The sequence below is a fragment of the Schistocerca gregaria genome, chromosome 2 (assembly GCF_023897955.1).
Source record: "Schistocerca gregaria isolate iqSchGreg1 chromosome 2, iqSchGreg1.2, whole genome shotgun sequence".
NCBI lineage: Eukaryota > Metazoa > Arthropoda > Insecta > Orthoptera > Acrididae > Schistocerca > Schistocerca gregaria.
In genome coordinates this window covers 930,083,917-930,571,503 of record NC_064921.1, presented here as the reverse complement: position 1 = coordinate 930,571,503, position 487,587 = coordinate 930,083,917, and the positions used below count along the sequence as shown (strand labels likewise).

The following is a 487,587-nucleotide window of genomic DNA, read 5'->3' as shown; positions in this document are numbered from 1 at the left end:
CCACCCCAGGACCAGATCTTCTGAACTGTGTGGATGGGAGTTGTCACTGGAACATAACGTTCACTCCCGTAATACTCCTGGACTCTTATCTCCTCTAACCCACTGCACCTGCAACCTCTACCCAACAGACTACCTTTCCTGTGTCCTACGTCCCCTCCTCCTGATCATCGTGAATGTAAGCTGTACAAATTCATCGGCTCAAGTGACTATGTGTCACATCCCACCCTGTACACATGCTACCTCTCCTCCTGCACTGCTGTCTCACACGTCTGCTGCCTCCCTCCAAGCAGTCAGCCACCCCTGCCAACCTTTTCTCCTCCCTCTACTAACCATCTGACACAAACCCTCACCCCAATCTACCTGCCAAACTGCAGTCGCTGCGTGTTTAGCTGGCATAAAGTAGCGGGCTGTATGTGTGATTTTCATTCTTATTCTTATTTGTGCGTTTTGGGTGGTGTCTCAAACTACTATCTGGTCAGTTGTCTCATTTACTCCTAAATTATTTTCATTCCCTCTTCCCACAAGAACAAATGGGCAGAATTGGACAATGGCTCAGAAGAATCTTGTTGAGGTGCAGAGATGTGTGCCTTGCTCTCTGTGACAGGCTGTACAAGTTTACCAGCTTGCCAGCAGTTCACAGGCAGTGGTGGAGCATATGGAGTATACGAAAATGAAGTGTTATATCATTTCAATTTATTTTCTAGGACTTGCCAGTCCTTAATCATTGCCTCAAATCTCCATCAAAGCTGCACAACTTTTGTAAATAAACCACAAACCATGTGCCTGGAGGTAATTGTCCAACAGTGAATGACATCTGAAAGAAGTTAAATTTTCTGTACCAACCATCCTATTAAATATATACAATTTGTTTGTGAATATGTTAATTTTATTACAGATGTTAGTAATCAGTAAATCCACACACTGAAGAATCATATGCATATTATTTAAAGTGGCTCATGTCAGTGAGAGAGGCTGAGTTAGTGCAACAGAACAAGACACAAACATGATGCAATAAAGCCACCTGGAGGATATCCTAACACCTGCGACTGCTTGGTGGGCACTTGTGCCCCATGGGTTACAGTTGGAACAAACTGATCTATAACTTCACTCTGGGGGTAAGTGTTGACAAAATCCCTCAAATATTGTAGTGCACTGGGGAAAAAAAAGAAAAGAAAAAATCTAGGAGGAATAGATGGGGGAGTGCCTAAGAATGTCTCTGGGAGCCTGTGTGTATGTAGGGTCATATACTGGCACAATAAAAAACATGCCATTAGCATTAGTGACACACACATTCCGACAGTTAATGCATATAACTTGGTGGAAACTGGTGAGGAGTGAAATATGTCATTAGTAAACACAGCCATTCACCCTATTACCACCTATGGACATACACAATATGGGCATTGGTATCTCAGTGGATGTCAGAAATAATTAATGAATCCTTTCAGTACTCTGTGCCCAATTGATCCCAGGGTATTTTCAGACATTTAAAGTGACTTCAATCTCTGATAATATAGGGCTACTACAAATCATTCATTATTTTCATAGGTCTATATTTTCCAAAGTACTACCTGTGTAAATATGACCGATGCATGAATAGAACTGTACACTCACTGAGTTTGCTTTGTGCCCACCAGTTCAAGTTCCAAGTGCAGTGCCTTGACAAATGGCGACAAAGCAAGAGCATGAATATTTCACCTTGAAGCTGATATCAAGCAACAAAGCGACCTTTCATAAATGGAAGGGCTAATTGCCACAATCCTCATCAATTTGTGGCACAAGAACTACATTTGTCAAAGATTAATGTTTTCTGTGCAGTGTCACAGACAAGGCTGTATGTACCATTTTTTTTTTTTTTTTTTTCTGTGAAAAGACTGTGATGGGTACCTCTTATCTTGATATGCTCCAGTTGTGGTTGTTACCACAACCAACTGCTGACTCTGAGAATTTAATCTTCCAACAAGACAGGGACAAGCCCTCATTGGAGCATCAAAGTTCATAGCTAACTAAATGACCAACTTCTCCATCAGTGAATTAGGCGTAGCAGTTAAGATGATGTGACTTTGTTCCCTTGACTCCCTACATTGCCAGACCTAATGCCTTGTGATTTTTTCCTTTTGGGGTGCATTAAGGACCGTGTTTACATATCCCCACACCGAGAACACTGGAACAGCTCACAGAACATGTCATTGCTACTGTGGTGACCACTGACAGGATGTTGCCACACAAGGATGGAACAAATTTTACCATCACTTGGACATTTCACCATAGGGACATTCAACTCACTCATACATTTGAAGAGTAATGACTGTAAATAGCGTAATAATTCGGGTCAGACTTGTATATTTCTGGCTTTCTGCCTGCCTGTGCGTGTGTGTCTAATGGGTTGTATGAACTGTGAGCTGAGGACAGTGATAACATTCATTAATTGAATACAAGCTGATGGCAAGTGTTTAATTTTGAACCTAAAGAAAATAAAGAACTCATTGCTGAATTTGGTCATTTTTGTGAAGAGATGAAGCAAATGCCCTCCACCCGAAATTTGTTATAAGATATTACAGGATAGTTTGCTACCAGAGTTTATTCAGACTTTGCAAACGTAAGTACTGATGGTGTTTTTCTTCAACACTGCTTTTAACATTGTCTGGACAGTATCTACGTATGCAGAGAAACGGGCTCGTGATCAGACTCCGTACTGAGGTAGGTGGAACTTTTGTAGTGCACAGTACAACGAAAGATAAGTGATCAAACATTTACGCAACACGATTTCTTACCTGCCATGCCGAACTCTGTTAATCCTATTTGGCAAGGGTCCCACACACTGGAGCAATATTCTAGAACCAGTCACATGAGTGATTTGTAACCACTCTCCTTTGTTGACTGACTGCGCTTCTCTAGCATTCTGTCGATAAACTGAAGTCTACCACCTCTTTATCCACGACTGAGCCTATATGATTCTTCCACTTCATATCCCTACAAAGTGATAGGCCAATGTATTTGTATGAGATGCCAATTTCAACGTGACACATTGCTATTATAGTCATAGAATACTGTTTTTTTCATTTTGTGAAGTGCACAAGTCCACATTACATACGGAGGGGGGGAAATGATATTTCATATGAATTGCTACACACCTCAGACTTCCTTATCCTATTCTGATGATCCCTAAATGCTATATATGATGGAGACAGAACTTTAGCAGAAACTACTTTGAATGCTACATTAAACTTACCCCACAGTACGTATTGCTGGATTTTAATAGTGATGGCGAATAACAGACTTCAGTTTATTGGGAAAATTTTAGTAAAGTGTGGTCCATCTGTAAAGGATACTGTGTATGGTACACTAGTGTGAACCAATCTTGAATAGTGCTAGAGTGTTTGGGATCCCCACCAGGTTGGATTACAGAAAGATAATGAAGTGATTCAGAGGCGGGCCACTAGATTTGTTACTGGGAGGTTCAGTCAACATGTAAGTGCTACGGAGATGATTCAAGAACCCCAATGGGAAACCCTGGAGGGAAGGTGACATTCTTTTTGAGGAACATTACTGAGAAAATTTAGAGAACCGGAATTTTAAGCTGACTGCAGAATGATTCTATTGCTGCCACTTTTCATATATGGAAAACAAAGGTAAGAGAAATTAGGGCTTGAATGGAGGTATGTAGACAGTCATTTTTCCTACACACTATTTGTGAGTGGAACAGGAAAGGAAATGACTAGTAATGATACAAGATACACGTCCTCTCTCAGTTCATTCGGTCTCTGCCATCATGCTTACTTCAGGGCTATAAATGCTGTAGTAGTACTATAGAGCTGGTCAGGCTAGCCTCTAATATGTTGTTTCTTTGACAAATGCACTACACATGTCAAACAAATTTCATTATTCCTTTAACCTTCCCTAGCTTTTGGATCAGTAATTATATGAAATACTGAAAATCACATTTTTGTAGCCCCTGGAAGCTGTTACTTAGGCAATCTGCAACTGAGACAGGGCACCATGAACCACGACTTAGATTACCCATTAAGTGATAAAGATAGGGGATACAGGATCTACATTGTACTCCACAAGCCACCGAATGGTGTGTGATGGAAGACACTTCTGATATCACCTTCTGAACCCTCCCTTCCCTGTTCCACTCGCAAATGGTGCATAAGAAAAATGACCATCGGTAAGCCTCTGTATTAGCGCTAATTTCTCATTGTGGTCATTTTGAGAGATGTATATGTGAGGAAGTAGTAAACCCCCCCATGATGCACACCACCTCAATTACAGCTTTTGTTACTAAGTTTGTTGCGCATTTGTGCGACGCTCTCATACAAACCAACTGTACAAAGCTCCATAGAAGCTACACCCAACATTCAGCTTTCTGACCCTCCTGCTCTTATTGTTATTCTGGTTCCTTGCTGCCTAAAGCATAAGACACCTTTTGGTTTTTGTGACACAGAATCCTTAGTGGTCATGTGGTAATCATTACAAATAAATAATACTGTTTGATCTTTTGGTTATTAGAGACTGAAAAACAGTGTTGCTTAACAATCACAATCTAAGCCTTTTTATGACAGCTGCTGCTTCTTTTGATGATACAGCAGCTAGAAGAAAAAAAAAAAAACTTACATTGCACACATTCATTGGTTTCATTTCTTCAGGACATCAAAGGCAAATTTTTACTGTCACTGTGCAATGTTTCATCCCAGTTTACTTAAATGGGTACATAACTCACTGACAAATTCTTTTGCTATTTCGCCCCTGGTCAACTTAGAATCTGCCTGTACCATGTTTTTAACAGTCAGCTGACAGCAGACCATGCTTTACAAGTGTGTGACATTCTTGGTTCACTTTAAGAAACAGATTGGCTCCAGAAATACACTCATTATTTTTTTATCATTTTGATGAAATATTCGGCATGAATCTCACTTAAGGTACAACATCGAGTTAGTAAATTCAGTTTTCGAGCCCAGGAAATTCATTCCACCTAGAAGCTGGACCTAAACTTATTTTTCAGTTTCCAAATTATCTACCTTAGCCATAATATTATGGCAATGATAGAATGGCCAACACAGTAGCAGGTGATAAGTTCAGCAAAATGTGGTCACTTTTCGAACAGAAGGATGACTTCGCTGTAAGTTCAGATCTCACTGAAGAATATGTATGCTTCATCAGCCATTTTACTGTAATTCTTCAGGCTTTCCTGCCAATCTGTTGACATCTTGGGGTGTCAGGTATTCTGCTGGATATCAGCATTGACCATGCACAACATTTCAATAATATGGCTCGCCTTCATGGACGACACTGATATCCAACAGAAAACACAACAGCTCAAGATGTCATCTTTATATACAATCAGTCATTAGTTTTAAAAAAATTCATACTTTTAGTAAGCATGCTAATCCCCTTCATCAGCTGCAAGATAGTCCACGACCACAAAAATCATTCAACCAAATGAGGACTATTTATACAAAATTAGGAATTTTCCATTACTAATTCCTCTCATCTTATCTTTATAAGTGTTCTTCCCTGCCACTTTTATTTTTGGCAGTGGCCTAGTTGAACTTAACACCTCAGCCTTAATATAGAAAATTTAAGTGATGATAGTTGAACGCATATTTGAAACCCTCTCCTCCTACTGAATATAAGTTCTGTCTCACTGCAGCATCACCTCAATAAATCTCTTAATGTTCTGGATGGCAATCAAATTATCTCCATACAAAGTCAATGGAATATTTTAATTTTTTTAATACCATCATATCATCTACATTTCACATAATTCATGTTTCAAACCAAAACAATTTTCACCAAAATTTAAGCTTTATTTTCTTCCAGTACAGTGTTGCAATACTTAAACATACAGTGCCCATGTACAATATGACCATGATAAAACTAGAAAATTTTGAAAAGGTTAGTGTGTAGAAGCATAAATTTACTACACCAGTAAGAATATTTGCGAACAGGAAACATGCCAGGCCATTAAAATTCACAGCATCATACAGCATTGGTACATAATTAATTTCAAACTGTCTCGTCATTTTAGTTGTATACATTTTTATAGAATGAACTGCAAGAGAGCAAAACAAAAACATTTCGAAGAATATGAGTGATACACACAGAACCCAAATGACATAGCCAGTATTCGCAAGTCTGCGTGATACCCCAAAATAGTACTCTGCTAAAATTGTACTTTCCCACATAATCACAATTCCAAGTCCAAGTTTTAATGTTAAGTGCACATAGTCACAGAAAAGACTCCCTGTATCTCTGATAATTCTACCAATATACATTCCGGCAAAATAAATAGCTAGGTAACCTGCTAGTGAAGCAAGTCCTTCACAGTTGGCTGTCAAAAAACTGGATCGTGTGTTGTTGTGAGAGAGTACCAAATCTTGAATGCCAGCATTCAGAAAACACTGATGAAAAAATGACACTAATAGTGACAATAATCCCACATATTCAAAGCCGATTAAATATAGTATCACAGATGAAAAAATCTTCACAAAAGCAAGGGTTAGAAAAAAATTCCAGTGAACACCATATTCTGTAACATGTACCTGATATTCAATGGTTGTCAACGTGAAAAACCTTGCTACTCCAAGGACAAATAGTGGTAGACAGCTAATTACACTCTTTAAAATATATTTTGCGGAATTATATGCCAGATTATTTGCATGTCTAACTTCAGGAGAAACAATTGCATTTGAAATGCAGAACAAACCTACACCTACATCCATTACCGAATAGCCAAAATATTCTGTTTTTGCAAACTTTCGTGGAAAAATTGTGAAATCCACGGCTAATATACACAGCACAGTTACCAAGTTCGTTATTGCTCTGAACATGGTTACAAAGGGTAAATTCTTAGAAGAAATTTTTGATACCCAAAGTTCTTGTAAATAGTTAAGATAATCTGTGCGATGACAGTTTCTTGTGTGTGTATATGTTGCTAATGACACCAGCAACATTAAGAAAATAATAACCAAATGTAACGCATCATTAAAGACTGTCAGTGTTAAAGTAATAGGCAAAACTAATACACAAAATTCGGCAGAAAACTTAACAAAGTATGCTGTGCGGCTTCCGCATCTCACGGACACCAATAGCGGTACCGCTAACAACGAAAGTAATGTTGAGAATGGGATAGGTGCCACTTGTAATATGGTTTCAAAACGAGTTGTTCCATTAAGATTTGATACATGGTCATTCTGAAGCTTTTTGTATTGTACGCTGTCCATCATTACAGTGTCCTAATAGCTCACAAATTCTGTAAAATACGGTGAAAAACACGCACTGATGATCTGATACGTAAAGTGTACATTGTTACGCCGAAGGTGTTTCGAAATGTTGTGGGCTAATGGGATAAAGTATTCCAATACACGTTTATCTTCTCATTAATGATATTAAACTCATTAATAGAATTCACAACAATGCTGAATGCGGGCTCCAGATCAATCCGAGATAGTTGTGTTACTTCCAAATCGAGTATTTCTTCTTCGCTACTCAAAAACTCCACCGCATACTTCCACACAACATTCCGTGTTACTATATATATAACACCGCCCAGCATGAAGCTCCTGACTCAAAATATCGATGGTCAACAAATTGGCAAGTACATCGATAATACGCACCAAACGATTAATCGAACACGCAGGTGGCGTTTGTTGCAAACAGTAACCATGGTAACAAGTTTTGAAGTCGACGTACGTAATGTGTAATGTGCTACTGTTCGTCAGTAGATTAAGTTTTCATCGTAACTGACAAAAATACTTAGCGTATACTAACTGAATCGCCTTTATGTGAAAAAGAAGATGATGTCCAGCAACCGGGCACAGAATATGGCTTGGTAAGAACTAAAATTTTGCTAGGATTTTAACGCACGTTTCGCACATATTCTGTATTGCGGGGTTTATTTCCTAACCTAAGCACCTCACAGTAAAACCAATGGAATCATCGTTTGTAACCACAATGCACGTGAATAAAGAGCAAGATACAATGCATGTGAATAAAGAGCAAGATATAAAACAGAGTCGATTTAAAATTAAACCCACAAATGAGAATGATGACCTGCATCAGGTTTACAATTTCTTAGTTGTATCTTGGGGAACAGTAATAACCAAAAATAGTTGGTTGTTGTTGTTCTTTATTTGTACTCTACAAATGGCTGAAAAATTGTTGAATTCTAGAGGTAAAAAAATTGCCAGGTGCTTATGCATCTCTATCTAGGATTTAGAAGTCATATGGGAGCCCACAGTCATGATGATCCATTGCTGACATCTGCACTGTCCTCTGTACAATCACATCATACGGGCACGCCCTTGCCAAACCTTACCCAGATGTTCCTTATTAGCCAGGATATTTGAATTTGGAGATGTAAATTCTACTAAACGATAGCACTTATGTTCGTATTAAATAAGTTATGACTTTGACATTATGACCTAGGTAGGCTGTAGATAATGTGATGTACAAAGTTAAATACACTCTTTGAAGTATTACATAGAAACAGCAACAATTCAGCGTTAAGAGGAGGAGCAGGAACAGTCACCTTTTTTCAAAATACGTGATTTTCTCCTAACATGCATTTCTTTACATAAAGTACCTTATCAGAAATTGCGATTTGTGATGGAGGCTTTTAATTTTTTTTTACTTTGTAACTGTGGTATTATGTTCAAAGAAGATTATTAGCCATAATTTATTATTAGTGTACTTCACCAAAGTGAATGTATCGCAGTACGTTGAAATATTGACATAGTTACTATGAAGTGATACACTATCGACGTCACGAAACAGGATGGAACGGAAGGTCAAGACACCCCACAGTGTATTTCAAATGGAAGGGGGCGGAACGAGACGCCAGTGTTTCTCAGGAAGAAAGTTTTGGCGCTGATGGTAGGGAGACTGTTTTGTCCCCTGCTACATAACATCATAAGTCAACCGATTGGAATTGTTAGTCTTTGTTTTGTAATTCATGCATTTGTGATTATTAATCTTTGTTTTGTTGTCTGCTTTGCTTTTGTGACATACTGAAATGTTGCAAAATCTCTCTGACATTTTTTTCCATGAGTGTTCTTCGACAAAAGAGATCTGATATTTGAAATCGGAAAATGACTCAGATTTTAAAATACTTGGACAAAGAAAAAGCTTAAATTGAGAATAAATACGAATATGGATTTATGAAACCATTTTCATTAAATATCTTTCTATATATCTTAATAGAAGGCAGTTCTGTTGTTGGAGAAATAAGGCTTTTCTGGCGTTGTGGGTACTTAGAAAGAAAATTATAACAATGGAGGAAATCAAAAGCAGCAAGTATTGCTTTGTAAACATAATCGATGTGTTAATATGGCTGGCCATTGTGGCCAAGTGGTTGTAGGTGCTACGGTCTGGAACTGCGCGAGCACTACGGTCGCAGGTTCGAATCCTGCCTCGAGTATGGATGTGTGTGATGTCCTTAGGGTAGTTAGGTTTAAGTTCTAGGGGACTGATGACCTTAGAAGTTAAGTCCCATAGTGCTCAGAGCCATTTTTTGTTAGTATGTATGTATTTTCTCAACCAAATAAATGTCAATGTTTTGAAATTTTTTGAAAACTTTCCCTTTTGTTTCACTTCTCAGCAGTTTAAAATACCAAATTTTTCAAGAATATGAATTATGAAGTTTCATTGGGCCTTCATAAACTTTATCATTGCTAGTTCCTTAATTCTGATACTGTATTCTGACATTTTGTAGCCTACAATGGATGGTGTCCCATTATCTGATTTCAACCATATGACATGTTGACTTTCCATCTAGTGTGAACACACGAATTTGATGGTGACATCGTCTTTTGTTCTGTTGATGTCCAGTTTGAATCAGTCTTGACATTTCAGTTCTTTCTGTCACATCACAGACTGAATTTTCATCTTGAGTATAATGTATTTTCAGAGAAGAGTTCTTTGGACTCTGAAGTTGGAATCAGAAATGATGCCGATCGAGTTTAGGCTCGTTGCACACCTACATCATGCGTTTTATGACAGCCAGTGAGCGTTAAATAGTGTTCTGAGAACTCTGCTGGAAATGCCGTACCCACTTCGAGCATTAAACGTGATTATAGTGATTTAGTTAGTGAATTATGGTTCCATTAGTTTAGAGTTCCCATGGCTGTTGCTGGTGGTAAGCAAAAAATTCTACATAGCTGAGTGCGAGACATAATTTGCAGGATAGATGCTTACAAAAAAAGGCAAAACGTCTTTATTTGGGTACCACAACTTTCACATGAAACCGGCAACAATGCATTCCACACCTGTTTCTCGACCTGCGCGAACCGCCATCGTTCCTGGATTTGGAAATAAGGAAGAAGCGGTCTGAATACTACATGTAGATTATGATATCCTTTGATATAGAAAACTCTTTACTCAGACATCATTACTGGTCTACCAGTGAAAAAGGTTTCTGGTCTAAAACAAATTCTGGGTTCTATCCAAAGATTATTAATTTTCAGTTCCCAATTGCTTTACCATTTTATGCTGCAACAACATTAGGGTGGATACCTCCAGAGTGATAATTCCCTACATAGACTTTATTATGCCATTCTCAATCACTAACACAAGAAAGGAAATAAAACAGTAGTGCTGATCTACTGCTTTATGTAATTGGTGGGCTTTTCAGGAAGCTGTGGGAAGGTAATATACAAGATAATTTAAAAACAATCTCAGTGACACGGATTTCAAATTTCCAAGAGAACTGCCAGTATAAGAAGCTACATTGAACCTCAGAGGTGATACATCACAATTAGTGAATGTGACAATAGAAAATGTTTTCTCAGTTATAATAACTACAGTACGATCAAATTACCATGAAATAGTTGACACTGCAGATAGATAGCCATCAGATTACCTAATCCACATCCTACAAAGAAAAGTGTATCAAATTTGCATCCATTACAAAGCAAAAGCATTCTAGAATTAGATTATTCCACAGGGTTCTATCTTAGGACTTCTGTAATGTGCAGTGTATGTCAATTAACTTTCATAAGCAGACACAAAAAATAAAATTTTGTTCCCTTAGCACATAATAAAATTTCTGTCATCTGCTAGTAGGACAATTATCCATACATATTATATAAAGAGATGTGTGTGTTTGTGTTTATGTGTGTGTGTGTGTGTGTGTGTGTGTGTGTGTGTGTGTGTGTTCCATGTCTCCTCCTAAATCAGTGGATCAGTTTCAACCAAACGTGATACATATAAATCTTATAAATCTTACTATCAGGCAACAATCACTGCAGGGGTAAGAACCACATAGCTGTGAAAGGCGTGCTAATGAAGAACGAGTATAGACCATGACTCGTTAATTCCTAGACTTTATCCATGCAGTATTTGTAAATGAGTGCTCTTAGCGACTTGCAAACTAAATTTCAAACTTTTACAAAATTTGTTCTCGCTGACTACCCCTACAAAATGATGATTGGAGGAATGTTTATCACTTATTACTCTCCTGCTGTTCATGTAGTAAAAGTACTGGTTGAGGCATGACTATAATTTGTTACTTCTATCCTACTAGTTGTATTTGCGACACATCTAACAGACAGTATGCACAATACCACTGAATGTAAGTGCAAAATTATATTACTGGCCATTAAAATTGCTACACCACGAAGATGACGTGCTAGAGGCGCGAAATTTAACCAACAGGAAGAAGATGCTGTGATATGCAAATGATTAGCTTTTCAGAGCGTTCACACAAGGTTGGCGCCGGTGGCGACACCTACAATGAGCTGACATGAGGAAAGATTCCAACCGATTTCTCATAAACAAACAGCAGGTGACCGGCGTTGCCTGGTGAAACCTTGTTGTGATACCTCGTGTAACGAGGAGAAATGCGTACCATCAAGTTTCAGATTTTGATAAAGGTCGAATTGTAGCCTATCGCGATTTCGGTCTATCCTATCGCTAGCAGTCGAGATGACAGGCATCTTATCTGCATGGCTGTAACGGATCGTGCTGCCACGTCTCGATCCCTGAGTCAACAGATGGGGACGTTTGCAAGACAATAACCATCTGCACAAACAGTTAGACGACGTTTGCTGCAGCATGGACTATCAGCTCGGAAACCATGGCTGCTGTTACCCTTGACGCTGCATCACAGGCAGGAGCGGCTGCGATGGTGTACTCAATGACGAACCTGGGTGTACGAATGGCAAAACGTCATTTTTTCGTATGGATCCAGGTTCTCTTTACAGCATTATGATGGTCGCATCCATGTTTCGCGACATCGCGGTGAACGCACATTGGAAGCGTCCATTCGTCATTGCCATACTGGCATAGCACCCGGCGTGATGGTATGGGTCGCCATTGGTTACATGTCTCGGTCACCTCTTGTTCGCATTGATGGCACTTTGAACAGTGGACGTTACATTTTATATGTGTTACGACCCGTGGCTGTACCTTTCATTCGATACCTGCAAAACCCTAAATTTCAGCAGGATAATGCACGACCGCATGTTGTAGGTACTGTACAGGCCTTCTTGGATAGATAAAATGTTCGACTGCTGCCCTGGCCAGCACATTCTCCAGATCTCTCACCAATTGAAAACGCCTGGTCAATGGTGGCCGAGCAACTGGCTCGTCACAATACGCCAGTTACTTTTCTTGATGAACTGTGGTATCGTGTTGAAGCTGCATTGCCAGCTGTACCTGTACACGCCATCCAAGCTCTGTTTGACTGAATGTCCAGGCGTATCAAGGCCGTTATTACAGCCAGAGGTGGTTGTTCTGGGTACTGATTTCTCAGGATCTATGCACCCAAATTGTGTGAAAATGTAATCACATGTTAGTTCTAGTATTATATGTTTGTCCAATGAATACCAGTTTATCATCTGCATTTCTTCTTCGTGTAGCAATTTTGATGGCCAGTAGTGCATATTGTACAACACATAGTTCTGGAGGTGTGATACCATAAAGCATGAGATGTGTGAAACACTGCTGCATCATGCATGGCATTTAAATTTATCACTTCTTTGCTACTAATTCTGTACAGAATAAATCACAATAGATCTTCATTATTCTTCTATTGTTTTCTCAGACAATATCCACATAGGAAACTGAATGTAATTCCTTATCTATATGATTGTCGGTCATGTAGTACATTAGATATCACATCATAAACAGTGAGATGCATGAAGAACTGTTGTATTATACATGACGTGTAAATGTATTACTTCATTGCTACAGATTCCATCAACACAATTATAGCATAGCAGTATGACACATAGTTCGGGAGATATGATATAATAAACGTTAAGCACAAGGCCAGGTGCTATGTGGTATTGGTGTGGACATGGCTATAACTAAATACCTCAGCAAAGCTGCATTTCTTGACTATACTATATACAGAGTGATAATAATTAAACTTTCAAACTACTGTATAACTAACACCACTAATCAGAATGATGTCAAATTGCAACAGAATATTACTGGAGAAGGGAGAAAACGTATAGCAGAAGAAAAGTAATATATACAGGGTGATAATAATTAAACTTTCAAACTACTGTATAACTAACACCACTAATCAGAATGATGTCAAATTGCAACAGGATATTACTGGAGAAGGAAGGAAACGTATAGCAGAAGAAAAATAAATACTTATAAAATTTAACAATAGATGGCGCTGTAACCACCATAATTTGATAGTGATCGACTGCAAATGACAAAAGAATCTAGCAACTATGCCTAAGGTGTACCTTTGATGTTAAACAAACTATACTACTCAGTGTCCATGGGTGTATGGAGTGATACTGTTAGTTGCGTAAGCCCATTCACCATGGCAAGGTCATATCAGATCGGATGGGAAAAATCGGTTTTTAGTTGTCTTGAGGCCAAAAACCCCTTAAAGAGCATCAATCACATCTGTTTTTAATTGACCTGAGGCCAAAAAACATATAAAAAGCATCAATCACAATCAAATCACTCTATTAATTTCCGTGTGACTGGCGCAAAACATGTTCAATATGCTGTCCATCGTTTTCTGCAACAAGTTGAAATCGAGAAACAGCATTTTCCACAACTGATCAAACTGTTTCCAGGTCACATTCAGAATGTGTTGCACAGTGCATGCCTTCAATGCAGGTAAGCTTCCAATCGGAACACTGAACACAACATCTTTCAGTTAGCCCCACAGCCAAAAGTCACACGGATTAAGATCAGGTGATTGGGACATCTGGGCTGTATGGAAATGTTTGCTGAAAATTTTAATATTTCTGAAATTGCGCTTCAGAAACTGCTTAACTGGATTTGCAATGTGTGGAGGTGCGCCACCTTGCATAAAAATGATTCCATCCACACATCCACGATGTTGGAAAGTGGGAATGACGAGGTTGTGCAAAAGACACTCATAGTGCTTACCAGTGACGGTACAGGTAACAGGACCAGAAGCACCTGTCTCTTCAAAAAAATATGGCCCTATGAGAAATGATTCTGTAAACCTGCACCATACAGTGATGTTTCCAGGATGGAGTGGTACTGGTTGATTTGCATGTGGGTTTTCTGTTGCCCATATTCTTCAATTAGTGTATTGACATATCCTGTCACATGGAAGTAGGCTTTGTCTATCTATATCCCATCTTGTCACACACTACTTGCATAGCACCCTCTGTCCACCTTACTCATTGCTCACTGCATCATGCTAGATTCCTGCAAGGGCCCAGGAGAGACAGTGCATCTGCACTGAAATGATCTTAATGGCTATCAAGTCGTATATATTTATACGTGTATGGCGTCTGCAATTTTGGGTATGGCAAGAATCCATTATCAAGTATCCTACAAGAAAATAAAGTCCAAGGTTACTGATTTTAATGTGGAAATTCTACAAGAAGTCTACGTAAATAATCTGACTGATAGAACGCTCGCAATTACTGATGAACCAACCACATCATCACAGAAGTTTTACATCTGAACAGAGTTTACATCGGCTAAACTAAGATTTTATAGATATTGTATGAAGAATTTAAAAATTATGGGCGCCTTAATGAAGAATTGTAATAGTCCATTGCTCTTGGTGCTTGAAGTACCATTGTTATTACATGATAGTTTTGTGAGGTAGAATATAATGTAATATTGTTAAGAGCAAAATATACATGTCAAATACGTTTGTGGGATCAGAGAGATCCATAGCACAAAATAGAGAACAAAAGTTGTTAGCACTCAAAGTCCAACAGGGGAGGTGAGAAAGAAGATAAAGTTATTAAATGCCTTCTGCAAGGGAGGACAGAGGGAAGAGAGCACCAGCTCGAAAAGAGATGAAATGTGAAACAAACACCAAAGACCAACATAATAGTCTCCAGCTAAGAACTAAGTAGTATGTGATAATCTTTCTTCTGTTGATGTTAGTTGTGGGTGTTAGTGTCTTGCTTTGTAGTTTTTCCTTAATTGTAGTAAGCAGATACCTAAAATGGTTTACTGATGTACATCTAATGTTTTGTTACATGGCTACGAAAGGATGGAGCTTCAATGCAATCATGATTGCACGAACTCCAGCACATTTCATGCTAGAGTAAAAATACAGTCACCCTCCTTTTTTCTTTTCCTGGCAACTTTGTTTGCTTTATCACCAATGAAGTGCTCACAAAACAATTCAAGCAATGTACCAAACAAAACACATGTAAACAATCATTCAAACACAGAAATAATTATAAGAATAAGCTTTGATGCTCATTCTGTCATATTCTCTTCCATTCCATCACATCTAAACATTTCTTTACAGGACGAAGTGAATGATAATGAACAGTTGGAATTGTTGTGTCATTATTCATTCACTATTGTTCACAACTTACTCTTTGATGATAATGATGCTCAATAATAGGCACACCATGTTGCACTTGAACTCCTAGGAACTATTAGAAAAGATGATCATTGTCTATCTGCTCATAAACCTTGAAATTCTATGAAGGATGAAGCATTCTATAGAAAATAAATAAGGGCGCTAAACAATTACTTGAGAAGCTTTGAGAGGAAGTAGGTCTGAATGAGACGGTATTTATCTTTAGTGTGACAATGCTTGACAAAGTGAATTCAAACATTATTTATTTATTTTTGCATGGTCTTCCATGGTGCTGCACCATGCAGCTACCATGTTACATGATAAAAACTCAGATTCCAAAATATATAGACAGATTGTCTGAACATGTACAGTTGACTTTCACAATTAATTTATATGGATGTTTTTTTATTCAGTCAGTAAAAAGTTATTATAGTTTGAAACTAGAAATTTGTGGTTAATTTCCACACAGCACAAACGTAATATTACCTGTTGCACAATGTAAAATAAAACCACACAGAACAATAATGCAAAGGGTTCATAGCAACAGCTTCAAATTTCCAACACAAATAATTTAATAAATATAACGTTAATTGTACAAGACATCGATAAAAAATTGATCAAAATACTAATGAAGAAGTTTTGTTTCATACATACATAAAGTAAAGTGTTTTCAGTACTCAATACTATAAATTCTGAATTTAGATTTTTAAATCATTTTCTGAAATAAACGTTTTGAATGTTTGATGATAGAAGACACTGGATTTTAATAATAAAGGATATCTTCAGTTTTTTGAGTCCTTGTATACATCTCCCATGGCTCTCGTGTACTTCCTTCACTTAAAAAAAAAAAAGATTAAATTTCTCACATTTCCTGATCATTGTTGTCACAAGTATCAGTATCAGTTAATTTCAAATCATGGAGATGTTATGAGGAAACGTCATGGTTACATCTTGTAAGTATAATGTGGCTTGTTGATGTTTTCCTGAGTGTTAATAGGATGATAAAAGTGGAATGTTCAGTGCTTTATCTGAAAACGACCTTGAGCAGTTAAACAGAGAACTGACTCATGGCAATAACATTTAGACCTTCTGGTCACAAACAGACCCGAACTATTTGAAACAGTTACGCAGAACTGGGAATCAGCGATCATAAAGCGGTTACTGCATCGATGATTTCAACTGTAAATAGAAATATTATAAAAGGTAGGAAGATTTTTTTTGTCTAGCAAAAGTGACAAAAAGCCGATTTCAGAGTACCTGATGGCTGAACACAAAAGTTTTGTCTCAAGTACAGATAGTGTTGAGGATCAGTGGACAAAGTTCAAAACCATCGTACAATATGTGTTAGATGAGTATGTGCCAAACAAGATCGTAAGAGATGGAAAAGAGCCACCGTGGTACAACAACCAAGTTAGAAAACTGCTGCGGAAGCAAAGGGAACTTCACAGCAAAAACATAAACATAGCCAAAGCCTTGCAGAAGAACAAAAATTACGTGAAGCGAAATGTAGTGTGACAAGGGCTATGCGAGAGGCGTTCAACGAATTCGAAAGTAAAGTTCTATGTACTGACTTGGCATAAAATCCTAAGAAATTTTGGTCTGATGTCAAAGCGATAGGTGGATCAAAACAAAATTTCCAGATACTCTGTGACCAAAATGGTACTGAAACAGAGGATGACAGACTGAAGGCCGAAATACTAAATGCTTTTTCCAAAGCTGTTTCACAGAGGAAGACTCCACTGTAGTTCCTTCTCTAGATTGTCACACAGATGACAAAATGGTAGATATCGAAATAGACGACAGGAGGATAGAGAAACAATTAAAATCGCTCAAAAGATGAAAGGCCGCTGGACCTGATGGGATACCAGTTCGATTTTACACAGAGTACGCGAAGGAACTTGCCCCCCTTCTTGCAGCGGTGTACCGTAGGTCTCCAGAAGAGCATAGCATTCCAAAGGATTGGAAAAGGGCACAGGTCATCCCCGTTTTCAAGAAGGGACGTCGAACAGATGTGCAGAACTATAGACCTATATCTCTAACGTCTATCAGTTGCAGAATTTTGGAACACGTATTATGCTCGAGTATAATGACTTTTCTAAAGACTATAAATCTACTCTGTAGGAATCAGCATGGGTTTCGAAAAAGACGATCGTGTGAAACCCAGTTCGCGCTATTCGTCCACGAGACTCAGAGGGCCATAGACACGGGTTCCCAGGTAGATGCCGTGTTTCTTGGCTTCCACAAGGCGTTTGATACAGTTCCCAACAGTCGTTTAATGAACAAAGTAAGAGCATATGGACTATCAGACCAATTGCGTGATTGAACTGAAGAGTTCCTAGATAACATAACGCAGCATGTCATTCTCAATGGAGAAGAGAAGTCGAAGTAAGAGTGATTTCAGGTGTGCCGCAGTGGAGTGTCGTAGGACTGTTGCTGTTCACATTATACATAAATGACCTTGTGGATGACACCGGAAGTTCACTGAGGCTTTTTGCGGATGACGCTGTGGTATATCGAGAGGTTGTAACAATGGAAAATTGTACTGAAATGCAGGAGGATCTGCAGCAAATTGACGCATGGTGCAGGGAATGGCAATTGAATCTCAATGTAGACAAGTGTAATGTGCTGCGAATACATAGAAAGAAAGATCGCTTATCATTTAGCTACAATATAGCAGGTCAGCAACTGGAAACAGTTAATTCCATAAATTATCTGGGAGTACGCATTAGGAGTGACTTAAAATGGAATGATCACATAACGTTGATCGTCGGTAAAGCAGATGCCAGACTGAGATTCATTGGAAGAATCTTAAGGAAATACAATCCGAAACCAAAGGAAGTAGGTTACAGTACGCTTGTTCGCCCACTGCTTGAATACTGCTCAGCAGTGTGGGATCCGTACCAGATAGGGTTGATAGAAGAGAGAGAGAAGATCCAATGGAGAGCAGCGCGCTTCGTTTCAGGATCATTTAGTAATCGCGAGAGCGTTACGGAGATGACAGATAAACTCCAGTGGAAGACTCTGCAGGAGAGACGCTCAACAGCTCGGTACTGGCTTTTGTTGAAGTTTCGAAAACATACCTCACCAAGGAGTCAAGCAGTATATTGCTCTCTCCTACATATATCTCGTGAACAGACCATGAGGATAAAATCAGGGAGATTAGAGCCCACACAGAGGCATACAGACAATCCTTCTTTCCACGAACAATACGAGATTGGAATAGAAGGGAGAACCGATAGAGGTACTCAAGGTACCCTCCGCCACACACCGTCAGGTGGCTTGCAGAGTATGGATGTAGATGTAGACTGTGGCATGACATTGCCCTATGTTCAGTCTGTTTGTAATATACTGATAAAAAAACATAATTAACGTTTTTTATATTTCGTTTTTGTTGTTGATTTTGTAAACTTTCCTAAAAGTGATGTATTTTGTTTTTGGGCCAGCTGGTCGATTCGTATAATATCGAAATTTGTGGTGCATTCAATTGGGGCTGTGGTCTGATGTTAGAGTGCATGGGAAACTGTGTACAGGCACATCCATTGTCAAGGTTCTGGTCGACCATATCTGACCACTACAAGACAGGATTGCTATATTGTGCACCAAGCACAGTGTAACCTCTTTACACGTGCACCTGCCATCTGACAACAAGTAATGTACTCCCTGCAACATTCTATGTCATTCCACATCATTGGTCGGAGACTAGCACTAGCCAGACCAATCTTGTGCATAGGTTACTATTAACACCGCCATATGAACGACTGTTTTGTAGAGGTTTTGAGACTAGGAAATATCTACAGATGATGAAGGGGGTCATCTTGTGTTCAGCAGTGTATCATCATTCTGCACCGCCATATACGTCCATCATTGCTGCTGATGTTACTCCTGGCATCATGATGTGGGGAGCCATCAGGTATAATTTTAGGTCACAGCTGGTAGTGACTGAGAGAATTATGTGGCACAATAGTATCTCACTGACATCCTGCATCCTTATGTACTACCTCTAGTGTAAGAGGATGGTGGTGCCTCTTTCAAACAGAATAGTGCTTGTCCACACACATGTGAATCTATTATCTGTCTGCGTGATGTTGAGGTAGTCCCACAGCCACAAGATCCCCAGAGTTATCCTCGATAGAACATGTGTGGGACCACCTCGACCTCAACTCTGTCCCAGTGTATAACTCATTAAGCACATTTGCTCAGGGGTAAAGTAAAAAAAAAATGCTGGTATCGTGAGTTAAAATGCTTAATCGCCCAATAAAGCACTGTGAGGCAAATGCTGGGAAGCGACAAGTACCATGCAGTCAACATCCTTGAAGCAGAAAGATCGAATTGTTCGAAACATATCATACGGTGGAAGTAGAAGGATTCGGAATAGTGAGTACCCACATGTCCTGGAGAATGATTATAAAAATCGCTTGGTATTCATAGAAGACAAAACTTACCTATTGTATTTTATATGTCTACATAAAAGCTATTTGCTGTTATTCTGGACGTTGATGGACTCATCTCCAGCCAGGGATGGCTCGCTAACTTCAAAAAGAGCCATAACATAGTTTTGTCAAATTTGTGGTGAAAGTGCAGCATTGATAACCTAGCTCGTTCAGTATGGAAAAGTGAACTAGGAAGCTAGTTGTCAAATTGCGATTCAAGTGTCCAATATTGACAAAATGAAACTTCATTTCTCAAGCACCTTTCTAACAAAACATTGACTTTTGAAGATGAAAAATTACATGAGCTGTGGGAGGGGGGGAGAGGGGGGTGGTGTAGCAAAGAATAAACAACACAATTTCTTGCACGACACATGTATGGATCTCAGAAACTAAAGCCTGTTCTGATAGCAAAACCAAATGTCGCTAGATGGTTCAAGGTAGGGTTGCCATATCTATCTGGGACCATTAGATATTGACTCTAATTAGTCCTCTGTGACATTATAAAGTTGACCTTTCAATCAAATACGAAATACACCCTATCGCCAGGAACACACATTTTTAGAGACCATTTATTCAACGATGCACATAACAAAGATCAAGGAGAAGACATAAACTATCATATATATAACACATCAGAGAGTAAAATATGAATGTTCCCAGCACCTCCACAAGTTCTTGAGATGTCAATTCGTGAACTCTGAAAGTCCCACAGCTTGACAGCACCACTGATGTTTATCTTTAGTCAGTGCCTTTGTCAAAAAATCAGCTTGCTGTTTATTGGTACTTACAGGTTTCACTATGAATTTTACTGTTTCAAATAAATCACGAATATAGTGGTGCCTCGCGTCAATGTGTTTTGTTTCACCGTGATGCACACCATTGTGACTTAGTGCAATGGCACCTCTATTATCACAGTTTCATTTAAAGTACTCACTGCATTCACAGAATTTGAAAATTTATTTGCTTTCTTCTTTGTTCTACACTCCTTCGCCTTGTGACCAGCTTTCTGACATTTATAACACTTAAACGGCTTGATATTTCGCACATCACGTTGGATATTCGTCTTTTTGTATTTACTGTCCTGCTTACTAGCTGCCAGCTCCGAATCTGTAGTCTCAGTGTGGATGCAAACTGACGTTTTGTCGATTCTTGAATTAATCGCTGACTTACTAAATTACTAGTAATCTTGACACCCGAATTCTCAATTGCCATAATCAAGGGTTGGAAATCTGCCGGGAGACCATTTAGCATAATTGCAGCTACGAAATCATCGTCCATTTTCTTACCAATGCTTTGAATTTGCTGAGCAAGTGATATGATTTTCGACGAATACGCCTACATATTTTTCTCAGAAGTCAATCGTACGTTCATTAGCATTGTAACAGCCCAATATAACTAGATAAACTCTTATCTTCAAATGCAGATTTTAAATTTTGCCATGCTTCTTTAGCGTCGTTGCTCCACGAAGTTTTGGATACACAGATGAATAAACAGATAAACATAATTTTGATTTTTTCTGTGCATTCTTATCATCTTCGTGAGTGCCAGCAATTTTGTCCCATAGTCCCTCATGTTTCAGGTACATTTCCATCGTGAATTTCCAGTCATTGTAGTTTGTCATACCGGTCAACTTTTCAAAACTAAACAGTAATTGTCCATCCAAAGCCATCTGAATACGTTGAGATAATTAAACTAATAAATCTTGAAAGTTTCTCAGCAAAAAAAAATAAAAAATGAAAAAATACGATAGCAACACGTTGAACACACCCGAAAATTATGTAACCTATCAGTTTAATTCTTTGGTATGGAAAGTTCACTAATCTCTCCTGGGCCCATAACCTTTTAGATATTGACTCTAATTAGTCCTCTGTGAGATTATAAAGTTGACCTTTTAATCAAATACGCAATACACCATATTGCCAGGAACACATATTTTTAGAGACCATTTATTCAACGATATACATAACAAAGATCAAGTAGAAAACATAAACTACCATACATATAACACATCAAAGAGTAAAATATGAATGTTCCCAACAGGGACCTCTTTGAGACACTCTGAGATGAGGGTGTAGAAATGAAGTGAACAATTTATTTAATACTTTACTGGCACTGTAAATTTTAATACTTTTTACTTAGTACACAATAACATGGAACTTTTTGCGGCAGAATTAGTTGGTACACCATATTGTTCGGCAGATTTCACCTTCATCAATAAATCTTTTTTCCCTTTTGCATGTTTATAAAACCCCATGGAAGTCAGTGTCTAGTTGAACTGGCACTGTAAGTTTGGCACCACAGTCCCTGGCAGCAGTCGATTTCTTTCGTAAGTCCACTGGTCCGACATCGGCGAAAATACTCTTTCTACAGTGGCGTTGTTTTCAGAAAGAGAAAACAAATATTCATATAATTTTAACTGCTGGCTTTTGGGTCCAGGATTATCGGTTTCCTTAAGAAAGTAAATCCACCTTTCCTCCACAGAGTGTTCTTCCAAGTCATGTTTAGTTTCTAAAAAGCTCTTCATATACATACATTCCTGGACACAATTGTCACCTGAAATCTTAACACCATTTTAGTCTTATAAGTAATAGCGTTTTCAATCATCACAAAATCTGATGTTTCAAATTGCAACATGCACTCAAATATTTGATATATATTAAAAGAAATAGACCATTTCTCAAGTTTTATGGTACAGAAAGTAATTGTCTGTTCCTCAGGTTTCGAAAACAAGTTAATTATTTCTTGTTTAGGGTTCTTAATCTTTTATTTGTTGAAATTCATCTTGGTTTGTATGCCAATAAAACTGGCAGTCTTACTTTCAGTCAGACATCTTGTAGTGTCAATTAGTATATTTATTATTTCAAGTAATGAGACTTTATTCTTCTTCACACTTTTTGTATTTTTTCAGAGCCAAGTTTGACTGCAGAAACATGAAGTAAATTTCACTGATCAGACTATTGAAAAAATCTGAATTTTTTTTTGTCATCTGTCTTCAGCGTCAAATAATTGTTTTAATGGAATCCAAAGCTTAAGAAATCAACTGTGGACATTAATGACAGCCATTATGTTTTTGAGTGAGACAGAAGAATCTGATGATTGACATGCCCATGTACATAGAAAAGTAATTAAATATTTTCGTGATAATTGTTTCTTTAGTGTCGATAGTTAAAACTCCAGCAGCTGTTGATATGTTGTTGTGGAGAATATGGGGAGGACATCCGATACCATCGACATTTTTTCCTAATTCTTCTTTAATTAGATGAAACACAATCCGTTGACACATCGATGAAACCCTCCAAAGTTGGTATTGGTACATTCTCCACAAAAAGCGATTGATTTATCTAATGGAATTTGCAGTTGTCTTAAAGTGTTTAGACACAACTTTCCATTTTTCTCCGATGTTTCGTTATTCAGCGTATTTAACTTCAACAGCTTCTGTTGGATTCCATCGCTTTCAGTAAAGTACTGAACACCTAAAGGAAACATCATCTCAGCCTTGTTGTTCGATGCATAGTTGCTTGTGGCGTAAAATGAAACTTCTTCCAATTGTTTTATGCATTCAGACATGGAGTGTGGTGCGAGAATACTTTTAACATTCGCTGTAGCGTTAGTCGGGCTGTAGACTGTTCTGCGGCGACTTTAGAGTCAGGATACACTGTAGCATTCAGTTTTACGGTACAGTCAAGAGAAAGGATGCTTGACAACCTTATAAGTTGTTATCGGTTCCGCAGCGCCAACTAGCAATTCTTCCTGGGAATCTTCTTTAATCATGAATGTAGAAATAGGCTTTGGCGGACCATGCTACCACGAATGTATTTGTCTGATTCTTTGTAGACATGTGCTGTCTCACATCTGTCTTACCTCCATAAGTTACTGAGACGAAACAGCTACATACCCCATACTTTGCTTCTGATTTGTATGTCCTTTCTCGATCAGTAATCATTCTTTTATGTAATAATCTGAAAAGTGACACGTTTTCCATCCGTTGGCATTTTCATAAAGTATGATAAGTTTATTAGACAGCAAACAATAGACAATAACACTTTTGTCATCGAAGCACATCTTGCACTCATTGTTCATATTACATTTAGAAAGACTCGTCTTATCAGATCGCTATTTAAATGGGAACTGCCCAGTTTTTTTTGCATGGCGTTGCTTAAATAATTCCAGCCCTACACTACTGGTGAATTTGTCACTTTCTCGAATGATGCCGCTAGATCTAGAAGGTGCTCGCATCGTCGATACCGAGTTCACAACATACAATGACATCTGTTAGACGACATTGTCAACATAAATTTGTTGACTTAAAAAAAAACTGAGGCTGAATTTTCATATTTCGCTAACAGATGGCGTTACTTCAGTACTTGAGCCAAGCTAGTGACGGTATTTTCATAATCGAGACAAAATTGTTTTTTCTTGGGACAAGAAGGTCCAGAACTGTGATGGTGCGATGTATCGAAACGAATGGCAAGCCTAGTTCAAGGATGTCTTACCGCTCCAACAAAAAGTTATTGATGACAAGAGATTTATTATACTGACAAGAGATTTATTATACTGACAGTTAAATCGGAGAAATGAAAAAGTAGCTGCACATTTCTGGACAGTGCGAAAAATAATTTTTGTCCCACAAAACACATCTTCGAATTAAAAACTCTTGACAATGGAATAATTCAGATTTTTAAAACTGAATACCCTTAGAATTTGTGATGTTTCTTTTGGATAACATTGAAGATGATCAGAGGCCCAGCGTAATAGTATTAGCAGCAATGTCCGTTGCTGATAAAGCATGGAACAGTGTTTCCCCGACGACGACTTTGAGCTATTCAAGAAGTAACGATTCATCAAGGAACAACAGAATGAACGACAAGTATAAGACAATAGAGAAACTGACTCAGGTTTCCTCAATACTTGAGACCTTCTTCCTGATTTATGAGATAATGTGACATTAGATGATTTTGTACATTTTGACGATTATGTAGAAAGTCTAAAGTGACCTGACTGACACTGAAATTTTGGGTAACAGGAACGAAGACGACGAAGAAAGAAGAAAAAGATAAAGCAACACCGATTCCATACCGACTTAAAAAGAGGCAATGCCACCATTGGAACTGTTTCTGTCACATTCAGAACTACTCAAATGAACTGAATTAAGTACTACCTGATATGCATGCACCCCATGTAATGTAACTTTATGCATGTCGCCTAATCACTTTTCAGTATTGTGTTTTGACCATACAGAGTGATTACCATAGGCGACCTCTCGAGAGCATCAGTCCAGATGTAAATTTATACCATGATACTTCAAATATCAGAAAACACATTATCAGAGATGAGACAGTCCTCAATTTATTACAATAAGTGACAATTGCAAAAAATTCGCTATGCTCACCAGTAACCAGTGCAACTAATACCTGAATCACATAAATCAGACAGTAGTGCTTGGCCAAAACCAATTTTTCTGTTAATAAGAAATTTTGTTACAATGTACAGACTGCGAAATTCCTATGATAATTCGAAGTACTATTGCCCTTGCTTTGCAAATAGTCTTACACAAATAGTCTATTGAACTAATCAGTTAGACAAAAACTGTGATTACCATCAACAATGTATTACTATTAATTCCACTTTAAAGATAGAATGTAGATCAATTTGCTGTTCTAAAGTCACCTATCGTCCTTGTTAACTATGAGAAAGTGAGATTAAATATTTAAGCTATTCACAAGCAACTAATTGTGCACATGTTTGACTCTAAATGAGATAATGGACTGTTTTCTTCTGGATTGAAACCCAGCACCTAAAGCCACTGTTAAATAAGTAAGGATTTTGTGTCTAACTGAGACTCAAGCATACTACCGATCGTCATTGCTGACTAACAATAAACAAGACATGAAATATCAAAGTATTCACCAGGATCAATTAACAAATCTGAACTTTAAATTTCTTAATACAAATTTTTGTACTGGATTGGGAATCCTATTCGGCATGTATGTCCAGTTAGCTAATCATTAAAGACGTTAAATATGATTTCATAAGTTGTTGTTGTTGTGGTCTTCAGTCCTGAGACTGGTTTGATGCAGCTCTCCATGCTACTGTATCCTGTGCAAGCTTCTTCATCTCCCAGTACCTACTGCAACCTACATCCTTCTGAATCTGCTCAGTGTATTCATCTCTTGGTCTCCCTCTACGATTTTTACCCTCCACACTACCCTCCAGTACTAAATCGGTGATCCCTTGATGCCTCAGAACATGTCCTACCAACCGATCCCTTCTTCTGGTCAAGTTGTGCCACAAACTTCTCTTTTCCCCAATCCTATTCAGTACTTCTTCCTTAGTTATGTGGTCTACCCATCTAATCTTCAGCATTCTTCTGCAGCACCACATTTCGAAAGCTTCTATTCTCTTCTTGACCAAACCATTTATCGTCCATGTTTCACTTTCATACCTGGCTACATTCCATAGAAATACTTTTAGAAATGACTTCCTGACACTTAAATCTATACTCGATGTTAACAAATTTCTCTTCTTCAGAAATGCTTTCCTTGCCATTGCCAGTCTACATTTTATATCCTCTCTACTTCGACCATAATCAGTTATTAATTCGACTACATTCCATTATCCTCGCTTTGCTTTTGTTGGTGTTCGTCTTATATCCTCCTTTCAAGACACTATCTCTTCCAAGTCCTTTGCTGTCTCTGTCAGAATTACATTGTCATCGGCGAGCCTCAAAATTTTTATTTCTTCTCCATGGATTTTAATACCTACTCCAAATTTTCCCTTTGTTTCCTTCACTGCTTGCTCAATATACATATTGAATAACATTGGGGAGAGACTACAACCCTGTCTCACTCCCTTCCCAACCACTGCTCCCCTTTCATGTCCCTCGACTCTTATAACTGCCATCTGGTTTCTGTACAAATTGTAAATAGCCTTTCGCTCCTTGCATTTTACCCCAGTCACCTTCAGAATTTGAAAGAGGGTATTCCAATCAAAATTGTCAAAAGCTTTCTCTAAGTCTACGAATGCTAGAAATGTAGGTTTGCCCTTCCTTAATCTAGCTTCTAAGATAAGTCGTAGGGTCAGTATTGCCTCACGTGTTCCAACATTTCTACGGAATCCAAACTGATCTTCCCCGAGGTCAGCTTCTATTAGTTTTTCCATTCGTCTGCAAAGAATTCGCGTTAGTAATTAGCAGCTGTGACTTATTAAACTGATAGTACGGTAATTATCACAGCTGTCAACACCTGCTTTCTTTGGGATGGGAATTATTATATTCTTCTTGAAGTCTGAGGGTATTTCGACTGTCTCATACATCTTGCTCACCAGATGGTAGAGTTTTGTCAGGACTGGCTCTCCCAAGGCCGTCAGTAATTCCAATGGAATGTTGTCTACTCCGGGGGCCTTGTTTCAACTCAGGTCTTTCAATGCTCTGTCAAACTCTTCACGCAGTATCGTATCTCCCATTTCATCTTCATCTACATCCTCTTCCATTTCCATAATATTGTCCTCAAGTACATCGCCCTTGTATAGACCCTCTATATACTCCTTCCACCCTTCTGCTTTCCCTTCTTTGCTTAGAACTGGGTTTCCATCTGAGCTTGATATTCATACAAGTGGTTCTCTTTTCTCTAAAGGTCTCTTTAATTTTCCTGTAGGCAGTATCTATCCTACCCCTAGTGAGATAAGCCTCTACATCCTTACATTTGTCCTCTAGCCATGCCTGCTTAGCCATTTTGCACTTCCTGTCAATCTCATTTTTGAGATGTTTGTATTCCTTTTTGCCTGCTTCATTTACTGCATTTTTATATTTTCTCCTTTCATCAATTAAATTCAATATTTGTTCTGTTACCCAAGGATTTCTACTAGCCCTCGTCTTTATACCTACTTGATCCTCTGCTGGCTTCACTACTTCATCCCTCAAAGCTACCCATTCTTCTTCTACTGTATTTATTTCCCCCATTCTTGTCAATTGTTACTTTATGCTCTTCCTGAAACTCTCTACAACCTCTGGTTGAGACGTTTGTATTCCTTTTTGCCTGCTTCATTTACTGCATTTTTATATTTTCTCCTTTCATTAATTAAATTCAATATTTGTTCTGTTACCCATAAGTAATGAAGTTTTAAAAATAAAATAAAGCATTCATATGTCAGAACTTGAAATGAAGTGGCATAAAGTTTTGTGATGATGGTAATTCTAACCGAACACCTGTTCCCATTCTTCTTCTACTGTATTTCTTTCCACCATTCTTGTCAATTGTTACTTTATGCTCTTCCTGAAACTCTCTACAACCTCTGGTTGAGACGTTTGTATTCCTTTTTGCCTGCTTCATTTACTGCATTTTTATATTTTCTCCTTTCATCAATTAAATTCAATATTTGTTCTGTTACCCATAAGTAATGAAGTTTTAAAAATAAAATAAAGCATTCATATGTCAGAACTTGAAATGAAGTGGCATAAAGTTTTGTGATGGATGGTAATTCTAACCGAACACCTGTGGCAACACTCTGACATTCTTTGACAAGTGAGTTATCACGATCGTAGCGCTGACGTATTAGAGCATAATCTTTGCCGCTGTTGGCATAGTGACTTAGAGTTGTTTATGTTTATCGTTGTTCTTTCGAGTGTTAAAGTAATAAAAGTTATTCTGAACAACTGCGTATTATTCTGTGGTTCGGACATACTAGAAAGACCCCACAGTGGTGACCCGCGAAGAAAACGCAACAGCACACACACCAAGTCGGAATAATAACCACACCGACAATAGTAGCGGAAAACAGTTTCGAGGATGAACAAAGTACGTCACCTGCCGCAAGCTCTTCCACAGGAGAACAAAAAAGTACGCCTATAGGCCAAGGAAATGTCAAACTCCCTGCTATCTGGACAAAGAGGCCACAGTTGTGTTTCACACAGGCAGAATGTATATTTCAACAGCGCAAGGTAGCATGTGATACTGATAAGTTCAACATTCTGGTTTCATGTTTAGACTTGGAAGAGATAGAAAAAGGCCCGCATCTCGTGGTCGTGCGGTAGCGTTCTCGCTTCCCACGCCCGGGTTCCCGGGTTCGATTCCCAACGGGGTCAGGGATTTTCTCTGCCTCGTGATGGCTTGGTGTTGTGTGATGTCCTTAGGTTAGTTAGGTTCAAGTAGTTCTAAGTTCTAGGCGACTGATGACCATCGATGTAAAGTCCCATAGTGCTCAGAGCCTTTTGAACCATTTGATAGAAGAAGTGGAAGGTACCTTGTCACAACGCAATTACGCAGCGTTAAAAGAGGCTGTAATACTATGCTACACTTTACCGACAGAACTACGTTTTCAAAAATTCTTCACTGAACAATATGTGGAACACAAGCTACCGTCGCAAGTCCTCAGGTCATTTAGCACATTGGCGGGCACAGATTTGCTGCCAGAACAATCTTTACTGGTACTGTGTCAACATAAAGTGCTAACCAAAATCCGCGCCATCACCACCGCACAAACAGATGTAGCGTTATCAAAGAAGGCAGACACCATAGCAAATAATTTAAGAGAATCTTCTGCTTGTGCAACGGTCAATACAAATCACAATAGAAGCACAGGAGTATTCAGCAATGTAGAGTCAGGCACCATGGATTCCCGTTCAGGCATTACTTCCTCTCATCACCAGCACACATCGCAAGAAGCCGCCATGGAACAGTTGGTAGCACAAGTGGCAAAACTTAACGTCCAAGTCGCCAAGCACCAACAACATTTACCAAGCAGATGCTGGAAAAGACGCAGAAATAACATTCCTCATAGCCAGTCAGAACATTGGTGCTTGTATCACAAACGCTTCCGCGATTCTGCTCGTCAATGTACCCAACCCTGCAGCTTCCCAAACTTCGGAGACGGACATGAAGGGGTGCGAATGTTCGTCACCAATCTTTTAGGCGCCCGGAGATAGGAGGAAAACGAAACGGTGCTAAGAAAACCATATCTATGGTTAGCAAATCGGACAGACTATTCATCCAGTGCCTCACATCGGGAGAGAAGTTTCTGATTGATACAGGTTCAGAGGTTAGTGTGTATCCTAGAATAAATAGTGGCATCCAAAGAACTAAGTCAAATCATGTGCTCACTGTGCCTACAACTCTGCAATCCCCACTTACGGTGAGAAACGATTGGCGTTACATCTCGAATCTGATTACAAACTTGTATGGACTTTCATAATAGCAGATGTACTGGACCTTATTATTGGTGCAGATTTCTCGTGCAAATACCACCTTATGTCAGACCTTGTCAATCGACGATTGATTCCGATACGCTAGGAAAAGACATTGTCTCCCCTCACTTCCGCATGGGACAAATGCAGTGCGAAGTACCCGGTCATTCTAACACTTCCTCGTACCAGAAAGCGTCCCTACTAATTCGTGCTTACAACAATGCTGGACGCACATGTGTGAGCCATGCAAGAAGAAGTTTCTCAAATGCAAGAATTCGTTTGTTGTAGGTAATATGACAACATCACAGGAGGACGCATCTTTTCGCAGCATACTTCAACGGTTTTCAGCAGTCACTCGCCCGGCGAACGCCACCAGGAAGTGCTTTCACAAGACACAGCATCACATCCGCTCGAAGCCCGGAAAACCAGTTGCATTCCGTCCAAGACGTCTGTCTCCAGAGAAACTACTTGCGGCGCAAGCGGAGTTTGATCGACTTTTGGCGATAGGTCAGACAGTGCGTGGGCTTCCATCCATCCACATGGTTCGCAAAAAAGACAATTCTTGAAGGATGTGTGGTGATTACAGGACACTCAATTCTCAAACAATTCCGGATTCGTATCATGTTCCCAATGTGATGGATTTCAATTATAATATCGGCAATGCTACCATCTTCAGTGTGATAAACTGTGCGAAAGCGCACTTACAAATTCCAATGGCATCAGCAGATGTTCAAAACACTGCAGTAAACACACCGTTTGGCCTGTTTGAATACAACTTAATGCCGTTTGGTCTTAGAAACGCGGTCCAAACTTGGCAGCGGTTTATACACCAAGTACTACGAGAGCTGCCATTCGTTTTTTGCTACATGGACGATGTTTTAGTTTTCTCCTCATCGACAGAAGAACACAAAAAAACACCTACAGCTGCTTTTACAGCGTTTTGAACGCTATGGCACCTTTGTTAATGTGGGAAAGTGTGCATTGGAGAAGCAGGCAGTCAAATTTCTCGAATATGTGGTCTCGGCAGCAAGTCTGTCACCGCAGCCCGAATGTATGGAGGCAGTTCAACAGATGCCCCTCCCAATAACATACAAAGGATTTCGCCGATTCACGGCGTGCTCAACTACTACCGCTGCCATTTACCCCACTCGGCGACAACCCAAAAACCACTCACGGCTCTACTCATAGGAAAAAATACTACAGGAAACCGTGTAATCAAGCCAGACAGCAGTAGCAGCGGTACTGCAACAGGAACTTAGTGGTGAACGGCAGCCACTCGCCTTTTTTTGCAGAAACCTTGGACCAAAGGCAGCAACAGTGGAGCGCTATCGACCGCGAACTGTTAGCCATGTACCTTGCAGTCAAGCACTTCCGTTCATCGATAGAGGGTCAAAATTTCACAATTTTCGCAGACCAACAACTGCTAGTGGCCATCTTCGAGCGTGACACAGACCCCACTTCACCACGGCAATCTAGACAGACAGAATACATCACGCAGTTCACATCGGATATACGTCACATAGCGGGGAAGAACAACTTATCACGCTACTGTGCCAGTTTGAACGCCGTGCAATGGTCAGATATAGCAGCAGCACAACAACATGATCTTTTCCTGTGCCGTCTCCTACAGGACCAGTCAACGGCATTACGCATTTCGATTCCGAATGCGCCAGAAGGAATTTGGCGTGATGTGAAGAAAGGAAGACAAAGACCTTTCATACCGGAAGAATACCGCCAAGAGATCTTCAAGGCCTTACACGATCTTTCTCACCCTGGAATCCGACAGAAAAACTGCCGCGACTGGGCACGCGCATGGTTAACGTGCCAGCGCAATAAAATCGGCAGGCATGTTTTTGCACCAGTAGCTCAATTTCCAATACCGTCAGCAAGGTTTATGCACATTCATGTCGACGTTGTTGGACCAGTTCCACATGCTGGAGTCCACCAGTATTTACTTACGGTCATTGTCCGTTTCACTAGATGGCCGCCGGCCGTTGTGGACGAGCGGTTCTAGGCGCTTCAGTCTGGAACAGCGCGACCGCTACGGTCGCAGGTTCGAATCCTGCCTCTGGCATGGATGTGTGTGATGTCCTTAGGTTAGTTAGGTTTAAGTAGTTCTAAGTTCTAGGGGACTGATGACCTCAGATGTAAGTCCCATAGTGCTCAGAGCCATTTTTTTGAACTAGATGGCCAGAGGCATACATCATAAGAGACATCTCAGCCGAGTCAGTAGCAAAAGCACTGATACGCTCCTGGTTCTCTCGGTTCGGTGTACCACACGACATTACCACGGATCGGGACAGACAGTTCGAGAGCCAGCTTTTTTCAGGAAATTTTGCCGTTATGCGGCTGCAACCATTTTCGTACAACTATTTATCATCCAGCTAGCAACGGGATGGTGGAGCGGTTTCACCGCACTCTCAAAACTGCTTCAAGGTGTAGTACGTCTGAATGGCCCGAAGCACTGCCTCTGGTCCTCCTCGGATTACGATCAATCGTGAAATAAGATTTACAGGGCTCGCCCGCGCAGTTAGAGTATGGCTAAGAGTTGAGAGTCCCAGGGGAATTAATTCGGCCACAATCCTCTCGGTTGGTCACTTCAGAGATTTACACGCAGTTTGCACAACAACTTAGCAGCCAACCAACCCTGTCAGGCATGGGGAACGAAAGGTGTTTGTGCATAAAGACTTGACGCAAACGTCTCATGTGTGGCTTAGAGACGATGCAGTACGTCCACCACTCGTTTCTCCATACTGTGGCCGGCCGCGGTGGCCGAGGGGTTCTAGCCGCTTCAGTCTGGAACCGCGCGACTGCTACGGTCGCAGGTTCGAATCCTGCTTCGGGCATGGATGTGTATGATGTCCTTAGGTTAGTTAGGTTTAAGTAGTTATAAGTTCTAGGGGACTGATGACCTCAGATGTTAAGTCCCATAGTTCTCAGAGCCATTTGAACCATTTTTCTCCATACTGTGGTCACTACCGAGTGATACAGAGAGGAGAACACTGGTTCAGAATCGAGAAGACCGGCAATCAAGAAACAGTGTCCATTGATCGCCTCAAACCCGCGTACATCGACGCGGACACTCCCAGCACTCAACCCATGGTGTAAAGTTCACCCAACGAGGAATCCATCATGGTGATGCCAGAAAACATGGACGAAAACCCAGAAACACACACAGAGGAACTGGATGAACAGGATCGAGTTCCAACAGTGGTTACAAGAGTAGGTAGACAAGTGCAGTGTAAATTCCCTGACATACCGGGAGCACCGGTTAAAAAAGAAAAAAAAAAAAATTGAAAGAAAGTTGTGGCTGATGTGGCACCACTTTGACATTTTTTGCCAAGTGAGTTTAGCGCGATCGTATCGCTGACGTATTAGAGCAAACACCCCACACACCTAATCGGTTAACTGAGCACAGTCAAATGCTTTTTTTTTTTTTTTTTACCAGTAGCGAGATATTTCAATCTGAACTAACGATACGAATCTTTTTCCTTACCGGGACTCGAAGCTGGTACCTAAAGCCGTTATTTTCTAGCCACGAAAATGTTAAATATCGAACTTTTTTCCACCTGTAGCTTTTCGTGTGTGGTTTGAATTAGAAATGATGAGATGAAAAGTTCTTTGCTGATGTGGAATCTAATCTGGCACATTTCAACTTTAAATAACGTGATGAAAAGATCTATCTAACTGTTATTTTGGAATTAGCACGTAACGTTATTGTTGACAGCACACGAATGATGTTAAAAATCAAAATCGTGTCTAACCAGTAATTAGGTGCGCAAATGTTACAGCTTGAAATAACACGATGAAATTTTTTTCTGCCGGATCAAGATTCGAACCTAAATACGCATATTTTGCTGAAACTTCAAAGAGTTAGGACTCTTGGGAAAAAAACACAAAACGATGTAATTGTATCGTCTCGAGCAAGTCACATTCCATGAAACAAGAGAACGGAGCTCGAATCCTACTCCAGCACCAAAATTTTCATCGTACCAAATTCAAACAAAATAAGAGACAATGATGATAAAAAATCAAAATCATTTCTAACCAGTAGTTAGGTGCGCAAATGTTACAGCTTGAAATATCACAATTTAAACTTTTCTGACGGATCAAGATTCGAACCTAAATACGCATATTTTGTTGAAACTTCAAAGAGTTAGGACTCTTGAGATAAAAAACACGAAACGATGTAATTGTATCGTCTCGAGCAGGTCAAATTCCATGAAACAAGAGAACGAGCTCGAACCGTACTCCAGCATCAAAATTTTTATCATACCTAATTCAAACAAAATAAGAGATAAATTACCTTTGTCCAACCCATGATGATTGATTCATTAAACAAATTAACATTTCTAGTGTAAGAAAGCTTACTGGTGTTGGAATTTGCTGAGAATGCTGCCTCTGTCGTGACCTAGCCGAGACCTTCTGTCCTTCAGCCAGTAGTGATGGATTGTCGGTTTTAGTGTGGAGTTCGAATCACGTTGCAATCTTCCTTCCTTCGTATTGCATTACTATAGGTAAAAGGGATCTGTTTGTCCGTGTGACACAGAGTGGGACTCAAACCCAGATCTTGGCCATAACAAGTTAGCATTAACTCACCAGACCATTGAGGCCCAAATTTGGCTGGGTCATGATGTTCATGTAACAAAAATTGCACCACGCCGGATGAGAATTGAGGCCATCTGGAGGCTAATTCCCACCTGTTCAGTAGATTCATTTTCTGGCTCGATTGTAATCTTGTTTAACAGACACCATCACTATTTATCAACTGCTTCAGCTACTCTATGCATACTTCCAGTTTGATTTTGATATCACTGAAATAAAATCACATAATGGTCATCTTTATGAACTAGAAAAACTGTAAAATATGGAAGTTACTACAAGATGTGTTGCCATTCAGTCAAGATGTCCTAATACTGTAACTGCACATTTCGTAGTGGTAAGCTTTGCATAGCATAAATGCAAAGCCAAGAGTTCGATCCCACTCTTTCGTTTATATTTTTAACTGCACTTGATCTGCTAAAAGTATAAATCTTACTGGAGCTCAACTCCTTATCCTTCCACATGCGATTATGACGCCTTCACTCCCTTGAAAAAGGTCTTGAAGACTCAACGATTCCTTGTGGACGAGGACGTACAGCAGGCAGTTACACACACTGACACATTTGGAAAGCGATTGTTAAAAGCACTTGCAACTTGTGAATTTTCAGTCACAATATTGTAATCTGTTTAATTTTTATGACTGGCTGTCCTATATATAAAAATAAAGGCGAGTATATTGCCAGGTCGACTTCGCACAGTATCATTTGATCGCTAACGTTGGAATCGGAAGGAATCAATATATCAGCAGCTCGAATTCGATCGACCTCTTTCGAGTCTGTAATAGTTTACTGCTTTCAAAAAATAAGCAAAGAGACTCACCAAATGTTGCAAGAGGCTTTCCAGGAGGTTGCTATGAGCTACACACATGTTTCTGACTGGTTTGGGCGCCTTCAACATGGTGAGATGAGTGTTGAATACAAGCCTCGTTCAAGACGCCTTGCAACATCGGGAAACGAGGAAAAAATTTAGTATCTTCCAAAATTTCAATAGAGATGCATGAATGTGTGCCAGGACTTGAAAACAAAATCTGAAAATGACTCAAACTTTTTGAACAAAGTTATTACAGGTGATGAGAACAGGTCTTACAGGTATGACCCAGAACCCAAGCAAGCTTCAAGCCAGTAGAGGACTCCCAACTATCCCTGACCAAAAAAAAAAGCAAGTAACGATGAATGAGAAGACAATGATCATTTTCTTCTTTGATGTTCGAGGACTTGTATATTGGGAATTTGTACCCATGGCCAGACTGTTAACCAGCAGTTCTATTTGGAAGTTTCAAGACGTCTGCCAGAGGATGTGCAGAGCGAACGTCTGGAAATTTGGCAGTCACGTAACTGCTTCATTCATCGCGATAACGTCACCCCACACACAGTCTTAGAAGTGACCCACTATTTAGCATCTTAGGGATGCTCTGTCGTTCCCGACCCTCTGTAATCCCCAGACCTAGCCACATGCAACTTTTTCCTATTCCCGCGAATGAAAAACACGCTAAAAGGGAAACTTCGCAAAAAGTACTGGACGATATCAAAGTTGAAGAGTTCCAGAGATGCTTCAGAGAATAGGGAAACAAATTTGACAAGTGCATCGCATCCAATGGAGTAGTTTGATGTTGACTGAAGGAATTTCGTAAAAAATTTCTGAATAAATTTTTGTAACAAAAATCGGTTCTTGCTTGGGTCGCTCTAACTATCTCGCTGTGTTGAAATTATCAATATACATTATACATACATTGCTGTCAGAATTCAAATTGGATGTCTACAGTAGAGTTGACATCTATATTTCTGGAGCCACAGATTGGAAAATCTGAAATAGTTGTTGATAGCATTCCTTCTCACTGCTCTCACTGCTCCATTCTTTTGTTGGATAACATGGTTTCCTCAAGATTTTGCTGGCAGAATACAGACAAATTCATGTTACTCGCCAATCATCTCGTTTCAAATTGGTTCTAAGTAACGATATTTTTAACTACGTCACGTTCCGATTTGATTACTCTTAGAAGACTCACGGAAAATAATCAACACATAATTAAGGTAACTGTCCAGAGATAATAGCAGGGTGTAACTAGGCTGGAGCATCCAGGCTAATGTTCTGGGACCCCTGAGAATAGGCAGAGCGAAGAAAAGAGAGCCAAAATTAAAATGTAAAGGAAAATTTGTAAACTAGATCAGTTTATCGAATTATTTCGTTGCATTCAAAAAATGAAAGATAGTTCTGGAAATCTTTCATTTATTTCCTTCACACAGGTCAGCATTAGAACTCAAACATCGGTTAACTGAATATGTAGGTGAGTCCATAGAATGGCATTCCATAGATGAGGGAAGTGCATATATTGGCGTTGCAATAAAAAATCAAGACATAATCCGAAAATCGTTCTTAAAGACAATGTAGAGGCTAATCAAGATATATTTCTGTATAACAAAACAGTTGACATCTACAAATGTTTTGGGCTCACAATGCTACGATGGTAAGACTGACAAACTTGTTTCATGAGTTATTTCAAAGGAACGGTAAAGACTCTGAACTCAACGCATTTGGCTGACAGATACGACGTCATCTATGCACTTACACAGATATTTATTGACATAATACTTATGAGTAAGAAACGAAATGTAACAATAAGTCTTAAAAACAAAACTGAATCCTACAACTTTGTTATTTAATGCAAAGCACTAGAGAGAAACAATGCAATACATAAGACCTTGAAATCTGAGAGTATGGAAATTGCAGCTGTATAAAAACTCTAAGAAACGTTGCTAGCAGAAAGGATCAATCGATTATCTGCTAGATGAAACTTTCAATACCTGCAACAGATGAAGCATTATGAATACATTCTGTAGCAGACAAATAAAACCAGTAAAGAAGACTACATAACTCTTTACAAAACTTAGAGCGGCATCTGCTCCTAACAGTTCACTGATTTCCCAGCACAGCTGATGTTGATGATACTTCATTGCGACTTTCCATTGTTCATTGTTTAGCAGAACTACTACTGAGTTTCTCTGGGGTATGCACATCTGTGCTGAGGTGTCTAATAGAATTTGTGCCTTTTGCAAAAGCTGAGCCTTATTTTTCCAAGCTAAGAAGATTTTAAAAAAATATTTATACAATAAATAAGAACGATTATCTGGTCTGGCAATACTACCAGTAGAAAAAAGAAGGAGCATATGGTCCCAGGTTGTCCAAGTAACAAGTGAGCATTAACAGAAATTGTTTTAAATATTAATGAAGAGAACATGAAACAGGACGCTTCACTCTTGCAAGAATGTACCCAGAAAATTTGAAGGGCCAGCTATCACTGCAGAAAATATTCTTCACCCTCTTGTGTCAGTATCCCACAGAGACCACACAGATAAAATTAGGAATAAAAACAGGTTACACAATGCTGTATAAGGAGTCACTCTCGCCATGTGCCTTCTGTGTATGGAAAAGAACAGACTATAATGTGTGGTTCCGTAAAAAGTATTCTTTGCCACGCACTGTACAGTGATTTACAGAGAATTAGATGAGTATGTAAATATATATGTCAAAATGAAAGGGCACTAAATATTCATTTTTCTAAAATAACAAGACTTTTGCACATACAAGAATTAGGAAAAACTCATTTAAGTAAGACAATAATTTAAGTCACTAAGCACATACATTTCATTAGCAGTTTACATTTTTACATGGGTGTTCATATTCACACTGATGAGTCCAAACATCATGACTGCTTTATTTTATCCAGTTTTGTTGGAGAACGTCACAGCTGTGTTAATCAAGATCACTGCCCACCGCGAGACTGTATGAAACCTGGTAGTTTTGCAGGCATATGGCATGGTAAGGGAACTATGCAAGTGGAGAAGAGACGAAAGGGATCTCACTCTAGCAGCGGTAAGGGGAACAAATGGGCAAAACCACTTACATAAAAGACTTGACATATGCCAGATGTTAAGATTCCGTTCTTGGTAATAAGCATCCGGAAAAAAGTGAAGCTAGTCGACTGTTCGCATGGTAATGTCATAAGCTTCTATAGAAACTGGTAAGGAATGGTGAAATCACAAGTAGGTGACAAGGGTTGGACGTCCATGTCTCATCACAGAACGTGGATGTCGGTAGCTTCCAAGTCTGTAAGGCACGATAGGTGGCAATCTGTGGCAGTTCTGATGACAGAGTAAACTGCTGGTGTAGGCACTATTGTTTTGCAGCGTACCGTTCAGCACACTCTGCTGAACATGGTGCTCCACAGCAGACTTCTCCTATGTGCTCCTAAGTTGAACCAACGACATCGCCAATTACAACTGCAATGGATATGATATTACCGAAATTGGACTGTGGTCTAGTAGATAAGTGTTACCAGGTCGAATGAAGCATGTTTCTTGTTGCACGAAGCCAATGACTGTGTGCAGATATCCTGTCATCCAAGTAAACAGCTGCTCGAGACATGCACCACACCACGGATACAGGCCAGTGGGTGCAGTATTATGCCATGGGGAACATTCACCTTGGCTTCCATAGCAAGTAAAGACTGTGTGAACATTATTGTGTACTGCCTACATTCCTTTATGCTTGATGTCTTCTCTGATGATGATGGTGGTATCTTCCAGTAGAGTATCTGTCCTTGTCAGCAAGCTAGAGATGTGCTACAGTGGTTTAACCAGCATGATTGTGAATTCACATTGATCTCTCGACCATTAAATTCATCTGATCTGAAACTGATGGAGCACATATGGGACATTATCGGACACCATCTCTGTGCCTACAAACTACCTAGTTTACAATAATTACATGACCGGCATAGGGGATCTCATGTCAAATGCCTCTAGAAACCTACCAAGGACTTTTCGAGTCCATGCCACGCAGAATCGCTGCTGTATTAAATTCTAAATGTGGACCACACGATTTCAAGTACCTGCTAATAATGTTTTGACACATCACTGTTTGTATTTCTTTGGAATTACACTTTAGTACCTGTTTTGTGTTACAATGCTGTAGTAGATATTATTTCACTTTTATGAGACACTTATGTGTTGTAATTAATTTATTTGTAATGTTTTTATTCTGAATATAAGAAGATCATCCGACTAGATAAAAATAAATTCTCGTAAGAAACAGTTTAGTTTTACAGCGCGCAGTATTTGTTATGTACCATTGTGCAGTGACAAATTGTATTGTATTAATAAATTAGGAAAGAACTGTTAAGATTGTATTTTTTTCTATGAAGATCTTTTTTGAAATCTTCAGTCGTCTGAAAGGTAAAATATGTCTTTTGAGTCATTCATACACACTTTTTATCTAGCTCATAAGCCATATATGTGCGGGCAACTCACGGTTTTGTCGTTGGCTTTTTGGTGTTTCACTTCAGAAAATTGAAATTTTATTATAGTTCATTAAAGCACTACACAACCACGACCGACTAATTTTACTCAATTAGTTATACTCAGTGTTCACTTTCCTCTATCTAAAATGTTTATTTGCCTAATTTATTTACCATCGTCGCAACAAGGGTTTGCAGATCACTGGAATAAGTAATCTGATGGCAGTCTCAAAGAATTACCTGTAATCTTTAGTCCACTTGTTGAATCTCAGCTCCATCTACTGAGACACAATGTATGGAGTATGGCCATTGGTAATAAGCTATGCTTTTCGAGAAGTAAGGTCAATTTGAAAAAAGTGACATTTTGTTATACTCTGCAACCCACCATTCTGGACTAAAGGGTTCCAGTTAATCCAGGCCAGTTACTGTGAGACTTTCACGAAATCCACAGAAATCGAGGGTTTTCAAGTGTTTTGTTTCGCTTTGAAAGGGGTATCCCATTTAAAGACTAACTGACACCTGAAGGACACCAGCTTGAGACACTTGAGGTAGAGGACACTCCTGTTAACGAACAAATCAATCTGTTGTTGACCTGCTGCCTTTTTTACGGCTCAGGAATATTTGAGAATCGCCTGGGAGCATTTTTAGCGGATATGTAAGCCACTAGGGAATGAGCTACGAACAGAATGGGAGATGGCATGAGACATACCAGTTATTGAGTTAGTTAGTCTCATGTTTTTACACTGCTCTTCCTACATTTATCTACAGTCATCTGACGTTTCAACTTTCCTGTAAATAACGGTACTGTTTGCAAACAACCTCAAGGAAATTCCTACGTTACCTTTTAAATATGTGTTTGATCGCGTTTCTTCAACTCGTTCAGGCCTCCTCTTTTTGTTATTTTCAAGTGCGATGGTTATATTCCTAGAACTACTAACAAAGCATCATCCATGCTCGTCTAGTGGCTAGCGTTACTGCCTCTAGATCGCAGGGCTCCATGTTCGATCCCTGGCCTGCTTGGCAATTTTCTCTGCCCAGATATTGGGTGTTTGTGTTGTCTTCATCATTTCATCGTCATCATCGTTCATGACAGTGGCTAGACTGGATTGAGTAAAAATTGGGACTTTGTACAGGCGCTGATGACCGTGCAGATGAGCGCCCCACAAACCAAACATCATCATCATCATCATCATCCATACTCGAACAATAGGCGACTGTTAAGCACCATTAGAGGTCATACAGCAGGCGTCTCTTAATATCTCACCCATACAACTCTTTTGAGTCCTACAGTTGGCTTCACATGCTGTAATTTTTGTGCCCACATTCTCATGCTATATCCTGTAACTTATGCAAATGTAGGTGGGTGACCTGCACTAACTGTTTTCAAGGGAGGGCCAAGTTGCGTATTTGTGATTTTCATAATTTTGTACAACATGTTTATACCTCTCCTGCCTGACTTTCTGGTTTTATTGCTGTGAAATTACGACATTCATCTAGGAATACCCTAAGATGTCTCGTTACTACTCTTCTTGGGTTTCATGGTAGATTCACTTTCAGCTGGATTAATGTAGTTTTTTGAGGTACCAATGACAATTTAACATTTCGACACTATCCTTCTAAGTTCATGTAATGCAGCATTACACTAATTTTTCTGTACTTTTTCTATCCCATTTTCCTGATTTCCAAGATGGCCACTGAGTAAGACACCTAGGTTCCTCCACAAAAAGTAATTATTTAAGCATTAATAGTATTAAATTTAAATTAGTTTTAACAGGAGTGGACATGGTGTCACATAAGAGACATGCATCCAGTTTTACATAATTTGCAGGTTGAATCAAGTTTTGGGTAAGGTGCAATTGTTTGTTCATTATATATCATTACCATTGTATGTTGTAACTCTATCCATTTTAATGTTATTATTTTATACTAATGAGCAATATTGACTATGGAGCCTATGTGGTACTATTTATGTGCAATTATTTAATCCAATGGTCGTTATACCACGAGATCACTTTCTGCACATGAAATTATGGTCACATTTCTGGACTTTTCTCTACATTTGTTATTTTTAGTTTCGTTTTATTTATGTCATTTGTCAATTTCCTTCGATGTTTGTAAGTTTGGATTACTTAGCTGACGGTGTATAAAAATTAAAAAAAAAAAGATTTTTTGTGCCTGACGTGATATACTTGCACTAGTGTCTGTTCTTAAAAACAATTCATGGTATTTAAAATCGCAACAGTTACGATGTAGGCCGATTTGTAAGTAACATGAACATTGAAAATTCTATTTAAGTTTCCTTATTAGTATAAATTTCGTTAAGACAAGGCAACTACTAGCTTCAGTAGTGTGTACTCTCACCATAAATGTGTAATTACCAGGTCTTCATCATTCAGCAGCCATGGCTGGACATACTGCGTCAAAACTACAATCAAGTGATTTACAATATAATGAATTACAAAATAACATCTCAACTTTATAAAGGTAATGTATATAGATTATGTCGTGTTCACTGTGTCCATTCGCTTTCTTCACAGTCAAAGAATTCTTGGACCGAGTATAGTGGATGTTGTTTTAGGCCTTCAGCAATTTGTTTCTTGAAGTTGTCCAGTGGCAGGGTCTACAATTCAACAGGTAGTTTGTTGAATATCCCCACAGCGATCAATGGAAAACTGTCTCTTGTTTTGGACAGTCGACATGTTGGTAGATTTATGCCTTCTTTGCTGCGGGTATTATGTTTGTGGATGTTATGCCTCTTGCTGTAGGTGTCTAGGTTTTCCCTTATGAGGATGAGGCATAATAATACATAGTGGCTATAAACAGTAATTATTCCCAATGTTCTTAACAATGGTCTGCAGTGTTACTGGCTGCTGCTTGACGTAATAATTCTTATCGTCTTCTTTTGCAGTAGCAGCACATCCTTGCAGCCTGCCGAATAACCTCATAGCTGTAATCCATACAGAATGTGGCTATGGAACAAAGCAGTTATCAGAAACTGGTCTGTAATCACGTTTTTTAATCTTTGTAGGAGGTATATTCCATGAGAGAGTTTCTTGCATACATGCACAGTGTGTCCATTTCATGACAGTTTGTGGTTGATGGTGAAGCCTAACAGTTTCACAGTTTCTATATGTCAGAGTATGTGTTTTTCCAAGGCTACATCCCAACACTGGGTTTGTTCTTCGTTTACTTTGATCTTGTTGCCGATGAATCATTTTTTAGCGTTTTCGAACTGTACATAAGAATTAATGACTGCTTGAGCAGAATTTTCCCCTTTGGCAATAAGAGTGGTGTCGTGCGCAAATTTTAGTGTCTCACCAACTTCACATTTACAAAAATGACAAAAAAGGAGTGTGGCTATGACCGAGCCTTGTGGTACGCCGTGTTCTATCTTCTGTTCCTGGGATAAACGCTTAACTAAACAATCTTGGGAAATCGAATCCTCTAAAAGCAAAGATAGTTCTATCATTATACACGGAGGGGCAAATAATAGTGGCCCAGAGGAGCGGATACGATTGGAAGTAAATGTATGCATGTAATCACAGCCTCGCCAAATGTATACCCACCATATGATCCACACTGTTTCAAGATTTTTAGGTTTTCTTTATGTCTTGTATTTGGCTTTTAATAGTTCAAGTGCCTTACTTGTACTGGGGCTAGCTGGTAATAACTGCATAAATAGTCATCAATGAGACCTGCAAAACTATTTCACACACCTTCCAGAGAGCTACATAACAATAAATAAGCCTGCCACAGACACATATTTAAACAAACAACTTGCAGCGACTGGAGGTTTCAGGACTCCTCTTGACAAAACTTTACAAACGCTCGACAATATACAAGTAAATTCATCCTACTAACCAATGTGATTCTATCCTCAGTACTTTTCTCATTTTAATTTGCAGCCATATTGCATGCATTTCATTGTAAAATATTAAATACCATACCAGTATGTACAGAAATCCACTTCATAAATCTGGTAAAGGTCAAGTAATTTAGTATGCTCATGTTCTACAATTCAGACTGCTGCCTCACTGCTTCAATTAATCTTTCGTCATGGATTTTAATTTTCAACAAAACAAATAACAAAGCGAAACAGTTTTATAATAAATAAGCAACTTAAAACTAATATTAACCACTAAAACCACAACTAAACGATATGTGAATATCTGTGCATGGATGTACATCGGGAGCTTAGGTGTCCCGTGATCAACAATGGACGAATGACGTCAGCCGTCAAAACCCTGTTTGCTGAGAAAGCTTGACAGTGCAGTGACGTGACGTTATGGGACGGGATGCCCAGTGCTCATGCCGCCAGTTGAAACACACTGCAGAATGTTTTGATGGGACGGGACTTTATGTGACACGATGGTGAGTGTGAATGTCTTCAGTGTGCATGGAACAGTGAAAAGCGGATGACAGTACTCACAGTGGACGAGCAGGTATTCATTATAAAAAGTTACTGAGACCAACAACAAGGTTTGGGGTTAATTTAGTGAAGACACGTGAAAGGGTTGCCAAAATGGATGTCATTTGTCATTCCCAAACAAATATTTTTATTTAATAACAATGTAATCACGAGACACCTGACAGTCACCAAGATTCTTACGAAATACATAGAAAGTGTGAAGATTTTTAAATGAAATTAACAATGTCTAAGGACAATTGCATCATACATAAAATTAGAAATAGTGCTCAAAAATGTAAACTGTGTAACACAGTGAAGGCCTGACTACAAACAAAACTTGCGGTGGCACCGTGATCCCGTAACTGGATCACAACTGTGGGCTAACCCACAACCGACTTGAATATAAGGTCAACAAGTATTAAATTAAAAAAAAATTACAAAGCATACATCTCCATTGGTTATTCTGCTCCGATACAGACAAGCTGCCCAAAGGCTACTCACAACTAAAATAAAAGCAACAGTAGTACTTCTCTGATTGACCCCAAGCACATTCCACATAAACCACATTAAGTACTTAAATTAACTGCCAGGCACCTAAAACACAATTAAAATAATAATGACAATTAAACCCTTAATTTTTTAAAGAAATCAAGAAACTCGTTGTTCAGTTTGCCCAGAGACTTTCATTACACACCTACAAGGGCCTTACAATTAGCAGAGTTACTGAGTCAATTACTTCCTAATCCAATGGCAGCACCACTGTGGCATGGTACCAAAAGAATAACAACAAACTACTCAACCTGAGGCTGGGGCAGGAGATTTGCAGAATTGCGTGTGACCTGGCAACACTGAGGCCTTGTGGAATGATGGGAAAGCTGGGAAAGCAGAAGGAAAACGTGTCCCGGATCAGCAGATGGCAACGTATCAACTGTTAGATTAGATTAATACTTGTTCCATAAATCATGAATATGACACTTCGTAATGAACGTGTCAGGTTAATGAAAGATGTCTGTACACAATATTACATAACACAAAATATTGCATGACACTAATGTTTAAGTTAGTTTTTTTCCCTCCCTTAATTTATATCTAAAAATTCAGTCAATGAGTAGAAGGAGTTGTCATCTAGAAATTCTTTTAATTTATTTTTAAATGTTGGTTGGCTATCTGTCAGGCTTTTGATGCTGTTTGGTAGGTGACCAAAGACTTTTCTCCTGGTGTTATAGCTATGCACACTGCTATTACTTTTGAACTGGGTTGGATTATTAACAACAAATTTCATAAGTGAATATATATACTGTGAGGTTACTGTGAGGATCCCTAGATCCTTAAATAGATGTCTGCAGGATGACCGTGGGTGGGCTCCAGCAATTATTCTGATTGCACGTTTTTGAGCAATGAATACTTTTCTACTCAATGATGAATTACCCCAGAATATGATGCCATACGAAAGCAGTGAATGAAAGTAGGCATAGTAAGCTAATTTACTGAGATTCTTATCACCAAAATTTGCAATAACCCTAATAGCATACGTAGCTGAACTCAGACGTTTCAGCAGACCATCAATGTGTTGCTTCCAGTTTAACCTCTCATCAATGGACACACCTAAAAATTTTGAAAATTCTACCTTTGCTACAGACTTCTGTTCAAAGTCTATATTTATTACTGGAATTGTGCCATTTACTGTATGGAACTGTATATACTGTGTTTTATCAAAATTTAAAGAGAGTCTGTTTGCTGAGAACCACTTAATAATTTTGTGAAAAACATCATTTACAATTACATCACTTAGTTCTTGGTTTTTGGATGTCATTACTATACTTGTATCATCAGCAAAAAGAACTAACTTTGCATCTTCATCAATATGGAATGGTAAGTCATTAATGTATATCAAGAACAGTAAAGGACCTAAGACTGAACCCTGTGGGACCCCGTACTTGATAGGCCCCCAGTTTGAGGAATCAGCTGTTGTTTTAACATTACATGAACCACTTATTTTAACTTTCTGCATTCTTCCAGTTAAGTATGAATTAAACCATTTGTGCACTGCCTCCCTCAAACCATAATGATTCAGCTTATCTAAAAGAATTCCATGATTTACACAATCAAAGGCCTTTGAGAGATCACAAAAAATACCAATGGGTGATGTCCGGTTATTCAGAGCATTTAATAGTTGATCAGTGAAAGCATATACAGCTTTTCTGTTGAAAAGCCTTTCTGAAAACCAAACTGACATTTTGTTAGTACTTTATTTTTACAAATATGGGAGGCTACTCTTGAATATATTACTTTCTCAAACATTTTTGATAGGGCTGTCAGAAGAGAGATTGGGTGATAGTTGTTAACATCCAACGTATCCCCCTTTTTATGCAATGGTTTTACAATGGCATATTTCAGTCTATTGGGGAAACCACCCTGCTCCAAAGAGGTATTACATACGTGGCTGAGAATCCTACTTATCTGTGAGGAACAAGCTTTAAGTATCTTGCTGGAAATGCCATCAATTCCATAAGAAGTTTTACTTTTCAGTGAGTTTATCATTTTACTGATTGCAGAGGGAGAGGTTCGTGGAAATACAGTTGTTTCGAACTGGACAGGTATGGCCTCTTCTATTAGAAGCCTTGCCTCTTCTAGTGAAGCTCTAGATCCTACTTTCTCCACAACATTTAAAAAATGATTATTGAAAATATTTCCAATTTGTTGCCGATACAAGGCTGTCAACATACCAACAACAAACAGCAAAACAAGTTTGATAAAAATTAACATACACAGTAATACATAAACAGGCTATTGAAACAAAAGTTCAGCCCACTCATGACCACTGCATGTAAATCTTCCCAGCAATAACAAGATGCAATGTACAAAGTCATTTAAAAGAATAATTACATAATAATTTAAATAAGATTTTTAAAAAAATCGAGGTGTACCTTTACTAGGGTCTCTTAGGGGCTAATAGACTCTGTAATTAGGATATGCATCAAATTGCAGATGGCTGGTTATACTGTACACCAATAACGTGATGGGCTGCTCAACACAGAGTAAGAGAGTGCACAAATACAAGTATGCACACACACGTGACCCACACATGCATACCTTTAGGCTGCACACACACAATTTCAGTTACAGGCCAAATCCAATTTGCCCCAGGAAGGATCATGAGGTCCATAACAAATACAAATTACAATCTGTAGTTTCAAATAGTCAATATAAACATTGCAAAATACTAGCTTGGCGTAGACAGAAACCTCCAGATTGAGACACAGCATCAAATAGGTCACCAATAGGCATAAAGGAACTGGATTTCTGGCTAGCTCGCATTGGGCAGAATTAACAGTCTTTAAATGCAGTACTTACTAAATAGTCTTCATAGATAATTTCTAACAAATGCCAAGGATACCAATAGCTTCAGGACTCCAGGTAGGCACTGGATAATACTGCAATGCAGCTCATGGTTGACAAGTTGTTCAATACATCTTGCAATATTCAGCACACCACAATTGACTGACGCATATCGTAACCAGGTTACATGCGACAAGAATTGCCCCTTACCCACTAAACTCACCGATAGCAAGGGTAAACACTGCAGGAAAACTCGAGCCCCCATAGCCTGACGGTCAAGTGTTAACTCGCTGAAATCGCTAGGATGCTGACTACTCAGGCACACCCGTCCAGCTCCATGTCAGACACACCACTCGCCACCATACAGTCTCAGAGGGAACACATTACCCATCAAAGATGATACTTTGAGGGTCAGAGTTGATGGAATACATGCACAAGTGGCGCTGGTAGGACCAAGCGTGTACCCTCACAGAAGCTGCCATAAGTCAGTTATGTGCCAACAAAGTCATGGAAACTGTTTGGTCAGTTGTTTGCTAAGAAGTTTAATGGTGTCAAAGTGCCAGCAAAGTGTGTCATGCAACACTTAGTCCAAAAATGGTGTCAGACAGGATCTGTCAAAAAACATTCCGAAACCACCTCACACTTCATAAAACAGAATTGCAGTTCACCTGAAAATGATTCAGAGTCCTACAAAATCAACCCAACGACTATCATAAGAGACCAGCATATAACATCGATCATGCAGATGAATGCTGCACCTGGACGTGTCAAGCATCCCTACTGAATGTCTGTTGTTCACATATTAAAACCAGCAGATGCTCCTCAGCGCCTCTGCTTTTATGAGTGGCTGCTCACTGAGATAACAATGAATGGCTTTGCCATGGTTCTGGTCTTTATGTCTGATGACATATGTCTGATGAAGCCTGGTTTCACCTAAGTGGTTATGCCAATTCATAGAATCATAGGTTCTGGGCAGCAAAGAATCTGCATAACTTTCATGAAACATCATTAATAATTTATTACTATATCTTCATCGTTTACCAGCCATAGCTGGACAGACTGCGTCACAAATACAATGTTTATCAACTAACATTTATACAACACCATATACGAAATTTATATTATAAATAAAAGAAAATAGTTATGCAGTGCACAAGACACATAGAACATAGAGCAAATGAAATATAATTAAACAGGAAAGTAAAACTTCATAGCAGCAAATGAAAATACCATAAAGAAAATGTTTACAAGACCATGTAGATCAAACATAAAGTTTCATTTTGGCAAAATATGTACCTTAAGTAAAACACAAAATTAAATGTGCAGTTAACTGAGAACATAAAAAGAAGATTAAATTTAGGCAAAATTATATATAAAACATAACAATATTTGCATGATCAGAAGCTTGGGGTTTGGTGTGCAGTGTCTACATGCCACATTATTGGTCCCATCTTCTTTCATCAGATGCTGACTCTGGTACGTTAGGTTGCCAACATTTTGAAACCATTTGTGGCAGCATTAACACAAAAGGAAAAGTTACTTCAAACAGGATGGAGCAACTGCCCATACAGCCAGCCAAACCTTGGAGCATGAACTTATTTTCTGGGACAGTGCGCCTAAAATAAATAATCTATATATTTAGCAGAAGTGAGCTGTAAGAGTATTGTGGAAAATAGGTTACAGAGCACTATTCTCAAATTGAAGACAAATAAAAATAAAGGTGTTTGTGACTGCAGTTATTTTGCATTTCATAACACATGTAAACTTCATATATTTCTATTGTCTGAAGTATTAATCTTCTTCTTATTAATTTCATTGCTACTGTTAATTCCTAGTGGAAACAGAATTCTCTGGTACATATCCTTCAACTGCCATAACCTTTCGTGGGTGTCATTCACATGTCAACAAAAAAAGGTCGCAATTTGTGATGATTTGCTCTCCATCGAGTCAAGTAATACTGAATTTATAAATGGGTGATATTAAAAGATGAGAAGGAAGTGAGGCGACAGGGATGAAACACGATTATGAGCTTATTCCCTACGTAATTTGAACATTTTCCCCATTTATAGTTTATTGTTTACATGTGTTTCTTTTGTTACATACTACCTCAAAATTCATCAACCATTTAATTTATTATAAATATGTGAATGATGGTTCTTAAATTTTCTATTCGCAGTGAGCAGCAAGCAAAATTTATTCAAGAAAGAATATCGACAGTTGAAAAACACTTTGCAGATCTTTGTGCAGTGTTTGCAGAATACACCAGAAAAAATGCTAGGTATATTTATTTACAATCCTATTTTGTAGTATGTTCCATAACTATAATATAAGATTTAGAAAGTTCAAATCATGTAACATACATAAAACAATTGTTCCTTTCCTGTAAGCTGTTTGGATGTGGTGTTTCTAATGTCTTTGCTTGCATTATGCTGTGAGACAATATATGTGCTAACGATTTTCTTAAGTCTGGCAGCTGTGTGCCCATTTTCTGTTTGCAGCATGAGTTTATTAATGAACAGATTGTCACAGTTTATGTTTCTGTTGGTTTTTCTTTATGAATTCCAAGTTACACAGTACTAACAATGATGGAATTGTTGGTGTTTTTAGGTTTTGCAGATGTGAGCTACAAGGCTCATTTGGTTCTATAGAATGCACATGTTTGTCTTTTTGTCAAATAAAACTTCTTTACCAGCAGAGGAATAGTGCCATAACATAGTGACTGCTAAAAGACACAGTGTGCAGTGAGCAGTAGCATTTCACTAACACAGCTGTAAAATTTAGTTGACAGACGTGTAACTCATGCTAACTTCATGAAAATGTGTTTTTGATGCCAGTACACATTTCAAATCCAGGCAATTCAAGAAGTTAATAATAATAAAAATAATAATAATAACAATAATAGCTTTATTCAACATCGAATGGTACACTGCACATGTACAAAGAAACAGTAATGATTAAAGTTATTTGTACAATACACAAGACAAATTCTTCTGAATGCGTCATTAATTTACAACAAAATTATAATAAGATGTTTACTGATTTCTATTCACATAATTTCACAAAGCATTTGTTGTTCTTCATATAAGTATGGTACTCTTCTAATGAGTAGAAAGGGTGTTTTACTAAATATTTCTTAAGTTGATGTTTCAGTTTAATTGTAGGAAGAGCCATGACTGCACAAGGCAGTGCATTAGCTAATCTTATACCTGCATACTGAGGCCCCCTTTCGTAAAGTGCTGTTCTGTGGCTGCCAGTGTAAACTCTTTCTTTATTTCTAGTATTGTACTGGTGGAAATCTGAATAAGTGTTTGGGTGCAGTCTTTTCACAAGCAATATGGCTTTTAGAATGTATGTGTTTATAACAGTTAACACCTCTGTTTTTGGAAACAAGTTGCGACAAGATTCCCTATATTTTGCTCCACAGATTATTCTCACACCCTTTTTTGAAGAATGAGTAGCTTATCTAGATTAGCTTTGGTTGTTGCCCCCCAAATTTCAATAACGTAGTTCAAGTGAGAGGAGAAAAGAGAATGGTATGCAGTCTTTCGGACTAGGTGTCTGTACAGAACTTGCTAATAGTACTGATTGCAAATATATTTTTTGACAACTTAGTGGCTAGGGAGTCAATATGACTGTCCCATTTCAGGTTGCTTTGGATTGTTATGCCAAGGAATTTTACACTAGACTCTTTCTTTACCAATTAGTTGCCCATGTATAATTTAATTTCAGTATTCAAACTACTTTTGTTAAACTCCATCAAACATGTTTTACTGGTGCTTACATTTAAATGGCTTTCATAAAAAAACTGAACAATTTCTTTTGTCACATTATTGCAGTCAGCCTCTAGTTCATTACGTGATTCCTTTTTACATACAATGGATGTGTCATCGGCATACAGAACAATTTTGGAATTTATAGTACAGTATTTAATATCATTTACATAGATCAAGAACAGAAGGGGGCCCAACACCAAGCCCTGGGGCACACCACATTTTATGCATGTGATCTCTGATTTGTAGACACCACTTTCCGTTTTAAGTAGAACAAATTGTTTTCTATTGCTCATATAACACTTTACTAGGTCATAAGCAGCGCCTCTAATGTCCATTTTCCATAGCTTGTCTAATAGGATGTCAACGTTCACACAGTCAAAGGCTTTTCCAGGTCTAGGTATACACCTGCCACATGTTCCTTGCTTTCGATACCTCCTATCACCTCTTCAATTAGTTGAGCAGCTGCAGTGCTAGTTGATTTACCTTTTAGGAATCCATTTTGATTTTTGAACATCAGGTTGTGTTTATTAAGAAAATTTATAATCCTGATGTATATAACTTTCTCAACTATTTTGGAAAAGACAGGAAGGATTGAGACTGGTCTGTAGTTTTCTATTTTGTTGTTGTCGCCTTTCTTAAAAATGGGTGTTACCTGTGATAGTTTGAGTCTGTCTGGAAAGGTGCCTGATTCTATTATGCAAGGCAGCCTGGCAAATAATAAAACAAGAGAATACACCAAAACGCACAGAAACAGCTCTGCTACATCCTGAAGAATTAAATGAGTACGTTTTAAACTCAGTTAAAGAAATAAGTAACAGTATCAAAGCAACAAATTCATCCACAATGAACCTTGTTGGAACACCACTGCCTGTTAACCTGGCATTTCAATGGAGGGCTGTCACACCTGCTGATGTTATAAAAGCTGTATCCAAATTTTCAGGTTCTAAAAGTATGGACTGTTATTGGTTGTCAAATAACATAATTAAAAAGACAATACACTCAATCGCCAAACCATTAGCTTATATTTTTAATAAATGTGTAGAATTTGGAGTTTTTCCGGATGCACTCAAGGTACCAAAAGTTGTCCCAGTTTTTAAAAAAGGAGACAAACATCTCCCCCAAAGCTACAGACCAGTCTCCATTGTTCCAATATTCTCAAAGGTATTTGAGGCGCTGATACACACACAAATAAGCAACTTCTTTGAAAAACATAATATCCTATGTAACAATCAGTTTGGCTTTCGAAAGGGAAAGAACACAACAGGGGCCATCTTGGAAATCATTGACCAAACCTTAACAGCTTTTGAAAATAATAACATGGTATCACTGGTATTATGTGACCTAAGCAAAGCTTTCGATTGCATTCCTGTTGATATACTACTGGCGACTAGAGTTTTATGGGGTGAGAGGGAGCACTTTATCTGTGATAAATTCTTATTTAAGTAACCGAAAACAATTTGTTTCAGTCAGAAATTTAAATTCTTCCGTCATGGAAATCAGCACAGGTGTACCACAAGGATCTATCCTTGGACCCATCTTCTTCATTGTCGCTATTAATGATTTACCTAAAAATATAGCTCACCCTGTTGTGTAACTTCCTGGCAGATTAAAACTGTGTGCCCAACCGAGACTCGAACTCGGGACCTTTGCCTTTCACGAGCACTTGTCTGCGAAAGGCAAAGGTCCGGAGTTCGAGTCTCGGTCGGGCACACAGTTTTAATCTGCCAGGAAGTTTCATATCAGCGCATACTCCGCTGCAGAGTGAAAAATCTCATTCTGGAAATACCCTGTTGTGTGTTATGCTGACGATGCAACACTACTTACCACACATCAGAACATTTCAGATCTGAATAACCTAACAAAAGAAACACTAGATAAGGCCCTGGACTGGTTTGCAGCCAATAAGCTCCTATGCAACCCTGACAAAACATGACAGCTTTTAATGGGAACATCAAATGAAGTAGGCAATAAGTCGGTAAAACTCTTAGGTATTCACATTGACACAAAACAATATTGGGAGGAACATGTCAATCATGTATGTGAAAAAAATTCTCAGGTGGCATACCTTCTCTTGAAACTAAGGGAGGTAGTGAGCTTGGAGTACCTCAGAGTGACATACTTTGGGCTATTCCAGTCACATATTTCATATGGTCTGATTATACGGGGGCACTCCCTTCACATCAAAAACATATTGAAATTACAAAAAAAAGTCATACGTATAACATGTAAAAGAGGTCATAGGGAGCACTGTCATCCTCTTTTTTCCAGACTCAGAATACTTACAATTATAAATTTATACATCTATGTGTCTGTACTCTATATTAAATATAATATTTAAGAATTTATTGCCAGAAGGAAAATACACGAACACAACACCAGGGCTAATGGTAATTTAGACATACCGTGCCACAGATTAGCCAGAACAGGAAATTCCCACAAAGTTAACCCACTCAAAATGTTCAATAAACTGAGAGTTAATGTTCAGTCTATGGATACAAATTCTTTTAAAATTAAGTGGTACAGCTGGCTGTCAGATCATCCATTCTGTGACATTAAAGAATTCTTTGAGATGCCTGAGGAGAATATAAGCATTTAAAAGTTGTCTGTAGTTAAATATATTATTTTGTGCTGTGGTTAATCATGTGTAATTACAAAGTTTATACTATAAACAATAAAATACCATATTATATTAGATTATAAGATAGCTTGTTGCGTTAACTTTTAAAAGCTATCCTTTGTAATTTGGTGCACTGTCATGCTTCAAATGTATTCTATAATGTATTGACCGAAGTTTATTTTATTGTTCTGTATGTACTAGAACATCTTGTATGACGAAGCCAATATCATTGTAAAATGATCTACGGTGAATAAAATTCTTGATATTCTTGATTCTTGATTGTTGACTGTTGCAGACAGAGGTACAGAGACATTTTGGCTACAGGCTTTTAAAACATTAGTATTTAGGCCATCATGCCCAGCTGAATTAGAGGGTTTTAGAGAGCTAATGATGCCCATTATTTCTGCACAGTTTGTGGGAGCTAGATACATACTATGGTCACATGTATTGCCTTTAAAACGGTAGTGCATGTTTTTATGTTTGTCACTTATGGCTTCCCCTACGGAAGAAAAATATTCATTAAAAATATTTGCAATTTCCAGTTGGTCTTTTATGAGCATACCATTGTGATTAATAGTAAAGTCCATACAGGATTTGTCATTGCAGGTTCTAAAACTGTTTATGACTGCCCAGATGCCAGCAGTTACGTTGTGTGAGTTTTGAAGCTTATTTGCAACATAGTTGCTCCTAGTCTGTGAGAGTAAGTCCTTATAGCGTGCTTGATATATTTTGAAGGCTTCCTTTACCTCAGGAATCTCTCTATTATTCAGCATTGCACTGTGCAGTAGTTTTAATTTTTCCCTTGCTTCAGTGACATTACTATTTACCCAAATATTTTTGTTTATATTTTTTGTTTGTTTCATTTTTGTGATTACAACTGGGCATGTGGTATCAAGGCAGTAATAGAAGTCAGCAGCAAAGGTATCATATGAAAAGCTATTATTTTCAAACCATTTTATTTGTGCTAGAATGCAGTTTAGTCTATTTATGTTGTCATTATACATTATTCTTTTAGTTACAAACTGTTGCTTTGTAGTGACAGTGGGGGCCTCATGGAGCTCCAATTTAAGCTGTACAGCATGGTGATCTGAGATGGCTAGTTTTAAAACCGATGCACTGTGGGATAGGTGGGTCATGTTTGTTATTATGTTGTCAAGACATGTTTTACTATTGCCAATTTCTCTAGTGGGTTCCCGAATGAGTGGGGTCAGGTTCAATTCATCAAACAGACGATGTAACTTTTTGGTGCTGGCATCATAATCATAGCTAACACTTGGTTTAAGAACCATGAAAGAAGGCTGTATACATGGAAGAACCCTGGAGATACTAAAAGGTATCAGATAGATTATATAATGGTAAGACAGAGATTTAGGAACCAGATTTTAAATTGTAAGACATTTCCAGGGACAGATGTGGACTCTGACCACAATCTATTGGTTATGACCTGTAGATTAAAACTGAAGAAACTGCAAAAAGGTGGGAATTTAAGGAGATGGGACCTGGATAAACTGAAAGAACCAGTGGTTGTACAGAGTTTCAGGGAGAGCATAAGGGAACAATTGACAGGAATGGGGGAAAGAAATACAGTAGAAGAAGAATGGGTAGCTTTGAGGGATGAAGTAGTGAAGGCAGCAGAGGATCAAGTAGGTATAAAGACGAGGGCTAGTAGAAATCCTTGGGTAACAGAAGAAATATTGAATTTAATTCACGAAAGGAGAAAATATAAAAATGCAGTGAATGAAGCAGGCAAAAAGGAATACAAACGTCTCAAAAATGAGATCGACAGGAAGTGCTAAATGGCTAAGCAGGGATGGCTAGAGGGCAAATGTAAGGATGTAGAGGCTTATCTCACTAGGGGTAGGATAGATACTGCCTACAGGAAAATTATAGAGACCTTTGGAGAAAAGAGAACCGCTTGTATGAATATCAAGAGCTCAGATGGAAACCCAGTTCTAACCAAAGAAGGGAAAGCAGAAAGGTGGAAGGGTATATAGAGGGTCTATACAAGGGCGATGAACTTGAGGACAATATTATGGAAATGGAAGAGGATGTAGATGAAGACGAAATGGGAGATACGATACTGCATGAAGAGTTTGACACAGCACTGAAAGACCTGAGTCGAAATAAGGCCCCGGGAGTAGACAACATTCCATTAGAGCTACTGACGGCCTTGGGAGAGCCAGTCCTGACAAAACTCTACCATCGGGTGGGCAAGATGTATGAGACAGGCGAAATACCCTCAGACTTCAAGAAGAATATAATAATTCCAATCCCAAAGAAAGCAGGTGTTGACAGATGTGAAAATTACCGAACTATCAGTTTAATAAGTCACAGCTGCAAAATACTAACACGAATTCTTTACAGACGAATGGAAAAACTAGTAGAAGCCGACCTCGGGGAAGATCAGTTTGGATTCCGTAGAAATACTGGAACACGTGAGGCAATACTGACCTTACGACTTATCTTAGAAGAAAGATTAAGGAAAGGCAAACCTACGTTTCCAGCATTTGTAGACTTAGAGAAAGTTTTTGACAATGTTGACTGGAATACTCTCTTTCAAATTCTAAAGGTGGCTGGCGTAAAATACAGGGAGCGAAAGGCTATTTACAATTTGTACAGAAACCAGATGGCAGTTATAAGAGCCGAGGGACATGAAAGAGAAGCAGTGGTTGGGAAGGGAGTAAGACAGGGTTGTAGAATCTCCCCGAAGTTATTTAATCTGTATATTGAGCAAGCAGTAAAGGAAACGAAAGAAAAATTCGGAGTAGATATTAAAATCCATGGAGAAGAAATAAAAACTTTGAGGTTCGCCGATGACATCGTAATTCTGTCAGAGACAGCAAAGGACTTGGAAGAGCAGTTGAATGGAATGGACAGTTTCTTGAAAGGAGGATATAAGATGAACATCAACAAAAGCAAAACGAGGATAATGGAATGCAGTCAAATTAAATCAGGTGATGCTGAGGGAATTAGATTAGGAAATGAGACACTTAAAGTAGTAAATGAGTTTTGCTATTTGTGGAGCAAAATAACTAATGATGGTCGAAGCAGAGAGGATATAAAATGTAGACTGGCAATGGCAAGGAAAGCGTTTCTGAAGAAGAGAAATTTGTTAACATTGAGTATAGATTTAAGTGTCAGGAAGTCATTTCTGAAAGTATTTGTATGGAGTGTAGCCATGTATGGAAGTGAAACATGGACGATAAATAGTTTGGACAAGAAGAGAATAGAAGCTTTTGAAATGTGGTGCTACAGAAGAATGTTGAAGATTGGGTGGATAGATCACGTAACTAATGAGGAGGTATTGAATAGGATTGGGGAGAAGAGAAGTTTGTGGCACAACTTGACCAGAAGAAGGGATCGGTTGGTAGGACATGTTCTGAGGCATCAAGGCCAATTTAGTATTGGAGGGCAGTGTGGAGGGTAAAAATTATAGAGGGAGACCAAGAGATGAATACACTAAGCAGATTCAGAAGGATGTAGGTTGCAGTAGGTACTGGGAGATGAAGAAGCTTGCACAGGATAGAGTAGCATGGAGAGCTGCATCAAACCAGTCTCAGGACTGAAGACCACAACAACAACATCATTTGTTAATAAATCTATATTTATATCCCCTGTAACTATAATATTTACTTGACCATTTGGCCCAGAAAATGTTGTGTCTATATATACAAGCAAGTAAGAAAGATTTACAAAAAAGGTATCTGTATTTGCTGCAGGTGGCCTGTAAACACTGATAATTGTTATGTTATCTCTACCCCATTTTAGGTTTATTGCAGCAAATTTGAGACTCCTTCCAAGCAGAAGGCACTCACATCAATAACATTAAAATTACTTTCATTTACAGTGAAAATTGCTACACCTCCCCCAGTCTTGTCTTTTCTACTGAAGGCTGTGCACAATTTCATACAAAATGGTTGACTAATGCTAATCAGAGCTTCATTGTACCAATGTTCAGTTACAAGTAATATATCGGGTTTATCAATCCATGAAATTACATCTAGATCATTATGCTTATTTCTAAGACTACCAAGATTCTGGTGTATGATTTTAAGGCTGAGTTTTACCTGCTGGACCTTAGACGATAATTTTGGACGAGCAATGAGGCCAGCAGGCTTTACAAGTTTCTCTCGCTTGCCAGTGGTGGCTGGTGTTGTGGCAGATTTTGTTGAGGTGGGTTGTACCACCCCATGGCAATGGACTTCTTTTCATCACTTTGTGAACAATGTCACCTGACTTCCTCAATAATTTTGCTACTAACGATCTTTTTGCCTCTTTTGTTCATGTGCAGACCATGAGATGTGTGCAGCTCCCTTTCTAGATAGCTGACATCTACTAGAGACACATTCTGAAATTTACTACATAGAGCTTTAATCCTGTCATTTGTTTTATGAACTTCCCGGTTCACAATAGACTTTCGTAAGATCATGCCTCTGTGGAATGTTGACAACAATTGTTTTAGTGTCATTTAACTTACCCAGTACCATTTTCATATGTCTAATTGCATCATTTGCTTGATTTCTTGCTACATCATATGAACCTCCCATAATAATAACACAGTCATTGGATGAGAAGGAGTCACAATCCTGCATGCACGGCTTCACTACAGCAGAAAGAGGGGCTCCAGGCTGGATGTGGCCTACCACTGCAAAGTTGCCTTGCATATTTGCGATGTTTTGCGCTATTTCACGTCCATGGCTGTCTCCATATAATAGAATCCGGCCCTGCTTGTGTTTCTGATTGTAGTTGTTTTTTCTGTTTTTCTCTAGGGACTATTTCTTGCGTGTAATTTCACAGATTCCATTTCCTTGGACGGTTTGTTGAAGTTCAGTTTCACATTTTGCACATGAGTTTGGGACTTTGTGTTTTCTGAACTTATCACTGACAGTTTTTTTGCTGCTTGAAGGATTACTTCTAGTTTGCACAGACTGAACTTGTTCTTGTTCCACTATTTTGTCGAGAATTTGAAACCTGTTTTGAGTAATGACGGCAGGAAAGCTTTCCTTGGTTTTTAGTTTAGGCCTACATTCATTCATCAGGCGCTGTTGTTCAAATTCACACAACTTCTTATTTAAGAGAGTAACTTTAGCATTTAGGCTCTGGATTTCACTTACCATATCGCCGACTAGTACAGATAATTCACACCTACACTCACAAATTTTTGCTTTATGATAGTTATCTGAATTCTGAACGTAGCACTGACTACAGTTCCAGCATGTTATAAATTCATTATTTTCTTTCACAGATGAGTCCACTTTTGCACATCGAAAATGATACGAGTTATTACATTCCTTGCATGTGATTCCGGTTAAACAGTGTAGTCACTTGAGACATAGCAAGGTGGAATACTTCCATTTATTGCAGGTCTACTCCTTAAATAACTTTTTTTGTTTTCTATTATACATGTGATTCATATAGTATACATCCTTGAAATCTTCAGATTCTTACATAACCTAAGCTATATTTCAATAAACTTTAGTAAGGCAATTTCTGGCAGGATATATATACTTTTGGAGTAAAGGAGACAAATAACCTATAGCAGAAACACTGAGTTGTAAACAGGCACACAAAAAGGAACGCAACCTTTGACAGGTTTTGGAAGATGTCATATGATTTCCAGTCAGTCAGTGGTTAGCATTCAAGTAGCACAATTACTATGTAGGCTGTTAAATAGTCATTAATGAATCCACATCTTATTTTCAGTATTTGGTTTTCATTATGTAATTTTCAGTCAGTCAGTAGTTAGCATTCAGTGAGAATGGCGACTATGTATATTGTTAGTCGGTCTTCAACATGTAGGATTCAATAGTCAGCCTGCTCATAAATTTGTTAGTCAAGATGTTTTGTTATTATGTCACATGTGAGTTCATGCAACCACTTATAGTCCATTTAGTTTACCAATCTATGTTAAGAAATTGATGTTTTAACTGGGTTTAATATTAATTAATAGGAAGAAAATGACAATGTAAATTTTAGTGTTGTGTCTCTGTGTATCCAGTAACTGTTCACCACTTTGAATAACCACATGAGGACAATTAAAGAGGAAATTATATGAGATTTATGGTATATCAGACAGGTTTGTAAAGTTTCACACTCTCATTAACTTCAGTAATTTAAATTAAAATGATATTTACAGTGTTTTTTGAAATATTAAGCACATAATTGATTGATTCCAAACTCTTGTTAGGTATTCTGAAATGTTCCCTACTTTGCAACATAAATACTTTTAATTCTTCCCAACTGTAACAGAATAGTGTCACCTATGTACAATATGACATTACACAAAACAATACTAATTAAGGGCAACTCATGTGACATTGTGAACATCTTATATAATATTGCTGGAAAGTACTAATTATTTTTCATCACTCATGTAGTATCCATTCAGAGAGAGTTATGTCTTTTTTTAATTTAGAAAAAAAAATCTTTTAGCACTGAGATTCACAAGCATATTATGAACAGGTAATCTGAATTCAAGTAAGAATTCTGTGACTGAAACAATATTTTCAAATGAACAAGTGAAGAGATATAAAAGAGAAGATTTTGACATCAAAACAGAAAGGATAAATTGCACTGTTCGACATGGGTTCTATTTCTGATGTTAAAGTATGTGCTTGTAGACCATTTTACCGTGGAAAATTCAAATATGTAAACAAAATATCATTGTCAGGGATACTTTTTATTTAATATGTATATATATGTATATTCGCAATTCATGGCAAACACAGAGACGTTATAGAGAAATACGGGTATCTTGCCACATCCACTAGTAATAGAACGTGATAATTTCTTGTGCAACAGCAGGTGGGAAGAATCAGACATCATTACGTTATCCCCCGCCACACCTATGTCATTAAGACCACCTGAAACATCTCATTAACTCGAACGAGGACAGCCGGTCGCTGCCTCGGCAGTAAAGCTTCACGCCTCCTAGGGGCAGGTGCATCGAGTTTACAACAGTGGTGTTAGCCGCAATTTGTGTCAGTCTTAACGAGTGGGTGTTTTGGCTGAAAAGTAACTGACTGTCATTTTTCCGTGCACAGTTGAATTTTTTAGTTCCTGTGTGTAAACTGATTGAGCCTAGTGCTGAAGGTAAAACTACTGCTTGTTTTTACGCATCAGCGTTCCTATAGTTCCCCACTATTAATTTTATACAGGTGTATTACCAAAGTGGTATTTTTAAATTTGCAGAAATGCCACGTCGTCGTGGATGTCGATATAAGCCGGACAACTTCTGCTACATCTGTGGGAAGTTCACTTTTGCCAGAAATAGGAAGAAAATTTCCTCAGTCATAGAGAAAGCATACAAACATTACTTGGGAGTAGAGGTAGGAGACCAAGATAAAGAATGGGCACCACATTTCTGCTGTGCTACATGTTACTGCAAAGTAATTCAGTGGTGGAAAGGTAAAGAGAATGTGGCGTTGTTTGCTGTTCCCATGGTGTGGAGGTAGCCTAAGGACCATGTTACTGATTGTTATTTCTGTCTAACAAAAATTCAGAGTTTTACAAACAAAAAGTCGATGAGGCACATTGTTTACCCAGATCTGCCTTCAGCGAGAATGCCAGTGCAGCATTCCGACAACCTTCCAGTACCTTCAAGAGCTCAAGGTCAAATTCTGAGTGACAGTGAAATAAGTAGAACTGAAGAAATCACAGATGATGATTCTTTATATCACTGCACAAGTGTGTCATCGCCACATTTGTTAACACAGGCAGACTGAAATGATTTTGTACATGATCTAGGACTAAGTAAACAAAAGGCGCAGATGCTTGGTTCAAGATTACAAGGGTATAATCTACTGCACCAAAGTACTAAAATCAGTGTGTTCAGGCACAGAGATTCTTATTTTTCAACTGACAAAGCACTGACATTTTGCAATGACGTTGCTGGCCTGATGAAAGTGCTGAACTTCACTTATATTTCACAGGAGTGGAGACTTTTCATAGATGCATCGAAAACAAGTCTGAAGGGTGTTTTGCTCCATAACGGAAATAAAATACCCTCTGTTCCAGTAGCTTACGCTGGTTTGACAAAAGAGAATTACGAATTTGTACAAAGGATGCTAAATTCATTAAAATACGATGAACACAAATGGAAAATATGTGCAGATTTCAAGGTAATTGCTATGGTACAGGGAATGCAACAAGGCTACACAAAGTATGCCTGTTTTCTTTGCAAGTGGGATGGTCGAGACCAAAATTCTCACTACGTGAAAAAGAAATGGCCTAGGCGAAGATGGAAAGTTGGAGAAAAGAATATACAACATGAAAGTATGGTAGCTCCTGAATACATACTACTTCCATCACTTCACATCAAACTTGGCCTGGTGAAACAATTTGTGAAGGCCATGGATCCAACAGGCTGTGGGTTTGCATATCTAGCTACCAAATTCCCCCGTCTTTCATCTGCAAAAATAAAGGAAAGTGTATTTGTGGGCCCACAAATCAGGGAGCTGCAGAAAGATGCAAATTTTGAAGCATGTTTAACTTATAAATAAAAAACCGCATGGGACTGTTTCAAGATGGTGTCGGAAAACTTCCTCGGAAGAAGAAGAGCTACTAACTACAAAGCAATGGTGAAGGATATGATCAAAGCATATCAGGATTTGGGGTGCAATATGTCTTTGGAGGTACATATGATGGACTCTCATCTGGACTACTTCACAGAGAGTTGTAGTGACGTATCGGATGAACATGGGGAAAGATTCCATAAAGACATTTCTCCATAGAAAGGCGCTATGAAGGGAAGTGTGTATCTTCTATGTTAGCAGATTATTGCTGGAATATCATTCGAGAGAAGAAAGATTCACAATACAAGAGAAAAAAGTGATGTGCATTACAAGGCAGTGGCTCATTGTTCGTCAATTTTCTGTAATTTCTCATGTCAAATAAATGCTTTGAAGTGTATACACAAAGGTTACTATGTTATATGTTAGATCCCACTCTCCATTAATGTGATGAACTTATAACATCATAAAGATGTACATTTGTTTGTCGAATTTCACCTCACGTTTGCTGCACTGTATCAGGAACTGAAAAGAGAAATAAAATTGCAATTACTCATAAACTATCCCTGACAGAAAAAAACCGAAAACAGTTTTCAATTCAGCACTCAAAATACAACTAGGATCACAATATTTTTATCAGAAATAGAAAAAAAGTTTTTTTTGTAGAACAGTGTTATCTGTAACTTGGTTTTAGTATTGAAGGATTCTTTACAGAGAAAATAAACTAATCAGTAATCAGAAACAAACAAAACTTTAAATTATGGGTAGTTACTGCAGGGTGATTCAAAAAGAATACAACTTTAGGAATTTAAAACTCTGCAACGACAAAAGGCAGAGCTATGCACTATCTGTCGGCGAATTAAGGGAGCTATAAAGTTTCATTTAGTTGTACATTTGTTCGCTTGACGTGCTGTTGACTAGGCGTCAGCATCAGTTGATGCTAAGATGGCGACCGCTCAACAGAAAGCTTTTTGTGTTATTGAGTATGGCAGAAGTGAATCGACGACAGTTGTTCAGTGTGCATTTCGAATGAAGAATGGTGTTAAACCTCCTGATAGGTGGTATATTAAACGTTGGTATAAACAGTTTACAGAGAATGGGTGTTTGTGCAAAGGGAAAAGTTTTGGACGGCTGAGAACGAGTGATGAAAATGTATCACGCATCCAGCAAGCATTTATTCGCAGCCCAGGAAAATCGACTCGCAGAGCTAGCAGAGAGCTGCAAATTCCACAACCAACTGTATGGAGAGTCCTACGAAAAAGGTTAGTTATGAAACCTTATCGTCTGAAATTGGTTCAAGCACTGTCTGCAGCTGATAAGATTAAAAGAATTGATTTCTGTGATTTTATCCTTGCTCAAATGGAAACAGATGAATCTTTCGTTTCAAAGATTGTGTTTAGTGATGAAGCAACTTTCCACACTAACGGGAAAGTCAACCGTCACAATGTCTGTATATGGGGCACTGAGAATCCGCGGGAAACAACTCAGTATGAACGTGACTCGCCTAAAGTGAACGTTTTCTGTGCCATTTCAGCCAATAAAGTTTTTGGTCCCTTTTTCTTCGAAGGTGCTACTGTAACTGGACTACAGTATCTGGAGATGTTAGAGAATTGGCTGTTCCCTCAGCTCGAACAAGAAGCACAACAATTCATATTTCAGCAGGATGGAGTGCCACCACATTGGCACTTATCTGTCCGTAACTACCTGAACGTCAACTACCCGAGGCGATGGATCGGCCGCCAGGCAGCCTGTGACAGAGCACTTCATCACTGGCCTCCAAGAAGCCCTGATCTTACCCCCTGTGATTGTTTCTTATGGGGGTATGTTAAGGATATGGTGTTTCGGCCACCTCTCCCAGCCACCATTGATGATTTGAAACGAGAAATAACAGCAGCTATCCAAACTGTTACGTCTGATATGCTACAGAGAGTGTGGAACGAGTTGGAGTATCGGGTTGATATTGCTCGAGTGTCTGGAGGGGGCCATATTGAACATCTCTGAACTTGTTTTTGAGCGAAAAAAAACCTTTTTAAATACTCTTTGTAATGATGTATAACAGAAGGTTATATTATGTTTCTTTCATTAAATACACATTTTTAAAGTTGTGGTATTCTTTTTGAATCACCCTGTATAATACCTCTGAGAGGAAAACACTGTACAAATGGCATGAAAAGTGCACTGCTACTATATGACATAGCTATGGAAGCTGAGTAGCTGATGCAGCATTTCTGTCAACTCCTGTGGTGCCACTACCCAGATGGTGTTTGTGATCAGGAGCACTCTGTGATGAGGTAATGCCAGACTTGCATATAAATCGGTCCATAGTCAGTCTGAATCAGTTGTAATGCAATCAGTGAAGTACACTGATTAGCATATTGATTTCGTTTATGGTCCTTCTTTGGGGACTATGTCCACCCCGGCATGCAGATTGTTTTTTCTTGGCTCGACGACATCTACCAGTACGCCAATACAACGTATCACATGGCTCACAGTTTATGTTCATGGTTTGAAGAGCACTAGAATGAGTTTACCATACTCTCCTGGCCACCAAACACCCTGGGTTTAAACCCAATTGAGAATCTGTGGAACCACCTCGATCAGGCCATTTGTACCATGGATCCTCAACTGAGAAACTTAGCACAGCTGGTCACAGCTCTGAAGCCAGCATGGCTCCACATTACTTTTGGCACCTTCCAGAACCTCACTGACTCTCATCCTGCATGTCTTGCAGCAGTCTGTACTGCAAAAGATGGTTGTTTGGGCTTTAATGTGACTGGACAACTTGTAATCACTCTAAGAAAAGAACATGAACACTTATTATGCCACATGAGAGGAGCCAATTAGGTATCTACTTATATTTATATGACGTAAAATGTTCTGGTCAATGTAAAGGGTACGAAAAATTTGCTTATTAGAAACTCTGCCAATAGGGCAAACAACTGCCATTTTGTATGCTTTGGCACAATGCTGGAAGTTGTTCCATTCTCTAGCTGTTGTTAATATTGTTAATGAGCAGGGAAGCTAGAAAACATGGAAACAGAAATGCAAAGGTTCAATCTAGATGTAGTGAGGATCTGTCAAGTGAAATGGAAAGAAGATAAGGATTTCTCATCAGACGAATCTGGGGTAAAACTGAAACCCGCAGAAAGTAGTATATTGGGAGTAGGCTTCATTACAAATAAGAAGGTAGGTCAGGGAGCATGTTGCTTTAAGGAATTCAGTGATCAGATTATTCTCATCAGAATCATCATCCAACCAAAGGCAACAACAATAATTCACCTACACATACTGATGCCAGAATCATAAGATGAAGAGCTAGGAAGAGCATAAGAGAATATGACAGGTAACACAGTATGTAAAGGGAGGTGATAATCTAATAATGACAGAGAATTGGAACACTGCAGTAGGAGGAAAGAATTGAAAACAGTGTTATGGGAGGATATGGACTTCATAGCAGGAATGAGAGAGGAGAAAGACTAGTATAATTCTACAGTAAACTTCAGTTGGCTATAGTGAATACACTGTTCAGAAAACACTAGAGGAAGAGGTATAACTGGAAAACGGCCTGGAAACACACAAACATGTGAGCTTCTTTAAATCATGCTGAGAGAGAGGTTCTGAAATAAGATACTGAATTATATGGTATATGCTACCCATAATCATATATACACTCAGACCACAATGTAGTAATGATGATGAGCATGCTGAAATATAAGAAAATCATCAGGAAGATTTGATGTGGAATGAAATGGGATACTGAGATACTGAGGAATGATGATGTTTGTTTGATGGTCACTGAATGACGAATACTACAGTAAGCAGCACTGTTGAAAAGGAATGGGCAGTCTCTAAAAAGGGTAATTACCGAAGCTAGGCAGAAAAAAATGGAATGATCATATAAAGTTGATCGTCGGTAAAGCAGATGCCAGACTGAGATTCATTGGAAGAATCCTAAGGAAATGCAATCCGACAACAAAGGAAGTAGGTTACAGTACGCTTGTTCGCCCAATGCTTGAATACTGCTCAGCAGTGTGGGATCCGCACCAGGTAGGGTTGATAGAGGAGATGGAGAAGATCCAACGGAGAGTGGCGCGCTTCGTTACAGGATCATTTAGTAATTGCGAAAGCGTTACGGAGTTGATAGATAAACTCCAGTGGAAGACTCTGCAGGAGAGACGCTCAGTAGCTCGGTACGGGCTTTTGTTAAAGTTTCGAGAACATACCTTCACCGAAGAGTCAAGCAGTATATTGCTCCCTCCTACGTATATCTCGCGAAGAGACCATGAGGATAAAATCAGAGAGATTAGAGCCCACACAGAAGCATACCGACAATCCTTCTTTCCACGTACAATACGAGACTGGAATAGAAGGGAGAACCGATAGAGGTACTCAGGGTACCCTCCGCCACACACCGTCAGGTGGCTTGCGGAGTGTGGATGTAGATGTAGATGTAAAAATGTAGGCATAAGGGAGGTAACTGTGAAGAAGCCTTAGGTAACAAAGAAATACTGATCAATGACAGAAGAAAGTACAAAAATGGTCAGGAAAAGGCAGAAATACAGAAATAGAAGTCTTTTAGGAATGAAACAGGAAGAAAGTGCAAGGAAACAAAGGCAAAATGGCCACAGGACACACGTGAAGAAATTGAAAAAGGATTGCTTGTTGGAAGAACAGATTCAGCATACAGAAAAGTTTGGAACAAAATAATTGAAAATAAGTCACTTTTTGAATACTGAAAGAACAATAATAATATCTGAAGGCCTGAAATTGTCTCAGTAAATTGAAAGTTCCAAAATCCAATGTCAATACACTAAACATGCCATAATCAAAGTTCAGAAGAGATGTGCAAAAGTATAAGTCCAGTGTACTGCTGGTGAAAAACACAGACAAATATTACGAAGTCCAATTGCTGATCACGGCGTCAGAGGCCATGTCTCTTCAGCGTAGAGGCCACAAATGATGTAGGTCCATAGCTGGCAGCTCCTGGAGGTAATGTTGATGTGGATGGTGTTGTTGTAGCTGCAGCTCCAGAGTAAGATCCTAATTGTAGGATGGTTTCACAGTTGGCACCTGGTCCATGAAACTTACTTAGAGTGAACTATTTGAGTGTAGTTCAGGCGCTGGTCTAAATACTGACCCAGCACCAAGACAGTACATATACTGCTTTTGGTCATGTGGTCCACAGAGGAGAAAGGGTCCGCAGAGCCAGTGACCTCTGGTTGCGCTTGGGTTGCCACATGGTGGCTGGGCGGAGTGTGGCCATACCTTATCTGTCGTCTGGAGAGCTGTCCTGTGCAAGGTCCATGCCCACCTAACCCATCTACATCTACATCTACATGGTTGCTCTGCAATTCACACTCAAGTGCCTGGCAGAGGGTTCATCGAACCATTTTCATACTACTTCTCTACCATTAAAATCTCGAATGGCGTTTGGGAAAAATGAACACCTAAATCTTTCCATTCGAGCTCTGATTTATCTTATTTTATATGATGATCATTTCTCCCTATGTAGGTGTGTCTCAACAAAATATTTTCGCATTCAGAAGAGAAAGTTGGTGATTGAAATTTTGTAAATAGATCTCATCGCAGAGAAAACTGCCTTTGTTTCAGTGACTGCCACCCCAACTCACGTATCATATCAGTGACACTCTCACCCCTATCGCATAATAACACAAAACGAGCTGCCCTTCTTTGCACTTTTTCGATGTCCTCTGTCAATACTACCTGCAAAGGATCCCATACCGCACAGCAGTATTCCAGCAGAGAATGGACAAGTGTAATCTAGGCTGACTCATTAGTGGGTTTGTCACATCTTCTAAGTGCTCTGCCAACAAAGGGCAGTCTTTGTTTTGCCTTCCCTGCAATATTATCTATATGGTCTTTCCAATTTAAGTTGCTCGTAATTGTAATACCTAGGTATTTAGTTGAATTGACAGCCCTTAGATTTGTATGATTTATCATATACCAAAGATTGATCAGATTTCTTTTAGTACCCATGTTGATGACCTCGCACTTTTCTGTGTTTAGTGCCAATTGCCACTTTTTGCACCATACAGAAATTCTCTCTAGATCATTTTGGAATTGGAATGTACAATCTGATGATTTTACTAGACAGTAAATTACAGCATCATCTGCAAACAATCTAAGGGGGCTGCTCAGATTATCACCTAGATCATTTACGTAAATCAAGAACAGCAGAGGGCCTATGATACTATCTTGCAGAATGCCAGATATCACTTCTGTTCTGCCCGATGATTTACTGTCTATCACTATGAACTGTGACCTCTCTGAGAGGAAATCACAAATCCAGTCACACAACTGAGACGATACTTCATATGCACACAATTTGATAATGGTTGCTTGTGAGGAATGATATCAAAAGCCTTCTGGAAATCTAGGAATATGGAATCGATCTGAGATCCCTTGTCGACAGCACTCATGACTTCACGGGAATAAAGAACAATATTTTCAGAATCTGTGTTGGTTATGTATCAATAAGTCATGTTTTTCAAGGTGATTCATAATGTTCGAGTACAGTACATGCTCCAAAATCCTACTGCAAATTGAGGTCAGTGATAGGGGTCTGTAATTCAATGGGTTACTCCTATTTCCTTTCTTGAATATTGGTATGACCTGTGCTACTTTCCAGTCTTTAGGAACAGACCTTTCATCAAGTGAGTGGTTGTATATGATTGCTAAGAAAGGCGCTATTTTGTCTGCATAGTTTGAAAGGAACCTGATTGGTACAGCATCTGGACCAGAAGACATGCCTTTCTTAAATGATTTGAGTTGTTTTGCAACACCTAAGATATCTACTTTTATGTCACTCATGCTAACAGCTGTTCTGGTTTTGAATTATGGAATATTTACTTTGTCTTTTTTCACGAAGGAATTACGAAAAACTGTATTTAGTACCTCCGCCTTAGTGGCACCATTATCAGTAACATTTCCATTGCTATTGCGTAGTGATGGTATTGACTGTTTCTTGCCACTGGTGTACTTCACATATGACCAGAATCTCTTTGGGTTTTTTACCATATTTCAAGACAGTGTTTCATTGTGGAAACTATTAAAAGTATTTCGCATTGACGTCCACACTAAATTTCGAGCTTCCGTGAAACTTAGCCAGTCTTGGGGATTTTGCGTTCTTCTGAATTTGGTATGCTTTTTTCGTTGCTTCTGCAACAGTGTTCTGACGTGTTTTGTGTACCATGTTGGATCAATCCTGTCTCTTATTGACTTATGCTGTATGAATCTATCTATTGCTGTTGATGCTGTATCTTTGAATTTGAGCCATATCTGGTGTACACTTACATTATTAGCTTGGAAGGAATGGAGACTCTCCCTTAGGAAGGCATCAAGTGAATTTGTATCTGCTTGTTTTAATATATATATATTTTCGTTTATTTTTAGTAGTTTTGGTTGATATGGTTTTGAGCCTCGCTACAATGACCTTTTCTCCACCAATCCCTGTATCCGTCATGATGCTCTCTATAAGATTAGGATTATTTGTGGCAAAGAGGTCAAGTGTGTTGTCGCAACCATTTACAATTTGTGTGGGCTCATGAACTAATTGTTCAGTGACTCTGAACATGTGTTTTTGCCAACAAATTGAGGGTAGATTGAAGTCTCCACCAGTTATAACGGTATGAGTGTGGTACATATTTGTAATGAGATTCAAGTTTTCTTTGAACCGTTCAGCTATTATATCATCTGAGTTGGGGAGTCAGTAGGAGCCAATTATTATTTTGGTATGGCTGTTGAGTATAACCTATACCCATAGTAATTTGCAGGAGCTATCTATTTCAACTTCAGTACAAGTTAAACTACTACCAGCAGACACAAATACACCACCACCTACTTCATTTATTCTACCATTTTTGAACACGGTTTGCGCCTCTGTAAACATTTTGGCAGAATTTATCTCTGGGTTTAGCCAGCTTTCTGTACCTATAACGATTTCAGCTTCAGTGCTTTCTATCAGCACTTGATGCTGTGGTACTTTTCCAACACAGCTACGACAGTTTACAACTACAGTACCGACAGTTGCTTGGTCGATTCTCATCAGTTCTTTGCCCTGCACCCTTTGAGACTAGAGCCCTTTCCGATCTCTCCCGAGACTGTCTAACCTAAAAAACTGCCCAGTTCAAGCCACACAGCTGCTGCTACCTGTGTAGCCACCTCCTGTGTATAGTGAACACCTGACCCGTTTAGTGGAACCCTAAACCCCACCACCCAATGGCGCAGGTCGAGGCATCTGCAGCCCACACTGTCGCAGAACTGTCTGAACCTCTGATTCAGACCCTCCACTCGGCTCTGTACCAAAGGTCCATATTGGTCTTGTCGACAATGCTGCAGATGGTTGGCTCTGTTTTCGTCTTGCTAGCATGACTGGCAGTCTTCACCAACTCAAATAGCTGCCGGAAACCAGAGAGAATTTCTCCCTATCCATAGCGGCACACGTCATTAGTGCCGACATGAGCCACCATCTTTGGCTTTCTTCCCGTCCTTAGCTACCATATCCCTAAGGGGCTCCATCACCTGCCTAACATTGGAGCTCCCAGTGACAAGCAATCCCACCCTCTACACTGTCCGGACCTCTCAGGAAGACCAGCCACTGCCGCAAAAGGCGAGGCCGCCCTTGCTAGCTCAGAAGTATTTTCAGCAGTGGGCAGTACCCCAAACCTGTTACGGAGGTGTAAGGTTACAGCCTTCCAGCCAGCACCAATTTTTGCCTTCTGCCCAGGGATTCGCAAACCTGCGACAGTTCGCCAGTCACCATCAGGCAAGTATCGACTGGCAGGGACGTCTGAATCTGAGGGCACAGTGTCATCAGAAATCCTAGGCGATGCTACAAGTTCCAGAGGCACCAAAGTGCTCGCCTTGGGTGTCCCAATGTCACCGCGGCCCAGGACAACAGCCTGGAGCCTGTCGACCATGGCCAGCACAGCTCCCAGCTGTTTACGGATGGTGACCAATTCCCCCTGAATCTGTACACAACAGACGCAGTCTCTATCCATCCCTAACAATTTTTGATCCTATCTTTTTTCTCACAAGGTGGTTAAAACAAACAGATGACTGACAACTATGGGAATTTACACTATACTGGTACTAAAATGCGATGCTACAACTCTCAAATACTGTAATAAGCCCGAAATTTGTGAATTAAACTATGAAAGTACCCAAAACTTGCAAAGAAATTAAGAATTAAACTATGAAACAAATAAGTGAGCTAAGAGTATGACTTGCTGCTGCCTGCTGCTCATCCAACGGCGGCAGGGAGCTCACTGTGTTGCTACAACTCTCAAATACTGTAATAAGCCCGAAATTTGTGAATTAAACTATGAAAGTACCCAAAACTTGCAAAGAAATTAAGAATTAAACTATGAAACAAATAAGTGAGCTAAGAGTATGACTTGCTGCTGCCTGCTGCTCATCCAACGGCGGCAGGGAGCTCACTGTGTTGTTGGTGCTGGCTGTGCAGGTGCAAAGCCTTTACACAGCATTCCCCGCCATGAAGGGGAGGAGAGCTGTTAGCATATCTGGTTGGGTCCTTACTGGTGGCTGGGAAGCTGAGGTCCACCTCCATTGGAGCTGGCACTGGTGTGGCATGTGGAGCAGCTGAGGGCCACTCCAGCAGGGAGCCAATTGCAGGCTGGAGCTGAGGCAAGGCAGTTGTCTCCAGGGTGGGTGTTCTGGATGACTCTGCGTCTGGAACGAAAGATGATGGTAGACTATAGGATCCAGGGAGAGGACGATGGTGAGGACACAGTTGTTTAAAGTGCTTATGGAGTACTGTGCTATCTGGAAGTGTTACCTTACAAGGTTCCTCACGCGAACATGCAGAGGGAATTGGTGGTGACTGGACTGCTGAGGGGAGGGGCGAGTGCTGGTGGGATGGATGATAGACAGTTGTGACTGATATGGTCAGCCATGAAGTTTTTAAGAGTCTCGTCCAAAGGGGGATAGCAGTGAAACTTGGATGGCTAGAATTTAAAAGTGTTTGGCTAGACCAATAGATGCAAGATGAGGCACAGTGTGTATCAGTGCTACACAATTTGCTTTGCAGAAAGTGGAGAATCCCATGGAAGTAAATTGAGGGTGGTTATCTGTGACACTTGTTTTTGGGAGCTTTGAATAGCCTGCCCTGTGAACATGCTAGACATTTGTGAGACATGGGGGGAGGGGGGGGGGGGCACTATCATCATATTTGTCGATTAACCCAGAGTATCCCAGGAAGGGCTCTTGAGAAATCCAGGTGTGCCCAAGACCAGAGGGCAGAAGTGTTTTCCAAGGCAGAGGAATGATGTGGAGGAATGCCCTGCTATAACAGCTGGGGCGTGAGGTACCCATATAGGTGACTGCAGTGCCCTTGCTTTGCCAATAGACAAGTTGGCCGGCCAGGCGCTTGGTAGGCACATTCCTGGCCAAAAGAAGTCTACTAGGGTCAAACATTGATTGTAATTTGAGAAAGACATTCCTATTTATGTACATTTGGAGCACAGCATTGAATGGAAGTGATTTGTGGACTGTAGGGAAACAGGGAAAGAAGAGAATCTTAAGTGTTAGAGATGTATTGCTGTAGAAGGATGATGAAATTATTTGAATTGATAATATAAGAAACCAGGAGGTTCTCTGCAGAATCAGGACAAGAGGAACATATGGAAGAAAATGACAAAAAGAAGGGACCATATGATATGACATTCGGGAATAACTTCTGTGGTACTTGAGGTAACAGAGAGAGTAAGATGTGAAGGGAAAGCTGGATACTGAAATATATCCAATAACTAGTTGTTACTCTGAAATGAAGAGGCTGACACAGTAGAGAGCTGCTAACAGGCCTTGTGAAATCAGCTAGAGGACTACCTCAACCTCCGCTAATTTCAAGTTGCCGCCTCTCATACCTCACCTGTCATTCAACAACATCTTTGCCTCTGTACTTCCGCCTCGACTGACATCTCTGCCCAAACTCTTTGCCTTTACATATGTCTGCTTGTGTCTGTATATGTGCGGATGGATATATGTGTGTGCGCGTGAGTGTATACCTGTCCTTTTCTCCCCCTAAGGTAAGTCTTTCCGCTCCCAGGATAGGGATGACACCTTACCCTCTCCCTTAAAACCCACATCCTTTCGTCTTTCCCTCTCCTTCCCTCTTTCCTGACGAAGCAACCTTAGGTTGTGTAAGCTCGAATTTTGTGTGTATTTATATATACTTTAATGAATCTTGATGTTTCTCATTAGATAAAATCCTGTAATTACTTTAAGAAATAATATACTCTGTTAAATAAACCACCTGTGGAAGTCAATCTAAGTATGTATTACTATAATGACAATACTATGAGAAGGATAGGTGCTACTCACCATGTAATGGAGATGCTGAGTTGCAGATAGGCACAACAAAAAGGCTGTCGAACAAAGCTTTTGGCCAAACAGGTTTTTATCACCAGGAATAGACAAAACACACACACACACACACACACACACACACACACACACACACACACACATACACACACACACTCACTCACTCACTCACTCACTGTTGTGGACACATGACTATAGTCTCTGGCAGACTGGCCTTGCCAGCCAGAGCCTGTAATCATGTGTGTGTGAGTTGTGTTTGTGTGAGTGCGTGTGTATGTCATCTAATACTGAGACCTGTTTGGTCGAAAGCTTTGTTTGACTGTCTTTTTGTTTTGCCTACTTTGACTCAGTATCTCCACTATGTATTGTGTAGCAACTATCCTTTTCATAATATTGTCATTATTCCATCCTGGATTTTCTAATGTATTAGTATAGTTATTCACATGTTCATAAGTAATCATAGACCCAATGAAGGCACAGCATATAATTGCAAAAGCAGTTGTATTTTTTAAAGTAAGGTAGACTAATAATAATGATAATAATAATAATAATAAACTGCTCAAAAAGAATTTTGCACCACCTGCATATTGTTAATGTGTGTGGGCATATATTTGAGGGAGTAATGAATTAAAGTGTAATAAAAATAAAACGAGTTTGTTCGAGATGCACATTATTACAAAGTTGTAAAATCAAAATCAGCTGTGGGTAGCATTCAGTACCATATTATTCCCTGTATATTGCAACATGCTTGGATCGTCCTTGACTTACTGCCCAAAAGGCAGTCAAGATAATGTTGCTGAAGCCTGTCCCACTGCTCTCATATGACTACTAGAGTGTGAGTGGGGTTTCTGCAATGATTCATCTCAAGCATGGTCAGTCGGGCCCATATCAGTAAATACTGCAGGCTATTCCAAGCATTCGAGTCCTACCTCCCAGAGGAAAGTGTTCACAAGGAGAGTGTGGCGTGCTTGTGCATTATCTTCTTGAAAGACAAAGCTTTCACTAAAATGTTTACTGTTGGGCTGCCTTGATACTGTACAGCCTAATTAATGTAGATAACGATGGGAGGTGTCCAATATCTATACACAATATCAGTCCTAAACATGAATGACCCATCTCCCTGAAGAATCTATGGGATTGTGTGCTGAAGAAGTGTGTTGGTACCTACTGACTTCACAGTCTTGTACAACAATCAACAAGTGTAAGACTGATCTGGCACTCATCATTAAAGAGAATTGGATGTCGCTGAGTAATTCCAGGTGTTCCCATGCATATCTTCTTCAGACATCCCAACCATAGGGGTTTGTACTGTTCTTTGTAGTGGAAGCCTAGAGGAGATGGAGATGGTTGCATACTGTCTGTATCATCACAATGCTCCCAGTTGCTGTCAAAAAGGTAATGTGCAGTTCTGTTGCATTCTCTCACGGCATATACAGACAATAATTTGTAGCTACCATTTGTCAGCTGATTTTGAATGCAGACTACCACCACAAGACAGATCTTCAACTTTTAGTGTCTCATAATAGTGACTGAATATTCAAATGATGTCATTTTAGTGCACACCATTTTGGATGGTGATGTCCAAAATTGTCAACCATTCCTGCTGCGAAGTGACTATGTGCAGTTGGTCTAAGTTTGAAATGACACTTTGAAGCATGCTGACAAACTGAGCACTGCACTTAAGCTGCACCATCCTGTCCATGGTTGTAGGCATGATTGCAGCATGTGACTGTACTGGACTGAGAAGACAGATTTACTTTTACTTCCATTACACAGGTGTTTGTATATAGCAATTTCCTGTGGTCAAAATAGTGTTGAGAAGCAGGTTTATGATTAAAAAACTCATACTATGCAACTTGTAGCAGTAATACAAAACTTGAACAGTTTCATTAGCTGTTTGTTTAGTGTTTACTTCTATTTTTGTAACAAATGACAGAGTCACACAGTCAGAATGTAGAAGGATCTACAAATAATTGGAGGAAAGTTATATTTGTTACTTATTTGGGACTTAAAATTGTGTATTATTGTTCCAGTGTGCGGAATAAAAATGATGATCTAGCGCAGTCATTACAGAATTATGCACAGTCTGAAAATGTCAACAAATCCCTGAAAAATGGTCTACTGGAGTTTTCACAGACGTTATCATTTGTAAGTGATTACAGGTATGTTATACATATTTACCCAATTACCTGCAGAGAAATTACATTTCAGCCTAAGACCTCAGAACATATGGATTCAGTGATGCTTTTGAGGAATAAGATATCTTACAGTTCAGAGATATCTCTCTTTTGTTAGTGGAAATCGACTGAAGTTGTGGATACAACAACCTGCAGCAGTTAATTTAACAACTGAAATTGAGACCACGGAATGTGATGTGTCTTGACATCCTTGTCTTTGAGCTCTTTGAACAGCCTGTTCATGGTACCTGTCTTAAGTGTATTTGTATTGCAGTGTCGTGTATTTGTGTAAATAAAATGGATCAATTCTGTTAAAACAGCATGTAAATGTTATTGTGCCCTGCAGTCAGGTGACTAGCGTGAGTTTTGGTGTTCTCGTGAAGATAAGTCATTTTAGATTAGAAAACATATAGTTTACTCCTGATTACATGGTGAATAGGTGTATTAGTGTGCCTTTTAAGTGTACCATTAAAGGTTTCATTTTTCTTTATGTAATATAGCAGAAAACGCAAAAAGATCATACAGTCGTATTTTCTGTTTACGTTTTGCTGCATCAAATCTATAGAATTTCGTTTAGTTATTCTTTGCTCTCTCCAGCAATTTAACTTAGTGTAACTCTTCATAATTTAACTAGCATTTCCGGAAAGTAGCGTAAAGTTAAAGTTGTTGTTTCAGAAACTTTGTGCTGTTGTTTTGTTTACACACAGTTGCGTATAGGCCAAATTTGTGGAACCATATTTTCGTGTTTATCTGTAATTTAACTGACTTATTCTTAATACACTATTATGTTTATCATGAGTGAAATGTGCTTGACTTGCCATAGAATTGTTAGGATGGGGCTTTGGTGTGATGGGTGCTGTAGTTTTTTCCATGTGGGTGACTGTAGTGGCCTGGGAATAGGGGAAGTAAATGAGACTCATCAGTGGTTTTGTAGGATTTGTAGTAGAGAGAGGAAGATACTAGAACAGGAGGGGAAAATTGCGACCCTTCAGGCTGAGTTAGACAAGGCCAGGGGTGATCCTGACAGGTTAAGGAGGGAAAAGGGTAAAGAGAGGTGGGAAGTGGCAACAGGCAACAGGAGGAAGAGGCCTAGAACTTTGTCTGACAGCTTCATGGTGAATGTAGAAAATGGATTTGACCTGTTGCTTTAGTTAGAAGCTGGTGAGCCTCAAGCAGTTGCAGGTGTAGACAGGGCACAACAAACTTTAAGCAGCAAATTGAAAAGTGAGAATGTAGGGAAATCAGTAAAGAGAAAGAAAGTGTTGTTGTTTGGTAGTTCCCATGGAAGAAGCCTTGGCTGACTTTTGCAGGATGAACTAGTATCAGAATACCAGGTCACCAATTTTTTTAAACCTAGTGCTGGTCTGAAGCAGATGACAGAGGATTTAGGATCACTTTGCAAATATTTCACTAAGGAAGACACCATGGTTATAGTGGGTGGGGCAGGTAATAGTATTGACAGAGATCCTGGGTACAGTATAGAGTGTGACCTGGCAAAGATTTCATCAGCATCAAAACATACTAGTGTTGAGTTTGTATCTGTTCCTGGGTGCCATGACTGACCTCATTTGAACTCTTCTGTCAAGAGAGTTAATTTGGAGTTGGAACAGCTGCTTATGTCAGGCGCAGGGTCACACATTGGTGTGGTTCCTGTTGATTCTCTCAATAGGTGGGATTATACTAGGCATGGCCTTCACCTCAACATGAAGGGGAAGGGTAAACTGGCTGGGAAAATACCAGGAAAGTTAAAGGGAGGAGGCGCTATCATGAGTGATAAAATACCAGTGGTTATAGGGTTCAGAAAAGACCCTTTTAGGGTAGCGAGGACAGAAAGAAACAAAATTTTAAGAGAGGTTAGGGCTGAAACAAACCTTCAGTTTGAGAAAGAAACCAAAAAACTTAATTCTAGCTTATTACATCAGCATAAACAGCTATTGGTTAAGAATTTTCAACAGTCAGCAGATATTTTAACTCTACCCAGTTTTAACTTAGTTAATGTGAAATATCAGCTATCTTTATTGCATCAAAATATTCAAGGACTGAGAAATAAAATTAATGAATTAAATATCTGCATAGATGAATTAGAGTCTTCAAAGCCAGCTGACATAATCTGCCTCTCTGAACATCATGTGACCGCTGGTATAGATCAGAAATGGAGAAAGGAGGAGTTGCCCCATTCATCAGGAACCGTCATAAATTTAAGAACATAGACATTCATAAATTTTGCATAGAACAGCATATGGAAGCATGTGCAACAGAAGTAGAGTTTCACAAAAAATCCTTCATAATATGAAGTGTATATCGAGCACCTGCAGGTAACTTTAATCTGTTTGTAAACCACCTTGAAGCTGTACTGGCCCATTTAACAACCAAAAACAAAGAAATAGTGTTTGCTGGTGATTTGAATATAGATTTCTTTAAAGACTCTCCCAATAAGAACTTATTTGAGTTAGTAACAATATCATTCAACTTAATCCCCACTGTAAAGTTCCCCACTAGGGAAGTCAATTGCTTACAAACAGCCATTGATAATATCTTTATAGAAAAGTCCAATGAACAAAATTATATTACAAAACCAATAGCCAATGGCCTCTCAGCCCATGACATGCAGTTCCTTCTGTTAAATGTTAAAACTGAACAGGATATAAAATCTGTTAAATCTGACCTCAAGAGGGTAATCAATAAGCCAAAAATTGATTATTTTAGGACACTCCTCAGAGACATTCACTGGACTGATGTTTACAGTGCTTATAGCATGAATGAAAAATATAACACTTTTGCTAATAAAGTGCTTACCGTATTTGAACACTGTTTTCCCCCAAAACTTACCAAGGTTAGAGCAAAGTCTACAAAGAAGCCATGGTTTACTCAAGAAATAGGGGTTTCTTGTAAAACAAAAAGAAAGCTGTATCTGTCAATCCGAAAACAGTTCCGATGTTGATGCTGTAGCACATTACAAGAAATACTGCAAAATATTAAAGCCTGTAATATGGCCATCAAAGCAATTATATTACAAGCAAAAGATAGTCATATCAGATAACAAAATAAAGACAATATGGGATATAGTGAAGGCGCCATCCAACTGGGAACTAATTACATGTGGGGACCCAAAAGGTTCCATTCTAGGGCCTTACCTTTTCTTGTATATATCAAAGACCTTTCATCAGTAACATTACCAGAAGCCAAGTTCGTTTTGTTTGCCGCTGATACAAACATTGCAATTAATAGCAAATCAAGTGCAGTCTTAGAAAGGTCAGCTAATAAAATATTTGTGAACATTAATCACTGGTTCCTAGCCAATTCTTTGTCACTAAACTTTAAAAAAAAAATACACTACATGTAGTTCAGAACTTGTAAGGGGAGTCCCATGAATATATGCCTAACATACGATGACAAGCAGATAGAAGACGTGGACAGTGCTAAATTCTTGGGATTCCAGCTTGGTAATAAATTCAACTGGGAGGAGCACACCACAGAACTGCTGAAGCGTCTTAACAAATCTCTATTAGCAATGCGAATTGTGTCAGAAAATGAAAAAGTTGGCATACTATGCTTACTTTCATTCCATTATACCATATGGAATTATTTTTTTGGGTAATTCATCAAGCTGAGCTAAAGTTTTCTGGGCACAAAAACGTGCAGTAAGATGGTGGTGGTGGTTAGTGTTTAACGTCCTGTCGACAACGAGGTCATTAGAGACGGAGCACAAGCTCGGTGTAGGGAAGGATTGGGAAGGAAATCAGCCGTGCCCTTTCAAAGGAACCATCCCGGCATTTGCCTGAAACAATTTAGGGAAATCACGGAAAACCTAAATCAGGATGGCTGGAGACGGGATTGAACCGTCGTCTTCCCGAATGCGAGTCCAGTGTGCTAACCACTGTGCCACCTCGCTTGGTCGTGCTTTAAGATTTGTATGTGGTGTGAACTCAAGAACATCCTGCAGAAGCCTGTTTAGAGAACTAGGGATACTAACTACTGCTTACCAATATATTTATTCCTTAATGAAATTTGTCATTAAAAATATATCACTTTTTCAAACCAACAGCTCAATTCATGGAACGAATACTAGAAATAAGAATAATCTTCACAAGGCTTTAAAGTCACCTAATCTTATACAAAAAGGTGTGCATTATTCAGGAACAAACATTTTCAATAACTCGCCAGCAGCCGTAGGAAGCTTAACAACCAATGGAATTCAGTTTAAGAGAATCCAAAAGGATTTATTGTTGGCCAACTCCTTCTACTCCATTGATGAATTTCTCAGTAGAACCAACTGAAAGAAACTTCCACATGGGAAAAATATATTAAAAACAAAGATTCCAAGATTTACCAAGCGGGAAAGCGCCGGTAGGTAGGCACAATAAATAAAACACACAAACACACACACACAGAATTTCGAGCTTTCGCAACCGGCGGCTGCTTCGTCAGGAAAGAGGGAAGGAAAAGGAAAGATGAAAGGATGTGGGTTTTAAGGGAGAGGGTAAGGAGTCATTCCAATACCGGGAGTGGAAAGACTTCCCTTAATAATAGAGGGAAACATTCCACATTGAAAAAATAAATCTAAAAACAAAGATGATGTGACTTACCAAACAAAAGTGCTGGCAGGTCGATAGACACACAAACAAACACGAACATACACACAAATTCTAGCTTTCGCAACCAACGATTGCTTCTTCAGAAAAGAGCGAAGGAGAGGGAAAGACGAAAGGATGTGGGTTTTAAGGGAGAGGGTAAGGATTCATTCCAATACCGGGGGCGGAAAGACTTACCTTAGGGGGAAAAAAGGACAGCTGTACATTCGCACACACACATATATCCATCCGCACATATACAGACACAAGCAGACATTTGTAAAGGCAAAGAGTTCGAGCAGAGATGTCAGTCGAGACGGAAGTACAGAGGCAAAGAAGTTGTTGAAAGACAGGTGAGGTACGAGGGGCGGCAACTTGAAATTAGCGGAGGTTGAGGCCTGGCGGATATCGAGAAGAGAGGATATACTGAAGGTCAAGTTCCCATCTCCGGGGTTCTGACAGGTTGGTGTTAGTGGCAAGTATCCAGATAACTCGGACGGTGTAACACTGTGCCAAGCAGACATATTTAAAGGCAAAGAGTGTCTGCTTGTGTCTGTATATGTACGGATGGATATGTGTGTGTGTGTGTGTGTGTGTGTGTGTGTGCGAGTATATACCTATCCTTTTTTCCCACTAAGGTAAGTCTTTCCGCTCCCGGGATTGGAATGACTCCTTACCATCTCCCTTAAAACCCACATCCTTTCATCTTTCCTTCTCCTTCCCTCTTCCCTGACGAAGCAACCGCCGGTTGCGAAAGCTTGAAATTTTGTGTGTGTGTTTGTATGTTGTTTTATTGTGCCTGTCTACCTGCGCTTTCCCGCTTGGTAAGTCTTGGAATCTTTGTTTTTAATGTATTTTTCCCATGTGGAATGAATAAAATAGAATAAAATAGAATTAAATAAAATAGAATAAAATAGAAAGAAACATTCCACATGGGAAAAATATATTAAAAACAAAGATTCCATGACTTACCAAGCGGGAAAGCACTGGTAGATAGGCACAATAAAAAAACACACAAAATTTCAAGCTTTCGCAACCCACGGTTGCTTCCTCAGGAAAGAGGGAAGGAGAGGGAAAGATGAAAGGATGTGGGTTTTAAGGGAGGGGGTAAGGAGTCATTCCAATCCCGGGAGCGGAAAGACTTACCTTAGGGGGAAAAAAGGATAGGTATACACTCGCACACACACACATATCCATCCACGTATATACAGACACAAGCTTTCCCTCTCCTTCCCTCTTTCCTGATGAAGCAGCCGTGGGTTGCGAAAGCTCAAAATTTTGTGTGTGTGTTTGTGTGTGTTTTTATTGTGCCTATCTATCAGCGCTTTCCCGCTTGGTAAGTCATGGAATCTTTGTTTTTAAAGTACAATATAACTTCTCCACAATTTCAGTGCAGTGACGTGTTCATTGTAAATAAGTGTGTGTGTGTGTGTGTGTGTGTGTGTGTGTGTGTGTGTGTGTGTAAGTACAATCTAACTTCCGCGCCAGTTCAGTAATGTGTTCATTTTAAATAGGTATTATAGTAGTTGTATTACACGTTAATTACCTCATAAATAAATAAAAAACCTTTTTTAATTTTAAATTCAGTGCATTAGTATTTGTAGAATGATTCTTTCATATAGCGTTCATTAAAAAAATGACAACCATGCCACTTGGGACCTGTGGAATGGTACCTTAGCTTATTTGTTTGAGTTGTAAATATTTGTCATGCATTGTTGTTTTTTTGACATGTGCTACATCCTGGAGGACCTCCTCACTACGGATCAATTGGAATGAAAGTAAATCTAATCTACTCACCTGCCTGAGAAATTTCCCACACTGGTGATCAACAACTGCTGTATGTAAGAGCACAAGAACAAGTGAACACCTTAGCTTTTGACACCTTGCAGATTTATTACTTATTGTTCTTTGAATTCTGTTAAACATAACATAGATGCTGCAATCTGAAACATTTGGCACTTAAATATATGCTACTCTATCCTGTGCAAGCCTCTTCATATCCAAGTAACTACTGGAACCTGTATACTTCTAAATCTGCTTACTATATTCATCTCTTGGTCTCCCTCTATGATTTTTACCCTCCATGCTTTGACCAAGTACTAAATTGGTGATCTCTTGTGGTCTCAGAATGTGTCCTACCAACTGATCCCTTCTTCTACTCAAGTTGTGCCACAAACTCCTCTTCTCCCCAGTTCTACTCAGTACCTTTTCATTAGTTATGTGATCTACCCATTTAATCTTCAGCATTCTTGTGTAGCACCACATTTCAAAAGCTTCTATTCTCTTTTTGTCTAAACTGTTTATTGTCCATGTTTCATTTCCTACACTCCATACTAATACTTTCAAGAAAGACTTCCTGATACTTAAATCTATACTCAATGTTAATGAAAGTTCTCTTCTCCAGAAACACTTTTCTAACCATCGCGAGTCTACATTTTATATCCTCTCTACTTCGACCATCATCACTTATTTTGCTGCCCAAATAGCAAAACTCACATAATCCTTTAAGTGCCCCATTTCCTAATCTAATTCCCTCAGCCTCATCTGATGTAATTCGAGTACATTCCATTATCCTCAATTTACTTTTGCCAATGTTCATCCTATATTCTCCTTTGAAGACTCCGCCCATTCTGTTCAACTGTTATTCCAAGTCCTTTGCTGTCTCTGGCAAAGTTGCAATGTCATTGGCAAACCTCAAAGCTTTTATTTCTTCTCCCTGGACATTAGATTGTAATCCAAATTTTTCATTCGTTTCCTTGACTGCTCGCTCAGTATACAGATTGAATAACATCTGGGATAGGCTACTATCATGTCTCACTCCCTTCTAGACCGCTGCTTCCCTTTCCAGCTCCTCGTCTATTATAACTGCCATCTGTTTTCTGTACAGCATTGTCAAAGGCTTTTTGCAAGTCTACAAATGCTAAAAACATAGATTTGTATTTCCTTAACCTATCTTCTAAGGTAAGTCATAGGGTCAGTATTGTGTCACGTGTTCGAACATTTCTATGGAATCCAAACTCATCTTCCCCGAGATCGGACTGGAATTATTATATTCTTCTTGAGGTCTTAGGGTATTTCACCTGTCTCATACATCTTGCCTACCACATGGAAGTGTTTTGTCATGGCTGGCTCTCCCGAGGCTAACAGTAATTCTAACACAATGCTGTCTATTCCTGGGGCCTTGTTTCGACTTAGGTTTTCAGTGCCCTGCCAGATTCCTCATGCAGTATAATATCTCCCATCTCATCTTCATGTATGTCCTCTTCCATTTTCTTAATATCACCCTCAAATACATTTCCCATGTATAGACTCTCTATATACTACTTCAACTTTCCTGCTTTCCCTTCTTTGCCTAGGACTGGTTTTCCGTCTGAGTTCTTGATATTCATACAGGTGGTTCTCTTTTCTCCAAAGGTCTCTCTAATTTTCCTGTAGGCACAGCATCTATCTTACCCTTATTGATATGTACTTCTAAATCCTTGTATTTGTCATCTAGCCATTACTGCCTAGCCATTTTTCACTTCTTGTCGATCTCATTTTTGAGAAGTTTGTATTCCTTTTCACCTGCTTCATTGACTGCATTTTTATATTTTCTCCTTTCATCAGTTGAATTCAATATCTTTGCTATTACCCAAGGATTTCTACTAGCCATAGTATTTTTACCTACTTGCTCCTCTGTGCCTTCACTATTTCATCTCTCAAAGCTGCCCATTCTTGTTCAGTTGTTCTTTCCCCTGTTCTTCTCAATCATTCCCAAATGCCCCCTTCCCCCTCCCCCAACCATCTATAACCCCTGGTTCTTTCAGTTTATCCAGGTCCCATCTTCTTAAATTCCTGTCTTTTTGCAGTTTCTTCAATTTTAATCTACAGTTCATAACCAATAAATTGTGGTCAGAGTCCACATCTGCCCCTGGAAATGTTTTATAACTTAAAACCTGGTTACAAACCTCTGTTTAACCTGTATATAAGCAATCTCGAACCTTCTAGTGTCTCCAGATCTCTTGTGTGTATACAGATTTCTTTCAAGATAACCATCTTTCAAGACTCTTACACCAAGTGTTAGCTATAATTAAATTATAATCTGTGCAAAATTCTACCAAGCAGCTTCCTCCTTCATGCCTTTCCCCAGTCTATATTCACATATGAATTTTGCTTCTTTTTCCTACTAGTGAATTTCAGTCCCCAATGACTATTAAATTTTTGTCTTCCTTAACTATTGAATAATTTCTGTTATTTCATCATACATTTCTTCATTCAGCTGCAGAGCTAGTTGGAATGTAAACTTGTTCTACTGTGATGGGTGTCGGCTTTGTGTCTATCTTGGCTACAATAATGTGTTCACTATGCTGTTTGTAGTACCTTCTACGCATTTCTATTTTTTAGTCATTATTAAACCTACTCCTCCATTACCCCTATTTGATTTTGTATTTGCCGGCCACTGTGGCCGAGCGGTTCTAGGCACCTCAGTCTGGAAACGCGTGACTGCTACGGTCGCAGGGTTGAATCTTGCCTCGGGCATGGATGCATGTGCTGTCATTAGGTTGATTATTTGTAACCCTGTATTCACCTGACCCGATGTCCTAGTCCTCCTGCCATCAAACTTCACTAATTCACACTATATTTAACTTTAACCTATCCATTTCCCTTTTTAAATTTTCTAACCTACCTACCCAATTAAGGGATCTGACATTTCATGCTCAGGTCCATAGAACACCAGTTTTGTTACTCCTGATAGTGACAGCCTCCTGAGTAGACCCCGCCTGGGGATTGGTTTGGGGGACTATTTTACCTCCGAAATATTTTACCTAAGAAGATGCCATCATCATTTAACCATACAGTAGAGCTGAATGCCCTCAAGAAAAATTATGGTTATAGTTTCTCCTAGAACCCTTTCACAGTACCAGCACAGCAAAGCCATTTCGGTTGATGTTACAAGGCCGTCAGTCAATTCTTCCAGACTGTTGCCCCTGCGATTACCGAAAAGGCTTCTGCCCCTCTTCAGGGACCACACATTTGTCTGTCTTCTCAACAGATACCCGTCCGTTGTGGTTGCATCTGCTGTAGGGCTATCTGTATCGCTGAGGCCCACAAGCCTCCCCACCAATGGCAAGGCCCATGGTTGATGGTGGGTAGAGCCGTCCAGTATTAATAGCAGAAACAGTTGGGGCGTTATTACTAAACACACACTAAAATCTCAACCCTCCCTCCATGAACCGTGGACCTTGCCGTTGGTGAGGAGGCTTGTGTGCCTTTAGCAATACAGATTGCCGTACTGTAGGTGCAACCACAATGGAGGGGAATCTGTTGAGAGGCCAGAAAAATGTGTGGTTCTTGAAGAGGGGCAACAGTCTGAATGATTGACTGATCTGGCCTTGTAACAATAACCAAAACAGCCTTGCTGTGCTACTACTGCGAATGGCTGAAAGCAAGGGGAAACTATGGCTGTAATTTTTCCCGAGGGCATGCAGCTTTACTGTATGATTAAATGATGATGGTGTCCTCTTGGGTAAAATATTCCGGAGGTAAAATAATTCCCCATTCGGATCTCTGGGCAGGGACTACTCAAGAGGATGTCGTTATCAGGTGAAAGAAAACTGGCGTTCTATGGATCGGAGCGTGGAATGTCATATCCCTTAATTGGGCAGGTAGGTAAGAAAATTTAAAAAAGGGAAATGGATAGGTTAAAGTTAGATATAGTGGGAATTACTGAAGTTTGGTGGCAGGAGGAACAAGACTTCTGGTCAGGTGACTACAGGGTTATAAACACAAAATTAAATAGGGGTAATGCAAGAGTAGGTTTAATAATGAATAAGAAAATAGGAATGCAGGTAAGCTACTATAAACAGCATAGTGAACGCATTATTGTGGCCAAGATAGATACGAAGCCCACACATACTACAGTAGTACAAGTTTATATGCCAACTAGCTCTGCAGATGACGAAGAAATTGAAGAAATGTATGATCAAATAAAAGAAATTATTCAGATAGTGAAGGGTGACGAAAATTTAATAGTCATGGGTGACTGGAATTCGGTAGTAAGAAAAGGGAGAGAAGGAAATGTAGTAGGTGAATATGGACTGGGGCAAAGAAATGAAAGAGGAAGCCGCCTGGTAGAATTTTGCACACAGCACAACTTAATCATAGCTAACCCTTGGTTCAAGAATCAGAAAAGAAGGCAGTATACATGGAAGAAGCCTGGATATACTGACAGTTTTCAGATAGATTATATAAGGGTAAGACATAGATTTAGGAACCAGGTTTTAAATTGTAAGACATTTCCAGGGACAGATGTGGACTCTGACCACAATCTATTGGTTATGACCTGTAGATTAAAAATGAAGTAGGACTAGTAGAAAGCCTTGGGTGACAGAAGAAATATTGAATTTAATTGATGAAAGGAGAAAATATAAAAATGCTGTAAATGAAGCAGCCAAAAAGGAATACAGACGTCTCAAAAATGAGATCAACAGGAAGTGCAGAATGGCTAAGCAGGGATGGCTAGAGGACAAATGTAAGGATGTAGAAGCTTACCTCACTAGGGGTAAGATAGATACTGCCTACAGAAAAATTAAAGAGACCTTTTTAGATAAGAGAACCACTTGTATGAACATCAAGAGCTCAGATGGAAACCCAGTTCTAACCAAAGAAGGGAAAGCAGAAAGGTGGAAGGAGTATATAGTGGGTCTATACAAGGGCGATGTAGTTGAGGACAATATTATGGAAATGGAAGAGGATGTAGTTTAAGATGAAATGGGAGATAGGATACTGCGTGAAGAGTTTGACAGAGCATTGAAAGACCTGAGTCGAAACAAGGCCCCAGGAGTAGACAACATTCCATTGGAACTACTGACGGCCTTGGGAGAGCCAGTCCTGACAAAACTCTACCATCTGATGAGCAAGATGTATGAGACAGGCGAAATACCCTCAGACTTCAAGAAGAATATATTAATTCCAATCCCAAAGAAAGCAGGTGTTGACAGATGTGAAAATTACCAAACTATCAGTTTAATAAGTCACAGCTGCAAAATACTAACTCAAATTCTTTAGAGACGAATGGAAAAACTATTAGAAGCCGACCTCGGGGAATATCAGTTTGGATTCCGTTGAAATGTTGGAACACGTGGGGCAATACTGACCTTATGGCTTATTTTAGAAGCTAGATTAAGGAAGGGCAAACCTACGTTTCTAGCATTTGTAGACTTAGAGAAAGCTTTTGACAATGTTGACTGGAATACTCTCTTTCAAATTCTGTAGGTGGCAGGGGTAAAATACAGGGAGCAAAAGGCTATTTACCATTTGTACAGAAACCAGATGGCAGTTATGAGAGTCGAGGGACATGAAAGGGAAGCAGTGGTTGGGAAGTGAGTGAGACAGGGTTATAGTCTCTCCCCGATGTTATTCAATCTGTATATTGAGCAAGCAGTGAAGGAAACAAAGGAAAAATTTGGAGTAGGTATTAAAATCCATGGAGAAGAAATAAAAACTTTGAGGCTCGCCGATGACATCGTAATTCTGTCAGAGACAGTAAAGGACTTGGAAGAGCAGTTGAATGGAATGGATAGTGTCTTGAAAGGAGGATATAAGATGAACATCAACAAAAGCAAAACGAGGATAATGGAATGTAGTCGAATTAAGTCGGATGATGCTGAGGGAATTAGATTAGGAAATGAGACACTTAAAGTACTAAAGGAGTTTTGCTATTTGGGGAGCAAAATAACTGATGATGGTCGAAGTAGAGCGGATATAAAATGTAGACTGGCAATGGCAAGGAAAGTGTTTCTGAAGAAGAGAAATTTGTTAACATTGAGTGTAGATTTAAGTGTCAGGAAGTCATTTCTGAAAGTATTTGTATGGAGTGTAGCTATGTATGGAAGTGAAACATGGACGATAAATAGTTTGGACAAGAAGAGAATAGAAGGTTTTGAAATGTGGTGCTACAGAAGAATGCTGAAGATTAGATGGGTAGATCACATAACTAATGAGGAAGTATTGTATAGGATTGGGGAGAAGAGAAGTTTGTGGCACAACTTGACCAGAAGAAGGGATCGGTTGTTAGGACATATTCTGAGGCATCAAGGGATCACCAATTTAGCATTGGAGGGCAGCGTGGAGGGTAAAAACCGTAGAGGGAGACCAAGAGATGACTACACTAAGCAGATTCAGAAGGGTGTAGGTTGCAGTAAGTACTGGGAGATGAAGAAGCTTGCACAGGATAGAGTAGCATGGAGAGCTGCATCAAACCAGTCTCGGGACTGAAGACCACAATAACAACAAAATCCCAACAGGGAGATAAGAAGATTCACACACCAATGGCAATTCAGTATCAAAACAATGCCTGATGGCATAATGGTAGCCAAGGAGCACCACATGGAATGAAGAATCACCAGGATTTCAATGTTCACATACGGCTGGCAAAGAAACTTCGATTACCTAGCAAAGAAACTTCGATTACATTAGAAGACAGTATCTTAAATATAAAAAAATTGCACAAATCCTTTTCTCCCAGAATTAACAAGTTAACTAACAAGCATCAAAGCCAATCATAGCAATAAATGAGGTAACTTAAACCAAAATCCATAAAGCTTAACCAAGGCACTGCAACCATGGACTCCTGTAATAGGAACAGCTTTGGTCCCCTTGTGTCCTCTGGGGCTGCCAGGATGAAAACCTATTTTTGGACACGTGGCCCAACCAGAATACCAAAGCACATTTGTCAGACAGAGGAATCACATGGCTCAAATGAAAACATACTATTCCTAAAGAGTCCTTCCACTTTGTGCCACTGACTGACTCACTCCTCGCACTGGCACTTACTTTTGCTAGGACGGCTAGGATGTGTGCATGCTGTGTGCAGTTGCAGGAGGAGTGGGTCACAGTTTGTGAACAGCTGAAAGAGCTTTTGGCTATGGTCAATCACCTTCAGGCTACTGCCTCAGGGTGCAGCCGTGGCGGAGAATCTGGCGCATCACATGGGACACCTCAAGGGTTGCTTGTTTTTCCCATGGGTTCTGCTTCTGAGGCACCTCCTAGTCATCCGATGCTGTGGATTTGCCCCCACAGCTGGGTGAGTGGCAGGTGGTAAACTGTTTGTGCCACTTGAGGCAGTGGGCCAATGTGGAGTCTTGCCTCCTCTAGAGGCAAAGATGGCATGCGAAAGATGTACCATGACATATTGACATGGTACAGCTCAGTCTCCCCACCCACAAAACTGAAACCGTGCATGAGGGTTTACAAACCTTCAACTATTTATGACCTCATATGACTTGACTCAGATGGACCCTGAGTTCATCTCCATTGTCTTCCTTTTTGCCCCTAGCATGACTGGAGTGGGAACTTCCAACACTCTATAGAGTCCCAGAAAATGAGGAGACAACTTACTAGGAACTTTACCGTCTCTACCCCCAAAATTTTTGACAAAAACTATATCTCCGACTTGAATGCATCCCAAACGTCCCTTGTTGCACCACACTGCTTCGCTGCTATGGACTCTTTGCCATGCATACTTGATTGAGTTAATGGCAGGGTTGTCAGGCAACAGATCCTGTATGCACCACAGTTTGGCCAAGGAAGAATTAAGGTGATAAGATAACACAAGCAAAGTTGGAAAGTTTCAAAGTTGGAATAGTCTGATGGGTTTAATGTCTAGTGATATTAAAAGCGAAACCTAATCAGGCCAAAGTATGGTCCCAACTAGTTTCAGCTTCAGAGTGGAAGGCATTAAGAGAGTATTTCAAGTTCCAGCTCTCGACTGATATGCAAGTACAACTAAAGTGTGGCAAGTTAAATGTTTACCTTTTTCTGTGTTTTCCTCATAGTATAATAGTTAAATATTGTGCATGTTTTTCTGTTTAAGAGGTTTAATCTCATGTTTCTGTAAGTGTAAAATCATTCAGTTTGAGTTCAATAATAGCTCACTGAACATCAAGCTACATAGACCATTAACACATCAGCATCCATTGGTGACACATCAAGAGAGTAGCAAGTTGCATATCTAGAATTCTGTCTGCTTTTATAGTTTGCTTCTTCATATTACCTTGCTACAGTGGCTAGGATGTGTGCATGCTGTGTGCAGTTGCAGGAGGAGTGGGTCACAGTTTGTGAGCAGCTGAAAGAGCTTTTGGCTATGGCCAGTCACTTTCAGGCTACTGCCTCAGGGTGCAGCCGTGGCGGAGAATCTGGCGCATCACATGAGACTCCTCAAGGGTTGCTTGTTTTTCACATGGGCTCTGCTTCTGAGGCACCTCCTAGTCAACCGATGCTGTGGATCTCCCCCACAGCTGGGTGAGTGGCAGGTGGTAAACCGTTTGTGTCACTTGAGGCAGTGAGCCAATGTAGAGTCTTGTCACCTGGCTCTCCCATTCGCCCTGTTAGTGGACAGGTGGCTACTCCTTCAGCACATTCGACCAGGCACAGGGGGGGACTGGTTTACTAGTTACTCGAAGCTCCAATGTTTGCCACGTTTTGGAGCCCATTAGCCACATAGCATTCAGGGCTGGAAAGAAAGCCAATGTGCACTCGGTATGTCTGTTGGGGAGCCTCATCCGAGATGTGGAGGTGGCCTTGCCTGTGGCTATTGAGTGTGCAGGGCACAATAATTTGCAAGTTGTGGGTCACTTGTGCACCAAGACTGGTGGCCTCATGTGCAGGAAGCAAGCAGAAGTTGCAATTTGCAGCATCATTCCGATAGTCATTCGGGGTCCTTTGGTTTGTAGCCGAATGGAGGGTCTCAACCAAAGACTTTGTCATCTCTGTGAGGGTCTTGGCTGCAGATTTGTAGATGTGCATTATTATGGGGATTTGTAGGACTCCCCCTGATAGGTCAGGGTTGCACTACACAAAGGAAGCAGCTACTCAGGTTGCAGAGTACTTGTGCAGTGCCCATGAGGGTTTTTTAGGCTAGGTAGTAGTTTGAGGAGCTCTGATGAACACTTGCCAAGGAGATATGGAGCAAGGGAAGGCAAACTGCATTCAGAATTAAGGCACTGTGACTTTCGCAATTTTATCAGTAAACTGTTGAAATATTCATAATAAGGTTCCCGAATTTACTGACCTCCAGGAAATTCTTGGGACCAAGAGCTGGCTGAAACCCAAAGTGGAAAGTTCTGAGATATTTAGCGAGTCATTATATCGGAAAGAAAGTTTAGAAGCCGTAGCAGGAGGAGTGTCATTGCAGTTCACAAAAACATTTTCGTTTTTGATGTCGAAGTTGAGTGTGACAGTGAAGTCATCTGGTCATGTATAAATGTGCAGGTGAAACCAGGTTAATTATTGGATGTTTTTACCAGCCACCCAGTTGTGCTGTGACAGTTCTAGAGTCATTCAAAGAAAGTTGATGAACAATATAATGACATCATGATCACTAATCCCTGTCTGTATACTAATATTGTCAATAAGGTCCAGCTTATTTGTAACGACAAGGTCTAAGATGTTTGCATTGTGTGTGGGATGTTTGCATTGTGCGTGGGCTACCGAATTAGCTGCTCAAGACAGTTTTCAGAAAACATGTTCAAAAGTATTTCACATGAATGCCAGTCTGTACCCCCTGCAATGAATCCATAGACATCCCATTCTATACTCGGTAGGTTAAAGTAATCTTCAACTAGTATTGCATGATCTGCATATTTAGCAATTGTGATTACAAAACTTGGGAACCATGGACCTTGCCATTGGTGGGGAGGCTTGCGTGCCTCAGCGATACAGATGGCTGTACTGTAGGTGCAACCACAACGGAGGGGTATCTGTTGAGAGGCCAGACAAACGTGTGGTTCCTGAAGAGGGGCAGCAGCCTTTTCAGTAGTTGCAGGGGCTACAGTCTGGATGATTGACTGATCTGGCCTTGCAACATTAACCAAAACGGCGTTGCTGTGCTGGTACTGCGAACGGCTGAAAGCAAGGGGAAACTACAGCCGTAATTTTTCCCGAGGACATGCAGCTTTACTGTATGATTAAATGATGATGGCATCCTCTTGGGTAAAATATTCCGGAGGTAAAATAGTTCCCCATTCGGATCTCCGGGCGGGGACTACTCAGGAGGATGTCGTTATCAGGAGAAAGAAAACTGGCGTTCTACGGATCGGAGCGTGGAATGTCAGATCCCTTAATCGGGCAGGTAGGTTAGAAAATTTAAAAAGGGAAATGGATAGGTTAAAGTTAGATATAGTGGGAATTAGTGAAGTTCGGTGGCAGGAGGAACAAGACTTCTGGTCAGGTGATTACAGGGTTATAAACACAAAATAAAATAGGCGTAATGCAGGAGTAGGTTTAATAATGAATAGGAAAATAGGAATGCGGGTAAGCTACTACAAACAGCATACTGAACGCATTATTGTGGCCAAGATAGATACGAAGCCCACACCTACTACAGTAGTACAAGTTTATATGCCAACTAGCTCTGCAGATGATGAAGAAATTGAAGAAATGTACGATGAAATAAAAGAAATTATTCAGATAGTGAAGGGAGACGAAAATTTAATAGTAATGGGTGACTGGAATTCGAGTGTAGGAAAAGGGAGAGAAGGAAACATAGTAGGTGAATATGGATTGGGGCTAAGAAATGAAAGAGGAAGCCGCCTAGTAGAATTTTGTACAGAGCACAACTTAGTCATAGGTAACACTTGGTTTAAGAATCATGAAAGAAGGTTGTATACGTGGAAGAACCCTGGAGATACTAAAAGGTATCAGATAGATTATATAATGGTAAGACAGAGATTTAGGAACCAGGTTTTAAGTTGTAAGACATTTCCAGGGGCAGATGTGGACTCTGACCACAATCTATTGGTTATGACCTGTAGATTAAAACTGAAGAAACTGCAAAAATGTGGGAAATTAAGGAGATGGGACCTGGATAAACTGAAAGAACCAGAGGTTGTACAGAGTTTCAGGGAGAGCATAAGGGAACAATTGACAGGAATAGGGGAAAGAAATACAGTAGAAGAAGAATGGGTAGCTCTGAGGGATGAAGTAGTGAAGGCAGCAGAGGATAAAGTAGGTAAAAAGACGAGGGCTGCTAGAAATCCTTGGGTAACAGAAGAAATATTGAATTTAATTGATGAAAGGAGAAAATATAAAAATGCAGTAAATGAAGCAGGCAAAAAGGAATACAAAAGTCTCAAAAATGAGATCGACAGGAAGTGCAAAATGGCTAAACAGGGATGGCTAGAGGACAAATGTAAGGATGTAGAGGCTTATCTCACTAGGGGTGAGATAGATACTGCCTACAGGGAAATTAAAGAGACCTTTGGAGAGAAGAGAACCACGTGTATGAATATCAAGAGCTCAGATGGAAACCCAGTTCTAAGCAAAGAAGGGAAGGCAGAAAGGTGGAAGGAGTATATAGAAGGTTTATACAAGGGTGATGTACTTGAGGACAATATTATGGAAATGGAAGAGGATGTAGATGAAGACGAAATGGGTGATACGATACTGCGTGAAGAGTTTGACAGAGCACTGAAAGAGCTGAGTCGAAACAAGGCCCCCGGAGTAGACAACATTCCATTAGAACTACTGACGGCCTTGGGAGAGCCAGTCATGACAAAACTCTACGAGCTGGTGAGAAAGATGTATGAGACAGGCGAAATACCCTCAGACTTCAAGAAGAATGTAATAATTCCAATCCCAAAGAAAGCAGGTGCTGACAGATGTGAAAATTACCGAACTATCAGTTTAATAAGTCACAGCTGCAAAATACTAACGCGAATTCTTTACAGACGAATGGAAAAACTGGTAGATGCGGACCTCGGGGAGGATCAGTTTGGATTCCGTCGAAATGTTGGAACACGTGAGGCAATACTGACCTTACGACTTATCTTAGAAGAAAGATTAAGAAAAGGGAAACCTACGTTTCTAGCATTTGTAGACTTAGAGAAAGCTTTTGACAATGTTGACTGGAATACTCTTTTTCAAATTCTAAAGGTGGCAGGGGTAAAATACAGGGAGCGAAAGGCTATTTACAATTTGTACAGAAACCAGATGGCAGTCATAAGAGTCGAGGGGCATGAAAGGGAAGCAGTGGTTGGGAAAGGAGTGAGACAGAGTTGTAGCCTCTCCCCGATGTTATTCAATCTGTATATTGAGCAAGCAGTAAAGGAAACAAAACAAAAATTTGGAGTAGGTATTAAAATTCATGGAGACGAAGTAAAAACTTTGAGGTTCGCCGATGACATTGTAATTCTGTCAGAGACGGCAAAGGACTTGGAAGAGCAGTTGAACGGAATGGACAGTGTATTGAAAGGAGGATATAAGATGAACATCAACAAAAGCAAAACGAGGATAATGGAATGTAGTCCAATTAAATCGGGTGATGCTGAGGGAATTAGATTAGAAAATGAGACACTTAAAGTAGTAAAGGAGTTTTGCTATTTGGGGAGCAAAATAACTGATGATGGTCAAAGTAGAGAGGATGTAAAATGTAGACTGGTAATGGCAAGGAAAGTATTTCTGAAGAAGAGAAATTTGTTAACATCGAGTATAGATTTAAGTGTCAGGAAGTCGTTTCTGAATGTATTTGTATGGAGTGTACTCATGTATGGAAGTGAAACATGGACAATAAATAGTTTGGACAAGAAGAGAATAGAAGCTTTCGAAATGTGGTGCTACAGAAGAATACTGAAGATAAGGTGGATAGATCACGTAACTAATGAGGAGGTATTGAATAGGATTGGGGAGAAGAGAAGTTTGTGGCACTACTTGACTAGAAGAAGGGATCGGTTGGTAGGTCATGTTTTGAGGCATCAAGGGATCACAAATTTAGCATTGGAGGGCAGTGTGGAGGGTAAAAATCGTAGAGGGAGACCGAGAGATGAGTACACTAAGCAGATTCAGAAGGATGTAGATTGCAGTAGGTACTGGGAGATGAAGAAGCTTGCACAGGATAGAGTAGCATGGAGAGCTGCATCAAACCAGTCTCAGGACTGAAGACCACAACAACAACAACAACAACATTACAAAACTTAATAAATCATTCAAGAAAGCTAGGAGAGGTTTTCTGCTATATAGAGCAAATAAGCAGTTGTTGCAATTGCACTTAGATTGTGAATTGGCATCACTTAGTTCCAATAAGATGGATGTAGAGGAATTAAGGGCAAAGCTTAAGCAGATTGTGGCTAGTAAATGGATAAAAGATAATGGAGACCCATCATGGTTAATAACAAAATTTGGAGGTTACTGAAGAAGCAAAGGATGTTGCACTCTCGCTTCAAAATTGAATGCACAAATGACAAGTGGAGGTTAGTAGAGCAAAATGAAAGCCGAAGTTTTAAATTTCGTGTTCAAGAAATCAGGAGAATTGTATAAACATATGTCATTTGACCATTGGATGACATAGTAATAAGTATACCTGGCATGAGAAACAACTGAAATATTTGAAAGCAAATAGATCACAAGGTCCAGATTGAATGCCAGTTCGATTTTACAAAGAGTATTCTACGACATTAGTCTCTTACCTAGCTTGTACCTAGCACAAAGTACTGAGTGGAGGTGACTCCAGTATATATGAAGGATAAAGGAATGGACTCTCAAAATTACAGACCCATATTCCTAACTTCTGTTTGGTGCAGAATCCTTGAACATATTCTCAGTTCAAATATAATAAACTTTCTTGAGACTGAGAAGCTTATGTCAATGAATCTGCATGGTTTTAGAAAGCTTTGGTCATGCGAAATTCAGTTTGCCCTTTTCTCATGCTATATACTCAGAATTATCAATGAAGGACAATAGACAGATTCCATATTTCTGAATTTCCAGAAAGCATTTGACATGGTGCCCCATTGCAGGCTATTAATAAAGGTATGAGCATATGGAGTAAGTTCACAGATATGTGAGTGACTTGAAGACTTCTTAAATAATAGAAACCATTATGTCTTCCTCAATTGCAAGTGTTCATCAGAGACAAGGGTATAATCAGGGGTGCCACAGGGAAGTATGATAGAATCACTGTTGTTCTCTATATACATAATTGATTTGGTGAACATGGTAGGCAGAATCTGCAGTTGTTCGCTGATGATGCTATGGTGTACAGTAAAGTGTTGAAGTTGAGTGACTGTAGGAAGATACAGGATGACTTAGACAAAAATTTCAGTTGGCGTGATGAATGGCAGCTAGCCCTAAAAGTGGAAAATGTAAGTTAATGCAGATGAGTAGGAAGATTAAACCTATAATGTTTAGATACAGTATTACTAGTGTCATGGTTGATACAGACAAGTCATTTAAATAGCTGGAAGTAATGTTAAAAAATGATACGTGATGGGAGGAACATGTGAGAACTGTGGTAGGGAAGATGAATCGCCAATTTTGGTTTATTTGAAGAATTTTAGGAAAGAGTGGTTCATGTGTAAAGGAGACCATATATAGGATGCTGGTGTGACCTGTTTTTGAGTACTGTTCGAATGTTTGGGATCCGCACCAGGTTGGATTGAATGAAGGTGTGAAAGCAATTCAGAGGCAGGCTGCTAGATAGATTCTTCAGGAACTCTAATGTGAATCCCCAGGGGGAAGGCGATGTTCTTTTTGAGAAACACTGTTTTTGTTATGATCTTCAGTCCAGAGACTGGTTTGTTGCAGCTCTCCATGCTAATCTATCCTGTGCAAGCTTCTTCATCTCCCAGTACCTACTGCAACCAACATCCTTATGAATATGTTTTGTCTATTCATCTCTTGCTCTCCCTCTACGATTTTTACCCTCCACGCTGCCCTCTAATACTAAATTGGTGATCCCTTGATGCCTCAGAATATGTCCTACCAACCGATCCCTTCTTCTAGTCAAGCTGTGCCACAAATTTCTCTTCTCCCCAATTCTATTCAATACCTCCTCATTAGTTATGTGATCTACCCATCTAATCTTCAGCATTCTTCTGTAGCACCACATTTCAAAAGCTTTTATTCTCTTCTTGTCCAAACTATTTATCATCCATGTTTCACTTCCATACATGGCTACACTCCATACAAATACTTTCAGATACAACTTCTTGACACTTAAATCTATACTCAGTGGTAACAAATTTCTCTTCTTCAGAAATACTTTCCTTGCCATTGCCAGTCTACATTTTATATCCTCTCTACTTTGATCATCATCAGTTATTTTGCTCCTCAAATAGCAAAATGTATTTAATACCTTAAGCGTCTCTTTTTCTAATCTAATTCCCTGAGCAGCACCCGATTTAATTCGACTACATTCCATTGTCTTGCTTTTGTTGATGTTCATCTTATATCCTCCTTTCAAGACATTGTCCATTCCATTCAGCTGCTCTTCCAGGTCCTTTGCTGTCTCTAACAGAATTACATTGTCATTGGTGAACCTCAAAGTTTTTATTTCTTTTCCATGAGAAACACTATTGAGAAAATTTAGTGGACTGGCATTTGAAGCTGATTGCTGAGTGATTCTACTGCCGCTAATATACATTACACATGAGAACCACTAAGAGAAGATTTGAGATATTAGGGCTCATACTGAGGTGTATAGACAGTTGTTCTTCGCTCTCTTTATTTGCAAGTGGAACAGAAAAGGAAATGACTAGTTGTGGTACAGGGTACCCTCCACCGTGCACTGTGTGGTGGTATGCATAGTATCTATGCAGGTGCAGATGTAGATGTAGATCTGTTCTGCAAATTATGGGTGGAGATAGTAGGGTGTAGTTGTGACATGTTTAACCCCGGAACGGAAATAAAAATTAGCACACTCCCTAGAAGTAAAAACAGGAGCGTTATTCCTAACTACAACCCTGGAGTGACCAAACCAAGCAAAAATTGTACTCAAATTGCTAATACTTTGTCCAGCTGTAACACCCCTGCTATGCATCAACCAGCTAAACCTGGTAAACCCAGCAATGATGACAAAAATATGTCAATACATGCCCTGGGTATGAAGCAGAGGACTGACTTAATCGATAAAAGGTGTTGCATGGGCATCTCAGATTGAGTATATTGAAGTAGCCCCCTTTGCCCATCAGCATTAGGTTTGGCCATCTGGTAGTCCTGATAGTGAGCAACGATCCTAATATCTCAATACAATGTAGGCTAGGTAAGGGATTCCTGGATTTTATGGATTCTTTAATGAAGACCCAGGTGGCCTCTTGATGTTGAACAATGACAGTATTTAAAAACCACTGGAATCAACATGGCCAGAAGGCAAATCGTTGCCTCCTGCCCCTGACCAGCCCTACAACACAAGATGTTTCTCCTCAGCTCGTACACGGGGACCAACTGGCAAGACGCTAACTTACTCCTGAAAGGCCCCAGCTCAGGGTCCTCTTCTTAATGCCCAACCAAATCACCAAATAATGCAGGAATGTCAGTAAGAACAAAATTAACCTGCTGTTCCACCAGGTTAGCAGTACCTGGAGAACACTCTTGCTCCTCAAACAAGTGACTCAGGGCATCAGCTACAGTGTTATCACACCCTTTTACATGGCGCATAGATTAGATTAGATTAGATTAGATTAATACTTGTTCCATAGATCATGAATACGACACCTCGTAATGATGTGGAACGTGTCAGATTAATGAAAGATGTCTGTACAAGATATTACATTACACAAAATATTGCATGACGCTAATGCTTAAGTTAGTTTTTTTCCCTCCCTTAATTTATATCTAAAAATTCAGCCAATGAGTAGAAGGAGTTGTCATCTAGAAATTCTTTTAATTTATTTTTAAATGTTGGTTGACTATCTGTCAGGCTTTTGATGCTGTTTGGTAGGTGACCAAAGACTTTTGTGGCAGCATAATTTACCCCCTTCTGTGCCAAAGTCAGATTTAAACCTGCATAGTGAAGATCATCCTTTCTCCTGGTGTTATAGCTATGCACACTGCTATTACTTTTGAACTGGGCTGGATTACTAACAACAAATTTCATAAGTGAATATATATACTGTGAGGTTACTGTGAGGATCCCTAGATCCTTAAAGAGATGTCTGCAAGATGACCGTGGGTGGGCTCCAGCAATTATTCTGATTACACGTTTTTGAGCAATGAATACTTTTCTACTCAATGATGAATTACCCCAGAATATGATGCCATACGAAAGCAGTGAATGAAAGTAGGCATAGTAAGCTAATTTACTGAGATTCTTATCACCAAAATTTGCAATAACCCTAATAGCATACGTAGCCGAACTCAGACGTTTCAGTAGACCATCAATGTGTTGCTTCCAGTTTAACCTCTCATCAATGGACACACCTAAAAATTTTGAAAATTCTACCTTAGCTACAGACTTCTGTTCAAAGTCTATATTTATTACTGGAGTTGTGACATTTACTGTACGGAACTGTATATACTGTGTTTTATCACAATTTAAAGAGAGTCTGTTTGCTGAGAACCACTTAATAATTTTGTGAAAAACATCATTTACAATTACATCACTTAGTTCTTGGTTTTTGGATGTTATTACTATACTTGTATCATCAGCAAAAAGAACTAACTTTGCATCTTCATCAATATGGAATGGTAAGTCATTAATGTATATCTAGAACAGTAAAGGACCTAAGACCGAACCCTGTGGGACCCCATTCTTGATAGCTCCCCAGTTTGAGGAATCAGCTGTTGTATTAACATTACATGAACCACTTATTTCAACTTTCTGCATTCTTCCAGTTAAGTATGAATTAAACCATTTGTGCACTGCCCCCCTCAAACCATAATGATTTAGCTTATCTAAAATAATTCCATGATTTACACAGTCAAAGGCCTTTGAGAGATCACAAAAAATACCAATGGGTGATGTCCGGTTATTCAGAGCATTTAATATTTGATCAGTGAAAGTGTATATAGCATTTTCTGTTGAAAAGCCTTTCTGAAAATCAAACTGACATTTTGTTAGTACTTTATTTTTACGTATATGGGAGGCTACTCTTGAATACATTACTTTCTCAAAAATTTTTGATAGAGCTGTCAGAAGAGAGATTGGGTGATAGTTGTTGACATCCGACGTATCCCCCTTTTTATGCAATGGTTTTACAATGGCATATTTCAGCCTATCGGGGAAACCACCCTGCTCCAAAGAGGTATTACATACGTGGCTGAGAATCCTACTTATCTGTGGGGAACAAGCTTTATGTATCTTGCTGGAAATGCCATCAATTCCGTAAGAGCTTTTACTTTTCAATGAGTTTATTATTTTACTGATTTCAGAGGGAGAGGTTCGTGGAAATACAGTTGTTTCAAACTGCACAGGTATGGCCTCTTCTATTAGAAGCCTTGCCTCTTCTAGTGAAGATCTAGATCCTACTTTCTCCAGAACATTTAAAAAATGATTATTGAAAATATTTCCATTTTCAGATTGTTTGTTAGTACACTTGTCATTCAGTTTTATGGCACTAAAGTCTTCCTGTGCTCTTGGTTGCCCTGTTTCCTTTTCAATAATATTCCAAATTGCTTTAATTTTATTATCAGAGTTACTGATCTCAGACATGACACACATGCTTCTGGACTTTTTAATAGCTTTTCTTAGTACTGCACAATAGTTTTTATAATATTGAACAATTTCGGAGTCAGTACTCCCTCTTGCTGTTAGATACAGTTCTCTTTTACGGTTGCAAGATATTCTTATTCCTTTAGTTAGCCGAGGTTTTTTATATGTTTTCTTGGAATTATGATTCACTGTTTTCTTGGGAAAACAATTTTCAAATACCCTTAAAAATGTATCGTGAAATAAGTTATATTTCATGTTTGCATCGGGTTCCATATACACTTCATCCCAGTCTAGCTCCTTTAGTCTTTCCCTAAAGTTTGCAGTATTTATATTGTTAATTGAACGCACTGCTTTGAAATTCTGATTTGATATACTGCATGGAGCTATGCCATGTACTGTAACTAGCTGTGCACCATGATCTGAAAGACCATTCTCAACAGGATAAGCATTTATGTCCTTAAACTTATCTTGGTCTATAAAAAAAGTTATCTATCAATGTCCTGCTGTTCTTTGTTATCCGAGTAGGAAAATCAATGACGGAGCTCAAATTGAAAGAACTGAGTAATACTACAAGGTCATTCTTCCTATCACACTCTTTCAGGGAATCAACATTGAAATAACCACAAATGATAATTTGCTTCCCCCTGTCTGACAGATAGCACAACAAAGCATCCAAGTTTTCTAGAAATAGCTGGAAATTCCCTGAGGGGGACCTATACACTGTTACAATTACGAAAGTGCCATCATTTAGTTTTAGTTCAGTGGCACATGCTTCCATATGTTGCTCTACACAAATTTTTTTAGTTTCTAAATGTTTTGCGCTGTGGAAGCTTTTGACATACATGTCAACTCCTCCTCTCATCATATTATCTCTACTTACATGTGCAGCTAATTTGTACCCATTGATGCTAACCTTTTGCATATCAGTGACAATGTGATGCTCTGACAGGCATAGTACATCTATTACATTCTCAGTTTCTATATCTTCTAAACAAAGCAGAAGCTCATCAATTTTATTCTTCAATCCCCTAATATTTTGATGAAATATACTAACATTTTTCATTTTACTTTTGTGCGGATCTTGAACTTTTTTAACATCTTTAGTACTTGCCTGGCTGAGTTTCCCACTGGACACTGATCTTACACTAAAAAAAGAGTTACCACCATGAGATGTAGTTCCTCCCCCCTTTAAATTTCCTGCTATCAGCCCAGCCAGTTTACCCTTCCCCTTCTTGTTGAGGTGTAGGCCATGTCTAGTATAATCCCACCTACAGAGTGAATCAACAGGAACCACACCAATGTGTGACCCCGCATCAGATCCAAGTAGCCGTTCCAACTCCAAATTAACTCTCCTGACAGAAGAGCTCAAATGAGGACGGTCGTGGCGCTCCAGAACCGACACAAACCCAACACTGGTATGACTCGATGCCGATGCAATATTTGTTAGGTCACAATCTATGCTGTACCCCGGATCTCTGTCAATACTGTTGCCCGGCCCACCCACAATAACCACGGTATCTTCCTTAGTAAAGCCTCTACATAGTGAACCTAAATCCTCTGTAACCTGCCCCAGTCCAGCACTAGGTTTGAAAAAACTTGTGACCTGGTGTTCTGACCCTAATTCATCCTGCAAAAGTTGGCCCACACCCCTAGCATGCGAACTACCTACCAACAAGACTTTCTTTCTCTTTGCACACTTCCCTACCTTCTTATTCAATTTGCTGCTGAATGCTTGTTGAGCCCTGTCTACATCTACTTCTGTGAGAGGCTCATCAGTTTCCGACTGAGGCAACAGGTCAAACCTATTTTGTACATTAATAACAAAGCTGTCAGAAGAATTTCTTGGCCTGTTCCTTATGCCTGTTGCCACTTCCCACCCCTGTTAACCCTTCTCCCCCCTTAACCTGCACAGTTCTCGTCTAGCCTCATCTAACTAAGCCTGAAGGGCAGCAATTTTCCCCTCCTGTTCCACAATCTTTCTATCTCTACTGCATAGCCTATAGAACCACTGATGAGTCTCACTCATTTTCCCAATTCCCACGCCACTACAATCTCCCCAATGAAAAAAGTTACTACATCCATCACATCAGACCCCGGAGCTAACGATTCTATGGCACGTCAGGCATTTTACACTCATGGTACAAATCGATTTTAGTGACAGAAAGACAATTAAGTTACCGGAAAACAATGAAAATACGTGTACAAAAAATTAGGCCTACTCGTGACAATGTAAACAATGGTTCAGTAGTTTCTTACTGGAAATTACTTAAGAGATGACGATACTCTACAGATATAAAGGGGCAGCAAACGTATTTGGCACACTAAACTATCAGTAAAGGCACTTAAAATTGCGGTATGAAATTTAATCTGAAAGCTCAAAAGTTCGGCCTGGCCGCGATATGTAAACAAAACGAACTTTGCTTGATTACTGTGAAAATACGCGAGTAAGACAAAAGCTTTTAATGGTACGCTTGAAGAGCACTATAATTAACGTAATAAATTAGTTTAAAGTGTTAGAAACAGTTTATTACTACTAAAATTACTTATCTTGTACGGGAGCTGTGACTCAAACGACCGTATAGCAGGCGCAGGGCTACCAACCTTTCTGAACATTGAACTGAAAGGCACAAATCCTGACTGCCCCTCACTCAATGCGTCCAGTTTTATGAGGACAGGCCAGAACCCAGCTGACAGCCTGATTATCTGTCTCTAGAATAAACTTTCAATGTTCCAAGTAGTATTTAAAACCCTTGAGGGCAAAAAGAGCAACAAGCGCCTCCAATTCATAAGCAGAATATTTTCTCTCTGACACTGGTAAACGTTGGGAATTGTAGACAAATGGCCTTGGCTCACCTCGCTCCTGAAGAGCTGCCACCCCAGTGTTGTAGGCATCTGTCTGAATGGCAAAGGGCTAGTTGAAAACAGGTACTGCCAAACGGGACCATTATTTAAGGAAATCTTAAGAGAGTCAAAGGCAGCTTGCTGACTGTCTGTCCACATAAAGGATTTTTCTTTCTTGCACAAAATATTTAGAGGAGGTGCTAATGTGGCAAACCTGCTTATGAATTTCTGGAAAAATGTGGTCATCCCAATGAACAGTGCCACCCCTTTCTTAGTTTTTGGAGGACGAAAGCTATAAATGGACCAGTTTCTTGGCTGATCTATTCTTACACTGCCTGCGGAAACCAAATGTCCAAGAAAGGAAATCTTCCTTTGAGCTAGAGTGACATTAGTCAGCTTCACAGTGTTCCAAAACCAAATGCAAGTGCTGAATGTTATCATTAGAATTGGGACTATAAATAACAAGATTGTCTAAATACTTGTAGAAACATTTGAACTTAAGATCGCCTAGCACCGAATCAAGTAACCTTGATAGGACCACTGCTCCAGTGGACAACCTGAATGGAAACCTATTAAATTCAAAGAGGTTCCAATTGGTGCAAAAGGTGGTATCTGGCTTGGATTCATCAGCTGAGGGAGTTTCATAATAATTCTGGATAAGATCAATGACCAAAAAATAATGGGCCTTCAAAAACCACAAGAAACACCCATGCGAATTAGGAAGGGGTATAGATTCCAGGATCACCTTGTGGTTAAGAATTTGATAATCAACAACTGCTCCATTAGTCTTCAGAACTAGGAATATTGGTGAGGCATACAGTAAGGTGGACAGCTGTATAACGTCTTCTGTGAGCATCTTATTCATCAACTCCCACAATATTTTCATTCTAGGAGGTGACAACAGATAAGGCGACTGTGTAATTGGAACCTGATCAGCCAACAAAATCTTATACTCTATACAACTGGTAACACTCAGTTTGTTGCTTGGAACCTCAGGGAAATCATGCACAATCTTAAGAAGAAGCCAAACATGCTCATGTTCCAAACACCCCACATAAAAATACCTTCCTTGTTCACACTTCTGTGGTTGCTATAGGAAACTTCACCTCCAGGTGGAAACCAAAGTAGAACCTTTTAGATGCATGATTCAACACAAGCCCCCCCATCTTGTTGACAAAATTACAACCTAATGGAAGATCAGTATGCAGACCCTTCATGACCAAAGTCTTTACAGAACTGAAAAGACCACGAACACAACAGAAAAACCATACACATCCCAATACAGGAACGGCCCCACCATTAACAGCTCTGCAGGAAAAATCCACTGAATGCAAATCCAGAAACTCATAAATGTGGCAATACGTAACATACCACTGTTAGCTCATCGAGGAAACGCTGCTACCCGAATCAACCATTGTTAACATAAGTACACAAGAAGGAAAGAAGATTAGTAGTTACAGCTTTCAATGTCTTACAGTGAACAGACACGACAGAGGAAATTCCCCCATTGTCTGCTCCTCTAGCATCAGCTGTTCTGAGCACATTTGACATCAGCCCAGCACTGGCAGGCAAGATGGCCAGGCTGGCAGCTGCAACACTGCAACAGTTGCAATTTCCTCTAATATTGTGTTTTTTACTAAAAGAGGCAACCTCTGGATTAGAGTCCATGTGTGTTAAAAGTACTGCCCTGGCTTCTCCACTTCTCTGATCCGCTTGCTTAAGTATTTCCACAAGCATGACAAAATAATTCAAATCACAGTAAGTCCTTGGTCGCTTCACAAACAAAACTAACTTAATGCCTTGCAGGGTAATGGCAACAATTTCCTGCTCAGGGAGTTGCAAATCAGAGGCTACAGCAGCAGCACACACCTCTCTTACATACTTAGCCAAACTCTGTTTAGTATCCTGAACGTGACATAAATGTTCATTAACAATGTTACTTTTGACTCTGGTTGAGAGACACTCTCTGAGTACACATGCACAACTTCTTTATGGATGCCCTGTTGACAAGGACCTCCCCAGTTACCTCCGACAAGGATCCTTGACATGACAGGTATAGGAACCAAAAAAAGTTGTCCATAATAGCTGGAAAACATTAACTTGCACCTGTAACTTCACGATAAACCACAAAAACTCAACTAGTTCCTTCTGGGCCATGAGACTGAGCTCACCTGCAAAAAAGGATTAGTTAACTTGGGGAAGGGCACTTGTGCATCCTCCACCTCCTGACTTCAGGCTCCCGGAAGAACTACATTCCTTTCAACAACCTCAGAATCTATCTCCCCACCAATGTGGCTGCTGCCTCACTCTAAGTTACTCAAACCAATTTTTAAGCTAATTATTTTGCTACACAGGTGTTTGATAACAGATTGAAATTTGGGATCAGTAGCAACTGGGACAAGGTTGAGTATCCTCCACAGCCAGTGCAAAATATGAGCCTGCATATGATAAATCTGATAATATGAAGGAACACTATCTTTTGAAAGGTTCAAGTTTTCCTTGAGTTCAGATAGGGCAGCAGCACTGTACTGCGTGGCAACGCTTACCTGCTAAATCATCTCCACTGTTACCTTAACGAAACACCTGCCGTCGCCCACAGTCATGCTGATAACTCAAAAACGTCCCCATCATCTAAAAGGTGTTGGATCTTACATTTATACTGAGGCTGCTCCTTTCTCAAACAACCCCCCTCCAATCACAACTTGGGGTTCCAATCGGAAAGCAATGGACCTGCAGCACCAGAACCCAAAAAAAATCAACAATTAATTATGCAAAAAAATTGTACAAATCATGTCCAATGCTGTAGAAATCTTCTCCACCCAAAGACAGCCACGCTCTGCCACCAAAATGATACATAGCTATTGTGTGATGTTGTTTAGGATGGGGAGGACTAAACCCAAGCAAGGGCTGAGCATCATTCATGACCAGAATATTTATTGAACAATGTATGCTTAAAGATCAATGAAACCAATTAAGAAAAATTTACATGTAAGTTTTCAACAAATAATTAAAAGCACATTAAGAACAACAACAAGAAGTCAGAAAGTAATTGCATTTCAAAAATGTGCACATCCCCGAACATGTGCTGCAGTGTTTAGTTTGCATTCAAGTCAGACTGTAATACTCTGTCACACTGATGCACATTGCACTGTTAAAGACATAGGTAACCCAAAATGTTGTATATGGTTATGAAAATGTGTAGTTCTAAGACAACAAATGAGCTTTGTGTGTAACTATCACAGCTATGGAAGCAAATACTTTCAACACCTTACATCACAGAGGCAAAGAAATGTGTTGCAGTTCCTTGAGAATCAACCCCTTATCACTAGGTTTCAGTTCTTATAATGAGATACCATGTAATTATTAGGCCACAAATTATTATTATTATTTTGGTAGGAGCTTATGCAAAAATTAAATACAGCATCTACGCTTCAAAATGGCAACTACAAGAAGGATTTGTGTCCCAAACTATTTAGCAATTCACTTTATCATATTTTCTGACAGTCTATTTAATGATTTACAATTGCTTGGCATCATAGGATGTTCCACAACACTACTGACCAAACTAATGAAAACTTATTAAGATGATGGCCTTAAAATTCACATTCGATTCCCAAAAAAGGAGACACATGCATTCCAAAAAATAAATAATTAAAAAAATGAGAGAGGTGCAATGTTGTGTCAAGTTTTTTTTTATTATTATTATTTTATTTTCACCATGTGAGTATTGTTGATCAAGAGGCAGCGCAACCCGTGACCTCAGAATCCAAGTAGCTGCACCCAGGAGAGTTACTCAGCGTAAATCAGGTATGGACATCTCGCAGATAATTGGGACAATTCTGTGCATGACACTAGTAACTGCTAGTATTACCTGGCAAGGGAAAGAATCTTTAAGTTCAGCAAATAATCAAATCATAAATGATGGTTAACCTCTCAATCATGGAACTGAACACCATATGGCTATGAGCATGATTACACACCCATGTACCAATAAAGGGGCAGAAACCAAATCCTACAGAATTAAGAGAAAAGACAGTTGGGGCCTTATTAATAAACACATACCAAAATCTGAACAAGGAGATAAGAAGATTTTCCAGGCAATCGCTGTTCAGTTTAAAAACAATGGTGATGGCGTAATGGTAGCAAAGGGCAGCCACACAGGATGGAAAATCAACAAGATTTGAATTTATGTCTTAAATACCACAAAATTTACTTGAATCCTTTTCTCCCAGAATTAACAAGTTAACTAACAAGCATCAAAGCCATACACAGCAACAAATGAGGTAACTTAAACCAGACTCCACCAAGCTTTCATATATAAGAATGTATAAACACAGCATGTCTTAGGAATAGATTTGGTCCCCCTTGTGTCCTCTGGAGCTGCCAGGATGAATACTTATTCTTGCACATGCAGCTCCAAGTGGAATACTGAAGCTCAGTTTTCTGACAGAGAAACAGCATGGCTCAAATGACAAAATGACAACAAGGCATGCAGGAAAAGCCCTTCCTGTTCTGCCGCATGCTGCTGGCTGAGTCACTTCTTACACTGGTATTTACTTACATCAAAATGGCACACCCTTCTCTACAGGCAAAAATGGTATCCAGAAGATGTACCATGACGTATTAACACAGTAAGGCTCATTATGTATCAGTCAAGATCATGCGATGAAAAAGGTGTTGCGACATTAGATGATATTTCAGGATCTCAAAGTTCCCTACATTTAGAATTTATAAACATCTAATGCACTAAATGGGACATTATTTTTTGCTTTTTTCAGCCATTTGATGTATTACAGTTGATACATGTTGTATCGTTGCATATAGTCATGGACATTTTGATTGTAAAATGACATCTGCATAGTGTTCCCTACAATTTAATGTATATGTAGAACAGATTATGGCATAATACCTAGATGCCATTGTACATTGTATACGTGTTCTTTTACAGTTTATGATTAACTACCTTATGTGTAATTTTACTTTCAAATATTTTGTTTATCAAAGTTTAATGACAGTTACTTCTATTTTATTATTTTGGATGCATCTTGATTTACATTCCAATAATCAGAAAATTGACATTTTGATGAGGCAATACTGACCCTATGACTTATCTTAGAAAATAGATTAAGGAAAGGCAAACTTACATTTCTAGCATTTGTAGACTTAGAGAAAGATTTGACAATATTGACTGGAACACTGTCTTTCAAATTCTAAATGTGGCAGGGATAAAATACGGAGAGTGAAAGGCTATTTACAATTTGTACAGAAACCAGATGGCAGTTATAAAGAGTCGAGGGGCATGAAAGGGAAGCAGCGGTTGGGAAGGGAGTGAGATAGGGTTGTAGCGTAGCCTCAATGTTATTCAATCTGTATATTGAGCAAGCACTAAAGGAAACAAAACAAAAAAATTCGGAGTAGGTATAAAAGTCCATGGAGAAGAAATAAAAACGTTGAGGTTCGCCAATGACTTTGTAATTCTGTCAGGGACAGCAAAGGACTTGGAAGAGCAGTTGTACGGAATGGACAGTGTCTTGAAAGGAGGATATAAGATGAACATCAACAAAAGCAAAACGAGGATAATGGAATATAATCGAATTAAGTCGAGTGATGCTGAGGGAATTAGATTAGGAAATGAGACACTTAAAGTAGTAAAGGAGTTTTGCTATTTGGGGAGCAAAATAACTGATGATGGTGGAAGTAGAGAGGATGTAAAATGTAGACTGGCAATGGCAAGGAAAGCATTTCTGAAGAAGAGAAATTTGTTAACATCAAGTATAGATTTAAGTGTCAGGAAGTCGTTTCTGAAGGTATTTGTATGGAGTGTAGCCATGTATGGAAGTGAAACATGGACGATAAATAGTTTGGACAAGAAGAGAATAGAAGCTTTCAAAATGTGGTGCTACAGAAGAATGCTGAAGATTAGATGGGTAGATCACATAACTAATGAGGAGGTACTGAATAAAATTGGGGAGAAGAGAAGTTTGTGGCACAACTTGAGCAGAAGAAGGGATCGGTTGGTAGGACATGTTCTGAGGCACCAAGGCCAATTTAGTATTGGAGGGCAGTGTGGAGGGTAAAAATCGTAGAGGGAGACCAAGAGATGAATACACTAAGCAGATTCAGAAGGATGTAGGTTGCAGTAAGTACTGGGAGGCGAAGAAGCTTGCACAGGATAGAGTAGGGTGGAGAACTGCATCAAACCAGTCTCAGGACTGAAGACAACAACAACAATCAGAAAATTAGCAGAATGAGATTTTCACTCTGCAGCAGTGTGTGCGCTGTTATGAAACTTCCTGGCACATTAAAGCTGTGTGCCGGACTGAGACTCGAACTCGGGATCTTTGCCTTTCGTGGGCAAGTGCTCTACCATCTGAGCTACCAGAGCATGACTCACGCCCCATCCTCACACCTATACTGCTGCCAGTACCTCATCTCCTACCTTCCAAACTTTACAGAAGCTTTCCACTCTTGCAGGAGACTCTGTTGATTTTGTCAGTGATGGAGTGGAACAATCTCCGTGCATACTTCATTATTTCCAAGAATATTTCCGCCATTTGTCAAAAATGTTGTTCATGGGAAGGCATGAAAGTTTCTAGACTGGATCAGCCTTATGTGGCCTCTTAGGTTACCTATATAAATAAATGCTCATAGCTTTACAACATACAGGATAAAGTTTTTATTCTTCACTTACGCAGAAATTGAAAATGAACATCTATGTTGCACAATTTCATCAATATGTTGCACAAGTTCATGTCATATCTGCTGTCATCATGCACATTTGTGTCACCAGCCATGAATTTTCTTCACCATTTCCTTACAACAGCATCACCCATCCCCATACATGTGACCCAGTAGATGAAGAATTTTGATGGCACCGACTCCTTCTGCTTACAGGAAGCAAATTATAGAACATATCTCACAAATTATGGGACACAGCAATACAGTCCATTTCAGTAGCTTGCTACTTACACACTGACCAACAAAACAGAGAGCTGACTGGTGCTACATGACCAACGAAGTCTCTTTTTCCAACCACATAAGTGTCACAAAGCTACAAGTGTTTCTTTATTTATAATAAGAAGTTGGATTTTAATTTATGAATAGCCCTCGTACTTAATACCCACAAATTTTAGTTTGTTGTAAGTGTTTCTGAGGTCCAGAAAATCACAGAATGTATATTGCTTGAAGTTTTTATCTTTATGAGTAATTTGTTACTATTTATCCACAGAGATGCCAAGGTCAAACGCCTGGAAAAGAAAGTCGTTGAAGAACTGTCAGCATATGATGGAATATGCAAACATGCAAAAGAAACTGTGAAGAATTCACTTTCTGTCAGAGATCGAGAACTAGCAAGAAGAAAACAATTAGATCGTGTAAGGGAGAGAAATCCACACAATAGACAACAGATTGTATCCTTTTAAGCAAAATACTTCAAGACAAGACACACTAGAAATAAGTATTGTCATTATGTATGTGATAACAATGAAAACTCAAGGAATTTGACAGTTAATTACGATCAGAAGCTATTCTGCTGCACATTCACTCCAGAGTCTTTAGATTCTGACATTTTAAAGAAGGAGGAAGATAGGAAAAGAAAGCTATAGCCCAGAATACATACACATAGGAAAGTATTGTTACAAATTTTGAGAATCCTTTTACTCTGATTCCAGGATGGAAATGTCATTAAGGGAACTTTGGTTTGGGAGTTTTTTTGCTGTAACTACAGGATAGAAAAGTAATTATTGGAGCTTCAGTTCTTGGAGTCCTTGCCTTCTTTAGTGCTAAATCTAAAGTATGTGAAAGAAAAAAGTGGGAAAATAAAATACTGGCTAGTTGCAAACTTTAAATGAAAGTGTCTCCTCACAATGTGAAGACACTGAGGAGTAGCTGGGTGTATAAGTAAGAACTGGACCATGAAGGCAGTTTTCTCTCTCTCTCTCTCTCTCTCTCTCTCTCTCTCTCTCTCTCTCTCTCTCTCTCCTCCAACCCCCCACCCTCACCCCCTACCCCACCCCTCTCTCTCTCTCTCTCTCTCTCTCTCTCTCTCTCTCTCTCTCTCTCTCTCTCTCTCCTCCAACCCCCCACCCTCACCCCCTACCCCACCTCCCCACCCACATAACGCACAAAATGTCCCCATCATCTGAAAAGTTTTATTTATTATTTATTTACTTATTTATTTATTCATTCATAAACAAATTTCTTTGTATGGGTGACTTCATTGTACATATAAATTCATAATATAGTACACACACAATTTTAATCATTGAATTACATAATGCAGAAGAACCTGCTTCAATCAAAAGAAATAGATCACAAGACTCCTCTAATACTTGTATGGGTAAAATACAGTCTAGAATGTCCACTTTATAATAGATTAACCTGATTATTTATTTATGCCAATTTTATCCTGCATGAATTCTCTAATCAAGTAAAAACTATTTTTTAATAAATATTCTTTAAGGAATGCTTTAAATTTACAGAGTTGCTTTATGTTTTTGATTTCTTTTGGCACTTTATTGTATATCTTGACACCTTGGTAAAACATAGCAGCTGTTGCTAAATATTGCTCAATATTTTTGTGAATAAAAACTGTAGTTTGCAAGATATATTCACTTGGGTTTGTCAGAATACCCCATTTTTTAAATAGTTCACTGCAGTGTGCTTTTTTGTGACTCTTGCTCATTATTCTGATAGCTCGTTTTTGCAATCTGTACACATATTTCACATTTTGGGCATTTGTACCCCAGAATGTTATGCCGTAACTTATTATAGAATGTATGTGTGCGAAGTATGTCATTATCTGGCATGAACTATTGCACACAGTGACTAATATTCATAAGGCATAGCATGCTGTGCTAATTTTTTTCCCAAGCATCCTAATATGTTCATCCCAATTTTAATTGTTGATCAACATACAAACCCAAAAATTTTGTTCTGGCTACACACTCTATGGTTTCATTTTGAACTTTAAGTTTGGTCATATTCGGTTTTTTCCATATATAGAAGTTTGTGTTATTGGTCTTTTTCACATTAAGGGTTACTTTGTTGTTATTTGACCAGTTGTGAACTGCCGTAAGTGCCTTTTCAGCTTTTACATTTAACATTTATGGTGTCCTGTCTGTAATTATTATATTGCTGTCATCAGCAAATAACACTGTTTCACCTTGCGTTACCCACTGTGGGAAGTCATTAATATAAATAAGAAGTAGTACTGGGCCCAACATATTCCCTTGAGGTACTCCAATGCTCAAATATTCTTCATCTGAAAGATGTTTCACTAAATAATTTGAGCTACAAAAAATCTGAGATATCTCCACACTCTGCTCTCTGTTCGCAAGGTAAGATCTAAACCATTTATTTACAACCCCCCTGATTCCTAGCGCTTCAAGTTTACGTAGTAGTATTTCATGGTCAATTGTATCAAATGCTATACTGAGATCTAGGAAAATGCCTGTTACTTGTTCTCCTTTTTCAAGGCCCTTACAACCACTCTTGTAAATTTTTCTATAGCTGCTTCTGTTCCCTTTCCAGTCCTGAAACCAAACTGCTCTTTGCATAGGAGTTGGTATTTATTTATGTTGTCCATAAGTCTGTTTTTCATAATAGTTTCCATTATATTTGAAAAAGAAGACAGCAATGAAACTGGTCTGTAATTCTCTATATTTTCTGTATCACCTTTGTGGTCTATGGGAAGAATTTTTGCCTGCTTTAGATAATTACGGAAGCAACCTGACGAGAATGACTCATTTATAATGTCGGCTAAGGGTTCTTTTATGCTGCTAATGCAGTCTTTTAGTATATACATTGGAACTTCATCTAAACCTGTAGATGATTTACTCTTGAATTTATGTACAATACTACTGATTTATTGTGTGAGATATATAGTTCTTTGCCATTGTGTGTTGTGTTTCAGGAAGCTTTTCTTGCAGTTTTGTTGCTATATTACTAAAGTAGTTGTTTATAAAGTTTGCCAGGCGCTTAGGATTATCTATTAAGCTACCTTTATTTCTAATTTTTATGTTCATCTGCTTTGATTTTGAGTCACCAGTTTCTTGTTTTACTATATTCCAAATGGCCCTGCTGTTATTGTTTGAGTTCTATATGGTCTTTTCATTTAGGATTCTCTTTGCTTCCTGCAACAGTTTTCTGTATATCTTCTTGTAGCTGAGAAAAACTATAAGAAGGCTCAGTCACTCTTATCATTTTTGACAGATCTCAAATATTTGAGTGTTTCAGAGGATTTTCTGATATCTTTTGTTACTCAAGTCTTCCTACTAGATCCCCCAATGGAATGTACTACTTTAGGAAATGTTTTCTCAAATTTTAACCTGGCTATATTCATGAATTTGTTGAATTTTTCATTTACATGTGTTTCTGAATATACTTCTGATGATGTCTGGCCAGTCATCTGTGTTGCAAATTCACACCTTTTTGATTTAGAAACAGCGCTTTTGTAGCTAAGCAGTTTTGCTTGTAACTTTGTAGATATTTTAAGTTTTGCCCTTTGACCTAAGTGATCTGATATCTCAAGGTTTTTAACAGTTACTTCAGAGCATTTATGGTTAATATCTGTTGGAATATGGTCAATTATTAAAGATGAGTGTTTGGTTACTCTTGTGGCATTTGTTACCCATTGTAAGATACCATAACTGTACAAGATATTCAATAACCTGGTGCTGACTTCACCCATTTTCAGCATATTGATATTTAAATCTCCACAAATAATAATATCTACTTTAGTATTACATATTTTGTCCAACACTCGTATTAATTTAGTGAAAAAGGTTTCGACATCACCATTAGGAGACCTATATAAACACAGTATATACCATTTTTAAGGGTATTTTGTTCTTTTAACTCTACTACTGAAAGTTCAAAATGTTTTTCTTCACTCAAAGAAATCATATCACCCCTACTATGAACTGTAGTCCTTTTTTCATATAAATACATGAGCCCCCACCCCTATTTAAGGTTCTGCTATAATAATATGCTAATTCATAAGAAGGTAAAACTATGTATTCAATTTCAAATCTTTTGCACCAGTGTTTAGTAACGCAGACTATCAAGCTATCTATGGCTTCTAGTTCAATTTCTAACTGTTGCACATTCTGGTAACATATTGTTAAATAATATAGTTACTTATCTTGGGTGCTTCTTCTTCCTTCCTTCTATTAAAAAATCCTTTAGATGGGAAGGAGACACAGATCCTCTTTTGTTCACACTGCTACACGATAGACCTTCTACTGTTGCTGCTGCTGCTGTAGCTGTTGCTTCCTTCCCTGTTTGTGGTAATGACACTGCTTCCATCACCACTGTTTTCGTATGTTCACTTCACTGCATCCTGGATCTTCTGTTACTACTGGTTTTGCATTCCTTGTTGTTACTGCTGTTGTAGTAGCTGTTGATGCTGACATTGATTCCTCTTCTGCCATTGTTATCAAAGCTGCTCCATTTGCAACTGTTTCTTCTGTGGCATCTAAATCCTCAATATCTTCAATGGCCAGTTGCTGTTTGAATGTTTGCGTGGAATTGGATGTTCTGTTGCCTCCAGTGGAATTGGGTCATGTATCTCACTGTTTATGGAAATAGTTTTCATTAACTCCCCAAGCTTTTCACATAAATAGGACTTGTCTTTCTTGTTTAAGTGCATTCCATGTTTTGTGAAGCACATTCTTTCCAAATCAGCTGTAAGAAGAAAGAAAACATTGTCCATGGATCTGCAGATTTTTTGGTAGATCCTGGTGGCTTTCTGGATTTCTTTATTCACACAGGACCATTCTGGTAGATCATGCCTATGAATTAACCCTATAAGAATAACAATTTGAGTTTTTATTCTGTTTAGGACTGTCTCTAGTGTTCGAGTAGCTTCTCTTAGCTTGTTTTTATAGATATCATTTGCACCACCAAATATTACTCTGCACTGATTTTGCCATGTGTGATTACTATTAGATTAGATTAGATTAGATTAATACTAGTTCCATGGATCATGAATACGATATTTCGTAATAATGTGGAACGAGTCAAATTTTCAAATACATGACATAATTAAGTTAATTTAACAACATAATTAAATTAATATAACAACATTTTTTTGTTTTTTTTATAATTTTTTGTTTGGTTTTTTCTTTATTTTCTTAATTTATATCTAAAAATTCCTCTGTGGAGTAGAAGGAATTGTCATTGAGAAATTCTTTTAATTTTTTTCTTAAATACTTGTTGGTTATCTGTCAGACTTCTGACACTATTTGGTAACTTTTGTGGCATTATAATTCACCCCTTTCTGTGCCAAAGTCAGATTTAATCTTGAATAGTAAAGATCATCATTTCTCCTAGTATTGTAGTTATGCACACTGTTATTACTTTTGAATTGGGTTTGGTTGTTATTAACAAATTTCATAAGAGAGTATATATACTGAGAAGCTACTGTGAATATCCCTAGATCCTTAAATAAATGTCTGCAGGGTGATCTTGGGTGGACTCCAGCTATTATTCTGATTACACGCTTTTGTGCAATAAATACTTTATTCCTCAGTGATGAATTGCCCCAAAATATGATGCCATATGCAAGCAATGAGTGAAAATAGGCATAGTAAGCTAATTTACTAAGATGTTTATCGCCAAAATTTGCAATGACTCTTATTGCATAAGTAGATGAACTCAAACGTTTCAGCAGATCATCAATGTGTTTCTTCCAATTTGTTCTCTCATCAATGGACACCCCCCATGAACCATGGACCTTGCCGTTGGTGGGGAGGCTTGCGTGCCTCAGCGATACAGATGGCCGTACCGTAGGTGCAACCACAATGGAGGGGTATCTGTTGAGAGGCCAGACAAACATGTGGTTCCTGAAGAGGGGCAGCAGCCTTTTCAGTAGTTGCAGGGGCAACAGTCTGGATGATTGACTGATCTGGCCTTGCAACATTAACCGAAACGGCCTTGCTGTGCTGGTACTGCGAATGGCTGAAAGCAAGGGGAAACTACAGCCGTAATTTTGCCCGAGGACATGCAGTTTTACTGTATGATTAGCATGGAGAGCTGCATCAAACCAGTCTCAGGACTGAAGACAACAACAACAACATCAATGGACACACCTAAAAATTTTGAATATTCTACCTCAGCTATATGCTTCTGATTAAGGTCTATATTTATTAATGGTGTCATACCATTTACTGTACAGAACTGTATGTACTGTGTCTTATCAAAATTCAGTGAGAGTCCATTTACAAGGAACCACTTAGTAATTTTCTGAAAGACATTGTTGACAATGTCATTAGTTAACTCTTGTTTGTCATGTGTGACTACTATACTTGTATCATCAGCAAAGAGAACTAACTTTGCCTCTTCATGAATATAGAATGGCAAGTCATTAATATATATTAAGAGCAACAAAAGGACCCAAAACTGACCTTTGTGGAACCCCATTCTTGATAGTTCCCCAGTTTGAGGAGTGTGCTGATCTTAGCATATTATGAGAACTGTAATTACAGTCTTTTAAAATTTCTTTTATACAGGCACCTTGTTTGATGAAACCTGTAGATCTGAGTCAATTCTGATATCGTATTTTTTCTGCTAACCCTCTTCAATTACTATCTGAATATAAGACAACATCTCTTGTTTTATTCCCTACAATGTTTTGTGTTAATTGATTTCTATTACCATGCGTTTCACATCCAAATGGTCGTTTGTGAATACACTTCTCATATCGTTTCACCTACGCAAAGTTTTTGTTTCCATCACATCTAGATAGACTTAATTGTCCTTTTGCATAATATTGACAGGGAAAATTGGGTATTCCATCATTCACTATATCACTATTTTCCACCTCGAGAATTTCATTGTCTTTGTTTAAGCAATTTACTTTGAGCTTTTCTGGTTTAAATAGTTTGTGTTACCTGAACCGCAGTAGATATATACTTTCGTGTCAGTTTCTTCACAAGTTTTTGATAAAAGTTGTACCATGTGATTCAACATTTCAGCATATGCTGTAATTGCTGCAAGGTCCTGTTGCAGCACATCTATCACATTGACTTCCAAACTGTTAGCACATTTTTGCACTGCTGTCTCGCGACCGGCGCAGTATTTTTCACAATCACAAGATATGTTTTCTAGTTCCAGTCGAATGAAACATGATGCATGATACCATCTGTGTGTTGCTGAACATAGCCTAATGCCTTTTGATACAAAATCACCACACATACAACATTCAGCTGACACTAAATAGTCACAATTTATAGTAAGATGTGCTGTAATATTATTTCTGGTCGCCATGTTATGTTCACTTTCTTATTTATTCTATCAATTGATGTACCATAGTTATGGATTTTGTATCAGTGACTTCTTCTATAATGATTTATAATTTCACACACAAACACCTTTGGCAGCTTGTTTCCGACAGTAACACTTGGGAGATCTTTCGATTCCTCAGTAACTGATCAGAGATGTAGATACAACACACATTGTCTCTTTTGCATTATTTATCTTGCTTATGTAGATTTCTTCCTGTGGTTCTTTATAACAGTAAAAGAAAGCACTTCCTGACACACTCATTATTAAATTGGATCTTACATTCATACTGGGCTGTTTTCTTTTCTCAAACACTTCCCTCCAATCACAGCTCAAGGCTCCATTTGGAAGGCAATGGATTTGTAACAACAAAACCCCCAAAAAAGTAACAACCTCACCTAGTTACAACTATCAGCCATGCAAAAAAAAAAAAAAAAAAAAAAAAAAAAAAAAAAAAAAAAAAAAAAACTTGTATGAATGATGTCCAATAATGTGCAAATCCTATCCACCCAAAGACAGCCACACTCTGCTACCAAAATGGTCCACAGCTGCTATGTGAGGTTGTCTGGGAGGGGGAGGACTAGGCCCAAGTAAAGGTCGAACATCATCCGTGACCAAAATATTTATTGAACACTGTGCTTGAAGATCCAATGAAACCAATGTAGTAGCTAGCTAAGTAGGAGCTAGGCACGTAAGAGTAAGAAGTGGACCATGAACTCAGCTTGTTCTTGCTGTTTCTATCTATCTCTGTTTCTGCCCCCCCCCCCCCCCCTTCCCCCCATGGTCTTACTGCCATTGAACATAACCTTTCACAATGTCCTTCAGACTCCAAATCCACTACCTCATTCCTCATATGCCTAACTAACTTTATCATAACTCACAACTACTTCTCCTTTGAAGGGAAGGTATACAAACAAATCCATGGTGCAGACATGGGCACCTGCATGGTGCCTTCCTATGCCAACCTGTTTATGGGCCATATAGAGTAAATATTCCTAGCCTCCCAAAGCACCAAATCCCTAGTCAGGTTCAGATTAATCGATCATACATTAATGATCTGGACTCCAGTCCAAGACCTTCTTCATTCCTTCACAACCTCAACATCTCTCCCAATCCTTTTCACCTGGTCCTCCTCAACCCAGTGTGCCACCTTCGTAGACTTTGACCACCTTCTCTCTGATGGTTCCATCCACACCTGTGTTTACATTAAATCCATCAATCACCAATAGAACCTGCCTTTCGACACTGTCATTTGTTTCGACACAAAAAATTCCTCCCATACAGCCTGGCCACCCAGAGATTGTCTGTCTACGGTGACAAGAACAACCCTTGACCAGTATGCTGAAGGCTTCAGCAAGGCCTACACAGATAGGCACTATCTCACAGACCTAGTCCACATAATTAATGGAAAATCTCATACAAAGATGTGAAACAAATACTAACAAAGAGATAGAGGGGCTGGCCAGTACTCACCTCAGCTCAGTGCAGCCGATAGATACACAAAAAACAACCGAAAATTTACATTCCTAGCTTTCGGAATAAATGTTCCTTCATCAGGGAGGAGAGAGGGGAAAGAAAGGGAAGAAGGGAAAGTGGATTTAGTTACTCACAACCCAGGTTATGAAGCAATAGGGAAAGGAAAGCTGGGAGGGTAGCAAGGATGGAGGCATGGTTGTCAGAAGGAAGGAATGGTTGTCAGAGGGAAGCCAAAGATATTCTACTGTAAGTACTGTTCCAGCTTCAAACCAAAGAGGATGCATACAGAAGTAAAGAGGTATATAGTATAAAGATGTAGGATGAAAAGATGCATGAATGGCTAAAGAGGAAAGGGAAAGAGGAGAAGACTGAAGAGTGAAAATGGGAATGAGGTTGTTTAACGTAGGTTCAGTCCAGGGGGATGGCGGGATGAAAGGATGTGTTGGAGTGCAAGTTCCCATCTCCGCAGTTCAGAGGGACTGGTGTTGGGTGGGAGAAGACAAATGGCACATACGGTGTAGCAGGTTCCTAGGTCCCTAGAATTATGCTGGAGGGCATGCTCCGCTACTGGGTATTTGACGTCTCCTAGGCGGACAGTTTGTCTGTGTCCGTTCATGCGCTCAGTCAGTTTAGCTGTTGTCATACCAATGTAACAGGCTGTTCATTGCAAGCATGTCAGCTGATAAATGACATGTGTAGTTTCACACGTGGCCCTGCCTTGAATTGTGTATGTTTTACCAGTAGCGGGGCTGGAGTAGGTGGTTGTGGGGGGATGCATGGGGCAGGTTTTGCAGCGGGGTCGGTTACAGGGGTAGGAACTGCTGGGTAGAGAAGGTAGTCTGAGAATATTGTAGGGTTTAACAAGGATGTTATGGAGGTTAGGAGGTTAGAGGGGCGACGAAAGGCAACTCTGGGTGGTGTGGGGAGGATTTTGCCAAGGGATGATCTCATTTCAGGGGTTAACTTGAGAAAGTCATATCCCTGGCGGAGTAATTTATTGATGTATTCGAGGCCAGGATAATATTGGGTGACAACGGGGATGCTTCTGTGTGGTCTGAGGGTAGGAACATTGTTGTTGGACGGGGAGGAATGTATTGCTCGGGAGATCTGTTTGTGGACAAGGTCTGCAGGATAGTTGCGGGAGAGGAAAGCACTGGTCAGGTTATTGGTGTAATTGTTGAGGGATTCGTCACTGGAGCAGATACGTTTGCCACGAATACCTAGGCTGTAGGGAAGGGAGCATTTGATGTTGAATGGGTGGCAGTTATCAAAGTGAAGGTACTGTTGTTTGTTTGTGGGTTTGATATGGACAGAGGTGTGGATGTGAGCTTCAAAAAGATGAAGGTCAACATCCAGGAAGGTAGCTTGGGTTTTGGAGAAGGACCAGGTGAAATTCAGATTCGAAAAGGAGTTGAGGTTATGGAGAAAATTAAGGAGTGTTTCTTCACCATGAGGCCAGACCACAAAGACGTCATCTATAATCTTATACCAGGCCAGGGGAAGCAGCTGTTGGGTCTTCAGGAAAGCCTCCTCCATGCGGCCCATGAAGAGGTTGGCATAGGACGGAGTCATCCTGGTTCCCATGGGCGTTCCCCTGATTTGTTTGTAAGTCTGGCCTTCAAAGGTGAAGTAATTATGGGTGAGGATGAAGTTGGTAAGTGTGATAAGGAACGAGGTTTTTGGAAGATCTTCGGGTGGGCGTTGGGAGAGGTAGTGCTCAAGGGCAGAGAGACCATGGGTGTGTGGGATGTTTGTATAAAGCGATGTAGCATCTATGGTGACAAGAAAGGTTTCAGGTGGGAGAGGGGTGGGAATGGATTTGAGGCGTTCTAGGAAGTTCTTTTTTGTCCTTGATGTAGGATGGGAGTCTGCGGGTGATAGGTTGGAGGTGTTGGTCTGCCAGAGCTGAGATACGTTCTGTTGGGGCTTTGAAGCCTGCTACAATGGGACGGCCAGGATGGTTCTCTTTGTGGAATATGGGTAATAGGTAGAAGGTAGGGGTACGTGGCTCAGGTGGAGTTAGTAAGTCTATGGAAGCCGTTGTGATGCCTTGTGAGGGACCTTGGATTTTTACGATTTTCTGCAGCTCATCTGGATGGAGGGAATGGGATCCTGGGTAACAGCTTTGTAGGTTGAGGTGTTGGAGAGTTTACGTAGTCCTTCTGCCACATACCCCACATGGTCAGGTACCACAGTTGTGGAGCCTTTATCCGCCAGGAGGATGACAATAGAGCGGTCTTTTTTCAGCTCCCTAATGGCACAGGATTCAGCTGGGGTGATGTTGGGGGTTGTTGGAATGTTCTTCAAGAAGGACTGGGAGGCAACACTGGATGTGAGGAATTCCTGAAATGTCTGCAATGGATGGTTTTGGGGGAGGGGAGGAGGATCCCTTTGAGAAGGTGGTCAGAACTGTTCTAGACAAGGTTCAACACTGGGTTTAGTATTTGGGGCTGTGTTTGGGTAGTGAAGTGATATTTCAAGTTGAGGTTCCGGGTGAATGATAGGAGAAACTGCAAAAAGGTGGGAATTTAAGGAGATGGGACCTGGATAAACTGACTAAACTAGATGTTGTACAGAGTTTCAGGAAGAACATAAAGCAACAATTGACAGGAATGGGGGAAAGAAGTACAGTAGAAGAAGAATGGGTAGCTCTCAAGGATGAAATAGTGAAGGCAGCAGAGGATCAAGTAGGTAAAAAGATGAGGACTAGTAGAAAGCCTTGGGTGACAGAAGAAATATTGAATTTAATTTATGAAAAGAGAAAATATAAAAATGCAGTAGATGTAGTGGGCAAAAAGGAATACAAACGTCTCAAAAATGAGATCGACAGGAAGTGCAATATGGCTAAGCAGGGATGGCTAGAGGACAAATGTAAGGATGTAGAGGCTTATCTCACTAGGGGTAAGATAGATACTGCCTGCAGGAAAATTAAAGAGACCTTAGGAGAAAAGAGAGCCACTCGTATGAATATCAAGAGCTCAGATGGAAACCCAGTTCTAAGCAAAGAAGGGAAAGCAGAAAGGTGGAAGGAGTATATAGAGGGACTATACAAGGGTGATTTACTTGAGGACAGTAATATGGAAATGGAAGAGGATGTAGATGAAGATGAAATGGGAGATACGATACTGCGTGAAGAGTTTGACAGAGCACTGAAAGACCTGAGACAAAACAAGGCCCCAGGAATAGACAACATTCCATTAGAAGTACTGACGGCCTTGGGAGAGCCAGTACTGACAAAACTCTACCATCTGGTGAGCAAGATGTATGAGACAGGCAAATACCCTCAGACTTCAAGAAGAATGTAATAATTCCAATCCCAAAGAAAGCAGGTGTTGACAGATGTGAACATTACCGAACTATCAGTTTAATAAGTCACAGCTTCAAAATACTAACCGAATTCTTTACAGATAAATGGAAAAACTCATAGTAGCCGACCTCGGGGAAGATCAGTTTGGATTCCGTAGAAATGTTGGAACACATGAGGCAATACTGACCTTATGACTTATCTTAGAAGAAAGATTAAGGAAAGGCAAACCTATGTTTCTAGCATTTGTAGACTTAGAGAAAGCTTTTGACAATGTTGACTGGAATACTCTCTTTCAAATACAGAAGGTAGCAGGAGTAAAATACAGGGAGCGAAAGGCTATTTACAATTTGTACAGAAATCAGATGGCAGTTATAACAGTCGAGGGGCATGAAAGGGAAGCAGCGGTTGGGAAGAGAGTGAGACAGGGTTGTAGACTCTCCCTGATGTTATTCAATCTGTATATTGAGCAAGCAGCAAAGGAAAGAAAAGAAAAATTCGGAGTAGATATTAAAATCCATGGAGAAGAAATAAAAACTTTGAGGTTCGCTGATGACATTGTAATTCCGTCAGAGACAGCAAAGGACTTGGAAGAGCAGCTGAATGGAATGGACAGAGTCTTGAAAGGAGGATATAAGATGAACATCAACAATGCAAAATGAGGATAATGGAATGTATTCGAATTAAGTTGAGTGATGCTGAGGGAATTAGATTAGAAAATGAGACACTTAAAGTAGTAAAGGAGTTTTGCTATTTGGGGAGCAAAATAACTGATGATGGTCAAAGTAGAGAGGATGTAAAATGTAGACTGGTAATGGCAAGGAAAGTATTTCTGAAGAAGAGAAATTTGTTAACATCGAGTATAGATTTAAGTGTCAGGAAGTCGTTTCTGAATGTATTTGTATGGAGTGTACTCATGTATGGAATTGAAACATGGACAATAAATAGTTTGGACAAGAAGAGAATAGAAGTTTTCGAAATGTGGTCCTAAGGAAGAATGCTGAAGATTAGATGGGTAGATCACATAACTAATGAGGAGGTACTGAATAGAACTGGGGAGAAGAAGAGCTTGTGGCACAACTTGACAAGAAGAAGGGACCAGTTGGCAGGACATGTTCTGAGGCATCAAGGGATCGCAAATTTAGCATTGGAGGGCAGCATGGAGGGTAAAAATCGTAGAGGGAGACCAAGAAATGGATACACTAAGCAGATTCAGAAGTATGTAGGCTGCAGTAGGTACTGGGAGATGAAGAAGCTTGCACAGGATAGACTAGCGTGGAGAGCTGCATCAAACCAGTCTCAGGACTGAAGACCACAACAACAACAACTGTTTAACAAAAAAATATAATTTATTACAAATTTGTTCTAAGGCTATTTAATATTAAATTAGATTTGTACAATTTTTCTTTTGATAAAATAATGGCATTTCAGTTGTTTTGAGCTGTAGTGCACATAAATTCATTAACACTGTAATAACAGTTTTCAAATAGAAAATTTTTGAGACTTTTATGAAAATATTTTATTGTTTATTTCTCTCAAGAATGAAGGTAGTGTTTCAAGGTCTTTTGGTCCAGCATATGATGGCTTTTTTGTATTTTGTTGTCTTGTGTGTAGGCTCATGGAAGAGGATCCATTTTCTTGTGTCATGGTTGTGTTGTGTGTTCTTATCTCTAGTATTTGCAGAATATTTGAATTTTGTCCAACAGAGGAGTTTGTATAGGTATATACTGGGTAATGTTAGTATTTTGAGAGCTTTAAATGCTAGTTTACATGAATCTTTCCATTTAAGGTTGGCTATCATTCGTGTGGCTCTTTTCTGTTAATTAAGTACTTTATTCATGTTTATTTTTGTGGTACCTCCCCACAAAATTATGTCATAACTTAATGTTGTATGAATTAATGCATAATGCCTGTATCTTTTAGGTAGCTGAGTTTGTGCAGCACATATAGGTTTGCATTGAGTTACCCCCTTATACATTCTACATTGTTATCCCAGTTTACGTTTTGATCGATAATTATCCCAAGGAATTTTGTATATTTGGTGGTATCTGCTATGCACTCATCTATGCATATATTGATATCTTCACTGTGAAAGTTTCGTAGTATGAAGTTTACACAAAGTGTGTTAGTAACATTGTTGTGCAGGTTTAATTCAGTAAATCTTTGGATGGCATTTTTACTTCTATATTGGCTTTTATTTCTAACTTTTCTGTGTCTTCTTCCTTGAACAGAAGAGTTGTGTCGTCTGCATAGGTAACTATACTACCATACGTAATCATATTTGGGATGTGATATGTATATGGAATGATGAGTACTGGGCCAAGAATGGAGCTTTGTGACACAGAGAAGTGTAAAATTCTTGTTTTAGCTCTTATTTTTTCAGCAGTAGTTTTTGTAATTTCAGTATGTTGGCTCCTGTTAGTCAGGTATGAGAGAATCTAGTCTCCTGCATTTCCTCTTATACTATATACTCCTAATATTTCTACTAAAGTTTTGTGGTCTACACAGTCAAATGCCATTGTTAGAGCTGTAAATACTTCTACACATTTATTTTTGGAGTCAAAGTTTGTTATGACATTTTCGATGAGATCTGTTATTGCAGCTATGGCGCATTTATCTTTCTGGAAGCCAAACTGATTCTTGTTGATTATTTCATATTTCATCAGAAAAGCAATGAGTCTCTGTGCATAACCTCATTCAAATATTTATATATGACTGGCAAAGAGCTATAGGCCTATAATTTTCTGGACTGTATTCAGTCCCCTTTTTTTTGTATTGGTTTTATCAGTTCTGTTTTTAAGCACTTTGGAAAAGTTCCTTCTAAGAATGATGAATTGATTAGTTGTGTAAGAGGTTTCTTGAGTTCTTACATTCAGTGTTTAATTTCTATACTTGATATGCAGTCAATTCCACATGACTTTGTTTGTTTTAGGTTTTTTATTATCTTTAATATTTCTTCTTCTGTCACTGGGAAAAGTACCATTGATTTTTCCTTGGGGATTAATAAATGTTTTTCATGTGTTTTTTTTATTTGTTTTTTCTTTTAGATTTTGGCCTACTGTGGCAAAATAGTCATTGAAGAGATTTATGATTTTATTTTGTTCAGTTATAATTGTTTTGCTGATCATGAACTGTATTTTGCTGTGTTCCTGTGAGTTGGAGGGTTTGCGAAGTTTATTTCTAATAGACCAACAAGCCTTGCTTTTATTATCAGCACTATTTGTGTAGTTTTTCGCTTCTAGTCGTTAGGCTGCTTGCAGTACTTTAGCGTACTCTTTAAAGTTTTCATCAATGCTTTTTTTAAATATATATATTCTGTGCGTCATTTTTATCTTGTGCCTAGAGACCAAAATGCCTTTTGTTATCCATTTTTTGCTTTTATTTTTGGTTTTGGCTTTAGTTTTTACTACTGGGCATGTAATATTGAGATGGTAGGAAAGTGTGTCAATAAAATAAGCCGCTTTATGATCCACTGATGGAGAGTCTTTTTTCAGTATGTCCCATCCTTCTTTTTCAAGTTTTATCCTAAGGGCTGTTAAGTTTTGTTCATTTATGCTTTTTGCCATATTTTTTGTCTTTTCATTTGTGGTGATATGATTTAGACGTATTTTTATTGCATCATGGTCTGAAAGGGTGATTTCTATAACTTCAGTTTTATACTGAAAGTCCCTTAAATTTGTGAATATGTGATCTATTTGAGTACAGGAGTTTTCAGTTATCCATGTTGGAGTAGCTATTGCATCGTATAAGCCATATGTTTTCATTGTGCTTAGAAGCTCCCTACTGTCATTGGTGTCTTGAAATGTGTTTATGTTTAGGTCACGTATTAGTACAAGTGCACAGTTCTTGCTTAGGAGGATATGTAAGAGCTCTCCTATGTTTTCAATGAACATTTCTCTGCACCCATTTGGCAGTCTTTTTGATGTTTAAGATGTACAGTGAGGAACTACTGAAAACTATTTTTTGGGCTGTTACTGCGACTACATTTTCAATGTTGTATTTTTTACATAAGTCAAGGCTGTTTATTGGCTTCTGTTTATCTTGTTATGGGTTAGAATAGCAGCTCCACCACTCTTACTATTCCTCTTGCATGAACTAGCTGTTACATTGTAATTTGCAACAGTAAGATTTAGCATTTCATGCTCATTTGGACCATATTCTGTCAGAGCTAGCGTGTCAGGAGTTTCTTCATTTAGGATTATTTCTAATTGGGTTACCTTATTTTTTAAGTATTCTTTATTCTGTTGCATTATTTTCGTAATTGAATATCCTGATTCTATGTTTGTTGTTGTCCTATATTTTTTTTGTTATCACTGTTTTTTGTGGATATCAGATTTCCTAATTTTCACCCCCACTATACAATGTTAATTTCCCTTGTTTCTAGTGATTTTACAAACATCTGCATACATTCTGGTGAGGGTTACTGAACCTAATCTATTTAAATGTGTGCCATCCTTTCCCAGTCAATTTTCACACAGGAATTTGTTTGGTTCTATGAAGATAGCACTGAGACAATCACACTCTTGTTTGATGGCACTGTTTATTTTGGATGTGTATTTGTCACTAACTGACCTCCCTTTTACGATTCCACTAAGTATGAGCCTGGATCCTTCATAAAGACTCCTTGCTATATGAATCATGTTTCTTGTTTCATTCACTAATTCATATTTGCTGCTGTTATTAAGCAAGTTTGTTCCAACATGTATAAAAACACCTTTGTAATTTCGTTTATGTTGAATGTCCTGCTCTGTAGCTGCTTTTTTTTTTCAATATTTTTGAAATGTTTTCCGAGTTGTTGCTCTCTAATTCCAGGTCGCACGTCTATTTTGCAGGTGGGGAGAGTGATATTTTTCAATAGCGGATCTCCTATTACTAGAAACCCGCTATCTTGTACAGCTGTGGGCTTGTTTCTTCTTTTGGTGTATGTCACTGGCTTCCACTTATATTTATCTGCTGATGTTAGACCTGCTGACTTTTTCGTGTCTTCATTGGTAGCTCTGGTATTTTTTTGTTTTTGAAGCTCGAGTCTGCATATGGAGCACAGGATATGTTATTGTTTTCGAGTTCATATATTCACACGTAATTTCGTGGTCTTCTGTTTGTTTTTGTGGTTTTCACTTTCTTGTATTAGCGTGTCATTTTTTTTCCTTGCCTCAAATAGTTCAGTTCTTTCAGTGTCAGTGTCGTTTTGTAGCCTCTTTATAGTTTCATTTTCTGAGGTTTGTGATTCTATTTGATGGATTTCACTCACGCAGAGCTGCTTTTCATGTATTAATCTATTATTTTCTTTCTGTATGTTTATATTTTCTGTTTTTAATGCCTCAATATCCTCTTGTAGCTATTTTATAACTTTGTTTTTTGAGTCTACTGTATTTAAAAGTTTGGCCATTTCAACACGTAAACAAACTTGACATGTCCATGAAATATTGTCACTGATGTTCTTCAGGTTTACCTTTGCGCACTTTTTGCGTAGCCAGTAGTTGCACTTTATACACAATACACCTTTCATCACTTGTGTTTTGCATTCTGTTACTTTATTCAGAGAACATTGACACTTAGTTATATAACTGGCAGTGAAAGGGGCAGAAATAACAAATCACCATATAGTAGTGTCATGGGGCAATTAATAGGCACATGAATAGATTGAAAAATATAGCTAGCCTTTCAAAGACATCCTTCTTCAGAGCATCTAGTACAGAATAGGCACAGAAACATAGGTGCTCATCTGCATTGTTCTGGATGACTACACTGTAGTCACAACTCGACTGCATTGCTAGTACAATATGATTGTACTGAATCAAAATTAAATGTTGCAGCCTGTTGATAAAGTGGAGAGTATATGAGGGGTAGCTACAATGTCATTGATAAAGAGGATATTGGCTGCAACATTTTGTTTGGTTCCCTTGGTGGTGTAGCTCAGTAGTATGGAATAAATGTTTCACTTTGTAAAACTTTTTGACTACCCCCTTACACTGGCCCAGCACCTAGCATAATGGTAAGGTTTGCTTTGAAAGTTCCTGGCAGGTTAAAATTGTGTGCTGGGCTGGGACATGAACCTGAACCTGAGACCTAAGCCTGTCAAAAGTAAGTTCTCTACCAACTGAGCTACCTGAACATGACCCACAACTTGTCCTCATGGCTTTACTTCCAGTTCTCCTGCAAAATTTGCAGGACTAGTACTCTTGGAAGAAAGCACTGGTCCAGCATACAGTTTTAATCTTCCACAAAGTTTCATATTAGCACACACTCCACTGCAGAGTGGAAATTTATTCTGGAAACCTCTGGTATGCATAGTCAGTAATTTGAACAGTAGCCATTACATATTTGATGTGTTAAGTTGACTAGAAGAAGGGATCGGTTGGTAGGACATGTTTTGAGGCATCAAGGGATCACAAATTTAGCATTGGAGGGCAGCGTGGAGGGTAAAAATCGTAGAGGGAGACCAAGAGATGAATACACTAAGCAGACTCAGAAGTATGTAGGTTGCAGTAGGTACTGGGAGATGAAGAAGCTTGCACAGGATAGAGTAGCATGGAAAGCTGCATCAAACCAGTCTCAGGACTGAAGACAACAACAACAACAACAACAAAGTGGTGGGTTGTTACATTGTCTTTCAACAAGATGATGCAACAGTGAATATTGCCATTGATTTCCTGACCTACTTTTATACAGAGAAGTTTGTTGCCCTGGCCAGCATGTTCTTCAGATCTTGCACACATTGAAATCATATAGTCATGGGTTACCGAGAAACTAAGATGTCAAGACCTGCTGCCCACTACGATTTGTTACAGAGTTGAAGCGGTTTGGAATGTCACTTCTGTCTGTCTTCCAAGGTCAGTTTGGCCCAGCACTCAGCCAGATTAGAGCCATTGTTACTGCCAGAGATGGCACCTTTGCATATTAAATTCCCCCCCCCCCCCCCTGTATATCCCCAAATCATGTACAAATTTAATTATGTATTCTTCTCACTATACTATAAATGCACTGCAAGTAAAATATTATTTGTTCTCAGTTTGAAAGGCCAGTGTACGTGAATACATGATATCCTTCCTTGTTTGCACTCTTTGTCTTGAAAATGTACACGGTGCGTACCTGTTGGAATAGACTGAGAAGTTGGTAACACTGTTCCAAAAGAGAACATAAAATATTTCTTTAAAAAAATAATGGTTTATTACTGGACATATTACAATACTGTGTGTCCAAGTTGTCTACCCATGTGTCAGCTGGTCTGGACAAGGCCAGGATGTGATGGTGCTGAAGACTGACTTTGAAAGTATGGATTTAGGTCATGTAGAAGTGACAAAAGGAGTACATCCTAACTGGTTGGGTCCAGGCCCCAGAAAGAACAAATGGTAGGAGCTGATGGACCTCAGTGGCTCCCAGTAACAGAAATGTAATGCCTCCCCAAAGTTACATTTTGGCTATGCGGCTATGCATGTCTGGTGTTCAGGGGACACATTCTTGTAAAGCTTAGATGGCAGTACAAAAAATATTGAAACTACATTTACCAGTTGTAGAAGTATGAAACTAGAATTTGGTGCAATAGTTACACATCTATTGTTCGAAACTGATAAACAATATTTTAATCAAAATAATCTCCATTGCTGTTTATACATTTCTCCCACCTCTCTGGCAGGCTATAAATGCCATGCAAAAAAAACCAACCATTTTTGTACATTTTCATATGAATTGAAGTATTGTTCAGCGAGAGAGTGTCCAATGATGGAAGGAGATTATAATCAGATGGGACCAAGTCTGGAGAATAAGCCGCATGCCCAAATATTTCCCAACTGAATTCATCAATCTCTTTCCTGATCTGTTTTGCTGCATGCAATGGTGTGTTACCACGTGTTGCCTTTTTCCATATTCTGGCCATTTATCATGTAATGCTCAATTGAAATCAATCATTTGCTGTTGGTAGCGATCAGTGTTAATGGTTTCACCAGGTTTTGGCAGCTCATAATAAATGACACCCTTCTGACCCAACCAAACACAGAGCATTGTCTTCTTTACAAAGTGATTTGATCTTGTACTGGATGTCGATGATTTGCCTAAATTCATGCATGATTTACGATGCTTAGGTTTCTCAGAATATATCCATTTTTCATCACCTTTTACTATTTGACAGAGAAATGACTTTCGTTTGAATATGGTGAGCAGCATTTCGAAAGTGGTCTTTTGATTTGCTTGCTGTCATTCATTCAGTTGGTGCAGATCCCATTTTCCCACTTTCTGCACCTTTCCCACAGCTGTCAACCAAATTTCCGAGAACTCCTGTTGAATTTGAGTATCATCTTCATTGAATAAGGCCTGCAATTCATTGCCTTCAAACGTTTTCAGTGGTTTTCTGTGCTCGTCATTTCTCAAGTTAAAATCACCACTTTTGAATTTTTTGTACCACTCAAAACACTGTGTTTTCCCAATAGCATGTTCACTGAGAGCTTTGACAAGCACTTGATGTGATTCTGCAGCAGTTTTCTTCAAATGACAACAGAAAACCAATGCTTCCACAAATCATAGTTCGTAGGCACAAAACTTAACATGTTCATGGGTTTGAAACTGATACCAATGTAAGGAACTTGGGTTACTGTTTGTTGACATTCATCATCAGCTGTTACAGGAAGCAGATGGCACTACACGGTCTCATGGGCCCTACAATGATGGATAGCACCATCTACAGCGAAATTCCTGTTTCAAACTTCTACGCCAGGTATACTGGCTAAGATATCCCTCCTTCCATAAAGCTGGTATATGGTAAGTGGAGGCTGAAGTGAGATGTGGAAGGGACTTAAAGAAAGGCGTTACATAATAGAGGTATTTATCATGACTGTAAAAGTGGTTGTTTTACAAAATTCCCCTTTCACTGCCTGTCACATTAACCAAGTAGCATGGCATTGAAGTTTGAGGTGACAGACTTAGGCACTTGTCCTCATGTCCCTCAACAAGTGAGTACCATGAGGAGTATAAAACAGCATAACCTTGGCTCGCAAGTAATAAGCAGTCTGGATTGCTGTTTTGAGTCAGAGGGCAGGTGTAATGCAGATTCAGTAGTCTGACCTGTGCAAGCCTCTTCATCTCTTTGTAGCTGCTGCAGCCTACATCCATTTGAATTTGCTTACAGTACAGTCAACTGGGGTAACTTTGTACCACTTTTTACTATTTTCTTGAAAATACTTTACACAATAAATTACACATGACAATGGACACTGTAACATTTTACATCTGTAATTATTGAGTGCTTGGAAAAGTGAAAATTTATACTGACTATGCCCTAGCAGAGTAAAATTTCAATTTTAATACTAAATGTGCCCCGTCGGAGTAAAATGTCAATTTTAAGTCTGATACAAAGTTGCACTGTCCTTGAGGACAACATTAAGCTCTCTTCACTGCCAACACAGTTAAAGGCCAATCACAAGCCTGGGAGCTCCTAGGAAGTTGGAAAGACATTTGAAATATTAACTAGAAATCTCAGAGGTAATAAAAGAGTTACTTTTAGTAAAAAATAATGCAAGTAGGTGGACCAACGGCCTTTGTAACAAAAGTGGTAACTGGTACAAAGGTACCTACCCTGTCTGGTAAAAAGTTATCCTGATTGACAGTATTTAATCCTTGGTCTTCGTCTACAGTTGTTGCCACCTCACTTCGTTCATTACCAAAATGTTCATTCCTTGATGCTTGAGGATTTTGTGGTGAAGCTGGCTGGGATAATTTTAATTCCCCTCTTGTTTTGTCAACTGTCTCTTTAAGATTCATTTTTTTCATTTTGACTTAATTAACATTTACATATGTGAGTATAATTTGTGTTTTCATAAAAGAGAAAGATTGGCCCTTAGTTTTTAAAGAATATAACACCAGTGTGCTTAGTTTTATGCATGTAATTGATTTTCTAATTTATTTTGATTATTACTAGTTAGAATCTTTCATTATAGGGTGAAATCAGTAATTGTTTTGTAACTCAAATTATACTGTTGACATATAAACAAATATAAATCTACTAATTATAAACATTTGGAAGACAAAATACTAGAACCTTAAAGTATATATTTGGCTCTATTCGAAAACATGTTAACAAAACCAGTCCTGAATTAATTCCAAAGTAATTAACAGTTTTGTCAAAAGTATTGTTTGCATAACTATATTTGTTAATTTCATGATTTAAACAAATAATTTGGCTAAACCCTAGCAGTAGAAGGAATTGTTAAAAAGAACCAATTTTTCAATGTAGTCAGTTAATTTAATGAGTTAAGTTTTAATTGTAATTTCTGTAAATTAAACTTAAAACAGTGTGTAGTTTCAGCACCTGTTATTGTGATGATATATAAGGGCGTATTTTTGGTCACAAGTCAGTCAGCCCATGGCTGAGTTTCAGATGAGGAACATGTGTTGGTTAGAACAATAACAATGCTTCAAATTAACTGTGGAATAACTGTTAAACGATTAAGCCATGTGTAAAAGCAATGACAGTGTCTGCTCCATACGTATCTGTTTATTCTTCAAGAACTGTGAATTATGTGGTCATGTTTTTACTGCTCATAGATATTCAACAGTAAACTATTGTAGCAATATGTGGAGGTTTGCCTGCAAACTATTAGTGAGGCTTATGGAAAGTTTAAACAATAGTGCACTGGCCATCCATATATAACTGTGTATTATTGGGAGATTGTGCAATGTGAAAGTAAAAGTCAGTGAAACGTAACTGTGCATCTGTGGGCTACCTTGTTTACCATAGTCAGTGTCCAAATTACAAACTCCATTTTTCAGCCAGTGTAGCAACGCAGTATGTTGACACCGAGAGCAACAAATGAAGAAATAAAAGCAGGTGGAACTGCTACAATGTGTCCTGTCAACTATTCCTTTCTTTTAGTCAGGCTGTGCCCTAAATATATATATTATTTTTATTTCAATTAAGAACCTCCTCATTAGTTGTTTAATGTACCCATTTAATGTTTGTCATTCTTCTACAGCACCATATATCAGAATTTTCTCTTCATGTCTAAATTGTTTACCATCCCCGTTTTACTTCCATACAAGGCTGCATCTCAGACAAATACCTTCAAAAATGAGTTCCTAACAATTAAATTTATATTAGGTATTAACAAATTTCTCTTTCACAGAAATGCTTTTCTTGTTACTGGCGCTCTGAATTTTGTATCCTCTCTATTTTCTCCATCCTTGGTTATTTTGCTGCTCAGATAGCAAACCTTATCTACTAATTTTAATGTCTCATTTCCTAATTTAATTTCCTCAGCATCACTGATGTGGTTACCTTACCCTTGTTTTACTTTTGTTTCTGTTCATCTTATAAACTCTTTCAAACTGTAATCCATTCCATTAAAGTGCTCTTCCAATTCTCTTGCCAACTCTGACAGAATTACAATACCACTGGCAAACCTTAAAATTTTTATGTCTTCTCTCTGAATTTCTGTCTCCTTTCCTAATTTCTCCTTGGTTACCTTTAGTGCTTGCTCAATATACAGATTAAATAGCATCAGGAAGAGTCAACAGCACTGTCTTACTTTTATAATTGCAGTTAAGATTCCATACAGGTAACAAATACCCTTTCACTCCCTGTGTTTTATTCTTGTTACCTTCGTAATTTCAAACAGTGTATTCCGGTCAACATTGTTAAAGGCTTGCTGTAAGACTGGAAATGGTGTAGATGTAGGTTTATAGCATTTAGAGCTCAGAATAATGCTGCATATTGTTCTATACCCAACATGTTCTTTAGACTGTGCATGTACCAAGCACTGTCAGTGAAGTGAAACATTGTGTTTATTGTGTTCTAACATGTATCTTTCAGTGATTTATGGTCAAGTAAGCTCCTTAAATCATAGGCTATTCACATCAGATCTAATTGTTTCAAACAGTTGAATAATGTGATATTCACTTGACGAATTGTAAAAAAGCATATTTATGAGTCCCTCAGGTTTAGATGCGGAGCTGCATATAGGCACAACAAAAGACTCACAAATTAACTTTCGGCCAGTATGGCCTTTGTCAAAAATAGATCTCACACACACACACACATGCAGACTCTGGCAACTGAAGCCACACTTCAGTTGCCAGAGACTGCAGTCTTGTGTGTGTGTGTGTGTGTGTGTGTGTGTGTGTGTGTGTGTGTGTGTGTGTGTGTGTCATCTATTTTTGATGAAGGCCATAATGACCGAAAGCTAATTTGTGACAGTCTTTTTTGTTGCACATTTTATCGACTCAGCATCTCTGCTATATGGTGACAAGCAACTTTCCATTTCATAATATTGTTACATTCCATCCTGGATTTTTCATTGTTTGACATTGATCTCTCAAGTTTACATTATATATGTTCAATATGCCCTCCACTAGTGATATGAACAATATGACGTAAATACTTGAATTCTTCACATTCTTGGGTAAAAATGTCCATTGCACTGATTTTGTGGCAGTACAGATCCTGTTCTTCAACTCTTCTAGGTTCTGTGGTAGTGTTGGTGCATAAATGTTACCCTTAATGAAACCTCAAAGGAAGAGGTCACAGGGTATGAAATCTGATGACTGTGGATCCCAGGTAAGAAATGCTGAGTTGCTGGCTGTTTGATTATCAGTCTAATGACTTGATAGAGTTTCATTCAGATATTCACGCCATTGGCAACTTCAGTGAGGGGGTGCTCTATCTTATTGAATAATGAAGTTGTCCTCATTCAGCCTCAGAAACAACCAGTTCTGTATCATAGCAAGATACTGCTGACTTAACCTTGTTTCCATCAATGAAGAATGGGCTGTAAACAGATGCATGGGATATCGCGCAAAACACATTCGTTTTAGGTGAACCTTGTACATGTTCATTGCGTGCATGTGGGTTCTGTAGGCCCCAGATGCGACCACTGTGTTTTTACTTTCCATCAAAGAAGAATGGACCATAAACAGATGAGTGGGATATCACACAGAACACATTCAATTTGGGTGAATATCGTACAAGTCTAGTGTGTGCATGTAGGTTCTGTAGGCCCCAAATTTGACCGTTGTGTTAGTTTACTTTCCCACTAAGGGGAAAGTCACTTCATCACAGAAAGTGTTATCATTGTCAACAGCATTCTGAATCGTTTTGAAAAATGCCATATGTCTGCATTTGTCATCATGACAGAGCCTGCAACAGCTGTAACTTCTACAGCATCATAACCAACTGATGTCTCAAAACAGACCAAGTTGTTATTATAGGCAGTTGTATTTCCTGACTGGTATGACAAGTTGATTTTGTAGGATTGTGTTGGAAAGCTGTTTGGATTCATGCAGTATTTTCATTGGAAATACAAGGGCAGCAAGGACTCTTTACTTACATAAACATCTTGTGACTACCAACTGTCAATACCATCTGTGAATGTTCCATCCAGTCAGAGGATCAGTTTGGTACCTCAACCTGGAACATTTTTGCTCTGTAATTGCAGAATTATGCTTCATTAACTTGAGAACACAAAATTATTTTTGCTGTGAAGTAGCCATTTTTGCAAAATGTGACGGTAACCAAGTGAACAGAAGACAACCAACATCTACCAGCAGTGAGGATAAACTGAATAATGTATTTATTCCTCCAATAACCAAGCTATGGCACAGCATTCGATAGTTTTAAAAACATAATACTTTGTAATATGTGTATTCTTTTTGAAAAAGCTTGCTTACACAAGCTAGACGTATGTTGTTTCAAATGCTTTTTATAAATAAATAAGATGATTTCATGAAATTACAATTTATAGTATGTGGTAAACTAATGATCCTTACAATACTAATGTGTGTAAATATTGTACTGAACTTCAGTAAGTATTATTGAGTGTTGATTTCTCTGTTAAACTCTAGATGCATTGTTATATTTCCAACAAAATTATCCATATGCTACCTGTTCCCCTGTATAACATACTCATAGAGTTCATTTCCGATGTCTAGCCCTTCTATATATTTCTTCCAGCTTTCAACTTCCCTTCTTTGCTTAGTACTAGCCCTCTATCTGAGCTCTTGATGTTCATACAGCTGCATCTCTTTTCTCCAAATATCTTTTTTCATTTGCCTGTAGATGGCATTTATCTTTGCCCTTCTCACACATTCTTCTGCAGCCTTGCATCTAGCCAGTCGTGCTTTATAGTTTGACACCTTTTGTCACTTTTGCTTTTTAGATGCCTACATTCCCTTATGCCTGCTTTATTTGCTACAGTTTCATATTACCTCTTTTCATCAGTTAAATTCAATATCTTGTGTGCTATCCAAGGATTTCTACCGGACCTGCCCTCTCCCCCTTTCCTCTGCTGCATTCACTATTTCATCCTACTCTCTGACACATAGAATGCTGGTTTTCTTTTTCCATTCTCAAGAGTAGTCTGCGGCCAGAGATTGGAATGGGGGAGAATTTTATCGCTGCAGTATTTTACTCTGTTGAATGTCATCATTATTAAGCCATGTAGTAGAGCTGCATACCCAGTACTAACATAGCAAGACCATCTTGGCTAAGGTTACAATGAATTATCAATCTATCAACTAGACTATTATCCCTGCAACTACTGAGAAGGCTGCTGCATGTCTTCAAGAACCACACATTTGTCTCACCTATACACAGGCAGCCTTTGTTGTAATTGCACTTACAGTTGGAGATCTATTGGGGTAGAACTGACCCTCCTCTGCTAACATAAGTCATGGTAGTTAAGTAGTGAGTACCTGACAGTTGATTGTATGGAAGACCATTGCTTTCAGTGGCACATAAAGCTGCATGTATTCAAGGGCCAAACAACACAGAAGCTGGAGAGCAACAGAATGGAGGTGTGTAATGTCTGACAATGCACAACTTTTCCTCTTTCCAAATGATGCAGTATGTCAAGTGCACCGACAGCCCAATGAGGTATTTAACCTGCAGTTTGTGGAGGGTATAGTCCAGGCCAGAGTTGGTTCTGTTATGTTTTGGAGTTGTTTTTCATACAGTGATTTTGGCCCAGTCATTCACTTTACCTTGAACATGAACCAGGATTTTTACTTCAACATTTTTCATTAAATAAGTGCTCTCCTTTCTTCTACTTTGTGATGATGATTATATTGTTCACATTCCTATCTCTCAGAATGACAACAGTCATGTTCATAAGGCTGCACTCATATGTTCCCGGTATTACAAACATTCAGGCTCCCTATTATGCCTTAACAGGCTTTGTAAATCACCTTATATTAAACCCGTAGAAAGGGTCTGGCAGTATTTGCAACAGTGGGTGAAACAGGAATCAGCATTTACACAGTTTGGTAGCTCTGTAAGACCTAATATTCAATGAACAGCTTCGTCTGCATATGGAATACTTGATGAAACTAGTGGACATTCTTCCTCACCAAATTTTGGCTGTTATCAGGAGTTATGGTGATTGTGTGCAGTATTAGCATGATGTCTTTTGTCTGTGAAAGTATGACCATGGATAACAGGCTTCACTACAGTTCAGTTGAACTGCATGAACATTTCTCACTCACTACCTGAATTGAGTATTGTTTTAAGTGGAGACACTAAAGTAAAGTTGTTACATAGGAAGGTAACATGCTTTCATTGATATACCATTTTAATGGGTTCCACTACTTCAGTGCACAGCACTGAATAGCAAAGTAGTGTTTCTGTTCAGGATACATGATGAGTGTAGTAACAGGGTTCACGTTTTACGTCGCACTTCAGAGTAGACCGGGAACGGTCTCATAGGCATGCCTAATGTGAACTGATTGGGCACGGCCCGTGCTGCCTGAGTTTTTGTTGTTGTTTCACTGGCAGAGGTCACGGCCGAATTCTCACGTGCCCTCTGGTGGACGGGACTCTATTTGTGGCAACTTCCATCCATGCCGATGTGCGCCTCCCACGATCTTTCTGGTGGCTACTGCACTCCTCCTCCTTTGGGGGGTGAAGCCACTGTGATCCACTGCGTCAGAAGGTGGAGCGTCTTGCAGGAATGATGACCTCCACGTCCATCGGAAGGCTGGAGTCGAGGGGATCTGCCAACCCTCGAGCCAGAACCTTCGAATACGGCTGGAAGTGACCCACACGAAGATGCCCCCGACTTCCCACTACCGGAACCCGGGACAGAACGGCAAACAGGCCGTCGAACTCTGGATCCTGGTCCACCCCGTGAGGGGCAAGACCCGGTGGCGGGGACGATGGGGAAGGGACGGCCACAGGTGAACCAGCCTGCTGAAAATCTGGGCCTGTGACGGGGACCAGCTCTCGCTGGGGCATCACTAATGATGGCGATGACAGTGCTGGAGCTACTGGAAGCTGACAAGGCTGAAAGCCATCGCAGTGCGGCCGAATCACAGGAGGGAGGGGTGGTAGCGTCCCCTGAGAAACCAACACAGGTGTCGGCAATGGGGAAGCCGGTGCTCGAGGGGTGGGAGGGTGGGTGCCCAAACGTGGATGTAGCTGATTTTGGTGACGACTTACCTCCCGGTCCCCTGTCTGCAAGGTATAGAGCTGGCGGCCATGTTGGCACAGGACCACCGCCGGTTTCCAACATGCATTGCGACCCAACCCACATGCCCAGACCGACATACCCGGTGGAAAGCCGGGCACTCCATTTTGCGAAGACTGGCGAGGACCGGGCCGAAGGATGTGCAGCAGAGTCCGAGGTTGGCGCCCGCGAAGGAGCTCTGTGGGGCTGCGTTCTCCCATAGGTGTGGTCTGGTATGCCGTCAGGAGAAACGTCAATGCCTCCTCCGCAGGAAATTCGTGCACATACTTTTTCATCTGTGTCTTAAATGTGCGCACCATGTGCTCGGCTTCCCCATTCGATTGTGGATGAAAGGGGGGAGAGCAAATGTGCCGAATACTGAAGCACCTACAAAAATCCTGGAAGGTCTGCGACATAAACTGAGATCCATTGTCTGAGTTCAGGATGACTGGCAGACCTTCCACAGAAAAGATTTTTGCTAGTGCCTGGATTACCACCTCTGAAGTGGTTGAGGAGCAGCGAACCACATATGGAAATCGGGAATAAGCGTCAAAGACAATGAGCCAAAAGCCATTGAGAAATGGGCCCGCAAAATCGATGTGAACATGTTCCCATGCCTGGGTTGCAGGTGGCCATGAAGAGAGCGCTGACCTGGTAGATGCCTGTTGGCTCGCACACTGGGAACTGGCGGCCACCAAGTGCTCAATTTCCCTGTCAATACCGGGCCAGTACACATGTCTGCGAGCCAAGGTTTTAGTACGGGAAACACCCCAATAGCCCTCATGTAATAACGTGAGGACTTCCCTTCGCAAACTTGCAGGAACAACCACGTGAGGAGCTGTATCATCGGTAGCCAGAAGTAGAACTCCTTCCAAGATGGAGAGGCGGTCTCGTAGAACAAAATAATTACGAAGAGGGTCCGAGGCCCGGCCTGGAGGTCGGGATGACCACCCCTGCTGAATGAGGTGAACTACTTGCCGGAGAACCGGGTCAGCTGCCGTTGCCCTGTCGACTCTAGAACTAGTGATTGGGAAGCCATCAACTGCTTGGCAGGATGCCACATCCAAATGAAAACACATAATCTCCTCTCGATCGAACTTAGGATCCGGGCCCACCAGAAGACGGGAAAGAGCGTTTCCGTTGGCATGCTGTCTGGTAGGGTGAAAATGAATGTCATAATGGTACTTAGAGAGAAACAGGGCCCAGCGCTGCAGTCTGTGGGCCACCCTATTCGGAATCTGAGAGGCGGGGCCAAATAACGATATTAACAGCTTATGGTCAATGATTAACTGAAACTTCGTGCCATACAAGAAAGGGTGAAACTTGGTAACAGCATAGACAATGGCCAAAGCCTCTTTTTCCACCTGGGAGTAATGGGCCTGTGCGGGACTAAGAGTTTTAGACGCAAATGCCAGTGGCTACTCGGAACCATCTGCATTGTGATGGGCCAGGACCGCCCCCACCCCATACTGCGAAGCATCTGTAGCCAGGACCAACGGCTTATGGGGGTCAAAAGTAGCTAAACACGAAGCTGACGTGAGGAGGCCTTTCAACCAGGTGAACACTCGCTCGCATGCAGGCGACCAATCAAAAGGAACACCCGTGCGCAGAAGGCAGTACAGGGGGCGGGCGATGGTGGAAGCCCTGGGAATGAACTGGTGGTAATAGGCAATTTTGCCTAAAAAAGCTTGTAACTCCTTCAGCGAAATGGGCCGTGGAAGGTCGACGATACCTTGGACCAAACTTCCTAGTGGCTGGACACCGTGTCGAGAGATTGTGTAGCCCATATACTCAATGGACGGTTGGAAGAAGTTTGACTTACGCAGGTTGCAATGCAAGCCCATGGACCTGAATTTGAGAAAGAGGGTGCGAAGGTTGTGCGAGTGTTCCTTCGTGCTGCGGCCCGTGACAATTATGTCATCCAGGTAATTAATACAATGAGGGATTGTCGACGTGATGTGCTCAAGATAACGCTGGAATATTGCCGGGGCACTGGATATTCTGAAGGCCAACCGCTTCCCCCCATGAACCACGGACCTTGGCGTTGGTGGGGAGGCTTGCGTGTCTCAGCGATACAGATAGCCGTATCGTAGGTACAACCACAACAGAGGGGTATCTGTTAAGAGGCCAGACAAAAGTGTGGTTCCTGAAGAGGGGCAGCAGCCTTTTTAGTAGTTCCAAGGGCAACAGTCTGGATGATTGACTGATCTGGCCTTGTAACAATAACCAAAACGGCCTTGCTGTGCTGGTACTGCGAACGGCTGAAAGCAAGGGGAAACTACGGCCGTAATTTTTCCCGAGCGCATGCAGCTTTACTATATGATTAAATGATGATGGCATCCTCTTGGGTAAAATATTCCAGAGGTAAAATAGTCCCCCATTCGGATCTCCGGGCGGGGACTACTCAAGAGGATTCCGTTATCAGGAGAAAGAAAACTGGCATTCTACGGATCAGAGTGTGGAATGCCAGATCCCTTAATTGGGCAGGTAGGTTAGAAAATTTAAAAAGGGAAATGGATAGGTTAAAGTTAGATATAGTGGGAATTAGTGAAGTTCGGTGGCAGGGGGAACAAGACACCTGGTCAGGTGACTACAGGGTTATAAACACAAAATCAAATAGGGGTAATTCAGGAGTAGGTTTAATAATGAATAGGAAAATAGGAATGCGGGTAAGCTACTACAAACAGCATAGTGAACGCATTATTGTAGCCAAGATAGATACGAAGCCCACACATACTACAGTAGTACAAGTTTATATGCCAACTAGCTCTGCAGATGACAAAGAAATTGAAGAAATGTATGATGAAATAAAAGAAATTATTCAGATAGTGAATGGAGATGAAAATTTAATAGTAATGGGTGACTGGAATTCGAGTGTAGGAAAAGGGAGAGAAGGAAACATAGTAGGTGAATATGGATTGGGGCTAAGAAATGAAAGAGGAAGCTGCCTGGTAGAATTTTGCACAGAGCACAACTTAATCATAGCTAACACTTGGTTTAAGAATCGTGGAAGAAGATAGTATACATGGAAGAAACCTGGAGATACTAAAAGGTATCAGATAGATTATATAATGGTAAGACAGAGATTTAGGAACCAGGTTTTTAATTGTAAGACATTTCCAGGGGCAGATGTGGACTCTGACCACAATCTATTGATATGAACTGTAGATTAAAACTGAAGAAACTGCAAAAAGGTGGGAATTTGGGGAGATGGGACCTGGATAAACTGAAAGAACCAGAGGTTGTACAGAGTTTCAGGGAGAGCATAAGGGAACAATTGACAGGAATGGGGGAAAGAAATACAGTAGAAGACGAATGGGTAGCTTTGAGGGATGAAGTAGTGAAGGCAGCAGAGGATCAAGTAGGTATAAAGACGAGGGCTAGTAGAAATCCTTGGGTAACAGAAGAAATATTGAATTTAATTGATGAAAGGAGAAAATATAAAAATGCAGTAAAGGAAGCAGGCAAAAAGGAATACAAACGTCTCAAAAATGAGATCGACAGGAAGTGCAAAATGGCTAAGCAGGGATGGCTAGAGGACAAATGTAAGGATGTAGAGGCTTATCTCACTAGGGTTAAGATAGATAATGCCTACAGGAAAATTAAAGAGACATTTGGAGAAAAGAGAACCACTTGCATGAATATGGATGTAGATGTAGATGTAGATGTAGAATATCAAGAGCTCAGATGGAAACCCAGTTCTAAGCAAAGAAGGGAAAGCAGAAAGGTGGAAGGAGTATATAGAGGGTCTATACAAGGGTGATGTACTTGAGGACAATATTATGGAAATGGAAGAGGATGTAGATAAAGATGAAATGGGAAATACGATACTGCGTGAAGAGTTCGACAGAGCACTGAAAGACCTGAGTCGAAACAAGGCCCCCAGAGTAGACAACATTCCATTGGAACTACTGACGGCCTTGGGAGAGCCAGTCCTGACAAAACTCTACCATCTGATGAGCAAGATGTATGAAACAGGCAAAATACCCCCAGACTTCAAGAAGAATATAATAATTCCAATCCCAAAGAAAGCAGGAGTTGACAGATGTGAAAATTACCGAACAATCAGTTTAATAAGCCACAGCTGCAAAATACTAACTCGAATACTTTACAGGCGAATGGAAAAACTAGTAGAGGTCGACCTCGGGGAAGATCAGTTTGGATTCTGGAAATACTGAAACACGTGAGGCAATACTGACCTTACGACTTATCTTAAAAGAAAGATTAAGGAAAAGCAAACCTACGTCTCTAGCATTTGTAGACTTAGAGAAAGCTTTTGACAATGTTCACTGGAATACTCTCTTTCAAATACAGAAGGTAGCAGGAGTAAAATACAGGGAGTGAAAGGCTATTTACAATTTGTACAGAAACCAGATGGCAGTTATAAGAGTCGAGGGGCATGAAAGGGAAGCTGTGACTGAAAAGGGAGTGAGACAGGGTTGTAGACTATCCTCGATGTTATTCAATCTGTATATTGAGCAAGCAGTGAAGGAAACAAAGGAAAAATTTGGAGTAGGTATTAAAATCCATGGAGAAGAAATAAAAACTTTGAGGTTCGCCGATGACATTGTAATTCTGTCAGAGACAGCAAAGTACTTGGAAGAGCAGTTGAATGGAATGTCTTGAAAGGAGGATATAAGATGAACATCAACAAAAGCAAAACGAGGATAATGGAATGTAGTCGAATTAAGTCTGGTGATGCTGAGGGAATTAGATTAGGAAATAAGACACTTAAAGTAGTAAAGGAGTTTTGCTATTTGGGGAGCAAAATAACTGATGATGGTCGAAGTAGAGAGGATATAAAATGCAGACTGGCAATGGGAAGGAAAGCGTTTCTGAAGAAGAGAAATTTGTTAACATCAAGTATAGATTTAAGTGTCAGGAAGTCATTTCTGAATGTATTTTGTATGGATTGTAGCCATGTATGGAAGTGAAACATGGACGATAAATAGTTTGGACAAGAAGAGAATAGAAGGTTTCGAAATGTGGTGCTACAGAAGAATGCTGAAGATTAGATGGGTAGATCACATAACTAATGAGGAAGTATTGAATAGGATTGGGGAGGAGAGAAGTTTGTGGCACTTGACTAGAAGAAGTGATCGGTTGGTAGGACATGTTCTGAGGCATCAAGGGAACACCAATTTAGTATTGGAGGGTAGTGTGGAGGGTAAAAATCGTAGAGGGAGACCAAGAGATGAATACACTAAGCAGATTCAGAAGGATGTTGGTTGCAGTAGGTACTGGGAGATGAAGAAGCTTGCACAGGATAGAGTAGCATGGAGAGCTGCATCAAACCAGTCTCAGGACTGAAGACCACAACAACAACAACAACCTCTGGTATTGGTAAAGACCAAACGGGGTGTTGACAACTACCAGCCGTTTGGAGTCCTCATCAAGAGGTATCTGATGATAAGCCTCCGAAAGATCGATTTTCGAAAAATATTGGCCTCTCGTTACGGCGGAGAACAGTTCATCAGCCTGAGGCAAAGGATAGGTGTCCACCACCAATTGGGAATTAATGGTGGCCTTGAAATCGCCACAAAGACGTAATTTTCCCGAGGGTTTCCTGACAATAACGAGGGGCGAAGCCTACTCACTAGAAGAAATGGGAAGAACGACCCCCAGGGCTGTCAGCCGGTCTAGCTCTTCCTTTACCTGAGGGCGGAGAGCCAAGTGGATCCGCCTCACGCATAGAAAACACGGGCGAGCTGACGCCTTCAACGTTAAGTGAGCTTGAAAGGTTGAAACACGCCCCAGGCCCTCCTCAAAGATATCCGAAAAGTCAGAGATCAAAAATTCTAATGATTGATAGGGAACGTCTTCGGAGACCAACTGTATGGTGTCAGTGATAGAAAACACAAAAGCTTGAAAGGCATCCAAGCCAAAAAGCTTAGCGGCGCTCGCATCACTGACAACAATAAAAGTAATAGGCCAAGTGACTGATTTGTAAGTCACGTCGGTAGTGAATTGACCCAGTAAGGGAATTAACTGTTTACCATAACCGCGGAGACGCTGGTAAACCGGCGCCAATGGGGGCGACCCAAGGTCGGAGTAAGTTTGTGCATTCAACAAAGAAACTACCGCGCTCATATCAACTTGCAGTTGTAATCGGCGTGATCGAACCGATACCTCAATAAAGAGTTTGTGGGCCGATGCGTTGAGAGCCTGGCGTGATGAAACGTCCTGAATGTCAACGTCCATGTCCTCTGTAACTGCTTCCTTCTATTCTTTCAAGGCTGAGGGGCAAACTTTATCAATGTGTCCTTTTTTATTACATTTGCGACAAACGGCCCAACGCCGGGGACACTCCAACCAATCGTGATGTATACAGCATGACGCACAGGATGGTAACAGGGACCGGCGTCCGGAACTCTGTTTACCCGCCGTGTGGGAGCGGCCGTAACGGCCGGATTGTACTGCTCTCACGTCGTCCACCCCAGACGCAGTGGACGCGGCCGCGCCGCCCTGAACCACCACGATGTCGCACCACGCATCCAACTGTTGACTGGTGGCGTGAGAGACTTCATACGATTGAGCAATGGACAGGACTTCATCGAGGGAGGGGTCTTCTAACTGCAGGGCCCATTGCTGGACCTCTCTATCAGGGGTCGAACGCACAATGACGTCGCGCACCATAAAGTGGGCATACGACTCTCGCAACTGCTCCGTGACAAAATGACACTTGCGACTAAGACTGTGCAAGGTAGCGGCCCATGCCCGGTAAGATTGATGGGGCTGATTCTTGCATTGATAGAACTCCACCCTATCCGCCACAACATGTGTGCGGAGGCGACAATATGAAGACAATAATGAACACAATGCGTCAAAAGACAAGGACGAGGGTTCCTGCAATGTCGCTAGCTGCTGCAAAACGTGATACAGCGAGGGAGATATCCAAGACAAGAAAAGAGCACAACATACCTCCGCATCGGCAACATGAAACGCCTGGAAATGCTGCCGAAGGCGATGTCCATACACATTACAATCCTCCACCGTCTCGTCATACGGGAGAAAGGGAGGAGGGAACGGTGCTGGAGCAGACGGCTTGGAGAGCAACGCCAGAAGCACTTGTTTCATGGTTGCCATGAGCTCCGTCTGCTGCTCAACCAAAACCCGCAATAAATCCTCCATGCCGCGGATAAGCTGCGAAACCAGAACGACGCAACACGCGAAAGAACGACCCTACTCGTCGCCAATTGTGTAGTAACAGGGTTCACGTTTCACGTCGCACTTCAGAGTAGACTGGGAACTGTCTCATAGGCATGCCCGATGTGAACTGACTGGGCACGGCCCATGCTGCCTGAGATGTTGTTGTTCCGCTGGCAGAGGTCGGGGCCGAATTCTCGCGTGCCCTCTGGTGGACGGGACTCTATTTGCGGCAACTACCGTCCGTGACGCGCCGTGCCGATGTGCACCTCCCATGATCTTTCTGGCTGCTACTGCAATGAGTGTACAGCCATCATCATGCTACCACTGTATCGAGACACTGTTCACTTGTATCAAGGTATAACCTGTCAACCACTTCCAAAATTACACACATTTCATAACATTAACATGTTACTGTAGTTCTAAAGCGTTTTTGTAAGGAGTTTGTTTAATTCTGTCATGTCACATCTGTTAGGCAGGGCAAAAATGGAAAATGCCGCAAATTATTCAGGTATGAGCTGTTGCTATTGTGAACAAAACTATATACAGTGATGTTGTGTCTATAGATGGTTGTAGCCCCCATTCTAGAACTCATAATTAATCTAAATTACTTTTTTGTCAGACTAGAATGTACAAAATTGCTGTCTAGTGACAAATTTATTAGAAGCAAACTGTTATAAGTAAGACTTTCAAACATGGCAGACCTCAAGTGTTGACAACAGGGGCGGGGAAAGGGATTGTGATATAAATATTTCATGAATACAGTCATATCTGGTAACATGGGAAAAAGTTGAATGTTTGAGACACTTACACATACCATGGAGGTAAATTATGATTTCCTTAACATTCATTTTACAGAGCATAGCCGAGTCAGAGTTGCTAAAAGCAACAGCTGACCTTTCTCGCACAGTCAGATCTCTTGAAGAACAGACTGACATGTTTGAGAAGAAAAAGCTACACGATATTAAGTCCATCATTTTAAATTACACTATAATTGAACTAAGCTTTCATGCAAAAGCTGTAGAATTATTTACAAAAGCATATCAACAGGTTTCTGAAGTGGATGAGGAGGAAGACATGGAGGTAAGCACAGTTTTATCCATTTACATTATCATCAATAGAAATGTGGTTGGTATGCAGTTATTCCGCTATATGATTCACTGATGATTACAAGGGATTTCAGATTAATTGATATTTGCTTACATTATAATGTGTACCTTCTTCTAGACTAGAGTTTCTTCATCTTTTGCAAAATTTGCTACAAAAATGACCATTAATTCCAATAGTATTTGTTTGCAACAAAAAGTGATTTCAAAACTAACACAAACGTTCTTGGAGCAAGATTTCAGATTTTCCCAGTGTAGATAGATTTCAAATATTTCGTAGGTATTTAGCCAAAGTGGTGTCATCCAGAATGCACAATATTTTACAAACCAACTTCTTGACACCTTCAGGCATTCCTGATTGACTGACTGACTGACATCTGAAATGACTATCAGTCATCAGGAATGCCTGAAGGTGTCAAGAAGTTGGTTTGTGAAAATATCACACCTTCTGCATGACACCAACCAGCTGAATACCTCAGAAGTATTAAAAATTCTTGAAGTAACTTAAATTTAAAATAACATAATCAAAATCTTATTCTGGAGGGTATGCTTAATATTAGGCTTTATAGATGAATGTTCATTTCTCATAACAGATTCAGAATCAAGTCTCTTGCAGCATTTATTTTTTTGTTGACACACAAATTAAGAACCATGTTTTGCACGTTCATATAGTTGCAAATGGTAAATGACTAACATGGCATTTTGTAACAACCAAGGATAGTAATCTTTTACACTACACCAGAATTATGATAACAGCATTAATTTCAATTTTTCTTTCAAGGATGAATGAGATATCAGTTAAATAATATATATTTCTGTTGTTGAAATGATTGAAGGTTAAGCCATCATATTGCATTAGTTGTTACTTAAAATGTGTAGTGCACTTAAAATGTGTAGTGTATGCCATGAATGTAAATATATGATGCAGGACATAAAAGCAAACATACAAGTACTAAATGTATACAGAGCAGTACTGGAGAGAAGTTTATTCTTTAAAGTGTTTAAATGAGCTGTCTTGAGGTCAGATGGTAGTTTGTTATAAAATATTGTTCCTACTGTACGTTGACTACAGTCTGCAGCCTTTGTTTTTTACTTCAGATTCTGTGAAAGTTTTCCCTTCCCAGTATATTGTACCTATGTGGATTACTGTTTGTTGCATTATATTCTGGATTTTGTTTCACAAACATTATTGTCTGTAGAATGTATATAGAGTAAATGATTAGTATTTTATATTTTCTGGAGATTTCTCTATAAGTCTCTCTCCTTTTTACCTTAACTACCACTCTTACTGCCTTTTTTTGTGGTCTGCAGAGCCTGTCAGTAAAGACAGCTTGTGTCCCACCCCTTATCTCAGTACCATACTGAAGATGTTGGTGTATCACTCCAAAGTATATTTGTCTCTAGATGTTATAGTCCAGGAAGGCTGAGACCATTTCAGTAGATATACATTTGTATTGATTTTCTTACAGATATGGTCTATATGTTCTTTCCATAAGAGGTGTTCATCAACAATTATATCAAAAATTTGTGTTTGTTTGTCTAGCTGAGGCTCAGTGGAGGTGTAAATTGAATATTATTTATGTTCTGCTTATAGGTAAGCATAAATTGCATTGTCACTGTCTTCTCTTTATTTACAGGTAGCTTATTTGAAGTAAGATAATTTTATTATAATATTATTTATATATATGTTATAAAATATTTTATATTTTATTATTATATTATAACACAAAATTATAATGATTTCACTAATGTTTGTAGTAGTTTGCATATCATGGCCCCAGCTGACAAAAGATATGTCATCAGCATAGTTTATAACCATGCAGTTTTGGGTTCAGTTAAATCATTAACATACACAAGAAATGGAAAAAGCCCCAGTACACTTTCTTAGGGTACACCACAATGAAGTATCTTGTGGGCCCAATTTGATTGTTACCAATTTCCTTTACTTATAAGTTCATTTGACACATTGTTTCCTATCTTTCAAATAGGAGGTACGTAATTGTAAGGCCACCCCTCTCATCCTGCATGCTTATAATTTATGCAGTGGAATTGTATGGTTCACAGTATCATAAGCTTTACTCGTATCCTGTTACCTTGTCTCCTTCCTCTAGTTTGTTTAATGTTTCATGTATAAAAATTGCTGTTGCTGCTAAAGTAGATCTCCTTTTCTAAAGCCATGTTGCAGATTTTGGAATAGATTATGTTTGACGAAATGTGCCTCAAACTGTTTTAATATTAATTTCTCTAGTAACTTTCCAAGCTCTGAAGTTAATGATGTAAGCCTATCTTTTTCATGTCAGTTTTTATTCCCTTTTTATACACAGTAGGATTTCAGAGATTTTCAAAAGATCAGGGAATTCTACATGGCAGAGGGTGATATTTGTTAGATGTGTCAGAGGGTTCATAACTCTCCTCTGCATTCCTTTAGCAGCTTAGGTAAAATCTCATCCCAGACACAAGATATTTTAGCTTTAAATTTTTAAATGACTGCTAGGAGGTCCCTCTGAGTAATGCCGTGGATGAATAAAAGATTGGCTGTTATTTGTAACATTTAAATTGTGTACCCAGTACCCAGTGACATGCTTCACTTGTGCCAATTGTACTAAACATCTGTTTGAATTTCCCACACACTTCTTTTTGGGTTCTTTGTTATACATTCATTTTCTTTTGACATTATGCTGGTGTGTTCAAGAGATTACTGTCTCCCACATTCTTTATACATTATTTTCCAGTCAGTTTTACTAAAACAAGTTAAGTTGCTTATTTGATAGGCATATTTATGAGCTTTAAGATTAGTCAAGGAAGCTCTGTAATGTTTCTGATCAGTTTGTACTTTCTTAAATAGTATTGCAATTTAACAATATTATGAAAAGGAAAGTTGCCACTCACCATATAGTAGAGATCCTGAGTCCCAGATAGGAACAACAAAAAGACTGTTACACATAAAGCTTTTGGCCAGTAAGGCCTTCGTCAAAAATAGATGACACACGCACGCGCGTGCACACACACACACACACACACACACACACACACACACACACACGCATATACGCAAATGCAACTCGCACAAACGACTGCAGTCTCAGAGTGTCAGGCAACTGAAACCACACTGTGAGCAGTAGCATCAGTGCATGATGGGAGTGGCGACTGGGTAGCCTTCCTAACTCAGTTCACTCCTCCATCCAACCATGGTCTATTCCCACTACCTCCAAATCAGCCCATGTTAACTTTCCAGAATTTCTTAACATCAAACTTTCCCTCACCATCATTTCCCAAATCCCTCAGCATGCAAACTAACCTTACATCCACAGAAAGAACTGCAGTCCACCTTCTAAAAACTGATCCCAATCTTATAATACTACCTGCAGACAAAGGCTTTGCCGCAGTTGTTTTGAACTGTCAGGACCTGGCAGAAGAAATCTGACAGCTGTCAGATACTTTCACCTACAAACCTCGCCACCGTGGTCCCATTCCAGAAATCCAGCAGGATCTCCAGTCACTCCTCAAATCCTTAGGCCCATCCCAGAACCTCTCCCCAGTGTCCATCTCTCTACTCACCCTATCACTCCCTGCACTCCTACCTTCTACATGCTTCCTTAAGTCCATAAATAACCACCCAGGATGCCTCATTGTGACCGGTTACTGTCTGCTTTCATAGACCAACACCTTCAACCTATTACCCAGAACCTACCCTCCTGCATAAAAGATACCAACCATTTCCTTCATTGACTCTCCACAGATCCTGTCCCTTTACCATATAGTGCACTGTTCATCACTATTGATGCCACCTCCCTTTACACTAACATTTCTAATGCCCTCAGCCTTACCACTACTGAACAATACCTTTCTCAATGCCTGATGGATTCCAGACCAACTATCTCCTTTCTAGTTGCCATGACCAACTATATCCTCACGCACAATTACTTCTCCTTTGAAGGCATTACTTCCAAACAAATCCAGGATACGGCTATAGCCATCCTCATGGCACCATCCTATGCCAACCTATTCATGGGCCATGTAGAGGAATCCTTCCTAAACACCCAGAGTCTTAAACCCTTCACCTGGTTCACATTCATCGATGGCATCCTTGTGATCTGGATCGAGGGTGAGGACACCCTACCTACATTCCTCCAGAACCTCAACTGCTTCTCCCCATTTACTTCACCTGGTCCTACTCAACCCAATAAGCCTCCTTCCTAGATGACCTCCATCTCAAAGATGACTACATCAATGCTTCCCGTCCATATCAAACTGACTAACCACCAGCAGTACCTCCACTTCAACAGCTGCCACACATTCCATACCAAGAAGTCCCTTCCACACAGCCCAGCCAGCCATGGTCATTGCATCTGCAGTGACGAGCGGTCCCTCTCAAAATATACCAATGGCCTCACTGAAGTCTTCACAGATCGTAATTATCGTCCCAACCTTGTACAAAAACAAATCTTCCATGCCTTATCTATCCAGTCTCCTACCACCTCCCAAAGTCCCACTGTCCAGCTACAGACCAGCATTCCCCTCGCAACTCAGTACCACCCAGGAATGGAGCAATGAATTACATTCCCTGCCAGGGTTTTGACTACCTCCCATTGTCCTCTGAAATGAGAAATGTCTTGCCCACTATCCTTCCTACCCCACCCACTGTGGTATTCCACCATCCACCAAACCTACACAATATCCTCATCCGTCCTTACACAACCCCTGTTCCCAACCCCTTACCTCATAGTTTATACCCCTGTAATATATCTAGATGCAAGACCTGTAGCATACATCGTCCAACCACTACCTAATCCAGTCCAGTCACAAACATCACCTATCCCATCAAAGGCAGGGCTACCTGTGAATCTAGTCACGTGATCTACAAGCTAAGCTGCAACCACTGTGCATCATTCTATGTGGGCATGACAAGCAACAAGCTGTCTGTCTGCATGAATGGCCACCTACAAACTGTGGCCAAGAAACAAGTGGACCACATGCCAAACATGACATCCTTCATTTCAATAACTACTTCAAAGCCTGTGCCATATGCATCCATCCCACCAACACTGGCTTTTCTGAACTGCACAGGTGGGAACTATCACTGTAATACATCCTACATTCCTGTAATCCTCCTGGACTCAACTTTCATTAGTCACTGTCTTCACCCATTCCAGCTCTACACAGCTGTCATTCTATCATCATACCCATTGTTTTTACTTTTTACTTCTCTCCTTTTCCACTACGCCCCCACCCCCCTCCCCACCTCTCCCATGCCCTCTATCTGACCTGCAGCAGTTCAATGTGCTCCACCCCCCCCCATATTATCCCTCCCCTCCCTGCCCCAGCCTCCTCCTACCCCCACCCAGTCGCCACTCCCATCATGGACTACTGCTGCTGCTTGCAGTGTGGTTTCGATTGTCCGAGACTGCAGTCATGTGTGTGAGTTGTGTTTATGTAAGAGTGTGTGTGTGTGTGTGTGTGTGTGTGTGTGTGTGTGTGTGTGTGTGTGTCATCTGTTTCTGATGAATGCCTTACGGGCCGAAAGCTTTATGTGTGACAGTCTTTTTGTTGTGCCTATCTGTGACTCAGCATCTCCACTATATAGTGAGTGGCAACTTTCCTTTTCATAATATTCTTACATTACTTCCTGGATTTTCCGTTGTGTGAGTGTCGTAATATAGTATTTTGAATGAGTATGTAACAGTGTTTCATTTTCTCTCTCAGTTCAATGCTTTCAGAAGGGAAATTCTCATCTTTGTGAGTACTAGCTTTGTTTACTTGTTTCACCAAAGGACATGTTTCATTTAAAGTTTTATTGAATAGTTAACAGAAATTGTCCCATTTATTGTTCACATTTGTTGCATTGTAAACTGGTTCCCACTTTTCATTGTCTAATTCATATATTATTAACAGGCTGTTAATTAATATAAAGCAATCAAAATGTGAAAAAGAGTAATCGAACTTAGAAATAAATCCAGAAGTGGTAATAACTCATTAAAGATATAAGTCACAAATACAGAAAAGCAGAAATTGATAAAGAAAGGAACAGTAAGGAATTTAAAATAAAAATCAATTGAAAAACAAGAAGAAAAGGAATGTAATTGGGACATTGTAGAGGAAGTTTAGCAAAATTGGCACAGGAAATGTGGAATAGTAGTCTTTTGTAGGGCAAAAAAATACTATATTCTTTAATCTTCAGTATGACCAAGTCCTGACAGCAGGAGAGAAAGATGACTCCAGTTATATGTTCAGGGAAGTGTGCAAACGATACTCAAAATGTGCCCTAACAATAAACACAAAAAAGATGGAGTATATGGTAGTGGGGGACGATGACCGAAAATATTTGGACATGAGGTTCAGCAAATTAAAATCTGTACATTTAAATACATGGGCATCACTTTTACAACAAGTAAAAGAAGCACACAGGTAGCAGAAGTTTTATTCAGCCATAGAGCATTTTTACAATGATATTGGACATGTGTTGGTATTACAACTTAACACTAGAGTGCACATGCGGGCTACATGTGTAGCCCAGTGAGTAAAACAGTCATTTATTTTCAACAATTGGTGCATTACAGTGCCACCATTTTATGTATTCCTCGGGTAAGAATTTCAGTTCTTGCTAGTAGTGTCCCGACACCCATGGTGCAAGGATGTGTAAATAAAGTGTCGTTGAAATCTGTGGGCTACATCTGTAGGCCATGTGACTGTTCGTGGAAGTTAAATCTCTGATTGCACAAGCTGTGAAACTGAGGTAAATATGATACAGTTGCTGTAATAAATACTACAAAAGCAGTGCACATTTTATAGTATTCTCATTTGTAGGCATTTTTGCAGTTAGTTATTTCTTGTTCTGTATATTGTATTTTTAGATGCTGGATGATATAAACAAGATGGATTAAAAAAAAAAATCAGAGACGATGATAATGATGAAGATGGTGATGTTTTGAGTGAAAGTGAGGAGGAAGAAGGGTTTGTGGAACAAAATGTTCCACCTGTGTCTCCTCACAAGACTAATAAGGAACAGGAAGGCGAGAAATACAATGCTGATGAAGATGCCTGTGTCAGCTTTAGCTACCTTTCAGTCTGATAATGGCACAAAATGGAGCAAGTTTCCACTACTCACTTCCAGAACCAGATCTCTCAACATTTTGGCTCATCCACCAGGCCCAATAGGTTTGGTCAAAGATGCTAAAACAGCTCTTTTATCATTTCTGCTATATTGTAATGGTGATGTTTTGAACATTCTTGTTGATTTGTCAAACATTTACATTGACGCCATAAAAAGCAAATGTCAGAGTCAGAGATGCATATCATACTGACTTGATAGTAATCAAGGCACTTACAGACATTTTATTAGTAATTGGAACTTACCATAAAGGGCAAATAACTCTAAAGGATTTTTGGAACAATACGAAAAGTTATGGAATTGGACTAGTATCTACAGCTATGTCAGAGAGTAGATTGCAATTCCTACTGCGAGATCTTTGCTTTGAGGGTGTAAGAGACCGGTGAGGTCATCAAGCAGATGACCAATTGGCTTCCATACAAGAAATTACTAACAATGCTTCAGAACTGTAAGAAATATTACACTTCAAGTGAAAATCTTATGATTGCTGAGCAGTTAGCCACTTTCAAGGGACGCTGTGGTTCTATGATGTACATGCCAAACAAACCAGAAGAGATTATTATCATTATGATTGTGGTTGTCAAGTTTCCATATTTGTATAATTTTGGGATTTACATAGACAAGCAACCATAGGGACCATTTAGAGAGTCAAATAAAGTGCCTGATATCATCACTCAAATTCTGAGTTCATTATATGGCCAGGGATGCAATATCACTAAGGACAATTGGTTTGCTAGTGTTTCTACATGCAAAGAACATTGCTCCACAAGATTACAGACATAGGAACACTAAGAAAGAATAAACCATAGATAACTGAATTGTTCAAAACAATATACAACCAAAAAATAAGCAAATCAATTTTTGGGTTTTGACCTTAAGGCAAGGGCCCTTGTACATATCTCTCAGTCTGTTTTCCTGGGATTCCTATAGGCCGTGGTCCCTCTGATTCCCATTTCAACCTTGAATTTAATGTACATGTGGTCCAATGAGGATGGCTCTAATGCCACATGTGATTGTTTGACATAGCTGTCCATCATCATGGAACCAAAGGTTATGTCAATTACTTCATCCCTTCTGATATTCCTGAATATAGGTTCATTGCCCCTATTCAGGACCTCCAAGTTGTTCGACAGGAGAAATTCAAGAAGGTACTCACCTCTATTGTTGGTGTCCTTGCTGCCCCACACTAGGTTGTGGGCATTGGCACAACATCCAACCAACAGTTGGTTGTCTTGCCGATGGCAAGCTTCTGTCAGTCTCCTCACCTCCAAAGGAGGAGGAGGAGGACTGTTTTCATAAGGAAGGTAGGCTGAGGTCAAAACAATGTCCCTTGTGATACCTTCCTCACGTTGCTGCATCCTGATGGTCACTAGGTCCCTGGAGCAGAAATCCATTATTGGCATGAAAGCAATTCCATTTCTTCCCTGGATGAATGTTCTGGAGTTTCTTAGATTTCTAGCATAAAGCACCTTACTTCCAGTGCCACAAAGGCCCGATAAGCCCCCTTTATATAGGTAGGGTTCTTGTGTCAGAGCTTCGTCCACTTCCTGTCTCCACAGGCAGCGCTCAGGGCAGCAGTGGCCCCATTACTGTGCTGCATACAAATCTGCAGCACCTCCAGTCTCCGTCTTGCTGCCATCACTGCCTTTGAGGTCTTTGATTACCCTGATGGTGACCTGCGAGAACCCTAAAAACAATTTGAGGCCTTGCTCTCGCATCGCCTTCAGGGCCTTCTCTCTGACCTCCATCACCAGGGTTCGTCCTTCCAGTACAAACTTATAGTTGATTACTCCCCAGTCCTCTGTCAAGACTTTCGGGTTCTGGACCCCTATTTTCTCAAGACATCCTTAAGGATCTTTGGTACCCATATTGATACCTTCATGGTCTTAACAAGCTCTGCTACTGTCTTGATCAGCAGTTTTGCATCTTCCCATGGGGATTGTCCTTAAGCCATTCCACCATGTGCACCCCTCACAGACAATAAAGTAGGCACCATGCTCTAGGTAGACCCTCCTGAAGCTGGGTCCTGGACCAGCGTCCCCTCCCAATCTTTCCAAATAGGGCCATCTGTACGAGTTCCTCCTGCTGCGAGATGATGGCTACCAGTGGATAGCCTTCCTGAATAACTGCCACCTTAAAAAGAAAGACTGCAGTGCTATAGGTCGGTTTCCCTATTTCTTGCCTCTGCGTTTTCTGGGCTCACTTATCCAGGAAGGAAGGAGTATTAAATTCCTCCCTTATCCTCTTGCTACCTGTCTTAGACATAGTGGGTGTCTGTGTATCCCCTTCAACCTAAGACAGTTTTTTCTGAGGGGTCTTGGGCTCGACCCCTTTTAATTCCCTCCACTTGTGTTTGGGAAGCCATTCTTTTCCTTCTTTTTGTCTCTGTTCCCTGAGTAGTTTCCTCCTCTGGTCCCCAGACAAGGCTTTACTCTTGATCTGGTCCAACTTCTGGCTCAGGTCTAGACCCTGATTCAGTTGTGGGAGTGCATTCCATCAGTCCTCTTACCCCAATGTTTGGGTGTCTGAGGTCTTAGTTTGCCCCTTAGTTTGTTTTAATTTAGTTTCTTTTTTCGTGTCCCACGAGATTTGGGGATCTACACTCGCCACACCACGAAAACCCTGCGTGGTGTATTCTTACTCAGGGCGGTCGCCCAGTATCCCTGAGGTTCCATTTGCGACACATCTTCCCATGTGCCTCGCACCCCTCGGCATGGTCACATCACACCTTAGATTGGGAAGCGAATTGGGTAAGGATTAGGAGTGGATAAGGAAGACAGGACGTTGTGGGACACTCTTAGTCTGATCCATCAGCTAGGTACTTTCTGGCAGTAGGTCCTCTACCTTCGGCATAGCCCTCAGCTTCTCGCAGATACACAAGCGTCTGCACCTGCACGGACAGTGCTTTGTCAAGGTGGTGTGCCCTGGAGAGGTGATAGTCAGTTACGTACCAAAGTGAAAGTAGTTTTGTTGTTATCTACACTGCACAATGATGACAAGTGCCTGATATTGTCCGTAAAATTCTGAATCCATTATGGGGCTGGGGATTCAATATCGCCATGGACAATTGCTTTGCTAGTGTTCCTACATGCAAAGAACTTTGACCCACAAGATTATGGCCATTGGAACACTAAGAAAGAATAAACTGGAGATCCCTGAATTGTTCAAAACAATACACAACCGAGAAATAAACAATCTATTTTTGGATTTTGACCTGATTGCACACTAGTCAGTTATGTGCCAAAGCAAATTAAAGTAGTTCTTCTGTTATGTACACTTTACAGTGATGACAAAATTGATGCTGCTAGTGGTGATGTTAGAAAACCGGAAATCATCACATTTTATAACCAAACAAAGTGTAGCATCAATGTTTTTGATAAAATGTGTACACAATACAGCATTACTCAAAACAGTCGCGAGTGGCCTCTCACACTGTATTACAGTTTTGTCAATATGGTGAGGGTAAATGTTCTTGTGATATGTGAGAAGAACAACTTTGAAACAAAAGTCGTCTACTGTCATTACCTACATAATGTTGGATCTGCACTAGCAAGACTTTATATTGAACATCTATTATTGCAACAAAACATACCCAGAGAGCTATCAGACTGAAAGGCATACTACTTCGTGGACTTCCAGAACAACCCACGCACCCTGTTATACTTACTCAGGGAGGAACTGGCTGCTGTTCGTTTTGTAGCAGGTTCATGATCGCAGCATGCGTAAACAATGCAGCAGGCGCACGAGACACATTTGTAGCGATAATCAGGCTGTCTTTTGCCATCAATGTATGCCATCTGAATGAAGATGATTGTGAAAAATGGTTTATTGGTTCCATTAGATGACCAGAAATCAAGAAACTGATAAGTATTATTTTTGAAATTAAAATTATGTGAACATCATCAAAACTGGTGCTTGAACATTGAGTTTTTGAAGGGTTTTTTATTTCTTTGTTTATGATGGATAAAAGGTTAAATTTCATTAATTTTATGTATAAGGGTGGTAAAGATAAAGATGTATGGTATTTGTACAAAATGTTTTCTTTAAATTATGTCATAATTTGTAAATAACAAAATTTCTTGTTGGGCCACACTTGTAGCCCGTCTGTATGCTCAATGAGTGTTATGGGCATGTGCACTTTAGTGTTAAGAACAGGAAAAATACATAATTCATTTACACAGACATTCCTGTCAACAATGACAGGACTCTTGGCCTGGGCCTTGTAGTAGGAACCATCCCAGCATTTGCCTGAAGTAATTCATGGGAACGATGGAAAAACCTAAGTTGGGATGGCTAGGTGAAGATTGGAGCCTCCATCCTCCCAAATATAAGGACAGTTTGTCTAAAACAACAAAATACAATAGTTGCAACGTTACCACACAGATATGATCTAATGTATCACTCGTGTGTCAACAAAGAAATATGAAAAACTAATTTCAAAATAAAACAAATGTGTTCTTTGTTTGGAAAATGTAGTGTCCTTGATATAGGCAAATCGGACAGATGTGAGCAAACAAAACATAGAATGCATATAAATTACGAAGGAAAAAACTTTGTCTGTAAAATGATAAATGAAATAATTGCAAACAGGGAGAGAGCAAACAGCAAAATTCCATGTACCGTTATGGGACCAGTCTCAGCAGCAGGAGAAGCAGCATTGTCAAAAGCAGCAGAATTGTCAGTGGCAGGACCAACAGCTGAAACATCAACACATACAGCAGGAACTGTTACCTGTCCTACACGCAACAGAAAGCAAATGCAACGTTTTTTATGTTCAGCCACTCATCCCCTTAACAAGACAAGAAGTTCACCACATGTCATTTGAAGGAGCAGCCAACATTGGAAAAACCATCAAAGGATCATATACTGAGGAAGAGGAAAGCAGCAGTTCCATCCCATCTCAATGGTTTTTTTGCTGAAGGGCTACAGCAAAACCACAGTAAGATAAGTACAAGTGTAATGTTCTTAAATATTAAAGTGCAGTCTCTTAAGAACAAACTTAATGAACTTCATTATTAAAACAGAACCTAACTGTGATGATAAAGTATACCAGACACCATTTCCACCTGATATTCTAAATGCACATTTTGTCAGTCCACAATCAGATAGCAGCATAATCTAGAATATGAGTAAGGCAGAGGAACTGCTGCCAGAAATGAACAGTAAGCAGACAGACAGCTTTCACTGGACTTGTGTAACTGAGAAGATGGTCTATGAATCAATAGCTAAGCTCAGTAATTCTACATCAGAGGATTACTATGGTCTCTCAAATTATGTTATTAAATATATTAGGAAACAAAATATGAATGCCACTGACTAAAATAATCAACAAAATTTTGAATAAAGGTAATTATCCAGAATGTTGAAAAATATCTGTAGTTAAACCAGTACATAAGAAAGGAGGTATATCATCACCAGATAACTATCGACCAATACCACTTATACCCATAATATCAAAAATAATAGAATACTGCATGTATAAACAGATGGGTCAATATTTTGCTCATAACGATATCCTCACCTCCTCGCAGTATCGTTTCATATCTAGCCTTTCTACAGTCAAAGCAGTTGAGAGTATGGTAGCAAAAATATACAATTGTTCTGAAAACTAAAGATACTATCTGTGCAACACTGTTAGGCCTCAGGAAAGCTTTTGATATGGTTTCCCACAATATTCTGATAAAAAAACTCTACCACTACAGAGTGAGAGAGAAAGCACAATGCCTTATGCAGTCAAACTTGGACAATAGAAAACAGTTAAGGTAAATAATCAAATGTCAGAATTCTCCCAGTTGTAAAGGGTGTACCTCAAGCATCTGTTCTTGGACCTTTCCCTTTCATTATTTATACAAATGATTTACCTGCAGTTGTATCATGTGATGCAGTGCTATATGCTGATGACACAGCACTCATCACATGTGATAGCAATCTTGAAAATGTGCAACACAGCATGGCAGTGGCAATGGGGAGTTGCGTTACTTGGTTTGGGGCAAGTGTACTGCAGAAGAATTATAGTAAAACTGAAGCTATTGTATTCATTCTGAATCCTCCCAGTCATGATAACAAAACAATAAAATTATTAGGATTTTATATAGATAAAAAGCTCAGCTGGGATACCCACACAGGGAAGATATGTGGCAAATTGGCACATGCCATATATCTGCTTACAAGCTGAGGAGCAGTGTCTGTAAAGAACTTCTGTTGTGTGCATATTTTGCATCCTTCTATTCGCACAAGGGGGAATTGTGTAGGCTCAAAAATTTGTGTTTAAATGGCAAAAAAAAAAAGAGCCATAGGGTGCAGAGTAGAACTTAGCCTAAATGAATCATGTCGATATTATTTTAAGAAACTAAATATAATGACAGTGCCTGGCCTGTATATTTACAACTGCCTTGTCTTCGTTAAATTGAATCTGAGTAAATTTGACTTAAGGAGAACAGTTCATGACCATAACATAAGAAATGGACATACAATTAATATGCCATATGGTAGGCTTGCAAAGACACATAACAGCTACAAATAACTTGGTCCTACTTCAAAAAATTACCTAAAAATGCCTACACAGTGCCACTAAATAAATTTAAAACTAGTGTTTGGAGGTGGATCAAAAGTAAAGTAATTTACTCTGCTCAAGAGTTCCTTGAGTATGTGACAAATGACCCACTTTCCTTATGAGAATGACCTTTAAATTGAGTGCATACCATACATATGCCACACTGTGCAACTATATTATTACTGTTTCTTATACTTATTGTTAATTATCTGTTTAATTATTTATTTGTCATTCACTGAACTATGTAGTTCATTTATGTTGTAGTTGATCTATTAGGAAACTTCTTGTTGCTATTGAAATTTGTACAAATATGTATTGCATCCATCCTGGATTATTGTATTGTAGTTAATAACATTTGTAACGATGAAGTTTATATTATTATTATGTAAACACTGACGACACCAATTGCATGTAAATATGCTCAATGGTGGAATAAAACATTTGTATTTGTATTTGTATTTGTAAAACAGTGCTATCTCATTACTTTTACAACAAAGTTTAGAATAATATCAAAGGTTAGTGCTACACTGTTCATTCATTTCTCACTCTTAGTCAGTGCACACACTACTCACATGATATACCAATTGTTCATACCTTAACACTACACACTCTCTCATCTGATGTCAGGGCCATTGTCTCAGTGTCTGTTTCCATTTTGGGTACTGCAACTTCCCATTTGCTAACCTGAAAACAGGGTCAGCATGTCTCTGTAGTAAGTGAGATGTTGGGCTCAGAAAGGAAATAAGGTGCATAGCTTTGGGAGTAAGTTTTTCCAGAAAAGACAAAAGAAAGAAAAAACATACTGTAAAAGTGATATGTGAAGTGATACATGTTTTATTGTTGTTATTATTATTTGTGTGTGTGACATTTTCTTTAAATCAGTACCCTGTGTTGTCTGAGTTGATTAATCTTTCAGTGTTCAGTATGTATTGCTTTTTTAAACTGCCTTTTTTCTACATGAGACTGTTTTAGTAATCTCTTTGAATCTCCTTGGCCAAATTGGTTGTTCAGTTTTATGCCTTGGTAGAAAATGCTATTTTGAGTTTTATGATTATTCTTTCTTGGTAAATGTAAGTTCAGTTTAACTTTTGTTCCATGGTCATAAACATGTTATCTTTGATGTGACAGAAGAGCAGCAGCAGCAAAAATTCTTCTAGGGAATAGAAAGAGTTGTCAAGGAGAGTTTGTTTTAAAAATTTACTTTGCTGTCTATCAGACATTTTATATCACTGGGTAAGTGATCAGAATTAATTATTGCATTATGCGCTCCTTCTGTGCTAAAGGCAAACTTAATGTTGAATAATGAATGCTATTTTTCCTTCAGGTATTGTAATTATGTTTAACATTACCTTTTTAACTGCAGTGTACTAATTACAACAAACTTCATGAGTGAGGAAATATACTGTAAAGCAGTAGTCAGAATGCCCTATTTCATAAACAGATGTCTACAAGATGAATGTGGGTGAGCAACACATGTTATTCTTACAGCATGAAGACATCCTATTTAAAGATGAGTCATCCCAGAACATTGTTGTATGACATTATTGAATGAAAATATGCAAAATATCCCAATTTACTGATTTGTCTCTTCCCAAGATTTGCAATGATTCAAAGAGCAAATGTGGTGCCTTTTTCAGTTTAAATTCCTCATCAATAAAGACACATAAGAATTTTGAAGTTTCCACCCTATTTATTATTCCTCACTTGTCATTCGTGTAGTACCTCCAGATGTGCAGAACTGAATATGTTGTGTCTTTTTAAAACTGAGGGCGAACATTTGCAGAAAATCAATCAATGATGCTTTCAAGAACTTAGTTTACCATTTCTTCTGTTTCTGTACGTATGCTTCAATTGATTACAATGCCATAGTCATCTGCAAAAATAACTAATTCTGCTTGTTATATACTATACAGAAGAACATTTCCACGTACAAGGTACAATAGCTTTTATAGATTCATAGACATGTACCTCTTCTTTTAAATGTTTAATATGTATCAAATGACTTGTCCTATATCATCATGTGCATTTCTGTACAATGTATGATTCAGAGGATCAAAATAAACAAATAAATAAATAGTGGATCTAAGGTTGAGCCTTGGAGAACCTCATATATGATTTCTCTGGTCAGAATTACTTGCCCAGAATATATTGATTGAATTACTAAGTACAACTTCCTACATTCTTTTAGTTAGGCATGCCATTGTCCATTGGTTGGCTACACCATCAATCCCATAAAACTTAAATTTATCTAGGAGAATTCCCTGGTCCACACCATCAAATGACATAGATAGACTACAGAAAATACTAACCAGCACTATTTTATTATTTAATATTTGTAAAATTTGGAGAGTGAATGTGTAAATGGCATGGTGGACATATAAATGGCATTCTCAGTGGAGCAACTCCTCTGAAACCCAAATTGTGATTTGTTGAGGATATTGTTGTTGCTAAGGTTTAATAATGAGTAAAAAAATAAGAACATGGATAAGCTACTACAGACAGCATAGTGAACACATTATTGTAGCCAAGATAGACATGAATTTATATGCCAACTAGCTCTGCAGATGATGAAGAGATTGAAGAAATGTATAATGCGATAAAAGAACTTAACAATATTATAAGAAGGAAAGTTGCAACTCACCATATAGCAGAGATGATGAGTCACAGATAGGCACAACAAAAAGATTTTCACACTTATGAGCTGCTTGATATCTTCCTGGTGCAGGCGATCGGGTGATGTTGCTTGAGAGGTGGCGTAGAGAGGTGAGGCAGGAGGCAGTCCAGCAGGTGGGTGGTGATGGAGGGCCGGCCAAAGCCATCACTGCCCCTGCCATCTAAGAGAACCTCTGTCATGGGCAAAAGCCCAGACCGCCACCGTGACTGCGACCGGCATGACTCTGCATCAAGCTGTGACAAACACAGTGTGGTAAATGAGGATGGAGGTGACGTGCAGAGCACACCAGAGAGAGAGTGCGCAGTCATGTGGACCTCAACAGCCTGGTCACTAGCACCTGCAGGGGCGGCCACAGCTGCAGTTGGACACCAGCAGCACAAAAGTGTGGAAATCTTTTTGTTGTACCTATCTAAGACTCAGCATCTCTGCTATATGGTGAGTAGCAACTTTCCTTCTCATAATGCTGTTACATTCCATCCTGGATTTTCCATTGTTTGATAAAAGAAATTATTCAGATAGTTAAGGGAGATGATAATTTAGTAGTCATGGGGTCTGGAATTTGGTAGAAGGAAATGGAAGAGAAGGAAAAGGAGTGGGTGAATATGGACTGGGGGTAAGGAATGAAAGAGGAAGCCATTTGGTAGAATTTTTCACAGAGCATACCAGTAACCTAATCATTGCTAACGCTTGGTATGTATGAAGAATGTATACGTGGAAGAGGCCTGGACATGCTGGAAGGTTTCAGATGGATTAAACACAATTTATTGATTATGAACTGTAGACTAAAACTGAAGAAACAGCAAAAAGTTAAGAATTTATGGAGATGGGACCTGGATAAATTGAAAGAACCAGAGGCTTCACAGAGAGCATTAGGGAATGTTTAACAAGAACAGGGAAAAGAAATACATTATAAGAAGAATGGGTAGCTTTGAGAGATGACATTGTGAAAGCAGCAGAGGATCAAGTAGGTAAAAAGATGAGGGCTATTAGAAATCAATGGATGACAGAAGAGATGTTAAATGTAATTCATGAAAGGCGAAAATATAAAAATGCATTAAATGAAGCAGGTAAGAAAAATGTCTAAGAAGGGATGGCTAGAGGACAAATGTAAGGATGTAGAAGCATGTATCATGAGGGGAAAGATAGATACTGCCTACAGGACAATTAAAGAGACCTTTGGAGAAACGAGACACACCTGTATGAATATAAAGAGCTCAGATGGAAAACCAGTCCTAAGCAAAGAACGGAAAGAAGAAAGGTGGAAGGAGTATACAGAGGTTGGAAATGGAAGAGGACATAATTTAAGATGAAATGGGAGATATGATACTGCATGAAGAATTTGACAGAGCACTGAAAAACATAAGTCGAAACAAGGGCCCAGGAGTAGACAACATCCCATTAGAACTACTGATAGCCTTGGGAGAGCCAGCTGTGACAAAACTCTTCCATCTAGTGAGCAAGATGTATGAGAGAGGCGAAATAAACTCAGACTTCAAGAAGAATATTATCCAATTCCAAATAAAGCAGGTGCTGACAAGTGTGAAAATTACTAAACTACCAGTTTCATAAGTCACAGATGCAAAATACTAACATGAATTCTTTACTGATGAATGGAAAAACTGGTAGAAGCCGACATTGGGGAAGATCAGTTTGGATTCCATAGAAATGTTGGAACATGTGAGGAAATACTGACCCTAAGACTTACCTTAGAAGATAGGTTAAGGAAATGCAAATCTATGTTTCTAGCATTTGTAGACTTAGAGAAAACTTTTGACAATGTTGACTGAAATACTCTCTTCCAAATTCTGAAGGTGGCTGGGGTAAAATACAGGAAAGGCTATTACGATTTGTACAGAAGCCAGATGACTTTTATAAGAGTTGAGGTGCACAAAAGGGAAGCAGTGGTAGAGAAGGGAGTGACAAAGAGTTATAGCCTATCCCTGAAGTTATTCAATCTGTATATTGAGCAAGCAGTAAATAAAACAAAAGAAAAATTTTGAGTAGGAATTAAAATCCATGAAGAAGAAATAAAAGCTTTGAAGTTTGCAGATGGCATTGTAATTCTGTCAGAAACAGCAAAGGACCTGGAAGAGCTGCTGAACGGAATGGACTGTGTCTTGAAAGGTGGATATAAGATGAACATCAACAAAAGCAAAATGAGGATAATGGAATGCAGTTGAATTAAATCAGGTGATGTTGAGGGAATTAGATTAGGAAATGAGACACTTAAAGTGGTAAATGAGATTTTCTATTTGAGAAGCAAAATAATTGATGATGGTTGAAGTAGGGAGGATATAAAATATAGACTGGCAATGGGAAGGAAAGTGTGAAAGTATTTATATGTAGTATAGCCTTACATGGAAGTGAAATGTGGATGATAATTAGTTTAGACGGGAGAGAATAAAAGCTTTTGAAATGTGGTGCTACAGAAGAATGCTAAAAATTAGATGGGTAGATCATGCAACTAATGAGGAGGTACTGAAAAAAATTGAGGAGAAGAGGAATTTGTGGGACAACTTGACTAGAAGAAGGAATCAGTTGGTAGGACATGCTCTGAAGCATCAAGGGATTACCAGTTTAGTATTGTAGGGCAGTGTGGAGGGTAAAAAGTGTAGAGGCAAACCAAGTGAAGAATACATTAAGCAGGATATAGGTTGCAGTAGTTATTCAGAGATGAAGAGGCTTGGACAGGATAGAGTAGCATGGAGAGCTGCATCAAACCTGTCTCTGGACTGAAGACCACAACAACAACAGCAAGGTGCAATACTATTCTGGAATACATCACCTCAAACATTTTGGAAAAACATGTCAACAGTGAAACATGTCAGTAGTTATTGACATCTCTCCTATCATGTTTCTTAAATATGGGTTTGACAAATGGCAGATTTAAGCTGGTCTGAAAAGGTGCCTTGAGTTAGTGATGCATTACATATTTCAGGTTATACACGGCTTGCCATTTGGAGAAAAATTCTGTAGTATTCTATTGCAAACACTATCAAAAGCAGATGAGTTTTATTTTTGAGTGAATGTATAATTCTCTTAATTTCAGAAGTGGTTTTTGGTGATACATTCATATGTTTGAATTGTATGAGAGTTATTTCTTTGGCATTCTGCTATGATTTTTATCTTGAAATGTTTGGCTCTGTACTTTCTGGTGCATTAAAAAATTATTTTTAAACATATTTGCCACCTGTGACATCTTTTATAGCCCTTCCATTTAGTTTAACACAGATGTTATCTTGTTCTCTGGCAGATTATCCTTTCTCTTCATTCACTACATTCCATATAGCTTTAAGTCTGTTGTCGAAATTACTAATTTATGACTCTATGTACATGTTCCTTGATTTTTTAATAACCTTTCTTAATAACATTGAGTAGTTTTTGTAGTGTGCTGCTATTGCAGGATTCTGTAATCTTGTAAGGGAAAGGATCTGATACCCATGCCAGTTCCTGGATACAACACGTAAGGAATTAGTAGCACTCCACTTAGAGATGGCTTTTTTGCTTTCAACTGTCTCTTGGGAGTAGACTGATGCTGTTTCTTGGGCTCATGGGGGCTGATCTCAATGCAGTGCTACTGCCACACAAGTCACAAGAAGAGTAACAATGATGAACCGTAATTTATATTTATTAAATACAAAGATTCCAAGACTTACCAAGTGGGAAAGCACCGGTAGACAGGCACAATAAAAAAACACAAACTCACACACAAAATTTCGAGGTTTTGCAACCGGTGGTTGCTTCGTCAGGAAAGAGGGAAGGAGAAGGAAAGATGAAAGGATGAGGGTTTTAAGGGAGAGGGTAAGGAGTCATTCCAATCCCGGGAGCGGAAAGACTTACCTCAGGGGGGAAAAAGGATAGGTATATACTCGCGCGCGCACACACACACACACACACACACACCACACACACACACACACACACACACACACACACACACACACACACACACACATACATATACAGACACAAGCAGACATATTTAAAGGCCTTTATATAAAAACAAAGATGATGTGAATTACCAAACAAAAGCGCTGGCAGGTCGATAGACACACAAACATACACACAAAATTCGAGCTTTCGCAACCAGCGGTTGCTTCGTCAGGAGAGAGGGAAGAAGAGGGAAAGATGAAAGGATGTGGGTTTTAAGGGAGAGGGTAAGGAGTCATTCCAATCCCGGGAGCAGAAAGACTTACCTTAGGGGGTACAAAGGATAGGTATACACTCGCACACACTCACATATCCATCCGCACATACACAGACACAAGCAGACATTTGTAAAGGCAAAGAGTTTGGGCAGAGATGTCAGTCGAGGCAGAAGTACAGAGGCAAAGAAGTTGTTGAAAGACAGGTGAGGTACGAGTGGCGGCAACTTGAAATTAGCGGAGGTTGAGGCCTGGCGGATATCGAGAAGAGAGGATATACTGAAGGGCAAGTTCCCATCTCTGGAGTTCTGACAGGTTGGTGTTAGTGGGAAGTATCCAGATAACTCGGATGATGTAACACTGTGCCAAGATGTGCTGGCCGTGCAACAAGGCATGTTTAGCCACAGGGTGATCCGCATTACCAACAAATAATGTCTGCCTGTGTCCATTCATGCGAATGGGCAGTTTTTTGCTGGTCATTCCCACACAGAAAGCTTCACAGTGTAGGCAGGTCAGTTGGTAAATCACGTGGGTGCTTTCACACGTGGCTCTGCCTTTGGTCGTGTACACCTTCCGGGTTACAAGACTGGAGTAGGTGGTGGTGGGAGGGTGCATGGGGCAGGTTTTACACCGGGGGCGGTTACAAGGGTAGGAGCCAGAGGGTTGGGAAGGTGGTTTGGGAATTTCATAGGGATGAACTAAGAGGTTACGAAGGTTAGGTGGACGGCGGAAAGACACTCTTGGTGGAGTGGGGAGGATTTCATGAAGGGTGGATCTCATTTCAGAGCAGGATTTGAGGAAGTTGTATCCCTGCTGGAGAGCCACATTCAGAGTCTGATCCAGTCCCGGGAAGTATCCTGTCACAAGTGGGGCACTTTTGTGGTTCTTCTGTGGGAGGTTCTGGGTTTGAGGGAATGAGGAAGTGGCTCTGGTTATTTGCTTCTGTACCAAGTTGGGAGGGTAGTTGCGGGATGTGAAAGCTGTTTTCAGGTTGTTGGTTTAATGGTTCAAAGATTCCGGACTGGAGTAGATCCGTTTGCCACGAAGACCTAGGCTGTAGGGAAGGGACCGTTTGATGTGGATTGGGTGGCAGCTGTCATAATGGAGATACTGTTGCTTGTTGGAGGGTTTGATGTGGACGGACGTGTGAAGCTGGCCATTGGACAGATGAAGGTCGACGTCAAGTAAAGTGGCATGGGTTTTGGAGTAGGACCAGGTGAATCTGAGGAGTTGAGGTTGGAGAGGAAATTCTGGAGTTCTTCTTCACTGTGACTCCAGATCATGAAGATGTCAACAATAAATCTGTACCAAAATTTGGGTTGGCAGGCCTGGGTAACCAAGAAGGCTTCCTCTAAGCGACCCATGAATAGGTTGGCGCACGAGGGGGCCATCCTGGTACCCATGGCTGTTCCCTTTAATTGTTGGTATGTCTGGCCTTCAAAAGTGAAGAAGTTGTGGGTCAGGATGAAGCTGGCTAAGGTAATGAGGAAAGAGGTTTTAGGTAGGGTGGCAGGTGATCGGCGTGAAAGGAAGTGTTCCGTCGCAGTGAGGCCCTGGACGTGCAGGATATTTGTGTATAAGGAAGTGGCATCAATGGTAACAAGGATGGTTTCCGGGGGTAACAGATTCGGTAAGGATTCCAGGCGTTCGAGGAAGTGGTTGGTGTCTTTGATGAAGGATGGGAGACTGCATGTAATGGATTGAAGGTGTTGATTCTTTCCTAACGAAGCAACTGCCGGTTGCATAAGCTTGAATTTTGTGTGTATGTTTGTGTTTGTTTGTGTGTCTATCGACCTGCCAGCGCTTCTGTTTGGTAAGTCACATCATCTTTGTTTTTAGATACATTTTTCCTACATGGAATGTTTCCCTCTCTCTCTCTCTCTCTCTCTCTCTCTCTCTCTCTTATATATAGAAACTTCCACATGGGAAAAATATATTAAAAACAAAGATTCCAAGACTTACCAAGCGGGAAAGCGCCAGTAGACAGGCACAATAAAATAACACACAAACACACACACAAAATTTCTACCTTTCACAACCAACGGTTGCTTCTTCAGGAAAGAGGGAAGGAGAGGGAAAGACGAAAGGATGTGGGTTTTAAGGGAGAGGGTAAGGAGTCATTCCAATCCCGGGAGCGGAAAGACTTACCTTAGGGGGAAAAAAGGATAGGTACATACTCGCGCGCACACACACACACACACACACACACACACACACACACACACACACACACACACACATATATCCATCCATACATATACAGAAATATGTCTGCTTGTGTCTGTATATATATGGATGGATATGTGTGTGTGTGTGTGTGTGTGTGTGTGTGTGTGTGTGTGTGTGTGTGTGCGCGCACATGCGCGCGCGTATATACCTATCCTTTTTTCCCCCTAAGGTAAGTCTTTCCGCTCCTGGGATTGGAATGACTCCTTACGCTCTCCCTTAAAACCCACATGCTTTCGTCTTTCCCTCTCCTTCCCTCTTTCCTCAAGAAGCAATCGTTGGTTGCGAAAACTAGAAATTTTGTGTGTGTGTTTGTGTGTTATTTTATTGTGCCTGTCTACTGGCGCTTTACCACTTGGTAAGTCTTGGAATCTCTAGTTTTTAATATATTTTTCCCATGTGGAAGTTTCTTATACCTGTTGCAAATTTCATCAGTGCTACAGAACAAGTAATTTCCACCCTCCCTAGTGACAATGCTGAAGAGGTACACCAAAAAACATGCCGCGCCCTCCATAGAGCTGTCCCACTGAGGATGAACATCATGAAAGCAGAAAGAGTTGCCATTTTAGGACTACGGCACAATCTGAGACAGTCCTTCTATATGTGGACAAAAGAAACGCCACAGTTCTAGTACCACTGCTGAGTACAATCACAAAATGTATGATATACTCAAGGATCCAGCATATAGAAAATTGTAGGAAGATCTGACCAACAGATTGAAGACGAAGACTATTGATCTTCTGCACCAGTTGCCACCAAATTAAATCATTGAGAAGCTTTGAGCATGAGTTGCTGCACCACCAAGGTTCTGTGGCTTACCTAAGGTTGACAAACAGGATATTCCTCTATGTACTGTCATAAGCAACATGGGTACACCAATATGCCAGCTGGCCAAACATCTAATGGCAGTATAAAGCCCCTAAATTGGCAAATGTCAGCATCACATCAGGAACTCCATACATTTCATTCAACAGGTGCAAGAACTATGCCTCTGTGGCCATGACCTTAGCTCTTATGTGGTATCCATATTCACAAGAGTGCCACTTGCTGATTCCCTCAAGTTTATCAAGGGGAGATTCAACCTGACAATGACTAATGTCTTCGAATTGGTCCTCATATCAACATTGTTTCTTTTCAGTGGTGACTATTTTGAACAAACAGATGGTGTTGCAATGGGGTCCCCTCTGTCACCAGTTGTGGCAAATTTGCTCATGGAGAACTTTGAGGAGAAAGTCCTGGAAATGGCTGCACTGAAGCCTACATGCTTTTTCAGATATGCTGATGATATGTTTGTGGTGTGGCCACATGAGACTGAAAGACTTCAAGAGTTCCTCCAACATTTGTCTTCATCATGGAGGTGGAAGAGAATGACAAATTCCCTTTTTGTATGTCCTAGTCAAGTGCAGAATGAACCACATTCTAGGACACAATGTATACAGGAAAGTCACCAACACAGATTTGAATCTCTACAGTTCCAGCTGCCATCATCCTTCACACTGTGAAGATGTGCTATGTACACTGGTACACAGCGCAGTGTTGGAAGAACAAAGCGTGTCATGGGAGCTTAACCATCCTAAGCACATTTTCAAGAACAGATATGGTGAGAGAGAAATCTGAAGTGCTTTCAGGCAGAAAGTACAAGCCGAGCAGACAGAAAATGACGAGGAGGAAAAGACAAATGCTTACCAGCCATAAACCAGAAAAGTTTCGAACAAAATCACCAGAATGCTGGTGCGATGTCACATTAATTGCATTTTTCATCCACCTGCAATAATGCATGCCCTATCAGATACATTGAAAGATGAGCTGGAACTCCATAAACCAGGTATTTACTGTGTTCCATGTAAATGCTATAATGCTTATCTTGGGGAGGCTACATGGAAAATTGAAGAAAGACGCAAGGAACACAGAAGACATACCAAACTTAAGCAACTAACAAAATCTGTGGTTGCAGTACACTGTATGGCTAGATGGGACTTCATGAAAAAATGGAAGTGTTAAGACAGACCTCGTCATTTTTGGACTGCGTTCTGAAGCAGGCTATTGAAATATGAGTGGCTGACAGGCTGATTAACAGACACACTGTGTTTACTTGCAGCAAAGCTTGGGACCCAGCACTCAGCCAACTAAAATCATAGTATCAGGTGAGAGTGACTTCTGCACCCAACGCAGGCCACGGGAGTACTAAGGGACCAGAGTTTGTTCTCAGCTTCCAGCAGAGCATGGTCCCTTCCCGCCTCACCATAGAACCTGTCATGGCTTGTGGCCAGCAATGGAGGAAGGGGTGGAGGCTGAAGAGTATAAGGGAGGCAGGACATAGCAAAGGTGCTCATTCTACAGGTATCAGATGAAGATGATGAGAAGGTATGCTGTCAACATATCGTGTTACATAAACGACTGTACTTGGCTGGGCACCTGACAACAGTACAAATACTGGAGGATTTCTATTGGTTCTTACTAAAAGATAAAGTTCCCTTTTCCTTCCACAAGATATTCTAATGCCTCTACTTTTTCTTGGTTTTTTACATGGCTGTTTAGTCTCTTTTCTGATTAGCATTTTTTAATAATGAATTTCATCACAGATCATCACATTTGAGCTATTCTTAAAAATAAACAAAGGGAACTCCAGCCTGGAATGTCAACAATATTAGGAAAAGGATAGATTGCTACTCAGCATAAAGATGACTCGAGTTGCAGACAGGCACAATGAAATGACTGTTACATGTTTAGCTTTCAGCCAAAGCCTACTTCAGAAATGAAAAAAACACACACACATTCATACAAGCTATAGTTGAGTCAGTGTAAGTTGATCCTCTTGACAGTTGTAGTGGGCTGGCCATGGCAGCTTCATGGGCCTACCTTAGCCAGTAATGTAATGCAATTTTGTTAACGTGTCTACAGCAGTCCTTCAATATTGTCACAGCTCAATAGGCAGTTACTGGTTTTGCCTGTAGCTGTTAGTACCTTGCAGTTGAAAGCTGGCAACAGTGCTGCGAGCTGTTTGTGATCTTCTTATGCTGTGTCAACTGTAGCACACCTCATGCAAACATGACCACCATCTCTGGCAGCATTACCATAGGTTTAGATCGTGATAGCTTTGAAGTGGGTATGTGTTGTAAGGGTAATTCCCATCTGTGCAGTTCAGAAAAGCTGGTGGTGGAAGGGAGGATCCAGGTGGCTCAGGTTGTGAGGCGGCCACTGAAATCAAATGTGTCATGTTCAACTGTATGTTGTGCCACAGGTTGGTCTACCAAGCCCTTGGCCACAGTTTGGCGGTGGCCATTTATCCTGGTGGAAATCTGGTTGATAGTCACACAAATATAAAAAGCTGTGCAATGATTGAAGCAGAGCTGGTATATGATATGGCTGGTTTCACAGGTGGAGTGGCCTCTGATGGGATAGGATAAGTATGTGACAGGACTGGAATATGAAGTGTTGGGTGGATGGATTCGGCAGGTCTTGCACCTGGGCCTTCCCCAGGAATATGACCTCTGTGACAAGGGGTGGGATTGAGAGTGACATAGGGGTGGACTAGGAAAATCTGACAAAACCTGTTGTTCAGTTGTTCCAGTCTGGGGTGGTATTGGGTGTTGATGGGAGGTACTCCTTTGTTTGCTAGTTATTGTGAGTGGTGGAAGGATGGGGTTGTGTGGAGAAATGGCATAGGAGATCTATTTGCAGGAGCCTGTCTTAAAGACCTTGAGGAGACCTTCAGCATACTGGAAAAGGGAGGTTTTGTCACTGCAGATAAGTTGTCCCTGGGTAGCCAGGTGTATGAGAGGAATTTTTTGATCTTTATAGGATGGCAGCTCTGAGATGCAGATACTGTTTGTGGTTGATGGCTTTAATGTGGACAGAGGTGAAACTGGAGCCAGCAGAGAGCAGGAATTAAGCTTTCAGGAAAGTGGTACACAGGTTTCAGGAGGACAGGTAAAACAGAAGGGAGAGAAGTGTTGAGATTGTGAAGAAATGAGGGTAGGATAACCTAGGTGGAATCCAGATCATGATGATATCATCAGTGAAAGTGTACCAGACCAGGGTTTTTGGGAGGCTAGGAAAGTTTCCCCTAGATGGTCTGTAAACATGTTGGCACAAAAGGGTACCATGCAGAAGCTGCAGATTTGTTTGTATACCTTCCCTTCGAAGGGGAATTAGTTGTGTGGTAGAATAAAGTTAGTAAGGTGTATGAGGAATGATGCAGTGGATTTGCAGTCTGAAGGACATTGGGAAGTTAGTGTTCAGCAGCTGCAAGAGCAAGGGCATAGGGGGTGTTGGTGTGTCGGGAAGGGAACCATGTCCTTCATCAGGCCTTTGGTTACCTGTCATCATGCCCTAAAATGAAGGAAATGCTATCCAAGATGCTTCCCACTCCTAAAGTGGTTTTCTGTCACCCACCCAACATCCACAACACCCTAGTCCATCACTATGCCACTCCCAATTCCAACCTCACTGACAGAATTTCTCTTTTCATGGATGAACACCTTTAACGTATTGCTCTGTATGAAAGGCACCAACCACTTCCTCCATCAATGATCCACAGTTCCTTTTCCTGTACCACACGGAGCCCTGCCCTTGCTCTTCTCTGTTGATGCCACCTCCCTCTACAGTAATATCCCGAATTCCCATGGCCTCGCCACTATTGTGCGCCATGCTTCCCAATGCCTGACTGACTCCAAATTACATGCTCCGTCCTGGTCATCATGATCAAGTATCCTCACCCATGAGTATCCTCACCCAAGTATTCTCACCCACAGTTATTTCTCCTTTGAAGGAATCACCTCCAAACAGTGGGCACCCACATGGCACCATTCTATACCAAATTATTCATGGGCAATCTGGAGGACTCCTTCCAAACCACCCAGAATCCCAAACTCTTCACCTGTTTCAGATTCATTGATTACATCTTCGTGATCTGAACTGGGGGTGAGTACACCCTATCCACATTCCTGCTGAAGCTCAACACCTTCTCCCTCATTCACTTCTTCTGGTCTTCCTCAACCCAAAAAGCCACCTTCCTCAATGTTAACCTCCACCAAATCAGTTTGTTGTTGTTGTTGTTGTTGTTGTTGTTGTTGTTGTCTTCAGTCCTGAGACTGGTTTGATGCAGCTCTCCATGCTACTCTATCCTGTGCAAGCTTCTTCATCTCCCAGTACCTACTGCAACCTACATCCTTTTGAATCTGCTTAGTGTATTCATCTCTTGGTCTCCTTCTACGATTTTTACCCTCCACGCTGCCCTCTAATGCTAAATTTGTGATCCCTTGATGCCTTAAAACATGTCCTACCAACCGATCCCTTCTTCTAGTCAAGTTGTGCCACAAACTTCTCTTCTCCCCAATCCTATTTAATACCTCCCCATTAGTTACGTGATCTATCCACCTTATCTTCAGCATTCTTCTGTAGCATCACATTTCGAAAGCTTCTATTCTCTTCTTGTCCAAACTTGTTATCGTCCATGTTTCACTTCCATACATGGCTACACTCCAAACAAATACTTTCAGAAACGACTTCCTGATACATAAATCTATATTCGATGTTAACAACTTTCTCTTCTTCAGAAAGGCTTTCCTTCCCATTGCCAGTCTACATTTTATATCCTCACTACTTCGACCATCATCAGTTATTTTGCTCCCCAAATAGCAACTCTTCTTTACTACTTCAAGTGTCTCATTTCCTAATCTAATTCCCTCAGAATCACCAGACTTAATTCGACTACATTCCATTATCCTCGTTTTGCTTTTGTTGATGTTCATCTTATATCCTCCTTTCAAGACACTTTCCATTCCGTTCAACTGCTCTTCCAAGTACTTTGCCGTCTCTGACAGAATTACAATGTCATCGGCGAACCTCAAAGTTTTTACTTCTTCTCCATGAATTTTAATACCTACTCCAAATTTTTCTTTTGTTTCCTTTACTGCTTGCTCAATATACAGATTGAATAACATCGGGGAGAGGCTACAACCCTGTCTCACTCCTTTCCCAACCACTGCTTCCCTTTCATGCCCCTCGACTCTTATGACTGCCATCTGGTTTCTGTACAAATTGTAAATAGCCTTTCGCTCCCTGTATTTTACCCCTGCCACCTTTAGAATTTGAAAGAGAGTATTTCAGTCAACATTGTCAAAAGCTTTCTCTAAGTCTACAAATGCTAGAAACGTAGGTTTGCCTTTTCTTAATCTTTCCTCTAAGATAAGACGTAAGGTCAGTATCGCCTCACGTGTTCCAACATTTCTACGGAATCCAAACTGATCCTCCCCGAGGTCCGCATCTACCAGATTTTCCATTCGTCTGTAAAGAATTCGCGTTAGTATTTTGCAGCTGTGACTTATTAAACTGATAGTTCGTTAATTTACACATCTGTCAACACCTGCTTTCTTTGGGATTGGAATTATTATATTCTTCTTGAAGTCTGAGGGTATTTCGCCTGTCTCACACATCTTGCTCACCAGCTGGTAGAGTTTTGTCATGACTGGCTGTCCCAAGGCCGTCAGTAGTTCTAATGGAATGTTGTCTACTCCGGGGGCCTTGTTTCGACTCAGGTCTTTCAGTGCACTGTCAAACTCTTCACGCAGTATCTTATCTCCCATTTCGTCTTCATCTACATCCTCTTCCATTTCCATAATATTGTCCTCTAAGTACATCGCCCTTGTATAAACCTTCTATATACTCTTTCCACCTTTCTGCCTTCCCTTCTTTGCTTAGAACTGGGTTGCCATCTGAGCTCTTGATATTCATACACGTGGTTCTCTTCTCTCCAAAGGTCTCTTTAATTTTCCTGTATTCAGTATCTATCTTACCCCTAGTGAGATAAGCTTCTACATCCTTACATTTGTCCTCTAGCCATCCCTGCTTAGCCATTTTGCACTTCCTGTTGATCTCATTTTTGAGACGTTTGTATTGCGTTTTGCCTGCTTCATTTACTGCATTTTTATATATTCTCCTATCATCAATTAAATTCAATATTTCTTCTGTTACCCAAGGATTTCTCGCAGCCCTCGTCTTTGAACCTACTTTATCCTCTGCTGCCTTCACGACTTCATCCCTCAGAGCTACCCATTCTTCTTCTACTGTGTTTCTTTCCCCCATTCCTGTCAATTGTTCCCTTATGTTCTCCTTGAAACTCTGTACAACCTCTGGTTCTTTCAGCTTATCCAGATCCCATGTCCTTAAATTCCCACCTTTTTGCGGTTTCTTCAGTTTTAACCTACAGGTCCCCATTAGTTATGTGATCTATCCACCTTATCTTCAGCATTCTTCTGTAGCACCACATTTCGAAAGCTTCTATTCTCTTCTTGTCCACACTATTTATTGTCCATGTTTCACTTCCATACATGGCTACACTCCATACAAATACTTTCAGAAATTTCTGTTCTTCAGAAACGCTTTCCTTGCCATTGCCAGTCTACATTTGATATCCTCTCTACTTCACCATCATCAGTTATTTTGCTCCCCAAATAGCAACTCTTCTTTACTACTTCAAGTGTCTCATTTCCTAATCTAATTCCCTCAGAATCACCAGACTTAATTCGACTACATTCCATTATCCTCGTTCTGCTTTTGTTGATGTTCATCTTATATCCTCCTTTCAAGATACTGTCCATCCCTTTCAACTGCTCTTCCAAGTCCTTTGCTGTCTCTGACAGAATTACAATGTCATAGGCGAACCTCAAAGTTTTTATTTCTTCTCCATGGATTTTAATACCTACTCCAAATTTTTCTTTTGTTTCCTTTACTGCTTGCTCAATATACAGATTGAATAACATCGGGGACAGGCTACAACCCTGTCTCACTCCCTTCCCAACCACTGCTTCCCTTTCATGTCCCTCGACTCTTATAATTGCCATCTGGTTTCTGTGCAAATTGAAAATAGCCTTTCGCTCCCTGTATTTTACCCCTGCTATCTTTAGAATTTGAAAGACAGTATTCCAGTCAACATTGTCAAATCTTTCTCTAAATCTACAAATGCTAGAAATGTAGGTTTGCCTTTTCTTAATCTATTTTCTAAGATAAGTCGTAGGGTCAGTATTGCCTCACGTGTTCCAACATTTCTTCGGAATCCAAACTGATCTTCACCGAGATCGGCTTCTACTAGTTTTTCCATTTGTCTGTAAAGAATTCGCGTTAGTATTTTGCAGCTTGACTTATTAAACTGATAGTTCAGTAATTTACACATCTGTCAACACCTGCTTTCTTTGGGATTGGAATTATTATATTCTTCTTGAAGTCTGAGGGTATTTCGTCCTGCCTCATACATCTTGCTCACCATATGTTAGAGTTTTGTCATGACTGGCTCTCCCAAGGCCGTCAGTAGTTCCAATGGAATGTTGTCTACTCCTGGGGCCTTGTTTCGACTCAGGTCTTTCAGTGCACTGTCAAACTCTTCACACAGTATTGTATCTCCCATTTCATCTTCATCTACATCCTCTTCCATTTCCATAATATTGTCCTCAAGTACACCGCCCTTGTATAGACCCTCTATATGCTCTTTCCACCTTTCAGCTTTCCCCTCTTTCTTAAAACTGGGTTTCCATCTGAGTTCTTGATATTCATACAAGTGGCTCTCTTTTCTCCAAAGGTCACTTTAATTTTCCTGTAGGCATTATCTATCTTACCCCTAGTGAGATAAGCCTCTACATCCTTACATTTGTCCTCTAGCCATCCCTGCTTAGCCATTTTGCACTTCCTGTCAATCTCATTTTTGAGACATTTGTATTCCTTTTTGCCTGCTTCATTTATTGCATTTTTATATTTTCTCCTTTCATCAAGTAAATTCAATATATCTTCTGTTACCCAAGGTATTCTACAACCCCCGTCTTTTTAACTACTTGATCCTCTGCTGCCTTCACTACTTCATCCCTCAGAGCTACCCATTCGTCTTCTACTGTATTTCTTTCCCCCATTCCTGTCAATTATTCCCTAATGCTCTCCCTGAAACTCTGTACAACCTCTGGTTCTTTCAGTTTATCCAGGTCCCATCTCCTTAAATATCCACATTTTTGCAGTTTCTTCAGTTTTAATCTATAGTTCATGACCAATAGAGTGTGGTCAGAATCCACTTCTGCCCCTGGAAATGTCCTACAATTTAAAACCTGATTCCTAAATCTCTGCCTTACCATTATATAATCTATTTGATACCTTTTAGTATCTCCAGGATTCTTCCATATATACAACCTTCTTTTATGTTTCTTGAACCAAGTGTTAGCTATGATTAATTTATGCTCTGTGCTAAATTCTACCAGGCAGCTTCCTCTTTCATTTCTTAGCCCCAATCCATAATCACCTACTATGTTTCCTTCTCTCCCTTTTCATACTGACGAATTCCAGTCACCCATGACTAATAATTTTCGTCTCCCTTCACTATCTGAATAATTTCTTTTATCTCATCATACATTTCATCAATTTCTTCATCATCTGCAGAGCTAGTTGGCATATAAACTTGTACTACTGCAGTAGGCGTGGGCTTTGTGTCTATCTTGGCCACAATAATGCGTTCACTATGCTGTTGGTAGTAGCTTACCCGCACTCCTATTTTATTATTTATTACTAAACCTACTCCTGCATTACCCCTATTTCATTTTGTATTTATAACCCTGTATTCACCTGACCAGAAGTCTTGTTCCTCCTGCCACCGAACTTCACTAATTCCCACTATATCTAACTTTAACCTATCCATTTCCCTTTTTAAATTTTCTATCCTACCTGCCCGATTAAGGGATCTGACATTCCATGCTCCGATCCGTAGAACACCAGTTTTCTTTCTCCTGATAACGACGTCCTCCTGAGTAGTCCCCGCCCGGAGATCCGAATGGGGGACTATTTTACCTCCGGAATATTTTACCCAAGAGGACGCCATCATCATTTAATCATACAGTAAAGCTGCATGACCTCGGGAAAAATTACGGCTGTAGTTTCTCCTTGCTTTCAGCCCTTCACAGTACCAGCACAGCAAGGCCGTTTTGGTTAATGTTGCAAGGCCAGATCAGTCAATCATCCAGACTGTTGCCCCTGCAACTACTGAAAAGGCTGCTGCCCTTCTTCAGGAACCACATGTTTGTCTGGCCTCTCAACAGATACCCCTCCGTTGTGGTTTCCCCCTACGGTACGGCCATCTGTATCGTTGAGGCACGCAAGCCTCCCCACCAACGGCAAGGTCCATGGTTCATGGGGGGGCACCAAATCAGTACCTCTGTGAATATCAAACCTGCCAACCACCAGCAAGACCTTCACTTTAACAGCTGTCACCCTTTCAATACCAAGAAGTCTTTTCCATACACCTCAGCCACCCGAGGTCATCACATCTGCTGTGACAAGCAGGCACTCTCCAAATAATCCAAGGATATGACTGAGACCTTCACAGAACAAAAATTACCCTCCCAGCCCTGTACAGAAATAGTCCTCCTGCACCTTGCCTCTCATCGTCTACCACCTTCAACATAAAGGAGCGCTCTCCATGTGGTTCAGTACCACTCAGGACTGGAGCAACTAAATCCTATTCTCTGAAGAATGTATTATGCACTATTCTTCTCACACCTCCCACAGTGGTGTTCCGCCATCCAGCAAACCTATGCAGTATCCTTATCCATCCCTGCCCAATCCCTGTTTCCAACCCGTTGTCTCGTGGCTCATATCCCTACAATATACCTATATGCAAGACCTGTCCCACACATCCTTCTGCCACTATCTACTCCATTCTGGCTGTCTCCTATCACATCAAGGGCAGGGCATCCCATGAAACAGTCATGTGATCAACTAACTAAGTTGCAATACTGTGCTGTTTTCTATGTTGGCATTATGACCAACAAGCTGTCTGTCATGAGTGGCCACTTGGTGTCTCCTCTATATGGTGTGTTTCAATCGTTCTTTTCTGTATAGAATATATGTAAATTGAAGGGGAAGGGGGGGGGGGCAGAAAGGAATGGAAAGGGAAGGGATTACTGGTGTCATCCGCATCAGGACATTACTTGAAATCAATGGCAATGAGTAAAAATGTGTACTGGACTGGGATTCAAACCCAGGATATCCTGCTTACTAGGCAGGTGCGTTAACCACTGCAACATCCAGGATAGAGGGTAATTGTGACTGCACAGACTACCATGATGCGTCACATGGCTGACCCATATTCCCACCGAGCACCACCTATCCACAGTTGCTGTCCATTTCCTCCATGCTCACAAGAATCTCAGACATTATTTTCCAAAATTTTTGAGAATGTTATGTATTCTAGAATAGTATCTCACCTTATAAACACCAATATCCTCAACAAATCACAGTTTTGGTTTCAGAAGGGTTGCTCTTTATGTTTAAGAAGGGCTGCTCTACTGTGAATGCCATTTACATGTTCACTCACCAGATTTTACAAGCATTAAGTAATAATACAGCCCTGGTTGGTATTTTCTGTGACATTTCTAAGCCATTTGACTGTGTCAATCAAAGTACTCTCCTAGGTAAATTGAAGTTTTATGGGGTTTATGGTATAGCCAACCAATGGACGATGACGTACCTAACCGAAAGAATGTAGAAAGTTATACTTAGTCATTCAACCAATACAGTCCAGGCATGTAATTCTGATTGGAGAAAAATCATCTATGGAGCTCACCAAGACTCAATCTTAGCTCCACCATTGTTCCTCATATGTGGAAACGATCTTCCATCTAGTACGCAACAAGCAGAATTAGTTATTTTTGCAGGTGTCACTAATATTGTAATCAACTGAAGCACACATACAGAAACAGAAGAAATGGTAAACATAGTTGTTAAAAGTATCATTGACTGGTTTTCTGCAAATGTTCACCCTCAATTTTAAAAGGACACAACATATTCAGTTATGCACATCTTGGGGTACTACAGCAATGATAAGTGTAACACATGCTGAGGAAATAATAAATGGTGTGGAAACTTCAAAATTCTTAGGTGTCCATGTTGATGAGAATTAAATTGGTAAAAGCACATTCTGGAACTACTAAAACAACTTAGTTCAGCCACATATGCACTTTAAACCATCGCAAATCTTGGAGAGAGACAATCAGTAAGTTGATATATTTTGCATATTTTCATTCAGTAATGTCATATGGAATAATATTTTGGGGTAACTCATCTTTAAGAAAGAAAGACTTCATTGCACAAAACCATGCTGTAAGGGTAGTATGGAATTACTCCTTCACTGTGTATTTACTCTGTCATGAAGTTTGTTGTAATTTATAGACTGTGGTTCAAAAGGAAATGGTGTACATAATTACTATACCAGGAGGAGAAAATTACATTCATTATTTCACATTAATGTTGTGTTTAGCACAAAAAGGAGTTCACAGTGCTGCAACAAAAAAATCTTGATCACTTTCCCAGTTATATAAAATGTCTGACTGACAACAAAGTAAAATTTTAAAACAAACTGAGAAAGTCTGTCCTTGGCAACTCCTATTCCCTAGAAGAATTTCTGTTGCTGTGATGCGTAAAAGTTGGTGGGTAGGATGGCTTTTTTCCAAAAAGATATGCTGATGTGGGATAGTAAATCCAACATCAGCATATCTTTTTGGAAAAAAAGAACCATCTTAGAAATGTTCAGAATGTACACATATGCACAAATTAATTTTTGAAGTGGATGTAAAATGACTCATTCCACTTCATTATGATCTATGATGGAAAATGATCTATGGAGCATGTAAACAACTAACTAACTATCCATACAAGTTATTTAATCCAAGTTTTGTATGAAATGATTGATTCAAGTGGTGACTCATCGATACTGTCATCATAGTATACTACATTTTTCCCTTTTGTGAAATTCACAATATTACATTTATGGATATTTAAAGCAAGGTGCCAACCTTTGCATTTGAAATTTTATTAAGATCTGACTGGATAATTTGTGTTTTTCAAATCATGTATGACTGCATCTTCTGTAAAAGGCCTTTGGTTACTGTTAATATTACTTGTCAAGTCATTAATATACAGTATGTACAGAAAGAGTCCTAACACACGTCCGTGGGGCACACCTAAAGTTACTTCTACACCTACTAACAACTCTAAATCTTAAATCCACAAACTCTCTCTCCATACTTTTGTTAAACAGCACTGATTTGTTACCTGACTGGTTTGATCAATGCGTTTCAAGGTATTGTGTGGGAAAAGCACAAGTTCAGTTTTTCATTACCAGTGTTATAGGAATTCGTTCTGGATGGCATGGTGCACTTCTATTACCCACTTTGTAAACAGGTGTGGAGTTTGCCTTCTTCCCTCTGCTGGGCACACTTTACTGTTAGAGATATCTAAAGTACTTTATTGTTTGGAGATGGGCTGACACAGTCACAGGTTCTGTATGGAATTTTACAGGAGTTCCATTGGGCTCTGGAACTCTGTTCCGTTTTAGCAGTTTTATCTCTTCTTAAAGCTACTGCTGTTAATAACTCATATTTTCAGAGACGTAATATTAAACAGTCTTAGTATTCTTGAATTTTCCTTTGTAAAGGAATATTTGGGAACAGAGTTCAGCATTTGTGCTTCTGTTATGCTGCTCCCAGTTTCACTTGGTTTCTGTGTCACCGGTGCCAGTGCCCAAACATTTACTTTGCTGCCACTGTCAGTCTTAACATATGACCATATATTCTTCATGTTCCATGAGGTGTGTTTTGATAATATGCTGTTATAGTAGTCACCGAGGACTGCATCTATTGCCTTTTTGACTAACAAATGTCTCTGTATATAGCCTTAATTTTGTTCTACTGGTACTGTGCAGTAGTTGCTGTTTTAGAAGATAATTTACAGAGGCTGCATGCCATGGAGATCTTTCCCATCATCAACTCATCTGCTCTACTAGTTAAATATGATATCCAGTGCTTGATCAAATGTTTTTCTGAATGTGAGGCACAGTTCCTTTTTAAGCTTCAAACCAGAACTAAATGTTTCAAGTTTCTCTTTGACAATTGATGCTACTGCCACTATCTCGTTTACTGGATGAGTAAATTTTTCTTTGTGTTGCAGTTGACCTTTTTACTCTTTTAATCATTCTTTCTATCATTCTCTCATAGTTGCTGATACCAGTTTCAATGTGACCATCCTCAGTGAGGTCAGGTTTATTTGTTGCTATTAAATCCAATACATTTCTGTCATGAGTAGGTTTCCAAACTATCTTTTATAATTAGTTTTCAAGAAAATTTTTAGTATTGTATTGGTGGATGTCTTTTCTAGCCTTCCTTTTACAAAAATTTAGTTGTCCAAACCTTGCCCAATGATGACAGTATGACTAGGGAACACAGACATCAGCGAGCTTAGGTTCTCTTTTAAGTTACATCTAGAGGTGAGTCTGGTAGTTAATACAAGCACCCAGTTGTAAGTTTTTGCAATCCCTTAGTACTAAGTCTTGTCCAAATGATCTCACATTCAGATGCTTCAATTTCTGTCTTGGTGGATTTGAGTTTCTTATCTACTGCGATTAAAATACCACCTCCATTGCCCACCAGCTTCTCCTTTTTAAATACACCTACACTTACCCCAAAAATCTTACTTTTGTACTTAGTACTAAATGAGCTCCTTGGCCCTTTAAGACTGCTTCAAACTCAGTACTTTATTGTAAATGTTCCAGAAATTTATGTTTTATTTTAATCTTTTCATTTGTGGAATTCATTTCTTTTGGACTCACTTAGGAATCTCCTAGAGCTGTCATTATCTGGAATTGATGGAAAGTCATCTAATCTAAAAAAAAAAAGTGTCCTTGTGTGCACACCACCTTCGAAAATGTTATTCTGAAAACATAGTTGGTGCATTAAGTAAAAGTTCTGGGAGAACGCAAATAATTTGGAGAGCAGAATTATTAACATTAAGATAGTCTTACTCACATATGAACAGAAAATGATACAATTTGAGCAAATACAAGCAGTGTGTTCCAATTCCATAGTAAGATTGTCCTTAATATGACTGTTATATACTGAAGCACCAAAGAAACTGGTATAGGCATGCGTATTCAAATACAGATATATGTAAACAGGCAGAATATGGTGCTGCAGTCAGCAACACCTATATAAGACAACAAGTGTCTGTCACAGTTGTTAGATTGGTTGCTACTGCTACAATGGCAGGTTATCAAGATTTAAGTGAGTTTGAATGTGGTATTATAGTCAGCGCACTAGCAATGAGACAGCATCTCTGAGGTGATGATGAAGTGGGGATTTTCTCGTATGACCATTTCACGAGTGTACTGTGAATATTAGGAATCCAGTAAAACACCAAATCTCTGACATTGCTGTGGCTGGAAAAAACTCCTGCAGGAACAGGACCAATGACAACTGAAGAGAATCGTTCATCGTGACAGAAGTGCAACCCTTCCGCAAATTGCCACAGATTTCAATGTTGGGCCATCACAAGTGTCAGCATGAAAACCATTCAACCAAACATCATTGATATAGGCTTTCAGAGAAGAAGGTCCACTCGTGTCCCCTTGATGAGTGCACATTACAAAGCTTTACACCTCACCTGGGCCCATCAACATCAAAATTGGACTGTTGATGACTGGAAACATGTTACCTGATCAGACAAGTCTTATTTCAAATTTTATTGAGCAGATGGTCATGTACCGGTATGGAGACAACTTCATGAATCCGTGGACCCTGCATCTCAGCAGGGGACACACATCCAGAAGTGTTACAGAGTGGCTCCAGGAACGCTCTTCTCTGCTGGCCACCAAACTCTCCAGACATGAACATAATTGAGCATATTTGTGATGCCTTGCACTGTGCTGTTCAGAAGAGACCTCCATCCCCTCATACTCTGATGGATTTATGGATAGCCCTGTAGGATTGATGGTGTCAGTTCCCTCCAGCACTACTTCAGTCATTAGTCGAGTCAATGCCACATTATGTTGCGGCACTTCTGCATGCCTGTGGGGTTCTTGCACAATATTAGGCAGATGTATCAGTTTCTTTGGCTCTTCAGTGTAAATTATTACTGTACGTGTCTCTAGTCTTCTTTGCTAGTGGTGCTTTGTCACTATTGCAGTTTTTCTGTCAGTGTTATTATTGACTGTATTATTTTAGATTATATCTTCTGTATCTAATGATTATTTGAAATTAAAAGAAATTGTTAATTTTTCAGAACTTTCAGCAGTTAAGAGGAAACTTTGATGGGGTAAACATTGTTATTTTCTGCATGTTGCATACAACAACTTCACTTACACATCCTGAATGTGGACTACAATATTTTGTCATTGCATGATATGGCTTCCTTATTTTGTCTGCACATCAGTTTGCTATTGCAACAACTATTCATCACAGATAGAAATAAAAAATAAAAGCCAGCTACTTTAATTTAAATTTTAATATCAGCTAGCAGCTGAATCAGTAAGTGTTAATAATTCTAGACTCGTTATGATGCTGCAAGAAAGAATTATGGAGAGGAAATTAAAGTACTGTGTGAAGAAATAAAATAATAAACTACCGTGAGCTACAATGCATATACGAATCATGAATTTTGCAAAGAAAAATGTGAAAGAAAGGGAAAAACTTTGGAATCAGGTGTATAATCAAGTGCGAAAATGGAGGCTTCATATACAAATTTTTAAAAATTGTTATGCAATTGTTTGTTTAGTTGCAATTTTCCATACCATAATGCTTGTCATGAAAACAATGTATGGAAGATAATAAAAATGAAAAAAAAAAACATTTTAATCTTAGCACATTCACATTTTGAGAATTAGAAGTAAATGGCATGATAATGTAAGGTAATACTAATGGTATCTCAACTTGGTGTCTCAGTGGGTAACTGCCAGATTACAAATCTAAAAGTCTGAGGGTTTGATCCTTTTGTCAGTTCTAAGCTTTTATCCGTCACTTATCACTTCTTTCACTTCTTGCAGTGTTTGTTATCGTGAAAAAATGTCAATTTGAACTCGCAAGACTTCCTATGTCATTGACTAAAACTGTTTCTTGATTTTTTAACCAATTTTGGTTTTCTGTTTTGAACAAAGTTAACTACCTTTGCAACTGAACTGAAAAAATGTAAAAATAACATATTTATCTTTTGGTGTCCACAATGATGATGTTCCACAAATATATTTTCCGTAAATCACTTTCTCATAATCATTGTCCTGCCATGCAGTCACATTCTTGGCTAATAATGCTGGTTTTGACAGCCACAATCTTTCATGATTTTTAACATTTTCCTTCCAAATTTATGTTTTTACAATGCAAATCTGAAACTTGGAAAGAATTAATATGACAGTCCTGATGTTTTTAGTGTCTCCCCGCTCTGCCAGCAAATTTAAACATGCCAATCTCCTAGGAGCCCACTTAACTTAAAATCTACAGCTCAAGTTGTGTGACTCAACATGACAAAATATAAATAACTTCTCTTCTAAACAGTGCCTGCAATTCAGTATGCAATATCAGGACATTTGTTCAGTATACTAATAACAGATAACATAGTCAACACACCATAGTTAAACTTTCACGTTTATGAAAAGGTTAGACTGTTACTCATCACAAAGATGACATGTTCAAATGTGGAAAATTCAGGATGGAATGTAACAATATAAGAGAAGGAAAGTTGCTACTCACCATATAGCGGAGATGCTGAGCCACAATAGGCACAATAACAAGATTCACACGATCTAGCCTTTGGACATTAAGGCCTTTGTCAGCAGTACACACACACACACACACACACACACACACACACACACACTTTCACACAAGCGCAATTTGCACAGATATGTGCAGTCTCAGAGAGCTGAAACTACACTGCGAGTGGCAGCACCAGTGCATGATGGGAGTGGTGACTGGGTGGGGGTAAGGAGGAGGCTGGGTAAGGAGGAGGCTGGGGCGGGGAGGGATAGTATGGTGGGAGTGGTGGACAGTGAAGTGTTGCAGTTTAGATGGAGGATAGGAGAGAAGGTGCAGAGGGGGTAAGTAGCGGAAAGGAGAGAAATAACAATAAAAATAAAATGCCACCTCCCTGTACAGTAACATTCCTAATGCCCATGGGCTTACTGGTATCGAACACAACTTTTCCAGATGCCCTATGGATTCCATAGCAACAACCTCCTTCCTAGTCCATGACCAACTATATCCTCACCCACAATTACTTCACCTTTGAAGGCATTACCTACAGACAAATCCACGGTACGGCTATGGGCACCTGCATGGCACCATCCTATGCTAACCTATTCATGGGCCATCTAGAGGAATCCTTCCTAAAAACCCAGAATCCTAAACCCCTCACCTGGTTCAGATTCATTGATGACATCTTTGCTATCTGGATTGAAGGTGAGAACACGTTATTCACGTTCCTCCAGAACCTCAACAACTTCTCTCCCATTTGCTTCACCTGGTCCTACTCAACCCAACAAGCCACCTTCCTAGATGTTGACCTCTACCTCAGAAATGGCTACATCAGTACCACCATCCATATCAAACCTACTAACCACCAGCAATGCCTCCACTTCAACAGCTGCCATCCGTTTCATACCAAGAAGTCCCTTACGTACAGCCTAGCCACCCATGGTCGTCGCATCTGCAGTGATGAGCAGTCCCTCTCTAAATATACTCAGGGTCTCACTGAAGCCTTCACTGACCATAATTATCCTCCCATCCTTGTACAAAAACAAATCTCCCGTGCCTTATCTTTCCAGTCTCCCACCACCTCCCAAAGTCCCACAGTCCGGCCACAGAGGAGCATTCCCCTCGTGACTCAATACCATCCGGGACTGGAGCATGTGAATTACATTCTCCACCAGGGTTTCGATTACCTCTCAACGTGCCTTGAAATGAGAAATTTCCTACCCACTATCCTTCCCACCCCTCCTACCATGGTATTCCACCATCCACCGAACCTACACAATATACTCGTCCATCCTTACACAACCCCTGCTCACAATTCCTTACCTCATGGCTCATACCCCTGTAATAGACCTAGATGCAAGACCTGTCCCGTACATCCTCCTACCACCACCTACTCCAGTCCAGTCACTAACATTACCTATCACATCAAAGGCAGAGCTACCTGTGAAACCAGTGATGTGATCTAGAAGCTAAGCTGTAACCACTGTGCTACATTGTATGTCTGTCCACATGAACGGCCACCAACAAACTGCGGCCAAACAACAAGTGGACCACCCTGTAGCTGAACACGCTGCCAAACATGATACCCCTCATCTCAATGACTGCTTCACAACCTGTGCCATACGGATCCTTCCCACCAACACCAGCTTTTCTGAATTTCGCAGGTGGGAACTTTCCCTGCAATACATCCTACATCCCTGTAACCCTCCTGGCCTCAACTTTCATTAGTTACTGTCCTGACCCATCCAGCCCCCTCCCTGTTCCCATTCCAGCACTACACAGCCATCATTTCACCACCACACCCAGGCTTTTAATTTCTTTTATTTTTATTTTTATTTCTCTCCTTTCCACTACTTACCCCCTCCCCTCTCTGCACCTTCACACCCTCCGTCTAAACTGCAACACTTCACTGTCCGCCACTCCCACCATACTATCCCTCCCCCTTCCCGCCCCAGCCTCCTCCTTTACCCCCACCCAGTCGCCACTCCCATCATGCACTGGTGCTCCTGCTCGCAGTGTACTTTCAGCTCTCTGAGGCTGCAGGTATGTGTGCAAGTTGCGCTTGCATGAGTGTGTGTATGTGTGTCTACTTCTGACAAAGGCCGTAATGGCCGAAAGCTATATTGTGTGAATGTGTTTATTGTGCCTATCGCGGCTCAGCATCTCCGCTATATGGCGAGATGACATGTTCAATTGCAGACAGGCACAATGAAAAGACTGTTATACACTGAACGTTCAGCCAAAGCCTTCTTCAGACAAGAATGGGAAACACACACACATTCACACAAGCAGACACACCTCACAAATGTGCGACCATTATTTCTGGCCACTCTGGCCAGACAGAAACTGCTTTAAATGAAAGCTACAATCTGGAGTGAGGCAAGGAGTATGGTGGAAAGCACGGCTTGGGTTGTGGAAGTGCCTGGCAGTGTGTGTGCAGGGACTAGAAGATGCCAGGACAAGGTTACCACGCAAAGTGTCAAAAGGCTGTGGAGGAGGTGGGGCGGCCAAGGGGGGTGGGAAGGGTGGCGGAACAGGAGAGGAGCAGAGAGGGGAAACAACTGGTGGGTGCATTATTAGGGAGTGGCGTTCAGTGAGAATGAGGGGACATTTATTGGGACTAAGTGATAGTAGGACAGAGAAGGTGGAAACTGTAGGGTGGAGGGTGCACAGACTGTGGTTTGTAGTAGGCTGAGGATGGGATAATTTTGAGAGCAGAAATGTGTTGTAAGGATAACTCCCATCTGTGCACTTCAGAAAAGCTAGTGGTGGAGAGGAGGAGCCAGATAGCCCAGGGTGTAAAGCACCCATGGAAAACTAACAAGTTATGTTCAGCTGCGTATTGTGCCACAGGGCGATCCACTGTGATCTTGGCCATAGTTTCACAGTGGCAGTTCGTTGTGATGGAGAGCTGGTCAGTAATCATGCCAATATAAAAACGTTGTGCAATCAATGCAGCAGAGCTGGTATATGATGTGGCTGCATTCACAGGCAGCCTGGTCTCTGATGGGGTAGAACAAGCCTGTCACAGGACCAGAACAGGAAGAGCTGGGTGGATGGATTGGGCAGGTCTTGCACCTAGGTCTTCCACAGGGATATTATCCCAATAACAAGAGATTGGCACTGGGAGTGACTTAGGGAAATGGTGGCTGGGTTGGCATCAGGACATCACTGTAGGAGGGGTGGGAAGGGTCTTGGGTAGGATGTCCCTCATTTCAGAGCATGATGATAGACAATTGAAGCCTGATGAAAGATGTGGTTCCATTGTTCCAGTCAGAGGTGGTATTGGGTGCCTAAGAGGGCAATGCTTTTTAGTTGGTTCTTGGGGTGGTTGGAGGATTGCGATGGTTATGTTAGAATGTGCCGTGGGAAATCTGTTTGCAGACTAGGATTGGGGGCAGTGCCTGTCGATAAAAGTCTTTGTGAGACCTTCAGTATACTGGCCAAGGGAGCTTTTGTACCTGCAGATATGCTGTCCCCAGGATTTGTTGGTAATGAAGGGATGGCAGTTGTCCAAATGCAGGTACTGCAGGTATTTTGTAGGTTTAGTGTGGACAGAGCTGTGGATGGAGCTATCAGAGAGAAGGATATGAACATCCAGTAAGGTGCCACATTGAGTTGAGGAGGGTTAGCTGAAGCATGTGGGAGTGAAGGTGCTGAGGTTGTGAAGCAATGATGACAGGATGTCTTGGCCCTGGGTCTAGGTCCAGGAGCTATCATCAGTGAACTTGCACCAGACCAGGGGTTTGGGAAGATAGTATGGTTTCTCCAGGTGGCACATAAACAGGTTGGTATAGGAGGGCACCATGTGGGTGTGCATGGCTGTATCAAAGATTTGTTAGGATACCTTTCCTTCGAAGGAGAAGTAGTTATGTAATAGGACATAGTCAGTAAGGTATACCAGGCAAAAGGTAGTGGGTTGAAGTCTGAAGCACATCGGAAGAGGTAGTGTTCAATAATGGCAAGACCGTGGGCATGAGGACTGGTGTATAGTGAAGTGGTGCCAACAATGGCGAGTAGGGATCCAGGTGGTAAAGGAGTATTGGACTTGACAGAAGAGTACTTTCTTCCTCTTGATTCCAGCAATGGAGACACCTTTACCACCTTCCAACCAAAGCCAACGTAATCTTAACATTGAACCCTGCTTCTCTTAATTCATATCACCATTCAACTGTGACTCCCCTCCCCACCTAACTAGCCCATGGTCTCTTTGATAAATTACTTACTTCCAGCCTGGCCCCACCATCCTTTCCCAAATCCCTTCTTAACATCACAAACCTTTCAGGTACTCAAACTACCTGCATACAAATGTTCCAGCACTGTTGTTATGAATCACAATGACTGCCTTGTGGAAGACATCTACCAGTTGTCTAATTCCTGCATATATAAACTCTGCCAGAGTGATCCCATCCCAGATGTCCAACATGACCTCAAACCACAGCTTAAAGCCTTAGGCCTTTCCCAGAATCTATCCCCTGAATCCATTTCCATCCTCACCCCAGTGACAACCAGCACACCTATGTACGTGCTCTTTGAAATGCAAAAACTCAACAGTCCTTAACATCACACTGTAACTGGTTATTGTGCCCTCACTGAAAGAATTTTGGCCCTCATTGACCAACACCTCCAACCCATTGCCAAAAATCTTAGCATCCTACGTCAAAGATACCAACTATCCTTCACGGACTCTCCACTGTTCCCACCCCTTTACCTCATAGATCCCTACTTGTCACTGTTGACGCCATTTCTCCATACACCAACACCCCTCATTCCCATGACATTGGTACATTCCCACTCTCCAAATGTCCTTCAGATATCAAACCCACTACCTCACACACCTTACTAGCTTTATCATAACACACAACTATACCTTCTCTTAAGGGAAGGTATATAACCTTCCTAGCTTCCCAAAAGCTCAAGCCCCTGGTGTGGTTCAGGTTCACTGATGGTATCTTCATGATCTGCACTCAAGGCCAAGACACCCTATCCTCACTCCTTCACAACCTCGATACCTTCTCTCCCATCCACTTGAACTGGTTCTCCCCTATGCATGTGCCATTTTCCTGGGCATTGGCCTCCTTTTCTCTGATAGTTCCATCCACATTTCTGTCCACATTAAATCAACCAACTACCTACAGTACCTGCATTTGGACAACTGCAATCCCTTCCATACCAAAAAGTCTCTCCCATACAGCCTGGACACTTGGAGACAGCTTATTTGCAGTGACAAGAACTCCCATGCCCAGTATGCTGACGGTCTCACATAGGTCTTCATAGACAGACAATGTCCCCCAGACCTAGTCCACAAACGGATTTCCCATGCCATATGCCCATAGCACATCCTATCATATACTAGTTCTGCTGCAATCATTCCAAAACTTTTTGTATTGGTATGGCTATTAACCAGCTGTCCGTTAGCATGAATGGTCACTGCTGAACTGTGGCCAAGAGCAAAGTTGACCACCCTGTAGCACAACATACAGCTGAACATAACATGCTTCATTTCAATGAATGCTTCACAACCTGGGCCATCTTAATCATCTCCTCCACTACCTGCTTTTCTGAACTGCACAGATGGGATTTATCCTTACAACATATTTTCTGCTCCTGAAATGAACCTAGCCTCAACCCACAACAACCTACTGGTCCCACACCCTCCACCAAACAGTTTCCATCCACTCAGTCCCACCGCCTCCTCTCAGTTCCCATTCCCTTGCCCTTACTGTGCACTGCTCTCTGCCAGTGCACCCACCAGTTGTTTCCCCTCTATGCTCCTCTCTTTGGACATGGTCTGCACATTGTGTGACCCAGTCATCATTATCTAGCTCATCTAAAGTAGCTACACGCAGCCCTTTGATCACCTTCACTTCAGTGGCACCAAAATTAAGCTAACATCTGTCTCCTGTACATGTACAATGCTTCTCCAAACAAAACAATATGTTGCATCCAACATATCATTTTCTTCTAGTGGCTGCACTGCATACAACATGTCGACAGGCAGCTCCTGCTCCATACTCATCCAAAGCATCTTACCACGCACTATAACAAGCAAATTAAGCCACAGTGTTTTTGTCCAAAGTTTAACCAATTTACCTTTTAAGATACACAAACACTGCAACAGTTATTCACTGGCGACAGCTTGCCCTCTAAGTTTCTCCATGTGTCACTGAAGGTCAATTTTGGCATGCCGTTTGAGAAGAAAGTCTAACGCCAGGATTGTGCAGTAACCTTCACTCACATGAGGCACTACTACATGTTGCTGATATTTCTCATCCCCAACCTGAAAAGTTAATACCACTGAATCTAGTGATTTTACATCATTCCTCCCTGTGAGATCCTCTGACACAGCCATCTCTGTGTCCAACAGAAATTTATGTTTCGAGCTCCTCACAATTCATACTGCACCACATTCAATCTCTGCATACATATCTGTAGCATCAAAACTTAACGTCCATTCCTTTTACAACCCTGTTGTCAGTGTCCTGCCACACCACTCTTTTCACACTGAAGCTGACGACTTTGTCTCTGGCCATGCCTTATGTCAGTGGAAATCTTGTGCATCATTCCCCTCTGTCACTATATCAATCTCCTTCAACTCCATAGCCATACTGATGGAGGCGCACAGGTCTTTTGTGATACCTGTCTGAATTGTCATATAATTTCAGGTGGAAGGCCCCTCAGGATGGTATCTAGTGCCCTGTGCTCAGCTTTTTGGAGTATAATCTTGTTTTCCTCATTGATTTCCCTCAGCTTGTAAATCTGTACATTAATTTTCTGTATTCTGTCAGCAAAAGTTTCCTCTGTCTCATTGTGTTTCTTCACATTTCCACTTAATTGCTTGTGGCAAAACGTTGCACTTTTGTTTTTTTATGGTGTTGCTGGAGGCCCTGCTTCAACTCCTCAAACATCTGTTCATTTTTTAAACCCTCCAAACATCTGACAATTTTTTTTTTACTTTTCCTGTCAACCTCAACGTTTCCATTTGCAGTAGGTGAGTATCCATCTAATCCCAATTTCTGCTGCTGCTTCCAGGTCATCCAAGAAAGACATTACAGCCTCAGTTGTCTTGCCATGGAAGGGAGTAATCAAAGTAATGATAGCTGAACCTATTAGAGGGCTCGCTGACTGGACAACATCTCCTTTCCCTTCACAGCTGCCAGTTGTCTGTGCCTCTCTGCATTATCCATCGGCAGCTGCGCAATCTGATTACCTAGTAACTGACTTGCCCCCTACACAGAAACACCCTGCATCCCGGACCCTGCCACTGTGGAGCATTTACCCTCAAAACTTGATCAAGTCTACAAAACAATAGCACTGCAAAATGATAGTTTACACATTAATAACCATAACATACTAAACACACCTGGTGTCAAACCATAGCTACTTTGACTCAGTGCATTGCCTACCAGTTGGCCATAATGGCAGCATGTAAAACACAGACTCAGGTAATGGTGCACAGTGATAGTAGATTGCCCTTTGAGCACCTTGTTGGTTACAAATAGTGTTACTTGGCATTGCTGTGAAATAGTGATAAATTAGTTGATTATAGCAGCTTCACAAATGCCATCTTTAAATTCCAATGACAGACCTGTCTTGAACTCACCTCCCATGCACACTAAAACAGGAGAAACAAATCAGTCCATTCTCTCACCACATGATTTGTTGACACTGTGCTGTGAATGTGACGTGATGCTGCTTGTGGTTGCACATGTTGGTGGTGGTCAACTATTCCAACTCTTCTGATGCCAGTTGTAGTGACCCAGCCTCTATGGTGGCCAGATTGAGTGGCAGCAGTGGGCCATTGTCAGGATGCTGGCTGTCACTAAGATATGAATACAGTATAAATAGTCAAAACTTTTATTCATATTCATGCTGCAACACTCATAATACTGCTTCGCAGTGACCACACCCTCCTTTGATGCACGGTGAGGACAGCATATGTAGAACCACTGAGGCCTGCGCCCATCCAGAGGCCAGCTGTGACATGAGTGACTAGAATAATGCTTATGTGCAGAGTCTGTGCAGCAACAAGTGCACTGGCTATGCATAGTGCAACTGCTTGCGGCAAGGTGTGCCAGCAGTGCAGAGGTACATGTAATTCTTGCAGGGAAATCAGCCCTCGGAAGTGGAACTCTCCTTTGCAAGCGAAGGCACAAAGTTCCAGGATGCCCACACCAATGTAGAAGGGCAAGTAGGTGCAGTACATTGATCTTGAACAGCTGCCCACCAGGCCAGGACGTGGCTTGCCAGTGGGAAGGCATGTAGACTCAGAGCCTGCAGTCAGACCCAGTGGTGGTAGAAGCCCAAAGGGGTGGTGGCTGTTTACAGAACCATATTGCCCTGTCACCTGGTGCAGCCCTCTCCTTGAGGTTGATGCTGCCAGCTAGAAATGATGGGTATTTTTGCTGGTAGCCATAGGTCACAGCTTGTAGGTTTGGGGCAGTGCCAGTTGCTACAACTGACATCCCTGATATTTGTTACTGATGTACCACTTCTAACCACATATGATTCTGTTCAAAAAATTCCAGAACATTCGTAATTTTGTGTCAATGGTGTGTTGGAGCGAAATGTGGTTGGCATCCCTGCACATGACTGTGTTTAATGTATAACTGCCAGAAGTTTCATTGTTGTATGTCTGTTAGTAATTGTCCAGTGCTGCATTAAGAAGAACGGTGTGTTGCACAGTTTTCAAATTTAGAGATGACAGATTTAGAGGAGGAATGAAACTGTGCAAGCCAATCGAAGACTGACTGTCCAAGAGGTTGCAGAAGACTGTAACATTTCAGTTGGATCATTTCATGAAATCCTGGCACAGCATCTTGCCTTCAAGTTCATCCCATGGCTCATGTGTGAAGACCAGAAATGGATCGCGCAGATGAGAATGAGCTGTTGCTTAGAAAATCATAACTGGTGGTGATATGTGGATCTACAGTTATGATGTTGGGACTAAGATTCAGACTTTACAATGGGTTGGGAAAGGTTCTCCAAAAACCTCATCAGGTCAGGTCAAATGTCAAAGCCATGCTGATAGTTTTTTTTTTACTTTGAAGGATTAGTTCGTCATGAATTCATGCCACAGGGACAAACTGTTAATCAATGGTACTATCGAGATGTGTTGAGATGCATTTGAGAAAATGTGAGAAGGAAATGGCATGAAATGTGGCGAGACAATTCATGGCTCTTGCATCATGATAATGCACCCACACATTGATCCCTGTTGGTGCATGACTATTGCACAAAAAATGAAATCACTGTGCTGCCTCATCCTCTGCACTCTCCAGACCTGCCCCTGTGGAATATTTTTTTATTTTAAAAGTTGAAAACCCCATTGAAAGGACAAAGATTTGCAATGACTGATGAGATAAAAGAAAATTCACAGAAATTGCTTCACAAGATCCAGCAAGAGCCAATGGAAATGGTGCTGGGAGCAGTGTATCAATTGTGGAGAAGAGTATCTCGAAGGAGACCATGCACGATAAGCAATAGGTAAGCGTACAAAAATTTTGTGGACAAAGTTCCAGAATTTTTGAACAGATCTCACACATGGTATAAAAAGTCCATTGCTTGAAGGTGTAGAAACCAGTCCGCTGCTCCAACAATGCCCCTGTCCTTTTGCTGTGTCATCGTTATTGCAATGCTTGGCTCATAACGTACAGAAGGGTGGTTACTGCAGCTACCATTATGGTGTTTTGGTTCTCGCCAGTTTCCATGGCTTCTCATCACTGTTGTTATTTTCATAATAGTTCCCAAAAATTAGTGGCTGCTTACAATGCTAAAGTTCTTCAGACTTTGGACTTGGAATGGTGTTGCTCAGTGCGAGGGTAACATGAAGATAAGCACATAATTGATGGACGCGGTTGTCAAGATTTTTTTCCATCTGTGTCTTACATTTGTTTACTAAATCTTCTACCATGCCATTAGATGCAGACATGACAATGGTGTGTAACATAAGTAATTCCATAGCAGGTGCAAATCACAGGAAACTTACAGAAGTAAACTCTGGACAATGATCTGCGACACAATTTCATGGAGTGTATGTAACAGAAAAAATATTTGAAAGGCCCTTAGTGGTATTTTCTGTCATGGTCTGTTGAATTTTTATTATATATTGAAATGAGAATATGTGTCTATCAAAATCAATTTCATTACCTTGAGGAAAAGGCCCACAACATCCGCATGCATCTGATCTCATGGCTAGGTAGTTGTAGGCCATATTTTATAGATTAGGGGCAGTGTTTGTTGCTGCAACTGACATTTCTGAATCACTCTTGCAGTAATCTCATCTACATCTTCACATGGACAATACACATACAGTCAGGCAAGATTCTTCATTCCAGAAATGAGTCCGTGATAACTGATGTACGAGTTGGCTAATCTTCTTCAGGAGTGGATCGTAATGTGTGGCTACTGTTACATCTGTGGAAGTGATTGTAAACTCTTCCACCAATTACTCTAATTGTGGATCAGTCTGGAAACAAACAGTCTCTTGCTTATCAAATTCCTCATCCAGACCATTGGGAATCTTAACAGTGAGTCAGCATTCATGTGCTGAGCTGACGTACAGTAATGTATAGAATAGTGCTAAATGTAATTTGTTGCCATACAGGAACATTGGGAACTTCTAGGCATGAAATATAAGTGCCAGTGCCTCCTTCTCATGTTTGTCAATACGTTCTTTGTATTGTGATAAACATCTTAGAGATGAATATGGTAGGTTGTACTGAACCATCCAAGTACTTGTGTGATAGAACAGCCATGTTGGTGTCTCTGTGGCTAACATAAATCGTAAATGAGGCTGATACAAGGCTAGACTTGGAGCAGTTTGGAGGCACTGCTTCAGCTTCAGAAAAGCTTGGTGACAATCTATGGACCATTGGAAAGGGATCTCTTTTCTCTGCATCTGTTTCAGTGGATGCACTATCACCACAATTTGAGGATAAATCTACATCTACACCTATACTCTGGAAATCACTGTGAGATGCATGGCACAGGGTATGTCCCATTGTACCAATTATTAGGGTTTCTTCCTGTTCCATTCACATATGGAGCATGGGAAGAATGATTGTTTGAATGCCTCTGTGCATGCAGTAATTTATCTAATCTTGTTATCACAATCCCCATGTGAGTGATACATAGGGGTATTAGTATATTCCTAAAGTCACCATTTAAAGCCGGTTCTTGAAACTTTGATAATTGACTTTCTCTGGATAGTTTACATCTGTCTTCAAGAGGCTTCCAGTTCAGTTCCTTCAGTATCTCTGTGACTCTCTCCCACAGATTAAACAGACCTGTCACCAGTCATACTGCCCTATCTAGTACAGGCCCCACACCTTTAAGCAGTATTCTAGAATGGGTCACACAAGTGATTTGTAAACAATCTCGTTTGTAGACTGATTGCAATTCCCAGTGGTCTACCAATAAACTGAAGTCTACCATCTGCTTTACCCATGATTGAGCCTATGTGATCATTCCATGTTATATCCCTACAGAGTGTTACACCCAGGTAATTGTATGAGTTGGCCGATTCCAAAAGTGACTCATTGATGTTATAGTCATAGGATACTACGTTTTTTGGTTTTGTGAAGCACACAATTTTACATTTCTGAACATTTACAGCATGTTGCCAGTCTTTGCACCACTTTTAAATTTTACCAAGAACTGACTGAATATCTATGCAGCTTCTTTCAAATAGCACTTTGTTACAGATAGTTGCATCATCTGCAAAAATCCTTATTTTACTATTAATATTGTCTGCAAGATCATTAATATAAAAAATGAACAGCAAGGATCCCAAAATGCTACCCTGGGGTACACTTGAAGCTGCTTCTACATCTGATGATGAATCACCATCCAAGGTAACATGCTGTGTGCTCCCTACCAAAACGTCATCAATCTAGTCACAAAGTTCACTTGATATCCCACATTATGACAATAAGCATAGATGTGGTACTGAGTCAAATGTTTTTTTGGAAATCAAGAAATACTGCATCTACCAGATTGCCTAGATCCAAAGGTTTTAGTATGTTATATGAGAAAAGTACAAGTTGTGTTTCACGTGATTGATGTTTATAGAACCGATGCTGGTTGGCATTGAAGAGGTCATTCTGTTCATGATACCTCATTATGTTTGAGATCAGAATATGTTGTAAGATTCTACATCAAGCTGATGTCGAGGATATTGGACGGTAGTCTGTGGCTCACTTCTACAACCCTTCTTGTAGATTGGTGTGATGTGCACTTTTTTCTAAGAATTGGACGTGGATTTTTGTTCAAGGGATCTAAGATGGATTATAGTTAGAAGAGGGGCTAACTCAACCACAATTTCAGTATAGAATCTGACAGGTATTTCATCAAGCCCTGGAGCTTTGTTCAACTTTAATGATTTCACTGTTTTTCCACACCACCGACACTAACACCTATTTCATTCACCTTTTCAGTGGTACGAGGATTACATTGGGACAGTTCTCCTGGGTTTTCCTTTGTAAAGGAACATTTGAAAATGGAGTTAAGCATTTCAGCTTTTGCTTTGTCACCATCAATTTCAGTTCCAATCCCTAATTTTGATGGCTCTGACAGTCTTTACATACAACCAGAATTTCTTTAGGTTCTGTGAAAGATCATGTGACAATATTCTGTTATGGCAGTCATTGAAGGCCTTATGCATTCTCTCTTGACAGTGAAACATGTTTCATTCAGCATCTCTCTATCTTTAGCCCAACACCTTGTTTTACACCTGTTATGCAGTAATCTCTGTTTCTTTATAGTGGCTGTATACCATGGAGATTCCCTCCATTATCGACTGTTGTACTGGGTACATGTCTGTTCAGTGCATGATCAACTATTGTTTTAAACTTGAGCCATAGTTCCTCTACATGCTCCTGCCCTGTCTTGAAATCTTCAACTTCCTTATTGAGATATGACATTACTGTTTTTTATCTAATTCACTGAACATATTTGATTTTCTGTTTGCTATAGTTGTCCTTTGTACTTTGGCAATCATTGTTCCCACAACTCTGTCATGGCCACTTATATCAGTTTTGATGTGGACACCCTCAAAGAGGGTCTGTTTGTTGCCATTAGATCCAATATGTTTCTGCCATGAGTGGGGCTCTGAACTATCTGTTCTAGATAGTCATCAATCTAGTCACAAAGTTCACTGGATATCCCACATTATGACAATGAGCATAGATGTGGTATTGAGTCAAATGTTTTTTTGGAAATCAAGACATACTGCATCTACCAGATGCCTAGATCCAAAGGCCTTATGCATTCCAAATTAATAATATAAGTGTAGACCAGATGTGGCTTGAATTCAAAGAAATAGTATCAGCAGAAATTGAGAGGTTTATACCAAATAAACTAACAAACGACAGAATTGATCCTCGTTGGTACAGAAAATGGGTTAGAACATTGTTGCAGAAACAATGAAATAAACATACCAAATTTAACAAGATGCGAAATCCCCAAGATTGGCGATCCTTTACAGAAGCTCGAAACTTAGTGCGGATTTCCATGCGAGACGCCTATAACAGTGTCCACAATGAAACTTTGTCTTGAAACCTGGCGGAAAATCAAAAGAGATTGTGGTCATATGTTAAGTATGTTAGTGGCAAGAAACAATCAATGCCTTCTCTGCACGATAACAATGGAGATACTATCGAAGACAGTGCTGCCAAAGCAGATTTACTAAACACAGCCTTCCAAAATGCCTTCACAAAAGAAGGCGAAGTAAATATTCCTGAATTTCAATCGAGAACAGCTACGAACATGAGTAACGTAGAAGTAAATATCCTCGGAGTAGTGAAGCAACTCAAATCACTTAATAAAAGCAAGTCTTCTGATCCAGACTGTATACCAATTAGATTCCTTTCAGAGTATGCTGATGCATTAGCTCCATACTTAACAATCATATACAACCGTTCGCTCGACGAAAGATCCGCACCAAAGGACTGGAAAGTTGCACAGGTCACACCAATATTCAAGAAGGGTAGTAGGAGTAATCCACTAAATTACAGGCCCATATCATTAACATTGTGCAGCAGGATTTTAGAAGATATATTGTGTTCAAACATTGTGAATTACCTTGAAGGAAACGGTTTATTGACACACAGTCAACATGGGTTTAGAAAATATCATTCCTGTAAAACACAAGCAGCTCTTTATTCACATGAAGTGCTGAGTGCTATTGACAAGGGATTTAAAATTGATTTCATATTCCTGGATTTCTGGAAGGCTTCTGACACTGTACCACACAAGCGGCTCGTAGTAAAATTGCATGCTTATGGAATAACGTCTGTTATGTGACTAGATTTGCGATTTCCTGTCAGAGAGGTCACAGTTCATAGTAACTGATGTAAAGTCATCAAGTAAAACAGAAGTAATTTCTGGCATTTCCCAAGGTAGTGTTATAGACCCTTTGCTGTTCCTTATCTGAGCAGCCGTCTTCGATTGTTTGCAGATGACGCTGTCATTTATCGACTAATAAAGTCATCAGAAGATCAAAACAAACTGAAAAATGATTTAAAAGACATATTGGAATGGTGCAAAAAGTGGAAGTTGACCCTAAATAACAAAAAGTGTGAGGTCATCCACATGAGTGCTAAAAGGAACTCGTTAAACTTCGGTTACACGATAAATCAGTCTAATCCAAAAGCTGTAAATTCAACTAAATACCTAGGTATTACAATTACAAACAACTTAAATTGGAAAGAATACATAGAAAATGTTGTGGGGAAGGCTAAGCAAAGGCTGCGTTTTATTAGTAGAACACTTAAAAATGTAACACACCTACTAAGGAGACTGCCTACACTACGCTCGTCCGTCCTCTTTTAGATTACTGCTGCACGGTGTGGGATCCTTACCAGGTAGGACTGACAGAGTACATCGAAAAAGTTAATCAGAGTTCGTACGGAAAGATATAGGTGTTCATTCTTTCCGCACGCTATGCGAGATTGGAATAATAGAGAATTGTTAAGGTGGTTTGATGAACCCTCTGCCAGGCACTTAAATATGATTTGCAGAGTATCCATGTAGATGTAGGTAGTTTTCAGAGAGTGCACTTAGTAATGTTTCACAGGATGTCTTATCATGCCCACCACTAAAAAAACTATGACTTTCCCATTTACTTGTTGGATGATTTAAGTCTCCACCAGTGGTTACAGTATGACTGGGGAACTTATGTACAAGTGAACCGAGGTTTTCTCTAAAGGTTACAATTACATCAGGAGACGAGTCTGGTGGGTGATAGAAGGGTTCAGTTATCATTTTGTGCTCTCCTCTTATACTGAGTCTTGCCCAAACACATGCAGCTGCAATTTCTATCTCAGTGGATTTGAGTTTCTTGTCTATAGTGACAAATACACCACCTCCATTTCCTATTTTCCTATGCTTTTGATATACATTTACATTTTCCCCAAAAAACTCACTGCTATGAACTTCTGGTTGCAACAAACTTCCTGTACCTAGTATTATGTGAGCTTTACTGTTTTTCATAAGCACTTCAAATTCTGGCAGTTTGTTGTGAACGCTTCAGCAGTCATGTCTTTCAGTCTTGCACTGATAATTCTGGGTTTCCTACAGCTATCATTATGTGGATTGGATGGAGTGTCACCTAATATATAAAAAAACCTTGTGTGTACCCCACACACAATCAGCTACCTGGGTAGCAGCCTCAGATGTGCAGTGACACATGACCCAGTTCTCAACCCTATGGTGCAAGTCGAGGAAGTCACAGCCTAGCTTGTCACTACAAATAGTTCTGGGGACAGTGCTGCAAATTGTGAGCTTCATTAAAACTCTATGTGGAAGACTGGTCTTCTCAACCTTCTCTTTCAGTCACTGGAGTTATCCAAGTATGACCTCGGAGCCCAGACAACAGGTGCCTTTTGTTCCAATGTGTGCCACAAGCTGAAGTTGGTTGCACCCTGTTCCCTCAATGGCTACTGGTATAGCCTCTTCAACATGTTGAATGAAGCCCCCAGGCAAACCAGGCAAACACAATGAATGCACCTGGTGCACTTTCCAATCCCTTGCTGCCATTTGCCTAAGATGTACCATCATTTGTCATATGCTTGAACTGCTGATGATTAATAGACCATGACCCTTTTTTGTTTGCCTTCTCTTGCCACCAGACAAAACAGATTTCCCCAAAGTAAGTGAAGTGAGATCCAACTGGCTTAGTTTCAGTTTCAGTGACAGAGAGTGCCTCAAGCTTGTTGGTTATGGGGCTTGGTACAACACCTTGAGTCCTTCCTGTTCCCTGTCCACCTGTACAGGATGCCTAGATCTGCCATTGACACACCACTTGCAGTCAAGTAGGCAAGTAATGACAGATTCTCTGTTTTTGCAGAGGTCAAATGATCCACAGAAGAGGGTAGTACTTGAGGTTCCTCTGATATCGGTATCTCAGGTACACAACTCACAAGCTCTACCAAAACACCAATTCACAGCAGCTGCCAATCGTTTGACAGTAGTTGGGCTGATTTCCAGCTGCTTACAAACTTCAACCAGTTCATCCCGGGTTCAAGAACAGCATTCACAGTGGGGTTGTATTTTGGCTGGTGCAGTGTATTTATTGTAAGGCCATGAAAAATTACCTTTAAATTAATCCTGCTGATTATCTTTTAATCTTTTGAGCTAAAAAGTAGCTAATTCCCTGTAAGTACTGAAACAAATACTCAAAATGAGATTTCTATTAAAACAACACAGAAATCTGTGGTAAAAATAACTAGTTTTCTAAAACATTTTGAGGTTAATTATGCAAACTCGAATAAAGAGTTATTTACTATAAATGCAGATAATATATGGGCCTACTCCTATTTAAGAGAAAACTATCTGTAATCACACTTAATACACAACTTTAATCATAGAAGCCTTCATATCCTTGATATTCTTTGGTACTGAAATATAGGAAATAGGCCATGTTCTCTGACATCTTTTTAAGATCTTCCCAGTTAAAGATACATCTATTTGATTAGCAGAAAGCTGAAAGAAGGAGCATTTCTCAAGTTACATTTGTGCATTGTAGCTCCAAACAACCTTCACAACCACTGTTGTGACTCTGTTTCATCAACAACACAGTATTTATTGAATATCACTTAAATGCTATTAAAGCACAGAACCTCCCCAGGGGACACCACCTTAATGCAGCACTGTCCTTGTGGGTGAGGAGGTTTGTGTGCTCTGGATCCGAAGGGCTATGCCGGCAGTAGCTTAGCTACCAGAAGGGTCACCCAAACCGGACAGGCCAAAGGGGAGGAGCCAGACAAAGTGTGTCCCACAACAGCCTATCACTGCCCATTTCCTATCCCAAACCTGTCCTCACCACGTCCTTTTCCTGCCATTTCCTGTTATATGTATAAGACCTCAACGTCTGAAACAGAGGAGAAAGAGTCTTTCGGAACAGTGAAGCTGGCGGAAGAGGCACCTTTTCTCTTTGGGTACAAAAAGAGTACAAGTAGTGACTGTACCCCAGAGGGGCAGCTACAGACAGCGTCTGACTCATAGTGAGCGGCTGATTTTAGGCTGGGCATCCTACTGCCTATGTGGAAAATAACAGAAAACTATCACATTACATTCCCAAGCAGTACATGGTATGTCTCTCCATGTGAAAGATTCCGGAGTTAAAACTTCCCCTCTCTCAGATCTCTCGGTGGGTAACTCATTGAGAGTAGACATATTTGAAAGGAAGAGAGGGACAGTGAAGGAAAGAAAGATAATGATTGGAACATGGAATGTGAGAACACTGCTGCAAACATGAAAGCTAGAGATTGCAAAACAGGAGATGAAAAGAAACATATTAGATGCCCTCAGTTTGTGTGAAATGAGATAGGAGAGAATGGGGAGATAGAAAGTGGAGATTATAAGCTCTTTTACTCAAGGGAAATCAAGAGTTGTGAAAACGAAGTAGGGATATTGATAGGGCAAACGCTGAAAAATAAGGTAATGAAGGTACATTATATTGATGGAAGACTGATGATGATACGACTGAAGGATAGTTCAAAAGATTTGATATTAATACAGTTATATATGCCAACCAGCCAGCATAGAGACAAGGAAGTGGAAGAATATTATAATAAAATACAAGAACTCATCGAGAAAGAAAATAGAAATGCGTGCTTTATCATCATGGGGAACTGGAATGCAGTGGTGGGTGAAGAAAGATATGAAGATACAGAAAGAAAATTTGGGTTAGGAATAAGAAATGTGAGAGGTGAATGACTAATTAGTTTCTGTAAAGAAAATTCATTAGCAGTGGATAACACATTATTTGAACACAACAAAAGGAGATGTGACACATGGATATCAAATTTGAATAGGGAAAGATATCAGTTAGACTACATTCTGATCCAAAAAGGTTTAGGAACTGTTTGAAGCATGCCAAAGCTTTTCCTGGAGTGGATATAAATTCAGACCACAACCTATTAGTGGGAGAAATACAAGTGAAGTTGCAAAAGTATGGAGAGGTAAAGCAAAAGAAGGACTAAACATAGGAAGACTCAAAGAGTTAGGAAAGCCATCAGATTTGGAAAACAGATTTATGGAAAAATGGGAATGAGGTAGTGTTGATGAATGTGTTAATGACAAATGGATAAAAATGAGGGAAGGACTCATGGACTGTACCAAAGAAGTAATAGGAATTAGAGAATTTCAAAGTACAAGGAAAGAATGGATAACAGAAAACATGCTGAAAAAAATGGAAGAGCAGAGAAAGTGAAAAAAGTAGAAACTGAAGAACGCAGAAAGAGGTACAGGAAACTGAATAATGAATTAAGAAGAGAAACTGAAGAAGCAAGGGAAAATGGATGAAACAGAAATGAGACGAAATGGAGAAAGAGGGAAAGTATGAAATGATGTATAGACTGGCTAGTGAGATAGTTTTTGAATGTAAAAGAAAGAGGAATAACATGGAAATAGAAAGATCAGATGGTACTCTAGCAGAAGAACCATAGGAGGTTTTGAGCAGATGGCAAGAATATACTGAATGTCTGTATAAGGGGGATGAAATACAAAGCGAAGTTAAGGTTGAAGAGGAGCAATATGTGCCGGAAGATGGAAAGGGGTTCACCATCTTGGAAGCAGAAGTAGAAAAGGCACTGAAGGAGATGAAGAATAGGAAGACATGTGGAATTGATGATTTGCCAGCAGAAATATAGAAGAGTCTGGGAAACAAGGCAAGAAAAGAAATAGTCTACCTCTTTAATGAGATATATGACAAAGGGGGATTGGCCTGAGGACTTCCTTGCAACAGTAATGATACCAGCAGAGAAAAAGAGAAACACTAAAAAATGTGAAGAGCATAGGACCATCAGTCTAATTTCTCATGCAGCTAAAGTCTTCTACCTACATCTACATCCATACTCCGCAAGCCACCTGACGGTGTGTAGCGGAGGGTACCCTGAGTACCTCTATGGGTTCTCCCTTCTATTCCAGTCTCGTATTGTACGTGGAAAGAAGGATTGTCGGTATGCTTCTGTGTGGGCTCTAATCTCTCTGATTTTATCCTCATGGTCTCTTCGCGAGATATACGTAGGGGGATTCTTCGGTGAAGGTATGTTCTCAAAACTTAAACAAAAGCCCGTACCGAGCTACTGAGCATCTCTCCTGCAGAGTCTTCCACTGGAGTTTATCTATCATCTCCGTAACGCTTTCGCAATTACTAAATGATCCTGTAACGAAGCGCGCTGCTCTCCGTTGAATCTTCTCTATCTCTTCTATCAACCCTACCTGGTGCGGATCCCACACTGCTGAGCAGTATTCAAGCATTGGGCGAACAAGCGTACTGTAACCTACTTCCTTTGTTGTCGGATTGCATTTCCTGAGGATTCTTCCAATGAATCTCAGTCTGGCATCTGCTTTACCGACGATCAACTTTATATGATCATTCCATTTTAAATCACTCCTAATGCATACTCCCAGATAATTTATGGAATTAACTGCTTCCAGTTGCTGACCTGCTATTTTATAGCTAAATGATAAGGGACCTATCTTTCTATGTATTCGCATCACATTACACTTGTCTACGTTGAGATTCAATTGCCATTCCGTGCACCATTGCTGAGAGTAATGGATAGAAGGTATATGGCAAGCTGGATAGAGGAATTGCAGAGGAGCAGTTTGTATTTAGAAGAAGAAAGGGAACAAGAGATGCTATTGGTCTATTAAGAACTGTAGGGGAAAGATAGATGGAAAAAGGTAGAGAAATCTTTACTGTTTTTATAGATTTAGAAAAGGCTTTTGACAGCATTCAGTGGAACAAGCTGATAGATATTTTGAAGAGGAAAGGAGTGGATTGGAAATAGAGATGACGGATGCAGAATCTATATTTACACGAGAAAGTAAGGATAAGGACTGGAAATGAAATGTCAGAAGGAAGCAGCATTGGAAGAGGTGTTAGAGAAGGTTGCTGTCTTTCCTCACTGTTGTTTAACGCATACCTTGAAGAGATTATTGCGAATGGCTTAGATGGGAAAAGAGAAATATGTATTTCTGGAAAGAGAATAGAATATATAAGATTTGCTAATGACATGGTATTAGTGGCAGAAAGTGAGCGGATAGTGAATAACATACTGAAAGAGCTGAATGATGCTTGTGTGGAATATAGGATCAAATAAACACAGCAAAACCAAAGAGTATGGTCATCACTATAAGACACAGACTGTCCAATATTAAAATAGGACTATCTACAATTAGCCAAGTAAGTGCATTTAAATATCTTTGAAGCACAATAACTGAAGACTTGAGATGTCACCAGGAGGTGAAAACTCGAATTTCTATAGCGAAGGAGGCATTCAACAGAAAGAGGAGACTCTTATGTGGCAAATTAGATAAAGGTCTAAGGAAAAGGCTTGGCAAATGTTTTGTCTGGAATGTGGCACTATATGGGGCAGAAACATGGAAGCTGCGATGAGAGGATGAAAAAAGGCTAGACGCATTTGAGATGTGGATGTGGAGGAGAATGGAGAGAATATTCTGGATGGAAAGAGTTAGTAATGAAAGAGCATTGGAAAGTGTTGGTGAGAGAAGATGTTTGCTGAAGGTTGTAAGAGAGAGGAAAAAGAACTGGTTTTGACATTCATTGAGAAGGGAGTGCTTGCTAGCAGATGCCTTGGAAGGATGGGTTTGTGGGAGTAGACTGAGAAGAAGGAGATACAAGATGATAGATGACTTAAAGAGAAGAGGAAATTATGCAGACCTGAAGAGAATGGCAGAAGACCATACAGCCTGGAGGGCTACTATGTGAAAACCTGCCTTTTGGCAGAACACTGATGATTATGATGATGAAAGCACAGAAAATAATGGATCCTGACTGTCTTTGAACCCAACAGAAACAAATACTTCTAGAAGTGGATACCTTTTGACAATTAAAGTGCACTGAATATTAACTGAGTAACTAAAATGTTAGTTTTGGGGAACACTGTAACTTTGCCAGACTGGGGAGCACTCTAGAGACCACTCTCTTGGTCCACATTCATGCTGTTGGTGCACTCACACTAGCTACAAAATGCAGTTGAACAGAGAATGTACCACATTAGGATAATAGACACGTCTGTTGCACAAGCCCAACATTGATGGCTGGGAATAACAGAGTCCATATCAGTGTCCCAAAAATAGCTAATATTACTAGGTCATAATAAATAGTTCCATTTCAGGGCACTTAGTACACATTAGCAAGCTGAGATAAGTGAGGCTGAGACTGATGGGTTACTTGCCGAAGTATCAAGAGTCCAACCGTTGCAAAAATTTATAAGTCTAACAAGGATAGAAAACTTTAAGTCTGATGCTATCTTGTCAGACAGTAGAACAGTGTTATAAATTATACCATGTCCCAGTGGGCACATCACAAAACTGTGAGAGTCCTAAGGTTGTGGAGGCAGTGTACTGCCCAAGGCAGTCTTTGGTGCGGCATAGGGGAAGATCTTTCAGTTGGTGGCTGCAATGAAGCTGCTGTGCAGAGCTCATGTGCTGGCCAAATGGCCACCTCACTGAAGGATACTTGCAGGCCTCTTTTCAGCATGTGACATGGCCAACGCATGAAGAGGTGCAGATTGTCAACGACCTGTGTCATCACAGTGTTCACTGCCTGACGTCCTGGCCGGAGCAGTGTTGATGCCAGCTGCTGGCCTGGCCCCTGAGTTCTGGGGTTGCAAAGTCCTGCAACATCGAACTGTACGAGCTGAGCTTAGCTTGCCGCAACCCAAACAATGTATATGTTGCACATGGTGTCATTGGCACCTGCTGTCTAGGGTGCCATGGCAGAGACGGTCCTTGGCAGTCCTTAAACCTGTCACTGTTGTTTACCTGTACGACTTGGTGCTACCAGATGAATCACTCTGCACCACATGTAGTGACCTCACCAGGCATATCTGTCATTATATGGATTAATATGTTGGTATGTCTGACACAATTGTATGATAACTCAGATCTATATTTATTACCACGCACTGCACGGCATTGCTTATGAGTTTGCTTTCAGTTTGTTGGTTCCAAGCTTTAATTCATAATATTTGATTATTTCTATTTTGAATTTTATCATTACATTGCACACATCAATAAAAGTATTGCTTCACCTCGGTTCTGAGAGTTCCGGAACCTGTACAGAAAATTGGAATAAACAACATATCCTCCCTTTTTATTGCTCGTGTAAACCACACATTGCATGTTGTACTACCATACAGCAAGACCTTCAGAGGTGGTGGTCCAGATTGCTGTACACACCAGTATGTCTTAATACCCAGTAGCACGTGCTCTTGCATTGATGTATGCCTGTATTTGTTGTGGTATATTATCCACAACTTCATCAAGGCACTGTTGGTCCAGATTGTCCCACACTTCAGCATCGATTTGGCGTAGATCCCTCAGAGTGTTTGGTGGGTCACGTCATCCGTAAACACCCCTTTACAATCTATCCCAGGTATGTTCGATAGGGTTCACGCTCCAGAACATGCTGGCCACTCTAGTCGAGTGATGCCATGATCCTGAAGGAAGTCACTCAAAAGATGTGCTTGATGGGGGTGCGAATTTTTGCCCATGAATATAAATGCCTCGCCACTATGCTGTTAGTATGGTTGCACTATCAGTCGGAGGATGGCATTCACGTATCGTGCAGCCATTACGGCACATTCCATGACCATCAATGGGGTATGTCAGCCCCACATAATGCCACTCCAAAACAACAGGGAACCTCCACCTTCCTGCATTTGCTGGACAGTGTGTCTAAGGCATCCAGCCTGACCGCGTTGCTTCCAAATATGCCTCTGACAAGTGTCTGGTTGAAGGCATGTGCGACACTCATCAGTGAAGAGAACATGATGCCAATCCTGAGCGATCTATTTGGCATGTTGTTTGGCCCATCTGTACTGTGCTGCATGGTGTCATGGCTGCAAAGATGGACCTCTCCATGGATGTTAGGAATGAAGTTGCAAATCATGCAGCCTATTGCACACAATTTGAGTCATAACACGACGTCCTGTGGCTGCACGAAAACCATTGTTCAACATGGTGGCATTGCTGTCAGGGATCTCCCGAGCCCTAATCCGCTTGCAGTGGTAATCCACTGTATCTCCTCCATGTCCAAACAACATTGCTTTGGTTCATTTCAAGAGGCCTGGACACTTCCCTTGTTGAGAGGCCTTCTGACACAAAGTAACAATGTGGGTGTGTTTGTCCAGGCATGGTTGAACTACAGACAACATGAGCTGTGTACCTCCTTCCTGGTGGAATGACTGGAACTGATAGGCTGACGGACCCCCTCTGTCTAATAGGCGCTGCTCATGCATGGTTGTTTACATCTTTGGGCAGGTTTAGTGACATCTCTGAACAGTAAAAGAGACTGTGTCTGTGATGCCATATCCAAAGTCAACGTCTGTCTTCAGGAGTTCTGGGAAATGGGGTGATGCAAAACTTTTTTTAAAATGTTTTTATGTTTATAACCTCTGGTGCTTCTGTCATCAGTCTGCTTTTAAAGTAACTAATTTATAAAAAATCTTATTATTATATATGCTTACAAGTATGACAGTATTATGGAAAGGATAGTTGCTACTTACTGTAGAGTGGAGATCCTGATAAGCAGAAAAAGACTGTCAGCAAGAAAGCTTTCAGCCAAAAAGGTCTTCATAAGAATTAGACCAAAAAAAAATTGACATGTTCCACATCCACGGGGATCTCCTCAGTACGGATCTATGGAACGAAAAAATAATCTAATCTAAATAATCTAAATGCATATGCAACTCACACACACATGAACACAGTCTCTCGCTACCGAGGCCAAATACATATTTTCTCATGCATGTATGCATGTATGTATTTGGTTTAGAAGAAAATTACTGTCTAAGGAAATTGTAAAACTACTTTTCCTTTTGTCATTGACACTGTAGAGTCTTGCACCATGGAAAGCAAGAGAGAGGACGTTATGGCCAGTATCCTCTTCTGCAACATAACTCCACACATGTATTAACAGGGTTCTTTATTTACCAGAAGACAAAGCTATTTATCTTCAAGCTAGTCCATGTGTTGTGTGTACAATCTCTTCTGTGATAGTCCACGTTAGCCTCACTGCTGGTGAAGTACAAGTTCCACTATAAACACCATATTCTCATAGCCGGTAATGTAAACTGACAGACGCCAACTAGAATACTGACTGAGCTAGAAATGCAACTGACTCTGATCTGCAACTGAGCTGACTGCCTGTGACTGACTCTGTGGGTCTGCAACTGACTGGGCCCTCTGGTCAACGGCGGCAATAGCAGTGCATTGCCTTCAAATCTGTCTTTGACCTATCTCCATGAAAAGAACAAGATTGTGTGGTGCAAAGTGATACTTGTGAACCATTGGTGGTGGTGGATGCTGCAGTGAGTATTGTAAGTGTAGCAGTGTTCAATGGCGGCGGCCATGCAGAAGTTCCTTTGGTGATGGTCCATCTCATGTGTGAGAATGGTAGGGAGCAAGAAAGAGTTGCAATGCCTGTTCTCATATGTGGAGGGTGCGAAGCTTGGCCATTTCTTGCTTGAAAGAGCCTACAAAGCTTTCTGCTTCTCTGTTGGACTAGGGGTGAAACGGACACCAGTTAGATGATGAATTTTGTTCATAAAACTGTTCAAAATCGCGTGAAGTGAACTGTGGTCCATTGTCCAACACAAGTACTTCTGGCAAACCTTCTACGCAAAATATGGAGGACAACACATTAATGGTGCTATGTGATGTGGTAGAGTTCATAGGCACCACAAATGGAAACTTGTTAAAAGAGTCTACCACTATGGGCCAACGAGAGTACCAAAATGGTCCTGTAAAGTTTATGTGCACTCTTTGCCATGGCAATTGAGTCTTAGACCAACCTGAGAATGTCTGTGGTGGAATGGATTGGTTTTCCTTTCATGCGCAACTCTGTGACATCATCTGTTCAGTATGGGCTTCCATGCCCTGCCAAGTATGGTGCTGGCACGCCAACTGTTTAGTACAAGTAATTCCCCAACGTCTTTGATGGAGCAATCGCAATACATCCTTTTAAAACACATTGGGAATAAGCACACGCAATTGTCCATTGTCATTTTGAACTAGAATTACACCTTGTTGAATGTAAGGTTATGCCAATGAGCAAAGTATCAGCACAAAACTGAGTTCTGGATACTGTTCAATGAATAATGCTAAGACATTCAAATGTAGTGCAACAAAATCTTGAGATCTGGGTCTGCTTCGATGGCCTGTGCTATTTTTCTGTAGTGCAAGGGAAAACATTCCAGCAATACGTCAATCATGTGCACCAATTCTGTGTGAAAGCACAGTGCCAATTCGATAGGAAGAAGCATCGACTTGCAAAACTACTGGCTTGGCAGGGTCAAAATGCACTAAACATCTGTCACTAAGAAAAGCTTTTTTGAGTTTCTTAAATGCGTCTTGACAATCTTTACTCCAGACAAAACATACATTTTGGGATGCAAGCAATGCAGTGGAGCCACAATCTGAGTGGCATTCGGTATGAGCCTAGTACTGACTGCAGTTCAGAAGCATTTTGAGGAACAGGCAGGTCATGGATTTCAATCAAATAGGATTGGAGGAGATGCACACCCTGAATGTTTATCACATGAACTAAGTACTGTAGTTCAGATTGAAAAAGGTCACATTTTTGAGGTAACACTTGAGTCCCACTTTTGACAACTCTCAATAAAAGAGTACACAAATTGGCAATGTGTTTCTCTGGCGTACAGTTTGAAATGACAATATTGTCAAGGTAGTTTGAACAAAATGGCACTTTTGCAGTCAGCTGTTCCAAGTAATGTTGAAAAATGGTGGGTGCAGAAGCACTGCCAAAGGGCAAACCCAAATATTTGAACAGTCCTAAGTGTGTATTTACATTAAACACTTTCTGTGATTCTTTATCCAATGGAATTTGCAAGTAGGCATCACACAAACCTATCTTAGAAAAGTAATGTCCTCCACCAAACTTGTCCATGAGTTCCTCAGGGTGAGTTAACAGATAAGTGTCAACTTTTGACTGCAGACTTGAAGTCAACACAAATGCAAATGATACCACAAGGCTTAGACAACAAAATGAGAGGACTTGCCCATTCATTATCTTGAATGGGAGCAATTACACCATTATCTTGCAATTCTTTCAATTCACTGGTTACTTTGTCTCTTAAAGCAATTGGAACAGGGCAGGTCTGGAAAAAAGTAGGTGGCACATTGTCTTTCAGTGTAATATGCACTACAAAGTTATTTGGTTTTCCCATTCCTTTTAAAAATAGTTCAGGAAATTCTTCAAGCAAGCTAGCAACACTGTATTTCATGCAAATGTAGAGATTGACAGTACATTCTCGTGGATGTTAATGGCAAACAGATCAAAGGCATCTAAACCAAAAACATTCTCAATGTCTCTGGATTTCAACACAGTAAAGTTCAGCGTCCTAGGTTTTATTTTTTTTTTTTTTTTTTGGCATTTTTGTGCTGTTACTATCAAACTGCTTGAACATGGCCTCGTTTTCCACACATGTAACAGGTTGTGTTACATAATGAGCAGTCCTGTCTTCTATGCTTAGGAAAACATAGACTTCACAAAATTCACAGGCTTCTTTACATGTCTACATAGCTGTTGTTGTTGTGGCTGCTTGGGGTGGTCATGAGCAAGGGGCAACTCAACCTTACAAATTGGGGCCTGGTCAAACTTAACAGCCACTATGGCACCCAAATCATGTTGCTCTAAGATTTGCAACACTTGAGAAAGTGATGGATCAGAGTACTGTATGATCTGTTCCCATATTATGCTATCAGGGGCACTGAATGTTATTGCATCCCTAATCATTAAACCACTGTAAAAGTTGGTCAACTACACTTAAATTTACACTTCCTAGTCATGCCCATGAACTCTGTATACCACTGACAGTACATCTGTTCCAGCTTTTGCTGCAAGCAAAAGAACTGAAACCCGACTGCTGCAACATGGACTTGCTAGTCATAATATTGAGTTAATGTAGCGTTTTCTTGGTCATATCTGTGTTTGTCAGGAGATGCGGTTAGAAATAGTTTTTGTGTCAACCTGAACACTGGGGACCCTGCAATAACCGAAAGATAGAATTGTAGCTTTACAGTACCTTGAACACGATGGACTTGATAATGTGGTCAGAACTGTGTCATTAAATTGCCAGAACATTGGTATGTTGGTCAGTGGCACTTGTTGGGCTGGTCAGTCGGTTGGTTGTTGTTGTGTGGCTGATGCAGCTTGTGCAGCCAGAAGTTGTTGTACTGTCATCAGTAAGGCAGCAATTTTTTTGTTCTGAAACTGAAATTCTTGTTTTACATACATCACATTGGCCATCTGCAGCTAAGGTGCATGAACAGGGGGTGGTGGGGGCAGGGTAGCCATGGTTTACACAATTACGTTATAGCAAAGAAACAAGCAAAGCCTCGGAAAAGAGAAATGTGATTAGTTCTGTGGCTCCCCTCCTAGGGTATTTGCAAGAGCACAACAAGAAATTATCAAAATGAGAAGCCCTGCAAGCTAAAACACAAGACAGGCTAGCAAAGTCTTCTTCTGCACTGAATTATTCTCGTTGCTACTTTCGTGTCGTCATTCTGCAACACAACTTCACACATGTATTAACAGGGTTACTTATTTACCAGAAGAGAAAGCTACTTATCTTTAACCTAGTCGATGTGTTGTGGTAAAGGCTCTTCCATATTAGTCCACGTTAGCCTCACTGCTGGTGAAGCACAAGTCCCACTATAAACATTACACTCTTGTAGCCGGGAATGTAAACTGACAGACGCCAACTAGAATAGTGACTGAGCTAGAGCTGCCACTGACCCTGACCTGCAACTGAGCTGACTGTCTGTGACTGACTCTGTGGTTCTGCAACTGACTGGGCCCTCTGGTCCACAGCAGCGATCTAAATATTGGCAGTTGAGAGGGAGTTGGCAGCACATTGCTTCCAAGTCTGCCTTTGATCTCACTCCTGGTAGACACCCTTGCTGCAGTACCGATTATTGATCTTTTTGCAACCTCTTTGCTGACCAGTGTGATGGTGACAGCTTATTCCAGCACACTTCTAAAATGGAAACACTGAAAGATAAGAAGGTTAGAGTTTAATGCCTCATCAATCAACAGGACATTAGAGATGGAGAACAAGTTCATTTGAAGCCTGTAGAAGGAAATCAACCATGTGGTGTTCATGTAACCATCCGGTGTTCAAGTAACCATCATGGCATGCATCTTAAGTTATAAAGAAACTATACAGAACATAACTGTGGCTACCAGATAGGAATACGAATCCCAGTGCAATCTGAATATGATCTCAGTGTATTAACTACAGCGCCAAATTAGTAACAATGAGAAATATGAGCTATATGGTAGAGGACTCAGTGAAAACCCTAGTAAAAATTTCACTTGGTTTCTGCAGACTCGAATTAGTTGGAAATTTGTTTACCAATTTTATAAAGCAGTCCCGGTAAAATTAGTCATACAGTCACCATACTACATGCCATAGTATACAGATTTAATAAGTGATAACATTTTATATATTAACTAAATTCTCCATTGGTTCTTGGTAGGATATGGAAATAACAACAACAAAATGGAACTTTACTGAAAAAAGGTTTCTGAGTAAATAAGAAATAGTTGCAGGACATCAGAAAAGTACTTTGTTTTTCATTGTTGTATAAATGTTTTTGTAAGTAGGAATATATCCAAGTCTTTGTTAAAATAACTAGAGTTGAATGCAGTTATAGGGAAAAAAGGGCACATGCTTGTGTGCTCATTAGCATTTGCTTGTATGTGCACTTACACAAGAAAAAAAGAGTGAAAGTTCTAGGAATTTTCTGATCTGCTAGATGTCACAGAGCAGTCACTGTGGATGAGTGATTGCTTTCCCTCATTGTTGCTTCCATCCTGCAATTTCAATTATTGTAACAATTGTAGACTGCATATTCAATGTGAAATGACATTTGAATCGTTAGCCTAAATATAATTATTGGTGCAGTCTTTCAGGGATCCAAACAATAAACATAATATTACACTTTTCCTAATGAATGCTTCTTCAGTACTATGAGATTTGTTTTACATTTAATTTTTGTGATCATTTTTATTTTATTTTTAGAAAGAAGTATTGAACTTGAAATATATGTAGTAAAAATTTCATCTTCTCTGAATGAGCCCCTTAGTAAGGGTACATAGCTATTGAGTGTTATTTCTATTATGCTAAGGAGCAAATTTTCAACTGTCAAGCTGTGTGTTACATATGTTGAAACTAGGAAATGAAATTACCCATGTTACAATTCAGGCATAAGAGTCGCAGATTTTGACAATTGCCTTTTAGAGCATAGCTTGTGATTGCATTTTTGTTGGCAGTGTAGACTCTGCTGTGACCATTTATATCTTTGAATGGTTAATAGTTGTCACAGCAACTTAAAGTTGGCATTTGGTATAGCTTAAAGGTCATGAAAATGATATGTGAATTAATTTAAGACAAGGTTTGAATCAGAGATCATCACACAAATATAAACTTAGTGAGAGAAATATTAACCATGGATCTTGCCATTGGTGGGGAGGCTTGCGTGCCTCAGCGATACAGATAGCCGTACCGTAGGCGCAACCACAACGGAGGGGTATCTGTTGAGAGGCCAGACAAACGTGTGGTTCCTGAAGAGGGGCAGCAGCCTTTTCAATAGTTGCAGGGGCAACAGTCTGGATGATTGACTAATCTGGCCTTGTAACAATAACCAAAACGGCCTTGCTGTGCTGGTACTGTGAACGGCTGAAAGCAAGGGGAAACTACAGCCGTAATTTTTCCCGAGGGCATGCAGCTTTACTGTATGATTAAATGATGATGGCATCCTCTTGAGTAAAATACTCCGGAGGTAACCATTCGGATCTCCGGGCGGGGACTACTCAAGAGGATTCCGTTATCAGGAGAAAGAAAACTGGCGTTCTACGGATCAGAGCGTGGAATGTCAGATCACTTAATCGGGCAGGTAGGTTGGAAAATTTAAAAAGCGAAATGGATAGGTTGAAGTTAGATATAGTGTGAATTAGTGAAGTTCGGTGGCAGGAGGAACAAGACTTATGGTCAGGTGAATACAGGGTTATAAACACAAAATCAAATAGGGGTAATGCAGGAGTAGGTTTAATAATGAATAGGAAAATAGGAATACAGGTAAGCTACTGCAAACAGCATAGTGAACGCATTATTGTGGCCAAGATAGATACGAAGCCCACACCTAATACAGTAGTACAAGTTTATATGCCAATTAGCTCTGCAGATGACGAAGAAATTGAAGAAATGTATGATCAAATAAAAGAAATTATTCAAATAGTGAAGGGTGACGAAAATTTAATAGTCATGGGTGACTGGAATTCGGTAGTAGGAAAAAGGAGAGAAGGAAACATAGTAGGTGAATATGGACTGGGGCAAAGAAATGAAAGAGGTAGCCGCCTGGTAGAATTTTGCACCAAGCACAACTTAATCATAGCTAACACTTGGTTCAAGAATCATAAAAGAAGGCTGTATACATGGAAGCAGCCTGAAGATACTGACAGGTTTCAGATAGATTATATAATGGTAAGACAGAGATTTAGGAACTAGGTTTTAAATTGTAAGACATTTCCAGGGGCAGATGTGGACTCTGACCACAATCTATTGATATGAACTGTAGATTAAAACTGAAGAAACTGCAAAAAGGTGGGAATTTGGGGAGATGGGACCTGGATAAACTGAAAGAACCAGAGGTTGTACAGAGTTTCAGGGAGAGCATGAGGGAGCAATTGACAGAAATGGGGGAAAGAAATACGATGGAAGAAGAATGGGTAGCTCTGAGGGATGAAGTAGTGAAGGCAGCAGAGGATCAAGTAGGTAAAAAGACGAGGGCTAGTAGAAATCTTTGGGTAACAGATGAAATACTGAATTTAATTGATGAAAGGAGAAAATATAAAAATGCAGTAAATGAAGCAGGCAAAAAGGAATACAGACGTCTCAAATATGAGATTGACAGGAAGTGCAAAATGGCTAAGCAGGGATGGCTAGAGGACAAATGTAAGGATGTAGAGGCTTATCTCACTAGGGGTAAGATAGATACTGCCTACAGGAAAATTAAAGAGACCTTTGGAGATAAAAGAACCACTTGTATGAATATCAAGAGCTCAGATGGAAACCCAGTTCTAACCAAAGAAGGGAAAGCAGAAAGGTGGAAGGAGTATATAGAGAGTCTATACAAGGGCGATGTACTTGAGGATAATATTATGGAAATGGAAGAGGATGTAGATGAAGATGAAATGGGAGATACAATACTGCGTGAAGAGTTTGACAGAGCACTGAAAGACCTGAGTCGAAACAAGGCCCCCAGAGTAGACAACATTACATTGGAACTACTAACGGCCTTGGGAGAGCCAGTCATGACTAAACTCTACCATCTGGTGAGCAAGATGTATGAGACAGGCGAAATACCCTCAGACTTCAAGAAGAATATAATAATTCCAATCCCAAAGAAAGCAGGTGTTGACAGATGTGAAAATTACCGAACTATCAGTTTAATAAGTCACTGCTGCAAAATACTAACGCAAATTCTTTACAGACGAATGGAAAAACTTATAGAAGCCGACCTCAGGGAAGATCAGTTTGGATTCCGTAGAAATGTTGGAACACGTGAGGCAGTACTGTCCCTATGGCTTACCTTAGAAGCTAGATTAATGAAGGGCAAACCTACGTTTCTAGCATTTGTAGACTTAGAGAAAGCTTTTGACAATGCTGATTGGAATACTCTCTTTCAAATTCTGAAGGTAGCAGGGGTAAAATACAGGGAGCGAAAGGCTATTTAAAATGTGGACAGAAAACAGATGGCAGTTATAAGAGTCGAGGCATATGAAAGGGAAGCAGTGGTTGGGAAGGGAGTAAGACAGGGTTATAGCCTCTCACCGATGTTATTCAATCTGTATATTGAGCAAGCAGTAAAGGAAACAAAAGAAAAATTTGGAGTAGGTATTAAAATCCATGGAGAAGAAATAAAAATGTTGAGGTTCGCCTATGACATCGTAATTCTGTCAGAGACAGCAAAGGACTTGGAAGAGCAGTTGAACGGAATGGATAGTGTCTTGAAAGGAGGATATAAGATGAACATCAACAAAAGCAAAACAAGGATAATGGAATGTAGTCGAGTGAAGTCGGTTGATGCTGAGGGAATTAGATTAGGAAATGAGACACTTAAAGTAGTAAAGGAGTTTTGCTATTTGGGGAGCAAAATAACTGATGATGGTCAAAGTAGAGAGGATATAAAATGTAGACTGGCAATGGCAAGGAAAGCGTTTCTGAAGAAGAGAAATTTGTTAACATCGAGTATAGATTTAAGTGTCAGGAAGTCATTTCTGAAAGTATTTGTATGGAGTGTAGCCATGTATGGAAGTGAAACATGGACGATAAATAGTTTGGACAAGAAGAGAATAGAAGCTTTCGAAATGTGTTGCTACAGAAGAAAGCTGAAGATTAGATGGGTAGATCACATAACTAATGAGGAAGTATTGAATAGTATTGGGGAGAAGAGAAGTTTGTGGCACGACTTGACCAGAAGAAGGGATCGGTTGGTAGGACATGTTCTGAGGCATCAAGGTATCACAAATTTAGCATTGGAGGGCAGCGTGGAGGGTAAAAATCGTAGAGGGAGACCAAGAGATGACTACACTAAGCAGATTCAGAAGGATGTAGGTTGCAGTAGGTACTGGCAGATGAAGAAGCTTGCACAAAATAGAGTAGCATGGAGAGCTGCATCAAACCAGTCTCAGGACTGAAGACCACAACAACAACAACGAGATAAATATGGGTTGAGATGGAGAAAAATAATCAGCTGTTAGATTTGAGGAATGCATTTTAGGTTCTGCGATCCTCATTTCAAAACACGACTTCTGCCCACTTTAGTGTTGATGAAAATGCATTTTTGGCCACCACAGTATTGTGTTAAATAAATAATTTGCACTCTATCCTGCTCAGTCACTAGAAGGTAAATAAGTAAATGCAAGTATTTATTAATAAAAGGTATTATATTTTGAATAGTAGTAAAAATAACGGTCACACTGTAAAAAACTGATATCATTATATACAGTATGGTTAACTGCAAAAAATAAAAAGCAAATATTGCCTTGTCAGATTAATTTAATTTTTTTAACCTTCTTTATTTTAGAAAAGATTTTCCAAAACAATATTATCAGTTAGAATACAAAAATTGCTTACTTTTTGGCTGTATGTGTCTTTAAGACAAACATAAATACCACTGGAAGTGCAAACTCCTGACAAAGCCGTAGGTTTCGTTAAATACAATCCAGTCCTTTGAATGTCTGATATTGTGCTTTGGTAATGGTCATAGCAAATACTGCTTTTATTGGACACTGCTTCTCATCATTTGTGCACAGTACACAATTATCGCTCAAAGAAATTAAACAACTGGTACCACATTTGTGTGTAATAGTAACATAAGATCGTCATAGATCCCACTGTCTAAACCCCTTACATCAACAGGTGCGGCCAAAATTGCGTGATACACTAGTTTGCGTATCTAATCTAGACAACTGCAACAGCTGACATTCATGATAGTTAAACAGACTGTCAATAGGTGACACCTTCTACATTGTTTTTATCAACATGTTTTCAAAGTAAAGTTTTTAATGAGAGCAGCAACTTTAAACTATTTGCATGCTTTTGTCATTAATGGTGAACAAAGTCTTGAAAATGATGTCTCAGTCACTAATTTAAAAACAAACCTGTTTAGAAATAATATATATTACTGATAATGTATCATACAGAGCAGTTTAGCAGTTTGCCATTGTTGTGTCTTCTTTGAGGTGTTTGTTGGTGTAAAAATCAATTTTGTTAAATAACCTATATATTGGCTCACTCTGTGTTATTATATGGTACGTCATGCAAACTATTTTTGGAACAGGTAACTACTGAACTGCAGTTCCAATGTTCAAGATGGAGTGGTGGATAAGCATGTATATAATCCAGTATATTTTATAAGCATTGAACATTTCATCTCTATACTTTAGTCACTGAAGCACCGTATATGAGTAACTACTTATTTTAGAATAAGAGTATTTTTGTTTGTTACACTTCTGCACACTTGTAAATGAAACTGTCTACAGAAAATTATTAATTTGCATTGTGTTGCTGTCAAAATGTTTGTATGTAATTATGTTCTAAGGTAACAGTTTTGTCTCTCATGCTTTCAGGACTTTCGCAATGCACTTCAGATTCCTGATTCAGTAGCACGACTGGAAACAGTGAAAAGAATGTCCTTTAAAAATTCTTCATTTTCTTTGTCAAATCTGTTTGCTACACCTCATTCAACACATGGAGGACTTCAGTCAGGTGGATCATCTGCAAGGGAATCTTCTGTAAGTTTATTATTCATTTATTTACAGGGTTGGCAAAATAAAACTGACCCAGAAAATATTTACTAAAAGATTACATAGTACTGACTTCTGTTAATGAAACTCATACAAGTTGCTGGAAATCGCCATCATTGATGTCGATGTAGTGCTGTGCTTGATTTTATCAAACTGTGGGATACATGTAGTAGCTTTGCCTATGGGTAGAAGCAGCAGCACTTTGAACGTTCTACTGTAACTCCTCCATTGTATGAGGATTATTTGAGTACACTTAACCATTCAGTTTGCCCCACAGGTAAAAATCAAAGGGAGAGAGATCAAGCAATCAAGGAGACCAGAAGATCACACTGTCTCTGCTGATTGTCCTCTCCTGACCAAACACCTCATGCTGTCATGACAAGGTCATCAAGACAGTGTGTGCACTTGCTCCATCTTGTTGAAAATATCCATACAGTTGTTCTTCTGTGAGTTGGTTCACTTATGGATTAAACAGTTCGTGCACATACCAGTTAGCATTCACAGTTTTTGGGCCAGTTTTATGTTGTCCATCCTGTATATCGTTTCTCAGAACAAAGAATTGACAACTTTTCATCAGCCCAATCTGAATATTACTTTTTAGGTATAACACTGATCCTGAGAACTCATAGGAGAGTGCATGTAGAATTTGAAATGCATTGAAAAGTTGACCCAATTTTATCCATATCTTACAATTAATATCTTTCACCAAAAGTATATTGATTGATAGATTGATTGATTTTTATTGTTGTAGAGACCTCAGAGATCATCTGAGGCATTATAAAAGTCAATATTACACAGTATAAATGTTACACAAATAATTACAAAAACAAGAAAAATATTACACAATATAAATATTACACAAATAATTATGGTACCTTCACACAAATACAAAACAGAGAAACTTCCGGTGCAAATTGATATTGCATAGTAAATGTATCCAGTTACACACTTGCTCATATATAGAAGCATATAAAAACTGATCACAAAGTGTAGTCATACCATATTCTTTGCCTCCCTTAAAAATTCATCTGTTTCATAAATGCTGAAAAAAAAAGAGATCCCTGATATTTTGGGGTACGGCATTAAAAAATTTTATGGACTTGTATAAGAAGCACTTTTGTGTTTTTTTATAGTTACATCGGAAAGAAACTAGGTTCTGCTTGTTTCTTGTGTTATAATTATGTCACATGTCATACTGTTAATAACTCGGATAGTTTTCCTTAATATGCATTACACACTGTAGTACAAATATTGATGGCAGGGTCATAATCTGTAATTTTTTAAAGCTTGGCCTACTGTGAGCTCTGGGTGCCAAGCTACATATCAGCCTTATTGCCTTCTTTTGTAGTTTGAAGACATTAGCTGCCTTGCTTTGATGTCCCCACAGTATTGGGGAGGGATTGGGAGCAGGGGTTGTGTAGGAATGCATGAGGGTGACAGAATACTACTGTGGGAGGGGTGGGAAAGATAGTGGGTAGGTCATTCTTCACTACAGGGTATCTCAAGAGATGTCGAAACCCTGACAGAGAATGTGATTCAGTTGCTCCAGTTCTGGGTGCTATTGAAGGGGAATGCTCCTCTGTGGCTGGATGGTGGGATTTTGGGAAGTGGGGGGAGGGGGTGACTGGAGAGATAAGGCATCGGAGATCTGTTCCTATACAAGTTTGGGAGGGTAATTATGGTCTGTGAAGGCCTCAGTGAGACCCTTGCTAAATTTTGAGAGGACTGTTCATCACTAGATTTGCAATGGCCATGAGTGTCTAGGCTGCATGGAATGGACTGCTTGGTATGGAATTGACACAGCTGTTGAAGTTAATTAATTGCTGGAGGTTGGTAGGTTTGATATGGATGCAGGTACTGATGTAGCCATCTTTGAGGTGGAGATCAACATCGAGGAGTGTGGCTTGTTGGGTTGAGGAGAACCAGGTGAAGCAAATGGAGGAGAAGGTGTTGGGGTTCTGGAGGAATGTGGATAGAGTGGTCTCACCCAAGATCCAGATCGTGGGTATGTCATCACTGATTCTAAACAAGGCGAGGAGTTTGGGATTCAGGGTGATTAGAAAGGATTCCTCCAGATTGCCTATGAGTAGCTTACCGGTACACACTGCCATACCCTGGATTTAGTTACAGGTGATGCCTTGAAAAGAGAAGTAATTGTTAGTGAGGATATAGTTGTTCTTAGTGACCAGGAAGAAGGTAGTAAGTTTGGAATCTGTCGGGGGCTGGGAAAGGTAGCGTTCAATAGTTGCAAAGCCATGGGCATTAGAGATGTTATTGTAAAGGGAGGTGGCATCAGTAGTGTCGAGCAGGGCACCATGTGGTAAAAGAACAAGAATTGTGGAGAGTCAGTGGAGGAAATGGTTGGTACCTTTTATATATGAGAGTATGTTCTCCATCTAACCTCCTGATTGCACCTAGCTGCCCTACACTCTTAACACTTCATCCCTGTGTAAGTGTGTGTGTGTGTGTGTGTGTGTGTGTGTGTGTGTGTGTTTTTGTTGTGCCTATTTGCGACTCAAGATCTCTGCTATATGGTGTGCAGAAATCTATCTGCTTCATGATATTGTCAATATGATTCAAAATATCAACAGAAATATGTTTAGGTAGTAGGTGAAAGTTTCTCTCTTAACACACTTCTTGACCAGATGATATAATGACTGACATGTGTTGTCCACAACATCTAATTAATATATGCATGAAAAGTGCAAATATGTTTAATGTAGGTGAATTTATACCGTAAACACATCAATCAAAGTGTTCTGTAATTTACCAAGTAATTTTCGTATCCAGTTATAGTCTTCATTGTGTCACATTTTATCACCTGGCAGATATCAGAGACTATATTCAAAGACGTTCTAAATTTTCTGATATTTACTAAATTAGTAAACAAATACTTTCAACAGTGGGAGTAGCAACAACACTTAACTGTTTGTTAATACACATGCTGTGGCCACTGTATTATGAAATAATCCAAATATTGCCGTGGAGTTCATTCAGTGGCAGAATAAGCACTGACCTCTCCATATGTTCTAACATACTAACAATAATTAGTCTTGCACCCTGTACCAAATTTATTTCATTTTTGTCATATGCGGCCTTTTCCTAGACCTAGCACTCAGTTTGGATGAAAAATGATCATCATTATTTATTTAGAATGTATTGGAAACAAATATTATAGGAATTTTAAAAAATAAAATAAAAATATGAGATCAGTTTTAACTGGAGAGAAGTGTCAAATTGAGTTTATTTTACATAAAACTTTAAATGGTATTTCAGCTGCTCAACAAGTTTCAGGACTCATTCCACTTTGACTTAGTGATATTTGACTGTTTGCATAACATCACAATAAGCTACCCACTGCTGTTTTGCTATTTTTGCTCTTTCTATGAGTAAAGTCCTTGAAGTATTTTGTATTGAAGCAGATTATGTGGTAGGATGCAAAACCTTTCTCCATAACTTATTATTATTCTTCTTCTTCCCTGTAGCAGGTGATGAAATGTTATATGGGAAACTATGCCCAAGACTGTGGGTTAAAACCCAAAACCACGTGATGCCAAGATAGTGAATACTGGTTATGACATCCTGCATTATGTGAAATTTTCACTGTTATTAAAATACATTGCCTGAATCATCAATTCCTAAATAACTTTTTTATTGTTTGTAGGGAAGTTTGAAGGAACTGTCTCAAGTAGAAGATTTTGCAACTGGTGATTCATCATCAGTAGCATCGGAAGAATATGAGAAATATTCAAGAAATAGGTCTAAGTAATCTGTTATATTTCTTGAAAAATAAATACATTGAATTTCTCACTGAGTACAATTATTTGATTTCTTTACACTGACAGAGTGACACCTCCCTATAATGCTGTAGAGAAGTTACTGAGTATATCTCCATCTGTATGTTGTTTCTTTCTTGATCTAACAGAGTGCCTAATTCTATTTTTTAGATCACAATGCAACAGTTGCCATAGGAATGCTCTGCAGTATTTTCCCATGCTGGCCTCCACATTGGTAAGAAGCTTCTGTGCTAGTGCATTCCATTCCTAAACCAGCACAGATGACAACTGCTGGATGGTTGTTGTGGATGCGGACATGCTGCAATAATATCTCCCCAGTGCATCTTACACATGCGATATAGGATTTAAGTCGAGAACATACCATCATATTGTGAGAGGTGGAAACACATAATACACCCAGGAACTTTGTCAGACATGATCATTTTGGTGGTCCTGGTGTTATGTTATTGTGACATTCTACTCTTTCCTCATACACAACTTTTCAGGGTTGCATTCAGCCGTAATTCCATTTGTATGGATGACATTGAGCAACCACATTGAACAGCACAGGTGGAAGAGCTCTTGGAACAAGAGGATATTTGGCAAATGAACTGGTCTGTCTGTTACCCCAACTTAAATCTCACTGAGCATGTGTTGATGCATTGGGACAGGTATTGCAGCAGGTCAACATGCACCAATAGTGCAACAGTTCTCAACCACGCTGGTGGATGAATGAAATGCTGTACTACAAGAACTGCTTATCGCCCTTGTGTCCAGTACAGAAAAATGTTGTAGAGTAACCATTGTCATCCAGCTGATCACACATCCTAATAAGAACCACATCTCATCTCACCTTTTGTAACATCCAGGAGATGACCATAAATGGCAGTGACATCAGTGTAATTATTGTCAGTGAATAAAAGTGTGATATCTGTTGGTCACATTGCATATCTTTTCAGTTACCTTCTGTACCAGAGTGTAGCACTTCTTTCTAAGTATGGTCCAAGTTTCATCAAGCTGCATTACTTGACAATGACACATCATGCAATAGTATCACAAGGAATTAAAAATATAACAAACTCCGTAGATATAACCAACAAAACAACTTTCTTCACAGGTGTTGCAGATAACATGATAAAATAAGCACATGTTGTAAGTCAATGTACATTAGCACTGTCACACAAGATGATGTAGCAAAGCAATAAAAGGATTAAAAAATTCCAACTCTGTAGGAATTGATAGAGTCCCTGCAACAATCTTAAAGAAGAGTGTTCTAAACATAGTGGAAATACTTCTACATATAGGTGCCTGTTGACTTCAAGCATACACTTTCCTTAATGCACTGAAAGCAACTAAAGTAATTCCAATTTATAAAGAGTAAGGGAGAAATAATGAAATCACCATTTCCTCTTGCATCTAAAAATATTAGAAAAAATTGTGTATGACATACTTGTGGACTTTGTAAACAAAAACAAAATTCTGTTTAATGAACAATTTGGATTCAGAAATAAGAGGTCAATGATAATTGCAGTTTATGAGAGTGTCAATTGCATACTAAGCCTATAGGAGAGTATTTATTGGCCAGTGAAAGGCATTTAACATGGTTAAATGCAAGATACTGCTGTCAGAATTTGAAAAGTATGGTATTTGAGGTCGGTCCAATGTTAACCTTAAAGTTATTTCTGAACACTTGTCAGAGTGTAATCTAATTAAATATGGTTCCTTTTGCACATTAACAATCGAAGCTTAAATGGAGATTGATGGTGTGTACAAAAATAAGGTAAGCAGTTACAAAGCAACAAAAGGCCATTTTTGTATGTGAAAGTACCTTATATGTAATAACCTGAATCTTCATAAATTCTTTGAATCCAGGTTCATATGTCAGCTGGTGCAGGAGATTCTTTTTCACTGATAATAGAGCTAAGTTTGTAAACCATTCTTGAGTTTGTGAACTATGTACATAGTTGTTTATTGTTTAGGATCGAAAAGCTTCTCTCAACTGAGCCACTGGTTGCAGAAATAGTCAAAATAAGCCCACAGTGCTACACAATTCTTCAGTACACTGTTTGGAGTTCATGTGACTTAATAAATCTCAACAACTACCAGCAATTTTATTGTGCGTTTCTCCTGAAATATGCATAACCACTAGCTCTGATCTTAAAAAGGAAAAATAAAAAGAAGGTCCATTGCAGTCTTTTAGTAATTGTAATGCAAATTCTAGGAAACATTATTTATATTGAGAAAAATGTACATTTGTAAGTTCTAAACATAACAGAAAGTGCAAATTAGTGAACCTGTCTTGTAACTGTCTCATCAGTGTGTCCAAAGTTCATTGCAGATTATTCTGAAATTTGTTTCCAAATTGACTCCAGCATCATACCTAGGATGTTCAGTTAGTGGTTCATCCCTATGTTGGCCATGAATAACTCTTTTTCCATATTTTTTCAAATCTGTCATGTCTGGTTTACAACATTTCTTTGAATTCATTAATTTAAGTTTCAAAGTAGCCAAAAAGAAAAAGAAAAACTCTCCAGGACCAGATGGGATCCCTACTGAAGCAAATGTGACGTATAAGGTACTTGTTTGTGTGAAATGTATGAGTCTCTCTTACAAGGAAGGGTCTCTGTACCATAGTAGAATGCTGATGATGTGATTATTAGTAATAGGTAAGACTAGGATCCGATGACATCTAAATCCTTCAGACCAATTTGCCTTCTGAATGTTTCCACTAAGGTATTTGAAAAACTATTTGGTGAAAATTTACAAGATCATGAAATGCTACATGGGATAAGTCCCTGCCAGTGCAGGTTTAGAAGAGGCAACTCAACAGGATTTGCAGTTATAATGTAATCTTGCAAGCAACAGACACCTATTCTAAGAATGCTCTACCAATGATGACAGATGTTACTGACACTTTCGATAACCTATGGTGGCTGTCTTTCTTTGCTTGCCTTAGGGAGGAGTACCCAAAAGTGCTGCACAACTGCCAAGAGAACATCACTGCAGGAGACATGTATCTTTAATATGTCAAGGAAAGGAAATGACAAAGACCACTGTCCACAGGGATGAGTGTGTTGTTCAGTTTCGGGATGTAGAATTAGAGTCCATGCTACAGAAGTTACATTACAGATATAATGTAAATTGACTGGTAGCATTTGCATATGATGTGTTGTTTGTTGTAAGTGGTGACTCAAGTAGAAGTATAGAAGACAAATGTAATGCAGCAATCGATGAACTTGAAGTATGGTGTCTGATTGTCACTAGCAGGTACCTCACAATGCAACATACCTACTGCTGAAAGGGAATCCAGCAAGTAATTCTAAAATAAAATTAAACAATGTGTTGTTTCAAAGTAGTGAATGAACATGATATCTAGAAGTATTCCTGGATGAACGTTATAATAGGATATGTGACGATTTTGTGGAAATTTTCTTAAGTGATTAATTACATCACCTTATGCTCCTAACATGCTTTTTTCCCTCTTGCATTTTGGTATTCTTTTATAAAAATGGAAATGAAATCTAAATAATTTGAAAGCACACTAAAATGTTCCATTTGAGTTATGTGACACCTATGATGTCACTGGCTAGCTTGCTGCTCCTGTTGTCATAATGCTAATTCACAGTGATGTCATGTTTTGTAATTTATGTTTTGGAAACTGGGTTACAAACAATTTGTATTACCATACTGTACAGATACATTTATAAAAACTCAAGAAAAGTTGTTTTTGAGTGTTCCAGACAAAGAGAAGATGCATAAAATGTGGTTGCACTGTACCGGAAAATCACATCGACACACAATTTTAGTAACTTAGTTAAAAATTTGTTGCACTGTGAAATTATCATTAACTTACTTCCAAGATATGCTCTCCCACTGTTACAATGAAGGACAGCATAATTTAATGAAATTAAACTTCTAGTGAAAATTGTCATTTTACCCACCTACACCTCAGTTATTTGGTAGCTCAGTTGTTGATAGACCGTCAAATTTTATAAGATTGTTCTGTAGACCGCTAGTCTGAATCTAAGCTGAAGGATCCTTTTAAATCATTTTTAAAACAACTCGACAGTCATCTGGCATGAAAAAACAAATCACAACTACAAAATTTCACCACATCAGTCAGAAACAGAACATTATTGTGTTTCACTCGCTGTTCACATGCACTTACATTTGCAATCACTGTTCACACACATCACGTTCAAAAAGATATTTTCTACTCAACATGACCACACAATTTTTACTTTATTAGAAACAATGTTTTTATCTTTGTACTGTCCAGCTAAGATCCTTATTGTTTAAACTTTTGCTGTTTCATCATCTTACATACAGATGAAGGTAAGTCTGCTTCAGACGCTAACATGAGTTTACACTCACAAACAGTACACCCCTTATGTTTGTGTCACCTGCATGTTGTACAAGCTTTATGTCTCTCCATATAACCTCATTGTCCTGCACATTGTTGTACTGTGGGCGTATCGTGATATCGTCACTGCTAGCAATGCTTTCCAAAAAAGTGATTTGTTTCTTCGTGAGTAAATACATTTATCCTCTGTTGTCCATTTCTCAGGCTGAGACTGATGTGAATCAATATATAATAAGTTCCACAATCAAAACAGCTGCTACAATTCCTTCTTGCTAATTCTATTTTTGTATTTTGTGTAAAACTTTTAAAAAAACATATGACCTCATACTTTGCAGTCAGTTGTGCTATCCACTGCATCACTTGTTCCATGCTAAACAAACTATCACTGCTAAATGTCATCTAAAGAGCAAATTACCACCAAGTTTTACCATAAATAATTTTATTATGCTTTGGATCATAGCTCATGACTGACAGTCGACAATCTATTTGTAATATACAGACCCATTTGCAAAAGTTCTACAATTCCTTACTTTTGAGCGAGTTTAATGATGTTGCAGGAAATAGGGAAAATAATGTCTGTTGTTGCACATACTGCCACTCTGAATGGGTCGAGCATAAGCGCATCAACTTTTGCAAGGCTGCCGCCATTGGTGTTCTCAAAATTACTTTCTGTTGTTGCTTAAAAGTTGTAATTGCATTTTCAATTGCTAAAGAGCTAAACTTTTTGCAGAAAAAGTACATAAAATCTTCGTAACTTCATCTAACACTCCTATAACAAGCTTCATCTTACTCCTGGTCTGTGGTGTCACCAGAGTGTCAGCCAATAACAGAGCATTTTCAATCATGTGACCAAATCTTAATATTTAATGATTTTTAAGCTTTGATTACATAAAAATTACAGATATTTTGTGAGACTTTTCGAAAATGCTATTTAAATGTTATAAATCAGAATAACAACAGTCTGAACCATATTTTTAACATAAGGAGATAGCTGATAGTGCACATCATGTATAGGAGACTGGTAGAAAAGGTACAAATGAGATCAACCAAACTGTAATCATCACCAGTAGTCAATTTAGACTCTCTTGGGAATAAATAAATAAATAAATAAATAAATAATCAGAATGTATCGCCAATATCTATTAGGAGCAGTCATAGTATGTGATGAAACTGTTTGGATTCAGAGATTGCAGCTCGTGAAACCAGCTTTGTTAGTCAAAAAAGAGTTCAATGAGGAGTGCTACTAAGATTAAAACAAGAGGGGAAATAAAAATATCCCAGTTTGCTTTGTCACAGAGCCTCCATTGGTGTCAAACTCCCTTCCTCCAGAAGAGCATGAAGTGGTCATGAATAGCCAGTAAGCAGTGAAACATGGCTCATGGATAAAATGCCTGGACTAAAAGCAAAAGGTTATTCAATTATCTGATCTTAAACTGAGTACTATCATGACTATGAATGGTGCAATGACAGGCACAACTCAATGCATTAAGGCTGTCATTCAATGTAGCAGAATACAAGACAGATTAACAACTTAGTCTCACTAAATGAGCCCATTCAGGCCTTAGTTTTTGACAAAATCCAGGTCAACAGTCTTCATGATTGTGCACTCTACTACTTTTAATTGGAGAGCTGACACATGATTGGAGCAATTGCTTATCGACCAGGACAGCTTGGATTCAAATGCCTGCACTTATGTTTTTTTCAAGTGTTTTTTATGATGGTAAATAAAAGTATTAAAAACTAAAGATTAATTTTACTTTGGGCAATAATTAATAATTATATAGGGAAGAATAATACAATACGTGGCTATACACAATCATATCTTTTTGTGTTATCTTTCAGACTATATTATCATTAACTAATTACTATAGATGCATTTTCATAAATGTTGCGTGTATCGATCTTGACGCAACCCCTCTGCCATGAGAAGAGAATGATCTCTGGGCTGTGCAGAGGGAGAGTAGTGTGATCTCAGTCTTACTTCAAGGCAGTTTGCATATATTGATATTGGTTAATAAAGCTTCGAAGATATATCTGTCACATTTGTTATTTATGATAGTCATAAATATCATCCTGTACTATGATCTACACACATTGGTGACATCACCTCAGTCGTGAAATGTACAGTTTTTGGAGTTGTTGCCATTTTTCACCATGACAATGTGTCTGCCACACAACACCCTGACCAGCACACAATTTCTAGACTGCAGTGACGAAAGTACTACAGTGCACAATGTGAACCTCAATGTACAAAAAAAAAAATGTTGAAAACTGAGTGTGCTAACGTTTCAAGACTCATCCCTACTGACATCATCAAACCTCAGTACATCAACTCTCAATCCATTCTCACACCCTGAGTACAGCTCCACTATTAATATTGTCAAGGGTGTACTATGATTCCAGAGTGGTTGTAGGAACATTTTCACATCATTTGTACTTTCTGCGTTGTGTATGCAATATGAACATTTGCATACTGCCCTGCAACAACCATTCATGTGGCACAAACAATTGCTAGCCATGTTGCCTCACACTATGGACATGCTTTTAGATTTGGAGGGGATAGTGCCTTCGTAGGCAATGTTTTCATTCAAAACCTAGTGCAACATACGTATGACACAAATTGCATGCCTCCTGCATATTCCTTGTAATGAAATACAAACACCCAGTCATTTACTGTTTCACCACAACCAACAGGGCTTCATGCACAATCAGTAGCTACCTTGCCTGCTCAAGAGACAATGCTTGAAATTCGGCCTTTGCTTCATGTCCAAAGCTTATTACTCACCTCAAATTGTCACCTTTTGATGTTGCCAACCCCTCCTTGTGGTTCGTGATGACTGACAATATTTTTAAGGCAACAGGACTCGTCGATGACAGTGCTAGATACGTCAGCTTACTCTACCATCTAGAAGGTGAAGTAGAAGTCATCAGTGATGTCATACTGTTACCATCTCAAACAAAGAAGTATGATGCAGTGAAGTTCAGACTCCAGCAATGCCTCTCGTGTACCCCTGAACATATATGTGGTATCTCTGATGTGAAGTGACAGTTCTTTGACAATGCTCTTTGGTTTTGTCTTCTTGTCTTTAAGTTCCAGCACTATGCTTGACAGCCATCTTTCTGTGTTCACTGTATTAAGTGGCGAAATAAATGTCGTCTTGATCCTAAAAATATGCTGACACAATTAAACTGGAGTGCACTTGTAAGAGTTACACTCTATGTGTTGCATTTCATACTATTATTCCCTCCTCCACTTGTCTAGCACTTCACATTTCAAATTTTGGGAGTCTCCCTGTTGTCACCTCATTGCAGAGTACTTTGTGTTCAGGCACTATGTGGCAACAGTTAAGTGGGACACATGAGAAACAACATGAGCATGCAAATGTTTAAAAGCTGTACTGCATAGTATCTGCATAATGGCTCAAATTTTCTCATAATATTGATTGAAATGGTTGATATCTGGCTTATGTGCTTTTTTTTCCCCTCCTCATGAAAATATGAGATCGAGTTGATGAAGTTTTCTTGTTAGGACACATCATTGCTCACAAAGTTATTAAGCCCACACAGAAATTGCTGAAGCCATCATCGCAATTCCTCACCACAAAAATTTAAAGGAGCTACAGTCCTTCTTGGGAAAAATAATGTATTACAGAAAATTTATCCTGGGTGTGGTGTTGATTGCACACCTGCTCAACAACCTGTGGAAGAAGGGAATATCCCTTGTATGGTCACAGGCATGTGAACAGGCATTCAAGCCATCGAAGCAGCATGTCTCACCACATCTTTTCCCAGGCAGACATTGAGTGGTGGCAGAGGATGCATCTGAACAGGACATGGGTAGTACAATCACAGACAGGCCTGAACATCTGATCACATTTGCATCGAAGACGCTCAGTGACCTGCAGATGAAGAGTCATAAATTGAAAGATGCCCTCATGATCATCTTTTTCTGAATAAATTCCATATATTCCTGTTTGTTGTTGTTGTCTTCAGTCCTGAGACTGGTTTGATGCAGTTCTCCATGCTACTCTATCTTGTGCAAGCTTCTTCATCTCCCAGTACTTACTGCAACCTACATCCTTCTGAATCTGCTTAATGTATTCATCTCTTGGTCTCCCTCTACGATTTTTACCCTCCACGCATCCGTGCAGTGCTAAATTTGTGATCCCTTGATGCCTCAGAACATGTTCTACCAACCGGTCCATTCTTCTTGTCAAGTTGTGCCACAAACTCCTCTTCTCCCCAATTCTATTCAATACCTCCTCATTAGTTATGTGATCTACCCATATAATATTCAGCATTCTTCTGTAGCACCACATTTCGAAAGCTTCTATTCTCTTCTTGTCCAAACTATTTATTGTCCATGTTTCACTTCCATACATGGCTACACTCCATACAAATACTTTCAGAAATTTCTGTTCTCTGTTTTCCTTGCCATTGCCAGTCTACATTTGATATCCTCTCTACTTCACCATCATCAGTTATTTTGCTCCCCAAATAGCAACTCTTCTTTACTACTTCAAGTGTCTCATTTCCTAATCTAATTCCCTCAGAATCACCAGACTTAATTCGACTACATTCCATTATCCTCGTTTTGCTTTTGTTGATGTTCATCTTATATCCTCCTTTCAAGATACTGTCCATCCCTTTCAACTGCTCTTCCAAGTCCTTTGCTGTCTGTGACAGAATTACAATGTCATAGGTGAACCTCAACGTTTTTATTTCTTCTCCATGGATTTTAATACCTACTCCAAATTTTTCTTTTGTTTCCTTTACTGCTTGCTCAATATACAGATTGAATAACATCGGGGACAGGCTACAACCCTGTCTCACTCCCTTCCCAACCACTGCTTCCCTTTCATGGCCCTCGACTCTTATAATTGCCATCTGGTTTCTGTACAAATTGAAAATAGCCTTTCGCTCCCTGTATTTTACCCCTGCTATCTTTAGAATTTGAATGACAGTATTCCAGTCATCATTGTCAAAAGCTTTCTCTAAATCTACAAATGCTAGAAATGTAGGTTTGCCTTTTCTTAATCTATTTTCTAAGATAAGTCGTAGGGTCAGTATCGCCTCACATGTTCCAACATTTCTTCGGAATCCAAACTGATCTTCACCGAGATCGGCTTCTACTAGTTTTTCCATTTGTCTGTAAAGAATTCGCATTAGTATTTTGCAGCTGTGACTTATTAAACTGATAGTTCGTTAATTTACACATCTGTCAACACCTGCTTTCTTTGGGATTGGAATTATTATATTCTTCTTGAAGTCTGAGGGTATTTCGTCCTGCCTCATACATCTTGCTCACCAGATGGTAGAGTTTTGTCATGACTGGCTCTCCCAAGGCCGTCAGTAGTTCCAATGGAATGTTGTCTACTCCTGGGGCCTTGTTTCGACTCAGGTCTTTCAGTGCACTGTCAAACTCTTCACGCAGTATCGTATCTCCCATTTCATCTTCATCTACATCCTCTTCCATTTCCATAATATTGTCCTCAAGTACTCCGCCCTTGTATAGACCCTCTATATGCTCCTTCCACCTTTCAGCTTTCCCCTCTTTCTTAAAACTGGGTTTCCATCTGAGCTCTTGATATTCATACAAGTGGCTCTCTTTTCTCCAAAGGTCACTTTAATTTTCCTGTAGGCATTATCTATCTTACCCCTAGTGAGATAAGCCTCTACATCCTTACATTTGTCCTCTAGCCATCCCTGCTTAGCCATTTTGCACTTCCTGTCAATCTCATTTTTGAGACATTTGTATTCCTTTTTGCCTGCTTCATTTATTGCATTTTTATATTTTCTCCTTTCATCAAGTAAATTCAATATATCTTCTGTTACCCAAGGTATTCTACAAGCCCTCGTCTTTTTACCTACTTGATCCTCTGCTGCCTTCACTACTTCATCCCTCAGAGCCACCCATTCGTCTTCTACTGTATTTCTTTCCCCCATTCCTGTCAATTATTCCCTTATGCTCTCCCTGAAACTCTGTACAACCTCTGGTTCTTTCAGTTTATCCAGGTCCCATCTCCTTAAATATCCACATTTTTGCAGTTTCTTCAGTTTTAATCTATAATTCATAACCAATAGATTGTGGTCAGAGTCCACATCTGCCCCTGGAAATGTCTTACAATTTAAAACCTAGTTCCTAAATCTCTGTCTTACCATTATATAATCTATCTGAAACCTGGTAGTATCTCCAGGATTCTTCCATGTATACAACCTTCTTTTATGATTCTTGAACCAAGTGTTAGCTATGATTAATAAGAATAAATAATATAATAATAATAATAATATTTATTCAACATCGAATAATCAAATACAATCCCTAGAAATAATACAGTTTCAGGACATCATATAGATTATTCTTCTGAATACGTCAGTTTATAAATTTAAAAACTAATGGTTTGTTTGTATTAATAAATTTTACATTTGATGCATTTTACATTTGGTAGTATACAATCACAATATTACAAATATTGTTGTTATCAACATCGTATTAGTTGTAAGTTACTTTAAACTATGAGCTTGACATACTTATGAAGCACTTTTCATATAGATATAGTACTCGTCTAAGGAATAAAAAGGGGTTTTCAATTATAATTTTTTTTAGCTGATCTTTTAATTTGTTACTAGGAAGGGTTGTGAAACTTTTTGGTAGGGCATTAGCTAGCTTCAGCCCAGCATAAAGTGCATTTTTTTCATATAAAGCTGTTCTGTGGCTATTTACATGGTATCTGAACTTTTGCCTTGTATCGTACTGGTGCAGGTCACAGTTGAAATTTGGATTTATTGTTTTAACGAGCAATATAACTTTCAATATGTATAAACCTATAATGGTAAGCACTCCTAATTTTGGGAACAGATTTCGACATGATTCTCTGGGTTTGGCACCACAAATAATTCTGATAACTTTTTTCTGTAGTATTAATAATGTGCTTAGGTTGGCTTGAGTTGTTGCACCCCATATTTCTACAGCATAGTTTAAATTTGATGAGAATAGTGCATGATAAGCAGTTTTTACTACACCTATATCCTTACAATATTTTCTCATCATATTTATAGCAAATACATTCTTCGACAGCTTACAGGCTAAGGAATCGATATGCATGTCCCATTTGAGGCTGTCCTGGATTGTAATTCCCAAGAACTTTGTCCATTTTTCTTTTTTCACAATGTCATTTCCTATGGATAATTTCATACCAAATTCTATTTGTTTCCTTGTGTTAAATTCCATCATTGCAGTCTTTGAAGCACTTACATTTAGATGGCTTTCATTAAAATACTTCGCTATTTCATTAGTTACACTGTTGCACAGCACCTCCAGACTGTCATAGTCTTCGTGTCTATACACAATTGGTGTATCATCTGCATACAATATTTTTTTACAGTTAGGGGAACAATACTGTATGTCATTAACATAAATTAAGAAAAGAAGGGGTCCCAAGACAGAACCTTGAGGTACTCCATATTTGATATCAGTAATTTTAGATGTGAAAGACCCACTTTTTGTTTTAAGCAAGACAAATTGTTTTCTATTGCACATATAGGATTTTATTAGATCATAGCCAGTTCCTCTAATACCCAGGTTACATAGCTTGTCAAGTAATATGGTGATGTTGACACAATCAAAAGCTTTTTCTAGATCAAGGAACACTCCAGTTACATACTCCTTATTCTCTATGGCAGTTATTATTTTGTCTATTAATTGTGCTGCGGCTACTGAAGTTGACTTGTTTTTCATAAAGCCATTCTGATTTTCAAATATTAAATTGTGTTGACTCAGGAATGTCATTAATCTAGTATAAATAACTTTCTCAACTACCTTAGAAAATGCAGGTAGGATTGAGATGGGACGGTAGTTCTCAATTTTTGATTTATCACCTTTCTTGTAAATCGGGGTTACTTGTGCTATCTTTAGACTATCTGGGAAACAACCTGATGCAATTACATCATTTACTGCTGTGGCCATGGCATCAGATATGTTGTCTATGCATCTTTTCAGTGTACTGATAGACAATCCATCATAGCCTGCTGATTTTGTATTTTTTAATGACCTTACTATGGTTTGGATTTCCTTGCTATTGGTTGGGGCCAAGTATATGCTTTGTTTGATTGGAATGCCCTTATATCTATACTGAAGATTCTTAAAATGGTCATTGACAGATTTTCCAACAGAAGAAAAGTACTCATTAAAAACATTTGCAATCTGACATTGAAGTTTCATGATATGCCCTTTATGGTTTATAGTAAAATCACTAGTAGATCTGTCCTTACAATCCCTAAAGCTATTTATTACTTTCCAAACAGCTAGTCCAGTGTTAGTAGAGTTCCTTAACATTGTGGCTACATATTTACTTTTAGTTTCTAGCAGCAGATCTTTATAATAATCATGATAGTTCTTAAATTCTACCTTTAGTCTATTATTATTGTTATTATTTACCATTACATATTGGAAAAGTCTAAGTTTCTCTCTTGCTGTTTTTACTTCATGATTTATCCAGTTATTTTTTTTGTCTCTTTTTGCAGTCATTTACTGTAAAGGTCATTTCTGGGCATGAAATACTGAAGCAATAATAAAAATCAGATGCAAATTCACTGAAAGTAATGCTGTTTTTTTCACCCCATTGTAAGCTTTTCAGCAAACTGTTAAGATCTTTAACATTGTCATCATTGGTGATTCTTTTTATTACATATTGTTTCTCTTTTCTATTAACATGAGGATTTTCAGCTTCTATCAATACCTGTATTGCGTGGTGGTCAGAAATGGCAAGCTTCAGAACTGATGAACTGCATGTAAAGTGGGACATGTTAGTTATAATGTTGTCAATGCATGATTTGATACTATTGACCTCTCTAGTGGGCTCATTTATCAGAAATGTTAAGTTAAACTGTGCTAGTATTAGCATTAGTTTTTTAGAGATAGAGTCATTGGACAACAGGTCAATGTTTATATCTCCAGTTAGTATTATGTTAACCCAGCCATTTTTACTGCAGTGTTTACAGTCAATGTCAACAAGCAGGTCGTTAAGAACATCAAGGAAAATATCTAGGCTACCAGATGGAGGTCTATATAGGCCTATAATAATTAAGTTCTCTTTCCCCCACTTATAATTAATTGCTGCTAGTTCTATTATTCCCTCAATGCTGAAAGCACTTACATCTATTACACTATAATTACTACTGCTGGTAGCAAAGATAGCTACCCCACCACCACGTTTCTCTTTTCTACTGAAGGCAGAGCAAAAGATCATGGAGAGTGGCTTACATACACTGATTAGCTCATCTGTGTACCAGTGTCCACTTATAACTAAAACATCTGGGTTATCAATTGCTGCAATGGTATCCAACTCATTGTGCTTATTGCTAAGACTTTGAAAGTTCTGCTGAATTAATTTGAATGTGAGTTTGGATTGTTGAACACTTGATGGGGGTGTCACCCTACCAGGCTGATTGTTTTTAAGACTACAAGGGTTCCGCTGTATGATATTAGGGCTGAGTTTCTCCTGCTGGATCATACAGGGAGATTTAGAGCTAGCAGGCTGTCCAGCAGGGCTTACAAGTTTCCCTGGCTTGTCAGCAGTAGCTGTTTGTGTGGTAGGTCCTGTTTGGGTGGGTTGTGCCATTCCATAGCAATGCACTTATTTACACTGCTTTGTGTATTGTTTCGTCTGATTTCATTAATAATTAATTTACTCACAAACTTTTTACCTCTCTTATTCATGTGCATACCATGAGTTGTGTGCAGGTTTCTTTCTAGTTTACTGATGTTTACCAAAGACACATTGCGAAATTTATTACATATTGTATTAAGCCTAACATTTGTCTTTTGCACTTCCAAGTTCACAATAGATTGGTCCATTAGATCATGTCTATGTGGAACGTTAACAACAATTACTTTCGTGTCAGTCAACTTACCGAGTGTTATTTTCATGTGCCTGATAGCGTCATTTGCTTGGTTTTTAGCCACATCATTTGTACCACCGATGATAACGACATAATCATTTGCTGAGAAAGATTCACTATCTTGCACACACGGCTTCACCACAGCAGAAAGAGGTGCACCAGGTTGAATGTGAGCCACAGTTGTAAAATCGTCTTGGATATTCACGATGTTTTGAGCTATTTCGCGACCATGACTGTCCCCATATATAAGAATTCGGCCCTTCTTGTACTTCTGGTTCTTCTCGCTTCTACTGCCGTTTTGGAATAGTTTCTTGCATACATTTTCATGGATTACACTGTCATTTCTTTCACGGACTTCACTGTCGTTACATTGAACTATTTGTTTATGTTCACTCACTAGGTTAGCATTAATACATGAGTTTGGGACTTGGCGTTTTTTGAAATTATCACTGGCAATTTTTTTACAGTTTGAACGGTTGTTTTTAGTTTGCACGGATTTTAATGCTGCAACTTCCGCCATCGGTATTTCGTCAAGAATCTGATACCTGTTTTGAGTTACAATAGTCGGAAAGCATTCCTTTGTTTTTGATTTAGGCCTACTACCGTTCAACAGGCACTGCCGATCAATTTCGTTCACCTTTTTATTTAGTGATGTAACCTCAGCTTTTAAACACTGAATTTCACGTATTAAATCTTCAACAAATGCTGAGAATTCGCACTTACAGTCACAACTTTTTGCATTTGTAATTTTACCTGAGTTTTTAAGGCAGCACTGAATGCAGTTCCAGCTTGTCGTAAATTCGTTGTTTTCTTTCACTGATGAGTCAATTTTAGCACATCGAAAATGAAACGAATTGTTGCATTCCCTGCATGTGATTCCAGTTTTCAACATTTTTGCGCACTTTCTACACTTTTTATCGTCTAAAGAAGTGTTTTTACACGAGCTAAAAACCGTTTCACTACTACTTGCCGCCATCTTGCATAATTAGCAAAATTCTACCAGACGGCTTCCTCTTTCATTTCTCTCCCCCAATCCATATTCACCCACTATGTTTCCTTCTCTCCCTTTTCCTACTCTCGAATTCCAGGCACCTATGACTATTAAAGTTTCGTCTCCCTTCACTACCTGAATAATTTCTTTTATCTCATCATACATTTCATCAATTTCATCATCATCTGCAGAGCTAGTTGGCATATAAACTTGTACTAGTGTAGTAGGCATGGGCTTTGTGTCTATCTTGTCCACGATAATGCGTTCACTATGCTGTTGGTAGTAGTTTACCCGCATTCCTATTTTTTATTCATTATTAAACCTACTCCTGCATTACCCCTATTTGATTTTGTATTTATAACCCTGTACTCACCTTACCAAAAAGCTTGCTCCTCCTGCCACCAAACTTCACTAATTCCCACTACATCTAACTTTAACCTATCCATTTTCCCTTTTTAAATTTTCTAACCTACCTGCCCGATTAAGGGATCTGACATTCCACGTTTCGATCCATAGAACGCCAGTTTTCTTTCTCCTAATAACGACGTCCTCTTGAGTAGTCCATGCTGGAAGACCCGAATGGGGGACTATTTTACTTCCGGAATATTTTACCCAAGAGGACGCCATCATCATTTAACCATACAGTAAAGCTGCATGCCCTCTGGAAAAATTACGGCTGTAGTTTCCCCTTGCTTTCAGCTGTTCGCAGTACCACCACAGCAAGGCTGTTTTGGTTAGTGTTACAAGGCCAGATCAGTCAATCATCCAGACTGTTGCCCCTGCAACTACTGAAAAGGCTGCTGCCCCTTGTCAGGAACCACACGTTTGTCTGGCCTCTCAACAGATACCCCTCCATTATGGTTGCACCTACAGTACAGCCATCTGTATCGCTGAGGCACGCAGGCCTCCCCACCAATGGCCAGGTCCATGGAATAAATTTTCACCTCATTACAGATCACAAGTTGTTGATCTCCCTCTTTGGTCCTGCAGCAAAGCTACCGAAGAGGCCTGCCCTCCAACTCCAGCATTGAGCACTCTTTCTCTGCAGGTACAATTATGAAATACCATTCAACATGCCAGTGTGGACATCCTGACTTATTTCCCAATGACCCCTGACCCAGAATTTGATGAAGATGAGATCTTGTGCTTCCAGTTGGACAAACAGGCTCAACAGGCAGTGGATGCTTTTCTCATCACAGGGGCTCATGTGGGTTTGGCCATGGCCAAGGACTCCATCTTATAGGCGGTATAGTGACACGTACAACATGGCTGGCTGGATCGCATTCCCATTTGGGGCTCCAACCCATTGCAGCATTACTTCCACCTTCATCACTGATTAATACTGCTGGATGGAGTTATTCTGCTAACCAAGAAACAGTGGTCTCCCTGGATAGGCCCACTGGAACCTCTGTGCCCATCAATCTTACAGCTGTTGTACCAAGGATGCTGGAGCATCTTGCAAACTAAACTGCTAGCTCAGTGCCATGTGTACTGGCTGGACATAGATTGAAAGGTCAGTCACCTTGTCCACAAGAACAAGGGGCTTCCCACTAAACATTCTCACCCTGTCCAATGCCCTCATGCTCAGTGTGTGGGTTCATGTCAACTTCGTGGGTCTACCTGGATACTACCTGGTTGACTGTCCTCAGCCGGGACTCCAACTTTCCATACATGGTCAACTGTTGGTCCATGCGTGCAGGGGCTACAGTCACAGCACTCAGCAGAATTTTTGGTACTGAAAGTCTTCCTCTCGTGCCGGAGTTGGACAGTGAACACAATTTCACTCCCAGATTTTCATCTAGTTCTGACACATTCTGCATTCAACACCTGCCTTTCTCTGCCTTCCCAACGCCAATCAAATGGCAAGGCCAAAAGACTTGTGCAGCTTCTAAAACACAGGTGAAGAAATAATGTCCGACGCTCCTACAGATGAAGAAATAATGGCTGACAGATGAGTTGCCAACATTTTTTCTAAGTCCGTACAGATTGATGCTGATAGGGAGGAAGAATATGGTGTAACTTTTCCATGGCTGTTAGCTCCACAACCTCCTCCATTTCTTGTTGCTAATGCCTTGGGGCTGTCCACAGTGGATCTCCACACAGCTACCTTTGTGTGGGCATGAGTCTTTGGATGCCAAGAGAAGTGGCTTCTGGCAGTCATCAGCAGCCATTCGGTGGCAGTGGGGACACTGTGTGTTCATTTCAGCCACAGGGGGCCAGACGATGATATGCCATCAAAATCAGCTCACCTGTATTGAGGGATACATTCGCTGCTGGCTGCAGGCCCTTCAATGGGTACACATCACAGTGACGCCACCCTTTGTTTCTCTTCCACCTGACCCTTAGATATCTTCCCTTCTGCTTTTGAGCTGTTGCTGCCCTCTAGTTCTCAGCCATGTTTACCAATGCCACCCACTGCCTCATCTCCCTCTTTTCATGTCTGCACTGACTGGGAGCTGGGAAAACCAGAGGGGGCGTCCATGCTTCTGAAGAAATTGGCCTGGTTCAGAGCACTGCCTATGCACCCGGCTAGGTAGGGCTCAACTTACGAGACAAAGTTAGCCACTTCCACATGGAAGAAGGAATGTGGTAATTCAATTGGCTAGCAACTATACATCAGGCACCAGCCAATGTCTCTCACATCACGCAACTGGCACATATAATGCCACAGTCACTCTGCATCTACTATTGTGAAACATGGCTGCCAGGGGGAGAAACTGTGGCTGAGCAACTGTTCATGATGATGGCTACGCAGGCATCTCTCAGTACCACCTGCGACACACCATCTATGTATGCAATCATTGCATGTTGACTGCCCTCAGTCTGCTCTCACTCAGCGTGATATTTACTACTCTAACTAGAACTGTACTGTACCTGTCTTGTCACATGCCTAGGCCATACTCTGTATCTGTTGTGAAGTATTGTCCTTCAGGAACATTAAATATACTCATTCTGGATGTACCTTCTCATGCTTTTTCTTTCTTTATGGTGATTGTTACAACATATATGTCTGAGATACAAGGTGAAAGTGATACAATGCAATTTATATAATTATAAAATATTGAATTTTTGAATTTAATAAATAGAAAAACATTAAAAATTAGAAAATTGTCTGAAATTGTATAGATCAATAAGAGAAATTGAAAATAATAAAGGAAACTAGAACTTATATGGAATTTTAAGATTTCTAAGTGCTCACACTGTAATTCCACCAAATTAACTTTAAGTCCAAATTAAACCTTTTGTGAGAGGATAGGGTAGCCAGAGTCCGTTATGCTACTTATAGGAGGTCAATGATTTTTCAGATTATTTCTTGTAACCACAGAAGGTAAGCACAGTCTGTTCTGATTATTTGAGTTCATACTCAAAAGCAGGCACTTGTAAATACTGTTATGCTACTTATAGGAGGTCAATGCTTTTTAAGATTATTTCTTGTAACCACAGAAGGTAAGCACAGTCTGTTCTGATTATTTGAGTTCATACTCAAAAGCAGGCACTTGTAAAATCTTGCTACTATAACTATAGAATTGCAGCAGAGTCAATTTTCAACCCACACAAACTGTAAATCCAGATTAACAGAATCAAGAGGTTGCCATAAATGTTTGTTGCATTTAAGCAGTACCATATCCATGTAGAAAGTATGTTACTGTCATCCCAATGTATTTTTCATTAATTTTCTAACATTTAGTCAAATGTCATTGCCAGAAGCAAAAACAATAAATAATACGTAAGATGATTGTTACCAAAAGCAACATTACCGTATTGTTTATTTATGTATAAACAAATGCAGAGAGAGGTAGCAGCTCGAGTTATGACTCACAGCTGAAGATTTTTTAATTTTAAAAACATTTCATAGTACATAGGTCATGTAAATAAGTCTACACTGGAATCATTCACCTATGTGAGGGTGTATTTGATAATACTGTACGGGTAGCTATCTTCTTGATGGAATTAGGGAACATTTAATGGTAATTTTGAGCTGTAAAATTTTTATCTTTCCCAGCTCAGACATTGCATATGTTTGTGGAACTGATCCCATCCAGAAATGGTATATGTTGCAGGCCAAATGCAGTTCTTGAATTGGAAACTGATGACAAGGTACGGTTTCCAAGTCTTACCTGCAGCAGGCTATCAACAGAAAATGTGAGAAGAATGTCTCATGTGTCTCCAGAGACTGCAGACAGAGTATGGATTCTGAACCTGTCTCTTTCTGCCTTCAGCCTCCAAATGACAACATGCAATCTTCCTTTCTTCCTGTAACTTTGCTCCATTTAGCTCCTCCAAGCAGCTGATGATGTATTCACATTCCCTATGTGCACCTCTTGTATGCTGTACACAAAATATAGAAAACTGTATACCTATCTAAGTTTCCTGTTTTAATTTCAAATAACTCCCCTTGGATGCCCACTCCATAGTGCTTCCCTTGGTCCTTATACAATACATATCCAAATTTCAATGCCCCAGTGCCTAAGACTCTGTAGCCTGTCAAACATTTTGTGGTGCATGGTGAGCAAATTACGAGCTGTGGTCTATCCTGAGAAACATTCCACAACAGTGTTGTATAACTGGTGGGCAGAGTGCAGTGTTCCATCTGCAGGTTTGAAGCAATATTGTGAAGAACATCCATGATCATGAAGTCTTTCGCTTGCCCAGCTGCCATGAGTTCATAATTGCACTGCAGGGAGACCATACAGATTCAGGACAGATAATCAGTAACAATGTTATCTGCACCATGAATGTGATGCAAACCAGTACTATACTGCATGATGAAATATAAGAGTCTACACAGCTGAGGCCTGGCATTGTGAGAGGGATTTGTAATGGCATCAACCAGTGGCTTGTGGTTAGTGTATGTAGTCACCTAATGAGATATAGTGGGCATAGTCTTAGAGAATAGTCCTTGAACACAAGCCCCAGTAGTGTGGTGCATTAGTGCAGTGTGCACTACGGTGGGCAAAAGTTTATGGTGGTGAAGGAAGTCCATGCTGATAATAGGCTCATGCACACCCAAGACATAAAATCTTGAGGTACATTGTAAATCTGGTGTAAGCTAAATGGTGGTGCCATGGATGAAGATTTTCAAGTCATCTGCCAAGTGTAGACTAATAATTGGCAACAGCTCAAAAGCAGGTTTGCTGTCATAGTGCAGGGAACAACCAGAGCTCCTATCAACAAGGAAGAATTGGTTTGCAGTTAGGTCTTGAATGATGAGGCATCTGTCCACTGGCACTGTATCAGTGATGTAAGCTCATGCAATAAGTGAAGGTGTTGTTGTGAGTCGGTTGAAGTGCCTATTTCAGCTCACTGACGGTGTTTGAGAACTCATATGTATTCAGAAATTTTTGAGCTGACTGCCTGTAGGTAGTATGAAACGAGCAGAATAACAGTCATGAAGAGGCTGCATCACCAGGTGTTTTCTCTTCCCATAGTGGGGGTGGGACACACTTGCTGCCGTGTGGTGGTGCCAGAAGATGAGGTGAGCCATCATGTTCAGGTTGCATCAAGTTGGCTGAGCTGGCAGTGGTTGACATTGAAGAAAATAATGCCCTTGTGCTGCCTGCGGTGTCATTATTCTAGTTGTTTATGAATCAATGATGATGGAGAACATACAGTTGGCTAGTATGAGTCATTTGCAGAGAGGTTCAGATTCATGTGTAATCATTGCTAGTTGTAGTTCCATCAGTAGTTTAGGCATCCATAGTGTCCATAGCACGATGTCTGACGTGAGGGTACAGTCAATAGTTGCATGGAGATGTCACCAGAGATGTCATGGAGTGTTGACATGCAGCTTTTGATCACATGTAGCCTCCTGTACTTGTTGCTCTGAGGTACATGAGAGGCACTGCTGGAGTCTGAATTCACTGCATCATACTCATTTGTTTGAGATGGTAACAGTATGCCATCACTGATGACTTCTGCTTCATCTGCTTGTTGGTAGAGTAAACATTGTCTCTTGCAGCTGGCAAGGTAGCTACTGATTGTGCATGAAGCCCTGTTGGTTGTGGTGAAACAGTAAATGACTGCGTGTTTGCATTTCGTTGCAAGGAAGATGCAGGAGGCATGCAATTTGTGTCATATGTATGTTGCACTAGGTTTTGAATGGAAACATTGCCCACAAAGGCACTATCCCCTCCAAATCTAAAAGCAGGTCCATAGTGTGAGTCAACATAGTTGGCAATTGTTTGTGCCACATGAATGGTTGTTGCAGGACAGTATGTTCATATTGCATACGAAATGCGGAAAGTACAAATAATGTGAAAATAATCCTACAACCACTCTGGGATCATAGTACACCCTTAACAATATTAAAAGTGGGGCTGCACTCAGGGTGTGAGAATGGATTCCTCAGTTGTAGGCAACATTGACGTGCTGAGGTTCGATGATGTCGGTAGGGGTGAGTCTTCAAACGTCAGCACACTCAGTTTTCAATATTTTTTGTGCACACTGAGGTTCACATTGTGCACTGTAGTACTTTCGTCACTGCAGTCCAGAAATGGTGTGCTGGTGTTGTGTGGCAGACACATAGTCACGGTGAAAAACGGCAATAACTCCTAAAACTGTGCATTTCACAACTAAGGTGGGGTCACCAATGTGTGTAGATCATAGTACAGGATGGTATTTATGACTACCCTACATAACAAATGTTGTTGTTGTGGTCTTCAGTCCTGAGACTGGTTCGATGCAGCTCTCCATGCTAATCTATCCTGTGCAATCTCCTTCATCTCCCAGTACCTACTGCAACCCACATCCTTCTGAATCTACTTAGTGTATTCATCTCTTGGTCTCCCTCTACGTATTTACCCTCCACGCTGCCCAACAATGCTAAATTTGTGATCCCTTGATGCCTCACGACAAGTCCTACCAAACGATCCCTTCTTCTAGTCAAGTTGTGCCACAAACTTCTCTTCCCCCAATCCCATTCAATACCTCCTCATTAGTTACGTGATCTACCCACCTAATCTTCAATATCTTCTGTAACACCAAATTTCAAAAGCTTCTATTCTCTTCTTATCCAAACTATTTATTGTCCACGTTTCACTTCCATACATGGCTACACTCCATACAAATACTTTCGGAAACGACTTCCTGACACTGAAATCTATACTCGATGTTAACAAATTTCTCTTCTTCAGAAACGCTTTCCTTGCAATTGCCAGTCTACATTTGATATCCTCTCTACTTCACCATCATCAGTTATTTTGCTCCCCAAATAGCAACTCTTCTTTACTACTTCAAGTGTCTCATTTCCTAATCTAATTCCCTCAGAATCACCAGACTTAATTCGACTACATTCCATTATCCTCGTTTTGCTTTTGTTGATGTTCATCTTATATCCTCCTTTCAAGATACTGTCCATCCCTTTCAACTGCTCTTCCAAGTCCTTTGCTGTCTGTGACAGAATTACAATGTCATAGGTGAACCTCAACGTTTTTATTTCTTCTCCATGGATTTTAATACCTACTCCAAATTTTTCTTTTGTTTCCTTTACTGCTTGCTCAATATACAGATTGAATAACATCGGGGACAGGCTACAACCCTGTCTCACTCCCTTCCCAACCACTGCTTCCCTTTCATGGCCCTCGACTCTTATAATTGCCATCTGGTTTCTGTACAAATTGAAAATAGCCTTTCGCTCCCTGTATTTTACCCCTGCTACCTTTAGAATTTGAAAGAGATTATTCCAGACAACATTGTCAAAAGCTTTCTCTAAGTCTACAAATGCTAGTAATGTAGGTTTGCCTTTCCTTAATCTTTCTTCTAAGGTAAGTCGTAAGGTCAGTATTGCCTCACATGTTCCAACATTTCTTCGGAATCCAAACTGATCTTCACCGAGATCGGCTTCTACTAGTTTTTCCATTTGTCTGTAAAGAATTCGCGTTAGTATTTTGCAGCTGTGACTTATTAAACTGATGGTTCGGTAATTTTCACATCTGTCAACACCTGCTTTCTTTGGGATTCGAATTATTATATTCTTCTTGAATTCTGAGGGTATTTCGCCCTGCCTCATACATCTTGCTCACCAGATGGTAGAGTTTTGTCATGACTGGCTCTCCCAAGTCCGTCAGTAGTTCTAATGGAATGTTGTCTACTTCCGGGGCCTTGTTTCAACTCAGGTCTTTCAATGCACTGTCAAACTCTTCACGCAGTATCGTATCTCCCATTTCATCTTCATCTACATCCTCTTCCATTTCCATAATATTGTCCTCAAGTACTCCGCCCTTGTATAGACCCTCTATATGCTCCTTCCACCTTTCAGCTTTCCCCTCTTTCTTAAACCTGGGTTTCCATCTGAGCTCTTGATATTCATACAAGTGGCTCTCTTTTCTCCAAAGGTCACTTTAATTTTCCTGTAGGCATTATCTATCTTACCCCTAGTGAGATAAGCCTCTACATCCTTACATTTGTCCTCTAGCCATCCCTGCTTAGCCATTTTGCACTTCCTGTCAATCTCATTTTTGAGACATTTGTATTCCTTTTTGCCTGCTTCATTTATTGCATTTTTATATTTTCTCCTTTCATCAAGTAAATTCAATATATCTTCTGTTACCCAAGGTATTCTACAAGCCCTCGTCTTTTTACCTACTCGATCCTCTGCTGCCTTCACTACTTCATCCCTCAGAGCTACCCATTCGTCTTCTACTGTATTTCTTTCCCCCATTCCTGTCAATTATTCCCTTATGCTCTCCCTGAAACTCTGTACAACCTCTGGTTCTTTCAGTTTATCCAGGTCCCATCTCCTTAAATATCCACATTTTTGCAGTTTCTTCAGTTTTAATCTATAATTCATAACCAATAGATTGTGGTCAGAGTCCACATCTGCCCCTGGAAATGTCTTACAATTTAAACCCTGGTTCCTAAATCTCTGTCTTACCATTATATAATCTATCTGAAACCTGCTAGTGTCTCCAGGATTCTTCCATGTATACAACCTTCTTGTATGATTCTTGAACCAAGCGTTAGCTATGATTAAGTTATGCTCTGTGCAGAATTCTAACATACGGCTTCCTCTTTCATTTCTTAGCCCCAATCCATACTCACCTACTATGTTTCCTTCTCTCCCTTTTCCTATTTTCGAATTCCAGTCACCCATGACTATTAAATTTTCATCTCCCTTCACTACCTGAATAATTTCTTTTATCTCATCATACATTTCTTTTATTTCTTTGTCATCTGCAGAGCTAGTTGGCATATAAACTTGTACTACTGTACTAGGCATGCGCTTTGTGTCTGTCTTGGCCACAATAATACGTTCACTATGCTGTTTGTAGTAGCTTATCCGCACTCCTATTTTTTTATTCATTATTAAACCTACTCCTACATTACCCATATTTGATTTTGTATTTATAACCTTGTATTCACCTGACCAGAAATCTTGTTCCTCCTGCCACCGAACTTCACTAATTCCTACAATATCTAACTTTAACCTATCCATTTCCCTTTTTAAATTTTCTAACCTACCTGCCTCATTAAGGGATCTGACATTCCACGCTCCGATCCGTAGAATGCCAGTTTTCTTTCTCCTCATAATGACATCCTCTTGAGTAGTCACTGCTTGGAGATCTGAATGGGGGACTATTTTACCTCTGGAATATTTTACCCAAGAGGACGCCATCATCATTTAACCATACAGTAAAGCTGCATGCCCTCAGAAAAAATTACGGCTGTAGTTTCCCTTTGATTTCCGGCTTTCGCAGTACCACAACAGCAAGGCCGTTTTGGTTACTGTTACAAGGCCAGATCAGTCAATCATCCAGACTGTTGCCCCTGAAAAGGCTGCCGCCCCTCTTCAGGAACCACGCGTTTGTCTGGCCTCTCAACAGATACCCTTCCATTGTGCTTGCACCTATCTGTATCGTTGAGGCATGCAAGCCTCCCCACCAACGGCAAGGTCCATGGTTCATGGGGGGAGGAAATAACAAATATGACAGATATATCTACAAAGCTTTATTAACCAATATCACAAACTGACTCGAACTAAGACTGAGATCACACTACTCTCCCTCTGCACAGCCCAGAGATCATTCTCTTCTCATGGCAGAGGGACTCTGGGGACTGCATCAAGATCAATACACCCACACATTAATGAAAATGCATCTATAAGTAATTAATTAATGATAATGTATTGTCTGAAAGATAATACAAAAAGATGTGATTATATATAGCCAATTACTGTATTATTCTTCCCTACATAATTATTAGTTATTGCACAAAGTAAAGTTAATACCCTCATAAAAAACACATGAAAAAAACGTAAGTGCACACATTTGAATCCAAGTTGTCGTGGTTGATAAGCAATTGCTCCAATCATCTGTCAGCTCTCCAATTAAAAGTTGTAGAGTGCATAATCATGATGACTGTTGGCCTGGATTTTGTCAAAAACTAAGGCCTGAATGGGCACATTTAGTGAGACTAAGTTGCTTATCTGTCTTGCAGAAATACAGTACATGAAGGTGAACATCATTCTGGAGTAATTTGTCATGTTAAACGTTATCCCCACATGCTGTGGCAGTATTCTGCTACACTGAGTGACAGCCTTAATGTATTGAGTTGTGCCTGTCATTGCACCATTCATAGTCAATGACAGTACTCATTTCAAGGTCAGATACTTGAAAAACCTTGCTTTTAGTCCAGCCATTTTATCCATGAGCCATGTTTCACTGCCCACTGGCTATTCATAATCACTTCATGCTCTTTTGGAGGAAGGGTGTTTGACAGCAATGGAGGCTGTGTGACAAAGCAAACTGGGATATTTTTATTTCCCCTCTTGTTTTGCCATCTGCCTCCTTAAATTAATGTTTTTTTGCCAGTTTTAACTGATTACTGTTAACATACATGAGCATAATTTGCATTTTCATAAAAGAGAAAAAAAATTGGCCCTCAGTCTTAAAGAATATAACACCAGATCTAATTTTGTGCTTAGTTTTATGTATGTAATTGATTTTCTAATTTATTTTCACTATTCCTAGTTAATACTTTCATTGTAGGGCAAAATCAGTAATTTTTTCATAACTTAAATTCTATTGTTGACTTGTAAACAAATATAAATTTTGTACTAATTATGAACATTTGGAGGAACAACTAATAGTATTCTTAAAGTATTTATTTGGCTCTATTCGAAAACATGTTAGCAAAGTAATTAACAGTTTTGTAAAAAATTATTGTTTGTGTAATGATATTTGTTAATATCCTGATTTAAACAAATAATTTGACCTAACTCTTGTAGTAGAAGAAACTGTTAAAAAGATCCAATTTTTGATGTATTCTGTTAGTTTAATGAGTTAGTTTTAATTTCCATAAATTTAACTTTAAACAATGTTTAGTTTTGGCACCTATTATTGTGAGGATATATAAGGCAGTCAACGGTCGAGTTTCAGACGAGAAAGCCATGTTGGTTATAACAACAACGCATCAACTTAACTGTGAAATAATTGCTACATTATTAGGCCATGTCTTAAAACAATGACATTGTCTGCTCCTTATGTACTTTTCTATTCTTTAAGAACGGTGAAACTTTGTGGTTAGGTTTTTACGGCTCATAGATGATCAATAGTAAACTGTAGTAGCAGTATGTGGAAGTTTGCCTGCTCATGGAAAGTTAAAACAATAGTGCACTGGCAATATATAACTGTGTACTATTGGAGGAGGCTGTGAACAGCGAAAGTAAACTACTGTAAAATGCAACTGTGCATCTGTTGGCTACATTATTTAAAGTAGTCAGTGTCATACTTCCATACTCCATTTTTCAGCCAGTATCACAACGCAGTACATTGACACTAAGGACAACAAATGAATAAATAAAGAAGGCAAACCGTCACATTTGGTGCCTCGACATGAGGAATATTGTATGTAGCCACAATAAACAAGGACTCGCGAACTTTGAACAGTGAAATCAACAGCCAATCAGTGCATGGGTTTCATGACCACAGTATAACAGCAAACAATTATCAAGGTGGTTCTATGGAAGCAGCCACAGAGTACAGGAGCAGCCAGTCACCATACAGGTGGAAACAGCTGACCACTGAGAGAATTACAACTTGCTGCAGCCTTACAGACGATGGACCAAAATGACAACCACAGCAGCAGCAGCAGCAGCAGAAGAAGAAGAGTGAATGAGAATAAGGTAATTTCATAGCAAAATTGTTCTTATTTTAAGTGATACATAATGAGTGGGCTTAACAAACAAGACAGTGTGACTGAGAACAAAGCTGTAGAAGTAATTGTTAAACGAATAGAAAGACCAAAGTGAGACTGGTTCTGTAGATGATAGTGATTATAAATCAAACATGAATGTAACATTGATGAAAATCCTATTGTGGAAAATGATAAAAGCGTCATATACATTGTGTGGTGATGAGAGCAAAATGGACGAAAACAGTACTGAAGTGGGTGATATCGTTAAGGTAGAGGAGGAGGAACCTAGTAGCATAAGTCAGCAAGAGTAAAACTTTATGGCAGATGTAAATTTGGAAGTGATGTTAAGGCAAATTATGAGTGGTTTGAGTTGCTTGAGTGGTACGTGTACGAAAGAAGGCATTAGTAGGGTGGAAAGTAGTATGGATTGGATTTGGATTGGATTCTTTTGGGGGAAGAGACCAAACAGCAAGGTCATCGGTCCTATAGGATTAGTTAAGGACAGGGAAGGAAGTCGGCTGTGCCCTTTCAAAGGAACCATCCTGGCATTTGCCTGGAGCAATTTATGGAAATCACGGAAAACTTAAATCAGGATGGCCGGACGCGGGATTGAACCGTCGTCCTCCTGAATGTGAGTCCAGTGTGCTAACCACTGCGCCACCTCGCTCTGTGAAAGTAGTATGAAAGAAGACATTAGTAGGGTGGAAAATAGTATGAAAGAAGACATTAATAGGGTGGAAAAGAAAACTGATAGCATTAGAACGACATGGTTAGCTTAAGGGATGAATTGAAGAAAGAAATTAGAAAGTGAGATTCAGGAAGTCAGATCTAATCTTTCAGAATTCATAACAAGGTTGAGGTGGTAGCTACAGATTGTGATGAAAAGATTAAAAAAAGTAGTACATAACACTAATGAGAAATTAACATCAATGAGTATTAAAAGTGTAGAAGAGAGAAAGAAAATTTCTGATGACTATAGCAGGAGGGTAGAGGCTTCTGAAAAACAGTGTAAAGATGAAATCAAGGCAGCCAGAAAATTTTGTGCTGAAAACAGCGTTAAACTCAAGAACCAGTTTGATCAGATTGAAAATTATTTAGGAATGGAGGTAGAAACCAAGTGTGCAGTAGCGGTAGAGAAAAAACTGCAAAAAGTAAATAAAAATGTAGATTCAAAATTTGCTGAAATGGAGAAAAAGATGGAAGAGGTAAAAAAATCTAAAGCACAGAGTATGTAGTGTCTCAAACAGTCCTTCATTTGTTAGTTGTAAGAAATTTAATAATTTTGAACCATATGGGGAAGTGCATCCGCTGGATTTCATTAGATAATTTAGTGATTTGCCTAAAACATCGAATGACAAAGAGAAAATGTCATTTGCGAGAGGTTTTTTGAAAGGGAAGGCTTATGAATGGGCAGCTCAGGTAGCTGATAGTTGTAGTTTGTGGCAAAGCTTTAAGAAATCAATTTTAGATAAATATCAGTCCAAAGAGGAGCAGCGGAGAATTTTGAGTGAATTTTGGGGAGGAGAAAGATTTGACTCTAGGAAGGGGACTGTGAAACATTTCTATCAGCTCTGGATAAACAAACTAAAATATTTTGACAAAGACCTAGGTACCTACTAATTATGGGTTTAGAAACTAAGTTGCCTCAGGAAGTTAGAGAATTGCTTGTACCTGCCCCAAGGGTAATATTAGTGATTTCTTGAATTATGTTGATAAAGTGGAGAGGGTGAAGCCCTCAGTGGAAGATTGTAGGAGAAATTTTGATGAGAATAATCAATCCGGGAGAGAATTTCAGGTAAATAGGATGAACAGGACTAATTATAGTAGAAATTCAAGGAATGGTCGGGTGGAGGATAGCTGAAATTGGCACAGAAACGGTAGGAGAAATTAAAGTAATAGAAATGGAGGAGATGATTTTAATTCTGGATCAAACCATTTAAACTGGATAATGCTCCGGTTTTAGCTCACACAAGAGCACTAGTATATAAATGTGCTGTAATAACAGGTAATGGTAATGTAAATGATAGTAGTAAGACGAGTGTAATTTCTAATTCTAGTGAGAAGTTGAAGGATGGTGTAGGTAGCAATGTTTATCCCATAAAGAGAGAGGAGAAACTTGCTACAATGTGCATTGAACCAGAAATAAGACCTACAAGCAAGCAGGGGGTCCAGCATTCTGTGGTGGATTCATTATGTGGCGATAATGCTTACCCCCACTGCCTGTCTCATTTTTCATGTTTCTTGAGGCACTCAAACTCATCTCCTATTGTATAAAGTCAATCAGAATTATTCTATCTTCCACTTCCATGTGATTAGGATGTGTGTAGTATAGGATGTGTGTAGGATACTTTAGTATAGGGATATGTCCGAAAAATACTCAGTTCTCTGAGACTGCAGACATCTGTGCAAGTTGCGTTTGTGTGAGTGTGTGTGTGCATGTGTGTATTTGTGTCAACTGCTGACAAAGTGCTTTATGGCTGAAAGCTACAATTGTGTGAGTGTTTTTGTTGTGCCTATCGCGACTCAGCATCTCCGCTATATGGTGAGCAGCAACTTTCCTTCTCTGGTATTGTTACATACCACCCTGGATTTTCCATTGTTTGATATGTTCGAAAAAGTTTCTCCAGTATTGTATGCATATATTATGTTGTGTTAGTTATAAGTAATGGAATAATATGAGGATGGAAGAAAGTAAATTGTTACCATGATTAAAGAATTTATGTCAAACAAAGGGGTAAGGTAAACTGAAAATGAAAGGTGTCAGCATGTGTGGAAGATAGTTAACATCTGAGGAAGTCAGCTCATTGGTGCAGCAGCAGAGGCAATATACCTAAAAATCTTCTTGAACACTAGATCTTAATATTAACTGTGGTATAGTAGAAGTGTTTGTGTTTGGTACAATCAATATATGTCAGATAACTGTCTATCAGTGTCATGGTACAGCGTTTTCTAACATTAAGGAATTGCAACTTTAGACATAGTTGCCTGGAGTAATGTGTGTGGAAAGAGTATGCAAGATTTGTACGTATATCAACCTTTGGGCTAAAATATTAAGCAATTTGATGAAATACTGTGAAATAATAGTTTTTCTAAGTGATAATTTTGTCTCATTGATAAATAGAGTTAAGTTTGCCTTAGCATAAGGATCTGTTACTGTGGAGTGTTTTTCAGTAGAATCAACTTTGCATCAGATAAGCAGAGCAGGTGTTTATTTATTAGTTAATGAAGTAATAATGACTAATATTAGGGTCTTAATGGTTAGGGAGCCTGTCTCTGCAGTAGGGATATTGTTTGAGAATGCACTCCACTAGTTAACAGGGTAAGGAATGCAAGGCAGACATGCTTGAGTAATGAAAATGATAACTGTAAACAAACAAATGTGGTGTAACTGTCTTGGTGATCTATTTTTGAACTAGGCAACATTGGGTACTATGTATATTGTGCAATTCATGACACTGCAGATGGGAATAAGAGCTTAACAGAAAGAGTAATGACTTGTAAGTCATATAATACAATATCACTGGATCAATGCATTATCTGAAAGCTTCTATTTGTGTTCTGAGGAATTATGAGCTTAAAGTGGTAATGCTGGAACAATGAAAATTAATTTTTCTGGTTAACTGATAACTGTGGTGCTTGACTGATGTGAATATTCTGACAGGTCAACTATTTGGTAACATTTTGTGATTTTGCGAGATATTTTGAATTTTATCATTATATTACACACATCAAAAAAAGTATTGCATCATCTCAGTTCTGAGAGTTCTGTAACCTCTACAGAAAACTGGCAGAAGATCAACATAAACATCACTTCCGCCCTTTGTATTGCTTATGAAAAACACACACTGCATGCTGTACCACCACACAGCGAGACCTTCAGAGGTGGTGGTCCAGATTGATGTACACACCAGTAGCTCTAATATCCAGTAGCATGTCCTCTTGCAATAATGCACATCTGTATTCGTCATGGCATATTATCCAAAAGTTTATCAAGGCACTGTTCGTCCAGATTGTCCCACTCCTCGATGGCAATTTAGTGTAGATCCCTCAGAGTGGTTGGTGGGTCACGTCATCCATAGACAGCCCTTTTCAGTCTATCTCAGGTATGTTTGATAAGTTTCATATCTGGAGAACATGCTGGCCACTCTAGTCGAATGATGTCATTATCCTGAAGGAAGTCATTCACAAGATGTGATTGATGGGGGCGCTAATTGTTGTCCACAAAAATGAATGTCTTGCCAGTATGCTACCGATATGGTTGCACTATTGGTTGGAGGATGGTATTCACATATTGTACAGCCGTTATAGTGCCTTCCATGGCCATCAGCGGCACATGTTGGCCCCACATAATGCCACCCCAAAACAGCAGGGAACCTCCACTTCGCTGCACTCTTACGGAAGTGTGTCTAAGGCATTCAGCCTGACCGGGTTGCCTCCAAACATGTCTTAGATGATTGTCTAGTTGAAGGCTATGCAACACTCATCAGAGAAGAGAACATGATGGCAATCCTGAACGGTTCATTTGGCATGTTGTTGGGCTCATCTGTACTGCGCCGCATTGTGTTGTGGTTGCAAAGATGGACCTCACCATGGACGTTGGGAGTGAAGTTGTGCATCATGCAGACTATTGTGCACAGTTTGAGTCATAACACAGTGTCCTGTGGCTGCACAAAAAGCATTATTCAACATGGTGGCATAGCTGTCAGGATTCCTCCAAGCCATAATCTGTTGGCAGTGGTCATCTACTGCAGTAGTAGCCCATGGGCAGCCTGAGTGAGGCATGTCAATGACAGTTCCTGTCTCTCTGTGTCTCCTCCATGTGTGAACAACATGAATTTGGTTCACTCCGAGATGCCTGGACACTTCTCTTGTTGAGAGCCCTTCCTGGCACAAAGTAACAATGCAGACATGATCGAACTGCGGTACTGACTGTCTAGGCATGGTTGAACTACAGACAACACGAGCTGTGTACCTCCTTCCTGGTAGAATTACCGGAACTGATCAGCTGTCAGACCTCCTGCTAGGTGCTGCTCATGCATGGTTGTTTACATCTTTGGGAGGTTTGCAAAAACAGACATAATGTCTGCAGGGCTACCGCAATCACTTTTTTATGCAGTGTTACTTATAATTCGTCTTGACTGCAAAATATTTGTTCACATGACCGGTTTCGGTTCCTCTAGTAACATCTTCAATTTCGGTTACAGGAGTAACCCGTCCACACTCAGCAACCTTCACATGCTGTGTCACATTAATTTACAACTATCAGAAAAGCCTCTGATTTTCAGGTCATATTTATTGCAGGGGAGGACATATACTTTGTAGTCTTACTCACTGGTCTCAGGGATCTCACACAAGGTACCATATATGTTCAGAAGTGTGGAAGAGGTGAAATGCCAGATGTCTTCTATTCAGTCACCTCAACATTTGCAGAGGGTCACCTCATCACTTTCAGTCATGCCTTCAGTGGCTGTGATTCTATCCCATTCTTCTTTGGTCTGGGGAAACTGAAATTGCTTCAAATCTGCAGCAACATGTAGATCTTAAAGAGACAGGTGTAGTTTTCTCTAATCCAGCTGTGACACCTGCTATAGCACAATAGCTGAAGCTGGGGAGAAAATTATCATTGAGCTCTATGGTGGGGAAAGGTCCAGTCAAACACTCAATGACCTGTGCTATCAGCTCATCACAAGAGCTGCAGCCAAGACCAGCTTCAACTTGGCCAGACTTCCTCCCATGCAAGATGCTACAAAGCTATATTCATTTTGCATGTAGCAGTAGCTGGGTTGAAAAAAGAATCTGCTGAAATGTGTTTGGGTTGCTACAGTCCAAGGCCTTGCCCAAGATGTCATTGAAGGAAGTAGCGCTGCTAAATACAATTTCCTGCAGTTGCAAGAATGGTTGTAGAAACGCTTGCAGCTGCAGGAAATTGGGTTTGAGGTGTTTAATTATCTGCAGAACCTGCAATTCTGTGATAACCTCCCTGAAACTGCAGTAGATGTTGCTTTCAACACCCATATTTGGACAAGCTTGATGATGACAATGGGATGGATAAGCTGCTCAAACAAGTCAAACAATATCAGGTTACTTACACTCATATTGTTGTTTAAATTTACTGTTATTACTTTTAATTAATACTTATCAACATGTGTATTGCATATGTATTAAGACTTTTTTATTTTGGGATAAACAACAAATAAATATTTACATTCCATTTCAGGACATCCAGAGACAGATTTGCTTGGCTCTAGTCCTTTGAAGAGGGGAAAACAGCTTGAATTCACGTCTTGTGTATACTACCATTCACTTCGCGTACACTTTTTGTGTACATCTCATGTAAATGTTCGTTAAATAAAATTTTATATACAGTTTAGAACAGGCCTCAAATACTAAAACTAACAGCCTGCTATGTAGAGATCTTAACATAAGCACAGCAAAAATGAATAATGCTTTTCTGAGCACTTTATGTAATTTTGGAATGGCATCACTAGTCAGCAGTGCAACAAAGAAAACAACGCACTCAGCCTTCATTATTGATCATATAGCCACTGATATTGTCACAGAAAACTGTGACTTAGAACTCAAAAATCTGGAACTTTCAGATCATCTTTGTCAAATTGCACAAATAAATGTTCCTATGGAGAAAGCAACCAAGCTTCATGCATGCAAAAGAATCTACTCAAAATCAGCCATGCAAAATTTTACTGTACAGTTAAGTCACTAAACCTGGGACAATGTATATGCATAAACAGATGCCAACAAAATGTTCTGTCATTTCATGTCATTGTTTAAGCTCAAATCTGAAGAATCGTTTCCCAAAGTCCTACTTCCTGTTGGAGCTCATAGCAAAATGAAATGGATTACCAGTGGGATTGCAAAATCTGCCCAAACCTTCAGACAGCTCAGCTCTATAAAGAATACATGCAGTGACCCTGGTTTTGTAAGCTATTACAAAAATTACAAAAACATTTACAGAAAGGTACTTCAGGCAGCTAAAAGTCAGCTAACAACAAACTGATAAAAAAATGCAGATAACAAAAGTAAAGCTGCTCGGTCTTTAGTTAAGCATGAGACCGGAAATAAAAAAACACACACACAGTCAATCATTAAAATCAAGAAATCAGGCAATACAATCAGTTATCAAAAAGAGCTGGCTAACTTCATAAACTTATCCTTCACCAGTATTGCAAAAGACCTACAGAACAAATTTCCAAAAAGATCTGATATTCCAGTGAAAAATTACATAAAAATTTCAATGGTTCTGCTCTCCACTACTGAGAGAGAAGTAAGCAGTACCATAAAACAAATCCTCAACAGGGGTAGACAAAGTCCCAGTTTGTGTGTTAAAAGAGTGCATAGGCAGCATTAAAGCCCCTTTAACTTACATCATTAACCAGTCTTTTATGACTGGCTGCTTGCCAGACTACCTGAAACTAACTAAAATCATACCTCTTCACAAAAAAGGCAATGTTGAAAACATGGAAAATTACAGACCAAGTGCTTTACTTCCAGTATTTTCCAAAATAGTGGAGACTTTAATGAAAAATAGACTTATGAGCTACTTAAATAAATATCATCTTCTCTGCAAGGAGCAACATTGCTCCAGACTGGGCAGAAACACTGAAACATCACTCAGTTTACAAAAATTGTTCTTGAATCACTAGACAAGGACAGTTATATAACTGGAATTTTTTTTTAGATATATCGAAGGCCTTCAATACTGTTAACCATGACATTCTTCTACACAAGTTCGAGTCTTTGGGAATCAAGGGAGTGGTATATAAATGGTTCCAATCGTACCTAAATAACAGAGTGCAGGGAGTAGAAATTTCACATAACACATCCAAATATGTGGTAAATCAATTACCTGACCAACGGTATGTTAATATAGAAGTCCCACGAGGAAGTGTCCTGGGCCCAATATTGTCCTTAATTTATATTAATGATTTCTCACTATCTGTGGAGCATGGAGGAAAAGTACTTTTTGCTGATGACATTAATATACTGATTTCTAGCAAGACACCTGATCTGCTATTGGTAAAAGCCAATGAAGCACTAGCAGATGTTTACAGATGGTCTACAGAGAACAGAGCAACTCTCAATATTAAGAAAACAAGCAGCATGTAGTTTAGAATAAACAAGAAGTACATGTCCATAAATTAAAAACTACGCAACACTTCAATAACAGATGTAACTAACACTAAATTCCTAGGACTGTACATCGACAGCCCGCTAAAATCGAATGAACATGTCCTGATTAACTCAAAGAGGGTCTCCACAGAATGCTATGTGGTTATAGTGCTTGCATCAGTATGCAGTGACATCCGTGTAAGGTGAGCTTACTTTGGTTATGTGCATGCCATCCTTATAACCTAAAATTTTCAACGCTTTCAACATAACCGCTGCTATAAAATCCATTGTTCCAAGTTTACAAACATTTCGTGTAAACTCGTGAATACTATTTCACAGCTTCAGTTCCTTTCACCCATTACACAACCATCTCAGTTTTTTCCAACAACTTTCGTTTTATTTCCATTCCCGTTTTTTCCCACATAACCGATCATTTTTTAGCAGCTTCCCACAGGTTTACACGTTATTATTTCTTCATCAAACAATTGTTAGCCTCATTCTCATAACCTGCCAGTACATAACCAGTCCTTTGAATACATTTACACACATATTCTTTGAGATTTTATTCGAAAATTTTTTTCGAATTTTATTTTTTCGAAACTTTTTTTGAAAAAAAATTTTTTCGAAATTTTCTTGAATTTCCCCACCCTTTAACGTGATCTGGAGACAACATAACTACCCAACCTTTGCACCCATTGTTGTTCACCAACCTAAGTTCAGCACATGATCAACATAGCTCATCTCAAACCAACACTTTTTCGACTTTTTTCACACCTTTATCTCTCCCTATATAAATCTCTATTTACTTTCACTTTAACCTCATATTACCCTTTCCACCTACTAATACCATGTCAACCCCACAACATCCCTACAACGACCCCATTAAATTTTATTTACATTCCCTCCGCAAACATGCCTTCACCCTAGCCAGATTACGCTCCCATATTTTATTTACTCAGGCTTGTCTGACATTTGGCATTACTCCCAAAGGCTTCACACTTAAAGTTCCCATCTCTGGCTGCAATCCTTCTTTCCATCAGTCCTTATACCAGTTCCAAACAGCACAATCCATAGCCCTCACCAGCCTAATCCTTCACCTATACATCGACTCGCCCAATGAACACACCCGTCAACTCCTATCCCAAATCAAAGTCCTCAATCTTTCCTCTCCCACATCCACACCGGCTGTACATAGCATCCTCCTACAGGCCAACCGCAAATTAGAACAACATGCCACCCTCCACCTCAAAAAACTATCCAATCTCCTGGTTTCCCACCTCCGGAAAGGCAACTCACTCACCCTCCACAACCTTTCCAACAAACCTCAACCTCCTCTCATTGCACACAGACCCAGTCTCTCCCATCTACTCAATCTCCCACTTCCAGCTCCACTCCCCCCAACACCTCAAATTTCTAGTCAACACAATCTGGAACCACAACACCCCAATTCAGTAGTTAACCTTTCCTCCAAACCCCTCTCCCAATCCGAAACCTCTGTCCTATCCAAAGGCCTCACCTTCAGCCCCACTCCCAGGTTCAACCAAACTGCCCTTGTCAAAGATTTACTGTCCTACACTCGTAGTCTCTGCTGGAAATATCACTTTGCCACGAAGAAAAACAATCCTGATCCCACTCCTAATGATCCAACTCCCCAAGACACTATCCAAATTGAACCCTGCCTGCAACAGTTCCGTCCTCCATCACAGCGGGACCCACCTCCTCTTCCTCAAAATCACCCTCTCCAAACCTTCCAGCAATTTCTCACTTCCAGCCTTGCCTCTCAATCTTTCTTGAAAAACCTTAATCCTACTCCCAACATCACCACAGCCGAAGCCCAGGCTATCCGTGATCTGAAAGCTGACCGATCCATCATCATTCTTCCGGCTGACAAGGGTTCCACGACCGTGGTACTTGATCATCGGGACTATGTGGCTGAGGGACTGCGTCAGCTTTCAGACAACTCTACATACAAAGTTTGCCAAGGTAATCCCGTTCCTGATGTCCAGGCGGAGCTTCAAGGAATCCTCAGAACCTTAGGCCCCCTACAAAACCTTTCACCTGACTCCATCAAACTCCTCACCCCACCGACACCTCGCACTCCTACCTTCTATCTACTTCCTAAAATTCACAAACCCAAACATCCTGGCCGCCCCATTGTAGCTGGTTACCAAGCCCCCACAGAACATATCTCTGCCTACGTAGATCAACACCTTCAACCCATTACATGCAGTCTCCCATCCTTCATCAAAGACACCAACCACTTTCTCGAATGCCTGGAATCCGTTACCCAGTCTGTTACCCCCGGAAACCATCCTTGTAACTATTGATGCCACTTCCCTATACACGAATATCCCGCACGTCCAGGGCCTCGCTGCAATGGAGCACTTCCTTTCACGCCGATCACCTGCCACCGTACCTAAAACCTCTTTCCTCGTCACCTTAGCCAGCTTCATCCTGACCCACAACTTCTTCACTTTTGAAGGCCAGACATAAAAACAATTAAAGGGAACAGCCATGGGTACCAGGATGGCCCCCTCGTATGCCAACCTATTTATGGGTCGCTTAGAGGAAGCCTTCTTGGTTACCCAAGCCTGCCAACCCAAAGTTTGGTACAGATTTATTGATGACATCTTCATGATCTGGACTCACAGTGAAGAACAACTCCAGAATTTCCTCTCCAACCTCAACTCCTTTGGTTCCATCAGATTCACCTGGTCCTACTCCAAATCCCATGCCACTTTCCTAGACGTTGACCTCCATCTGTCCAATGGCCAGCTGCACACATCCGTCCACATCAAACCCACCAACAAGCAACAGTACCTCCATTATGACAGCTGCCACCCATTCCATATCAAACGGTCCCTTCCTTACAGCCTAAGCCTTCGTGGCAAAGGAATCTGCTCCAGTCCTGAATCCCTCGACCATTACACCAACAACCTGTAAACAGCTTTCGCATCCCGCAACTACCCTCCCAACCTGGTACAGATAACCAGAGCCACTTCCTCATCCCCTCAAACCCAGAACCTCTCACAGAAGAACCCCAAAAGTGCCCCACTTGTGACAGAATACTTCCCGGGACTGGATCAGACCTTGAATGTGGCTCTCCAGCAGGGATACAACTTCCTAAAATCCTGCCCCGAAATGAGATCCATCCTTCATGAAATCCTCCCCACTCCACCAAGAGTGTCTTTCCGCCGTCCACCTAACCTTCGTAACCTCTTGGTTCATCCCTATGAAATCCCCAAACCACCTTCCCTACCCTCTGGTAGGTGAAGGTGTACACGATCCAAGGGAGAGCCACGTGTGAAAGCACCCACGTGATTTACCAACTGACCTGCCTGCACTGTGACGCTTTCTATGTGGGAATGACCAGCAACAAACTGCCCATTCGCATGAATGGACACAGGCAGACAGTATTTGTTGGTAATGAGGATCACCCTGTGGCTAAACATGCCTTGGTGCATGGCCAGCACATTTTGGCACAGTGTTACACCGTCCGAGTTATCTGGTACTTCCCACCAACACCAACCTATCCGAACTCCGGAGATGGGTACTCGCCCTTCAGTATATCCTCTCTTCTCGATTTCCGCCAGGCCTCAACCTCCGCTAATTTCAAGTTGCCGCCGCTCATACCTCACCTGTCTTTCAACAACTTCTTTGCCTCTGCACTTCTGCCTCGACTGACATCTCTGCCCTTATTCTTTGCCTTTAAATATGTCTGCTTGTGTCTGTGTTTGTGCGGATGGATATGTGTGTGTGTGTGTGTGTGTGTGTGTGTGTGTGTGTGTGTGTGTGTGTGTGTGTGTGTACACCTGTCCTTTTTTTCCCTAAGGGAAGTCTTTCCGCTCCCGGGATTGGAATGACTCCTTACCCTCTCCCTTAAAACCCACATCCTTTCGTCTTTCCCTCTCCTTCCTGAAGAAGCAACCATCGGTTGCGAAAGCTAGTAACTCTGTGTGTGTGTTTGTGTGTTTTGTTCATGTGCCTGTCTGCCGGCACTTTCCCGCTTGGTAAGTCTTGGAATCTTTGTTTTTAATATATTTTTCCCATGTGGAAGCTTCTTTCTATATATATATATATATATATATATATATATATATATATATATATATATATATACACACAAAAGTCTGTGTATGTGCGGATGGATATGTGTGTGTGTGTGTGCGAGTGTGCACCTGTCCTTTTTTCCCCCTAAGGTAAGTCTTTCCGCTCCCGGGATTGGAATGACTACTTACCCTCTCCCTTAAAACCCACATCCTTTCATCTTTCGTTTTCCTTCCCTCTTTCCTGATGAAGCAACCATCGGTTGCAAAAGCTAGAAATTCTGTGTGTGTGTTTGTGTGTTTTATTTATAGTGCCTATCTACCGGCGCTTTCCCACTTGGTAAGTCTTGGAATCTATATATATTTCCCACTTGGTAAGTCTTATATATATTCCAAGACTTACCAAGCGGGTAAGCGCCGGTAGACAGGCACAAATACAATCAGTCAGTGTGCTCAGATGGAAACCCAGTTTTAAGAAAGAGGGGAAAGCTGAAAGGTGGAAGGAGCATATAGAGGGTCTATACAAGGGCGATGTACTTGAGGACAATATTATGGAAATGGAAGAGGATGTAGATGAAGATGAAATGGGAGATACGACACTGCATGAAGAGTTTGACAGAGCACTGAAAGACCCGAGTTGAAACAAGGCCCCAGGAGTAGACAAGATTCCATTAGAACTACTGACAGCCTTGGGAGAGCCAGTCATGACAAAACTCTACCATCTGGGGAGCAAGATGTATGAGACATGTGAAATACCCTCAGACTTCAAGAAGAATATAATAATTCAAATCCCAAAGAAAGCAAGTGTTGACAGATGTGAAAATTACCGAACTATCAGTTTAATAAGTCACAGCTGCAAAATACTAACGCGAATTCTTTAGAGACGAATTGAGAAACTGGTAGAAGCGGACCTCGGGGAAGATCAGTTTGGATTCCGTAGAAATATTGGAACACGTGAGGCAATACTAACCTTACGACTTATCTTAGAAGAAAGTTTAAGAAAAGTCAAACCTACATTTCTAGCATTTGTAGACTTAGAGAAAGCTTTTGAAAATGTTAACTAGAATACTCTCTTTCGAATTCTAAAGGTGGCAGGGGTAAAATACAGGGAGCGAAAGGCTATTTACAATTTGTACAGAAACCAGATGGCAGTCATAAGAGTCGAGGGGCATGAAAGGGAAGCAGTGGTTGGGAAAGGAGTGAGACAGGGTTGTAGCCTCTCCCCGATGTTATTCAATCTGTATATTGAGCAAGCAGTAAAGGAAACAAAAGAAAAATTCGGAGTATGTATTAAAATTCATGGAGAAGAAATAAAAACTTTGAGGTTCACCGATGACATTGTAATTCTGTCAATGACAGCAAAGGATTTGGAAGAGCAGTTGAATGGAATTGACAGTGTCTTGTAAGGAGGATATGAGATGAACATCAATAAAAGCAAAACAAAGATAATGGAATGTAGTCTAATTAAATCAGGTGATGCTGAGGGAATTAGATTAGGAAATGAGACACTTAAAGTAATAAAGGAGTTTTGCTATTTATGGGGTAAAATAACTGATGATGGTTGAAGTAGAGAGGATATAAAATGCAGACTGGCAATGGCAAGGAAAACGTTTCTGAAGAAGAGAAATTTGTTAAGATCGAGTATTGATTTAAGTGTCAGGAAGTCGTTTCTGAAAGTATTTGTATGGAGCGCAGCCATGTATGGAAGTGAAACAAGGACGATAAATAGTTTGGACAAGAAGAGAATAGAAGCTTTTGAAATGTGGTGCTACAGAAGAATGCTGAAGATTAGATGGGTAGATCACATAACTAATGAGGAGGTATTGAATAGAATTGGGGAGAAGAGGAGTTTGTGGCACAACTTGACAAAAAGAAGGGACCGGTTGGTAGGACATGTTTTGAGGCATCAAGGGATCACAAATTTAGCATTGGAGGGCAGCGTGAAGGGTAAATACCGTAGAGGGAGACCAAGAGATGAATACACTAAGCAGATTCAGAAGGATCTAGGTTGCAGTAAGTACTGGGAGATGAAGGAGCTTGCATAGGATGGACTAGCATAGAGAGCTGCATCAAACCAGTCTCAGGACTGAAGACCACAACAACAACAACAACAACAACAATGTATATAGACTCTACCCAAACTCTTTGCCTTGTGTCTGTTATGTGCGGATGTATATATGTGTGTGTGTGTGTGTGTGTGTGTGTGTGTGTGTGTGTGTGTGTGTAAACCTGTACCTTTTTACCCCCAAGGTAAGTCTTTCTGCTCCCAGGATTGGAATGATTCTTTACCCTCTCCCTTAAAACTCACATCCTTTCATCTTTCACTCTCCTTCACTCTTTCCTGACGAAGCAACCATGGGTTACAAAAGCTTGAAATTTGTATGTATGTTTGTGTTTGTTATTGTTTCTATCAACGTACCAACGCTTTCGTTTGGTTATTTACGGAATCTTTATGTGTTGCTAGTTCCATATCAACATACCTGGTATACTTATTTAAATAATATAAATTATCTTTATTCATTTATGTAATATGTATGCAGGGCTTTGTATTTATGTATGTTAGTTCTACATCAAAATACCTATGCTTATTAAACAATGTAAAATGGCACTTGTTAAGAAAATATTTAGACTTAATATCATAATTTGTACATTCGCTGATGACATTCATACAATGTATATTGTCTAAGGATGGATGGACAAATAATAAATAAACTTTTTTCAGTTTCAATTACCTTATTGTGAACCGTGCCACCCCACCAAACACTCCTTCAAAAAATTAAATTGAATAAATGTTTACTTCACTGAATCATTTCAAACATATTATTGAAGAGACAAGGACAATTGTCTATGATGAAGTATTAAAAAGCCTATAATTTCATGTTCAGAAAATTGACCAAATTTTGGAAACCTTTATCTCAGAAACTATTAGTTCTCCTGAGCCCATTTTGGTTTCAAATTGTAGCAAGATTGTCTTTGCCAAAAATGTGCGCCTCTGCGGTCAAAAAAAGAAACAAAACAAAAAAGTTAAAAATTTTTGTTGTTTTTGCGATATTCAAGAGTGATTTTTTTTTGGGGGGGGGGGGGGGAGGGGGCTGCTGTGATAGAAAGCTTGGATTTTGCATCTCAGTCACAGCCCATACATAAACAAAATGAAACCTATTGCCAGCATTTAATGCAACTTATGATGTACTAGATTACTGATTATCTCATGAGCAGTGCTGTATAGTTTGCAATGCGATTGGCTCCAAATTTCAGCCACCATCATGTTTTGTGCTGTCCTATGTATACACATAATTTGGCTGATAGAACCCCCCGCCCAACAATTGTGACCACTGTTTCAGAATAAAAAATATTCACTGGAAATAGTACATCATAAGTATCAAGCACAGTGAGTCTCACACTGGATCAAGAAACCATGGATCACTGGGGTGTTCTCAGTATGCAGCCATGTAAAAGCAATTCCATTTCATCATCATGTTTGGAGGGAGGTAATCATAGTTATTTTGTGACATTCATAGATTACATCTTATTGTCTCTCACATGAAGTTATATGTTTTCCCTTACCATATTACTCTTTGATTCAACCACACACGCACAGATGATGATAACATTATTCAGTACACTTAGCCTACTTCATAACTGTTTGAGGACGTGCTGATAAACAGATAAAATTCATATGTGTGATTTGCAGGCTTTCTTGGTGTGAGTCAGCTATGAGATCTCCATGGGTTATCAGCCAAGTGGCATCATGTTCTAGTCACAATGTTTCAATGGATTGCAAAATTTTGCCTGAAGATGATGGATACGCAATCCATTGAAATGTTGCGACTAGAAGATGACACCACTCTGCTGATAACCGATGAAGATTTCATAGTAGATAAAATTCATACATATCTCCATAAAAATCTTAAAAATTCTATCTATCTAAAAACAAAGATGATGTGACTTACCAAACAGAAGTGCTGGCAGGTCGATAGACACACAAACAAACACAAACATACACACAAAATTCAAGCTTTCGCAACCAAAGGTTGCTTCTTCAGGAAAGAGGGAAAGACGAAAGGACATGGGTTTTAAGGGAGAGGGTAAGGAGTCATTCCAATCCTGGGAGCCGAAAGACTTATCTTAAGGGAAAAAAAGGACAGGTATACACTCGCGCGCGCACGCACACACACACACACACACACACACACACACACACACACACACACACACACACACACACACACACACATATATCCATCCGCACATACACAGACACAAGCAGACATTTGTAAAGGCATAGAGTTTGGGCAGAGATGTTAGTCGAGGCGGAGGTACAGAGGCAAAGATGTTGTTGAAAGACAGTTGAGGTATGAGCGTGAAATTAGCAGAGGTTGAGGCCTGGCGGATATCAAGAAGAGAGGATATATTGAAGGGCAAGTTCCCATCTCTGGAGTTCTGACAGGATGATGTTAGTGGGAAGTATCCAGATAACCCGGACGGTGTAACACTGTGCCAAGATGTGCTGGCCGTGCACCAAGGTATATTTAGCCACAGGGTGATCCTCACTACCAACAAACACTGTCTGCCTGTGTCCATTCATGCGAATGGACAGTTTGTTGCTTGTCATTCCCACATAGAAAGCTTCACAGTGTAGGCAGGTCAGTTGGTAAATCACGTGGGTGCTTTCACAACAAAGATGTTGTCCACATATCTCCAGAAACATTTAGGTTTCAATACCGCTGACTGAAGTGCTTTTTTCTCAAAGTATTCCATAAAAAGATTACCTTCTGTGGGAGACAAAGGCCTACCTATTGCATCTCCATCAGTGTGCCCAAAATATTGTTCATTAAATATAAAGTAAGTCTAGGTAAGGCACATGTTTGAGTAGACGTAAGCTGTCTTCCTCCAACTTAGCTACTGTAAGTTAAAATGAATCCACCAGACGTACTCGTGTGAACAAAGAAGAGATTACATCAAAACTAACTTATATGTCAGTTGGTTTGAGATGCAACGTCTTCAGTTGCTGTTGCCTGCAACATCTTACATTGGTAAGGTGATGGATTTACTCAGTGTATTAGCATCTCCAGAAGGATACAACTGATGCAGTAAAACGGAAGGCAGCTGCCCTCCTGAAATCCAGCCGGTTTCCTGAACATCTTAAAAATAGCACAAGAGTACAAGACCAGTTCCACCACAACTTCATGGACTGCCTAAGACCCATAAGGAAAGGGTTCTGGTTCACGCCATTGTGAGCAATATAGGAACCCCAATATATTACCTAGCAAAACATCTGGCTTTGCTTCTGAGCCCTTTGGTAAGAAAATGTGAACATCATATTCAAAACTCAGAAGATTTTATACAGCAACTGAAGACTTTGTGTCTCGAACCAGCTGATGTATTAGTGAGTTTTGACGTGGTCTCTTTATTCACATGAGTGCCTCTGGTGGATTCGTTATGACTTATAGCAGCTAAGTTTAATGAAGACAGCTTTTATCTATTCAAACACATGCTTACCCTGTCTTACTTTTTACTTGATGAACAACATTTTGAGCAAAATGATGGAGTTGCTGTGGGTAGCACTTCACCTCTCATAGTACCTAACCTTTTTATGGAAGACTTTATGGGAAAGCACTTCAGTCAGTGGTGCTGAAACCTAAATGTTTCTGAAGATACGTGGATGACACCTTTGTAATATGGCCACATGGTGCAACAACACTTCATGCATATGTGGATCACTAACTCTCTCCATCTGAGCATTTACTTCACCATGGAAGTGGACAAAAATGAAGATCTCCTGTTCTCAGATGTCTTGGCCCACAGAAAAGAAAATGGTCCCTTGGGAAACAGTGAGTTTCATAAACCAACTAACACTTATCTGTATCTACAAGCTATGAGCTTCCATCACCCACCTCAACACAGTGGTGTATTATGAACTCTCATTCATAGGATTAGAGTTATCTCAGTTGCAGCAAGATTATCAGCAGAGCTTACCATCTTTGCTTTGCATTTGTACAAAATGGTACTCTGTTAAAGAGTTTTGTAATGCATTTAACCTGCACACACTAAACCTCAAGAACAGCCAGACGAAACAGAACTCCAGAAGGTTGGTTTTTCTACCTTATGTTGGTCGTATATCCTATAAGGTCAGCAGGTTGTTCCAGAAATATCAAATAATGTGTGTCTTCCACCCTCCAGCACAAGTGCAAACTATGCTGGATTCTTTTATGCACACCCTAGGTTTAAGAAGACTAGGTATGTATAAAATCCTGTGCTGGTGTGGCTAAACATCTCACACTGTTAATGATACATGTGCTAAACATAGATTGAGTCAACTGGAAAACTCTGTTGTTTGTGAACATCATTAAATAAGCAGTCAAAATATGTATAAGTCATGGCCTGATTAATAGAGATAGAAGACATGGGATTTCAACTCAGCAAGGCATGGGAAACAGCAATGGTGGTACGAAGGCATCACCGGCCATAGATGAATGAATCTGAATCAACACAGCTGGGGAATCAGATTCCGCACATTTAAACTGGATGCCAACACTTTGGTCATGCACATGCCGGCCCACAATATGCACCTGCACTTTTCCTGCACTGGGCATGTGAAGATTATGCCCCATATTTCTAGGAGGGGGCACTGGAAATTGCCGTACTATACGATTCGTGTACAATGACATTACAGCCTCACCCCTTGGTGTCTGCACTTTTCTAGTGAGCCAGCATATACAGGGTGTCCCAGCTATCTTGTCCACCCAAAATATTTCTGGAACAATAACAGCTATTGGAAAACGACTTTCACTGGTATCAATGTAGGGCTGGGGCCCATGAATGTACATATTTGGAAACATTCTAAAACGAAAGCATATGTGCTTTTTAACACAAACTTATGTTTTTTTTTTTTAAATGGACCTCCTATATTTTTTTTCTTCAGCAATCCATAGCATGTCAAAGCACATACACAACAGCGTTGATTGCATAGCAATATTCCCATTACATCTCGAGATATTGAGACGCGAAGTTGACGCTTGAAACACCCGACATGCGCTGCTAGCGCACGTCCTGAGGCTCAGGCGTGAACCCCATGCTGCCTGTAATCGCGATGTGATTGACATGTGTAATCACACCTCCATACTTATCAAGAGGTCCGAAATGAATAATATGGTCTGCTGCCATCAACTCTCATAAGCACATAATGGTTTCCCTCTTGCACGTTTTACGTATCTACATACACAATATGAACCACTACTGGTTGGTGTACACCCATCAGGTTGTCTTATTTATCCTGCACACCCAAAATTAGGTTTATCTAATGCGTTATATGACCTATTGTGCCTGTCTCACAGGGCCTGGTTCTATCTAGTCAACTGTCCAACGTAGTTCCCACTACTGCCACAGTTACCACTTAGCCTTGTTTATGATTTGCGACCCATGCAAACTCCTGTACTCCACCACCCTCCGAGCATCCCATTTGTTGTTGCTTTGGCGTGCAGTACACCGCTTGCCAGTGTAGTTGTGCATCAGAGTAATCTAGTGACGGCACAGAGGTAGTACACATTGTGAATAAACGTTGTGTTGTGGAAATTATACTGTACATATAATGTACACACATGAAGATATGGTAGAAATGCTGCTGATCTATGGACAATGTACGTTGACGGGAAATACGTTATGAGATTGCTTGTTTGTTGATAGTACTGTAAGCGAAAATTATGATTATTAATTTAATATGTCTGTTTTCTACCCTACTCTCCATACCTGTACTGTACCCTGTTGTAGGTGGACGAAATGCTATTCAGGCAGAACGACTGTACAGAAGACGATTCCCTGACAAGCCATTGCCTTCGCGCCGCATGTTTGGTCGTCTCACATCTCGTCTATGTGAAACGGGAAGCTTAAATCCAAGACCTCGACATCATCCTAGAACACGCACAGATGAACATGTTGATGTTGCTGTGCTCGCTACCATAGCTGTGAATCCTCAAATCAGCACACGTCAAATTGAACGTGAAGTTGGTGTGTCGAAATCAAGTGCACAGCATATTCTTAAAGTCATAAATTTCATCCTTACCAGGTTCATTTACACTAGGATCTTCATGGAAATGACTTCCACAATAGGGTAACATTTTGTCGGTGAGCTCAGCAAAAACTTCTGACTAATCCAAATTTTTTTGCAGATGTTCTCTTTACCGGCAAGGCATCATTCTCCAACAAAGGAATTGTCAATATGAGGAATATACATTATTGGTCTGCGGACAATCCAAAATGGCTCCGTCATGTAGAGCATCAACACCTGTGGAAAGTTAATGTTTGGTGTGGGATTATTGGAGATACCATTATCGGACCTTTCTTTATAAATGTCATCCAAAATGGCAACTCCAGATTTATACGACACAATCTTCCTGTTCTCTTGGACACCGTACCTCCGAACCGGAGAATGGTCATGTGGTATCAGCATGACAGACGCCTTGCACATAACGCCTTACAAGCACGATGACTTCTGAATCGTAAGTTCCCTGGTAGGTGGGCCCAGTTAGGTGGCCTGCCCGATCTCCGGACCTTACACCACTGGATTATTTTCTTTGGGGAGCAGTGAAGGATGCTGTTTACCAACATGAACCAACAACACCAGAGGACATGAAGCAACGCATTATTGATGCTTGTACAGCCATCAAAGAGGAAACAGTAGCACGAAGCAGGGCATCCTTCACCCGCAGAGTGACCCTATGTATGCAAGCCAATGGGCATCACTTTAAGCATGAGATGTGAACGCTATGTTTAGTACGTAGTGCTGGTATCACAGTGGAAGTTTCTACAATGGCCATTTTACCCACTGATGTTAAGAAACATTTGTTTGCAACAATTTGTCATTTAAAGCATTAGATAAACATAACATTGATAATTATGTGATAATAAAACTAATTGGTTAAACATGTTTACATTCATCTTCTATGAACTTCCCAAATCAAAACCTTTTTACCTAAACAATGGTAAAACTTTTAGTCCACTTGCTCGTTTCACTAAAACCATTAACATGAATTTTACTATTACAAGTGAATGATTAACTGTCACTTGCACTAGATCTACAGTAAAGTAAAGTTTTAACATTGAACGGCATTGCCTTTTTCGTAACGGATTAGCGATAAGCAAAGTTAACTTTGTGACTAACACTGCGGTACACAGGTATGTTACAGAACCGCATCACCCCTAGCCTATGGGATAAATACCTGCTGGAATGTACGATGTTAATGCAGGATGGCAGCAGACCATATTATTCGTTTCGGACCTCTTGATAAGTATGGAAGTGTGATTACGCATGTCAATCACATCGTGATTACGGGCAGCATGGGATTCACGCCTGAGCCTCAGGACGTGCGCTAGCAGCACATGTCGGGTGTTTCAAGCATCAACTTCGCGTCTCAATATCTCGAGATGTAATGGGAATATTGAGATGCAATCAACACTATTGTGTATATGCTTTGTCATGCTATGGATTGCTGAACAAAAAATTTAGGAGGTCCATTTAAAAAAACATAAGTTTGTGTTAAAAAACACATATGCTTTCGTTTTAGAATGTTTCCAAATATGTACATTCATGGGCCCCAGCCCTACATTGATACCGGTGAAAGTCGTTTTGCAATAGCTGTTATTGTTCCAGAGATATATTTGGTGGACAAGATAGCTAGGACACCCTATATATTAGATATCCACTGCAGAAACACTTCAGTAAGCACATGAAAATGATGAGAGTCTGTCTCATTGACATTTGTGCACCTTTAATATCTTTATCTGACACAATGCCCCTGAAGCAAGTAAGCATTTATTACGCCAGGAAAGTCTCAAACAGCACATTGGTGTGATGTAGCTTCGTCAATATTTTTTATTAATAGGGGCTGAAAGTAGATTCCCAAACTGCAAAAGGTTTTCACAGCTGGAAGCAGTCAGCAGGAAGTGACACCTCTATTTGTTGACAAAGTGATGAGTCCTTTGTAGCTAAACCTCACAAAAATAGGTCTGCCATTTTGTCACAACTTTCACAAAAGAACTATACAGGTGGTGAAGAGCTGTTAATGGTTTCCATCATACAATTGCAAGAAAGAGTTTTTCCATCAGTTGGGGTCATTTTTTGTCCAGCATAAGGTAATGGCTGACACTACCCACAAAGTTGCCTTTAGAAGTGCAGAATTCGTAACTTTGCAGATGAACTGTAGGAATCTTGTACTTACAAGTGCTGCAAGGAGTTCAAAATGTGCTAGTGTTATCTTTTCAATCAAATATAGTATTTCCTTACTGTACCCCAAAAGAATGACGGGAGTTTCATTATTTCATGACCATAGGTAAATAGGAGTCACACTGCTATCTGGAAACAGAGGAAAAGATGTGCAAAGAAAAAATGTAAGAATCCAAATCAATTGCACTTAACCATCATGGAGTGCGTATTTCATACGGAAGTTCAATATCCCAACACCAGAAGTACCACTGTTTGGCAATGTCTGGAAGTAATTTCTCATGAAAAATGGCACCTCTGATCCATGTGCCCTGCAATAACAGTTTTCCATGAATAGTAACTTGTGAGTACAGATTATATAATCTGGAAGTAATTTGCAACTGGCAAATACTTATTAGTTGAATTAAAGTAGCTTTTACTATGTTTGCAGTTGGAGTTCTGATAGTATCACACCTATTTTTAAATAATTCCAAGGATGTGTGTGTTCCATGGGAAAGATGAATCTTGAGGACTGTTTTGCTGGTGCAGTGAAGAAGAGTTCAAGACCCATAAGAGCTACTTCAATAATTTCATAATGTCAGTTAGTTAAGTGTGCACTTTGTGTTCACTGGAAGTGATAAAATCTCCACAAACATGTTATTGATGAGAGGATTGGCCACTAAGTAGTCATCTGAGTGTTTTGGAGCCAGTTCTTATGGTGCTGCTGACAGAAGTCATAATGGACATCATGTGAAATATGTCACCACTTCACCAGTTGTGTGATACTTGCTGTTGTTCGTCATACAGTACACTGGACCAGAAGAATATTGCGAGGTCTCCATCACCATGGTGTGTGAAAAGCATAGAAATTCTTGACAGGTGTCTCCTTTGACCATATACTCATGTTTCAGGATTAAATTCAGTCATCAATTGACAATTATTTTTATTTTGATTTACTAGTTTCAATAGATTAATCTGTCATCTTCAGATGCCTACAAAATTTGGGATGTAATAGGTTGTTCAAAATAATTAGAGGAACACCTGTATCAACATCAGGTATGTTACATGAATTTTGATACAGGTGTTACCTGTGGTCTTACTGCATGGGTTGAGACCTTTGCTTTCAATGTAGGCACGTAGTTATCAGGTAGTGATAAATGCTCATGGAAGGCATACATGTTATTGAAGCTCTCAAAGCCAAATGAAAAGCCCCCAGGATGATGGGATGAATGATTGTTGGCACTTTGTTTTCAACAGCTGTCAGACATTTCAATTCTTTTTATGTAAATGTTTGAGGATGTTTTGTGGGGTACTTAATTTTTGAAAGAGGAAGGTGTGATGAAAAATTACAGTGATATGTGGCTGGTTGAGAGTTGATCATAGTCCAGAGACCAGTCCAGATCATAGTCCAGTGGCCAAGGAGTTCGGCACTTGCATTTATTCTTTGTATTTACTGGTTGTCAAGGCTCTGATGATGTTTTCCAAGAAAAAATAAATGTACAGTTTTTGTTCGACATGAACTAGTTTCCTATCATTTTTGTAGTGATCAGTGGTGGAGGATTTTTCTCTTCTGTGGCCTCATCTCCAAGGAAGGCTGCACCCTTTAGTTTTCCAGGTTGCGTCAGCTAGGTGATTGGCTGGAGCTTCTAAACAGCGATGGAGACCTTGATCGGTGTGTTGAGGAGCGTCTTCTCCAGCAGCTAGCTTGCGGCGATGGTGACCTACGTCGTTCTGCACCCTTCTCGTCTTGTTCATCTTCGTAGTCCCGGAGTTGGCATCGGATAAGATCGGTCTGCTGTCTTCTGGTAAGGCCGCCGCCTTCCGCGACAATAGCGCACCACATGTCCCGGTTGTCCGCAGAGGAAACATACTGGTTGGTTATACTGGGTCCTCCAGACGTCAGTCTTCCTTGGTCCCCAGAAAGGTTTCTCATGTGGCAGTGAAGGAACGTAGCTTCGCCCGGGTCTTGACTTTTTCACCGTTTTAAAGGAAAATAAAGGATGAGAGATTGTGTTCAATGTCTGTTCCACTTCCTCCCTTATGACCTCTTGAAGCGTCTCAGTTTTTTTGCTTGCCGTGCAATCCAAGTGCCTTCTGAATTTCCTCTCTCACCATCTGATGTAGAAAACTTGTGAAATCAGTTCCTTTCTCCATCACAGGAAAAGAAAACCACAGAGAGAAGCAAGAAACAGGCACAAGGGGTAAAAATAAGAGAGCAGATGACCGTGGCTGCCTGACCACAAGAATAAAAAGGAAAAGCCAGCCACTCTGCCACACACTGAAACATCCACTCTAAAAGCATTAGAGTGCAGAACACAAAGGGACAAAGGACATGCGCTAAATCTTATGTAGAATGATAAAAGCCACCATAGCGTATAAAACGTAAAACTAAATTGGCCGATGAGGCATTGCTAGCTAAAGCTAATGGCAACGAGTCCAGTAACTGAAGAGTCTGTCACAGGATAGCCACAGAAGGACAGCTCACCAACATATGGGCCACTGTCAGCCGGGTGCTGCACCGACATTGAGGTGGGTCTTCACAGCACAGGAGGTAGCCATGTGTCACTCAAGTGTGGCCAATGTAGAGCCAGCAGAGAACCACAGAGTCCCTGTGAGAGGCCTGCATGGAGGATTGCCACACATTCATAGTCTCCTTAATGGCCCGCAGTTTGTTACGCGTGCTGAGGTTATTCCATTTTGTCTCTAAAAGCTGCAACCTTTGTGGCGTAGTACTGAATGCAGGTAAGTTGGAGAGAAGCCGATCTTCATAAGCAGTTTCCGCGTAGCCTGTTTGGCCCGCCTGTCAGAAAGTTAGTTGCCTGGGATTCCGACGTGACCTGGGGTCGAGACAAACATCACTGAACGACTGGACTGTTCCAGGGCATAGATGGACTGCTGGATGGTCGCTACCAAAGCACTGGTCGATAGCTTGTAGGCTGCTCAAGGAGTCAGTACACAGAAGAAACGACTCCAGGGCATGAACGGATGTGCTCAAGAGCATGAGATATAGCCACCAGCTCAACCGTGAAAACACTGGAGCCATCAGGTAAGGAATTCTGTTCTATATATCTTCCATGGACATACACGAAGCTGAAGTGAGCATCAGCCATCAAGCCGTCAGTATAAACCACTTCGTGGCCTCGGTACACGTCAATCGAGAGGAAGTGGCAGCAGAGAGCTGAAGGGTTAACTGAGCCCTTAGGGCCATGTGAAAGATCCAGGCAACACTGGTCACCAGACTCATCCTAAAAGCTCCTGTTGCTACATGAATGCCACAGTGGTTCACTGGGTCGAGTAAACGCAAGGCTGAGGGTGCCACCAAACCATAAACCGGACTCCCATAGTCAAGGCGGCACCAACTTGTACATGGAAAGTACGAAGCAATATGAAATTCTGGATAAAAGTTGGGAGCGGGCCTCAGAGACCCCACTCATATAATGTATAATGTGGCAAGAATATACATATACATACACTTTTTGTAAATCAAAAAAGACAGCAACCAGGTGTTGGAGTCAGGAAAAGGCTATTCAGATGGCAGACTCGAGAGACACAAGATTATCAGTGGTAGAGCGACCCTGGCAGAAGCTGACCTGACATGGAGCCAGTAGGCCACGTGATTCCCAGACCCAATCCAACTGCTGACACACCGTACGTTTCAGCAGCTTACAAAGAACATTAGTGAGGCTGATGGGCCGATAGCTATCCACATCAAGCAGGTTTTTACTGGGGTTGAGTACCAGAATAATAGTGCTCTCCCGTCATTGTGATGGAAAGCTGCCATCGCACTAGATCTGGTTAAAGATGATGAGGAGATGTCACCTGTAGTCAGATGAGAGATGTTTAATCATCTGACTGTGGATCCGACCTGGCCCAGGACCTGTGTTGGGGCAATGTGCAAGGGCACTGAGGAGCTGACACTCTGTAAATGGGGCGTTATAGGATTCACTGTGGCATGTAGCAAACAAGAGGACTGTCATTTACAGCCGCTGTTTGAGAGTGCGAAAGGCTGGTGGGTAATTCTCTGATGCACGGGCTCAAGCATAATGCTGAGCAAAGTGCTCGGCAATTGAGTTTGTGTCACCATTTATGTTAACACCAGGAACACCTGTTGGGGTCTGGTACCCGAAAGCACATTTCATCTTTGCCCAGAATTGGGAAGGTGATGTACAGCACCCAATGGTCGAGACGTCTCTCACAACACTCCTGCTTCCATCATTTGATAAGTAGAGCACAGGGCCATTTAAAGGCTATGAGGTGTTCCAGGGAAGGGTGCCGCTTATGACGCTGCAGAGCTCAATGACACTCTTTAATTGCTTCAGAGACTTCCAGTGACCACCACAGGACTGGCTTTCACCGGGGGCCCCCTAAAGAGCGAGGGATCGTGTTTTCTGCCACAGAAATGATTGTTGTAGTCACTTGCTCGACCATCACATCGATGTTACTGTGTGGGGGAGATTCAGAGGTAACAGCAGAAGTTAAAGTTTCCCAGTGCGCCTTTGTTTAAAGCCCATCTGGGCAGGCATCTGTGGGCCTGATACTGGGGCAGTGACAGGAAGATGGGGAAGCGGTCACTACCACACAAGTCATCATGTGCTCTCCAGTGGATAGATGGAAGAAGTCCTGGACTGCAAATTGATAAATCAATGGCCGAGTAGCTACCATGAGCCACACTGAAATGTGTAGTGGCCCCAGTATTTCGGAGGCAGAGGTCGAACTGAGACAGTAAAGTTTTGTCATCTCTGCTCCAGCCAGTAAGCGTGGTGCCACCCCACAAGGGGTTACGCTCTTAAAATCTCCCAAAAGTAGGAAAGGTTGAGGGAGTTGATCAATGAGTGCAGTTATTACATTCAGGGACACTGCACCATCTGAGGGAAGATATACCTTGCAGACAGTTATTTCCTGCATTGTCCTTATTCTGACACCCACAGCTTTAAGAGCAGTTTTAAGGGGCACAGTTTTACTACAGACTGAGTTTAGGACATAAACGCAAACTGTACTTGACACGCGATTAATCTCGCTATGGTTCCTGTAGTATCCCTTATAGCCGTGGAGGGCAGGGGTCCGCATTGCTGGGAACCAGGTTTCCTGGAGGGCAGTGCAGAAAGCAGATGTAAAGCTTAACAGTTGCCATAGCTCAGCTAGGTGGTAGAAAAAAATCGCTGCAACTCCACTGGAGGATGACGTTATCGTGAGACTGGGAAGGCATGGAACATTCAATGCGGCAGTTTTCACCTCAGTGTCATCTGCTGCTACTCAACTTTTTGCCTGAGCAGTCTATATTCATTGTGTCCTCAGCAGACGCCAGAATCTCCACCTCATCTGCAGTCACAAAGCTTGTAGGTAGCAGTGGTGTGGGTGCCACCACAATTCCCTTGGTATTGGGGATCTTCTTTTTGGATTTCTCTCACTGCTCCTTGGGTTTCCCTGGCTGGGAGGACCTCACTGGTTCAGTCTCTGGGACTTGCAGAAACCTGGGAAAGAAGTGACCCACTCCCAGCGAGAGGAGCTTAAGAAGACTTACACTTCTCTAGTTCAGAAGTGGGGACTGATATCCCTGTATCCCTGATGGTTTGGGGGGGGGGGGGGGGGGTTGCTCCTGAAGTAGGTGGTGTGTGTGAGAGAGAGAGAGAGAGAGAGAGAGAGAGAGAGAGAGAGAGAGAGAGAGTGTCCCAGTATTAAATGACACACTGTATAATTTCTCATTTCCACACCCTTGTTGCACTCCTCTGTTGATCTTTATTGGTCCTGTTTCCTTTTCCAAGAAATTGTTGATGAAAATAATGTGTAATGGCTTGAATAGCAACTTAAATTATTTTGCAAAGACATTCTAAATTAATAGGTACCAGTCATACAGATACAAGTTAGAGATCAGCTTCTCAATCCTTCCAAATATATTTAACGGGTGTTTGCTTGACAAAGGAGGAATTTTGTATAGTTGCCTCCAAACACAAGTTTTAAGAACTATTGATTTGGTCTCACCACACATTTTGTTATGAAACTAATTTGTAACTGAATATAAATACTGCACAATAGTTGATAAGCTTCAAAATACAGAAAATTATAATGTCACAAGATGGTTATCAAATGACAGCCCAGTGAATGAAATGACCATATGGCATTATTGGCTGTGATACCTTATGTGGTATTGTTCAGCCACCTGGTGCAAGTCATTTTATTTGACGGTACTTGCACTCCAATGACAATGAAATGGATAACAGGACACAGTCCCACCTTTGATCTAGAGACAGTGATTATACCAGGAAATCGAATGGCATCTTTCAAATTGTTACAGAGAGTTGACAGTCTCCTGACCAAACATGCTGAGCTACCATAGCAGCTTCATAGGTACAAGTCATATAGATAGACACCAGGCCATGAGATGCAGACACACAACACAGTGAGAAGATGGGCAAACAGCTGGTCACTCAGTTTTGAATATTAAAAAAAATGTAAGGAAAAGATAGATTGGTACTTACTGTAATTATGACAAGTTGCATGCAGGCACAATTAAAAGACACTTACCTTAGCTTTTGGCCATCGCCTTCAAGAGAGAAAGAAAGAGAAACACACAGATACTCAGTCACATAAGAAAGCACACCTCACTCACACATGGCCACCATCTCCAGCATGCTCATGCCAGAATGCAACTGTCACATGGAATGGAAGCAGCAATCACTCAATTTGGTGTACATCTATACTCAAAAAGATTTACTACACAGTTTGGAAATATTTTAGAGTAAATGTAGGAGAAAGAGAAAATCAAATTTCATAGTCAGAAATATGAAGTAGCACTGTGTTAAAATACTCAAGTCTTTAACATTCTAAAAGACTGCAACTTTTGTATCAGACTTAAACCCTGATCTCAGCTTCCATGGACAACAGTCTGTGAACTAAGCCATCCTATCTTGCAAAGACCTGTCTCAAAGCCTCAGTTTGTTAGTACACTTCTTATTACCCAAATGCCACATACAGTGATACGCATATAACACTGGACTTCCAGACTTTTGAGTATGGATAACTGCAGTGAAGTAACCACTATTTATGGTTGGTTTCTTCCTGGACATTGCTCTTAAACTGCATAGTGCACCTAGGTTCAGATCTTAAACCTGACATTCCACATTTGTAAATCTCTTTAGCAAATATCCAGATAGTTCCTTCTACAATTATTTTATGCCTCCCCTCTTTCCCTCCCCTGGATGATGATGCCAACAACAAAACAATAATAATAATAAAATAATAATAATAATAATAATAATAATAATAATAATAATAATAATAATAATAATAATAATAATACAGAAACAGTACCTACTCCTGTAATGGCCGAATCTTTGAGAACGTTTTAAGTTCTTTAAAACAATGTTATCTTGTGCAAAGGGCAATAAAAATACCTTCACAAAAATATTTTAAATGTGTTATCAAATTATGAAAAAGATTTTCTTTACAAAATGACAGCAGGTAACCACACATATGAAAAATATGGCTAGACTGTGAAGTTTTGAAATCAATAGTTCTATCACTCACTGAAAAGAAGGAACCACAGGTGTAAACTGAACTCTTCATGGATTGAATAGGAAACTTCTTCATCACCCAGTATCATGAGAGACATAGCAAAACCAGTCATGAAGAGAATTGACATTTAAGTAACCCTATCATCACATGAAACTGGAAACCTGAGAATTTAGCACACACACAATGGTACCTTGAAGTTTGAGATATGAAAATGCCAGACTGGAATTAATAGTGTTGAAAGAACAAATTTAATCACAACACAAACATTAACAGAGGTAGTGAAGAAGAAGCCAACATCAGAAGTAGGAAATTATAAGAAATGAAAAAGAAAATAAGTGAGGTACAGAAATAAGGACATGAACAAATAAGAAGAGTAGCTAAAGCAACCTCAACGTGGTATTTTGAAAAGCAGTGCAAGTAGTAAAAATGTGGGACAGCAAGGAGAGGAAGTAGATAATGGGAGAAACTAGTACTGATTTGAATGTAGCGGAAATGAAGCACATTATGTAAACCACACTGTAAAGTGAATAAATTAAAATCACTCACAATGTGAAACAATCAATAGGTTTGGGGCTATTGTCTAAAGACTACTCTACTGCAGCATATTGTGTGATATTGGCACATAAAGCCTTACTGGTTTTGTGTGACAAAGAAAATTATTCAGGACAGTTATAAAATACTGCCTTGGTTGTTACACATATTATGAATGCAACAAAGAGCTTTTGTGGGAGGGATTTTTTTTATGAACAATGCTGAAAAAAAAAATAAGAAATCCAACATTTCACAAAAAATCTGAGTGCAACACTGCAGGCAAGGGCAATAAATATGCAACAAAAATTAGATTATCTTTGTTATTGTTCATATGAGTCAATGGTTTTCAGACGGCCTCAGACATGACAGGAAAACTACTTGTGAATGAAGTTGCTGGGATTATTGGTATGAAGCAGTAGGACAGCAGGCTGCATGGAATCACCATCCAATGAAACACACTTTGTTGGTACTGATGAGAAAAGGTTCCAAAGAAAACATATCACATACACAGTGAGTATCAGTGTTGAGGGAAGTGGCAAGGTATTGGGATCAAAGGACGGCACACACAGATCATGGAAAATTGATGATGTCCATCATGCAAAAAAAATATTTTGGGTAATACTTTGAAAATAAAAAAAAAAACAAAGTTAACTGCAACTCATATTACATGGAGTTTTCATAGCCTAAATTATTGTGACTATTGTGTTTTTACATACAAGTCTTTGTTATGTAAACAAAGAGTCTCCTTTTAAAACTTTTATTAGATCTAACTGACAAAAAGGGTGTATTAAAGCACTATAAGTTAAGGAAGTGAAGGGGAAAATGTAATGAACATTTGATAAAACATTACAAAAGTTCATGATTATTTCATTATAAATATTATATACAAAGTTACACTCATCACCATTAATGAAGAATTGCCTCTTGTGTATGAAGGCTCATGACTGGATGAGTGTGTCTTGAAAATACTTATATCATGAACAATTACAGATCCTGATCACACAAAGGACATAAAAAATTGATTAAATTTTGAATCATATTGCTGATTAACAAAAATTATAAGAAAATCTTTCTGACAACATTACACTACGTAATAATCTGAAACTAAACACACTCCAATACACTTGGGATTCCAAAATGGATATGCAATAACTTGTTATCTTTTCAAGTTCAGGCCTATACAAGATCAAAAGTAACACCACACTGTTTCATTTACTTTCCAGTCATGAAGTCACTTCCACCGTTACTCATGCCTTAATTGTGCAATGATAAATAGAAAATAACTCTTAACAACTACACAACACTTTATCAGAACTATCTAATGCTTGTGGTGCAACATGACTCTTCAAGTTAAAGATGTATCTCCAGTCTGCAACTTTAATCTTCATACAGTTATTTGAAATGCAAACAGTTTCCTTTTTATTTTTCAGGCCCTTCCACACCAGCTTGTGTCATTAGTTCTGTTATATTTTTCTCCAAGTCATCAATGCGATTACCCATTTCATCTAGTATCTTCTGTTAAGGAAAAATGCATAACATTTTGAACAAGCACAATGAACTTGTTATTCTAATTTCTTATTGTTAACATATAAATATTATACAATAACACATGGTTGTACAGAAGATATATTTATTAACTCAGGGCCCTGTTTTCCTTTCCCTGTTGCTTCATAACCTGGGTTGTGAGTAACTAAATCCACTTTCCCTTCTTCCCTTTCTTTCCCCTCTCTCCTCCCTGATGAAGGAACATTTATTCCGAAAGCTAGGAACTTAAATTTCCGGTTGTTTTTTTGTGTTTCTATCGGCTGTACTGAGCTGAGGTAAGTACTGGCCAGCCCCTCTATCTCTTTGGTGAAATCATCTCGTTTCTTCAAAATTTTCCCATAAATTCATTCCACCCATGCCTCCTATCTAACAAGTTGTCTTCTCCTGATATTCTGCGGCACTTTCCTGATGCCTTTAGACAAATCTATGTTATTGTCATTGAACATCCCACAGCTCAAATGTGAAAAGATCCTTCACGTATAACCTCACTGCAGAAATGGCCAATCCATGTGAAGCAATAAACCGTTCCTAGTCATAGTTTTACTGCAACCTTCATATGCAGGAAGACTGGACTATTCCTCAAGAGTTGTTTGATGCAAACTTTTGCTTGTGACTAAACTAATTCCCCTTGTTTATGCTGAACAAGATTTACAGAATGCAAGCCTGGCAGTTGTTAATGAGGGATATGTTTTACTGACAACCAAAACTTTACATCAGGTAACTCTGAGCTTCTGTTTTATTTGTTTTCAAAACTGAATCAGTTATGTTCAAATTTTTTCCTTTTTTTCAGACATGAAAAATATTTCCTCGAAATCAGGTCAAACCCTCCCATGCTCCAACCTAGATTTCTACTGACTTGGTTCTATGAACATTAAATTGCTTCTACATAATACTGTGCTAACATATTATTTGTCAACATTGTAAGACCTAAATCAGGCAAACAATATAAACCGTATTGGAAAGATGCATCAAACATCAACACGTAACTGTCTTTCAAAAACCAACAATTGCACAGTTGCTGAATGCTGTATTGTTCAGTTATCAAAGAACATGTGGAAATGTAACAGGCACATAAACTAATTAATCATCGGTACTGTCATTCTTCTTAATTTGTTTCTCAGGAAGACTTTGGACTGTAACTCAGAACACTGAAAACATGCCATCTACTATTTTAACACACAATCAATTTGGACTCTCTAACACACTTAATTGTCTTAAGAATACAGGGTACTTTTCCAGCTCAATATTATGTAACAATCAACACCTATTTCTTTCAGGCACTGTTTACAATGTACATGTTTTACAGGTTTTTTTTGTTGATATCAGATAATGCAGCACACATTCTAAACAAATTAGAAGTATTTTGAATATTTTTGAATCTGCTTAGGGTTATTAAAAAATTAAAAAGAAAATTATGCAATTTTTTTCCAAAATGCTTTCTCAAATTGAGGTACCATTTAATCCAATGTTATACATTTGAAGGAGACCAAATTTTTACCAGATAGGCATGACATGATGGCTGATGTACTAGACCTATTTAATTTCACCTATTATGTATATTACAAAGATAAAAAATATCACATCTTCCACTTCAATTTTTATATTTCTTTCCTATTAAAATGTTATTTTTTCTATAATTTAGTTGATTCTGCAATAAACCTTAGGTCTACTACATAAGTATGGACTACTGCAAGTTACGAAAAAAATAGAGCAATGCTTTATAAACTATAGGAAATATTTGTAACCTCTGAAAAATACAACTTGCAGGAAATTGCGAATGAAGATGAGTCCAATTAAACTGTGCCTCAGAATGTTCCTAAAGCATAGTCTTCATCCTGCAGCATTTCTTCATCTTCAAGCTTCCTCTTAGCACTCCTTTTAGCACTTCTTGCTTCTTTGGTAACTTGAAGAGTGAATCTTTCAGCTTCATGCACCCATTATCTGTCACGTGCAAGCAATTGATCTTCCATATTAGAGCCACATTTTATGCCTAAATTTCTCAGGACTTCCAAAATTCCTATCACTCCATCATTAAAATATATTACTGCATCTAGTACACCAACTTTTAATGCATTTAGTCCTAAAAAACATTCTTGGGTAATCTTTCCCATATGCAATGGTTGAAACTTTCATTTGCATTCTGATCACCCCCATTAAGACATTTACTAAGCAAAACAGGGTATTCAGGTCTCTAAAAATTGGTTTTATATAATTAATAACAAGCTCAGGGGGAAAACACTTATGATGGTATATTTGCCCACTTTCATTTGCTTTTTGGTAACCACACAAAGAATCTGCTCCTTTAGGGCAAAGTCCATGAACAGGGTGGTCATCTGTCAACTTATGACAATAGGTGGCCCATACAGCTTTTCTCATTGCTGTAACATTATTTAGAGATGCAGTTCATCTAATGATCAGTCCATAATAACTCAGAAGGAGGTCTATTTCAGTTTCTGTCAATCTGCCTCAGCCAGACAAATTTTCCATCAGATAACAACTTTCCTTTCATTTCTCTTCATAGCTTGCTCAATCTAGCACCCAACCTCTTTTGCATATGTCCACAACACACCAGTTTTGTTACCAAAGTATCTCCATAAACATTGACCTCATTAATTTTATTGAAAGCTTTAGAGTCCCCATTGCCTAGGTACTTCGTATATCTAACGTTATAAACGGGCACCGACCTCTGAAATGTTATTAGAGCTCCATCACACTCCATACCTCCGCTGTAACCACCAAAATTCTTAGAATGCTGATGTTCAATATGTCCTTCAGTGTTGCATGGCAGGTGTGCCATACTTAGATAAGCACTCAACACCAACACCTTGTCCAGTCTCAGGGAAGTAACACTTACAACACCATTCAAGGAACAATGCCCATGATGTTGCCATGTCCCATCAAGTGCAACAGCAATGTCCCTATTTCCACTAATACCATTTAGTTTCTTCTACTGCATGTTTCACAGATGCTTTACACACAACTGTCAAAGCACGTAACAGTATTTTTATGTGCTTGCTGAACCTACTGGGAGGAGAAGGAAGGTCCATCAAACCACAAAACGTTTGAGCAGCCTTTTTCCTTTTACTGCACGCACTGCATACACGAACTTCAAATTCACATCATATTAATTATGCACAATGTTTGAAGTCTTTTTCTAGGCAGATTTATTTCAGGATCTATACAGAACAACTAATTTTGACACTAAACCCTTTCTGCTACTTTATTGTTCAGTTATGTTCAGATAGCCTACACCATTACATTGTTTACATTTTGCCACTTCCTTTATCAAAGAAGATAAGATGCCCACATCAACAACAACAAATCCACTACAAACAGTGTCATTGTTAACACAAAAATTTATCACCAGGAGGTGTGCTGTGTGGGAGTTTCTTCCCTGAAGAACACTCAACAGTGTGGCTTGCTTTGTTTGTGAACTGGTTACCATGGAATTTCCTTTTATTGAATTTCTTGATGTGTGGCATAGTTCATATTTATTGCACACTAAAGGATATGTACTTCCACAAATACATGTAGCACTTGGGCAACAAACATTCAGTAACATGTGAACAAACTGCTTCAGCGAAACAAAAGTAAATATTAGCAAAGGTAATCATTTACAGACCCTAGAAACCTTCACTGTTACCAACATATACAATGTATCATACATATCTTTGCTAGAAACAGAAAGTTCACAATTCTTTTCAAAATAATACTGGTTTCTATAAAAGAAATAAAGGGGGTGTGGTGGCATACATGAGCGTAACTGTAAATATTTTTGTCGGAATTTTTATAAATTATAATCTACTTATTTTTTATGTTAAGTTACTATTATGTTTAAAAAATTGCAATATATTGATTGATATTGGTGGATATGACGAACAATATCAAAGAGACTTATTACAAGCAGAAGTTTGGGTGTCGAGTGGAATATCTTTGAAGCTAGAGTCATTCTTTGTCACTCGTAGAGTCGGCTGTGGTCGGTTGAGACGCAGTCGTGGAACAAAGTTGTACTTCCCTGTGAAATAAATCTAAAGTGAATGATGAACTTATGAGTTTTTCGTATTACTTTTTATATCAAGTAGCAGCAAGCAAGCACATCCAGAAAGAAAAATGGTATTAGAAACACCCAAATTGAGACAGACACGGTGAACAGCGGAACTTCTGCATCCAACAAACGGCACTATTGGAATCATACTCATATTAGGCAACTGAAGCCACCTGTAGGAATTTAACTATTTTATATATATATATATATATATATATATATATATATATATATATATATATATATATATATATATATATATATATATATATTTGCCTTTAAATATGTCTGCTTGTGTCTGTGTATGTGCGGATGGATATGTGTGTGTGTGTGTGTGTGTGTGTGTGTGCGCGCGAGTGTACACCTGTCCTTTTTTTCCCCTAAGGGAAGTCTTTCCGCTCCCGGGATTGGAATGACTCCTTACCCTCTCCCTTAAAACCCACATCCTTTCATTTTTCCCTCTCCTTCCCTCTTTCCTGACGAAGCAACTGCCAGTTGCGAAAGCTCGTAATTCTGTGTGTGTGTTTGTGTGTTTTGTTCATGTGCCTGTCTGCCGGCGCTTTCCCGCTTGGTAAGTCTTGGAATCTTTGTTTTTAATATATTTTTCCCATGTGGAAGTTTCTTTCTGTTTTATATTCCAAGACTTACCAAGCGGGAAAGCGCCGGCAGACAGGTACATGAACAAAACACACAAACACACACACAGAATTACGAGCTTTCGCAACTAGCAGTTGCTTCGTCAGGAAGGAAGGAAGGAGAGGGAAAAATGAAAGGATGTGGGTTTTAAGGGAGAGGGTAAGGAGTCATTCCAATCCCGGGAGCGGAAAGACTTCCCTCAGGGGAAAAAAAGGACAGGTGTACACTCGCACACACACACACACACACACACACACACACACACATCCATGTGGAAGTTTCTTTCTGTTATATATATATATATATATATACACACACAAAAGTGACTACCTTATTTGAACTATGCCAGGTTTTACTACAAAATAACAATAGTGGAACGACAGTTTCAAAAGACTGTAGAATTTAATTAAGTCATAAGAAATTCGATTTTTCCACGATTTGTAAGTACCCTGTATCCTTAAGGCGCAACATTCTTCATAATAAAATGGTGCATTAAAACATTTGATTATTCACGTCTATTAATATTTAATATGTTTAATGAATGCGCTTTCTCTGATGGAGTAAAATGACAGTCATCTAGAAAAGTCAGAGTGATTGCAAATGGTGGCTGAATGTTTCACAGCAAAAATATTGGGATGAATAAATGAACTACTAAAAGCTAACCAAAATATCCACGGGTGTACTGACGGTCTATAGTGTCCAACGGGCACAATATTTCGGCGATCAAACATGTCGCCATCATCAGGTGAACTGATGGACTGAGCTGCTGTGAACGTGCCGGCACGGAGATCCGTACACTATGGCTCCTCAGAGGGAACTGGGTTCAGTCGCGGCGGCGGCCGATTTAAATACCCTCCACCCGCGGGACGCTCCCTCCGCCATCCGCGCCCCGGTCGCGCAGTGGAACAGATTGCTACGGCGTCTGAGATGACAACGGTGTGATGGCTCTGTCTGCCATGGTCGTCACAACTATAGGTTTGCTTGATTTACTCTTGATTAACCTAATAGCTGGTTCCCAAGCCTTGCTAAGATTATAGCCACAGTCACGGTTTATGAGGTCTTCATTGGTGCGAATTTCGATGGCCTCTCTAACAACGCTGTCCCAGTATCTCGACATCTGTACCAGAATCCTCGTGCGGTCATACTCCATAGCGTGATTTTCCGACAAACAATGTTCAGCGACCGCCGACTTGCTCGGATACATCAGTCGAGTGTGCCTCTGGTGTTCACGGCATCGATCCTCGACGGTACGCAATATACGACTTGCCACATTGACACGGAATCTGGTACACGCCGGCCTTCCTCAAACCGAGGTCATCTTTGGCACTCCCCACCAGTGCACGAGTTTTATTCGGAGGACAAAACAGTTCCGAACGGTGTTTCTTCAGAATGCGGGCGATTTTCCCCAAGAGTGCGCCTGTGTATGGAATAAATGCAGTGCCTACCTCCTCCCTTGTGATTTCATCCATCTCAGCAGGTTGTGCTGCAGTGGTTGGGCGGAGAGCACGTTGAATCTGCCACTCTGAGTACCCATTTTTTCGAAATACAGTTCTCAGATGTTCCAGTTCCTGAGGTAGACACTCTGCGTCAGAGATAGTGTGCGCCCTATGTACTAGAGTTTTAAATACCCCATTCCTCTGTGAAGGGTGGCGGAGCTGTCTGCATGCAAATACAGATCAGTGTGCGTTGTCTTCCGATACACCCCATGACCTAGGGTGCCGTCAGCCCTTCTCTTGACCAAGACGTCAAGGAAAGGTAATTTACCCTCCATTTCAGTCTCCATAGTGAATTTGATGTTGGGGTGTATGGAGTTTAGATGTGTAAGAAAGTCAAGGAGTTTATCCATACCATGTGGCCAGATGACGAACGTGTCGTCCACGTAATGGAAAAAGCAAGTAGGTTTCCATTCGGATGACGATAGGGCTTCCTCCTCGAAGTTCTCCGTGTACAAATTTGCTACCCCCAGTGAGAGTGGGCTACCCATGGCGACTCCCTCCATTTGTTCGTAGTATTCTCCATTAAAAAGAAAATGCGTGGAAGTCAAGACATGCCTAAAAAGTTCAGTGGTATTCTCGTCAAACTTCTGACTAATCAATTCTAGCGACTCTCGCAGGGGTACCCTCATAAACAAGGAAACGATGTCAAAACTCACCATGATATCCGACTCATCCAACCTGAAGCTATCAGGGCTTTTAACAAAATCCACGGAATTACGGATGTAAAGCTGTGTGCCCACCTTCATAGCTGAGTGGTCACAGCATGACTGGTTGCCATGCAGAGAACCCAGGTTCAATTTCTGGTAAAGACAGAAATTTTCCTTTGGTGGGAAGACGAGTCCACTCAGCTTCATAATGCTGAGGGGCTACTTGACTGAGAAGTAGTGGCGCAAAGGTCTGCAAAGCACAACGGCAAGAAGAGCTGTGTGCTGACCCTGTGCACCTCTATACTACATCCAAATGACACCCTTCTCTGAGATTGATAGTTTGTCAACCAAACCAGTAATAATCAAGATAACAATAACCAAGCAATAATAGAACGAGTAGGATAATTATGCTTGCAAAGTCATTCAAGATGGAGCACAAAGTTCTGCCTGGACGAAGATGATTCAGGAAATTTCCTGTGGTCTTCCTATTGTCACCATTATAAAATTTGCCTCAAATGATTTATGGAAATAATGAGAAACATAAACCAGGGAGTCAAGACAGAATCATCCCCTTCCCCTTTTATCTGAATGCGGGTCTTGTGTCTCAACATACTGAATGACTCCTTGAAAGATATTTTAAAAATTAGAAACTTAAATTTTTTTTTTACATGCAATTTCTATAACCAAAAAGGACCTATAAAGGTGTTATTAAAGGATATTTCTTGTTATGATCTGATCTGACATTGCCTGAAACTTGTCCTGCATTCCTTGAAGTAAGGTCTGCACCTGTAAGAAAAAAAAGATTAAAATGTAGTTTACTTTCATCAATCTGATAAATGTAGCAAATTTTCTTAATTCATTGTTGATGTTATTGCTACATATGGCACAGAGATATGAGAGGTGAACAGAGAGAGAGCGAGAGAGAGAGAGAGAGCTAACATTGAGGAAGGTATCTAAGGGATAATGATCACCAGTCGCCACCAGGAAAGAAATTGGCTGAAAATGGGAAGGGAGAAGTGGCAGCAGCTGTAAACAACACAAATTCCAAGGCGTATTACAGGACAATCAATTTACTTAAATGATCTTGTGGATAATGTAAAAACTCCATTATACTATTTGCAGGTCATGATTTTTTTTTTTATGGAGAAACAATACAGACAGAAAAATTGTAGTGGAATTCCAGAGGACTGCAGAGGATAATCACTTGTTGCAGACGTGAATATGTGGATCCTGGGATTTAAAGCGATGCAACCAAACTGGTTGTAGGAAAGGCACATACCACACAGATTTATTGGAAGAATCTTAAAGATGTGTAATTCATTTATGCAGAGCGATGTTGGTGATTTTAGTGAACTCAGCAGTATTATTAAAATGCCCATTGCTGTGTTAAGTAAAATAAAAAAAGAAATTGTCTTCACAAGGAATCTCCTGTGACAAGACCCAATCAACACACAAAATGTTCTGAGAGCATCGGACAGTGTTAATGTTTAGAAGAAAAATGAAAACTCTCTCTGTGTGCTGAACCTGAAGATAAAGTTCACCCTTCCAGTTAGCAACAGCACAAACATTACCTGTTCTAAACTGTCAGATACTGAGATTGCTTCATAGTCTTTTCAATGATGAGAGATTTAAACTGATGAAAGACTGGTGTAATGAAACATGATCAACTGGAATATGATTCTACAAGAAAGCAAACTAACAGAACACCGTAAACTTGGGAGTGGTGAGTAAAAACATCATCTTAATACGCCTCCATAAAACACCAACTCCACTATTAAAATAGTTAAATTTATAACAAACATGGCCATAATTCCCACATGCCCTGACAACCAACTGAGGTTCTTCTTACCTTTGTCCTGAATATTTCAGAAGGTGTCTTGGATGTTCTTAACCACTGGAGTGCATACATTTCCAATAATAACTAGAGGGTACACAAATCCAGAGGAGATGAGAAATTTCCTGTTAGGGTAAGTTCTAATCCCCTCAAAAAACCTTTGGAAAGTGTACAGTTCCATGCTATATATGTTAGAGATAAGAAACTTCAAGATCTTATGTTGAAGGCTGCCACTGAGGTCAAAAGTATCTGTCGACTATATCCTATTCATATATAGTACAGAAAAAAATGAGATGTGTAAACACTAGAGGCATGCATAGAGCTCGTCATGCGGACATGTTCATATAGCTGCCACCATGTTAGAAATACTGTCAGTACGAGTAGATGCCTGCCACAGAATGCATTCACAGTTGTGTCGCTGCCCACTTGCTCATGGTAAACTGTCAGCGAAAAAGCTGTTTAGCCAGAAAAGGACTACTGTGGCGAGTCTTGATAAGTCTAATTTTATGGGCTAATATGACAGAGACAGTAATAGCAGATTGGTGCAGAGTATGCGTTATTGTAACTTGTATTTGGGAATAGCGTGGTGAAAATTACTTGCTCACTGATGGCATACTTCTGCTATTCATTGACCCAATTCAAAAAATAGCTCTGAGCACTATGGGACTTAATATCTGAGGTCATCAGTCCCCTAGAACTCAGAACTACTTAAACCTAACTAAACTAAGGACATCAAACACAGCCATGCCCGAGGCAGGATACGAACCTGCGATACTAGCGGTCACATGATTCCAGACTGAAGCGCCTAGAACCGCACGGCCAAACCAGCCGGCATTGACCCAATTCCAACACTGCCTAATATCTAGCACATGGTGCCCTTAGTTGAGTATTACCAATTAGAAAAAATTTTTAAAGTCACAGTTAAAAATGTCACAAGAGACGCATTGTTTACTGTTTTTGTTATTTCTAAAATTAGATTGGACAATGTAATTAGCCGTACATGTTAGTGGTTACAGTTAAGACAAGACTTCAGAGCCCATCTCACCATTACAAGACCTCACCTTGTTGGGAGTTAGTATAGTAAAGGATTTTTCTGTATTTGGGGTTAAATAAATTATCCCCTATGGACCTTGTACAAGACACTAAAACCCCACATTTCATATTTTTCTGTTACTCTACATTATTTGTGTAAATAAGCTATTTGTCAATATTACGTCAATGTTAGGTCTGTATGTCACTGATCAATGAATTGAAGTACGACTCTGCTTATAACATGTTTGTTAGAATCAAGGCACTCAGATCTGGATCAAGGCATCCAGATTCAAGTCAAGGCCAAACGAATGCTCTGTAAAAGTGCAGGAACTGGGACCCATCAGCTCCCAAACATTAATTTATTTTGGTGAGGCCTTTCAGAATATTTAGAACTTCTGGTAACCGACTTGGTACTGCCTGAGATGTGGCACAGAGTTCAGATGACCATATGAACTATTAAAGGATATGCAAATAGTTTATCCTTGAAAACACCTTCCATTTAATAGAAGAATTTCTTTTACTTAAATGTGTGAAATGTTGTGGATATGAAATACTAACTCATTTGTACCTTTTTTTTTTACCACTTTTAGATGAATAGCATATAGTAGGCATATTTACAAAGTAATTTGTAACATGAATATAAAACAATTCAGTCCACATCATTCCCACTTGTCACCCAAATGATCTGTTGTACAAGAAACCAACCAAACTCTCTTGATGAAACTTCTCAACTTGTTTTTCCATTGTTCCAAACGCTTACTCAACTGCAATAAATGTACTGTCAAGAGAATTCATCAACAAATAAGTGTGATGTACATTCCTGGGCTATACAATTCTCCAGAAGTAGGAGATTTGGTCGCACATCTCTAATTCTATAAAGAAAAAATGTTCACATAGGCATCCTCTTTTTTGCTAATATATGACAATATCCTACCTTTAAATGCTACTGTATGCTTTCTCAATATCTAAGAAGAATCCCGAGCATTTGTGGACCAAGGCTCCCCGTACCTACATCTTCAATAGGTGAGATCACCCAGGACCGCATTAACTGCAAATACCATGGTTACCACAAAGTCCCAAGTGACTGGAAAAAAAAAATGCTGGTGACTACTATATGAACAGAGTGTAAAAGAACAGACACACAAAAAGAGAGTCCAACATCTGTAAGTCAGTTTGTTGCAGAATTTTTTAGCGTATTCCAAGTGTGAAAATAATAAATTCCTAGATACACAAAAGCTTCTGACCACAAATTAGCATGGATTTAGAAAGAATAATTCATATGAAACAGCCTGCCCTTTTCTTACACAATATCATGCAATCGTGGATGAAGGCCAAAGGCAGATTCTATATTCTTGGATTTCTGGAAAATGTTTGACACAGTGGTCCAGTGCAGGCTGCCGACAAAGGTCCAGCTATATGGGACAGATTCTCAAATATGCGAATGGCTCAAACACTTTTTTTTTTTTTAGTAATACACCAAGTACATTGTCTTGCACAGCAAGTGCTCACAAAAATGTATCATCTGAGAACACCACAGTTATTGAGTGACTGTAGGAGGATAGAGAATGATTTGGATGGAATTTCTATTTGTTGGAAAAGAAGAAAAATGTCAGTTAGTATAGATAAGTATGAAAAACAATCCTCTAATGTGTGAATACAGTATATTTTGAGTGCTGCTTGACATAATTCACATTGATCAACTACCTAGACGTAATTTTGTAAAGTGTCACAAATTTGAACAAGCATATAAGGTCAGCAGTGGGAAGTGGTCGATTTTTAGGAACACAGCTCATCTTTAAACGAGACTATATTTAGAACACCAGCGCGAGCAGTTCTCGAGTACTGCTTAAGTGTTCGAGATCCGCACCAAGTCAGATTAGAGGAGACATCAAAGCAACTCTTAAGGCATGCTATTAAATTTGTTACTGGTAGGTTCAAACAATATGAGAATAATTAGGGAATGCTACATGAACACAAATGGTGATCCCTGAAGGAGAGGGGGAGGGAACAAATGTTTTGCAAAACACTGTTGAGTAAATTTAGAGAACAAGCATTTGCAGCTGACTGCATAACGATTCTACAGCCACCATCATATGTTTCACCCAAGAACTGCAAAGATGAGATTAAGTGAAATTAGGGCTTGTCTGAAAACATATATACAGTAATTTTTCCTCCCTCCATTTATGAGTAAAACAAGAAAGGGAATTACTATTGCTGTAATAAGATACCCTCTAACACACAGTGTATGCTGGCTTGCAAAACATGTATGTAGAGATAGATGTAGATGTAGGTGTATCAACTAAACCCAATTGGGAGAAGCTACATCGCCTTCTGGGCTTCAAATCCCAAACAAGATATCAGTTAATTACCTCAAGCATACAAGATATTAAGGCAATTCGACAATAGCTGCTGAATAGTGAACCTGAATGAGGTTTTCGTGAGGGGCAAGTGAATACAGCACACTTATACATCAAATATGATGAGTTACAGCTGTACCTTAGGGCAACGATTTAGGATTGATGGGTGAGGACTGTTAAGAATCATTGATAATCACAACCCCACCTCTTCCATGGTTTCAGCAATGAATCTTTTAATCCCTTAACAGTGGGACTCGGGGATAACTTCTCTTTAAGAATCTAGTAACCAGTTGATATCACTTGAGAACAGATGCAACCTGTCAGAGACTTCTCTTTCTCATTCTCCTCTTTTCTTTACATTTACTTTAAGAGAAGTGAGAGAGTAATAAGATTAATGGATGATTTTGTTACTAATGTTCCATGACCCTACCCCCTACATCATATATATATATATATATATGGAGATCCCTGACCATATAGATTTTGCTCTACTTCCTTAATTCTGGTTTATCTCTTGTTGCAAAGTTCCCCTTCTGTGCTGAGGGATAGAACTGTAACTGATTAGGCATTACATACGTTCAGTGACAGATTTCTTCAGTTCCCAAGTGGATTTATAATTGACCATGGATTCATTTACAATGTTACCCATGCAAGTGTTGGTGCCAGCTTTAGATGTTGCTGTTTGTGTTTCCTCAGGTACTAAAGCTAGTTGGCCGCATTACTTTAAAGATCTGCACATGGGTAGTAGATTTTTGCAAACAATAAAATTAGAAATCAAAGTGGCTCTAGAGTAGGAAATAAACAGTTTCTCTTGCCCAATTTGTAACAGCCTTTGTAAAGAAGTGGTCAACTGAACCTGCCAATATCAGATGTCAGCTTCATCTCTTAATGATAAGGTAACAACATACACAGGCAGATAGAGCAAAACAATTACAATATTTCTGTTTAAATTAGTTTTTGGGATGTAGACTGTGGTGAAAGATCTGTGATTTAACGTGGAGCCTATGTTAATTTGGAAGCTGGTAATTTGGTTATAAGTTAGCAAGGCCAAAGAATGTGATACGAAATCTTAGATGTGGTGACATACCGATCTGTAGTGTAGCCTGACATCCACATCTAGTTAAAAAGTGGCAGTTTGGTTGTGAATTGGTGAAGCAGGACTGAATACTTCACTAAATCCAACAATTACCTCATCATGCAATCTTACTTGTCGGGAGAGTTATGTCTGTATATGTGATAATAAGTATTAAGTTCTGTAAATACACATTACATTATGTATCAATCTATAAACACAAATATAATGACTGGCCCTATGTATCAAAATTTGTATCTAAACATGACAATTGCTGAACACATCATCTGACAAGAAGAAGCAAGAAAACTAAATAAATAAATATGAATTTTATGTTGTGGTCAAGATTATAGTTTCACATTTCATTAACATTTAGCTTATTGGACTGACAAATAACATTACAAACAGTTCAGTTATTAACAAATGAGAAGTACCCACAAGGATTTATTTGAGCTGCTTATATATATATTAGTCTTTGAAAGCGAACACAGGAGCTGGGCATGACAAAATTAATAAAAACCTGTGGAGCCTCTCCATCCTTCATATGAGGTGCAATGATATCACCAAGTTTGAGTATTAAAATACAAGATTTAATACATATATTCAGTCACATGATGTGTCATTTAGTCAAACAGTTACTATACACAGAAGAGATGAATTGCATTCATGTAAAACACAAGAAAAAGGCATAGTATTAAAATTACTTCAAGCAATGGGTATGGTCATTTTATATACTATCAACACGAAAACGGGGGCTGGGCTGAATCAGTTTGACTTGCTACTTGTATTCACTGGCAACACGCACAGAAACTAAATTAACAGTGTGAGGCACTTCCAACAAACATGTTCCGAAGATACATTAGACTGATTATCTCCAAAAATCCATGTTTTTCCGTGGTTTACTTACATATTGTGTTAATTCCTGCATATTTTTTGGATCGCTATTGTTACTCATTGAATAATTCTGTTGCTCTTCCTCCGTTTTGATTTCTTGCTTTATATTCGACATAATTTCACGCAGATGTTCTGTACAGCCACACGAAAACCGCACCTGTCAACCAACAACACAAACTAAATACTCTGATTCGGACCGCTACAATCGACCTGTGCTATCCCGTAACAGGCACCGAACGAAAATATCTCTTAACAGTCGTTTAACATGCAATTCTGGATCCTGTGATTCATCACAGATAAGTGGTTCGAAAGTGATATTAGCTTTTTCATACTGACAGAAACAAATTGTCTCAAGAGATATTTTATTCTTTTAATACATTGAGTAGGGGAAACATTGACATGTGGTTCTGAAAGTGAAACAACCGTTAACATTAGTTAGTCTCTTGTTTCATGAATCATTTGCTCTATAAATTGAAATGATACGGAAAAAAACCAATTTACATTGTAATAACAAATTAATTTGTGAAAATGGTTACACGTGGCCCATTTTTTAAAAATATACTTAAGTGTGTTAGTAATTGCTAACCACCACTTTTTACACTTAGAAATTCTTCTATCGAATAGAAAGACTTCTCAAGGAGAGATTTTTTAAGTTTTTTATAAAATTTTACTTCGCCATCTGTCAGACATTTTATATCGCTGAACAAGTCATCAAAAATTACGTTTCCAGCATGATGCGCCCATTCTTGTGCTAAAGACAACCTCAAAGTGAGTAATAAATGTCCATTTTCTTTATTAATTGTAATTATGTACATCGTTGTTCCTTTTGAACTGCAGTGGATTCGTGAGGGAATAAATATACTGTGAAGTAGTGCTCGAAATACTTTACTCATTAAACAGATGTTTACAAGGTGACTCAGAGAGCACCAAGATTATTCTTACAGCACAAAATGAGTTGTCCCCGAACATTATTCCACATGACATTACCGAATGAAAACATATGATTATGCCAACTTACTGATTTGTCTCTTCCCCAAAATTACTATTGGCACAGAGTACATAAATCTAATTGTTTTGTATGAAGCTATTCCAGGTATTCGTTTACACTATAATAGCATTTGGTCATTAAAAATTTAAATATGCTTCTTTAAACGAAGACAATTTTTCATTTCTTTTTCTTTATGGGTAGTTTGTTACACAATCTACCTCCTTGTATGTTTGTTTGTTTCTGCGCCAAAGCCTTGTTAACTCTTTTAATATGAATGTCATTGCACTTTCTTGTGTTGTAAGTATGGAGATCCGACTTGGATTGGATATTGTCAATATTTCTTTTTACATTAATTACGCATTTTTGTATATAGAGGCTCAGTAGGGGTAGAATATTTAGCTGTTGAAATAATTGCTTTGAAGGAGTTAGCTTTGAACTGTTGGTAATTATTCTAACAGCTCGTTTTTGTAGAGTGAAGATGGTTTTGAGATTTGTCTTACTATGACCCCAGAAGGTGAGTCCATAGGTAATAGCAGAATGTATATAAGCAAAGTAGAATGTATATAAGCAAAGTAAACAGTTCTGCTAAATTCCCTACTACATACAAAGCTATTAACATGTAATGCAAAGCAAGCAGAGCTGAACTTATGAAAGAGATACAGGATGTGAGATTTCCAGTCTAAATTTTCGTCTATATGTACACATAAGAATTTTGTGGTGACATCTCTCACAATTTCTTTATTTTGTATTCTGAGATCCAGATCAGAGTGTGACTCCGTTTTCCTGTAATAGATATAATTGGTTTTAGAGATATTTATGGTTAATTTGTTCATTTCAAACCAGTTTTTCAAATATTCTATAACTCTGGTTGCAGATGTTGGCAATACCCGGTTTGTGTCATTTACTTCAATGTTTGTGTCCGCAAACAGAGTTATGTGAGTACCATTTATTGTAATCTTGATATCATTTATCTAAAGAAGAAATAGGAGAGGTCCTAGAACACTTTCCTGTGGTACCCCAACTGGCACAGTCTGAATATCCGATCTGTAAACAATACTTTGGTTTTTACTGTTTGTTGTTGCAATTTCTACTACCTGTTTCCTATTATGAAGATATGACTGAAACCACTTTTTTGCCACTCCTCGTATACCGACATATTCTAATTTGTCCAGCAGGATATCATGTTGGACAGCATTGAATGCCTTTGATAAGTCCAAGTTTATTCCTATTGTACTGTTGTTCCTATCTAGCCTCATTAAAATATTTTCAGTGAACTAGGTGATGGCTGACTCTCTACTCATTCCTTTGCAAAAGCCGTGTTGGTTTACAGACAATAGATTGAATTTCTCGAGGTAATTTGTAATTCTGTTTTTCATGACTGTCTCTATTACTTTCGAAAATAGTGATAATAAATCTATAGGTCTATAGTCTCTCACTTCATGTATATTTCTCTTTTTATACAACGGTTTTATTTTTGCAATTTTTAATCGTTGTGGAAAGACTCCTTCTGACAATGATATGTATATGATGTGTGAGAGTGGCTCTAATATGACACTACCACATCTCGTTGTGACTGAACAAGGTACCTCGTCAATCCCTGAGGACATTGTAATCTTCATTGTTTTTATTATTCGATTAACTTCCAATCTGTTCATGGGAGGTAGCAAAATTGAATTAACACGTTGTTCTCCTGGGATTGATGTTCTACTATTCCTAGAACAATTTTTACTCAGATCGATTGGACTATTAATGAAGCAGTCATTAACATAATTTGCTAAAGTAACATTTCTGACTAGTGCACCTTGATCATCTTTTAAAACAAAGTCACCTAGATTTCTAACATTTTTCTTGGGTCTATTTTTTTTACTACTTTCTATATAGCTTTCGATTTGTTTGGTGACCCAGTAATTACACTGTCATTGTGCATTGTCTTGGCTTTTTTGATCACCTTCCTGTAAATTTTCTTATATGTCTTAACAAAATCTGTGAAGTGTTTATCTCTGTTGTCTTTTTTGAGTTGACTGATATGTTTTAGTGTTTGAATAGATTATCTAATAGCAGGTGTTATCCACTGGCTTGTGTTCTTAGGCATGACTTTGATCTTTGTGAGCTTTTTTGGAAAACCCATCTCAAATAGGGGCATGAATGTACTAGAAAAAGTATTGAAAGATTCCTTGGTTGTTGTTTGTGCCACACCCATGCACCAAGTCCAAGCTGCAGGCACAGGTGACAGTAATTAAATACACATGGTTATGCACAACACATTTATTCACAGTGATACACATACACCGAAAAGTTATAATAATTACACTGAAAATGTTCACATGGTCGATCGTGTGACCATGGTGAATGGCTCGACCACTGATGGTGCACACTCTTCATTGATCAGGCACACAATACAGACTCATTGGCATGGTAGACGAAGGACGTGTGTCCAGCGAAGGATGCGAATTTTCTCTTGTCTCGCGGGTGCCATTTAATTTGCGAGTGCAAGAAATGTAGCGAACGATTGATGGCTGCCCAATTTGTGTATGCGACAGTGGGGAGTATGCATTGTGCTCGATGCACGTGGGTCGTGGATGGCAAGATCGCAGAAAATGCAGCCGTCCATGGAGTAACAGCAGCTAACTTCGCACTGGTGTCTCTCTTTGTGTCCTGTGCTCCAATCGGCGCCGCATCATTGCCGTGCTTTGGCCTGATGGTACTTTAGTGTGGTTGTGCATGTGGACGAATGTCGGCTCATTGACTGTGTCATCTATAAATGCTGTGCTGCTGTCTGAGGCTGCCACACAGATACAACCCTTTGGGGAGCAGAGCTCAGTAGGTGTGAGGCGAAAATGTTCTGTCTATGGACAGCATATGTTTGGGTTTGGGGCGCTTGTGATGACGTCATTGTGAGTTCGGTAGCGGCAGTGCATGACGTCAGCACGAGCTCTAAGGCGACAGTGTGTGACGTCATGAGCAGATGGTGGGGCATGCAGGAGTATGTTTCTGTGCAACCAGCTAGAACAGCAATGCCCAGTAGTGCTGTGCGGTAACTGCCTGTAGCAATGAGTTCAAATAGTTCAAATGGCTCTGAGCACTATGGCACTTAACATCTGAGGTCATCAGTCCCTTACAACTTAGAACTACTTAAACCTAACTAACCTAAGGACATCATACGCATCCATGCCCGAGGCAGGATTCTAACCTGGTACCGTAGCGGTCATGCGGTTCCAGACTGAAGCGCCTAGAACCGTTCGGCCATTCCGGCCAGCAGCAATGAGTGACCTCAGATCTAGTGTGCAGATGTTGGATCAGAAAACACCGATGCACATACAAACTCTGGTTAATTGCAATGAAGGATAAGAAAAGTAGTGTTGGTGAAGATGCACTGTTCGAAACACAAACATTGAATTCAGACGCAAATAATGGAGATCTCCTTCAAAATGGGAAAAAAATGAACAAAACTTTCAAAGAGATGACTGTTCATAAAACGAAGTTTTTTGTTTCACAAACCCAGCGCAGAAGCACAGTGCAGCACTCGATCTGGTGCAATTACTTGCGGCAGCAGAGACTACAGAGAGTTTAACACGTGCAAATGTGATGTCATTGAGGCCTGAACATCGCCTCTGGAGCTGCGGCAGACATACCTGGCGGCGCAGGAGGTGGTGTCCAGAGCTCAACAGAGACACGACGCAGAAACCAGCTTGGGAGTCAATCCAGCCCCAACGCCCAAAGTGGATGGTGTTCAGGGACATGATGGTGATTCCAGTAGCTGCGACAGGCAAACAGCTGGTGAAATGGTGTTTTCGGTCTGGCACTCGACTGGAGATTTGTTGTTAGCTGTTGAGGCAGCCCACCAGAGACAGGGTCTCAATGCCAGACAGTTGGTTGTGTGCGTGGGGGCTGCTGTTTTCGACATGATGTCCTTATGACGCAGCACAGGCATTTGAAGAAAAAACAGTGGCCAATGTGCATGACATAATCCGTGATGGGGACAGCTGTTGCGTCTGTGTGAGGCATGGTCCAGGCGGCTGTCTAGATGGAATGAGGGTAGGCTGGAGCGCACATGGCTGCTTGGTGGCAGCTGGTGGAGCACTTGATTCACTGGCAACTGCTGAGGCGAGCTCTGCCTGGATCATTGCATGCAGAGCATCATCCGCTACCAAGTCCTCTGCTGGGTCAAAGAAGTGGACGTCGAGCGATTCTGTCATGACGTACTGGTTTAACCCTGTTGATGGAGACTTTATCCAGCCTGCCATTATTGTCGATCTCCAGAGTCTTATGACTGTGGGTTATCATGCAGTGTGGTCCCAATTATGACGGCGAAAATGGTGGCTGTACTCTGTGTGTATGAAGGCTTTGCCGCACTTGCTCAGTGGGTGCGGTTGGATGCCTTCCATGTGACTGAATTGGCTTTCTGCCAATGGAGGGGCTGAGGCATCGTGTGAGATGCTGTTCTCTTCCTTCAGTGTCATTTGCAGCCGAGGAGTAAGGAGCAGTAGTGCTTCCACACAGATGGTATCATGACATATCAGAGACACGTTCAGCATCTGATGAAGCTGCTCGACCTGTTACTATATTTGTTTATGGTTCATTTACATTTTTATAATTTTTTTGATTTTATATTTTAGCATATTGGTACTATATTTATTGTCTATGTAAAGTAAAGTGTACTATAATATAGATTGAAGTTCTTTGCATTGTATGTGAGTAATGTATGTAAAATACCATGTAAATTGTTTATTACGTTAAATAATTTTCTGATGGCCTTTCGTCTTTAAAAATATTTGTGTGTATAAATTGTTCATGTTGATGTAAATTTTACAATATAAGAAATAGTCATGATTAGCAACAATATAAGAAAAAGTGTTATGTAAAAGACAGTGTGCTTTTGTTTAAAACGAAAGAGACTTTGGGGAGTGGAAAAGGTAGCAAGGGCGAACTGGCACACTACCGAGAACAATTGCAGAAAGTAAGTCACACAGTCTGTAGGCAGTAGTGATTGAGGCAATGTCTTTGTGGAGTAGGAGAAGCTGTGTCTGCAAACTCGCACTAAATGCCTTGGATGGAGACTGCAAACGGATTACAACATAGCTGCGAGTTGTTGGGCTACTGAATGTAGAATTGAACGACGCCAAGAAGAGAAATTGATCACATACAGCAAGAGATTTGCAGGCCGTAATATGGGTTATGTAGCCGCCACAATCGTTCACCACACTCAAGCCTACAGCCACCAGATAAGACTTTTTATAGTAAATTTATATTTGTACAGTGTGAACCATTAATTTAAAGTATGTTTCAATAATCATTCTTGAACTTTAAAGAATGTGGTTCACCCTGTTATTTCACCGTAATCATACACATATATAGAGTTCCTTCCTGGTGTTTGATGAATCTGAGTATCCTATTTTAGTTCAAAGAATAATAGCTTTTGAAAGTAAATTCCAGTAAGAAAGAGGTTTTCTCGAAATGAAATGTTCGATATGAAAAGTGTGTGCTTTAGTATCTAAGTATTTTAGTACTTAAGTTGTTTATTATAGAAAATTCTTTTCTATAGCGCCCCCACACCTCCTGGCCATATTTTTTTAGCTTTCTTGAAGTTATCTACTGGGCTTTTTCTCTTTTAAAAACGTAATGTATGAGGACGTAGTAGTCTTAAAGAAAGTCCAGTGTCTGCACCAACACTGTTTACATGGTGTAATATATTTGAAGAACTAAATTAAAGAGTAGACAAGAGCTCATACTTCTGCTTTTCCAATACTTCACTGTTTCATTGCCTGGATAGGCTGGCAACCTTTAGTACATGTTTTGAAACACTAAATGAACTTGGAACTGAGTTATCCTAGCTTCAATATAATATTATTCATACTGCATTTCTATTTAACTGCTGGGTAAAATCTTAGGAAAAGAGTTGAATAGTCTGATTTACTTATCCATTAGACACAACGTAGGGACAAATCCTGTAAAAAGGGTAACTGTATAAGATTAGCTTTCCTTTTAACAGAAATGTCCTCACATAGCTTACTTTATTTGGAAACTAAACTAAATTTTAGGAAGAGGGTTACACATGGCTTTTCCCATAACCGGAGTATTTGTTTTATTGGGGTACAGTATACGTGACAACATAGAGACAGGTTTTACTGTTATTTAGGTAAAAGCATACTAAATGACAATGCCAATGGCCTTGCCACAGTGGTAACGCTGGTTCCTCTCAGATCCCTGAAGTTAAGTACTGTCGGCTTGGGCTAGCACTTGGATGGGTGACCATCCAGTCTGCCCAGTGCTGTTGGCAAGCAGGGTGCACTCAGCCCTTGTAAGGCAAACTGAGGAGCTACTTGACTGAGAAGTAGTAGCTCCAGTCTCGTAAACTGACATATGGCCAGGAGAGCAGTGTGCTGACTACATGCCCCTCGATATCTGCGTCCAGTGATGCCTGTGAGTTGAGGATGATATGGCGCCCGGTCGGTTCCGTTGGGTCTTCATAGCCTGTTCAGACTGAGTTTAGTTTAGTTTTATACTAAATTACAATAGTGGTAGTAGGATTACAGACCATGCCTTTAGACGCTGTGTGGTTGCTTGTTGTGTGCTGTAGCCATGGGCCATACAGTCAGGTGAAGTGTTTGAACAGCACACAGTCGAAGTGTCAACCCCAATCCGTAGTTATGTAACTGGAGCAGCCGAAGTATGGCACACAGATGTCAACAAATGCAGTAACGACCACCTTAGTGGGGATGTCCACGATGCACGTTGCCTCTGATCAGTTTATTAAGCAGTCCACCACTGGTAAGGAGGTAGCGTTTTTCTGGGGATGGATGAAGCAGGCTTACGTCATCAATGTGGACATGTGTGAAGTGGCATGTCGCATTGGGGAAGGCGCTGATGGGTGACTTTGGCGCACTAGCATGCTGTGGAGGCGTTTACCCACTGGTGACAGTCCTTCCAGAGTCTGGGCCAGACAAAACGGGTTGCCAAAAGTGATACCGTGGTGTTTGCACCATGATGTGATTTCCTGTGAACAGAGTCGAAAGTTCTGTGCTGGAATTTTTTTTGGGAGAAACAGGTGATGCATGCCTGTTGTAACGCCACAACAAATCTTCTGGGAGGAGCAAGGGACAGGCATCAGTTCTAAATGCAGGCCACTGCAGGTATCATGTCAGAAGCAGTCCAGTTCTTCATCGCCCTCTCTTGGGACGTTTTTGAAGTTCACTGGACAATCGTGGGGCAAGCAGTCGGCGAAGACATTGTCCATCATGGAAATGTGTCGAATGTCCATTATGAATTATGACACATACTCCAATTGCTGTAGTTGTCACTGTGTACTGTAGGTGTTGTTGGCCTGGAAAGTGTGTGTTATAGGTTTATGGTCGGTGAAGATAATGAAGGGATGGGCTTCTACCAATGAAAGGAAGTGTTTCACCACCTGGTACACAGTGTGCAGGTCACAGATGTACACACTGCAAGAGTACTGCACTGTCGACAATTTCCGTGAAAAGAAGCCAAGTGGCTGCGCCAAGTAGCTGTGTTGATAGCGGTCTGAATGCTGTACACAATGACGGCTAACTCTGCATTGTGTACTGGATGAGCAAGAAGCGCCACTTCGGTGTGGCGTGCAGTAAATAAAACTTTGCTCCATTTTGTGAGTCCAGGTAATGGGAGCCCTTTGTTTCACCATGGTGCTACGGTGAGTTGCAGCCATGGGTTCGAGCACTGCAGCAGCGTTTGCAGATGGCGCCGGTAGAAGCTGATCACCCAGAGATAACAAGGAGGCCTTTGTGAGTGGGTGTGACAGGTTCAGGATCGACTGCACTTTGTCTGGCAGAGGTGTGGATCTGGCAGGGGTGATTAGGTGACCGAAAAACTCAATCTCACTGACCCAAAATAAACATTTCAATGGACTGATCAGTATCCCAGTAAATGGTTGTCATGTGGCTGTAGTTGAGTTCGGGCATCATTTAGAATGGAAAGACGTTGTCCGGGTGCATGAAGCAGCTTGGTAAACCTCGGAAGATACGTTGCCAAGTCTGGCCAGTACTCCTAAGGCTGAACATCCTGAAAATAGTCTTGAAGAGCCTGAAGATAGTGGTAATCATGGGTTTCTCTATGTGCTCAGGTCCTTTGGGGATCTGCCTGTATACCGGAATGCAGTCGCTTTTACTAAACACGGTCGCACCTGCCAAAGCATAGCTCACGTTCAACAGATGTAGCACCAGATATCTGTCTCGTACTGTCCTTGAATTTAGAATGCGGTAGTCGCCACATGGGCGCCATGTATTGTCCTTTCTGGGCACCAAATATAAAACAGATGACACCGACACCTTGTCACAACACTGCCTCAAACTTGGCCTTTGCAACTGTGATACTACGGGTGCGAGATTAAGTGGGCGGGCAAGAGATGAAGGGGGGGTCTGGGGTGGTGATGATATGGTGGAGGGTTGAATGCTTGACGACCTGCAGCGCCACAGACAGTCGAGTTAGCTTCAGAAATTTGTTTAGAACGTCTGTGAACGGTCTGGGGCATGCCACAGGTTTAATAGTGAAGAAGGTAGCGTGCTATCGTTGTCCCACTATCTTCAGACTCTTCGTAGTGTCGATCAACTGTGGGTTTGCAAAATACACAAGCAACTGGTAGTATCCACGGAAATTTGTACCCTGGATTGGCGCGCTGACATTGGCCACACTAATGTTTGGCACAGTCCAAAATCCACATTTTGATGATGAGTACCATATGTTTTTATGGTGGAATTGTTTGCTGTGGTGAGGCACATTATTTTGGTCTTCCTGCGAGCTTTTAACAAGGTTCTAGGCCAAATCTATAAATCCGACCCAGTGTCTACCAGGTACCTCACGCTCCCACCCCGTTCTGCCACAAACACATGATTCGATATAGCACTGCAGTTGGGAGTGTCTAGGTCCAGACACAGCTGGCGTTTGAGTGCTAGCAAGGGATACAGCACTTGATTGCTTCACTGCAGAAATGTGTGTGGTACTAGCAGGTGCCGTTTGGGGTTCGATATGCCATTAATGGGGTACTGCCAGAGGAGCTGTTCCTGCGGTGCTGGCCATGCAAAACATGCTGCTCATAGCCTGGCCTGCTGCTGCTGCTGTGATACATACTGCCCTCTCTCCATGAGCCCGTCAACCAGTTTACCTGTGTGCTGAGCACTAACACCTGGGTGCCATTGTACTATTGGTCTATGTTCTCTTGCAAAGGGACACACCAAAAGTACCGAGACACACGTAAAGAAAACACACACAAAAAGAATAAAAGAGAAAAACAGGAAACTTAGAACAGAAAAAAATACAACCAAGAAATTAAAAGAAAAATTACAAACTAACAACATCATAGTCACAACAGCTGATAAAGGAAACAGTACAGTACTGATCAATAAAGAACAATATAAAGAAAAAACTAAAGATTTCATCTCCTCTAACAGTATCACAAAACTGAAATCTGACCCAACAGCATACTTCTTGACATACATAAAAAACAACCTAAAAGACACCAACACATACTCACAGATAAACAAAAACTACACATCACACAGAAGAACCCAAAAGCACCGACACTCAGAAGCCAACCCAAGGTACAGAAACCTCACATTCCAATGAGACCTGTTAATAGTTTCATGAACGCACTACCATACCATGTGCCAGACACATGAAGAAAATCATAATGCAACATTATGAAATGAAAAACCACAGAACACTGAAAAACACAAAGGAACTCAAAACACAATAAAACACATACACATCCCACAAACATTATCACTCATCTCTCTCGACATAGAGAACATGTACATGCCAATACCCACTGCAGACACAATAAAACTAATTGAAGAAAACTTACTGCTTACTGATATACAACAAACAACATTCAGACAATGTTAATGAAATAACTAAAACCCTCAAAGCAATCACATTGCAAAATTACTTCTAATTTGAAAAGGAATTTTACTTACAAGACGACGGGCTTCCAATAGGATCCCCAATTTCAGCAACACGGGCAAACGTATTCATCAAACACACAGAAAACACAACCTTTGATACAGTCATCATGAAGAAAGGATACAAAATTGTTCACTGGTACAGATATGTGGATGACATAATCTGTATGGTAGATGAACCAACAGAGGAAATTGGTAAAGTGCATACAGATATAAACAACATACATAAAAATATTGAATTCATCATGGAAAATGAAACACAAAAGAAAATACATTTCTTGGATATAACAATAAAGAGAGACAACAATAAACACTCATTTGACATCTTCAGAAAGCCAACAACCACAGACATAATTATACATGCTTCACCCAATAACCTGAAAAACAAAAATTAGCAGCCCTATGATATGTTACACAGACTAAATAACATCCCATTCAGCAAAGAAAACTATGAAAAAGAGTTATAAACAATACAACTCATACAAACTTCCTTTCAGAGTAAAACTGTGTGCTGGACCAAGACACGAACTGGGGACAATTGCCTTTCATGGGCAAGTGCTCCACCATCTGAGCCAGCCATTCACGACTCACGCCCCATCCTCACTACTTTACTTCTGCCAGTACCTCGTCTCCTACCTTCTAAACTTCAAAGAAGCTCCTGCGAACCTTGCAGAACTAGCACTCCTGGAAGAAGTGATATTCCAGAGACATGGCTTAGCCACAGCCTGGAGCTATTCATTCTGAATAAAACTCATAGCCACAAACAATGGTTACAACACCCATACAGCACAAAAACTCATCCAAAAAATTAAAACACAACTAAAGAAAAATGAAAACGAGCAAAGCACACAAAACACAAAAGAACTCTATGGACACTACAACACACATGGAAACACAAAACAGTAACTCCTGACACGAATAACAGAAAAAAATGGTACACACGTACATACAAACACAAAGCAACACAGAAGATAGCAAACATACTAATGAATCAGGGTTTACCAATAGCTTACAGAACAAGAAACACACTTCAATCATATTTACCAACAACAGATAAACCAGATAAATACCAAGGAGCAGGTATATACCAGCTAGATTGCCAAGAACATAAATCAGTATACCGGGGGAAGACAAGCAGGAACCTCAAAACTAGGTACAAAAACATGTAATACGTTGGACATACGAAAATAGCCATTATATCTTCGGCAAACACCTGATAAAACATGGACATGAACCACCTAACATGAAACGTGGCATGATAGTTATCAGAGCGAATAATCACAAGAAAAAGCTTCTGGCATTGCAAGAAAACTTTCACACACAAAGAGCCATTGCAATGGAAAAGAAGGTACTCAGCGACCAAATACATATAAGTAATACACATATTAAAATGAAACACCATATCAAGAATGAATTACACACACACACACACACACACACACACACACACACACACACAACAAACAAAAGGCGACAGACAAACACACAACAACAGTTGGCAACACTACACAGCGAAAGCATATGTACACTCCTGGAAATGGAAAAAAGAATACATTGACACCGGTGTGTCAGACCCACCATACTTGCTCCGGACACTGCGAGAGGGCTGTACAAGCAATGATCACACGCACGGCACAGCGGACACACCAGGAACCGCGGTGTTGGCCGTCGAATGGCGCTAGCTGCGCAGCATTTGTGCACCGCCGCCGTCAGTGTCAGCCAGTTTGCCGTGGCATACGGAGCTCCATCGCAGTCTTTAACAATGGTAGCATGCCGCGACAGCGTGGACGTGAACCGTATGTGCAGTTGACGGACTTTGAGCGAGGGCGTATAGTGGGCATGCGGGAGGCCGGGTGGACGTACCGCCGAATTGCTCAACACGTGGGGCGTGAGGTCTCCACAGTACATCGATGTTGTCGCCAGTGGTCGGCGGAAGGTGCACGTGCCCGTCGACCTGGGACCGGACCGCAGCGACGCACGGATGCACGCCACGACCGTAGGATCCTACGCAGTGCCGTAGAGGACCGCACCGCCACTTCCCAGCAAATTAGGGACACTGTTGCTCCTGGGGTATCGGCGAGGACCATTCGCAACCGTCTCCATGAAGCTGGGCTACGGTCCCGCACACGGTTAGGCCGTCTTCCGCTCACGCCCCAACATCGTACAGCCCGCCTCCAGTGGTGTCGCGACAGGCGTGAATGGAGGGACGAATGGAGACGTGTCATCTTCAGCGATGAGAGTCGCTTCTGCCTTGGTGCCAATGATGGTCGTATGCGTGTTTGGCGCCTTGCAGGTGAGCGCCACAATCAGGACTGCATGCGACCGAGGCACACAGGGCCAACACCCGGTGTCATGGTGTGGGGAGCGATCTCCTACACTGGCCATACACCTCTGGTGATCGTCGAGGGGACATTGAATAGTGCACGGTACATCCAAACCGTCATCGAACCCATCGTTCTACCATTCCTAGACCGGCAAGGGAACTTGCTGTTCCAACAGGCCAATGCACGTCCGCATGTATCCCGTGCCACCCAACGTGCTCTAGAAGGTGTATGTCAACTACCCTGGCCAGCAAGATCTCCGGATCTGTCCCCCATTGAGCATGTTTGGGATTGGATGAAGCATCGTCTCACGCGGTCTGCACGTCCAGCACGAACGCTGGTCCAACTGAGGCGCCAGGTGGAAATGGCATGGCAAGCCGTTTCACAGGACTACATCCAGCATCTCTACGATCGTCTCCATGGGAGAATAGCAGCCTGCATTGCTGCGAAAGGTGGATATACACTGTACTAGTGCCGACATTGTGCATGCTCTGTTGCCTGTGTCTATGTGCCTGTGGTTCTGTCAGTGTGATCATGTGATGTATCTGACCCCAGGAATGTGTCAATAAAGTTTCCCCTTCCTGGGACAATGAATTCACGGTGTTCTTATTTCAATTTCCAGAAGAGTATGTTGATCACAAACTGGAAAGTGAAAGCGATATTTGCGATGTGGCCAATTTTGGTGAAAGAACGCCTGAAATCGACCAGCTGGGCCATGAAAACTAAAGAATACATCTCCAGGACCACACGCACGAGTTAACAGCGCTGGAAATCGTAAGTAACACCAAACCATAACTCCACATGACGAAAATTGTACTACAAAAGTTGATTCTAACCTAAAAAACGAAAGCAAAACATGACTAAATGTTACATAGCAGCACATTGTATCTAGCACATAATACGTTTATAGGCCCTCTGGCGTGAAGCACCAGATTTTCTTTGACTTTACTTTTGGTTCACTTTGTCTGTGTCTCGCTGTACGCCGTATTCGACAGCTTCTCTTGTATTCGCTTTGCTAAGTGTTGCAATAAAATGTTCACCCGACTGCAAACGTGTGTTATTATGGTTCTACGCCACGTAATATCCACAATGGTGACCCTGACATCATCGTGGTGTGTTCGGGAATAATTTTGTGCTTTTTTTTCATTTTTAACAAATTTCTTGTGCAGGTCCACATTGTCCTAGGCACAATGGATCCACCAGTGTCGTTTTTGCCAGTGACTCACACCCTGTTACCTGTGCTTGCGTTTTTACTAGCGTTCCCAATGTTCATTTGGTTAAAAATGAACAATTACCTGGCCCCAACCATGCTGGCAGCCACTTAACCATTACTGGCCCAACATGGCCACTGTCAAATGCTACTACATAGCAAAGCCTGTTGCACAACCAGTGCATGCCGCTTCGTGACATTGTGAATGATATCCATGTGAAGGATGTTGTGTTTCACACCTCAGCTAAAGAGTCGCTTTCGAGTTGGTTTTATGTATTGAGAACTGTAATTCGAATGTTAATGTACACAACACAGGGTTGCACATCCTTATAAGCCTCATGTCAGTGCCAACCCCCCACCCCCCCACCCCACGCCGCCTCGGCAACACCTGCCACCTCAACCGCGCCAGTTTCTGTTGTCACACCAAGCTCGCCTTCTGCACGCTCTCGTAAGGAATCGGCAGTTTCATCCGCCCCAGGTCAGTGGTCCCTTGGCTGCATCACGACCACCTTTTGCCTGCTGTTGCAACAGTACTGGTCATCACGCCCGTGTTGCCCCGCAATTGGGACACATTGTACCGTCGGTTGCACCTGCTCACTCCACAGCATGTGCTGCCTGTGACCGCCCTCCCACACAAACCTCTAGTGATGCATCGTCCACCGCTACTGCACTCCCAGCGTCGGGGGGCTTCCTGCACCGCTAACACAGATCTTTGCCTCCATGTACTGCATAAACATGTGTTACCTGGCAGATTTCCCAAGCTGCCTGCATTCCAAAAGGACAACCCCAAGACTTGGTTCACATTGGCGCATCATCTACTGGATATCCACAGGATTTTGGATGACGGCATGTTTCATCTGCCTAGTGAGCTACCTCCATGCTCATCCAGACGTCATCAGTGATCTGCTCCTCTCACCACCTGCCTCGCCCAAGTATTTAATGGCAAAAACATTACTCACTGAACGCCTTTCTCGCTCTCCAGCAGTGCCTGTCCACCACATCATCCATGATGAGCATCTTGATGACCGCACACCTTCGCAGCTTTGGCGGTGCCTTCATGCATTAATTGATGACGAACCTCTACCAGACACTGTGCTGTGGACCTTGTGGATGGTCAAGCTTCTGTCGGACCTACAACTTTACCTACTATCTCTTGTAGCACACCCTCTCGATGTCCATCTGCACATGACCGATCTGGGCTAAGGAATCATTTGAGACCGACACCATCTGTCATGGATGACATCGCCTTCACCTTCAGTTGGCATGCCTGCACCTTTGGTTCTGCACTCTGCCAGTCGGGGTCAGCGCATGTACCTCATCAGCTCAGCGGCCCACCAGGAGCTGCCTCATGGCAGCCTACAGGAGGTACTGCCTGCGACCTCCCACCAGCATCCGACTTCACCTGAGCAGCAGCCCGAGCAGTCTCAGGCAACGAAATTATCAGATACGTCCTCACCCACCCCACACCACCTCGCCTCCAAGCTTACATGCTATGCTGGTACCATGTAACATACGGGGACGCCACTCACAACTGTAACGTACCCTGTGTGTACCCAAATGATTCCAGTGGGTGCGTTTAGGCACCACATCCCACCATGATAGTTGAAGGTGCCTACCTTCCAATGCCACACCGCTTGCCCCAGCAACACGACGCCTCTACATCGAGGACCTGTCATTGGGCATTCGCTTTCTCGTCGACACCGGCACCGATGTCAGTGCTATCCTGGCCAAACTAGTGGACAGCACACTTTCTCCTGCTAACTTCGATTTGATAGCCACAAATCACTCTTCTATCGCGGTCCTTGGCTCCATCAAGATGTCGCTTCTTCTATCACTGGTCGCGACCTTCCCTTCGACCTTCCACGTCACTGCCTCCATCATTCCACCCATGTCACTCCGGCCTGGCATGGACGCATATGTTCTCACTTCGTGGGATCCCTCACATCGCATGGCTGCTGTGCCACGCCCTCAGTCATTGTCCGCCGCCGACGCACTGTCCAGGCCATCCTAGCCCAGCCAGGTCATTGAACTGCAGTCAATTGTGACCCCCTCCCACCCCCTCCCACCTGCCTGCCTCCTTTCACGGGTTTTGACACACAGCAATGGCACTCATCACAGAATCCCCACCACGGATGGCCCACCCGTACGTCATAAAGCTTGATGTCGTAATGCTTCCAAATTGCTATGAGTGAAAGAAGTTGTTCAGGATTTATTGGCTTGGGGCATACTCTGACCATCGGACAGCAACTTGTCTTCACTTATCCATCTTGTGCCTAAGAAGGACAGCTCACTACTCGTGCGTGGAGACTACAAGTCCCTTTATGCTAGGGAAATAATCGATAACTATCCCATCCCTCATATCCATGATTTCACTCAGTTATTGCATGGCTCGAAGCTCTTCTCTGTCTTAGACTGTTTGAAGGCGTACCAACAAATTACCATGCACCCACCTGATATTCCGAAGACAGCCATCATTACACCCATTGGTCTATCTGAATACTGTTACATGCTTTACGGGTTGAAAAACGCTGCCCAGATGGGTCAATGCTTCATTGATTCAATTTTACTACCTCTGCCTTTCACTTTTGCCTATTTTGATGACATACTTACCTTTTCCCCCGTCTGCCAAGGAACAAAAATTTCATCTTGATGCAGTTCATACAGCTCTCGCAGCCAATTGCATGATTATCAATGACAATGCTCAGCATCAGTTACATTCCTTGGTTATATGGTCTCTGCTGACGGCCTCCATCCAATTGATTATAGTGTTGAAACCATTCTCGCACTGCCTATTCCTGAGGATTATGCGTAACTCCAGTGCTTTCTGGGTATGGTAAACTTTTATCAACTCCATATCCTCTGGGCTGCCTCTGTCCAGTCGCCCCTTACCGATGCCTTCGCCAGTAAAAATACCATAGGGAAGAAAATGTTGGACTGGACTCAGCCCATGCTCGATGCTTTTGACAATTTGAAATCGGCCATCGTGAAAGCAGTCACTCTCGCTCACCCGAACACTTAGGCCTGTATTTCTATCACTACCGGTGCCAGTGAGTTAGCTGTCGCTGTTGTCTTGCAACAGCAGCCACTCCATTTCTTTTCGAAAAAACTAACAAAGAATAAGTGTAAATGGTCAGCCTTCATTCGCGAGCTTCTCGCGGCTTATGAGGCAGTCAAACACTTCAGGAGTGATGTGGAGCGGCGTCCTTTCACTATGCACTCAGACCATAAACCCCTTATTAACGCAATACGCAGCCCTGCGTAGGATCTACCACTGTGCCGCTTCCAACACATGGACGTCATTTGCCAACATTCTTCGGACGCTTGTTACATCCACAGTGCGGAAAATGTTGTAGCCGACTATCTGTCTTGTATCTCGGTGATCTCCACACCTTTGAACTTAGATGAACTGGCGCGACTTCAGACTGGGGACACAGACATCAAGCAACTGGTTTTGGAGGACGAGTCTTTGCTCACCATCAGACTTCTTACCTTGCATGGGTCGTCGACCCTGTCCTCTGTGACGTGTCTACTGTCTCCCCCTGCCCCTTGGTGCTGTCCGTCCTTCGGCGCGGGATCCTCGACACTTTACACAACCCGCCCCACCCTGGGATGTGGGCAACGACAAGACTATTGACTGAAAGTTTCGTGTGGCCAGTCATGCTTCATGATTGCCGCTCCTGGGCATGCCCCTGTGTTCCTTGTCAATGTAGTAAAGTGGGCAGACATGCACAGCCTCCTTTAGGACAGTTCGACATCCTCAAGGGATGCCTGCAGCACATGCACATTGATGTGGTTGGTCCTTGTCCCCATTCTGAGGGATACAAATACATTTTGTCTATGATCGACTGCTAACCCGTTGAGTTGAAACTGTTCTTCTGTTTGACATTACTGCAGAGACTATAGTTAGCGCTTTCTTATCTGTGTGGGTGGCTAGATTTGGCTGCCCCCTTTCACTTACTATGGACCAGGGACACCAATTCGAGTCCTTGCTTTTCGCTCAACTGTGTGAGCTGTGCGGGGTAGCGAAACAGACAGCCTATCATCCACAGGCAATGGCTTGGTTGAGCGATGGCACAGCACTCTTAAAGCTTCACTCATGTTCCATGGTAGGCTTTGGTCTGAGGTTCTTCCTTGCGTCTTACTCGGCACTCTCTCTGCACACAAGGAAGATCTGACTGCTTCGCTGGTGGACGTTTTATATGGAGAACCTCTCGTCCTGCCAGCAGAATTCGGCCCTCGTAAAATGAGTGTGTGTGCACGTCGCTCACCTATACCCACCCCCACCTTTTGCTCATTCCACGACGCCAGTGTTTGTATACAAAGACCTGGCATTGAGCGAATTCGTCATGCTTTTAGACGACTCTGTACCTGGTCCGCACCACATGTTACTTTGCAGAGTTAATACCTTCATGATACTACTCAATGGACGACCGGCTACAGTTTCAGTGCACCAATTAAAATCTGTGTGGTCCATCTCCGAGCCACACTCTGCCACACACTGCCTGCGCAGCTATCCGACACGGCTTCTGAGGTGCCCATTTCACGTGCCAACCACCACCTCCATCCGCGGCGCTGGCATGAGGATTTTGTGTTGATGTGAGCTAGCTTCGTCCCTATGCCCCACACTGCCGAAGGGGGAGGGGGGGCTCTCTGGCACCTCTGGCGTGAAGCTCCATGTCTTTGAACCGATGTTCTTTGACTTTACTTTTAGTTCACTTGTCTATGTCTTGCTGCGCGCCATGTTCGACAGCTTCTCTTGTATTTTCTTTGGTCAGTGTTAAAATAAATGTTCATTCAAAAGCAAAAATGTGTTATTACTGTTCTAGGCCAGATAATATCCACACGTTTATTGTATTTGTAAAAAGAAACATGTATTACAGACCACTGAAAATGCTTCCCAAATAAAAGAAGCGAAATGCATAGGGCAATAAACGAACTGCCTTCAATTACTTGCATAGACGGAACATACCTCCACGAATTTAAAACAACTAAGGAAAGACGGAAAACAGAAAAAATGACGAAAAAGAATAAGTGTTTGAGGTCCAAATATTGTCCATGCGAGGCTTTGGGTGAGCACAGAAACGTTCGAAAGTGAGTCCCCTGGCGATTCCTCGTCACTCAGCCGTTGGAGTCCGTCACCACATGTTTTTCCTACAACCGATCACGTCAGGGTCGCCAATGAAGCGTGAAATGTGTGTTTCTTTGACGCTGTCAAACCTGTCGTAATGTGGGCTGGTTTGCTGCCATACCAATGCACTAAGTCCAAGCTGCAGGCAAGTGTGGCGTTAATTATATACACATGGTTATGCATGACACATTTATTGACAGCAATATATATACGCCGAAAACTTATAATAATTACACGGGAAATGTCTGCATGAGTGATTGGGTGACGTCAATGAACAGCTGGACCACTGATCCCAGAGGGTATGCGCTCCTCAGTGATCGAGCGTGCAGTACAGACACGTTTCTGTGGTAGCCTATGGATGTGTGTCCACCTGAGCATGCGAATGTTCTCTCGTCTCACGAAAGCTGTTTAATTTGCAAGAGTAATAAACTTAGCAAACGATTGAGAGCTGTCTAATTTGTGTATGCAACAGTGGAGAGTTAGTGTTGTGCTCGACCTTTGTGGACGCATCACACAATACATCGTAGCTTCGTTCATTGAGTTAACCTATCAAGGAGCTACCACTTACTAAACACAGAAGGCATGGATAGAAAAAGAATAAATGGTAGGGAAAGAGGATGTAGAGAGATGAGAAGGAAAAGAAAGAGAAGGCATCAAGAGTTTATTCCTTTCGTTCCGCCATCCAGCATGTCACACAATGTCCTATCGATTTCTTCAACACAAGTGCTAATTGTGTAATTACGATTGTGTATGCACTTGGGGCCTAAAGTCGCCTAGTACCAATAATAAACAACGGACATCACCAGGACCGTCAGAATCCAATGGTTCGTCGCTTTTCTTATAAGGCCTAAACGCTAATTTCGAATCTGTGCCTGGTCTTGCAATAAAAGCAAACTCCCATCAAGGTAAAAATATTTAGTGCGCCAACGATTTCGGAAACCTTCCAGACGCGGTATACAGCACAGGGCGTTAAAAAGCCCTTAAGGCGGTCACGTCTGTGGAGTAAGGAGAAGGAACCTACTTTCGTCATTGGGCGGAAAAATGATACTTAGAGGAAAGATGAAAGAAAAAAGAGTTGATCGTGACACGAAAACGAAACAGAAATAAATGCCATGAATGGTTGGGAGACTCTGTGGTTGCCAAACACATTGTGCAAGCTACACATTCCTGGAGATTAACTGGAAGCTCTCAAAAAAAAAATCTTAAAAACTTCTCATCACAACAACTGGGCATGGCATACGTCGACGAGAAAGAGTTTAAAACAAGGATAAGAAATTTATGGCAGTACACATATTCAACGGTATTTTTAAACTAACATCCACCTAACATTTACTGATCTCTAAGTTCTTCTCTCGATAAATGACGGCAAGGCATCAGCGCATATCAACAGTCACACTACAGAAGAGACGGTGGCAGCGGCAGTGCGACGGCTGAGAGTCGTACACACGTGGTATCGACGTAGTAGCGGCATGGGCGGTGGTGTGGCTGGCTGTATGGCGCTGAAAGTAAGCGCCCCAGGCGTTGGTGCTTGGATCCAAACGCAGATGGCAGCGCGGAGCTGACCGGCGGCGAACGTGGGGACTTACGTCTAGGCGACGCCGAGGAATTGGCTTTGCTGATTGGCCACGTCGTGCCATACGTCGTCTCCCACACCAGCCAATCCAGATCGTTGCTACTTTCTGAAACGCGCTGTTCTTTAAACGATGACAATGATGTCTGACGATACGTTGTGTGGCTAACTCGTTATAGTACTTCTCTGTTGTGTGTTCTAGGCCTATGTCTATAATGGCAGATTCCAACACGTATTTTGTGTGCGATAAAGCATTTCAGCCTCGAAAAGCTTTATACACGCACATCAGGAAAATGCATGATGTAGAGCCAAATACAGAAGGAAAGATTAAGTGCCCACAAGTCGACTGCAGCCATTCCTTCAATACATTGGGTAATTTGAGAGCACATGTGGAGTAAAAGCACATGGTTCAAACTGCGGATATAAAGATTGTATTCCAGTCAATAGACGGTAAGAAACACCGCATAACAATTCGTTTTTACTATTCAATATTAGGAATGTTTCTGGTAAAACTATAGAATTTCGTTCCTGGTGCATTCAGCAATCTGGTGCAATGTTGTACTGCAAAATTTCTTTCAGTTCACATGAAAGGATTATTTGTATTAACGGCCTAGTCTTAGAAGACATTAAAGTCACAATCATTGTAAGCCACAATGGGTAATATATAAACTTTATTTTTACTGTCCATAAATTGTGTATAAACTGTTTTTTTTTTTTTTCGTATCGCTCAAGGCATGGAACCCAGATTGGACTCCATGTGTAACAGATTTCTCTTAGCAAAAGGAACAATGTAGACATACTGGGAGATAGTGAGAAAATTCTGAAAGTGTGGGAAGAAATTGTTGTCACTTGTTAACTCTCGCTCCAAGAAAGAAGGTCAACACTGTGCCAGCAATGAGAAGGTGCCAGTTTAAGGAACATCTAAGAAACAGAACTTCAGTCAAAAAAAGTGCCTTTGGTAAATCAACTCTGGCCGAAAAGTAAAATGTTGCAAGTGCTTTGGTGCAACCTGACAGTGAAGTGTTGAGTGTACATGTCAATAGAGCTCATTACACTTCTTGTCACTAGACTTGGCCACTGTTTCTATGCTTCGATACAGTGTATCGATACGTGGAACTACTTCAGTGTTTCGGAACGGCTGTGGTTCACTGTTTCGAAACAGTGGGGTTTCATTCCGCCCCTGTCTAGGATAACCGGCCCAGGTTCGATCCCGAGCCAGGCACAGAAACTGTATCGTTGTTTCAAAATAAGTCTGTTTCAGACCACCTGTGCTTCGAACGGACTAATTGTATCGAAACAGTGATGTTTCATTCCGCTCTGTGTCGGACGAGATTCGGGCTCGGTACAGGTACTGAAACACAACATACCACTTCGTGAAACATTTTCAAGAGTGTCGAAATCTTTTTGACAAGCAATAGCATGAAATTTAAGATATCCGAAAATAAAGTTTCGTTTCTATCTGACTGTCTTATTCCGAAATGGCATAACATCTCCTCTAGAAACACTAACCAAACCATAAAATAACGCATACTATTCACATTCAAAATAAAAAATATGTGAAAATCATTCAGTTAAATTACACTTTTTTATAACATACGTTTTTCTGGTCATGTACAGTAATCATATTAAGAAACGCAAGTAAGCCTACAACATTTTGAGTAAAAAAAGGAGTAGAGTGACAGTTATTAGACATACACATAAATTTGATGTAGGTATAGTTGCAAGCAATCTGTTTGACATATCACTGATGGTATGATGGTGAACGGGAAGGGCTGGGAAGCATGGTGAATTTATAGTAACGGTTCAAAACACCTTGGAAGACAAAAATTTTTTCTGTTATATTTTCTTATTTATTCGAATTATTTGGCATTATTTGTGAGTCTATAGTCACTGTGCCTATTATCCACAATGATTCCCTCTGTGTGCATGGAAATTAGCAAGCTGGGTATATTACCCATACTAACGGAATGTGGGAATCCCAGTAGCACATCCGTTGTTTCTGCAGTTTGCTCCCACCTCCAGTTCCGTTCGTGGTGGTCCTTCTGTCTTCAGCTATGGCTGTCCTCAGCCAATTGCAAAGTATGAAAGTCACACGACACGAAAGCAGTGCATTTGCTTCAGGAAATACGAAACTGCCAAGACCCCTAAGTGATAGTTTCATACTTTTTGCGATATGATTAGCGCTCTCGCACCTCATTTATGTTTATATAGACGTACTTATACAGTAGACATTCAAGATGATAAAATATGTAGGTTTATTAGATTGCAAAACATAAACAGTTTCACTGTTTTCAAACAGCGTATCGAAACATTACATTGTACTGTTTCATTTGTTTCGAAACAGTTACGTGTTTCAGTTTGCCCATCTCTACTTGTCACCAGGCGGCACTGCTACACATGTTCTGTCTCCCTGATGACGTCATGAGCCTCAAGCAATCAGCAGACCCAATTCCTTGGCGTCACCTAGAGGCAAGTAACGTGGGGTGGCAGACGGGCGGCGGCAGATGGGCGGCGGCAACGGCATGAAAGTCATACTGACCGTGAACAGTGCGCTCAGCGAGCCACGGTACCAAGCTAGGACGCATCCCGCGTTTTCCTTTCCCGCCTCGGTGCCTGGTTCAAAGGCAGCTGGAGGCGACCGAGAAGATGGGCCGACTGCGACCGTCAAATGGGGCCGCAGTGCAAGCCGTGCACAGGTATGCTGTGGAGCGCACCTCAGTGGACTCAGCGGGCACTTGTAGGAGAGGCGCTGCGAGAGGCAGGAAGTAGACTTCGCCCCGAGCGGTGGTTATGTGCGGACGCAGCATCTGGCGCGACATCGCAGCCCGCGCGCTACAGTACGCAGGCTCGGCTTGTAGCGGAATAATAGCAGCGAACATCGACCGACCACACAACGTCAAACATGAACCAAAAGTAAAAGGCCACCCTATGGACCAAACAGTGGGAACGAATCGCGATTCTGACACCAATGTTAATGTATATGATTCTACTCCTGACACCAATGTTAATGTATACAATCCCACTTCTGTTCACCAACGTTAATGTTTACGGGCAGGGAAGGGGGAGAAGATTGTTTCATATGCCTCGTTACGACAGTGTGCAACAGGTCGAACGTTCAGGATTTGAGAGTGGGCATCCGGGGTTGCCGTTAAATGACAAAACAGGAAATTAGGTACAATAAAGATGATACACTTCAGTGTACAGTGTACAAGGGGAGCGCCTAGGGTCAAAAGTTACCAGGTTTAGGCCAGTCTAGGAGGTCGAACAATAAATTGAAATGAGCAACGGAAGGGGAAGTGGTGCATGTTAACTTACTTTGGTGGCCGGTCGTGAAAAGCAGAGCCAGAGGCTCTGCTTTCCGAAAAGACGTCTGTTCTGCACAAGGTGTCGATTACAAGAGAGAGAGGTAACTGTGTTCAGCACCGCAGAACACTCCAGTGTCCATACATGTGAACTGTATCCCACGCACGGTATTGGCTAAAACCAATGGCATGAATTCGCTAGCAGTTTCAGCAGAGGTCTCAGGGCGTGTTTTGTCAGCAGCTTTAACTGGACAGAACTGCCTCAGTTTTGAAAGACATGCAACTTGTGTAACAGAGCATAAGTTACTCAGGGAGAAAACTTGTAAAGATTTCACTGGACCTTTGAAATACATTTTTTAAACCAATCGGCTAAAATATTCCCTGAGTGGCTGCCATCACATAGAATTGTATGTACTGTGTTTCCTAACATTTAGTGAGAGTCCATTTACAGAGAACACTTAATAATTTTCCGAAAGACTTTATTTACAATTTCCACAGCTCATTATTGTTTGTTGGGTGTGATTATTATACTTGCATAATCAGCAAAAAGAACTAGCTTTGCATCTTCATTAATATAGAGTGACAATTCATTAATGTATATTAAAAACAATAAGGGACCCAAGACTGAACCCTATGGTGCACCATTCTTGACACGTTCCCAGTTTGAGGACTCTACTGATTTTTGCAGACTATCTGTACTCTTAATTTCAACCTTCAACGTTCTTCTAGTTAAATGTGAATTAAACTATTTGTGCACTGTCCCACTCATATCACAGCACGTAAGGCTATCTAGAACAATTTCATGATTCATGCTGTCCAAAGCCTTTGAGAGATCACAAAATATCTCAATGGGTGATGTTTGGTTATTCAGAGAATTTAATGTGTGGTCAGTGAAAGCATATATAGCACTCTTTGTTGAAAAGCCTTTCTGAAAACCAACTTGACATTTTGTTAATACTTCATTTTTACAAATATGTGACACTATACTTGAATACATTACTTTTTCAAGAATTTTGGATAAAGCTGTCGGAAGTGAGATTGGATGGTAGTTGTTTGCATCAGACCTATCCCCTTTTATATGCAATGGTGTATTTCAGGGTACCTGGAAAAATGCTCTGTTTCAGTGAGCTTCTATGTATGTGGCTTAGAATCCCTCTCACCTGTTGGGAACAAGCTTTTAGCGCTCTGTTGGAAACGCCATCAATTTCATGCTAGCATTTACTTTTGAGTGGATTTATTATTTTCGTAATTTCAGTAGGAGAGGTGTGTTGAATTTCATATTTATCAAATTGCAAATGTATTGTCTCTTCCATTAATGCCTTACGTTTTCTCATGAAGAGCTGCATCCTATTTTTCTTTAACACTTAAAAATGATTATTAAAAATGTTTTCTACTTCTGAATTTTTGATATCAAACTTTTCATTGTGTTTCAAAAAAATAGTCTTCCTGCTCTCAGTTGCCCTGTTTACCTTTTAACGATATTCGAAATGGTTTTAATTTTATTATCAGAGGTGTTGCTCTCAGACATAATGCACATCGTTATGGACTTTTTAATAATTTCTGTTAACACAGTGCCCACAGATTTTACAATATTTCACTGTTTCTGAATTATTACCCCTTCTAGCTATAAGATACATTTCCCTTTTCTGTTTACAAGATATTTTTATCCCTTTAGAAAGCTATTATATTTCAGTTTTTCATTTGGGAAACTATTTCAAATTTTTCACAAAGGTATCATGAAATGGGACAAATTTTAAATCAGCATCAGGTTTCCTGTACACCTCATCCCAATCTAACTGTTGGTAAATCGTTAATTGAATACACTATTTTGGAGGACTGTTTTGCATTAGTGTATGGAGTTAAGTCATATACTGTAACTAGCTATGCATCATGATCAGACAAACCATACTTAACAGGAAAAGTTTTTATTTGATTAAATATATCTTGGTCTATAAAAACATTATCTATCCTGTACCACCCAAGTACGAAAATAAATAACTGATATCAAATTGAAAAAAAGTAATAATTCACTATCAACCTTGTTATTGGACTCTTTCAGAAAATGTACACTGAAATTACCACAAACAATAATTTCCATCCCTCTGTCTGACAGATAGCACAACAAAGAATCCAAAAGAGATGAAAATTTCCCAGTGGAGACCTATAAACAGCTACAATTATAAAAGTACCATTATTTAGTTTAACGATCACATACACTTTCATATCTGGCAACGCCTCCTCTCTCCTTAGTGTCACTACTTACATGTGCTGAAAGCTTATATCCACCTACATTCACCTTTTCCTTATCTGTGACTGACTATATGATGTTCAGACAGGCATAGTACATCTATTCCTTCCTTAGTTTCTAAATCTCCTAAACAAACAATAATATAATCAACTTTGTTTTTTAATAGCCTGATATTCTGATACAATATACTAACATTATTTTTCACTATGCATTTATGAGAATCTTGAGACATACTAATATTATTTTTCACTGTGCACTTGAAAGAATCTTATGATATTTTAACATCTCTAGTACCTGCCTGTCTGAGCTTCTCATTAAGTTTAATTTCATTCAATGTTTAATCACTGGACACTGATCTTAGCCTACAAAGGAGATACTCTCACGAGTTTCAGTGTCATACCTTAAAAAATTTGCTATTACCCCAGCCAAATTACCCTTCCCTTTTGTATTGAGATGCAGGCCGTGTCTTGTTAATTCCTACCTACCAATAGTATTAACAGGAACCAAACCTATGTCTAACAAAGTAGCCACCCAAAGCAGCTAACCTAGCTCCATATTGGCCCTCCTGACAGAGCGGTTCAGTTGGGACTGAACATACCACACACACAGCACATCGTAATCATTAACTTTTCCAGTAAGGAAGATAATGTTTTACAACTGTTAACACCTCTTCAAATAAACCAACAGAAGTTATATGCACAGGTAGCACAGAAAAAACAGTATCATTAGCGAATCATCTCCTCTTTCATCTTCTTCAGCATTACTGAAAATACCTTCTGACGCAATGATGTATAACTTTTAACGTTCTTCAAATATATTTCCATAAGCTCAGCAGTTATGATACCTCAACTGTCCTTTGTATTCAAACATTCTCAGCCTACACGTAAGGAATATTATTATACATATAACTGCATAGTACATGGAAGAAATCAGCAATATGGAAAATTTCACTACAGTGATTCCTAATTAGTTACCAACTGCTTAACTAACATGGTACATCATCTTGCAACTTTGCATCAAATAGAGCATTATTCTTCATGTGATAAACAAATTGGAAAAAAAACAAGAATTTATATGTCTGTGACAAACATCATGATCTCAAGTTCAAGGATACTAACTATAATGACATAATCTATTTTTTGTGTGGTTTATGTAAGACAGGCAAAGAATCTGGTATTTAAAGTTGAAAACATAAATCTGGTACTTAAAGTTGAAAACAGAAAGCCATACGAGTTAATGATTAATTACCTGAAATAAAACACTTCCATACACACAAGTAATTGATGTATTAACTTTCCGCTCAACACTTTTAGTAATGCACACACTAACTGAGGTGGACATACTGCTAATTTTGACGTTTCTGCTCCTGTTGATGATGCCAGATGAGCGGTGCAGCTGGCAGCTGTTTCATAACAGCTGGTGGCATGCTGTAGAAATGAAGGTCAGTGTCCTCTGGTGGCTTGATCAAGATGTAAACAGAGTAACTGTGCAGCCCTTTTACATAACATCGACTCTGTGAAGGCAGCAGGAGGTGAGGAGTACCAGTGTGAGTGCTTGCCTGGACGGAACCTGCTCAGTCCTATCTTCAGGCCTGTCTACGAAGGGAGATGAGGTGGTAACGATGGATGACTGCATCACCAGAACCCCCACTCTGCGTCGTAGGGCATCCGGCGAACACGGAAACAATATTGTGTCTCAGTGTCGGCACACTCAACAAGAAATCATAGCAAGTGTAGCGGTAACACTCCTACGTTTTTTTAAGTGTTGCAATAGAGAAAAGAGAAAGTAAGAATATTCACTCTTTACTATCACAAAAGTCTGCATGGCTGCTAGCCAAACACACATGAATATTTTAAAACAAACAATATGTAATTACTAAACAAATCACTGTTCATAAATATTTGACATTCGGTTATTTTTAAGTGTTACAGAGGCTTCTTGCAACCATACAACATGCACAAATGCATCATGCCGACCTCTTCTATTTTCTTTTCTTCTACTGTGAAATATTTACGTACTTGTAAGAGACCAACTGTGAATATGTCATTTCAGCTCTGCTTATTCTGCTTTGTATCGGTTCATGATTTCCTTTCCCACTCCACTTATTCCTCATTCCCATGAGTCGATGAACTGTAATCTTCTTGTGTCTCTTCATGGTGGTAACCTTGCATTCTTTTGTTTCCTTTTCATGCAGTTTTTCTTGACTCCCGTTGCTTCTCCTCTGTTACGATTTGTGTAGATCTTTATCGCACCTGCTCTACAGTTCCCATTGTTGCACAAGTTACATGATCACAAACTTCGCATGTTAGCCATTGCATTGCACTGGGTACAATGTTATTTTCCTTATACTGCACCTCAAAATACTGGTTCCTTGCTATTACCTCTTCCAAAAACTTCATCAAATCTCTGATAGTATGGATGGTTGCAAATAAAATTTAAGCTCTCGGCTATCGTGCTTCTAGACCAGTATTTACCGAAGAACAAACATCTAAACTTCTGTGTATAACAAACTTTCTTTTTCTTGCTTCCCAATCAATATAGCTTCACAGGAGAACTTCTGTAAGGTTTGGAAGGTAGGAGACGAATTACCGGCAGAAGTAAAGCTATGAGGACGGAGCTTCAGTCGTGCTTGGGTAGCTCAGTTGGTAGAGCACTTGCCCACGAAAGGCAAAGGTTCAGAGTTCGAGTCTCGATTCGGCACACAGTTTTAATTTGCCAGGAAGCTTCAATATAGCTTCAGTTTTCTTCTCACAATCCAATGAACATGTACATTTTTCTTCGAAATCTTGTTTTTGTTTTGTGGCAGCCTGCTCCAGTTCCTCTATGACAATTATCTTCATAGCTTCTACTTGAATATTCCTTTTCAAAACACGTTCTTCGTCCACTAACAATATAACTGAAACTGAACCGAGAACATTGGCATCTAATTGAGTACTATCGCTGTCCGTGCATGTGCTAGTCTTTTCGTCATCGAGATTAGTTTGCATTCAACTTGACATGTTATGTTCAGGGCTAGGTATTTCAACTAACAAGTTGGTGTCTAAAGTTACTTCTAATTGTGACTCTATTGGTAGTTGTGACACCTTTCAACATTATGTAAGAATAGGTGTATTTCGCATTCCTTCACGTACATCTGTGCGTTTCTCTTCTTGTCTCTCTTCAAACATCTTCACCATTACCTCATGAGCCTCCTTAAATGCAGATTTTATTTCTTTCTTTTATTCTTTTGCCATTTATATTTGACTATCTTCTAATTTCTCTCTGTTTTCTCTCAGCTTTTTTTCTTGGCTTTCCCTTATTGTGTTTAGTAGTGCAGTAGTACCCCAATGACTGATATTTGCGAGTGAATGGTCTTTGGTTTTACTGTTAAGTAAGGTCCACTCTAGTTCTTCCTATTTTGTATCAGTAGCATTGGTTTTACTTGCACTTAATTCGGCCGTTAATTCCGTATCTATAGATTATCTCTAGTCACTTCCTCCATCTCAGAATGTTTGAATCCTGCACTACTGCCTTCTCCCTTTTTATCGAACTGATTTCCCTCGATACTATTGTCTGGTATTTACTCCATTTTTGAATTTTTTCCACCTGAATGTCAAATGTTCAAAACACGAGCCTAGCTAACTTCCTCGATGCAAAATTTGTCACACTCCAAAAAATCCAAAAGTTTCGCCTAGAGCAGCAATTTCTAGCTGTGAGCAGTTGGCATTGTTTCAACAGTTTATTACAGCAGCTGTTGATTGCTGCGTCATGGTGTGATCCTGCAAACTGCGCCGCTTCCTTGTGTCATCGAGATGGTCGTCTCTAACCATTGCAAAGCAAGGTGATATAGAATTACTCTTCTTATCTTGAACTAATGCAATCCAGAAACCCGTAAATCTCTGTTTCACACACGTTGGTGATGACGCGCTCTTGTTGCAATCTCAGCACATAGGCTCGCATCTCTAATGTCCACAGTTACTTCTCATTACTGCGTTTCGAATCACTATTCTTCATCGAAGAGCAGTCGTCCTTCCACGTGTCACCAAGTGTAAAACTACGGTCATGTCTTTTCTGTTTATTTTAGATTAATTTTTGCAGGTATCAGACTAACAAATCCGAGTATGGCAGCTTTATATAGAGAACACGCTTCATTATGAAATAAACATGTTCGTGTGCATAACACAAATACAGGTTTCTTATCCCTTTCACGTAATAAAGTTATTCAGTTGAAAAATGGAAAATGTCGCTTTGAAATAATAACAGTATAAGTCAAATTACTTGTCTTATTGTCCGTTTAACATGTACCACACTTCCCCAACTATGCGGAAACTGATGCAGTCTCATGTTAATAGTTATGCTTGTTTCATTTTCACACTTACGCAACTATTGTTACTTTGCGTTTCCATATTAACTAACAGGTAATGACTGACTACAAAAGGCTTTTCATTTGCATTCTGCTATCGATATGTTCCTTCAAGACAATTAGTGGTTGACATTGTAATATTAGTATCTGTTTCGATAACTTAAATAAACTTACATTCGATAATCTAACCATGCAGGCTCATAAAAGCCACACAATTTATGTAAAAATTTCTTAGATCGTCGCTGAGCAGCGACCACCTGATATTTCAAAGAATATCATACGCGCCACGACGCAGACTACGAATTGTTCACAAATTGTATCGATAGAGATATTTTGTGTTTCTTATTTTTCGACAGCTGAAGAATTTTAATCCTCTTCTGTTACCACAGTCGCGATATTTTTTAAAGACGGCGGACGCGTATATGACGTGGTCCTCAATCACTAATTTGTTGTTATAAAATATTACTATTGTTCAGTGCTGTGTAAGAATTTATGTGTGCATCTAAGATGAAATATCGAATATGTTAAAGGAATATATTTAAAGAAACAGCCAGCAAGATAGAAAATTGAAATTGTACGGAGCCTATTGTTAGCAATACTGACTACGGTAATTAAATTGGTTTTGTGCTCTCAAATGCTGCAGTGCCTGCTTATTACTTAAAGTATTTCCATGATATCCATCTCCTAGTAATGGCAACAGAAATAACAGTGTTTTATAGTTTTCATACAGCTACCAGGGACCGACTGCATGTCAGCAAACATCGTAGTTAAGGCAGAAGGAGCATTGCCATTTACCTTGTTTCTGATTTAAATCCAATTTCTTTTAATGTGTGGTGTAGTATAGCAAAGAAACTTTCCAGCTCTGTCTGGTCCCTTAGGTTTCTCTGTTCGTAGTTGCTATGTATCATATCCGTTCGCGATCGAACATGATCACGACACATATAAATTAAGTGACAATGCTGTTCTTAATCTTGAGAACGCTACGCCTTCAGCAAACGATTTCAGGTGACATATAAGCTATCGCATACAGTACTTAAGTTTTTCAAAAGTCTTTGCTCTTCCCGCCAAGAAGTGGTGCAAAACTCAACAGATTTCTGAATCATCACAAGAGAATAATAATTGAATCAAAATATAAATATTTTTTTTAAAACACCACAACATACACTACACTGTTTCAACCATAAATCTCTCAGTTACCCCTGTGTGCCTTTCTATGAAATAATGTAATTACATAAACACTTTTCTTCTACAATGCGACACAGCACTTTCAACTCTTAGTTATCTTTCTACCAAATTCTTCATACTATTTATCCGCGAAGCAGCACACGACCACTACGTGCAGAAGACCAACAGCTCTCTCCTTAACACACCAAGACCGTGCTGCGTGACCACTAGCGCTGGGACATTGTTGTCATTATACAGCAAGACAATGCTCCTCCAGAGAAAAGGCGCATATGGCTTCCGAATTTCCAGAAGCCAGCGATAATTAACAAGTACAATATTGATACGTGACAACATAAAAAAGCAGTAGTCCTTACGTCGTTCAAATGTGTAGACTCTTCTGAAAGAGCATTTTGTATCATGTCTATATTGTTCATTGTTATCCAGTAAATTGAATCTGAGTTAATCTTATTGATGACCTACTATCCATTTCACAATGATTGTCCCCTGGAGTTGAGCTCGTAGTCTGGTTACACTACATGACAGATATCGCTGTGTTGTACCTTGCTGGAATCGTAAAGTGTTTACTTTTTTTTGGTGTCCGAATATTACATTTTAGATGAAAAGGGGGCGACATACACGATAATGTTTAAGAGAAAGCATACTTTTTAGAGCATCTTTTGGCGAGTGTCTACTTTGAGGAGAGATATGAAACAGACCACAATTAGCAGAAAAATTTCCTTTGCACTGTTTAAAGATACAACCCTTCTCCAGTTATAGGCGTATTTCCGTTGGTTTCTGGTTATTCATTTTGTCGTAATAATGGTGGATGTAGATTGCTGCAGTTCGCCTAATGCTGGTACATGTGAACAAGACGAAAGGTGTTGTTGTCTTTCAAAATTATTGTTTTTAAACGCATATGACTACAAAGCGCTAATAGCACATACGTAATTTATTTGCTTTTGCGTCCGTATGCCCCGCTGCAGCACGCTTGCTTACTTTTTGGCTGAAGAAGAACGGGGAGTGAGTAGTTTTGTATCACAGCCAATAAAGAAAACATATGAATGTCTCGGTGAACCCATTTTTTTGAGAATGCAAAGAAACTTTATGTCCCTTACCACTAAAAAAAAAAAGCACCAGCAGGAGACAAGTTTGCGTTGGACAAGTTTATACAGGGAGTCCACTTCAGTGTGGAAAAGCATTTACGACGTTTACATGCGACACATTTTCCGAAAGACGGAAACCGAATTTCGGAAATCGTTTTTCGCTGTTGTGTTTACATGTTAAGGTCTGAAGCGTTAAATATGGCTTCTGGAGAACAGCTAATCCATTCAGTCAACACAATAGGTATTTCTCTTCACTTAAAATTGCACGTACGCAGCTTCATGCTCATTCTAATAATTCTGCTTCTCCTTCACTGCAACATTAAGTCCATATTAACGGAATATTCTAAAAACAAGCTCGCTTAGTGGCCGAGCGGTTCTAGGCGCCACAGTCTGGAACCGCGCGACCGGTTCGGTCGCAGGTTCGACTCCTGCCTTGGGCATGGATGTGTGTGATGTCCTCAGGTTAGTTATGTTTAAATAGTTCTAAGTTCTATGGGACTGATGATGACCTGAGCAGTTAAGTCCCAGAGTGCTCAGAGTCATCTGTACGAAATCCGGTTTTAGGGAGCCCCATGTAAACGGGGGTGTTTTATTTATTGAGAGCTGCTCGTATATTGAATGTTCACTTGGAATTTCTCGTTATGCTGCTGCCTACTTGCAACAACTGTACGTAGCAATGCTGTATTGGAATGCTATAGTGCGAAGTTGCCGTTCTGCGCTGCTGAATATGCGCGTATCATGCAGTGCAAAGGCATCGCGTTGGTATGACAACTACGCACCGCCACAGCGTCGCATACGTTGCAGCTACTAACGCAATTGTTTTGCAAACTTTTAACTGACAAACACAGTCCTATTCATGGGTAATGACATGCGACACAATCAGCACACGTTGAAGCTTCGCACCCATGCTTTCTCAGCCGCCATAGCTACAATTGTAAGCTCAACCTCAGCGCCTACCGTTTGACATTAAAGCGATGGAACGGCTGATCAGAATATAACGAAAATACTACTGCGAATAGAAAAAGGTTGTATCTCTAAATTGTGCACATTTTTCTCCCACTAATGGTCTGGTTTCTATCATTCCTCAAAGTTGACAATGGCCAAAAAATGCTCAAAAAACGCGCTTTCTCTTAAATATTACACAGTAAAGGTTCCCCTTTTCAGTTAAAATGTAATATTCATGTCGGCCGGAGTGGCCGAGTGGTTCTAGGTGCTACAGTCTGGAACCGCGCGGCCGCTACGGTCGCAGGTTCGAATCCTGCCTCGGGCATGGATGGGTGTGATGTCCTTAGGTTAGTTAGGTTTAAGTAGTACTAAGTGCTAAGGGGCTGATTTTTATAATATTCAGAAACTAAATGAAAGTAGGCATTTCCACAATTCCGGCAAGGTACAATACATCGATATTCATCATGCGATGTAACCAGAATAAAATCTCAAAGGCAGGGGTCAATCGCGCCGGGTTCCGGCGGAGGTTCGAGTCCTCCCTCGTGCAAGGGTGTGTGTGTTTGTCCTTAGGATAATTTAGGTTAAGTAGTGCGTAAGCTTAGGGACTGAAGACCTTAGCAGTTAAGTCCCATAAGATTTCACACACATTTGAACATTTTGAACAGGGGTCAATCATTATGAAATGGATATTTATCCAAATTGTTTTCAAAGCCCTTCACAGTGGACATCGATACTAAATAAAGTGAACAAAAAAGTCCCTCGTGTTTCGAACGTGAAATGGAATTATAAATCAATAACTATGCAAGTTGCGTATTAAAATAGTCACTTTTAGTATGGCTCGAGCAAACTGAGCTTACACCTTGACAAACTACTGCAGTTACTCAAACAAGAGGACTCTATCCGAAATTAGAGCACCCAGCATTTCGATTTTGGTTGCCTGAATTCAGTTTCATTATTCTACACGTTGACATATTGTACAGTACAAAAACGAGCAATTGGTCCACTGACTGAATAACAACATTTCAGATGAGCCATAGAGGTAGAACATTTCAAAAGATCCATGGAGGATACCTGAGGTAGCATCATTCACTCAGTTCCCACATGCAGAGCTGCTATATCCTGCAAAGAAACAGACATAAGGAAACGAAATTCCATCAACTATTGCTGCAAAAGAAGTGTATTATACAGTTATCGCTTAGGTCGTCGAAATCTTTGACTTCAAAAAACATCTCGTCGCTACAACTTTGTGCAAAATAGTTTGTTTCATATACAAACCAATTTTCGCAGAGCTATTGAAACATATTCCTTACCTAAATGCAATAAGCCGAGAAAGGAGCTTCGGATACTATACACGAGGAATGAGTGCAGAACTGTCACTGGTACTGTTCCACTTCTACGGTTCCTGCTCGAAAATAATTTTAGGCAGAATTATCGTTTTCTACGGTGAGAGAATAAAAAGTTTTCTGCAAAGTCAAGAGCGGCTAATAGTACTAGCAGAGCGTTCTAGGGAGAAAGACTTCTTATTAAGCATCGTAGACTTCAATGAACACATCATCGGCAGATTCTCTGCCGGTTAAGTAGAGCCGAATGAATTTCTCATGCAAACGTTCATCAAAAGGTAGGCCTATGTGTATTCCCCTACAGAAATAATTTTGCTATTAATTTTTGTGTTAGTTATTTGGAACTTTGTCATACACCTCCCATTACACACTCTAGAGAAAATTCCAAGGACGGCGACTGTTAGTGCCAAAGACACAATAATGATGCGTTCGTAGAACTGACACGCTGTGCTCTCACTCGAGTACTATTCCGCTCCCTACAGTGTAAACGCTTGTTCGTAAGATAAGGGACTGTTAGTGAACGCTGAGGAATTGCCTATGAATGATAGTTGGTTTACGTTCGCTTCCATTCGCTTTGAGGCATTTTACGATACATGATGCGCAGTTCGTGGGACGCATTTTCTGTCGCAATGCGTGTGACGATTGCAGCTGGCGCACGTAGATACAAGTTATTTTTAGGAGCGACCAAAGGCGACTAGCGTCCATGATATGCAGACTGTGGTAGCGGATGCATATGCTTTACTGTTACTGAACACTTTTTGCCATAGTAGTTAACCACTGAAAACGAACGGTTAAGTGGATATACCAACAAACAAGCAATGAAGACATTAAGATGCAATCGAAATGTACAACAAGACTTAAGATTCTTTAAATATTGTCGAGTCAGTGCTTTCATACGAAAGCAAGAAATACCAAGAGTTTTTCAAGCTACATAAATTCCTTAAGTATTCAGCTTCTGACGAAAAAATAGCTTAATACTGATGTAAATAAAGTGAAAACGTTTCATGGGATAAACTATGATGTTACACAATATACTTTTGTATTCATACAAAAAATACAGCAATAACATCTCAGTTTTCAAGCTACGTGATATGTTTTCGTGAGCCTTGCGTTACAGTGAATGGTGGCTGCTGGGTAATATGGTGAAATATTTGTTGTAGCGCTTGCCGCTAATGATGATATTCTCTTCCCAGGATGCTTTTCGTGTTAGAGCTATTTAAAAGGGCCAGAAAGATCAAGTGAAAGCTAACTAACAAATCACTTCTTCTATTTTTTGTACATTTCCTTTACAACTTGTCTTCAAAAGTGTCAGTCGCCGAATTCAGTTTTTATCTGTGTTCATGTTCCTTAAATGCGCACAATTATTTTGAAACTAAATAAGGAAGAGCCGTATTTAAAGCCTTTGCGAAACGGATTACATCGAAAATATTCAAAAATAAATAAATCCTTTCTATTTTATTCTGAAATCCCCCATCTCTGATATTTTCAAATGTTACACGCCGGTCTTTGACCAAGCCCATCAACGATTACTGCATGGCAGAAACATCGCATCGTTGATATCATGCCGAAGAAACCGTGATATCTTTGGTTATTACAAGAAACCAAACACCGTCTGGATCAGTTTTTTGTTACCCATACCGATTTCAATCTGCGCTGCAAATCATCTTTGTGTCTGGCATAGCTGACAAACTGCGCTTTGCGGCGCGAGATCCGAAAATGATACGCAGCTAAGGATGGTAGTTATGACTGAAATAATCGGTTTGCAGTTACACCAGTCCCTTTCGTCTCCAGTTTATCCTGACTGTTAAAACAGCTCAAAATAACAGGTTTCTGAAATAACTGATTTTCAGTTTTTTTTATTGCTTCCAGTAACGAAAGTAAACTGAGAACACTGACTCAAAAGTACTAATGTAGGCGAAGGAGTGGGGGATTACAATCGATTTGGGGTTGTGGCTGCAACACAAATCTGCACCACTGTCTCCAACAGAGATTTCAAAGATCAAGGAGACGGGCTTGATAACAGTGACGGTGAAATGCTGCAAGTTGATGACTTTCATTTTTGGATGGTAGCAATTTTTCATCCTGAAGCAACCACAAAATTAAGGTTTCAGTTATTATCCTACATTTATAACATATCAGTAAAATTGCAGGTACACCATTCAATGTTATCTTCTTTTCTAAGGAATATTTTGTGTGTGTTCTTCTTATATGATGTCATCAGCTTGTTGAGCCTCCTCCCATTTTCAATCTTTTAAAGCAAATGGACCAATATATTTCATTGTTACCGCACTTTGTAAAATATTTCCACAAACGAGGGACGATAATATTCTGTACTATTACTGATGCTCGAAGACGATAGTGAGAAACTACCGTATAGACTATGAGGGCAAGTCTTGCACACTGCACGTACCGTCTAACAGGCCACGCCGCACGGCAATAGGTACAAATGGTTCAAATGGCTCTGAGCACTATGGGACTTAACTTCTGAGGTCATCAGTCCCCTAGAACTTAGAACTACTTAAACCGAACTAACCTAAGGATATCACAAACATCCATGCCCGAGGCAGGATTCGAACCTGCGACCGTAGCGGTCGCGCGGTTCCAGACTGTAGCGCCGGCGGCAATATGTACACCTTTTTCTCTGCAATGCTGTACTGATTCTTGTGTCATTTGTTTGTTGCTAGTTTCTAACTCTAGGCAGTGTTATTAAAACACGGCCGGTCGCTTTTCCCAGTTTTTATAATAACCTAATATTTCAAAGCAATATATGCAATTGCTGTTGTATCGCGCGTGATGTGTGCCCGTCTCCAAACATAGCTTCGTCAAATATAACGCGCCATATACCAGAGGCGCTCTGTTTCACATGCATGTTTGTTGTTTGGATTTTACTTCAGTTGGGCACCATTCAGTTATTGCTGCATAATAATAATATCTTTGCTCCCTAAATATCCGCTTCTTTTAGTGTAGTTCGGTTTTTCCTGTTCCTTATAGGTTACTATTAAACTATGTCTTTATCTGTTTACTACATACAAGTTCTATTATCTTCTTATAGGTTTTAATTTTTGGTTCAAGTAGCAAGAACTTGACCGACATTGGTTGCGGGATTTTATTTTTGATAACAAATGCTAAAAACTTGTTCCTCGCCTCACGATATTTTCTTCATTGATATCATAAGGTTCGTGTCTCCCTGTATAGTATCGTCACAATCACAGGCTGGTGTTTGGTTTATATGCAGTCGGTATAAATGTTCTGGACATGTCCAGTGATTAAGCCTTGCTCTGCTTAATGTGGCTGTTGCTTTTCGGGGCCCACAAATGTATTCGAACCAAGGTCTTTTCGGAATTCATGGTAGTATTTCCTCATAGCCACCTCCTTTGTATTGTGAGCTGTGCGACCATTTTTTTCCTGCCAGAATTGGAATGCCTCTTCCGAATACGGAAGCTACATGTCTAGTGTCGACCCGTTGCTCGTCGCCTGTTTTGCCAACTGATCTGCTTTTTCATTGCCTGAAATACCACAATGGTCTGTCACACGCTTAGAAAGGCAATTTGTTTCTGCCTTCTGAGACATTCATAATACCAATAACGAACTTGGAGTAGCTGCTCATTGGTAGGTTTTGAGATTTTTGTATTTGATATTGCTTGAAGTACACTTTTTGAGTCTGATAATATTACGTAGGATGTGTATTTCTCATTCGTACACTACTGTATAGCCTTTAACAGTGCGACTGTTTCGGGCAGATAGATAGAAGTAGTTGCTGGTAACTTGTATTTTTGGGCCACCAGGAGTTGTGGACTAAATACAGCACATCCTGTGTTGCCTCTCCTCACGTCTTTCATTCATCGGTGTATATGCAGATTACCGATTGTCTTGTTTCCTCCACTTGTTTTTGCAGTGCTGTAATTGTCTCCTAGAAGTCAGACTTTCCCTCTATCGTTTGGAACGAGATGCGATCCCTGATTATGAAATAGTCATGTTGGTAAATAGGCCCTCGCGTACTTGTTGCAACATCTTTGCATTCATCTGCCAAATCATTACACGCCAGAATGAAATCAAAAGGCTTTCTGTCCCAATTTGCTGGAGAAGGACGGTAAAGGGGTAAAATCTGATGAATTGTGTGCTGTGAGCATGATAATTTCTCTACTATGTATCGTTCCATGAGCATCTTCCTCCTGATATGGAGGGGAAGCTCTTGCGCTTCCACCAGGCGTGTGTTGGTGTCGCTTTCATTACTGCTAAGTAGGAGCGTTACAGCGGTACTGCAATCTGTCCAGTTTCTCTCACATTTTACGTGTCATGTATTTGTAGTACATACATCCATAATCCAATCTGGATCTAATGAGGGAGGGATACAGGAGCAGCAACACTGAAGGATGCGCTCCCCACCATGCTATAGGAAGTGATCGAGTAGTATTAAGCATTTGCTCACTAGTTTCGATGAAGCACTTAAAATGTGGCGTCCAAGTAAAGTTACTGTCCGGTGTCGTTCCTAAGAACCGAATAAATTTTTTAACTTGTATTACTTTCTCGTCTACGCATATTAAACAATTTCTTTGTATGTAACCATTCCTGGTAAATATGACTACCGATTTCCGAGGTGTCGTCATCAGGCCATCCATAAAGCCACCGACTCAGGTTCTTTATCGATGTCGTAAGATTGTTCATCGCCTCCTGTATTGCTGCATGGGAAGTAAATACACGTATGCCATCTACAAACTGTATAATTCTAACTCGTTGAGTTATTGCCCTTTCGATATCATAGTTGTATATTGCATATAGTAGCATGTGATCATGTTATGTGATCGTGTTATAATCATCAATGTAAGACATTATGTACTCCCTGCCTTATCAGCGACACCCCCATGCTGTGTGGAGGACATTGAAGTCCCCACATTTTGGGAAGGGTACTGGCATATGTTGCAACATTGTGTGCGTGTGTTGTTCGAAATTCTTGCATGCTGGGGGATGATATACAGATGCAACTGGGAATCGGCATTTGTTAGTAGTTACTTCTACTGCTATTTAAAGTCAAGGCTAGGTAGTGGCATGGTAATTGGTTTATAGTTGAGTTTTATGCTAATCAATATGGCTACTCCAACTTTTCCATCCTCTCGATCCGATATTATTACTTAACATCCTTGACATTTATTATAACGTTTGGTTTAATCCGGTTTTCACTTATAACAGCGATAGAAGAATCATTAGTATAAAGTTCATGTATGAATGACTGACTATTAACGTATAAGAATCTGGCATTCCACTAGAGAACTTTAGTATCCGTTATTCTGTTTATATGAGTAGAGTGTAACCTTTTTCTGTACTGATCCATATTTATTTATTAATACTATTGATTATTTATTAATACTATTGAAGCAACAATATTGTATATAATAGCTTGATCCAAAATATCTTGGTTTAATGAGGTAAACTATGTTATTACATTTATTATTCCAGCCACAAGCTGCTCGATTATCGCCGTGTTCTTATCCTCCACTCCTGATATAATTGCCTGTTGTGGTTCAGGAAGATGTGGTCATGGTGCATATGGATTCTCTTTAACAGTTTAACATGAGATACTGGTAATTTTATATTTGCAAATTGTGATGAACAGTTGTGATTCCGTGCTGAACACTATTTACGGGGGGGGGGGGGGGGGGGAGGGGAGGAGGGGGAAGTACCCTGCCACAGTAGCATAAAGTCTTTGGTTTATAAATTCTTCAGTTTCCTTAAAAGATACATTGTATGTAGCTGATGTTTTCTTAATCTCTTGTTATTTGAAATATACTGGGCAAGACTTATTTCTTGATGTGTGATTCACTTTACAGTGGACACAGCATATTAGTTCACTGTTCACTGAGCTGTCTCAAGGTTCCCTCCACTTTGATTGCAGTGAGTCTGTGACTGACACGATTACTAAGATGGCCATACCAAAGGCATTTAAAACACTGCATTACTATGGGTGCGTAGGGTCTAATATTACACTTCATGCCGTATATCGCCACATATTCTGGTAGGAGGTGCGATGCGAATGTGGCCACACGCGTTTGTCGGGGTATGTAGTTCGCTGTTTCGAAATTACTTATTCTCTTAATCATTATGCGTACATGGATGACTGTGATTGTAGACTGAATAGCGTCTTTTGACTCTAACTCTGTTAATTCGGAATTTACATTTCTAATAATTTCTTGCCGATGTGTTCTGTGGTTTGGTATGTATACCACCATCTGTTTTAGATGTAGTGGGCTGCTCTCCATAAACTTGTCTGGCAGCCTCTCTTGTTCATAAATCAGTCTGAATTATGTTTTTCCAAAAACCTTAAGATTTGTGATTTTCTGCTTGTGTTCAGTAGCTAATGTAAATAGTATCTTCCCCAAGGGCCATGGTGCGATGTTTACTTACATCACCATTGAATCTATCAACGAATGCATAAAATGGACCCATTGCGTGACATTTGTTGATCATATATTAGTTGTACATTTGTTTGAGAAAGATTTTCCCTTGGTTTATTGCTCTTTTCTTCCACAAGTTGTGTGCCAAGTGAGTTGCAGTGCTGTGTCGTCCTCAGAGTCCCCCTGTGGGGAAGGTAACTTGATCCTTCGTTTAAACTAAAGTTATCAGACGTACCTGTGTTGAGCGCTGTGGGAATCTTTACCTCCTTTGTTATTTGTTGCTGGTGTTGTTGAATGTTGACTGCTCGTCTCTTGTGTTATAATTCTTCCTTCCGCTACAATGTGCGTTTTGCTGCAGAATTCGTTGTTTGCTCAATGTGCATATTCATTTTCTGGAGAGCTTCTACTCCCTGCAATTATCAATTTTTTTAGTTACGGTAATGGCCTATATATTTAACACACTCGACATGTATGTGTCCTACCGATTTTTTCCTGCCCTTTTCTCATAAAAAGGGATATTAACTATTCTTACCTACTTGTGTTTTCGTTTTGTTACTCTTTGATTATGCTTTTTATTTTTGGTATCGTCAATGCATGTAGTTAGTGGATGTTCTTTTCACAACAATGCTCACAAATGTGACGTCATTTTGACGTCACGGGCAAATATCGACGACTCCATGATCAGCTACCGACTTTGTGACAAGGAAAAATATGAATATTACTGCTTCTCTATTCACTCGCAGCAATTTAAGCTGTCCTTTTAGGCTCCTGCCCAACCACATACTCGGAAGTCTCTACATATTCGGAAATAAGGACACAAATAAACTAAAGGGCCAAAGAAACTGGTACACATTCCTAACATCGTGTAGCGACCTCACGAGCACGCAGAAGTGCGGCAGCGCGACGTGGCATGGTCTCGAGTAATGTCTCAAATAGTGCTGTAGGGAATTGACACAATGAATCCTGCAGGGCTGTCCATAAATCCGTAAGAGTACGAAGAGTGGAGATCTCTGAACAGCAAGTTGCAAGGCATCTCAGATACGCTCAATAATGGGGAGTTTGGTGGCCAGTGAAAGTGTTTAAACTCAGAAGTATGTTCCTAGAGGCACTCTGTAGCAACTCTGGACGTGTGGGCTGTCGCATTGTCCTACTGGAATTATCCAAGTCCATCGCAATGCTCAATGGATATGAATGGATGCAGGTGATCGGACAGGGTGCTTACGTACGTGTACACCAGTCAGAGTCGTATATAGACGTATCAGGGATCCCATATCACTTCAACTGCACACGCCCACACCATTACAGAGCCTCCACCAGCTTGAACTGGCCCCTGCTGACACGCAGGGTCCATGGATTCTAGAGGTTGTCTCCATACCTGTACACGTCCTACCGCTCGATACGATTTGAAACGAGACTCGTTTGACCAGGCAACATGTTCCCAGTCATCAACAGTCCATTGTCAATGTTGATGGGCCCAGGCGTCCCGTATGGCTTTGTGCATTCTTTCATCAAGGGTACACGAGTGGCGTCCGGCACCGAAAGCCCATATCAATGAATGGTTCGCACACTGAAACTTGTTGATGGCCGAGCAATGAAATCTGCAGCGATTTGTGGAAGGCTTGCAATTCTGTCACGCTGAACGATTCTCTTCAGTCATCATTGGTCCCATTCTCACAGGATCTTTCTCAGGCGCGTTGATAATGGAGATCCGATGTTTACCAGATTCCTAATATTCACTGTACACTTGTGAAATTGTCGCAAGGGGAAAATACCCACCTCAACGCTACTTCGGAGATTGTGTATTGTGTGTATTAAACCGGTTCCTAGAAACGATGGAGAGGCATCGCTCCGCCATAGCCCTCAGTGATTCACAACCCCATTACAGGCCACAGCAGTCCACCCACTCCACCCGCCGCCCCACACCGAGCCCAGAATTATTGTGTATTTCCGCCCCCAGTGGACCCTCCCTTTCCCCCTCCCCTCTCTGGGAACGTCTCATACTAGTGTAACCCCAAATGTTTGCATGGTAGAGTAATTATGGTGTATACATACGTGGAGACAGTATTTGTGTGGCAATCGCCGACATAGTATAAGTGAGGTGGAATAAGGGGAACCAGCTCGTATTCGCCGAGGCAGATGGAAAACCACCTTAAAAACCATCCTCAGGCTGGCCAGAACACCGGATCTCTACACTAAGCCGCCAGGCAGATTCGTGCTGGGGCCGGCATGCCTTCCAGCTCGGGAAGCAGTGCGTTACACTGCACAGCTAACTGGCCTCTGTCCCGTCGCTCATGCGTCGACTATAATATCATGTTATCATGTTCACACTCACTTAAGTCTTGATAATCTGCCATTGAAGCAGCAGTAACCGATCAAACAGCTGCACCATTTTTTTCTCCTTTATTGTAATTTCTATTACCCATCAGGGGCAGGCCGGCAGCAGCATAAGCGCCGCTCTTCAGCCAAGAGACATAAATAGGCAGGGAGAAGAAAACATGGCGGAATACAGAAACAAAAAAAGGCAGAACAGAAGAAAAATTTGAAAGAAAAATCTAAAGAGGTATGTTACACAAAAAACACACAGATTAAAAGGCACCGGGCAAGGTACGGCTGGAGCATAAAGTCGTAGAATGCTGAAAAGAGCCACGGCGTAGCATGGAACAATCATGGATGATGAACAGGTCATGCACACAATTAAGACCACATCACTAGAAACTGTATAATGGCACCAAAATACAGCACTAATGCAGCACACTGATAACGAATAAAAACCTGGGATGATCTGCCAGATGGGGGGGGGGGGGGAGGGGGGTGAGGGAATGACAAGGAAAAAGGGAAAAGGAGGTTAGGAGGAGGGGTGAGAAAGGGGGATGAGGCAGGGGCGCGCTGAAGCAGGGCTGGGTTGGAAGGTATGGGAGAGGTAAACAGCCAAGGAGAGGGTGCTGGAACTCAGGGAGGGAAGGAGAAAAATCAGCTCTGGGAGAAGGAGAGGAGAGGAAAAAGGGGGCGGGGTGGGGGGGGGACAAGGCCAGGTTACAGTTGGTAGGGAAGGTACATGTCAAGGTGAAGTTCAACATCTGGTAGGGGGAGGTGCTGGAAATTGCCCTGATGAAGGAGATGGAGGGTGTGGAGGTGGAGAGAAGGAGGGATACAGCGATAGAGGCGCGGCAATGGGCAGGGGGTGGAGAGGAAGGAGGAAACCAGGGGGTAGGGGGGCTCAAGCCGGTGGCCAGTGTGGAGGATGGGGAGATGTTGGATGAAAAGGAGAAGGTGGTGGAAGGGGATGAGATCATACGGGAGTCTTGTAGGGGAAGGAAGGCGGCTATGGAAGGTAAGGCAGGGTGCATGGCGTTTGAGGATTTGGAGGGCCTTGTAAAAGGGGGGGGGGGTGAGATCCAGGTAACGCTGGCATAACAGAGGATAGGACAGATGAGGGATTTGTAGGTGTGGAGGATGGTGGAAGGGTGCAATCCCCATGTCCGGTCAGACAGGAGTTTCAGGAGGCAGAGGTGGGAATGGGCTTTTTGCTGGATGGTCAGGAGGTGATTGGTCCAGGTGAGATGACGGTCGAGGCTGAGGCAAAGGTATCTCAGGGTGGTGGTGAGCTGGATGGGATGACCATAAATGGTGAGGTAGAAATCGTGGAGACGGGAGCAGCGGGTGGTATGGCCTATGATGATTACCTGGGTTTTAGAGGGGTTGAGACGAAAAAACAACTGCACCAGACACTTGTTGCACTACGCAGGGCGGTCCATTGATCGTGACCGGACCAAATATCTCACGAAATAAGCGTCAAACGAAAAAACTACAAAGAAAGAAACTTGTCTATCTTGATAGGGGAAACCAGATGTCGCTATGGTTGGCCCGCTAGATGGTGCTGCCATAGGTCAAACGGATATCAACTGCGTTTTTTAAAAATAGGAACCGCCATTTTTATTACATATTCGTGTAGTACGTAAAGAAATAGGAATGTTTTAGTTGGACCACTTTTTTCGCTTTGTGATAGATGGCGCTGTAATAGTCACAAACATATGGCTTACAATTTTAGACGAACCGTTGGTAACAGGTAGGTTTCTTAAATAAAAATACAGAAAGTAGGTACGTTTGAACATTTTATTTCGGTTGTTCCAATGTGATAAATGTACCTTTGTGAACTTATCCTTTCTGAGAACGCATGCTGTTACAGCTTGATTACCTGTATATACCACATTAATGCAATAAATGCTCAAAATGATGTCCGTCAACCTCAATGCATTTGGCAATACGTGTAACGACATTCCTCTCAACAGCAAGTAGTTCATCTTCTGTAATGTTCGCACATGCATTGAGAATGCGCTGACGCATGTTGTCAGGTGTTGTCGATGGATCACGGTAGAAAGTATCCTTCAACTTTCCCCACAGAAAGAAATCCGGGGACGTCAGACCAGTTATGAAGTATGCTATTCAATATCGTTTCAACCGCACGCGAGCTAGGCACTGGACATCCATCATGTTGCAAGTACATCACCATTCTGTCATTCAGTGAAACATGTTGTAGTAACATCGGAAGAACATTACGCAGGAAATCAGCATACATTTCACCATTTAGATTGTCATCGATGAAATGGAGGCCAATTATCATTCCTCCCATAATGCCACACCATACATTACCCCGCCAAGGTCGCTGATGTTCCACTTGCCGCAGCCATCGTGGATTTTCCGTTGCCCAATAGTGCATATTATGCCGGTTTACGTTACCGCTGTTGGTGAATAACGCTTCTTCGCTAAATAGAACGTGGGCAAATAATCTGTCATCGTCCCGTAATTTCTATTGTGCCCAGTGGCAGAACTATAAATGACATTCAAAGTCGTTGCCATGCAATTCCTGGTGCATAGAAATATGGTACGGGTGCAATCGATGTTGATGTAGCATTCTCAACGCCAACGTTTTTGAGATTCCCGATTCTCGCGCACTTTGTCTGTTACTGATGTGCGGATAAGTCGCGATAGCAGCTAAAACACATACTTGGGCATCATCATTTGTCGCAGGTCGGGGTTGACGTTTCACATGTGGCTGAACACTTCCTATTTCCTTAAATACCGTAACCATCCGACTAACGGTCCGGACACTTGGATGATGTCCAGGATACTGAGCAGCATACATAGTACACACCCGTTGGGCATTTTTATCACAATAGCCATACACCAACACGATATAGACCTTTTCCACAATTGGTAAACGGTCCATTTTAACACAGGTAATGTATCACGAAGCAAATACCGTCCGCACTGGCGGAATATTACGTGGTACCACGTACTTATACGTTTGTGACCATTACAGCGCCATCAATCACAAAGCGAAAAAAGTGGTCCAACTAAAACATTCGTATTTCTTCACGTACTACACGAATATGTAATAAAAAATGGGGGTTCCTATTTTTAAAAAACGCAGTTGATATCCGTTTGACCTGTGGCAGAGCCATCTAGCGAGCCAACCATACCGCCATCTGGTTTCCCCCTTCAAGCTAGACGAGTTTCGTTCTTTGTAGTTTTTTTCGTTTTTTTCGTTTGTTTCATGAGATATTTGGCCCAGTCACTATCAATGGACCATCCTGTATATATAACGTAAATATATATATATATATATATATATATATATATATATATATATATATATATATATATATATCATCAACGTCGTCCACCCAGGAGTCAGACGGCTCACCGGTCTGGTTCAGTGGAAATCTACCTGCCCACAGGTAGTGTCAGAGTTAGACACAGAAAGGTAGGCAACTGCATGAGGCGCAGGTGGGGGAAGATCGGTGTCCATAAGTGGATGCTGACTGGAGATGGAACAGGGAGAAATGTAACATCGTAAGGGGCTAGTGTGTCAGAGGACAGCCCATCATCAGTAGAAAAGTTGTCATCATGTGCAAACGTTCGATGCGGGCAGTCATCAAAAGGTGTATAGCATTGTCGCCTCTATTTTGTCAGTGACCATTTCTTCCTATCATGTCAGTCAATGTAAAATGGCAGATGGCTGTCGTCGAAATGCGGCCAGATGGCAGAAAAGTGGTCAGTACAACTCCATGATGAGGAACAATGGGGCTAGTGTAGGAGAGACAGGCAAAATGTCCATCACATCATCAAAAGGACAGCAGTGCCGACTGAATCAGAGTGGGTGACGCGCACAGCCATGCTGGGAACTCATAAGATAAAGGTAACACAGTGGGTGCAACAGGGAGTGACGTCTCCAATCGGCATCTGAAGCAATCTACGTAGGAGACATTCAGAATGAACATAGCAGTAAAGGAATAAAGTAGAAGCAAGTCCAGAATGCATTGTTGCCAAGTTTATTCAAGATGCTGGCTCTCCTTGGGGGTCTGCCCACCTCATCTCCTTGGGGTGCAGATGCAGCAACATCATATGATGTCACCCCCTCCCCACACCCCCACTTCCACTCCCCTCCCCCATTTGTGAATTCGCTCGAAAAAACGCAGATTGTGTTGAGCTACTAGAGAGGCAGGATGCTCCCGCTGGCCTGATGCAGGCTGACCTTCTCCGCCCCCATCACGCAGATGCACTTTACTCCAGCCCAGCCTTTCCCGCTGGGTTAAAGAAAAGCGCCAACAGCAACAGTCTTTATTTATTGATTTCTTTTTTTATCTTGGTGGGAAATGTGTTCTTGGCGGTGTTACCCTGCTACTGCATTGTCCTACAGCTGCTTCCACTTGCCCTCGAACATTCTGCCATCACCTGCCCCCACTTTTTCCCATCGCCCATGTTATGTGTTCGTGTAAATATTGAAGACCGAATGCTCTAGTTCACAATACCGCCACAGAGGTTGCTTGAAACTATTCCCACTTCCCGCCGCTCCCCCACCCCCTTTTTTCCGATAGCATGTGCGAATGCTCGCCTTCGTCGACATTACCACTCGAAACTGGCGAGACATAGAAAAACAGTCACCTCTCGTGAAAAAAAAAGTTCTGCACCGTGTAGAAATTACATATTGTAACACTATAACCGAGACAAACCTATAAACTGGCCTAGATATCTACAACTTTGTAGAAATTACAGAGTGCTTCAAATGAGAACCGCACTGGAGATTAAAACCGGAGTACACATACAAAATCTCATATTGTTCACCACTCCTTAGCTGTCGTGTCATAAAGAAAAAACAGCTTTTGTGTAACGCTTTTCTAAAAACAGGTGTTCTTACACTGCTAAAAACGACTGCATATCGCTAAATTCTGATATAAACACTTTGTCTGTAAATTACAGTTGTACACACATCAGAAAGAAAAGTTTGGTAATAAAGTTAACAGATACATAGAAACTTTGTAAATTACTAGATGCTACCGCAGCAGAGGTTAAAAATTCTGCTGATAATGCGATACACACAACTGCCCATAAACGTGATCACATATTTCAAGAAAATAACGCCCAGAGTCCCGTCTGCTGGCTGCCTGGTGTATGGCACATGGATATAATAACACTCATAGTCCTGTCAGCTGGCTGCCAGTGGTAAAGCGTGTCAACACACGCAGCCAGCTCCAGTGTCTGATAGAAACTACCAACTGCAGTGATGTCTGAACTAATGCTCCTACAGTCTAGGGCGCCTGTGGGCTATTAGCCATGTCTGCAGACCATTACACTACGCAGCCGCCATCGACACCACCGCTGCTCCTGCTGCTCCCATCCCGCTATGGCGTCCATGGGCGATGCTAACTCCTCTGGTCGACAGAACACCTCCACAAGCAACTGGATCTGCGGTAGATGCACCATCTAGCAGAGCTGCATGACCCCGGCTGCTCTCACTGGCCTGATGCAGGCTGACCTGCTCTGCCCCCATCACGCAGATGTACTTTGCCCCAGCCCAGCCTTTCGGGCTGGGTTAAAGAAAATCGCCAATAGCAACAAACCACTAGTCATAGTGTTTTAATGGTTAACAGCATCTCCCCCTCCCATCATAACAGTGTCAGCATCAGGTCAGTAACATCACATCAGAGCTAAACTACGTGATGATTAAGGTTGCTTTTAATGAGATAGTGTCGTTCTCCAGGATTGAGAACCTCACAAGGTGGTACAAAGACCCAGTAGGGTTTCTGAAAGCGAGCCTACCCCTGCTGGAAAGAGAGATCACTCACCACCTGTGGTACCCTCCATTAACATTACAGCACTAACATTCCCATGATTGAGTCAAAGGAGAATAATGATTTGTATCAGAAGGCGGTTGACTGTCATACCTGTGGGCAGCCATCCTCATAAGGATCATTGTCGTGAAACTGGCCATAGCACATCCAACCTGATGTATCATTTACCATAAAACATACCTGTCTTTTTCTACTATCTAAGTGGTATGATGCTCACTTTATCATTGAGCATTTGGCTAATTTCGGTATGAAGGATGGTCAGGTGAGTGTCCTGCCTGAGAATGTCTAGAAGTATATCTCATTCGCCAAACGAATGATGCCAACAATTATGCTCCACTTCTTGGACTCGCAATGCTTTATGCAAGCACCACTCCAGAAGCTTGTCGAAACACTGCCTCAGGAAGATGTGCAACTCACCTGAGGTGCATATCACGAAGACACAAAGTTTCAGCTTGTGACAGGGATATATTCTTGTGTATATGGGGAAATTCAATGAAACCAGGCTACCAGACATAACTACATTCTCCAGTAACCTTATATATGATGCCATATCGGATACAGAGTAAGAGCATGCATTGAATGTTTAGCAGGAATTTAACATCCCAAATTTTGGTGAGAATGGAATAGTTTATAAAAACACAGATGTGTGTTTCCTAGCAGATGTTTTCAAGAAATTCCAGAGTGTATGCATGACCTCATATTCTCTGGACCCTGCCTTCTATTACACAGCACCAGGGTTGTCTTGGGACACCAGACTCAAGAAAAACGAAAGTGAGCACCGAGCTTTTCACTCATGCTGATGTGCTTCTTTTCTTTGAGCGAGGAATCCATGAGGGATAATGTATTCCACACCACTAGATCACTGTCTTGAAATACCTATTGTAAAACTCTCCACCATGATCAGTTTGAAAATTGTCTGGACATTGATTCTTCCCTGCCTGCAACAAACGTTTAGACACCTCGAGGGCATTTCTCTCCATTCTTGTTTTAACAGGTAATGCCGAGGCGAATTTAGAGAATGTATCAATAACCATTAAATAGATTTGAATCCATTATTCACATGTGAGTGTTCCCTCATATCTACAAGAACAGCATGCCAACTTTTAATCATAACATACCTACGAGGATATGTTTTACATACTAGTTTGTGCAGTTCTCGAACTACTGTCTCCATTCTTATACGATTATACTTCTCACTTTAAGCTTGGAAATTATTGAAAAACCTTGTTCAAATGAGTAGTATTACCACCAGCAGCTGATGCCATGAGCTGTTGAGGTCGAACTCTTAGCTCATTAGGATATTGTAGTGTATATACTGCAGGGGTAAATTGCTGGCTGTTCTATTCTCAATATCAATACCACCACCAGTGCTACGTCAAGCATCTACACTACTGGTCATTAAACTTTCTACACCAAGAAGAAATGCAGATGATAAACAGGTATTGATTGGACAAATATATTATACTAGAACTGGCATGTGATTACATTTTCACGCAATTTGGGTGCATAGATCCTGAGAAATCAGTACCCAGAACAACCACTTCTGGCTGTAATAACGGCCTTGATACGCCTGGGCATTGAGTCAAACAGAGCTTGGATGGCGTGTACAGGTACAGCTGCACATGCAGCTTCAACACGATACCACAGTTCATCAAGAGTAGTGACTGGCGTATAGTGACGAGCAAGTTGCTCGGCCACCATTGACCAGGCGTTTTCAATTGGTGAGAGATCTGGAGAATATATTGACCAGGGCAGCAGTCGAACATTTTCTGTATCCAGAAAGGCCCGTAATGGAACTGCAACATGCAGTCGTGCATTAGCCTGCTGAAATGTAGGGTTTTTGCACGGATCAAATGAAGGGTAGAGCTACAGGTCGTAACACATCTGAAATGTAAAGTCCACTGTTCAACGTGCCGCCAATGAGAACAAGAGGTGACCGAGACTAATGGCACCACATACCATCACACTAGGTGATACGCCAGTATGGCGATGACGAATACACGCTTCCAATGTGCGTTCACTGCAATGTTGATTGGAAACTTTCCTCACGTCAGAATGTTGTAGGTGTCGCCACCGGCGCCAACCTTGTGTGAATGCTCTGAAAAGCTAATCATTTGCATATCACAGCATCTTCTTCCTGTCGGTTAAATTTCGCGTCTGTAGCACGTCGTCTTCGTGGTGTAGCAATTTTAATGGCCAGCAGTGTAAATAGGTCTTATAATGGTTTTGTATTCTGCACTACGCCACGTCCCTGCTTTCCTATATACACTGGACATTTACAGTATTTCACTATACATATCCAGATCTTTGGGAGAACTTACAAATTTTGCAGGATTTAAGAAAATGAGGTCCATTAAAGCACCTCTACTTTGAAATATCCTATGCCCTATCTTTACTATATTTTTCTTTTAAACTTATAGACTGTATGACTAACACATATGGGTTTTCAACACTGACACTTAATATTTTGTCTGTACTATTATCGCTGTGGCACTTAATGGAACCAGCAACTTCATCGTCCTTGTGTAATTTCGCTGAGAGTTTATCAAAAGATTTAGTAACTGGTTTAAATATTTCAACATCTGTCCAAATGTCCTAGCCTTAACAGCTGTAACTTCTCTTCACAAGCTGCGCCTTATATACATTTCTCCCAGTTCTACCAGTCTTTACAATTAAGTCATGTAATTTCTTTTCAGTTCCATCAGCCTTTACAGTTACGTCATTTACGTTCTTTTCAACTGGAGTAACCCTGGCATCTAAATCGTTGATCACTCTCAGGGGGGTCCTTAACTTTACATTCAAGAGGCTGAAATTCTTCATCTATGTATAGACGAATTCTGTGTCTGTGTATACCCATTCTCTTGAGTGGAGTGCGTGATATACATATGATCTTTTCCATGGTGTGATGCATACTGACGTAACCACCTCTTTGATAGCTAAATATATAGAAACTCCTGGAAGTTGCGCCCACACCATCATTGAGTTTCCTTGTTTTATCAATATAAAGAAATCCGTACTTTACGTGATTTCAGCAATCTCCACATATCTCTACAAATTCATTGAATGACATACCCATTCCTACATATGCTTGGTAAATGTACTTCAGATTCAAAATGTTCTGTTTATAGGCTATAATGAGGTTTGTAATATCACTCACTGTTTTGTGATTCTAGAACATATCTGAGTCAAATAAAATACGGCAACACATATGATGATCAAAACAGAAACATCATAGAATATGATCCTGGGTTTCCAGAGCAACATCATCAAATCTGAACACTATGTTTGGCTTTGCTTTTTCTGGTGAAGGGATTTCACTGCTTTTACTTGAAACCTTGTAGTTTTTTTTGCAGTAACTGCTACTTGGGCTGAAACACTGTTTTTGAAAATACATGTACAAGCTCAAATCAGACACCATTCGGGGGTGTTAGGAGTGAGTTAAGAACATTTGTTTTGCACAACTGGACGGACCTACAATTACCGCTCACATACTGTATTATCTGGGAGGACTATCCCATTATTCTTCTTTTGATCTTCTTCCACACTATCCTTGTGTCAAGCATGTTTCATCCATCCTGCCATGATAACAACATGTATTGGTGTACAGTGGGCTTTAATAGAAAATATATGTCATCAACTAAGTTTACACACACACACACACAAATATATATATATATATATATATATATATATATATATATATATATATATATATATATATATATATATATAGGGTGATTCAAAAAGAATACCACAACTTTAAAAATGTGTATTTAATGAAAGAAACATAATATAACCTTCTGTTATACTTCATTACAAAGAGTATTTAAACAGGTTTTTTTCACTCAAAAACAAGCTCAGAGATGTTCAATATGGCCCCCTCCAGACACTCGAGGAATATCAACCCGATACTCCAACTCGTTCCACACTCTCTGTAGCATATCAGGCGTAACAGTTTGGATAGCTGCTGTTATTTCTCGTTTCAAATCATCAATGGTGGCTGGGAGAGGTGGCCGAAAGACCATATCCTTAATATACCCCCATAAGAAACAATCACAGGGGGTAAGATCAGGGCTTCTTGGAGGCCAGTGATGAAGTGCTCTGTCACGGGCTGCCTGGCGGCCGATCCATCGCCTCGGGTAGTTGACGTTCAGGTAGTTACGGACAGATAAGTGCCAATGTGGTGGCGCTCCATCCTGCTGAAATATGAATTGTTGTGCTTCTTGTTCGAGCTGAGGGAACAGCCAATTCTCTAACATCTCCAGATACTGTAGTCCAGTTACAGTAGCACCTTCGAAGAAAAAGGGACCAAAAACTTTATTGGCTGAAATGGCACAGAAAACGTTCACCTTAAGCGAGTCACGTTCATACTGAGTTGTTTCCCGCGGATTCTCAGTGCCCCATATACAGACATTGTGACGGTTGACTTTCCCGTTAGTGTGGAAAGTTGTTTCATCACTAAACACAATCTTTGAAACGAAAGATTCATTTGTTTCCATTTGAGCAAGGATAAAATCACAGAAATCGATTCTTTTAATCTTATCAGCTGCAGACAGTGCTTGAACCAATTTCAGACGATAAGGTTTCATAACTAACCTTTTTCGTAGGACTCTCCATACAGTTGATTGTGGAATTTGCAGCTCTCTGCTAGCTCTGCGAGTGGATTTTCCTGGGCTGCGAACAAATGCTTGCTGGATGCGTGCTACATTTTCATCTCTCGTTCTCGGCCGTCCAGAACTTTTCCCTTTGCACAAACACCCATTCTCTGTAAACTGTTTATACCAACGTTTAATACACCACCTATCAGGAGGTTTAACACCATACTTCGTTCGAAATGCACACTGAACAACTGTCGTCGATTCACTTCTGCCGTACTCAATAACACAAAAAGCTTTCTGTTGAGCGGGCGCCATCTTAGCATCAACTGACGCTGACGCCTAGTCAACAGCACCTCAAGCGAACAAATGTACAACTGAATGAAACTTTATAGCTCCCTTAATTCGCCGACAGATAGTGCTTAGCTCTGCCTTTTGTCGTTGCAGAGTTTTAAATTCCTAAAGTTGTGGTATTCTTTTTGAATCACCATATATATATGGAAAGCTTCATCAATCATTCAGTTTAAAAATTACTGAAGACCTTGACTGAAGTGATGACGTTCTTTTATGTTATAGATAGTGTCAGGCCAGCACAGGAAACGCCTGGGGAACAATGGGATAGATAGTACTTGGTGGTCATTTGTCGATTGATATAGGGTCCTGTATGCTGTGGCTGCCCACTTCATATGTCACAGCGCCTACTGCATCGACATTCCACTTCACACCCAACCAACACAGGATGACTGCATCACCAGGAAAACCTACGTCTTCTGTGTTGTCAAAGCAAATATTTACTGGTGGCCACAAAACAATACAACACCAGGTCTCCACCAACGGCCGCCAGGGACCGCTACCTGTTCGCGGAACCTGCAGAACAGTTTCACCAGAGCTTGGAGCTAGCCCATGAACTACTTTGATACGCCAGGCACATGATCGCAAATAGTTCTGGCAGATACATCCGCCAAACGGGCTTTATAGGTCGGTGCATTGCCGGCAAAGGGCAGTTCGACTCACCACTTGGAAGCATACAGAGCTGCCACCCCAGCAGCCACGGTCAGACGCCTCTTTTAAATGGCCGATCTCTTGCAGATGGACTTGGTATAGTTGACAAACATCTTGAAATTGTAGAATTGTGATCTCTCCCTGTGAAGAGATGGGTTTTTTCTATTATTATTTGTTATTTGATATCTGTGACGATCCGCAGTTGGGATCGAGTCTGTTGCTCTTTTGGAGATTGTATTATTGTTTCGTATTGGTGAGTCTAAAAAGTTGTTTTCAGACTTTTGTGTTCCACATTCCTATTCTGCTAGCGCAGATACTTCACTGCATTACACAGTTCATCCCATTCAAACTCTGTAAATTGCACTTTAAAACTTCTCAGAGCATTTTAGATCTCTAACACAACACGCCAGTCATGTCCACTGATGCTTCTATACCAATATTTAAATGCTTTGAAACGCTAGCTGTTAAATTACAAGATGGAGTGAAAAGCACTAGGCCACTGGGAGGAATCGGCAGCTTCTCATCCACATCAGCAGCACTCTTTCCTTGCAGTAACACTGGAATGTTCTGGGGTGGTGCATATGTTGGATACCAGTTATGACCTACACTGTGTGGTGTAGGCCCCCCAGCACAATTCTTCCCACAGTTGAGGACTGGCTGAGTGTCCTCATAATACAAATCAGTGAGTGGGATGGATAATAGCCCCTTGTTGCCTGCTACAACATGCTGGTCGGGTGCTGCTGCCAGTTCGGACAGGCCAGGGGTCGCTGCAGGTCCCAACGAGCCTCTGGTGGCTACTCATGGCCTGGATACCCCAGTGGTCGCTGAACAAAGAAGAGGAAACAATTAGCATCCACAGACAAAGACGTGGAGTTGAACAAAGACATGGAACTGAACCACATGTACTTACTTTTACACTTCTTCAACAAAACACAGGTGGATGATGGTCTTGGTTGCTGTTGGCGCTTCATGTTTCTTCCACTGACTGACTATGGCTGAGACCATATGTGCCTTACTTCTCTGACATCGTGATCATGTGATTAGATTTAGTATTCCTGCATTCCTATTGGCCCCCACCAATTTTCGGGTGGGGGATGGGGAATGTCATGTTCCTTTTGGTTCCCACCATTTTTCGCTCATGATGACACATTTTTGAGCATCCTCTGGTGGCGGAATTGTCAACTAGGCCACTCAGTCTAGGGCTGCTGAAGAGGCTGGGTCGCTCGAGAACCATCTGGCTGCAATGGGATCCGTTATTAGTTCAGCATATTACTACTATCGGTGTGCTGCCCATTACAAAAATGTAACACATAGAAATAATAACTTACCTACTAGATTGGCAGCAATCACCATTTCAAAGGAGGAGGTCGGCAGTTCAGGTACCAGCAACCTTCTGTATCAATTGCAAAATGCAGCTTCACCCCATCCCACTGTATCGCGATTATCTCGCTCCTACATTATCTCATCTTCCCAACCATCAAGAACAACGCTGTTGATGCAGTCCTCGACTGTATTTTACGTATAATATGGTTATTAAATCCTCTCTGACACACACAGTATTTCTGTGCCAACAGTTCAACATAGACGAGCTTTTTGCAGCAACTCACAAGTGGGTGAGGGGAGGCAGTTGTAGGACAAACCACATATAAATAAATAAAGGCATTGTCTTAATCGCCCCTGTCCAGCAGCTCAGCATAGACAGAGTCTTTCTTCTGCTGGTTCACCAGTGGTGGAGGGAAGGGGAAGTGGGTGAAAGGAGTGGGGAAGTGGGGGAGGGAAAGGGAAGTGGGGGAGGGAGCAGGAATGGAGGTTGTGACCTGATGTGTCATTGTCACATCTACACCCCACGAAGAAGTGATGGAGAACCTCCAGGGAGAGCCGCTATCTTGAATAAATTTAGAAACAATGCAGACTGGGCTGACTTCAGCTTTATTCAACTACTCGTGATCTTCATGACACAACCTAAACAAGTGCTCAGCTGGCCATCATACATGACGACTGGTAGTAACCAAGTAGGGAAGCATGTGTTTCCTCAGTTCAGTTTTTAACTGCCTTAATTGACACCATTGAGGACATGGTAGGTTTAGAACATCTTCCATATTTCAGGAACATGACTGTCGACTTTGCCATAAGGTTTAAAGTCCGCCACCACAACGTCCGACGGCACTTCAATGGGGAGTTCGAAAACCCTCAATAGTTGGAGCCCAAACCTGCGTGATCAATCACGACAGTCGCTATATGGTCGTCAGAGTATCAGAACTTGAGATTATCATGACACCACACAACCCCGGCCCACAGCTCGTCATTCGCGAGATTTATATACACAGTAGTACTGAGGATCGAAAAATGAATTCCGAAAACATCTTCGGCTGGAGACGCATTTCGTCCCACATAAACCGTTCTACTTCCCTCGCCTTTGGCCGTTAATGGCCGAAAGTAAAATCTAATTTAATCGTGGCTTGGTGGTAGGAAAACGCTATGATGGTCGATGAAGTCGGACTCTAAGACAAGAGGCTATACGGAAGTAAACATACGCGCACTGGCTCCCAAGCAGTAAACAGGCGAGACACAAACAAGGCGTGCTTGCTGCACTACTGCCGAAGGCAGACTTCCGAACTTCACGTAAGTTCTCCTGCGAAGGTGGGAGATGATGTAGTGGCGGAAGTAAAACTGTGAAGGTGTGCTTTGGTATCTCAGTCAGTAGAGCCCTATTTTTCAGCCGTTCTGCAAATCCCCCATCGTTCACTGCTAGTAGCCAATAAGAATCATTCTCTTTCCAAGCGGGTAGTCGTGCGTTACAAATTGGACTGCAAGAATCTACTCCCACATGCTGCGCTGTTGCCGTGTTTTGCGACAATGCAGTTTCATTCACAGAATGACCGAATTATTCACTCAGATGTGATGTTACTTTCTTGTAGCAGTACAGATGTGAATGTGTATCTGTGAACATTTTAGTGCGATTTTCAGATGAAAATGTAGTGTGAAGGCAATAAATGTGAAGTTCTTCACAAGTAACTTTAATTAAATTGCGTGCCTATGTAGTATCATTTGTATGGTGAGAAAGGTGGGAATTGACTCTAAATAATGAAAAATCTGAATACATCCACTTGAACACTAAAAGGAATCCGCCAAATTCGGTTTACAGGCTGTAAATTCGACTAAATACTTAGTGACGACAGACTGTGATTTATTGGTAGAACACTTAGAAAATGCAACAGGTCCAGTAAAGAGACTACTTTCAGTACGGTTTTCCTCCCTCTTCTGGAGTACTGCTGTCAGGTGTATGATCCAGATAGAATTGATCGAAACAGTTCAAAGAAGGGAAGCTCGTTTTGTATTTTCGCGAAATAGGGGAGGGGCTGCCACGGACATGATACGATAATTGGGGTGGCAGTCATCAAAACAAAGACTTTTTCGTTGTGGCAAGATTTTCTCATGAAATTTCAGTCGTCAACTTTCTCCTGAGAATGTGAAAATACTTTGTTGGCACCCACTTACATTATGAGGAATGTTCATCATAATAAAATAAGAGAAATTACAGCTCGTAAAGAATGATAAAAGTGTTTGTTTCCTGCGCGCTGTTCCAGAGGGGTACGGCAGAGAAATAGCTTGAAGGTGGTTCTACGAACGCTCTGCCAGGCACTTAATTTTGAATTGCAGAGTAAACATTTAGATGTAAATGCTTCACAAGCAGTCGAGGAGAGTTATGTCCCGCATTTATAACTTCTTCAAATGTGAACCTGAAAGCGATGCTCCTATTTTTGACACTTCAGACTCAAGAACGAATTGCAGAAGCACGTATCGGCAAGAGAACTGTTCAGAGAACTGAAAAACAAAAGACTCGGAGCTGTATTAACCTCAGGAAAATTTGTTTTCGTGTCCCCTGAAAACTATCGAAATCGCAAGAAACCTGTAACACAAATATACGGTTTTGACAACTATGTTTCAAAGTGCTCCACGTTTGAAATGTATAGAAGAAGTGAATAAACAACATCACAAAAACGTTTTACAGTTATGCCTGAGCAAATTGACTTCAAAGGTAGCGCTTCGTCAATGTAAAGAATTTTAAAATACATTAGTTTTAAACATGTTAAGAGGAGAGTTTTTAACATAGACATAGTTTTTGACATAGAAGCAGCATGAAGCATGTATGTTATAAAGATGCATTATACAAGAGCAGGAGGTAGTTCTACAGTGTATTACATTGATGAAACATGGGTGAGTCGGAATCATTCCATGAATACCTGCTGGAAGATGAGTGATAGTACTGTCAGTTTTAAAGTTTCCTTAGGAAAAGGTTCTCGGATACTTATTGTGATGTGGTTCCTGAGAGCAAACTTGTATATAGGCGTAAGAGAAACAGTAGCGACTACCATTCGGACATGAACGCTGTCACTTTCAAGAATTGATTCACTGAACAATTCTTGCCATACGTAGCTTCAAAGTCGGTCATTGTAATTACCGTGTCAGTTATCATTAAGCTGTTACAGAGGAATGACCAAGTACGAGCACCAGGAAAGGGGATATTGTACTCTGGCTAAAAAATATAAATATTCCGGAGAATATAAGCCAGTTGAACTCCTGCAGTTGGCTAATTTATAAAACTCACGTGACAGAATGTACATCTTTGACACACAGTTTTCCTTTTACCCACATATAACTGTCAGTATAATCCGATAGAATTAATTTGCGCACAGGTAACAAGCAATGTGGGGAAAAAATAAAACATTCAAGATAACAGACACTGAAAGGCTTGTGCATGAAGCAATAGACAGCATTCCCCTTCAGCGTAGGCACACTGTGTACGTCGCGCCGAAAAGTTTCAAAAATAAGACTTTCACAGGGAGGTGAAGATGGATAAAATCCTTGAACATTATCATCCCAAATTTACAATGAGATGGTTCGGTCATAGACTCAAATGTTGTTGTTGTTGTTGTGGTCTTCAGTACTCAGACTGGTTTGATGAGCTCTCCATGCTACTCTATCCTGTGCAAGCGTCTTCATCTCCCAGTACCTACTGAAACCTACATCCTTTTGAATCTGCTTAGTGTATTCATCTCTTGGTCTTCCTCCACGATTTTTACCCTCCACACTGCCCTCCAATGCTAAATTGGTGATCCCTTGATGCCTCAGAACATGTCCTACCAACCGATCCCTTCTTCTGGTCAAGTTGTGCCACAAGCTCCTCTTCTCCCCAATCCTATTCAATTCCTCCTCATTAGTTATGTGATCTACCCATCTAATCTTCAGCATTCTTCTGTAGCATCACATTTCGAAAGCTTCTATTCTCTTCTTGTCCAAACTAGTAATCGTCCATGTTTCACTTCCATACATGGCTACACTCCATACAAATACTTTCAGAAATGTCTTCCTGACACTTAAATCTATACTCGATGTTAACAAATTTCTCTTCTTCAGAAACGCTTTCCTTGCCATTGCCAGTCTACATTTTATATCCTCTCTACTTCGACCATCATCAGTTATTTTGCTCCCCAAATAACAAAACTCCTTTACTGCTTTAAGTATCTCAGTTCATAATCTAATTCCCTCAGCATCACCCGACTTAATTCGACTACATTCCATTATCCTCGTTTTGCTTTTGTTGATGTTCATCTTATATCCTCCTTTCAAGACACTATCCATTCCGTTCAACTGCTCTTCCAAGTCCTTTGCTGTCTCTGACAGAATTAAAATGTCATCGGCGAACCTCAAAGTTTTTATTTCTTCTCCATTGATTTTAATACCTACTCCGAATTTTTCTTTTGTTTCCTTTACTGCTTGCTCAATATACAGATTGAATAACATCGGGGACAGGCTACAACCCTTTCTAACTCCCTTACCAACCGCTGCTTCCCTTTCGTGCCCACTCTTATAACTGCCATCTGGTTTCCGTACAAATTGTAAATAGCCTTCCGCTCCCTGTATTTTACCCCTGCCACCTTTAGAATTTGAAAGAGAGTATTCCAGTCAACATTGTCAAAAGCTTTCTCTAAGTCCACAAATGCTACAAATGTAGGTTTCCCTTTCCTTAGTCTTTCTTCTAAGATAAGTTGTAAGGTCAGTATTGCCTCACGTGTTCCAATATTTCTACGGAATCCAAACTGAGCTTCCCCGAGGTCGGCTTCTACTAGTTTGCCATTCGTCTCTAAAGAATTCGTGTTAGTATTTTGCAGCTGTGGCTTATTAAACTGATTGTTCGGTAATTTTCACATCTGTCAACACCTGCTTTCTTTGGGATTGGAATTATTAGATTCTTCTTGAAGTCTGAGGGTATTTCACCTGTTTCATACATCTTGCTCACCAGATGGTAGAGTTTTGTCAGGACTGGCTCTCCCAAGGCCGTCAGTAGTTCCAATGGAATGATGTCTACTCCCGGGGCCTTGTTTCGACTCAGGTCTTTCAGTGCTCTGTCAAATTCTTCCCGCAATATCATATCTCCCATTTCATCTTCATCTACATCCTCTTCCATTTCCATAATATTGTCCTCAAGTACATCGCCCTTGTATAGACACTCTATATACTCCTTCCACCTTTCTGCTTTTCCTTCTTTGCTTAGAACTGGGTTTCCATCTGAGCTCTTGACGTTCATACAAGTGGTTCTCTTGTCTCCAAAGATCTCTTTAATTTTCCTGTAGGCAGTATCTATCTTACCCCTAGTGAGATAAGCCTCTATATCCTTACATTTGTCCTCTAGCCATCCCTGTTTAGCCATTTTGCACTTCCTGTCGATCTCATTTTTGATTCGTTGGTATTCCTTTTTGCCTGCTTCATTTACTGCATCTTTATATTTTCTCCTTTCATCAATTAAATTCAATATTTCTTCTGTTACCCAAGGATTTCTAGGAACCTTCGTCTTTTTACCTACTTGATCCTCTGCTGCCTTCACTACTTCATCCCTCAAAGCTACCCATTCTTCTTCTACTGTATTTCTTTCCCCCATTCCTGTCAATTGTTCCCTTATGCTCTCCCTGAAACTCTGTACAACCTCTGGTTCTTTTAGTTTATCCAGGTCCCATCTCCTTAAATTCCCATCTTTTTGCAGTTTCTTCAGTTTTAATCTACAGGTCATAACCAATAGATTGTGGTCAGAGTCCACATCTGCCCCTGGAAATGTCTTACAATTTAAAACCTGGTTCCTAAATCTCTGCTTACCATTATATAATCTATCTGAAAACTGTCAGTATATCCAGGCTTCTTCCATGTATACCGCCTTCTTTTCTGATTCTTGAACCAAGGGTTAGCTATGATTAAGTTGTGCTGTGTGCAAAATTCTACCAGGCGGCTTCCTCTTTCATTTTTTTTGCCCCAGTCCATATTCACCTACTACATTTCCTTCTCTCCCTTTTCTTACTACCGAATTCCAGTCACCCATGACTATTAAATTTTCGTCACCCTTCACTATCTGAATAATTTCTTTTATTTGATCATACATTTCTTCAATTTCTTCGTCATCTGCAGAGCTAGTTGGCATATAAACTTGTACTACTGTAGTATGTGTGGGCTTCGTATCTATCTTGGCCACAATAATGCGTGCACTATGCTGTTTGTAGTAGCTTACCCGCATTCCTATTTTCCTATTCATTATTAAACCTACTCCTGCATTACCCCTATTTGATTTTGTATTTATAACCCTGTAGTCACCTGACCAGAAGTCTTGTTCCTCCTGCCACCGAACTTCAGTAATTCCCACTATATCTAACTTTAACCTATCCATTTCCCTTTTTAAATTTTCTAATCTACCTGCCCAATTAAGGGATCTGACATTCCACGCTCCGATCCGTAGAACGCCAGTTTTCTTTCTCCTGATGACGACATCCTCTTGAGTAGTCCCCACCCAGAGATACGAATGGGGTACTATTTTACCTCCGGAATATTTTACCCAAGAGGACTCCATCATCATTTAATCATACAGTAAAGCTGCATGCCCTCGGGAAAAATTACGGCCGTAGTTTCCCCTTGCTTTCAGCCGTTCGCAGTACCAGCACAGCAAGGCCGTTTTGGTTATTGCTACAAGGCCAGATCAGTCAATCATCCAGACTGTTGCCCTTGCAACTACTGAAAAGGCTGCTGGCCCTCTTCAGGAACCACACGTTTGTCTGGGCTCTCAACAGATACCCCTCTGTTGTGCTTGAACCTACGGTACGGCTATCTGTATCGCTGAGGCACGCAAGCCTCCCCGCCAACGGCAAGGTCCATGGTTCATGGGGGGGGGGGGGGGGGGGGGGAGAGACTCAGATAGCAGATGGTATTACAATGTAGACTTTGAAACAAAGTAAAATAATGATCTTTCTTAGTTTTAAAGACTCGTGGTTTAAAAATGTTTTTGTCAACATATGAACTGCATGCACTGTACATGAGAACTTCATAGCTTTTATTGATTAGCACTATGTAGCCTTTGAATTATTCAGACTATAACGTTCAACACATTGCCCAAGGAGAAGTTAAGCTTTTTCCAGCCTGTTGTATAACTTGCGAGAATGCGGCTGGATAAATTGGTAATAAACTCCAGTATTTCGACACGTAAACCCCTATTACTTTCATGGCACGAATTGGACAATGCCTTAAAATGAAAAGAAGAGTTACCTGTCGAGATATCGGTGGTTTTCGACGTTAACGGTCAGTATTCCGTCGAGTTAGTCACAGAAGATGGTTAATTGTTAGCTTGTTCAGTGGATTGTAAATACGTCCTCCCATTGTAATGTCGAACGAGTTATTTTAAACTCATAATGCCTGTTGACATCGAAAAATATCATAACATACTGGCATTTTTTACAGTGATTTACTTGGAACAGCAGTAAAACACACCTGCATACGCGCATTACATACATTTAAAAAATTATATGTCAAACAAATATTATGATTTCGGTTTGAGTTTGCGCTGATCTTGTCGTTAGACAATCGTCGTTTTGAGAAAAATTGTTCTTGACATCTTCACAAAGCTGTAGCAGCTGTTCTCGCCTCCCAACTTCATGCAGACAATTGCTTTGTAGCAGTGGTCACAACCTCAAGACTCACAAGTAATATTTATCTCATGTAGACGAATGATCGAAATCTGTTTAAAAATGTATCTTTCCCTCATAGATTTGATCGTGTAATACGATGCACCTACGACAATTGAACATGATTGTTGTCCGCTGCAACACAATTCGGCAACACGGACTTCGTTTGCACTCTGTCGCCAGGCATGAAATACGTGCGTTCAGATGCGACGGGTATGGCGGATCGCTGTCCGGCGGAGCTCGCTCCGTCGGCGGACCTATCCGGCCCCCCACCTACAACGACTACGCACACGCCAACGGACACGATTGGGTCTACTAAAAGGACTAAGACAGCCGCAGCGGGAGATGTTATTGCGTTGCCGATGACCATCTGCACCTCCACCATCACCACCATAACCATCACAGTCATCTGCCCCTCCCCTGCCACTCCCGGTCGCAGTTTCATTGATGCAGCCATCAATGAAGCTGCACCTAGGGCCAGGAATAGGGAAATTTGCGCATCAGGGCCCCCTTCACGTGGGACAAGCCCGCGTGCGCTCCAGATCCCGCTCCCCCCCTCCACCCCTCCCCCCCAACAGACCGCCACTAGACATGCCGGACATACAGGACGCTGTATGCGTCCCACAATCGCTTCCGGCACCTGAAGAAGACCTCGCGTCGTCGCTGATGTCCGACGCAGACACACAGGAGGGGCTACAAGAGCAACTGATTGCCCTCCGTGACGCCGCAGAGGAGGGGGCCCAGCAGGTCGACAGTGTTCGGCTTCAGGCCCTCCTCTATCCCAACATGACTGTTGCGGCCGACGACAGCGATGACGGGAGCGTGATGGAGTTTGATGACGACCATCGGCGCCCGGCCGCTGAGCGTCGGAAGCGGCAGTTAGCCTCGTCCTCCGACCCGACTCTGAGGCCACTCAGCCTGCCGAACGCGAGCAGTCCAAAAAGAAAAAGGCCATTGTGAACGCGGAAGGCTTCCAGGTGCCGCGTAAACCGGCACCCCGCCGCCAATTGGCCGCGACTGTGACGGACGTACCCGTCCACAACTCATTCGCAGTCATTGATGGTGCCGCAGGCACCCCACAACCAAACCCCCCTCCCTCATCACCATCCTCCACCCCCTTCCCTCCCCCCCACCCATCAACATAACATTCTCCAGCCACATCAAAGAACTCGAAGACATTCTTGTTACCAACACTGATTTCCCCTTCAGATTGAAATCGTCAGGCAACAATAGTTTCAAACTATATGTCCAGTCACCCACCGACCTAGCTAAGACCCTCATCATCCTTAAAAAGTTCAATATAGAATACTTCCCCCCCCCCCCCCGCCCATCAGGTCCCGTGGCGTCCGGGTGGTCGTCAGGGGGCTTCCTATGCAATACTCTGATGATGACCTGAGGACGGCCCTAGCATTGCTGAACATCACCCCCACCGTCATATCCAGAAGTATTTCTCCCCGAACCCGTCGCCCAACACCACTTTTCTTCGTCTCCGCCCCTGACACGCCGGAGAACCGACACCTCCCAACCCTCACACTCTTGAATCACGTTAGCGTGACCAAGGAGAAACCACGCTTCAGGAGGATGACCCTGGTATGCTATTGCTGCCAGGGACTGGCGCACTTCGCAGGTGACTGCACCCGTGAGGTGCGTTGCGTGTAGTGTGCCGGTGGTCATGCCTCCTCGGAGATGCCCCCCACCTGTGCCCGTTGTGGCGGAAATCACATGGGCAGCTACATGGGCTGCCGAAAAATCAAGTTGTTTAGGGCAAGTTAGAACCGATATGCAAGGCCATTGGCAGCGACCCGTGGGGGCGCCAGTTACCCTGGTGCCCTGGTGGGATTGGCGCCGCGGGCTTACCCCCAACATGCATCTCGCTTCCATCCCGTCCTTCTGGGCTCCTACCCACCCCCCTCCTCTCTATCCCCATCCCACCCCCCCCCCAACAGCCTTCCCTTACCTCCCCACCCAGCAGGCGTCAAGCTTCCCCCTTCCCACAGTGGGTGTCATGCTCTGCTGTTCCTTCCCCATTCCACCAGCAGGCGTTAAGCACTGCTGCCCCCTTCCCCACGCCAGTACAATCTCAGCAGCACCCTCTCCCCACCCCATCCTCTGTTTCCACCCACCTCAGCGACCTCATCACCAATGTTGTCGAGGCACTGACCTTGGCAATCTCCATCACATTCAACTCCCTCCTCCAGTCCATCCCACACCAACTTGCCACTGCCCTCTCCCAATCCATATCCCCCATCACCACCACCACTCCCATTCCAACCACTCATAGCTGTTAGACATCATGGACTGACAACCATGATCTGGAACGCCAGTGGTCTCCCCAAACAACAGGGCGAGTTCCGACAGTTCCTCCTTGATGAGGGGGTTGATATTTGCCTTGTTGCTGAGATGCACCTCAAACCTGGTGTTTTTGTCCGTGTAGCGAACTACTCCTGCTACAGGACAGACAGGCCCACTGCCTATGGTGGCACGGTTGTGTATGTGCGTAACTCCCTCCGCCACCACCCCATTCCCCTCCCCCAACTTAACACCGTGGAAGCCACTGGCGTTGTTGTCCACACGGTGAGGGGTCCCATCACGTTCGTGGCTCTTTATAGACCACCTCGAGGCCTTCTTGAAACACCAGATTATGAGGCATTGCTGTCGATCGACAACGACATCTTTGTTGGCGGTGACTTCAATGCCAAACATGCTGCCTGGAACAGTAGACTAACAAACGCATCTGGTCGTCGACTTCTCTGGGTCGCTGAGCGGCATCATGCCCACACCATCAGCCTGCATGACCCCACCATATACCCCACTTGAGGACGTCCCCCAGATGTCTTAGACATTGCCGTGGTGAAAGGTCTACCCCATCCCATCACTGCAGCCACCCGCATTGCTCTAGCCTCTGACCACCATCGGTTATCTGTTCCATTGATCTCATTGGAACCACGACTGCGCTGAGTGAAGGCCTGAATTCACTGGCAGTCCTACCAGCGATGGGTCAAAGCAGCCATACCCACAATCCCTGCTGCCGATCAAACTGACGCAGATAGCACGCTCATACACCTCACCACCACAGCCCTAGATGCTGCAGCAGCAGCGACCCATCACTGTCCACACTGGCCCCCAGACCATCTGCGTCCACTCGCCCCCCCCCCCCCCATTCTTGCTCTCATCACAGACAAAAACCGGACCATCCGAGAATGGCAGCTCACTTGGAATCCGGCAACCAAGCACCTCATCAATAGATTACAGCGCCAAATCAAGGCTGCAGTGCAAGACCACCGCAATCAGGCATGGGAGAACAAAATCTCTGCCATTGACCTAAGTGACCTGTCTGCTTGGCGCCTCACAAAAAGCCTTCTGAGACGAGAGCAACGGGTTCCCCCCTCCAGGTCGGCAATGATTTTGTGTCCGAACCAGACACCAAGGCTAATGCCTTGGCTGATGTCTTCACGCACAACTTCACCCCGGTCAGTGACCCCGTTGACTCTGACCACATCCGCCTGGTAACGGCACACCTCTCACAACTCCTTGCCGTTCAGGACCCTGAGGATGAAATCACCCCCATCAATGAAGAGGAGGTTGAACTGCAATTGCGGTACCTCAGATCCAAGAAAGCTGGTGGCCCCGATAAGCTGACGAATGCCCTTCTCAAGCTGCTACCCCCAGCTACTATTCCCATCCTGACGGCCACCTCACAACAACATCCTCACAACCAGGCAATATCCCACTGCCTGGAAACATGCTGAAGTGGTCGCCATCCCCAAGGCAGGGAAGGATCTTCGTTCCCCTGCCAGCTACTGCCCCATCAGCCTCTTACCCACCATCTCCAAGGTGTTTGAGAGGCTGCAACTTAAACGACTGCTCATCCTCATTGCTCGAGAACGAGTCCTCCCTAATGAGCGGTTTGGCTGCAGGCAGGGACACGCAACCACTCACCAACTCCTGCGCCTTGTAGAAGAGGCACTGGACGCCATATAACGTAGGGAGTACTTCGGGGCCATAGTCCTCGACGTGTCCAGAGCATTTGACTCGGTCTGGCACAAAGGACTGGTCTACATATTATTTTCCCTCGGCTTTCCAGTGTCCCATGTACAGCTAATAGCCACATACCTGGAAGGTCGCACCTTCCACATTAGGATCCCCGACGGGAAATCTACACGACGACACATTAGGGCAGGAGTACCACAAGGCAGCCTACTTGGACCGCTACTCTACTGCCTCTTCGCGGCCAATCTGCCTCCTGCGCTGAGGGTACATTTAGCTCTCTACGCAGATACGCAGATGATACTGCACTCTTCTCTCGTTCTCGGAGTGCAGCAGGTCTACAACAGCGGCTTCAGGGGGCTACGGATTCCCTAACCAATTGGGCTAGGACCTGGCGTCTGGCATTTAATCCCTCCAAAACCCAAGGCCTTATCATCTGCCGACGCCATATTCCCATTCGGCTCCCTCAGGTGACGGTCCTTGGTACCCCAGTCCCCTGGACTCGTACTGCGAAGTACTTGGGTGTTACCCTGGACCAATGCCTCACCTGGCGCCCCCACATCAATGACATGCGTCGTAAGGCAATGGGGCGGCTATGCCTGCTCTACCCTCTCATCAATCCAACCTCTTCACTCCCCACACACCTTGCTGTTCGATTGTACACCTCCCTTGTTCGTCCCATCCTTGAATACGCAGTGGTGGTGTGGGGCAATGCTGCCCCCACCCACCTCCGCTGACTCCAAACTGTTCAGAATTGGGCTCTCCGGCGTGCCCTCCACCTCCATTTCGACTTCCCAAACCAAGAGCTTCACAACCTGGCCGAGGTGCCGCTCCTTCGTACCTGCATCCTCTCGGCAGCTAATTCCTTTTTCCAATAAACCTGTCACTCTCCTAATCCCTTAATCCTTTCCCTGGGTTCCCGTGTCCACCGTCTAGCCACCACTCGATGGCCTGACCTTCTATTCCGTCCCCCATGACTTCACATCTACAAGCCACCTCATCTCATCTCATGTCAATTACTCTCCCTCACACCATCGATCATCCCCCAACATGTTATGTCAATCACCCCCCCCCCCAAGTACGCCACCCCTCCTTCCACCCACACTGTCCCCAATGTTGGCCTAATCACGACAGGCCCTTCCTCTTTCCACTTCTTCATCTGTCACCCTCTGACTTCTTTCTCTTCCCCCCTCCCCCCCACCCAACTCACCACTTCAAGATTGTCTGCCACCACCAACAAGACGCCGCTATGTAGGAAAAGAGACCAGGATAATGGCCTTTCGCTTTCACTAACTCTCACTATTCCTCCTCCTCTCCTTTATCCTGTAATTTAATCGTAATCCCCAGCTAGTCAACTGGACCGTTCGTTTTCCCATTTCTTCCGCTATCGCTCTGACTATTCTTTCAACCTTAAAAAAAAAAAATAATAATGATAACCAGCACAAAAGCCAAGAAACGACCACAACCACCATGGTACCAACATCCTCAACACACCATATGAGAAGGCGAAGCGCCCTAGTTGCGTTAGAACTTCGTCCCCAGCAGAGGGTTCAGCCCTCAGTCACGTGCGTCTGCGCCTGCATGAACGAAACTCATCCCCTCCACGCCTCCCTATCGCTCCGCCTCTATGAGCGGAAACACCGGCCTACGTGCAGTCAGCTATAGAAGTTTACACTCAGTGCCACCAGGTGGTAGCACACTGCAGCAGTTCGCTCGCCATAAATCCTATTAGACCATAACACCCATATCTCAGATATGCTAATTCACTCACTGTATCCTGTAGTAAAATTAGATAGGACGTCAGTATTTTTTTAAAGCTGTACAGGCAGTTTCTGAATGAGTTATAGCGTATTAAGTTATGAATTTTATCATACAGTAATCCTTTTGAGATGCAGAGAATCATAAGGGCCTATTGCACATCGCCATTGATTGTGAGACTACAGCATTTATTCCTGCTTCTGAAATCTGTAGATGTTGAGTCAGGTTTATCTGTACTGTGCCTCACGTTGTATATATGAAAATTCACAAAACAACTGTATCACTAGTTTCTCTGATATTCACTTAATATGGGATCAACGGCAGTGTGCTGTAGGCCCTTATGGATCTCAGCGCCTTATTTGTATTCTAGTCAAGTGACCATGTTGGTAGACATTACTAAATTTTCACAAACAGCGCTTTATTTATGGAGTTGGTTGGTTATTGTGTGAGAATCGGCTATCGTGTTCAATATAAACGTGAACTATATTCAATCTATTTTAAATACTAACAGAAAAGTAATGCTGTGAGTCATGAGTGGGTAGCGAAGTCGGTAGAGCACTTGCCCGCGAAAGGCAAAGGTCCCGAGTTCGACTCTCGGTTTGGCACACAGTTTTAATTTTGCCAGGAAGTTTCATATCAGCATCCACTCTGCTGCAGAGTGAAAATCTCGTTCTGGGAAAAGGAAATTACCAGGAAACGTTAGCCGCAAAAGAACTAGGTCCTCAGAGAACAGATCCTTTCACAGGGAGAGTGACGAAATCAACATTTAAGAAGGAAGTGTACAGTTAGCACAAGTTGTGGTGCTGGTGCAGCATAAGAATGTCCAGCTATGACTCATAGATATTATTGTTATAGGATACTACTTTTTTTCCGTTTGTGAAGTGCACAGTTTTACGTTTTGAACATTTAAAGCAAACTGCCAATCTTTGCACCACATTGGAAGCTTATCAAGATCTGACTGAATATTTATGCAGCTTTTTTCAGACAGTACTTCATCATAGATAACTGCAACATCTGCAATCATCTAAAGTTACTACTAATATTGTCTGGAATGCCATTGATTTATTACATAACAGCAAGGGCCCCAACATATTTCCCTGGGGCACACCTGAAGTTACTTCTACATCTGATGATGACTCTCTATCCAAAATAACATGCTGTGTCCTTCCTATGAAAAAGTCCTCGATCCAGTCATAAATTTCACTTGGTACCTCATATGATCGTACTTTTGACAATAAGCATAGTAGGTGTGGTACTGAGTCAAATGTGCCTTTTTCCATGAACTAGGCACATTTTTTGTTCGAGGGATCTACGATACATCATAGTTAGAAGAGGGGCTACCTCAGCTGCAGATTCAATATCGAATCTGATATGATTCGATCTGGCCCTGGAGCTTTGTTCACTTTTAACGATTTCAGCCGTTTCTCAACTCCGCTGACACTAATACTTATTCCGTTCACCTTTTTGGTGGTAAGGAGATTAAATCTGAGAAGTTCACCTGGATTTTCCTTTGTAAAGGAAAATTTGAAAACGGAGTTAGGCATTTCAGCATTCATCTTGCTACTCTCAATTTCAGTTCCTGTCTCGTTCGCTAGGAATTGGACATTAGATTTGGTGCCACGAATGACCAGAATTCCTTCGGGTTTTGTGAAATATTTGACGATATTCTGCTACAGTAGTCACTGAAGGCATTGCAATGTACCAGGGAGACGTGTGCTCTAATAAAAACCTGTTGAGCCTATGAAACTTCAGTAATAGAAACCAACGCTACTTTTCCACTGAAGGAGCAAGTAAAAACCTAAATTTAACAGATGGCTCACCTATTAAGGAGAGCAGTTACTCATCGTTGCATTTACATCCTCATGTGCATGGTATAGTTTTACTAAATGGTAAATTAATCTCAGTCAGTGAATTATGAAAAAACGCATTAACACATCATCAATACGATATTATTCCAAGTACAGATTGAATTGGTCACATGTCTGACAGTGCATGGAAAGCAGCTTTCAGGCAATGACGTATATACGAATCCAAAAAAACATTATGTAGTGCTCAAAAGACAACTGTCAACTGGTATTTCAGAAGCAATGAAATATATATTTTAGACCTAACGTCAAAACAGACTTCCAAAATGCCACATTCTGCACCCATACTTGGGCGACACTTTGCCTCCTTAGAAACGACCTAATCGTCGTCCACAGGCGAAAGACCCCATAAACATCCCTGCATGCTCTCAGCTTCATGAGTCACGTGACCACTGCCCTAGTCAAAACTTCATCTGCGGCCAGCCACATTTGGCCGCAAACGGTCGTTTATTTTTACATTTGGTATTCATTAAAATTATTAGTAACAGAATTTGTAAGTAGGCTGTTTAGGTTTTCTTATTGGTAACGCCACGTAGCGCTCTGTATGAAAATCGCTGGCTGTGCTGTGTTCAGTCTGTGGCTGGTTTGCATTGTTGTCTGCCATTGTAGTGTTGGGCAGCGGCAGCTGGATGTGAACAGCGCGTAGCGTTGCGCAGTTGGAGGTGAGCCGCCAACAGTGGTGGACGTGCGGCGAAAGATGATGGAGTTTTGAAATTTGTAAGAATTGATGTCATGAACTGATATATATATTATGAGTATTAAGGTAAATACATTGTTTGTTCTCTATTAAAATATTTCATTTGCCTAGTGTGCCTATCAGTAGTTAGTGACTTCCGTAGTTTGAATTTTTTATTTAGCTGGCAGTAGTGGCACTCGCTGTATTGCAGTAGTTCCAGTAACGAAGATTTTTGGTGAGGTAAGTGATTTGTGAAAGGTATAGGTTAATGTTAGTCAGGGTCATTCTTTTGTAGGGATTATTGAAAGTCAGACTGCGTTGCCCTAAAAATATTGTGCGTCAGTTTAAGCACAGTCATGTATAATTTTTCTAAGGGGACGTTTCAAATTTAAAATATTCCTTCATTCATAATTATTGTAAAGTTCACTTTTTAGTTTTAGATCGTTAAATCGTTTTGACACTGCATTATTCAAATGTTATTTTTATTTTTAATACAAATTTCTAATTCCTCATTCAAAATGCAGTCAAATCTTGTATGGATTAAAGCAGAACTATTTCATTATAGATGACATGTCTTGGCACTTTCTTTTTCCTAAATCATTTTTCTCTCTCGTTGGAAAATTCTTGGCTAAATTTCCATCAATACATACGTTCCAGCATATGGTGCCACAGATGTTATACGTATCATCATGTGACATTGCCCCCTGTTATCTTACAAGACTCCCGCTTTATGAAGACATTGTCTCAGTAATGGCTGCATGAAGCAGCACCAAGACTTCCACGTCCATACTGCTGAAAACGTGAATAGGGGTGCATGTGTTGAACAATTCAGCACTGAAAGAAGAGATATATAAGCAAAGCAATTGCATGTCACAACTTAAGTGATGTTTACATTCTAAAAATGGCTCTGAGCACTATGGGACTTAACTGCCGAGGTCATCAGTCCCCTAGAACTTAGAACTACTAAAACGTAACTAACCTAAAGACATCACACACATCCATGCCGGAGACAGGATTCGAACTTGCAACCATAGCGGTCGCGCAGTTTCAGACTGTAGCGCCTAGAACCGATTGGCCACCTCGGCCGGCCCACATTCTGAAAATGTCTATAAATTTCAATAATAATTAGTCTCTCTGTGCATTAATGGAATCCACCTAAACAGAATTGCCTGTCTTCAGTTCTCAATGTCATTACACATCACTTCACTGGCTATGCCCTCAGTGCAATCTTCCAATTGCTTCCACAACATGGACCTTCTCCATGAGTCCCAGTTCCATCTGCGCATCAGCAAGATCATCCCTTTTGCATTAAACAGCTGCCAGAGCACTGTACTCCTCGTCAGCCAAGCCATGCCCTGACAAATGCCAGACAAATCATCCAAAACAACAGTTACTTGTAATTGTGATGCCATGACTTACCAGTGATCAGGCTACTGAAATCCTTCCTGCATCAGCTCACAAGTGAAACATCTTAAGGACAGTTGTGCAAAATTTATTCTTGTACTTATATATACATATATCCAAAGGTATTACAGCTAAAATAGTAAAAACTTGAGACTATTATGTACAACATTATGCTTAATACACTCCTGGAAATTGAAATAAGAACACAGTGAATTCATTGTCCCAGGAAGGGGATACTTTATTGACACATTCCTGGGGTCAGATACATCACATGATCACACTGACAGAACCAAAGGCACATAGACACAGGCAACAGAGCATGCACAATGTCAGCACTAGTACAGTGTATATCCACCTTTCGCAGCAATGCAGGCTGCTATTCTCCCATGGAGACGATCGTAGAGATGCTGGATGTAGTCCTGTGGAACGGCTTGCCATGCCATTTCCACCTGGCGCCTCAGTTGGACCAACGTTCGTGCTGGACGTGCAGACCGCGTGAGACGACACTTCATACAGTCCCAAACATGCTCAATGGGGGACAGATCCGGAGATCTTGCTGGCCAGGGTAGTTGACTTACACCTTCTAGAGCACGTTGGGTGGCACGGGATACATGCGGACGTGCATTGTCCTGTTGGAACATCAAGTTCCCTTGCCGGTCTAGGAATGGTAGAACGATGGGTTCGATGACGGTTTGGATGTACCATGCACTATTCAGTGTCCCCTCGACGATCACCAGAGGTGTACGGCCAGTGTAGGAGATCGCTCCCCACACCATGATGCCGGGTGTTGGCCCTGTGTGCCTCGGTCGTATGCAGTCCTGATTGTGGCGCTCACCTGCACGGCGCCAAACACGCATACGACCATCATTGGCACCAAGGCAGAAGCGACTCTCATCGCTGAAGACGACACGTCTCTATTCGTCCCTCCATTCACGCCTGTCGCGACACCACTGGAGGCGGGCTGCACGATGTTGGGGCGTGAGCGGAAGACGGCCTAACGGTGTGCGGGACCGTAGCCCAGCTTCATGGAGACGGTTGCGAATGGTCATCGCCGATACCCCAGGAGCAACAGTGTCCCTAATTTGCTGGGAAGTGGCGGTGCGGTCCCCTACGGCACTGCGTAGGATCCTACGGTCTTGGCGTGCATCCGTGCGTCGCTGCAGTCCGGTCCCAGGTCGACGGGCACGTGCACCTTCCGCCGACCACTGGCGACAACATCGATATACTGTGGAGACCTCACGCCCCACGTGTTGAGCAATTCGGCGGTACGTCCACCCGGCCTCCCGCATGCCCACTATACGCCCTCGCTCAAAGTCCGTCAACTGCACATACGGTTCACGTCCACGCTGTCGCGGCATGCTACCAGTGTTAAAGACTGCGATGGAGCTCCGTATGCCACGGCAAACTGGCTGACACTGACGGCGGCGGTGCACAAATGCTGCGCAGCTAGCGCCATTCGACGGCCAACACCGCGGTTCCTGGTGTGTCCGCTGTGCCGTGCGTGTGATCATTGCTTGTACAGCCCTCTCGCAGTGTCCGGAGCAAGTATAGTGGGTCTGACACATCGGTGTCAATGTGTTCTTTTTTCCATTTCCAGGAGTGTATTTTGTGCAATTTTTGTTTGAAAGTTCATATCGTCATACATTTTATAACTATTTGAATTTTTAATTACGATTGTTTCTGTAATGTACCTTTTTGTGTAAATTAATCAAGCAATAAAACTGGAATTTCACATTTTACATCTGCATAAGAGGCCAATAAAACGTGAGGAACAGATTTTTGTTTGAGTTCATAGGTGCTTTGAAATTAGTTTTTCAGTTTTGTCTCACACAGTCCTGCTCTATTTTTCTAAACTTTTAAAAGATAACTTTTCTCTGAGAAAAGTTAATATTAAAGTGCAGCATAGGATTATTCAGTAAGTAATTCTCAAGAGCTATGTTAAATTTCAGGATGTTAGCTTTCATATCCTGAGAAAAGGTACATTATAGCTCAAAAAAGTCAGTTTATGGCTATTTACATTTAAAGTTTTTATTTCAATTTTTGACAATATTACTTTATCTCTTGTAAATAATGCTGTCCCTGTCCATAATCTTTATTCTCCTTCTCAACTTCCTGAAGTAATCTCTTCCCATGCCTTTTTGCCTAGCCAACTTTTGCATATTTTCTTCTACTCCCTGAGCTTTGTCCAGCCACACTTCATCGATACTTCTGAGTCTGTTCAGAGTGAATGCACCTGGATGGAAACCTAGTCTCTGCAGGCCGTTAATACCACCTACATTTCCACTATTTAACACTAGACAGGCATTATATACACCTATCTTCTCAGCAATCGAGGACACAAATTCTGTTTTCGGACAACGCATCCATATAAGATGCTTGTAGCTCTCATTTGTATTCTGTGTTCTCCTATGTACACATTTTTTTCAACAGTTCAGATGAGCTAAGTACCTGAAAGATGGTTTTAAAAATCTAAAACAGGAAGTGGCAAACCTTGATTGTGGGTGTATGGCTTTCCACTGGCTTCTGCCTGAGGATACTTGCACCTCGATATGTCACAAAGAGAATATTAAGGATAATCTTCTGTGGAAAGTTTGTGATAGAATATTGCCTACTCACGAAATTCGACACCTCACATTTTTGAATGTGCGTCCACTGTTACGGCCCATTTCCAGCAAAACAGGTTGATATATGCAAAAGTGTACGACGAACAGTGACGACGGCCGGAAGACTTAGGCCTGGGCGTAGCTTGGACGCGTGCTCGCGGGCCAGAAGACAGTGCAGAGAAGACCGGCCGACGGCCCCTGCGTGTGTAGCACAGCAAGCGAGAACAGCGACACCGGCTGGCGCCGGTATGGTCAGTGGCGTATCACTGCAGCTGCCACGTGCACTGGCGGCTGCACGAACATGGCAGCTCTGCGGAACTCACGTGGACCAGTGACGTCCCCAATTCGTGAAACAGACTGAGGCACAAAATGTGGCTGCTCGAACTGGGCATACACTGCGGAGAGTTTTATGTCGCAGCCTACCGTTATATCAGTGTTCACATATGCACAATTATTGCACTGCCGACTTTTACAGCAATGCACTCCATAACTCTTAGCTCCACACTGACTGTTCACAGGCCTATACATTCCCTGGGACACTCAGTCCCGAAATACTTATTGAGTGGAAAGGAAACAGTTCAATACAAGACGAGCCTACCCAATTGCGACGAACAACGGAAGTTGCGTGCACTAATAAACACCTGTTGGCCCCATAAAACTCCAGTAACAGAAATCAATGTTACTTTTCCAGCGAAGGGACAAGTGAAAAGATAAAAATTAACAGATGGCTCGGCTACTGAAGGGAGCAATTGCCACTGTTGCATTTACCTCCTCATACGCATTGTATAGTTTTATCAAATGGTAAATTAATCTAACTCAGTGAATTATGAAAAAAGACGTTAACACTTCGTCAGTACGATACTATTCCAAGTACAAATTGAATTGCTCATGTATCTGGAAGTGCATGGGAAGCAGTTGGCACGCAATTATTTATATGCGAATCTAGAAAAGATGTTACACTATATATTTCAGTCGTGACGTCAAAGCAGACTTTTTAAAATGTCATACTCAGCTCACATGCCCGAGCGGCACTTAACCGCCTAAACAACCTTACCCGATCGGCATTTACCGGCAAAAAAAAAAAAAAAAAAAAAACAGAAAACATCCCTGCATGCTCTCAGAAACGTGAGTTACGTGACCACTACCCTTGTCAAAACTCCATCTGTGGCCAACCACATTTCGTTGCAAACGGACATTTATACTTAACATTTAAACCATATTCATTAAAATTATTTATCTCAAAATTTAAACAATGGGAAATCCAGGACGGAATGTAACAATATTATGAAAAGGGTAGTTGCTACTCCCCATGTAGCGGAGATGCTGAGTTCAGATAGGCACAACAAAAAGACTGTCACAAAATAAGCTTTCAGCCAACAAGGCCTTTGTCAAAAATGACACACACAGACACACACACACACACACACACACACACACACACACACAGTCACTCACTCACAGAAACGCAACTCACACACACATGACTGCAGCCTCAGGCAGCTGAAGCCAGACTGCGAGCAGCAGCGGCAGTGCATGATGGGAGATGCAACTGCTAATTAAGATGTTTTTAACGTTGTATGTAGTCGTTCTGATGGAGGTCAGAGTATCACTTCCTTTCCCGGTGCTGATGATCTGCCATCAAGTGCATTAACGATACTCCGAACTTCCTATGCTCGTAGGAGATCTCGTTCTGGGCGAACTTGAGTTTGATCATCATGAACCAGAGTTCCGGTTTTTCCAGTATGAACCGGGGTGTCTGTATTTTCATCTGTTGTTCGTTTTCATCGTGCTGTTAGTGTCTACTAATTGATGTGTGCTTGTCGTTGGAGACGTTTTCGTCTCTAATACCAACTGAAGTTATTCGAACGGCTCTGTGTCTGCCAAGGAGACTTACTAACCACATCTCCTGGATTTTCCGTAAAGCCTCTGGACTCGATAATATCCGTCCGCACACTGTCGTTCTACCATTAGAACCTGTGTCTACTGAATACAAAGGAGCCTCTCTATACAAACACTCCATCGAACAACTAATTTTATTGGTCGCAACCACAGGAGACGGCGGTAAATACACAGCTTGTTCGATCGTTCCCAGCTTGGAATTCAAAATTCACATGCACGTACTAACTACGGGTAACGCTCGTTTCACAACAATTCCCGCATTCACGAAGTAACTACGGGTAACGCTTGTTTTACAGTCCCCGCAAACGTGACGTCATTTTGACGTTACACACAATATCGACGACCACACGGTTGGCTGTCGACTTTCGTTAGCATTCGATGCGGACCTCTCACAAGAATTCATGCAAGCGTACCGGACATTTCCAAAAGCACGTCATTCTTGGAATGATTTATTACGATTATTAAACAATTGAAAATCCAGGATGGAATGTAACAATACGAGAGAAGGAAATTTGCTACTCACCGTATAGCGAAAATGCTGAGTCGCGATAGGCACAATAAAAACATTAACATAATCATAGCTTTCGGCCATTAAGGCCTTTGTCAGCAGTAGACACACACACACACACACACACACACAAGCAAGCGCAACTTGCACACACGTCTGCAGTCTCAGAGAGCTGAAACTAAGTGCACGACATGCAACAAACTGCAGTACCACTGTATACGGTCCTGCTTAGGAGAAATGAAATCTACACCAACAAATGCATTCCTGGTGGAAATGCAAGAGATTTCCATCCTTATAAGGAGGAAGATTCTCATGGTACGATACATAGTAGAGAAATTATGCTCACATCATTCAGTTCATCAGATTTTACTACTCTGCCCTCATTCTACAGGAAATTCGAGCAGAAAGCCTTTTGATTTCATTCCGGCATATAATGATATGGCAGATGAATGCAAAGATATTGCAACAAGTACACGATGGCCTATTTACCAACATGACTCTTTCATAATCAGGGATCGCATCGCATTCCAAACTATAGAGGGAAAGTCTGACTTCTTGGCGACAATTAAAGCACTGCAAAAACAAATGGAGGAAACAAGACAATCGGTAATCTACGTATACACTGATGGATGAAAGACGTGAGGAGAGGCAACAGGATGTGCTATATTTAGTCCACAACTGCTGATGGCCCAAAAATACAAGTTACCAGCAACTACTTCAACCTATCTGCCTGAAACAGTCGCAGTGTTAGAGGCTATACAGTAGTGTACGAATGAGAAACACACATCCTACGAATATTATCAGACTCGAAAAGTGTACTTCAAGCAATATCAAATATAAAAATCTCAAAAACTACCAATGAGTAGCTACTCCAAGTTCGTTATTGGTATTATGAATGTCTCAGAAGACAGAAGGTGTGTGAAAGCCCATTGTGGTATTCCAGGCAATGAAAGCAGATCAGTTGGCAAAGCTGGCTACGAGTAACGGGACAACACTAGACCTAAAACTTCCGTATACGGAATATGCACAACTTATTCGGAAGGGGGTATTCCAATTCTGGCAGGAAGAATGGGCGCAGAGGTCATGATACAAAGGAGGCGACTATGCGGAAATACAACCACGAATTCTGGAACGACCTCGGTTTGAGTAAACTTGTAGACCCCGACAACCGATATCTGCATCAAGTAGAATAAGGTTTAATGATGGGACATTTCCAGAGCCTATAAACCAACTACCAGGCTGTGATTGTGACGGAACTACACAGGGAGACACGAACCAGATTATTTCAAAGGTCAAAATATAGTGAGGCGAGGAACAATGTCAGTCAAGTCATTGCTACCTTAACCCAAAATAAACACCAATAATAAAATAATCGCGTTGACATGTAATGGACAGATAAAGACATAGTTTAATACACTACTGGCCATTAAAATTGCTACACCAAGAAGAAATGCTGATGATAAACGGGTATTCATTGGACAAATATATTATACTAGAACTGACATGTGATTACATTTTCACGCAATTTGAGTGCATAGATCCTGAGAAATCATTACCCAGAACAACCACCTCTGGCCGTAATAACGGCCTTGATACGCCTGGGCATTGAGTCAAACAGAGTTTGGATGGCATGTAGATACAGCTCCCCATGCAGCTTCAACACGATACCACAGTTCATCAAGAGTGGTGACTGGCGTATTGTGACGAGCCAGTTGCTCTGCCACCATTCACCAGACATTTTCAGTTGGTGAGACATCTGGAGAAAGAGCTGGCCAGCGCAGCAGTCGAACATTTTCTGTATCCAGAAAGGCCCGTACAGGACCTGCAAGATGTGATCGTGCGTTATCCTGCTGAAATGTAGGGTTTCGCAGGGATCGAGTGAAGGGTGAGCCACGGGTCGTAACACATCTGAAATGTAACGTCCACTGCTCAAAGTGCCGTCAATGCGAACAAGAGGTGACCGAGACATGTAACCAATGGCACCTCATACCATCACGCCGGGTGAAGCGCCAGTATGGCGATGACGAATACACGCTACCACTGTGCTTTCACCGCGATGTCGCCAAACACGGATGCGACCATCATGATGTTGTAAACAGAACCTGGATTCATCCAAAAAAATGACGTTTTGCCATCCGTGCACCCAGGTTCGTCGTTCAGTACACCATCGCAGGAGCTCCTGTCTGCGATGCAGTGTCAAGGGTTACCGCAGCCATGGTCTCCGAGCTGATAGTCCATGCTGCTGTAAACGTCGTCGAACTGTTCGTGCAGATGGTTGTTGTTTTGCAAACGTCCCCATCTGTTGACTCAGGGATCGAGACGTGGCTGCACGATCCGTTACAGCCATGCAGATAAGATGCCTGTCATCTCGATTGCTAGTGATACGAGCCGTTGGGATCCAGCACGACGTTCCGTATTAACTTCCTGAAACCGCCGATTCCATTTTCTGCTAACAGTCGTTGGATCTCGACCAACGGGAGCAGCAATGTCGGGATACGATAAACCGCAATCGCGATAGGAAACAATCCGACCTTTATCAAAATTGGAAACATGATGGTACGCATTTCCTCCTTACACGGGGCATCACAACAACGTTTCACCAGGCAACGCCGGTCAACTGCGTTTGCTTATGAGAAATCGGTTGGAAAGTTTCCCCATGTCAGCACGTTGTAGGTGTCGCCACCGGCTCCAGCCTTGTGTGAATGCTCTGAAAAGCTAATCATTTACTTATCACAGAGTCTTTTACCTGTCGGTTAAATTTCGTGTCTGCAGCACGTCATCTTCATGATGCAGCAATTTTAATGGCCAGTAGTGTAGTAAACTATGAGGGATAGGAAAAACCAAGCTACACTAAAAGAAGCAGATATTTAACGAACAAAGATATTATTATTACGCAGCAATGACTGAATGGTGTCCAACCCAAGTCAAAAAATCAAACAATAAACAAACATGAACTTAAAACACATCGCCTCTGGTGTCTGGCGGGTAATGTTTGTCGGCGCGGTGTTAGAGGCAGTCACGAAGTACGCGTGGTACAACACTTCGTAACTGCGCGATCTCGCCACATCAGCTCTCAGGATGGAAGCGGAGGGTTATTCCATATAGCGAGCTGGAAAGTGGACGCGGCTACCGCATCTTGAGGTGCGTGTTGGTAGGTCCGCTTAGTGATGGGAACAACCGAATGAAAACAATCAACTCATTCGGTCGTTGGAAAACAGTCGACTCATTCGGTTGGGGTTTTACGTAGCTGTTGAATTATTCATTCATTCTTTTGAATGAAACCGGTCTGTGGGAGCATCCGAATGAAAACAGTCGAGTCAGTCGGTTCGATTATTATTCATCTATTTTTTTCCAGTGAAAGCAGTATGTGTGAGCGACCGAATGGAAACATTCGAGACAATTGTAGCTTTACATACTGACTGAGTTACTCACTCTCTCTTTTCAAGTGACTGGTCAGTAGTTTCGCGTTGCTGTCAGGGTTCCTCGGAGCCATAATCCATAGGTAGCGGACATCCACTGCAGTAGTAGCCATTGGGCGACCTGAGCGAGGCATGTCATCGACAGTTCCTGTCTCTCTGTATCTCCTCCATGACCAATCAACATCGCTTTGGTTCACTCCGAGACGCTTGGACGCTTCTCTTGTTGAGAACCCTTCCTGGCACAAAGTAACAATGCGGACGCTATCGACCGTCTAGGCATGGTTGAACTACAGACAACACGAGCCATGTACCTCGTTCCTGGTGGAATGACTGGAACTGATCGGCTGTCGAACCCCTCCGTCTAATAGGCGCTGCTCATGCTTGGTTGTTTACATCTTTGGCCAGGTTTAGTGACATCTCTTGAACAGTCAAAGGGACTGTGTCTATGATACAATATCCACAGTCAACGTCTATCTTCAGGAGTTCTGGGAACTGGGGTGAAGCAAAACTTTTTTTGATGTGATTAGTTGAATGGGAGAAATCATATGACTGAGCAAGAAGTGATTCTCAAGTTAAATTCACTGCGATATACAATAACTGCACGGATGATTCATATTATGAAACTATATTAAGCAAAGAAATTCAGAGTAAATTAACAAATGCTGATAAATATTTTTCATGAAAAAATACTTGCCAGAAGTGGCAGTATATGCTTAAAATGCAAAAAAAGGTCACCATTCAAAAACAATGTCTTGTATGATGTTTATGTACACATCACCTCAGCATTTACTGAAAAGTACTATCGATGTTGGGTGCTAACTAGTGGGAAGAGAGAGATAGAGCTTCAACAAATTTGCATTAAAAATAATTATTTAAGTTAAAAACATTTCAATATAACACATTTTTAAAATGGGCTAAGGTGCTTCCTAATGCCATACAGATAACCCTGAAAATTGGTGCTTGTGAATTTTTAATATCTATAACAATATTTGTAAAATTTAAACAAAAAACGTGGGATACTTGCAATGGGTAATTGATGCACGAATAGTTCACCTAACTCGCGAACAGTTTTATTGTACTTAAATTGATATGAAATGTTCTGAGATTTTGCTCAACGACAGTTACTCTCTACGCTCCTTACTATCATCTATTTGATGAATTTACACCAGAGACATATGTAAATTTCAGATTTATTTCAGTTCTCTTCAACTGAGTCAATCAGTATAGTGTGTCCTCCTGCAGTATATCTTGCGTTTCGCTAATGTAAAAATCAGAGAGAATCGAGCTCACTCGGAAGCTTAGCACCAATCGTCCTTAACTGTGAAACATTCGCGACTAGAACAGTAAAACAGGAAAACAGCAGTGGTACACCAAGTTCTCTCCGCCACACACCAGAAAAGAAAGCGAATTAGTGTAGTTTTGTTATCCAGTTAGATTTTCGGGAAGTTAGTTTACAATCAGTTGCAAAATTTGTACCAAACAGATGCAGAGGGAGACCGAAAAAAGCAAAGTACCCTCCTTTACACACCAGACTCGAAAGCGAGTTAATATGGCAGTGTCATCCAGTTCTGAGCTATGTTGTAAGTTTCAAGTCTCTAGATTCTCAGAAAGTTAGATTAAAATCAACTGTAAAAATTTGTACAAACAAACAGACAAGGAACGGAGGTAATAAAAATGTACAAATGGTTCAAATGGCTCTGAACACTATGGGGCTTAATATCTGAGGCCATCAGTCCCCTAGAACTTATAACTGCTTAAACCTAACTAACCTAAGGACATCACACACACCCATGCCCGAGGCAGGATTTGAACCTGCCTCCGTAGGGGTCGCGCGGTTCCAGACTGAAGCACATAGAAGCGCTCGGTCACTGCGGCCGGCAATAAAAACGTTTTAAAATGTGATATAATGTAGTGTGTGCAGCCCTAGGTATTAAACTTTTAAAATCAACCGAAAATTGATATCTAGTGCACCAAGTACGAAACTTCATATTTAAGTAAGCAAATACATTTCGAAAATACTTTGTTTTCAGAAATATACATTTTATTCACAGCCCCTTGAAATAAGATACTTTATTTATCTGAAAAAAGTTGTAAATTTTAGTCATGATTCATGTATAACCGAAAAGGCTGAAAAAATATATACAGAGACTTGTGTCAGTCGTATTTGAGTGAAACCACTCAAAGCTGGTCTGTCACTGAGCACGTTCATATAACGGCCGCAATCGACGGAGACTTGTTTCAGTCGGCTTTCTCGGATTGAGTGAAGCCAATTGACCCGGTGATTTAGTGAAAACATTCATATAGCTGACCCGGTCCCAAAGACTAGTTTCATTCGGTTGTTTAATTCAACTGAAAAAAATCTATTGAACGAAAAATCAATCGACTGACCAATCGATAGGCGAAGGTGGTAGGTGTACTGTGTCTGTGAGGCTATTGTAGAAATTCTGGTTGATCATCCATTGGTTGTGACAGAGCTGGAATTTCGATACGTTAGAGATCCAACGCCAATATTCTTGCTGGTAAAAGTCCTTGTAGTTCTCGATCAAAGTGTTGAACGGCGGCGAGTTTGGCGTATCCGATTGTGCTTGTAATGGTTCCGACCCGTGACAAACAATCGGCCCCCTCATTGTCGTTGCCGGACGCCCGTGCTGAATTGTGAGATGAACATCAGCTGATTGTATTGTCTAGGTGAACAGTTCGTATTGTTCTGGTGAAAGCGTAAGTCAGCGGTTTGTGATCGGTGTAGATAATAAAGTCTCTAGCTTCTAGGTGAGGCCTGAAGTATTTGACGGACTCATGTTGTTGTTGTTGTTGTGGCCTTCAGTCCTGAGACTGGTTTGATGCCGCTCTCCATGCTACTCTATCCTGTGCAAGCCTCTTCATCTCCCAGTACCCACTGCAATCTACATCCTTCTGAATCTGCGTAGTGTAGTCATCTCTTGGTCTCCCTCTACGATTTTTACCCTCCACGCAGCCCTCCAATACTAAATTGGTGATCCCTTGATGCCTCAGAACATGTCCTACCAACCGATCCCATCTTCTGGTCAAGTTGTGCCACAAACGTCTCTTCTCCCCTATCCTATTCAATACTTCCTCATTAGTTATGTGATCTAGCCATCTAATCTTCAGCATTCTTCTGTAGCACCACATTTCGAAAGCTTCTATTCTCTTCCTGTCCAAACTATTTATCGCCCATGTTTCACTTCCATATATGGCTACACTCCATACGAATACTTTTAGAAATGACTTCCTGACACTTAAATCTATACCTGATGTTAACAAATTTCTCTTCTTCAGAAACGCTTTCCTTGCCATTGCCAGTCTACATATTATATCCTCTCTACTTCGACCATCATCAGTTATTTTGCTCCCCAAATAGCAAAACTCCTTTACTACTTGAAGTGTCTCATTTCCTAATCTAATTCCCTCAGCATCACCCGACTTAACTCGACTACATTCCATTGTCCTTGTTTTGCTTTTGTGGATGTTCATCTTATATCCTCCTTTCAAGACACTATCCATTCTGTTCAACTGCTCTTCCAAGTCCTTTGCTGTCTCTGAGAGAATTACGATGTCATCGGCGAACCTCAAAGTTTTTATTTCTTCTCCGTGGATTTTAATACCTACTCCGAATTTTTTTTTTTTTTTTTTTTTTTTTTTTTTTTTTTTTTTTTTTTTTGTTTCCTTCACTGCTTGCTCAATATACAGATTGAATAACATCGGAGATAGACTACAACCCTGTCTCAGTCCCTTCCCAACCACTGCTTCCTTTTCATGTCCCTCGACTCTTATAACTGCCATCTGGTTTCTGTACAAATTGTAAACAGCCTTACGCTCCCTGTATTTTACCCCTGCCACCTTCAGAATTTGAAAGAGAGTATTCCAATCAACATTGCCAAAAGCTTTCATTAAGTCTACAAATGCTAGAAACGTAGGTTTGCCCTTCCTTAATCTAGCTTCTAAGATAAGTCGTAGGGTCAGTATTGCCTCACGTGTTCCAACATTTCTACGGAATCCAAACTGATCTTCCCCGAGGTCGGATTCTACCAGTTTTTCCATTCGTCTGTAAAGAATTCGCCTTAGTATTTTGCAGCTGTGACTTATTAAACTGACAGTTTGGTAATTTTCACATCTGTCAACACCTGCTTTCTTTGGTATTGGAATTATTAGATTCTTCTTGAAGTCTGAGGGTATTTCGCCTGTCTCATACATCTTGCTCACTAGATGGTAGAGTTTTGTCGCGACTGGCTCTCCCGAGGCCGTCAATAGCTCCAATGGAATGTTGTCTACTCCGGGGGCCTTGTTTCGACTCAGGTCTTTCAGTGCTCTGTCAAACTCTTCCCGCAGTATCATATCTCCCATTTCATCTTCATCTACATCCTCTTCCATTTCCATAATATTGTCCTCAAGTACATCGCCCTTGTATAGACCCTCTATATACTCCTTCCACCTTTCTGCTTTCCCTTCTTTGCTTAGAACTGGGTTTCCATCTGAGCTCTTGATGTTCATACAAGTGGTTCTCTTATCTCCAAAGGTCTCTTTAATGTTCTTTTGGGCAGTATCTATCTTACCGCTAGTGAGATAAGCCTCTAAATCCTTACATTTGTCCTCTAGCCATCCCTGCTTAGCCATTTTGCAAGTCCTGTCGATCTCATTTTTGAGACGTCTGTGTTCCTTGTTGCCTGCTTCATTTACTGCATTTTTATATTTTCTCCTTTCATCAATTAAATTCAATATTTCTTCTGTTACCCAAGGATTTCTAGCAACCCTCGTCTTTTTACCTACTTGATCCTCTGCTGCCTTCACTACTTCATCCCTCAAAGCTACCCATTCTTCTTCTACTGTATTTCTTTCCCCCATTCCTGTCAATTGTTCCCTTATGCTCTCCCTGAAACTCTGTACAACCTCTGGTTCTTTTAGTTTATCCAGGTCCCATCTCCTTAAATTCCCACCTTTTTGCAGTTTCTTCAGTTTTAATCTACAGGTCATAACCAATAGATTGTGGTCAGAGTCCACATCTGCCCCTGGAAATGTCTTACAATTTAAAACCTGGTTCCTAAATCTCTGCCTTACCATTATATAATCTATCTGAAAACTGTCAGTATATCCAGGCTTCTTCCATGTATACCGCCTTCTTTTCTGATTCTTGAACCAAGGGTTAGCTATGATTAAGTTGTGCTGTGTGCAAAATTCTACCAGGCGGCTTCCTCTTTCATTTCTTTGCCCCAGTCCATATTCACCTACTACATTTCCTTCTCTCCCTTTTCTTACTACCGAATTCCAGTCACCCATGACTATTAAATTTTCGTCACCCTTCACTATCTGAATAATTTCTTTTATTTGATCATACATTTCTTCAATTTCTTCGTCATCTGCAGAGCTAGTTGGCATATAAACTTGTACTACTGTAGTATGTGTGGGCTTCGTATCTATCTTGGCCACAATAATGCGTGCACTATGCTGTTTGTAGTAGCTTACCCGCATTCCTATTTTCCTATTCATTATTAAACCTACTCCTGCATTACCCCCAATTTGATTTTGTATTTATAACCCTGTAGTCACCTGACCAGAAGTCTTGTTCCTCCTACCACCGAACTTCACTAATTCCCACTATATCTATCTTTAACCTATCCATTTCCTTTTTTAAATTTTCTAACCTAGCTGCCCGATTAAGGGATCTGACATTCCACGCTCCGATCCGTAGAACGCCAGTTTTGTTTCTGCTGATAACGACATCCTCTTGAGTAGTCCCCGCCCGGAGATCCGAATGGGGGACTATTTTACCTCCGGAATATTTTACCCAAGAGGACGCCATCATCATTTAATCATACAGTAAAGCTGCATGCCCTCGGGAAAAATTACGGCCGTGGTTTTACTGAAAAGGCTGCTGCCCCTCTTCAGGAACCACACCTTTGTCTGGCCTCTCAACAAATACCCCTTCGGTGTGGTTGAACCTACGGTACGGCTATCTGTAACGCTGAGGCACGCAAGCCTCCACACCAACGGTAAGGTCCATGGTTCATGGGGGGAGGGACAGACTCATAAACGGCCAAAGTTCTCTGTCGTAGGCGAATGCCGGACATTTGCCACGCCGGACATTTGCCGCTCTTGCCCCTTCGTCAGGTGGCTTGAGTAGCGATCCCTCACGTAACGGACGCCCTTCCTCGTACTTCATGTGTCCGCTTGCAAACCGCCGTCACCACATCTTACTCGATACAACCAGTGCATAAGGGACATTTTTCTTCGACATCTTGGCGAAATACAGAGCTTCTTTTCCGAAATCGAAATATTTATAACTTTTGGGAAACGAAAGCAATATCGACGATTATGTCAGTATGTAATTAGTTCTGCCAAGTATAAATATAGATCCCTCTGTATGTACGGTAGCTTCCTTTGACGCTTACTGATTGCGATAGAAACAGTCCATCGCCATGGGAGCAACAAGAAAGGAACGATGTAAAGAGAATGCAAATGTACGCTAATCATTTCTTTCTCATCACTGCATTTGTGCCTACTTTAATTACTACAACTGCATGTTTGAAAAGAAGAACGACATACTCCATATTAATTTACTCCCTGGAATCCGATATCCCTTGCGGCGAAACATTAATTAATAAAGTGTAGCGGGACAATGTTCAAATCATGACTGAAAATATGTTCACTAAATAGAGATAAAAACATCTATGAGTGACATGTAATCTAAGGTTGACATACAATTTTAAAATGTTAGAAATAAAGAAATGAAGTAATACAGAATGCTATGCTTGTAACGTACGTTGTTGTTCTACATTGTTTAGCTCTGGTATTTACAGTGTCACAGAGAAAGCGTCCTAGGTTTTGAAGGGAAAAGCCGTAATTATGATGATCTACACTACAAGAGAAACAAGAAGCATAACTTAAGGAAAAATAATGTAATGTGTGTTCCAGCTTACAAGCGACATTGAAGCAGATAGTTCCTGTGACTTAGTAAGAGAACAGGTTATATTCGACAACCGGAATAAATTAATAACTGGCTCCATTTACCGATCCCCGGTCTCAGATGAAACATTTGCTGAACAGTTCAAAGAAAACTTGAGTCTCATCACAAATAGGTACCCTACTCATACAGTTACAGTTGGCTGTGACTTCAATCTACATTCCGTATGTTGACGAAAATACTTTTCAGTCTCTATTGTAGATGGAAAACAACTTCCGTAATTGTCCTAAATGCGTTTTTTAAAATTATTTTGAACAAGGCCATTTAAATTGTAAATGGTTACGAAAACACACTTGACCTCTTAGTCACAAATAATCCTGAGCATCACGACGGATACAGGGATTAGTGAACACACAGTCGAGCGAGGCTCAATTCCGTAACAAAGAAATTCACCAAAACTAAACGCGAATTATATCTATTTATAAAAGCATCTAAAAATTCGGTTGACTTCTTTCTAAGAGACAGTCTCCAATCCTTCGAAACTATGTAAGTGAAGACCATATGTGGCTTAAGTTCAAAGAAATACAGTAGTATCAACAGCACTCGAGAGATTCATACTAAATAAATTAATAAGATACGGAACTGATCCCCCATGATACACAAAACACGACAGAAAGCTGCTGCAGGAGCACCGAAAAAGGCACGTATAATTTAGACGAACGTAAAATCTCCAAGATTGGCGAAGTTTTACTGAGGATCGAAATTTGGTGTGGATTTCAATGCGAGATTCATTTAATAGTTTCCACAACGAAACTGTCTATAGAAATGTGGCGCAAAATCCAAAGAGACTCTGGACCTATGTTAAGTAAACCGGCGGAAAGGCTCAGAAAGTACGTGCCTTTGCTGCGTGACAGCGACGGCATGTTACTGATGACAGTGCGACTATAGTGGAGTTACTAAATGCAGTTCCAAGGGGTCGGGCGGCGGGTGAGAAGGAGGAGGGGGAGACAAGGGACGCAACCCACGACCATAAATATAACAGACTGGCCCTGACGTCATTTTAGTGGCTCCAACATATCTGGGCTAAAGTCACGTGAATGTTGGCAAAACATGGTTGTTTCGTGTTGCGCTTATGGCTGTACTCAGCGTTTTGTCGGGGGAAATGGCATTACATTTCACGTGCAAGTGTTTCTATGATAGTGCAGATGCGTTTATTGAAATCTGCTGACGTGACTTTTATATGTTTTTTACACTTGAAATAGAGTATCACGTAAATTAAAGTGTTGAAAGTGATGCCTGTAAAGTCAGACTCATATTACATTTTGGAATGTATCTGTGACAATTCGGCTACAGAAGTAAGTATAACTGTTTCTCGTTCCTACTCATAGGTTCCCTAAGGATGAAAACCGAAGGCAGCTTTGGACGCAGGCCCTGAAACGGAAAATCTTTAAGCCATCTGCACACACATGCGCACCTTTTTGTATATACAAGTGAAATTATAATAAGGTAAGAGCACCTATAGTCGACACATGAAGAGAATTTTTTTCTACCTACTAATACTATTAAATAGATGTAGGTTCCAAAATTATTTCCTGAAACTTCAAAGTCTCACCTTTCATCTAAAATATCATTTTTTAAACATAGGTTAAAGTTCTGTAAAAATAGTAGGAACTGAACCTTTGAAGTGCACCTAAAATTGATTAAAATGGACCTGCTCCCAAAGTAGACAATTTTGGCACCTATAGTTGACCTAATTCCCATATCCCATTTTCTTTTATAAGTGACTAGAGCTCAAAAGGCGGCAAATCCAGTGTTTAAAGTTTTGACACGACCACACTCTTACTGTCAAAAGAATTTTAACAACATTTTACTTTAATTGATAGTTTATAGTAATTTCGTCCCGCTGCCCACCAGAGGGGCGTTCGATTTATTTGTTAGATTTTATAAATGGTACTGTGAACAAATGTAGTTCTGACACAATTTTTCGCAAATAAAAAAGTAATTTTTGTTGGGAGCGTTTGGCAGTCAACTGAGAAATGTAGGTAAAATACGATGCAAACATAGGATGGCAGACCGCTGATTTGAAATCCCGCCACGTTTTGCCAACAGACACGTGATTTATGTTGGAATCACACTAGTCCTATAGCTTCTGCGCAGCAAGGCCAGTCTACTAGTATCTATGGTCGAAGGACGCAACCCTTCGGAGCAGGTAAAATCGTGGCAGATGTCCGGGTGGCAAATGTCCCCACACCGTCGTAGGCGCTCCACAACTTCTGAGAGGGCGACAGTTTTGCCCGAGAAAAACGTGAGTGGTTTCCACGTGTCACCACGTCTTTGTTGCAACGTTGTTTCGATCGTCATCTGGTTAGGGTGAACCATTAGTGCCAGAGGTGCAGTAGACTCAACGATACACCAGTAGTGCGGCGTTTGCAACGTCCTTATCGGCCGCTACACTCATGCTCTCAGTCCATGTTATAGGCTAGTTACCCTTGTTCTTTGGGCCGGTGTGCACTGTAATCAACGGCTCCTGTAACTCGGCAGACTGTGGCAAGTGACAGCGATAAAAATTTAACATACCAAGGAATCGACGCAATTCCTTGGCCGTATTCGAGCGTGAAATCTCTGGCAGTGGTAGCGATCTTGCTGCTGTTATCCTATGCCCAAGGAAATACACTTCAGACTGGCCAAAGACACATTCAGCGGTGTTTAAGACGATGCCGTGCTATTCCAACCGCATGAACACTTCCGTTAAATACCGCCGTTGACGAAAAAACTAAAATATCGTCAGGTAAGGGAAAGAAAAGTAAGGCACTCACTGAGTCAATAAAGCGTTGCCATGTTTGAGCAGCATTCCCGAGTCCAAAAGTCATAAATTTGCCCTCAAATAGGCCAAATGGAATGAAGATCACTGTGTTGGGACTGTCTCGTTCTGCTACAGGGATCTGTGTGTACGCTTTTGCAGAGTCGAGGAAGCTAATAATAACTGTATCACTCAATGCATAATCACAGTGACTTAACGAGGGCACTGGATATCTAACCGGTATTGTTCTGGCATTCAGGGATCAGTAACCACCACAAGATAGCCATGTACCACCTTTTTTGGGACAAAATGCAGTGATGAGGACCAGGGGCTGTTGGAAGGTCGCATTACACCTTCACGAATCATACTGTCGAACTCTGCTTTCCCTACTTAAGACGATCCAGACCCAAACGTCGTCTACAAGAAGTGGCGGGACCGTCGGTTGCCTCTATGTATGGGACATGTCGTGCCTTACCTCCTTAGGCGCTCCAGAGGGTCGTGTCACAGCCAAAAGTTCATGAGCAGCTTCGCGTACTCGCCGTCTGCCACCTGTATCACTTTGGCAGTATGAACGGTTGCATCCCGCCGATATCCGGACACTGTTAAGTCTGTGGTGTCGTCAACAAAGCGTGAGTATTTCATGTCCGGCAGTAGATTGTAATGGCCGAGGAAATCCACAACGGTTATGGGTGGTTCGGCGACGCCTGAAATGGTAAAATACCACGCGAAAGCTCGTCGTAAACCCAAATATAGTTCCAAACTCAGAGTACCGTACGTTGTTATGGACGAGTTGTTTGCCGCGGTCAGACAGACAAATGTGGGTGGTCGCTTCCTGTACAACGTAATCCGTGGGTAAATGGACAAATTGGATCTAGCGTCTATTAGATATTTCCAGCGGGACCGCCGATCACTAACAGACAGGAGCAGAGACTGAATGAAATTTTCACTCTACAGTGAAGTGTGCGCTGATATGAAACTTCCTGGCAGATTAAAACTGTGTGCCGGGCCGAGACTCGAACTCGGGACCTTTGCCTTTCGCGGGCAAGTGCTCTACCAACTGAGCTACCCAAGCACGTCTCACGCATCGTCCTCACAGCTTTACTTCTGCCAGTACATCGTCTCCTACCTTCCAAACTTTACAGAAGCTCTCCTGCGAACCTTGCAGAACTAGCACTCCTGAAAGAAAGGATATTGCGGAGACATGGCTTAGCCACACTCTGGGGGATGTTTCTAGAATGAAATTTTCACTCTACAGCGGAGTGTGCGCTGATATGAAACTTCCTGGCAGATTAAAACTGTGTGCCGGACCGAGGCTCGAACTCGGAACCTCTGCCTTTAGCAGGAGAGCTTCTGTAAAGTTTGGAAGATAGGAGACGAGGTACTGGCAGAAGTAAAGCTGTGAGGACGGGGCGTGAGTCGTGCTTGGGTGGCTCAGTTGGTAGAGCACTTGCCCGCGAAAGGCAAAGGTCCCGAGTTCGAGTATCGGTCCGGCACACAGTTTTAATCTGCCAGGAAGTTTCAGGAGCAGACACTGATCGGCAATCGGAGGAGGCGCCAACTTCCAACCACCATTGTCATTTGGGTAAGTGTAGAGGCTGTGCATCTGCGCGCTTGCTCCCCGAATTTCCGTTGGTACCAGCAGTTACCTTGCTGCTCAGACTTGGTTGCGGAAGGGGTCGTCGATGACTGCTGCGCGAGCGTCGGCGGTTTCACTTCCGGCTTCTGTCGCTCGTGTCGCGTCGAGGTAACAGATGGCCGAACTGCTGCGTCAGTAGGTCTGCCTTGGCCACTAGGGCGTCGTAATCTGAGCCTAACTGTCGTCGCGCTAACGCAGTGATTGCGATGCCAGGAGCCGGCGTCACCGCGTCCTGCATTTTATCGGCTAATTCCGCTACGTCGTTCAAGGGCGTATCAGACTGTGACGCTATCTATAGCTGCTGTGACGGCGGTGGCAAACGACTGCTATACATGGTGTTACAAAAAGGTACGGCCAAACTTTCAGGAAACATTCCTCACACACAAATAAAGAAAATATGTTATGTGGACATGTGTCCGGAAACGCTTACTTTCCATGTTGGAGCTCATTTTCTTACTTCTCTTCAAATTACATTAATCATGGAATGGAAACACACAGCAACAGAACGTGCCAGCATGACTTCAAACACTTTGTTACAGGAAATGTTCAAAATGTCCTCCGTTAGCGAGGATACATGCATCCACCCTCCGCCGCATGGAATCCCTGATGCGCTGATGCAGCCCTGGAGAATGGTGTATTGTATCACAGGCGTCCACAATACGACCACGATGAGTCTCTACATTTGGTACCGGGGTTGCGTAGACAAGAGCTTTCAAATGCCCCCATAAATGAAAGTCAAGAGGGTTGAGGTCAGGAGAGCGTGGTGGCCATGGAATTGGTCCGCCTCTACCAATCCATCGGTCACCGAACCTGTTGTTGAAAAGCATACGAACACTTCGACTGAAATGTGCAGGAGTTCCATCGTGCATGAACCACATGTTGTGTCGTACTAGTAAAGGCACATGTTCTAGCAGCAGAGGTAGAGTTTCCCGTATTAAATCATGATAACGTGCTCCACTGAGCGTAGGTGGAAGAACATGGGGCTCAATCAAGACATCACCAATAATGCCTGCCCAAACTTCCACAGAAAATCTGTGTTGATGACGTGATTGCACAATTGCGTGCAGATTCTTATCAAGCCACACATGTTGATTGTGAAAATTTACAATTTGATCACGTTGGAATGAAGCCTCATCCGTAAAGAGAACATCTGCACTGAAGTGAGGATTGACACATTGTTGGATGAACCATTCGCAGAAGTGTACCCATAGAGGCCAATCAGCTGCTGATAGTGCCTGCACACGCTTAAATGGTACGGAAACAACTGGTTCTCCCGTAACACTCTCCATACAGTGACAGTGCATCCGTGCGTCGCTGCGGTCCGGTCCCAGGTCGACGGGCACGTGCACCTTCCGCCGACCACTGGCGACAACATCGATGTACTGTGGAGACCTCACGCCCCACGTGTTGAGCAATTCGGCGGTACGCCCACCCGGCCTCCCGCATGCCCACTATGCGCCCTCGCTCAAAGTCCGTCAACTGCACATACGGTTCACGTCCACGCTGTCGCGGCATGCTACCAGTGTTAAAGACTGCGATGGAGCTCGGTATGCCACGGCAAACTGGCTGACACTGACGGCGGCGGTGCACAAATGCTGCGCAGCTAGCGCCATTCGACGGTCAACACCGCGGTTCCTGGTGTGTCCGCTGTGCCGTGCATGTGACCATTGCTTGTACAGCCCTCTCGCAGTGTCCGGAGCAAGTATGGTGGGTCTGACACACCGGTGTCAATGTGTTCTTTTTTCCATTTCCAGGAGTGTAGGATGGAAGGGGGGGGAGAGGGAGCCCGGGAAAAGGACAGAGGAAAGGAGGGGAAGGGAGGATCAGAGTTGATAGGAGGGATAAATGGAGGGAGAGAGGGCATCATCTGGGAGGGGAAGTTGATGGAAGCCACCTTGGGAAAGGAGATGTAGGGTGTAGAGATGGAGGGTAGGGGGGACACAACAGTGAAGACGTGGCAGGGGGCAGGGATGGGAGAGGAGAGGAGCTCCCAGGGGGTGGGGGGTTCAAGGCGGCAGGAGGTGTAGAGGATGAGGAATAGGAGCAGACGGGGGAAAGGAATGAGATCATAGAGGATCCGCATGGGGGACGGGAGGCATATACGGAAGGCGAGGCGGAGTGCATGACACTCAAGGATCTGGAGGGACTTAAAGAACTTGGGGGGTCTATGTTGCCCGTGTGGTATTTTAATGAACTGTTGTTAGTGGACCAAGTAGACGAGAACGAATTTTCACATACTTGTTTTGTTTTTCAATGTGAAGGTGAAGTAACTCTAAACAAGTTATCAAACGTTTCACTCTTCATTCACAGAAAGTTAAAGTAATCCTCAGGCTCTAGGTGCAACATTTCATTAACAGCTTTTCATGTGTATATTTCTCTCTCATTTTAAACTATTCCCTGGCCAAGCGTCTTGTTTTCTTCTTTGTATTCTTTTTTAAATACAGAGCCGGAGTCAATGCAAGAAATGCTTTATCTGCATTTGTAGACGTTCCCACCAGTGCCAAAACACATGATACGCGAAAAGCGTCTGCTTAAAAAGTAAGGTTAAATTGACAAGGTTACTTGGTATGTGTATGGCTTGTTTGACCCTTCGTAGCGAACTTGTCAGGTATGTTGGCTCTTTCACGAGGGTCTTGACAAGTTTTTAAAGTTTCAGTGTACACACGAAGAAAGTTGATGTAATCATCAGATTCTGAGAGTATTATTTACTTTTGCAAATTTTAATGGGTAAATCTCTCATTTTAAGTCATTCCCTGGACCAAGTCTTGTTTCTTCTTCTTCTTAAACACTGTGTCAAAGTCATTGCCAGGACTGTTTTGCCTGCATTGTGGCTATTCTTACTTCTGTCAAAATATTCACAAACACTAACAGTGACTATAGCCCTGCAACCATGTGAGCTCTCCGCGTGGCCCCTGAATAGTTTTGTGTATATATGGGAGATAATGCTGGAAACTGATTAATAATTGCTTGAATAATTGGAAAAAATTTATTGGAAAGAATAGTTGAAAGAAATTGGAAGGTCATTTATGAATCTGTACACAATCCTGGGTGACTTTAACTGATACCAGTATCAACAGACCTTCAATATCAATACATTCAAGGTCAATATTCATAATTTACATTACGTACTACTTCACATTAATTCCATTGTGCGTTGTCTTGATTATAGCAATGCCGATGCAGGATTGCTCCTCCGCTGCTCGCGCAAATTCCTCTTGTCTGCTCCTAACCCCCTGATCCAGGATCTCGGCGACGGAAGAAATAATGTACAGACAGGGATGGACGTCTTGAAATGTACGATTAAATTTTGCTTTCCTAACAATTTTTTTTAACACTCAAATGTGCCGTTGAAATGCACATCTTTTTAATAATACTGGTACGACAGATCCAACCATACGTCCGCTCCCTACCACTTTCCGAAACAAACAGGTAAAGATACAGGAATTAATAAACTGAGATGGGTATTTCTTATTTTGTTTCACACAGATGTATCAAAACACTATCCTTGCCACAAAACAGCTAGTTAATTTAGCTTTGTCGGTGGTTGTAACCCATTCCGTTTACATATAGTTTACATGTATAGAAAGAAAAGAACAAAAAATAATATGATTCAACACGCCCGCAAGCGCCTGTGATGTGCGAGTGCGAGAGCGAATATCTTAGCCGCTTGAGGCTTTTCTGCAGCCACGCGTATTTCTCGCGCCTGGTCTCGCTTGTACATATTTTGCGAGTTTGCAGTGTGCGATATAGCGTCCCCAGTGCTATATTACGAAAAGACTTAAAAACAGTATTTATAAAGCAGAGACATTCAAAAATTGAATAATATATTTTTATCATGTAGCCGTAAAATAATAATTTCTCTATGTAAGTTTCGATTGCAAAGAAATAATTTATGACAAAATGATCTAAAGAGGTGACAAGATACGCTCTTTTGTCAATTTTTTTAGTCGTCTTCCCTTTTTCTCTTATCTTGGTTGTGTGTAGACGGACATCTTGCGTGGTCTGGCAAATGTAAGCATAATTGTATGAATTAAGCATATAATATAGTCATTTAATATTATCGTGCACTTTAATTTGTAAGAGGTGATCCCGTCTCCTGTCCGCCTTCCTTGAAATAACCTGCATTCAAGTAATTTACAGTTCAACAATCGCAGCGCCCGAAGCAGCCAACGACGCCATTACGTGGCGATATTAACTTATGAAAAATTAGCCGAAGCAAAAAACTCGCCCGCTATTAACATAATACACATTTTTCTCCACAGTCGCCCGACGTTGCAGAAAATACGTAGTTTTAAGGTTCTTATTTTCAGTACCATAGCCGAGAGCCAGAGCCAGGACTCCGACTATAATACAATGGTTAACGGCGGTGAGAAAAAATACTCTCGCGCGTGTGTGGGCCGCAATTGTAATTAATAGCTAAAGATCTTTTGCTTTAAAGTGAACTGACTAGCCGAGGAAATTAATATGGAAAGTTTGTTCCAATGTTCAACTTGTATGCCCATGTTTTAAGATTCAGCGAGTCTAACGTTCATCAACGTAACAAATAATTTAAGTTTGATATTGTTAAAAAGGAGAACTTCACAAAAGCATTTAACCGTAAATAAAAATTGAATGAAATATCATTTTTATTAAAGCCCACCACGTAAATCGGCAACAATCAAAAAATAATAATAACAATAATAATATATTAAATTACGACTGCCGACGGACGCGAGAGCGAGATGTATTTCGCTTAGCTTCAGACTCGGGCGAAATTTATGTGAATGACGAATAACGAATAGGGACGGTCCATATATCACGTCACACGCGGAGGGGGGACGGAGGGGCAACGAAGTGTGACAACGTGTGACAAGGAGGTGTGGGACGAGTCATAAGCTTAGTAACATTACATCTATAAAGTTTCGTTTTGTTTTGTAATAAAACATTAAGCTTCAACTCTTAACGAAAAACTTTAAAACATTACCAATCCGATCATTATTATTTTCTAAGGTTTAAATTTGTTTGTATCTTTTTTGGCAAGTAGCGGCAGCGCGATAAGATTGTTGTTCACGCTCGCTGTACTTAACAGTGTGGGGCGTCGGCCGCCTTTAGCGTACGCGTAAAGGCCAATGTCGCTTTTGAGGCTTTGACTAAAACCACCACCGCCTCATTTCGTCTATATTGAATTGTTTATATCATTCAGTCGAAACGTGACTTTCACTGAGTGATAATGGAGGTGTTTTTTTGGTTCTACTATTTTGTGGTTTTGAATTTATCTAAGAAATTTAAAATGAGTAAAAAAAAGAGATTTAGGTAGTCTTTGCTGCAAACTATCTGAAGTATTGAGTGCAGCTTATGCTGATAAAAATAAACAAAATATACAAGTCGAAGTTAACACCTTATGATGAAGTTTGAAAAGTAGTAACAATATTTAAGGTGCAATGGATTCGAAAATCAAAGAATTGCAAATAAAACTGACGAAAAAGGAAGCCACACGTACAGATCTTTTCGAAAATTTCTTCGGCATCGAAAAGAAATAGAGCTGTGAATTTAAAAGTACGTTTGAGTTTTACATTGTTTTAACATTTCGTTCTCTGCCACTAAAAATAAATTTGGTTTTATGTAGCAAATTGAAAAATACAACAACCAAGCCAGTTATATTCAATTGTTATTTATTACTTACTGGAAAGCGAAGTTACAAACAGGATCAGTCTGTATGTTAGAGGTAATCTCAGAATGCACAGGGTAGACTTCATTGCAGTTCTCACTATCGTGTAGCTGAATTATTCAGGTTAATTTAGTATATATTTTGTGTGAAATGGCCATATTGAACATTTTACATGCTTAGTTTTAATTGCAGTAAGATATCAAACAGGACATACCAGAAGACACTAAAAATATTCTTATGCAATGAAGCGGAAGCCAGTTACCTCAAACAGTACCTAAATCAATGCCTGATCAGATAGAATACTTCTAGGAATAAATTTGCAATACTATAGGGTACCGCGGATAAAAGTAGCCCGTTTTAAGTATAAAGGAAATTGAGTGAAATTACTGAAAGGAAGAGCTGAAATAGATTTACCACTTATTCACAATGAAAACTACAGTGAAAAACCCATTTACAGAAGATGCTGAAAGTGACCCCCAGCAACGCCAATACACAGCTGTGCACATCTAAGCACATTTAGATAAAAGTTCGGATGTCGATGGCGACAGCTTCACTGTTTTCAGTTCCTGTACTGTGTGTGGATTTGTTTCACAGACCTTGCTCTTAAAGTGTCTCCACAGTAAAAAAAATCATATGTTGTTAGATCTGGAGAACGTGGTGGCCATAAAAGTTTGCTGACAGTTCGTTCCTCATTGGAGACATTATGGACTCTTTCCAGGGATACCTCAGGTGTGTGGCATGTTGCCCCATCTTGCTGGAAAAAGCAGTACTATTTTTCATACTTAGTGAGTTGAGCACAGAACGTATCAGAAATTTCCATACATGCAATCGTGTTGAGGGTAGTGTCGAAAAATATCGGTCAAATGATGGACGTTCCTGTTATACCGGACCAAACGCCGAGTTTTTTTTATCATGGAGTGGTTGCTGACGCACAATGTTAGGGCTCTCCGTTGCCCCGTACCTCGTGTTCTGTGAGTTCACATGACCAGAAAGATGAAATCATGCTTCATCACTCACGATGTAATGGAAAAGATCTAATAAACCACCGTTGATGTTATTCGAAAGTCGCGTACAGTAATCTACATGTTTATGACCGTCATCCTCCCGTAATTACTGCACAACCGTCACACGATATGGCTTCAAATTAAGACTTTTCAGTATCCGCTGGCAACTTCTACTTACATTCGCGATACACCTGTTGGACAATTTTGCATAGACTTCTTTGGGCTATTGATTCTTCGACGAATGTGTGCAACAGCTTGTGTGCGAAAGTAAGAAATTGTCATTTTACATTTTGCACAGACCCGTAGATGCTCTAGTTATTACACAGATTCTGTATTGCTTACTTTGCTGGTAGCCCTCTATCTGGAGTTCCGCGAGCTTCCTTAATTGAACTGTTTTCAAATATGCTTCCACAACATCAATTATTTCTTCTATCGAGAAAGTCATTTTGCAGACCACACAGAGAAACATTAACTTCACTAATGAAATAAGCTCAAATGCTGACAGAAGAATGCTAACAATCGATTACTGCATTAAACTGTCAATTATTGTAGCTCTTTACTCTTGAAGTCGCATCCAAAGGGAGGCGGGCTACTTTTAACTGCACAACCCTGCAGAATCAGATCAATAGCTTGGTGTTAACACACGATGCTGGAGCTTGGCGACAGATGAAGCAGCAAACACATTGAACTAGAAGGAAACATACTGAAGAGAAAGATCGGCGCAGCCGAACGACAGAAAAGAAGTCATGATTCTAAACAAAATTATAGAAATTTATGAAAGTAAACAGAGCAGCATCTCTTAAAATTCGAAATATTATGGTCCGCCTAGATTAGAAGAAAATCAATCCGATTTAGACGATGTCATAAAAGAGATTGCAGTTTTCGGAGGTGCTGCAAAACACTGGACGACTTATAAGCAGAACTATGTACACAAGGTTATACCATCAGTCGATCAGAGTTATATTTAAGACACCATTCCAGGCGAGTGAATACAGAGAAAGGGGAAAAGACACGTGGTAACTGTTCCTGTTAAATTGTGCAAACCAGGCTCTAAACTTCATGTAAAGCATAAAGATGGCAAATTCTGTACAACTGCTATGAGCAAGCTTGAATCTTTAGCTTCAATTTTGGGTTCAAATCAAGTATTTCTTTTATGTGTGGGTAACAAAGCAAGCGTGTCATTAGGTAGCAATTGATCAAGCTACGATATTAGGGCACCTTGACTACCGTGTAAAACTGCCGAAACGTGATTTCGTGGATGCTGAGAAACATAAACATATTACCTCTGTTCATGCACGTATTACAATAAAGAAAGATGGTGAAGGGAAACCTGAAACTGTGACGCGCTTTGGGCCTACATTCGTAGCGATTTGAAGTGGAAAATATTCATCCTTTAAACGCAGAGACTCATGCTACATACGTACAAAGACTTTTTGAATTACCAGCTTTTGAGAAGTTTATGAGGACTCGAGAAGGTTTTGTAAAACCTGTGTTTATTTTCATTTGCAATGGTGGTGTCGACGAAAATGGTTCAAATGGCTCTGAGCACTATGGGACTTAACATCTGTGGTCATCAGTCCCCTAGAACTTAGAACTACTTAACCCTAACTAACCTAAGAACATCACACACATCCATGCCCGAGGCAGGATTCGAACCTGCGAACGCAGCAGTCGCGCGGTTCCGGACTGCGCGCCTAGAACCGTTAGACCACCGCGGCCGGCTCTCGACGAAAATCTACGATACGATGGCGTTATAGTTTTAGATGCACAATATTTTTAAAATTTTGATTCGGATGCTATTTACATTGTCAAATGCTCCAAGAAGAGGTGCATTTGAGGCGGCGTTACATTTGTGACTGGAGAAAAATAAGACGGCCCGGGAGGCAAGCAGTGCATACCGCTTGTGCAAGTCACGTATATTGTGGTCAGTAATAAATAGTGTGGAAATAGTATCTATGGAGTGTCACTATTCTGCTCTCACACCTCCAGTCCCCATTTCCCACAGTGGCGACCCCAAATTCCTACGTCACGCCACGATTTTACTGTTAAGTCGAAAATCTGCCAGCGTCGGTTACGCCATTCAGAAAGCTGCCTTTACAAACGCTAAACCTCACTGTTTCTTCGGCAATGTCGGCAACATCTCTCGACAAGTGCTCATGAATTTCACGAACGTTCCGTGTGCAAAATCAGCAAATATCCGCTAAGGTTTGGACGAAACTACAGTGCCGAACTACATACTGACAATGCCTTTATTGTTAGTCACATCTTCGCACCAACCTCGCATTGCTGCCATTGTCAAGCAGCGAATTGTGTCACGACGAGTGTCGAATTTACCGGACGACTTCACGATAAACATTCCAGATTTGACACCGAGTGAATCTGTTCCTGGTACTTCAGACAGAAGTGCTGCAGAAAATCGTAATAAACAATGACCCCCCGCCTCCGTAACAAACGGCAATCCAAATGCCTTCGTCCTTCACACAGGACAGTACATCCCGTGCTTCTCTGCTTGCGATTATCAGTGTTATGAAACTCGCTTTAACGACTTGAACCATACGTACGACTCCCACGGTGCCGTAACGGTTGGACAACAGTGGCCTGTGCCGTACGACTCCGTCGCTCTATTTCGTCACCCATCTGCCAGCGGATCGTGTTATCAAGGTTTACATCGTTTTCCAATACCTGTGCATTCCGATGTTCCAAATCCGGTTCCGACCGTTGCGACTAATCGCGACTTCTACGAGACCGACTATGACGTCACTCAAATCCCAGCCGCGTCGGGCATCACAATCAACTCGCTTTCGGTCCAGCAACGTGCTACGCGTGTGCATCAGCTGCACCCAGCACCTAAAACCGACTTGGACTCCGTGAGCGCGTTTTTCACTTCCTCGCCTCGGCAGGGTCAGATACGGCAGCTTCACGGTTCGAGTGACGTTACACCCGCGTCGCGAACGACTCCACATCCTCACGAACTTCAGGAGATACCGCCTGTGCTGCTGGATAGTAATAGGACTACCCCAACTTCCTTTACCGAGCCACGACTTCACGTGCACTCTCACATACGTTTTCTGCCGTCTCAGCCACCTGACATTGGGAAAGTCGTACCTACCGCGTCAGCTCCGGAATTTCACTCACACGCGCTGCCGTACCTCGAACAGCCGTGCGAGTTCTATGCACATCGCCGCGTGACGCTGACGCCACCCTCGCCGCAACATGAATCACCGCATCACGCGCCTTCCTTTATCGAGCCGCATTATCTGCCCGTCTCGCGCACCGAGGCGACAGCGCCTCCCTACGCTCAGACCGGTATTACACTATCAAATTTCTTTGTCAAAGATTTGAGAAAGGATGTGATAAAATATTCCGTCAAATATATTTGACAAAGATCTTTGACGTAGCGCTGGAAAGGGTATTACACTGTCATCATATTTTGGGTAGCATTCATTTCACGCTAGTTGAGGAGAGCCCTACGTCATAGTGAAGTAGGTTCGCGTCATCGTGACGTAAATAACCTAAATCGCCTACATGAGTACATCTTTGCAGTTGTACCGATAACGTCAAAGGTAAATGTAAATACATGTGTACAATCGAAGTGACAGGAGTTGTGTGGTATGCTTATCCTGGCTGAATGAATGTCTGAACGAAGGAACCATAACGAAAGTATAAAAATCGTGTGGACAGAAACGTGTGTGTTTCATGAACATAACGAATGTCTGAAGGAACCATAACGTTAAAAAAACATTTTTTTTTTAATCCGATGAATTGTGCATAAATCGTGTGGACAGAAACGTGAAATAGTTAATTACTAAGCTGCAATCCAAAGAAACTGGGATTTTATTGTGTTTCATGAACACAACGAATATCTGAATGAAGGAATCTTAACCATAACGAAAGTTAAGAAAAGTGTCTAGTCATTTTTTTTAAATCCGATTAATCGTGCGTAAATAATGTGGATAAAAACGTGAAATGGGGAGAAATTAAAGTGTTTCGTATTTCTATAAAAGCCAATGAATTGTACACAATTCATGTGGGTAGAAACGTTAAACTGAAAAATTGTGGTGGTTCCGATGTTGGTGGAAATATTATACCATCTAGTTTCATTTAATTTAGCTTTCATGTTGTAAATCATCTAAGAAAATTTTGCTCTCCAGAAATAAATGTTTGCTGCTGATCATAATGTACTGACCTTTTACAACATGCGTCAACAAACAAATAGCAATGCAGATCGAAGAGGCAGACAACAGTCGATGTATACAGCATACACACAACAGTCGATCGGACAACTCGTGAAACATGATGACGCTTGCATACGTCACTATGACGTAGGGCTCTCCTCACCTAGCGTGAAATGAATGCTACCCTCATATCTTTCGTCCAAGTTCAAGATGGATGACAACAACAACTTGTTGTTAACGGCAACAGTTGCATGTACCACAATAGCACTGTGTGCACATGCGGAAGAGAAGCGGGGGAAAAAAAGGAAATATACCAAGGTGAAGCCGTGGGCTTTACGACGACACAATAAAACTATTCAACAAAATTTGTTACGTGAGCTTAGAGTGGAGGACATCAAGTCGTACATCAATTACTTAAGAATGGATGAGCATACATTTCTGTATGTGCTTAGTGAAGTGCATCCTCATATCACACACCGAGCGTGGTGGCGCAGTGCTTAGCACACTGGATTCGCATTCGGGAGGACGACGGTTCAATCCCGTCTCCGGCCATCCTGATTTAGGTTTTCCGTGATTTCCCTAAATCGTTTCAGGTAAATGCCGGGATGGTTCCGTTGAAAAGGGCACGGCCGATTTCCTTCCCAATCCTTCCCTAACCCGAGCTTGCGCTCCGTCTCTAATGACCTCGTTGTCGACGGGACGTTAAACACAAACCACCACCACCTCATACCACAAAGCACAATATTCTCTTAAGAACTGCTACATCTGCAGAAGACAGGCTCACTGTAACACTCCGATTCCTAGCTACAGGAGAGGGTTAGGTTAAGTCAGGTCAGGTCTCCAATCTTCTTAATCTATTTTTGTATTCAGGGTGCCTCACGTTGCAAAGCGCCTCATCAGCTTCATACATCTCTATTAATTTTGTAGTTGTCGGCACACACCAATACTATTTACAGGCAATGTTTATAAAAACACTACAGACGACAAAACGCTGCAGAGATGCTAGCGCTCCATGTGGTAACATGTCACATTGCAGTGAAAAGAAGACAAGCGACTTCTTTGATCAAACCTACAGCGAGGCCCTAGATTTGATCAAATATTGGACGACATTTGACAAAGTTCCCTATTACACCATCAAAGATTTTTTGACAAAGAAATTTGATGGTGTTAATACCGGGCCTCATCTCGGGGTGATGCCTAACAATCAAACCACTGACGACCATCATATCATTCACCACCGTCAGAAACTACCGTTGTTCCGCACGAATTCTCCCGCATTGTGGTTTGCCATCAGCGAGTGTTTGACGTCAGTCAGTGGCATCATTGGGGACGACTAGATCGCAATTTTTGTTAACCGCCTCGGAGACAGTGCAGACCTTATTAGCGACTTGCTTTTGGACGTTCTGGCTTCTCACAAATACGAAACTCTCAAGACACTGCTGCTGCAACGACTAACACGCACGCCTGAACAGCAGCTACATATCGTCATCAACGAGACTACTTTGAACAACCGAACGCCGTCTTCGCTATGGCGCCGCTTGCGAGTTTTAATTGAGCCAACGCTACTGCTTGATATTGCGCTGTTGTTGTTGTGGTCTTCAGTCCTGAAACTGGTTTGATGCAGCTCTCCATGCTACTCTATCCTGTGCAAGCTTCTTCATCTCCCAGTACCTACTGCAACCTGCGTCCTTCTGAATCTGCTTAGTGTAGTCATCTCTTGGTCTCCCTCTACGATTTTTACCCTCCACGCTGCCCTCCAATACTAAATTGGTGATCCCTTGATGCCTCAGAACATGTCCTACCAACCGATCCCTTCTTCTGGTCAAGTTGTGCCACAAACGTCTCTTCTCCCCAATCCGATTCAATACTTCCTCATTAGTTATGTGATCTGCCCATCTAATCTTCAGCATTCTTCTGTAGCACCACATTTCGAAAGCTTCTATTCTCTTCTTGTCCAAACTATTTATCGTCCATGTTTCACTTCCATACATGGCTACACTCCATACAAATACTTTCAGAAATGACTTCCTGACACTTAAATCTATACTCGATGTTAACAAACTTCTCTTCTTCAGAAACGCTTTTCTTGCCATTGCCAGTCTACATTTTATATCCTCTCTACTTCGACCATCATCAGTTATTTTGCTCCCCAAATAGCAAAACTCCTTTACTACTTTAAGTGTCTCACTTCCTAATCTAATTCCCTCAGCATCACCTGACTTAATTCGACTACATTCCATTATCCTCGTTTTGCTTTTGTTGATGGTCATCTTATATCCTCCTTTCAAGACACTATCCATTCCGTTCAACTGCTCTTCCAAGTCCTTTGCCGTCTCTGACAGAATTGCTATTGCTCCTAAAACTGCCAGAGAATACCCAGACAGCGAAGTTAGTGCATGAGGAGACAGCTCTGGAGTTAAAACTTCGTCTGGCTGGCAATGCAGGCATTATTGCAACACCGCATTCTACTCATCAATCAACAGCGCTACGCTGCAGTCGACGCCCAGTACGCACCGAAACCGATTTGAGCGCCTTTCACGGCTCCGGCGTACAACAGCCGCTTATAGCGACAGCCGAGGCTGTTACGGCCGAGCTGGCCACATAGTGTAAACAAAAGCCGCGCCGACCAGCTGCATCGTCTGCTTCCACGCCCAACAAAGAACAACGCTACTGCTGGTTTCACACCAGATTTGGGCAGGACGCACAGCACGAAACTAGAAGGACGATCTGACATTGGCGCACCAGGTCGCTGTTCATTAACTAGACGGCTCTGCACACCACGACAAAACTACACCGACGCTGGGTTGCAACGGCCAGAGTTTCCGACTATTCGTGCATGACAGGCGCCTGCACACGTATTTCCTTTTTGATACCAGGGCCGATGTGAGCACGCTACCGCCTGCTCTCGTGCCTGGTACACTGTCGCCGTTGCCGCTGCAGCTGCGCGCGGCTAGTGACATCGTAACTGCAGTTGCTGGAACTGCACACATTACTCTCGACCTCGGAACAGATACTCACATACCTTGGACATTCGTAATGGCAGAGACAGTTGAACCAGTCCTGGGAGCCAAGTGCCCCAGCACTACCAACTACTGTGGGATTTGTTTTGTTGTTGTTGTCTTCAGTCCTGAGACTGGTTTGATGCAGCTTTCCATGCTACTCTATCCTGTGCAAGCTTCTTCATCTCCCAGTACTTACTGCAACCTACATCCTTCTGAATCTGCTTAGTGTAGCCATCTCTTGGTCTCCCCCTACAAGTTTTACCCTCCACGCTGCCCTCCAATTCTAAATTGGTGATCCCTTGATGCCTTAGAACATGCCCTACCAAACGGTCCGTTCTTCTTGTCAACTTGTGCCACAAACTCCTCTTCTCCCCAATTCTATTCAATACCTCCTCATTAGTTATGTGATCTACCCATCTAATCTTCAGCATTCTTCTGTAGCACCACATTTCAAAAGCTTCTATTCTCTTCTTGTCCGAACTACTTATCGTCCATGTATCACTTCCATACATGGCTACACTCCATACAAATACTTTCAGAAATGACTACATGACACCTAAATCTATACTTGATGTTAATAAATTTCTCTTGTTCAGAAACGCTTTCCTTGCCATTGTCAGTCTACATTTGATATCCTTTCTATTTAGACCATCATCAGTTATTTTGCTCCCCAAATAGCAAAACTCCTTTACTACTTTAAGTGTCTCATTTCCTAATCTAATTTCCTCAGCATCACCCGACTTAATTCGACTACATTCCATTATCCTCGTTTTTCTTTTGTTGATCTTCATCTTATATCCTCCTTTCAAGACACTGTCCATTCCGTCCAACTGCTCTTCCAAGTCGTTTGCTGTCCCTCACAGAATTACAATGTCATCGGCAAACCTCAACGTTTTTATTTCTTCTCCGTGGACTTTAATACCTACTCTGAGTTTTTCTTTTGTTTCCTTTACTCTTGCTCAATATACAGATTGAATAACATCGGGGACAGGCTACAACCCTGTCTCACTCCCTTCCCAACCACTGCTTCCCTTTCATGGCCCTCGACTCTTATAATTGCCATCTGGTTTCTGTACAAATTGTAAATAGCATTCCGCTCTTTGTATTTTACCCCTGCCACCTTTAGAATTTGAAAGAGAGTATTCCAGTCAACATTGTCAAAAGCTTTCTCTAAGTCCATAAATGCTAGAAATGTAGGTTTGCCTTTCCTAAATCTATTTTCTAAGATAAGTCGTAGGGTCAGCATTGCCTCACGTATTCCAACACTTCTGCGGAATCCAAACCGATCTTCGCCGAGGTCGGCTTCTACCAGCTATTCCATTCGTCTGTAAAGAATTCGCCTTAGTATTTTGCAGCTCTGACTTATTAAACTGATAGTTCGGTAATTTTCACATCTGTCAACACTTGCTTTCTTTGTGATTGGAATTATTAGATTCTTCTTGAAGTCTGAGGGTATTTCGCCTGTCTCATACATCTTGCTCACCAGATTGTAGAGTTTTCTCAGGACTGGCTCTCCCAAGGCCGTCAGTAGTTCCAATGGAATGTTGTCCACTCCCGGGGCCTTGTTTCGACTCAGGTCTTTCAGTGCTCTGTCAAATTCTTCACGCAGTATCATATCTCCCATTTCATCTCCATCTACATCCTCTTCCATTTCCATAATATTGTCCTCAAGTACATCGCCCTATGGGATTTAACCCTCGTATTATGAGGGGACGGACAGCAGTCGTCAGCCTGCCGACACAGTAACGCCTTCGGGCACTCTGCAGCCGCTCGAAACACCACTCGACCTGAAGCAGCCGAGTACTTATCATTACATAATGGCAACGAGTTCACGCATCTCAATAACGAGCAATTACGGAGACGAATCATGGACGCCACTGCGCCACTATGCGCAGCTCAATAGCACCTCGACGACCTTCGTCATCTCGACACCGATCACTACTGTGGCGTCGTTACTGCAGACATGTGAAGCGTCTCGATCCCCACTCGAGTACGCCGCGAGAAAATGCCGTGTGACGTTGTCAGCGACGTCGAATCACGTCGCGCCCCGTCTCCTGGACTCACTCCACGCTCCTCCATTAAACGACATACAATCTCTGCCGTGTGGGACGATACTGACAATGCGTCGCTCATCGAAATACTATACGACGCGCCCCTCGCCCTACATGCTGAATTCGTAGTGCATTGAACGGTCTCCACAGACCAGCACTTACCAGATTCAGACGCGCGCCTGGCCACACATATACCAGATGTCTGTATGCCATCCACCCGTCCCATCACATAACACAACGAATTTTTATTCATACAGACCTGGTCACATGCTCCCATGTGATGCTATGTGCAAATACAATGAAACTCTCCCTACAACTGCCGTTTACAGGACCGAACCGAGTGATGAAAAAGAGATACAATCACTTTTGATATCGAAATTCCTGGAAAACAAACAACAACGGGAGTTGACTTTAGCATACCTGTCGCAACAGACACTCTTGGCCCCACCACCTACTATGCACCCGTTAGTCAGTTTCCAAGTGCGAGTGAATCTCCACGATTATCTGTCTGATGAAATATCTGTTACATTATGCGATACCGACCTCGTGATTACCGCTACGTACACAGACAGGCGGTCGGGTGAAAGCACCTGCCTCACCAGAAACTGACACAGCAATATTCTCCAATATCATTGCATCGTACTAAGAAATAGCGCACGCGCCCTGTTCTTCCTGTTTACGAGTCCGATGCCTCCTCCTCTCGGTGGCACCGTCAAGGTCTCATAGCCGATTTTGAAGAGGAGGTCAGCACCTACGAAATGTTCGAAATTCGAAATTGGTCTTGACGCGATCGTGTTGACAACGGCAGTATGTGTGCCAGGTGACTTATTTTCGATGCCAAATTGACATTGACATATTGTGCGCGCTGGAATATATCTATGGCGCGCAGTGAATGTTGTACTAATGCGCGAATTTGTCGCAGCAGCCGTCGATAATTATCCGCCGCTGTACGTCGTATGTTTCCATGGAATATCACTCCCAAACACTTTAGAATGGGTACCTTGGTGATCGGCACTGCTGTCCCTGATAGCAGCCCTCTGTCCACTTCCATGTATCGTGTCTTTTGCAGGTTGATGACACTACCTGCCACTGCTCCCTAATGCTGGAGCCATTCCAGCGCCGCCTGGATTTCTTCTTCTGACCAAACGGACGACGTCGTCGGCCTATGCGCGGTATTGGAAAGATGTGGTCCGTAGTTGGATGCCTTCAAGTCGTCGTCGGAGGCTGTGTAGTGCAGGTTCAAGTGTGAATGCAAATAAGATGGCCGAAAGGGGGCAATCTTGCCACGCTGAGCGCTGGATCGTGAAAGGTTCTGAGGAAACATTGTTCACCAAGACTCCCGAGTTCGCGACATTAATCAACCTCAAGGTCGTGTCCACAAACATGAAGGGGGATTCCCATTGGTTCCATGACCCCTCGCAGGAACACATGGTTCACTCAGTCGAAAGCGTGGTCGAAATCCACTGCCACGAGGCCTCCTCGTAATCGACACGCCGACATCAATGCTATGACATCCCTTTAGCCCCTAGCACTGTGTGTTTATTCCTCTCCTCACCTATACAGGTTTGATCTAAGTGTATTTTGTCCTTTATCGCCGCTTGAAGGCAAGGGCGGAAGATACGTGCAAAGATTTTGTAGTCTCCATTCATTAACATCAAAGGCCAGTAGTCTTGTGGTCTACGACCATGACTTGGCTTAGGAACAGGTATCATCATTTTTATTTATTTATTGTTCCGTGGGACCAAATTAAAGAGAAGTCTCCATGGTCATGGAACGAGTCAATACATGAAATTATAACACGATAGTAGAAACAGATAAAATGAAATATAAGAAACATATTCAGGCGACAATTCGTAAGTTTAAATAAAGAAAATCAACAATGTAACACTGGAATTTACTTAATTTTTCAGCTCTTCCAGGAGCTCCTCGACAGAATGGAAGGAGTGAGCCATGAGGAAACTCTTCAGTTTAGAGTTAAAAGAAGTGTTTGGGCTACTGCTAAGATTTTTGAGTTCTTGTGGTAGCTTATTGAAAATGGATGCAGTAGAATACTGCACTCCTTTCTGCACAAGAGTCAAGGAAGTGCATTCCACATGCAGATTGGATTTCTGCCTAGTATTAACTGAGTGAAAGCTGCTAACTCTTGGGAATAAGCTAACATTGCTAACAACAAACGACATTAAAGAAAATATATACTGTGAGGTCAATGTCAGAATTCCCAGACTATTGAATAGGGGTCGATAAGAGGTTCTCGAACTTACACCACACATAGCTCGAACAGCCCGTTTTTGAGCCAAAAATACTTTTTTTGAATAAGAAGAATTACCCCAAAAAATAATACCATATGACATAAGCGTATGAAAATATGCGAAGTAGACTACTTTTCATAATGAACTATCACTTATTTCAGATATTGTTCTAATGGTAAATAAAGCAGCATTTAGTTTCTGAACAGGATCCTGAACATGGGCTTTCCACAACAGCTTACTATCTATCCGAACGCCTAGGAACTCGAACTGTTCCGTCTCGCTTATAATATGCCCATTTTGTCTGGTCAAAATATCGGTTCTTGTTGAATTGTGATTTAGAAACTGTAAAAACTGAGTCTTACAGTGATTTAGCATCAAATTATTTTCCATAAGCCACGAACTTATTTCATGAAGTACATTATTTGAAACTGTTTCAATATTACACACCAAACTGGTGTCATCAGCAAACAGAAATATTTTTGAATCCCCTGTAATACTAGAAGGCATATCATTTATGTAAATAAGAAACAACAGTGGCCCCAGCACCGACCCTTGGGGAACGCCCCACTTAACAGTGCCCCATTGGGACTGAACATCACTACCACTCTCAGTATATGCCCTCTGTGAACTCGGTAAGGATACATGAGGTAGGTGTTAAGAGTTCACTGTACATATGTACCCATGTCGGTCGGGATTTGTTTAATGCACTACTCTTTGGCAGCTTCCAGTTCATCAATGGTGATTTCAGCCATAAGGTTGTCCACTTCAGTGGGATGCTCGTTCGCTGACATTTTGCGAAGTACATCTGCCAGTCCTGTTCTGCACAGCTTGTCATCCACAAAGAAACTGCGATAGTCGTGAACAAAAGCAGGTACAGTACCCTTCTGTAATGTGGCTCGCGATCCATCAGCCATTTCTACATCCCATATAAGTGTTTGTCACAGCTGCCTCTTTCTCCCAGCATACAGTGTAATCTGTCCAGCATTCTCGCACGTACTTTACCTCCTTCCATCTTCACTGCCGTAAGATGCAGCAGTTGTGCTTTGATACGATGGACAGTCTGCTGACGGTCGGGAGACTGTGGTTGTTTCGCCAGCTCACATAGGGCTGTGAAATAAAATTCGTATGTCGCCCATTGCCAATGTGACTTATCTTGGTCATATCGCGTGAACTTTCTATGTAAAGCTGGTTTGACGCAGCAGAGCCACCATTTAAGCACTGAATCATACGAACGTTGATGCCGTTGACATTTTCGTCATGTGACTTCAACCTCACGTAAGCAGTTCTCATCCCACAGGTGGGTAACGTTGAGCTTCCATGGGCTCCTACTGCGCCGTGTCTTGCCGTGGCACAGCGATGGTGCAGATGTAAGCCTGGTGATCTGTAAACGCCGTAGGCCACACCTTGGCATCAACCATCGCCTTGTATTGCCCACGTGACACATGCACTCTGTCTAGTCGACTAGCTGAGTGGCTTACAAAGTATGTATATCTGTGGCTATCGCCATGTGTCATTTCCCAGGTGTCATGCAGTGCAAGATCCTGGACTGGGCGTCTGTAACGCCGGGCAAGGAACTAAGTGTGGTCATTGCTCCTGGGACTGCAGAACACAGATGAAGTCGCCGCCAACAATATAATTCTCCTGAAGTTCTCGAAATAGCGGCGACACTTCCTCTGTGTAAAAGGCTGTGGTCGTGTCTCTGGGTCGAGCCAGATGGTGCGTAACCTTTCACCAAGCGGACATCCTCGACAGTCAGGGCAACACCACGGGTCAACAGTAAGTATTCCACATCTTCTACCACTATTCATTCTCATAACAGCATGGCTGTGCCACCACTACCGTCGTAACCTGTTAAACGATAGACGTCATAACCACAAAACTCAACTGGGGCGTCGTTTCGTACCTGCTGCAGAAAAACTATGTCGACGTTCATTGCCTGCAGCATATCTTGGAACATTTGTATCTTTACTGAGGTGCGAATACTACTGATGTTAATCGTACCAATACGGTAGACGCGTGACAGCTTATCGGTTGTGCACTGCTGGGAAGTAACGCATCTAATGATAGGTTGTGGAAGTAGCATTCTTCCTGGACCAGGACCACATGACACGGCCTCATTGGCTGCCATGGACAAGGCTCCCTCCTGACTCGTCTGTGGGAGCCAATGATTGAACGTTGACTTCCTGCATCTCATTAGTTTCTTCCATTTCTTGTGCCCAATCTCCTAATGCAGGGCTTTCCAACCTTTTCAGCTGGCGGACCCCTTCTTCAGTCGAAAATCCATGGCCGACCCCTAGTCAGCCAAGAGCACAGTAACTTTAAATTTCAGAACGAAACCCATGGGAACTGAAAGCTTCTTAATGCAGGTGCCATGTTCCCAATGACCTCCCCCCCCCCCCCCCCCCCCCCTCCGAAGGTATCAGTAGTCTTTGATTTAGAGAGAATGAAAACAACTAGAAATTGACGATCCAATTTGAATTCCCACTGAATTCAGACACTTACTAGTGGATTTACTCCCTCTGTTCAGCACACTATAGCCTGATTAAAATTACTTGGTAATTGACATTTCACACGTTGGAGCTGCCTTCCTCCAAGAGCAATCAACGTCACGTCCAAACTGTTTGCTGTTGACAAGCTGCCGCTTGTGGTCTGTTCACTTCCACTGTTTGGCTATTGTTGTGTAAGGAGCATGCATATTCGTAACAGTCGTGTGTGTGTGTGTGTGTGTGTGTGTGTGGTTTTTCGTGAAATCCGAAGAAAAATGTTCAAATGTATGTACAGACTATGGGACTTAACTGCTGAGGTCATCAGTCCCTAGTCTTACACACTATTAACCTAAGTTTAACTTCCGCTAAGGACAACACACACACACACACACACACACACACACACACACACACATGAGGGAGGACTCGAACCTTCGGCGGGAGCGGCCGTGCAATCCACGACGACATGACGCCTAAGACTGCGCGGCCATTCCACGCGGCTGTAAAGAAAAGAGGCAGACCAATGACTCGGGGTACAAACACATCGCGAAAGAAAAGAGGCCAAGGAATTGCCTTTAAAGGACTATTGTGACATCTTTTGTGCAATGTGTGGGAATACATTCACCCAGTTTACACGCGTTTCCAAAACGGGATTTCGTAAGCCGATGTCCCAGTTCCGCTTTTGGTTGGTCAGGTAAACACTTCAAAATCGGTTCTGGAAATGTGCTTTTATAAAGCCGTTTTCCAGTTCCACAATCGATTTTCGTGCCCATGTAAACAGCTCGGAAAGTCTAGTTGTTTTTACGTCTTTGCGTATCTACTGAACGGCAGCTGTCAGTCCATAGCCTGCAGCTGGCAGGCGGCGTTGCAACAGTGTACTGTCAGTTGATAGCTGGCAGCTGGCAGGCGGTGTGGCAACAGTTTAGCCACTGGTGACAACTGCAACTACTACTTGGACACTATATCGTGGCTGTCAGCCTCGACTGTAAACAAATTAGGAAAACAAACAAAGACTCTCTTACTTTATATAAGAAGACAAAGCTTTCACAGAACGTAAGACTTTGTCTCTCAAAGGAAACAATTCTGGCAGAGGAGTTTACCTTTCACAAGGTGGCACGTAAAAAGTCCTCATCTGTTTACGCTCGCAGCCAGTTGCCACAAATATAGTGTCAGAGAAATAGCAAGTAATTGAAACTGAAGTATAGGCAGGTCATATTTTTAACTGAGAGAATGGAATTTATTTTAAAGAAAAGAAATTAGCCTTAGAGATCATTTTAATTTTCGTAACAAAAATATCAATGCCAACAGAATTCAATTAATAATTATTTTGTAAATGATAGAAGACAGAAACAAAATTCCTACAGAGTTATACTTCAGGTACGTTCACTGAGCATTTACGAAGAAAAATGCTTTCTTCTATCCTATAGATGAGTCTGTAGGAATAGTAATGGAATCACAATGTGATGCTTGAGGGTGCTTCTGCTGACACAATTTTGAAAAGTTGGGTTCAGTTCTTGAAAACTGGAGACAGATGTCTGGTTCCGCATCTAGACAGCTGCAGTACTTAGTTTTGTGGGCAGCATAGATCGAAAATCCAGATTCACACATGTATGTTGTGGCAAACGGAAGAAGTACACGCCGGCCGGAGTGGCCGAGCGGTTCTAGGCGCTACAGTCTGGAACCGCGCCACCGCTACGGTCGCAGGTTCGAATCCTGCCTTGGGCATGGATGTGTGTGATGTCCTTAGGTTAGTTAGGTTTAAGTAGTTCTAAGTTCTAGGGGACTGATCACCTCAGAAGTTAAGTCCAATAGTGCTCAGAGCCATTTGAGCCATTTGAAGAAGTACACGTTTTGCCTTTTCAACTAGGGAGTAGTATTTATTGTTATCCAAGCGGATCCAAAAGTGTGAGTAACCGTCAATGTCAAAACTTGATTTCAAGGTAGGGTCTCTGGCAATTTTTATTAACAACTCATATTCATTTGATGATAGAATGCTAGGCTTTTTGGATACAGTGAGTAGGTTGACCACCCATTCGTATTTCTGCAGGTTCTCATCTTCAGCTGTTGGGAAATAATACTCCAACAATGACATCAGGCTTCGTAGATGTTTCAGGGTTTGATGAAATAAATTCTCCCCAAGCGCCAATGTTTTGTTTTTTCAAAAACTCCTTGAGAAGAGGAAATGGCTCGACACTCTGCCCAAAAATTGATTTTCCTCTTGAATGCTCAACTTTGTCGATAACAGTGACCTTTGTTTCACTTTGCCCTTGGAGTGAAATATTCATTTCGTTCATTTTGGAGAAAATATCTGACAAATAGGCAAGATACACTACCAATTTTCGTCATTAATAAGGTCTGCTAATTTGGTGTTATGCTCCAAAAGGAAATATAAGGTTTCCAGTCTCAATTCTTACAACCGAGAGAGTGCATCCCCACTTGAAGCCATGTCACTTCTGTGTGGAGAAGCAGGGAACAATGAAGGCTTCCCATATCTTCACACAGTACTGTGAAAAGTCTTGACCCGTCATAGCTTTTGCACCATCTGTGCACACATCCAGTAGACGGAATATTTCAGCACCTGTCGTGTTGGCAGGTAGTGGTCTGCACGATAAGAGGTCCTCCTCAAAACATCCAGAATATTCATAATGGACAAAAGTCAATAAAATCGCTAATCCTGCAACATCAGTGGATTCATCTATTTGCAGAGAAAATGAATTGTGTTGGATGCGAGAAACACGAGAGTGTCTTTCACATCATTTGACACGTCAGCAATGCATCTCTTGGCAGTATTGTTTGATAATGGCACCGAAGATACAAGCTTTACTGCCTTTTCGTCTATCATGCAAGAAACAATAACGTTAACACACGGCTTTATGCGGTTTTCTGCAATGGTATGTGCTTTGCCTGTTTTTGCCACTCGATAACTAACCAAGAAAGAAGCTTTTTGCATGAGTTTTCATGCAATGCTGAGAAGCCGCTAGTTCAGCGCTCTTCCTTTTGAAAATATCGATGTCTCTAGCCTGGAAATCCGGGTGAGTACCTTCAGAGTGACGGCGCAATTTAACTGGAACCATTGAGCTGTTAGGAAGGACTCGCGAACAAATTACACACTGAGCTTTCCCTCCTTTGTCTCCATAAAGCCCATTTCTAAATATCTTCCGTTGTACCTAAGCTTCTTGGTTATTCCGCATCCACAGGACATTGCAACCAATGGAGTACTTGCAGCGTTTTCACATAATAAATCTGGCTGTGGAGCTTCTTGTGATTGTTCTTCCTTTCGTCGTCCTCCCTCCTCATCCATTTCAACTGAAAACTCCCGTTGTTGTGAAGGCGATGGAGAAACTGCAACCTTCTTCAATCATACTGACTTCAGCCACCGATGTTAGAAGTAATGTACTGGTCAGAAACCGACTTATGAAGTAGGTAGTGCACTGACAAAGCAAGTTTAACATTTAATGGTGCCTGGGGCGCCGGCCGGGGTGGCCGAGCTGTTCTAGGCGCTACAGTCTGGAACCGCGCGACTGCTACGGTCGCAGGTTCGAATCCCGCCTCGGGTATGGGTGTGTGTGATGTCCTTAGGTTGGTTAGGTTTAAGTAGTTCTAAGTTCTAGGGCACTTATGACCTCAGAAGTTAAGTCCCATGGTGGTCAGAGCCAATTGAACCATTTTGATGCTTGGGGCCGCATACGTGCCAGCGAGCGCTGTGATTGATCAACAAAGCTCGCTCCGCGCATGCGTAAAAGGTTTCAGCGCATCTAATGCCGTGAGCCGGCGCACAAACGACCCCCGTATTGTTGCTAAACAGTCGATCAGAGAAGCCGCCTTCTCCGGCATTAAACTGTGTAAGCGATCTCCATTAGGAACCGCAAAGGCTGCTTGGGATTACGACCTGAAGTAAAAGTACACATGATTTTCACACGAAAAAAAGTGATGAATTTGATTTTCCCATTTTTATTCAATAATTTTACTCATTATTTTACACGATTTGGTGAAAGGTGGCCGTGGACCCCCTAGAAAGAGCCGGCGGACCGCTAAGGGGTCCGCGGACCTCACGTTGGGAAGCCCTGTCCTAATGCATTGGTTAGGAATCTCACAATTGACGGGCATTCATCTGCAGGTGGGACTTCATTCTGTTGCATGTCTGTATCCATCGCGTCTCTCTGATGCGGCGGCTTCTGACGCATCTAGGTCTACATATATACTCTGCTAGACACCAAGCGGTATGTGGCAGAGGGCACAATTAGCGCCAAAGTCGTATTTCATTGGGTACGTCGTTGTCCTGGCCTGGCGGTGGAAACGAATCATGATCGTTCTCACTGTCTTATTCGTCACCTCAGTTGTGGTGTTCATCTTCTGTGGACAGCCACCTCTTCTTTCACTTCTTCGACCGTTGCTTTCATGGTGAGGCTTCCACATCTGCTGAGAGATGCTGTTCAGTGCGATCAGCATGGTTTCAGAAAACATCGCTCTTGTGCAACGCAGCTAGCTCTTTATTCGCATGTAGCAATGGCCGCTGTCGACAGGGGATCTCAAGTTGATTCCGTATTTCTAGATTTCCGGAAAGCTTTTGACACCGTTTCTCACAAGCGACTTCTAATCAAGCTGCAGGCCTATGGGGTATCGTCTCAGTTGTGCGACTGGATTCGTGATTTCCTGTCGGGAAGGTCGCGGTTCGTAGTAATAGACGGCAAATCATCGAGTAAAACTGAAGTGATATCAGGTGTTCCCCAGGGAAGCGTCCTGGGACCTCTGCTGTTCCTGATCTATATAAATGACCTGGGTGACAATCTGAGCAGTTCTCTTAGGTTGTTCGCAGATGATGCTGTAATTTTCCGTCTAGTAAGGTCATCCGAAGACCAGTATCAGTTGCAAAGCGATTTAGAAACGATTGCTGTGTGGTGTGGCAGGTGGCAGTTGACGCTAAATAACGAAAAGTGTGAGGTGATCCACATGAGTTCCAAAAGAAATCCGTTGGAATTGGATTACTCGATAAATAGTACAATTCTCAAGACTGTCAATTCAACTAAGTACCTGGGTGTTAAAATCACGAACAACTTCAGTTGGAAAGACCACACAGATAATATTGTGGGGAAGGCGAGCCAAAGATTGCGTTTCATTGGCAGGACACTTAGAAGATGCAACAAGTCCACTAAAGAGACAGCTTACACTACACTCGTTCGTCCTCTTGTTAGAATATTGCTGCGCGGTGTGGGATCCTTACCAGGTGGGATTGACGGAGGACATCGGAAGGGAGCAAAAATTTGCAGCTCGTTTTGTATTATCACGTAATAGGGGAGAGAGTGTGGCAGATATGATACGCAAATTGGGATGGAAGTCATTAAAGCAAAGACGTTTTTCGTCGCGGCGAGATCTTTTTACGAAATTTCAGTCACCAACTTTCTCTTCCGAATGCAAAAATATTTTGTTGAGCCCAACCTACTTAGGTAGGAATGATCATCAAAATAAAATACGAGAAATCAGAGCTCGAACAGAAAGGTTTAGGTGTTCGTTTTTCCCGCGCGCTGTTAGGGAGTGGAATGGTAGAGAGATAGTATGATTGTGGTTCGACGAGCCCTCTGCCAAGCACTTAAATGTGAATTTGCAGAGTAGTCATGTAGATGTAGATGTAGATCCTCTTGCGGCTCTGCTTCCATATCTAAAGATGGGTTCGACTGGAGCGTGACTCTGCAGCTGTTGTGGGGCGGCTGGCTGGTGGTATGGCAAGGTTATTTGCACCATCAGTGACTTGGGATTGGAGGCGCTACTCGCAGCCTGTCATGGGCATCGCCCACGTAGTTCTGTAGCGCTTCCATGTATGTAATAGGCAGCGATGTCATGTGCTGTGGCGATTGCTGGGTGTCCTGAGGTAGCTGTAGTAGACAGGCAGTTGGGACATGGCCTTCCTGCCCACAGCCAGAGCAAGTTTCCGGTTGACCATCGTATATAACGATGGCTCGACAGCCAACCATTGTCACATGAGGGGGTATTTGCTTCTAGAGTTCTATTCTTATTTGGCACACTCCGCTTAGTACGCGATACGTCTCGAAGGTGGTTCATTTCTTCGCAGCATGATTAAGGACCATGCCGTAGAGGCGAAGTGCTGCAATAACCGTGTCCAAAGGAACTTCGAATGAAAATTCGAATATGTGTACCGTTCACACTCCGAGGCCATCATGATCAACAGAAACCACACCCATGTTCCCGTTAGCGTGGCAAATCTGTCGGTAGATCGACGAGTAAGTCTGTCGTACGCTGCCTCATCTATGACTTTGACGTATATGACACCGGCCACTGTTGATAGGTGAATTCCTATCAGCTCCCGGGAATCTGGTTTCACCACTTCATGCATGAAATGTTCGATATCATGTGCTTTCGGTCTTGCGTATTGTGTGTCGAATGTGAACTTGATAGTCGCCTTCCGGTAAGGAAGAGCCATCGTGATCTGTAGTAACCAATGCACCGCTATGTGAAGCCTTACAGATGTAAACAAAGCTCGCTCTAAACGGGGCGTGGCCAGTGTGCTAGGCACGTCCGAGCCGCTACAACGCCGAAGGCGGACTTCGGAATTGCCACAGTAGTGCACGTTATTACTTTACACATTATGTTGTCTTAATGGCCCAACTTCGTGGCCTCCACTTGTAAGAAATTTTAAGTCGTTGATGTGTCCGTGCATCTCGAAGAGACGTCGATGACCCACCATCCGATATAACATACTGGTTTATCCGTATCTTACTCCAACTGGAGGGTTTGGTGCAAGAAGGAGGCAGTCCCACTTTTTCCAGTTTGTGGCAAATTAAAAACAACGTTTTAAAAATTCAGTTCTCACCCAAACGAAAAAGTTGTCAGCCTTGTTTTAGGCTATGGGGTACCTAATATTACTGACGCGAATACACAAAAATGCATCCACTCAGGTACGTGCAATAGAGTTTTGAATTTTGGAGCTGCCTTCCTTTTGCTCCAAAGTGGATGAAAAACTCTTTGTAGGACCATTTTCTTCATAATTAACCATATTTCAGTTTAAAAAACATTTATTAATAAAGAAAGTACAACATTATTGGCATAATACATTAATTCTGCAGTTCTTCTTCAGTCTTTTAGCTGCCCTTCAGTCACCTCAGGATCGTTTGAAGCACCTGACGTCAAATGGGCGTAAAACCACATTTCGTTTTGCCCAACATACCTTTTGGCCAGCCCTTTGACATCTTTAAACTTTTGACGTTTAAGCGGGAGGAGATAATCATAAGTTTGATGAAGGTGGTCCATTGTTATGTGACTCGCAGGTCCTTGTTTGCAAATTTGCGCATTATCGAAGACAGTCATTGAATAATCCAGTGTATGGCTGTTCATAGAGGAATATTTTCTACTTATTCATTAAATATTTTCCTCTTGATCGATAATGATACGTAAGGGTTTTTCACAAAAAAATTTCTTCAACGTGTCAGCAAAGTGGAAAATAAATTTCGGGTCCTCTTCAGTGACATGAAACGCGCGATGTTTACACCGGTCTGCTGAACAATAATTAACACAACCTCCTTCCTGCTATTGTTTGGGGGAAGAACGAGGCAGCTCTCGGAGCTGCTTCTGTTTTCATGCAAACTCGGAATACAGGCAGCTCCAACTTTTGGAATGCTCTGAAAGTAGTGGATGAAGCTGCTTCTTTCTTGCACCAACGGAAGGGACTTTTCTTTTTGTATGTGATAGAATCTTCAACGCAATAGAGCCAAAAAGTGGAGCTACCTCCTTCTTGCGCCAAACCCCTCAATTACAGTTACTACCTATTAAGTCGCGCGGGGTAGCTGCGTGGTCTATGTGCCTTGCCACGGTTCGCGCGGCTTCTCCTCATGGAGTTTCGAGTCCTCCCTCGGGCATGAGTGTATGTGTGTTGTTCTTAGCATAAGTAGTTTAAGTTAGATTACACAGTGTGTAAGCCTAGGGACCGATGACCTCAGCAGTTTGGTCCTATAGGAACTTACCGCAAATTTCCAAAAACTACCTAGTAAAGCCAGCTTAATGTTTCAAGTATCAGTTTCAAATGATGAATCTACGAATATACTACAACCCCCTACATATCGCTTCCGCGGGGGTCAGCAGTAAACCAACCTTTTTGTACGTATCTCTTACGGAAAAATAATAGTGTTGCAACTTCATATCTAACCCTTAAAACAAAGAAATGCCACATATTATATATTCAACTACAGTGACAACTGGCGAAAGTGTATCTAGAGCTAATAACCGCAAAAAACTTTTGTTTCTTGGAATAACTCTAGAATATAGGCAGCATCACCTTTGCGTAATATTTCAAATTGTAATTCCTCTTCTGAGTTCCTAACGTAATGTTTATTACAGCAGAGTACCAGGTTTTGACTCTAGCTGCTATCTTATGTCGCCAATTTTCGTGGTATTTAACAGTGCTTGGTTCTCCTCTGAAGGAAAATAATCAGTACCTCATGTTCTGGGACGCGGTTCGACCGAACACTATTTTTTTATCAGTACAATTATATTATACTCGCACTTTTCAAACATTTAGAAAAGCGTAACAGATGAAAGAGCTTGTGTTAAGTATAGGGCCTACATAGGAGGTGCTCATAGAATCGGCAATACGGTACATCTACATCCATACTCAAAAACTTCTGTGAAAAGGATGACAGAGGACACTTCACAATGCACAGCTTAGCAGGACTTCTTCCCGTTCCATTCACGTATAGAGCGCGGGAAGATTGGGCTGTTTAAAATGCCACTCCGTGCGTGCGCTGCAATTAATCTACTATTGTCCTCACAATCCCTATGAGAACGATACGTAATTGTAGTATACTCGTGGATTCATAATTTAAAGTTGATTCTTGAAACTTTGTTAGATGTTTTTCTATGCCTCTTCATGTGTGCCTATTCGGTGTGCAACGAGACGATTCTTACAGTGCTCGGATCCGTAACGAAAATATATGCCCGAACATTTTTGTAACGATTGTTACACATGTTCCGTAAAATTTATGACAAAGGCAGTGAGAAATCCCTCGAGTTGCTTCGTTTCGAAAAGTTCGTGCATCCCTGACTTCTCTGCGCCACATCTACTTCACTGCCAATCACGTGTTCTTATATGTTAATGACATTCCTTTAAACATCGTCACAGTCCTTGGCACAGTTATCACAATGTAAACTGCACGAGATAGCTAAAAGATAACGGAACTGTGAGCCATGTTTTCGTAACAGCCCTTCTCATTATCGGTGCTTAAAGGAACAGAGGAAGGGCAAAGATCTTTCAAACGTAAATACAACAGAACAAAGACAGTTCTACAATCAGCTGATTTTGCTTACGCCTAGTTGTTTACCTTTTTCTTATTGGCTATTGCCCTTCAGTCAGTCGATTCGATTGGTCGCTGATTATCAGTCTAGCAGACAGCATTTACAAACGCTGTGTTTTTCGCACTTGTACTCATTGTGGTGTATTGTAAATCGTGTTTAGTTGCAATTGATTTTCCACTTTGTGCACGAGTGAAATATTAGTATTTTAGGTTTATGCACGGTATTCATAAATTCGTCGTTATTACATTACGAACTTGTTAACTGACTATTGAAATAACATAAGGGAATGACAAACACAGTGATCATCACATTATTGTTTTACGTCGCTGTCACGTTAACCACAGCGCACAGCACCAGTAATGAGTCTGTACTGCCTATAATTCTTGGTATGTAGTGTTACGAATTAATTTCCTGTGCCATACAATATACGTAATAAGGACAAAATTAATTAGCAGTAAGAATTAATTTTTGAACTTGTGTTTTGAAAAACAACTAAGAATTTTGTTTGGTGTTATTGTTGAATGTTCTGCGTATAGTGAAGTTCTTGTAGCGTAACTGCCCTGCCTTAAAGTAGGCCGGAATTTTATTCATTTTCTTGATAGATGTAGTGTACAATCACACAGACTTTATGCCACTTTATTTAAATAGAATATTTTTGTTAAATTTAACAGTCAACATTTTAGGGAGCTTGTAAAGACAATGCTGCTGCTGCTGCTGCTTACATTATTGGTACGTCTGCACAAGTCATGTGTACTGCTGAAAGAATATGATTTTTCTTGAATTTCACCTATTGGTCTCTGCTGATACACCTCACGGTCTAATATGCAGTTATGTTTGCAGTAGCCTTTCAGCAATCCAACACTGAACTTTGCAACATGTATTACAACACCCTAACATATGGACTGACATACTGCTATACTGAGTGTCAAAACTGAGAGACATTAGGATTGGAGTTTGTAATAGAACTATGACCAATGTTTTTATATGAATAACCTAACACTGACTAGGTGTAAATGGAGATGATAATTGTCTAGAAATGCACTGAACCATTTTTCCCCAGTGAACATGTCTGAGACTGATGATACTGTATGCATGTGGTATCTCATGATGATGAATACAGAAGCTGGGAACAATCTCAGCTATATTTAAAATGATCTTAATAATTAGTATTTAATACATCATATTTAAGTGGGAGTAATTTCTTCTTAGACCCCAAAGGAGGCCTTGTTTGCTTCTTATACAGCAAGAGCACACTACACATAGTCACCGTCGATATTGGTGCAAGCGGTAAGGAAAAATAATGTTCCATCATACAACGTCTGAAAAAGACTAATGGTATGTTCATTAATGTTTTTCATTCACGCATTGTGTTCTGTATAAAACACCACAAAGTAGAGCTGTCAGGAATGTGGAATGATTTCTTATGTAACTGTGAAACCACAGGAGGCTACATCTGCATAGAATATTAACACCAGATCATAACCAGTATTAATCTACTCCCTAGTAATTATGAAAATTATGTATAAATTAATTATCTATGTGTTTGTATAGTAGGAGAAAAACAGTTGTTTTAAAATAATCACCATTGTCCTGTAATATGATACTACAAAGCACTACACAGTAAACAGCTGGTTGAAGTGCAATATACTGACCATAACAAAATCAGCTACTACTATTCAGGATATGAAAATGTGAAATATGGCAGCCCCCAAGGATCAGTATTAGGACCCATTCTGTTTCTCCCCTATGTCAATGATCTTGTGTGCAGCAAGTAGTGCCAAACTGCCCTCCAATTTGTAGACAATACAAGCTTCCTTATTAGTGGTAAAACAAGAAAAACTAAAAGACTCCGCTATCCAAACAATGAACAGTGTAGAACAGTGGTCCAGCTATAACAAGCTAATTATAAACAAAGAAAAGACAGTAGCACTGAACTTCTATAATCTAAAAGGAAGACACCACCCAAACATATAAATAGAACCTAGGGACAGAGTTCTTCAAAGTTCTGATAGCACAAAATTTCTGGGACTCTGGCTCCAGAATAACACAAAATGGGAGGTACACAGTGAATATTTGCAAAGAAAACTAAGCAAAACCTGCTACGTGATAAGGATCTTGAAAACTTGTTGCAGCAAAGCTAGCCTGTTAAATGTATACTACTCCTATGTGCATTCTGTAATTAAATATGGCATAATCTTCTGGGGCAATGCAACAACAAATATTAAACTTTTCAGTATGCAAAAAAGAATGTTAAGAATTACTGAAGGGGGAAACAATACGAAATCATGCAGACACATATTCAAAAAACTGTCAGTTCTTCCTCTTCCTTGCATTTTAATCTACGAAACATCAGTTTTCATCAAACAATATATTGATAGACATCCAGATATGTTATTAAAAAATGAAGATATACATGCACACAATACAAGGCAAAAATCTGATCTTCATATGAAACAGGTGAGAACATCATTGTGCCAAAAAGGCACGCTACATACTGGGATAAAGATTTACAATAATCTACCTAACCATATTAAATCAGCAGATAAACTCTGTAGTTCTAAGGCTGAACTAAAGGCATATTTAATTGATCATTGCTTTCACTGTCTGACAGAGTCCATAAAAACAAAACAAAAATGAATATTCTACTTTATATGTTGCCTGTAATGTTTGTTGTATGTATGAATCTTTGCTAAATTACTTCAATATCTAGTCCTTAGAATTGCAATACAAACTGTATTTTATCTTGTAAGTACCTAACCATGTCCAATATCCTTGTATATATACATGTAGGATTTGAAGGACTAAATAAATAAATAAACTAACATCTTATTTAAATATCCAGACGAAATATAACATTTATATCGAGTTGTCAGTGCGCCAGAAAATACTGTGGGGTAGTTGCTGCACGTAATTGTGCAAAGCAGAATGTGAGGAATGTATTGTGAAATGACAAAAATATAACACGTAGGAGTCCGTAGTTAAAAAGTAATTGCATTTTCTTCTTTCCACATATTACCGAATCATTAATTGTACATAAATGACTCCGTTGTTGTCCATTTCTGACCCATATCTACATATATTTATCTATGTGTAGTTTACGATTAATTATTGTAAAATGTTGACTTTGTTAACTGTTTCATGCAAAACTTTGCAGTTCCTGGGGATGGAGGAAGTCAATTGGAAGCTAAGTTGCACAAACCTGCAGTTGTTCACTATTTGTGTGAAAAGACAACAAATGATTTCTTCAGCTTGTGGTTGAACTTGGAGCTGCTTGTCCCTGTAATTATAGACTGTTGGGTAAGCAGAGAGTTAGTTATTTATCTATGTTGTAACAGTTATTGCATAATGAAATGTATTTTTCAGGGTATTTTGTATGATTTGTTGTAAACATATTTATTTGATAATACATTCCAGATAGATAACATGAAACTTGTGTACAACAATCAGACAAGAACAACTTCAAACTCTGATGGTGTAGAAATCCGAATTCCAGGATTTGGAAATTCAACTACTGTGGAATGGATAGATCCAAGCATGGCATCTGAGGGAGCTTACTTTAAGGACATTGCAAACACATTAGTACCCCTTGGATATGAAAGAAATATATCAATAAGAGGTGCCCCTTATGATTTCAGAAAGGCTCCTAGTAAGTGATTTTATCAGCATTATTTATTTTTCTGCAATGTAATGTTTTCAGAGATCACATTCTTTTTTCTCTCTTTATTGCAGATGAAAATCAACAGTACTTTGCAGATCTCAAAAAGCTGGTTGAAGAGACCTATGGATTAAATGGAAACAAACAAGTTATATTTTTGGCTCATAGCATGGGAGCATTGATGACATTGCACTTTCTGCAAATGCAAACACAGAGTTGGAAAGACAAACATATTCGTGCTTTGGTTACTCTTTCTGGGGCTTGGGGAGGCTCACTCAAAGCCTTGAAAGTTTATATGGTCGGTACGTGAATTGTAGATGGTATTTATAACTTTAGTTTACTCTGATATGTCGTTTCGATTGTAGTGAAGAAAAATGCTGAAACACTGAAAATATATTGGAGAAAAATGGTAATAATGTATTGCATATGTAAATGAATGCTGAAGTGTGTAATTAACATGTTCATTGTTGAGAAATGTGCAATATCAAAATATTCCATCTTGTCAGTTGGAACAGTTTTTCTGTCCATTCATTCGGAATGAAAACATCACAGCTGTTAAGCCAATAGATGTTTGTAATGAGCTGCTCATACTTCCAAAGGGGTGTTGCCTTCATTTTGTGTGGATTGCCCATGGAAAGGATGGGGTCTAGCAGTGAATTAGTGATATGTATAGAAACCACGGGGGAAGGGAAACAAGCCCAGGAAAGATGTGGAGTATGACTACAGAGCAGCAGTTTGTAGAACAAAAGGATATTAGAGGATACAGTTACATTTTATGCATAGCAGATCGCACAAATATAAGAAAAATCATAAATCTGACACAAAATTTACCCTATATATGCTGAAAATTGGATTTTTAAGGGTGCCTTTTTTATCATTTTGACAGCATGTCATCTGCAAAGTAGGCATGGAAAAAAATATGTTTTTTTGAAATACTTTTTCTGTGGGTAGTGGTTGTGTGTGTTACTGTACTTACATTTTTCCATTGTGTTGTGGATTTTTTTTTTCTGTTTGTGGATATTTTACACAGAATGAGAGTTGAGCAAATGCTTGAGTCTTCTTAATGACTGAGAGGCACTACATTATTGTTGCAGCTCACTTATTCACTGTTTTGCTTCTTTTCTGTGGGGCACTAATTTTTAATGTTTCATGAGAACTGTTGTGGTGTCTCCAGGCTGTTTGTTTGTATGATAACTGTGTTTTGGGTGGGGAAAGTGTCGTCGTATTATTTAGTGTTACACTTCCATTCAACACTTTCTTTACTTGTATCACTGTTTTTTGTAAATGGTAGATCTCCTCTATTGAAAGGTTTTAATATAGACTTTAGTTTTCTTTGAGGATCTTAAGAGCAGTCTGAATGTTGTTTGGTTGGTGGGTTTCTTGTATGAGATGGTCTGTAAAAATGGTTGAAGATTAAGGTGAAGGATAAGAAAAAGCGAGATCATTGACATAATACTATGGATTATGAGGAAATTGAATCTATTGCCAAAGGAAAGCTACTTATGTAACTGCTTACAATAAACCTGTTTCAAAGCTAATGACACACTCGTGCTAAGGAGCAAGAGTGATCATCTTACTGAAGAAAATGCTGCTGATGTGGTGACTGTGATCAGCAACAGACACCTTGCTTTTCCTGATGGCCTTCACTGAGAGAAGTAGACACCTGGAACCTGTTAAGATCTCAGCATCTCACCAACTGGTCCCATCTGTAAGGAAGCTGCGAAATGTCCTCGTAAGGAGCTCCTCAGCCTTTTCTCTTAGTAGCAAAGGCTTTGTGCTATAGGGCTGTGCTACCATCTGTCCCTGGAATGATGTGTTTGAAAGGCTCATTAATTTAGGAGACTTTTGTACAGGAACAGCTTCTTGCCTGCTTTTAGGTTCCCTTTCTGTTCTCTGATTTGCACAGGTGCTGCAGTAGGCAGGACCAACAGATTTGCATTCTAGTAATCACTCTCTAGAGTGGATGCCTTCAGTGATCAAATAAAACCTTCAATTATGGATGCTAAGAAGGACCGATGTGTCAATTATTTAGTCGTATCATATTGACAGTGTTGTTCACCGTGTCACTGATACCTTCAGATCAAGTTTTGTAATGTCGAGAGACAGCCTGTTTTTGGTGGATTGGAGAAAGCCTTTTAGCAGTTTGTGTGGGTGGAGGGGCTGATTCTAAAGTATTTAAAATTTAGCCTATTAACCCATTAACATACTGACTTTTTACTAGTTATATATGTCTCAAAAAATAGTGTTTGTTATTAATGAAGAATTTTCTTTAATGGTGACATTACAGACAGATATATAAAGAAAGCTTCTAAAGCTCAAAATAATGAGTTAAAATTTTTTGAAGATCACCTGTACTAAAGTCATAAGTGTAATTGAGCACTGCACTTTTACTAAAGTATTTTGAAACTAAATCATTTTTTAGGTTCTGTGTAGGTATGAAGTTGAACCATGTATTTCACAATGTTTTCCTGTGAACAGAAATTTTGGGAGGAGCTGGCTGGAGCACAGTAGATGAATTTATCACATACCGTGAGCAAGCACTTGTCTGTCATCTGACAAACTGTCATTACTATCGGTCTCTGTTGAAGTAACACCACATTTTTCTTAACCTTCTCAGCCACTAATTCTGTGTCAAACTCAGGATCTCTATAGCCATCCATTTTTGGAAGCACTGCCTAGGCAACAATAGATGACAGAGGCTGAAGGTCTCTGTTATGGTTTAGAGTATCCCAAGCTGCACACAGTAAAGACAGTCTGGTGGCAACCACCCCAACCAAAAAATGACTGCCACACTAGAAATGTAGGACTGTATGCACTCCAGTGGTTGAATACATAACTGTCAGCACTAAAATGAATGCAAGAAGATTTTTTTCCAGAGGTTTGTTATTAAGTTGCCTGGCTATGCTTGGGATTTGAAGTTTGTCAAAATAATAAAAATGAGAACTTGGGATTTTATGTTACTGGGTTAACTAAATGGCAGAATGGCCTTGCTCATTAATCCAGGGATAACTAAAATATGACATCTCATTAGAAAAAGCAAGAAAATATCTTGAAAGAATTCATGAATTTCATTAAACATTTCACATAGCTACATTGTACAAGGAATCAGTAATAGGGATTTTGGGCAAGGACAATACACTTATTTGGTGCATAATTTGAGTAAAACAGACCACTCACCGAATAGAAGAAGCGTTGACTCTTCGACAGGCACACACAAAAGAGAATGACAATTTTGTTAACTTTCAGTATAAATTCTTTGATGAGCTGGATTACAAGGCATACAGAATCCAGCATTTTAAAGAGAATGGAAATATACCATCAGACTTTAGAAGATAACAGCACCAGATAAATCTGATTAAAAACAGCCTTGGGTGCAAAATAGCAATTATTTAAAGATGTGTTTCATCCTTTTGGGGCATCATTAGGTTATTTGGTATTCTGCAAATAAGCATTCATCAAAAATCATGCAAGACAGGGCATGGACCTTACACATGCTAGCACCCACAGATGCAGAGGTGCAGAAACATGACCATGCTTACAAATCAGTACAATGTGGCATCTGCATAAACTGTAGTAGTTTCCCCTGTTTTTAGAAATGTGTATGCCACGTTTGTATAGAGTTGTAAGAATCATACTACTTTTGCACTTCTACACCTGCAGATACTTGCATTCTTTTAATGAAAGCTTATTTGCAGAGTACTGTATAATCTGATGGTGCCCGGAAGGGTTCAATGGTTTATTAAATAATAATTTTACAACCAAGAATTTTTTTTAATAATTTGTAACAATTGCTGTATCAGCCAGCCAGTGGAGTGGAAAAGATTCTTGGATAAATGCGAGAGCTATTTTTCAGTTATCTCACAGCTCATGCATCCAAATACACTAGTAGACTAGAATAACATACAGAAAGAGGGAATTGAGAAACTGTTAAATGGCAATCAGCTTGACTTCTGGAAAGGTAAAGGCACCAGAGAAGCAATTCTGGTGTTCACTTGCAAATGGGAGTAAGACCCAAGAAAGGCAAATCAAGAGAATTTCATTGGATTTGTTGATCTCCAAAAAGTGTTTGACAATCTAATGTGGTTTAGGATGATTGAAATCTTTGGGAAATGCAATAGGGAAAGACAAGTAATATATGAAATTTGTAAGAAGATAGAGGAATGAAAGGCCAAGAGAGAAATGCATGGATTAAAAAGGGAGAAAGATAGGTATACAGTTTTCCTCTTCTGTATTTCATTCTGTCTACTGATAAAGTAATTAAAGAAAGGTTCAGAGCTGGAATTAAAATCCAGGATGAAAGGATATCAAAGGTAATATTTGCTGATGACTGACAGTCATCCTCAGTGAAAAGGAGGAAGAATATTATATATATGAGCTGCTGAGCATAGAAGATGTATCAAGGGTAAACCAAAGAGTGATGAAATTTTGAGCAATAGTAGAAATAAGATTAGTGACAAACTTGATATCAAAATTTGGGACCACATATCAGATGAATTGAAAGCATGGTAGAGCAAGGATGACATAAGAAATGATTTTTGGAAGTCAAGAAACTCTACATCCACGTGATTGATTTGAGTCATGACTTTCAACATGTCATGGGGGAATAGTGTGGGTCACGTTTTCTGTGAACAATGTTTACAGAAAACACATTGGTTGGAACAAAGGAGTTCTTCATGTTTGAGATATCTCATTATGTTTGAGCTAGGAATATGTTATATGATGTGGCAATAGATAGATGTCAGTGATATTAGATAATAGTTTTGTGAATAACTTTTGATATTCTTTTTGTAGATTGATATGGCCTGTGCTTTCTTTTAACTAATGGCCACAGATTTTTGTTGGAGGGATATATTATGATTAATAGGGGCCAACTTGGCTACAAATTACGTATAGAATCTGACAAGGATTCCATCAAGCCCTTGGGCCTTATTTCAGTCTTAGCAATATCAACTGTTTTCAGTGTCAGTGTTACTAATTACAAGCATATCACTCATCTTCACAGTGGTGTATTGAACTGTTGTAGTACCCCTGGCTCTTCCTGTAAATGAAAATTTAGCTCAAAATCTTTGATTTTGCTTTGTTAGCATCAGTGTCTGCTTCTGTGATCCACAAGTGTCTGGGCACTAACTTTAGGGCCATTAACAGCCTTAACAGGTGACCATAATTTCTTTGGGGTTTGTGAGAGGTCTTTCAGTAAGGTTCTGCCATTGTAGGCATTGGAGACTTCACATATTGCCCCATTTACACCAAAATATATTTCATTTAATATCTCCGTCTACTGCCATCTGCTTTGTTTTACATGTATTGTGCAATAGTCATTGCTTCTGTAGTAGTTTCTGCACAAAAATTATACATTCTGTGGGTTTCAAATATATCCATTAGTTTATAATTTATAAAAAACAGCCACCAGCCACATGTATGGTTAAAAAAGGTTTATTTTCTTAAGAAGAAAAGAAAAAAAGAAAAGAAAAAAAAGAAAAGGAAAAAAAAGAAAATAAAATATACCTTTGTAAACCATACATGTGGCTGGTAGCTGTTTTTTATAAATTATAAACCTTATAGTACAACAGCCATGTTTCTCAACATGTCGACTTTCGACAAAATAGCATATACATTAGTTATTAGACTATTCTTCTAATCCTGAGGCACAGCCCCCCCCCTCTCTCTCTCTCTCTCTCTCTCTCTCTCTCTCTCTCTCTCTCTCTCTCTCTATGTCAAAATAGTGAAATACTTTTTCATTACAAAAAGTTTAAACAGCTATATACAGTGAAATTCAGGTAAGATTTTCACCTAAAATATTTCCAGAACAATGTTTTTTTTTCACCCATGTGAATGCTGAGAAAGTGTTCACTAAATGCTGAATAACCTCTTTTCACAGCTTTATTGATTACAGAGGTATCAGTATGAGCTTCACATGTTCAAATGGAACTATTGTAATTTTTGCTGCCAGTTCTGGAAGATAAGAATTCAATGGCATTTTAATCGTCAAAATCCAGTAAGTAATTTTAAAGTAATTACAATATTTAGAACTTAGAATTTATCTGCTTTGAACATGAAACATTTGCCTTATGTGAAAGACCATGATTCCTTAGTCATATAAGGAAATAAATTGGATAAAGAGAAAACAGTGTGTTCCATCGGTGCAATTCTGGTATAGAGCAGCACAGAAGAATTATAGCTTCCATTCTAACTGTGTTCACGTGTTGCTTAATTTGAAAAAGTAAATGTCTTTTAGAAATCAGGAGAAACTAAATATGCTGCTTCATCATGGAGAATACAGAAGGAATACAAAGAGAACAACTGAGTTGTATGCAACAAGGTCCAGACATTGTGTCCAACAAGAATGACAATTCAGTGAATGCCCAAACAATTGTCATTGGAAGGGCACTAGAATACAATGCAGGTCATAAGGAGCAAGCCTTAAATGAGCGAAGGGAATGAAAGATGTTCTGGCAGCTGTTGTTAGTAATCTGCATGTTATCCCCAGAGAAATGTGAGTGCCTTTGGAATATGTCACCTGAGTGTTGTCTGCAAACTGGTTCCACCCGTATCATGTGTAGTTTTGCCAGCAGATTAACCAGTAGGACGGCAGAAAACACATGCAATTCCATTGCTTGGTTATGATGTGATGTCAGGACAATAGGTTCTTTCTTCAAAGAATTCTCTTTAGTCATGAAGCTAACTTTGTAGATCATGGAAAGCTGAGTGTAAGGAGTATACATTATTGAGACACTGAGAATCTGCATGGCTGAGGCTGGTTGAACATTTGATGCAAGATTATTGGAGGCTAAGTGATTGGTCATTACTTCATTGAAGAAATCATAATGGGTAAAATACTTCCACAATTTCTTACTGAGACACTATCTGCTCTCCTAGAAGAAGTACCACTTGAAATATGTAGATGTTTGTGGTACTAACATGTTGGATATCTTACTCACTGTTATCTTATGGCTAGGAAAGCTTTTGCTCTGCTTTTTCTGGTTGGTGAATAGGACATGAAGGTATTATCAGTTGGCCTGCCCATTCACGTGACTTAATGCCGCAGGGTGTTTTTTTTTTTTTTTTCACTGAGGTAAACTAAAAAGTGAAAGCTGTGCAAAAGCTCCAATGTCCCAAGAGGATTGTTGTTAAAGAATATGCAATCATATTGACGGAACCTCTTCAGTGTGTCCAGAAGTCCTTGCACCAGAGACTGCGAATACATTTGAAAACACAAACTGAGTTGTGTTTATGAGCTCATTCTTCTGTGATATCCATTTTATTGCTATTGAAGGTACACTGCAAAATTGCGAGAGTGCATCTTGACATTACACACACAGTGTGAAATTATTGTTGTTGTTGTTATTATTTAACAGTCTGTATACTTTGTCTCTGTTCTACAAATCCGTTCAATTTTTGACATGAACCTTTCTTTCAAGGCATTGATAGGAAAAAGTGTAGCACTGTTACTGTAGTCAACTGGTGAATACTTCGTAGATGCCACATTACCCAAATGTGATGTACATAAGTTTTGATTTAAATGTTTCTCCAGCATTCCACTTTTTTGAGTAGACACTATTGGTTGTATCAAGTTGGGGTGCCCATCAGTCTGACACAATAGTTCTGAGTAACAGCATAAAGTTAAGCTTGAGAATGCTGCCGGTTTCATGTTCAAAACAGGTAAAACATAAGTTCTAAATACTGTAATTTCTCTGAAACTGCTAACTGGATTTTGAAGAGTGAGATATTGTTGAATTCGTATCATTCAGAACTGCAGTACTAGTAGAAGAAACTACTATAATTCCATTTGAAAAGGCAAAGTTAACACTGATATCTCTGCAATTAATAAAACAGATATCTTAAATGGCTAAGGAAGTGTCTGAGGTGAGCAGCTTAGCTGAACTATCATGTAGTAGCTGGTGACAACAAGAGAAGCCTCATCATGCCTGGGAACCGTTTTAGCTAATGATCAAAGAAGTATAACAGGTATTTTGTAAAATATTGTGGTGGGGGAGATTTTAATGTGTTTTGGAATTTTGATTCTTCATATGTTTTTTGCTGTCTGTCAAGTGCACACAGGTATCTAGTAAGCTACTTTAGCTTTTATTTAGCTTGTAATATATTTTAGGCCAGTAAATCTGTTTTTTGTAGGTGATGTCACTAATGCACATTTATGCAATGGCTTAAATGTCCTGTACTGTATTCCAACCCTCCCCCTAGTGTGTCACCAAGTGGAAGAAAGTTACACTGTTGACTGTGATCCATCTTTATGATGTGTAAGTTAAGCCCAGTGGATGTATTTTTGCATAATTTTTTGGGCATAATTCTACTTTCTTACGTAATTTTTCACATTTTTTGCACCACCATGGATCCTTGCTCCTTCCATCTGTGTAAATACAGAAAAGTTTCCTTATCCCTAGCCAGATCCCAGTCCCACATACTGTTCTTGCGTTGTTGCTTGGCTCATGAAATCCCCCTAATGGCCTTACCACCAAATTACTCATCTCTGGTTGCCACCCCTCCTTCCACAATGACCTCCACCTGTTCAGATTCCGCCAATTCTTAGCCCTCACCAACATAGTCCTGCAAAACCATATCAACCAAGCCCAGTCCTCCTTGCAGTACCTTCTCTCCATCCACAAAATTCTCCTGCCATGTAATCCCAAATTCCTGGAACCTCCATAACACACATTGAAACTCTTCCTCTGCAGGAACTTGAGCACCATGCACAATGCCACCTCAAAAAGCTCTCCATCCTGCTCACTTCCTACTCCTGCTTTGGAGTGCTGTCCACCACTTCTACAACAACCTCCAAACATCCCCCACACCTCCTCATAGCTGATAAATCGTGTCTCGCAGACCTACAACACTTACCCCACCCTCCAAAACTCCCTCCCACCACCACACAACCCAGAACCTAAACAGATCTGCAACACAGGTATGAACCGTCCTCCAGGAGCCTTAGTCCCACAGAAATATCAGTCCTTGCCAAAGGCCTCACATTTGCCCCATTTCCAAATTCAACCATGTTGGCCTTCTCTCCTTCTCCTGGTCCCTACAATGGAAACACTTTTTCGCCACCAACCAGATTCAACCAAAGACCAATATTGAACCTTGCCTAATTCAGTTCATTCCTCCATCCAATTGTGATCCAACCCCACTGTCTCCAAACCACCCTGTTAACTTTCCAGAATTTCTTAACCTCGAACCTTGCCTCACCATCATTTCCCAAATCCCTAACCATGCAAACTAACGTTTCATCCACAGAAACAACCGCAGTCCACCATCTAAAATCTGATCCCATCCTTATAATTCTACCTGCAGACAAAGGCTCCACTACCGTTGTTTTGCACCGCAAGGATTATGTGGCACAAGGACTCCGTCAGCTTTCAGATACTTCCATGTACAAACCATGCCACAGTAATCCCATTCCAGTCATCCAGCAGGATATACAGTCACTACTCAAATCCTTAGGCCCATCCCAGAACCTCTCCCCAAGTCCATCTCTCTACTTACCCCTACCACTCCCCCCACTCCCACCTTCTACATGCTTCCTAAAGTCCATAGACTCAACCACCCAGGAAACCCCATTGTAGCCAGTTACTGTGCCCCCACTGAGAGAATCCCTGCTCTTGTAGACCAACACCTTCAACCTATTACCCGGAACCTACCCTCCTATATAAAAGATACCAACCATTTCCTCGACTGACTCCACAGTTCCTGTCCTTTTACCACATAGTGCCATGCTTGTCACTATTGATGTCACCTCCCTATACACTAACATTCCTAATGTCCATGGCCTTACTGCTATCAAACACTACCTTTCCAGATGTCCTATGGATTCCAAACCAACAACCTCCTAGCTGGTCTCCATGACCAACTCTATCCTCACCCACAATTACTTCTCCTTTGAAGGTATTACCTACAAACAAATCTGCGGTACGGCTATGGGCATCCGCATGGCACCATCCTATGCTAACCTATTCATGGGCCATCTATAGGAATCCTTCCTAAAAACCCAGAATCCTAAACCCCTCACCTGGTTCAGATTCAATGATGACATCTTTGCTATCTGGACTGAAGGTGAGGACATGTTATTCACATTCAGCCAGAACCTCAACAACTTCTCCCCCGTTTGCTTAACCTGGTCCTACTCAACCCAACAAGCCACCTTCCTAGATGTTGACCTCCACCTCACTACCTCCGTCCTTATCAAACCTACTAACCACCGGAAATACGTCCACTTCGACAGCTGCCACCCATTCCATACCAAGAAGTCTCTTCCGTACAGCCTAGCCACCTGTATTCGTCGCATCTGTAGTGACGAGAAGTCCCTCTCAAAATATACTGAGTGTCTCACTGAAGCCTTCATTGACCATAATAATCTTCCCATCCCTGTACAAAAACAAATTTCCCGTGCCTTATCTTTCCTGTCTCTCACCACCTCACAAAGTCCCACAGTCCGGCCACAGAGGAGCAGTCCCCTCGTAACTCAGTACCATCCGGGACTGGAGCAACTGAATTACATTTTCTGCCAGGGTTTCGATTACCTCTCGTCATGCTCTGAAATGTCCTGCCCACTATCCTCTCACCCCTCCTACCGTGGTATTCCACAGTCCACTGAACCTACACAATATACTCGTCCACCCTGACACAACCCCTGCTCCTAATCCCTTACCTCATGGCTCATACCCCTATAATAGACCTAGATGCAAGACTTGTCCCATACATCCTCCTACCAACACCTAATCCAGTCCGGTCACTAACATCACCACAGTGCTACCTGTGAAACCAGTAATGTGATTTACAAGCTAAGCTGCAACAACTGTGCTGCATTATATGTAGGCATGACAACCAACAAGCTGTATGTCCACATAAACGGCCACCGACAAACTGTGGAAAAAAAAAAAAAAAAAAAAAAAGAAAAAGAAAAAGGTGGACCACCCTGTTGCTGAACACACTGCCAAAAATAATATCCCTCATCTCAATGACTGCTTCACAGCCTGTGTAATATGGATTCTTCCCACCAACACCAGCTTTTCTGAATTGCGCTGGTGGGAACTTTCCCTGCAATACATCCTACGTTCCTGTAACCCTCCTGGCCTCAACCTCCGTTAGTCACTGTCCTCACCCATCCAGCCCCCTCTCTGTTCCCATTCCAGCACTACACAGCCATCATATCACCACCGCACACAGTCCTTTAATTTCTTTTTATTTCTCTCCTTTCCACTACTTACCCCTCCACCCTCCGCACCTTCTCTCCTGACCTCCATCTAAACTGCAATGCTTCATTGTCCGCCACTTCCACCATACTCTCCCTCCCGCTCCCCGCCCCAGCCTCATCCTTACCCCCAACCAGTCACCACTCCCACCATGCAGAGGTGCTGCTGCTCGCAGTGTGATCTCAGTTCTCTGAGACTGCACAGTGTGATCTCACTTCTCTGAGACTGCAGACGTGTAAAGCACTGGCAGGTTGATAGATACACAAACAAACATACACACAAAATTCAAGCTTTCGCAACCAATGGTTGCTTCATCCTGAAAGAGGGAAGGAGAGGGAAAGACGAAAGGATATGAGTTTTAAGGGAGAGTGTAAGGAGTCATTCCAATCCCGGGAGCGGAAAGACTTGCCTTAGGGGGAAAAAAAGGACAGGTATACACTCGCGCGCGCGCGCCCACACACACACACACACACACACATATCCATCCGCACATACACAGTCACAAGCAGACATTTGTAAAAGCAAAGAGTTTCGGTTTTTGGACAGAGATGTCAGTCGAGGCGGAAGTACAGAGGCAAAGATGTTGTTGAAAGACAGGTGAGGTATGAGTGGCGGCAACTTGAAATGAGCAGAGGTTGAGGCCTGGCGGATAATGAGAAGAGAGGATATACTGAAGGGCAAGTTCCCATCTCCGGAGTTCTGACAGGTTGGTGTTAGTGGGAAGTATCCAGATTACCCCGGACAGTGTAACACTGTGCCAAGATGTGCTGGCCATGCACCAAGCCATGTTTAACCACAGGGTGATCCTTATTACCAACAAACAGTCTGCCTGTGTCCATTCATGCGAATGGACAGTTTGTTGCTGGTCATTCCCACATAGAAAGCTTCACAGGGTAGGCAGGTCAGTTGGTAAATCATGTGGGTGCTTTCACACGTGGCTCTGCCTTTGATCGTGTACACCTTACAGGACTGGAGTAGGTGGTGGTGGCAGGGCGCATGGGACACGTTTTACACCGGGGGCGGTTACAAGGGTAGGAGCCAGACGGTAGGGAAGATGGTTTGGGGATTTCATAGGGATGAACTAAGAGGTTACGAAGGTTAGGTGGATGGTGGAAAGACACTCTTGGTCGAGTGGGGAGGATTTCATGAAGGATGGATCTGGTCTCAGGGCAGGATTTGGGGAAGTCGTACCCTGCTGGGGAGCCACATTCAGAGTCTGATCCAGTCCCAGAAAGTATCCTGTCACAAGTGGGACACTTTTGGGGTTCTTCTGTGGGAGGTTCTGGGTTCGAGGGGATGAAGGGATGAGGAAGTGGCTCTGGTTATTTGCTTCTGTACCAGGTCGGGAGGGTAGTTGTGAGATGCGAAAGCTGTTTCCAGGTTGTTGGTGTAATGGTTCAGGGATTCCGGACTGGAGCAGATTCGTTTTCCATGAAGACCTAGGCTGTAAGGAAGGGACCGTTTGATGTGGAATGGGTGTCAGCTGTCATAATGGAGGTATTGTTGCTTGTTGGTGGGTTTGATGTGGACGGACGTGTGAAGCTGGCCATTGGACAGATGGAGGTCAACGTCAAGGAAAGTGGCATGGGATTTGGAGTAGGACCAGGTGAGTCTGATGGAACCAAAGAAGTTGAGGTTGGAGAGGAAATTCTGGAGTTCTTCTTCACTGTGAGTCCAGATCATGAAGATGTCATCAATAAATCTGTACCAAACTTTGGGTTGGCAGGCTTGGGTAACCAAGAAGGCTTCCTCTAAGCGACCCATGAGTAAGTTGGCGTACGAGGGGGCCATGCTGGTACCCATGGCTGTTCCCTTTAATTGTTGGTATGTCTGTCCTTTGGAAGTGAAGTAGTTGTGGATCAGGATGAAGCTGGCTAAGGTGACGAGGAAAGAGGTTTTAGGTAGTGTGGCAGGCGATCGGCGTGAAAGGAAGTGCTCCATTGCAGCGAGGCCCTGGATGTGCGGGATATTCGTGTATAGGGAAGTGGCATCAATGGTTACAAGGATGGTTTCCGGGGGTAACAGACTGGGTACGGATTCCAGGCATTCGAGAAAGTGGTTGGTGTCTTTGATGAAGGATGGGAGACTGCATGTAATGGGTTGAAGGTGTTGATCTACGTAGGCAGAGATATGTTCTGTGGGGGCTTGGTAACCAGCTACAATGGGGCGGCCAGGATGTTTGGGTTTGTGAATTTTAGGAAGTAGGTAGAAGGTAGGAGTGCGAGGTGTCGGTGGGGTCAGGAGTTTGATGGAGTCAGGTGAAAGGTTTTGTAGGGGGCCTAATGTTCTGAGGATTCCTTGAAGCTCCGCCTGGACATCAGGAATGGGATTACCTTGGCAAACTTTGTATGTAGTGTTGTCTGAAAGCTGGCGCAGTCCCTCAGTCACATACTCCCGACGATCAAGTACCACGGTCATGGAACCCTTGTCCGCCGGAAGAATGGCGATGGATCGGTCAGCATTCAGATCACAGATAGCCTGGGCTTCAGTAGTGGTGATGTTGAGAGTAGGATTAAGGTTTTTTAAGAAGGATTGAGAGGCAAGGCTGGAAGTCAGAAATTCCTGGAAGGTTTGGAGAGGGTGATTTTGAGGAAGAGGAGGTGGGTCCCACTGTGACGGAGGACGGAACTGTTCCAGTCAGGGTTCAATTTGGATAGTGTCTTGGGGAGTTGGATCATTAGGAGTAGGATTAGGATCATTTTTCTTCATGGCAGAGTGATATTTCCAGCCGAGAGTATGAGTGTAGGACAATAAATCTTTGACGAGGGCTGTTTCCTTGAATCTGGGAGTGGGGCTGAAGGTGAGACCTTTGGATAGGAGCGAGGTTTTGGGTTGGGAGAGAGGTTGGGAGGAAAGGTTAACTACTGAATTAGGGTGTTGTGGTTCCAGATTGTGTTGATTCGAATTTTGAGGTTTTGGGGGGAGTGGGGCTGGAAGCGGGAGATTGAGTAGATGGGAGAAACTGGGTTTGTGTGCAATGAGAGGAGGTTGAGGTTTGCTGGAAAGGTTGTGAAGGGTTAGTGAGTTGCCTTTCCGGAGGTGGGAAACCAGGAGATTGGATATTTTTTTGACTTGGAGGGTGGCATGCTGTTCTAATTTGTGGTTGGCCTGTAGGAGGATGCTATGAACAGCCGGTGTGGATGTGGGAGAGGAAAGGTTGAGGACTTTTATTATGATAGGAGTTGACGGGTGTGTTCATCGGCTGAGTTGATGTGTAGGTGAAGGATTAGGTGAGTGAGGGCAATGGATTGTTCAGTTTGAAAGTGGTATAGGGACTGATGGAAAGAAGGGTTACAGCCAGAGATGGGAACTTTTAAGTGTGAGTCCTTTGGGGGTAAAGCCAAACGTCAGACAAGCCTGAGAAAATAAAATATGGGAGCGTAATCTGGCTAGGGTGAAGGCATGTTTGCAGAGGGAATGTAAATAAAACTTAATGGGGTTGTTGTGGGGGTGTTGTGAGGGTGACATGGTATTAGAAGGTGGAAAGTGTAACATGAGGCTGAAGTGAAAATAACTGACATCTCTGCCCAAAAACCCAAACTCTTTGCATTTACAAATGTCTGCTTGTGACTGTGTATGTGCGGATGGATATGTGTGTGTGTGTGTGTGTGTGTGTGTGTGTGTGTGTGTGTGTGTGTGTGTGTGTGTGTGTGTGCGCGCGCGCGCGCGCGCGCGCGCTAGTGTATACCTGTCCTTTCTTCCTGCTAAAGTAAATTTTTCCGCTCCCGGGATTGGAATGACTCCTTACCCTCTTCCTTAAAACCCATATATTTTCGTCTTTCCCTCTCCTTCCCTCTTCCTGATATCCTTTAGTCTTTCCCTCTCCTTCCCTCTTTCCTGACGAAGCAACCGTGGGTTGCGAAAGCTTGAATTTTGTGTGTATGTTTGTGTTTGTTTGTGTGTCTATCGACCTGCCAGCACTTTTGTTTGGTAAGTCACATCATCTTCATATATATAGTGCTGACATAGGCTTTAATGGCCGAAAGCTATAATTGTGTGTATCTTTTTGTTGTGCCTGTCGCAACTCAGCATCTCCGCTATATGTTGAGTAGTAACGTTCCTTCTCTGATATTGTTACATTCCACCCTGGATTTTCCGTTGTTTGATTAGATGATGACTATTAAGATATGATCTCTTAGGCCTTCTCAGCATGATTGATTAATGGTGTGCTGCTGTTATTTCCATTTTATGCAAAACATTATGATGAGTGATCCAACTGTCTTCTTCAGGGGTTGTGAATTTTGCTGTTACATTTTCTCGCTGTCTGGACTCAAACCAAATTGTTGGTTATGTCAGCACAGTATACCACACAGAAGCAAGACTTGCTTCTCACTAAAAAGTCCAAAATTTCCGTAGACATCATGAATGACTGATTGTAAACTTTTACTGATTAATCAAATTCTTCAGAAAACCAATGTCACTGAAAATTAAGGAAAATGCCTAGAGATGTGGATTATACAACCTCTCATCACAAGATCTGGCCATGGACTCGTCTCCTTCACGCAGAAAATTCCATTCCTGGTATCAGAGGTTGTGAAACATCTCTTCTTTGATTGGCCAAATATCACAGTAGTATTCATATTTAGATTTACATAACCCAGTACTCTTCCTCTTTGGACCAGTCCCACTTCTGAAATCAGTGTATATGAAATTACAAAATAACGCATTCCCAAGAATTGAAAGAAAACAAATTAACTCCATCTTTGAAACAATTGCATCAACTGATGAACTGTAATTGTTGAGGAAAAGGAAGTGAAAGTACATTGCAGTGTAAAAAGTATGATGATCCTCAACATTCAGAAGTTCGGTTTGAGGTCTACTGTAACCAAAAATCTGACAACGGATATGTATAACAATAATTCTAGTTGATATTGATTAACTCTGATTTGACAACAACCAGTAGCTTATTTAAATATGGTTTCATTGGGTTAATCGTGTGAAAGACTAAAGAAAGCAAAATATTCCTAAAGTACCAGAAACTGGCTGCTTTGCAATTTTTACTTTTCCTCACACCTCACATCAAGGGGGCACACTTCATTCTTAGCAATTTCAATGATCATACTCCACATATATTCATTCCTTTGTTCATATAAATATCACAACAAAAATGAAAATAATATCGCGCAACAGACAGACTAATAGTAGCAGTCTAAAATTGAAACTATTGCATAAATTTTAGGCTTTTCTTCAAAATGTTGTTTACACAATTACTGAATAATCAAATATTTTGTCAAAGTTCTTCACTGATTGCATAAAACATATTAACATGTCAGGAAGCTGTTCATCATAAAACATAATAAATTCCACATTTAGGTAATTTTTCACATTTTGCTAGTTGTTTTAAGTAATAAGCTTAGATTCCATATTTTTGCTAACCATCACCGTTACAAAAGGTAATGCAAGGTTTCATAACAATTGTGTTATTAGAAATGTCTTTAATAATTCATCGTAATGCACGTAATAAATGTGTCTTTGTTCAGTACAGTCCCTCAGCTTTGTCTGAAGAGCTGGCTGATTTACTTGTAACATATGTTAATCTCAGTGTGTGAAAGCACTCTGTAGGGTAATGACTTATTGAATATGCCAAGAAAGCTTCTTTCAGATTGTCTACTGGTGATGAAGATTGCTACACCTCAGGTCTACTCTCAGCCCCTTGAAGAAAAACTGAAAAATTTAGCAGAAAGTGCCAGCCTGCTAGAGAAATGAAATACAGGTCTGAAAGACTGAGAAGGAGATATTGAAGAAGTAAAGAAGGAAAAGAACTGATTATATCAGATGTTTTACATGAAGTGGATGAATGCAGGAAATGGAAGAACAACAATTTTGTAAAAGGAGGGAGCATGTAAAAACTGAATACTTTCACTTGTATACATGTAAATTGACTTGTCCACTGTCTTAGGCATAAGCAGCAAAGTACAAAAGAACACAAAAGAACTGGAAAGGTTAATAGATCAATCTAGAGACAAATGGATGAAACATCAGCATGAGGAGAAACATTACTGTACATAACAGCTAAGTATCTAACAAACAAAGAACCAAGATAAGTCAGAAAATGCCTGCTTGAAAGAGATGGAAAGACGACGCATGCATAGAAGAGAATAAACAGTTATGGAAGGATTATGTTGAAAAATTGAAGTACAAGGAGATAAATACAACTAAGATTGAAATGTGATGAAATGGAACATGGACCAAATACATTGAGGTGTGAAGTGGAGAAGGCTATTAAGGATCTCAGAAAGAGGAAATCAATGAGGCAAGATAAAAAAAAAAAAAAGCATCTAAAGGCTTTGGGAAATGGAGCGATATCCATAGTGACTAACCTTATTAAGATATGTGATGAGGGTATGTGGTCAGAGGATTTGCTTAAAACTATTCTAGTCCCTATATCAAAGATATAAACCATCGCATAATGCAAGGATTTCAGTATTGTTAATTTCATATGCCACATTACCAAGACCATGTGTAGCATTACTCAAAAGATGAGAAAGAAAAACTCATGAAAACATGGAGCAGTATCATATTGTGTCCAGAAAAGAAGGGGCATGAGTTATCATTACTGGATGTTTTAGAATGATAGAATAAAGAATGATAGAAATTAACAAGGATATTGCCTGCAATGAAGAGTTATTGAAAGAAAGATTGCAGGAAAGGGAGACAGGAGGAGGAGGAGAAGAAGAAGAAGAATTGGAAAGGTGGATGATATAAAAAATGAATGAAATTACCAACCACCATCTGCAGATATGTCAATGCAGTCTTTGATTGATCTACAACTTAAGCTTGGAGAGAATAAAATATGTGTGTGGAGTATGTCAATAATGTGTGGTAAAAGAAGCCTTACAAGACGGTAATTTTTTGATAGTGCATCCAACCTCATACTTCTTTGTTACTCTCCTCACATGTAACTCTTTATTTTCAGCTTTCTTTATTATTATTGTTGTTAGTACTACTACTACTACTACTACTACTACTACTACTACTACTACTCTTACTCTTATTAAATACACTCCTGGAAATTGAAATAAGAACACCGTGAATTCATTGTCCCAGGAAGGGGAAACTTTATTGACACATTCCTGGGGTCAGATACATCACATGATCACACTGACAGAACCACAGGCACATAGACACAGGCAACAGAGCATGCACAATGTCGGCACTAGTACAGTGTATATCCACCTTTCGCAGCAATGCAGGCTGCTATTCTCCCATGGAGACGATCATAGAGATGCTGGATGTAGTCCTGTGGAACGGCTTGCCATGCCATTTCCACCTGGCGCCTCAGTTGGACAAGCGTTCGTGCTGGACGTGCAGACCGCGTGAGACGACGCTTCATCCAGACCCAAACATGCTCAATGGGGGACAGATCCGGAGATCTTGCTGGCCAGGGTAGTTGACTTATACCTTCTAGAGCACGTTGGGTGGCACGGGATTCATGCGGACGTGCATTGTCCTGTTGGAACAGCAAGTTCCCTTGCCGGTCTAGGAATGGTAGAACGATGGGTTCGATGACGGTTTGGATGTACCGTGCACTATTCAGTGTCCCCTCGACGATCACCAGAGGTGTACGGCCAGTGTAGGAGATCGCTCCCCACACCATGATGCCGGGTGTTGGCCCTGTGTGCCTCGGTCGTATGCAGTCCTGATTGTGGCGCTCACCTGCACGGCGCCAAACACGCATACGACCATCATTGGCACCAAGGCAGAAGCGACTCTCATCGCTGAAGACGACACATCTCCATTCGTCCCTCCATTCACGCCTGTCGCGACACCACTGGAGGCGGGCTGCACGATGTTGGGGCGTGAGCGGAAGACGGCCTAACGGTGTGCGGGACCGTAACCCAGCTTCATGGAGACGGTTGCGAATGGTCCTCGCCGATACCACAGGAGCAACAGTGTCCCTAATTTGCTGGGAAGTGGCGGTGCGGTCCCCTACGGCACTGCGTAGGATCCTACGGTCTTGGCGTGCATCCGTGCGTCGCTGCGGTCCGGTCCCAGGTCGACGGGCACGTGCACCTTCCGCCGACCACTGGCGACAACATCGATGTACTATGGAGACCTCACGCCCCACGTGTTGAGAAATTCGGCGGTACGTCCACCCGGCCTCCCGCATGCCCGCTATACGCCCTCGCTCAAAGTCTGTCAACTGCACATACGGTTCACGTCCACGCTGTCGCGGCATGCTACCAGTGTTAAAGACTGCGATGGAGCTCTGTATGCCACGGCAAACTGACTGACACTGACGGCGGCGGTGCACAAATGCTGCGCAGCTAGCGCCATTCGACGGCCAACACCGTGGTTCCTTGTGTGTCCGCTGTGCCGTGCGTGTGATCATTGCTTGTACAGCCCTCTCGCAGTGTCCAGAGCAAGTATGGTGGGTCTGACACACCGGTGTCAATGTGTTCTTTTTTCCATTTCCAGGAGTGTATTATTCTGTGTACTGTCTGCAGCACTTAGAGGCTGTTTCTTTATTGACTTCGAAAAATAGCATATCAAGGAAACACAAAATTCAAAGATAGCTATCAAGCAAATTACTATGTGTGTAAAAACAATATCAAAGAGAAGGATGTAGATTTGTGCAGTTTACCTAACTTGTTTCATTTAAATACTAGTATTCTTTCATGTCAAGAATATAATTGGTTCCTTCCTCTTTTGTTGTTAGATGTGAACTCATACTGTCTAGTTCACTCATTACCAGGTAACAGACATGTACCCTTGAAAAATAATTTATAGGTATCCATCTTTTGACACATGCTTCTTTCTGATATTTTTTCCAGGTGACGACTTAGGATCATATGTGTTGCGTGAAAGTGTGCTGAAAGAAGAACAAATAACCTCTCCAAGCCTGGCATGGTTGTTGCCTTCTACACTCTTTTGGCATCCTAATGAAATCTTAGTACAGACAGACAAGAAAAATTACACAGTTGAAGACTATAAAGCCTTTTTCAAGTAAGTTATTTAAAAATAGCATGAAGAAAATGATTTAGTTCCATTTGTCTCATATGGTATAATGGTCTAAATATCTCATTTTACAGGGACATCAGTTATCCTGTTGCTTGGGAAATGCGTAAGGATGTAGAAAAATACAGCTTGGAATTTCAAGCTCCAGGTGTAGAAGTTCATTGCTTACATGGTTATGGTGTTAACACCATTGAGAGGTAACTTCACAAATTGTATGATGTGTGATGCTTACTTTCATTAACTTAGTTTCAGTAACTTGTTATGAGTTGCTAGTTTTCTTTTCTTCTTAAACTTATTCAGTTTTTATTAATTAATAAAGTGATACAACTGTGAGAGGACCAATAGAAACTGGATGTAGGAGGAACTGTTTGTCCCTTAAGAATGGAACATTCCTTCACTAGTAGTGGAAGGCAAGATTGAGGGAAATGAGAAATATATTAGAAGCAAGGGAGGGGAGGTTACTCAGAATTATGTGACCTGTTTTATTGGTTGTTTGTTGTTGTGTGTTTGTACTGTACAGCAGCAGAGAAGTGGACAGGTGAGAAAACTATGAATTTCATAAATTTGATTTGCATAAGACTAGAGCCAGGGGCATTGAAAGTAATGTATATGAAAATTGCAGTCTGAAAAAGGACAGCTAGCAAGCTGTTGATGATGAGCTCTGAATCATGCTTGATGAAGCACATAAAAAATTCCAAAGTTTTCTAATGCATACCAAATGTGAGGCAGAAAAGTTGCATAGGAACAGTGTAATCAAAGGTGGCTCCTCATCTACGTGGTTTACATTTTTACGCCGTAATTTTTGTACTATCTTGAAACGTGCTTGAAGCAGGAATTGATAGTGTAAACAGTGTTGGTGGCTGGTGAAACAAATAAAACATGAAGAAAAAGTTCTATTCTTATTTCAAATTTACCGCAATGAAATTATCAAGACCTTGTACCAAAGCATTGCATAATTCTGGTACCAAGAGGCTTATTGCCAAGTAATGCACCTGAAAGATGTACTTTAAGCTTCTCTATGTATCACTAATAGCTGCCACCAAAGGGTGAGTGTCAGTGGGGTTGTAACTGGAATACACTCTCTGGTATCTGCTTTAGAAATTCTCAGATCAATTTCTTGTGTAAGATATTCAGAACTGTGTTTTGATATTGTGGTAAAATTCTGGAAAAAGGTTTGTATGCGGCATCAGTTCACAAGTTAAATATTCTGAACAATTCTGGTTGCTTAAAGAACAATGCATTCACAAATCCCGATTTATCATGTCCATTCTAACTTTATTCCTTATGGTATAGAAGAACTGCAGAGGCACTGCATCAGCTTGTGTTTATCCATTTTGTGGCAGTGATGTGGCCCAATGTGAACACCTATGGCTTGAGAATGTATTGCCATAAATGGCGTGAGAATAATGTATTGCCATGAAGGCCCCAGGAATGTATTGCCGTAAATGTTGCTGGATAACAGTGGTGGGTAACATTGGCACTGTAATTCATATGGCAAAAATTTTGCTGGACTACATTGTCAGGATATATGTTGGCAACATGCAATTTTTATGGCTCATGTAAACATACTTAATGGCTTTTTTGTCAAAGACATTCATGCACCTAATTCTTATGTACTGTTTATTTGTAAGAGATACATACCCACTTGCAGTGCCGGAAGAAAAGGAAAAGTTCATTGAAGTGCCCTTCTACTCTTGATGGGCTTATTTAGGTGGCTGTAATTATATGTATACTTCAGTGGTAATTTAAGTGTAATCATTTTGATGAAATAATCTACAGGTTGTGATTGCCACAGCATACATAAAATTTTTAACATGACTATGTGCACTGCCTTAGCATTTCCTTCCTTCGTATTTTTATTTTGGTAGAATATCATCTCCAGATACTGTGAACATGAACATAATATTTTGTCCTATTATTGTGCAATTCTGATTAATTTCGATTGCTATTTTACAGAATCATCAATACTCTAGAGAATAAACTAACTTATTTGAATTATTAGGAAATGATAAATTGCTACTCACCATGCAAATGACGCGATGAACTGCAAACAGGCAAACTAAAAGACACTTACACATTAGCTTTTGGCCAAAGCCTTATTCAGAAAAGGAGACACACACACATATTCATTCACACAAGCAAGCACATCTCTCACACATTCATGCACAAATGACTGCCATCTCAGGCAGCTAGGACCAAACTGCAACTGTCACATGGAACAGAAACAGAAATCTGGAGGGGGCAGGGAAGGGGAAGGGATAGCAGGGTGCAGGTGGGGGCAGAGAAGTGTGCTGTCTGGCAGGGCTTGTGGGTACTAGATTGCCAACAGGTGCAACATCGGGTGGTTGTGGAACATTGAGGTGGGGAGAGGGGAGCAAAAAAGCAGAGGAGAAGGCAAGGAAAAAACCATGGGCGGGTACGTTGGCAGAGAGCAGCACACAATGAGGGTGAGGAGACAAGAACAGGGAGAGGTGATAGGACGGAGAGGGTGAACACTGTTTTGTGGAGGATGTCTGAATGGTCACTGCCAAACTGTGGCCAAGAGCAAAGTAGAACACCTTGTGGCACAAGGTGCTGAACATAACATGCTTGATTTCAATGGCAGCTTCTCTACCCCTCATCTGGAACATCCCCTCCACCACCAGCTTTTCTGAACTGAACAGATGGGGGTTATCTTTAGAACACATTCTCTGCTCCCAGAATCATTCCGGCCTCAGCCTGTGGTAACCTTATGTCTCCACACCCTCCACCTAACAGTTTCCATCTTCTCTGTCCTGTCACCTCCTTCTTATTATTGTCCCCTCACCCTCTTTATGTGCCACCCTCTGCCAATGCACCAGCCCCTCTTTCCCCTTTCCTGCACCTCTCATTTTTTTCTCCCCCCCTTACCACTCCCATCCTCACTCCACCTTCCTGCTCCAAAGCCAGTCTATTCCCTGCACACTCCAGTAGACAGCACATTTATCTGCCCCCACCCATACACTGCTATCCCTCCCTCTTTCCCATCCTCTCCAGATTTCTGCTTCCATTCCATGTGACAGTTGCATTCCAGTCATTTGTGCATGAGGTGTGCTTGCTTGTGTGAATGAATGTGTCCGTTTTTCCTTTTTTGAAGAAGACTTTGGCTGAAAGCTAGTGTGTGTCTTTTTGTTGCACCTGTCTGCAACTCTATGTGTCATCTTTATGGAGAGTAGCAATCTATCTTTTCCTTATACTCTCAATATTCCAATCTATAGTTTCCATTGTATTATTTGAATTATTAAAATAAGTTAGTTTATCGACTGCAATCTAGTACAACCTAATGTTACATAACATTACATTAGCTGAAATTGAGTAATAAAAGTTTTCTGTAATTATTTTTTGTTCATATAGTGTTTTTAATCATCATGATTAGTATGGTAGTATTAGAAATAAAATTAAAAAGAAGAACTGCAAAGGTTAATTGACATTCCAATGAAAAGTACATTGCTTAATATACAGTCAGTTACACTTGAATTCTGGCTTGAGTTTTCTGATATATACAGGTTGTATCACTCTGTGTAACATATGCTACAAATTGGATAAAAAAATAATGATCCAAGTTTCTTCTATGATTAAAGTTTACAATAGTCAAATACAGTCATAAAGTGTTGTCAGTGCCTAAACTATTTTTAACTCATCAGCCAGTTTCAATAGCACATGAGTGGTCATTGGCTTAAGGCTTATGTATATATATTTTACAAAATTGTGACTTGTGTATTGCCTGTCGGCTTGTGCCAATATTTGTTTAACTGTTTCTCGGATGTTGCGTCACCATAAGGTTTCAGTAATTGTCAAAGGCTTATTCTACATTGTTCCATTGCTGGTGGCAAACAGTCTGCTGAAGGTCCTGAGACAAAAGCTAACATGCAGTGTGTCTATAAGCGTTTTACTTATTGCTAGGGCTTTACTTTACTTCTTTCTAATTCTCCTTGTCTGAGTTCTGAAATTATTGTTGCAATCTGTTTGCTATTAATAAAAAGTTTGGTAATCAAGAGGCTATACTTATTTTTCAGGTTGGTGTATAAACCAGGAGGATTTCCTAGTGCATACCCTGACTTCTTATATGGTGATGGTGATGGAACAGTAAATAAACGCAGTTTGGAGGGCTGTCTCCATTGGCAAGGCAAGCAGAAACAAAAAGTATACCATCAGACTTTTCCAGGTGTGGATCATATGAATGTGTTAAGAGACATTCGTGTGCTTGGCTATCTGAAAAGTTTACTCAATAAATTATAGTTTCTGTATCATAGTGTAGTGTTTTGAATTTTTTTATTCTGTTGTAAGTAGAGACATGAGTAAATAGTATTTTGCAGTATAAAAGTACACCTGAGATTTCCTGCTGTACAAAAACTTTGATTGTTGCAAAGAGAACAGGGTTTCCATTTTTATCCACATATGAACTTAGAAAAAAATCTCATTAAAAATATTCAAACTATTGTACATTAGAAAGTGAGTCGGAAGAAAAATTAATTTGTTAATGATTGATGAAACAGTAATTTTTGATAACTTGCTATTAGATATAAAAAAATATATAGATATACTAGAAAAGGAGACATGGAATAAATACAGCAATGAGGGCTTACCGTATCTCCAAAGAAATAAAAACTGATCTGGCTAGAAACTGCTTGGTGATTGTGAACAAGGTCATCAACATTTTTTTACAGCCTAGAAGAACTGTTGGCTAGAAAGTACTGATAGATGAAATGACGGAAATGTAAAAATATTATTGGGATTTTAAATATACAGGGTGATCAAAAAGTCAGTATAAATTTGAAAACTGAATAAATCACAGAATAATGTAGAAAGAGAGGTACAAATTAACACACATGCTGTATATGCGGATGGATATGTGTGTGTGTGTGTGTGTGTGTGTGTGTGTGTGTGTGTGTGTGTGTGCGCGCGCGCGCGAGTGTACACCTGTCCTTTTTTTCCCCCTAAGGGAAGTCTTTCCGCTCCCGGGATTGGAATGACTCCTTACCCTCTCCCTTAAAACCCACATCCTTTCGTCTTTCCCTCTTTCCTGAAGAAGCAACTGTTGGTTGCGAAAGCTAGAAATTCTGTGTGTGTGTTTATGTGTTTTATTTATTGTGCCTATCTACCGGCGCTTTCTTGCTTGGTAAGTCTTGGAATCTTTGTTTTTATATATATATATATATATATATATATATATATATATATATATATATATATCGAAGTAAGACAATGCAAAGATGATGATCTTTGCAGGAAATGCTCAATATGTCCACCATCATTCCTCAACAATAGCTGTAGTCGAGGAATAATGTTGTGAATAGCACTGTAAAGCATGTCTGGAGTTATGGTGAGGCATTGGCGTCAGATGTTGTCTTTCAGCATCCCTAGAGATGTCGGTCGATCATGATACACTTGCGACTTTAGGTAACCCCAAAGCCAATAATCGCACGGACTGAGGTCTGGGGACCTGAGAGGCCAAGCGTGACGAAAGTGACGGCTGAGCACATGATCATCACCAAATGATGCGTGCAAGAGACCTTTCACACGTCTAGCAATTTGGGTTGGAGCGCCATCTGGCATAAACATCGTACGTTCCGGCAGGTGTTTATCAGCCAGGCTGGGGATGATGTGATTCTGTAACATATTGGCGTACCTTTCACCCGTCACGGTAGCAGTTTTGCTGTCCAGCGCCATCTGTCGGACATTTTGTGAATGTTGTTTTATTTTGTTCTAATAAAGCCCCATGTCATTCCAAGCAAGTGTGTCAATTTTTACCTCTCTATCTACATTATTCCATGGGTTATTAAGTTTCCAAATTTATACTGACTTTTTGATCACCCAGTATTACAATATTAGGGACACAAGAGACTGTAAGACGTACAGCAAGAACAGATTGAACAAATGCTTAGAGGTCTAAGCTTCAAAGGATAGTTGCCATTCCAGTAAATGGTGTATGTGGGTTGTAACACTCCATCCAACATGTGCTGCATATTGGATATAAATCATTTTTCATTTTATAGCAGTATGCTCTGTCATTTCTCCTCTTAAGAGAGCTTCATATTCTTATCCCTCAACGTTGTTGGAATAAATCTGCTCACTGTCAAATGAGAAGTCCTTCATTCTAGCAACTCATTCTTTGTAAAGAGAATAAAGTAGGAAAATAATTTCATAGTGTAATTCTTGAATTAAAAGCTTGTTAAAAAACTCAGATCTATCTGCCTTGTGCCACAATGGATACACCAGTGCAGTATTCTTTATCTGGTTTCGTTCTCCCCCCATTCTAGTGCATATTTGTAAAAGTTTTTTGTCATGAATATTCAGAAGTTTTATGCTGTGGTATATTGTTAAATTTTTGGGGTCAATTCTGGTGTCCGATACCACCCGTCGGCTTTGATCAATGACGTAATGTGTGATGTTATTTTGTTTGTGCTGCAGATTGCTGTAGATGAACATTAAATGATTTCTCTGGATTTCCTCATTACGCACATATATTAAAAATTCAATGTAGATTGTTTTGTTTTCGTCTCGTAATATGTTTTCGGCATCTTTTGTTAATGAAAGTAGTTGTGATTTATAAGGTCTTGATTTCTCACTCTGTTTGTTATGCATGAGTCATTTGTTTTTACTGCGAAAATTCTACTTTAGAAAATGAGTGACCATAAATCAACTATAAAATGTTTGCAATCCTTGGGTGTCACTGCTGAATTTAGCAAGTGCAGTGTCTGTGGAAATTATATGGCTTTGACGAAGGTTGGTTTCATCACGAACTTCCGACGAATACATGTGGAGGTCCAGAAAAAATAACATATGGAGATCCATTTGCAGGGGGACGTGGTTCGAGAGATCGAGGCTGAATTTAGAAGTAATTGTCATGTTAACCTACTATTTTCGCTATGAATATTCTTGCAAATCTGCCATGCACGAAGCAGGGGTTTCGTGTGGTACTGTAATTGACTGGTTCTCATTTTGTAGAGCAGTCTGTGGGGAATTTATAAAGTATAGGGGGTCATTGGGGGGGGGGGGGGGGGGCAGGGGTTATAGTTGAAGTAGACGAGTCACATTTTGGAAAGAGAAAGTACGAAAGGGGGCCTGATGTTATTGGGCTTTGGGTTTTTGGAGTAGTAGTTTCTACAGGAGACTGTGCTGATGTTGTATTTAGGGTTGTACCAAATCGGACAAAGGAAGTATTGCCATCTTTAATAGAAGAATATGGGAAGAAGTTTCTGTAGTCATATCGGATGGGTTTGCTTCATACAAGGGTTTGGGTGAAAGGACTTATCATTTGGTCGTGAATCACAATATTCAGTTTAAAGATTATATGACAGGGGCATGTACTAGTACTATTGAGGGGGATGGGGGGGCTGTAAAATCTGTTGTCAGACGGGGAAAGAGCAGGATTTCAGTGCTGCAAGGCCATTTAGATTATGTCCTTATTTCATTATTGTCAGCCTCGATCATTGACTCCTTATGAAGTTCATAAGTGGTAACATTCTTTTTATGTAGCCACTTTTATGTTTTCCTTTTCGATGTTTTTGCTATATCGCTCTTAATTTTACTTTCATCAGTTTTACTGAGTGTTATTTTGGCGTTACTGTACCTGGTGTGAATTTCTTGTAGTATACGTATCGATTCCAATGTTTTGATCATTTTTGCGTTTTATTTCTTTGTGTGTGCAGTGATGTGTGTAAAGATTTTCATTTCTTGAAAGTCTAGTCATATTCTGTAGGTCACTAAGAAGATCATTTTTTAATCACGTTTCTGATATGTTATAAGATGTTTGCGTAACAAACAGTAATATTGGAATTGGTAACTAGAAATGACCTACATAGGTTGCTTGTAGTTACAGATTCCAACTATTCAATGGTTCATTATTTACATTGTTTTTGCAGTATGTGTGGAAAATATAATATAATATTTGCACTCTTAATTGCACTCATGATCTTATTAATTTCAGTCATCTTTAACTCGTTTAAATGAAATTTGCTTGTAAATAATAGTTGCGTTAAATGTATTATTTTATAGGATGCCACATTCGTCTGTTTATAAGTATGATCCGTTCCATTCATAGATTGTCCATTGTAGCATCTTTGCCTTACATATGACGTCATTGGTCAAAGCCGACGGGTGGTATCAGAACCTAGAATTTATCCAATTTTTGTAAGTTTATAGACACAGTTTGTAGAAAGTATAAGGATTCTAATAATATGTAAGCATTCTTTTAATAGTACAAGGAGAAGAAGGTTGCATAGAATACTAGAAACTTTGCAGTTTCATTGCATAAAACAGCTTATAAGGTGGTTAATTTCTCGTGGTTATAATGTGTTCATTGTTTATAATATGTAATGGTAATTTATTGAATTTGTAAAATCATATATGAGTATGGAATTTTGTATGTTAAATGTCTGTAGGTCATAATGGAACTTGTTGACTTGGCTTGTGAGAATATTACATGACAGAAACAGTCTTTTCATAGGGATGTTTATACATTTGTTTTGTAAGAAAAAATTAAAAACTGAGAAGACCAATTTTTTAAAAAAGTGAACTGTATAATATTTTGTTTCTGAAAAGATAAATTTATTTTCATAATGTGTAGTTATTTATTGTAATTGAACACTGTGTGTTTATGTATTGATTGTTGAATATACTCTAGTAGGTGTGTACTTAAATCAAAGAGCTGTTTTGGATTACAACTTTTTAATAACCCAAATTTCTGGCTAGGTCAGTGGGTTGGCTAATAACAGTTTTAACTGTCTGTGATGTAATTTTTCAATGAACATTCTATTATTATATTGTCATGACATTGTAGGTTATAGATTTTCCATGTCCCCTGTATAGGGTATAGTTAGTTAAAGTAAATTTTAGTAAGACATTGTAAGTTTTCAGTAATGTTTATTAATTCAAATAGACATAATTTTTTCAGTGGATCAACAGATTTTGACTAGTCAGTTTCAGTAGCCAAGTAATGATTCTTGATCTAAGGTGGTGTAAAAGTATACCAAGGTCACTGTTTGTGTGAGGCACCTACCAGCAAACTACGTATTTTCATGTAGCCTTAGGCCAAGAATCATTCATGTGCTATTGAAACTGGCTGATTAGTTGAAACTGGTCTTGCCGCAGCAGTACTTTATGTGAGTAAACTGTACTGTTAAAATAAATGTAATTGCTGTTAGTCTCCGCTGTTAACATGGCAAACATGAACAATCTCATTTATTTTGTAGATTTCTTGCTGAGGGAGGTAAAGCAATGTCAATGTATTTTTAGTATGTGAAAGTATTCTGAGGTTCCCTAAAACTTCACATTTATTTATATATATTATGTAAATTATTGGGTAATATCTGACAATACATGCCTGAAATTTAAAGTTAGTGAAATTAGCAGGTGAGAAATATGAATGGTATTGGTTTGTATTGGTTGAATGTTTTCAGAACCTATGCAGTTTTTGAGGATTTACTGTGTATTTAAAAATACATTTATCTTAAAAATTGAAGATATCAATCTTTTTGTCATTAATTTCTTCTTTGACTGGAAACTTTTATACTCTCACTGATATTGTTTTCCTTCTATTAAAGTAATGGTATGCTTAGTAATTGTAAGAAGATTAAACTGTGTAGCAGTGAACATGGGATCTTCTCAGGCAGTATTTGACCTATGCCATACTATCTTCATTTACTGTTATCGAGGAGCTTGCTAACTATTGAAACATCTTCTCCAACAGGGATATTTGGGTCACCCCACTTCTCCAATTAGGATCCCTTCTTGTTGATTTGTACTGTACTTATAAGAGGGTACTTGCTTAACACAACTCCCCTCCCAAGTAGAAGTTTACCAGACTGCTCCTGGACTCCTATAAGTTTAATACAATAAACTTTTACACGAAGGTTTTCATCATAGAAGTTTAATATGATAAACTTTCACATAACAGTTTTCATCAGATGTGTTACAAATGTCTATTCTTTTAGAAGCAGTCTTGGGCTGCTACTGAAGATTTAAGACAGGCCATGCTTGTAATTTACGGCAATAAGTTTCTTAGCAGTATAAACACATCATCTCTTAATTGCACTGACCAAAAGCTAACTGCTGCTCTCCTATTATCCCACATCTTTCAGTGATTCTTGCACTGTGGTTTATTAGACATTTTGACAAGGACAGTGCGCAGCAGCCTACAGATTGTTGTTTTTGTTCAAGAGAAAAGAAAATACTTGTCCTGAGTTCACCATGGTTTCTTTCTTGGAAATATGTAAAGAACTTGCTAGTGAATATTGTAACTATCTAATGTAAATGGTGGTCTCACATTTGCTGAATAGTAATGTTTTTTTTTTTTTTTCAACTCTTCGTCAAACTAGCCTGTGCAAAAATGGTGTTTGTCATCACTTTTTAATCACTAGGATATACACAGTTTAGGTTATATAAACATATTATTGTCCTAAAATGTCTACTGTCATAAAAATTTCTCTATAGGCGTATGTTTACTTTTCCTCTGCCCTCCCCACGTACATACACAGAAAGGTCTTCCATATATTCTTGTGTTCTGTTTGTCTTCCATTAGACAAAATGGAAAGGCCCTATATTTTAAATTTCTTAGCTTCCCCTGCATGCCATTCTCATCTTTATATAATACCAGTGTTGTTATAGTACGTCTTTAAAATGATTGTTGTTATTAGAGCTCTACCTCAATTTAGAATGTTACCATTAACTAGCTAGTCTTATCCAACTTACGTGATGTATTAAGTGAAGTACTTCTTGCATTTTGTGTGCTGCAAATATGTTAATAATTTTGTATTTTAGTTTGTTACTGCTTTGTTATTGTCAGGTTAAAATATTGCTCCTAAATTGAGATTTATATTCTGGTACTTTATTTATTTGTTCTAATTGGTTAGTTTGTTGATAGTATTTGTGATTTATTAACTGTTACTTTTGATGTAGTGTGTACTCCCTAATAAAATGTAGGTAAGATGGCAAATTTTCTTATTTTAATAAGTGTTGCCATCTGCAGCTATTCCAAAAGAAAGTGGTCAGTACATATTCTGATTTAATAGATTAATGACCAATGAGCTTAAATTAGCTAGTGGAATAACAGAATTGCAATATCTATGTTCAAAGTAACTACTCAAATGACTACCGATAAACTTGTAGTTTCAATATTAAGATGGCTGTGTTTTTTGAAAATTTATGTGTTAGTTTACAGCATTGTATTTGTTTGTTACATATTTAATTGATTAAAAACAGACATTTTGTTCATTAGTCAGTCTTTGTTTGCTACAAACTATGTACATTTCGTTTCTCATGTGTGTGTTTCCTTTTAGGCAAGAAAAATCAATGAACTGTGATATAATTCAATTGTATTATCTCCTGATTAAATAAACAGGTTTTCAAATAAATGTTGAATATACATTTGGTTTCAGTTTTATGTGGTCAGATATGCACATTGTTTTTTTTTTTTTTTAATAATATGGTTAAATGATGATGGCGACCTCTTGGGTAAAATATTCCGGAGGTAAAATAGTCCCCCATTCGGATCTGCGGGCGGGGACTACTCAGGAGGACATCGTTATCAGGAGAAAGAAAACTGGCGTTCTATGGATCGGAATGTGGAATGTCAGATCCCTTAATCGAGCAGGTAGGTTAGAAAATTTAAAAAGGGAAATGGATAGGTTAAAGTTAGATATAGTAGGAATTAGTGAAGTTCGATGGCAGGAGGAACAAGACTTTTGGTCAGGTGAATACAGGGTTGTAAATACAAAATCAAGTAGGGGTAATGCAGGAGTCAGTTTAATAATGAATAAAAAGATAGGAGTGCGGGTAAGCTACTACAAACAGCTTAGTGAACGCATTATTGTGGCCAAGATAGACACCAAGCCCAAGCCTACTACAGTAGTTTATATGCCAACTAGCTCTGCAGATGATGAAGAAATTGATGAAATGTATGATGAGATAAAAGAAATTATTCAAGTAGTGAAGGGAGACGAAAATTTAATAGTCATGGGTGACTGGAATTCGTCAGTAGGACAAGGGAGAGAAGGAAACATAGTAGGTGATTATGGATTGGGGCTAAGAAATGAAAGAGGAAGCCGTCTGGTAGAATTTTTCTCAGAGCATAACTTAATCATAGCTAACACTTGGTTCAAGAATCATAAAAGAAGGTTGTATACATGGAAGAATCTTGGAGATACTAAAAGGTATCAGATAGATTATATAATGGTAAGACAGAGATTTAGGAACCAGGTTTTAAATTGTAGGACATTTCCAGGGGCAGATGTGGACTCTGACCACAATCTATTGGTTATGACCTGTAGGTTAAAACTGAAGAAACTGCAAAAAGGTGGGAATTTAAGGACATGGGATCTGGATAAGCTGAAAGAACCAGAGGTTGTACTGCGTTTCAGGGAGAGCATAAGGGAGCAATAGACAGGAATGGGGGAAAGAAATACAGTGGAAGAACAATGGGTAGCTTTGAGAGATGAAGTAATGAAGGCAGCAGAGGATCTAGTAGGTAAAAACACGAGGGCTAGTAGAAATCCTTGGGTAACAGAAGAAATATTGAATTTAACTGATGAAAGGAGAAAATATAAAAATACAGTAAATGAAACAGGCAAAAAGGTATACAAATGTCTCAAAAATGAGATCGACAGGAAGTGCAAAATGGCTAAGCAGGGATGGCTAGAGGACAAATGTAAGGATGTGGAGGCTTATCTCACTAGGGATAAGATAGACACTGCCTACAGGAAAATTAAAGAGACATTTGGAGAAAAGAGAACCACTTGTATGAATATCAAGAGCTCAGATGGAAACTCAGTTCTAAGCAAAGAAGGGAAAGCAGAAAGATGGAAGGAGTATATAGAGTGTTTATACAAGGGCAATGTACTTGAGGACAATATCATGGAAATGGAAGAGGATGTAGATGAAGATGAAATGGGAGATACAATACTGCATGAAGAGTTTGACAGAGCACTGAAAGACCCGAGTTGAAACAAGGCCCCGGAAGTAGACAACATTCCATTAGAACTACGGATGACCTTAGGAGAGCCAGTCCTGAAAAAATTCTACCATCTGGCGAGCAAGATGTATGTGACAGGCGAAATACCCTCAGACTTCAAGAAGAATATAATAATTCCAATCCCAAAGAAAGCAGGTGCTGACAGATGTGAAAATTACCGAATAATCAGTTTAATAAATCACGGATGCAAAATACTAATGTGAATTCTTTACAGACAAATGGAAAAACTGGTAGAAGCCGACCTCGGGGAAGATCAGTGTGGATTCCGTAGAAATATTGGAACACATGAGGCAATACTGACCCTATGACTTATCTTAGAAGTTAGATTAAGGAAAGGCAAACCTACGTTTCTAGCATTTGTAGACTTATAGAAAGCTTTTGACAATGTTGATTGGAATACTCTCTTTCAAATTCTGAAGGTGGCAGGGATAAAATACAGGGAGCGAAGTGCTATTTACAATTTATACAGAAATCAGATGGCAGTTATAAAAGTCGAGGGGCATGAAAGCGAAGCAGTCGTTCGGAAGGGAGTGAGACAGGGTTGTAGCCTCTCCCCAATGTTGTTCAATCTGTATATTGAGCAAGCAGTGAAGGAAACAAAAGAAAAATTCGGAGTAGGTATTAAAATCCATGGAGAAGAAATAAAAACTTTGAGGTTCGCTGATGACATTATAATTCTGTCAGAGACAGCAAAGGACTTTGAAGGGTAGTTGAACGGAATGGATAGTGTCATGAAACGAGGGTATAAGATGAACACCAACAAAAGCAAAACGAGAATAATGGAATGTAGTCAAATTAAATCGGGTGATGCTGAGGGAATTAGATTAGGAAATGAGACACTTAAAGTAGTAAAGGAGTTTTGCTACTTGGGGAGCAAAATAACTGATGATGGTCGAAGTAGAGAGGATATCAGATGTAGACTGGGAATGACAAGCAAAGCGTTTCTGAAGAAGAAAAATTTGTTAACATCGAGTATAGATTTAAGTGTCAGGAAGTCGTTTCTGAAAGTGTTTGTATGGAGTGTAGCCATGTATGGAAGTGAAACATGGACAATAAATAGTTTAGACAAGAAGGATGCTGAAGACTAGGTGGGTAGGTCATATAACTAATGAGGAGGTATTGAATAGGATTGGGGAGAAGAGAAGTTTGTGGCACAACTTGACTAGAAGAAGGGATCGGTTGGTAGGACATGTTCTGAGGCATCAAGGGATCACCAATTTAGTATTGGAGGGCAGTGTGGAAGGTAAAAATCATAGAGGGAGACCAAGAGATGAATACACTAAACAGATTCAGAAGGATGTAGGTTGCAGTAGGTACTGGGAGATGAAGAAGCTCGCACAGGATAGAGTAGCGTGGAGAGGTGCATCAAACCAGTCTCAGGACTGAAGACCACAACAACTACAACATTCTAATTCAACATCTGTATTTGTTATAGTTAAACAACTGGCCTCTTTTCCATCCGACTGCACAAAAAGTGTAGCTGTGTCTCCACTTAATGGATTTTTCTGCACTCTGCCTGGAAATTAGAATCCAACCTGATAAGGGTTCCAGGCTGATGAGCAAAACTCAAGAATCACACAAACAAGTCTTTTGTAAGTTGCTTTCCTTTATGAATGAATTACATGTCTATAAGATTCTTACAGTGATTCTCAGCCTCATCTGTGCTTTTTCCTACAACTTGTTGTATATGGTTATTCCACTTTAGGTTGCTGCAGATGTGTACTCCTACACATTACATTTAGTCATATGCAGAGTTAGCTGCCAGTCTGCATTGGAGCATATTGTTAGATGACAGCATTGTATGGACTGTAAGTGTCAGAACTTCTGAAGGAAGGAGAGGGAAAGACGAAAGGATGTGGGTTTTAAGGGAGAGGGGTAAGGAGCCATTCCAATGCCAGGAGCAGAAAGACTTACCATAGGGGGAAAAAAGAACAGGTGTACAATCGCGCACACACACACATATCCATCCACACATATAGAGACATAAGCAGACATATTCAAAGGCAAAGAATTTAGGCAGAGATGTCAGTCGAGGCGGAAGTGCAGAGGCAAAGATGTTGAATGACAGGTGAGGTATGGGTGGTGGAAACTTGAAATTAGCGGAGATTGAGGCCTGGTGGGTAACAGGAAGAGAGGATATATTGAAGGGCAAGTTCCCATCTCCGGAATTCAGATATGTTGGTGTTAGTGGGAAGTATCCAGATAATCCGGATGGTGTAACACTATGCCAAAATGTGCTGGCCGTGCACCAAGGCATGTTTAGTCACAGGGTGATCCTCATTACCAACAAACACTCTCTGCCTATGTCCATTCATGCAAATGGACAGTTTGTTGATGGTCAATCCCACATAGAATGCATTACAGTTCAGGCAGGTCGGTTGGTAAATCACGTGGGTGCTTTCACATGTGGCTCTGCCTTTGATTGTGTACACCTTCCGGGTTACAGGACTGGAATAGGAGGTGGTGGGAGGGTGCATGGGACAGGTTTTACACTGGGGGCGGTTACAAGGGTAGGAGCCAGAGGGTAGGGAAGGTGGTCTGGGGATTTCATAGGGATGAACTAAGAGGTTACGAAGGTTAGGTGGATGGCAGAAAGACACTCTTGGTGGAGTGGGGAGGATTTCATGAAGGATGGATCTCATTTCAGGGCAGGATTTGAGGAAGTCGTATCCCTGCTGGAGAGCCACATTCAAGGTCTGATCCAGTCCCGGAAAGTATCCTGTCACAAGTGGGGCACTTTTGTGGTTCTTCCGTGGGAAGTTCTGGGTTTGAGGGTATGAGGAAGTGGCTCTGGTTATTTGCTTCTGTACCAGGTCGGGAGAGTAGTTGCGGGATGCGAAAGCTGTTTCCAGGTTGTTGGTGTAATGGTTCAGGGATTCCGGACTGGAGCAGATTCGTTTGCAGCGAAGACCTAGGCTGTAGGGAAGGGACCGTTTGATGTGGAATGGGTGGCAGCTGTCATAATGGAGGTACTGTTGCTTGTTGGTGGGTTTGATGTGGACGGACGTGTGAAGCTGGCCATTGGACAGATGGAGGTCAACGTCAAGGAAAGTGAAATGGGATTTGGAGTAGGACCAGGTGAATCTGATGGAACCAAAGGAGTTGAGGTTGGAGAGGAAATTCTGAAAATCTTCTTCACTGTGAGTCCAGATCATGAAGATGCCATCATTAAATCTGTACCAAACTTTGGGTTGGCAGGCCTGGGTAACCAAGAAGGCTTCCTCCAAGTGACCCATGAATAGGTTGGCGTACGAGGGGGCCATCCTGGTACCCATGGCTGTTACCTTTGTTGGTATGTCTGGCCTTCAAAAGTGAAGAAGTTGTGGGTCAGGATGAAGCTGGCTAAGGTAATGAGGAAAGAGGTTTCAGGTAGGGTGGCAGGTGATCGGCGTGAAAGGAAGTGCTCCATCGCAGCGAGGCCCTGGACGAGCGGAATATTTGTGTATAAGGAAGTGGCATCAATGGTTACAAGGATGGTTTCCGGGGGTAACAGATTGGGTAAGGATTCCAGGCGTTCGAGAAACGCAGAGTTACGTTCTGTGGGGGCTTAGTAACCAGCTACAATGGGGCGGCTGGGATGATTGGGTTTGTAAATTTTAGGAACAAGTTCGAAGGTAGGGGTGCGGTGTGTCTGTTGGGTCAGGAGGTTGTTGGAGTCAGGTGATACGTTTTGTAGGGGGCCTAAGGTTCTGAGGATTCCTTGAAGCTCTGCCTGGACATCAGGAATGGGATTACCTTGGCAAACTTTGTATGTGGTGTTGTCTGAAAGCTGACGCAGTCCCTCAGTCACATACTCCCGACGATCAAGTACCACGGTCATGGAACCCTTGTCCGCCGGAAGAATGACGATGGATCGGTCAGCCTTCAGATAACGGATAGCCTGGGCTTCAGCAGTGGTGATGTTGAGAGTAGGATTAAGGTTTTTTAAGAAGGATTGAGAGGCAAGGCTGGAAGTCAGAAATTCCTGGAAGGTTTGGAGAGGGTGATTTTGAGGAAGAGGAGAAGGGCCCCGCTGTGGCGAAGGACGGAACTGTTCCAGTCAGGGTTCAATTTGGATAGTGTCTTGGGGAGTTGGATCATTAGGAGTAGGATTAGGATCATTTTTCTTCATGGCAAAGTGATATTTCCAGCAGAGAGTATGAGTGTAGGACAATAAATCTTTGACGAGGGCTGTTTGCTTGAATCTGGGAGTGGGGCTGAAGGTGAGACCTTTGGATAGGAGCGAGGTTTTGGGTTGGGAGAGAGGTTGGGAGGAAAGGTTAACTACTGAATTAGGGTGTTGTGGTTCCAGATTGTGTTGATTCGAATTTTGAGGTTTTGGGGGGAGTGGGGCTGGAAGTGGGAGATTGAGTAGATGGGAGAAACTGGGTTTGTGTGCAATGAGAGGAGCTTGAGGTTTGCTGGAAAGTTTGCGAAGGGTTAGTGAGTTGCCTTTCTGGAGGTGGGAAACCAGGAGATTGGATAGTTTTTTGAGGTGGAGGGCAGCATGCTGTTCTAATTTGTGGTTGGCCTAGAGGAGGATGCTGTGAACAGCCGGTGTGGATGTGGGAGAGGAAAGATTGAGGACTTTTACTAAGGATAGGAGTTGACGGGTGTGTTCATTGGCTGCGTTGATGTGTAGGTGAAGGATTAGGTCGGTGAGGGCAATGGATTGTTCAGTTTGGAACTGGTATAGGGACTGATGGAAAGAAGGGTTACAGCCAGAGATGAGAACTTTTAAGTGTGAGGCCTTTGGGGGTAATGCCAAATGTCAGACAAGCCTGAGAAAATAAAATATGGGAGTGTAATCTGGCTAGGGTGAAGGCATGTTTGCAGAGGGAATGTAAATAAAACTTAATGGGGTTGTTGTGGGGGTGTTGTGAGGGTGACATGGTATTAGAAGGTGGAAAGTGTAACATGAGGCTGAAATGAAAATGAAAATAAAACTATATGGGGAGAGATAAAGGTGAACTAGAAAGTAACTGGAGATCTGGTGTGAAAAAAGGCGAAAAAGTGTTGGTTAAAGGTGCGCTATGTTGATCTTGTGGTGAACTTGGGTTGGTGGACAATGATGTACACAAAGGTTAGGTGGTTGTGTTGCCGCCAAAACACGTTAAAGAGTGGAGAATTTTGGGAAAATTTCGAAAAAACTGCATGTAAATGTATTAAAAGGAGTGGTTTTGTGGTCGCAGATTATGAAAATGAGGCTAACAATTGTCTGACGAAGAAATAATGACGTTAAAATCTGTGGGAAGGGGCTAAAAATTATCAGTGATGTGGGAAAAACGGAAATGGAAATAAAGCGAAAGTTATTAGAACTAGCCGAAATGGTTGTTTAATAGGTGAAAGGAACTGTTTGTGAACTAGAAACTGTGGATTTTATAGCAGCGGTAGTGTTGAAAGTGGAAAAAAATTTTTTTTGGTTATGGTTTGGAAGTGGGTTACGTATTATTGAGTATATATAGGCGGGATAAAATTGTATAGTAGATTACGGTAAAAAGGAGAAGGTGAATACAAAGTGAAACTACTGGCAAAAACAGAAAGAGAAAATAAGATGACAGAAAAGATTTCGAAATGCAACAGTGACAATAACAAACGTAATTATTGGGTTCAAATTAATGATATGCATATAATTGAGGGAAAGATTCCACGTGGGGAAAATATATCTAAAAACAAAGATGATGATGACTTACCAAACGAAAGCGCTGTCAGTTCGATAGACACACAAACACAAACACTGCCTTTGATCGTGTACACCTTCCGGGTTACAGGACTGGAATAGGTGGTGGTGGGAGGGTGCATGGGACAGATGGGACAGGTTTTACACCGGGGGCGGTTACAAGGGTAGGAGCCAGAGGGTAGGGAAGGTGGTTTGGAGATTCCATAGGGATGAGCTAAGAGGTTACGAAGGTTAGGTGGATGGCGGAAAGACACTCTTAGTGGATTGGGGAGAATTTCATGAAGGATGGATCTCATTTCAGGGCAGGATTTGAGGAAGTCATATCCCTGCTGGAGAGCCACATTCAGAATCTGATTCAGTCATACCAACAATTAAAGGGAACAGCCATGGGTACCAGGGTGGCCCCCTCTTACGCCAACCTATTCATGGGTCGCTTAGAGGAAGCCTTCTTGGTTACCCAGGCCTGCCAACCCAAAGTTTGGTACAGATTTATTGTTGACATCTTCATGATCTGGACTCAAAGTGAAGAAGAACTCCAGAACTTCATCTCCAACCTCAACTCCTTTGGTTCCATCAGATTCACCTGGTCCTACTCCAAATCCCATGCCACTTTCCTAGACGTTGACCTCCATCTGTCCAATGGCCAGCTTCACACGTCCGTCCACATCAAACGCACCAACAAGCAACAGTACCTCCATTATGACAGCTGCCACCCATTCCACATCAAATGGTCCCATCCCTACACCTAGGTCTTCGTGGCAAACAAATCTGCTCCAGTCCGGAATCCATGGACCATTACACCAACAACCTAGAAACAGCTTTCGCATCCCGCAACTACCCTCCTGACCTGGTAGAGAAGCAAATAACCAGAGCCACTCCTCGTTCCCTCAAACACAGAAATTCCCACAGAAGAACCACAAAAGTGCCCCACTTGTGACAGGATACTTTCCGGGACTGGATCAGACTCTGAATGTGGCTCTCCAGCAGGGATACGACTTCCTCAAATCCTGCCCTGAAATGAGATCCATCTTTCATGAAATCCTCCCCACTCCACCAAGAGTGTCTTTCCGCCATCCACCTAACCATCGTAACCTCTTAGTTCATCCCTATGAAATCCCCAAACCACCTTCACTACCCTCAGGCTCCTACCCTTGTAACCACCCTCTGTGTAAAACCTGTCCCATGCACCCTCCCGCCACCTCCTATTCCAGTCCTGTAACCCAGAAGGTATACACGATCAAAGGCAGAGCCACGTGTGAAAGCAGCCACGTGATTCACCAACTGACCTGCCTACACTGTGACGCATTCTATGTGGGAATGACCAGCAACAAACTGTCCATTCACATGAATGGACACAGGCAGACAGTGTGCGTTGGTAATGAGGATCACCCTGTGGCTAAACATGCCTTGGTGCACAGCCAGCACATCTTGGCACAGTGTTACACCGTCCGGGTTATCTGGATACTTCCCACTAACACCAACCTATCTGAACTCTGGAGATGGGAACTTGCCCTTCAATATATCCTCTCTTCTCGTTAACCACCAGGCATCAATCTCCGCTAATTTCAAGTTTCCGCCACTCATACCTCACCTGACATTAAACATCTTTGCCTCTGCACTTCCGCCTTGACTGACATCTCTGCCTAAACTCTTTGCCTTTGAATATGTCTGCTTATGTCTGGATGTGTGGATGGATATGTGTGTGTGTGTGTGTGCGCATGAGTGTCGACCCATCCTTTTTTCCCCCTAAGGTAAGTCTTTCCGTTCCCGGGATTGGAATGACTCCTTACCCTCTCCCTTAAAACCCACATCCTTTCGTCATTCCATCTCCTTTCCTCTTTCCTGAAGAAGCAACCGTTTTCTGCAAAAGCTTGAATTTTGTGTGTATGTTTGTGTTTGTTTGTGTGTCTATCGACCTGCCAGCACTTTCGTTTTGTAAGTCACATTATCTTTGTTTTTAGATATATTTTTCCCACGTGGAATGTTTCCCTAAGTTGATGTGACTTACCAAACAAAAGCGCTGGCAGGTCGATAGATACACAAACATACACACAAAATTCAGGCGTTCGCAACCAATGGTTGCTTTTTCAGGAAAGAGGGAAGGAGAGGGGAAGACGAAAGGATGTGGGTTGTAAGGGAGAGGGTAAGGAGTCATTCCAATCTTGGGAGTGGAAAGACTTACCTTCAGGGGAAAAAAGGACAGGTATACACTCGCACACATGCACATATCCATCCGCACATACACAGACACAAGCAGACATTTGTAAAGGCAAAGAGTTTGGGCAGAGATGTCAGTCGAGGCGGAAGTACAGAGGCAAAGATGTTGTTGAAAGACAGGTGAGGTATGAGTGGGGGCAACTTGAAATTAGCGGAGGTTGGGGCCTGGCGGGTAACGAGAAGAGAGGATATACTGAAGGGCAAGTTGCCATCTCTGGAGTTCTGACAAGTTGTTGTTAGTGGGAAGTATCCAGATAACCCGGACAGTGTAACACTGTGCCAAGATGTGCTGGCCATGCACCAAGGCATGTTTAACCACAGGGTGATCCTCATTACTAACAAACACTGTCTGCCTGTGTCCATTCATGCGAATGGACAGTTTGTTGCTGGTCATTCCCACAAAGAAAGCTTCACAGTGTAGGCAGGTCAGTTGGTAAATCACGTGGGTGCTTTCACACGTGGCTCTGCCTTTGATCGTGTACACCTTCCGGGTTACAGGACTGGAGTAGGTGGTGGTGGGAGGGTGCATGGGACAGGTTTTACACCGGGGGCGGTCACATACTCACTTGCATCCAGTTTAGTATAGATTTCATTAAGAAATTCAAATATTGCACTTTCAGTTGAATAGCCTTTCCTGAAGCTGTGAGGGAGAGAGAATTTTATTGCTATTTAGGAAATTAGGCAATCTCTTATAAAAAAAATTCTAAAATTTTTGAAAATACAGGCAAGAGGGCTATTGGTCTATAATATGAAACAAATTCTGGGTTTTCTTTTTTGAGCAGTGGTTTCAGTTTTGCTGTTTTTAATCATGAAGGGGAGGTTCCTGATGCCAGTGAGTTGTTTGCACAAGGGTGTCAAGGGTTCAGCTAAGGCAAGACAGAATTTTTTAATAATTGCATCTGGTATTCCATCAATTCCACATGAGTATTCTTCAGTATTTGTGGGTGAAAGGAACAATGATGTAGACACATTTCTTACACTATTGGATGATTGAGGTGATATTTTGTTGTGTTCTTCCAGTCCACTCAACAACTGTTCACTTACATTTGCAAAATATTTGTTGAAGGTCCTTGCAATTTTTGTTGGGCAAGAAATCATTTGTCCTTCATAACGTAATTTTATATTTTTGTATTGTTTAGTTTCACTTGTTGTTTGATTTTTATAACTTCCCATATAACTTTAGATTTGTTTTTTGAATTTTCATTATATTTGTCATTTGCCATTGTTGTAGCTGTCCTTACAACATTTTTGAGGATCCTCTTGTAAGTCTTCAGGTACAAATGAAATTCATGAGGCATGTTCTGTGTCTTTGCTATATTGTGTAACCTTCTTTTCTCTGCACATAAGATTCTAATACCTGTTGTAATCCATTTGTTCTTTTTGAAGTTAGGTTGACATTTTATTTATTTATTTTAATGGAAATGCAGCTTCAAAGTATGACATGAAGATTTCCATGAATTTTTCAATCTTTTTGTTAGTATTTTCATGAGTATACACTTCATACCAGGTTTCTTCACTTAGTCTCTGTATAAAAAAGTTTATTTGTTTGTTAGTGAATTTTCTTGTTTCTTTTACAAGTTCCTCTTTCTCAGTTGTTTCACTTGGGGTATGTAAAGCAATAAACTGTGCATAGTGGTCACTGAAGCCAGCATTAAGATTTCCGGCACAGAAATTGTGATTTACATTTGTGTTTATTAACATCTGATCAATTGTTGAGATAGTTGTTGGTGTAACTCTGGTAGGGGAGCCTATGGTGGCTTTTATGTTATATGTTTCCAGTACGGCCATTATGCTTTGCTGGTCTTTTAAGATTTCTTGAAAATCAATATTAAAATTTCCACATATGATCACTGTTTTGTTGAAGTTCTTATAGTATTTAAAGCTGCTTCTAGTCGATGACAGAAATCATTTAAGTCCCCATCAGGGCTCCTGTATACACAGATGATTGTTAATCTTAAGGCAGAGAGTTCAACTGCAGATACTTCAAAAACTTTCTCTTCAGCTAACAGTTCAATGGGTTTTATGTTACAACAATCAATGCCACTTTTAACAAATATACACGACCCTCCATGACTGGGTGTAATTTTAGAGAATGATGATGAAAGATTGAAGTCTGCAAGTTTTGTGACTGACATTGCATCTTTAGTCAGCCAGTGTTCAGTTAACCTTGGAATCTTAATGTCTGTGACATTTACTGACAGGCCATTGTAATACTAACTTGTAAAGGGACACCCTCCTCTAACATTACTGTTCCTCAACAGAAGTAATTGATACCAGATATATCCTCGAATTTTGAGTAGGTCAGTATTATCCCAGCTGTTTTTCTAAAAAGAATTTCATATGATTTTGTACAAAATGTATTATATTTCAGGCTAACATCTGCAAAAAGAAATTATTTTCTTTGTTGCAATTAATATGTACTAGTTCTGAAAGTACAGTTGAAATTATTTTTTTTTGGAAACATTTGAAATTATGAAATCTCTGGTACACTTAAAATTTCCATTATTAATTACAAATTTGGTGCTATTTATTATCTCAATTTCTGGATTCATTTATAAAATAATAACATAAATCAATAGAAAATCATTTCTCAAGAAAATCTGTAAATCGTCTGGAATATTGTTAGTACCGCAAAGTGAAGTAGTAGTGGGCATGCCTTTGATGTGAGTGGACATGTTTTTTGTAATTTGGAAAAACAATGTATTTTCAGCTTTGTTAATTGAAAATTCAAAAGATAATGTGATACAGTAAAATGTTAGAGAAAAAATGTTTGAGTAAAACAAAAAATCTGCACAGGCTTACTTCAGCATTTTTTACATCAGTTGGAACCATGAGAATCTATAATGTCAAAAATTTCAGCTTCAAGAATCAGCTCCTAGACGCGAAGAACTGGAGTCAACTATGAGAAAAGAAGATAGGTAAAATGTTTATTGTAAATCCTACTCCTCTCAAAGCTTATTACAAGAGTTAACCACAGAGACAGTGACAATTAACAAATGATGTGAGTGAGGGTTGGATTACAAGTGGTGGCCTCATCTGGGATCAATTGACTAATAATGAAGTTTTGTCTGTTGCGAAAGAAGGGGCTGTGATTTGTGTCATATGAATGGGTATCTGATCATGCAAAGAGAGAGGACTGCAGGCTGCCAGACAAAGTAAATAGTATCAACAGTGATGATGTACTACCAACAATGAGGGACAGGATCAAATGAAAGAGGACTTTTACAACTACAACCAGGGACATAAAAAAGGGAAGATAAATACAATCTATTTGTGAAATTAATTTGTTTGTGGACTCATGTGCTTGTTAACAAAATGAATAGAGATGAGAGTAGGAGAGAGGTAGAATTAAAAGCTTTAGTATTCAGTCAGGACGTGTATGAGATGAGTAAAATTTTAGTTAGCAAAGAAATAGTAAAAACTGATATTTTGCAGTTAATTTTGGCAAAGATAGAGGAAATGAAGACAGGTAACAATAGTAAATTGGACAGTGTACAAAACCAAATGGACCAACTTAGTTATCAAGTTCCAAGTTAAAAATGGGTTGTCAAAGAAGTTAAAAAGTGTGAATTGAAAAAGTTGATGTTTAATAAAATAAATTTATTGTTTTGTAAAATGAGTTGATAGCTGAATCAGCAAGACAGTCGAAGAATGTTAATGATGTCAGAGTTGAACAAAAGGTCGTACTGGAAAAAATGGAACAAGTATTGCCAGTGTGGACCAAAAAAATTTAAATATTGAAAACAATTTTCAGACTAATGTAACTGTTTTAGTTCAAAAAATTTCAGCATTACAATAAAATTGCAGTCACAAAGATCTGTGTGCAAACAATGGTACCGCGTGGTCCAACACTCGTATCAAATTTTTTCCATTGGACAATTCATGTCCAGTGGATTTTCTGCACCACTGTAGAGATAGTTTTGTGTCAGGAATGAATGACAATAAAAAAATTATTTTTTAAAAAAGATGTCTTGTAGGTGAAGCTCTATCATGGGTAAATTTAAATTTAAGTTGGTGGGAAACACGTCAAAGTATCGAGAAAAGTTTTTTTAATAAATTTGGGTTGGAAGCTGCACAAAAGAGAATCAAAAATGAAATTTTGAATGGTCCTAATTACAGAATTAGGGAGGGTACTTTGAAAGAGTTTTGAAGGATTAACTTAAAAAATTAACACTCTTTGACAAGCCATTCGACAAAATGACATTGATTGACGCACTTAAAAGGAGATTACCAGAAAGGTTGCAGTGGAATTTAGTACACAGACCTGATGAGTGCCTTGAACAATTTTTACAATATGTTGACAGGCTGGATAGGGCAGTAGAAAGAAGTATGTACCATAATAATTAGAATGATAGAAAACACAATAGGAATAATTACAGAAATAGAGATAATGGTAACTTTTATCAGGATCAAAATGTTAATAGAGAGAGAAATTTTGATCAGCAGCTGAATAGGAATAATGGGGATAACCATGGGCATTTCAATAGAAGAAACAATCATAGAAGAAACTACTTGGGAAACAGTAGTTTGCCTCAATGAAGGTCCACAGTTATGGGGCGAGGAAACACAACATGCATGGGACTCCCAAGTTTCACTTGCAATTAGACAACAATAACAGTGTTAATGATGTGGCACAGGTATCTGAAACTGAACAGAAGGAATATAAGATTTGAAGCAAATACTAACAAAGAGATAGAGGGGCTGGCCAGTACTTAACCTCAGCTCAATACAGCCGATAGATACACAAAAAACAACCAAAAATTTACGTTCCTAGCTTTCGGAATAAATGTTCCTTCATCAGGGTGGAGAGAGGGGAAAGAAAGGGAAGAAGGGAAAGTGGATTTAGTTACTCACAACCCAGGTTATGAAGCAATAGGGAAAGGAAAGCTGGTAGGGTACCAAGGATGGAGGCATGGTTGTCAGAAGGATGGTATGGTTGTCAGAGGGAAGCCAAAGATATTCTACTGTAAGTACTGTTCCAGCTTCAAACCAAAGAGGATGCATACAGAAGTAAAGAGGTATATAGTATAAAGATGTAGGATGAAAAGATGCATGAATGGCTAAAGAGGAAAGGGAAAGAGGAGAAGACTGAAGAGTGAAAATGGGAGTGAGGTTGTTTAACGTAGGTTCAGTCCAGGGGGATGGCGGGATGAAAGGATGTGTTGGAGTGCAAGTTCCCATCTCTGTAGTTCAGACGGACTGGTGTTGGGTGGGAGAAGCCAAATGGCAGGTACGTTGTAGCAGGTTCCTAAGTCCCTAGAATTATGCTGGACGGCATGCTCTGCTACTGGGTATTGGACTTCTCCTAGGTGTCTGTTTCCATTCATGCACTCAGCCAGTTTAGTTGTCATCATGGCAATGTAAAAGGCTGTGCAGTGCAGGCACGTCAGCTGATAAATGACGTGTTGTTTCACAAGTGGCCCTGCCTTGAATTGTGTATGTTTTACCAGTAGCTGGGCTGGAGTAGGTCGTTGTGGGGGGATGCATGGGGCAGGTTTTGCAGCGGGGTTGGTTACAGGGGTAGGAACTGCTGGGTAGAGAAGATAGTCTGGGAATATTGTAGGGTTTAACAAGGATGTTACGGAGGTTAGGGGGGCAACGAAAGGCAACTCTGGGTGGTGTGGGGAGAATTTTGTCAAGGGATGATCTCATTTCAGGGGTTGACTTGAGAAAGTCATATCCCTTGCGGAGTAATTTATTGATGTATTCGAGGCCAGGATAATATTGGGTGACAAGGGGGATGCTTCTGTGTGGTCTGAGGGTAGGACCATTGTTGTTGGATGGGGAGGAATGTATTGCTCGGGAGATCTGTTTGTGGACAGGGTCTGCAGGATAGTTGCGGGAAAGGAAAGCACTGGTCAGGTTATTGGTGTAATTCTTGAGGGATTCGTCACTGGAGCAGATACATTTGCCACGAATACTTAGGCTGTAGGGAAGGGAGCGCTTGATGTGGAATGGATGGCAGCTATCAAAGTGAAGGTATTGTTCTTTGTTTGTGGGTTTGATATGGACAGAGGTGTGGATGTGAGCTTCAACAAGATGAAGATCAACATCCAGGAAGGTGGCTTGGGTTTTGGAGAAGGACCAGGTGAAATTCAGATTCAAAAAGGAGTTGAGGTTATGGAGGAAATTAAGGAGTGTTTCTTCACCATGAGTCCAGCCCACAAAGATGTCATCTATAAACCTATACCAGGCCAGGGGAAGCAGCTGTTGGGTCTTCAGGAAAGCCTCCTCCATGCGGCCCATGAAGAGATTGGCATAGGATGGAGCCATTCTGGTTCCCATGGCCATTCCCCTGATTTGTTTGTAGGTCTGGCCTTCAAAAGTGAAGTAATTATGGGTGAGGATGAAGTTGGTAAGTGTGATAAGGAACGAGGTTTTTGGAAGATCTTCGGGTGGGCGTTGGGAGAGGTAGTGCTCAAAGGCACAGAGACCATGGGTGTGTGGGATGTTTGTGTAAAGGGATGTAGCATCTATGGTGACAAGAAAGGTTTCAGGTGGGAAAGGGGTGGGAATGGATTTGAGGCGTTCTATGAAGTGGTTTGTGTCCTTGATGTAGGATGGGAGTCTGCGGGTGATAGGTTGGAGGTGTTGGTCTACCAGAGCTGAGATACGTTCTGTTGGGGCTTTGAAGCCTGCTACAATGGGCCAGCCAGGATGGTTCTCTTTGTGGATTTTGGGTAATAGGTAGAAGGTAGGGGTACGTGGCTCAGGTGGAGTGAGTAAGTCTATGGAAGCCATTGTGAGGCCTTGTGAGGAACCTTGGATTTTTAGGATTTTCTGCGCTCAGTCTGGATGGAGGGAATGGGATCCTGGGTAACAGCTTTGTAGGTTCAGGTGTTGGAGAGTTGATGCAGTCCTTCTGCTACATACTCCACACGGTCAAGTACCACAGTTGTGGAGCCTTTATCCGCCGGGAGGATGAGAAGAGAGCGGTCTGTTATCAGCTCCTTAATGGCACGGGATTCAGCTGGGGTGATGTTGGGGGTTGTCGGGATGTTCTTCAAGAAGGACTGGGAGGCAACACTGGATGTGAGGAATTCCTGAAATGTCTGCAAGGGATGGTTTTGGGGGAGGGGAGGGGAGGAGGATCCGTTTGAGAAGGCGGTCGGAACTGTTCTAGACAAGGTTCAACACTGGGTTTAGTATTTGGGGGCTGTGTTTGGGTAGTGAAGTGATATTTCCAGTTGAGGTTCCGGGTGAATGAGAGGAGATCTTTAACCAGCGCAGTGGTTGAATTTAGGTGTGAGGCTAAAGGTTAAGCCTTTTGATAGAACAGATGTCTCTGGAGGAGAGAGGGATCTGGATGAGAGGTTTAGAACTGAATTGGGGCTGGTGATATGTGGCATTTGACTGTGGTTATAGTTGAGATTTGGTCTGTGTGGGGTATGTGCTGTGATGGGGAGATTGAGTAGGGTGGCAGGGCTAGGTTTGTTGGCTATGAGGGGGTTTGTTGACGGTTCTGTTGTGGTTGGTGTTTGTGAGTGATAGGGAGAGGGACCCCACTTCTTAGGTGTTGCACTAGCACTGTGGATAGTTTTTTCAGGTTGTGTGTGGCAAGATTTCTCATTTATGTTTTGATGAAAAGTTTTGGGATAATATGTTTAATTATAGTGATATAGTGGTGTAGTAACAAACCAGAATATGAGAGTAGCCAGAATAAGTAGCCAGAATTTTAATGTAGTACGTACCAACAATTTTTTCTTTTGGTCGGAAAACAGTGCTATTGAGGTATGTAAATCAGGTGATGACTGTATTGGTCCTGAACTAGGTGATATTTTAAATGTGGATGTGAATGAGAGCTGTGGAGTAACTGAGGTTGGTAAGTCTGAGACTGGTGACTTATTGCAGATGAATGTAGGTGACTTAAGTGATTTTGATGGAGATGCGACTTGTGTTGTTAATGATGTTGTTGTTGAAGTAATTTTGGAAGAATATGACAACGATGAGTATCAGATATTTGCGGAGTTTAAGAACAATGATGTTTCAGAGTTATTTCTGAATGATGTTGGCAATACAGGTAAGGTAAGTGATGTATTTGATGATGTAAGTGAGAGTCATGCAATACCAGTCCAGTCAAAACAGTTGTTCATTAATGTCATGCAGAGTAATGATCCAAATAGTAAAGGTGAGTATCTGTGAGCCTAGAGAATAAAGGTGAAAACTGTTTGAAGTTTGTTTGGGACTGGATTGATGATAACACAGATAAATGTGCATTCTGGAATATGTTAGCTATGGTTAGTCAGAGTTTGTATTCAAATTGGTGGAGGATCTAAGTGGGAAGTGGAAATTTGACAGTAATATATTTTGTGTTCCTTCTGTAACAAGTGCTGTTACTTCTACCATGGAATCCTTTCATTGTGTTCAATCTTTATCTGACAACATGAGTAACCAAAGCAATGCTATGATTCCAGTAAAGTTGATAAAAACCTGTAAAAACATTGTGGATGTGGCATTTGATGAAACTGAAAGTGATCTTTTACGTGAAGTACCTAACAACAGAGAAGATGATTCAGGTTTTGGGTGCCCTTACATTAAAATTAAGATTGATCAGTGGGAAGGTATTTGATTGATACTGGTATTTGTGATATAACTGATCAATTTGGAGACAAGATCCAGTATAGTAAGAATTTTGTGGAAATTTCCATTGCACGTATAACTATAAGAGGAGCTACCGGTAAGCAAAGCAAGAAAGTAAAATATCAAGTACTGAGTTTTTAATCCTATCTGGTGTAAATCCTATATACTTGCTTTTGAAATATAAATAGGGAGAACATATGCCATGTGATGTGAGAAAAGTATTGAACAGCATATATAGAACAGAAAACAATGTTCCAGGATTTGATGTGAATGCTAGACAGGAAGTTACCTGTCTGTTGGACCGTGTGATGAGAAATCTACGGAGGAAACTGGAAGATGTGGGTGGATCCACTCCCACACTACTATAGAGCTGCACTCTGCTGAACCAGTCAACTTACAAGAGATCATTGGTGCGCAACACCCAGTGTCACCCAGTTTCACACATTGTATATGTTTCCCCAACTCCACTTAGGCGAAGTCGTGATTAATCGCTGAAGACGACACTATCCAGAAGATCTTCGTCATCATGCAGCACATTTTGTTTGCAACATTGGCACGTAAACTATAGTCTGTAGGCTTTAGAACTTGTAAAAACTGAAAACAATAAGGACATAATTTAAGTGTCTCATTAAATTTTCCGCACAGACTCACACGATTTGCTAATCCATGATTTGCCTTCCAAAGGGGTTTCCGCATGAAAGACTCTCACCTGTTCAATGTGTTCTTCAGTTACTCTTGGTTATTCCATACTCTTCCCTTTGTGCAAAGATATACAAACAAAACTGTTTGAGTTGCTCTTTTTTTATGTACAATTTGTAGTTGTAAGTTGAATATAATAAATGCTAAAAAGTGATAAAATCCATATATTCATTTTGAAACACCCTGCAATATCTGATAAGAGACCCATTTCACCCCTACCATTCTATCTCTGATATAGTTGATAACATAATTGACAGTATAATATTCATCCAATTTTCTGAACAAAAGTTGTTAACTTAGTTTGGCTTCTGTGAAAGACCCTGTACAAAGAAAATCATATAATCTTCCAAGTTAAGATATGGCAGAGCAACTCAAGAAAAATTTCCTTATCCTTTTGACATTCTCTGCCATTTTTCTCAGTCTCTCTGACTGTGTAGAGCATAAAATTCTATATTTATGATGAACTGGATTAGAGACACCTATCTATTAGCATATGATACCCCCCTGGAAATGATATATTGTAATACGGACTCTATAAGACATAATATTTTTGGAGCCATCCTTATCCATGACTATTCAAGCATCGCCAAAAGCAATGTAGACTGGTCAGAACTGCATCCAAGCTGTACACATCCTACTCCATGAAGTCTGAGGAATTCTCCATAATTGGATCAGGTGACCTCAGAGGGTGGAGGACATAATTATGTACCTTCGTATCCAAGGAAAGTTCCTCAAAACGTTGTGAAAGATTGTTTATGACTGTTGGAGTGGCTGTACCAGTCACTAAAGAATGCCACAAGAGAATAAATGTTAAATGTACATGCATCCAACGAGTGTATGTCACTTAATCATTTTACAGACGGTGGCAAACATATTATCCCACATAAACATCCTCCACAGGGGAATACGGGGAATACTTCTACCTACCAGAACAGTGCCCCGTTGTCAAGCAGGATGCATTGCCTCATGTTTGTGGTGTACTCATGTCCAGTTGTTGACATGTATATGGACGCATCAGTCAAAGTATCCAGTGGAGGTCATCTTACCCTCTTGCTGCATTTTGTTGCCTGTGATATGACATTGGGCACTTGTAGCCCATAGTGGCTGCTCTGTGATCTGTATCTGTAGATACTATTTGCAATGGTTGGCACTGACTCCCGTAAACACATTGTCAGCTACAGCAGCCAACTGGTTGTGGTGCTTTCTCTTTTTTGAGGGACGTTTGGTACACTGTTGACATGATAACACATAAAAAGCCCAGTGTCTGCATGACTTTAATGATGGAGTGTGTCATGAATTAATTACTCAAGATATAACTGCAGTCCAATGCTGTGAAGTCATGCATTTTGTCCTCCATGTGGTCTTAAAGTCCCATCAGTGGCCAATACAAAGTCAGATCACAGTTGTGTGCCAAATTATTCGAACTGCCGTGCCTTTTTGTCTCCAATATAGCAACTGCCTCCAATTCAGTTGCTGATGAGTAAATGTGTTAAAAGTAAAATGTTATGAATTAATTGCATCTAGCTTTCATGGGTGGAAGGAGAGGTTGCATGATTGAAAATATCTCTCTTAGTGGTGAATACTAGTCTTTGAAAATGAATCTAATGTGACTGTATTTGATTATTTATTATTAGCTCATATGATGTCACTGTAAGGAAACAGTAAATAAATACTGTGGGCAATGATTTCAATGACATCATTTATGTTACAGCTATTGTCTAGGAATTGTATCTCATTTGTCTGTCTCTTTCTTCTCTTTTTTTCCAAGTTCAGTGCTTCCACAGACTAATTTATTATTATTATTATTATTTCTTTCTTATCTCAGACGTTATGTCTGGTCAGAAGTAGAAAGTGACACGGACCTTGATCAAGCGTGACTTCCTTTTAACTGTACGGTATATGTTATATTGCATTTAGGAACTTTCGGGTAATTGAACATGTATCAATAATTACGGATTTCTGTAGTTGTATATATAAGTTTGGAAGTAGCTGTATTGCATTGATGTACTGGTGGATGTTTTGTGGTATGACTCCTGTAGTTGATAGTATAATTGGTATAATGCCAACTTTATCCTGATGCCACATATCCTTGACTTCCTCAGCCAGTTGGATGTATTTTTCAATTTTTTCTCCTGTTTTCTTTTGTATATTTGTTGTATTGGGTATGGATATTTCGATTAGTTGTGTTAATTTCTTCTTTTTATTGGTAAGTATGATGCCAGGTTTGTTATGTGGTGTTGTTTTATCTGTTATAATGGTTCTGTTCCAGTATAATTTGTACTCTTTATTCTCCAGTACATTTTGTGGTGCATACTTGTATGTGGGAATGTGTTGTTTTATAAGTTGATGTTGTAAGGCAAGCTGTTGATGTATTATTTTTGCTACATTTTCATATCTTCTGGGGTATTCTGTATTATTTGCTAGTATTGTACATCCGCTTGTGATGTGATCTACTGTTTCTATTTGTTGTTTGCAAAGTCTGCATTTATCTGTTGTGGTGTTGGGATCTTTAATAATATGCTTGCTGTAATATCTGGTGTTTATTGTTTGATCCTGTATTGCAATCATGAATCGTTCCATCTCACTGTATATATTGCCTTTCTTAGCCATGTGTTGGATACGTCTTGATTGATGTGTGGCTGTGTTAGATGATACGGGTTATAACATTTCAGCTCCTCAACACCAAATTAAAACGTTGCATTAGGAGGTGTCTGCTTCGTGCAAAAGGTCTTGAGTTCATATTGATGACAACAAGTATTTCTTCATTAGAGACGTTTATTTACAAACAGAACTGACAGACTTCACAGACTCAACAACTGACTCTCCGAGCTAACCGCACTGCATATCCGAACTGGCCACTGACAACTCCTAGGTGTATTAATATCTTTCCAAACAATGAGAGTCTTTTACAATGTTTTGTTTACAATACGATAGCAATTCATGACTTTAAACTAAATTAGACATTACAGAATTTTAGTACAGATTAAAGTAAGTAAAAGGATCAGTACATATAAATTCTTACAAGCATAATTTCCAAATAGATTTTATAACATTTTTCTACCAGCTTCTGGATAACCTTCACCAGATTTGTACCGATGTTTCCAGAAATATCTTGACATTTGATTCTGGATATTTCTTGAGTGATCCAGAACAACCACTCATATGTAAAATGATTTAAATCGTGCTTCAAAACGTAAATAAATCTTTCTAGTAATATTTCCCGATACAAATCGTCTTTCGAAACTAGCCTATGAAACAGCCTTCACAAGTCTTCGCACCTCTGCGATCGTAATATAGAATTTCTCCATAGACAGTTCCAGAAGTGTGCATCAAACGTTCATTTACAGACTTTCTCCTTAGCTGGTAAGTTTTTAAAAGTATCTTGTCCATATTATACGAAGTAATTTAGCTCAAAACTGATAATTTATACAATTAATCAGAGCTACAGCAAACAGTGAGTCTTTCTTTTACAAAATGAAATATAATTACAAAATTGAATGAAAATGGGTTACTAACACTAATATATATTTACATTAATTCTATTTTTGTTCTTTCTGTGCAAAATGTCCTAATATTGACACAGTACAATATTTAAACATCACCAAAGTTTCCCTTTACATTTTGCATATCTGTATCGACATCCCATAAAAGTCTACAGTATCGAATACTTCAATATGTCCCAATATGTCCTGTAATGTTACAGGGTGCTTGCCATGTAGTGTTTTCTTTTTCCAATTTACTTTCTTCGTATCTGTTGATGTTATGTGATCTAAACGGTTGTAGAGGTGGTTATGAAATTGCAGTGGTGCAGCCAATTTATTTATATGAGTGATTGCTCTGTGTATTTTGCTAGATTCTGCTCGTTCTAGAAAGAATTTTCTTAAATTGTCTACCTGTCCATGACTCTTTGCCTTTAAATATGTCTGCTTGTGTCTGTGTATGTGCGGATGGATATGTGTGTGTGTGCAAGTGTACACCTGTCCTTTTTTTCCCCTAAGGGAGGTCTTTCCGCTCCCGGGATTGGAATGACTCCTTACCCTCTCCCTTAAAACCCACATCCTTTCGTCTTTCCCTCTCCTTCCCTCTTTCCTAAAGAAGCAACCATCGGTTGCGAAAGCTAGTAATTCTGTGTGTGTGTTTTGTTCATTGTGCCTGTCTGCCGGCGCTTTCCCGCTTGGTAAGTCTTGGAATCTTTGTTTCTAATATGTCCATAATGTAGGTTTTTTATGTCAATAAATCCCCTTCCTCCTTCCTTTCTGCTTTCTGTTGCTAAATGTATGTGATGTATTCTATATTTGTGGCATTGTGATCATGTAAGTGTATTGAGTGCTTCTAGGTCTGTGTTACTCCATTTCACTACTCCAAATGAGTAGGTCAATATTGGTATAGCATAAGTATTTATAGCTTTTGTTTTGCTTCTTGCTGTCAATTCTGTTTTTAGTATTTTTGTTAGTCTTTGTCTATATTTTTCTTTTAGTTCTTCTTTAATATTTGTATTATCTATTCCTATTTTTTGCCTGTATCCTAGATATTTATAGGGCATCTGCTTTTCCATCGCTTCTATGCAGTCACTGTGGTTATCCAATATGTAATCTTCTTGTTTAGTGTGTTTTCCCTTAACTATGCTATTTTTCTTACATTTGTCTGTTCCAAAAGCCATATTTATATCATTGCTGAATACTTCTGTTAGCTTTAGTAATTGGTTGAGTTGTTGATTTATTGCTGCCAGTAGTTTTAGATCATCCATATATAGCAAATGTGTGATTTTGTGTGGGTATGTTCCAGTAATATTGTATCCATAATTTGTATTATTTAGCATGTTGGATAGTGGGTTCAGAGCAAAGCAGAACCAGAAAGGACTTAATGAGTCTCCTTGGTATATTCCACACTTAATCTGTATTGGCTGTGATGTGATATTATTTGAATTTGTTTGGATATTAAGTGTGGTTTTCCAATTTTTCATTACTATGTTTAGGAACTGTATCAATTTAGGATCTACTTTGTATATTTCCAATATTTGTTGTACTCATGAGTGGGGTACACTGTCAAAAGCTTTTCGGTAATCAATGTATGGGTAGTGTAGTGACCTTTGTTTAGTTTTAGCTTGATATGTCACCTCTGCATCTATCATCAGTTGCTCTTTACATCCTCGTGCAACAGCCTTTTTGTTCTTCATTTATAATTTTGTTCTGTGTTGTATGTGTCATTAATTTCTGTGTAATGACTGAAGTTAATATTTTGTATATTGTTGGTAGGCATGTTATGGGGCGGTATTTAGCTGGGTTTGCTGTGTCTGCTTGATCTTTACGTTTCATATAAGTTATTCCATGTGTAAGTGTATCAGGGAATGTGTATGGGTCTGCAATGTAACTGTTAAATAATTTAGTTAGATGTGCATGTGTTGAGGTGAACTTCTTTAGCCAGAAATTTGCTATTTTATCTTATCCAGGGGCTTTCCAATTGTGAGTAGAATTAATTGCTTTGGTGACTTCATGTTGCAAAATTATCACTTCAGGCATTTGTGGTATCATCTTGTATGTGTCTGTTTCTGCTTCTATCCACCGTGCATGCATGTTATGTTGTACCGAGTTTGACCATATGTTGCTCCAAAAGTGTTCCATGTCTGTTATGTTTGGTGAATTGTCTATTTTAATGTGTGTGTTATCTATTGTCTGGTAAAATTTCTTTTGGTTTGTGTTGAATGTTTGGTTTTGTTTCCTTCTATTTTCACTTTTTTTGTATCTTCTAAGTCGTTTGGTCAATGCTTGTAATTTCTGCTTCTTTTCATCTAATTGCTCTATCGCTTCTTGTTGTGAGGTTTTCCCTAACCTTTTTCGCGTTTTTTTTCTGACATTTGATGTCTTATAAATTGTGTTAGCTGTCCAATGTCTTTTCTCAGTTTTTCTATTCTGATCTGTAGCCTGTGTTGCCATGCTGGTTTTGTGGGTTTCTTCTGTGTGTTGGTTGGTTCTGATCTCTGCCTAGTGTGTATATTTAGTGTAGTGAGTGCTCCTATATAAACCAGTAGTTGTAACTCTTCCATAGTTGTGGTTTCATTTATTTTGTTGTGTATGATTGTGTTGATAGTTTTTATTGTTGTTTCGACTTGTGGGTTATTTGGCGGTCTATGCAAGAATCATCTAATGTCTGTATTTGTGTCTTTGTATTCTATATATGTCAGCTGAAATTTTTCTTCTATATCTAACATGTGTGTCACTTCATGTTCTATTTGTACTTGTCCTGGTGGCAGTCTTAAGATTTTGTTTTCCTCTGATTGTTTAATTGATGTGTGTTGTTCTTTGTTTGTTTGCTCTGGGATGTTTGAGTCCATTACTGTATTTTCTTCTTCTGATTGCACATTATTTTGTTCCAGTATTTGTTGTACTTGTTATTTGATGTTTTCTAATTCTGACTGGGGTATCCTGTTATTTTTGATTATTACACGGATCTGATCAGCTAGTCGTTGTTCTGTTAAAAATTTTAATTCTGGGTAACTGGTAATAAATGTTGTGTATACTTGTGATCTGTATCCAGTTGTGTTGGTTCGTAGGTTTGTTGCTTGGTAATAACAGAACATGAGGTGTCGATTAACTTCATCTGACCATCTCATCCTCTGTCTTTGTTTTCCTTCTAGGGTGGTTGCAGGAAGCATATCCTGCAAAACACCTGTATTTGGATTTAAATCATTTTCCAGTTGGCTAGCAGTGTCATTACCATTGTGGGTGGGCATAGGGTTCAAGCGACGTCCCCGACCATGATGGCACTTGTCCGAGGCTTCTTTAGTTGTGTCCTGAACCTACTAATCACACTAAAAGGGGGGTTAGCCCTATTAGTGGTTTGTTCTTTTTGTCGCCTTTTATGACTGTTAGATCATACCGGAGGCCTACTCTTTTCCTGGGCCTATTATCATTATTATATTGGCTTTTTTCTTTCTCTACGTGACAAATGAACTCCTCATAATGACAATGCAATGTTTGTCACGATTTTTCCTGGTTGACCTCAATCATGTGTTTGTAGTTTATGGATGCCCAATTACAAGGTTACCAATACTCATACTAAAATATGTGGAAATGAACATGTTTTAAATGTATAAAATATGCTACCTGATAAAAAAATGAAGTTCCTAGAAGGGGAGGAGGAAACAAAATCAAACTTCATGGTGTAATGTCACCACTCAATTATAAGTTAAACTTTCAAATTTTGTAAGCAGCGAAAAATTTTTATTTTCAGTTTGTCTGACCAGAAGAAGCCAATGTACATCAGTGAGAGTTCACAGCATTGGATTGTAATGCAGAACTGAAATTGATTTTTTAACAAAATGGCCTTATCCTCAGGGGCTGAAATTAACTGTTGTGTGCATACGTTCTTCATTGTTAGCAACTGAATCTCAGATTCCATTTGACCTTTTATTTATCACTTCAAATAAAAATAATCTATTATACATTCAATAGCCCTCCATGAGCTACACATTTCAAACTCTGAGCACAATGTTTCACATTCTACAAAAATTAAAATAACTCTACCACTTGACAACTGATCTACAAAAACTTACTCCCTATTGTCATAATGTCTCTGCCTTATTATATCTCACTGTATATATTGCCTTTCTTAGCCGTGTGTTGGATACGTCTTGATTGATGTGTGGCTGTGTTAGATGATATGAGTGCTTGCCATGTAGTGTTTTATCTGTTATAATGGTTCTGTTCCAGTATAATTTGTACTCATCATTTTCCAGTACATTTTGTGGTGCATACTTGAATGTGGGAACGTGTTGTTTTATAAGTTTATGTTGTAAGGCAAGCTGTTGATGTATTATTTTTGCTACATTGTCATGTCTTCTGGGGTATTCTGTATTTGCTAGTATTGTACATCCGCTTGTGATGTGATCTACTGTTTCTATTTGTTGTTTGCAAAGTCTGCATTTATCTGTTGTGGTGTTGGGATCTTTAATAATATGCTTGCTGTAATATCTGGTGTTTATTGTTTGATCCTGTATTGCAATCATGAATCCTTCCATCTCACTGTATATATTGCCTTTCTTAGCCATGTGTTGGATACGTCTTGATTGATGTGTGGCTGTGTTAGATGATACGGGTGCTTGCCATATAGTGTTTTCTTTTTACAATTTACTTTCTTCATATCTGTTGATGTTATGTGATCTAAAGGGTTGTGGAAATTGTTATGAAATTGCAGTGGTGTAGCCGATGTATTTATATGAGTGATTGCTTTGTGTATTTTGCTAGATTCTGCTCGTTCTAGAAGGAATTTTCTTAAATTGTCTACCTGTCCATCATGTAGGGTTTTTATGTCGATAAATCCCCTTCCTCCTTCCTTTCTGCTTTCTGTTGCTGAATGTATGTGATGTATTCTATATTTGTGGCATTGTGATCGTGTAAGTGTATTGAGTGCTTCTAGGTCTGTGTTACTCCATTTCACTACTCCAAATGAGTAGGTCAATATTGGTATAGCATAAGTATTTATAGCTTTTGTTTTGTTTCTTGCTGTCAATTCTGTTTTCAGTATTTTTGTTAGTCTTTGTCTATATTTTTCTTTTAATTCTACTTTAAAATTTGTATTATCTATTCCTATTTTTTGCCTGTATCCTAGATATTTATAGGCATCTGCTTTTCCATCGCTTCTATGCAGTCACTGTGGTTATCCAATATGTAATCTTCTTGTTTAGTGTGTTTTCCCTTAACTATGCTATTTTTCTTACATTTGTCTGTTCCAAAAGCCATATTTATATCATTGCTGAATACTTCTGTTAGCTTTAGTAATTGGTTGAGTTGTTGATTTATTGCTGCCAGTAGTTTTAGATCATCCATATATAGCAAATGTGTGATTTTGTGTGGGTATGTTCCAGTAATATTGTATCCATAATTTGTATTATTTAGCATGTTGGATAGTGGGTTCAGAGCAAAGCAGAACCAGAAAGGACTTAATGAGTCTCCTTGGTATATTCCACACTTAATCTGTATTGGCTGTGATGTGATATTATTTGAATTTGTTTGGATATTAAGTGTGGTAAAAGCTATAAACCTACTGTCTTGTATGATTTCTACTACAGGTACTTTCAAAAGAACTTTAATTATGCATTTGGGAGCCCTTGAACAGACACCTGCAGAATCTGTGACACAATAGCACATCCAATGAAAAGTGTTACACCTGAGGAAGAAACTTGGAACTGAAGGACATAGCACAACCACTGCATTGCACTTCATATGCCTTGTATAAAAACATATGAAACATTTAACATCTGTGT

The 487,587-nt window shown here is 40.6% G+C and overlaps 5 protein-coding genes and 1 non-coding gene across 10 annotated transcripts; 2 read left to right on the top strand and 4 right to left on the bottom strand.

The window, feature by feature from the left end:
- Positions 1 to 5,725: 5,725 nt before the first annotated feature.
- On the bottom strand, positions 5,726 to 7,584 carry LOC126336685 (uncharacterized). Its single transcript, XM_050000634.1, has one exon. The coding sequence runs from the start codon at positions 7,227 to 7,229 to the stop codon at positions 5,793 to 5,795; it is 1,437 nt and encodes a 478-aa protein (XP_049856591.1). The 5' UTR covers positions 7,230 to 7,584; the 3' UTR covers positions 5,726 to 5,792.
- An 85-nt stretch (positions 7,585 to 7,669) lies between these two features.
- LOC126335371 (CBY1-interacting BAR domain-containing protein 1) lies at positions 7,670 to 226,959 on the top strand. Of its 3 annotated transcripts, XM_049998577.1 has the most exons (8): positions 7,682 to 7,834; positions 50,204 to 50,305; positions 76,325 to 76,453; positions 111,510 to 111,690; positions 147,773 to 147,997; positions 186,810 to 186,842; positions 222,969 to 223,133; positions 226,810 to 226,959. In XM_049998577.1, the coding sequence occupies exons 1-8, from the start codon at positions 7,800 to 7,802 to the stop codon at positions 226,912 to 226,914; spliced, it is 975 nt and encodes a 324-aa protein (XP_049854534.1). In that variant the 5' UTR covers positions 7,682 to 7,799; the 3' UTR covers positions 226,915 to 226,959. The 3 variants fall into 3 exon arrangements, with proteins under 3 accessions (XP_049854535.1, XP_049854534.1, XP_049854536.1); XM_049998578.1 differs by lacking the exon at positions 186,810 to 186,842 and having other exon boundaries at positions 7,670 to 7,834; XM_049998579.1 differs by lacking the exons at positions 186,810 to 186,842; positions 226,810 to 226,959 and adding an exon at positions 159,907 to 160,067 and having other exon boundaries at positions 222,969 to 223,053.
- On the bottom strand, positions 115,525 to 242,148 carry LOC126335369 (uncharacterized). 3 transcript variants are annotated; one of them, XM_049998575.1, is made up of 4 exons: positions 241,197 to 242,148; positions 215,857 to 216,044; positions 212,317 to 212,449; positions 115,525 to 115,966 (listed from the first exon to the last, which is right to left on the bottom strand). In XM_049998575.1, exons 1-2 carry the CDS (start codon positions 242,074 to 242,076, stop codon positions 215,899 to 215,901), a joined length of 1,026 nt encoding a protein of 341 aa, XP_049854532.1. In that variant the 5' UTR covers positions 242,077 to 242,148; the 3' UTR covers positions 115,525 to 115,966; positions 212,317 to 212,449; positions 215,857 to 215,898. The 3 variants fall into 3 exon arrangements, with proteins under 3 accessions (XP_049854532.1, XP_049854531.1, XP_049854533.1); XM_049998574.1 differs by lacking the exon at positions 115,525 to 115,966 and adding an exon at positions 162,127 to 162,365; XM_049998576.1 differs by lacking the exons at positions 115,525 to 115,966; positions 212,317 to 212,449; positions 215,857 to 216,044 and adding exons at positions 216,427 to 216,485; positions 216,576 to 216,824.
- A 43,404-nt stretch (positions 242,149 to 285,552) lies between these two features.
- LOC126335368 (heat shock factor-binding protein 1) lies at positions 285,553 to 300,619 on the bottom strand. Its single transcript, XM_049998573.1, has 3 exons — positions 300,290 to 300,619; positions 293,807 to 293,873; positions 285,553 to 286,226 (listed from the first exon to the last, which is right to left on the bottom strand). The coding sequence occupies exons 1-3, from the start codon at positions 300,389 to 300,391 to the stop codon at positions 286,138 to 286,140; spliced, it is 258 nt and encodes an 85-aa protein (XP_049854530.1). The 5' UTR covers positions 300,392 to 300,619; the 3' UTR covers positions 285,553 to 286,137.
- A 93,197-nt stretch (positions 300,620 to 393,816) lies between these two features.
- Positions 393,817 to 393,891, bottom strand: Trnas-cga (transfer RNA serine (anticodon CGA)). Its single transcript has one exon. It is a non-coding gene; the product is annotated as a tRNA-Ser (tRNA).
- Positions 393,892 to 424,070: 30,179 nt separating this feature from the next.
- Positions 424,071 to 459,567, top strand: LOC126335367 (phospholipase A2 group XV-like). The gene is made up of 7 exons (XM_049998572.1): positions 424,071 to 424,754; positions 427,523 to 427,665; positions 427,783 to 428,014; positions 428,098 to 428,325; positions 447,999 to 448,170; positions 448,257 to 448,379; positions 452,217 to 459,567. The coding sequence occupies exons 1-7, from the start codon at positions 424,655 to 424,657 to the stop codon at positions 452,437 to 452,439; spliced, it is 1,221 nt and encodes a 406-aa protein (XP_049854529.1). The 5' UTR covers positions 424,071 to 424,654; the 3' UTR covers positions 452,440 to 459,567.
- Positions 459,568 to 487,587: the final 28,020 nt, after the last annotated feature.

Excerpts from the sequence above, each read along its gene's own strand:
- LOC126336685 (XM_050000634.1), bottom strand. The coding sequence starts at position 7,229 with ATGATGGACAGCGTACAATACAAAAAGCTTCAGAATGACCATGTATCA.
- LOC126335371 (XM_049998577.1), top strand. The coding sequence starts at position 7,800 with ATGATGTCCAGCAACCGGGCACAGAATATGGCTTG. Across the intron at positions 7,835-50,203 it reads CGGGCACAGAATATGGCTTG|TGAGCAGCAAGCAAAATTTA; the intron begins GTAAGAACTAAA and ends TTCTATTCGCAG. Across the intron at positions 50,306-76,324 it reads TACACCAGAAAAAATGCTAG|TGTGCGGAATAAAAATGATG; the intron begins GTATATTTATTT and ends TTATTGTTCCAG.
- LOC126335369 (XM_049998575.1), bottom strand. The coding sequence starts at position 242,076 with ATGTTGAAAACTGGAATCACATGCAGGGAATGCAACAATTCGTTTCAT. Across the intron at positions 216,045-241,196 it reads GCACATGAAAATAACACTCG|TTTCAGAACAAAAAAATTGC; the intron begins GTAAGTTGACTG and ends CAAGAATTTCAG.
- LOC126335368 (XM_049998573.1), bottom strand. The coding sequence starts at position 300,391 with ATGTCGAATATAAAGCAAGAAATCAAAACGGAGGAAGAGCAACAGAAT. Across the intron at positions 293,874-300,289 it reads TGCAGGAATTAACACAATAT|GTGCAGACCTTACTTCAAGG; the intron begins GTAAGTAAACCA and ends TTTTTCTTACAG. Across the intron at positions 286,227-293,806 it reads AGATCAGATCATAACAAGAA|TAGATGAAATGGGTAATCGC; the intron begins ATATCCTTTAAT and ends AACAGAAGATAC.
- LOC126335367 (XM_049998572.1), top strand. The coding sequence starts at position 424,655 with ATGACAAACACAGTGATCATCACATTATTGTTTTACGTCGCTGTCACG. Across the intron at positions 428,326-447,998 it reads CTTGAAAGTTTATATGGTCG|GTGACGACTTAGGATCATAT; the intron begins GTACGTGAATTG and ends TATTTTTTCCAG. Across the intron at positions 448,380-452,216 it reads GGTGTTAACACCATTGAGAG|GTTGGTGTATAAACCAGGAG; the intron begins GTAACTTCACAA and ends CTTATTTTTCAG.